This window comes from Talpa occidentalis, unplaced genomic scaffold, assembly GCF_014898055.3.
Source record: "Talpa occidentalis isolate TD23 unplaced genomic scaffold, MPIMG_talOcc4v2.1 talOcc4.6, whole genome shotgun sequence".
Taxonomy (NCBI): domain Eukaryota; kingdom Metazoa; phylum Chordata; class Mammalia; order Eulipotyphla; family Talpidae; genus Talpa; species Talpa occidentalis.
Window position 1 is genome coordinate 113635023 of NW_023604972.1, and position 576716 is coordinate 114211738.

At 37.0% G+C, this 576716-nt stretch overlaps 4 protein-coding genes, 1 long non-coding RNA gene and 2 pseudogenes across 9 annotated transcripts; 1 reads left to right on the forward strand and 6 right to left on the reverse strand.

Moving 5' to 3' along the window:
• Positions 1 to 25623: 25623 nt before the first annotated feature.
• LOC119260445 (zinc finger CCCH domain-containing protein 15-like) lies at positions 25624 to 26892 on the reverse strand (annotated as a pseudogene).
• Positions 26893 to 101644: 74752 nt separating this feature from the next.
• Positions 101645 to 112007, forward strand: MOCS2 (molybdenum cofactor synthesis 2). Of its 2 annotated transcripts, XR_008549143.1 has the most exons (6): positions 101645 to 101781; positions 104275 to 104402; positions 105303 to 105453; positions 106571 to 106694; positions 108048 to 111678; positions 111866 to 112007. XR_008549143.1 is itself a non-coding variant. In XM_037530082.2 (5 exons), the coding sequence occupies exons 1-5, from the start codon at positions 101681 to 101683 to the stop codon at positions 108114 to 108116; spliced, it is 573 nt and encodes a 190-aa protein (XP_037385979.1). In that variant the 5' UTR covers positions 101645 to 101680; the 3' UTR covers positions 108117 to 112007. The 2 variants fall into 2 exon arrangements, 1 of the variants encoding a protein (XP_037385979.1); XM_037530082.2 differs by having other exon boundaries at positions 108048 to 112007.
• Positions 112008 to 116305: 4298 nt separating this feature from the next.
• Positions 116306 to 198348, reverse strand: ITGA2 (integrin subunit alpha 2). Of its 3 annotated transcripts, XR_008549387.1 has the most exons (31): positions 198151 to 198348; positions 174422 to 174542; positions 161384 to 161493; positions 161038 to 161129; positions 157493 to 157607; positions 157196 to 157323; positions 154730 to 154878; positions 151670 to 151820; positions 151211 to 151376; positions 149248 to 149324; positions 147379 to 147517; positions 146364 to 146509; positions 144708 to 144851; positions 142498 to 142701; positions 141336 to 141472; positions 139610 to 139749; positions 139246 to 139397; positions 137406 to 137516; positions 136772 to 136854; positions 136191 to 136332; positions 135103 to 135195; positions 134482 to 134558; positions 134315 to 134398; positions 129723 to 129825; positions 128172 to 128282; positions 126803 to 126907; positions 123806 to 123919; positions 120557 to 120646; positions 117459 to 117575; positions 116850 to 117033; positions 116306 to 116412 (listed from the first exon to the last, which is right to left on the reverse strand). XR_008549387.1 is itself a non-coding variant. In XM_037530642.2 (30 exons), the coding sequence occupies exons 1-30, from the start codon at positions 198206 to 198208 to the stop codon at positions 116953 to 116955; spliced, it is 3540 nt and encodes a 1179-aa protein (XP_037386539.1). In that variant the 5' UTR covers positions 198209 to 198348; the 3' UTR covers positions 116306 to 116952. The 3 variants fall into 3 exon arrangements, 2 of the variants coding, with proteins under 2 accessions (XP_037386539.1, XP_037386540.1); XM_037530642.2 differs by having other exon boundaries at positions 116306 to 117033; XM_037530643.2 differs by lacking the exon at positions 198151 to 198348 and adding an exon at positions 175651 to 175904 and having other exon boundaries at positions 116306 to 117033.
• Positions 198349 to 218753: 20405 nt separating this feature from the next.
• On the reverse strand, positions 218754 to 365004 carry ITGA1 (integrin subunit alpha 1). 2 transcript variants are annotated; one of them, XM_037530624.2, is made up of 29 exons: positions 364467 to 365004; positions 308361 to 308481; positions 294266 to 294378; positions 290524 to 290612; positions 290301 to 290412; positions 289582 to 289709; positions 278679 to 278827; positions 274882 to 275032; positions 268286 to 268451; positions 262751 to 262824; positions 261922 to 262066; positions 254976 to 255118; positions 253453 to 253596; positions 252038 to 252295; positions 249640 to 249770; positions 246838 to 247004; positions 245338 to 245474; positions 243695 to 243805; positions 241385 to 241594; positions 239496 to 239576; positions 237606 to 237682; positions 236240 to 236329; positions 234625 to 234727; positions 233589 to 233702; positions 230829 to 230933; positions 230566 to 230670; positions 229522 to 229614; positions 227024 to 227140; positions 218754 to 220748 (listed from the first exon to the last, which is right to left on the reverse strand). In XM_037530624.2, the coding sequence occupies exons 1-29, from the start codon at positions 364525 to 364527 to the stop codon at positions 220704 to 220706; spliced, it is 3540 nt and encodes a 1179-aa protein (XP_037386521.1). In that variant the 5' UTR covers positions 364528 to 365004; the 3' UTR covers positions 218754 to 220703. The 2 variants fall into 2 exon arrangements, with proteins under 2 accessions (XP_037386521.1, XP_037386522.1); XM_037530625.2 differs by lacking the exon at positions 364467 to 365004 and adding an exon at positions 352607 to 352907.
• On the reverse strand, positions 350732 to 352611 carry PELO (pelota mRNA surveillance and ribosome rescue factor). The gene is made up of 2 exons (XM_037530626.2): positions 351701 to 352611; positions 350732 to 351395 (listed from the first exon to the last, which is right to left on the reverse strand). The coding sequence occupies exons 1-2, from the start codon at positions 352424 to 352426 to the stop codon at positions 350964 to 350966; spliced, it is 1158 nt and encodes a 385-aa protein (XP_037386523.1). The 5' UTR covers positions 352427 to 352611; the 3' UTR covers positions 350732 to 350963.
• Positions 365005 to 497859: 132855 nt separating the features above from the next.
• LOC119261296 (uncharacterized) lies at positions 497860 to 511915 on the reverse strand. Its single transcript, XR_005128975.2, has 5 exons — positions 511885 to 511915; positions 511082 to 511206; positions 503523 to 503638; positions 499744 to 499863; positions 497860 to 498251 (listed from the first exon to the last, which is right to left on the reverse strand). It is a non-coding gene; the product is annotated as an uncharacterized LOC119261296 (long non-coding RNA).
• A 52784-nt stretch (positions 511916 to 564699) lies between these two features.
• On the reverse strand, positions 564700 to 572303 carry LOC119260447 (heat shock cognate 71 kDa protein-like; annotated as a pseudogene).
• Positions 572304 to 576716: the final 4413 nt, after the last annotated feature.

Genomic DNA, 576716 nt, shown 5'->3' on the forward strand with positions numbered 1-576716 from the left:
AATCTTATAGCTGAAACTTTGTAGCATTTGACCAACATCCCATTTCTCCTACTACCCTTCACCCACTGGCAACCATTGTTGTACTTTCCTGGGAACTTACTATTTTAGAGTCCACATGTAAGTGATTTCATACAGTATCTTTCTGTGTCTTATTTAACATAGCATACTGTCTCCCAGCTTCATCCATGTTGTTGCAAATGACAGGATTTTCATCTTTTTTTTTTAATGGGTGAACAATATTACATTGTATATATATAGTCACTCTTTGCTTAATGATGTTTGGGTTAAGAATGGCTTATATGGTAATGGTCCCTTAATAGGCTATAATATATGTCCTTGGTGGTAAGGTTACACCACTACATTTGTGTGATTACATTCCATGAAGTCTGTACAATGATGAAATCACCTAATGGTATATTTCCAGAACATATATTCCTGCTGTTCAGTGATGTATGACTGCATTTTCTTTATCCATTCATCCACTGTTGGACATTAAAGTTGTTTCCATAACTTGGCTATTGTAAATAATGCTGAAATGAACATGGGAGTACATATATTGCTTTAAGATACTGATTTCACTTCCTTTGGATAATTTGGCATTAATTCCTTAAATGTTTGGTAGAATTCACAGTGAAATCATCAGGTCCCACAACTTCCTTAGTTTTCAGGATTTTGATTACTACTACAATCACCTCCTTCTTATATTGATATTATGTTCATACATTTTATTTCATGATTCAGTCTTGAAAGGTTGTATGTTTCTAGGAATTTTTGCGTTTCTCCTAAAATATTCAGTTTGTATATTTATAATTTATTGTAGTAATTTCTTATGAGCCTTTGTATTTCTGTGGTATCAGTTTTAATATTCCTTCTTTTATTTATAATTTTATTTATTTAAGTGCACACTTTTTTCTTAGTGCATTTAACAAAAATTTGTCAACTTTATCTTTTTGAAAATCAAACTCTTGTTGATTTTTTTTAGTGTCCTAGCTTCTATTTCATTTATTTCTGCTTTAGTCTCTGTTATTTTCTTCTCTCTGCGAACTTTGAAAATAGTTTAATTTTTCCTACCGTGTTAAGGTGTAAAGATAGGTTGTTTATTTGATATATTTTCCCCTCAATATATTGATAGTATTTAATGACTATAAATTTCTCTTATAGGACTGCTTTTCCTATATCCCATAAATTTTGGCATGTGGTATTTCCATTTGTTTCTGGATATCTTTTGATTTCTCTTTTTATTTCTTCTTTTACAGATTTATTGTCTAATTTTCACATATTTGTGAATAACTTTCCCAGTATCATTGACACCTAGTTTCATACCCATCTAATAGACTTTTATATACTGTGCCATCCAACATTACATTATAAGTATTGTATTTTCAAGTGCACATGGAACATTACAAGGTAGACCATGTGCTGGAAATTAAAATGAATCTCAATAAATTTAATCACATTCTGATCACAACAGAGTAATCTGGAAATCAATAATAAGATGGTACTGGAAATTTCTTAAACCTTTAGAAATCAATAAATACTTGAAAGCTTAAAATAGAATAAATCACTAGGGAACTTAGAAATGTTTTAACACAATGAAAATTAAAGCAATATACAAACTTTTGTTGGAGGCAGCTAAAGCAAATGCCAAGGAAAATTTATAGCTTAATAATAATGTTTACATTAAAAGGAAGAAAATTTTATAATCAATGATCTAAATTTCTGTTAAGAAGCTAGAAAAATAAAAACTTAAATGTAGCCTAGAAGAAAAGAAATAATAAAGATGGAATAGAAATTAATGAAATAGCATTTGGACAACAATAGAGAAAAATCAATTAAATAGAGAAAAATCAATTAAACCAAGAGACGAATGATTAGAAACATTAGTGAAATTGATAATATTGTTGCTACATTAATCAAGAAAAAGGAGATAAGACACAAAACATAAGAAATGAAAGAAAGGATAGCACTACAGATACTACAGAAATTAAAACAGTTTTAAATACACTTACATTATTGTGCAGTCATCACTACCATCCATTTACAGAACTTTTTCATCTTCCCAAATTGAATCTGTTTAAATGTGTCATTAAGTAGGCAAAAAACACAATATATAATACCAGGCTCTGGTTTTAAGGTGAAAATCATGTGTGAATGACTTACATTAATTGGATTTCAGTAATCCTGTTTGCTTATATTGTACCTCAGCTGCGCCAACTGCCTCTTACAATTAACTAGTCCATTGATTTATGCATAATCCTCCAGTAAAAGTAACTGAGAACATGCATGAAGTTTTATTAGGGGGAAACAATTATTTCTCATTGCTATTCTTTCTTTTCATATGAAAGAATCTTCTGTTAAAATAATCTTGGTCTCTGCCCTTGTAGTCCCTATTCCAGATAAGAAGTAAATGAGAATAATAACACATCACCACCCTTCTTGTGAGTGCCTGTATAAATGCTTGCACCTGTAAAAGACAATAGCATGGCTAATTCCCTTAGGGCTTTCTTTTTATATCTAAGAACAGATTTTCAAACATCAGGGTAGTTTCGCTAGCCCTATATTTATATTCATTTTGTAGTGGGTAGCTCTTGAGTACAGAGAAAGAAAAGCTATATATTTAAATGGAAGAAAATTTTCTTTCCATTTTACCTATAAAATTTTGATTTTTTTGCTGAGAAGAATGTACAGCTTGGGACAATCTTATTAAAGAATGATGTTCCTGAATAAACTTGTCAGACTATGAATTTATGAATTTATTAATTTACATTAAATTTATCAATTTAATAAATTTATAGTCTGACAAGTTTATTCAGGATCATCATGCTCAGAATGTGAGTCCTAAATTCATGTGTTACCTATTCATCTGCTTAGCTTTTCTCAAGTGGATAGGAATTTTTTTTCCATCTGAATATTTTGTGCATTCAAGAAAAGCTTGCCAAGCCTTATAAATAAGCATCTAGTTTTATTAGCCCATTACATTTTTTTCTAGTAAACTACATGCCAACAAAAATGTCCCCAGGTGCTAAAAATGAAGATTGGTATTCTTAGTCACTCCACAGAAATGATTATTAACATGCGAAGATCAGTAGGTGGCTATTGGTAAAGCAGTACACACATTTAAAATGGTGAAAACAGTGAAACCAATTTTAGTATTGTTAGTAATTGAGATGGATATTTCATGCATTGGGAACTATGTTTGTATTACATGTCAAATCCTATTACAAAATATGTCATTAGAATGGAAAGGTTCACAGCAAAAAAACATGCCCACACCCCTGGCCAATGGCCTATTTATTTCAAGCAACATTCAACACAAAACAGAGACATTTCTACTGTCTTTGGGATTCACTAATAAAATTTGGCTTTATTGTCATATACCTCCTGCCAAAGGATTCACATCTAGTGCACATTTTCCTGTGCATTGATCCTAGAACTGCATTTTTCCTGATCCCTTTGCACATTCCCTTGAATTCCCTCTCCACATTCTTGCTAGACTCTTGACATAAACCATAGATTTTGCTTCTATCAAAGCATTCAAAATGGGTGAAAAGTATTTAAGTCAAGCTAGGAATTCTCTAAGAGCTTTGCTGAGATCTAATTATTCCAGATGATAAAGCATTACCTTCCAATACATGTCAGGATTGGGTGGTATAATCTGCTGGTATCTAAGGAATGCAGTCTCACAAGCACATTGGTCTTAGAATTCAGAGGACTGAATTAGATACGTAATGGTTCTGATGCTGAATCAGAATCCAATTTTCATAACAATTATAGCATCTTTGTGAATAAAATGGAGGAAGATATAAAACAAATGTCCAATTGAACAAATTTCCAATATAAGAAGTAGTGTCTAAATAATTTCTGAGAACTTAAAACTTCTTTATGAAATCTACCGATTTTACATAGAAAGTTTATGACCTAATTTGTCAAGTGTCACAACTGGAATATGAACTAGATCTCAAAGACAAAAGTTCTTCTCGGCATTCAGAAAATATTTGAATGGCACCTGAGAGGCTGATTTAAAAGATTTGCAGAGGGCCTCATCAGTGGTGCAGCGGGTTGAGCGCAGCGCTGTGAAGCTGTCCGCAGCTTCCCCCGCACCGGTTTGATTCCCGTTAGGCCAGGGGAGATTCCCACATGGCGCAACATTCCTCTCCTGTCTCGCCCGCTGCTCCCTTAGCAGTATTTTCCTCATTCCACCTGTTCTGTTCCCTGCTCTGTCTGTGGTGGATTCTCTCACCCTCCCTGAGCCTCAGGCCTGTACCCCAGTGCTTGTATAAATAAATAAATCTTGAAAAAAAATAAAAGATTTGCTGAGCGTGGATATAGCTAGTGGAGCAGAGGAGTTGCACTTGCCAATGCTAACTACAGGAACTTCCTTGGATAGAGAATATTGTAAAATGGCATCATCCTGGAAAAATAAAAAGTATAGATTAAATCTTGATTTTGAATTATTAATCCATTGTATCCTCCTCATCAAAACATTGAACTAATGTGTCTTAAGACTTTTTGAGAAGTGTAGAAAATTCAAAGGTATCTTGCAGTTGTAAGTGGCTCTTGTTAGAGAGAAAATAGAAAAGAGAAGTCTGTTAAAAAACAGAGCTTGTGTCTATGAATCTTCTATCATATCATGTTGAAACTGTGTGGATAGTTTTTCCTCGGTAGAATAACTCTATAGTTCAATTCCTTACTGTTCCAGAAGAAAATTGGATAGGGGAACTAAGAACGGATTATTCCCAGACACCAATTTGCTTTGGCATGAAGCTATTCCTTCCACTCTTTGTGGGTTCTCAAGGATTTGCCTTTAGTTGATCATAGCATGATTTAGTTCCTTTGATAACCACTAAAGTAATGTCATAACTTCTGGTGCAACAATAACAGTCATTCATGTGTAACTGCTGATATAATAGGGACCTTGGGAAGTTACAATCCTACTTGTTAATCAAATGCTCACCATCAACCTGAAAGTCAAGGTTGAAAATCTAACACCCAAAGTCCTTTAATTTTGTCCCAGAGGTTTTTTTAATTGACCCTTGGCAGCTCTCAAAAGTCTGCAGAAAAATAACAACTTCCATCATAAGGGGTGTCTACTTCTTGCCAACAGAAATCTTATCATGGAGATTCTGCTGAACACACATCACGCTTTACAAATCTGTTCAGTTGAAATTAGAAATTTCTCCTTTCAATAGCACTTACTGTAATATCTTTGGGCAGCTGCTCTGTTTTTATTTTTCTTATTTGTGCTTTCAAAACTTCCAATTCCTGCTAAACATGAGGGTATTAGGCCATTCTGTATATATCTCCAAAAACTATCTGAGAATGACTTCCATGCAATGTTCCACAGGCCAAAGGCAGTAAATCATGCCCTACATACCACAGTTTAGTTATTCATTAGTCTAAGAATTGCTTAGGGGTGGCTGTAGCATAAACCTGATAAAAACCACTTTCCTTATACATATTTATATTAACGAAATAGCTTTTTGTAGTACTACTGCAGATTCCAAAATATAAATATCAGGCAACTAAGGCTGGTGCTCATATCTATCACTTTGCAGATCTGCACCATCCAGTATAGCCACTAGTTACATGTGGCTTGTTCAATATGAAGTAATTAAAATTAAATAAAATAAAAATTTAGTTCAGTACCTTTCAAACACTCTCTAATTCCAGATGACTAGTGAATACCACTTTAGACAGTGCAGCTATAGAACATTGTAATTATCCTAGAGAGGTCTCTATTGGAGAGTGCTATTTTGCATGTAAGATTTTAATAAGTTTTATGTTTTTATATAAGGGAAAAAAACCCTACATTATAATTTGTGTTTTTTTTAATGATCTCCAAATGCAAATGATATGGTTCTTACTGTAAAATTCTAGGCAATGATTAAGAAATCTTATCACAACCTTGTGAGTCTTCCTCAGCACTATTTATCTTATTTTACACTTCAGGAAACACCAAGAGGTCACAGGACTTGTCTCAGCATCCTCACTTGGTTAGTGAGTAGCTCAGGTAGAATGAAAGCTGACAGCCAGACTATTTAATCTGTGGAGAATTCAGGTGCCAGACACAATAGGGATAAACACCACGAATGAAAACAGTCTCAGATGGTGGCTGGAAAACTCATCAATACTCCATGCAAGTGTTCGTTTTAAAGGCTGGAATGGAATTATATTTATTTGTTTTTCTCTTCAAATTGTCCTTGGAACTGAGGGTTTTTCACTTCATTACCTATAGTAGGCTTATAGTGGCTATAGAATTCATCAAGTTATTGAAATGGAAACAGAAATGTAGGAGATAGTCATGCATTTTTAGAGTTGAATGAGGACATTGAGACACTAGGAAAAACTAGCTCAATCACTGGTAACAGAAAAATTGCTTTGATTAGAAATTGAGGCAGTGATATATTACCTTTTACACAATCACAAGAGGTCATTAAAATTTCAGGAATTCTGCAAACTGGCTGTTAAAAACAGTCATTATTAAAAATTTATTATCCAAACCTATAACTAAACAAATTACACAATAAACAAGGGTAAAAAAAATACTCAAGCATTATCATTTCCTAATACTATTGCCTATGTTCTTGAGTTATTTATGTTTAGCCTGTCTTTCTGGTAGAAATACTACACTAGCACTCTGGTGTGCTAACACAAATCATTTCCTAAACCACTTGTGATTGAAAGGGTATGTTTACTTCCTACTTCTACTCCCACTAAATGTGGTGATTTACAGAAATGAGGAAGAATTGGGATTCTGAGATCTGTTGTTTTTATGCTGTGAGTTCTTAGAAAGCAAAGACTCAAAGTGAGTCTTCGAGTAGTTGAACAATTCCAGGAGTCAGAACAGGGTTAAGGATGGTATGCCAGACTGAGAAATTAGTATGTCATAAAAATAGAGGAGAAACATTGTGTAATGTGGAAAAACAACTCTGCAACCCAGATGTCATATAGAGCTTTCCATTTCTTTTGATAAAATAGATTTAGCCTCCCAGCTGACATCATATAGACATTCAGTGTTGTATTGCAATAAATGTTTTGAATTTCTAGGGGAATGACAGTATCATGGGTGCTCTGAGTCTGTGCTCCTATTCCCTTTATTTTTTTTTATAGAGACATTTTATTTATTTATTTGTTTGTTTGTTTGTTTGTTTGTTTGTTTTGTTTATACATGCACTGGGTACAGTCAGAAGCACGGGAGGGTGAGAGAATGCACCAGAGCCAGAGCCAGAGCGGGGAGCAGAGCAGGCAGAAGGACCGAAGTACACTGCTGAGGGGAGCAGCGGGCGGCAGGAGAGGTCTGCGCGCCATGTGGGACCCTCCTCTGGTGGCCGGGGAGCAGCTGGGAATCGAACCGGCGCCTCAGAGGCTGCGGGCAGCTTCGCAATCCAGCGCTCAACCGCTACACCACGGGGGAGGCCCCTATTCCCTTTAAATTAGCTGTGTCCAGGGATTTTTTTCAACCTGTGTAGGTAATTTCATAGTCCACATTACATCATCCATATGTGTGTGGTGTGTAGCCATTTCCCAGGAATTCTACCAAAAAAAAGCCCACAGAAAACATACTCTCATTCAACCTCTGCATAGAATTATGCGTAAGCCCTAGTTATGCAAAATGTTATGCTCAGACCAGAATCAGTCTTGCCTTGGAGTTTATTAAAAATAGAATACCTCATGCCCCAACTCAAGCCTATAGAATTAGAATTGGATTTGTACTAGGTAAATTATGGCAAGAAGTGAGATATATATCCCCTTGTTGGCTTAATTGCTCTAGTTAGGACTTCCACTACTACATTGTACAGTAATGGTAAGAATGGACATCCTTGTCTCATACCAGATCTTAGTAGAACAACTTTTAGTTTTTCACCGTTGAGAATGATGTGAGCTGTGGGTTTGTCATATATAGCTTTTATTGTGTTAAGATAAGTTCTGTTTATTCCCAGTTTTTCAAGGGTCTTTATCATGAATGGATGGTCACTCTTATCAAATGCTTTCTTGGAATCTATTGAAACAATCATATGGTTTTTCTCTTTTTGTTGATGTGGCCAATTACATTGATTGATTTTTCAGATGTTGAGCCATCCTTGCATCTCTGGTATAAATCCCACTTGAATGAGTGTGTCAAGTCCATTTATACACAATGGAATACTACTCAGAGATCAAAACAGACAACTCTTTTCATTCATGGCAATATGGACGGAGTTGGAAGGGATAATGAAAAATAAAACAAGTCAAATGGAAAAGGACAAATACTGTATGGTGTCATTTGTAAGTGGAATGTAGCAAAACTAAACATAGGGTCAGATAAACTCCAATTTAAGAACTAACCCTTGAAAATTGAGGAATCCAGTGGGGCAGGGGAGGAAGCTGGGTGAGAACGAAGTGGGGAGGGAGGAAGCATACTGAATGAAGGTGGTGGACTATGGGTGCTTTGATGGTGGGTTCACTATGGGAATAACACTTGAAGGAGGGACCTCTATTCCCCAAGTATAAATGACGATGTCGACTAACATTACCTCAAAAATATTAAAAAAAAATTAGTCATAGAATTTTCCAAAAAAGAAATGATCTACATATACATACACATACAGAAGTCAAAATGGGTGGGAAGATCTGAATGACATTTAGGTTACAGAGATCTTTTTGAGCATTACACATGTTCTATGTTCTATGTTTTTCCTCTACTTTTATGATCATGCTATTTTCTCAATCTGACATAACATCCTCTGGTCTATTAAACTCCATTTTTGAGTCCTCCCAGAATGGATGAGTGATATAAATCTTGGAAAAGTTATGCCTGGAATGAGTGAACTCACTGTGAGAATCAGGTGGGCGTGAGCAGTGTGAGGGGTAGACCGTTAATGGGCTGTTGCTGGTGTCCTGCTCAAGTCCTCTTTAAATGAAGGTGTGGGGCCTCCTTGGTGGAGCAAGAGGTTAAGTCTCAGCACTATGAAGCTATCTGCAGCCACTACAGTGTGAGTTCAATCTCTGGCCCAGGACATGACCCACATGGTGCAGCAGACCTCTCCTGACTCGCCCGCTGCTCCCCTCAGCAGTGTATTTCAATCAGTTTGCCTCTTCTGTTCCCCACTCTCTGGTGAATCCTCTCACCCCCTGCACCTCTGGCCTTTACCCCAATTCTTGTAAGCATAAATAAATAAATCTTTTAAAAAAAGGAAAAAAAAGGAGTGCCTAACTCCTTCTGCTATAAATGTGGCTGATAATGATTCATAGCTGCATCCTTCTCTAGAGATTGCGCTTGCCCCAATGAGAACCCTCATCTTGGAAGATGATTTTCCTCTACACAAGGATGACACAGAGGAAAAATATCTGACTTCCTTGCCTTATGATGGGACCATTTCTATGGTGTGATTCTTCCTTCAGAGCTTCCCAAGGCAGCTGGCTGAAATTAGTCATCTGGTGAAATGAATTTTTTTTTTTTTTGCTTAGTTTCTCCTCTCCCACCCTTGAATTTTGCAATCAGAGCTATTACATTGATAAAATATAAATTGCTAAAATGGAAAGAAGATATAAAATCATTTGCCTTACCTCACACATCTCCTTCCCCTCCTGATATAATTTTCTCTGTAAATAATAGTTTTCTTGTGCAAATTATTGCCAAGAACTTACATCACATACTCTCTTTCTATGGAACCTGACCTAGGATAAGGTATAAAGGAAATTTCTAAGAATCGTGGATCGAAATAAGGGAAGATGGGATCCAAAAACATATATGTATACACATATGCATATACATACATATACATATGTATGTATATGTAGGTGTGTGAGTTCTGTATATAAGTCACAAATATTTTGTACTTTTCACTGGGTGAATAAGTGATTTCTAACTCCCAAAATGGCCTGGGAAACTTTATCTTTCAACAGTCAGAAAAGCCAAGGTTCAAATCATGAGTGGTGGGCATGCCTGTTTCAGTTACTTGTGGGCACATGTATCTTCCTTGGAACGGAATGTAGGCTCTATGCCTGCATGGGAGTGTCTGGGATGAATTCATGACTCAATCGCATGTCTTGGAAAAGAATCAGTAGGTACATAGCCTGCTGAGTAGAGCACAGGTGAAGCAATTTTGATTTACAAATGTACTTTGGGAAGATTTCATATTAAGCAATGGCCAGAACCTTCAAATTGGGTCTGTATCTAATTCTTTGGACTTGGATATAAGTTTACTTTTGGAATTAGAGATATTAGATTAATACAATAATTTTTAAATAGCTGAAATGAAAAGAATGTTAAGACATCTGCCCTGGAGACACTGATGCATGTATACTACTTTCAAAGTCATGATGATGAGAGGAGATACCCAGTGACTTGCAAAAGTCAGCATCTCTGTAGGAATAAACAAGATACATCAGAAGATCTGAATCTGAAAATGATCCAAAATAAACCACTTTATTTGCATGCTAGAAGCTTTACTGAAGCCACATGTGTGGTTATTGAAATATTTGACAAATGTCAAAATGAATCTGGCCCAACATTTTAGTACACTTGGTTTAGTTTCATTAACTATTTAATTTTGAAGTTGGCCCTGTCAGCAATCTCTCATATGCCAAGAATACCAAAAGAAAACTTAGACAATTGATTTTATCTAATAATAAATAAAAGTTGCTCAGTCTCTTCTATTAAGGCAGTGATGCTTCATCCCTGGGGGATTTACCCATCAAGCTACTTAGTGTGAGTAGAAGAGATGAAAAGAATGTCAAAGAGCCCAATAAGGAGCAAAAATAAGCTTCCACAGGAGCAGAGAAAGGGGCCAGGAGAGCAATGTTCGAATGTTTGTTCCAGATGGGTAAAAATTTGCAGTACAAATAAGGAATTGTGGGCTGCAGCCTTTACAAATTCTACTTGCTAAAGAGCTATGGAATTTCTTTCTGGTCTTTGAAATCCTGTCCCCACTAGCTTTCCCTTCAAATTCAGTGTTGTGGTGGCCTCGTTATTCCTTCCTGCTTGCCTGGATCTTACAGACTTGACCAAGAAAATAGCCACCAAAGATTATGGGGAAACTTTCCCTTTCTATTACAGGGGATAACAGCCCTTGTCTGCTGAGTCATCCAGCATGAACTGGAGGTTTGGAACCTGGACAGGATCTGATATAGGCAAATGATAAGCTGACATCAAAAGTCCAGGCATTCAGGTTTATGGAAGTGCCTAGGAGGATGGACACTACTCCTAACTTGAATGTTCTTTGAGAGTAGATCTGAACTGGAGATCTTACAATAAGATGATTTCCCATGAAATTTCTGATACTTTATGTTTCTGATCAGGTCATTACTGTCATGAGAACAGTTTTTCTTGCTATTTTACATTTGTTTGGTGCCAGTTTGGGTCTTGGCCCAGAGCCAAAAACTCAGAAAGGGGAAGATGTTGAAAGTAATTGATTGTATTGGAAGAGCCCAGCGTTTGGTGCAGATTCTGATCTAGGAACTGCTGGGTGGTGGGGAGGGGATGGTCTTTTGTAAGTTGGTTCCCTCATCCATCTAGCCAATGTAGGGATATTTACAAGTGGTAGTTCCGATGGGTGTCTGGTGAAAGGCCTCTACTTGAGTCACTCCTTTGCTGAGAAGTGACTCAAGTGAGCTATGCTGAAACGTATTAGAAGACTCTCAACTGGCGTGTGCAGGTTAGATTTGTAAGTCTTTAGTCATGTGCAAACAGACAGTCGAAAAAACACAGTCCAGTTGAAGCCTAAGATACCTTCTGGAATGTGAGGAACTACTGTGCTTGCCATGTGGAACACAGAAGAATGAAAAAACAAGGCAAGATTTTGAAGGCAGGAGGTTGCAATGCAAAGGGGAAGGGTGATGAGTCTGGGAATGGAAGGCCGTGGTGGTGAGGAGTGAGAACTACATCCTGCCTATGAGATCCTTAATTCCCTATCAAAATGTCAGACTTCAGACTCTTAGAGAATGGCATCTATTGAAACGACTTTTTATATAAGACTTTTAAATAGAAAGACCTGTAGCTGTGAAGGTAGCAAATACCCTTTGCTTGTTTCAATTAACTCCTCATTTCATCTACCAGAAATTCTGAGTAAAATGACTACACAATGAGGGCCCATTTTTATTCATCAGTGCCAATGTATTCTGTTTTCTTTGTAAAATATTGTAAAATTCTAGGGCCTGAATGTTTATTGGGAGAGTCTTTCAACATTTATTTACTAGTGTTTGCTCTCAGGTGTTATAATAAGCTTTAAGGTTAAAAATATGATTAAGAAGTAGATCATTGCCCTCTGAGTAGGGCTAGCTTCTTGAGCACACAACCTCTGCTGTGGCACAGGGCCCCACTCTTAGAGGGCCTGACACTTGGCCTAATACTCAGATGTCACAGTCTTGAAATTCTTGAAGGTTTTTCGACAAGGGGCCCTGCAGTTTCATTTTCATTGGGTCTTGCAAATTATGTGGCTGGTTCTGCCTTAGAGGGTTGTTGGAGGGAAAAAAGGCATTTAACTAAATAACTACACTGCAGTGATATCTCATACAATATGATAATTTTAAAAGGGAAAACAACAAATATAGACCAGATGTTAAGTTGTGAATCCCAAAAGAAGGACTACCTACATCTGCCAATGGAAGGTCAGATGTTTTAATTAGGGTGTGTTATTTTAGTGAGAATTTTAATCCACATTTACAATTTTTAGCTTTTCCTTTAGCCAATTCTCTATAAAGTTGTTAATTTGCATTGATTTATCTGGAAAAACCCATCATGCAAAGAACCAGAGATTATGATTTATTAGCTATCTTTACTTGTGACTTGGCACAGACTATTCTTAGTTCCTGTTAACTATCATATAGAACAAACCTTGATGAGAGGGGTCAGAAAATATGATGAAAATGAATGTGAGTGAGTGTGTGTGTGTGTGTGTGTGTGTGTGTGTGTGCGTGCGTGACTGCACACAGCATTGCTGGAGACAGGCCAACATTTGGTTCTTAATTATTTTACTTTGACACAATGGACTATGGTGGTGGACTATGGGTGAGTTGGTGGGTGCACTATGGTGGTGATACCTGATGAGGGTATCCAAATATTACCTCAATAAAAAAATAAATAAAAATTTAAAAATTTGCTTTGAGTTTGTAATAAGTACATCTTAATAATATCAAGTGACAGAATTGTTAGGGGGAACTGCTAAGGATAAGTAAAGGTAGTGATTTAGTGCTGATAAAGATCTATATTTAGAGACAAGTTTAGAATAGACAAGGATAAAGATAATAAGAATCTAAAAATAATGTTATCACCATATATACATAATATAGTAATTCCATGTTTTGTATTCTAATTATATTTCTGACATATTAATAACAGTAATCCTTTGTCTTTTCATCAAGTGGGGTTTTTCTAAGGAAAGAGTTTAAATGTCAGAGTTGGGCATTGGATTACCAAAAATTTCCAACCTTTTCTAAATTTTTTTCTTGAAGCTGTAGGCATGCAGATTGCTTTTAAAGATATTTTTATTACATTGGAAGGCTAGTTCTTATTTTTTTTTATCATAGATGTTTCCCTTTCATCCACCATTATCTCTCTTTAAAAACTGAGCTGCCCTATTCTTCATCTCCTCAAAATAAATAAATAAAGATGGCAGTCAACCCAAATGCCAAATGGAAGACTTTCCATGCCATTCAAGAAAGAATAACATTGCTTTCATTGTTTTCACGAATTTTTAAAGAGGATTGGTTTTTTACCTGAGTTGTAGTCTACACCTCTATTAATAGAATGCTTGGTAAAGGAAGAGAGATTGGATTTTGAAAGAGTATATAACTGAGAAGGAAAGACAGTGGCCCTGATAATAATTTAGTATGATAAAAATAAGCAGGAGATATAAATCTAAAGGCTAAGACAGGCAAAAAGAGATTATGGCAGGCACATGGGACTGTTCAGATTTGGTATGTGTTTATTTGAATATGCCGGCAGTATCTTTTGTAGTTTTAGAGATAAGCATGTGCATGTTTGTGGTTCGTGGTTTTCGAACCAAGATGCCCAGAGGAGGGAGCCCACAGCTGGACCCTCATCATTATCACCATCATCATCAGTCAGCAACACACGAGGGTAGAGTTGACCCAAATATCAGCTTCCTGAATGTTTCCAGTTCCCTCACAGTACTCAGGCACCCCGTCTAGCCTCAAGGCCAGCTGGGAAACCAGCATCATGGACCACATTCCTTATCTCCAAAATCTCAAAGGATTCTTGAGATTGTTATTTCTTTTCATTACTCCCAGGCTGCTCTGAATCTTGCCGTATGTGATTCCTGCTTTTTCTCTTCTCTGCACCACTTTGCCCCATTCTACACATTGCCTTGATTATTTCAAAGTGCCAGTAAACAAAAGACTGAGTATGTGTGGCCGACATGCACACTAAGGGTATTTGCTGTGGACCGAATATTTGTATCCCCTGACGCATTTATATCTGGAAACTAATTCTAAATCTAATGACACTTGGAAATGGGGCCTTCAGGAGGATTTCAGGAGGGTGAGGGTCTTCAGAATGGAGCCCTCGTGATGGGGTTAGTGACCTATAAGAAGAGAAACATGTGAGATTTTGCATCTTCTCTGTGTGCATACATCAAGGGAAAGCCATGTGAAGCTATAACCAGGAAGAGGTCCCTCTCCAAGATCCTGGCCTTGCTGGGACTCTGATGTTGGATTTTAAGTCATGAGAAGAGAATATTTGTTGTTTAAGCCAACCTGTCTAACTTAGATAAGAATGAATTGATTACAAGGTCTAACTGTGGAGACAAACAAGAAATAGAATGTTAATCATCACTGCTCTAACATTCATTTTCCTTATACCCTTATACTTTTTTTTTTTTTTTTGTATCCATAGAACCTTCTTACCCTTCTTACTTTTGGCTTCCTACTTTTTTTACTTCATCTTTTTTATCTCTGGTGCCACTCTGTCTGCAAGACTCCAGCCCCCTGTACAGGAAAAATCTCAGCTTATTCCTCCTTTTGTGTTGGGAAAGACTCAGTCCTTCCCTATTGTATATTTCTTCCACCTGAGCCTCCTTTACTGCTCACACAAAATGTCTCATTTCTGGTCACTACTTGTTGTTTGGAGCTTTTGTCCATACCAGGCAGTGCTCTGCAACACCAGCTGCTGATAATTTAACTCAATTCTGACACAACTACTTGATGATATCATCCGATCTCACAGGTTAAAGACTCAATTCCGTGAGACTAAACAGTCTTCTCCCCGCCACCCAATCCACACACATTTCAGACACTAGGTGGTCACCTGTGCCTCTGATCAACTAGCTAGAGATGGGCAGTTTCAACAACTCTCTTCTTGAGTTCAGTTAATTTGCTAGAGCAGATCACGGAACTCAAGGAAACACTTATGTTTCCCAGTTTATTAATGGATATGATAAAGGATACAGATAAACAGCCAGATGAGAGATAAAGAGGCTGATATCTGGGAAGGTTCTAACCAAGGAGCTTTTTTTTTTTAAGATTTATTTATTTATGCATACAAGAGCTGGGGTACAGGCCAGAGATGGGGAAGGTGAGAGGATTCACCAGAGACAGAGTGGGGAATAGAACAGGCAGACTGACTGAAATACACTGTTGAGGGGAAAAGCGGGAGAGCCAGGAGAGGTCTGCTGCACCATGTGGGTTGCTTCCTGGCCGGCCGGGGATCGAACTCATGCTTCAGAGGCTGCGGATTGCTTCATAATGCGGTGCTTAACTCCTTGTACCACCCAGGAGGCCCCTCTAACCAAGGAGATTTTATCCTTGTCCAGGAATTGGGGTGTGGCACCCTCTTGGCATGGATGTGTTTGCGAACCTGGAAGCTTCTATTCCCCTACCTTTGGATTTTATGGAGGCTTCTTCATGTAGGCATGATGAGTTATTAACTATTTCTAGTCCTTCTTCCATCTCCAAAGGAGTGGGAGGGAGGGACTGATAATTCCAAACTTCTAATTATGACTTGGTTCCTGGTGACCAGCTTCCATCCAGAAGCCTACCCAGAGTTGCTTCATTGGAACAAAAGATGTTACTGGTGATGTTATCACTTATGAAATACTAAGGTTTTAGGAGCTCTGTGCCAGGAACTGAGTGCAGAGACCAGTCTATATGTTTTTTATTATCTTATGCCCCCAAATTCCCATTAATTTTTATGCAGTATTGTAGGGGCAGGAAGGACTCTGAGCAGGTGTTCTGATCCCACAGACCGGGTAAAGGAGGAGTCAGAGTCCTCAGTGGCTTTTCTTTTGAAAGAGAAGCCAAGAGCAGAGAAGCAGAGAGAACACCGGAGAGCCCAAAAAGAGTAAAGACTTGCTGGAGGCTGGGAGGCCTCTGGGAGGCCCCCCAGCAAGTCTTTACTCTTTCTGGGCTCTCCGGCATTCTCTCTGCTTCTCTGCTCTTGGCTTCTCTTTCAGCTACTTTCTCTGCTTCTCTCTCGGCTTCTGCTGCTGCTGGCATCCCCGTGACGCCGCCCTTAAGAGCATAGTCTCAGCCCAGGTGAATCCCATCTACCTATGCCCACACCCTACTCCAGGTGCCCGCCATCAGGCATGCATTCAGGACTGCAGGGTTCCGTCATCTATCCTGATAGTGGGAGGGCAGAAAAGCCTGACATTTTTCCTTACCCTGCAAGTATGATTTAACTTCTTGTCCCCTTCTCTAAACTAGGTGTTGATGGAGTTTGTATTAATGTTAAAGACTTTATACTGTGCTGGCTACTATTTTGCAGCACAGAAGTTTGAAGCTCTACTGACTTAAAGGGTGTCTATATTTTAACAACAAAATACTAGCTGAAGTACTGAAATATCATATTTTTCTTTTAATATAATCAAAATCTTAGACAAAATTCCCTCAATCTTGTTTGAGCACAAAACATAGGATCCTTTGTTTTTCCTTTAGAAGCAAATGATCCTCGTAGCCTTAATGATAACAAGCTCAAACAATTCAATATAAATTGGATAAATAGAAGACTCTATTCATACCAAAAAAAGGTTTAATTAAGCAACTATAGAGTCACACTTTGTGGTTGAGATTTTCACAAAGACTGTAATTTTTCCAGCAAACTGGTAGGCAGCTGTTAGTCATTTAATTTCACATGTTACAAAGTTTCAATAACTTTGAATGAGCTAACATTGAGTTGGAGAGATTAGCCAGTGGGTCACTACTTTTAAAGTTGTGTACTCAGGTTAACAAGTTAATAACCTATACAACTTCATATACTTTGAGATGATAAGGATTCCTATGATACACTCACCTCACCTAAATCCACATAGGACTGATATATAACCCAGAATGCTAAAACTTTAAATTATAATAGGACACATCCAATCCCAAATGACTATAACTTTGGTGTATTTCACCCCTGGGAACCATTTCCTGTCTTCTGGAATCAATGTATTTGGAAGTCAAGCTATTGATCAGAAATATGTAATTAAAAATAAAAGAATGTTGGGACCTTCCTGGTAGTGCAGGCGGTTGAGCGCCGTACTGTGAAGCCATCTGTAGCCTCTGCAGAGCGGGTTTGATCCCAGCTGGCCGGCGAGAATCCCACATGGCGCAGCAGACCTCTCCTGTCTCACCCGCTGCTCCCCTTAGCAGTGTATTTCTTTTTTTTTTTTTTTGAAAGTTTTTTTTTTAAATAAATTTTATTTTTATATTCCCCATACAATTGCAATCTCCTTATTTTGACCCCAATCCCTCCCCTCCCCGCCCCCCACTCCCCATAGAGTGTCTCTGGTTCATAGTTTTTTGTTGATTTTGATTTTCACTTTCTTATAGTTATTCATTTCCCTGGTACCTTATTTAAGTATTCTAGATTCCTGCTATGAGTGAGACCATCCGGTATTTTTCTTTTTCTTTCTGGCTTATTTCGCTGAGCATGATCCCTTCCAGTGCCATCCATGTTGCTGCAAATTGCATGTGTTTATCTTTTTTGAATGCTGAGTAATATTCCATGGTGTACATGTACCACATCTTCTTGATCCAGTCATCTATTTTTGGGCATTTGGGTTGTTTCCAAAGCTTAGCTATTGTAAACAGTGCTGCTAAGCAGTGTATTTTGTCAGTCTGCCTCTTCTGCTCCCCACTCTGTCTCTAGTGAATCCTCTCACCCTCCTGTGCATCTGGCCTGTACCCCAGTTCTTGTATAAAAAAATAAATCTTAAAAGTAAATAAAAGAATGTTGTTTATCTAAATTCAGAAAACCTTGAACTATTGTTATCCTAGCATCACTTCCAAGCATACATTTTTCAGTGCAGGGCATCCTCTTTTATTTGATGCATATTTTCTTAAGGTCAGCTAATATTGCTGGTCAATATATAATCAGCTCATTAATTCATGGGACTGAGAACGAGTGCATTCCTTAAACTTCTGCATTACTTCAAATTCATAGTTTATATACCTCCTAGAGGAAACTGAAAATTATATACCTCCCAGAGGAAGCCAAAGCTGATGAAATGACTCATCTAGTGCTTTTTGCTTCCACACCACAGAGGGAGAACCACTGTCTAGTTAGCTATGAGAGGCTGTAGCACGAAGAGCTACTCTAGGGTTTAAATGAAATTAACATGAGTAAGTAGGGCCTTGATTTATGAAAGGGATAAAATTATTAATGTGTCATTGGGATACAAAGCATTGCTAAAGGTATACTTATACCTGTTCTCTCCTCCCACTCTCCTCTGAGAGGAAGATTCTTACCCTCTGCATCAGCTTCTAGGTTCCTTTTTGGGGCAGAGAAACTTGGTCATGGGCAAAGCATTTATATAAAATCATGTATATAAGAGCAAAGCGTTTATATAAAAAGCTGTCTATATTTTAACTTATAAAATATATTATATTTTAACTTATAAAATATAGACACCCATGGTAGAAGACTTTAGGTTAGCAGAGCTCCTTCAAACTTTTGTGCTATGAAATATAGCTATAGACAACTGAGGGGGAGGGGAAAACAGCAAGTTGTTTTATGGAGTCCATGTCAAGAAGAAACTCTTTTTGCTACAAAATGACAAGTGAGAATAAAGAATAAAAGATTCCAGAGCAGAAATGAGGGGCCATTGCCAAAGCCAGAAATATAAAAATTGTTGCTTTGAGTTATGAATTAATTCTCTTTGTCTTCGCATAATGCATGCAGAGAATAGGGTTTGTCTTAAGTAATTCCTGGTTATTTCACTGGACTGTGTTTCATTGAGTGAGACATCTTGGAATTTATTTGGATCATAGTTGGAGGACAGACACATTTTTTTCTGAAGACTCATTCATATGAAGCAGGCTTTGGGTTGGTTTCATAGCCATGTGGCCAGTGCAGTGGTATAGTCCTTATACTCCTGATATTCTTGATAATTTTATCTTCAACTTAGTGTTTTTCAGTGAGGTCCAACAGAACAACTGGACATGGGTGGAGAGGAAGGTTGGTTGGAGTCAGGGCGTCTGGGGGTAAGGCATGCTGGCAAACGTCTTAGGGCCAGGTGTAATGGAGCAATAAGTGACACAGCCTTTGTACTGATCCAGAAACTGAATGAGGCAAAGGTGTTTAAGAAGTAGGTGTCCTTTCCTTCTTTCTTTTGGACTCCTTTGGTGATCAGGTATAGAGAAATCCAAGGCAAAGTTAGAGCCACAAGATACCTCAGTTCCCCAATTGACACTAGGAATAAAGCTGCCTCCAACATGCTTATTGAACTTGGTTATGTGATGACCACAAAATAAACTTCTCTCATGTTAAACCTTTGAATTTGGGAGATTTCATTGTTATAACAATTGACTAGCCCAAAGAGCTTTCACCAGAATCCATAACAGGCTGATTTAAGTGCTTTAAGTACCTTTAAAATAACTGACTTTATTCTTCTAACTTTACAGATGAAGAAATTGAAGTCATAGAAGTTGAATTACTGTCTCATGTAAATGTAAATAGCTGGAATAAGAGCCAGAGACAGTTTTCAGGGCTATTGTTTTCAAGTCTGGTTCATTTTCTATTTGGCTGGTGAAAAATTATAAAGGGCAAACAGTAAATATCTGTGCTATGCTTTTGGAAGCACTATTAGGTAGAGAACTGAAATGAGCATTTCTTAAAAATCCTAATAGGAGGAAACTAGTCAATATGTAATTTTTCTTAGTATTTATTGAAGATTATTCAATTTCATTAATCAAAAATCTGTCTTTTTCTTTTAAATAAAATTTGAATATTGTCATGAAATTCTAACCTTTGGTGATGCATGTACAACTTTAAATGAAAAATTGGAGAGAGGTTGATTCACTCACTAGCAATTTTCTTTATAGCAAACTTTGTTAGAACATATTCATTATAGACTCCCAGATGGAAAACAAAATGCCAGTTATGAATGAGATAGTTTGAAACTGAATGGCATTTTTGGAGAATGTCAAGAGATTTCTATGAACTTCATCACCAAAGACCCAGTTCCATTAAACAAAAGAATCAGATCAAGAAAGAAAAAAAGCTTGAGAGAAAGAATGTGGAAGATTACTCTCTGTTTGAAAAGTGAATGGGGAAGGGTGAAAATAATCTGTGCTTCTAGGTTTTTGGTAAAGACCTTGGCCAAAGAATAATTTTTTAGAAAAAGAATGTAATACAGAAAAAAATTGGGGTGGGAAATAGTGATTTTCAGTGAATGTTGAGAGTAGTTCTCCTGTGGGAAGAAAGTTTAGGAGCTCTTCAACTTCTGTGTTAAGCATTTCTGTAATAGTAGAATTTTGGGAATTAATAACTACTTCCCTAACCTGAATTTAGATATAGAAACCTGAATCAGACCACACACCATGTCAGCTCTGCAAGTGATTGATTGTTTCATTCCAACCTAAGGAAATAGTACAGGCATGATTGTAAGGCATAACGTTATCCATGTGAGAGAATTTAGAAAGTGATGACAGAGAAGTGGAGGCTTCTATAAAAATAAGGAAAAATTTGTTGGGATTATGTTTGTGATGTAGACATATCCCCTTAACTCTAATCTCCTTTCCTGGTTGTTCAAATTTTCTCATAACTATTTTCATAGTTAACATTGGTTTTATTACATCCTTGGAATGGGGGTGGAGATAGAGACAGGAAGGAGGAGTATTAACAGACAGAGAGAAAGCATTCTTCAAGGCAGGCCATGATCTGCAGAAATATCTCAGTGGTGTCTGTAAGGCACTCCTGTTCTTAATTTTTGTTGAAACCATGCACACCCCTTTGATGTACTGTGCCTGGTAATACACACCTTCTTCCTTTCCAGCCAGCCATATGAACTTATTTACATCACAAGCCTCTGCCAGAGGCCAGGAAAGAGATCTGTATAGTAATTCCCAACACGGTCAAAAAAGGAAGTGGCTCGGTAGTTTTCATAAAAGTCAATGACACCTATCAAATGGCATTAGAAACATTTAGGAAGGACTATTCACAATTGCTTCAAACCGACATGATAGTACCTGTCTCAAATGAAATTGCACATTACTGGATGGTCTTTTAAACAGTCATACGAAGCCACGCAGTCAGCAAGAGAGTTTCAACTGCCCAGAAAAACAGATGTTAAGTAGTGATTGTGCTTTGAAATAGAAAAGAAGTCAAGGGTCTTCTTTTCCTTTTGAGTAAGTCAAGCTGTCTGAAAAGCACAGCCATTTAAATGAAAAGCATTCTTATTATATCGTGTGTGTTTTTTAAACTCATAATTCTCATTGTGTTGTCTGTGTATGCAGTCATTTATTTATATAATTAGGAGAAAAATCTAAAAGCAAAATTGTACATTGAATTGCTGCTGAATCAGCTGCATTACATTAGGGCTCTACTTGCCTGGTTATATTAGAAGTAAGTCACTAATTGTAAAAATAACTATGCTGGGCAGGCAAGCATAAGATTATTAACTGTTCAATTTACAAATGAATCAACCTTCCATCATAACTTGTACATGAATGGCTCCATGTTTTTATACCAAGTCATTTTTTTTAATCCAATAAAGAGAAAAATTTGGATTCTCAAAAGAGTATTGCCCTTTTAAATTTCATCCCTGATGCTTATGTGCTGAGTTCAAACATGCACAATAATAGCAGTACGTTTCTTACTATCCAAGAAATTATTTTTGCTCAATTGCATTCTTTTGACAAGGCATAGGGCATATACCTCCAAAAGGCAATTGACTCTGATCATATATGTTCCTGTAATATTTCAACCCAGCAGTGTGGAGCACCTTTTATTCACTCTTTCATGTAGAAATCACCACTAGACTTTTCTCAATGAGAGGAGAAAGCACACCACTGTCATTTCCTCACTTTGAAGAATGACTTTGCTCATCGTCTGAGGGCAGCTCGACCTCATGGTTAAGATGAAAACTCTCTACTAAGAATGTAAGAGTAGTTCTGCCCATTTTTTGACTGGGTTATTTACTTTGCGTATTTTGAGTCTTGTCAGCTCTTTGTAGATTTTTGTGATTGGTCCTTTATCATTAGTGTTGTGTGCAAAAATATTATCCCAATCGGTGGGGTGTCTCTTTGTTTTGGTTCTGCCTCTTTTGCTGTAATGTGGTACATACACACATTGGAATATTACTCATCAATCAAGAAAGATAAACTCATGCAATTGCAGCAAGATGGATGGAGCTAGAAGGGATCATGCTCAGTGAAATAAGCCAGAAAGAAAAAGAAAAATACTGGATGGTCTTACTCATAGCAGGAATTTAGGAAACCTAAATAAGGGACCAGGAATAAGGCTAATTATAATAAAGTAAAAATCAAAATCAACAAGCAACTAAAAACCAGAGACACACTACAGGGAGGGGGGAGAAGGAAATAGGATCAAAACAAGGGGGGTTCGGAATTGCATGGGGACTATAACCAAGATGAAAATTCATGCATTGTGCAAAAATGAAAAAATGATGTAAAATATATAAAATGAAATAAATGGGGAAAAAAAGAATGTAAGAGTAATGGTTTGTTCTAACACTTTCTTTCTAAAGGGGTTTGGCCCTTTTATGTATGTATGTGTATTTATGTAAGCATGCATGTTTTATGTGTGTGTTTGATTAGAAGAGCTATATAGGTTTACATAACATGTTGATTTTAAAGGACCTGTTAATTTTCAAATGCTAATGAATATATTCTCCATGAGTATACAAACCTCTGAAGAGTAATTTAGTCCCATACTGTTTTGGTATACAAAGCACTGTCAGCCACAGCCTTGTCTACCAAGTCTTAAACTGTTGCTCACATGTTTCAAACAATGTGAAAACACACAAAACACACACACAAAAACAGGTTAGGGCACTTCCTTAGAGACTGTATTAATAAGATTTTATAATACTTGAAAACCAAAAATTTAAATAATCAACTGAATAGAACTAATTATCCAGATGTTTAGCATTATATGTTAAAATGCCCAGATATTTTTGTAAAGAACCTTCATTGTTTGAAGCCAGGTAGCAATGGTCCCTGTCAACTATGAAAATAAGCACTGGTCCACAAGGGGACTTGACTTTGCTCAGAACTTTTAAATGATCAGTGAATGCTCAACAGAATCAGCCACACACTTAATGGGAATCAGATGGCAAGGCTTAGACACAAAAAGAAGATTCTTCATCACCTAAACATGGGATTTTATGTTTGGAAAAAGCACAATCTGTTATTGTTATTCATCGATACTAGTATTGGACTAGGTCCCATTAAATAGTGAATATATGATAACTTGTCTTAATTTATTTCTTTTTACAACTGCTTCTCTCTCTCTCTTTTTTTTACAACTACCTTCCTCCATGTGTAGCTCCCCTACATCAAGTTTCATTGGACTTTTCTGTTCTATTTTCTGGACTTAGAGAATTGAACATGATGTGTTTTCTCAAGATCCAACCTAGGACTCTTTTAAAGACATCTAACTGATTGACTAATCCATATTAATCAATCTGGTATGGAAGAACCTCAATTTTATTTGAGTTTGAAGAATTCCTGGTACTGTAAAAAGCTGAAAACTACAGAGAAACACAGTCTTTCCCTCTCATTAATAGATGGACAAATTATTTTCTTTTCTTGGGTTGCCTTAGGAAATTATGATGTTTTAACATTAGACTCTTAGAATATACGGGGACACCCTCCTGAAACAATAGCTAATTAAAAAACCTTCAATTGAGAAAACAATGATGAAGAATCTTATCTGGTATAAAAAGGGGCGTCATAAATATCCAGGACTTGTCTCCATTTGAGAAAAGATGTTTACAATGTTTTATGCCCTCCAGACATGGTGAGTTTGCCTGTTATTCTCACTGGAAATTCAGCACCTTCTATGATCAGTGCCCCCCAGACACAGGCCGGGGTGGGGGGTGGAGGGGATGTGAAACAGACCCAGGGATGCATGCAATTCTCCAGACAGCACTTGACCATGTTTCTATTGTTGCTGGATGAGTCCCATTTTAGTACTGGCCAGAACTGACCTTTGGTAGTTGATCCACTCTCAACAGCCCATGGCTTGAGGTGTTAGGACGACAGCCAAACTGAAAGAAATATAATCCTAGAACACAGTGTATTGCTATTTTTTTCTCTGTGTGTAGATAGGTTTTCAAGAAAAGCCCAGGGATGGGAAAATTGAGTGGAGAGGAAGAGACAAGGGGTAGGAGAGTCCGAGGCATTTACCATAATTCCATGCACTGAAGTTTCCATTTTAAGGAACAGCCATCACACCGGCACCATTAACAGTGGGCCTCTACTGCTAGGCTCCACAACACGGCAACAGTCCTTCCAGGTGGAGAAAAAATTACAAGAATGTTTTGTTTTGTTTCTGAGTAAGCAGCCAGTGTGTAGACAAAACAGAAACACTCACTTTTAGAAAAATCTTGCCAGTTCTTTTCACACATGTACTAAACACAGGCTTGATGGAAGAGGTCCCTGCACCTGAAGACCTTGGGATACTTGGAACTTGGAAACCTCATTTACTCGGTGTGTAACTTTTAAAACTACCAGGTTTTCTAGTTCTGCTCTTATTTGTTAACTTTAATGGTAAGTCACTATGGAGCTGGCTAACTTTCAACAACTACAATTCAGTAAAAGTTCAAATTAAAATGACATAGGCATGGGCAAGGTAGATCAGTTTGAAATTGGCTCAGATTTTAAACTTCTTTATCCTTTTTTGGGGGGTGATTTTAATGTGTAATTTTCTTTATTTCTAATTTAGGGAAAAGTTTAAAACAACTGAACACAGGACAGTGCAGCTGAACCTGTCAGATTAAAGAAGTTTCACTTAAAATGTCCATCTAATTACTTTGACATAATACTGAATCTGCATGTGCAGTTTCCTTTATGAAGTATCATACTCATATCTTTAAGCAGTCTTTTAAACATATAAATACAAAGGAAATATGATAAAGTCACTCATTCAATTTACATTAAATAAAGATATTTCAAAATTAAATTTATGGTGCCCTTGTGATAACATGCCCAGTGAAGATCAAAAGCTGGGAAAGCAGTTACACTTCCTACTTGAATAAGCAGTTAAAAACATCAATCATTTTCTGCAGTGACTAATATAGTTTCAATTTTTCATGAACTACTCTGAACTCAATATGAGAAGACAATATATAGGGAGAATATTCTTTTTGAAAGCGAGTAAGCCCTCCAGAATCAGCATGGGAAATATATATCCTATTAAAGAACTCTAAGTGGGGAAAAATTAATGCCAATTTCAACTCATGCTGAGCTGAGAATTTTCTTGTTGACTTGTTTGATGTATTCTTGTAAATCTAGTGTGTTTGGCTTTTCTTCTAGTGAATCTAAATCTTCCCCAGTAAAAAGACAGATGTTCATCAGCAGGAAGAGTGTAGGTGGCTCCATTTTCCTGTTCTACTTCATTGTCCTCTTCCAAATCATGTCTCTGACCATTTTCAGCCCTATTCCAGAAACTTCATTTATCATTCATCCTTTTCTGAAGTATATGTGCTGGATCTTCCAAGATGGACTACAGTAATACCTGTCTTATCTACATTTCTTGGGATTTACAGGCTTAAATCTGTGTCCTTTATACTGACTGAATCATCAGTGTTATCACCATCTGTTTTGGGTGTAATTGGTGTAATCTGCTTCCTCCTTTTTCTCTTCCTCCTGAACCAGTTCAGGATGAAATTCAAATACCTCACAACCATTGTTCTCTAATGTTTCCCTGCTTTGAAGTCTGCTTTCCTTCTTTACATAATTTGCTCAAGTTTATCAATCTCTTTTTTTCTTCCATGCAAGAAAAATTCTAGAGTGAGTTTGGTAACATTTGGACCTAAGCAGAATACTCTTCTTCATCTAATTAGATCATCTAATGAAAGTCAACTTCTTTCTTTTTATCTTTATTCATTACAAATTCAGGAGGAAGTGCATGATATACTTGCAAATATCACCCCCTCCGGGTTAAACCCCAAACCAGCCATATTTCTTGTTTTCAAAGGCATCAAGATAAAGCACCCACATTATTTGCTATTTTTGTTTTTGTTTTTTCTTTTCCACCTCACTATACTTCTTGTTCATTACTTCTTCCATTTTTTTCCTCATTCCAGTTATCCATAGTATGTATTTCAAATTCATCTCTTGTATCAATATAAACACTTTGCTTTTCACACTCTCTTATGAGTCAAAAGTTGGAAAACTTATGCTTATCTGCTTTAGTACATTTTTTGCTTGAAGAATGCACATACTATGGATTTGGAATCTGTACTTTTACTTATAATTTGGGCAACAATTACAGGTGTGAACATCTCATTTCTCTCTTAATGGTTCTTTTTGTCATTTTCTTTCCAGTTTCACTTTGTGCTTTCTGGTGTGGCTTTTGTTGACCTAGATGAACTTGATGAGTGACAATCTTGACAAACTTCTGTTGTTTCCTCTTTTCTTGTTCTTCAGACCAGAAGTTTTGTCTTAAATAATCTTCTTTTTCTTTGCCTTTCTGCTGCCTTTGGCCTGAGTGTACTTCTTGGGGGGTATTGTGGAGAAAAGTGGCACCGCCCAGAGTTAAGTGCAGCTGGACACCATCAGGGGATCTGGCTGCTCCTCCACATGGAAAATTCGTCCTCATCTTATTCTTTCATGGCTTCAGATTTAAGTGTTTTTAAAGTTTATAGCAAATGTTTTAAATACATATTAGGAGGGAAATGAAATTAATTCCCAGAATTCTGTGGTGATTGGACATGAATACCAAAAAAAAAAGTTCATAGTAGAACTTCAGATAATGTATTACTCTGTAATTTCTTCCCCTTTTCCCCCAGAATTACATTGCTTATTTGAAGTTTTTTTTTTTTTACTTTGTTTCCATTCATTTAGAAATATTAGATCATGGAAATGGTCAAAATGAACACAGGTGAAGGAAAAGAGTGAAATCTGAACATCCGGCTATAGTTTGTTGATTAGCCTATGACACAAATTAGGTCCAAGAGATCGCTTAGGTCAAAGTCTTGTCATTTTTATATTAAGTACTAAATGCTTGGAATCATTTACCTCAAATCAACATGATCCATAATGGTTTTTATATAATTTATAAGTGATTATATAATAATTTTTTTTTCTTTAACACTTGATACCTGGCAGCCATGGGCAATCTGAAAGAGAAGAGAAGGTATTCAACATTGCCACTGCCTTTGAATCCAGCAGCACACAGAAGAACATTAGTGACCTTTGCAAGACAAAATAGGATGCTCTTCTACATTCCCAAGGCAGTTCACACTCTCCCAAGACTCTTACTTCACAACAACCCTGTGACATATGTGGGTCAAGTATTTTTCTCATTTTATAACTCTGAAAACTGAAATTTCAAGGGAAGAGTTGACTTGCCTAAGAAATAATTGGTGTGCTAGCAATTCAATATAGATAAGGCACCATATTTTTCAGTGTGGGAACTCCAATGGTACTGGACATAGATCTCATAAGCCACAAGACAGGACATGACCACTTAGACAAAGCTACATTTGTAAAAAGTGGAGAGGTAACTAAATATTTATAAATTATCCTAAGTTCCCTCTCCTAAATCTGGAGCTTCTCAGTTTTTGCTCCCAAATTCCCATGTTTCAATTGCTAAAGAGAAGCATAAAACCAGGAACAGACAATTCAGGTACTCTGTATGTGAATATGTGTAGACATGCTTTTATGCACATACACATGTATATATTCATTAAGTTCATACATACATTTTTATGGCTTATCAGCCATCTACTTTCCACCAGTTAGTCTATGTGCCAAGAGAATGATGCTGAATAATAGAAAAAATGATGAAAGAAATATATATTGAAATTCTCAATAAGGTACAAATTTATAGTGTCTGATTGGCATGGAAGACTTTTAAATTTTAATTTAAAAAAAAATCATATACCACTGATGAAAACATAAAGTGATGTTATTGGAAGGCATTTTGGTAATATCACTCAAAGCATTCAAAATGTGCATAGCTTTAGAGCAGCCATTTAAAAGTAGAATCTCTTCCAAGGACATAACGATGTGCAGAAGATTTAACTTCTAAGACATTTAGCTTAGCATTGTTTATTAGAAAAACTATTGGAAAATCAACTATAGGACAAAGGGAATAGTAACATTAAGGATAATGACAATGAAAGTCATCACATCTTAGAATATGTCAGCACGACTCTAAGTACTTTACAAATATTAATGCATGCAATGCTTGCAGCAATCCTATGCAGCAAGAACCTTTATAACCTTTATTTTGTGTGTGAGGAAACTGTAATATAGAAAAGTGAAGTGGTTTGTCCAGAGATTTAAGTAAAAGTAAAAGCAAAATTTGATCCCAGTAGTCCAAGTTAAATCAAGAGGACAAACTAAAACAGTTAATACTTCCTTGTAGAGAAAGGAGAGGGAATTGAAACTATAGGCAGTTACCACATTCATTTTATTATGACAGACACTAAACTAGTAACCCTATATATTATATCTGAAGTTCCAGGCATAGTACTCCTAGGATAGTATCCTCTGTGACAGTCACATCATAAGAGTACATGGGAATAGTAGACAACCTCAAGCAAAGATGGTGGGAGGTCCGGGCCATATATCTGCTCAGTCCCATCAAGGTGAGAACCCTCTGAATATGGCTTACCAAGGACCACTGTTTAACAGTAATATCAGGAAGTGACACCATGGATCCTAACTACCAAGTCTCCAGTTTACATTTGCCTTTCTAAACTACAAATCCAGAATGAGCAAAGCACCGATGAAATGGAAGAGCTAGCTCCAATACAAGAGAAATGTGCAAGTCTGAAAAAAGTGTGTAAACACAGCACAAATGTAAACACATGGGGTTGCACATAGAACCCACAATGTTGGGACCAATGTTGTACAGTGAGTAAAACTTCAAGATCCATGTTATTTTGCAACTTAAATGTTGTAAAAAATGAATGCCAGGGTAACTGAGTATGCTATCAAAACAATGGGCACAGGCTAATTTGTGTAATGGATCAATAAAGTGCACAAAGGTTAACTATTATGAACAATCCTCCTCCTAACCCCCAATGCAAAAAAACCAAAACAATAAAGTGGGGAAATTTGGTGCATCCTGAAGAAATTAAAGCAGAGCTGGTTTGAGCTACGTGCTACCACTTGCACCTAACCACCCATGAGATCAAACTCCCACCACATGGAGATAGGCCAGACAGTTCAAACAAGGACATAATATTCTCCATTGGCGATACTGGGAGTGTCACTCTATGTTGCCAATAGGCAGTGCCAATCCTTCATTGATCTTGAAACCCAAAACAACCAAGCATGAACCTTCCCTGAACTTCTGTGGGTTTTTTTTTTTTTTTTTTTTTTTATATCCCCAAACTACTGCTTGGAAGATCACAGCCATGGTCACTGTGTCAATACAGAGTCTGATGATTCTGTATTGATGATTCACTGGTGAACCCACTCACTGAGCTAGACTGAGAAGTGTGGTTTTACTTGCTTTGGGGTCATTTCTATGAGTAGGCTTCTGTGGATCAGGATGTTTTACATCTTTGCCAAAATTCTCATGTATATGATACTGCAGTGAACTAAGGGAGACTTTTCAGAATATTCCTACTTATGCACTACTGCTACTTATGGTATATTTTCTAAGATACAAAATGTTCAACCAAGCTTTCAGAAAATTATTACTTTGGAGTCTTTTATACAGGTACTGAGATACCTGAATTCAACCAATGTGGAGTCTTTTTTACTGATTTCCTGAAATCTTTGCCTGTTCGACGTCTTCTAGCCATTGGAATATATGACCTAGATTGTGTCCAATGGACCTCTCAGTTTTGGCAGAAAATGGATGCTCAAAATCAACTTCAGCAAGAAAGGTGAACTTAAGGGACAAATCGAAAGCAATTGGTAATGAACTGCAGGCAAATTGAAGTGACTTTATAAAAGTTCCTTCCAAACCATATCTTAATATTTCAGGGGAGTTTTGCTCTGGTTAAGCACAAATCAGCCTTGACAATCTGGCACTGGAAGTGTTTCATCTTGCTTTCTATTCTCTTTATTTATATACCTAAGGTAGTTACCAGTGAGGTGTGACAGGCTGTAGACAAGGTACAGCTTTCACATAGAGGGACCATTGTAATCTATGTGTCATGCTTGATGAAATTAGGGTGATTGGTGCTTTGGCGATGGTAGAACTTTTCCCATAATAGAGATTGTAATCAAAAGATAGGCAAATATGAATAATGGTATTTCCTTCACAGGATGTAGAGCTTATGAGTACCTTCATTTGTTTACTTAAATGCTGTATTTAAAAGAGAAAGAAGAATGGTTGAGAAGAAATCTCACTAATTATGTAAATTGCTTTATACAATTGCATTGCAAATTGCTTTATGCAATTTGGTAAAATGAATAGTCATGATACCAAGATCATGCAAATTAAAGCATAAACTTAAAATTCTTAAACTTTTAGCAATGTAAACTTAATTAAGAATTAATTGAGAATTATGCTGTCATTTAATACTTCTGAATATTAGAGCTATAAGGACATTTTCTGTAAAAAATTGTAGATTGCAATTTAATATGGCAAATATTTCCTTTTAGATAATATATTACAATAATAATAATCTGAGTGGCCATTAATGGTTAAATTGATAAAATGTGACATATATAGGCATATCACATATATGCACACATACACAGAAATATTCAGCCATAAAAAAGAAGGAACTCCTGCCTTCTGAAACAAAATGGATGTTATGCTAAATGACTTAAGCCAGAGGAAGACAGTCCTCTATGATCTCACTTATATGTGGAATCTCAAAAAGCCAAACTCAGATACACAGAGTGGTGGTTGCCAGGGCTTGGGAGTGGGGGAAAAGGGGAGATGTTGCTTAAAAAAGTACAGACTTCCAGTTACAATATAAATAGGCTCAGAGGAATAGTGTATATCATAGTGACCATAGTGGATAACACTTGAAAGTTGCTGTGAAAATAGATCTTAAATGTTCTAAATGTTCTCACTGTAAAATATAAGGCAATTATGTAAGGTGATGTAGTTGTTACCTACCCTTTTTGTGTTAATTACTTTTCAGTATGTAAGTATATCAGATCATCACAGTGTACCCCAAAATTTACACAATATCTCAGGAAAGCTGGAAAAATAATGATGAATGTTAGGGTTTTGGCAGTCTTTAGTAAGAATGCAGTCATTTATCCCTAAGAGGCAAAACTTGATACACCACATATATGAAGTATTTTACATTAGGAAATACATATTAAAAATACAGCATGAAAAACATACCCCTAGGCCTTCCCAGGGGTGCAGTGGGTTGAGCGCAGCACTGTGAAGCTGTCTGAAGCCTCTGCAGTGCTGGTTCTATCACAGAGGGCCGGCGAGGGTCCCACATGGTGAGCAGACCATTCCTGTCTTGCCCGCTGCTCCCCACAGCAGTGTATTTCGTCAGTCTGCCTGTTCTGCGTCCCACTCTCTTTCTGGTGAATCCTCTCACCTTCCCACGCATCTGGCCTGTACCCTGGTTCTTGTATAACTAAATAAATAAATCTTTAAAAAAAAAAAAGAAAGAAAAACATACCTCTTACTTACCTTTTAAGTAAAAAATAGCACACCTTTTCCCTTCCCATTGGCCACACTATGATCTCGATGACTCTGCTTTGTGCTTCTGCTTGAATAATGTAATAGAGAAAGTCATTCTTCTGGTTGATTTAGTTAGAGTGGGACAAGAAATAGAGACACTTTTATCATTAACGTGATAATAAAAGTTCTTATTTTTATATAATACAGAAAGGAGTGAATCTCTCTATTCTTCATATAGAGTTATATTGGGGAGTTTCTACATATGTGTGTTTGTGGCTTTACTGACCAAAAAATAAAGGGATTGATATATCTAAATCCAGTTTCTGTATTTGAGGTAATTAGGTGACAAACACAAGTTTGTATTTATAAATAAATAAGGGGAAAGAAAGAGAGAAGGGAGATAGGGAGAGAGAGAAAAAGGAAGGAAGAGAGATAGAAATGAATAAAAGAAATGGAAGGGAACAGAAGAATAGGAAATATTAAAAATTCTGATAAACTCAAAATTTAAAAAAAATTCATAAACTCAAATTCCTATAGAATCAGGGATTTGATGTAAATGTATGCATGGAGCTGAATGAGAGATGCAATAGGGAATGGCAGGGACTATCACAAAATAGAGACCAAATGCCCCATCCAAAGGGCGCAGCTGCTTCTTACCTCCAGCTTATTATCTTCTTGTAGGAAAAATAGAGTTTGTACTTCTATGCCTTTCAATTTTTTTCTATAGAAGCCAAAAAAATCAGAATTTTTATATATTTTTTTAATTTACAAAATATTCTGCAATTCTAGACCCAATACCTTTGCAGGCCAGATGGTGCTCTGAAGCTGCCAGTTTGCAACTACTTTCAGAAGACTCATTCATAGTCATTTTTTTGTTTGTTTGTTTCATATTGAAAAGAAAAACAAATCAATTTTTGTGAATGTCACCATGTTTTAAGTTACAGGAATCTCAACTATTTAATGGAAACCCTATGAGAAATGAATGTCAATAAGTAATCTTAGGGCCTCCCCAGTGGCACAGTGGTTGAGCGCTGGGTTGCGAAGCTGCCTGCAGCCTCTGCAACACCAGTTCGATCCCCGGCTGCCGGGTGAGAGTACCACATGGCTCGCAGACCTTTCCTGCTGTGCCTGCTGCTCCCCTCAACAGTGTACATTGTCAGTCTGGTCAGTCTGCCTGCTCTGCTCCCTGCTCTGGCTCTGGTGAATTCTCTCACCCTCCTGCGCTTCTGACTGTCCCCAGTGCTTGTATAAATAAATAAATAAATCTTTAAAAAAATAAGTAATCTTAAAGGTTTACCTATTTTGTAAGTTTTTTGAAAAGGAAAATGTCTTCATGTTATAGTTGGATAACTAGGCTAAGCCAATTTGGAAAAAATAACTACAATGACATGAGATGGAAGTTTAATACAAAATATATATGTTGTTTAGGGAAGGGTGGCAGAGTGAGGAGATATTTAGCAACCAACGGATTGATGTCCTACAGAACATTTCTCTCAGTCTCTAGTCCTAGGTTTAGCGTTATCTCTAAAAATGCATTAACAATAATTCATGACTCTTGAACGAAATCCAAGATATCCAATGATTTGAAACAGCATATTTTGAAGTTGCAATATAATTCACACATCTAAAGATTCAGCCTTTTAAAATGCATACTTCTGTGGTTTTGTTTATATTCACAAGTGGACTCTGTGCAGATTTGAAAAAAGTGCCCCTCCTCTGGCAGCCACAGCTCTGCATCAGGGACCAGAACTGGAGAGCAGGGAACACGTCACATTCTGTTCCCACTACTCCTGTATGGTAGGACCTGAGCAGCATCACATAGCACTTTAGTTTCTACCTTCCTTACATGAATTTTTCACTAAAATTGGGGAAGATGATAGATAGGAAACAACTAGAGCACTAACTGTATAGTGTGTAACTAAAGATGGGATCATGATGGAGTAGAAACACAGAGAAGATAGAGCTAAAATGGAGAGGGAGAATGGATTTCTTTTTTCTTTTCTTTTTCCCAGAAAATAAATCATTTATTTTTTTCAGTAGTAACTGTAACTGTGTTGTTGGGTTTTTAACATATATGATGCAACTTATAATAATAGTACAAATGGAGAATACAGCAAAGTTTCTATTTTGTCAGAATCAAGTTACTGTATTTTTTAAAAAAAATTAATTTTATTTTATATAATTCTTATATTTTTCATTTTTGAACAATGTATGCATTTTCATTTTGGTTATATTCCCTGTACAATTCCCACCCCCCTTATTTTGGCCCTAATCCCTCCTCTCCTCCCTCCTCCCCTCTCCCCCCATTAGTGTATCTCTGGTTTATAGTTGCTTGTTGATTTTGATTTCTTCTTTATCATAATTAGTCTTTTTCCTGGTCCCTTATTTAGGTTTTCTAAATACCTGCTATGAGTGAGACCATCCAATATTTTTCTTTTTAAAGAATCTTTTATATTATTTCAAAACATGTAAATTCATTTGGGTTTTGCTAAGCATATCTCAAGATAATTCTTAACCATTAGTTAAGATGTAGAAGCCCCTTCCTAAAATGTATTATTTCTGAGGATCATGTACTCTCCAAGGGAGAAGGAGAGGAATTCCCAAATTACTGATATTGGGCTTTCCACCACATTTTAATAGATGGAGGTTCAAACCAGGTCTAATTAAATGTGAGAAAATCAAGAAATGTGCCAGGCATTATCCTTAGTATTTAACATGCATTCACTTAAATGATCCTCACAACATTCTATGAACAATCTTCATGCTGCAAATGAGGAAACTGAAATTTCAAAGTGTTCAGTAGCTTGTCCAAGGTCACCATTGGCAAATGGCAGAGACAGAATTCAAATGAGACAGTGCCCACAGATATCACCCATCCAACCTGAGATACTTTTGAGGGTAAAAAAGAACTCTAGTACCATAGGCTTGAACTGTCTGTCCCATGTAAACTGAAATACAACATATTTTATGTCTTATTTGTAATTATTTTTCTTTGTACAATATTTTAGAGTTTGGCAGGATATTCATTTTCATACATAGAATGCAGTGCCTTTACCACAGACTTAAGTGAACAGCCATTCCATTCTTGCTGGGTCATCCTTTTAAAAAAATACTTTTGGGCCTCTCTGGTAGCATAAGGAGTTAAGCACAGCATTGTGAAGCAATCCACAGCCTCTGCAGCATGAGTTTGATCCCTGGCCAGCCAGAGAGCAACCCACATGGTGCAATAAACCTCTCCTGTCTCACTCCGCTGCTCCCCTCAGCAGTATATTTCAGTCAACCTGCCTGTTCTGTTCCCCACTCTGTCTCTGGTGAATCCTCTCACTCCCGCACCTCTGGCCATACCCCAGCTCTCGTATGCATAAATAAATAAATCTTAAAAATAAATAAATAAAAATTAAAAAATACTTTTATATTAATCATGAGTCTCTCAATCTCAGTAATATATACCTTTGTCTATTTTATGAACTGAGTAATCCGAGATCTGGATCAGAAAGTTAAAAGTGAGATGAAGAGCGAATTTGGAAGTCAAATACAGTGTGAAGCTCCCCAATGAACTCATCACCTACTGATTTAATATATATCCTCACCTGGGTCTACAAAACCCTCAGTAATATTACCAGTCAATCTTCCTGTTTCTCTCTTCTCTCCACTCCTTTTCCCCCATCCCTACCATACTCCACTTAATCTGCTTACTATTCTCCAAAATATCCTAGTCCATTTGCCTTGGACCTAGGATCAAAATGAAAGCTGTTGGAATGGCCTTCACTCTAAAGTTCACCTGTCCCAGAATCTGCCTAGCAGAGCTCTGTTTTTCTTTAAGTTTCAGTTACGAGGTTGTCTTTTCTCTTCCTACTGCTATATTTATGTGTCTCCTATACAATTTATTATAGGCTATCATCTCTCTATATAGGGTGATCATACAATTTATCATCTAAACCAGGCTACATTTGAAAGTGAAAGGATGTGCTAAAAATAATTAACAGTTGTTAATTGATATATAACAAGCATTTAACAAGAGTATATGTATGATTGGGGATGTGTTATCACCCAATTGAAGTTTTTTTTTTTTTTTTTTTTTTTAAGTTGTGTGCTTATCTACTTGCACTAGAGAGTGAGCTCCAGAAAGGTAAGTGTATCGGTCAGGATAGGTCAGGTTTCTCTTCAGTAACAATTTCAAAATTTCAGTGGTTTATAAGTGATGTTGAATATTTTGATGTAAAATATAAATAAATAAAACAAAATTTCAGTGGCTTATTTAGAAAAAATTATTTATCACACTAAATGTCCAATGTGAGATAGCAGGAAGATCAGATCCAAACAGTTACTCCGAATTCCAACAAGTGGTGGCTCTCCCATTTGGCTCTGTACCATCTAGTACAGTCTTCTTGGTTGTCAAGGAAGGGGAAGAGAAACAAGGAAAGTAATGAGCCAGCTCTTGTATGTTTTGGCCTTCCTTCCATTTGCAGATCATTGGCAGAGCTAGTAGACATATGGTCTTGCCTAACTCCAAGAGGGCTGAGAATTGCAGCAGAGCAGATCAAATGTTTGGTGGGCACCATTATTTCAAGAAAAGGAACTTGAAGACTGTTTTTATGCATTCATATCCCCACAGTGCCAAGCATGTTGTTCTATATGTGGAAAACACTCAAAATAAAATTGTTGATTGATTTCACTGACCCATTTTCCTTTCCTTCTATAATTGTTTGCCCACTTTAGCAGGAAGCCTGACTCTGAAAATCAGGTCTCTGTCTGAAAAACTTACCTCTGTATTTCAGAAACAAATGCTTTAAAATAAAACTGAAAACAAAGACGAGGAAACGGTGGGACTTGGTTTGCACCAGGAATTGCCGCTCAACATGTGGAGGCTCTTCTCTTTGCCAAAACATCTGTTTGCTTTTGTGTAGACATGACCTCTCTGGTGTGAGCTACGTGTAAAAGTATGTTTCTCCACATTGATCTGTGACTAAAGGTTACACATGGAATTTTGTCAAATTCACTGATGGCTTTATCCCTGGGAAGTTGTATGTAAAATCCATTCAAATAACCCTCAAGTTGAATCTTTCCTAGTGTAGCCAAAGAGCTGGAGACAAAAACATATCTGTTTTGTGTACTTGGGCAGGACTTCTGTTGCATCTAACTGAGAAGTCATCTATGCCCATTCTGAAAAAGACTGGCATGAGAAATGGAAGGGAACTGGAGAAGAATTATTGTTTCAATTGTTGCTGATAGCCCTTTGAATTTCTTCCTCTTTTTTCTTCTGTGACCCACCTCCTTCATGCTTCTCCTTCTACCTCTCTAACCACTTTCCCCCTCTTTCCTTCCTTATTTCCTTTTCCTCTAAAGGCCCATATAATAGAGTCCCTAAGGGAAGTTTATCAGCTTGCATAGTTTTATGTATCACCTTTTTGCAACATATCTGATCTATATTTGCAAACAATAAATATAGTATTTCAATTTCCCACTGCTCAGTGTCTAGGAAATGTCAGCATAAATTTCAGAAAGTATAAATCTGGTTCTGGGCTTGGCATTATCTTCCAGTGTGGCCTCAGAGCAAATTATTTAACCTCTCTGAGTTTCAGTTTTCTCTTATGTAAAATGGAAAATTTGCTTGGCTTACTCCTACAGAGTTGTAGTGCAGGTAGAATGTAAAAAGGGTGAGAACATACATTGTTCAATGTACAGAACTATCAAAAATAACTACATGTTTCCAAGTAAAACAAATCTCAAGCAATAGCCCTACCACTTTTCTCAACATGAATCTCAATTTCCATCTATATGCTGGACCTTCAAGGCACCTCAAATTCATCATTTTCAGAAGCAAATTCTTTTCCCTCTTCCCCTGGTAGTTCCAGTCCCTTTGTCCTTTGCCTCCTGCATTTTCCCTACTAGTTCATGGCATCACCACTTACCCATTTTTCTTAACTGAGATCTTCAGATCCTCTCTAACCCATCTCTCCATAAAACCATCACACATGCTGCATCCAGTCAGCTCACACATCTTGTGACTTTTCCTCTAAAATACCTCTTGAATCCATTCATCATTCCATTCGGACTGCTGCTAGAGTTCTGCTCTATTTGTATTTTAACCGTTTTTCTAATTTATCAATAGTGTATTAACTCTATACCAAATATGGCTCACTATGGGGAGAATCATTGGATGTCCTTAGGTCTGTCCCCTTGGTATTGCTTCTGGACAAAACCTTTGGGATATATAATAGATCAGGCATTTTAACCTTTTCTGGTATGAACATGTGCCTCAGTGTCTGCAATGATGATAGATTATGTCAATCAATGAATATTCTCTTGAATAAAATATAGAGTCCCTGGTCCAGGGGATCTTGTGCACAGTGAACCTAATGAGGGAAGAAATAGACTGGCACATTCTGTTTAGTATCACCAATACCTGAGCTGCAGCCCAGGGCAACAATTATAGGATGCAAGCAAAGTTATAGAACTATATTGGTATCATTTATTTTCAAGTTACTAATGTCCCTAAATTACATGGGGCATTTGATTGCTAATTTCAGTCAGTGGTCTCTGCATCCTACGTCTCAAGTCACGCATCTTTGTCCCCGGAAGAGTGTGTGTTTATTGTAAGAAAATCTTGTGTTTACTTTGTGAGACCAGAAACAAATGAAGATAAAACAAAAACCATCCTCAAAACATTTTAGTGTGTTTATTCTTTCATCTGCATATCTCCTGAAAAGTCTCAGTTTTCACTTATTATATAAAAACTTGTGAATCAATTAAAAACAATGTCAGGTTCTCATACATGCAAACAAAAGACTTGCTCTTTCTTCTCCACATGTTTCAAATTAATCTACTTTATTCATCAGTGAGAACTGAAGTGGTAGACTGAGTTCCTGGCAAAGGCTAATCTAGAAATATCAAAATATTGAAAGATTAATACAGCATTAAGACTCAGAGTCAATAAGATTCATTTCTTGGGACTCTAACTCAGTATTTTCCACAATGGTGTGACTTAGTGTTTCTGTTGTCCTTCTTGGTTTGAGTGACAAACTGTATAGGCACTGGCTTTTCCAGTTTGATCTTACTCCTGTTGTTGAGCTAAGTATTCATTTCAAAGTTAAATTTTGAAATGGTTCTGTATTTTGCCAAATCACAAAACTATAAAAAACAGTTACAGCTTTAAAACTTCTTAGGTCATTTTCTCTCCAGAAAAGTCTTTCTTCTTCTTTTTTTTATTATTTTTATTTATTTATACAAGTACTTGGTACAGTCAGAAGTGTGGAAGGGTGAGAGAATTCACCAGAGCCAGAGTGGGGAGCAGAACAGGCAGAAGGACTGAAGTACACTGCTGAGGGGAGCAGCGGGCGTGGCAGGAGAGGTCTGCGCGCCATGTGGGACCGTCGAGGGTCCAGGTCCCACATGGCGCGCAGACCTCTCCTGCCACGCCTGCTGCTCCCCTCAGCAGTGTACTTCGTTGGCGACTGGGGATGGAACCAGCGCTGCAGAGGCTGCTTGCAGCTTCGCAGCCCAGCACTCAACCTCTGCAATACCAGGGGAGGCCCAAAGTCTTTCTTCTTTACAAACAAAAGAGATGTAATGAAAGTTAAAAATAGAGAAAAAGTACAAAGTTCTGAGTCTGTGCCAGTTATTGCTCCAAGCGCTTTATATGTATTAACTGACTTCATAGTCACACTCTCTCTATATAGTAGATATGATTATGATACCCATTTATCCCTGACGAAACTGAGGCAGCATCAAGAGATGTAAAAATGATGCCTCTGGCTCATGTTCAAACATGAAACTCCAAAGTGCTCTCTCTCACTCATGTTAACTAATTTATTCTTGTGTTTACTTAGGAGTTAATGTGACATAATTATTAATTCACAAATATTTTTGAACACAGACTGCATGATACTAGGTAAGGCAAAGAAAAAGGCAGAGACCCTGCCATAGGATAACTTAGAGTCTGGTGAAGAGAAACAAACCAAAGGACAACTTCATGAGCAAGACCAGAGTAAAAGAACATGTAAATGGGACCCATAAGTCAAGGGTGGAGGTCAGGATAGAAGACTAAGAGACCTGTGTCCTGGAAATCCAGTATGAGAGGACATCTGGTATAGGTAGCAGAATATGGGCCACAGGGAGAAGGGAAAAGGCTTTTGAATAGGTCTGCATGGCTGGGAAATAGAGTGTGAGAAAACAAATTAGACTTTGGGTTTCAATTCAGCTTGACTTTTTCTGCCACTTATTTGTCAGATAACTGAGGACATTTATTCTGACCCTTGTTTCCCTCATCTCTGAAAAAAGTAGTGAGGATTAAATGTGATAACACATGTGTATTTGTTTTCTGTGATTGTTGTAAAATACAACCACAAATTGTTTGTTTAAAACAACAGAATGTTTTTCTCTTATAGTTGTGAAAGCTAGCAGTCTGAAATCAGTAAACTGATATGAAATCTATGTCAGTGGGGTTGAGCTCCCTGTGGAAGATGTGGAGGAGAATCTATTCCTTATCTTTCTAGCTCTTAGGGTTGGTCTCATTCCTTGGCTTGTGGCAGCATCACTTTTATCTCTACTTCCATGACCACGTGTTCTTCTTATCTCTTTCTGTATAATCATCTGTCTCTTCATTTTAAAGAAATTTGTAATTGCATTTCAGGCCCATCTGGTTAATTCAGGATAATCTCCCCTTCTCAAGATCCTTAACTTCATTCTATCTGCAAAAACCCTTTTTCCAAATAAGGTAACATTTACTGGTTCTAAGAATTTACTGATTTTTAAGAAGCTGTTATTCAGCCTCTATAACAGTAAAGGAGAGTGGTGCAACAGAGATCCTCAATACAGGTGAATTTCTACTTTCTAAATATCGTTATGCTTTAGGTGAGCCATCTCAAAGCTTAGACTTTCTACCTGCTGGCCTTTCTATTTCCAAAAGGGTTAGACAGCTTTGGTCTTCTAGACAAGCTTGTTACTATAAAAATAGACATAAAGATAAATAGTTTTTCATTAATGTAGGAAATAAATTTTGTTTATTTTGTTAATGCAGTCTAAATCATTAAGATTATTGTGCTGAGAGCCCAACATTACATTTCAGAGTAGCCTCTTGTCCACATTTCACTTTACTAAGAATGGCAATGGGCTTTGTATATGATTTAGAGTAGTTGTATATTGATTTTTTTCTCCTAAGTGTTACTCATTTCCCTTTGTCCATCAGTATATGGGAAGAATAATCAATGCAAAGGTCAAGTAGCACTTAGGAGCAATTTAAGAGTCAAAGTACTTGACTACGAGTTTTGAGCTATTGCCCAACTTTCTAGACTCATAAACCCTTACAGTTATTTTGACAAAGAGACAAATATTTTTGAAACTCACCAATCCTAAGTCAAGAGGGCGTATCAGAAGGATTTGAGTTAAAATATTTATTGACCTGACAAAGTAAAGATTTGAATTCACTTACAAAATTACTGTTAATGGAATAGTAATTATTTAGGTATCTGCAATGAATACTAGCTAAAGGAATATATGATGTCAAGGATTTGGCCCACTCTAGCTTCTAGGAGTTGACTAACTTGAACTTCTCTTACTTTGGCCATGGGGCCTAACTTTCCACATGAGTTCTTTAATAGTCCCCTGTCTGCTCAAAATCATGTCATCTAGTACATTTGCCCACCAGTATGCATGGCTGCTGTGGTGGTTGTCTTTATTGCTCCCCCTTGTTTTAACTCAAATTATATAAAAAAATTAATCTTTGGTATCCTCATTATTAGAGACATTAAGCTTGCCTGCAAAAACTTTAGTTGGTCTTAACCTGAATATCCTCCAGAGAGCAGAAAAAAGACAAATATTTGAGCACAGCTGCTTTACTTGGGCATTTAACCAAAGAGACAAGGAGCAGGGCAATAGGAAGTTATGGCAGAACTAGGGAAAGCCAGTCTAAGAATTGAGATCAAGCCGGTTACGGCTGTGGGCAATTGGGACTCAGCTCTCCTGTGGGCTAGATGAGAATTCATGCAAAATGTACCTTTGTACCTTGGGACCAGCAGTCCCCATGGGTCAAGGATCCTTTGCACTTGCAGGCTTGCCCATGCACTAGAGTGCCTGAGAGTGTCCTTGCTACAAGGATCTCAAGTGATGTTGAAAAAGAGGCCTTGGCACAGAATATGAGAGTTCTAAAAGTGTTTCTTGGGAATGTGATCATGCAATTGTACTAGACAGATCTGTGTGATATGATAGCATGTATGCATGAACATATTGTGACTTTATTATGTATATGAAAAAAAATACAGTAGGACGATGCCTTCTTTCTCCATATGTCCTGATTGATCTTATCAATTTGTTATTGGCTTTATATGAAAATGCTGAAGGTTATGATATTGACCAAGAATCTAAAAAAGACTGTCTCTGAGGCAACGACAGTTTCAAACAGACACAAAAAAGTGAAGATGAACTTGCAGAAAAGAAAATTTAGCCTGGATGTCAGGAAAATCTTTAAGACAATGAGATGGTTACTTACCTATTTGCCATATTTATCAGATTTGCCCCTCCTTTATTAGCTTCTAGGCACAGTGATACTTCAAAAACCTAAACGCCTGAATGACTATGCCTGACATTATAGCTCACAGTCTATGGTAAACATAAAAAGCAAACTTAGGATGCAAACAGCATTGTAAATACAGCCAAGCAGAGCCAGAGGTCTCAGGAAGAAAATTGATAATGGCAATGCTGATTTAGGATGCGAGGGGAAGTCAGTTCCATCAAACTCACCTTCGCAGTAATTTCAGATTCTAAATATGAACTGGAAATTGAGCTACTTTTGTATTCAGACATCATTTTTTGCATCAGAGTTGTCTAAACATTTAATATGCAATGGCCAGTCTACTGAACCCTGGCCTTTGGCCTCTATAACAGACTTTGCTCTTAATAAGTTATGAATGATTGAAACCACATGAACAGTCATTTGTGCTGATCACATCAACAGCCTCTGTCTTATGGAAAACATATATTGGATGGTCATTATTTTTGTCTGAGTTATACTAGATGCAGGAATATTACATTTATCTATCTACAGAGTAAATCTTAAATGAGAAGATTGGGGCTATTATCTTGGATTACAATCTTGGAACAATGTGGTTTGGAAGTTTAAACTGTCCAAATCAATTTCTATCTATCTTCTCCTTACCCATCTTTACACATACTTAGAGTTCAATAGATACTTCCCAAGTAAATTAATGACAGAAAATGTGAATCTTCTTTCAGTAGCAGAAATGAGTGGCTGAGAGGGCCTTGAGTAATACACTTTACATTTTGTTTCTGTTATATCTTTAAATTAGATACAAAGAATATTGTAGAGAAAATGGTTTTAATCCTCAAACTTGATGTAGAGTCATCTAGCTCCAATTATTCTAATATGAAACAATAAAGTCTTAGGAGTGATTTCTGAAACAGTAAATTTCATTTTTGAAACAGGAATGGCATGCAATACTCAGAATTAAAGTAGAAGGTCACAAAATCAAATCACATACTTCCCTCTAACTGCGCAAAGAATCATTGCTTGAACTAATGAGGGGGTGGCTTGGTTAAACAAAAATATTTGGGTTTATTTTGGCTTGATTTAGATGCTCAGAAATACCATGTTAACAAAGGGAGTCATTTTGAAGATGTTTTGGGTATTTAAAATTGCTCACTGAATGACTTTAAATCCCTTCTGATGGGAGATTTCACTACATCTGAGAAAAGCTTGATTTTCTTAAACTCTTAAGTCCTATGTTTGGCTACATTAACCTGAGAGCATGATTGGAGTTAGAAAAGTGACTGGGTAAAAGATGTCACCTTCCTATTGAACCATATCTACAGCTCACATGTGTCTCTGGACCACATCTGTTTACCAACAAAGGTCCAACCAATGTCCTTACTCTCTCACACGCAACATCAGTGAGGGTTGCGTGTATCTTCTGACAGAAGAAGTTGGCCCTAAACTCAAGTTGTATTACTATTAGTCTTGAAGCCCATATGAAAATGACCTGCATTCTCTCTGTTTAACCCTGCACATCATCAAAATAACTTCCTCCCTAGTTGTTCCAGTTTTACTTGTGGTGGTAGAAATAACAAATACTACACTTCAATTTGGCCCTCCAATCTCAAGTAGGGTTATTTGTATTTTACTGAAATAAAGCTTTTCTCTCTAATAAAGCAAGTTGTGTTGATGGAGAAGTTAAAATTTACTGGTTAAAATTTGAAGTACTTATTTCTCCAAAAAGCTACTTCTCGCCAAAGGTCCCTCCCCCATCCTTTGCAGCCACAAATAGTATTTTTTTTCTTTAAATAGGAGATTCTGGATTTGAAAGAAATAATTTGAAAAAATTAGAAATATTGCTTCAGATAATATCGGCATGTTTTTTAGGGGAATTATATAGGAGTGTTTGAATGATGATAACTACATCAACTACCCTTATCATCAAATAAATAGCTGTTTAATATTTTTTTTGTTTATGATAGTTAAGATACAGTCTTTTTTAAAGATTGGTACAGATATTCTCTAATCTAGTAAATCTTTAAAAGTTAAAAACGATTATCAAAACATGACACCATAGCTTTACTTTAAGCATATTGCTGCAGAGCACAGTGGGTAGATAACAAAACAATTAACATTATGGTGATCCAGTTTAAGCCAAATTATTTCTTTTTGCTTATGAAGAAGAGAAGGCTGCAATTTACCACAGACTCATGGGCAGCAAATGTAAACAGGAGTCAAATGACAGAGCAACTAGGGACAGTAGTCATACATCAGTCTTTGCAAACACATTTATGTAGAAAACAAAGTAGACATAAGCATCTTTTTCAACATTTCATTTCTAAGCTAGAAATGATATGCTACATGACTGGTAAATAAGTGGAAGAGTAAACTCAGGACTTAAATTCTGTTAGATGTTAAGCAATTTAACCTTTGGAGGGGGCAGTTATATTTTGGTTTCTCAAAAAATTGTGAACTTCTTAGAGCTAGCACCCATAGTGAGTCATCATTTAGTGTGCAGATCACTAGTTAAATAATCCCAGCCCATACATGCATGTGATAGAATCTCTGATCAGGCTTTCCTACTATGACGTTAGGTGGTGGGAATATTCCTGCAAGATATGTAGAAAAAATTTATACACAGAAGTGACAGTAAACTACTTAAAAACACACCACTAAACTGGAATGAAATACAGTCTCAGATTGGGGTTCCCTTAGCTAGATCTAAACTATGCCCAGGGTCAGTTCAGCTTAAATGTAACAGAGGATATTAGGTACTGCATTGCTTCTTCCCAAGATTCATACATTGAAACCCTAATCCCCAGTGTGACTGTATTTGAAGATAAGGTGTGTAAAGAAGTAATTAAGGTTAAATGAGATCATATGGGTAGGGGCTTAATCCTACAGAACTATTGTTCTTATGATAGAAAGATACCAGGAAGATGTGTGTGCCTACAGAGAAAAGACCATGTGAGGACTTGATGAGAAATAGTCATCGGTAAGCCAGGAAGAGAGGTGTCAGGAGAAACTAAGCCTGTCAACACTTAGAACTTAGACTTCCAGCCTCCAGAACAGTGGGAAATAAATTTCTAGTGTTTAAGACACTAGCTAGTGGCATTTGTTAGAGCAGCCTTAGTAAAGGAAGACAAAGGGTAAAATAAAGTAGACAGTCAGTGATCTTAATTAATTTTGATTAAAATGTCTCAGTGCTACAAGTTAACAAACACATATGAGTCTTCTACTTAAGATGTGGGAAGGTGCGAGAAAACATTGATGTCACCCTCACAGAACAAACCTGTATAATCTGTAAACTAACTCACTGCTTCTCTTGAGTGGGTTTGCAAAGTCTCCAGGTGGACTAAATTCCACAATAGGACAAAAACAACCTATGAAAGATGGACAGAGGAACTAATCACCTTTAACAGGCTTTGAAAGAAGCAACAGAGTCCATAAAAGAGGATAAGAAGAATATAGCTGAAAACTCAACAAATTGTCAATGGCAGAGTTCAGGTTCGTCTGACAGCCTTAGAGGGTCAGCAAAGCTCAGCTCAGGAGCCAAATCCAGTGTTCTGCCTATTTCTTATATTTGTAAATCATGGGCAAAAAACTGAAGATAATATTTTGTGACACATGAAAATTTTATTAAATTCAAATTTCAGTGTCTATAAATAAAATTTTTGGAAGATGGCCACTCTCACTTCTTAAGAGAGTCTGCCTTTGCACTCCAATGGCAGAGTTGAGTAATTGTCACAGACTGTATGGTCTGCAAAGCCAAAAATATTTACTCTCTGGGCTTTACAGAAAAAGGTTTTTCACCCCCTATAGAGCCCTGTGAGCCAAAGAAAAATCAACGGCAGGCAATTGCCAGCTTTTTCCCCACAGGTTTCTACCATGTTCCCACGAGAAATGTTTGGGCAGGTAAGAGAACTGAAAGAGTCCCTTGGTGATACACAGACATAAAACAGCTTCCTCTTTTTCAGAACTTACTCTTCCATGAAGCAAAAGATGCAAGTCATTGGAACAGTACCAGGAAACCCTTCCACCCCCTAGGCTAGGGAAAGATCTAATTTCTCTGGGGAAGGATTGGAATAAAACCCACCTGGATGAGGGGGGAGGCAGGAAGCTCTCCTGCCCTCAATCTCTGGTCCCAATGAGGAAGAGGTAGAAGCAGAAGGCAACCACCGCTTTTAAAGAGTCAGAAAACACTATTTCCCTGGATCCTGTACTTGATCCAGTGCCATTGTGACCACTTGGTAAGGACCAGTGACAAAGCTTCCATGGATTCAACCAACCACAGACCAAAAATACATCCTATGTGGTTAGACTTACTATGGTTGCCTCTGTACTGAACATGCACAGACTTTTTCTTATCATTATTCCCTAAATAATATGTATAAAAAACTATTTACTTAACATTTCCATTGTATTAGGAATTATAACTATTCTGTGGATGATTTAAAATATAGAGAAGGGTATTTGTAAGTTATATGCAAATGTTACACCACTTTATCTAAGTGCAACCTCAGATTTTGCAGGAGATCATGGAACAAACGCCCCATGGACGCAAAGGGATGACTGTACAAGAAAACTTGCACAACTTCATAGGTAGTGTCTATACAATGTGTGCCAAATAAATCATACTAAATTGTGATAGAATGCTTTCAAGGAAGGGATGGCCACAGGCACATAGGTTGGAAAGAAAGAAAACAAAAGTCATATAAAATGACTTGATTGTGTAGAAAATCACAATGAATTTATGAAAAAGAGTCTAGAATAATAAATGATGTTAGCAAGTCAGGACACAATTTTGAAAAAGAACTAAGTTGAAAGAAACAACACTACTTGATTTCATGACTTAATATAAAGCCTTGGTAATCAAAACAATATGATGTTAGAAAAACAATAGACATACAGACAAATTGAATGTAATAGACTTTCTGGATTTACTAAATCTGAATCTGTATTTTAACAAGATTCCTAGGCAATTTATATGCACACTCAGTTTGGGGGCATTAGTTTACAATGAGAAGAATCTAGGGTTTTAATTTACAGTTAGTTTGTATCTTATGAAATGACTCTATATCATTCATCGTCTACAGCCTCAGTATTTTCCTTGATTTTTATCACTCTCTCCTCCAGTATCAAATAAGTCAACAAGTATTGTTTTTCATATCTCCCAAATAGGTCTCAAGCTACCCATGTCCACCCCCCCATAGCTACCCTATTCCAAGTCATTGTTTCCTCATCTTTATTTACTACGATGACCTCTTCATTTCTTTTCTTCTTGTCCTTCCCCTACAGAAAATTTATAAAATAGTCAGACTGATCTTCGTGGAGCTTGTGTTCCACTGGGAAAAGAGAGAAAATAAATGTGTATGTAAATAAATGAAAAAAAAAACATTATTTATGCAAAGAAGGCAATTAACACCTGTAGGGGCAGGACAGGCCACAGTGCAGGTTTTCTGATCCAGCAGACGGGGTCAAGGAGGAGTCAGAGTCCTCAGTGGCTTTTGCAGGTCTTTTATTTAGATTTACCAGGTACAGGGCAGGCAGGGGCGCTGGGGCAGGGGAGGCTGGCAGTCCTCCCAGCCCCCAGCAAATCCTCACTCTATCTGGGGTCTCCCGCGTTCTCTCTGCTTTTCTTCTCTCGGCTTCCATTCGTTCTTGGCTTCTGCTGTCATCCCCGTGACGCTGCCCTTGTAAACTCAGTCTCTCAGCCCTGGTGTACCCACTTGAGGTGCCCACCATCAGGCATGCATTCAGGACCACAGGGTTCCCTCATCTACCCTAATGGCGGGAGGGCAGAAAAGCCGGATACTTTTACCTTACCCTACAACACCACAACATGATAAACAGAGAGGAGATCATGAGCCTCCTGTAGATGGGGAGTGAATCAGTCTGCTTAGACTGTCATAGCAAAATACTACAGATTGCATGACTCTAATAACAGAAATTTATTTTCTCACTGATCTGAGGCTAGAAGTCTAAGATCAGGGTCCCTGAGGGCTGGGTTTTGGTGACCTCTCTCTTCTTGGTTTCTGAACAGTCATTTTCTTTTATAATTTATTTATTTTCTTACATTTTTGTTAAGCTTTGAATAGCATTTGATTTCCCTCTGATGCAGTCCCCATAGTTCTCCCGCCACCATAGCACCTGTGATCCACAACCATAGTCCCTTGTTTTGACCTCTCTCACTAACCTTCTCCTGCTGTCTGCCTCGGCTATATGATCAGCTTACAGATTTGTCTTATTTTTTTCCTGATATTTTATTCAGTTTCTTTACATTCCACATATAAGTGAAACCATCCAATGTTTTTTTTTTCTTTTGACTTATTTCACTTAGCATAATCCCTTCCAGTTTCATCCATGTTGCTGTGAACGGTATTAGTTTATCTTTTTGACTGCTGAGTATTATTCCATTGTGTATGTATATCACATTTTCCTTATCCATTCATCTGTTTTTGGGCATTTAGGTTGTTTCCACATCTTATCTATTGTAAACTGTGCTGCAGTAAACATAGGGGTGCAGGTTTCCTTTCAGATTAGTGTCTAAATAGTCATTTTCTTGCTCTTTCTTCATGTGGCCATTCTTCTATGTCCACAGGAGAGAATGTGCTATGGTATCTCTTTTTAGAAGGATGCCTTTCTTACTGGGCTATGGCCCCATTCCTGTAACTACTTAACCCGAATTACCTCCTCACAGTCCTGTCTCCCAGTAAAGTCACATTGGGGGGTAAGTCTTCAACATATGAACTCAGGGAGTGGGGGGACACAATTCAGTCCATAACAGGGAGATAGGGGAGGTCACTGTTGAAATGACATCTCGGGATCTGAGGCCTGAGGTGGAACCAACCGTGTGAAGCATGAGGAAAAAAAGTATCATGTGTAGAGAGAGCCCCATGGACATCTTCAAGTTGTGGACTTTGAGTTATTGGAAGAAAATAAATCTAGTTATTTCCAGCCTGATCAGAAGTGAGACTTTACAATCAGAGCAGTCATCTTCAGGTTTCTGTTCAAAAGTCACTTCAGGGCCTCCCCTAGTGGCATAGTGGTTGAGCGCTGGGCTGGGAGGCTGCCTGTGGCCTCTGCAGCGCCGGTTCGATCCCTGGCCTCCGGCGAGGGTCCCACATGGCACGCAGACCTCTCGTAGGTGCCCGCTGCTCCCCTCAGCAGTGTATTTCATCAGTCTGCCTGTTCTGTTCCCCGCTCTGGCTCTGGTGAATTCTCTCACCCTCCCGCGCTTCTGACTGTACCCCGTGTTTGTATAAATAAATAAATAAATAAATAAATAAATAAATCTTTAAAAAAAAAAAAACCTCACTTCAGCATTTGAAACTGGCATTTGGAGCAGATCAGAAAGAATACAAAGAGAAGATACTAATTACCGACAGGTCGGAACTGCAGCTTTATTCCCAATCCAAAGCTAACACTACTCACTGAAACCGGTTCCCTTAAAAGCAGCGTCTGCGAAGGATGACTCCTGGAGACAGCTCATTAAGTAGTCGGTGGCTATATGCCCGCTCTGTTGATGGGGATTTAAAAGCATTACCCAAGCCACCAGGAAGAAAATGCCTCAGAAAGTTCTCAAGGTCTCATTGGCTGACGCACGTGGAGAGTGTCAGTCTCAGTCTAAGTCAGGTGAAAAATGTTTGTCATTACCCTCAGCAGAGAATTTGGGGTCCGGTTGAGCCCTTCTCCCTAGCTTTCCTCTGTTTACTCAAGCAGCAGCCCAGTGGATGAGGTTTGAGAGGTGCTCCCTGGCAGGATGGGGAATATGAGAGAGACACTGAAATCCTTCCATATTTATTCAACCACACCTCATTTTCATTATCTCCGAGCAGGGAGGTGCACAGGGAGAGCTATTAAATAAAACAATAGGTATGATTTGTGTTGATTCACTCTTTCCTCTTTAGCATGATTATCACTAGAATCAGGGCACTGTAAACAAGCATCTTGTTGAAGTCAAGCCCTAGGAAGTCTTCCTTTCATGACGGTCTTTAGGGATTGAAGTTAATTAATTTTCTTAGATGCTTCATAAACGTTCTAGTGTTCATTTTCAGCAGTTATCTGACCAAGAATCATATCTTAAGAAATTATCTTAAGTATATTTACAAATTTTGTTGTTTGCTAAGAAAAACCTCCAAAAATAATACACACTATTTAGTCTATTATCAGTGGATAAGTGATATTCTTGTTTTATGGAGTCTGTCATGCCATAGGTATACAGTATCGTTCATTGCCTTCCTCAGTGAATGACCAAGGAAAATTAAAATTTAGCTTTCATTACATGACATTCCATCTCGACCGTACTAATAATAAATAATAACCGTAAATAATAAATAGAATAGGACTCTGCTACTTATTTAGTTTTCTATGGTTTAATTTATATTTGTGGTTTAGATTGAACTTAACTGGGAATAACTGGAAGGGACTTTTTAAAATTACATGTGAATATCTGATTGATGATAATATTTACAATCAAAAGGAATGATACATTGTCATCATGTGATATGTAAAAATATCTACTATATATGAAAATGAGATCTTAGAATTTGAATATGTTTTGTGAAATAATATGCTTATTTCAACTCACTTTTAAATGAAATGTAATTTTCTGGTTCTATTAAGATCATCAAGAATTATTTAAGCAATTATTTAGAGAGACAGAGACCTTAAGTATACTACTATGGATTGATCAACTTTAAATGATAATGATCTAGTTGAACACAACATTTGCTTTAAGCATTTTCATCTAAACCTGTATAGTATTTTTGGCTTTCTCCAAGGATCAATTTTGGGATCTTTTTCTGTTTTTGGTTTGTGCTAATAATCTTTTTTCTTACAAATAATTCCAAGTTTACTTTAATACAGATGGTATTTGTCTATAGCCAAAAACACTTTCCAAAATGCACCCTAGCTCAATAAACTAGTTTAAAAAATATCTTTAATAAAAATAAACAGTCAAAACAGAGATCCACAAGAATCACAGCCCTTAAGAGCATCATAACTAGCTGTTTTCACCTCACTTGTCCTGTTTTTTTTTTCTTTTTAGTCTAATCTAAAATACAAATGTATAAGAAATAGAAAATAGATTGCAGGACTATATTCATGATTTAATGGGACATGCTTACTTGAATGATTGCCACCTGTGCCTGTTAAAAACAGGCTCTTGCTCATCTCTCTAAACTGCGCCAGATAAAAATGATCACTGGCTTTAACAGAGTTTAGATTACCAAGTTTGGGATTGTTTAGGCTGAAACCCTATAGTTGATTGAATAAACAGGAAAATGAATTTTTCTGAGCTCCAAATTTGTCTTTAGATTTTTATATTGGTATAGTTATTTTTTTTAAGTGTCTTACATGCCTACTGTATTGGTTAAGCAATGAACTTTATTAGTCATATAATAGTGAACAAAATACATGTGGTCTCTGATACTATTAATTAAAGTATATAAATATCTGAGCAGTGGTTTCATTTTGGATCAACTTTTTTTCAATTAAATGGCCAATGAGTTGCCTTTATAGAAAAACTATTATTAAAATTTAAGAAAATGAAAGGCAAAATGCCATCTCAAAAATGATGTGTTAAATTAGCAGTGTTAGGTTGTTCTGAACATGTACTGCCACCCAATGGAGATGTGCCCCAATGGCACGCATCTTAGTTTGGAGACCACATATCCTTCAGAGGAAATAACACCATTGTGCAAATTATTCTGTGCAGCAGGGTGTTTTTGTTTGGTTTTGTTCAGAATGAACTAGGCTGGCTCTGGAGAGGAGGGCAGCTTTAGCTAAAAATGTTTTCTTCTCCAAACTGAGCAAAAAAGGGCATGTTCAAAAATCTGATCTAAGGTGATCATAGTGAAATAATGAAATTGTCTAGGAATATTTTGCATGATACCAAGTCATAGCAACCATCTTATGAAAATATCACCAACATACAAAATACAACCTTTCTATGTTACAAAAAGTTGTATCATGATGAATTGAGTGTGGAAAATAAATCAATGGACTAGATCACAGATCTTTTGGTCTGTAGGTCTCTAAATTTTGAGCCTTCTATTTTGTTTTGCTTTTCTGGTAGAATGAGCCTGATTGTTATACATTAAGTTTATAAACAGTCATGACTGCTAAAGAGGAGGAATGGATTAGAATGTTCCTCAGGGTCTCTTTCACCCTCTTAATTATCTTATTAAAAAAGGCAGGGAGTGTGTAACTCACCTCGAAAGTTCTTAAAATCACTTGGTTGTTGTAACAGATGTTGAATAATTTCTTTATCCATTTTGGCATCTTTATAAATCATAACATGAAAGACAATTACTGGATAGTTTCACTCATTTGTGAAATATAAATGACCAAACAAAACAAACTAGTGAAACACAATAAAAATAACTCTTAAACTGTGAAAAATATGGAGGTTATGAGAAGGGGAAAGAGAGGAACATAGGGCAGAGGGGGTAGTAGAGGTAAAAGTAATAGGGTAGTAACACTGGAAATTTGGTGGAGGGTGAGGGACATCTGTGCAAGTGCTGACATGTGAAGCCGTGCTCCCCAAAGCATAGAGATTTGTAAGCAAATGGTGAGTTAGTAAAATTTGATTAATATAAAAAATAAATAAAAATAAAAGATACTGAACAGATGTTTTCACAATTTTATTGACTGAGAACTCAGGATAACTAGCATATTGTTCCAGGACAAGTTTTTAAATCAAGAAATAAGTATCTTGATGTCAAAGGCTTGCTTTGTTTAGAAAATTCATTATTGTTGAAAAAGATAAAATCATCTTCAGCTCAATGAGCATGCTACTATAAAGACTACGTCCAAAGTGCCACTTCCACTTTTCACATAGGCAGAATTAACAGAGGGTTTGGAGCATTGGAGTGACCCCAGCATGTGACAAACAGAGTTCTTAACTTCAACTGTTAAGAAGTCCTGAACTTACTAGTACCCTCCTGGGATTGCTGAAAAATTATCCAAGGCAGCAATTGCCTTATTGAATTTATCATTGGATTGTCTTAATACTCCAGTCTCCAAAAGGAGTAATTACCTAACAATACATTATTTGGTAATTCAATTTATATGATTCAATGTAACAAAAATATTAAATTGGTTTAATGTAAATGGTTTTGGGAAACTTCTTGTATGGTTTCTTGAACGAGTAATTTAATCTATGCTTGGTGTAGGCTTAGCAGAGTTTCTTCATTTATTGACATGTCAGAGTGAGTGATAAAGATCATGGAGTCATTCAACAAACATCTGTTGTATACTTACTATGTGCTCTATATACTTATCTTGCTGTACCTGTGGATATAAACATGACTAACAAGAAAGAATCTCTGCCTAATCCAGGAGGAACACTACCATGGTGAGGACAGCATGTACCTTAACTACCATCTAAGACAGAGTTACATCAAAATATAAATCACATCCATTAGATGCAAAAATGATGGGACATTACAATTGATCAAGTAAATTAGTACATTGTTGCTATAATTTAAAACTGCTTTATTTAATTTAAAAGTAACTATTAAATTTTTAACAAAACTTGTGCCAAGGATAACAACTTTCAGCCAGAACAAAGTTTCCAAGTTTAAACTTGATTACTTATACAAAAATATTCTATTAAAAAAGTTATAAATGTTGCGTACATGCAAGATATATAGTGATACTCTATTGGCAAGCTAAGCACATGTGGATGCAATTGCTGTGCTAGGTCATATTGAGAAATGTCTCACAGGACATGGCTAACGGCTACAGGGGAATCTAGATGCCTGGGCGAGATAAAGGTTCTTCTGTCTGTCTCACTTGCAATTCCCTGGGATTGAGACTCACTGGAGAAGCGCCTGTAAATCTTGACCCCGCTTTTGACTTGCCCACATCACAAAAGGATCTGTCCTACCCCTGTTTTCATGCTCTTGGCCCAGTTCTCCAAGTGCAGAAGTCATTTCCATCTTAATTGTACAGACCCTTCTAAGTACCAGTCAGCAAATTGAGTCTTACATTAATGGTTCTCAAATGACCTCAGAATTGAAATTTTTTTTAAATCACCCAACTGCCCCCCTTAGAGTAATTTATGGACAGGAAGTCCCTGGTTTTGATCTATGTGGAGTCCCCTCTGTTCATGAGGAGGCAAGTGGATGAATAAATATCTCCATAAGCAATTCATCGGTTGAGTTTTGATTTATTGGGGTAGAGTTAACTTCAGTTTGCATAATTTTAATCTATTATCTCTAACTTTGTGATTTATCCATTTATCATCAATAGCATCAATTACCCATCCCCTATTTGTAGAACTCTCTCCCTCCCTTCTAGTTTTCTAACTCCCTTTAAGGGGGACACTTTGTTTTCTTTTGACAAAATTTATATCATCCTTCTTCCTTCCAGTGGACTGAGAAAACAAAGTGTTCTGTGAGGAGAAATATTTAATGTGAAAAAATTTCTATTATGTGACCCCATCTGGACCTTCTAATTTGGACAGTATACATAAAATGTGATTATTTTGAAGGATAAAAAAGAATGTATTTGGATTGGTTTCATTTATGATTAATCAGTATTTTATGAATGGGCAAAAATGAAAACTAGTTAATGAAGAAATAGCAGTGGCTTACATCCCATGTCATTCCTCATGTATATTCTTAGTAGCTAAGTGAAAGCTTTGAGTATGTGAAATTTCTCCAGCACCACCCTCATCCTCCACACTTTTCACACTCACAAAGAAATCACCTTGCCTTTTCTTTTGATTCGGAGACTTTTTTCTGTATCTTTAAGACTATGCAATGTTTCCTGTTTGTCTGTTCCTTCCCATGATCATTGCCCAATGACACCAGGTCCAGCCAACTTCCATCCACAAGGATCTGAGTTTGCCCACAGCTATGTCTCCCAACTGTCCCTGATTTCTGTTCTCAGCTCTGTTCTCTGTGTCCTCAGCTGCAGCTTGTCCCTGGAACTATTCCCAGTTTTAGGAACTAGCCAGGAGAAGTTGACCCACAGACAAGAGGAATAGTGGAGAGATTTCCTAGGCTCTCTCCAATTCTTTGGACTCATGGGGATGTCTTGGTAGGTAATGGCAACACACCAACTTCCAGGAATGTCCTCTTTCATTATAGCCCCTTGGCACTTCACAACACCACCATCAAGTACATGATTCTTTAAACTAAGGAAACTGAGACTTCAAATAGTTAAATTACATGCCCATGATGGCACAGCTAGCGCAAGTCAAAGCCAATATTTGAACTCAGGTGCACCTGACTGCAGGGATCATGCTTTTAGTCACTTCAGGTCACAGCATCCCAGACACCCTAAGGTGTAAATAGCACCTACGCCTTTCAGGTTTATCAGTTAAGACACATGAAATGTAATCCAAATGACTTAGGCAATCATGTTTTATTTAATATATTTAAAGTTAGAGCCTCTGAATTTAACATAGATTTCTAATTGTTAATATTTTTTTGAGCAGTCATTATGTCCTGGACACAAGTGCAATACATATATTTTCTCAAGCCTCACAAACACCATTAAAAGGCAGAAACTATTATTCTTTGCACTGAAAAACATTGAAAACAGGCATGGCATGCTTAACTAACTTGCCCCAAATCAGAGAGCTGGGAAGAAATGAACAGTTGCCTTAGGTATTTCTTATTCACTGTATTTTATTGTTCCTGATAGAATTGGACAGCTTCCACAGTAAGGGATTCCTAGGAATAGTTGTACAGATTTGTTATTTATGATCCATTAAATTTTCCTGTCAACCTGGAGAGGTAGGTACTATTTACTTTTTACAGCTGAAAAAATTGAGAGTAAGAGACTTTTAGTGATGTCTTGACAGGAAGTAGTAGACTAGGATTTAAACCTAGAGGTGATTGATTCAAAGTTGATGACTGTGGGTAATAATCTGAAAAATAAATAATATCCCCAAAATAACTAAATTTTTTGAAAAGAAAATTAAAAATTCCTTTATTCTCCTGGCAAGTCTATTCATCTTCTGTTTCACATGAGGCCTCCCCATCTCTTCTGCTCATAAGCAACACTACTTGGAAGTGTCTGAATCAGAAAAAAAAATGTTTGTTGGACTGGATTCTGTCTGTTGGTCGTAGTGAAATAGTCATAGCGTTAGCATTTTATTTTTACCTTCTATTGAGGGATTATAGTATCCCTTAGACTCTTAATTACCACTGGTTGACTATCATAGGCAGACCATTAAAATGCCTGTTATCTGCCACCTACTCCATCTTCTTGGAGTCCAAAAACCTTTCTACTGTGAGTGGCTTCCAGTTAGTAATAGATCTGCTAATGCAATTCTCCTGGCTTCTCTGGAAGTGCCACCAGCTCATTCTGTGATGCTATTAGAGCGGCTCGAGTGTTTATTGACCTCATGTGCCCCTTTGTGGTCTGGTGACAGTCTTCTTGGAGATACACTCTGATTTGTATAATATTTGCAAATATGTAAAGTTTTAATCTCCACTCTTGGAAGTGGCAGATTCTATTTGGGAATGAAAAGTACTGTGATTTTGTTTCTTGCTCTTTTTTTTTTTCCCCTCCCTTCAGGCCAGATTTTGGACAAATTTCCCCGTTTCATATTATAATTCCCAATTGTATCAGCATTCATATTTCCAAGTTGAATCTCATTTCATATTTTTTGCCATATTTCTAGCCTCTCTTTTCCATGGTGCATTTTATCGTCTATTGTTATAATTTTAAACAGTTGCCAACTTAACACATTTGTCAAGCTAGCAGGAGATACTACTTGCCCCCGACCCTCTGTTCAACCACGAATAAAGATATTAAATTAGCTTGGTTCCACTCAACACCATAGAGACCTTACTGGACACCTTCCCACTGTTTTCGGATATGGTACTCTGGCTTCTTTTCCACCTATGTGACGGGGCTTCCCTACAAATAAATCTACTTCAAGGGAGATTTTTGTGTTGCAATATATTAGCTGTGATATTAAAGATTGGTTCTATTAGGTCTACTGAATTCTTTCCTTCACACTAATTTTGGTAATTCATTCAAAGGAGGGATTAAGTGTGCCTGGCATTATGCACACTTCATTTTGTTTAGAGCTCTTTTATTCCAGATGTTCAGAATAAGCAGCTGTGGGCACTTTGGAAGAGGAAAGTAAAATATTCCTAGGCACCCCATTATATGCATCGATGCTGGAAGTGGTTCATGACCACGAACATACATGTGCATATTAATACATATTAGAGGAATCCACACATGTACGCTCATATGTGGCCTGAGAGAGCATATGGTGGTATGTGAAGCAGAAGAACAGTAGCAGAGAAAGGTTATCGAGAGCTGAGTCTCCTGCTCTAGACTCCTACATTGTACAGTCGTTGCACTCAGCTGTAGACAATTGACCTTGTAAATTCTCAGTTTCTTCACATGCAGACTATCTATGTGCATCAAAATTATTTCTAATATGGCAACTAAATATATGGTGGCATGTCTTTTTTCTTTTAATCTTCAATTTTTTATATCAGAAAAAAATCACATTCCTTTGGGCAAACTCATGTAACTCAGTCTTGTTTTTCAGCTCTATGTGAGGGGTTTCAGGATTCCTATAGCACATAAACAGAAAATTCTTTTTTTTTTTAAGTGACACACAAGTCTTTTTTTTTTTTTTAAGATTGCTTTATTTATACAAGAACTGGAGTACAGGCCAGATTATGTGGGAGGGTGAGAGGAGACAGAGTGGGGAACAGAACAGGCAGGCTGACTGAAATACACTGCTGAAGGGAGCAGCGGGGCGAGACAGGAAAGGTCTGCCACGCCGTGTGGGTTGCTCCACGGCCAGCCCGGATGGAACCAGCTCTGCAAATGCTGCAGACAGCTTCACAGCACTGTGCTCAACTGCCACCAGGGAGGCCCATAAGCAGAAAATTCTGAAAGCAAACTATAGAGTGGGAAGAAGGAGGAGTAGATGCCAATACCTTTATTTGCAAAACAGAAGAGCTGTTTTGCAGTATCACATACCCTGGGGTGGAAGATTCACCTGTAAGTTTGCTGGGAATAAAGATTTCTGGGGATAAAATGGAAACTCTTTTGTTGCCTCTACAGATCTGGGAGGATATTTGAAGTCAACTAACCAGTCCTTCATTTTAGGAGACCTAAATCCTTTAACTCCCGGTATAGGATCTTTCCTCTGCAAGCAAAGGTGGAATAGTCAAGAGTTCACAGCAGAGAAGTGTTCCTACCTTTACATTTCACTTAGAGCAGAAGCCAGGGACCTGCCTCCCACAGCTGGATAAGCAAGAGGCACAAAGAGATGCTTTAGATACCCTCAGTGTCTCTGGAGAACAGGAAAGAATGAGAACTTGTTTCCCCACACTCCTTTCCAAACCAGAGGACTTTGTGCTAGGATTTCATCAGATCTCAAATTCATAATTTAAAGGCAAGACAAATGGCCATGACCTTCCAGCCCGGTATTTCTCTCAGTTTAGAATTCAGTGAAAACCAAGGTGAGGCAAATACTGAGGGGACATATCTCCTCTAAAGCACAGGAGGGCTGTAAAGTTGTTTTTTCCCAAAAGCACTAAAACGAAAGAAAAGCCTGCACTTTATTTAATCAAATGCATGTCACTTGAAAGCCAAATTTCCCAAAGTAAATTATGTCTATTTCTATTACTAGTGAAATATCTCTATCCTTTAATTAAGTCATCTGCAACACATGAAGTAATGAGATGCCGAATGTTTTAAAAGTTACACAAATACTTTGCAATCACTGGATCCTAAAAACAGTTCCATAAACTCTCAAATACACTAACTAAAAAAGAGAAATAGTCTCTCATTTTCATAAAAATGTTTAATTGCATAGAAAGTTGACTTACCAAAGTAGAAAGTGTCTTAGGCCTGTAAAATTTTGGGTGATATTTACTTTCTCTTAAACATTCTGTGGATGGCTTAAACAGTCTAAGTGAAAATTATCTTTGAAATCTAAAAAGACTAAGTTTGTCCATTAACATAGATTTAGATTTCAGCTATCTATAGAGCATATAACTCATGATGGGCACTTTCATTTCACATCAATTTGTTCTCTTCTTCATTCTCCATTATCTCTTTCTCTTCAACTTCACTCTGATAGAACTCTTTCAGTGCAACTAACAATTTGCCTTTTTAAAAATGAATTTTTTAAAGATTTATTTATTTATGCATACAAGAGCTGGGGTATAGGCCAGAGAGGCAGGGGGTGAGAGGATTCACCAGAGACAGAGTGGGAACAGAACAGGCAGACTGACTGAAATGCACTGCTGAGGGGAGCAGTGGGCAAGACAGGAGAGGTCTGCTGCACCATGTGGGTTTCTCTCTGGCCAGTCGGGGATTGAACTTGTGCTGCAGAAGCTGCTATTGCTTCATAGTGCGGTGCTTAACACCTTGCGCCACCAGGGAGGCCCAAAAAATGAATGTTATTTTATGTGTCTTAATTGTCTGAATTTTCTATAGCCCAGGAATGGGCTGGCTGTGTACTATTTGACAATCTCTTCCCATAATTTTTAGTGACACTGAAAATTTGTCCTTCTCCATCCTCTCCTGACGATGTGAACATTCTTTCTCTGTGCTATTACTGGACTGTAGCTGTTTCTTCACTCACGGCTTTGGTAAACTCATCAGTCATCATGATTCTAACCACTTGGGATTCCATCACTTGGAAATTGAGAGCTACTGGGTGTGAGCATTGTCCTTGGTGATGGGGATTTAATCACAGATAAGGCACAGCATCCTCAAGGGAATCACAAAAAGGGGAACTCTGAGACTATGCATCTTGCTACCTTTTAAAAGGTGGAGTCAAACCAAGAAAATCAAGGAGAATGCAATGTAGTCGGAAAAGTGAGGAAAGGCCTCCTTAAAGAGCTGGTCAGTCATTTCCAAACAGCATCAGCCAAGGCACAAAGGCAGGAGACAGCACGGCGTGCACTGGGAGGCGTTGAAATCCTGCAAGATGGGGCTGCCCACAGAGGGCCTGTGCAGTGTGCTAGAGCTGTATGCTGAACTGTGCCTCCTCACGTTCTTATGTTGAAGCGCTAATACCCAAAGCAACTGTGTTTGAAGACAGGGCCTTTATAGGAGTAATTAAAATTAAGTGAGTTCATGGGGAAATGACCCTGATCCAACAGGATCCGTGTCTTCATACAAAGAGCCACCCGGGAGTTCACACTTTCTCTATACCACAAGAGGACAGGGAAAAGGCAGTTGTCTGCTGAGCAAGAAGGGGAATTCTCCCAAATGGATGTACTGGCGCCCTGACCTCAGACTTCCGGTCTCGAGAAGTGTGAGAGAATAAAATTCTGTTGTCTAAGTCACCCTGTATCTGGTGTTTTGTTATGGCATCCTGAGTGGGGGACGCTAGGGAGTCTGCACTTGATTTTGCAGACCCGGGATTTTTTCACAGGGAAGGACTGTTGCCAGGGGCATTTTGGAAATTTGAGCAAGGGGAATTTTTGACTGTCACGATGATTGCCAGGTGCTATTGCTATTCACTGAGCCAGGGGGTGGCGGGGGTGGCAAGGGTGCTAGATGTCTGCTTCCTGGAGCATTCCCATGCAGTAACCAGACATTCAGATAGGTGGAAAACATGTTTATCATTATCTGGGTTCAGAACCAGTCTCCATCCTACATAAAAATACCAAATGTTTTTTATATAATTCAGCATATGCTGAACGTTTCAGGAATGTCATTATTTTATAAATTGAGAAAAATAATTTGTATGGTCAAACATTATTTGCAATTTCAGAAAATCATATTGTCACAATAAGGTTACTCTAAGTGTGTGTTTCCAATATGCATGCCTGTATCAGTTAGGATAAATACTATGTCACGGTGTGTGCACAGGAGTGGTTACTTAGCATTTAAATGCAAGCATCTGTCTACTTTACTATGTTCTTTATTGTTTTTGTGACTAGGTATTCACTATTGAAAGATATTTTATTATGAGTTTCTTTTTGTTTCTCTTCCACAATTCTGCTAGAAAAAAATGCTAGTTCTTGATTTTATTTCTCCTAAATTTATATAGGAAGGTTATGCTTATCCATGCGTTTTATTTTAGGATAATAAAGGGACATTGCAAAATATTCTTTCCTATAAAAATGGGAGAATTTAGAACTGTTGCTGTAGAGGATGGGATCTTGTAAAGAACTTTAAGACAAAGATTTATCTAAATCTATTTAGAGCCCTTAACTTTTTCCTCTCTCCCCAAATATTTAGAGGCAGGCAGGACACAAAAGTCCCCTCCCTATCTCCTTCTTACTGCTGGGTGCTGTTATGATAAATCTTTCTAAGTTCCTGTTTTAAAAGTCACTGGATTAAAGTCTTGACCTTGACTGATATCGGTAGGAAAAGACAACCACCAATATCAATACTCCTTTAGACAACCTCATCAAAGACCTGTTCCATGTTACTGTCAGTCTTAGAGGGGTCATGGAATCTGAAGAAACTTTTGTTGCTTCTCTTTAGAATAAACTTATTTTATGATGAAACAATTTTTGGAATCGTAGTAGCCAGGAGCAGTATAGCCATCTTGAATTTGTGCCTGACAAAGCTAACAAAATGATCTGTGTGTTGTTCATCCACACTGAGTAACCTGACCAACTGCTCTGTGAATTAGATACCAATACTGTCTGAGGGTCTTGTGGAAGTCAACTTCTAGCTATAAGGAATATTTTAGCTCCTTTGCCCAAACCTAGTTCTGTGATTGTATTGTAAGAAAGTTTAGCACCAGCTCATGTAATAAATCCATACTAAAGTACCAAAAACCATACTTCTCCAGGCTGGTGGAATTTGCCTTGATGTCAGATATGAGACTGATGGGAGGATTATGATTCACTCACTACCTGACCCATCCCTATCAAGAGGAAAAGGATGCCGATGCTATTCTGGTCTCCCACTCTTGTTTTTGCCCATATCTTGCAGCTGGAGTCAATTTTGTGCACATGAGGCCTTAGCTTCCTGAAGGGGCAGTTATAATTCAAGGGAATTTCCAGGGCATTTGCTCCAGGTCATGAGAATGATTAATTCATTGGCTTGGGCTATGCCTTATTAGGAGACCAGGCCCACTACCTCAAGGCTCTCATATTTGAAGTTTATAAGAATATCTTCACACTTGCTGAATTAGTGACATAGGAGACCACATCTATTGAGAGAGGTGTGGGAAAAATCCTGATAAGCTAAGACCATTAATCATATGTACTCCAGATCAATCTTCACCTTCCTATAAATGTGCTTTATCTTCTACTTTTTCTTCAGACTTCTGCAATGATTGATTTGGTTCTTCTACAAAGTTCCATGCAATCCCTGTTCCACAGTTTCTGAATAAACATGTCACTTACAAAGAAACATAGTCTCCAATATTGGTCTCTTTGCCCTAGTTCCATCACGAGTAAAACTGTGATTGACCTATGGTCCACTTTCAAGTCAAGAAAGCCTCTGTTAGCCAACCTCTTTTAGTCTTTCCAAGTGCAGTGACAAAAATTTAAGACGGTTTCATTGGTGTCCCAATTAAAATTGTGAGAAATACAGTATTCTATGCGAGTAAATACAGTATTTATGGAGTCTGCTTCTGGAAACAGACCATGGCTTTAGCATCATCATATTCTTTTACCTGCTATCACTTTCCCTGGTGCCTAAGCTCTTGGATCAGACTTTGGGATGGCCTCCAGAGATTTTTCAACCTCTTCTAATTTTAGAAAGGTAATAAATGGAAGACACTCCTTGTCTAGTATGAGTGTATTCTGACACTATGTGTGGTGGAGACTGTAATGTCCCACAGGTTCCCCTTCAGGAATGAAGGATTTATTACCTTGTCTACAAGGTATGCTGTGGAAAATAGTCAGAATTTATTGCATTTAGGAATAGCAATACTGAGAGGGAAGTTTATAGCAAGATAGGCCCAAATCAAGAAATAAGAAATAGCTCAAATCACTCAACTTTATTCTTTAAGAATTTAGAAAATGAGGGCCTCCCTGGTGGCGCAAGCAGTTAAGACACAGCCTGCAAATCTGTCTGCAGCCCTGTCCCTGGCCAGCCAGGAAACAACTCACATAGCGCAGCAGACCTCTCCTGACTCACCCGCCGCTCCCTTCAGCAGTGTATTTTGGTAGATCTGCCTGATCTGTTCTCCACTCTGCCTCTGGTGAATCCTCTCACCCCCCCTCCCATACCTCTGGCCTGTACCCCAGCTATTGTATGCATAAATAAAATAAATATTAAAAAAAAAAGAATTTAGAAAATGAAACACAAAAGCAAGTAGAAGGAAGGAAATAATAATAATTAGAATGGAGACAAATGAAATAGAGATAAAATGTCTACAATTGTCTAGTAGAAACCGACAGTGATACCAAAGAGCTTTTTTTTAAGATAAACAATACAGACAAATATCTAATGAAGATCACTAAGGAAGAAAATGAGAAAATCCTAATCAAAAGATTCATAAATGAAAAAGAAGTTATGACCTCTTAGAAAAACAGGATCATAAAAGACTACCATGAATATTTTTATTCCAGTAAAGTCGATAATCTATAAGAACTGGGCAAAGTCTTGAAAACAAACTATCTTCCAAAATTGAATATGGAAGAAATAGAAAATTTTAATAGACCAGTTATAAGCAGGGGAATTGAAACAGTAATAAAAAGTGTTCCAACATACAAAAGCTCAGGATCAGATAGTTTCACTAATGAGTTCTACCAAAACTTCAATGATGAAATAATACCTACACATCTCAACTCTTCCAAAAAATTTAAATAGAGGGAATCCTTCTAAATATATTTTATGAGGCCAACATTACTCTGATACTAAAAGCAGACAAGGACATCACAAAAAAGTAAAACTACAGATCAACATATCTGATGAATAGAGATCTAAATATCCTCAACAAAATCCTGGCAAGCAAAATTCAACAATACATTAAAAATATCATATATCATGAAAAAGTGGTATTTATTACAGTGATGGCAAGAATGGTTCAACATTCCTAATTAATCTAATATACCACATCAACAAAAGGAAAGGTAAAAAATCATGACCATATGAATAGATACAGAGAAAGCATTTGACAAAATTCAACATATATTTATGATTTAAAACTCCTTATGAAATGGGGATAGAAGGAACACAAGTCAATATAATAAGGGCTAAATATGACAAATCCATAGTTAACATCCAAATTGAAAGTGTTTCCTCTAAGATCTTTACAAGACATGGATGCTTACTTTCACCACTACTATTCAACAAAGTATTAGAAGTTATAGCTAGAGCAATTAGGCAAAAAAATAAATAAATAAATAAATAAATAAATAAATAAATAAATAAATAAAAGGAATCCAAATTGGATAGGAAGTAAAACTATCATTATTTTCAGTTGACATGAAAGTATGCATAGAAAACCCTAAAAACTCCACTACAGAATTATTGGGGAAAAATTCAGGAAAATGGCAAGTGACAAAAATCAATATGCAAAAAATTATTTGTTGTATCTCTATATGAAGACAGTGACCTAGACGAGCAAGAAATAAAAAAAAATAATCCCACTGGCAATACATCAAAAGGAATTAAGTCCCTAGGACTCTCTTAACAAAGGAAGTGAAAGATCTGTACAATGAAAACTATGAGACATTGTAAAAAGAGATAAAAGAAGACACAAAGAATGGAAATATTTTCCTTCTTGTGGCCTGGAAAAATTAGCATTATTGTTAAGATGCCTTTTATTATCCAAAGCAATATATAGATTTGGTACAATCCTTACTGAAATTATGATGGCATTCTTCAAGGAAAAAGAACAAACATTTCTGAAATTTGTATGGAAACACAAACTATCCTGAATAGCCAGACCAATTCTAACAGTCCTCTCCCCTCATAGTATATTATAAAGCTATATTAATCAGAAAAGTATGGTATCAGAATAAAAATAGACATACAGACTGCAGAATTCAGAGCCCAGAAATAAACCCTCTCCACATGGACTGTTAATCCATAACAAAAGATCCAAAAGTATACATTGGAGAAAAAAAAGTCTCTTCAGCAAAATGTTTTGGAAAAACTGGACAGCCATGTGCAAAAGACTGAAACTAGATGACTCTCACAACATATACAAAAATTAACTAAAAACTTGATCAAAGACATGGATGTAAGACTTGCAAACTATTAACATACATAGATAAGAGCACAGCCGAAATATTCCTTAACTTAGTTTCAGTGATGTATTTAGAGACTTGCTTCCACCAGTAAGGGAAACAAAAGTGAATAAACAAATGGTACCACATCAAACTAAACAGCTTCTTCACAGCAAAAGAAACTATTATTGTTTATCATATTGTTATAGGACAGGGAGAGGGGCAGCCCAAACCCCGTAAACCTGCCTATTCTAAATGGGTTCTGCCATCCGCCGCATCAACACAAAACATAGGAGACTTTAATGAAAAGGAACTTTAATAAAACTAGGAAACAATACAGGTAAGGCAAAGAATCTAGTTTCTAAATGAAGCACCCAAAGTTACCCATCCCCTCGTGGGTAAAAGTCCATCCAAATGGGATTGGCCCAGAGCAAGGCCCCAAGGCCTGCCACAAGTCTAAAGCATCTTCCAGTGGGGACCCACAGAAAAGGGTCACAAACAACCGGACAAGCCCGGAAGGAAAAGAGCAAAATCAACGTCACGATAAAAGCTGCCATTGTCACCTCCCCACGGGTCTCACCCACATCTGTGTCACCCCGTCCACGACCAAAAGACAAGCACAGTTTCTTCACGTGTCTCTAGGCTCCATGCGCCTCCTCCAGGTCTCCTGGCTCCATCCTGCTTCTCTCCTCAGTCTCTTCTGCAGCTTCTCCTCTCCCTGCTCAGCTCCACCCTCCCTTGGGTGGGGCAGGGAACCTCCCCCTTTCCTGGGGACCACCCTGTTGCAATATCAATGAAAAAATATCCTCATGAATGGGAGAAAATATTTGTACAACATACATCTGACAAACATCCAACATCTATGAGCAACTCATGCAACTCATCAAAAAGAAAACAAATGACCCCGGGCCTCCCCGGTGGCGCAGTGGTTGAGCGCTGGGTTGCGAAGCTGCCCGTGGCCTCTGCGGCGCCGGTTCGATCCCCGGCTGCTCCCCGGCCACCGGAGGAGGGTCCCACATGGCGCGCAGACCTCTCCTGCCGCCCGCTGCTCCCCTCAGCAGTGTACTTCGGTCCTTCTGCCTGCTCTGCTCCCCGCTCTGGCTCTGGTGAATTCTCTCACCCTCCCGCGCTTCTGACTGTACCCAGTGCTTGTATAAATATAAATAAACAAATAGATAAAAATATTTAAAACAAACAAACAAACAAATGACCCAATTAAAAAATAGCCAGCGGTGCGCTGCGGAGGCGCGAGCGCCATCATGGCTGCCTGGCGGGCCCGGGCCTGGTGCCGGCTGCTGCCCCGCGGCCGCCCCCTCTGCCCCCATGCCAGCCCGGCGCCCCCGAGGGCGCCGCCCAGCCCCGCCTCAAGATTTTGCCCGCCGAGGAAGCCTCACCATGACTGGATAGGACCCCCAGATCAAGATTCCAACCTCCGGCCCTTTCACTTTGACATCCCTGAAAATGAATCGCCCTTGGAGCGAAAGCTCAGGGCACTGAGGCAGGAAACGCAGGAGTGGAACCAGCAGTTCTGGGCAAACCAGAATCTGGCTTTTAGTAAGGAAAGAGAAGAGTTTATTCACTCGGGACTGAAAGCCAAAGGCCTGGGCCTGAGAACCGAGTCAGAAAGCGACCCTGATGGAATCACCAAAAACCCCGAATAGCCAAAGCTCTCCTGAAAAAAAAAGAAGGGAATGGAGGCATCAAACTCCCAGACTTCAAACTATACTACAAAGCCATAATCATCAAAACTGCATGGTATTGGAACAAGAACAGACATACAGACCAATGGAATGGAATAGAAAATCCAGAAATAAACCCACAGATTTATGGTCAACTAATCTTTGACAAAGGAGCAAAGACTATGCATTGGAGCAAAGAAAGTTTGTTCAATAAATGGTGCTGGGAAAACTGGGTTGCTACATGCAAAAGAATGAAGCTTGACCACTACCTCATACCATACACAAAAATCAACTCAAAATGGATTAAAGAACTAGACATAAGACCTGAAACCATAAAATACATAGAAGGAAATATAGGCGAAACACTACGTGATTTGCACATCAAAGACATCTTTACAGACACATCACCCAAAGCAGTGATAGTGAAGACAAAGATAAACAGCTGGGACTACATCAAATTAAAGAGCTTCTGCACAGCAAAAGAGACAATAACAAAAACAAAGAGAAACCCCACCAACTGGGAGAACATTTTTGCACCCAACACTAATGATAAAGGACTGATCACAAAAATCTGCAAAGAGCTGATGAGACTCAGCAACAACAAAGAAAATAATCCAGTCAAAAAATGGGCAGAAGAGCTAAAAAGAAACTTCTCTGAAGAGGAAATGCAAATGGCCAACAGACATATGAAAAAATGTTCAACATCACTTGCAATCAGGGAAATGCAAATCAAAACTACCATGAGATACCATCTCACACCAGTGAGAATGGCACATATTAAAAAAACTAGCAACAACAAATGTTGGCGAGGATGTGGAGAAAAAGGAACTCTTGTGCACTGTTGGTGGGAGTGCAAACTGGTCCAACCACTATGGAGAGCTGTGTGGAGATTTCTGGACCTACTAAACATAGAGCTTCCATATGATCCAGCAATTCCACTCCTAGGTATTTACCCAAAGGACACAGAAACATCAATTCCAAAGAGCACCTGCACCCCTATGTTTATAGCAGCACTGTTTACAATAGCTAAGCTTTGGAAACAACCCAAATGCCCAAAAGTAGATGACTGGATCAAGAAGATGTGGTACATATATACCATGGAATATTACTCAGCATTCAAAAAAGATAAACACATGCAATTTGCAGCAACATGGATGGCGCTGGAAGGGATCATGCTCAGCGAAATAAGCCAAAAAGAAAAAGAAAAATACCGGATGGTCTCACTCATAGCAGGAATCTAGAAAACTTAAATAAGGGACCAGGAAAATGAATATAAGAAAGTGAAAATCAAAATCAACAAAAAACTATGAACCAGAGACACTTTTTGGGGGGTGGGGGGCGGGAGGGGAAGGATTGGGGTCAGAATGGGGCGTTTGCAATTGTATGGGGGAATATAAAAATAAAATTTAAGATTAAAAAAAAAAAAAAAAAAAAAAAAGCGACCCTGAGTGCAGAAGAAATGGCAGACTTCCACAAGCAGTTTCTCAGTAAGAGTTTTCAGAAGCACGTGTGTTATAACAGAGACTGGTGCAAGCGCAACTTTGCCATCACCTTCTTCATGGGAAAAGTGGCCCTGGAGAGGATTTGGAATAGGCTGGGCTGGAGACAGAAGAAGGGCGGTGACTAGGAGCCGCGCGGCCCCCGCTGGGTCCAGAAGGCCGCTGGCCACAGGTGCAGACCGGGTGCAGACGAGCCCGGGGCTGCTTTCTGCTGTGGTGACTTGCCCGTTTGGAACAGCTTGCCATGAGATGTGAATAAAGTGCCCCTTGGCCAACGAAAAAAAAGTAATAAAAAATAAGTAAAAAAAAAAAAATAGGCAGAAAAACTAAAAGAGACTTTGCCAAAGAAAACAGAGATAGCCAACAGGCATGTAAAAAAATGTTCATCATCACTAATCATCAGGAAAATACAAATCAAAACCACAATGAGATACCACCTCACACCTGTGAGAATGCCTGTTATGAAACAAACAAACAAACAAAAGCACTAAAGTGTTGATGAAGGTACAAAAAAAGACCCTCATTTATTGTTGGTAGGAACATAGAGTGCTTTAGCTCCTATAGAAGACAAAATGGTTAACAAAATATTAAAAATAGAGCTATCGTATATTCTAGCAATCCTACTCCTAGGTCTCTACCCAAAGAATACAATAACATTCATTCAAAGGGATATTCAAATTCCTTTGTTTATTGCAGTACTATTTACCATAGGCAAAATAAAGAAAAAATGTAAGGGTCCAACATTGAATGAATGGAAAAAAAAGATACTGTATATACACATGTCGGGGAAAGCACAATGTCTGGTACCTTCTACTGCTCTGACCAGCTGACCTGTAAGATTCTCTGTTATTAGAAAAGACACTTCATGGAGTTAATGGCAAATTGCAATGGGGAGAGTATCATAATATTGATGTCTTCAGTTATGGGATATAGCTATGCTTCAAACAGTGTAAAATTCTGTCTTTAAAAATATCTTCAAGGGAGATATCTTCAAGGGAGATGTTAGGTCCTAATAGAGACAGAACACTTGACTATGGGACATCAAAGACTATGCTACCACAACTCTTTTTTTTTTTTAAAGATTTATTTATTTATGCATACAAGAACTGGGGTGGAAGCCAGAGGTGCAGGGGGCAAGAGGATTCACCAGAGACAGAGTGGGGAACAGAACAGGCAGACTGACAGAAATACACTGCTGAGGGGAGCAGTGGGCAAATCAGGAGAGTGTGCTGCAACATGTGGGTTGCACCCTGGCTGGCCAGGGATTGAACTCATGCTGCAGAGGCTGCAGACAGCTTCGTAGGTTGCATCTTAACCCCTTGTGCCACCAGGGAGGCCCACTACCACAACTCTTTTTATGAGTATTATAAAACCTATCAAACCCTAAGGTCAAGTGGACCCAACATCAATCAATATTAACATAAAAGTGTTATTTATAAGATAGAGCACAAGTAGGTCCAGAAGAGGAAATGCAAATATGTGAACTGGTAGCCCAGACACCCACATCATATGCCATTGCTATATTGTGCTTCCCTCAGTTAACACCTATGGGAAGATCCCTTATAACCAGGAAGTGAAGGAGGAGAAAAAGCCCAAACTTAGATCATGGCTTGATCAGATTAAGAATGTGAGCATAAACCAAAATTGGATGGTGCTGCTCTTCACCTTCATTCAGGCATATTTTTGAAAGATCATGGTAAAAGGAAATGTTCATAGTGGATAGAACTTCAGGAAGCTGACCTAGTCATCTACAATATGTAGAAAGTAAATTTGCCTGAGGTTAGATCAGGCATGGTGTGCCTGGGCTTATTGGCAGTGTCAAAAGGTTTGTCTGAATTTTCAGGAATCTGAAAAGTGGACCTAAGGTAACCATCAGGTAAGAAAAATTACATGGCACTAGATGTCAGCTACTTTGTCATTGACCACCACGTGATGTCACAGTGAAATGCCATGAGAAACATGTGAATAGAGTATAGAAAGGATGAAGACCATCATGAGTTCTCAAAATTGAACTAACTACTTCAACTAAGACCCATGTTTAATCACCGAGGGGTAGTTAGATATACAGATCTGGAACCTAGGAAAGAAAGGTAAGCTGGTGATACAGATTTGTCTGTATAGGGTTAGTGTGCTATGGGATTTAATGAAGGAGAGAAAGGTGGTAAAACCTCAGGAATAGTAATAAAGGGCAGACAAAAGAATAGTTCTAAAGAGAGGTTGAGAAACAACAGAAGAAAAACATAGCAAGAGTTGAGGAGAGCTTACTAAAGGAAAAGACACAAACAGCTTAAGTAAGATGGGCATTGTTTTTGGCAACAAAAAAAACATTAAAAATTTTGACTAAAGCAATTTTAAAGTAAACCGAGCACAAGGGGCTTAAAATCTGATTGAAGAAAGAAATACAATGACAGTTGATTTTCAAAAAATTATATTAGTTTGGGAAGAACATAGATAAGGTGGTTCACAAACAGGGAAGTAGTGAATGTTTGAACTAGTGGCTATGGAAAAGCAAGAGAGATCGCCAAGCATGTACACATCACCAAGCAGTGCTGGAGTCAAGCCAAAATTGGAGTCGGCTTGCACTGGCACCAGCTGATTTGAATTATGTGCTTTTTCTTGGTAGTTCTTGGACCAGAATTACATGAATTGATTGGCCTAAGATTTGATATAAAATTATATTGTATGTGATGGGAAAAAATGGGTTCAGAATGTTTGGACTCAGCACCAAATGAGAAGAAAGGAAGGGAAACCATGAGCTGATATTCTAGGAAGAAGAGGGAGGATCCAGATGCCTGAGACCAAAGGTTCTGGAAGACAGGGAATAAAAGAGATGGAGATATTAAAGCTTCTGGGTAAAACTGATATATTGGAGTTTATGTTTTCTTAGATCATTCAGTTCCTGATGGTAATACGTATGTGGAGGCAGCTGCATTGAGTATACAGTCAAGTTTAGTCTTTGATGGGTCACCAGGCTCGGTCATCTGTGAATGAAATGCAACATATTTGAAAACTATGAGAAGTAAGGAAGTTTATGTTCATTGCAGCACTATTTACAATAACCAAGTATGAGTGGATTGGTGAGATTTGGTATATATACGCAGTGGAATATTACTCAGCTACAAAAATCAGTTGAACCCTCACTTCTTTCAATAACATGGATGGAAATGGAGGATAATACTAAGTGAAATAAGTCAGACAGAGAAAGACGAATGCCAGATGGTTTGGCTTACATGTGGAATATAGATAAACAAAAGAAAGGGTCAGACAAAACCAAACCAAAACAAACATTAGAAATCTAACTGTAGAATTGAGGCTATCCAGACTGGAGAGCAAAGTGGAAGGTAGCCCAGAGGACAATGGTAGAGGGTCACAGATGCCTTGATGGTGGGTGTGGTGTGGTAACACACATCTGAGGGCTGTGATCCTATACCTCTGAATCACTGACATCATTGTAAAGCAATATTATATCAAAAAAGAAGAAATTCAACACAAGTTGAATAAATTTTCAACATAGATGTTGGTGACACCCAGAACATTGATAGTTACAGCTCTTTGAGTATCCTAGAAGCTCAAAGACAATGGAAATATCCTTAGGTTACCTACCTCTTACTACCAGAAAGTGTCCTATTGTTCTCAAGAAATCTTGAAATTCTGGGAATAATGTGTTCAGTGGATAATGTTAAGTATGACTCAGATGAAGCTGATGGTGTTGCTCCAGTACCACTGCCATCCCCACCGTATCCAGCAATGAGGGATAACATGATCTTTTTTAACCAATCAGAAAGCAAAATTGCCATTTTCCTAAAGTCCTCAAAAGGCAATAGGAGAGCTGTATAGATGGGATGTCAAGCATATGATTGAGATGTCATCAAAATATCCCTGCTGTATGAACCTTTCATATTCCATGGTTTGTGGGAAACCAAAGCATTCCACAGGTGGCTTCTGTTTCCTAAGCCTCCCCCAACTCAGATTTCTCAACACCTTCATCCTACATCATTTTGACTTTTGCATGAAATTCAGTCCCTTCTGCAGTTTTCAGTAGTGAGACAACCACCATTAACCATTCCTTCTAAGGAATCAAAGTTATAACTTACATCACATAGCAGATGGAAAACCAAGGAAAAGCACATAGAATGTCTTTCTAAGAAAACCAAGCCATGGATTAAATAAGGGTCAACTTCATCTACTCTGAAATGTCATGTTCCTAAACTTTGAAACTTCATCTTGACCATAATGATATCCAAATTTGTCAATATTTTCTGTAGTTGTTTGTTAATGTAAACAGGAACCTCCTTGTACTTATTGGTTGAAAATATACACATACATATAACATTTTGTTAGTAAGAGGGCAGTTTGCAGGCCAGCTTCTTTTACTGTTCTGTCTAAAACCCGAGTAAACAGGAGAGATCTGGACAGAGGATGCTGTGTGTTGACAAAAAATTTTGCTACAGGTGCTCAGAACTTCTCTACATATAGAAAATGTAGTCCTTAGCCTTAGAGGAACTGGCAGGGGGTGAATATTAACTGGCCCAACTTGATCCTTCTAGTTCTGCAACAGGGAGGAACATCAGTTCTACACATCGCAGCAAGACTGTAAGGTTTGCAGAGTGGTACACTGCCTTTAAAAAATGGTCGTATCTCTTCCTATGTAGCAGAATGGATAAGCATAAAGGATGCTGTCATTAAGAGAAAACCTATTAGCCAAAGACATTAAAACTTTCCCCTCTTGCTCTAATCAGATCCTCACCCCTCCCTCCAAACTAATCAGAGGTATTTTTATGAGCTTACGTAGGTGGGATAATATTTAGCAAATTATGAAACGGTTTGTTACATTTTTTAAAAAGTCAATAATACCACATCTGAATCTTTTTAATAGTAAGTTTCTTCCTTGACTACTGCATTATAACCAGTTGTTATTTCCTTTGAATAACCCAACTTTTCTCGTTTCTGATTCCATGAAACTGGAGCCCAGTAGACTTAATTACATTTAAAGATGACCCGAGTTAAGTAGCTGAACTTGCTTTAGTTTGATGCTATAAGTTTAACTATGCCTTGATATGCATAAGCTGCCTAATCTATCACTCAGCTGGCTACATATTGTACTGTAGGAGGGTTTGTTTGTGTGTTCACGTGAAAAATAATGGAACTGGATCCAGAATAATACCCAATGGATTCTCAAATCATTAACTTTTGGATTAGGCCTTTACTTTGGCAACATGTGCACAAATAAACAAGCATGACTGAAATTAATTTATTGCATTCAAGAGACATCTGTAATTCTGCAGTTACTCGGCGAGAAAGAATTAAACAATTTCAGCTTTGAGCATTTCCCATCTTATTCCAGCTAAACAAACCTCGCCTCCCTAAATTACTCAGATCCTGTCTTCCAGCTGATAGGAAAACAAAGGGCCTCATAAATGAGGCTTTGTATTTATAAATTTTAATACATGTAAAAACATAAGGATGACATTAAAGTGTCATGAAAGGCCAACAAATTAAAGACGAATGCTTCTTGCTTCAAGTGGATCTTGGGCATGTGTGCCGAAGCACTGCAGCACATGCATGTGAGAAGACATAAATTGATAAATCTAACAGTTCTGGAGTATGAAGGCTGGGGTATATCATTTTTGAATATCTCATGGATCCTGGGGAATTAAATGCAACTGGACTTTATTTTCATTTGTTTCTTATTTTAATTTCCTTTCCTTGAAATAAAAGGGAAACTAGGACTAAAGATGCAGCCTGTGAAATTGTCATAGAGTACTCTGTCTCCTCAAAAGCACTCTCAGCAAAGCTGCAGGGCTGGCTGAGGGATGGGCCAGTCTCTTGTGACCCAGGAACCGTAACCAAAGGTGAAAGGGAATCAGTAGTAAATCAGGATAAGTGACAGTTCTGTTCCAAAATTGCCAACTTAATGTTCAAGGTATTTACTGTGCACTCAGAAAGGAGTCTTGAAATTTCTGCCAATGTCAGTAAACCTCTTAATACCAAATGACTAACAGGAAAATGCTCACAGGTATAAATATCTGTTATTGGAATGACCATAGGAAGAAGAAAAAGGGAGAGAATGGAAGAATGGATGAAGAGGGTAAGGGAACCGTTTAACTATAATGATGGAAGGAAAATATGAAGTGAAAAACCAACCTATAGAATGGGAAAAAACTATTGAAAAATTAGACCTAGGGGAAAAATTAACCTGATTTAAAAACTGGACATGACATCTGTGTGGACAGTTTTCCAAAGAAGACATACGAATGACCAGCAGATACGTGAAAAGATGCTCAATATCACTAACCATCAGAAAATGCAAAGAAAAACAGTGAGATCACCTCATACATATTAGGATGACAATTACAAAAAAAAAAATTCAAAAGATAAGTTTTGGTGAGAGTGGGGAGAAAAGGAAACCCTTGTACACTGTTGGTGGGAATGTGAATGGGCCAAACCATTCTGGAAAACAGCACAGAGGCTACTCAAAAAAATAAAAATAGAACTATCATGTGATCCAGTGTCTTTCTACTGAAGATATCTCCATACATATACACATATCCAGAGGAAATGTAATTAGTATCTCAAAGATATATCCCATATTCCAAAGCTCATTGCAGCATTATTCACAATAAACAAGATATGACAACATAAGTGGATAAAGATGTGGTATTTCTATATATCTACATCTTCTATCTGTCTGTCTGAATATTAGTTTTGCAACTGACCTGTTGTTGACTTTGGACAACTTATACCTCTCCTCCAGATTTCATTTTTAGCACCTGAAAAATGGAGAGATTAAAGGGCCATTGAAACTTTAGCATCTTGTGATCAACTCTGTGGTATAGATTAGTTCATTATCTTTGTTTTTGCTCCAGCTGAGTCAAGTTATTGGGAGTAAACGAATTTGGAGTACAGCATTCTTTTCTGCTTTTCTTAACTACAGGCCAAATTTGGGGTAAATTATATTAAGATATTTTCTGTAGCATCATAAATGCTCTTTCTATTTCAGCCACTTACAGTAGAACTAAGGGAACAAGAACATATTTTTTTCAGGCATATTGTTTCAGTAATGGGGTAAAAGATTTCAGAAACATCACTACTCTCATTGATATTCATTCTCCCTTGACTATTAAAAAATTTAGCTTCCTAGAATGGCCTGATAAGAAGAAATCCAACTTTCAATGAAATCACATATTAATCAATCCTAAAATAAATGAGAAGAAATACCCCATCACAGTGAACTTCTAGACAAAATCTGCAAATGTGGTTGTTGTTTTCCAAAAGGGTGCTGTGTTGGGAGGCCATATCACTACAAATTATACTATAAGAACTTATGAGTCTGCAAATTATTTCTGAAAGATTGTTGATGATATTCTTCTGTTTTCCAGAAGAGATTTCCTCTATTTTCCAGCAAAAGAATTACTAGGTTTGATATTCAATAACCAAGCAAGTTAAGTAAAAAACAAAAACAAAAACAAAAAAAAACAACTCACAAACTTACAAGTGCCAATAAAATACTACCATTACCCCCTTCCTTTTGAGATGAATAATCTATATGTGATTTCTTTTACTGTCCCCACCCCAGGGCTTCATTTTTCTGACTCCAGATAATCTCCCAGGTACATGCTTCCTCTAGTTAGTCCAGTTAGTTTGAATTAAAATGTCTCACAAATGGTTGACTCAATGGCTGTTTATGTCTTATAAAAACAGTTCTGCTGCAGTGTTATAATCTGCTGCCATATATACTAGGCTGCTGTCGAAAGAAAACAGCAACTATTTGGAGATGCCATTGCCTTCCCTGAACAACCAGTCTCTACGAGGTTTCTGTTCTGAAAGTTTATAACTAATTCTGGCAAATTATCCCATGAGAAGGTTAAGGGTTTTGTAGTGACTCAAAGACAAAGACCACTTTCTAAACTGTCATGGAGAGATTTGCAACCACTGGAGTCTGAAGAGCAGTTTGAATTGATGTGTCATTGATTAGCAGGCATGCCAAAACCTGAATACAGCCGGCAGTCCATTCCGATCTGGACTCAAAGAGCATAAGAGTCATTTGCATTTAGATTAGAATTCAGATACCAATGGATCATTTTAGTGTATAAAACATTGGGGCATGATAGAGCAAATAGGGAAAGATGCATAAATAGGTAGGGAGTCTCATGTGAACAGAGAACACCCACCCCAGTTTATTTTTTATATTGATTAAATTCACCATTACGGGACTCCCTGGTGGCTCAGGCAGTTGAGCCCCACACTGTGAAGCTGTCCGCAGCCTCTGCAGCAGCAGGTTCCATCCCTGCCGGCCGGCTAGAAACCCACATGGCATGGCAGACCTCTCCTGCCTTGCCCACTGCTCCCATCAGCAGTGTGCTTCGTCAGTCTGCCTGTTCTGTTCCCAGCTCTGTTCCTGGTGAATCCTCTCACCCTCCCACACATCTGGATTGTACCCCAGTTCTTGTATAAATAAATCTTTAAAAAAAAGATTTTTAAATTCACCGTTACAAGAAATAATTATTTCTAAAAGCACTTTCTCCAACCAATCTGTAGTTTCTTGTTTCTCACAGAAATAATAGGTGCTTGTGAACTTTCTATGCCTTCATTAGTGTCACATGTTGGGAGAACTTTACTTGAGTGAATTTGACAATAGGTCTGAAACAGGAACTATGCTTATCTCTACAGAAAAATGCTCAGGCTGATTGTTATCTTAAAGACCATTGTCAAATTGTTCTCGACTGTTAAGTGCTGTTTGATCTAAGGTGTGGCTTCTTCAATTTATAGTGATCCATGGTGCTACAGGAAAATCACGATAGAAGGTTATGTTGTGTGCATCTTGTATATATGCTTCATTTCACTTGGAAAAGGTTCACATGTTCAGGGAAAGACCACCATTTTTTACTATTATAGACAGATAATGATGATCTGGAACTTCAAGAGATAATAAAAAAGTGTTTAGTTTTTCAGGGATAATTGAAAAACTTCCCTCTTATTTAGTGATGATATGATTATCTTGGAGGGCATACTTTGTTTGTTTCTTCCTACCTTGTGCTGGAGTTTCTTCACTTTTTCCTTCGCCAAATTACATTCCAGCCTCCTTTCAAAACTATGTGTCAAGCACATGTCCTTGGGAGAGCTCTGTGACATGACCCACATTCAGTCACTCAGTATATTCCTGTTGGGTCTTTTACTTTTGAGACTGAATTTTTCATTCATTGATTCATGCAACGTATGTGTCAATTCTATGGTGGCGCAGTTCTAGGTACTGGGATATTCTAGTGAACAAAATAAAGCTTTCTTTCCTCATTGAGTTTGTATTTTATCAAAGAGAGTTTATATTTTATCAAAGAGAGCTAATTTTAAATAATATTGACTAGATCATGATACCCAGATATTTGGTCAAATGCTAATCTCGAAGTTGCTGTGACCATATTTTAAAATAGAGCTTAGCAGATTTTGAGCAAAGTAGATTATCTCCCATAATTTGGATGGGCCCATTCAAGAGTTGAAGGCCTTGAGAGACGGTCTTCTGAGAGAACTTAAGAGGAAGAAGACCTCTATCTCCAGATTGCCCTTCGATTTGAACTGTAGCATCAATTCTTCCCTGGGTCTCCAGTCTGCCAGTCTGCCCAGGAGAATTCCAACTTGCCAGCCCCTACAATGATAAGACCCAATTCCTTAAAATATCTTGGAATACTACTCAGCTAGACCAAAAAAAAAAAAAAAAAAAAGTCAAACTCTTGCCATTTGTAACAACATGGATGAAACGAGAAGATAATGCTAAGTGAAATAAACCAGGAAGAGAAAGACTAATACTGAATGGTATCACTTACATGTGGAATATAGAGAAACAAAGAGTAAGACCAAACCAAAATCAAACCCTAGAACTCTGTAGAATTGAGGCTAACAGAAGGGGAGCAGATGGAGGAGAGTGAAGTGTGGAGGGCTCCAGTGGACTACAGTAGAGGACTAAGGGTGCTTTGGTGGTGGGTGTGGTGTGACAGCATACATCTGAAGGGTGTGGCCCTACAAATCTTAATTGTATACATTGTTGTAAACGAATGTTACTTCAATAAAAACTCTCCTGTTGTGTGTGTGTAAACACACATATACATACACATCCTTTTTTTTTTTTTTTTTTTCTGGACAGAAAGACATACAATAAATAATAAATACAATAACTAAGTAAACTATATGGTACTTTAGAAGATGATCAGTATGAAAGAAAAAGTATCTCAAGGTAAGTAGTCCCAGGGATGTTACTGAGATGGTGAATCAGATTGTTTTGTTAAACAGAGGTGACCTCCTTGAAGAGGTGATATTTGAGAAAATTTCTAACTGGGAGGTTAAACAAGGAGCTATCTGGAGAAAGAGCATTTTAGGCAGTGTGACCGACTATATCAAAGGTCCTAAGGCAAAAATGTATATGGTATGTTCAAGAAAAAGCAATGAAGCCAATATGGTTGGATTGGTGAGTCAAAGAGTAGAAAAGTAGGAAATGTTGGCAGAGCAGCAAAAGGGAGCCACATAAATTAAACACTCATTAGTTACTGGAAGGTGAGCCATTGTCGAGTGTTGGGCAAGAGCGATGTCCACCAGAAATTTGTAAGGCATACTTTGTTTGTTTCTTCTGAAATAGGCAATAAAGATAGTTTGAGATCAAGGCTAACATTTGCAAGATTAGCTCATCCTGGAAGTTCTCAGACATTCTGATTTATGTCTTTACAAGTTATTCCTCTCTAATGTGCTGAGACTAGGCTTTAGAGGCCAGGGGTAGCAGTAAGGACAAGTGTTAGCATGTTAGGAATCTATATATCACTCAGGTATTACTGGGGCCTCCCTGGTGGCACAAGGGGTTAAGCACCTCACTATGGGGCAGCCCAAGGCCTCTGTGGCATGAGTTCGATCCCTGGCCAGCCAGGGAGCATCCCACATGGTGCAGCAGACCTCTCTTGACTAGCCTGCTGCTCCCCTCAGCAGTGTATTTCATTCAGCCTGTTCTGCTCCCCACTCTGTCTCTGGTGGGTCCTCTTGCCCCCCGCATCTCTGGCCTGTACCCAGCTCTTGTGTGCATGAATAAATATATCTTTAAAAAACATCAGGTATTAATTATTAACAACTCGCCCAATATTTTAATTGCTTAAGACAAGTACTATTATTTTCACAATTATGTAGATAGGCACATCAAGTTAGGCTCAAGTTGGTCTTGTCTGCAGTCAGCTGTGGGTCAGCTAGGTGACTACTTCAAGGAGCTGCCCAGCTACTGACTTCAACAACAGGGGTGACTGTACCACATGCCTATTCACATGATGATGGCAGAAATTTGAGAAAATGAGTGGAATTTTGTGCAAGGTTTCTTGAGTTCCAGGCTCAGAATTGGCTTCTAGCATTTGCTATTTATTGAATGAATGATGGTGTTTACCCACATAGAAGGATGAGAGAAATAAACTGTACATCTTGATAGGAGAAGCTATAAATCTCAAATTGAGATTCCATTTTGCATACAACTTACCAAGATCTACTACTTCAGATGTCCAGGTGGGCGCTGGTTGTTGCTTGGATCAGGGGGCAGCAGTGGGGGCATGTGGATTTGTCAATGCCATATCTACTTTCAGTGTTGAGACAACACTCAAACATTTTGACTGTATCAGCATAGGGTGGAGAGAAGAGTCAACGATGTCTCTGAATTGCTTGACCTGAACAACACGTGTGTATGGAACAAATTTTTTTTTTTAATTTTTAATTTTTTTAAAGACTTTTTTTATTTATGCATACAAGAACTGGGGTACAGGCCAGAGGTGCAGGGGGGTAAGAGGATTCACCAGAGACAGAGTGGGGAACAGAACAGGTGGATTGACTGAAATACACTGCTGAGGGGAGCAGCGGGCAAGTCAGAAGAAGTCTGCCATGCCATGTGGGTCACCTCCCTGACTGGAGATCGAACTCCTGCTGCAGTGGCTGAGGATTGTTTCATAGGTTGCATCTTAACCCCTTGCCCCACCAGGAAGGCCCTGTATGAAACAGATTTCTGAGAGAAACGGATTTCTGAGGGACTATATTTTGGCCATATTATTTGAAATTTCTGGTGGACATCTCAGCAGAAATCTGAAATAGGCAATAAAGATAGTTTGCGATCAAGGCTAACATTTGCGAGATTAGCTCATCCTGGAAGTTCTCAGTATATACTTCATATTTAAAACTATAGGACTGAACAGTATCACTTCAGGATTGACTAACAATATAAGGAAAGACCAAGAATTGAGCCCAAAACTAATACACTAATACTGATGTAATATACTAGAGTATATTAATATACTGAAAGAAGAAGAGTGAGCAATGGAAGTTGAAAATGAGGAGCCAGTGATATGGACAAAAATTAGACAAAAGAGTTCAGTGTCTTAGAAGTCCAAAGAAGATTGAATTAAGACATTGAAAATGACCAACAATGCCCACCCAGTGCTGCTGACAGGTTATCTGAGATCATTGACAACCAGATCATTTGAAGAACTGCAAACATGAGTTTTGAGACAGTGTTTTATTTTTAAATCAAGAAAATATTTCCATTTTGTTACAGGAATAACAGTAGTAATAGTACTAGCAGCAGCAGAAGTGATAGTAGTAATAGTACTGGTAGTGGTAGTGGTGACGTTGTAGTAACAGTAGCAGTGATAGCATAGTAGTGATAGAGTGTAATAGTAGGAGCATCAGCGGTTGTGATACTAGTTTCAGTACTGATAGTAGTGGTGGTGGTGGTAGCATAGTACTTGCAGTAGTGTAGTAGTAGGGGGTAGTGTAGTAGAGGTACTACTAGTAGTAGCAGTGTAGTAGCAACAGCAGCCTGTTCCTGGCACTGTTCCATTTGCTTTGCATGGATTATCTCATGGAATCCGTAATCCCTTTTCTTTATGCATGGGGAAACCGAAACTCAAGAGCTAACTGTTATCCCCTGAGTCACACAGCCAGTAAATGAGGGGTCCAAAATTCACACCCAGTCATTCTGATGCCAGAGGGTCTCTCCTCCTGGCTCTGCTGTATGACATTCCAGGAAGTAGAAACAATAGCCTTCTTAGTGCTGTGGTCATAACAGGTTGCATTTTAGGAGTCAGGTTCCATCATCCTGTATTAAGAAAGCCAGTCTCCTGCCCCTGTAACTGTTCTAGCATATCATATTCTTATTTGTCTCCATTTCAAGCAAAACCGTTTTGAAACAGTTTAGGAAATATACAATATAACCAGATAAAGGATAGCAATGGGATGGGGCAGAAAGTTTCTTTTTTTTTAAATTTTTTTTAAGATTTATTTATTTATTTATACAAGCACTGGGTACAGTCAGAGATGCGGGAGGGTGAGAGAATTCACCAGAGCCAGAGCGGGGAGCAGAGCAGGCAGAAGGACCGAAGTACACTGCTGAGGGGAGCAGCGGGCGGCAGGAGAGGTCTGCCACACCCTGTGGGACCCTTGCCGGTGGCCTGGGAACGAACCTGCGCTGCAGAGGCTGCGGACAGCTTCACAGCCCAGCGCCCAACCACTGCGCCACCAGGGTTGGCCCCCAGAAAGTTTGTTTCTATCAGTCTAATACTCACGTTATTGAGATAACAGAGTGGGGAACAGAACATGTGGATTACCTCAAAATTTGCTTGTCAACCTGACTAAGAAGATAATATGCAAATTTTAACAATTTCATATTTGTGTTTTTAACAGAATAGTGGTAAATGCTCTATACCATTTAAATATAACAACACTCAGACTTTATGGATTGTATATTACCAAATTGTTGTCTTTGCATGATAAGCATATTAATTATGGATAGCACAAAGAGAGAATACAATTTATTTCAATTCAGATTTGGTCTTAGAGTCTCTTGCGTCTGTTTCATGATTTTCTAAAATAGATACTAGTACATTTCCTATTCTTTGTAACAATATAAAATGTTTTAACACAGTACCCAAATATGCTTTGGACCATAAATTATTTTCATCATAATGACCACTTAAATCCATAATTGGAAGTGATACAATGAACATGATGGGGGGCGGTACCCACTTGGAGAACCCAAGTGGAGATGTCTGCAGGTAGATAGGTAAGCAAGCAACTGTAACTTTGACCCTTTATTCCTACTTAGGCGCAGTGTGGTGGACAAGGTGTGATTTTTTTTTTTAAAGATTTATTTATTTATGCAAGCACTGGGGTACAGGGCCAGAAGCACGGGAGGGTGAGATAATCCACCAGAGACAGAGCAGGGAGCAGAACAGGCAGGAGGACCGAAATACACTGCTGAGGGGAGCAGCAGGTGAGACAGGAGAGGTCTGCTGCGCCATGTGGGACTCTCCCTGGCTGGCCAGGAATTGAACCGGCACTGCAGAGGCTGCGAACAGCTTCACAGCGCTGTGCTCAGCCTAATGCACCACTGGGGAGGCCTGAGGTGTGATATTTAAGACTACTCAAGGGCAGGGAACAAAATGACACAAGCTTACACACTCGTTATCAAAATCTGCCTCACTAGAGAATGATGGTGTGTGTGTGTGTTTGTGTTTGAGTTCTTTTACATTTTAAAATGGGACATGCTTTTAATTGTTGCCTCTAGTCTCTCTGCTCTCTAATCCATCTTTTACACCACAACATCAATTGTAGTAAAACCTCACTTCCTAGTTTCTCTTTAGAAAATACTTAATGACTATCTGTTGCCTATAAAATCCATACAATCCTCCCTAGCTTGATCAGATAAGCTGGGGAAGGCAACAGTCAATTCCAAAACTTTTCTTTGTTGCAACTCCACAATGAGGGCTGAAAAGCAGCTTCTATTTCCCCTACACCTAGCAATTGACTAAATTTTATACAATGAGATGGGAAACTACTGGGTTTCCTGAGGAAGTCATTGCTTTTTAATAAAAATAACATAGACACTTGCTGCTCTTTCCTGTCTCGAGTGTATATGTAATGCCTGAAACTTCTGCATTCATCTTGTGACCATGAGGAGAAAATACAAGGATTAAAAAGTCCTAGGGATGATAGAGCAAAAGTAGAAGGATGCTGGTTTGTGAGAACTCTGTTGAGATGCCAATATAACCATGAGGCTGTGTACGCCTGCATTTCTAGCGAAGAAGTCAATAGTGTCCTTACATTTTAGTCATATCTTCTGATTCTGACAGATGGCATTGTTCCTAACCAATTCAGCTTAGCATTCAAACATCTCCACCATCAGCTTTGAAGCTGGCCTTCCTTCTACACCTACCTTTTCTTGACACTTGATCCCTGAGTTTCAGAAAAATCTTCACTAATTTTCATTTCTACCATTCTCTGGCCATTGCTGCTGTAGTGACTTAGCTCATTTATTTCTTCCCTGTGGAATTCTCTTCCTGTATTTTTTCCATCAACACAACCTCCTTCCTTTGTATTTAGTCTTGTTATATAGTCTTTGAGCTTACAAGTAACTTCCTCCATGAAAACCTTCCCAATCTTTCTGGAAGGAATGGCTTCCTTCTTTGAATTCCTATGGAATTTGACTCTGTACAACAGAGACCATACCAAACCTCATTACAGCCTTGAATAACATCTTTTCTTCTGAATTGTAGCCCTTGACTGATATTTGAAGTCCCCATTTCTTCTTAGAGAAGGGTTGAACTTTGGTGCTCTATCAATTTTTTTTTCCTCAGCGAGTAGATAAATTAATGAAGGAAATTGTTTCTAAACATTTAAAATAAAAAGTAGGTTGAGAGTGACAGAAGTAAGAAGTGATGAAATAGAGAGGACACCATAGATAGAGTTAGAAAGCAGAGCATTCTCTCACTGTAAAGTAGTCATTATAAGTTTCATCTATTACAGGACAACTTAAATGAGGTTTGGTCAATTGTAAGGAAGGAAGTCATTCTTTGATCTCAAGTCACATATTGACTGTTGAGTGACTGGGCTTTTCTGCATTGTTTTTTTATTAGATTTAAAGGGGATTGGGCACATCATTCTATATGTTCTACAAGAAAAATTGGACCTATAAAATATTCCAATTAAAAATGTATTCTTTGTGGTTTTATTCACATATTTTCTTTGTATTATAACCTAATATGCTTGCTTACAAAAACACATTTCATTGTTTTTGAGTCATTTCCCCATCTTGAGTTTATTAAACTTGAATTAAAATAAATTATTCTAAAAACAAAGCTCTGTTTTCTACACTGGAACTTGAAAAACTTTTGAAACTAAATAAAGTTAAAATTAAAACATTAAACAAATATAAGTCTTAAAAATGCTCAGGATTTGCCTGTCTCAAACACAGATATTTGTTACAGCAATACAGGAGTCATTTTTGTTCCTTAGACTTTCCACTTGAGGCTGTTTGATTAATGTGATGTTAAATGCCTAGCATTAGGTAAAGAGTTAAGTTACTCATCCTGTGTCTAACCCTTCCCTCCCACTTCAACTTCGCAAAGTTTGGCCAAGAATAAACAACTCTGTGAGAGGAAGTAAGTATACTTACTCACATGTACAGACAGATGTATCCATGGCCTTCAAGTGTGAGAGATAAAAGAAAGCTGTGGAAGAAAATATGTCAAATATTTCCTTCTCCCCTCATCAAGTTTTATAAATATGTAATACAGAAAAATGAATGCTTAGCAAATAAGGAAAGCCCACAGTTCTCTCTAAAGACCCAAGTTGCTACCAGATCTTGATGAAGCCAGCATTCTGAAGAAATATATTGAAATCATGGAGTTTTAAGTTAAGAAATCCAGAAAAGTCATAGGTCATGATTACAGATTCTGGCACAATCTCAGGAAGAGTTCTTAGACAAAATGTCCTTTCAGTTGTGAACTCACACATGGGCCCTTTACTAGCCAAGTTCAGAGTCATTGCCCCCCTGCAAGCCTGAATCTTAAGATACTCGTCTCTCTAATCTTTCAACAGTTTTCAACGAGTCAGCCTTCCTTCTTTCCAGGCAACAACCAGCCATTCTTTCAACTTCGTGTCACTACCATTACTCATCACAGTGGGCTTATTTTGAAATTAGCCCAGACATTCTAAGTGGATCTTAGACTCTGAATATCAGTGTTCTCAGATCCTTCCTTTCTCATTTACTCATTCACTTCTTCATTTCATTCAACAGATATTTATCAAGCACCTACAATGTGCCAGTCATTGTTCTGAATTCTGAGGGTCCCTCCATGGGTCAAATCGGATGGAGTTTGCATTCTAGTAGGATGAGATGATTACAAACAACAACAAACAACAACTAAAAAAGCCCACAATATATATAATATCTACACACCAGGTAGAGCAATTAGTGATATGAGAAAAATAAGCAGAGTTGTAGGTAAGGAGAAAACTGGGTGGGAGCATTGCTATTTTGCATTGCGTGAGCTGTGAAGGCTACTTGATAGTGCATATTGAGCAAGATGTGAGGGGGTGCACTGTGCAGATATCTGGGAAAAGAGCCCTTTAGTATAGGCAACAGGAAGTGCAAAGTTCCTGAGTATCAAGGTATGGCTGGCAGCCACATGCCTGGAATAGAAAAGAACAGGGACAAGGCGTGGAGGTTGAAGAAAATGACACTAGATAATACAAAGCTATGGCTAAAGCAGGGCCTTGTTGTCCATTTTAAGGGTTTTGGCGCTTCTTTCAAGTGAGATGGAAGAATATTTAGCAGGGAGGTGCTATGGTCAGATACAAGTCTTAAAAGGATTCTTTGATTGCTTTGTGGACAATAGGCTGTAGGGGCTAAGATTATAAGCATTGATGCCAGTTATGAGTCTATTACAATAATTCAAATGCTAGAGGAGTCTTGTCTGAAAAATTCATATATCCAGTACTCTATGGGTTAGGTGTTTAGCCTCACAGCCAGTTTCTGGGCATTTTCTCGGACCAGGACTTTTCATAACCTGCTCTCATCTCATTTCTCTACATAGCCATTTGTCTACGTCGTCTCCCAGGCCATTTACACCCAGGTCAGCTTCTTTGGTACTATCCCCGGGAAGATGTTCAGCTTTTTGATTCTCAAAGATTCCTCCTCTGAGCCTCAAATGATTTTTTCAGGAAGCTTGCATCTGTAGCTTTCTCCTCTCCGAAGGTGTCTCTGATACCTCTAGGTTTGAGAAATTTTCTTCCACACCTTTGTCCATTTTTCTTAATCCTCTTGGTCTTGCAATCATTTATGTTACTGAAGCAGATTCTGGCTTTAGTTGGATTTCAGCCTCCTCACCTGTTCTCAAGGGTGCCCGAGTCTTCGTAGCTTGTATGTGCCCCATAACAGATGACATCATCCTAGGGGCACCACTACCTGATTTTTCAGTAGTAATAGAATATGTCCTGCTGCCTCCCTTCAGCGTGTCTATAAAACTCCTATTTCCGGTCCGAGAGATGCCTCTGGTTCAGAGCTCACTTTAGGAGCAATAGTGATTGATGACAGAACTTGAGCCTTCATTCCCTTTCTCGGTTCCATCAGCTTCTCCCATTGCCTGTGCCAGAAGTTGCTGGCAACCCACCATATTAGCTCCCAGATGCATTTTATTTGGTGTATACCATGCTATTTAAAACCTTAGAGTAATTGCCAATACTTAAAATGATGAGATTTATACAAAACCTGAATTTTTCATTTCTCTTGAAAAATCGGAAGATTTGGCTAATTTGTATTTGCATGCTCACCTAGCAACAGTAGACTGGAGGTGAGTAGTGATTGCGTCATTTGATGTCACGTGCTCTCTGTAGCATTCCACTGCTGCCCCCGGCCCCTTGCACTGATTCCTCATCTGGTGAGTCCTCTAGATATTTGAGTGCATAACCTATAGTTACTACCCTCTATCTCCTGTATTCTTTTCAAAATTTTTCTAATGGTTCCCAATGCCCTTGAGGAATTTTGAAGGTTGAAAGTAATCTCTAAATTTATTCCTTACAATAAAAACACTACCACCTTCCAACATATAGGAAAGTATAAGAGGTATCATTTTCACATAGGAAGAGCTATAATAACAGAAATTGTTCTTATATCTTCTCAAAATAATCTAAAAAATTGTCTTTGACTAGTTGTCTAATTTCAGGTAACTGGGAAACCATTGGGCATACACCCTGACGTTCCCTTGATCTAGCCTTCCCCACCCCCCACTCCATTCTAGTAAAGTCTCCTGAACTAGGATTTGGAGCAAACCAACAGTGCCATGTAACTGTGGACCGAGACACTGGCGCTGGATTTGCCATTGCCACTTCTGACGTAATGCCAAAGTCTCTATTGCCTTTTAGTCTGCCTTTTTCAGATGTCTGTACAATGAGTGAGGAATTCTCCAATATCCCACTAGAGTTACAGAGCAGTCTCAGCTCAGTGGGGTATAAATATATAAAGGTTTTATTTCTTCCAGTCACTGCCTTCAACCATGCCTTGTTCATTCTCCATTTCTTGTTACCTAATACCATCTGGGATAGATCCCATAAATTTCCAGTCACTTTGAGACATTAAAAGTCAGTTATTTTAAAGTATCAATCTCAAATTTGATTTAAATTCCTTCCTTCCTTTGTGATTTTCTTGTGTGGTCCATGTGTGAATTTTCAGAGGGCCCTGTGGGGCCTGCCCACTCCAAAGTGCCCTGACCAGTAGATCCAGCCTTAACTGCATGTCTTTCTCCTTTTCTTTGTGCCACCAACCCAAAGCTTCTTGTTTCTAGAGTTCCCATCCCAGGGTCACTGATGGGTAGAGTAGGTGCCAATAAGTGGGCTACCGTCTGTGGTAACCATTTGACTCACGGTCAACTAACTCATCTTTGCCACCCAACAGTGGAAGAGAAGACTGCCCCTTCTCTCCCTCCTGCTGTCTCTCTGTAGGCAACTTCTCCCTCACTCAGATAAGCATGACACTGATCCTGGGCAGACATCTCACAGGGCATCCAGCCACTCCACCAAGAGTGTGTATCTGGCAGGCTGTTCTCCTGGAGCTGGTCTATCACTTGTCTTGGTGTCAGGCCTGCCCTCCTCTTCCCTGGAAAAGGGAGGTGATTCATCTCTCATCTAAACCCCACAGTTTCCCGGAGGACAAGGATTCCAGAACTGGAGGGAGGGGGACAGTCACTTGTGGGAGGGTCAGTAATGCAGACTCTTTGTAAGCCCCAAGGGAGGTGTCTAGTCCATTGTTGGCCTCTCTCTTCAGAACACAGGGACTTCAGAATTTCACATGTGTTGTTCTTTCTTCTAAGTTTTGGTGCCAAGTCTGGGAAAGCTCTGTTCAATATCCTGCTACACTCTTGTATCTGAGCTGGTTGAATCATCTAGGGCACTTCCAGTTATGAGTGACCAAGAAGTCAGCCAAAATGGCTCCACCAGCAAGAAAGTCTATTGTTTCACTTAACTAATAAAGTACAAGTGGGAAGATCTGGCGTCAGGCTGTACTGATTCCTGGCTCAAATGGTGCCCCCAGATCCCTAGCTCTGCTCTGGTTTCTCTGGGTGAAAAGTGGTAAGTGGAAGAGTCCAGAATCCTTGCAGAGGCCCACTCAGGGCTCACATATCACATACCAGTAGAGGGGAGTCTGCTTTCCTATTTGCTCAACAGAAAATCTTGAAGTGTGCCCTGGGTCATATGCCCACCCCTGACCTAGTCATGTTTAGAGATGACTGAGGCCAATCTGGAAGCCTGTTGAAGTTTGGAAATAACTTTCCTCCATATTCATCAAAGGCAGTCATAGGTTATCCAGATCCAGTCTTGTCCCATCATGACCTGAAGGCACTAGATACACTCTGAGACCTGAGTCCAAGATGTGAGCAATGGACTAAAGCTGTTGCTGAATTTCAGAGACATAAAGAATTGTGGTTATAAGTTTAGGGCCATGGAGTAAGACAGGACTGGATCTAAATCTTGGCTTCACCAGGGCAGAGGACCTCAGGCAAGAACCTAACTTCTCCCTGACTCAGTTTTCACAGTTATGAAATGAGTGTTGATAATACTTAAGTCATTGGGGTTGTTAAGAGGATAAAATAAAACGTGCCTGGTGCAATTATTATTCATGCGTAGCCCAGCCAGGCACTCGATAAATGCTATTTTTATTCTGAAGCACTTCCTCCTTTGTGGGCAAAGACCAATGCTATGGAAAAACATACTAAGTTATGAAGAATCTCCTTGCACTTCCCAGAAGGGACTAATTTGACACTGTTCTTTCAGGAGGTAAGCAGATTTTCATGCTAATTCTCCTGTTATTCTTTGCACACAAGTGGAGGAACTGGCTTGAGGTGGAGGATATGGAGTCTTGAATGTGTTATTATGTGTGTACTAGAACACTCATGGTAGGATTAAATTAGAATTTTTCTCTCATTTTTAAAAGAGCAACACAAGATATCTTCGGTGCTTTGCAAAATTTGAGTCACCTATGAATTTAACAACATGTCAACACATTGCTGAGACCCGTGCTCTTTGATTTAGTCTCACTAACCCGGGGTAGATGGGGCATTTTGTTTCATCTTTCAAAGAAACGCAATCTTGTCCAAGCTTCATATTTGAAATAAATAATAAAAGTATTGATAGTGTGAATTCATATATATAAAAGGCATTTTTCATCTTTATTTAAAATAAAGAACACTGAACTTAAACATGAACAATTTCTTTTTTTATATCAACTAGAAACCACCTTTTTGAAAGCTAAAATGTTATTTTCTTGAGAGACAGCAACGACAATAACTTTCGCAAATGTACTCTGCAAAGTATATTGACATATTTGGTGTAACTACATACACATAAAACGTAACAACACACCATTATTTCAAAACAGTTTCCATTTGTTCTGACAATAAGATGTCAATTGGCGCCCTCTTGTGGAAGTGATCATTTTAGCAATTGAAAAGGAAAATCTACGCAATAATCTTGGGGCATACCTGGGGCAGAGCCTTTTTCCACACATTTTCATCAACTTCAAATAAACCATTTAGTTTTGTCTATACACAAAGTCCTGCTAGGATTTAACATGTAACATGATGATGGGCTTTGGAAATTTACACTGTAAGACTTTTTTCCCTAAGTAAAAAGCACTATTTGATTCAACAATTCTAAAACTATAATCAGAGCCCGTTGTATACATTTATATTTCAACTCCAAGAGTTGAACCAAATAAAAACATTGAAATACAAATAAAAGCTCTTTTCCCAAGTTTTAAGCCTATGATGTCTCCACCATATTTTTCGCATCCAATATCTGCACTGTCTACAAAGTTCTCTTCGTGGCTTTCCTCCAGGGATAGATTCTGAGCCAGCTCCTGAACCAGTTCTGACCAAATGGGATGTTTTCTACCAACTTTAGCCACCATAGCCACCTCCATCTCCTTAGAGGCTGCCTATCCATCAGAATACAAGCAACAGTCCTGCTGGCCTGGGACTGAAAGTGATTTGTGGGTATTCAAGGAGTGGCTGGTCACTGCTTAGTAGGCACATAGCAAAATTCATTCAGCCTTGTTTATTCAGACTCAGTGATCTCCAAGGTCCCTCCCTTCCAACTCTAAGATTCTGAAGCTCTTCTATTTAATATGATGACTAGTCTCACTGAATGAACTTACCACTTCAATTGTTCCTCTTCAGTCCCGAGATGTCTTTGCAGATCTGAACTCAGTCCCTGCAACACTGGTCTGTACGAACCTAACAAGGAAACCCTCAGAGCCTTCAGAGGGTCATTCAAAGTGCACATTGATCAGAGCACTGTGGAATAAAAGCGATAGAAAGCCCTTTCACCATTATTTTTAAGTAAAAGTAAATAGGCAGGGGATGTATAATTTATCTCTAGCAGAAGATTGTCATGGATAAATGCAGGGGGTGCTGATTGATTTGGGGAAATGGCAATGCATAAGGTGTAGGTGTACATAATGAAGGAGGAAGTGAGGCATCCTGGGGTGCAGGGCAGTATGGTCTTCGGGGCACAAAGGGCCCAGATTCAACCCCTAGCTCTGTTACTTACTAGGTAAATGTCTGAGCTTCCTTCATCAGTAAAATAAGAAAAGATCACAGTTACCTGATGAGATGTGGTTAGAATTAAATGGGATAAAGGTTGTGAGGCACACAGCATGGTGTTGAGCATACAGAAGACTCTCAGAAAGTGCTAGCCGTTCTTGTTAAGGGGAAGAAGCAACACATTAGGTGGAGGTATGGCAGGAAAGGGCCCTTGATGTTTCAGGTCTTAATAGGCATGGAGATAAAATACCAACTAAATATTTCTTGTATATAATTGTGCTCATGGATTACCCCGACAGGCTTGCCTTGTGAATCAGGAGGGCTTTCCATCTTCCCTGATATTCTATCTGGTTATTGATTGGAGCTCACTTAAATCCCTCAGCATTTGGATTCACACAGTGTAGATGCTTCTAGATGACTCAGAACTATATATTTGCATAAGCAGAAACACTGTAATTTGCACTCTTGGCTTTTCCTTAGGTATATTTCTTCTTTTTTTTTTTTTTTAAAGATTTATTTATATTATTTATTTATTTATACAAGCACTGGGTACAGTCAGAAGCATGGGAGGGTGAGAGGATTCACCAGAGCCAGAGCGGGGAACAGAACAGGCAGACAGACAAAGTACACTGCTGAGGGGAGCAGCGGGCAGCAGGAGAGGTCTGCGCGCCATGTGGGACCCTGAATGGAGGCCAGGGAGATCGAACTGGCGCAGCAGAGGCTGTGGGCAGCTTCTCAACCCAGCACTCAACCGCTGAGCCACCAGGGGAGGCCCTCCTTAGGTATATTTCTAAAAGCTGACTGCAAAATTTTCTAGGAAACAACTGCTTCATGTCCCCCAGGGAGGGATCTCTTAGAACTTTGAGACATGAGCCCTGATCATCCATAGTTAAAAGTCAAACATTAAAAATTATCATGTCTACAAACTGGGCAATCACAGTTTATGCAAGAGGGTAAATTCCGAAGACAGTAATATTCAAAGGATGCCTAATCTAAGACAAATTCTAGTGGAGGATGGTATTTGTAATTATGAACAAAAGTGGCGCCATCATGTGACAAGAGCGAAAATAGCATGCAGAGTCCGCTCTGAAAGTAGCCAATTTCATTAACTTTTAATTAATTTTTGATAATAGGATGCATTGATTCTAATTAATTTATTTAAATTTTGATTACCATTATCTCAAATAATATACCAAATGTTTTCAAGTGCATTTAATTCAAATGTACATGAAATGCACAAAGGCCTACGGTTTAATTTCTGTGATCAGAACCTAATGTAGACAACAAGTGGTAACATGGACTTATCAAGCTATGTGGAATGTGAGGGAGTCAGGGCTTGGATAATGTTGAATAAACATTGGATCGCTTTGCTTTTCTTAGAACTCCATTAATTGGATTCAAACTGTGGAGCAAAAATAAATATATAAGGTATTAAGAGAATTAGTTAGCATTAAAATACAAAAAATACAATTTTGTGTTCAATATGGAAGTCTGTTTAGATGCAAATTTAAGTAAAAATGAAAAGTAAAATTTTGGTACGGCAAGTCCATAAAGGGAGAGAGGTGAGAGGCGGGAGAGGAGATGAGAGGGGAAGGGAACGGAGGGGAGATGAGGGATGTGGGGGACAGAGGAGAACCCATGGATGCTGCATCAGTGAATACCTGGAAGAAACAGAGCAGCTGGAGGAGGTCACTAAGGGCGGCATGGAGGGAGTTGTAAAGGACTCCTGTGCTTTTAAGCAGAAGGATACAAATGAAGAAGTTTATATATTATAGATGAGGCTTCAGAAATCTGCAACTGGAGAAAATGCTCAATGGTATATGAAAATGAGAACACAGAGCAAAATAAGAATTTTAAATTAAAATTTATACTTTGAAAAGCTGACCACACAATTCTCAGATGCTATCCACTAAACACACACAACTTTAGTTGTCAAACTCTTATGCTCTAAGAAACAAATTGCAATGTGTCTCTCTGGTTTTCTTTTCCAAATTACTATGGGAAAACCTTCTTCCTTTTTTCTTGGTTTATCCATCCAATGGAAACAGGTAAAAAAAATTACAAAATATATGAAATAACAGTCCTCTGAGTTCACCAAGAAAACTTCAAAAGCAGACAAGAGGTGGGAAGATTTATTATGTTCACAAAAACAAACATGAGCTAACAGAAGAGACTATGAAAACTAGAATACAGCTGTTTAATGCCTCTTTGCTGCTTTTCTATTTTCTGTGAGAAGGTGCACCTGAGTCCATCTCCTTCATCATGACCAGAAACTACATTGTTGTCTACTATCAAGCATCAAATTTTTTCCCTACTGCCATCTCTCCTTTTTCCTCATCCTATGGGTTTATGCCTTTTTCCTCCTTTCACCATAAATTTTCAACAGGAGAGGGAAACATCTGCACTCAACCTACCATGTTTAATCAGAAAGTCCCATCTATGCTCTGCTGGAGCTTTGCCTGAAATTGCATCCTTGCACAGTTCTTCCCATCTCTATCCATGTCCCCCTCACTTTCATAATGTTTACTTGGAGCATTTCCCTAATAAATCCACTTATATGTGAATCCTCATTCAGGTCTGTGGGACCCAAGCCTAAGATCATTTATTATAGTACATTATTTGCCTCTTAAGTTAAACTGTATTTAATAGTCCCATAGTCAATAGTCATAATTTCCATGATTGTTTTTAAGATTTTTTTTTATGCATACAAGAACTGGGGCATAGGTCAGAAGTGAGGGGTGTGAAAAGATTCACTAGAGACAGAGTGGGGAGCAGAACAAGTGGATCTACTGAAATACACTGCTGAGGGGAGCAGCAGGTGAGACAGGAGAGGTCTGCTGCGCCATGTGGGTCAGCGCCCTGGCTAGGGATCAAACTCAGACTGCAGTGGCTGGCAATAGCTTGATAGTGCTGAGACTTTAACTCCTGTGCCACCAGGAAGGCCCTCCATGATTATTTAAACTTGGTAATATATTTAAATGGATTCAGTGACTGCAACCGTTTTTTTTTTTTTTTTCAGTGTCTTTCATTGAATTTTCTGTTTGTTTAGATTTTTATTATGAGGAAGGTTTTGTAAGGTGGTGTTGTGTGTACTAAATTTCCTAAATTTTTTCACATTTGCCTGTTTTCTTTAAGTTGAATGACAATGTCTGAATTGGGAAACATTTCAGAAGCAGCTTCTTTTTTTGTAGACATTGATCCATGTCTTCTACTCCTAAGTGCTATTGTGAAGAAATCAATGGTAGCTCAATTTTCCTCCACTTTTAAGTAACTATTTTTTTTTTTTGTCTTGGATACCTAAAGAAATCTTTAGGTACCAATAAGTACATCAATGTCCATTATAACGCACCAGGATTTTATTGGAATACTTGTACTCTTTAAAAATGTAGAACAATTCGTCCTTTTATGGGAAAATTATGTTTTGTTATGACTTAAAACTCATGTTATGTTCCATTTGTTTAGATTTCTTATTCAGGGGTTACAGATTCTCCATACATTCTATGGTCTTTGTACCTAGTAATATATTTATAATGCTCTCTATAATTGTTTGGCCTCTTTTCATCTGTATTCATTATAATTGTCTCCAGAGTTTCCGCTAGATCAACAGTTCAATAAAAAGCTACTAACTACATGTGGCTATTTATGTTTTATTAAAAATTTTTCAATGCAAAAATCCAGGTTTTTGATTGCACTAACCACATTTTAAGTGTTCAGTATAGGCACTGTGGCTTCTCTCCTGGAGAGCACAATTATAGGGCATTCCATGCATTGCAGAAAGTTCTCTACTGAACACTGCTACTCTCTACCAATAATTGCTTGTTGTTTGTTTCCTATTTTTATATATTTATTACTCTGTTCTATAATAATCATATCAGCCCTTAACATTTCCTTATAACCTTTATTTCTATTTTGCACTTTTTTCTTATCCTTAAAGTCAAGTAGAAATGTGTGTCATTCTTTCATAATATAAAGCATGCTGGGGAATCTTCCTTTGAAGGGAGTTTGCTTTCTGCTATAAGATTTTTAAAATCTATTTGCATATTTTATAATAGCTTTCTTTATTAAATTTTTGCTGAAATATATTTTCCTCTTAAGTTTGTTATTTTTTTGTCTCTTTTTTTACTGAAGAGAAGGATTTGTTTAGACTTATTTATGCTGATTATAATGTGTCTGAAATCACCTTTATTCCATTCCCATCTTTTTTTTTACTTTATGAATTACATTCAAGAGTTGGCACATGTGGCCTGTGGGACAAATTAGCCCATTTCCTATTTTTGTAAATAATTTTATTGTCTTAGATTGTCAATGGCCATTTGCATGTTGCAGTAGCAGAGCTGAGTGACAGAGCTCAGGGTCTTAGGATGTCTAGGTATTACTCTCTGGTCTGTTAACGGAAATGTTTGCTGACTCCTGAGGTAAAGTGCAGGAAAAACTAACGGCAGCCTGAGCGTATGGGGAAGGGTGAGACTAGGGTTGAAAGAGATTTTTCTCAGCTGGGCCCCATCTGTCTTCCATCAGCTGAACCAGGGACTGTTTTCTCTTTGGTGATTTTATCAAAGGTTTATTTTATAAGGTCAGAGGTGTCTTTTTTCAGACCTGGGGAAAGTTTCATCTTTGGTTCATCCTTACCCTCTGGCTGGATCTGGACCTCTGGAACTTCAGCCGCTTCTAAGGTGAGCACCCTATTTTTGTCTTACCCTGTTTTCATGATCAGTCATTGCTACTCCCAGATTGCTGACAGGTGTAGAAATGGTGGTGCAGTTCCTTTCTTGAACATCTTTAAAAGGAAGAGGACTTTACCTGGACTGTCCACCCAGGGCTCTAGGTTCAATCTCATCCTGTACCTGCATCAGCATCCAGGTATTTTTTTTTTTTTTTTTTTTTTTTCATTTCTGAAGAGGTAGGTCTTCGGTTCATAAAGATTTCTGCTTCACCAGCTCATCTTTGCAAGATCTTCAGACCCTTATTTTCCTCAGTTCTGTCTCTTTATCTTCCGGAAAGCATTAAGAGCTTTCTAGAATTCACACCATGTTTCTTAAAAGAGTTTTATTTAACATTGACTAGCAACACTTATGTGCCATATTTGTCTGCTTTTTGGCCTACTTGTATCTTAGATTTTGAAGAAATGAAATTTTGAAATCTGGCTTTCTTCTGCCATCTGAAAAGGGAAGATTGTATATTGGTTTTAGAATATGGTTAGTAAAGAACATACAACATTTATGAACGTTCTGTATTTACTTTCCACTTATAAGGTAAAGAGTTTGCAATTAGAATAGCCACACTAGATACTATTTAATAGCTAAAATGATGGTAGGAATAATTTGGACAGAAATGTCAAAAAGATATAGTTTAAACTTAAGTTTTGTAAGATGTAAAATATTCAGATTTTAAAATCTTGTAAATAGTTGGACAGTTTGGACTTTAGCAATGATAGTATAAAGGAAATTTCTTATTTTTGGTCTAATTTGATTAGGGGTTGAATTATAATATGAAAAGACATTAGAATTGGGCCTCCTGGCGGCGCAGTACTGTGAAGCTGCCCGCAGCCTCTGCAGCACTGGTTCAATCCTGGCCAGCCGGCGAGAATCCCACATGACACGGCAGACTCCTCCCGTCTTGCCCACTGCTCCCTTCAGCAGTGTATTTCAGTCAGTCTGCCTGTTTTGTTCCACGCTCTGTCTCTGGTGGATCCCGCACATCTGGCCTGTACCCCAGTTCTTGTATAAATACATAAATCTTAAAAAAAAAAAAGACATTAGAATTAAAGGTTCCAAGATCTACTTGGACCATTTACTTATGTAGAGACAAAAGGAAAGAAAACAGAAATCTTGTAAAAAAAAAAAATCTAAATGTGAGCCCTGATTTTGTGAGGAATTTGTGGGAAAAAAATTCAGAAAAGGGAATATTTTTGATAATAATATTTGCTATAAGCAAAGTTATCTGTAACTTTTATTATTATTTTATTATTGTAATATTTGCTATAAGCAAAGTTATCTGTTATATGATCTTTTAATGGAGACTTTTGTCAAATCTAAGATGTTCAAATGCTTCTGTCTCAAAGTCTCATATTTTTTTTTTTTTTAAGATTTATGTATGTATAGAAGAGCTGGGGTACAGGCCAGAGGTGTCGGGTGTGAGAGGATTCACCAGAGACAGAGTGGGGAACAGAACAGGCAGATCTACTGAACTACACTGCTGAGGGGAGCGAGACAGGAGAGGTCTGCTGCACCATGTGGATAGCGCCCTGGCCGGGGATCAAACTCATGCTGCAGTGGCTGAAGAAAGCTTCATAGCATCTTAACCCCTTAGGCCACCAGGGAGGCCCTAGTCGTATCTTTTTTTCAACATGATAACTGAGTAAAGGTTGAGTCCAACTATACCTTATATCATACATTGTAGCCAAATTGAAACGCAAGTATTATTTCTAAAGATATTTTGTTCTTAAAATAATTTTACCATATTCTATTCTGATTATTAATGATCAGATCGTCATTATCAGATTATGACTGATTTAAATAATGACTTTATAATTAAATAAAGTAAAGGTCTTTGGTATAAGCTGGGAATTTTCTGGTATCAGTGTTTCTTGAATACCCACATATTACAATAGGACTATATATTTTAAGAGAAAACTGTTGCATATCTGTTGTATGATCGATTAGTAAACAATGTGAACAGAAATTTCACAGTGGGTGCAACTATAACTTCTGGGGCCATGCTTTTGTTCTCAGCCTTTTTTTTTAAGATAATACACACCACCATCCTCTGCACTGGGTGTAAGAGACAAGTCAAAGACCATTGTTATTCCCATTTTTCTGCATGGGTGTGAATATAAATCTTTATCCTTGATATATAGCAACTTTTAACAGAATATGTTGGTGTTGGTCCTTGTCATTTTTTCCTGCCAAGGGCTATTACCTGGTATTTCCCCCTACTTTCAGGATGGTGGCACACCTAGCTCTTCTACCTCATTATGCTTCTTTCCATTCCTCTGGCTTGGCTAGTGAAATCCCTATCCTCACTCTGTTTTGCTATTGCTTTCTAGCAGATTTAGCCCAATAATCCGTAGACTTCCAGAGCATACGCCTCAGTTGACCAGTTATGTTCCCTTCCCCACCCTCATGAAATATAACATGTATCCCTAATATTATATTTGGGTTACCCATTGTTTGAGTTACCCATTGTTTGATTCACACATCCAGTGAGATGGGTGTTGATGGATACAAACAGGACGTCTAAATCTAAAGCTCTGATAACTTAAATGTTCTAAGTCTTTAGCAAAATATAATCCTATACCCAATGGAGGAGTAGACAATGTGGTAAAAGAGAAAAAACCCACAGATGAGCAAAAAGAAAATGAAACTTTCCTAAGGCAGGTGCAAAGGGAATAGGAGAGTTCCATGTCTTTTGGTGCCTCAGCCTCTCACTTGAGGAGCTGGGCATACACGGCCAGCTCCTTTCCCATTTAGTGACCCCTTCAGCTCTGGATCGCCAGTGAGACCCACCGTCCAGCAAAACCTAAGTTTCAAGCTGAGCGCTGTGAAACGAGAAACGCGCGGGGAAAATGGCGGGGCGGAGCTAGTTCTGCGCATGCCCTCTGCGGGCGGAAGCGCCCACCACGTTGCGCCTGCGCAGTCGGTGCCCCCGCGGTCGGGCTTCTCCGCAGGGGATCCCGGGCGGGATGGTGCCGCTGTGCCAGGTAAGGGTGGGAGACGCCCCTGCGGGCCCACCTCCGCCTCTTCCCCTCCACAGCCGCGGGCTAGCTCGACCGGACCCCCCACATCCGTCCTGCCCCGCGGCCGCGCGGCCACCCCCGGAGTGACCCTTCCGGGTTGTGCGGGCTTCGCCGGCTCTGGGCGTCGGGGGTCGGTGTCTCGGACCGGCTGGTTCCCGGTACCCTTGACCTTTGCCCCTGCTTCCAAGGTTATTTGTTTGGACGAAGACAGGTTTTCAATTGAGAAAGAAATGCATTTATGAATTCTTGCGAATATGCGTGCTTCATCCGTGTATTTGCAAACCATTGATTATTTGCAAACCTCTAATTGCTTCGTGGAGGAGTTGTGCCGAGTGACAGGTGGGTTATCTTGCTAGATCGGGATCCTTTAGAGTGACTGCACCTGGCTTGTCCTAGGCTATACCAGTTGAGCCAGTATTTCAGACACACCTGCAGTTCTCCATGTCAGCATTTGTACTTTGTGTAACCCAATACCCCGGCGCCTGGGTTCACTCCTAGGAACACTGAAATCGAAGGTCACCTGGCAACCATGGAGAGTGTGCCTTTCACTGATTTATTTGGTCATTAATTTTATTGGCGTGTTTCATCTCTTTTTTTTTTTCTTTGTAGAAAAAAAAATTTTAGGTTATTTTATTTTTTAAACAATATTTGCTTCCCTCCACCCACTCAGGTGTAGTCCCCATAGAATTTCCTTCCCCAGTGCACCTGTGCACCATCACCTCAGTCCCCTGTGCTCCTCCCTCCCTCCCTCTGATCCTTCTCCCTCCTCCTCCCCTGCAGTATGTCTCTGATTTATAATGTCTGATTTTGCTTTGTTGTGTTTTGTAGTGTTATTATTATTATTATTTTTACTCTGATGTCTTATTTGGTTCCCCTATATTGCTGTTATAAGTGAAACCATCTGATATTTTTCTTTTTCCTTCTGGCTTATTTCACTGAGCATAATTCCTTCTAGCTCCATCCATGTTGCTGCGAATGGCATGAGTTTATCTTTTTTGATTGCTGAATAATATTCCATGTTTCATCTCTTAACTGATATTTGTTCATTGCTTCTGTGTTTATAAAAGCTGCTGTAGTTTTATGCCAATAAAACCGACTTAATGCCGTGGTTTCTAAAATGTATTAGGATTTTAGGGTGTAGCACATTTACATCTGTGAAACTAAAAAGCATGCAGAAAGTAGTTTGAATTATGCTTAAGACATAAAAATTTTTCAAAACTTAAAAGATTTGCAAAATTTGAACTTGTAACTATGTGAATCCAGAAATTTGTATGGATGGTATTTTCCCTAACTTTTAAAATTTATCTTTGATCAAGTAATACATTTGGAAAATGAAACTCAGTGTGGGTAGCCGGAAAGGATTATGAGTTGTTATTGTTAAAAGCTATTTTTTCTCTACTTTCAGGTTGAAGTGTTGTATTTTGCAAAGAGTGCTGAAATAGCTGGAATTCGTTCAGAGACCATATCTGTACCACAAGAAATAAAAGCATTGCAGCTGTGGAATGAGATAGAATCAAGACATCCTGGGTAGTTAAAATGCTTATGATTAATACTTTAATATTTTTAAAATGTGTGAATGAAGAAATGCTAAAAGTAAAAAAAACTTGTTTGATTTCTGTGCTTAGTGTCAAAAAAGGGTCATTAATTGTATGTTTTAAAAATAATCCCTGAAAACTTTTAGTATTTAAAAATATGCACTTCCTTAAGGACAGTAAAATTTTTACTGAAGAAACACGGTGAACTACAATACCCCCAAAGAGATATGTTTCTTTTTATAATTTACAAAATACTGAAAATGTAGATTCTCATTTTTTACTTAAATGAAACAGTTACAAATTCTGTTAAAAGTATGTGCTTTATACCTTTATGTCCACTCCCTTCTCTGGAGAACTCAAACTCCACCCCCTCCCCCATTTGTTTAATTCTTCAAGGCTTACAGTATAAGCCAATGAAGAGTTGTTAGTAGTTTACTAACTGCTGACTCTTTTTTCTCTATGGTATATAAATTACTTTGATTAGCAACTTTGTAAGTGATGCTTCTAAAGTAATCTGGGTTTTTCTTTTCACTTTTTTTTTTAAAGATTTATTTATTTATACAAGAACTGGGGTACAGGTCAGAAGCGTGGGAGGGTGAGAGGTTTCACCAGAGACAGAGCAGGGAACAGAACAGGCAGACTGACAAAATACACTGCTGAGGGGAGCAGCGGGCAAGACTAAAGTAATCTAGGTTTTTAATTTCAGCTGAATAGATTTGAGGTCTAATCTAACACTGATTCTTCTAATTATATTCTTCCCCCACTTCAGATTGGCTGATGTAAAAAATCAGGTGATATTTGCTGTTCGTCAAGAATATGTCGAGCTTGGAGATCAACTCCTCTGGCTTCGATCAGGAGATGAAATTGCCATTATCCCCCCAATTAGTGGAGGGTAGTAGTGCTTTTGAGCCACTTGGGTATGTGAGATGTGTTTTTCCTAACCAATCTTGTGGGAAAGGATCATACAGTTGATAACTTGTTACATGATATGCTGCTGCTATATGCTTTTCATTAAGTCTATACCTGCTCTTTATTAAAATGGTAACTTTATTAATGCAAAAACCTACCTGTCATCTTTACATCAATTCTGTTGCAGACAGTTTAATGTTAGTTTAATCTGTTCTGTCAACATATTTATTCACTTAACATGGTTGATTGAGATCTTACTATGCATTTTTTCTTTTTTTTAAAACAATGTCCAGACACAATGCTGGACCTTGGAGAATTAATATCCTTATTTAGAATGAGCCAAAAAACTCATTTGTGTTCATATAGCTAATAATGGCAGACCTAACATTTAAATTCATATTACTGAACTCTCCAAGTTTTCACAATTATGCTTAGTAATGCTGGATGGTAGCTCTCCTGGGTACAGGGGAATGTAGAAAAATTTCCTAGCCAGCAAGTAAAAGGAACACTGTGCCTAAAAAGAAAACTACTGTTTTCCAGGTATGAAGAAACTGCTTTACTAGTATAGTTGTGTGCAAGTGACTCTGACCCATGTCATCTTTCCAAACAGCATAGTCCATAGTTGAATGAGAGTATTTAAGTAGAATATACTTGAGTGCATTTTTCAAGCTAATCTGGAGAGCTTGCCAGAATGAGGTTTAGTTTATTATCAACTGAAAAATAAATAATGAAGAAATTAATAGTCCTCCCTAATTAAAAGCTCTTGTTAAGAATGAAAGCAAGCTTTCTTAATTTGATAGAATCTTTTCTTCAAAATCAAGGGTAAATATCATATTCAGTGATGAGCTTGGTTTCCTCTAAGAAAGGAATAAGCTAAGGATGCGCATTTATTTTTTTCCAATTTTCCCCCCTTACTCACCTACAGGGCATTGCCACAAAGGTGAATAATAAAAATTTTAAAGTATGTTGCCCAGCATGCCAGCACTTAGAGATTGAATGTTTTTTAGACTGTTTGGAAATTATATAAAAAATTCATTGTTAGATATGTATCTTAATTTTATTTGGAAACTGGTCATCATATCACCATCATGATTTTGGAAAAATGTTATTTTTTGGAGTATGGTATTTATTCAGAAAAGAGTGGGCTGCCATTAAAGGAGTGTGTGTATATGATGGTGAGAGATGGTTGTGAATTAGGAAGATGACTCAAAACCATTGTGTATTACTTGTGTGCATTTGCCAGAATTTGTAGCATGTCATTTAAAAATCTGTCTGTCCTTATGGAACCAAGTTGTAGGAATTAAGTATGAAGTTGATAGACTGTATTTGGGTTACCTATATTTTATTGCAAAAAAAAATTAAAGAGGTGGAAGAAGCTCAAATAGCATGTAAAGGAGATGAAACATCCGGGACTCCAGTGACATAGGGATAATTGTATTTTTCTTTTTAGTAGCTGGAAGGAGATAGGGAAAAGAATGTGAGTTTTAGTAACAGTCACTTCGAGTGAGTTTAGTAACAGTCACTTCGAGTGAGTGCTTGAGTCCTCTTTCCAACATCTTTCAGTTTGGATGAATCCCCACAGGATCTGTGATTATATTCAGACACTTCATGGCCTCTATGGTCCAACCTTCCTACTCAATCTCAGTGTGTTCCTTCTCTGCCTTATTCTCTGCTCCTCTTAGTAGTTTCTGGAGCACATTGTCCTCTTTCTTGCCATTTCCTTTGTCTCTTCCTGGGGCCCTGTACCCCTTTTTTCTTTATAGGGCTCAACTTTAAATATTTCTTGAGAGAGGCGTTCATGCTATGTCTCAGAATCCTGTTTATATCCATGAGTTATCCCTGTTTTTAGTTGGTATTTATTGTTCTGTTTCTCCCATCCAGTATGAATGCCCCAAGGACAGGAGCCAATATCTTTTGTTCCCTGGTCTATATCTAGTGCATGGTGTAGTCTCTGGTCCTTATTATGTAAAAAAAAAATTGATGAATGAAATGACAAATGTGTGGCCAAAGGACTTTGCACAGCACCTAATGAATAGATGTGCACTTCATTCCCTGATTTCCTCAACTGCTTAGCTGGGCTTTGCCCTGTTGTAAAGGGAACCCTATGGAGTTCCTATGGAGCTTCTGCTTTTGCATAAAGGAAAAGACAGTCTGGCTGTGGCACTTGATAATCTAGTAGTTAGAAGTGTCTGTGGGTGAAGGTGTTGACTGGTGAACTGTACTAATGCAAGATGAATAGTAGTTCCAGAATTCAGAATTAACTGGCATATGAGACATATTACATTTTAAATGATCATGTTAAAAGTAAAGTCCTTTTTATGTCATGCTTGATTCATTTGGGATATTTATATTGTTTTGCTAACATTTTACACTTGCTTATTTTTATCATGCAAATTGTGCCTAACACATCTAATATAGAAAAATATAAATTGAAACAGCCCTTAAGTTGGATGTATTGCTTCGAATACCAATGTTAAGTCTTGTGAATATCTTATTTCTAGGAAAGTTATGAATGAAGTTGAAGAGAAATCTAAAGATATAATAAAATTCACTGCTGAGAAACTTTCAGTAGATGAGGTCTCACAGCTGGTGATTTCTCCACTCTGTGGTGCCGTATCCCTATTTGTAGGTGAGTTGTAATTTTCACAGCTTCTACTGACTACACTAGACAATAGAAGTTAGCAAGTGTTTTCCATGGTTAGTGTTAATAGAAGATTTTTTAATACAGACGAGAAACCTCAAGATTACTCATGGTGAGAGGTAGAGATTTTTTCAGTTCTTGTTTTGTCTTAATAACCTACAAATTAGCCTTTGTTAAGGCAAAAAAATAAAAAGTTGGATAAAAGTCATTATCATCAGAGGAAATTCTGTGTTTCTCTTATGGGGGTGCGGGGTGGGGGAGTGGTGATGGTAATAATTCAGTGCTAATCCTAAGAACATAATGTTTTCCTTTCAATTTTCAAGTGTTAACTGTGTGGAAAAGGAACATATCCTGGTTTGTCATGTGTTTTCAGTAAACTTGCCTAATAGGTATCATCTTATTTCCTTATCTTTGTAATAATGCTTTTGTTTTTCTCATTAAGATTGGGTAATGTGGAGCTAAGTAAGTCCAAAGGAGAAAGACAAATACCAAATGGTTTCACTTACATGTGGACTATAGAGAAACAGAGTCAGACAAAATCAAACCAGTAATAAACACTAGAAATCTGATTGTAGTATTGAGGCTACCAGAGGGGAAAAGAGAGGTTGGAGAGCAGGGTGTGGAGGGGGCCCACTGGGCTGGTAGAGGACCTTGGGTGTCTTGATGGTGGGTGTGGCATGGTTACGTACATCTGACTAGGTGGATCTGTTACCCCTGAATCATACAGAGTATTATAAACCAATGTTACCTTAATAAAAATTTTTTTGAAGTAATTTTTAGATAATTTGGCATGCTACTTGTCGGTACAAAAATCATCTTTTTATTCTAGTAATATGATGTTTCTATTATAAGGAGTAACCTATTTTAATTGCATTTTACCCCCCTCAGGGACGACAAGAAATAACTTTGAAGGGAAAAAAGTCATTAGCCTCGAATATGAAGCATACCTACCAATGGCAGAAAATGAAGTCAGAAAAATTTGTAGTGACATGAGGCAGAAATGGCCGGTCAAACACATAGCAGTGTTCCACAGACTGGGGTATGATGTCTATTGTCAATTTGAAAGTTAAATTCAGTTGTTATTGCCTTTGTACAAATTCTGATTCTGGAATTTCTCATAGAGATCTTGTATTCCAATGAGAGGGAGGTTTGTGTATCATTCAGAGGGAGCGTGACACTGCCTGAGTATTTGTCCTCTGATAACACAAGGAGAGTGCCTGAACTAGGCACTCTCTCAGACCCTGCACCAGCAGTCCCTACCTGTGCTAAAGTTCTCCAGGCCTTTTTCAAATTGTTTTGTAGTCTGGACTCTGATAATCTCATAAGAGATTTCTTTTCTATGAAAATGCCTTTAAAGGTCATTCAATGACAACCTTTTTGTACCACTAAGAAAAGCAGAGTTCTAAGCTTTAAAAATAACCCAGGAATTGAGACTACATCATCTATCATATTCTATTATTATTTTGTTTTCACTAAGTAATTTTATTAAAAATTAGTGATTGTTTTAATATTTACTGTTAGCAGTTTTGTTAACATTTATTGCTATTTAGTATTTTAAATGCTGGGTGATATCCAGCATGTTAGCTTTGGCTCCCTGGGCGTGACCTGGCACTGCACCCTGTTTGAGTCATAGGTTTGTTATGTCGTGGAAGTTGGCCATTCTTCTTGGTGCCCATCAAACAGGTTCAATAGATGGGCACTTGTAAATTAGCTGCAACTTCAGAAGCCCTCTGAAGATTGCAGCTGGAATGAATTAAGATTTCCTAACTAAACTGGGTATATAGTTCTAAGAATGCATCACTGGAATTTTTTTTTTTAAAGATTTATATTTTATTTATGCATACAAAATAAAATATGGGGTACAGGCCAGAGTCATGGGGGGTGAGAGGATTCACCAGAGACAACAGGCAAACTAACTGAAATACACTGCCTAGGGGAGCAGTGAGCAAGACAGGAAAGGTCTGCTGTGCCATGTGGGTTGCTCCCTGGCAGACTGGGGTTGAACTAGTGCTTCAGAGGCTGCAGATTGCTTCATAGTGCTGTGCTTATTAACCCCTTGCGTCACCAGGGAGGCCCTTCACTGATTTTTTTTTCATGTGTCTGTTAGATTATTTAAATTCAAGGAGATGGTAACTCTTTTCTTCATTTTCTTAAAGCTTAGTTCCAGTGTCAGAAGCGAGTATAATCATTGCTGTGTCCTCGGCCCATAGGGCTGCATCACTCGAAGCTGTGAGCTACGCCATAGATACTTTGAAGGCCAAGGTGCCCATATGGAAAAAGGTGAGTTAAGAAAGATCTCATTTTGCTATTTGGATATGATTTTTCTCAGGAATTTTTACAAGATAGGTACTAAGGGTTCCTACAGAGTTTGTGTTCATGGGCCTTCTCTGACTTAGAGGATCTTTATAGAATCCATGAAATAGAATATTTACATAATAGCTCCTTTCCAAGATTTGTCAAACATGAGAAATGCATGCCACAAAAAATGCAGGGCCTGGGGTACGTTTGATTAAGTGCCAACTATTAGAATTCCTAGTATGGACCAGTCCAGTGGTTCATATACAAAGTTACTTCCCTTGGGGTAGAATTCTCTTCAGAATAAAGTGTCTTTCCTTTGGTAAGTCAGAATAGTACATGGGTACTGAGGCAGTGGGTGATACAGAGATTCCTCAAGGCAGAAGAATGTTCTCCTGGGACTCCCTTTTAGGACAATAATAGGGTGCCATATTGCCTCGTTAGAAAAAAAAATGTATATTTAGAATTTCAGTAGGAAATTCTAGCTTGTTTTCTGTCAGTGCATCAAACCAATCAAAAAGAGCAAGTTAGTCTCTGGTTAAAGAGAGCATTTTGAAGGGGTGGAATTTCCCAACACACTCCTTCCTCCCCCAGTGCGGTTGCCTCAGCCGTGGGATTGTTGTATACTGTCAGTCTCAAACACATGGAAGGCCTTTGGAGAAGCATATTTTAGATATTTTGAAGTAGTTGGTGTGTTTGGAACAAAAGTTGAAAACTAAAGTCCTTCCATTTTCCCCATATGACAGGAGCCTAGTCCCCGGTCATGGTCCCAAATGGAATGAATTTTAGTTATTTCTTGGTATTTGAGACATCATGATCTCCATAGATACCACTGGCTGGGGATGCTCAAATCATGCACATTAATTTGCCTGGTATTTGCCTGTAGCCTGTGCACATCTGTCTGTATACTTTAAATCATCGCTAGATTACTTATATACCTAATACAATGTAAGTGCTATCCAGTCTTGCTTAGGGAACAGTCACAAGAGAATTCTTTGCGTGTTCGGTACGCATGTGGCCATGTGGGCGCCGCTACATAGGACATGTTTTCTCTCAGTGCGTGCAGAACCCCGAGGGCTGGCTGTAAGGTGTTCTGTGGCTGCACCTTGTTAAGATTTCTTGTTTATCTTCTTTCCTTTTGTATTGGGAACCCTTAAATATAGGGAACATGTTTATTTGCTTTTCTGCTCTCAGTGCTTTATACACATGTTTATTGTGTTGTTACAAGTGGAGCAGATTTAAATAGTTAAATAGTTCATTTGCCTGATTTATTCATTTATACTTGGTTTTATTAAAATGCTCTGTTTTGAATAGCTATGGTTCTATTTATTTTTTTAGGAAATGTATGAAGAATCATCATCATCTTGGAAAAGAAACAAAGAATGCTTTTGGGCAAACAATGATTGAATCATTTATGTTTTATAATACTGATATTTTAATCTGGTAAACTTCTATTTTTGATCACATTTTATTTTTTTCTCCCTATTTAAGGTTTATTGAAGCACAATCTCTTATGTTGCACTAATAGTATAAATAGAAAAGAAAGCAAAATAAGTGGTATGTAGCATGAAGGCTTACGCAGGAGCCAGAGATGTAGGAAAGGCTTGAGGGAAGGAAATGAAGAGTAATTAAATGTAAGGAAGGATGCCTGTGGTAGACCTACTAGTCCATGACTGAGTTCTGATTGAAACTTGACTCACACTGAAGTGAAGCCCTTTCCTCACTGACTTTGTCTCCAAGAGAGCCTCCCACCCCCGCCCTGTCCCCGTAATCCAGTGATGTGATTCTATCAGGGATGCATTATGGGTATGTTGGCAAAACTGGAAGGTATAAAAATTCACTATCAGATAATCTTGATATATTTTTAGAATTTATATATTTAAAAAATTAAATAAATACACAATTAAATTTAAAAGCAGTGTTTTCCTATTTTAAAAAATTGAGTGTAATACCTAAAATATTTCATGACATTTATTGTATTTTAGAATCTATTACCATAATATTTATGATATTTTATTAGTTTATTAGTATTGTATAAATATACAGATTAGCATCAATTTATATAAAATCTGACAAACTAGTAATAAGGCTGTGTTATCATGTTGATGTTTAATATTTGATCTTTAGCCAATTAAAAAGGAGAATTATGATTATTAGAGCATTTTCAGGTAGTTTCCTTTTTCATAGTTTATGCCACATCATTACTGAAATCATTAATAATTAAATTTTCTGTAAGCTCTTTATATGAAACAGGGTACAATTTTTGTTTGGTCACCTATACACTGTCTTCATAGAGCTGAAATATAAGTTCCAAATATAATTCTTTTTAATTTTTATTTTAATTTTAGGGTTACATTTTTGCTCTTATGTGCACATATTCCAGTCTCCCTCCACCAAACTGCTGGTGTATAATTCTTAGAGTAATAAAATTTGAGGTAGTTTTAGGCAACGGACACTATAAAATTTAAATTATGTATATTAGGAACCAAGACCATACTTTTAGACACCTTATTTGTTAGTAATAACATTACATCTAGTGAAATATTTTTTTATCTAAAGAATTCATATTTTCAAAAAATAAACACCTGTTGTGTGCTGGGCACCCACCTTATCCACCAACCCTAAGTCCATAGGGGAGATTCTGCATCCTGCCTTTGCCTAAAACCTGCAGGACAACCACAATGTTAGGAATCGCCTGGTTACTTGGTGCTTATTCTTTTGCTAGATCAGAGAGAGGAGGTCAGAAGGTTCCTGGGAAGGCACCTGTATCTCCATAACAACTCTTCTAACTGAAATGGGGCTGCCTGTCTGGTCTGAGCCTTATCCTCTCTAAACTCAATGCCAACTCAGCGCCACCAAACTTTTTAGCCTGCCTCTATTTGAGAACAGGGGTTGAGAATACAGGCAATTGCATTATATCCCAAAGCTCATTACTGTGGGGTTTCTGGCCCACCATAAATATCCCTAGGATTTTGTATCCACATTAATAATGTGATGTTTATTGTCATGTATGTTAATACGAGAAATAGGTGGATTTCACGATTTTTCTTCTCAAGTATTTCTCTGGAGGATCTTTATTGCTAGCAGTTACAATTTTAAGGAACCTGAGACAGTCTTTAACTGTTTTTAGAGAAGCATGCCTTCATTAAGTAGGTTTATTCTAAATCTGTGAAAGTCTATTATGCTTATAAGTCTGCAATACAGAGGTTAAGCAGTTAGTCTGGAACATTCCTGAAAGGCTTTAGTGCATTGTATTGGACTTAAACAGGGCCCTCATTGATCCTTACTTTCTTTGGAATGGCAAAGTTAGCTGGTGGTTTGTGAAATTAAGGAGCTAGCTTCACTCTGCTATGCCTTTCTACCTATAACTTGGAAACTCAAATAATCACAAAAGCAAACTAAAACCAATTCCATTTTAAAGCAAACTGCCTGCAAAGTTTCAAGTCACTTTGGAACTGTGACTTTTTGTGATGGTGAGGTTAAGTTCATTCAAGAAGTAGGAAATTCAAATTACTCTGCTGCAACTATTTTTCAACAGGTAGCAAAATGAAATGAATTTTCTCTTCCTTGAATAAAACTAACAGCAGATGGTCAATGAATGAAATGTTTTGTGATTTTTGTGGATATTTTTGTCTTGTGGATATGATGTTTAGATCACAGCATATTTTCAGTACAAGAAATAGTAGTGAAGAAGCCAGGGGTCTCAGATCCCCAAATGAAGCTGTGGGAAAATCAGAAGTGGATTCCTGGATATTATCTTGACTGAAACACCTTTTCCTTTCCTGGCTGGCACACCTGTCATCCAAGCCGCCTCTGCATTATCTTGGACTGTTGCTGTGACTTGTTGACTGTCTCTTGCTGCCGCTTCATCTCCCACTTAGGTCATTTCATCATCCAACTCAGCTGATCACATCCTAGAACCTTAAAGTCCTCACCATGGCCAAACCTTCCACATGGGGCTCCTGCCTGTCCCTCTCACTCTCTTGCCCCAGGCTTGCTGCTTTGCTGTGGCCAACTTGTGGCCTGTTATTTTGCTTTAGAGCTCTTAACCCATCCCTTCTTCTAAGATGCTCTTCCTCCAGATATTCCCCTAGTCCGCATCTACACTTTACTGAGGAACTATTTACCTCTGAGAGCCTTCTGTGACTATCCTATTTAAAACTGGAATCCTATTCTCTTACCCTGCTTTCTTTCTCTTTATGGCACAACTGCTCCCTGATACGCTGCATCTACTTGTCTATCACTAGACTAAATTTCTGAGGCCAGGGGCTTTTATCTCATCACAATGTAACCAGTACATGCCTTCAAAAGTACAGTAGGTGTTAAGTATTATTTTCCAAATAAGCACACCTGGCCCATGTCGCCTAGTTGTAGTGTTTACAGGTGCAGAAAAGTATCTGTTAAATGAGTCCGTGAGTAGGCACAACTTCTCTCCATTCCTTCCCAGTTCCCATTCTGGAACATCTGGTGTGTTGGGGACCTCTCTCACCAGGGCCGTATTTGTGTGATGTAGAGAGGCAGCTCACCCAGCAGAGGGCAGTAGAGCCAATGCTCTAGTCAGAGCTGCTGGAGTTGGATTTTAGTCTGTTACTTTTTCACAACTCCGAGGTCAGTTCCGTCAGTAACCATTCCCTATACAGTACACTAGGTTGGGGGGAACCTCCGCTGACAATTACTCCTGATTTTGTATAAGATCAGGACTTGTATAAGATGATTTCCAATTTTCAATTGGTATCTTTAATCCTTTAAAGTACTAAGGATTAAGATTCAGGGGTTTTTTGAAAATGCTATTTGTAGTTTTTAAAAGGTCATAGAGTAAAAGGAATTACTTTTTTTAAAATGAGTAAATGTGAAAATTATTTTTTAACTTAGGATAAATTGGTAGCTTGAAAACGTGTCTTTAGCCGCATTCCCTCACCTACTCTGATAAAGCTGATATGGAAGGGGAGGTGTGATGACCGACTGTAGGGTAAGTGAATTGTTCAGGCTTTCACGCCGCTGGCCTCTGTGGCTGTCACTTGTGGCCTTGAATGTAGAAGGCACTTGGGAGCGTGGGCGTGGGGCATGCATGCCTGATGATAGACACCTGGTCTGTGGGGTGGGCATGGGTAAGTGGGCACACCGGAGGCTGAGGCTGTAAGGGCTGTATCACTCAGAGACAGAAACCGCTACGCAAAACGGCTGCAAGCAGAGAACGGCTAAGAAGATGAGCAACGGCTACTGCAGGACCACTCAACGATGCCAGAGAGAGCCCAGAGAGAAAGTAAAGATTCACTGGGATCTGGGGAGCTTGGTTGATTCCAGTATCCCGCACCCCCCCCCCCCCCCCCACCTCCCTACCTGCCCTGTGCCTAGTTGCCCCACTACACAGATGGGCCGCTGGACCTTTGCACTCAGGTGCTGTGTGTATCACGGTGGCCAGCTTGTGAGCCAGTGTGCATCTTATAAATTCAGCACACCCATGGCAGTTTTAGCCTTAAAAATATGTAAGCCTCACTAAAAAAAAAAAAAAAAACAACTGAAGGTGACTGCTTTTGCAAGTTGCAGCAGGTTACCCGGCTGTTCCCGCCACTCAAAGAACAGGTGTTATTTCAACAGGTAAGTTGTGCTTTAGAGCAGTAGTTCTCAGATTTGAATGTAATTTGAATCAACTGGGGATCATTAACTTTCTATTCAGATTCAGTAGTTCCAGGTGGCACCTGATCTCTCTACGAGGTGACAGGCTGCATGGGGAGGGGGTGTGTGTGTGTCCCACATTGTGAGGTTTGCTCCTAGCACTAGTGCTGAACTACAGGGCAATTTAGGTTTCTACAAGCAGCCTTGTGGTAGCACTGCTGGTAATGTAAGAGGTTAACTACTTCCTCACTCCTTATAGTGAGTCTTGAATGTAATCTGAAGCAAAAAGAATGCATGAGACAAAAATAGTGACATTCTAAGCTATAAAGACCCAAAGTAAATAACTTTATTTTCAGAATGATTTTTCTGATATTCATTAACATGGTATGAAAAGAGTGGTTGACAATTCAATGATACTTTTCTGTTTGACTCTCATACTTTATATAAGAAAAGCTCTTAACTGATTTATTTTGCTTAGTACAATTTGATTTTTGTTTCTCAGAAATCAAAGGAATTGTGTATTTTGTACAACATGCATTCATTCATCTTTAAATCTTTTGTTGGATAGGAAAAAAGGCAAAACCGGTTCAACAGAAAATGCAAATATACTTACACATCTTAATAAAAATGTATACATTATGTATGAAGGAAAATATCCAAGACTTTCTCTTTAAAAAATATACAGTTCTAACAGTTGTGCATTATATACATTTATATTTTGACTTTATCTGCCAAAATAAATCAGGAGCATAAGAACCCAACTTTTTATATTTACAAAAATGCTACATTTTTATCCTTTAAGTTTGAGGAAGTAGTTAGCATTTTTACTTGTTTCAAACTAAATCCTCATGTTTACCTTACCCATTGATGTTTAGTCTTATCCAATTGGGCATGGTCCTAAAAAGTTTTGCATACAGTTATTTTTTGAGTGCAAATTGAAATATTGAAGGTGGACCAGGAAATACAGTTTGAGAAATCCTGCTTTCTGTTTAGTGATGTCTTAATTTATGAGCTTTTTCATATATTAGGTTTTGACTGTACATTAGAATAAATACATTGTAAAATCATACTTTCTATAATTTTTAGTATAACCACTTGTGTGATGATTTGGTTTTAGCTTTTTTATTCTTCACAGTTGATAACTCAGTATTTTATAAAAGTAACGCTGCCAGCTAGACAAAGTTCTAATTAAGAATTCCTGGTTTTTTTGCTAAAATGAATGATGCATAATTTCAAATCTCAATATAGTTTCTTCACAAAGTTTCTTACTATGTTACTGTTTCATTGGGAGTGTGTGGCAGCCATGCATGAAGCACCTTAGTTTTTAATCACATTCTACAGATCTTGTCTATAAACCATTTATGAAATGGAAACCTTAAAAGGGCATCTTTTAAGCCCCAAACTCACTTTTAAAACAAAAGTATGGCTGAATAAGAATAACTTTTTCCAAACTATTTTTTGTCCTTTAATTTCTTGGATGGACATAGTAAGCCTTACCTCTTGTTCTTGGGCACTACAACTTTAAGCAAAATGACTTTTAACAAAACCAGGTCCTCAAATGGCATGGGTTTGTTCAAAGTAAGCTGAGATTTTTAAAATTCTCATCAACATTATAATGAAAAGACTTGAAGTTAACCACATTCTCCAAGTACCTGCCCTACTCAACTTTGCTTAATTAAAAATGCCTGAGACAATGGTCCTCAGCGCCCCTGCCTCAAACCTGTGATCTGCTAACAAGTTGCCTGTTTAGGCCACTTGCTCTTGGCTCAGTGGTTCAAAACATGTTTTTGCTACCCAGGAAGCATTTTACAATGTCTGTAGACATTTTCTGATTGTCACCACTGGGCAGAGAGCATGCTTGGCATCTGGCAGCCACCAGGGTTGCTAAAAGAATCACCCTGCCCCAGTGTCACTAGTGCCAAAGTTGAGAAAGCCCACCCTGGAGAATAAATGATGCAGAGACAAGGGGCTAATTTTTTACAGTAATCCAGGTACTTTGTTGAAATGCATCAAGGCAGAGTGCCATACCAGTCCTTGTTAAAACGCCCCAACCTGCTGTGTGTATGTGAGCTCAGTTCAGTGTTATCTAAGGAGGGGAGGCGGAGTAAACTGAAAGGAATGACATGGAATGACATGCTCTGTTTCTCTGTTTAGTTCACTAAAGAATTAGTATGTATACACACAGCAGTCACGTGGTTTATTCAATATTCTGCGTCAATGAATAACCAGTTTTTCCACCTTTTTTAAAAAACTAAAATTTATATGGGAACCCACACTCCTGACCTAAGAATTGGACTCTTGAAATTATAACTAGAGAATTACCAGGCTGTTTTTGCTATAAAACTGACATTTCTTCCTAATACCCCCCCACCCGTTTGTTTGTCAAATAGAAACTAAATCTTTAAACAGCAGATAGCTCTGGAATGCCATCACAAGGATGAGGCCAGGAGAGCAGTCAAGGTCAGAGGCATATGGGCAAACACCTGTTTTCCTGATTACTTTTCACATTCTTGGAGCACTGTCTATAAGACATCCAAATTGTAGATTTTTACAAAAGCCACATGCTGAGCTCCAACCTACTCGTCCTTTTTTGTAATAAGGACATTGACATTTATAGAGGCCAAATGGCTTAGTCCAACTCTTCAGGTGTCCAGTTTTATGAACTTTGCCTGTAACCTTTCTCTCCCAGTCCCTCCTATAGAGAACATATGGGCTCAGATAAAAGAACGTGCAAAAGTGGCAAGGTGTGATCCATTTATATCCTAATCACCCGGGTGCTTGTTAAAATAGTATCACTGGGCTTACTGCCTAGTCCCACCAAATTAGAGTCTTAGAGGGCTTAAGAAGCTACTTGGCGTGGGGGCCTCGCCAGTGGCGCAGCGGGTTGAGCGCCACACTGTGAAGCAGTCTGCGGCCCCTGCAGCACTGGGTTCGATTCCCCCGGCTGGCCGGCGGGTTCGATTCCCCCGGCTGGCCGGCGGTTCGCCGCAAGGCATTGCAGACTGCCTGCTCTGCTCCCCACTTCCTGGCCTGTACCCCCACAGTTCTTGTATAATTAACTCAACCTTTATAAAAAGCTACCTGGAGTGGCTCAAGGGGTTAAGATGCATCTTATGAGGCTCACTGCAACACGAGTTCAATCAGGGAGCTGCCCACATGGTGCAGCAGACCTCTCCTGACTCGCCTGCTGCTCTCCTTAGTAGTGTATTTCAGTTCATCTGCCTGTTCTGTTCCCCACTGTCTCTGGTAGGTCCTCTCACCACCCCCCCCCCCCGCCCCGACTCTGGCCTGTTCCCCAGTTTGTTTTTTTTAAATACAAGAACTATCTGGTAAACTAGCTCAGGTGAAATTTATCCTGGGAGTTTAGGCATGCTTGACACAGGTGTAACACATAATTTAGTGATTTCCACTGTCTCCTTGACCTTCAAACCAATCCTGAGATATTATTTTACCTTGTCATCGCTGCCTGAAATCCCAACAATTAGAAATTTAGGCTTATTTTTCTTGTCTAGCAATAAATGAAAATAGCTCCCTGAAGTTAAGGGGATTACACAGTAACTCGTGCAATTGTGCCTTTTTCCTCCCTAACCCTGCTGAGGAGCAGCTGCCCTGAGGGAGTGGAGACGGGACAAGAGGAATTGGGAGGTAAGGAAAGTGGATAGGTCCAGACTACTGGAGAGGGAAGCAGGTGTCAGTGGACTGATAGAAGTGGAGGCACCAAGAGGTAGGACAGTGGTTTGGTATAGAAGCCTCAAGGATGCCAAAGAGGATTACTGATTTTTCAAAAATTTACTAGGTCCCTACCAGCCAGCCGTGCATCCTAAAAGAGAGGAAATTTCCTCCTTCCTCCAGCACAGGTTTGGCCCCCAGCAGACAGGATTTTATCATAAATATTATATTACACATTTTAAATAAAAATAGGGTTTTGACCTCTAAACTACTCCCTCCCTGACCCCCACCCCCACACCCTCCCCCTCTTACATGGAGATTTCTTTTGCAGGAGGCAAACTCTAGGCTTCTACCAGTTATTTGTGCATGGTGTGATTAGTACCGTAGCAAGAAAGGACTCTGAGGAGGCAGCTGTTGCCTAATTCAGAAACAAAATTATGACTTGCAATACCTGTAGCACCCTGGCTGAGCAACACTAAGTTGAAGACCTGTTGGGCTTTTCCATCTTGTTAACATCAATATCCAAACTAATTTTCAATCTATACTGAGTACTTCCTCTTTTGTTTTTGATATTTAAAAGCAATTGTTTTAAATGATTGGACTCCCCCCCCCAAAAAAAAATGTTGGGAAACTTTATATATATATATTTAGGAGTTGTCATGTTTGGAAGCATTTCATGTTTCCAACACAATGAACATTATAATGTAAACTCTGGACCAGCCAGCATAAAGATCACATTTCCCCATATAAAATAAGTCTTCTACCATTTATATGCCTGTCCACCCCCACCCCCCTTCTCAATTTCCTTCTTTCCAAACTGCCCTGCAGTTTTCTTAAAATATCAGGCTAGTTTACCTATTACATTATGAAACACTGGGACTGAAAAAGAAATCCATTTGCGCATATAGCAAATCCTAGCTGTGAAACAGTTCCCACCGCAGTGACAGCTGCTGGTGCTTTAGCTATTGAGTTCTGTGGTCTCGTCAATCTCATCTGGATTTTTGCTCATTTTTTCATACTTTCTTTTGAAGAAGCCAAGCTGTAAAGATAAGGGAAGAATGTTACCATCTATGGCTTACTTGGTATGGTGCTTTGGAAGCCCCTTTGCTGCCCACTCCCCTAAAGCATCCGGGGATGATCACTCCCCAGTGGTCACTGGAGCTCTGGAAAGGGCAGTATGTAGTATCACCTGGGGTCAGTTCTTCTGCAAGGAAACTACCCAAGAACTGAATTGCATGAGATTAACATTTTCAGCTGGACAAAACATTCAAGTGTCTGGATGAAAGGAAGATTTAAAAAAAAGCATAGTGACCCAGACCACGGAGATAAAGTCCTAATTGATTGTTTTCAAGGACACGAATGAGAATGTTCACTTGCCTTTCCTTTTCTCTTATGATGGAGGAGGTAGCATATAAAACTTAAGATTGCCATTTGATGTATTTTAAAATATGAAATTTTTCTTACCTTCCATAAAATTGCAACCAAAGCTAACAGCAAAAGGAGTCCTGCAAATATACTTCCTACTATGACTCCAGTTGGTACTTCAGCTTTCTCATGGGGCTTCATGATGGTAATAGGAATCTGTAAATGTATATAAACACTTGAGTTATCCGATTTTCACATCCCAAAAAGCGGCATGATCTAATTCTTTAATTGTGTAAATAATAGTCTGAAAATGGATGTGACTTGCTCATGATTGCATTCCTCGATTAAACATTGTGTAGGATAATTTCTAGAGAAAAAACTCCTGCAAAGTACAGGCAACGAATACAAGCTGTCTAGTTTCCTCCCTTGAATTTCATCTGTATTTAGCAGTTATGCCTTCTCTGAGAATCTCAGATGCTTTAATTACTTATGCAATAGGAACTTCACTTTCTGGCATAATCTCATCATCAAGGAATAGCATTTGAAACCCAGTGTTGGGAAATAGCCAGAGATCAAACAAATTAACAACCCAAACCACTTATGATTAAACAACAATTTTGCATCAGTCTCCTAAAATACTGATTTCACTCAATGATCACCCAAGTACTTGATATGAATTGTTAAAGAGTAGAAGCATTATCTCAGGATGCAAGTTGACCTTCTCACTAACAAAACTGTCCTTGGGCTACTTACAATTCCTGGCCATCTTTGTGACTAAATAGAATGGGTGCTTAACTATCTAACAGTAAAACTATTTTTTTTTTTTTTGGGAATTGCAGAAAGAATCACAACCTTTTTCCTTCCACAAAGTACATATTTTAAGGGCCTCCCCGGTGGCGTAGCGGTTGAGCGCTGGGTTGCGAAGCTGCCCGCGGCCTCTGCGGCGCCGGTTCGATCCCTGGCTGCTCCCCGGCCACCAGAGGAGGGTCCCACATGGTGCGCAGACCTCTCCTGCCGCCCACTGCTCCCCTCAGCAGTGTACTTCGGTCCTTCTGCCTGCTCTGCTCCCCACTCTGGCTCTGGTGAATTCTCTCTCACCCTCCCGCGCTTCTGACTGTACCCAGTGCATGTATAAACAAAACAAACAAACAAATAAAATAAATAAAAAACATGCCTCTACAAAGTACATATTTTAAGAGCTATAACAAGAGGAAAACTCTAACTTATTTAACACTGAATTGCAGTGGCAGCCAAATTGCTTTTTATCATGGAATTTACAAGTTGGACTAAACTTGAATTTGGTCTTATGGCCTCACTTGTTTCTTTAAGAACTAAAGGGTTTTTTTTTTTTTTTTCAAAATATTTATTTATTTATTTATGCAAGCACTGGGTACAGTCAGAAGCGTGGGAGGGTGAGAGAAATTCAGCAGAGCCAGAGCGGGGAACAGAACAGGCAGACTGACGAAGTACACTGCTGAGGGGAGCAGCGGGCGACAGGAGAGGTCTGCGAGCCATGTGGGACCCTTGCCTGGTGGCCGGGGATTGAACCGGTGTTTCAGAGGCTGCGGGCAGCTTCGCAACCCAGTGCTCAACCGCTGGGCCACCAGGGAGGCCCTAAGAACTAAAGGTTTTAATCAGTGTAGAAATAGAATAATTAAGTAATGATAAATTCACATAGTTAATGCTCAATGATAGTCATAACCTGATTTCTCTCTATTCCAGAATTCTCTCATCTGGGTTCCATAAATATCTGAGTACAAAACTCTTGTATCAGATTTTTAAGTGGGTTTGGAATGCCAATATATTTAAGAATCACTTATCAATCTGTAGGGATATATCAATATATTATTTGGATTCCAAATATTATTCAAAAATTATCCAAATTATTTGGATTCAAAATATTTTCATAGATGTAATTAAGTAACACTTGCTTTGTTATCACTACTGCTTAGAGAAAACCAAGAAGAGAAAAATTTCTTAAAGGGTTCACTAAAATTGTTAATTTGAAATTTCAGTTAATACATTTAACACAGCTGTCTAATAAAACAAAAGACTTCAAAGGCTCAGGTATTCATTTTTCTATAATGAACTTTCATTAGATCTACAGTACTTTCTCCCTGGCCAAGTTCATAGTACTTTGAATTTGAGGCTCCCATTCCCTTTGGCTCCATTTCTGATTTTCCATATCCCAGCGTCTGAAGACAGGGTGTGGGCTTTTGCTGGCAACCCTGAACTAGAGACAGAAAAGGGTCCTCTATTGTATGGGATCCTTTCCCCCAGAACAAAGAGGAGAGCAGTGTGAGTGCCAGTATGAGGCACTGAAAGGCCCAGAGTTCACGGGGCGCTTGGCATTTGAACCAAGTCCTTGGACAGTAGCAGTGGACCAAGGCCAGCTGCCAAGTTGACCATGGGGGTAGAATCTTGAGCTGGCTTCTAGTTCCTAACAAAAGTATTGGGAGGAAAACACTAGGGCTTTGCCAGCAGATTAGCAGAGCATGGAAATCCCGCTGTATCTAAATATGGCATATTCTAACCAGAGCTTCAGTGCAAAGGAAAGTCATCCTGTGCCAATTCCTGAAACAGTGAGTCTTTGTTTTCTGTGAAAGTTCATTTTTTCACACAACTTTTTTTTTTTTTTTTACTAAGGGGAGCATTTATAGTTTTCCGGACTGTAAGACACTATGAATGGACACTCCACACAGCATCAGCGTCTAGTTATAAGGAGTACTACAGAAAAAAGGAAGAGACGTTTGCTAATCAATGCCTTACTTATTAGGCAATCTTCAGCACTTCTCCTGAAAAATGCTCTTAAATACAATATATGATTCAACTAAGCATCGCTTAGATTTTGCCATCTAAGATTGAGACTGTTGTGTGTGTGCATGAGACAGACTAGATGGCGCTGCTTTAAGGCATGAAGAAGGGACCTCAGCAAGATGTGCTGTGTTTGGCTTGGACCATCACTTCTGGTCCAGCTTTGCCAACGTGGGTAGTGTGGAGGAGGACAGGTATATCAAGCAGCTTTTCTGAGTAGCAAACACCCATGCCAAATACTCAGGATAGAAAGCATCAGATTTTTAGAGTTTCAGTAAAGTACTTCAACGAGCATGTAGGTGAGAACAACTCTTCTAAATTTTCAGAAATGGCAAGTCTATCATAGATTCTCACACCCAGAGAGAGGGAGGCGGTGCACTCACCGTGACAGTGTTTTCTTCAATCACATATATCTGAGGGTTGTAGGTGTCAATTTCTGCAGCAGCTGTCAGCTGTACTGTCTGGAAAGTGGACTGGAACATAAGCAAAAAGAATACATGTTATCCTAGCAGAAGTTAATGCATAAAACTCCACAGGCTTGTTATTTATTTCCTTGTGGAAAGTGGCAAGAGCAAACACCAACTCTGAAGACCCAGGAATCTTTGTGTGCTAAAACTTAATAAAGCCAGTGACAGGACCCCACACCAGAAGTATCTGGAGAACTTTTACAACCTGGGGATGGCTGGGTACTGCCGTAGCTGAATAAACCAAGTCTCTGGGGTGGGGTGGGGGGAGAAAGGGATGAAATCTGGGAAGGGTGCCCAGATAGCAGCTAAAAGAAAAATCTCTTGGGTGATTTTAACTTAAAAACAGGGCTAAGAAGCCAGGGTTTCAAAATGAAGCTTTTAATTGGGAGAGATCATAGTTCAGATTTTTAAAACCACAATGAAATTCTTGACATAGAAAGTCACAAACTCAATATTTTTATATACTTAACTGAATAACTCAGGTAATGAAATGGGATATCAGACTGCGAAGGGAATGCAATTTTTCTTCTGTATACACACATGTAAAATAGTACCGTTTAAAAAGTACACTTGAACTTGACTGTGCATGTCAGCAGTAGCCACCCTGAGCCTGTTTGCATGCTATATGAGGTATATTTCAGGTCTCCAATTTGTTGCTATCAACAATTACTGGATTTAGGGATGCATACAGGACAGACATGTATTTATTTAGTGCTGATGTTACTAGTAACCTGATGTGAATGACTTCACATGCATTCCTTGTTCTAGTTATAGAAAAATAATGTACTTTCCTATGGACATATTATTGATGTTTATAGTGTTTTCTTTATAATGCAAATTGGACCAAATACATACTTTGAAACAGAATAACAAAGACCAGATTTGAAAAGTGCCTGACTGCTAGGATTCAACTGTTTTTGGTAACCAGGGCACAAGAGTCAATATACAATATGAGGTAATTAGCTAAACTGTATCTGGAGTCAGAGAATGCATATTCAAAAAGTGAATGATTTATTTCCTTTCCATGGGCTCAGCCTTAGTCATTTTATTTTCTCAAGGTTGAAGATTGCATCAGCAGTTAATCCAGATCACTGGATTACTCAACACTGAGTATTGATAATGGTTTCAATTTTTTTGAAGCGTAAAAGTGAATGTTGATTTCACAGTCCGTATAGGCTGAGGATGAAAGAATTTCCTTACAACACTGATACACATGCCCTCCCAAGTCTGGGCTTCACCCAGGCTCAAAATACCCTGCCGGGCTAACAAGCAGTGGCAGGTATACCAGCATACTCAGAGCATGAAGCGCCACACCTGCCAGCATTCAACAAGCCTTTTCCTTACAAATGGCAGCCGGCAATGTCATCAATTGGAGAACTGAATGATCACTTTGTGATGAAATTACTGGAAACGTTAAGTTGACTTGCAGTAAAAGGGTGAGAGGTGGTCCATTAATGGGCTCTAATAGAGGAAATGAGATCCTTATTTTAGACAGGATCTCCTAGGTGGTCTCAGAATATCCATTTTGCTTTTGAAATAACTGAGAACAAGGTAGGGATCAACATTTGAACTTTCACGCAGGAGGAAGATGGGTTGCACTTGATAGTCATTAACTTTTATGGGTGTTTTCTCAGTTTAACCATGGTGACCCCATTGAAAAGGCAAAAATAATACACTTCTTTAGACTTTTGCTCTCAGAAATGAAACTGCTGCTGAAAACCTTTGGGGAAATACTTTAAAAGGTCTTACAGTTAAAAATGACGTAGCTTTAAACAAATTCAAGACAAACTAAATGCTTTTACAGAGCCAGAGTGATTGCATTGTGATTTGCAGCACTCAGTTTTCTTCCCAGCTGGCAAAGGTTGCTATGAAAACATTTGGTCCTCAAATCATGGAGCCAAGAGTCAACTGTTGAGTCTGAGCACCAAACTGCTGCAGCTGGGACAGGGGCACAGCTATGGCCACACATTGCAACTTAGAGAATTTAGAGGAGTCCTAGAGGCTTTCGTGAAAGCAAATGCAACTAATAAGGAAACAAAATTTAAAAAGAGAAAAGAAAACCCAACTCCTCGGCTGGATTCCTTTTTTTTTTCCTGCCCTTTTACTTTTCTTCTTTTTATTATGTCTTTATCCAAGAACATGGCTTATATTTTTGGTTCTCAGACAAGCTCAGAGGAGGGTAACTAGTTCTCTTATTTTTACACAAAATGCAGAGCAGGAATGGAGTTGTTGGAGAGACCATGCAACAGAGCAGGGAATAGAGTATGGTTCATGGCACTGGAAGTATGGCTGGTAAATGTCTTGAGGACTGATTCAGTCACACACAAAAAAATCCACTGAGAGCTGCAATCTCCCCAGGAGGTTTCAGATTGATTTCTATTTTGCTATCTCAAAGAGAACCAGCATTGGTAAAAAGACCAGCTAGCCCCCTATGCAGTAAGATTTAAGGAGCACTAAATTTTTCCTTATATTTTTATAAGGAGATAGCCTTATAAAAGGCTATCTTTATATTTTTTTCATCGTTTTTTAATGCCAGATTGAAATTCCAGCAACGAAAATCTCTGTTGAAAGCAGATGTCACTATTACAGAGTCAAACTTGCCAAATGGAAAACCGCTCTGACACTGTTTTGGCACTTTTTTTCAAAGTTTTTATAGAGCTTGAAATGCCTTAAAAAGTTGTATACATTCTGGGCTTTCATCAGAGAAGAGGTAAAACAGAAGAGCAGAGTGGTTGCCTGGCTCTGACTTAAGAAGATTGATCCTTGCATCCAATTCATCTTCTGGGTGGTTTGATATCAAACAATTAACTAAGGGTTCAAGGAATGAGACAAACATTTCGAGTTGGGCATTTGAGGAGACTATGAGAGAGTGCCAAGAACACGGGAGGGAGACAAAGCAGGTGACCCCGTATAACCAAGGGCAGCAGAGGGGATGGTGACACCACTCCAAGAGGCACACGCCACAAATTTCACCCCAGGTCATTCCGAGACACAGCCAGATAGGTTAAGTTTTGGCAAGGGACACATTTACTGCCTTCCAGAGTAAAACTGCCCTGGGTTATTAGGGCACTGGTGATAATTTTTTCAAGGGTTATGAGCTTTGTGGCAATAATACCATCTGCTTCCTTGCTATAGATAAACCTAATAAATACAGCTGATACTTACTGCTGCAAATGTCCCATTCCAAATCCGGGTAGACACATTGAGGAAGTATTCTCCCTTCACTTGAAGGTCTCTCAGCCAGCAAGTAAGATTACTACATGAAGCCGTTCTGCAGTTCTTTCAGGTTGGATTCAAAGGTAAAAGAAGAGAGGGGATTAGTATGGAGCTTTAAAAATAAATGCTAAAGCCTTACAAAGGTAGATGTAGGGTAAGTGAGTAGCCTCAGGCTATATCGCCTTCGGGCTTTGTAAGCAGAAGGCATTTGGGAGCGTGGGCGTGGGCATGCAAGCATGCCTGATGGTGGACACCTGGAGTGTGGTGTAGGCTTGTGTAAGTGGGCACACCTGAGCCTGGAGGCGTGCGGCTCTAAGGGCGGGGTTACTCAGAGAACAACTACAGCAGAAAGGCTACAAGAGGGAAGAGACCATGAGAGAATGTCAGAGAAAGCCCAGAGGAAAGAGTATGTAAAGATTCACAGGGGGCCCAAGTTGCTGTGTCCCTGCTGGCTTGTTTCCCCTGCATACTATTTAAAAAAACTTGTGGGGGTGATGCCAAGGGCTCCAAGGTTCTCTTTTAAGCTGCCTGAACCAATGGTGAACCTACCACCCTGGGGTGGGGATGGTTGCAAAACAGTAGATAAACCCAGTGCTGGGAAGGGCATAGGGAAATAGTCAATCTCATGCCTACTAGTCATTATGACCCTTCTTCAAGAGATTTTGGCACCATGCCATGCCATGCACACCCTTGGTCTCAGAACCATAAATATGTGGAGAACACACCAAGCCTGTTTATTGCACGGTTTCTGAGAGTTAAAAAAACTAAATAATTTGTGTCTATCAATAATGTACTAGTTAGGTAAATTATTGAGTATATATACACAAAAATGCAGTGTAATTTATTCATTAACCTAATAATATTCATTCCTGGGGCCTCCCTGGTGGCGCAAGGGTTAAGACGTTACCTATGAAGCTAACCGCAGTCACTGCAGCACAAGTTCAATTCCCGACCAGCCAGGGAGCCACCTACATGGTGCAGCAGACCTCTCCTGATTCGCCCGCTGCTCCCCTCAGCAGTGTACTTCGGTCAATCTGCCTGTTCTGTTCCCCACTCTGTCTCTGGTAAATCCTTTCACCACCACCCCCCCCCACACCTCTGGCCTATACCCCAGCTCTTGTTTGCATAAATAAATAAATCTTAAAAAAAAAGATTCATTCATTAGATTAACAAAATGTTGAGAATAAAACAACAAACACAGTGGTGTCAAGAGTCAGAGGGAGGGAGGGATGATGAGATGGAGCACAGAGGATTTTTAAGGTGGTGAAACTATTCTGTGTGATATTAAATCGTGGACACATGCCACACATTTGTCAAAACCCACAGAATTACAACACCAAGAGTGAAACTAATGTAGAATGATTTCACTCATATGTGGAAAATAAAGGAATGAAGCACATAAAATAAAAAAATTATAAACCCTTAGATTCTGAAGGCAGAATGGTGGTTTTCAGAGGGGAAGGGGCTGGAGTGGGAAGAAACTAGACCTTCGATGGGAGGGATGGCATGATAGGATGGGTTGGTAGGTGTGATGTTGTGCACCTCAAACAGTTTTCAAACCAATGTTACTTCAAAAAATGCTTTCATTGTTAGGCAACAAATAATATAAGCAAGTTAAGATTTTATGTCAAGGTTTTCAATATCAAAATGTTGATTGAAATATTAAGAAAAAATTAAGACAAAAAGAACCCAATCAAAAGAAAAAAGGGGGGCTGAAGAACTAAATAGGTACTTCTCCAAAGAAAACATACAGATGGCCAACAGGACATGAAAAAATGTTCCTCATCACTTATCATGAAGGAAGTGCCACCAAAACCACAATGAGAGTCTATCTCACACCATATCAAAAAGGTCAGAAACAAGTGTTTGAGATGGTCTGTAGAAAAAGGAAACTTTCACAGTCGGTGAGGATGTAGACTAGGTCAAGCAACTTATGGAAACAGGACGAAGTTTTCTCAAAGCATTAAAAATACTATATGATCTACCAATCCCTTTCTCAGGTATCTACCCAAAGAATGCAAAAACACTAATTTGAAGGGATATATGCACCCCAATGTTCATAGCAGCAGTATTTACAATAGCCAAGTCATGGAAATGACTGAAGTGCCCAACAACAGCTGAGTGGAGAAAGACAATGTAGTAAATACTCACAATAGAATTATTACTCAGTTAGAAAAATGATGAAATCTTGTGAGTTGTGACAATGGATGGAACTGATGGAATTATGCTAAGTGAAATAATTAAGAAGGAAAAAGACAAATACCAGATGATTTCACCCATATGTAGAATATAATAAAAGAAAGAAACAGACAAAGCCAAACCAAACAAATAGAAATCTAACTATAGAACTGAGGTGTCCTGAGGTAGCAGGTGGGATGGAGAGCAAAAGCAGGGGAGGATTGATGGACTGTGGTGGAGGACTATGGGTGTCCCTGTGGTGGGTGCGGTGTGGTGACGTACATTTGAAGGGTGGCATTCTACATCTCTAAATCAGTGTTGAAAGTCAATATTAACTCAATAAAAAATAAAAATACTTACTTTTTTCCCTTAAAAAATAACAAAATTGAAAAAAGTGCTCTAAAATGAGGTGGTAGGGGCCTCCCCTGGTGGTGCAGTGGTTAAGCGCTGGGCTGCGAAGCTACCCGCAGCCAGTGCTGGTTCAATCCCCGGCCACCGGCGAGGGTCCCACATGGTGCGCAGACCTCTCCTGCTGCGCCCGCTGCTCCCCTCAGCAGTGTATTTCATCAGTCTGCCTGTTCTGTTCCCTGCTCTGGCTCTGGTGAATTCTCCCACCCTCCCGCGCTTCTGACTGTACCCAGTGCTTGTATAAATAAATAAATCTGTAAAAAAAAAAAAATGAGGTGGTAGTAGAAAAGAAGTGCCTTGATTTCCAGGGAAAACAATGAATCATCCAGCGAAACTATTTCCACTTTAGCCTGTCCTCACCAATTCCTTTATGTGCCGTAAATTTTCACTCTTGAAAGATACAGAAGCAGGTGTTTGTCCTATTTTCAATGGATTTTCTTTGGCAATACAATTGATGTCACCAGCCTACAAAGAAGGACATCAAATCAGTGAAAGGCTTATAAAGTTTCCTTCAACACATTAGGAACTCCTATAGTCACAAGTCAGGGCAGGGGACCTGCTGTCAGACTTCCTTTCCTGTGCTGACCTGATCACATGTCTGGTAATCTGTAATCACTAATGTAAACTTCCTAGTATTCAAGTATGAGGCACTGGTTCTTACAGTCCATATGTGATCAGGCAAATCTGCAGTAACAATAGACTCTGAGTGATTCAAGCCAAGGCTTTTTGTGGAACGTTTTAGGATTTCGATCTGTAGTCACCTATACAGACTACAGGAATAACACTGCTGTAGACCTAGCCAAGTGCTAGACTAAGGCTATGCCAAGGTCCGGGTTTGGCTAGAGCTTTGCTTCTCAGTCCAGGCTACATATTAGAACCACCCACAGGGCTTTTTAATGACAAATACCAGTGCTAGAGTCTTAGTCCTAGAGATTCTGTGTTAATTGCCTGGGTCTGGGGGTGGGGAGAACCTGGGTATCACTCTTATTTAAAAAGTGATCCAGGGCCTCCCTGGTGGTACAGGTGGTTGAGCACTGCACTGTGAAGCTGTCGCAGCCTCTGCAGTGCCGGTTCGATCCCCACCAGTGACGGAGCAACCCACATGGTATGGCAGACCTCTCCTGTCTCACCCACTGCTCCCCTCAGCAGTGTATTTCCGTTAGTCTGCCTGTTCTATTCCCCGCTCTGTCTCTGGTGAATCCTCTCACCCTCCCACACATCTGGCCTGTACCCTGGTTCTTGTATAAATAAATAAATCTTTAAAAAATAAAAAAAAAATCTTTAAAAAAATAAAAAGTGATCTAGGTGATTAAAACCTAGGTCTTTACCAGCCAGGATTTAGAACGACCAGACTGCCAGGGTTGAGTACTATCAAAGTCCAGACTGACATCATGAAGGCCAGTTATTAATTGCAACTTTCCAATTGTGGGTTCAGTGTCTCACTTCTCAGTCAACAAGCTTCTCTAAGAACAGAGCTCTGATAAAGTCAGACCTTCACTTGGCCCAGTGGAACTTTAGGAATAACTCTGGCCGCCTATAAGTCCCTAGACACATTTTTTTTATTGTAACAACATCCTGCCTGATTATGATATTAATTGTGAGTTAACTGGCACCCAGGACACATAAGGGTTATCATACCAATTCCTATCAGTAAGATGTCAGATATGACCACTCATCGCGTTTTTCCATAGTGAGAGTGCTCATTTATAGGAAATTCACTTGCCCTTACCTGATCTGTGCGCACTTCAGTCAGGTACATTAGAGGATTCTTTTCTTTGGTGTATTGAGGGATGTGGATGGTCACGGATGCCATGCTTATTGGAACATTTCCTGTTGATACCTACATAATAGTATAAAACATTCTGGTTACTGCTACATCAGAACATATTGCAAAAGTGATCAACAATCTTTGTGTTGAGGAATGGCAACTATTAAGTGGTAAGAATGAGTTCATATGAAAGTAAATCTTATTATTTTATGGTCACACTTTGGGTCTTTGTCTTTCCTCATCATGGAAATTGCAACATCTACAATTGTAATTGGTACTAATTTGTGACATAAGAGATAGTCAAGAACACCCACCATCTGTAGCATTGGGCTACTAGTGCATGAAGATCCACTTTGCCCCTGACTAGCAGAGTGGATTGTGCAAGGTGCTTGATCTCACTATACTTAGGTTTTCAAACTTTTGAAATAAAGACAATCAGCAACTCAATAGGTAGATAGATATACTATCTGCTCTCATTGGTGGAGTCTGCTCTGACTGGCCTGTGCTCATACCCAACCAGTTGTGAAACATTAAATAACACCCAGAGGAATAATAACCCACCAACTTTATAACTGACCTGAGAATTAAATGGGTCAACATATATAAGCACTTGATATAAAGACTGATACTACAGTCTCTATTAAGGTAATTTCTTTTTACTACTAATTTACAAAATGTTTCAAATATCATACACACTTTGTAACTTTTGCATGAGATCTGGATCACATACCAACACGCTTACAAAGATTTTTTTTTTGTTTATTTTAAATCACCAAATTGCAGGGTTGCAACCATGTAACACACTAATAGAAAATATCTCTCCCCAAGTTGTATTGACTTAGGATGATGGATGAATCTTTCACTTTCCAAAATTTTTTATACTATTATATTATGAAAGTCATTCTTTCACAGATTAATTTCTCTTTAGGTAACTGATAACAGTCTTTAGATTAATGATTGATGACTAATAGCCAAAAGAAACGGAATTTAAATAATTCTAGATACTACTATGTACAAAATTGTATATAAATAATAAGCTTCTCAAATAGAAGTGGTCTCCAAGGATAAATTGGCATACTAATTCTATTTCAGGGACTATTGAGCATGGTAATATTATTATATTAATGCTCTGTTGATTAATGTTGAATATTTGCTTTCAAAATATTTTATCCGTTATCCAAAAGAAAAAGCTATGCACAAAGCCCAAATATTTCCTTATCGATGCTCTATCTTAGTGGTTTTCAAAGTATGGCATCTGGACCACAAGCATCAACACGCCATTATGGGAAATGCGTATTTTTACATCCTCTCCAGACCTGATGAATCAGAAACCCTGTGGGTGGAGTACAGTGACCTGTGTTTCAACAATTCCCCTAGGTGATTCTAATGCACAGTCAAGTTTGAGAACCACTGCTATATTTCAACTTCTTTTTACTTTCTTCTCTTCTTCCTGACCTCATTTTTTCCTTTACTTTGCCTCTTGATTTCCCACCTGAAGACAGGCTTACCAACCTTAATAGAGAAGATGAATTTTGGACCAATATCTTCAAAATTGTGCACAAGAGAAGGAACATTCCCATTCGAAGAGACTTCATAAAAATTTATGTTGGTAGATCTGTTGGATGTTTGCAAAGTCAAATATTTTAGTTTTGCTGTTGTTATTGAATCTAAATATTTATTTTATTTAAATATTCTCTAGATTACAAGTAGAACAGTTTCTACATAGGCACAAACACACTAAACAAAAACACTTGCGGTCCAGTGTGTTTCTAAGGCTCAGACAAATTCCGTTCAAAAGATATAGGGATATGTGATGTCTCTGCTGAGATTGTATGTTCTATGTTGTCACTTGTAAAGTTTCAAAAAGAAGTACAAAGGTATGACTTAGAACTGATAGTGGAACTCTGCTCGGGATTGCTGTTGTACTGCCTGGTGTGCTGCAATAGTGGATACAGTCCTTGTTAATTGGATGAACCTATTATAAGTCAAAAGATTTTCACTTGGTATGGCTGAGATGCAGTGACAAGATATTGGGCATTACGTCCTGTGGTATTCATTACTGGATACTCACAAAACAGGGCATATATTTTCTTTATTATTTCTTCTACTTGTTCTTCTCTCATTCCAAGCCGACTCAGTGCTTTTGATCTGAATTGGGGTTGGCCTGTCCGTTTCCACCACTAATGTAGAGACCACTTTTAAGATGACTGAACTAGAAATTTTGTTAGATAGACCCAGAGACACTGGGCTTATTTTACGTTTTTGTGTGGATTGCCAACTAGGGTTTGCATGTGAAGTAATCACCAGGTCAGAGGAACCCCCATGGGACCCCTCAGACTGGAATGTAACCAGACACCCTCCCCTCTCTTCACTCATTTCTGGCGGTCTAAAACTGAATTCCAACCAAGGTAGCGTCATTGGTTGAGGGAGTGGAGTAAGAACAGAGTAGAAGTTTAAAAAGCAATATTTATTCCCAGCAGACAATTTACTATAAATATAGGATATTGATTCTATTTTCTTAAAAAAAAAAAAATGGAATGGATATTTTCTGAGCAAGAGTTTTTTTTTTCTAAACTGAAAATTTTGTCTTTCTCTTTTTTATGCCTTAAAAACTTTTCCAATTTCTCAGAAGGAAAGTATGTCATGGAATACTTCAGTAGATGTGGTATTTATTATGGCTATGTATTTGAGAGGAAACAATGATTTGTCAGCTGTACGTGGAAAATGGAAAACTGACTAGGATTTGAAACAGAAAACCTGACTGTATGATGTGAATGACTTATTTCTTTTTTTTTCAATAAGATCATGTGTGAACCTCTAAATATAGTTAATTTCTAAACTGATTAATATGGTGTCCTTTTTAATTCCAAAGAGATCTGACATTCCTCTACTTGCTACTTCAGTGTTAAGTTATTAAAATGTTGATTGATATATTTTTCTACACTCAGGGAGATTCTGTTTCAGAAATAATCCACTATTATCTATTTCCACCCATTATATTTGCAAAACATGATTGAAAATTTATATAGTGTCAAAGTGGTTGCTAAGGGACACACTCAATAATTAGGTATGACTTTTATTTTTGCAAAAACTTTGCAAAGATATTTGTTTAAAAATGTTTGTTATAGCAATGCCCTTGGTGATAAAACAAAACAAAATTAAAATGCAAAAGAGCCAAATATTTCCATATTGAATTAGTTACATAAATTATGATCCAGCCAGAAACAGGACAAATTAGATCTGTATGTCCTGATAGGAAAAGTTCTCTAAAATTACATAAAAGCAAGGTTCAAAAGGGATTTATCATTCCCTTTGGGTAAATGTGCATGTGTGTTAGTGTTACATGCATATATCCTGTTGGATAAACAATCCCTGTATATGGAAAGTGTACTAAAAACAATTGAGTTTGTCATTAATGGGACCATGGGAAGAGGAGAGAGATGGCCTCACTCTTCACTGTGTAGCTTTCTGTTACACAATACATGGATTTTCTACCCATGTGCATTTAATATCTTTCTTTAAAAAAGCTTCAAGCTGAATTATCTGGGTAGTAGAATTAGGAACCACTTTAACTTTTATTCTTTGGAAAAGAATAAAATTTTCACTGCATGAAACATTTTAAAGAATATCAGGATGTCTTAGAATCCAAGTTAACATCAGAAAAACACATAGCTAAGATGTTAGTTATTAAAAATGAAGTCCCATTCAATCTTGTATTTCACATTAAAATAGCTGAAAAAAATGTGCACGAGTAGAATCATAAAAAGACTGTATTAAGAAAAAGAACTTAGACTGATAATATAATTAGGAAGAAAAAAATTCATACAATATGGTATATCAATCTCTGGTAGACTGTCTTTAGTGACACTCTTAAGCAACTGAGGGTTCTCTGAAATCTGCAGTTACTGATTAATTTTTCAGGGACAGATGACTTGGGCTGTATTTTGTCTCTGCTTTTTCTGTTTTTCAATCACTTGAAACAGAAGCTTTTTTTAAATCTTTGCTCATGTGTCTCAAGCTCTAGACATAATGACATATTTTCCTTGTTGTTTTTGTTCAGTGATATATTGAATGATCTATATATTCCATGCTGTTAGGGGCAGGAATGACATGGAGGGAGGAAGAAAAATCTGCTGTCATTACACACGAGTGGCCATCTGGTTTCTTGAGAGTACAGTGTTGCAGTGTTTTCCAGGGGTGCTAGGAACTTGCCTTGGTGTTGCTGGGTCAAGAACTCTGGTGCCCAGGTGTCGAGGAGGGCATCACCTCAATCTGCATACCTAAAGAACTGGGCTCCAGTGTGTCTGTGTCCACGAACCTGCTTAACTTGACTCTTAAGGCTACCATGATGATATCTACCTGTGACATCTGCATGTTACCCACTTCTCAAGATAACTGCTCCTCAGAATAATTCAAGGTAGCTGGTATCAACTAATACCTATTTGCCACCACTCTCAGGTTTACTTTCCTTGTGCAGGCAAAGAAAGGAAATAAAGCATTTCTCAATGGATACTGCTTTTGGAAAAATTTCTAATTTCTTCTTGGATAGAAAAAACCCCTAATGTGTTATGTTAGGAATTTTCTACCCAGTAACTCACTTTCTGTGACTATTTAATATCTGTACTGGACCTACTCTACAAAAGCATTGTGTTTGGGGATTAAATGTCCAGAAATGGGACTGTGGCTTAAAATCTTATGGGAACAGTGGCAAGCAGGCATGCAGAAGAAAATAGCACAACTCCTTTGGCCTCTAAGTGTTCTCCTTTGACATTCTGGAAAGGTTTGACACTTGTCAAAGAGTTTTCAGAGGAACTTCCCTGGGACTTGTGGCAGAAGGGTTATTTTTCTGGCTTTGAGTTAATATACCTCAGCTCTCAGTTAATAAACCTAAAGAGTAAAGAAAGAAAACAAAGAAATATGCCAAACAGAACCAAAAAAAAAAAAAAAAAAACCCTAGATAGCTGACAGCAGCACTGAGGCTACTAGAGAGGGAGGCTGGGGGTAAAAAGCAATGGGGGGACATACTTTAGTGGACTCTGGTGGATTGTGGGTGCCTTAGTGGCAGGCTTGGTATAACATCCATCTGAAGAGGTGTGACCTGAGATCCCTAAATCATATTCAGTGTCATAAACCAATATGACCTCAATAAAAAAAGAAAAACAATTAAAAAAAGGGATCAGGGCCTCCCTAGTGGTGCAGCGGTTGAGCGCTGGGTTGCAAGGCTGCCCGCAGCCTCTGCAGCACCGGTTCGATCCCCTCCACCAGCGAGGGTCCCACGTGGTGTGCAGACCTCTCCTGCTGCCCGCTGCTCCCCTCAGCAGTGTACTTCAGTCTGCCTGCTCTGCTCTCCCCCCTGGCTCTGGTGAATTCTCTCACCCTCCCGCGCTTCTGACTGTGCCCAGTGCTTGTATAAATAAATAAAATAAATCTTTTAAAAATAAATAAATAATTAAAAAAGGGATCAAGGTGCTCTATAAACTTTTTATGGATATCATTGGGGAGAGTCACAGTGAGGTCAAAGGGTGAGACTGAACTCTGTGTTTGCCCTGCCAGCTCTATGGAACCAGCGTGAATAATCTCCCTTCCTGGAATTATTTGGTGCTTGTTTCCTTCTACTATACAATATGCTGGGTTCTTTTTCTTCTGACTATCTGGAGTAAAATTGTGTGTTGGGTCGTCCCAGCTCAGACATGCATTAATTCAGACACTCGTCTGAATTAGCCATGTGATATGGGGCAAATATCTAAGATCCTTGTCTCCTCCTCTGTAAAATGAGAACAATAATAGAACCTCTGTTGTGGGTTTCTTTGTGAGGGTTCATGGATTAATCCATATAAAGTACTTAAAGGAGTGCCTGGAACCATAAGTGCTCAATAAATGATAAGTCTCATGTTTCAAGTATTTACTATAAAATAATAAACCTATAGTCACTAAGTTTCCCTAAGGACCAACCTGTCTCTGGACTTATTTTAATTGACAAAGGGGAAACATCTGAATTAAAATTTTCCAGCTCAGAATGAGCAGAGAGCTTCTTTACTTCTTGAGGCAAATTTGTTAAAAAATGGGGGACATCCATGGCCATAGCTGTCCACTGTTTTACTTACCTTGTGATGTGAATTTCGGCATCATATAGAAGAGGAATTTTGAAGTCGACCAAATTGTCTGCCTTGTTTTCTTCATGGCTTTCACTGTTGACATTAATGTCAAGAAATTACTTAAAGAGAAATTTATAAAAGTCACCCATCATCAATTCAAGACTTCAGTATTTTACCTTGTAGCTTTGAAATGGACAGACGCTTGATTCTGAAGGTTTTGAAGATTGAAGTCGAAGTTAATAGTAAAAGTTACCTATGCACAAAATTAAAAGTGATCAGTCTATGGTGTTTCATTCTCAGGGGACAACATGAAAATATGTTTCCTATGAAAGTAAAATCATTTCAGTGGGGTTCTGTATTTTGCATACCTTAAGGCTTTCAAAGTTGTAGACAATCCATTATTTGTCCCAGTGAGTTGCCCCTCACCTTTAAGATTAGAAGGGCTTACCTTTCAACTGACATATATTACAAGTCATCACATCACAGGCACACACACTTGCCTGAATTAGAAAGCTCTAGTCAGGGAAAATTGCTTTCCTGGGATTTACTAGTGATATTTGTGAATTTGTGTAATGATCAACATACTCAGGCAAACAGAACTTTCTATATTGTGTGTGCTTTTTGGAATGAACTGCATGAGGGAAAATCCCACGCAATAAGTTAAAGAAAACATTCAGATCCTCTAGAAGAAGGCAGTTATTTTGTGTTATCTATGAAATGATGATACCTAGTAAAAAAGAAACACTGGTGAATTAACACTAGTGCCAAGGAGCGGCTAGTGTTGATTTGAGTTGTACCTGTTGTTCTTTCTTTATAGCAGGGTAGCCTACATCACAGGTAACAGACCTTTGAGATGAAGCCACCTGGCATGTTACTTCAGTCCCATCAACCTGAAGGACACCAAGAAAACAATAATCAATTGGTATATAATGTGATTGTGTCCCTGCATGCTGAAGGAGGTAAGGTCGGTTGACTCGGAAGCGATTTATTTTCTCCTAAGACTTGAACATCTTGTATTGTCCAGGTAGCTAATATACTATTTTTTATTATTAAGCAGGACACCTAGCCAGCCTAAGATGAGGTCAAGTGCTAGAATTTTCTCCCAGAAGTAAATCATAGTTGCTGTATTTCAGAAGCACAAAATAACTTCAATTTGATTTTTAGACATGCTGTCTTTAAAATACATCTTTCTCTCAATGTCTTTGAAATTTGTATTTTCAAGAGAAAATGACATAGGTTGATGTTAAATAATTTAGTTTCCTCAGATTTCTTCTCTTTAAAAGGAGTTGCCTTTTGGCAGAAGAAATTTAAACACTGAAGTCAGAATGAGTTTAAAATTCTAAATTAAGTTCATATTGAGTTTAAACTAGATGTAGTAACCATTTTTGAATTCTTTTATCAAACAGCAAAGTTGGAAAAATCTCAGCTTTTCCTTTTGCTCTTTTCCCCTGCCTGGTGACAGAGGAGGGGCCGGGGGCATTCACGGTCAAGTGCGCTCCTGGTACAGTGATCAGGGCCCAGGACGAACTGACCTTGCCGGAATGTATCATCTTGGCGTCCAGCTGCAAAGCTCAGGCTGCGCTGTGGGACCTGATGTCTCAGAGCAAGTGCAGCTCGAAGCATCTGTGCAGCTGAGGCAGCCTCATCACACAGACCACTGCTGCCAAGTCTCGAGTAAAGGAAAAACTGACCCACGCTGAGACGCAGAACTGGTCTAGATACAGAGCCAGGCTGTGCTCTCAGGCAGTTTAACTGATTGGGCACCTCACAGTAGGATGGATGGGGCTGGGGGCTGAGGTGCTTCTTCAGACAATACAGAGATGTGGGGAGTTGAGGTGATTGACAAGAGTAGGAAACAGTAGTAAGCACAGGTGCTGTCACCTACCGGCATGGACCAGGAAGCAAAAAACAAGTTTTCTGAAAAATCAACAACAATTCCAGTGTTGTATGCACTCTCCTTTTTGTTTTCCAGTTTTACTGAAAATGTTAACCTTTTATTTTGGTTGCTGACAATAAAGGGATGTTCTCTGTGAAAATTGAAAAGGAGAAAAATTTAAAAAGGTCATTAAGGTAAAAAAGGGGGGTCAGTATTCAAATACTTCACCATTTGAAAATAAACTCTTTAGATGTAGTTATAATACTGAGAAAAATGTTTATTAAAATCTTCATGGTAAAATGATTTCAACAACAAGTAGGTAAATGCCGTTGGATTTTTGTCTTTGATGCTTTTAATTACTAGATTATAGGGAAGAAACAATCCAAATACAAATGGTTTTATTTTCTCATTGTTCTACTCAGGTATGGATTGTAGAAATTGAAATTTAGACCTAGTGCTCTGGATCTGAATTATCAATAGATCTGAGGGCTTTTGTAGAAAAAGTGCCCATATACATTCATTTGAATAAAATCATCTATGTAGTCTTTTTGAATTTCTGCATTTTACACTTAACTTGCAAGAAAACTTACTGAGCAGCTGGCAGCTGTTGGACATCTAGAACTAGATCAGAGATGCAAAGCCCATCCTCACCACAGTCTTTATAGAAAGGGATCTACAAAAAAGGAAAAATAATCCCAGACATTTGTCTTGAGTTAAAAAAAAAGCAAATTGTAGAAGAATACGTATTATTACATTTACACAAATTTCAAAACATGCAAAACTAAACAATGTTTACATGCTTAGCAACATCATTACCCAAAAAAATGGATAAAAACAAGATTCAAGATGATAATTTTTCCTGGCGAGCAAAATGAATGTGGATATGATGGTGGGGAGCTATACAGAGATCTTCATAGGTATTGGCAATATTGTATTGTTTAAGTGGGTGGGGAGCACAAGGTGTGAGCTCTACAACAAATTTTTATTGAACACCTACATGTGCCAGCGACTGTGCAAGTAGCTCGGAATAGAGTGATGAAAAGGGAAGAGAGAAATTCCTACTTTTATGGACTTATATGGTGGTTAATTGTACACATATGTGATTATATTTCTTCAAGAAAATTAAGAATGTAAAGGCTGTGCCCTAGCTATGTTTTAAACTACTGCAGACCTGTGAAACATTGTTAGCTAGTCTGAACTCCAGGAAGGGCAAGCCACACTTACACTGAAGACTTTGACCATCTCAGAGTAGGCTTCAAGGGCAGGGCTAGTGCCGGGGTTTTCCAGACTAATGTTCACACACAGAGGTAAAGAGTTGACAACATCAGAGGGCTCCTAAACACACAAGAAAGTCAGCGTATTAGGTTATAGCAGATTCCAAACAAGAAAAGGACAACATGTGTTACAATCTAGAATACAATCCACTCCCAATTATATAGAATATCCTTGTTCTGAATTTTCAAGACTCTTTTAAAAAAGATTTATTTATTTATGCATACAGGAACTAGGATGTAGGCCAGAGGTGTAGGGGGTAGGAGGGGGCGGTGAGAGGATTCACCAGAGACAGAGTGGGGAACAGAACAGGAAGATCTACTGAAATACACTGCTGAGGGGAGCAGCAGGCAAGACAGGAGAGGTCTGCTGTGCCAAGTTGGTTTAGCTCCCTGGCTGGGGATCGAACTCATGTTGCAGTGACTGCTGATAGCTTGATAGTGCTCTGTCTTCCAGGGAGGCCCCTGAATTTTTCTTGACTCTTGCTGCTTCTCTTCTGTCTTAATTCTGCTCTTAATCTCTCTGCTACAAAGAAAATATTGTGGGGGTTTCATAAAAATCTGAAGCAACAATTCTTAGGTAAGCTCACTATTAACCCCATTACTTGTGCACAAATAATTGTAAATATTTAAATGACATGCCCAATTTTAATGCTTAAAAGACCCACACAGGGCCTCCCTGGAGGTGCAGGTGGTTGAGCGCCACACTGTGAAGTTGTCCGCAGCCTCTGCAGCGTGGGTTTGATCCTGGCCAGCCGGTGAGAATACCACATGGCACAGCAGACCTCTCCTGTCTCTCCTGCTGCTCCCCTCAGCAGTGTATTTCATCAGTCTGCCTGTTCTGTTCCCTGCTCTGTCTCTGGTGAATCCTCTCACCCTCCCGCGCATCTGGCCTATATCCCGGTTCTTGTATAAATAAATATTTTTTTTTTTTTTTTAAAAAAGACCCACACAAAACTACCTCACTCTTGGGTTATTCCTCTGTCCTTTCAATTCCTAAGACTTTCGAGGACTCAGATGTCCTGACCAAATCTCTGGAAGGGAATATTATGACTGAGAAGGGAAGGCGCTGGGCTGGCTGTCAGACAACAGAAAAGAGGTCTCTTTCTTCAGTCAAAACCTAGCCCAGCTCTACAAACCAGAGAAAGGAGATTGATTTGCACATCTGAAACTAAGCTTCCCACCTTTCATTCCCAACGGTTAGAAGCTTCACTGCTCCTTGCACATATGAGATGGTATATACCACTCCACAGTTACTAAAGCCAATGCCCCACAGCTACAAGCACAGATTCTCCACTTTGCCCTTATTATAAAGGGTGGAGGACTTGCAGCATTCTGGTAGGCAAAGGCCGCCTCCAGTTTTTGAGGCATCCTTCACTTATATCAATATGAATGCAATAGTGGACACTACAATTGCAATTGTCCTTTTCAATTGCAAAATTGAATAAAATAAAATAAAATAAAATATCAAATAAAACTTATTGTCAATTAAAAGCTCTCCCTGCTAAACATTTAAGAAAACACTCTTTGACTTACTTAAAAATATGCTTTTTAGCTCTTTCAATTGCAATTCAAATAATCATTAATGCTACTAATTTGTACAGTAATAGAACGTGACCACATATATTAGAATAAAGAAAATACACTTCTTTTACATAGGATTAGATAAGAAAAAGCTTTAATTAGGAGGGCAGGCATTTTCTAATTCACAAACTTACTTAAAATGGGCTTTATCACCATTCATTAGTCTTTAAAAAGAAATGAGACAGAAAGGAATGATTCTGAGGCCTCACCTGTATGTAGATGATGTACTCAGAGCAACTCTGGGCTTGACTTACTATCATATTCTTCTGCAGGCCCCTTTCATTGTTTTCTTTAAATAACCCCCTGGAGGTTACTCTGGATGAATGTTGGTCTGCATCAATTGTAATGTTATATGTGATGGCTATAAAAATTATAAAGAAATGTTATTACAAATGAACTTTTTAGGAAACATATCCCTATTTTACTGTGTATTCTTGAGTGCCACTCCCAGACACCTCAAATGCATAGCTATTTAAATATCTACAAGTAAAGACCCTTATTTCTTTTGGTCTTCCAACACTAGAGCCCTATCAACAACTTTATCTCTGTACAGATTATTTCAGGTCTACTCACCCACTTGATTGTTTGGCTTAGTGGGTCTGAACTTGGCACTGAAGCAGAGTTTGAGGCTTATCTCAGCATTCTTGTTGATCAAAGTGATCTTTTCTGGTGTGAATGAAGCATCTACAGATACATCAGCGATACTTTGTGACCTGAAAGACAGAGACAGACATTCGGACATTGCTGCCGAGTGCACATATTCTAACTCTGCATAGGGAGCCCAGTTGCCTGCATTAGCCAATTGTCCTCTCCCCTCTCTAAGTACTTTAGCAGTATTTTATATTTGAAAGCACTACGATAGCAGGAGGGGACATGCCTTTTCTGTTTGTGACTATTATCAGAATCCACATTTAATACTTTCTGCTTCATGAGCATATGCACGAGCACAGGACATGTGTCTGCAGCTTCTTGGCAGGCACCAGACAATCATGGTCCCCAATGTGTCTGCCAGCAGGAAGTAGTGGTGTTCACTTTCTCACAAAGTCAGGGAAGAAAGTAGTGACAAGGGGAGGGGTGTGGCAGGGCTGAGAAGTGTGTTCAAGGGTGTTTCTGTGACCAGCAGTGTTGCTTTCAGTGTGTGCCCTATGGCCGTGATGGTGGCAACTAGCTTCATGCCAGCTAACAGCAAGAAGGCCATGCCAGGCAGGGCACTACAGACTCCTGAGCCTGGCTCAGCCTTAGATATCTGAGGAATTTGCACATATACCTGGCCTCATTCACTCTCCTATACCAATAGTGTGAAATACACAGAAGAAATATTACCATTTCACCAACAACCAGCTCATCCCCTCTCCGCACTTCTTTCTCTTTGCAAAGTTGTTTAGAAATCAGTCTTGTAATTGTTATCACACCTTGCATTTTTCTAAGATGCTATTCTTACCTGATTTTAAGTGATTTTATTCAGTAAATGCACCTGCTTATTTTTCAGTTTTAAACATTATTCTTTCAGCTTTCACTTTTCTACCTAGTCTTCATTAAAATGATGCAATAAAATTCATTGCCTTCTTTAAAGGTATGAGATATTCATTACACTGAAACAGCACATCAAAATATAATATTTTTCTGGCCTTGATGTCTTTGCACTTTTAAAGTATATTTTCAACAGAGGCACACACATAAATTTTTGTCTGAATTATATTTTCTTGGAGATTTTTGATTGAATTCTGAATTTCTTTCTGATTCTACCTTTCCACCAGACTAATGTATTTACTTTTGTTCTTGAAACACATGGCCCTTGAATCCATTATTGTCCTTTCCTGCTCTTCAACTCCTACTGAGGTCAGTGGATGGTCAGCTAAATCTAAATAATATTTTCTTGTTTATGACTAATAATTTTAAAAGATACCTTATAACCTCATAAAAAAGTTGTACTTTGTGTGTTCGGAGCATTCAGATTTTTAAGACATTCTCATGAGGCTTCTTTTCTGTGAACTAAGGTAAGTATCTTTGGAAGATAATATTAAGAAATATCCTGGATACCATTTCAAGGCCTTTGTCTTTTCTAGGCACTTTGCCTGCTCACTATATAGGGAAGAGAAACTTGATTCTAATGTTAGGCAAATGTTTTTCTTCTCCCACCAGGAAAAACATTTTTTCTTTTATGCAAACCAATGGTACATGAATGTCCCAGTGTCTTACATAATGCATTTGGCATTTCCACAATACAGCACAGCAATCTTCTCCACTTAGCAGGTCATTTTAGAGTTATTTAGTTTGTATCTGACTCTTATTGACTCACCAGAGCTGAATCACTTTTCCAAAGGCCCCAATAGACACATCAGTGATGGAATCCCCATTTAAATCTCCAAAACCATCCAAGGATCTCCCAAAGTACTGCAGCTGGCTCCTAAAGGCTCTATCAGATCCCAAGATTTTCTGAAACAGCAAGTTTGACAGGAAATTAAAATGCACAAGTGAAACAGAAAAAAACATAGCTTCTGCATTACATTTTCAGATTCTCTTTATAACCATTTTCCAGGTTGTCTTTGATATCCATAAAATTCCATTAAGTTTTCAATCAATTTTAGCCGACCTGACCTGTTTATCATTGTTGTAGCCACGTTTTCATCAAAGAAACAGCATGAATCCTTTAACATACAATCATGAAACAGCACAAGTCACAAAGATCAGTGGAGTGGGAAGGAGCTGGCAAGTTCAGGACTGGCTTCTGTCCTAACTCACTACCTTCAGCTCTTTACTCAAAAATTACCATCTCAGAGAGGTCTTAGGCCTCTTTCATATACCTTATAGCTCCCATCTCTGAAATTTTCTTCCCTATTTATTTTAGTTTTTCATTAAAGTCTGTGTCATTTATCATTTATTACTATTGGAAATATTTATCTTATTTTTCCTCTGTCTCTTTCACAAGAGACTTCTGCTTTTGCTTCTGCACAAGAATGTTCAAATACACAAGGAGCACAATTTTTTCTGTCCTATTCTTTAAAGCATTTCCAGAGTCTAAAACAGTACTTGGCACACAGAAAAGACAAACTAAATATTTGCTGTATAAGTGAATAAAACTGGGGGTCTCTCTGGTGGTGCAGGGGTTGAAGACACAGAGCTATTACGCTATTGTCAGCCACTGCAATATGAGTTCTATCCCTGGCCAACGGGCCAACCCACATGGTGCAGCAGAACTCTCCTGCTCATCGCTGCTCCCCTTAGTAGTATATCTCAGTAGGTCTGCCTATTCTGCTCCCCACTCTGTCTCTGGTGAATCCTCTCACCCCTGCACCTCTGGCCTATACCCCAGTTCTTGTTATGCATACATAAATAAATCTTTAAAAAAAATAAGTGAATAAAACTATAATATAAGAGGGGTGGATCAGATGGTCTGCAGGATGCTCTCGCCTCTACCACAATGACACATGTAAACACACTGCAACTGAACACGTGCTTACCTGGGAATATTTCAAGCGAATGGTGCCCTCGTGGCCATTGTAGATGTATACAGCTCCAGAGTTCTGATTTTCCAAAGGTGAGCCAACTATCACGTCATTGAAGCCATCCATGTTGATGTCTGAGAGAGCTGCAATTGCTGAACCAAACCGAGAATTTTCAACACCGCTGGGGCCTTCAAGAAATTGGTGCCTATCCAAAATGCCCTTGCAGAGGGGATAGAAGGGATGATGAAAGCACACCTTTCAACTTTTATAATTCTAATTCACAGCAACTGAGGCCCACACCAATTTACAATCTATTCAAAATGGATAGGATTTAAAGCCTAGATTTTGAAATTCTCTATGATGAGAACTATAAATTAGGAATTTTAGAAAATCAGGTGATATAATATCTGCTCATATAATAGGGTGAAAGGAATCAGTTTTCTTACTGTAGCTACATAAACTACATGAAAGTACACATTCTTTGTCCCCTTTTTTCAATATTAGGATCTTCACCTGTTTCTGAACCTTTTGATTTAAAATTTTCTGGTAAAAATCTACCAATATCTTGAATAAAATTAAGGTAGAGTTCTAACAAAATAAGATAATATCTTAACTTAGACCTTTATTTATAAATTAATAGTGGCATAATTATAATGGCATATAAAGTAGAAAATGAAGTTATTAATATTCCATTATAAGAAATACTCTCTAGTTTTACCCAAGGAAAAGCGTTTTCCTTGTAAAAAAACACAGTTGCTTTTTTCATATTTTCAAATCAAGAATGGATAAATTTCATGACTTTCCAGGAAAGCAAAGTTCTTCGACCATCAAGCTGGGTCAGTGCTGATTCTTTCTCCTCTATAATAACCTTAAGGAAATCCTTTTATTAATGAGCTTGATAAGGCACTGAGAGATCTTATCTTCAACAATTAATAATTAAAGTGTTGGATAAGCAAGAAACATTTAAGAAATTGGGAATTTGTTAAATTTTCAAATAAATAATGTCATCGCATATTAAATAATTATAAAGTCTTTATATGCCTTAGAATTATTTTAATTGCTTCTGTTCAAAATAAATAAGGTAGGACAAAATATTACAACTAAATATAATCTTTGCTATTTAGTATCAGCTTCTCTTTTTCTATATTTTTTTATACATAGTCATCTAATTTTCTATGTCAACCTGTGCCTTAGTTTCTTGTTTTCTTTCTAGTTTCACTGAAAAGAAATTACATTTATGTGAATAGATTTAAGGAGTTCAGTCTACAAGTTTGAAAAACTATAATTTTCCATGTTAAGTATATTGATTTTTATGTGCAAGAACTGAAAATTCCAAGAGTTGGATATATACCTAAATGTTACACTCTGTAATGGAATTTCCTGACAAACTAATGTAGAAAGCTTCCAGGATTATATGGAAGTTTCCAGTGTGCCAGGTACGATCTGTCGTTTTCACTATATAAACGTTAAGAAGATAGTTTGGCCATATTATTATCTTTTTACATTAAAGAAAAAGAATAGAATGAGATTCTTGGGAAATACACTGGTAGGGGTGTGTGTGTGTGTACGTGTGTGTGTCTAAAAATAATGTACATTTTGGGCCTCCCCAGTGGCGCAGCGGTTGAGCGTTGGGTTGCGAAGCTGCCCGCAGCCTCTGCAGCGCCGGTTCAATCCCCAGCTGCTTCCCGGCCACCGGAGGAGGGTCCCACATGGCGCGCAGACCTCTCCTGCCGCCCGCTGCTCCCCTCAGCAGTGTACTTCGGTCCTTCTGCCTGCTCTGCTCCCCGCTCTGGCTCTGGTGAATTCTCTCGCCCTCCCACACTTCTGACTGTACCCAGTGCATGTATAAACAAACGAACAAAACAAAATAAATAATAATAATAAAAAAAAAAATGCCTCTATAAAAAATAAATAAATAAATAAAAATAAAAAAAAATAAAAATAATGTACATTTCAAAGACTTTATTTGTTTGAGAGTATATATTCAAAGACCACACATGGATAATGGCAGCATACAATGCATTGAACTGAGGTGGTGCTTTTAGTGTGATTTTTAAAAAAAAATTATAATTTAATGGTGATGTCCTCAAAATGATGAAATAAATATAAGCCATGCTATATATGCAAATCATCACTCAGTAATAATAACTTTAATGTTCCTTTATAAGAATATTTTTTATTTACCAATCTTAAGCAAATTAAGTTAGTTTAACTTTTATTTTTACCTTTGTGATAGTAAACAGGTAGACTCTTCCTTCCTCTTTTTTTAGGTCATTCATGTACATTGGCGCACCTACCAAGAGCACATCTGTAATGGTGTCTTTATCCACATCAACTGAACACAGCACACTCCCAAAATAGGAGCCAATCTGGTGTAACAAAGCATATTTAACCTTAGGATTCCTGAGATTCATACACTCTTAATACTATGCTGAAATTTTATCTGCTCATTCAGCAAAGAAAAATTGAGTGTTTACAACCACCTAGGTGCTGGCACAAAAACATTGATAATAGCCTTGTCTCTTCTCTTACAGTGTAGCACCACATGATGCTGGATTTTTAAGCCTTAGTGTGCACAAAAATTGCCAGGAGAGTGTCTTTAAATACAGACTCATAAGGCCCATTCCCAGAGATTCTGATATGGCTTCTAGAGTGTGATCCAGGAAACAGCATTTTAAATAAGCAGCCCAGGTGTCTGGTGTAGTGTCCGAAGGGAAATACTTAGAAGGTCTATGGGGTGCTTTGTAGAAAAAAGAAGAGGAGAAGAAAGAAGTAAAACAAATAATTGTGCTTCCATGGTGAAATGTATTTTAAATTATGTAACTAGAGGCAAGTACAACTGCTATGTAATCAGAGTGCAGGGTAACCAGGGAGACTAAAGCAGTTTTAAGTTTTACTTCAATTGCATCTGAAAAGAGCACAAGGGGTTTTGCAGGTGGAGAGGAGTGAGAAAGCAGGACTGCTGGCATGATCTGAATTAGGGGAGAGATGCTGGGCAGACTGGCATAGGAGGGCAAGTGGGACATAAAGTGGAATAAGAAAGGCTGGGAATTTGAATGTTCATTCCAATTCAACCCATGCCCAATGTGTGCCTATGTGACTCTAATAAGGATTTGGAAATAAATAGGAAATGAGTCCTTCCATACACTGTCATTGTTTTCTCTCAAAATAAAAATACCCTCTTCAAAATATCAAAAAGGACAGAAATATATGTAAACACAGCTGGTTTGTGGTCAAGAAAGTAAAAGACTCAAGTCATTTTATTCTTGGAAAATCCATAGACAGTGGGATCAGACTTACTCCCACAGAAGAGAAATTTGTGGAGAGTAGGTTTCTCTCACTCAAAGAAGAAAAATGTTTGTGGATTGTCAAGGATCAGTGATGCCAATTTTAAATATATGCCTGGTCCCTAGGTCAAAACTGCCTGGTCAGGAAATGGGACTCTAGCACCTGGCTTCTGAATCTATCAGCTTTACTCTAGGGACTATGACCAAAGTCATCACAGGTCTGATTACCACTGCCTTACAGCAGTAGAAAATGGTAGAGAATAGAGCTGACATATTTTTAGAATCCTCAAAGCCACAGTTCACCTCAACAGGCCTGGATGCAGCAGCTCAGTCTATGGGATTAGGTTTCAGTGATAGATCCACCCCATTAAAATTACGTGACCTTAAAAAGGTGGTTATACTCTCAAAAACCTGTCAAAAAGGGATAGTTGATCTCAGCATAGTGAAGATATAAGACATATTCAAGTAAATGTAGTTTAAAGAACCAGCCTCAAAGCACACAATAAATGGTAGCTTCCTTTTCTACTAACTCCTACTCTCCACCACCTCAACTGTCCTTAAAATTAACTTCACCTGCTAAACAATGGCATTTACCTGGTCACCTCTGTGAGCCTGAATAACTGTGACATTGCCTTTCTCACTGACACTGTACAGCACTATCTGGCCAGTGTAATTTGCTCGAGGAGCACCGGCAACAAAGTGGACTCCTTTTCTGGTAGAAATTGCAGCCACAGAGTAACCTAGGAAAAAAGAAGTCACAGAGTAGGTACTATTGAATATCCTAGCAGATGGGCTTGCACAATGAGCAGAGGTGATCAGAAGTCTTATTTTGTCAGGTGTGATACACATTTCCTGCTGCTTCTGGGCCCATCACGGAGGCCACATCTTCAAAACTGAACTGCTTCTGCCCTTTGGCAATGTTGCCCTGCATAGGTAGTACATCTACCTATAAAACTGAACCTAGACCCTGGGTTGTCCCTATCAGCTGCGCATAAACCTATTACCCAACAAATATCTCTTGAATGAATGACTAAATGAATTTGAAAGGCAATGTTGTCCAGTTAAAGAAGACAGGCTTAGAGTCAGACAGTACCAGGTTCAAATTCTGGACATTTACTAAGGTGTTTAGGCAAGCTATTAACCTCACTGGTGCTCAAAGGTAAAATGGGAATAATACTTTTTCATAAAAGGGTTGTTGGATAGATATACATGTTTATGTAAGTAGAATAGCTGGTTCTATAACTGTCCCATAGTAGATGCTCAAATTCAGAGGCTGTTTATTATAGGGAAAATGGTACTAAGAACTGAAATAAAATAGGACTATAGGCTTACAGTCTTGGCTGATAGGAACTATTTCTAAATAGTCTTGAAAAAATACAATCATGTCCACTTGCAGAGCCAGAAGAGCTTAGCAAATATAATGCATCTTTTCATTAAGCAGTTATGACTTAAGCTTGACTAACAAAAAGGCAAGATATATACACATAATAAGTATAATAATTTAATCATAGTTCTAAGGACTTTGCTGAACTGATCTTGAGATTCAACCATAGGCTGGTTTAAAAGAAAGGCACTTGAGTATGCTGAATAAAATGTTATTATGCCTTACCTAAATATGAGCTGTGATTTCTATCTTGCAGAATTTGGTCAAAGGCTTGTTTAGGAAAGATCAACTGCCCATGAGGTGTCTGTTGGACAACAGTCCCACTCCAGGCATAAGCACCTACTGCACCCAACATCAGAATATTCTAAGATAATTGAAAAATGAAGACATTAAAACAAATCACCTTTAAAGCATACTGTCGAGTAGGCAAAGAACTGAAATAACTGGTCTAGATTTAAGAAAAAAAACCTAAAAAAACAACAAAGTAAAATAAACGTATTTGCTGATAAATCTCAGAATTGTTTTAATATACTTGGGTGGGAGAACCAGCCTTACCAACGCAAGGTTACCTTGGGCTTTAATTAGGATGACACATTACATAGATAAGTCTATATAATATACTATACTGCCGGAGGAATATAGGGCTATCTTCAAATTTCCTTTCAAGGATACAAAACTACAAATGCTGAATAGTTGTGAGTCCTTGGAAAGGAGTTGGAAGTGATCCTCTCATCCCCAGAGATTTGCAAGAAACGCTCAAAGTAGGGTATGAGGTGTGTTTGAAAACAGAAAGTGCCATGTCTGGGCAGAGTGGGGATCTGCCATTATCCAAACAAATCTTGGGAGGTCCTTGTGACCTATTCTGTATTCAACTTTCTCCTCTTTCTTCTAACTCCTTCTCAAATGTTCCTTTAACATTTATATCCTATCTCATCACTCTGAAAATAGCACAGCTACAAAAGACACCTGGAGCATGACACACGCTCTCTGGGAAGGTACCCAGCACTGGTCAGCACAGGGAGGACAAAGGAGAGCAGGCTATTTGGGATGGACTTAAACACAATGTGAATATTCAAGGCTATAACTCATCACAGAAGATATGGTTCAGGGTGGGATTTAATATTTTGATCTCAGATCTTAGAAAATACCAAAGATACCATTTGGGTCATTGAAAAACACAAGCCATTAAAAAAATAGGAAATGATGTGACATGATTTGATGTCATGAAATCAAATGACATGATGTGAATGATTAGTAAAATAATAATCTGGGATTCTGAACACGGGATGCAGGAAAAGGCTTCAGGAACTATATAGGAACTTCAGAAAATTATGTGCAAAATTCTGTGTGTGTGTTCATTTACATTTTTTTTTCCTGAGGGAAGGACCTATGACTTTTATGAGCATTTTCTAGTGACTGGTATCTCAGAAAAAGTCAGCACCTTTTATTCTAGAGCAACAAAAAGCTGATCCTGGTTCTTTACTGATCAAGTTCTCTGAGTTAATAATATTCCCTAAATGTTTCCCAGAGTCACCTATCTCTTCATCCCTTTTTACTACTCCACTCCTAGCCTTAGTAGAATTAGAATCAGCAGCCTTGAGATGAGTATTTCTGAGAAAGAAAAACAGACTTCTCTGAGCTAAGACTATCCATGTCATATTTTCCCCAAACTCCTTTTTCAGCTATTTTCTGTCTCTGCTCTTATAAAAGAGACACTATGGCAACTCAGTAATGACAGCAATAACAAGAGTTTGTGTTTTTAAGAAACTTTCCAGGTGGTTAATTGAATTAAAGGAAATTCCTACAGTGATAACTTTGATTGATGTAGTGCCTGTCCCCTGGAGTACTCAAGGGCTTTCTTGTGTATTATTACTAGTTTCCATATAAAATCCCTGTGAAATAGGGGAAGGGAGATATTAGTGATGTTCATTTTTTAGATGTAAATCAGTAGCACAATAATACTAAATTAATATGTCTAAGAATTAGAACTGTTAATAACTAGATAGCTATTTGCCCCATTTTATGTATAAGGCTGCAGCGCCCAGGAGTGTTAAGCCAGCACCATCAAGGCTGGAAGTTATATGACATACACACATTTTGAGGAGAGTAATCTGCACTGAATCCCACTTGTGACATTTCCATCTGGAAGTTGTCTCCCCCTTGAACAGTGCCTGGGAGAGAACAGTTTAAAAAATTGTATTGGTTATCAATTTTTAAATCAAAATTTCAAACAGATGCACTTTGCGCACGCACGCACACACGCACGCACACACACACACACACACACACACTGTTCTGATGTTCACTAAAATACAGACGAGGCAGAGTACAGGGAGGCGAAATCACTGAAGAAGTATTCTAACAGATATAACAATCTACAATACTCCCAAGTAATGCTTGAAGTTAGCATGTGTCTAAACTAAGCACTAATGTATTTATTGGTATATTTACAAAACTTCTGATATCAGAGAACACTGCACACCTGGGATCAGTATGATGAAAAGTGAGTTATGGTCTTTTCTTTTTTATCATTGCTGGCTATTACTATTAACTACAACTAACCGAATGTTTAGCTTTTAAATGTTGGTTCTAATACATACACACATACCGCAGATGCAGCTTGCAACTGATTAGCTTGGGAAGAGCCAATCAATTGATCTGTCATGGAACCTATGCTCACAGATATTTGGGTCAAACTCCAGGAACTAGGATTTAAGCTCAAATAGGAATGTTACTCATTGGGAAGTTTGTTCCAGTTCTACATATGTGCTTGCCTCTGACATGAGCCCCATAAGACTGAGTATTTATTTTCCATATAGTGTGGTCTGTTTCACTAATCTTCACAAAAAGGAAGTTAAATTCCTAGACTACCATTTTAGTATAGAGAAGCAACTAAGCTGCAAGGCACAATTACTTCTTTAAAAGAAGTGATCATTGCACAGGATGAGCAGAGGTAATTTTTAATAAAGTAGAGCTGTGTACCCCCCAACCAAGTACATAATAGCATGTAACACACAAAGTTATATCTAATTATCTTTTGGATTGCATCATCGTTGTTCATATCCATGCCACCACACACAAAATTATCCTAGGTAGCCAGATCATTTTGTATTATCTCAGGACACATTAGATTTTTATGATGATTTAAACAATTTAGAAGAATCAGAGGATGTCTAAGAAATAATAACATATTGATTAGATAGACCTTTCCAGTGGATAATTAGGAGGTAATTATTTGAGTATAGTAATAATTTTCAGAGTTCTCTTGGATGTAGCTTCTAAAGCAGTACCTGATCCATAAGAGTTCAATAAAATATGTTCCTCATTGCCGAGAGTTCTTTGAGATAACTATCAGGAACCAGGATGTGAGTTACATGGAGGTTTCACCAGTGGAGAAATGGCTCCAGTCATTTCTACAGTGAAACCTTAACCTGGTGATATTTTTAAAAGGACTAGACCTGCTAGAGACACATACATAAATTTCAATAGTTCTGGAAATAGTATATTTCTAAAAATTCTTTAATGTATTTACTAATCTTAAAAGTAGCTATGTTTGTTGCAAACAAATGCAAGAATTTCAGAAATTAAAAAAAACTGCAAAAAGGCAAAAGGATTTACAATTATAATAGATGTTACTAAATCAGCCCCTGTAAAGTTTACACAATTTGCAATCAACAAGGTATTAATTTCTTTGCTTCCCATAATCTCTCTAAAATTAAATATTATTTATCTTTGTTATATTGTTATATTTTGGGCAAAAAGTAACACTGACTTAATTTATATTTTTAAATAATTACTAAATTGAGAGCACTTTCCTATGTCCATCAGCTACTTGTGTTTTATCTTTTATGAACCACATGCTCACGTTGTCTATTTTCCTTACAAATAAACAGAAGTTCTCTTTAGACAAGGTAGATGACCTACACACTAGATAGCTGTTTGCCCCAATTTATCTACAAGGTAGATAACTTAACATTAAAAGAGTAAGTATATGGCAATAAAATCAAGAATTCTTGAAAACTTTTGAAAGAAAATTCTTGAAAGGAGTTTTTTTTACCTTCAATGCTGAAAATTTGTTCTCCTAATGTCCCAGCCTTTTCAAGTAGAGCTGCTTCATCAGACACATTGAAAAAGTACCTTTCTGTTGGAATACTGGCAATTGCTTTGATTTCTTTTATTAAATTTTTAGTGTCAAGGGCGTTTCTGTTTAAGTACCCAAGAACCTTGAAAACAGAGGAAGAGGGAGACAAGGTCATTATGTCCATATCTCATTTTCACTACTAGCACTTTCTAGTCTGTTTGAACACAACATATTCTCTGGAGGAATCAGCCAAGCAACACTTCCAATTCCCTTACTCGACAGAACTGAAAGCCAGCAAGAGGTGGAGACACAGCAAACATTTTCTTTTATATAAAGCCATGAGCATCCAGTGGGAATGTGCAGTCTTGGGAAATGATGTTAAAAAGAATAATTTATCCATCAGCTAGAAGACAAATGAAAAGAAAAGCCACTTACTGCTATGCCAAACCTCAATATGTCATCATTGTTACATCGGTCAATCACATCTCTCAACGATGAACCATCATGTGATTCCCCATCAGTTACCACCACCATTACCTTGGTGGCACCTGGTCGTCCACCAGAAGCTGCTGTATAAGCAAATTTTCTGCGGCAGAGAGAAATTAAAGTCTCACTATCAAAAGATGAAGTAAACAGGTGGATCTCTAGTTAGAAATGTAAAAATGACACTAGCTTCTTTGAGCAAAACCTGTTGTTACTTAGAATTTCTCCCCATATCAGTTTTGGTGACATATTTAAGTACATTCTACTTGTGACTTGTAGAGAAACATACAAAAATTTAATTCTTGCTTAGCATTATATATAATTTCCATGTATTCCACATTACAGCAGAATTATCTTCTGAATTATCTTCTGAAAAGAATTATCTTCTGAAAAGAAAATTAAATTCATAATAAATACTATCACTAATACTGAATACTACTACTACTAATAGTCAACAAGGCAAAGGTACTCCTGTCATAATTTTACTCATGCACATGCATTTACTTTTTCAATCCTAATTTTTTTTTTTAAAAGTAAAAGAAAGTCGTATGTTGGGAAAGGTATAAAAAAATGACACTAAGTCAATGTTCCAAAGGGAACCACTATTATCAGTTCATGTTTTCTTCTAGAAAATGTTTTATCATTTTCATGGAGATCTTTCAATATCAGCACGGAACAATACATTGTAATCATAGGCACTTGATAAAATAAGATGAATGGAAAAATAGCACTATGCACTGAAAGAGTGTTAGAATTCTATTTGATGTTGCAAAGAAACAGACGAAGAAAAGTCCGACTTTAAGAGACAAAGAAAGCTCGCCAAGCCCTCGGGGCTCCTTCCAGTTTTAAAAAAACAAAAAACAAAAAACACCGCACCCATCTTTCCTGCTGAAAAAAGGCCCCCTACAGTTTCTGGTTTCTTGTGGGTCATATTCATCTTAACTCACTATCCCCCTAAGTCTAATTTACTGTACCAGGAAGGTACTTCCTGGCAGGTGACCTATTGCTTGGCCAGTAGCCTGAATCTGGTTGATCCAAAGGAACATCTTAATAGGAACAGTAAAGATTAACAAAACCAACCATATCTTCTCATATAGGGAAACTGCTTCTGAGACAGATAAATCAGGAGAGTCATGAGTTAGTAGAAGCAGTAACTAAACTATACATCCAGAAAAGGGGCAGACAGCTACCAGCGGAAATTCAGAAATAGAAATGATAAGACATGGTGGTTGACCACTGTGTGATATGAGAAAAAACAAAAAGAATAAAGAAAACTGTTAAGTTTTTAGTCTGAATGACTAGGGGAATTAGCAGTAGAATGGATCAAAATGGCAAAGTCATTAGGAGTAGAGAAAACAAAATATACAAGAATACAAATACAATAGAAAAAATACCAGGGAATGTATTGAATTTGATATGTGAACCAACACACCAAGATAGTCCACATCAGCTAAATTTGGGGAGTCATGGCTGACAACACAGCAGTTGGGTAACCCCACAAGGCTGATGCTGATGCCCTGAACATGGAGAGAAAGGACTATCAAGAGAAGAGACTACAAAAAAGAGCGCCAGTGAGTGAAAAAAAAAAAAGGAAGCAGAGCCAGTGAAGAGCAAAGTTGGCAACGAGGGTAGAAATAGCAGTGTGGCTCATAATTATCAAATGTTCAGCAAAGCTAAAGAGGATGACGCTTGAGGTAGGTTCACTGGGTGGTTGGCTGACTAAGAGCTATGCTTACTGATGGTGGAGACCTATGATTCAAGGAAGTGAGGGAGGGTATGTAGATACTTCTGTCAATAAATTATGGCAGTGAAGGGGATACAGAAAATAAAAAATATAGGAAGTAGATTAAAGGGAAGGTGAATTTATTGTTTCTCATTAATATTTTAAGAATAAGGGTGTGTAGCACTTTCGGTCAGCATCTCTTGATAGTTAAAAGAGTGAAGATAAAGGTCAGTGGTGCTGAGAAAATAAAGAAATCAAACTAAGAATTAAGAGGCTCCTGGAAGGACATTTTCTAGCTCATTTACACACTCAGAGTGCAGTATCATAAACCGTTCCATTCAGCTCAGACTCCACTCACTGATATTTTAGACTCTTCAGTCCTTAATTTGCATGAAGTTCTCCATCACTTTGAGTTGTCTGTGGCCTTGATAAATACTAACAAATAATTGCAGACACTCCATTTCCTACTTAAACCAATGATGGTGTACAAATAGCCACCCCAAAAGTTCTTAGAACTGGTCTCAAATAGCCCTTCTCTGGCACACACAGTACTTTGGGCTAAGACAGCAATGAAATCCCTTGGGGCAGAGGAAAAGCTCATTGCCCAGGTCCTTTACCCTTCCCTAACTAGAGAAGAGATCATGCCCTAAACTTCTGCCCTAACTGGAGACACAATTACTGCTCCCCTTTTATGACCTGAAAGAATGGATTCTGGGAGGAGCTCAGCCAGTTTTAGGTTTATCTGTGATTGTTTCCTCTCTAAGAATCTCATCTTTACTCTCAGAGTAAGGATAACTCCACCTTATCTGTCATGTAAAATCCTCCAACCCCTGCCATCTCCTTGACCTCCTAAGTCCCTAAATACAGGATAAATATTCCCAGTTTACCCCATTATTCTTTAGAAAGTCTCCCTGCACATATTATTACATTTTGGCCTTTTCTTCTACAAATCTGTCTGAAGATAATAGGTTCATTCATCCAGTTTTATAAGTACCCCTGTAGAGTGGGGAAATTCTCCCCTGTGCCCTGACATCAAGGTTTTTTAATTTGATTACATTTGTTTCATATAAAAATCTTTAAAAGTCATGTATATTTCATAAAAGTCTTAGAAAGCAAAGACTTAAAAATTAGATTTTTCATTGCCTTCTCAAAGTGTTCAAATTATATAATGTTCTAACTTTTCTTATTCTATTTATGGTACCAGCTATATTTTTTGCCTCTATTTTTCTCCTTTTCATACTTACAAACACATTTTACCAAAATTTTGGTCTTTTTGCATCATAGCTTACCTTGCATATTCAATTGCTTTAAATGTATTAGTGAGGTCCCCACCATGTTGAAATGTCTTAGATGTTGCTTTTATCATTTCAGCTTTGGTTTTGAAAGTGTTCAGGTTAAACACAATTCTTGGCTCATTACCATATTGAATTAGTCCCACCTTCAGAAGAGCAAAAGTTTATTAAAGGATTGTTACTAAGTTATTAATCATTTCTAATTAGTCAGTATAATAAAAATCAAAAGTGCATTTAGATGAGCTGATAGCTTAAGGGAATCATTTCCAACTTTGTTTTGAAGAGTAGTTGTTTTTTGCCTAATGGAATATCTCTTTTGTTAGAGGCCATCAGTATACAGCAAGGGTACTAGTGGCTCTGCAAGATGATTTGCACCGTGCGTGATTTGGTATTCAAGGGTAATAGTGGTATATTTTAAGCACAGTTCTATAATATTTTAATATGAATATATATTAGAATGAAGTTCATAATGGGAATATTAACATGCCATAAGAAATGTTGTAATTTCCTATAAATAGAAACATGTAAAGAACTACATGCAGTCACAGATGGAATAAAACATATTATCAATTAAAGATAATTATATAATAAACTAGTAGAGTTGAATACAAGAAAAAACAACATGCAAATCCATGCGGTCAATTTGGTTGTATTTATCATCCTGGAGTTGCTCTAATCATAGACTTTGGCATCTCTGGATGGAAGCAGCTTTAAATGCATGACGTTCCTGGCCTCCAGAGAAAATGACATTAGAGAGCAGTACTTAAGAGTTGAGAGATAGGATAATTTCTGAGCAAGATGTTCAGGCACATTCACTAATCTTTTAGATAAAGAAAGTCACACATTTCTGTTAATACCCTTGTTCTCAGAACTGAAATCATCTTCTATACCTAGGAGTTGGTGCTTCTAGGACAAGAAGAGGCAATAAGACATGAGTGATAAACACGTCTCTGAAGTATAAGTTGATATGGCAGGAAATGGAAGAACAAGGTATGGATTTCTGGATTCAATTAACTACTTTTGTTGCAAAGACAGTTAACTAGGGACTGGGAAGATGATGAAAAATATACATTATTTGACCTTTCTTTTAGGGTAGACTGGAATACTTGAGAGAGAAAAAAGGAGATTTCTCAGTTCTTTAACTGAGGATTTCAAAATCCATTATGATAAGAAGATAGTAACTCCCATGACACAGACTGAAACTCCTGGGTGAAAAAGGGGCAGGCTGACTCAAAGATTTAAAGAAATATGGTTTGCTAGGGTTTACAGAAAGCTCAAATTTAGAACAAAAGAAGAGACTGAGTAAAACCACATCTACAAAGGAAAAAGATGTAGTAGGGTAGGAATATGAGAAAAGAAAGGCCCTCAATTCTATATGAGAGATTATTAAGTATACTAAGTCACATATGGGGACAAGAAGCAGATAAACATGAAAATTTCGCTCATAAGGGACAGTAACAGTGATGCTATCTAGAAACCAGTGCTATACCTGGTCTTATTTAATAGAAATTTCTAGTAAAATCCCACAGTGAAACATCCAACATTTCAGTGTTGTTAAAGCTCTCTTGCTATTGAAAACAATGTAAATGGGGAAAAGGTATAATGATATTTTATAATCCTGTACAGGAAAGCAAAATAAGCAAATTTTACTATAGATCATAACAAAGCATTTAGGGGAAAATCTTTCAACAATTGTTACTAGATGATGGACATTGGAACATCAGATGCAACCAAAACACGGACAGGGAACTTCATGAACTAATCCCTGTTGATATTAGTTTTATGTGATGCTGCAGCAGAATGACCCATGAAACAACAGAACAAATAAAGAAGAGACAAAGTTTAATTTCAAAAATAAATGCTAGTCAGTCTTATGGAAGCATGAAGCTACTGCTTCTAAGTTTTGGTTGCCTACCTCAAGGAGATAGAAAAGCAAATTAAACAGTCCTTAAAACAGAGAGAGTCACACAAAACTATTGAAAGGACTTGTGTGTAAAAAAGAAGGAAGGCTAGACTAGAATATGAAGAGACTATAAAATAATGGAAGAATTAGGTTCCCTAAAAATTAATTTATAAAAATCCCAGAACTCAAGGATAATTGTTTTTATCAGCTCAGGGTAAAGTTCACTATTAGTACAAGTGGATATAAAGAAAATATACATATTGAATTCTTAAATGTATTAATACATTCACAAATTAAAAGAAGAAATACAAACAACAAAAGAGGATTAAAATGCCATATTCCATGTCTAATGCAGAAGTCAGAAAAAGAAATCTATTTTCAGAGACCAGCATTGGACAAAGTCAAAGATAGCATAACATTGTGTAGTACAAGTTTCTGTGAACTTTCAAGGTTACCATCTAATGCCTTAAAATGGGCAATTGACAAATGCAAAAATTAGGACTTTACATCTAACAATATTTTCTAAGAAAGAAATCTGTGAGTTTCATTGATGTCCCTACCTGTGTTTTGGTGGGGCCTATATCGAGGCCATTTACAAATTTTTCCAAAAAATTCTTTACTGCCTCCCAGGGATAAATACTGTTTGATTCATCACACACAACCACAACATCTATGAGGGAAGAGCAGGCTGCATGGGGGGCGAAAAGAAGAAACATGTCCACAGGTAAGTCAAACTTCATACCCATGTAAAAATGAGACTTAAAGGAGTTGGAAGGTTGGTTAGCACTTGTGGGCAAATTTCCCCCCATCCTTTCTCATAAGACGTTGCTCAGACCCTCTACACATTCATAACTTACTCTGAACTGCTGGTGAGAAGCTGTCCAGGAGCTGTAAGTCTGGACTGAGGACCGAACAAATACCAGTTGTGTAGTACTGACTTCCGCACTGCTGGGCCCACAGGGGACCACATGTCTTCAAAGAAACGAAAACAGTCACAAGACACATGGAGAATGTCAACCTCCGCCTCCCTATCTGTGAAACTAAGACATCATTTCTATCCATTTACAAGGTATCGAAACCTCCCACTCCTTGAAAATTCACATTACACTGTTTTACTTTTATGAAAGTATCTATATTCGTATCTAGTGTAGTACAGAAAGAAATCTGATGAGGATTTTCATTTATATGACAAAGAAAACTGTCCAGCATTTGTTCTACAATAGTCCAGAGGTGATGCTTACCCCACACAGCAGGAATGGCACCGTCAAATTTCTTCCCAGAAGTATTTGTGCCGGCTGTGTGTGGATCATACTATTTTTGCTTTTTGTATATGTTAATATGACTTTAGCTTTTATATGTAATTTGGTATGATTGGGAAGGGGTTTCTTTAGGTCTGAAAAGACTCAATCATTTTTCCATATAAATGATTGTGATAACAGATAAATAATAGATTCTTCTATTTACACCATTTTGGCTTAAGAAATGTTTCATAGGAATGTACTACTTTCAGAAACAGAGGAAACCAGTGCTAAAATTTATCATTTCTTGAAACGAACAAATCAGAGACGACTTTGAGTAGAAGTGTCATGGAGCCAACAAGTGGGGTGGGTTTGGGGGGAGGGATGTGGCAGAATCTTGAAGGCCACTGGGGATGTCTCAGGAGTTAGCCTAGGGAGGACAGTATCAGATCAGCCACTAAGCTAGAGAAAAGGAGTGTTTTCCATAAAGAGACCACATGGGAGGAATATGAATGCAAAGCACATTCTTTGTCTCTGGTGCTTCATCTATAAAATGATGATAAGCATACTTCTATTTTTTTAGGGTTGTGAAGATGGAACTAATTATAGATATTAGACATGGAGGACTGTGCTGGCAACTGGCATATTACTAGTTGGCATCTCTATTGCTATTATCCTTAAACATAGGTCAGTTCCTGTCTTTTCCTTTTATACTATTCAGCAGAAAACATAAGCCCACAGATCCCTAAGGACCAGAGAGGAAACTTATGAGAGTCCTTGGGCCGGTATAGACACCATGGCTAAGAAGGGCCCCTGTGTTATATAGAGGGTGGCCCACTGCGGTTCACCAGCTGGTATGAAACAGGCTCCATGGTCTCCTACATTTTCAAGGAGAGTCAGAGAGGGCAAATTTTCTGTGAAAATTCATCATTATAAAAACACACTCTGTGTGCTAAACAAACACAAATGAAGTTTATGAGCTGTCAGTTTTTAACTTTGCTATAAAGTATTTCCTTGAGGACTTCAGAATCCCTGATTTCCACTCCTTAAGACCTTCCATCATCCAAGTTGGCACTTGTCACCTTGTCCACCTTATATACATGCCAATTCTTAATATTTCCATTAACCCAAACCTAAATCCCTCCCTTTCAGCAACTCTCAAATGCCAAGAACCATTGATTAAATCATGCAGGAGCCATTAGATTAAATAATATTAAAAACACAAGATGTAAAAGGAGAATAAAGGGAAAGAAAAATCTAGTCAAGTTCTTAAAACACATCTACAAAGTTGGAAATTATGTAAAGCTGTGGATCCATTATTAAAACTGAACAGAAAAGCATGGACTTGCCAAAAAAAGCAACTGTAAGAATGAAAAGGAATTTATACTTGACCCAGCTCAAAGGAACAGCAGCTGCAGTCATATATCATGCTCAATGAACAGGCCATAGTTTTTGCTTCTGTAAAGCTTGTTCATATGCCACCAGTTAGTTGGGAGAAAATCATGATTGATACACTTTGGGTTAGTTTACCAAACAACAGATACTAACTATTCCTATATCTATGATGAGGCTATTTTTTTGGTCACCTTGAAAAATAACTCATGAACTATTTAAGTTTTTTTTTTTTTTTGCTTTAAAAGCAATGGAAAACAATATTAAGAAGCTGAAATTAGAATATGCCAATTGTTAATGCCAGAAATACATTCCTGCTTTAAAGCCCAGAACTGAAGAAGTTTAAAAAAATGTGATGATTGTCAGTCTTTTCCACATAATACTTAAGAGTGTCTTAAAATTTTGACCTTTAGGGTATATAGAGCAAACTTTGACTTTTTGCTTTTTGCTTTCTTCTCTTTCTCTTTCCCTATTTCTCATTTTCCCTTCTTTCTTCCTCTCTTTGCTACATTGTTAAATTAACCTCCACAGTTCTCTTGTGATTTTATTTTATCTTAAGTGGTAGATTAAAAATTTATGAGGCACATTCTATAGTCCCTATATCTTAGTGTGGTGCTCTTCTTGAGTTTATTCAACTTTAAAAACAAAGAAGCAAACAAAAAAAGATGAAAGCAACCTTATAATAAAAACTTTAGTATATCAAAACCCATTAAGATTCATTGTAATATTCATTTATGCACTGATATAACATATACAAGTAGTGCCTGGTTTTCTTAGTGGTACCAAAGTCTATCTGAATACCAGTAACTGTTAGTAAAAACAAAATTATATTTTCAAAATTGATGACATTTTAGAATCCCGTAAGACAACAGAATAATCCACTAATAGTCTTTTAAGGTACCATGTCAATTGTATGGATATAATTAAAGTTGAATTATGCTTTATAAAATGATTTTAACAGGGTTATACAACTATAGAGTACACCTAAATCGGTGTTGGAAGTGTCAAATAAGACTAGGTTTTTTGTTTACCTTTAAATTTTTGGGTTTTGGTTTGCAATGGATTTCATTATTTAGAGTTTATTTTCCCCCAACAACTTTCTATATTATTTCTTCTGTTAATTCTAAAATCAGAAATTCTTCCCTCTCTCAGAAAATTTCCATTTTGTTCTAGATACTTATATTAGCTCTTTAGTTACTTGAACGTGTATTTGGAAATGCAAGTTATTAACCAATTAATTGTCCCCAGACCACTTGTGGGATAAGGCATTATATTACACTGATTTTTTGATGTCTTTTCACAGCATTCTAGAAGCTAAATGAGTAAACACTAACATTAAATAAGATGAGAGATCAAGCTATGCCTTAAAAAATATCACATTAGTCAAAGGTTTTAGGAAATGATTAAAAGCAGAAATACTTTTTAGCTTTGATTTAACTGTATTTATCTTAAATTTTTCTATAGGAAGGAGAAAAGAGACCTCTAATTCTGCTGTTATGAACAAATACTAAAAACACTTTCCAAAGGCAAAAAATTAGTATTTCCTTTGCTCCCTCTTTCCCAGAACATTCGGTGGGAATTGTTTTGCTGAAAGTCTTAAGAAATCTATACAAATAACAGACTGTAATTTCATGTTGGATATTCACATCACATGATTTATCCCAAAGCAAACACTAGTATTTCAATTTCAACATCTGATTTGATCAGAGAAACAGTGAGAAGACATTGACTCCATACTTGAGAGGAATGAGGGTTTGAAAGCAAACACTCACAAGAAATCCTCCGGTCCCCACGTTCCTTGTGAGTGTTAAGCCAAGGCTCATGTTGGTTTTCATCTCAGTAACGTTGGGAATGCTCGTAGAAGCTTTCAAAGAGAAAAAGATTTGAAATGTGACTCACCTTTACCATTTATTAAAAATTATTAAATCACACACACTTGTGTTTATATGTCTCATTGACTTAGCGTGATATATATAGGTGTTTGTGTTATATAATCAAGTATAGGAAAATGAGATGCTTTCATTGACCCACCTAGCAGCTCATTTAAATGTGTGAGGCTGCAGAATGTAAGATATTAGGGGTGTGATCTGGAGAGTCACACAGCTAATTGCAACTTACTTTCTAAATTCAGTTTTTCACATGTACCAGGGGATAGGTGAATGGGACATCTATACACATCTCCCATTCGGTTCTCAGGAAAGCCACTCCAAGGTGAACCAACCAGTAACCTAGAAATAGGATATTCTTCATTAGATTTAAAAGACAAGCTGTAGTTTCTTAATGATAAAATGGAACACAAAACAGTGAAAAAATCACATTCAATTTCAATTTTTAAAATGTGATCTATTGATATGTGTCTATAACTTGATGTTTTTCCTTTCCTCTTAGCTGCTCATGAACCCTGATATTTTCAATACAGCTTTCTTACCACAATGCAGGGCAAGTTTCTCTAAATAGTTCTTTCAAATAGAAATATAATGCAAGCCACAAGTGTAAGCCATATATGTAATTTTAAATTTTCCATTGCCACATTAATACAATAATAGCAAAAGATAAAATTAACTTAAATATTTTATTTAACTCAGTATATTCACTCCACTATGCAATCAATATAAAAAATACTAATGAGCTGTTTGACATTCTTTTTCCATATCAAGTCTTTGCAATTCAGTGTGTACTTTAATATTTAGAGCACATATAGATAAGGACAAGTAACACTTCAAGGGATCAGTACCCCTGTGTGGCTAGTGGTTGCCATATTGGTCTGTATAGCTCTTAAGAGTGAAACAATATTCAAATCAAAAGCAAAAACTAACATTTGTTGAGTGTTTTGCACTTTGTTTGAGTGCTTTAATATTTTCATATGTTAAATTATTTAGGGAGCAGATGAAGTATCTAAGTGACTTTAAGCTTATTGATGTGGAGATCCTTAGCAAAGATACAGAGCAAATACACACTAAACTTTACTTATGGATAGCATGTATAGTGCGAGAATATAGGATGCAAAGATCAAAAATATGTGCTCATGCCCTCTCCTTGATTAGTTTTGCTTCCTACGGTGCTTCCCCTACTAGAGACCATGTATTTCTGTGTAGAATCACAAACCTGACATTTTTACCACAAAAGAATGGACAGAAAGAGTTCAATTAACAGTAAGATCTTTAGAAACTATAGCAGGTTAGATGCTGCTTTAGAAACTCAGCAGCATCCAGTTACTGAGGAAGCATATTTGTAATTGTTTCCCTGTCAAATTTGGGAAGAATTAGATTATTTACATATGAAACTTGAATTCCTTGGTGAGTCACCTCTACAAAAACTGTATCATTATGGACTAAATAACACAGCCCCAGGCTAAGTGCTACAGTGGATACAAAAAAATTAAGAAACACTCATGTCTACTAAGCCTCTTAGAACTTTTTAAACTCCATGACAAGTAAAACAATAATAATATAAGTTAACTAAAAGGCAAGAATAAATTCCTCTCTGGAACAAACATTAAAATGATCAATGGAAGAAAAAATGGAGATCAAATGTTGAAGATGGTAGTCAGCATTCTTAGCAGAGATGACAACATGAACAATAGTGGAACGATTGTTTTGAGGGACAGTTGTTGGTTCAGAAATAAACTCCCCTTATTCCTCCTACACAATTATTTGCAAACATGTTTTGTGGAACATTATTGTCAGTTAACTTAGATCAAGATTAGAGTTGAAAAATTTCATCTAATTATGAGTGGATAATTCACCAATGAAAATATTGCCCATAGACAGAATTGCAACAATATTAAGCATATAGGTTAAAGTTTTAAGCATGGTGAAGTGTGGTGGTGGGTGTTTTAAACATAAACAAGGATGTTTAAAAAATAAAAAAAGATAAAGTCTAAATGTTGGATATTGGTAAGTACCAATATTCCCATTAATGGCAAGAAGAATTCAGTAGCAGGATTTGGTATACATATCTGATGTCCTTCAAAGTCAGGACAATTCAAAGAAAATTAGGACTCTTATACAGACTATGTACTGTAAAAACTTTCGGCTGCTAGATTTTTCTGTTTGCACAAGCCACTGGTCTGGATTCCATAGTGAGACTATATCGCATTACCTTAGAATTTTGTGTGTAGGACATAGCTTAATACATAAGAAAGACATGAATTAGCTCTTGCTTGCTTTTCCAAACCTGTGTCTTTCCATATATCTTTCTCTATATTTCAGTCCTATTGAAATCAGTTCTTCCACCAAATCAGCTTCTCTAGCTTTTAGATCTTTACACATGATGTTGTCTGCCTAGCAAACGTCTACTCATTAGGGTGTCCTATTAGACACTATTTCCTCTAAGAAGTCCCCTAGTCCTTCCTGGGTTCTCCCTGGTGATGCAAGGGGTTGAGCACAGCACTGTGAAGCTACCCGCAGCCTCTGCAGCATGAGTTCTATCTCCAGCTGGCCAGGGAGCTGCTCATATGGCGCAGCAGACCTTTCCTGTCTCACCTGCTCCTCCCCTCATCAGTGTTTTCCAATCTGCCTGTTCTGTTCCCTACTCTGTCTCTGGTGAATCCTCTCACCTCCCCTCTGCCCTGCACCTCTGGCCTGAACCCCAGTTCTTGTATGCATAAATAAATAAATCTTTAAAAAAAAAAAAAAGAAGTCCCCTAGTCCTTCCTACTCTGGGCAGGCTGGCTTTCCTGAGTACTTTCACAGCCTCTGAGCATTTCTTCTCCTACTTGTTATCACATTACCTGACAACTGCCTGCCTGCTGATTAAATCCCCACTAGAGGAGAAATGTGAACATCCATGAGGTCTAGGAATTGTACCTATAAATATGAGAAACTACTTGAATCAACAAATGAAGAAACAAGTGAGCAAGCAAATAGTATTCTATACCATTATTGAAAATAACTCACTTAGTTGAGGAAGAGTTAAGTAAAATATTTTAAATTCTGTTCTTATTGAGGAGCATTTCTTTTTGTCCAAGTTAAAGTTAAAAGAGATGGTAAAAAAACCACGTTGAAAGGAAAGCATTATATTGTTACTGTTATATCATCTATTTCATATTCAGTCCCTGCATATCTACATATCACACTTCTTTTAAACAAAGCTGACTATGAGGTCTCTATAGGAAACAAAATAGAACCTTCTAGAGAGAAACAATACTACAAAGTGTAGCTTTACCCCTTGGTACGCTGGCAATTCCTATTAATGACGACACATCTTAAAATAGCTGGCATTGTGTACGAAGTTTTCCAAACAACCTAATTTAATGTTATGAAACAAGTCTGAGGTTATTTTAATCCATTTCACAGATGTAACCACTGAAACACAAATTGGCGGGCAATTTACATATTTTCACACACCTAGCAAGAGTCAAGGATAAATGAATGATTCTAAAGCCCAAGTTCTTCATCCGTAGTTGGTTCTCCTTCTTCTTAGCTGAAAAGGCCTGACATAGGGTGCATATTGGGGAAACTATCTGAACATTGGGTGGAGTTCCAGAATCATCAAGGATTAGAAACAGAAACTGAATATCAGTCACACCTATTGTGACAGGGATGTGGCTGTCTGGTGCAAAAAATGCTAGAGATGAAGGGATACCAGTCAAGGCGTGCTATAATACCACATCCTCAATGTGGGGCTAGTCTGTCCTTTTACAACTCAAGTAAGACCATGGTGTATACAGGTTGGACCAAATGCAGTACTTAGGATCATTTTTTGCTGTTCACATTTCTCATCCATCCTCAACACAGTCTAAGAGATACACTGAAGAACAACAGTTAAGTGATTCTCATCATAAGTAATAGCAGTTTCCCTGTTTTCTCAGGGAGGAGACTCAAAATGAAACTTAGTGTTTCCTATGAACTAAGCATTTCCTGGACTTCTCCCTCTCAGCTACTTCCAGGTCATTAAAGAATTCAGGATCTGATAATCTCAGAGTATAGGGTGGGATTTGGCATCACCACACTCACTGTGAAAGCTGTGGCCCTCCAACATTCATCAGACAGGATGAAGAGAAAGGTGGGCATGGTATACTTAACAAGAAAGATATGAAAGTTTTTTTTAAGATTTGTTTTTATTTATTTATGCATAGAAGAAGTGGGGTGTAGGCTAGAGGTGGGGGAGTGAGAGTATTCACCACAGACAAAGTGCGGAACAGAACAGGCGTATCTACTGAAATACACTGCTACGAGGAGCGGTAGGCAAGACAGAAGAGGTCTGCCGCTCCATGTGGGTTAGCTCCCTGGCTGGGATCGAACTCATGCTGCAGTGGCTGGCGATAGCTTGATAGCGCTGAGACTCTAACCCCTGCACCACAGGGAGGCCCAGATTGAAAGTATTTAACATTCTCTCAGGTAACACATCTAAATCTCAGGTAGCAGTCAGTCATATTAAATTATAAACCACAAGACTGGAAAACAGTGGAAAATCAGACCTCTTTGGTGACTGTCCTCATTACATTTGACTCATTCTTTAAATAACATGTACCATATTAGTAATAGCCTACAGGCCACCATTTTCTACCTTCTTTATTGATAATGTTTCCAGTAGACTCCACTCCTCACTTGTACCTAAAAGTTTCAGTGAAATTCTGGATCCTAATAACTCATCCTCATAAACAAAAGGCTATAACATCACCAGTGGCCACTGCAGGGGAAACGTAACATTCGTAAATTAATCAGACAGGAAGATGAGGGAGGCTGGTATATTTATCTATAAACATTTACGTAATCCACTGTAGCAGGAAGGAACATGCCAGGAGAGAATGTTACAAAGGTGGAGAATAGCTTAGGCAGTGGGTAAGCCCTGCTGAAACATGGCAAAGCCTCTTTGAAGTAATGGATTTAATTTAATCACAATCAGACAAAGGAGCTGCATGAACAGTCGTGTGTGCTGATTCTCAAAACAAAACAAAATTCCAAGATATAAACTTCTCTTTTCCTACAGTGAAACTGGGAACTCTTCCAAGGCTACTTAAAATAACACTTTACTATTCAATTATCTTGTGGGAAAATAGTGATTATGTAGAGCCCCAAAACATAGCCAATTTGCCCACCTCCAGTGGAATTCAAAATACTTTGTTTTGTTAGTAAACAGTATTTACGGTGGTGTAGGTAGTTTTAAACCCACAATTCAGAAACTGTTATAAATAGCTTCCTTTCGAGCCTGAGTCTCTAAATTCTCCAAGTGTTCCTTAAATACCAGGAAATTTTCTAGAGATTATTGTCAGAGGTGCACTTAAAAATAGTCAGGAAAAACAAGTTTTATTTGATTAAATAAATTTTACTGAGATCTATGGAGCTGCCATCTCACAGAACTCTGGAGTTATCCCCATATGAATGGTGAGCCTCAAACTTGTGCAGGAAACATCCCATGAGGCTGAACATGGTGGCCAGACCTATTATGTGTCTGACCTATGATGCGTCTGACTCAATTCGCACACTGGCATACACTAGTGAATAAATTAATAATGAAAAATTTCTCATCTCGTAGTTTTTAGATTCTAATGGGAGAAGATAGATTAAAAAAAATTTAATAAGTTAAACATATACTTGTGGCTGGTACCCTGGGGGAAATATGTATGAGGAGGAGAAAATGTGGTGGACTGGTCTATCTTTATTAGAGTGGTCAGGGAAGGCCTCATTAAGAAGATGACTTTAAGCAAAGGAGGTAAAGAAGTAAAACAAGACTCAGGTGGAGGAATAGTTGTAGCATGGGAACAAGATGCTCTGTGAGTGAACCGGAGTGCATGTTGGGGGATGTGGTAAGAGATGAGGTTAGATTGGTAAAGGGGCCAGATCACATAGATATTTTATGAAATTGTAAGAACTCAGCTTTCCCTCTGAGTGAAATGAGAAAGCCAATGGAGGGATTTGAGCACAGTGAGATGACACGATCTGACATATTTTAGACAGATTTTGAAGGCTGCTCTGTAGAGACTGATTGGACTGGTGCAAAGATGAAGCAGGTGAAGCACTTAGGAGATAGCCACTATCCTCCAGCAAGAGGTCACGGGGAGATCCCACAAGGCTAGCAGAAGGGAAAGTGGTGAGAAGTGGTGTATTTTCTGGAGAAATTAGATGTTTAATACAAGAGGGGAGAGGAAGAACAGGAGGAGGAGGGCATAATCAAGGATAACTACAAGGCTTTTGGCTGAGAAACTAAAAGGAACTGAGTTGCCATCATCAGATCAGGGAATGCTACCAGTAGAGCAAGACTTTGAGATAAGAGAGTTCAGCATGAAGTATTCTAAGTTTGAAATGTCTATCAGACAACCAAGGAGATATTTTCCTTGAGGTTAGAAGGCTCCTATATATTAATACCCACATTAACATGAGAAATTTCAAAACCCACAGTATATAAATATATAAATATTGCTCTTTGCACTGTTTAGTTCCAGACCATTGGCTACAGGAGGAACCAATGAGTTCTTTATGATGCTCCCTGCTTGCAATGTAAAAGGAGTTTAAGATGGAAAAAATTCAACCATGAAAAATTTGTATTTCTGGGAAGGAGCAAGACAGGTAAAGAGAGTTCATTTTTAGTTCTTGGTTGGGAAATCTCACTACTATAAATTTAATAGTTAAACTTTTTTGGCATATGTTGAAAGGCAATTTTAGTATCTAAGCCTCATTATGCTGCCTCAGCCCACTTTGGCTGCCAGATCGCTTCCTCCAATAGTGGGATTGCTAAACCCTCAAGGTCTTTCAATTCCCTGATGTGGAATCCACTAAACTCTTTATTGCTAAAACATCTTAAGCCTGTTGTTCTGTCTCATAAAAACCCTGGAAATTAGCTTTTGCACTGGAAGCAAAGAATCAATAAAAACTGATTGTTATGTTGACTCATCCAACACGCAGTGTTCCTCAAGTTAAAACAAAAGCTAAAGTAGTTCTTTTAAAACCTGTGACCATGTAAGTTCCATATTCTTGGGCCTTGGTAGAAAAGGAATGATTTTGAGACCACCACGTTGTTATCAATCAAAGCCCATCACATAGTAGTTTTCAGCAAGGTGCTTTGGCAGATGGTTGTTTTATCAATGAGAAAAATTGGAAAAGCAACATTTGTAAATTGCTTTATAGTTTATAAAGTACTTTTTATTTGTATGACTCCTTTGATCCTCATAAAAGCCCAGTGAAAGCAAGTGTTAAAACTATTCTTGTTTTCATTTAAAGGGCCCTTCTAAGTGTCCAACTGGCAACAGAGCCTAGAGCTGCATCTATGTACTTTCATTCCAAATTCCCTTTCTTTCTATCATATTAAGTTTCTTAGAATTTTTCCTTAGGATTGTATACGGTACTAAACAGCTTTCACCTGTGCCACGTATTATTCCCCAGATCCCTGTTCACGAGTTAGACGGAAGGAAAATTTTCAAACATTTGGCTACTAGGAAAGTGCGTGTGTGTGTGTGTTTTGTGTAAGCCCCACATGGCTTTGTAAATGAACTTTATTCCAGAAATAGATATTGAGTTGTTAACACAGAGGAAAGCTTAAAGTGGTCAAACTAACTGATGAAACATGGAGGTATCAGACCACTGATGGTCTCCAGACATTCTGAAGCAGTAGATCTATCCCACATGCAAGTCACAGAAGACGATGTGCATGTAAGTCTACACAAATTTGTGTCCAGAGTGGCAGAAGGGAGAAGCAAGTCAGAGCAAAGGTTATTTAATATTTAGATATTTATATATGTTATATAACACTAGCCATAAAGATTATTTTAAATTAGTGGGGAAAATTTAATAACCATGATGTGATAAATGTAAGTGAACCAATAGTTGGGTGGTCCATGGGATTCTAAAAGGTACTTAGTTCCCTAATTATGCTGACACACTGCATGCCAAGGGAAAGGCATTGTTGACAGGCAACAAACCACTTTACATTTCTGTATTAATAGCATTGAGTAATGGAGTAACTAGAGAGTAATTATTTACAAAAATATTAATAAGTTTTTCAGAACTAAAATAATACTGCAAGACTATATCAGACCTCTAATGTCTTTACAGACTCAAAAATTGGCCTTAGCAAGTTAGAGAAAATGAAAACAAACCCTATGAATAAATGAAGTAAGCATGTTAAGTGACACTGCCAGGACAACCTAATGGCAAGAGACAACCTTTGGAAAGAGACATAAAAAGTGACTTTGGCTACTATTTAAGAACTATGATCAAAGACATGATTACTTTGGAAAAGGGAGGAGAATAGCATTCTTGGCTAAGAAGAAGAAATGGACTGAAGCTAATCCAATGTGCATAGAAGCTAATCCAGGACAGATGAGAAATAGTTGAGGAGCAAGTGGTAGAGTGAAGTAGGGAAAAATTAGTTATTAAAAATACTGACTTGCTCTGTCTGAATTTTTTATGTATTGTTAATGAAAGTAATTCAAATATGCATAGTAGTTTAATCTTTAAAGTGCTTTACTTTTTTTCCCTTACAAGGTGCGCGAAACATTCCTGTTTGGTTGAGGAGGCACCCACATTATGCTCCAGAGAGGCTGTGTGACTTTACTAAGTTACAGTTAGTGGGGGGAGAGGGGCGGGGGAGGAGGGGAGTAAGCCAAAGTTCAAGTTCTATGCTCAGCTCTTAACTCATGACAAATACCCATCTACCAGCGAGTGAAAAGACAGATAGTAATTATTGTCCCTGCCCATGCAACACTGTTCTATAACAGAACTTATAATTCAAAATACTGAATGAAGTGCATCTTTCTTTATGCTTATATGAAAATTATATTATTATTTATAAATTATATTATTATGAAAATTATATTATTATTTATGTCAATTTTATATTATTTATGTCGATTTTATACTGCCACTGCCCTTGAATACTTAGCAAATTACATCCATTTGGAACATCCTATCTCTATTTTGCATTAATCTACCCGATGCCTATTTTTTTTAACCGGAGGAATAATTGACATATAGCATTATATTAGTTTCAGATGTATGACATGATGGTTTGATATCTGTATATGCTGCAAAATGATCACCACAATAAATCTACATCCATCACCATACATACATATTTTCTTCCATGTGATGAGAACTTTTAAGATTGATTCTCATAGCAAATTTCAAAAAATACATATACAGCATTATTAACTATAGCCATCAGTTTGTTTTAAAACTGGAAATTTGTACCTTTAACCTACCCTTCTCTCTCTGACAATTACCAATCTGTTCTCCATATCTATGAGTTTGATTTATTTATTTATTTTTTCACTGTGGTTGGTTTGTTTTTAGATTCCACAGGTAAGTGAGATAATACAGTATCTGTCATTATCTGACTTATTTCACTAAGCATTATGATGTTGCTGTTCATTGATGTTGCAAATGATGAAATTTTTCTTTTTTGTGTCTGAATAATATTCCATTAGGTACATATACTGCAACTCCCTTTTCCATTCATTTACTGATGGTCACTTCAGCTTCCAAGTCATGGCTGATGTAAACAATGCTGAATGAACAAGGGGATGCAGGTATCTTTTCAAATTAGTGTTTTCATCTCCTTTACCTAGACTTATTAGCTTTGTGATCTAAGTCAAACCACTTAACCTTTTAAAGTCTCACTTGCCTCACTTATAAAAGCAGCAATAGTTTTATAAAACTCATAGAGAAATTAGAGTATTAATGTATTTGGCAAAGAAAAAGTACTCAATAAATAGCCATTGTTGTCATTACAAAAGTTATATTGGATATAGTCTTTGATGAGTTCTATAGAATTGAAGACCTGTTTGTTACTTTTAATTTAAATTCTCTTACAGACATATCTTTATAACACACAAAGCTTTATTATAATTTTTCTTAATTAAAAGGTAACACTATAATATATACTCATATCAAGATGGAATTCTTTTGGTCATAATACATGTTCATTAGATTGTTCCTCTTTTGTTAATAAATGAGCATGTGCTAATTCTCACTAGAACAAGAAAATACATTTCTACAACTGGAAATACCCTAATTCCCAGACAGCGCTTGTCACACAGTGACTGTAGTGTCTATGTTTCTGAGTCATGTAATGAGCTCAGATTGTTCTTGAGACCTTGGGTCTTCAAAGTAGACAAATAGAAGCAATGCATATCACTACAAGTCTCCAGGAAATGATTTTAAAGTATCTCAATGCTGTGTTTGTGATAAGGATTGCATCACCTTCATGAATATCCTGTGTGTAAGATGAAGGCTCCCAAGTGGGGAAACCCATTGTCTACAATGAAAGGAGAAAAAAACCCCAACTTGACCTATAGACAGAGGGCACTCTGGCACTCTGCTTGGGAGGTAATCTTGCTTTACAAATTATTCAATTTACTGGTGACTGTTAAAAAGGCTCAGGAATTCTCAAAGTCATATTGCTACTATTTCCAGAGTAAAAGTCCACAGTAACCAAAGTATAAGTAAAACTAGTAAGGAGCTGAGATGACTTGGTTTAAATTTGATTAATACCACTGTAAACTACTCCTGCAAATTCTGAGAAACATGGTCTATGTGGAACAGCTAAAGTTGTACCTATAGGGTGATTTAAAAACACAGACTAAAGTCTTAAGCAAGTCATCAGAAGGAAGAAAAAGGACTGAGAGACAGAATAGGGATCAGGTTCAACAAGACAGATGATAAAGAAAGCTGGAGTAAGGAGAGAAACAAACCAATCAAAAAGGCAGGCTTCCCAGAAGCAGTGAGGGAGTAAAGCAAATAAAGGAGAGTCTGCACATAGAGTCTAAGGGGAGAAAGAATCAGCTTATTAAAGGGATTCATGGTAATACCACTTTCTGTGCCCAGAGTTAACTTGATTAGTATCAGAAGGAAAGTTAATGTTTAAACAGTCCTTCCCACATCTGCTACTTCCATCCTGTCTGTGTGATTGTCATAAATTAGGCCTGGAGGAGAGCACAGTGCCAATTGTCAAAACAAATAGGCAAATCTGAATTCCAAGTTTCATATTATTTTCCTTGAGCCTCAGAGTTTGTGAAGGCTGCTTGTTCTAATTGTGGCCAGTGCCAGCACTGGAGCGGGAAAACCCTCTCCACTGTACCTTGGCAGGGCCAGTTTGTGAGAGAGGTCAGGAGGGAGCCTTGTCCTCCTGGCAGCACAGGCCTTGGGCAGAGAAGGGAAGCTCTCTAACATGAAGTGAATGTAGCCCCGCGTCACTAAACGAACACAAGCAGTATTACTACAAGGGTGGGCAGGCACTTAGTTACACCTCTGGCTTTACAAATAGCTGTCTACTCTGCATATACATCTTCCTACCTGACTCTCCTCCACACGCCTTAAACTCTATGTACTTTCTGCATCTCACATAGGGTCCAGATTGTGGTAAAACAGAAGACCATGTCCATGACTTGGCCTCTTCTGCTTCTTTGATTACAGAACCAGCTCAGTGAAGGATCTGCATCTGAGGGACAAAGTATGTCAGGCCAGCTTTGGTTCTCTTTTTTCCTGCCACAAACTTACAAGTGGATTCAGGTCTCAAGTTCAGACATGTACCTCTTTTCCCTCCTTTCTCGTCCTCTTTTGTGAGGGTGGTGGGATAGGGTCATATCAGCAGGTGGTTACAGGGAGGCCTTACTGGGCTCATACTTGGCCTTACAGAAAGCTCTACACTAGAGTTAAATGGACCAGCCCTGCCCTAAGAGAATGCCACTTTGTATCCCACCAGCCAGTCCTGTGTTTTCTATATCTTTCAGGAGTGTCATAAGAAGGTCAAGGCAGAACTGAGCAATGTCTGGTGTCCTTGGTCTTAACATGACTTTATCAATACAGGAATCTCACCTTAAGCTGCTAATACACTCGTATTCTTAAAATTGCTGTTAACGTCGGTTGTTTACATACATACACACAAATATTTATAACTTCGGGGGTGTATTTTCACACATCCACATGTGCACGTGCTTTACTCGCCCTCCACCAAAATGCCCATGCCAATGTCCTATCCTCTTTTTCCCCAATCCCCTCCCTCCTGCCCTCTATGCCCTCAGGTGACCAATATATTTTTTGCTGAGTCTTCATGTTCTTTAGATAAACACCTAACATTGCCATTGGTAGGTCATATGGGATTTCTTTTTTTTTTGCTGTTGTTTTCTTCATACAGTTTTCAACAGAGGCTGCACCAAACTGCAATCCCACCAAAAGTGGATGAAAATTCTTTGTTATCCACATCCTCAACAACATTCATAGTTTCTATTCAGTTTTCTATAGGTCACCTTTATAGGGGTGACGTGATAACTCATTGTGATTCTGACGTGCCTTTCCCTCATAATAAGTGATGTTGAACATTTTTACATGAGCCCGTCGGACATCTGAATGTCTTTGGAAAGTGTCTCTTCAGTTATTTTGTCCATTTTTTTTAATTGGGTTGTTGAGTTATATAACTCCTAATACATTTTTTTTTTATCAGTGGGCAAAAACTGACAGAAGAGGAGCTGCAGCTCTTCTGTCTACAGATAACTTTCTCAATCATTTGATTTCCCTTGAGTTTACTTTCATTGTTATTACGGGAAACTTAAACCTGCAATGGTTTAAGGTAAGGCAAAAACCACCATGAATATGGTTGTATGAACATGTAGTCAGGGCTTATAATGCATCATCAAAAGATTCAGGGCATTTTTGGGCATAAATAACAATGTTAGTGCACTAGAGAAAGGAATCTTTGTAATTTTGCATGGATGCTTGTGAGGACACATCGGTACCTGGAGTAGGGAAGACTGGTTGCGAATAAAGGAAATAAAACCTTACAGAAGGAGAAAAAAAAAAAACAAAAAACCTTACAGAAGGAGAAAGCTGAGGAAACAATGAACAATTCTACCATCTAGAAATGGTCCAGAGATAGCATTAACTGAGCAAACATTTACAAAACTCAATGGAATAATAAATGAAGAAAAACCTATCTACCTATTCACCCATCCATCAAATGATCAAAACTGGTGTTATGATTTTGTTATGGAGTAATTAGGAAAAAATTTATATCCAGGTTTTAAAAAAAGCATATCATTATACATCCCCAATTAACTATCTATCTGAGCATTAATAACTCTCACCAGATCATCTTTCAATTAAGGATATTGGAAGGTTACTCTATAGTATAGTCATGCATCCATGTGAACCAGCAATTTGAGTCCAGTATGAAATGTATGTAGCATTTTTATTGAAATCATAAAGAAGAGAATATTCTTACCAGTTGCCTTTGGGATGTATAAGCTGCTGCACTGCATAGCCAAACTGTCCACTTGAAGGACCAGAAAATATTTTTGCTTCTGGGAGACCAACATTGTATGCCATACAACAATATAAAATTCCTATCAAGAAAAAATGAAAACATAGTCCATATTTACAATGTGTGAATACAACTTTGTAATATAATTTTTAAAATTCACTTAAAAATGCTTAATTGATATAATAATTATCTTTATTAATTATTAATATCTTCATTAATTATTGCCAAAAAATAATAGTTATGGCATTTTAAACACTTATCTGGGATCCTGGCCCCTCAATAAGTACTTTGTATTCATGACTGATTATGTCATTCATCCTCATAGTAGCCCTATGAGATAATTGCTAACAATATCTTTGCTTTGCAGAGATTTCTGAACCAAGAGGTAAGTGTGTCTCACAGGTAGAAAGTGGTAAGGGTAAAGCCTGATTCAAGAACTTAAACCTTAACCCATATATTACCTCTAGGAATTTTTAAGTAACTTTAGTTTTATTTGCCCTTCAAACACAAGAAGACTGTAAGCCATCCGAGGATAGGATCTGAAGACGACCTTCTATTTTTTTCTGAACTACTGATAATCTTGACATGGAGTCTATATGAAATGTCTATCAAGCATTGCTGGGCCTCCCAGGTGGCACAGCATGTTGAACGTAGCATTGTAAAGCTGTCCACAGCCTCTGTGGCGCTGGTTCGATTCCTGGCTGAAGGGGGAGATTCCCACATGGCGCAGCAGACCTCTCCTGTCTCATCAGCTCCTCCTCTCAGCAGTGTATTTCGGTCCTTCTGCCTGTTCTGCTCACTATTCTGTCTCTGGTGGATTCTCTCACCCTCTGCTCCTCTGGCCTGTACCCCATTGCTTGTATAAATAAATAAAAAATCTTAAAAAAAAGAATTAAAATATGCAAAATTAAAAAAAGAAAGAAAGCATTGCTGACTACATTAAAAGAGGTGGAGGTGGGGAGAAATCACAGCTCCTTAGAAATTGAATCATTTTCTTTCAGAAAGGATCATTTTTAAGATGAAAATGTAGGGAAAGGTTTCCTGTCTCTTTTATTCCAGTGAGAACTGTCAAATAGATTTTGCTTTTTGCTTTTTTTTTCTTTCTGAATGCTTGAGAAACGATAATCATTTTCAAAAACAACAAAGACCAAGAAAGATAAAACCTTGATAGACTTACAAAAAAAACACACCTTGTATTTCTCTCTACACTGAGAGCATTAATGCTGGCAGTACATTCTGGAGAAAGAAGGTTGTATGGATATTAATGCCTTCGATGAAGATGGGAATACACTTCATGTAGCCTGAGATCAGCGTTTATCTTTGCAGACACTGAAGGCAGAGTAGACTCTTTAAAAGTGACATCAAAGTTCCATTAATATGTGTTTGCACAAAAGAATATCCAACTTTCTGAGCAGCACTGAAAGTGCACAGTATTTCATAAGTATTGTTTCAGGCACTGAAAGGATGAAAGAAAAGGTTTTGCTCTTCCATTGTGCCTGTGTGTTCTGGAAGCCGATTCTATAGCATGCTCCAAAGGAATAATGAAATCAGTGATGAAACTTTGGGGACTTAGAATAGTTAACTTGCTTTTCTTTGTGCCCAAATCATTCTACCACAGATTTGTTCACTCAAGAGAGCTCAGTTCATTGTTTCTTAAAAACATTTGCTGCCAGGAAGAAAATGACAAATAATAATTTTGAAATACTCTGTGGTAAAACCTACACAGCTCTACATTTGCACATTTTCTCTAAAACACTGATTTTTTTTTTCATATGCACTGCTGCTCCTTTTTATTTTGAGGAAATACAATTCAAACGAAAATAATATAGCAAACTAAGCAGAGAACCAGAATTGACATTCTGAATACTTGGGCTTCCAATCAGTAGTTTAACTTCTTCCCATTATGCAGCACTCAATAAATGCTATTTAAATATGCTACCAATTATCTAACATACCCGCAAAATCTTGGGGAGATGATGTCAAGATGCTTCCACTTTTAAAATATTTAATACTGGAAAAACCATATATGACTATATATGTAATCACCTCACTTATTTCCCATCTCAGCAGATAATGTAATGACATGGAATCATGATAGAGTTAATTTTATCATCTAGCAGTTAATATATACTACATATGTATATACACATATAACTACAGTCACCAACTTAGAAATAAGGAAACGAGAGGCTCACTTTATCATCTAAAAGTTAAATATTATATATGCATATATTTATAGTTTTATGTATATGCTATATATGTACATAAATGTACATATAGACACACAAACACATATATTATTTAAAATATAAATAAGATCATTTAATTGCTTTGCTTAAGATAACCCAATGTCTTGCCGTTACACTGAGAATCAAATCCAATTTCCTTACCAGGTTTTAAGATCCTTCCTGATCTGGCCCTTGTGTATCTGGTGACTTCACTTTCCACCACCCTCCTTGCTCAGTGTTCCAGGCACACCAGCTTTCCTTCTGTCTTTGAACACACCCAGCTTATTCTGTTTCTGGCCTTTGCAGCTGCTTGACCGACTGCTTACATCATTCTTCCCAACTCAGCCTTTATGTCTTGGCACTACTTAGATCTTTGCTCAGTTAGGTCTCTGAGAAGTCCTTGCAGAGATACTCCCACCCTCTCTATCTGGCACCACACACCATCACAACACTGCCATCACCACTGAAATTATCTCATGTATCTGCATTGTTCTTTTTATTTTGTCTGTCTCTGCCTCCTAAAATCTAAGCTCCTTAAATGCTCAGACTTTCTTCTATTAACTCAAATTTTCTCAGCACTTCAGATAAAGTTTGTTGAATGAAATGAATTTTTAATTTATATATGTTCTTCAATGATGATTTGGAATACAGAGAAAATTAGTAAAAGAAAGATAACTCATTCTACTACACACGCAGTTAATCTGCATACATTTCCTTCCAATATTTCCTCATCTACTATTTATATAACCAAATTTGTATACTACTGCTTCTTAATGCTTATATCTGTCTGCCTATTTATGAATCATCTTGACTCACTTTGTCCCCACAATAACCTTGTGAAACAGCAAACCTTAGTGCTATTACCCACATACAAAAAAGGAAATTGGCCAGACGTTAAGTGCCCTTCTTGCTCAGTGTCACACAGTTAGTGACTGAGTTCTGAGTCTTTCATGTTTGTGACACACACAAAATATATTCACCTATCCCAACATTTCCAAAAGTTGTGAGCTCATACAGCATTATCTCTGAGTTCAAGTATTTTATCTAAATATCATCAGCTCAAAAGTCCAAAATCTCGTAATCTAGATCAAATATGCATGAAACTCCAGGTATGAGCTGTATTGGTATAAGACCTCCCTCCATATATGGGAACTGTGAATCTAAACATCAGGCTTGGTATAAAAGGCATGCGACAGACATTTCAATTCCCAAAGGGAAAAACTAGACTGAATAAAGGGTTCGAAATTCCCCAGTAAGTGTGACAGCTAGTAGAATACATTCCTCTAAGTTTCAATAACCCTCTGTTGCTCAAGGCTCTGCCCTCTGGGCCCACAGTTGCTCCAATGGCCTCTGCTTCTCTGTTCCCTTCAGTGCCAGATGGCAGTGTTTCTGCTGAGACAACAATGCTAAGTACTTTGTAGGTTTCCCTATGTATGTCATGGAGAACCACACCATTAGACAAGAAAGTTGGCCACAGATCTTTCCTGGATAACTGCATATCTATTCCTGGCCTCTGCTGAGATGGTTAAGAAGATCCATGAATCATATGCCTGATCTGTTCATAAAAATGTTTTCCATTCACACCCTCTGTTTTCTCTTTGAGCATACTTTCCTAACAATGAATCTCCTAAGACTAGCATATATTTTTTTTTTTTTGTAATCTGCATAGGCTGAGAATTTTTCAAATAATCAAAATAATGATTAAAGCAACTTATTGAATTAAAACCAATTTATTTCTCTCCTTTTACATTCTACTACATTCAGCAAGGAAAACACAGGTTTCACTGTTGACATTTTGCTCATATTATCTTCATAGCTAAATATCTACATTTATTGTTAAGAATTCTTCTTTCCATACAACTGTTGGACAAAATTAGGCCAAATTTTCTGCCACAGTATAACAAGGGTCACCTTTTCTCCAGCTTCCAACAACATGTCCCTCATTTCCTTCTGAGTTCTCCTCAGAAGTGTCTTTGATAGTCATGCTTCTACCACAGTCTCCACAAGACAAGCTATGACGTCCCACTATCCACATAAGATAATATTCACAGATTTGGGGGTTGAAGACATAGAAATATCTCCTAGAGGGACACCATTCAACTCATACAATTGGTAGTCCAAGGATGTTAGGACCTGACTGTGTTTACCTGGGCCATTTCTTGTGTTTGTAGACAGAAACCTGAGGGTTGAGGTCATTTCTCGCCTAGGCCAGAAAGTAGACTGTCTGCCTTTTTGCTCAAGGACTGCAGGCTTACCAAAATGTTGTTTTATCTTATGATGCAGTTATGAGTGTGTATCATCCATTTAGACACTTTCATGTAACAGTTACATAAATATGTTCATGGAAAAGTTATGTACATATGTTACATGAATATGGAAAAGTTACATAAATATGTTCATGCTATTTGCTGTGCTCTAATAAAGCCCTTTGTCTTGGATTCAGGGTTGTCATGTCATCTGTCAGCATCCATGACACAGTAACAGGCTAATGTACTAGCTTGCATGTAGGGTAAATCAAATAGCAGAACTTGTGGGCTGAGTAACAATGAAAATGGATGCCTCCTGGGAGCTCACAGATATCTTGGGGAATATTTTATCTTCTTATGGGGTTGAATAAGAATTTTTTTCCCAAAGATTTATTTACTCATGCATACAAGAACTGGGGTACAGGCCAGATGCACAGGAGGGTGAGAGAATTCACCAGAGACAGAGCAGGGAACAGAACAGGCAGACTGACTGAAACACACTGCTGAGGGGAGCAGCGGGCGAGACAGGAGAGGTCTGCCGCGCCATGTGGGAATCTCCCTGGCCAGCCGGGAATCGAACCCACACTACAGAGGCTGCGGACAGCATCACAGTGCAGTGCTCAACTGCCTGAGCCACCAGGGGAGGCCCTGAATAAGAATTTGAATGAATATTTGAATGAATATTATCTCAATTTTAAGAAGCAGCGACTCCAGCTGACATCTGGGTAATAATTGCCTGCTCTATGATTTGTGGCTACTCCTCCCTCTCCACCCCACAAGTATCACTTGCAAGTATCACTTATTTCACAATTATTCTGAGTTTGTATCAAACGTGCATCACTTCCATGACCAGAAACAAATTTAGCCTAATGGAGTTATGGAGAATGGTATTCTCTTTAACACCACCCTCAAGCTCATATATTGAAGCCCTAACTTTCTATGTGACTGTATTTGCAGATATGGTCTTTAAGGAGGCAATGAAAGTCAAGAGGTCATAAAGTTGGGACCCTACAGGTATTATACCCTATAGGGACAGGACAGGACCCTCCAGGACAGGACAGGTATTATACCACAGGAAAAATAGACACCTGAACTCTCTGTCTCTTTGAATGGACACATAGGAAAGGTCATGCGAAGAAAGAGGAAGACAGTCATATACAAGCCAGGAAAAGAGGCTTCATCAGAAATTAACCCTAAGGGCATGTTTATCTTGGACTTCCAGTTCCTGGAACTTGAGAAAATAAGTGTCTGCTGTTAAAAAAAAGAAAAAAAAAAAAACCATCCAGTTTGTGATATTTTGTTATGGCAGGCCAATCAGATTAGACCAGAAAATTTCCATTTACTATTTTGACTTTCAAAGGTAATTCTGTCAGGGGCCTCCCTGGTGGCACAGGGATTAAAAAGTCTCATTGCTATCAAGCTATCATCAGCTACTGAAGCACGAGTTTGATCCCCAGCCAGGGAGCTAATAGACATGGTGCAGTAGACCTCTCCTGTCTTGCCCACTGCTCCCCTCAGCAGTGTATTTCAGGAGATCTGCCTGTTCTGCTCCCCACTCTGTCTCTGGTGGATCCTCTCACTCCCCTGCACCTCTGGCCTACACCCCAGTTCTTGTATGCATAAATAAATAAAAATAAATCTTTGTTAAAAAACAAAGATAATTCTGTCAATACACAGATGAACATATATAAATACAATGATAGAAAAATACTAATTTCAGTTGTATCATTTAAGGTTCCTATCTTGTGTAAAAAAATCCAAGTGTTTTTTCATGGCAAAGTAACTACATCAAGTTTTGGAGTCCTGTGGCATGGGGGATAGGTGATTTTAGGTATTTTCACACTTCAAAAATTCAATCTTACAGGCAATGAAAGCCATTGTGATTTTTCTTAAGTATATTTATCATGACATAGAATTCCTAACAACAACTCAGTGTTTTTTTTTTTTTTTTCATATGGATACTGGAGGGTGACCTGCCATCTGGTAGACTCACTGTCTCCCAGGGGCTGAGGGGGAGACAGTGAAATGCAGGAAAAGTGTTGGCCACTTGCTGGGAAAACTACTAAGCATACCATTGCATCAATCCACTTCATTTTTAAACACTTTCTCCCTAAACTCCTTCTGTGTGAAAGGAGAAAATTCTCTCACTGCATTTTTTGTGCAACAGGCAGTCAGTGCCTGCGGACCACCTTGCTCAGCAATATGATATGCCTCACACACCTTAGGGCAGCATATGGAAACAGTAGGTGTAACTGGTGTTAGCGCTGCCTCTATTCTATCTCAGTTCACAGTTATCTATCTACCAACTTTTGGTTGAGGTTTTCCTCAACCATCCTAGCCTGCCCACAACACATCTGCATCTCTTATGTCAGTCAACTATCCTCCTGTGCAAATGTTACCTTGCTATTATCACTTCTACCACCTTCTGACCTCACCTCCTCCCCTATTGCTTTCGCTCACTGAACGGGACTGGCTTTTTCTGAAACACACATAATGCTCAGATCTTTTGCATGTGTTTCCTTTCCTTAGAATACTCTTTTCCCAAAAAGCATCATCTTCATTCTTCCTTCTAGTTTCTGCATCCAACACCAACCTGCCAGAAATGCATGACCTCCCTATTTATGGTGATCAGGGGGCCAGTGATCCACCTGTCTCTAATTATCCATGCACTTGAATGAGGGCAGGACCTGTGACCTCAAACCAACAGAATTGAAGATTCAAAAATTAGAATTAAACCCCATAGGATGTCACCTCTGCAGTTGCAAGAGTCACAGGTAACTTCAATCTTGTGGGCAGAGGTTCTCTCTTAGTGGCTTTGATGAAGAAGAGGCCCAAAGGTCAAAATTCTGAGGGCAGCCTCCAGCTGAGAGCCAGGCAAAAACTGAGGTCCTCAGTCCAACAGCCTTGGAGAAGACTAAGTCTGCCAACAACAGAAGTGGATCCTTCCTCAACTGAGTTCTCAGATGAGACCTCAGCCCTGGATGACTTCTTGATTGCAGCCTTGTGAGAGATGTTAAAGCAGAGGACACTGTGAAGTCACATCCAAACTCCTGACTCACAGACACTATATTAAACTAAACTACTACCACCAGATTAACTACACCAACACTTTCCCTTTTCCACACCTGCATGGTAATCTCTGTCACCCATTCTCTGCTGTATTTTTCTTAATGGAGCATTACCTCATAGGTCATACATTTATCTTTTTTATTTGTCTGCCTTCCTCATTAAATCTGGAGGAGGTCTGTTTTGCTGGGATTAAAGTTTCTAAAATTTGGGAAAGAGTGGCTGTTTAAGGAAAAATTACAAAATTGTGAAACAAATTTAGGTACAAAATGAAATTTTTTTCTAGAATGAAAAAAGCAAGCCTAGTAAGTTACATATTTTAAAGCTGAAAACTCTCAAGAAAAAATATCTGACATTTTACTGACTGCCTGACAGCTTCTGCAATATCTCCTTCCCAGTTTCTGCCTCCACATAATTTGATCACCTCTTCCCTTGAAAACAATTCTATGAAACTGTATTCTCTAAGGATTATTCAACTTTTCTTTTGTCATGGAAAAATTAATTTTGAAAGTGATTATTATTAAATTGAGAGAAATTCCTTCCATTATCATAACTCCTTATTTGTAATGTTGTATAAATGTTATCCAGGTGCAATATATACTATTTTAAGGCACCTCAAATTTTGTTTTACAGGAATTAATTCAGAAACTTTGAACTGATGATATTTATTACCTGGTTTGTTATTGCTGTCCTTGTGGAAATGTGTTATGTTAGGGCACAAAAGACACATTGATCTTCACTTTTGCACATCTAATCTAATTATCAGTGAACACGTGGAAGGACAGTGAGGATCCCTTGAAGCTTCACTTGGGTAAATCTGCCTTTATCCCTGACAGTAGGGGCTTTGTCTATTTTATTCACTGCTCTTCCCCAGGACTCAGAATAGTGTCCAGCACATGTGGATCGATAATGATCAAAGTTACAGATAGGATACAGATTGTTTTACCTTTATACTAACAATGAGTTAGGCACATAATGGGAAATCAATGAAGATCAGTCAGTTAATATACAAATCCTCAGAGTTCTGGACTGGTTCACAGGAAGATCCTTGATTCAGTCTACTAAGAAGATAGATGGATGGATTGAAAGATAGATTTGTATATACATACATATATATGGTACATATATTTACACAGATATTCACAAATACACACATTTTATTTGCTATTTTAGATAGCATTTAACTTTGCTTGTTATCTAGGAGAGTCCTAAACAGAAGATTAATTATATTTTAGGATGATAAACTGGCAGAAATATGCCAATGTAGAAGTACAAGCATTTTTTTAACTGAAAAAAACACATGCTAGGCAAGACCAACAGTATAACATAGAATCTAAGAGTCTGACTGCTGAGATGTGAAGAGCTCTGTTAACTTGGCAAATTCCTCATCCAATATAGCCACTGCTTTCTCATTTATGAAATAGCTATAATACACCTCATTATAATAAGTCAATGTATATAAAATGTTAAACCCAGTGCCTATGACAACACTTAGTAAAGAAAACTTTGTTATTATTTTTTACAGTTAATATTATGTGACACTGAGGATAGCATACATTTTGAGAAATTTAAAAAGCACACCAATTTGTAATCTGACTTTCACCTCTAACATATCCTGAGCAAATTTACTTATAAGCTATTGAAAACTGATGTGTAATGGGGAGGGGAAATGATAAGCTGCTGCATTTTGCTGAGGGATGAAAGCCAAGAAAAAGTTCATGGATCTTATAGGAAGTCAAACCAGCAGGAAGCGGAATTACTCAGACTGGACTTTGAAAATAAACAAAAATGATTCAGACTCTAAAGTCTGAAAAAAATTACGCAGAAGTGTAGCAAATAATTATGCAGAATATATATGACAACCGAAAATGTCATAGGTCACATTTGACTGAACACATACATAACCAGAGGAAATAATTTTCAGTAGCATTGTCTTTATGCTGAAAAGATGATAATGCAGAAATAATGTCAAAAGCCCTCCTCTCAAATAAAGAAAAACTAAAAGCAACTAAATTTAGATAATATAGACCTTTTAGAAATGGCCACCATTGCACACATATTTAAGCTCCATACTAACTGACTTATAATGACTATAATGCTTTAAAAAAAATCACAAAATGCAAAACCAAAAGCTCAAAATGACTTATAACTGCCTTCGGAATACAGCTGCATAATATTTCCTTTGCTTTTTTTGAGAAAGAAAATTGCAATTTTTTAAATAAAAGTCTTTGTTTTAGGTGTTGAATTTTATGTTTTATAAGGATCTTGGTGCCACCATTCTCCTCCATGGATTATAATAGAAATGAAGAGCTCCTGGAGCAGCTGCCTTGAATCCCCAACTTCCCTGGTGTCTGGCCCTCTACTACTATGTGACAGGTACTGCCTATGGCCCCTTAAAAAGTTTCCTTAAATAGGGCCTCCCCGGTGGCGCAGCAGTTGAGCGCCACAGCCTCTCCAGCGCCCGTTCGATCCCCGGCTGCTCCCCGGCCACCAGAGGAGGGTCCCACATGGCGTGACAGAACTCTCTTGCCATGCCCGCTGCCCGCTGCTCCCCTCAGCAGTGTACTTCCTCAGTCTGCCTGCTCTGCTCCCCGCTCTGGCTCTGGTGAATTCTCTCACCCTCACGTGCTTCTGACTGTACCCAGTGCTTGTACAAATAAATAAATAAATAAATCTTAAAAAAAAAAAAAGTTTCCTTAAATAAATGATGATAAAAATGGATGAATACAAAGAATATGAAATTTAAAATAGCATTATTTATATGCCTTTAAAGGTTACAAATACTTTCCCATTCATAAGCCCATTTGAATCACCCACTCACCCAACAAGGTGGGATAGAGTTTGCCTGTGACTTATCCAAAGTCACCCAGAAAAATGGCATTTGGCATTGAATGTACTCTTCAAAGCTGGCATTCTTTCCATGATGCCATGAACATTAAATTGCTTAATACATGTTTGTTCAGGGGGGTAGTTCTCAACTTGAAACAATCTTCTCCTCAGGGAGTCTTTGGTAATGTTTTCACACATTTTTGGTTGTCACACTGGTGTGGTAGGGCGGCTATTGCATCTAGTGGGTGGAGGCCAGGGGTGGTGCTCAGCATCCTAAGTGCACAGGGCACTCTCATCCCTTCCCTGAAAGAGTTTTCGGACCCCAAATTTCAATAATGCCAGTGGTGAGCAACTTGGTCTAAAAGATTATGTTAGAAATGACACAATCATTTCTAAATGATTGAAACTAAGCAAAAATGATTCAAACTCTAAAGTATAGCTAACAAGATGGAAAATGGTCTAAAAGATGGAAAGACTTATAACATCATTAATTTGAATAAGTTGCTAGGGTGTTTTAAAACACGTCTGGGGATACCTCGACCCTCTCATTAAGAGGCAGAATAAGCATCCTTCCATGACTAGAGGGGGTGCTTTGTGATTGCTTAGATGAACAAAAACAGTAGGCATAATTTCTGAGTCTAGTTTAGAAAAGGCCATGGAGTTTCCGCCAATTGCTTGTTTTTGTTTTTTAGGAACACTTGCCTTTGGTTCCAGAGTTGCCCTGAAAGAAGTCAGGTTACCCACAGAGAGCCCTGCTGCAGAGACCACTTATCAGTTATAAGAAGAGAGACCTGCCTATCCACTGACATAACCACAAGAGAGCTCATGCCAGAACTGCCCAGCCAAGCTGTTCTCAAAGTCTTACCCAAGAAACCATGAGAAACAAATAATTACCTTTGTCTTTTTAAGTAACAATATTTTTAAGATTTATTTTATTTATACAAGAACTGGGGTACAGGCCAGATGCACGGGAGGGTGAGAGGATACACCAGAGACAGAGCAGGGAGCAGAACAGTCAGACTGACGAAATACAATGCTGAGGGGAGCAGCAGGTGATACAGGAGAGGTCTGCTCGCCATGTGGGTTGCTCCGAGGCCAGCGGGGATCAAACAGGCACTGCAGAGGCTGTGGACAGCTTCACAGTGCTGCACTCAACCACCTGCACCACCAGGGATGCCCTAAGCTACAAATTTTTAGAGTGATTAATTACATGACAATATTAGTCAATCAGAAGGAAAACAAGAGATATGAACAGACAATTCACCAACGAGGAATTCCAGAAGGCCAATAATATATGAAATTTCATAGAATTTTGATAATGAATTTTCATTATCCTTTCCAATAAGCAAGATGCAAATTCAAACCACAATGAGACACTATCTCACATCAGTGAGAATGGCATAAATTAAAAAGATCCCCAGTAATGAAGTTTTGGAGAGGATGCAGAGTAACAGGAACCACACTATTGGTGGTGATGTAAACTGATGTAGCCATAATGGAAAGTGATCTGAATTTATCTTAAAAAACTAAAAATGTAAATAAATACTGTACTAGCTGGCATTATCACTCTTGGGCATCTATCCAAAGAACATAAGACTATCAGTGAAAAAAACCTATATTCTTGACAATGTTTACTGTAGCACTATTTACACTAGCTGGGATGTGGAAGCAGCCTAAGTGTCCATCAGGAAACACCTAGATCAAGAAGATGTGGTTTATCCACACTATGGAATACTATTTGGCCATAAAGAAAGATGAAATGTAGCCATCTATGGAAAAATGGAGGGAGCGGAGAGGAATTATATGTAATAAAGCCAGTGAGAATGACAAGGGTAAGTACTGGACATTTATATAATAGACAACTCAATGAAGTAAAACACTTGCAAAAATTACTGGACATTAATAAACACTTTGAGGGTTCTGAGGTTAAGATGGAGTGGGGATATAAGGGATCGTGGTGGGAAAAAATTGAAAAATAATATTAATAAATAACCAGAACAATCTTCAGATTTATTTACAAGGATTCAAGTGCTCTGACAAAGAGAAAGTCTTCTCTTTCCCCCTAAAGGTTTCTGATCCAAGAAATATGGAAAACTTAGCTAGAGGATTACCACTCTTCAAGTGGAAATAGATTATAATCAGCCTGTGGGATAGAGGTGACAAAGAGAAGTTTGTCAAAAAGATTTTCAAATGAAGTTCTGAAGGCATCTTGGAATGATGGGTGAGTTGGAGTTTTGAACTTTCATAATTTCAAATACTGGATATTACCCAAATGAGGCATTTATTAGATGGTCTCATGAGGTTTCTTCCAGACCTGAATTCCAGAATATCCCAATGCACATATATTTTTCAAAAGATAGAGGTTTTTAAATTGTAACTTTAAAATGCATCCTGATCCATATGAATAAAGAGAAATAAAATGAATAAGTAGAACCATTGCATATCTATCAAACTACTATAAAAAGTTTTTTTTAAAGCCATAAAAAAGTAGGGTAAGTATAATATTGGCCAAAACTGGTAAGTTCACACACACTACTTGATAATTATGCTATTCGATATGGAACAACAGCTAAAAAATACACATAATCTTTGACCCAGTAATGCCTCTTCTGGAAATTGTCCAGAAGGAAAACAGAAAAGAAAAAAAGAAAACTTTCTCATACAATGATATTTATAGCCATATTATTTATGGTATAGAGGAAAACCGGCAGGAAACAACCTAACTCTCCAACAATGGAACAATGGCTAACCATGACATGGCAGGATGCACTGATGTAGAGTTATAAATATGATACTCATATAGAAAAAAATATATATGATAGCAAATTTAAAAAAGTAAACCATTCATTTTCATATAAATGGTGAGTATATTTATTAAAACATTATTCAACCTATAAATATCAGTATCAAAAGAAATCTAGTTTTCCTATTAAGATTAATATATTAGTGTCATTTTTCTACAATGATATTCAGATATTCTGCTTTATATAGAAAAACTTCTATAAACTGAAATTATTTATCAAGTTTAGAAATACAATGGAGTTATTTACATATTATCTGAATTCTATTTTTATTTTAATTTTTAAACTGTTTTTGCCAAGCATTTTTTGAACCCTTACTATATGTTAGGACCTGGGAATACAATGATAAATAGAGTGGAAGGTAATCTTAAAGATTGTATTCAGGGAGAGAGAAAGTCAAGCTAAAGATAAACTGTTTGATAGAACAGAAAAGGGAATAGTAAAAGGTTTGGGGGGAAATAAAAGAATGTCTGCCCTGCCCTAACACTTTTATTTATCTTGTTACTTGTCATTAGAGCCATCCAGTTAGACAGTTCAAGCCAAAGGAGAAACACTGAAGCAAACAGTCAAAGAAGTGAAAAATAATTTATCAACTAACAGTATAAATTAGCAAGTTGACATAAATCTGCAAATAGAGGGATTTTTGCAGGTACTAATTGGAAAGAATAAGTTTTTGGCTTGGCAGTCACTCCAAGAGTGTGCCTTTAATCCATGTTGCAGTAGTTGTCAGACACACTGATGTTCATTGTTCATTCAACAAAATTCAACTTGGCACAAGTGAAGAAGACAGGCCCTGGCTTCTCAGCATTTGCAATCTAGAGGAGTTATAGCCAAGTGAAAAGATGATTAAAATAGAACATTGCCAACTGCTATCAAAGGGTCCACATGAGGAGGACACCTATACTGGATTAGGGGTTGGGTAGGCTTTTTGGGGGAACATGAGCCTCAGTTAAATTGAGGTTTAAATGATGTACAGAATAGGAGTTGAGGGCTTAATTGTATTTCAGAAAGAGAAGACAAAGGCATCAGTTTATGGGATTGTACTCTAAAAAAGGGATAAGGTCTTATCTCAGTTGAACGATAACAAAAAGTAATAAACATTAAAATCTCATTATTTGGGGCCAAAATAATATACTACTAAGTAAAGCAATCACAAAAGGATTTCTTAATTGCTGTGTGATGTGTTCTGTATATTTATCCCCCCAACCTCCACCACCAACCAGACTTCACATGTCAAAATTCTAACTCCCAAAGACAATGGTATTAGGAAGTGGGCCTTGGGAGATGCTTAGGCTTTGCCCTTATGAGTGGGACCAGCCCCTTTAAAAGAGGTTCCAGAGAGACCCTCCAGTCCCTTCTACCCTATGAAGATACAGTCAGAAGGTGCTCACCAGGAAATTATCATACTGGTACCTTCACCCTGCACTTCCCAGCCTCCAGAACTGTTGAGAAATAAGGCACCCAGTCAGTGGCATTTTGTTATAACAGTCTAACAGTCTGAACAGACCAAGACACTGTGACATTTGCACAAACTATTTAACTATTTTTCCATTTGTACTGACTTTTTATTTGAACTTTTTATTACACTTTTATCTTAAAAGGATACATAACAGTATCCCAATTTCCAAAGCTAAGCTTTTCTTCCTCTGACTGGAATAGTGGTAATAAGTACAAAGAAAACTAAGTCAATTATTCTGAAATATCTATTTTATACATTAGCACTCAGAAGATAGTTGAGAAAAGATTATAAAATCCAGAAGCTTCTGTGTCCATAGTCTAACAAGTGTCCAGGAAGTTATAGGGTTTAAAGGACCTGGAGGTAACTGGCAAACAATTTGGAATAGAGTTATCTGACTGAACTGAGCAGAAGGCAGCTTGTGTTCTGTCTGCATTTCTACATGGTATCCATGGAAATGAGATCTGTCTTGCACAAAGACAAACAAAGGCCACCTTCAAATGAATCAGCAAGAATGACAACTGCCAATGTTCAAGGCATCCATGGGCGCATTTGCTTCGCTTGTGCTTTTCAAAACACAATGAAATAATCTCTCACATGGACAATACAGTGCCCATCATGCTTTTATTTCCACTGCTCTGTTTAAACATTAACCTCATTTTTATACAGAGAGCTTTTCAATGCTCAGGAGTTCTGAATGGCTCCTGTAGTAAGAACTGTCTCTAGTCACTTGAAACTATTAAAAGGAAGAATTGCAGTTACCCTCAGGACACAGAATAATGCAGGAATCATTACTCACAAAAATTGTAGTTTCCACAAGCTATTTGGGTAACAGGACAGACAATCTCTCAAAGGAAGAAAAATGAACTTTAAATTTATTGACCATACTAATGATCTATGGAACTGAAAATATTAGCAAAATACACATTTTGAGTAAAACACTGGTTAGTTAATGTGACTAAGGGGTGTAAGTATCCATAGGCATAGACTATTGAAACACGACTCTAAGCACTGTGAGACTGTTATAATTTTAGCAAAATTAAGAAAAAATATTTTTTCTAGCTCATAGGATTAACTGAATATGGTTTCAAAAGTTTTGAAAATCTCACTGAGTTTCACAGAATTAGACTTGACTACTTTACTGACCGAAACTTTATATGCCACCACTAATTCTGGAACTATGATTTCTGGAAAGATTATTTTGAGGATTTTTCTCATATTGGATGGAAATAGAATTAGAAGCAGAACTGGAGAAACATAAATCTATAGCTCTCAAAGCACTTCTTTGCTTTTTTAGGAAATCTGACTAAAGCACTGCTACTTCTTCTACAAGCAGGATTGGAATATTGTTGCATGTTACACACCCTAAAACCAGCACTAAGTTCATTAATTATAGCTACTCTAGCATGTATATAATGTATATAATAATGTCTCCCTCCTCAATTCCAGTAGCCACATGGGAGGGTGGGGAGCCTCTTCCTTTAGCTCTGCTGTACCCCCTCCCCTAATTTGCAAATCTTGGGCAACTTCACCTTTTGTTCATCTTTTAATATTCCCTCCATTTCATGTTCCAGAATGTACTTTGCCTCCATGCATATGATTATCTATGGCCACTAATTTGTTATTGAGGGACACCCAGTTTTCCCCCCTCTCCGTTCTCTCTGATTATATCTTTTCCACAGGCATCAGTGTTCTTCTTCTTCCTCAGTTCTTCTTGTGCTATGCCACATACAGATACTCCAATATAATTTTCAAAAACTACAATGTACCTTGAGTACCATATATAATAGAAATAGAAAAAAAATCTCATTATAACATATTTTTATGCAAGTCTTTCCAAGGGTTGTTTATTTTTTTAATTTTTAAAATAAATTTTATTTTTATATTCCCCATACAATTGCAGCCCCCTTATTTTGACCCCAATCCCTCCCCTCCCCCACCCCCCACAGAGTGTCTCTGGTTCATAGTTTTTTGTTGATTTTGATTTTCACTTTCTTATAGTTATTCATTTTCCTGGTCCCTTATTTAAGTTTTCTAGATTCCTGCTATGAGTGAGACCATCCGGTATTTTTCTTTTTCTTTCTGGCTTATTTCGCTGAGCATGATCCCTTCCAGCGCCATCCATGTTTCTTTAAATCCAGTGTTCCCATCTCATTGTTCCCATCTCTGTCCCTATAGATACTCTCTCCTCTCTTCTCCTGCCAGATTTCCGGTCACTGTCTACATTTCCTCTCCTTTTATTTACTCCTCAGCCCACTTGACAATGGCTTCTGCTTTTTTCACTCCAGGAAACCGCCGTTTCAGACTGTTCGGTTTCTGTGAAGTTCGGCTTACTGACCAAGTCTTCTTTCTCAAAATAGCTTTTCAGTGGCTTACCCTGCAGTCTTCTCTCTGCTACGCCAGCTGCTCCTTCTCTCTTCCTTTATGTCTCCTCTCCTCACCTGAACCTTTAAGATAGTTTGCTTGACTCATCAATCAATGTCTTCAATTTCTCTCCAGATGTCTACATTTCTATCCCCATCTAGCTCTCTCCTTTTCCTAAAACCACTTCTATAATTGTTCATTAATTAGACATGTACACCTGGATGTCCAAACTCAACCCGCTGAATTAAACTGATCATCTTCTAACTTGCCTTCTTTTGGCATTGCCTGCCTCAATAAATGGCACCCCATTAATTGAGTTGTCCACATTAGAAACTGAGGCCTCAATCCTATCTTCTCCCTCTCTTCCTGCCACCATAGCAAATCAATCACCAAATCCTGTCCATTCTTCCTTAATATCATTCAAGTCTGTCTCCTACTGTCTTTTCCTACTGCTAAATATAAGTTCTCACAACTTGCATTCTAAACGGAGGCGATCACCAGAACCAGCTCTTTCCTAAATGGTCTAGTGTTTTCAGTCTGGCCTCCATTCAACCCACTATCCTGTGTGCTATTAGAGTCATCTAAGGAGAAACTGTTTGATCACGGCACTACTCTGCTTAAGGTCCTTTAAAATCTTCCCATTGTCTCTCAGAATAAAATCCAAACTCCTCACCAAGGTTTACAAGGCCCTCCATGGTCTGGTGCTTGCTAAGCTCTTAGCTTTCACTCTGTAAATACCCTGAGCAGTGTGTCCTGCACATAGGAACTTTCTGCTTTCCTTTTCAAGCATCTGAAACACGCAATACCCCAGGAGACATGGGTCCTGGTCCTGGTTATGTTATTCTCCATACTATATCACTACATTATCACTTACAGATATTTAAAAAGAGGACCTCTGGACTCTAAACTTTGAGGCCCTTCAAGTAAATATGTATTATAATGATTCTTTACTGCCCCATGAAGACTTGTCCTGAAGTAGACACTTCAATGTGTCCAATGATATCCTCCATACTCTGAGCTTAACACATAGTTCTGTACCACAGATCTGGCAATTAGTTATGTGACCATATGACATCTATTATGTTATAGACTTTTGTTACATCATCTCCATGTTTCAGCACAGATAACACACTATAACAAAAATAAATCTTTAATTATACAAAAATATTTGGTGCCAATAGGTATGATGACTCTAAACCCTTAATCTAGTAGATACCATGGTTGTGAGATGACTATGGCTGTTCTAACCTTCACATCTAGACCTGATGATGTTTCTTAATTACTGCCTCTCAGCAATGGAAACCCTTCCCCCAGTAGTCCCTGAGCAGGCCTCCATTCACATCTCTTTGGCCAAAATTGTATCCCATGACTATAACTAAATCAGACACTGGTGAGGTGTATGGGGCCACTAGGACTAGTTCAGTCTAATCATCCCACAACCTACCTTGATCCACTAGATGTGCAGAGGTGGGAGGTAACTCAGTAATTGGATTTCTGTCAGAACATAGGGTAGCAGGGACAGAAATTGGTTAGGCAGTCTCTAAGGACTGAGACAATGTCCTTCCCTATTGCTTGAGTTTGCTTCCAAATAAACATCAACTTATTAGGACCATATGCTTCATATGATTTATATTCATATCCTTCAAGTTTCCTCTGACTCCACAGCTTTATGTGAAACAGGTACTACATAAAAAATAAGATCAGGGCCTCCCCTGATGGTGCAGTGGTTGAGCGCTGGGCTGCGAAGCTGCCTGCAGCCTCTGCAATGCAGGTTCAATCCCCGGCCACAGGTGAGGGTCCAAGATGGTGCGCAGACCTCTCCTGCCATGCCCGCTGCTCCCCTCAGCAGCGTATTTTGTCAATCTACCTGCTTTCTTCCTGCTCTGTCTCTGGTGAATTCTCTCACCCTCCTGCGTTTCCGACTGTACCAGTGCTTGTATAAATAAATAAATATTAAAAAAAAATAAGATCAATTACTAGATTTCTGGGACTGACCACAGCCAGATTGTTGCACAGTATTCGCTGTCTCAAGGTCAACAAAGCACCTACAGGTCATTTGAAGGGCCACAGTAGGGTTTGCTTTCACACACAGATCTTTTGTCTTGGGGTTTGTGGTATCAGGATTCTGCTCTTTAAGGAGCTATTTTTCTGTGTGTTCTTCCAGGTAAATCTTTAGTCACCATAACAAATGAAAAAAAAAAAAAAAAAAAAACCCCTCAGCAGCTGGTTAGTGATTACCTTGCAAGTTTCCTTCTCTTCTATGCTGTGCTAAAGCTTTCAATAATATCTCAAGCTAAGCAGGACTAATCATCCAGACCAAGACTTGTGACTTCCTTTAGAAGATGTCAGAATGGTACTTTTGGTCCAAAATATTATTTCCATTTCTTCTTGAAATTTTTGATACCCTGACAGAACGTGTGTCTTTATTTTGCTGAATGTCTAAAATTCCAACATTAGAACTTCATTTCTTTACATCAGTAGGCTAATCCTTTTTAAGATGCCCAAGGCTATTAGCACATTAAGAAGACAGGCGCTCTCATCACACACAGAAGAGGGAATGCATTTGAACTGACGTAGTCATGACTCGGTGTTGAAATCTGCCTGTCGTGGTGGCCATCTCACAAGGTGGTACAGGCAACACTGGAATTTTAATTTGTTAGAAAAAAGGAGGCATAGTACCTGGCTGTACTTCAGAAGCATATGAGTAATTGTTTTTAAATAAGGAATCCTGAGCCCCAGTCCATGAATTTAAATCAAACAGTGGCTCATGAAGCAGTATTTAAGAGAGCAAAGCTTAGTCAAGGTGGGGCAGGTATGGCGGGAGAGCCTGGGGGAAGGAAGCCAGATTATCAAAGAGTGGCCTAAGGCTGTTTGGGGCTGAGTATGGGTGGAGAGAGGCAGTTCAGAGCAGGTCCCAGAGATGAGAAGTTGCCTCAAACTTACCTTCTAGTTATAAAAGAAAAACTTCCCTACTTTATACCTTTTCTTGGCATTGTCTCTTCTAGCATTGGAAAATGTTCAGTCACAAAGGGATGAGCAAAAAAAAAAAAAGGGGGGGCCTCCCCGGTGGCGCAGCGGTTGAGCGCTGGGTTGCGAAGCTGCCTGCGGCCTCTGCGGCGCCGGTTCGATCCCCGGCTGCTCCCCGGCCACTGGAGGAGGGTCCCACATGGCGCGCAGACCTCTCCTGCCGCCCGCTGCTCCCCTCAGCAGTGTACTTCGGTCCTTCTGCCTGCTCTGCTCCCCGCTCTGGCTCTGGTGAATTCTCTCACCCTCCCGCGCTTCTGACTGTACCCAGTGCATGTATAAACAAAACAAACAAGCAAACCAGCAAACAAATAAATAAAGCATGCCTCTATCAAAAAAAAAAAAAAAAAAGGGGGGGGAGGGGTCTAGGCACCAAGGCAGTTAAGGCAAATAGAATGTTCTGGGAAGATTCTAATACAAAATAAAATATGACCAAGTGCAATCCTAACTCAGAGAGTGTATGCAGCTATCTGTGCACGATGAGGGTGTGTGCACAGTGTTGTGTAGAAGTGCATTTGGCAGAGGAAAGACTGAACACACAGGCTGAGACCAGATGGCAAAAGGCTTTTTATGACACTCAAGAAATTTGGATTATACCCTATTTGGGGAGCCACCAAATATTTCCAACAAGGGAGTGATTGGAGACAGATCATTGTTTAGAAAGATAATGTTGGTGACAATAATGAAAATTAACTGAAGGAATAGGAGATCAAAAGAAGGCACAAAAAAATGAGGGCCTGACGTGGCTGGTAGCAGAATGTGTATGAACAGGGATGGAGAACAAACAAAACTTGTGGATTGTCTTAAGTTGAAAATGAGTGTAGTGACCCCCCATGTCAGTGTTTGCATGATAATGCTGCCCTTAAACAGCAGTGAACAATAGTTGGGAATGTTTCAAAGGACAGGTATGGACCTCACAGAGGACAGGCAGAGTTCCTTGTGCTTCCACCCCACCCAGAGGGATCTATTTGGTGGCAGAAGGAAATATTGATCTGGAGTCTAATTGGAGAGACTGACTTGAGTGGGTAACTGGCTGAGAGAGAGATGGTAGAATGAAGAGGAGGATCCAGGATGGGACTCTTCAAACACCAGCAAGAGCCAGGTCAAACCAATGAGGCAGGGTTAACAGAGACAAAGAAAGAACAGCCAGGGCAGTAGAAGAACAAAAGAACAGAAGTCAGAGGGGGAGTGTGTTTCACGTGAAAGAGCTACAAAATTAAATATTAAAAGGAAGAACTTCTTACTAAGAAAGTTATTAGAATATTTACAGCTTGAGGGGAAATTAGGGAGAGGATTTGAGGGTATTCATGAAGGCAGAAGAAATCTTGAGGCAGGGTACTCAATTGTGGAAGGTGAAACACAGGGTGAGCATTACACCTGGTCTGGCCAATACTAGAGAATGTAGTGATGTGTGTTTTGAAATTACATTTCCCTTTCCTCTATGGACTTACTATTTCATTTATGGATGATCTAGATCTCTATGGGCTCTTTTCTATCCTCAGTCTGATTACTATTTCAATGATTGCAAGCATTTAAACCAAAGAATGATGCATGAAAAGTGATGACTTTGAAACTAAACTATGAGCAGTACTTTTTCTTAAAAACCCATGAGGTTATCGGAGGTGAATTTGAATCTGAGTGTTAACATGAGATTTGAGGAATTATGCTTCTACAGTTAAAGTTTCAGAGCTATCAAGCTATAGCCAGCCAGCCATTGCAGCATGAGTTAGATCCCTGGCCAGGGAACTCACCCACATGGTGCAGCAGACCTCCCTCACTCACCCGCTGCTCCCCTCAGCAGTGTATTTCAGTAGATCTGCCTGTTCTGTTCCCCACTCTGTCTCTGGTGAATCCTCTCACCTTCCCGTGCATCAGGCCTGTACCCCGGTTCTTGTATAAAAATAAATAAATCTTTAAAAATAATTTTTTTTTAAAAAAAGATAAGGTAATGCTATATATATATATATATAAAAAAGTCAGCTAGCACTGACCTAGCTTATTTATGTTCACTTTGGATGTTCATGGTATCAAAAATGATTTTGTTTCCCCAAAAACTTGTTTGAGGTAACAAATATGCGCTTTATTATGATTACCCTAAATTAAGAGGAAGCCTGTTCCTTGACTATGCAAATAACTGGAGCAGGAAGAGGAGGTACGAATTCAAAATACTTTTACAGATGTCATTTTAAGCCACCTCCTCTTGCTTACATTGAGAAGTCCTTATTAAATAACTCCAGGTAAATTCTCTGCTGGATGATACACCCTGCAGCTACACATTCCACTACAGGGTTTTCTCACAGCTCTTTCAAAAACAAGCCTCAACACTTCAAAGATAAGAAAATGATGTTATGTTTCCATAGCTTCTGTTAATAATGGGTAATTAAAGAGATGAAAAAAAACAACAACAAAAAACCTTGGTTTTAAACATGCATTAGCTCTTGGGAAGGTTGTGGTTCCAGGGACCAATTTTTCAATGTGAATCCAACTTTATGTGAAACCCCTAGATTAGGGTTGATGCCCCTCAAAAGCAATCTTGTGATGCCAGGACAGAACAACCTGGAAGCACCAGACACTGTTCCAAAGAAAACCTAATGATAATTCATTCTTGGCTGAGAGCTGGAGAAAGTGGTGGTGTTAGTTCTGTCACCTGGATAAAATCCTACAGGGTTATTCTGGACCAGGTTTCTTCCATAATAATGAAGAGGGAGAGGGGCAGAATGCCAGGCTCCAAGGACAGCTTGAGAGTTACTTCTCTTCCTTATGATAACACTTGAAAAACCAAGTGATCCTTCAAAACTACAAAATGCAAATGTAAACTCTCCCTCCAAGAGCAATAAATTTCTGAACCCTAAGCACACACTAGGCCCTGGATAAGATCAGAGAAAGTCCTCCTAATGGCCGGTGGTCACCCAGCAGCTCTGCACCCTCAGCCCCAATTTCCCATTTAGAGTAAAAGAAATCAGGCAGCGGGTGGGCCGCGCTCTTACCGCCTGTTTTTGGAGATGCTGCTCTGGTGAATTCTCTTGTGGAAGCTAAGAGCAAGAAAGTGGAAAGAACTTTTCCTGGCCTAAGTTTACGTTTGTTCTGCAGATGAAGTTACAACAATACGAGGAAGGCATAAAGGCAAAGGGAATTTCCACTCTGCTAAGAACTGAAGAGGCTCTTAGTTTCTCCAAGTTCGCTGTGGGAAGAAACACCAATGAGGCGTCCTCAGGATGGGGGTATTATTCACACACTTGGGATGAAAAACACATTTTGGGCACCAGGCTTCTGCAAAGCTACTAGGCTTTCGCTGCGGGGGTGCAGGCTGCGGTCCAAACGCGATTCCGGGGAACCACAGAGAGCCCGGTGCGGGTCAGGAGAGGCACCTGTGCGCGCCAGCACAGCCCCTCACCTCTACTCGCTCCGTGTGTGTGTGTGAGTGTGTGAGTGTGTGTGCTTGGGCGCCCAAAACCAGAGCGCGCATTAAGGTGATTTGGAGGGGGCTCATTAGAATGAGACCTGCCTTCGGGGGACACCAGCTCCGGGAGTGGGAAATGGAAAGTCTCCATCCGCCTCGGAATCCGGTTCGGAAGCTGATCCGCGCGGAGTTAGGATGGAGACGCGCGCTGCGGGGGCTGCGCAGCGCAGCACCCCTCCCCGTGGGTGCCCCGCACCGCCGAGCCGACCCGCTTACCTTGGCTGAGCGCTACCACCAGCCGCAGCGGCACGCCCCTTGTCCGGCCAGCTAACATCCTGGTCGGTCTCTGGGGACGGTATCTTCTGGGTTTGCAGAGGGGCCCAAGAAACGGGAGATTGTTCAGAAATCGTGGAGAGGGCGTCTATCCCCCGCCCGGGTGAGAGCGGAGAAAAGTTGCAGAGCAGGCCCGGGGGCGCCAAGGCCCGCCCCTCCCGCCCAGGCAAACACCGGTTCTGCCCCGGCCCCGCCCTGCACCTTAACTCCACACACTCCTTACGACCCGCAGGGGTGCCACACGCCCTGCGGAAGGAGGCGAGCGCCTGGCAATCTTTACTGCCCTGGACAGGACTGGCCAGGAACTCCGAAGGGGCGAGAACCGGCCAGCCCGGTGCCCTTCCACTGGAGACCCCCGAGAACCCAGACCCATCTGCATTCCTTGCCCGCTAGCACCCCGGTCCTAGAAGGTCCTAAGCCCCACTCTTTAGGGAGCTGCACAGAGCATTGCTTTCTCTGTTTTCTCAAGTGGGTGGAGAAACAGACAAAAATAACCACAGAATGACCAGGTTAGAAACTAACTCAACAGGAAAGATCTGCTCACAGTCACAATTATCCAAAGTGATATTTAAGTAAACCTGCTGCAAGCCCTGTGTGTGTGTGACAGAAATCCTCGTTCTCTTACCTATAAGATAATAAGGACCTGATTTGATCTCCAAGTTTAAGTGATTTAGTTCACAGCAGAGTGGAAGCCCATATATAAACTCATGATTCTTCCTCTTTTGTTCATGTTACACCATGACCATTTTCTTCCATTATTCAGCTTCAAATCTAGAAAAAGAACATTCTAAAAACATATCGAAAGTGTTTTTTTTTTTTTTTACTCTTAAACCCAAGAAATAGGACATTTGATTTTCTGTAAATCGGATTTTTCCTCCAAAAGCTCATTGGCAAATTTCCAGCACGTTGCTGAAGCCAGAATTCTTCCAGTGTCTAGTTTTGTGAAGAAATCAAATATTCTTGTACTTTAGACTCATTATTATTAATCTAATCATTATTATGGTTATTGCTATTCCAAATTTTATAGAGCAGTTACTGTGAGGCAGAACTGGATGCTGAGATACTGTTAATAAGATGAAAAATGGTTCAAAGAGGAAGGACTTAAACAGTTGGTAGAAATCAAATCCTCCCCTTTACCATAGCTAGGGCTGGAGTCTAAATACTAAGTCAGTATTCATCAGACGCTGCAGTTTATAACCATGACTATAAACGCAACGTCCTGTGAAATAAAAGTTTATTGCCCCCAGTTCTTTCCTGTTTCTTATCTGTCAATTACTAACTCAATTTACTAATCCTGACAACACCTGCAGGCACTTTATTCCTGACCAGTCTATAGCACTCACCTGCTTACTAAGACTCCCCCTATTACCTGAGAGCTCTTAGGTGGCAGCTCACTCACCCTGACACCCCACCTTCACTCTTCAGAGACTTCCTGAAGGAAGCCAGCCAGCCAGGTTTCAGGGAGATGAATATCTTTGTTTCCTTCTGACTCACTGAAATGTGAGTAAGTGTTTGGAACAGACCCTTGTTTGGGAGGCAGGATAGTTCCCTTCATGTGAGGCAGGAATCTGTGCTTTGTCTTTGGGTACTGCAAAGGAAAATATACTCTTCTTTGCTTTGTGTTCAGAACAAGATAAATGAACATTATGCTGGCATGAAAAACAGAATAAATTAGGAACAATATTTTTCCAGAGCAGGCAAAACTTCCAAATTTCAAGAAACAAAGAGTCAATTCCTCCTACTCCACACTAACTTTTAAGAGCGTGAAGGATTCCTAAGAGGAAAGTTTGGGAACCCTTGCTTTAATCTTCCTAGGAATTATTCTGTCTAAAAAGTAATTGCATTGGTGTAGGGTAAGGAAAAATGTCAGGCTTTTCTGCCCTCCCACCATCAGGATAGATGATGGATCCTTGTGGTCCTGAATGCATGCCTGATGGCGGGCACCTGGAGTAGGGTGTGGGCATAGGTAGATGGGATTCACCTGGGCTAAGACTGGGCTTTTAAGGGCGGCATCACGGGGATGTCAGCAGAAGCAGAAGAAGTTGAAAGAGAAGCCAAGAAAGAAGCAAAAGAAGCAGAAGCCAAGAAAAGGCCGGAGAGCCCAGATAGTGAGGATTTGCTGGGGGCTGGGAGGACTGCCAGCCTCCCAGCCCCCCAGCGCCCCTGCCTGCCATATGCCTGGTGAACCCCAATAAAAGACCTGCAAAAAACCACTGAGGACTCTGACTCCTCCTTTACCCGGTCTGCTGGATCCTAGAAAACCTGCACTGTGTCCAGTCCTGCCCTTACAATTGGACACCACATTCTGAGCAGGAAATAAGAAAGATTAACATGGGGCTTCACAAACTTTTTGGTTTCAGGAATGCTTTATACTCTTAAAATTATTGGGGATCCCTAGGATAGATATAAAAAATGTAAGATATCTATACATCTATACTTACAGCTAGATCTATAGCAACATCTTTATGTCACCTTCATCTACATCTATAAGATCTACAGAGAAATCATATATGGATGGAATGTAATGTATCCATGATGGAATATTATTCAATTCAGTCATGAAAAAGAAATCATGCCATATGTAAACACATGGATGAATGTGGACAATATTTTCCAAGTGAAATAAGCCAGAGATGAAAACTGTGTAATCTCACTTATATGTAGAGTATAAAAAATTAAACTTGTAAGAACAGTGGCTACCAGGGGCTAGGTTGAGCGGGCAGGGAATTGGAAGGGTATTGGTCAAAGGGTACAAACTTTTAGTTATAAAATGAGTAATCTGGGCTTCAAATGTTTAACATGGTGACTACAGTGAATAATACTGTATTATATAGTTAACATTTGCTAAAAGAATAGAGCTTAAGTCTTCTCACAACACACACAGAAGGGTAACTGTGTGATGTGGTAGACGTGTTAATTACCTTAGTTGTGGGTATCATTTTATAGTGCATATGTATATCACAATGTGATGTTGTGTGCCATAAACATATGCAATTTTTTAAAAGATTTATTTACTTATGTATACAGAACTGGGGTACAGGCCAGAAGTGCGCAAGGGGGTGAGAAGATTCACCAGAGACAGAGTGGGGAAGAGAAGAGGCAGAGTGACTGAAATACACTGTTGACGGGAGCAGTAGCAAGTCAGGAGAGGTCTGCTGCGCCATGTGGGTTGCTCCCTGGCTCAGGATCAAACTGGAGCTGTAGTGACTGTGGATAACTTCATAGGTTGCGTCTTGACCCCTTGCACCACCAGGGAGGCCCAACATATGCAATTTTTAATTGTAAATTTTATACCAATAAATTGGGGGAAAATATTGGGGATATAATTTTATGTAGATTATTTCTATGTGTTTATCATATGAGAAATTAAAAGCAGATAAGCTTTCCAACATTCATGTATTAATTCACTAAAATATAAGAACAAAGCTAGTACATGTTAATATAAGTATAATATATATGTTAATATAATATAATATATATTTTATTAAGAGAACTCTATTTCCTCAAAATAACAGAACTCATGAGGAGAATGGCATTGTTTTAAATTTTTGCTACTCTTTTAAATACCTTGTTTAAAAACAAAATACTTGATTCTCATATCTGCTTCTGCATTTAATCTATTGTGATATGTAGTTTTGATTAAATCATGAATTAATCTGACATCACACAGATATATAGGTCAAAAAATAGGACATAATTGTGGCTCTTTCTCTGATATTACACACAAATTCAACAAGTAGTATTTTCTTAAAAATTAGTTGCAATGTGAAATCTGAAACCATATCAATGAACTTTTCATACCCTAATGTATTAAATTTTATTTTCTATTGAGAGTTCAAAGAGGTCTTTAATCCATGTAGGATTTTGTCCCATGATACACTGGTCACTAAGTTATGGTTAGTTTGTTCAATAAGTTTTGGTTGACACCATAACTGCCTTTGCAGACCACCTCACTTTCCTCTCTCTTGCATGCTGCTTTCAGGTCAAATTCACTTATTGTCTATTCTTTGCTAATTCCTTAGCTAATTTTTTGCCTAGAATGGCATTCTCCCTTTTCTCTGTTACATAAAATTCTGCTTCAAGGCTATAATTGATTTTAAATTACTTGCCCAATCTTTCTTAGCTCCTTGATTCAGAATTTACTATTCTTCCTTGTCTCCTGATTCAGTTAGGAAAAAGGTATGTATTATACATGTATGTATATATTGTATATGTATTATAATGTGACTTGAATTTAGTCATAGGTCTATACTTTCTCACTGAAATGTTGGATCTCTGAAATCATGTTTATATCATGAGTCTAGTCCTATAGAGCTATACCTGACATAGTCCTAAAAATAGTAAATTAAAATCAATTTCTTAACAGTTCCATATTCTCCCTAGACCTAAAAAAGGTAGTGATTGTGAAATTCTGTGCCAGTCCTGGAAAATTTGAAATGAAGTAACCAGTGACATACAAAATAAGACAGAGTGTAGCTCAGAATACTTTGAGCTTGACTCATTCACCTGTCTCTAGGCACTGGCTGAAGTGAATAATGCCCAAGAGTAAAAGAGACGCTTCCAACTTTAAAAAAAAACCAAATAAACAAAAATAAAACAAATTCTGTTTCCCAGCTTCCTGGACTCATCAATATACATACATATTTTATTAAAACTTCCATTCTAGCATTACTTGTTTGACAGTCCTGATTTGTTTTCATGTGTGTGGCAGTCAGGCAAAGCAGCCTGGCAGCTCTGCCCACACTTGTTCTGAGTCTGCAAAAACACCGCTCTACAAATTATCAAGTCACATAACCCTGCTCTGGGTAAGACAGTTAACCTAAGTGAGATTGTTCAGATTCTCTTTCCCAGGGATTTGTATTCAGGGTGTAGGGATTCTAGAGACTCTTTGTTAAAACTATATGCACTAGGAATTTGTGTCCGCTTGGTGCAGTCATTTTCTTTAATAAGTCTAGAAAAAACCAATCTGCAGTTATTCATACTAAACAGAGATACAGACGGCAGACCAAGAAACTGAGGCACAGTGCATGAGAGATTGTTTCCGTTCTCTTTTCCATTTTCCATTTCTAGCCATTTACAAGATCTGATTTTCCTTCCTACCTTTAATTCCATGGAATTCCTCAGTATCCTTTTATTTATTTTTTTAATTAAATGTATTTTAATTTTATTTTATATATTTTTTACATCATTCTTCATTTTTGTACAATGTGTGCTTTCTCATCTCAGCTATAGTACCCGTGAAAGTCCCACCACCCATTTACCCATGAACCATCACCATAGTCCCTTTTGCTCTTCCCACCCGTTTTGATCCTACTTCCTTCTCTTCCCCGCAGAATGTCTCTGGCTTATAGTTGCCTGTTGATTTTGATTTTTACTTTATTATAACTACTTTTTTTTCCCTGATCCCTTATTTGGACCCTCTACATTCCTCCTATAAGTGAAACCATCTGGTATTTTTCTTTTTCTTTTTGGCTTATTTCACTGAGCATGATCCCTTCCAGCTCTATCCATGTTGCTGCAAATGGCATGAGTTTATCTTTTTTGATTGCTGTGTAATATTCCATTTTAATGTATTTAAATATAATTCAAGGTTATAGGTTCACAGATGCATGCTACTGCCCCATACCCAATACCAAAGTTCACATAACACATTGGGTCTTCTCCCTTCCCCCTTGCTCCTCTCTTCCCCACACCCTCTCTACTAGCCCAATTTTATAGTCATAATTCTAGGGTTTTGTTTTGGTTTAGGCTTGTCTGTCCTTTGTTCTATTTCTTTATATTCCACATATGACTGAAATCATCCAGTATTTGTTTTTCTCTTAATCTGTTGTAGGTTCCTATTCCTTGCACTAGCTTACCTTTAAGACATATATATTTCTCCTATGGAAAATCCTTGAGGACAGTGAACATGTCTCATAATCCTTTACTCACAGTCCTTAAAATAGGGCCTGACATATAGTTGATGGTCAGAGGTATGTGTTTCACTAATTACTAACTTCTTAACTTAACAAGCTGAAACTAAGAAAACAGGTTTATCTTTTAGAACATGGAGATCCTCAAAAAAGGGGATACATTGTACATACATCCTTTGTTTGTTTTTTAAAAAAGTATCATCAAGCCAGCTGTATGGTTACCTGCTATGCTGTCCTCTCTGGAAAAGTTGGAACAGTCATTTTCTTTAATGAGTCTAGAAATAAAACAATCTGCAGTTATTCACAGTAAACAGAGATACAGAAATAACAGATCAAGAAACGGAGGCACAATGCATGAGAGATTGTTTAGATTGTTTATATCAGAATCAATTATTTTTTAAGCAGGGGCATTAAATCAATCTTACTTAAACTACACTAGGCCAAAGAATACTTAATTGGCAGGATAGGAGGAAACTTCAGAGAAGACCAAAAACTTAAAGTAGAGCCTGGCCTCAGGGCCTTGAAGTGGACACTGAACAAGAAACAATCCACTAGACATAGTTTCTGAGGATGTGTGAGTTCTCAGCTTTGCCCCCAACTTCTGCCTTCACTAAGGACTAACTCTTTCATCAGCACTTCTGTTGCCCCATAACTTCTACATATTTCTTAATTTTCCCTGGTTGCTCTCTAGCCCTTATCTTATGAGACCGAATTTTAACTGAGTGAAAGATCTTCTTCAGTGTGACACTTTCCTAAGACCACTCACATTGGTAACTTTTCTTAAATTCCTCTGCCAAGAATATTCAATATTTGATTTTTTTTTTTTTTGGATGATGTTAATTTCTTTTTTTTTTTTTAAAGATTTATTTATTTATTTATACAAACGCTGGGTACAGTCAGAAGTGCGGGAGGGTGAGAGAATTCACCAGAGGCAGAGCGGGGAGCAGAGCAGGCAGAAGGACCAACGTACACTGCTGAGGGGAGCAGCGGGCGTGGGACCCTCCTCCGGTGGCCGGGGAGCAGCCGGGGATCGAACCGGCGCTGCAGAGGCTGCGGGCAGCTTCGCAATCCAGCGCTCAACCGCTGAACCACTGGGGAGGCCCTCAATATTTGATTCTTTAGGCAGATAATATTCTTTTCAGAAGCCAAGGACTGTCCTCGCACAATGCATCCTGGGAGTAAGACTAACTTATTTTTTTGATGCAATTTTGATTGTATCATTTAGATTGGAGCCTGTCCTTTCAGATAGAAACACATTTCAAATGTTTAACATTAAAAAAAAGTCAAGCCAAGCCAATTTTACCATTAGGATTTGTTTGACTGGTGGAGCAGTAATAAGCTTTGTTTATACATCAAAAGAATGAAATCAGTGAAGATGGGAGAACCTCAAAAGACTTTGAACTTAAAGTTTAGCCAGGAAGCTCAGACTTCATCATGACCTAAGTTTTTTCTGCTGCTATGTCCCTTATTATTCTTTATGAGAAAGTTGAAGCACAACTCCTGGCTCACAAACTGTGCCCATTTTAAGGCTTTCTAATATTTGTCTCTAAGTTTTCTGCATAATTTTCTTCCAGACTGTGCATCTCTCTCACAAATTCTTATAATTTCTAAGTGATTCTTCATTTGGATTGAGATTCTTGAAGTAACTTCCCTTTTGTCATTTATTCATTGACTTAATATGTATTCATTTAGCACTCACCAGGTACAAAGTTTTGAAGTTAACGCTGTGATGAGAATGATACATTAACCGGCTGCCTTTAATGAATTTGAAATTTCATTACCAAATTCTGCTTTGGTCTTACTTTGGCTGAAAATAGATGCAGTCTATGAGTAGGGAATATGAAAGCTCAGTCTGGTTTATTCAGTAGCATGGCAGTAAATTAGGCTAATTTCCCTTAGAATCACATGAACGTTTGTAAAAGTGAAGTTATATGGAAGGTGGCTTATACCAACAACCTCTAGATCTGAATGCAAGTGAAGACATTTCAAGGCTTAAATTTGCAGGAACCTAACATTTCAAAAGTCCCTTAGACCATATATTTTCATAAACTATGCTATATTGATACAGTTCACTCACAGTGGCCCATGACTTACACACAGAGGCAATGACTTTCATGCATTTGTATATCAAACCTTGTCCCCTTTGCCAGTATCTGAGTACAGATGAGAACCCATTCATGCAAGAGCCCAATGTCTTTGTCTCACTGTCTCATTTGTGTTTGTAGGGCCCTCAAACTAGAACTATCTTTTGAGTGCCTGCGTTGTGAATTCCACGCATGTGCTGGCAAGTCTCTTCTGGCTTCTTTTGGTCTCTTCCTCTGAGTTCTCCTTCACCACTAAATGTGTACATCCCTTTCCATTTTCACAGTTTTGATGACTTCAGACTTAATGGCGCCAGTTCTGCTGGTGAGTCTGCTTTGAAATGAGGAGGCTGCTATTTCCTCTCAATCTGACATTCTCTCTGAGGAGTTCCTTAGGAGAGTTGTGTGTGTCCCAACCTGTTAACCTATTCAAGGAGATTCACCTATGGTCATTCCTTTCTCCCCCTTCCTCAGGGTGCAGGTAGCTGAGTCACAGTCTTCAACCATTTATCATATTATATCCAGAAGTGCTACTTCCTTCTGACCCTTGGCTCTGTTTCTGAGTCTGACTCAGAATTTTTTTGCTCCATATTTCCATGCAATTTGACTTCTGTTTTTTTTTTTTCCATTCCCCACCTTCTCCTCCAACTACCTAATTCCATATGGCATATAAGATTAAACCTTAGTTTTAGCTGTAGCATAAACATTGTAGTATAAGATTTCAATGAGTATTATATTTGTTTTCCTTTAAGAGCTGCAGTGAAGTATAATTAACTTATTTAAGTTGTACAATTTTGTAAGTTGGCATTTAACATTTATGTTTTCAATAAGTTTGAGCAGTACAAGGCTTGTAAACATGTTCGATACTATGCTTGATTCTCTCTCAAGGACCATATTATCTGATAGGAAATACAAGCTTAAAAATTCAAGCATAATACGAATACTGTCCCCTCCTATCAGTCACATGCACAAGTATCAAAGGCAAGGGAAAATCACAAAACATCCATATAATGGAATACTACTCATCAATAAAAATGAATGAATTGCAAATGTATTATGGTAAATGAGAAAAGGCAGATAAAAAAGGTTATATACTTTGTGAAGCCATTGATATGACATTCTGGAAAGGGCAAAACTAAAGTTGGGGGTTAGTGACTAATAGGTGCTTGAGGAAACTCTTAGAGTGATAGCAATATTTTTTAGAACCAATATATTTTAGAACCATTTTCAAAAAGAACTTTAGTATATGTAAATAATATTTCAATAATCATGACAAAAATTTTAGATCCAAACTAAAAATATATACATTTATAGAAAGGGATATAAGTGAGATAAAATCTGGGCTACAGAATGCCATCTGGTGAAGGAGAGCAGTGATGGAAGTGGACCTTAGGATGCAATTTAAGGAAATAAAATGTCAATATTCATGCCTCAATATCTAGGAAAGGAGGGAGACTGATTCCTCATATTTAATTACATTTTTAAAAAGTATTTTCAATTCAAGCCCATTTGGCTGTCTTTACTAGAATTGATTAAAGAGAATGGATGTTTCCTTTTATAGTCAATGGGAATAATACTTAAACATAAAGCAAATGCATGAGTGGAGACCTAGGTGGCCCCAGGGATGTCTGAACTGTCTCTCATTCTCTATTATTTTTATCATTCAAGGGTGCCTCCTTGATAATGCCATTAAGTGCAACTCAGTCAACATTTCTCTTTTCTTTAATTTACTTTTTTAAAGATATATTTATTTGTGCATACAAGAACTGGGGTACAGGCCAGAGGTGCAGGGGGTGAGAGGGTTCACCAGAGACAGAGTGGGGAACGGGAGAGATAGGAGAGGGCTGCTGGACCACATGGGTTAGCTGCCTGGCTGGGGATAGAACTTGTGCTGCAGTGGCTGTGGACAGCTTCATAGTGCCAAGACTTAACCCCTTGTGCCATCAGGGAGGCCCTCAGCCAACATTCCTTAGGAAATCTGGTGCTCATTCTTATTTTTGAGTGCAAGCAATTTCTGAACTTTTCTGTCATAAGGAGAGATCCTCTCTTCATGCTGAATAGGTCTTATCACATTCAATCCAGCACATGTTTATTAAGGACCTGTTGTGGCCAAATTCTGCATAGAAAGCAGTGGGAAGATAAAACAGAAATACAGTACCTCCTGCTCTCAGTAAGCTGGCAGTGAACCTGTGGCTTCTGGCATATTCACACAATAGGACCCCTGCTTGGACCTTGCCAGGTCTGGAAGTTTCACAGGAAATTTCATGGGAGTCAATTTGCAATCAGGACTGCAGTTCTTCATAGACAAAGTTACTGTAATGGAGGAGATAGATAGAGCAATGATTCAGCATCTTTTAAAGGGGACAACTTTGATTAGAGAAAAGTGTCTAGACTGGCTTTTGATGGGTTAAAACAGGAAGCATTTGGTTTTTCTTTTGGACTGGAAGCATCAAGGTAACTGAGAATAATGACACACGAGAGAGAGAGAGATTTTCATGCTCATTTGAGATGGTGCAGCACCTTTGCATTGAGGAATTTAACAGCAGGAGATGACAGAGCAAGAACTTGACAATCAAGACGTTGTGTTCATAAGCATGAAGCAGTCCTTTAGAAGTTTCCACAAAGAATTGGAGGAGGATATTCTTAAGAGCCAGGAATAGATTGTCATTTTAAGGTATTTTATTTGTCTAGGGTAAACAAGCCCATGGGTGGCAGATTTGTGTGTCTTGGAATATCTGGTATTTCTGTATTTCATATTTGTACATGAATTATTTTTTATCCTAAAATAATTTTTATTCTGGAACATGCATATAAAATATTTATATTTTTATCTCAATGAAAGATGAATTATTTTAATGTTTAGAATTAACAATGTTTGAGTATTTCAACTATGATTTTTAGTTGGGAAAACTTTAAAGGTAACTTTCAATGATGGAATTCTTCACAATCTTAATTTCCCATTCCAAATACCATTTTTTTTTGCCATTTTTAGGTTGTGTTTTAGTTACTTTTTATCATTTTGGACATAAGGAGCTTGCTAATGTTCAAGTGGCTTTCTTTCAAAACTTTTTACCCATAAGCATAGTGATACAGAGATCCAAGATCTTAAACAAGTTGCACTCATTTTTTTTACCTATAGGATCATACATATACTTTTAACCTGTGATGTATCAAGAACCCACTTGTATTTTCACCATGAGAAAAGATGAGCAGATTCACAAAGCCTCATAGTTGTGTTATACTGGATGTTTGCACTGTCACGTCTTGATTTTATCATTTATCATTGTAATAAGCCTAAGATTGCTATCATGTTTATTAATTGGGCTCTGTTATTTTTTGGTTAAGTTAAAACTCTGGCCTAAGAGTCCTAACAGTTGATAGATGGGAAATACATTGAGAAACATTAACTGGAAAGGCAATTTTAGATGTTAAAATAATATGAAGACAGAAAAACTGAAATATTATTGTTCACAGATGTATGTCTATAGCTCATTACTCTAGGATAATGACTAATGGGATAATGAAAATTTAGAAAAATGCACAAACACTTCAGTTGCTGCAGAGTTAATATTAGAATTTGAAATATAAAGATGAGCTTTCAAACAATTCATGTTTCTCAGAAGCAGAGCAGCATCAGCACTGGAGTAGCAAGAACCTCACTTCTGTAAGGGTCTAAACACCGGCTGGGTCATATATGCTTTGGAATGTTGTAAAGAAGTTTCCAGTGATGGGTGATGTTTAAATTGCCTCCAAACAAATAAGGCTATGATTAGTAATCACACTATATGTTCATAGCTTTCCTTCTAAAGGGACATCATAGATAGGTAAATAAAAACTTTCCACAGTTTATAAACTATCAGTTCTTGCATTCATTCAAAAATAAGGGCTGATGGGGTGTGTACCATGTCCCAGACACATGCATACATGTGTGCTCAGCTGTATCTCTGTATTTTGATATTTCTTCTCAATCCTTCCCCTCAAGTCTCTACCTTAAGGGTACATGGCTTGGATCAGATTGATCTTGAATTTTATTTCAGCATCATCACTTATTAGCTTTTTTACCTTGAACCGACCTCTTTATTTCCTTGTGTCAGTCACATCATCTGTAAAAGAGAAATAATATTAATTGCCAACACTTAATGTTATGGAATTAAAAATCATAATATTGGAAAATCATGTAGCCCAATGCCTGGCACAGGGGATGTAGGCAATAAATCTTAGACTCCTCCCTGCTGTTATTTCTCTTTTTGGAGGAAGAAATAGGAGACTTTACCTAGTCTTATCAATGTCATTCAAAAATACTAACTTCCACTGCATTATTACTTCATGTCTCAGTTGTAAACCTTTTGCAGAATACAAATTACTTTCAGTACAAATGTACAGTTTTCATACATGAAGATTGGTTCATCCTAGAAGGTGGAAAGTTAGAAAAACTAATATGCTGTCAACAACATACTAATTGGAGTCTACAGAATTATCTTCCTGTTAACAATGAGGTATGCAGAGTGGGCAGGAATGAAAGAAGAGTTTGAAAAATGTGTGAAAAGGACTGACAGATGGTATTTGGATGCAAATAGATTAGAAAAGTCTAAGGGTAAAGGAAGGAAGAAAATAGAAAACTAGACAGCATGTGAAACTAAAGAGTCCTGTGCATTTCATTAAGGACAGTTAGAGTCCCCACGATGGCGGCTAACATTCAATTTCACTAATTACGATCTGATAATCAATTCTGGATGCTATTCTTTATTTACCAAGTTGAGGCATTTCCACTCTTGCCTTGGGAAATGCAATTGGGGATTATGTATCTAAGTGAGTTTATGTCACAAAAACTTGACTGAAAGAGACTAAAAAATATTTAAAATAGCAGAATGAAGTGCAAACGAAAACCCAAACCTGCAGATGTTTCAAAGCTGCTTTTATTAATTCAAGCCTGTACTTGCCAGTTAAGTATTAAGTAGAACCTTGGCACATGATCAAACTTCATTCATCTGTGAAGTGGCTGGCAGTCTGGGTGCTTATGGGACAATGGTGCTTGTCCTTTTACCCCTGCCATCCCGGGGGAACTGGGCCACTGTAACTGGAATCTGTGCAAGTCAGAGACTCTACACACTGATGTAAGACTCAAATCTGAGTGGGATGACTCCACGGAATCTGCTATAATCCACACAGAAGTTTCATTTCATGTATGCCGAGTCCTTGAATATCTGCAGGACATCAAAGTCAACTCAAGTACAAAGCCCAGATTTCTATATACATAGAGGAATTTCAAGGGCCTCTGTCTCCCTTACTAGATTAGAATCTTGTCACACATCTTAGTTCATTTTTTTTGATATTAATATAGTCACTTCCAGTTTTCGTATGATTACTATTTGCATGGCCTATAATTTTCTCCATTGTCTTCATTTCAGCCTTTCTGGATCTTTGAATCTAAGTCTGTCTCTTTTGGAGGGCATATAAATAAAACTTTATTATTTAGCCAGACTGACAAAATTTGCCTTTAGATTTGAGGATTTAGATCATTTACCTTTAATGTAATTATGGATATGATCAAGGTTATATTGCCATATTGGTATTTGTTTTCTATATATTATCCCATTTTTTTCCTCTGTTCCCTTTCACTGGCTTATTTTCCTAATGCTTATAATGTAACGATGCTATGTTTTCTTTCTGGCAAAAATTCTTTAATAATGAGTCCACTTTTGCTATTCTTAGTGAGAGTATCTTTCCCCTCCACTCCTTGCCCTCTGCCTAACTCCACCCCTACCCGAAGAAGTAATTACTTGAGATGTGGACTATAGAACAGTCTAGCATGGAATGTGTATATGTGTATATATAATGGTTGTTGATTTAGAGAGAATGGGGGTGAGAGAGGGATAATTTTTTCCCTTATTGTTAGCTCCAGAGAAAGGGAACATATTTGATGGCTCTCACCTTCTATGATGCTGAAGAAAAATTAAAAAAAGTATTGTTTTCTTAATATTCTCTGTGAGTTCAAGAATGTTAAAGCAGAAATAGAAGAATGCATGCTCAGAAAAAAGATACTTTAATGTTTATTTCTGACGCTGGTAAAATGGCAGTTTTTAAATCATTTATATTTTCCAAGTTTTCTATGATGTGTATATATTCCCTTTCATTCTAAAATAATTTTTTCCTTATTTAAAGATTTATGCTCATTTAACTAACAACAATTTTAATAACATAACTATTCTAATGAAGAAAATAAAAATTACCTCTAGTCTTCTTAATGATCCCTTCTGTTAGGGGAACAACCTTCATGATACCAGCCTGTGATTATCACATAAATTTTACAATCACAAAACAAAACAAAACATAACAAAAGATGAGATAGTGCAATGACGTAAGGAAAAATACTAAAATTAAAAATAAAAATCATAAAAAGAAAGCAAGTTCTGTGCCTGGTCCTAGACTTACAAATAATAAATCTTGATGTTTATCACTTATTTTCTAGTAATTACAGCCAGTACATCCACATTTTGGGACAAGATTAAAGTGGGAGCAGAACTATCTATCTCACAGTAAGAAAGAAAAGGCAGAAAGTTGGGAAGATATACTGCTACAGATTAGCTATAGGGTTTATGTATAACCTCTCTAGGGCTAAGTCTGCTTTTTCTGAAAAAACAAAAAAAAAAAAAAAAAAAAACAAAAAAAAAAAACCTCTCCAACTTACCTTACAGAATAGTTTGTGGATTTAACCTTTACAGGAGAAACATATGCTGTTGCTACTGAAATGTCTTCTGTATTTTCTTCTAGCCTTTATATATATATTTAATTTTATTTTTTAGTTGATGAACCATTGGTTTGCAATACTTATACATTTAAAAAATACAGTTTTATACCTCAAGATATGTATTTATCACACTACTCCCACCATCAAAGGTCTAGTTACCTTCCACCACGCTCCAGTAGAGCCCTCTACCTGTTCCTCCCACCACATCTGATAACTACAGTTTTCTTTTCAGAGTAAAGTGTAAGGTTTGTTTTTATTTTGTGTTGTTTCTTTATATTCCACATATGAGTAAACCTAGTCCTTAAATATTAAAATAATTTTATTTCTTTAAACTAAAGATCAAATAAAAAATAACTTTTTTACTTCTTATTTTTGTTTGTTTCACACTATATGATCCAATCTATTATCATACAGGATATAATTTATTATTAACTCTCATTAGGTGAAGATATGTAGTAAAATGGATTCTGTGGTTTCTGTCTCAAGTTTGCAAAAGATTAATCACATTACTTTATTGTGCACAGGAAACACCAGAGACAGATGCATTTGCTTTGTGTTTTTCCTTTTAAAGCATCACAGTGACTACTTATTGAGAAGCTAAAACAGGAGCTTTGGAAGAAGTATTAATTTTGGATGAAATTCATGTACTTAAAATCACAAACATCACTTTCTTCTTTGGGTCATTCTCTTATTTCACATATAAGACTTTGACAAAGGAGCAAAGAATATACACCAGAGCAAAGAAAGTTTGTTCAATAAATGGTGCTGGGAAAACTGGATTGCTACATGCAAAAGAATGAAGCTTGACTACTACCTCACACCATGCACAACAACCAACTCAAAATGGATTAAAGAACTAGACATAAGACCTGAAACCATAAAATATATAGAAGGAAATACAGGCGAAACACTACATGACATGCATCTCAAAGACATCTTTACAGACACATCACCCAAAGCAGTGATAGTGAAGGCAAAGATAAACAGCTGGGACTACATCAAATTAAAGAGCTTCTGCACAGCAAAAGAGACAATAACAAAAACAAAGAGAAACCCCACCGACTGGGAGAACATTTTTGCACACAACACTAATGATAAAGGACTGATCACAAAAATCTACAAAGAGCTGATGACACTCAACAAAAATAAAGAAAATAATCCAGTCGAAAAATGGGCAGAAGAGCTAAAAACAACCTTCTCCAAAGAGGAAATGCAAATGGCCAGCAGGCATATGAAAAAATGTTCAACATCACTTGTAGTCAGCGAAATGCAAATCAAAACTACAATAAGATACCATCTTACACCAGTGAGAATGGCACATATTAAAAAAACTAACAACAAATATTGGCAAGGTTGTGGAGAAAAAGGAACTCTCCTGCACTGCTGGTGGGAGTGCAAACTGGTCCAACCACTATGGAGAGCTGTGTGGAGATTTCTGGACCTACTAAACATAGAGCTTCCATATGATCCAGCAATTCCACTCCTAAGTATTTACCCAAAGGACACAGAAACATTAATTCCAAAGGGCACCTGCACCCCTATGTTTATAGCCGCACTATTTACAATAGCTACGTTATGAAAACAACCCAAATGCCCAAAAATAGATGACTGGATCAAGAAGATATGGTACATATATGGAATGGAATATTACTCAGCAATCAAAAAGATAAACACATGCAGTTTGCAGCAATATGGATGGAGCTAGAAGGGATCATGCTCAGTGAAATAAGTCAGAAAGAAAAAGAAAAATACCAATGGTCTCACTCATAGCAGGAATCTAGAAAACCTAAATAAGGGACCAGGAAAAAGACTAACTAATACAAAGTAAAAATCAAAATCAACAAGCAACTATAAATCAGAGACACACTACGGGGCAGGGTGGGGAGAGGAAGGATTAGGGTCAAAATAAGGGGGGGCATGCAATTGTATGGGGAATATAACCAAAATGAAAATGCATGCATTGTGCAAAAATGAAAAATGATGTAAGAATTATATAAAACAAAATATTAAAAAATAAGATGGCATGCCCACCTACCTTGACATAAAATTTTCAATACACTTGCTGATGCACAAGATAAGAGAGAATTTTACAATAATAACAAACTGCTGACCTCAAATTAGTGTACAGAAGACACACATGTAAGACATCCAAACACTCTTTTACTTGCTCAGCAATTTGTAGTTTTATCAGTTTAATGACTGCTACCTGTTAACCGATTTCTCTTAAAAATGGGTTTAAGAAGTCACCCAATGAATAACCAGAGTCACAAGTGTTGTTCTTTGTTTTTGAATATAATCAAAATACTTTCTCGTAATGTGTTTGTCTAATAATAGTCTCACAGAAATGCACATACTCTTAAGTCATTGACCTTAATGAGTTTATTCTGAGGTAAATAAAAATGAAACCATACAAATGAAGCCATGTACTTCATGTTAGACCATGCAGAAAGGTTTATTGGTGTGAGAATGCTACATGTTTCAGTACAATCCTTATACACAATATTTTTCTTTTTAATAAAATGGATACAATTCTTTACACTGTCCATGAACAATTTTACAACCTCACAGTAGTAATACATAGTAGACCATTCTCCCTACAGGCCAATGTTTCCTAGCAAAAAACGCAGAGCAGGGCTGCTGCATCCTGAGGAAGTGCAGGAGGTGTCTCCGAAATCAAACACTAGCATCAGAATGTCCTGTGTGAAAAGGTTCTCCTATGCAGGAGGTCTGAGTTGTTGTTGCTTCAAATGATTGTTTTCACTTGAGCCCAAAGTGTGTTAAACTCCAGGAAATTAGTCCTGGTTTATAGACAGGTAAGAATATACTTTTGCTCTTATTTAATCAACAATTTACTTGTGCAAGTACATGTGTTAGTATTGTGGTGGGCATGACGCAGTTTAAGGGAGCTTACAGTATTGGAAGGAGTAAGGATGTATACATAAAAGATAAATAACTCCATCTGCTTCTCCCTTCCCCATTTTTTTCTGTCTCTCAAGATGCAAAAGCTGAAGGGGCATGACAGGAAGATTGCCCCCAGGCTCTGGATGTGATGCCACAGTCTGTCAGCAGTCACAGTGAATTCTGTGTGGTGGCTTCCTTCTGTCTGGCTACTCTGTGGAGGAAAGCAACACTGGTGGGGTTTCCTTTTCCCCACGTGAACTCTCTCCACCTCTGAGAGTGGGAATTGGTAATGTCACCAGGGGGTGGCTCAAGAGGATATCTGACTTCCATTCTGTATAATTTGGAAGATTTCTTTACAAAATTTTGTACCAACCTATAAAGATAGAGTGAATGAAATAAAAGATTGAACATTTAAACTTAGTCTTTTACAGAAGAGCTCCTAAAATTCCAGACTTACAGTTTTTTCATAAATAAGTTACTTGAAACAGTCAGGTCCAACAAAATCACATTGCTAGTCTTTAGTTCATTGCTGTGACTTCCATGCTGTGTCAGCTCACCAATGAGAACGTGCCAAGAGTTAGAATGGTCTTTTCAGGAAAGCCTCAAATCCAAACAAAACATCTCCCCTGTGCAGTTGTGAAGAGGAGAAACCAATTGAAGGCAGAAAGCAGAGAAATCCTGCAAATGGGCCCTGTGTTTTGTGGCCCAGCCCTCAGGCATTAAAATTCTGTAACTTGGTAGGAGGAAAGTGAAAGAAGTCTTATGTAAAGTTCTAAACCCACTAGCTACAGGGGAATGATTCTGATATATTTTAAAAGATGAAAAAAACTAATTTCAAAGTTAGGAGTCTAACATTGTGGTAACTCAATATTCCTTGGTATGGTAAAATTTCAACAAGAAGTGCTTATATGTGAATCTAAGACATATGTGTGGGGGTGGTCATGGTCGGGGGGAGGGAGGCTGATGCTGGAACATAGTGGATTCAGAGGTTTAGGTCAGCGGCTTTATAGGGTAGAAGGATCCATTCTTATCAGTGCAGAGCTGAAGTTCTAGGTGCTAGATGTCACAGGTGACGGTAAGTCTGGAGCTTCCAAGCCTGCACATGTTCCTTCGTGATTCTTCCAGGTTGATGGTTAAAGATGGCTACTTGGAATTTCTTACTTGGTTATCAGATTACAACTTGAAGTTTTAACTCTAATTTTCTACACACTAGAGTTGCACAAACATGGCTCCACTGGGGAGGCGGCTGCCTTTAGACCTCTGAAATATACTTCAATTCTCCTTTCACTGCAGAGTTAACATCCAGGGATAGTTTCAGATGTTCTGTGTCAAAGGGATTTTGGGTCAGCAGTCTGTTTGCAAGGGCTTAGAAGACTCACCTCAAAGCTGTGCGTGCATGAAAAAGTCTGCTGGATACAGTTAAATCATATATTTTAGCCAAAATGTAGACAGACCAGTTTGAGGATTTCAGTCCTTCTTCTCAATCTTTATTATTTCCTTGGGTGAGTATGGGGGGTGAGGGTTGCTGATGGAGACCCACTGAAGGGCTGAACCCTGCCAACCCCTCCCCCACTGGCACAGCTGCTGAGTTTCCTACAAAAGTTGGTTAATCTCTTAAAGAAGGTCTATTGCTGCAGTAAATTGCATTTTGTCCCCACTGCATTATACCATGCCAACTCTTCAGAACACCACTGGAGAACTGAGGACTGACATCCTGTACAAATTATCCATTCATTGAAGCTTACCAGTTAACAGCAAACAGCACACATTTTGAAGAGATTTTTCTCCAGTAGTCTACTTGAAAATCTCCCTTAGGGGAGAACACCAGTGGAGAGATTTGAAAAGTGTTCAAATTTACAGAGCAAATTAACAGAATGCATAATATCTGTGTTTTTAAACTGATTTTCCAGAAACCTCTATATTTGAACAATGATATGATTGTACCAGGCACATGAACCATGGTCCTGGGTCTTCCCTAGATTTTTCAGTGTTGTGCAAAGCAAGATAGTCAATTTATATGGAGTAGACTGTATGCTTGACAAAGACATTATTCTATAGGAAAGTACATTCCATGAAATCTGTGGGGAGGGGGTGGTGGCTTGTCATTCTTACCTGGAGAGAACATAAGCAGGTATCTAACATAAACAACCTCTGCTAAAACCCAGCTTGACTCAATCACTATGTAACACCATTTCCTTTAATTGCAAATTTTTCTTTTCCAATTGAGTCTAGACACTGGTTTTATAAAAGGAAAAGATGGGCCTCCCTGGTGGCACAGGTGGTTGAGCGCAGCGCTGTGAAGCTGTCCACAGCCTCTGCAGTGTGGGTTCAGTCCCAGCCGGCCGAGGAGATACCCACATGGCGCGGCAGACCTCTCCTGTCTCGCCCACTGCTCCCCTCAGCAGTATATTTCGGTGACTCCACCTGTTCTGTTCCCCGCTCTGTCTCTGGTGAATCCTCTCACCCTCCCATGCATGGATATGGCTAAATTATGTAGACGTGAATATTGTCAGAGGATACAAATTAGAGATTTTTTTCTTGTGGAGAGCCAGTATTTACCATTATGCCATTGTAGGCTTGGTCAGGAAAAGGAATTCATACATAGTTCAATTTACAGTGGAAACAATAATTAAGTTTTTTCAAAAAAACAAAGTTTTAAAAAAGAAAGCTTTTTGCAACTTATCCAATAAACTCATAGTCTTAAATATCATTCACACTTCTTAAGTGTTTTAAAATAAAATGATGTGTAGTATATTACTTAATTATTACCCATTTTAGAATATTTGTACAAAATTATTTTGGAACTTCTTTTGACTTTTTAAAAATCAAAACCTGATTTTTATATAGTTGCAATATGTAAGCTAAACTTAAAGATTAATGAAAAATTTTATATGAAAAGTGGATAAATGAAAATTTTTATTGTTGGTGTAGCTTTTGTGTGTTCATTTTTGTAAATTCTGCTACTTGTGTCCATGTGTGTCTATAAATAAACATATGCACACATGCACAGACACACACGTAAGCCTCAACAAATTATAATAATCAGGAAATGGTATATCTGGTTCATATTCTATTTCAAAACCAGAAATGACATGTTAAAAATCATGACAGGCTTATTGATAATATTGATAAATTGATAGGAACTTGCAGAAGACATAAGCTATGAAAAGAGAAAGTGATAGAAAGAAATTGGAGAGAGACAGAATGAAGGAATTTCCACTGGACATTTCTGAAGAATGACAAGCCAGCAGAAGGATATCAAATCTCTGGAAATAATTAGCAGTTTTTTCAGTTACTGATGACCTCAGTCCTCCCCAGGCTCGTGGCTTTGACCATTAGGATACTAGATGTTGACATGGAGAGGTATGAGGTAGGCTGACTCTGAGTCCTCAGATAATTTCTTGCAAATTAGTTAAAAAAATCAAACCCATGGCATTTCATTTCTCTGTTGATTTGCTGTTTTTTGAGAAAAAGATTTTCTGGATGATTACAAGTTCTGGTCTTGTGATGGTACATCAGGTGGAGAAACAAAGTTGCAGAATAATCAGCAAACTTTACAGCAGTAGTTCACACATGCAGCTACTATACATTCGTTCATTTATATTTTCCTTATAAATGGAACAATCTAGGTGCTTATGCTACAGCAGAGTCCAAGGCACCATGACAATCACTTCAAGAACAGAGAAGCACGTAACGAAGGTGTGATATCTTTTGGTTGGCAGCGAGGACCTAAACTTGAAATTCTTTAAAACATATTTGGAATTCTATTTAAATATTGATATGCCACAGTCAAAAAGTAGTCACTTCTGGATAGAATGCACTACTGAAATAGAATACTGTTATCATAAAAAGAAAAATGTGTTTGGAAAATTAAATACCTTAAAAAAATTTAAAACAGACACACTCTCACAGCTTGCAGGTTTGAATGAACCATGTACCAAGGAGCTGAGCAACTTCCTACTTTGTATTCTATCCTAGGACCCCTTATATTCAAAAGATTCCCAGCAAAGATGGCTTCAGCATTTCATGGTCTAACTATGCTGCCACGCTCCAATCAATCAATCAGGAACCATTTTTGCACATTGCACTCACAACATATATATTTTTTTGTGTGACAAATCACTGCCATGTTTTTCAAAATAAAAGAATGTTGAGTTTTAGAATGACATATCAAAATTAAATGTGTTCTGTAAACAAGTTTTTCTTGATTTTCCATTCTAGATTGAATCTCAGCTCAATTGCACTATCTTCCAAACACTTTGGGAAAAAAAATTTCCAAGTACAAAACCCAATACAAAGATGCTGAATGTATTCTCTTTGATTTAATTCTATTTTCAGTCCATAGTGTATATTGACTCTAAAAGGGAATTTTTCTTATTTGAGTTTGGGAGAAGTGATCTTTTTCAGGTAATTTCTCTCTTGGCACTTACAAATGTTGACTGCCATGCTGAATGGGATATCCATCAGGAAATCAAGGGAAAAAGCATAATTTATATTGCTTTGAAAGTAAATGTTTCAATAATCATAAAAATCTTTTTCTATTTCTTAAATATTTTGAGTGGTGATTTAATATATAAACATATAGGTTATTCTCCGTCTTCAAGACATTGCAATTTTGCTTACTCAACAAAAATGAGTATTTAAAAATATTTTTCATCATTTTATAAAATATATACTTATGGTATTGTTTTTGGATCTTGCTTGATCTGTCATTTTCTGAGTGATTAATCCCTGATGGATTATATAAAGTTATGTGACTGTCTTTAATTATATTTATAAATTTCTTGTCACATATTTGAGGCAAACCTGAGCATAGATGTTTGAATAATTATTTTTTTTCTCTTGAAAAACAGTTCATTTTTCCATTTTCTTCTTTAATGGTCTTTTGAAGAATCCAATCTGTTAAGAAAATAGCAAACATAATATAATTATTTTAATTTAGATAATAAACACTAATCTTGGATAAAATTTAATTGAATAATCTGTTAGCAATTCTGGGCAAACAAATAATATAATCAATAGGTATTTCTTTCATTTACTTATTAATATTGACTGTCAAGAAATAACATTTATCAAATTGTTATTTTATTTTTAACTTTTTCATTGGTTAAATATGTCATGTATACCAGCAAATACCAGCACATGTCATGAATTAACTTAAAAGGACTTGGGAAAATATTGGGGGAGACTTACAAACTGTAGTTCAGCATTCTCTCCACTTTGCTATCATCTTTTTTTTTTTTTAAATTCAGGAATGTAGAGAGAATTTCCATCAAATAACCGTGGTCACAAGCTGAGCTCATTAGTGTGATAGGAGATATGGGTAGGTCCACTGTGGGTAGGACTGGGAGATTTCTGATTTGTCTGAATTAACTTTAAACATGTCAGCACCTCTACCTATATAGGTTTAACAGGAAGGACCTTTTGAAAACACCTTGTATCATTTGGAAATGAAAATGAAGTTGAGAAAAAGATGAAACTATTCACATAGAGGTGACTGTGGGTCAGTTTTCATTATGTCTTGTGATTTGAGGCTTCATAAAAATTATAAGTGGTTTCATTTATTTCCTACTATACAGAATTAATAATAAAAATAAGAGGTTAGGGAGCCCTTTGTAATAATCTCATCTAAAGTGCATATTTTTGAGCCTCCCCTGGTGGCACAGGCGATTGAGCGCAGCGCTGTGAGGCTGTCCGGGGCCTCTGCAGTGCCGGTTCGATCCCGGCCGGCCCACAAGGGTCCAACATGGCGCGGCAGACCTCTCCTGTTGTACCTGCTGCTCCCCTCAGCAGTGTATTTCATCAGTCTGCCTGTTCTGTTCCCCACTCTGTCTCTGGTGAATCCTCTCACCCTCCTGCGCATCTGGCCTGTACCCCGGTTCTTAAATAAATAAATAAATAAATAAATCTTTTAAAAAATTAAAAAAATAAAATGCATATTTTTAAAAAAGGAAATTAAGAGAACTGGTTTTTGTAATATGTATTTTTTTAATTTGGTAGTAGATTGTAATAGTTCAAGCAAAGACAATGAGTCAAGTTCTTGAAAGTGTGATACATTCATATCATTTAAATAATGAAGAAGAATAAATTATGCAAGGAAATTATATATTTTTTAAAATAATCTTGAATACTTGAGAGGTTAAAGGGGTAAATGTTCAAAAATATGCACTTTTAAAATAGAGAAATTTGATTCCTGCTATGAGAGAGACCATCTGGTATTTATCTTTTTCTTTCTGGCTTATTTCGCTGAGCATAATCCCTTCCAGCACCATCCATGTTGCTGCAAATTGCATGTGTTTATCTTTTTGAATGCTGAGCAATATTCCATGCTGTATATGTACCACATCTTCTTGATCCAGTCATCTATTTTTGGACATTTGGGTTGTTTCCAAAGTTTAGCTATTGTAAACAGTGCTGCTATAAACATAGGGGTGCAGATGCTCTTTGGAATTGATGTTCTGTCCTTTGGGTAAATACCTAGGAGTGGAACAGCTGGATCATATGGAAGCTCTATGTTTAGTAGGTCAAGAAATCTCCACACAGCTCTCCATAGTGGTTGGACCAGTTTGCACTCCCACCAACAGTGCAGGAGAGTTCCTTTTTCTCCACACCCTCGCCAACATTTGTTGTTGCTAGTTTTTTTAATACGTGCCATTCTCACTGGTGTAAGATGGCATGCTCAGCGAAATAAGCCAGAAAGAAAAAGAAAAATACCAGATGGTCTCACCCATAGCAGGAATCTAGAAAACTTAAATAAGGGACCAGGAAAATGAATAACTATAAGAAAGTGAAAATCAAAATCAACAAAAAACTATGAACCAGAGACACTGTATGGGGGGTGGGAGGCGGGGAGGGGAGGGATTGGGGTCAAAATAAGGGGGTTGCAATTGTATGGGGAATATAAAAATAAAATTTATTTAAAAAAATAGAGAAATTAATCGCCTCTTCCATTAAAAGCTCCTTACCCTCCTTGGTTAATCTATTCTATATAACCATCTTTTCTCCTTGGAAATCAAATTGCAGTTTCTTGGAGCTAAGAACAGGTAATTGCTCATCTCCAAAGGGTACTTAGCATATCCTAGTTGCTCATTAAACTGAAGATTAATAAGATAAGGTGCTTACTCTAAAAAAGGTCTGAGTCTAGTGGGAGAAAAGCACCAAACAACAAACAGGTCATAAAAAGTGGTATATCTGCACAAAAGAACACCACTCAGCCACAAAAAGAGATGAAATCCCACTGCCCGCGACCACGTGGAGGGAATCACACCAAGCAAAACAAGTCAGAAGGAGGAAGACAAACACCAGATGATTCCACTCACATGGAACACAGAGAAACAAAGCAAAAGAACAGACAAAATCAAACCAAAATCAAACCCCAGAAATCTGACTGTAGAACTAAGGTGACCAGATTGGGGCGGGGGGATGGGGAGCAAAGTGTAGCAGGGCCTAAAGGACCATGGTGGAGGCCATTAGAGAACTTTATGGAGGTCTTTTTGTCTTCCACCATGCCAGAATCTAGTTGGTGGCAGATGGGGAAAAGGTAGAACTGCCTGTTCTGCAAACAACAGAAAATTGAACATTAAAAAAACCAGTACATTTGTCTTCTTTAGAATTCCAATTCCTCTACACGTCTCAAGGTCTTTTCCTGTGTGCCAACTATAAAAGTTCTGGATTCACAAACCCTTAGGGCTCTTAACTTGTGCCTGCATGCCCTGAGTCAAAAATAAATCAGACAAGGTTTTCAGAAATGCAGGTGGTGAATTATAAGACATTTCTTTCCTGCTCCACCGCTCATGACCGTCTCTTTTTTCTCAAGTTTTTTTTTTTTTTATTCTTTTCAACCTTTGCTTTTACAAATTAAATGTACTATTTAAAAACTTAACTACTGTTATTCAAACTTTTCCACCCAATCATTTTTATTGACATTGGGTTTTTAGAGGAAGCTGGGTGATTAGACCAGAGATAATATAGTTTGTAGCTTCAATCTGGGCTGGATTAATACTACCAAAATTTGAAACAAGTTTATTTTTAGAGCCCTCAGATTTTCCTCACAGCATTTGCTTCTACTCTTTTTCTTTCCATATTTGCTTAGTGATGCTCTTTATGTTCCCTTAATTCAAAACCAAAGGATCTTGGCAAAGGACAGCAAAGGACTTCATTAAACATTCCCTGGTGGAAAATGCACTTAATGACTATAATATGGAATAAATGTTGAATGAATAAATTCATGCTAAAGTATAAAAACACTGAAAAATGGAAATGTTATTCCTCATCCATACCACTCTCGCCCTTCAAGATATACATGTTGGATGAGACACAAATTTTTAGAATATTTAATTCTAAATTTTAATTTTAGAATTAATTAAACAAATCAAGCATGGGACTTCAGTCATCAGTATGAGGTCACATTGGGAGAGAGGAAAGTTTTGCTCTCTGTGTTCCTCTGTGCATGGGTCTCATTCTGCTCTATTGGTTATTTTGGTCTGCCTGGGTTTCTCCCTCAATGGGTGATATCATATTTCAGGATATATTTCTCAGTCTATTTAAACTGTGCCTCTTACATGATGTCTCCCCTCAAAACCAAGGGTAATAAGGATCTACTATGATTTGGTCATGCTTTATCTTCTGTTATGTAAACTATAAGATAAAGATACAAAGACAGTGTCCTTTGAAATGGAATCACGCTCCACTAAGCATCTTGTGGCCTGTTCCCTGCACGGAGTTTCAGACTGGGAGTTTCAATGGACTTCCGGAGTTATGGGATTTAGAAGGAGGGCGCTGGGAAGAGCCCTGAGATTTCTATTATAGATCTAATCAGTATAAAGTGATGCCTGTGGCTGAGAGTGGCCTGCCAGATTCAGAGAGGTTCCAAATGGCTTTAAAGCAGGAGGAGGGGCAATTAATCTTTTTTGATGGAATGGAATTGCTGAAAGTCTGAATCCAACCAGAGACTTTCATTCCAAAACCAAATACTTTCATTCATGTAAAAGTTCATGACCCTCTTGAACAAAGAACAATTCCTGGAACTCCAGAGTAAAGAGCCCTGCCCCATAGCTTGCAGCATAGGGATATATTGGGAAAGGGACGGATTTGCAAAAGGGTCATTGCTTGAAGCCAGCCCCTTACTAGCTGGTAATCTTGGCAGAGCTATTTAAATTCTCTTTGACTTGGTGTCCTTAAGTATAAAATGTATTTAAACTACTTGAAAAGGCTGTAGTGACAAGAGTGAATAAAAGCCAGGAGAACACTGAGTGAAGGGGTTAACAGTGTTGGTCCTGAAGCAAAATGCGCCAGATTCAGGTCGTTAACCTCAACCTGACAATCCATGGGGTCTTGGGAAACCTATTTAACTTTTTATTCCTGGGTTTCCACATGTATAAAAATAGGTTCATCATACTGTCTACTTCATAGGTTTGATGCTATTATTCACGTGGAAAAGCTGAGAACAGTTCTTGGCACATAGTGAACAGTCAGTAAGGGCTAGTTCCCTTCCCTTACGCCATGGAACCCCAATTCTGATTGCCAGTCCTTCCACTGAGGAGACAAACTAACTATATCTATGAATCAGGACAGTCCAAAAATGGGGAAAAAAAATAAATAAATGAAACATTCTTTGGGGTCTAAAAAGAACATTTAAGAGGGCATCAGAATATATCAACAAAAAGTTTACTGGATAGAAGAATATGTTAATTTTTACATCTGTCCTTTTGTAGACGGATGACTGAAAAACAGGCGGATGAAACTTGTTTGTTTAAACAGAAGTATGAGGCCAGGGAGAATGTAACAAATACTAGCCTTGGCTTTTCCCTTCCCTTGCCAGTAGTTTCTTAACACTCTATGGGGAAGTTCAGTACTCAGAATAGAAGACTTTCCTGAGAGAAAGCAAAGCTGCACATTCTTCTACTGCACATGTACATAGTGAGTGAATGAACTCCCTTCCTTACACTATGCACAACCTAGAAACCATGAAACCAGGCCTTGAGTACCACAGTGTGGTAAAGCTCAGTATTACAGACAGGGCACTGATCCCCTGTAAGGCAAGAGGAGCAGCTGGAAGTTTAGGGGAGTGGAGAATCCTGTCCTGGGAATATTGCTGAAGGAAAGCTCTGGATTCTATTTACTGATCTAATTGCTACTGACCTACAGCTTTAACATGGCTTCTTCACCTCTGAGAGTAACCCCTCAATAGAGGAAGTTAGTGATAGGAGATTCAAAACAAATAGGAACACTTGATAATTCAGTGGAGGAGAAACTAAATATTTTGATTGAAAAACAATTCTGTGGTTTGGGTATTATTAAAATGAATTATTTAGTCACATTCTAGTTTTTAAAACATAATAAAACAACAGGTGAAATATAGGGTGATCTTTTGCTAGAATAAATGTCAGCTTAATGTTTAGTTGGAATAACATTAAATTAAACTTTTCTATAGGATTTTGTTCTTTATTAAATTTACTTTAAAATCCTTCATCTTAATGTGGGTTAATTTGAAAATCATACAATTAAGAATTTGAAAAATCTTTCATGCTTTAAGCAAAACATCTATGTAAACAAATATCTTATACATCAACTAAATATAAATCTCTCTCCTGGGCACACATCTACTATATACCATGTGGTATAGTTGTTTATATATTAAAAAAGCATTTGATTTTTAAGATACACAGAGATAAATGATTAGGACAAGTCTCATCCTCGGCATGATTCTAGTGCTTACATATTACATATTAAATCTCTCACCTGGACACATATCTATTATATAACATGTGGTATAGTTGTTTATATATTAAAGAAGAATTTGATTTTTAAGATACACAGAGATAAATGATCAGGATAAGTCTCATCCTCAGCATGATTCTAGTACTTACACATTCTTCAAGTGGCAAATCCATTCTTTTCTTTTTCTATAAAAGAGTTTTCATTGTTCTCTGCTCATATCAATAATGTATACTTAATTAAAAATCTCTAAGAGAGAGCCTCCATGATTTTTGATTGTCTATTTTTTTCTTTTACAAAAATGGATTAAATTGTACACAATATTTGAGAACTGTCACAATTTCAATATTTTCCTTGTTTTATGATACTGTATTCCACAGCATAGATAAATCATAATTTATTTCAACAATTTGATTTTGATCACTGAAATAGAAAGTCACAGAAACTTTGGTGCTTACCTTCCACAGTGCTAATATGAGTAGCATTAACAGCAACAAGCCAGCAAAAGCACTCAACAAGATGACCCATAATGGCACCCTGCCTGGTAGCCCATCTTTGGATATTTGAATAGCAAGCTGAAAATTATTAAACAAGATTTTAAACATTGATAAAACATCTGTTAGGACTCCCAATATATTCAGTTCTTTCAGGCCCTAATTTTATCAGTGTACTTTTTATCTCATCACTACATAAAGAGAAATCACTGAGTTTTGTATCTTAAGATATCCTCTATATATCCTAATCTTTAACCATTTCCAATTTATTATTATCAAAAATATTTATAATCTTATAATATTTATAATATTCTTATAAAATACAATTCCAATATATTTAAATATAAAATATATTTAAAATATAAAATATAATTTATAATATTCTTACAAAATATTTATAATATAATCATCAGAAATTTATATATAAAGAGCATATTGCTGATGAATAAGAATACTGAAGCATAGGAGTAAATTTAACTCAGGGAGAACCAAAAGTATTATATGTTTTACAGATTTATTAATTGATGTTAGTGCATTATCACAATAGCATGAGTTTAGGCTGAAACAGCCAGAGGCTATTGACATGAAAACCCGGGTATATCTTCTTACTCTAATTGTAATGTACTTTTTGTTATTTAAAAATTGAGGAGGCGTTTTCATGCAGTAAAATGTACAAATCCCAAGTGCACAGATAAAAGAATTTTTGTATATATTCACCCCCAATATGCTCTTTATTATATCATCCTGTCTCCTCTAGTTGACTTGCCACGGGTCAGTAACTATCAAGCAGTTTGGGGCTGTAATAAATTTTTAAAAAATAGATATTTATCATGGTTCTACATATTTATGAACTGCATAAGTTTCAGTTGTGCCACATTAAGATTGACATCTGTATACAGCTTTTAGTGCCCCAGCTACTCAAGTTCTCTCACTATGGCACCCAGACCTCCCTTGTATAATCTGTGTCCCACCCTGTAGGTTTCTGAGAAAAAAACAAATTCAGGGTAAAAGTCAAAGACATTTGCCTTTCACAGGGAACATCTCAAATGCTTAAGCTGGAGTAAATAGTAAAATAGGAGGTTATGGGAGTAGATGTTTGCATATAGAGGATACTGATCCAACACTTCAAATCACTCCAGGCAGGTCTCTGCTGATGCACTGGGAATATAGCACTAGCAGGAGTATAGGTATATACCAAAAATAACTGTCAAGACAGATTTTCAACACATCTGAAACAAATTTCTGAACTTGCAGGTACAGAAACTGAAGTCTGATAGGATCAGTGACTTTTCTGAGATTATATCATTATAAAATGATCACTTTTAGCAATTTTAAATTTAGATACACACTGTTTATTTTGGGATTAAAATATAAAATAAATAGTAACATGGGGAATTTTAAACTAATGATGAAAATATAAAATAAGTAGTATCATGGGGAATTTTAAAATAAAGCTACTTATAAAATTTTAATGCAACACACATTGGAATCAAATGCACTATTTTCAAATATAATACATATTCATATCTCTATGGTGCCCACTGGTGCAAATTTGTTATTTCTATATATGGAACAACTTTGCATTTATTGGGCTGTGCTCAGTATAAGGTAAGTAAATACTGTATGTATATATTTTGCACATACTATGTGTATTATAGGCATATATTTTTAAAGGTAAATACTAAAAAAAAGGTGAACATAATTAGAGGCTAATAACATTGGAATAATTTCAAATAAGCACTGTTTTGAAATAAGAAATTCTAACATGATACCTAAATGTTAGGTAGTTTCCAAATAGAAGTTTATGACTCATAAACTTATAGTCACCTGGGTTATTTAAACTCTCCCAAGGAAGAGGTATAGTCATGCTGAAGTACTTACATCTATGATGTGTTTTGTGTCCTGATTTTACAAAATGCCAAGAAAAAAACACTGTATTTTTACTGGAGTCAAGCATGGACTTGTAATAGGAAATAATACTTCAATTTTGTTTCTAACCTCCCAATGACTAAATGAAGAAACATATGTTTATGTATCTACATTTACATATGTACATATATGCATTCCTGTACAGTGCACACTTTCTGTAAAGAAATTGTTTTTCTAGTCTGCTCTTTACATGTCAACTGCTTTTTTTATAATGTCACTTTTTAAGGGGGGGAATTGCAAATGCATCATTGTTATCAAGGTGAAAGTAAAAACATCTATTTACTGTGAAAACAGAAGCAATAAAGTCAAACATGGCATGTTAATTGTAAATACTGTGATTTTTCCCAGTTTCTTACAAGGATGAACAAGACTGAGATCACACTTGGAGCTAATCAAGTATAATTTGAAGCAAAAAGTGTTTGTCACTTATTGAGAGCAACACGGCTTCTGGGATGATCAGCAATTATGAAACATCATGTCACAAAATTCTGGGTGGAATACCTAATGTTTTCAAAACTTAGAGTTGCACTTACCTCTCTTTTTTGATTGCCAGTACTTAAAATGAGTGATGTATTTTCACTCTGAAGTTCTGCTCTTATGGTAAGATTTAAACTGGAAAAATGTGCCTGAAAATCAAACAGGATTTAATTTCAATATATTATGCTACTCACAATGAAAGCCAGTTATGTTTGAATAGTACAAATTTAAAATGAAGATTTTTCTGAGCCATTAAAATGTTGTTTTTGTTAACATCCACGTGGAACAGGAGGTATCAAATAATGGGTGTGTTCCCACTCCCCTCTGCACTCAAATTCTTACTTCAATCCTTGTAATAGAATGGAAAATTTTTCTAGGCAACTTCTACTCCTAATTACCCTTAGCAAAATCAAACCTCAAATCTTGTCCAGCTTTCATCTAGTTTGATATGAAATAACTACCTTCTGGTAATGAGGTTTATATAGGGTCTAGCTCAGGATAAAACATGAAGTTTCCAATAGCAGGCAATTGGTGACTTGCAAAAATAGCAATTTCATGAACAAATTGAAACTAGAAATTTTATATAAATACCGAAGTACTTCCAAATAGTATAAAATATAGTAGAAGCAACTTGTTGTCAGATGGATTTGACATTATTGGGAGTTAAAAGATATCCTCCAAAATTATTATAAAGTCTGCTCTAACACAGTGAGTCTATAATATGTTAGCTCTGTCCTTTGTTCACAGCACAAAGGATTGCCATCCTATAATTCTTTGGTCCTTAACCGAGTTCCAAAATATTAAGATAAGTGTAAATTTTGGTACTGTATAGGGTTACTTTCTTGAGGTAAAAAGAAAAAGGATATAAGAGACTGAAAAATGGCATATATGTAGAAGAAGACCTTGGAGATAATTTACTAACAGACACAGAAGTTGGTCAACTAACAGACACAGAAGTAGAGCTGGGGGTGGTTCCACAAATGTTAAGACGTCTGGATTTGTGTTCTTTCTGCAGAAGCCTCTGCTTTGTGTATATTAAGCAATGAACAAGTATTTGTCAGTACAATTTAATAATTGTAAAGATGAATATAATCACTTACTTTTACAAAAGTTGGTTTCCATAAGATAAATGAAACATTCACTTGGCTCATGTCAGAAGGAAGCAGATTACACGTGATGGTAGCAATTTTGCATGTACTGCAGTCCTGTTTAAATGTCCAGAGTTATACATTAGTATTCTTAACACTTGATAAGAAAAACTATATTGAAATAGTTAAGATAGATATTTTTAGGTCAATATCGAATTAATTCACTTGGAAAGCACGAGGTAAAATTAGCATTTGCCTTGGTTATCTGAACTTACCCGAATTGTGCCTCTCTTGAGATATTTAGATTTGGTTAAATTTGTGATCTTCCCAGATTTGATACCAAGAGGATCCTGAAGGCTATGGGGTCTGCAGTTTGCATTCTAGAAAGTGAAAATATTTCTTTCATCAAACGTTGCCAGATATCAGAGGGGAAAATACCTTGATGCAGTCACATGAAGAATCTGGGAATGGGGCCCTCCCTGGTGGCGCAGGTGGTTGAGCGCAGCACTGTGAAGCTGTCCGCAGCCTCTGCAGCGCGGGTTCCATCCTGGCCGGCCAGCGAGAGACCCACATGGTGCCCGCTGCTCCCCTCAGTTGTGTGCTTAGGTCAGTCTACCTGTTCTGTTCCCCGCTCTGTCTCTGGTGAATCCTCTCACCCTCCCGCACATCTGGCCTGTACCCCAGTTCTTGTATAAATAAATAAAATCTTCAAAAAAAAAAAAAGAATCTGGGAATGACAGTCACTCTTCTATGTGACCATGCATATCTTTTAGTGTGCAATATGGAGAAAGCTATTAAACACCACTCAGATACACCCACTCCAAATAGCCATTACTGTTACCATGCCAATTGTAATAAATAGATGTAAGGTTCTTATGGAAAAGAAAGGATGTTAAACTTATTGTTATATAAATAATACATTCATTAATTTATTGTTTTCATCAACTATTAGTTTGTAAATTGTCATAATACCAAATTGTCATAATACCAAAAGAAAAACAATTAAAACTCTTACTGAGGAAAAAGAAGAGTTAGCATTTGTTATTAATGTAACACATATGAATGGGTTATGAAACAATAAATAAGAGGGGATCTTTCATCTGCATTTATGCATTCATCCATTAATATTTTTGGGGTCTCTTCACACCAAGGGTAAGATATTTGGTCTGTATCAATGAAGATATAATTAAACAGTCTTATATATGTTAAAATGCCATGCTGGTAGCTAGTTCATGGATTGTTTTTCTAACCTTAATCTAATAACTTTTTCTCTCCCAGGATTCTCTATATCCTTGATATAGGTCTTGAGAATAATGGTTGATAAGGAACTGTAGGGAAAGCACAGATTCTCACAGGCCTGCATTTTTAGGGGGAAATTTTAGAAAGAATTGCTAGAGGTTTATTTTTTCCTTGCTTTTACAAAAATTATTAAATGTCACAAGTCAACGATCACTGTTGATATTTCTTGATTTCTGAGAATACCTTAATGAAAATATCTGAAGACAGATTGTCAAATTCTGAAATCATGCATACATTAGTTCAATATTTATTGCAATTTTCAACGTTTTAGGGACTGAACCATAATAACTGAGTATCATATAGGCTCGTTCGATGCTATCAGTGTGCTATTGTTTGCAATAAGTGAGTAAATATGGTACAGCAGGTTCTCAATAACATTTAGTTCAATGTTATTTCATTATAACACTGATGAGAAAAAATACCCCAGCTGACAGCAATGTTATTTGAGGGTCTGCTTTCGTTGTTATCATTTCATTTAAAATCTCAACAATATTAGGTTAGATGTACTGTTTGAGGTGCAACTGTGTGCACCTAGGAGTAATTAAGAAATCTTTTTGCAGAGTCGTTTATTCATCTCAAGAAGTTAATGTTGTACATCAATTCCAAAGAGCACCTGCACCCCTATGTTTATAGCAGCACTGTTTACAATAGCTAAGCTTTGGAAACAACCCAAATGCCCAAAAGTAGATGACTGGATCAAGAAGATGTGGTCCATATATACCATGGAATATTACTCAGCATTCAAAAAAGATAAACACATGCAATTTGCAGCAACATGGATGGCGCTGGAAGGGATCATGCTCAGCGAAATAAGCCAAAAAGAAAAAGAAAAATACCGGATGGTCTCACTCATAGCAGGAATCTAGAAAACTTAAATAAGGGACCAGGAAAATGAATATAAGAAAGTGAAAATCAAAATCAACAAAAAACTATGAACGAGAGACACTTTTTGGGGGGTGGGGGGCGGGAGGGGAAGGATTGGGGTCAGAATGCAGCGTTTGCAATTGTATGGGGGAATACAAAAATAAAATTTAAGATTAAAAAAAACAAACAAACAAAAAAAAGAAGTTAATGTTGTAGTAAACATTTCAGGAAGAAATCAGCAATGATCTGAAATTCACACTAGTAGATTGAATAGGGATGCCCAAATGCTATGCCCATGACCTAACACTTGGAACCTGTGACTGTGACCTTAATTGGAAGTAGGGCCATTATAGATGAAATTAAATTAAGGATCTCCAGATGAGATCACTTTGGATTTAGAGTGGGTTTAAAAAATCCACTGATGAGTGTGCTTGTAAGAAATAGAAAAGGAGACACAGGGCAGAAGGTCATGTGAAGACAGGCAGAGATACAACTACAGGCTAAGGATTGACAGCTGCCACCAGAAGCGAGAACTTCAGGAATGGATTCTTCCCCTAAGCCTCCAGGGAGCACCAACACTCTCAGAACATGGATTATTTGGACTTCTGACCTCCAGAACTGTAAGAGAATCAATTTCTGTTGTTTTCTGCCACCCACTCTGTGATAGTTTGTTACCACAGCAATTGTAGTCAACTAATGCATTTATTAAATAACCAGTGGGACTTGATATTTTATTTTTTGTAATTTTGTAAATGTCTTTTCATGTTATTTTGGTAAAGCTCTTCATCAAAACAAGTGGCATGTATAAAAATATTTTTAAAAACTGAAAAAGGTGATACTAATGATATGATTCCAAGTCACACATGACTTACATCAGAAGATGACCATCCAGTTGGGTACAGCACATGATACTGATCAGAAGTCATGTTGGGGAATGAAATTGAGAGCCTAAGTTCTGGCATCGGAAAATGTCCACTTTTTGCAATCTGTAGGGGAAAAAATAGACTTTTTTTTTCCTCTTTCTGTTTTATGTAGGACTTTGACTTTAATTAATGAGTTAAATTGTGAACCAAGAATTTCAACAAAAGGTACAAATGAAATCCATGAAAAGAACATTGTAGTATATATACATTTCTTTTCTTTTACAAGAAAACTATCTTTGTCATCAAACTCAAAGTGATAAATGCCAGCCTCATCTATAATAATATTTCATGATTTCGTATTTTTGAATACACATTTAAATCCATCATTTGAAATGGATCTTCTTTTACTTTAGTAATATTGAGTCTATGTCTATAAGTAGAAATTACCTAACATAAAAGTCTGACTCAACCTCAAGGTGTCCACATCATGGTAATGAAAAATTCATTTTGAAAGACTCAAAAAGAAAAATAAATCTTGTAATAGAAAACACAACTTAAGACAGTGGTAATAGGAATAAAAGTTATAGTATAATACATAAGACAGATAGCAATGAGCAGAATCAGATATATATTTATTTGTCAAGTAAAAGAAAATATTACCAAGACAATTTGAAATAGTCATAATTACTTTTTTATCAACTGCTTTTCTCAATAATACTGAGAATGCAAACAAAGTACATAGGTTTTTTAGGTAGTATCTATTTAGTTCCACAGTTTATCTAGGAAACAGTTTTCATGAATTGTGTCTTATTGGAAGAAATTATAGAGTTGGGGCTTTAAAAGTGCTTCAAAGCATAATTACCAGTTTAAATAAAGTTTAAATAAAATTATTTAAAAATAATGAAACTATAAAGAAATGTATGCTGGAATATAGAGAATAACAGAAGAACCAAAATGTTGTATTCATGTTCATCTATCTATTAATACTTTTAAAAATTATAAACTTACAAATACTTATAATACTAATTTAAAAGTGATTTCTTACCAAGTAGAAGATGTTAATTTCATCTCCAATGTCCTCAGTAGAATTAATCATTTCAGGGACTGTCTCATTGGCACCAATAGAAATATGGTATTCACTTGCAGAGCTTAAAGAATTAATAGGCAGGGGAATAAACATGACAAAGTTTAATTTTTATTTGACTTCATTCTTTTTATTTCTTTATACTAGGTAATCCTATGAAAGTTTCAAATCAAAGACAAATTCTTTTACCATGAAAACTGAAATTAAATCTTTGAGAAGCGTGAGAAGGTATATATAATTTAGTCACTGATACTTATGTGGCCTTAAAATGCAAAAATGAGTATGATTTTTAAATAAAAACCCAATTTTTACCAACTAAAAAATTCCCAAGAATTCACAAATGTTATTTACATTCAATGGATAATCAGGCTAAAACTTGGCATTTCTAGAAATAATGACTTTTAAATAGATTTATAAAAATTATCACCTTTTCTCTATTTAAAATCCTGTACTTTTGCTAAACTTAAAATTTTCATTTTCTCTTCAGATGAACTTCATAGAATGAAATAAAACATAAACATATTTTAAGCAGCATTTCAGTTAGGGGAGCATAGATTTCAAAAATGCCTAAATGTTTGTCAAAATATGATTTTAAGCAAAGAGAGAATTCTTGGAAAAAGTTAGTGTACCAAGAAAACTAGATGTAGCAGACTAGAAAAGTCAATATATTTAAAGGCTAAGAAATATTTGCAAAAATCTACCTGTATATCCTATAATTCTCTTATTTTTATGATCTATTATCAACAAAAAATGCTATAGACGATAAATTAAGAAAACGAGGGCCTCCCCTGGTGGCACAGCAGTTGAGCGCTGGGTTATGAGGCTACCCACAGCCTCTGCAGTGCCAGTTCAATCCCCAGCCACTGGTGAGGGTCCCACAAAAAAAAAAAAAAAAGAAAGAAAATGATAAGATTTTAGAATAAACTTGCTGCTGATGCTTATATATATTTTTTGCATACATTGTGTGTATTTATTTAGCAAAAAATTAGAGAGCTATTCAAGCCAGGGAATTTATAGTGGGAAAGTTTGTGAACATGAGTGGTGTGTAGACAGATGACAGCTTCTTAGGAAAACAGATAGTTTAATACTAAGGGAAGAAATTAATAGTACTAATTAACATTATTAGGAAATTAATACTATTAATGAGAAATAATCTGATTTTATGTCCTGAATGGGCAGCTGGTCATAGCACTCACCATGACAGTGACACCGAAGAAATGTGCTGGTGACCTCTAACACATGACCTTTTGGGAGGTTGGGAAGGATGTCTGGGTTTCCACTTGCCCTTAGTTGCTGAGACTGGATGGCTAATGCAATCCAGTACCATTTGCAGCTCACATTTTGGATTATTTAGTGTGCTGGTCCTCAAACTCAGAGTGCATGAGGGTTACCTGCAGGGCTTGTTTAACATAGATGTCTGGGCCCCACCTGAGTTTCTGATTCAGTACATATGAGGGGCCTGAGTATTTGCCGCTCATTAGCTCCCAGTTGGTTCTGATGCTCTTGAACAGTGACACACTTTGAGAATCATGGGTTAGTAGAAAAGCATCAACATAATAACACTATTTCCTGCTACCTGTAAAATTGCAGTCCAACTTCATATTTTACTGGGATAGTAATGTTTACTTCATTATCAGCAAGGGTCTCTGGAGGTTCTTCACTGTCACTAGAATTGAAATAACAGTATATTCAGACAAATCATCAGGTCATTTTTTAGAGACATTTCTGAGCATTTGAAACAGAAGTTTATCTTGGCAACTAAATAAAAAAAAGGACAAAACAGTAGAATTCTTAATATTTTATTAAGGTTGGGGAGGGAGGTCAGAGATGGCTGTTGTTAAAAGTTTCCAGGTTGATTTGGAAGTGTAGCACAGATTAAAACCACACCAATGCAGTCCATACACCTCTCTGCCTATGAATTGCTATCCATCCTTTAAGGTTCATCTCAATTATAATCTCCCTGATATAATTGTGAACACCAGAACACTCTTCTGGTGTTCACATTGTCAAAGAGATGTAATTTCACCCTCCATTAAGTCTCTTACACATGGTTTATATATTTCTGTAATGACTTTTCCTTATTCAACCTGTGATAGCATAATTTATATACTAGTCTCAGCCTCCTACTGTAATATTCACCCATGAGGAGGGTCATGTCATTATTAAGTTTTACATTCCTATAGTGACTGATTCAATATCTTGTCCATAGGTGCCAAATAAATATGTTAAGTTGAAGTGAATTGATCATATAGAATTAACCCACTCACTAACTCATTTTCTTGTTTATTCATTCACTTTACATTTATTTAATAATTATCAGGTGTCAGTCACTATGGTAATTATAGTATCACTGGGGAATAAAGCGACTAAAAATAGAACTTTATCTCAGGGAGCTTATGATTTGTAAATACAGACACTTAAAAGAATGGTAAGCCACTACTTCAATTTCCTTATTAGTCTTTAGCAATCTTTAGTCTACTTCTATGCTCTCTTCCAGAAGCTTTGAGAGATTTGGAACATTTATTAAATGACAAGTGGGTATTATAAAATTTTAAGTTGATCTCATGATTCAGTTGACATTGATCTGCTGATCAGTAAATAAACCAATAAAAGCTTTTAAATTATAGAGGCTATAAAATTTTAAATGTATTTAAATGCAGTTTGGCAGATAAAAGTGATGTGCAATTACAGCATGTTTTACAGTTCACAGAACCAGTGGAGTAGTCCAGTTAGATGTATGATTTCTATTAAATGATCATTTATTTTGTTAATTGTGCTTAAGGATGTTTTGGGGAGGTAAAGTGGTTCATTTTCTTCTAATTCTACTGATTCCAAACAAACTGTGAGATATTTCCAGTGAGTCTATAAAGCAAAATACTCTAAATACATGAAAGAAAATTATATACTCTCAGACATATGCTTATCCATACATATAAACCAACCTTGTTGTACTTAAATGAATCATCACATTTTCCATGAGATAAGATGTGTTAAATTGAAATAATATTTTGAAAGTTACCTATGGAAAAAAGTATATATTTTTAGTTTAGTAACAGATAAAATGTTTACTTTGATTAAAACATTCATTTATATAAATATTATCTAGACTCAAATTATGTGTTTAAGAAATATAAAACTTCTCATCACATCTTAGAACCAGAATAAATGATTTACATGTACTTTTAAATGTGGGTATGTGGTATCCCTCGCACATTAAGATTGATTGTAAGTACTTTATTCAAATTATATTAATAAAATCACATATCAATCATAAATCAGTACTATATCCCATGATGGTACAGTCTATAATTTTTATATCAAGATCTACAAGATCATAATCATAAACAATGGAATCACTAAACAGTCAAAATTAAAGCCTCTTTAACATGGAAAATTTAAATATTGGCAACTAGCCACACGAGTAAGGCACTATTTACAGAAGGGATGACTGAAATTTCTTGGTCATGAGATTTGCATGGTTATACCATATACTTTGAGCTTTCTTTAAGAGTGTTGTGACACATTAATAGGGGTATGAATAGTCTTAACAGATAATGTGGGACAACTGGATATCACCAAGAAAGAATGAAGCTGGATTCTTTGTTTATACTATACACCAAAATGTATCATAGATCTAAAAGTAAGAGTTAAAACCATAAAACTCTTGAAAGAAATGATAGGAGTAAATCTTTGTGACCTTGGATTAGAGAAAGCCTTTGTAGGTATGACAACAAAAGCATGAATAACAAAAGAATCAATACACAAACTGCACTTCAACAACATAAAAAACTTTGCTGTGGGAAACCAAGAAGAAATTGAGAAGACAATTTACAGAATGGGAGAAAATAATTGCAAGTCATGTATCCGATAACGGACTTGACTGTAGAAAAGTTAAATGGCTCTTATAATTCAATAATAAAAAAGATATCCCAGTTTAAAAATAGGTAAAATATGAATAGGCATTTCTCCAAAGATATAATTTAGCAATTCCATCCCTAGGTTTATACTCAAGAGAACTGAAACATGCCCACACTAAAACTTAAACACAAATATCCACAGTAGTAGCCAAAAAGTGGAAATAACCCAAATGCCTATCAACTGATGAGTGGATAAGTAAAATATATCTACACAATTGAATGTTATTTGAAATTAAAATTAAAAGGGTGGGTAGAGGGCATGGGTAAATCTTGAAAACAGTATTCTAAATGAAGCCAGTCAAAAGACCACATGGTAGTATAATTCCATTTATATGAAATTTCCAAAATAGGCAATATAAAGAAATAAAGTGGATGCGTAGTTGCCCCTAGGATTGGGAAAGGAACAGTTGAGGAAAGAAGATAAGTAACTGGTGAATGTTATGGGATTATTTTTTTGATTGTGAAAATGTCCTAAGATTATGGTAATGCTCATATAATTCACAAGTTGGTAAATATATGAAACTCATTAGATTGTGCATTTTTATGAATTTTATGGCATGTGAATTATATCTCAAAGAGGATATTATTTTTTAAAAGGTAGAAAGAAATAATTTTCTATACAAGTCCTAAACTAGTCTATTTGAAAGTTTCTTTTTCCAGCAAAGCTTACTAGATAGAAAACTCTAATACCGGAATTCCCCAGTTCTGTTCTGTTAGATAAGACTTTTAATTTTGTCTTGGTGTTTGCATTTGACTCATGCAATAAATGGTTTTTGATTCCAAGGTCTCAAAATTTTAAAATCAACCTTATTCATCTATATTAAGCTAAACTACCACTTGAAGGATTTCTATTTGATTTTGAGCATATCACTTTTCATACTCAACTACCACATCTATTTTGTATAACATGCTTACCACTTCTCCTTGTCTCAGGAAAGGATATCCAACTTTACATGTAATATTATGATTGGATTCACAGCTGTCTTTTTGAATATCCTAGGAAGAGAAAGTAAACAGAATTAAAACAGAAAACGTGCAGGTCAAATACTTGACCTTGGTCTTCTAGAATTTTCCCAGCTGTGCATTGAACTCTGCCTTACTAAGATTTGTCTCTCAAATCAGTTGGTAGAGTCACAACATTTGGGGATTACCCACAGTCCATTGAAATCTGTAAATGTCATTTAGTTGAAGGCGACTGAGGACAAAGCACATCATACTCTCCTGTCGTAGACCTTGCACCAACAAATGGGAATATGAACAGCACCTGCCTCGCAAGATGATCTGGTGGCTGGGAAAAAGAATCACACGTTCTGGACTGCCCGGTGGATACCCACAGTCGGTGGCAGTCATTGAGGAGTTTAGCATGGTCAGAGTCCGTGCTCTGACCAGGACACAGAGATTTGAAGCCTGACCTCTTCACTGTCATTTCTATCGTTGCTGGACTCCTCACCATTCTGGGTCTGATTCTCTCCCTAGAAGAGTTAGTTGGACTCCATTTTATCAAATAAAAAATACCACTGCAAGTGAGACTCACTGCTATTTTATATACCAATAAGTTGAAATAAATATTGGGAGTAGTATTCTCTATTTATAAGTAAGTGAAAAAATAATGTTGCTAGTTAAGATATCAATTGTAAAATGCAGCTACAGAAATGTTAAAATGTGAAAGGGTTGATCTTAGAATCTCTGTAGTCAACTTAGAAAATAATAAATGAAATAAAAGATAAATAAAGCAGAGCCCTTAGATGAGCCTGGCACATAAAATGACTCAAGAAAAAGTGCCATCATTATCGTTGCTGTTATTTATAACAGTAGAGAAGGTGCATTATTGATTTCATAGTTCTGCCTCTCTCCCCAGGCTGTGAAATCAGCTGAAAAGGATACAGGCAAGGATTTAGAGTTGGACTTCACAGGGCTATGACATAGACCTCTTTCCAGAGAAAATTCAGTGGTAATATTTTCCCAACATCTCTCTGTACATCTGGATCTGTAATTAACATTCTTAACTGAATCTGAAATATGCCATGCTGATATAGGACATTTTTTTCAAGTCTTTTGTAGTCATCATATCCCTAAGTGAAAGCCTAATATTTGGAGCGAAATGCCAGTGAAAATATGAATTTACAGAAGCTTGACAATAATTTTAATATTATTATATATAACAAGTGTATTAATTTTTAATATAAATGATATTTTATTAATTCATATAAATGTATACAGAATTTTAACACTAGGGTTCATTTAGAGATCAGAATAAAAAGCAAAGTCCAAATTTGAAGTACTAATACTCTTTGATAGAACATCCCCTTCAGCTATTTGTTATTACAAAAAAAAAAAAAAAAAAAACCTGAAAACTTCTGTCTTGACAATGAGACATAGTCATTTAACACAGTTCTCTTGGGAGTGTATTTTCCACAGAAAAAAAGAAATGGTATCTTGATTTTTCTGCACGTATTTGCTTTCTTTCTGCCAATGCACTAGTCCCTCTCTACACTGCTGTTAAACTCATTTGATGCTGATTGTTATGTTTATCTTTTCCTTAATGCAATCTCAATTTCAGTGACTTAAGGACTCAAAAATATGTCATTTATATATATATGTATATATACACATATGTATATATAAAGAACTATATCAAAAGAAAAGCTTTAAAGAAGAGCTTGGTCCTTTTACCCTTAGTAGGTACTAATTTTGTGCAAAACACTATTTTCTAAAGTCAATATAATAAAAACAATTTGCTCAGTAGTATAAAAAGTAGGTTCAACAAATTATGATAATTAGTACATGAAAAACTAAAAGTATACCTCAATTCCTGAAAAAATTAGATTTGGAGAGTAATTCACTATGGTTCTGGTGTTATAGGCACTGTCCTTTCTGTTTTTGACGGTGAGGCTAAGGTTGAACTTTTCATTGTGGGATCTGACTATGAGTAAGCCCTTTTCCGTGGTGGACACATCCAGAGAGAGGTCCGAAATACACTTGTCCTTGTTTCCACAGTCTTTGGCAAAGGGAATCTGAAATGGGCACAGAAAAGCATTTTTCAAAATTTAGCTAGGCATTATTAAAAATTACCTATTGATTTGAAGAAAAGAAGTGATATAGCCAAAATAAGTTAATCAACTCAGAGAGAACAACTTTCATTGCTGAAGTCAAAAGGAATTTTGTATTTGTTCCTATAATTTATAGAGGAAAAAAATAAAATGTTATTTTTGGATATAAATTCTTCCAGTCCTTTAAAGAATGCACAGTTTTCACAGATGTTTTTCACTGGTTTTAGTCTTCTAAAGTAGAAGAGTTTCAAAAAAAATCCACTCAATTACTCTACCTAAATCTATGGAAGACCACTTTAACATTTAACTCCAATTGTGAGATTTTTCTATTAAAAATAATCAAATAGGGCCTCCCCTGGTGGCGCAGGCGGTTGAGCACAGCGCTGTGAAGCTGTCAGCAGCCTCTGCAGCTGCGGGTTCGATCCTGGCCAGCTGGTGAGATACACACATGGCGCGGCAGACCTCTCCTGTCTCCCCCGCTCCTCCCCTCATCAGTGTTTTTCAGTCAGTCTGCCTGTTCTGTTCCCCGCTCTGTCTCTGGTGAGTCCTCTCACCCTCCCATGCATCTGGACTGTCCCCCAGTTCTTGTATGCATGAATAAATAAATCTTTAAAAAAATAATCAAATATTAAGGATATAATAGAGCTCTCTGTCAAGAAGGTAGAACATGGTTAAGTCACATAACTGGGCTTCCTTGAAGCCTCTTGTTCATCAAGACCCTCCCTTCTATCTGATCCACCACCAAAAATTGCCCATTTTACTCTCTTTTACATATCTCCCAAATCTCTTCTCACTTCTCCATTTCTATCCCCCCCTGCCCCCCAGTCCAGCTTTCCATATTTTCTCTGAATTAAGGTAACAGCTTCCTAACTGGTCTTCTGTACCATGTGTGTGTCCCTCCAATCATCCTCCACATTGCAACTGAAGTAAAACTTAAAAATGATTCATCTGGTCCTATCATAGGACCCATTGAAAGCCTTCAGTACCGTTAAACTGTTCTTCAAAACAGTTTTAAATCTGTGCAGTTACACACAGTCTTAGAAAGATCCTGCTCCTGCCAGCACTGCCCACCTCATCCCACGTCACCTTCTCACCTTGATACACACTTCAGTCACTCGATGTGTTTAGTTTAATCCCATTTATACCTCAGAACTTTGATACATATCCCTCTGCCTGAAACACTGCTCCCTCCACTTCTCTAAATATAATGGAGAATTATCTATGCTTTGGTCTCAACTACATGTCACTAATTTAGGTAAGTGCTCTCTGTCTCCTCAGCCTGGAGAGAAGTCCCCAAACAGTGGTGACGTCTTCCAGAGCATGTACCCTAATGACTAAACCCGTTCCCTAAATATGTTTGATGAGATCGGGTGCATTCAGGGTGCTATGGCCGTAGACTCAGTAAATGTATTTGGAAGGAAGAAAGGTGGGGTGGAAGTGAGGTGCATGGGGAAAACTAACTCCTCATTCCAGGTGTTCCCTCCATTGGTGCCACATTTGTGCCCCCATGCTCACTCACACTTTCTCAGCATTGAGAGTGTAGACTGGTGAATTTGGAAGCAGGAACTGACAGAAAACATGTCAGTTCCTTTCTGTCTCTTCTGCTCTTGGGGCAGTGATGTGCTACTGGAAGCATCTATGCTGCCCTACATCGCCCTTCTATAAGTTTTGGTAGCTGCGCCACCCCCACGCCCCCCCAGGAAGAGGTCTGGGATTGCAGAGTGCTGCTGCTGCTTTTTGTGGTTCTCTGGGGTCTGAGTCTGGTTCATGTGAGGACGTCTGTTATACCTACATTCCTGCCATCCAGGGCTAACTAGTCATAGAAGGGAATTCCAATGGCCGACCTATGTCTTTCTCTTATTTGTTCCTGAATATCAGGCGAGACAAGAGTAGATATCCTTTAGAAGTTCCTTTAAACTCCAATAATATGAAATGAGTTGGGAAAAACTTTAATTTTTAAGAAATATAATTGATTTAGGGCCATGTGTGCATGTTTATGTGTTTCAGGTTTCTTCCCAATGTATTCACAAATAGCTATTCTGAATTTTAAAAAGTCCAACTTACATATTCATGTACTGAATTTGGTAGAGCATCATCAAGAACAGGTCCATTTTCTGGATCAGTAAGATTAAAGTCCAAAGTTATTCTCACAGAATCTCGGAAGTCATGCTTGTCCTAGAGATTGAAACAAAATATATCAGTGGTATTATATTTACTGGATTATCTGACCTTGTTATGACTTTCTTTTTCTGTCTCCTGGAGGCAAGTGCACTAGAACATTCTCAGACACCTGTATCTTATCTAGGACCTCATGGGCTTTGGTTTCACTGGAGAGGGATTACCCATCCGCCTTGACAGGGAAGCAGCTGGAATGCAATGCCTTTGGATGATGACCATTTGACACTCCTCCAGTTCCTCAATGGACCAGCTGGAGTGGTGAGTGCCTTGCCATGTCCAGACAGACCACTTTGAGCTACATCCGTTATAACAATATCTTTCTCTTGAGATCTCAAGATAAATAAAAATCTCTATACAACACTTCTAGGAAACCTTCCCAATTTCAGAAGAGCAAACTTTCTTTAAATTTAGTTTCATTTTACTAATTCAATATAGGCCTAGAGCTGTAAGATTTACATAATGTGAAATGATATGTAAATGACATGATATGATCAATACTATTACCAATAGCAACCATCATTTATGGTATGTACAGAATTATGAGCTTTATGCACACTGTTGGGAATTATTTCAACAATATTCCAAGATGAATAACTATTATTTATTTTACAGATGAAGATTGAGCTTGAGACTAAAATCACTTAGAATGTAGGGAATTTGGGGTACAAATTCCATCCCGATTGACTCAAAATATAGAATATATCAATTTAGAAACAAGTCAGAAGTGGGACAAAATTGTCCACCTTTCTTTAAAATTCCACGATCATGTTCAAGTCTCTAAGTCTCAATCTCAGTTACTGACATCAGTGTTAACTCATTATATCCTGTCTGCTTTTTTAAAAATGAGTGTCATATATATTTTAAGGAAACATCTATGAAATTCCTGCCCTTTGTTGGATACTTGCTTTACATATACACTGACCCAACAAAGTATATTAAAAAGTTTCAAAGTGGTTTACTAGTCATCTCTAGAGATTAATAATTTGCTTTCTAAGGCCTTCACATACACTTAAGTAGAAAGAAACTCAGGCAGCACAAAGCCTAGAGATGATAGAAAATAACCAGATTCCATCCCCCTCAATTTAAAGTCAAAGAGTACAATCTATAGTTCAGTGAACAGAAGAGACCTCATAAAACATATTGCCTGTGGCATTTAACAACTTAGCATCCATATTTGCCAGACAAGGCCCACAGAACTTAGATAATAATCTCAAGTTGAAAGAATAAATGAATGGATGAAAGAAATGAATAAATGTATGAAGAGCCAATAATGCAGTATCTTTTACTCTTTGCTAAGATATGGATGTTTGGTAACACACACAGGAAGATGAAAGATAGTTTTATAAAATGTATTCGGAATTAGAACATCAGACCTGTGATTTTCTGATACAACTGAACACACAAAATCAAGTCTACTTCATGTTGTGCCTTTTGAAATAAAACAATAAGACCTGAATTGACTTGCAATAAGATATCTACACTTTATTCTTGATTTGGTGTAAGGCAGCTGTAATATATGATTTACTTGCCAACATGTAGAAGGAATGCTTAGTGCATGCTGATTTCTTAACTATGATGTTTCTTTGAATCTTTCTCTCTTGAGTTCCAGAGAAAAAACTTCGTGATATCTGTCTTAGTGAATCCAGTGTGATACGGTACTGCAAATCTAAAAAAAAATGGACAAAAATGTTTATTTGTTTCCCCCCTCTCTGATCCAGCTAATAAATTAATATTAAGGAAAAAATCTCTTGGTTAATCTGTCAGCAAAATGCTTCTGACATTTGGTATATCTACACTCAACAGTGCAATGGTGTTCCCAGTCATGAAATAACCTGAAGCAACTCTACAGAATGACTTTGTGAGTTCACTGTGCTTTGAATGTTTAATTACACTTATTTTATAATGTACACATATGTAGTCACAGAGCTGCGTCCCCACATTTTACCTAATTTCCTGATCATGCCTATACTTATGGGGTTGTCACTTAAAATATGTTTTTAGTTTAGAAATGTTGGAGCCCTATATAGAATATGATTATGTCATATTTTCCATTGAAAAATATATATTCATGATATTTTTGCCTATTTTATAAAAAAATGTCATTTTAGAAATTGTTGAAAGCACATAAAAATAAGCTTAACAGATATGTTTCATAAAATAAGCATGCTACATAAAGAAAACAAGTTAAACCTTTTACTTTCTATGAAGGCAACAATCCTCATATGATCACTTGGTTACTTTATAAAAATTAAATAAGATTGAAATAATGCTGGATATGAAAATGTAAATTGTTATTTTACATTCCTATACCTCATTTATCTTCTAGTCAGAGGCCTATTTTGGAGCATAAATATTCACATGTAGAGCAAACTAAGACAAATAGATTTTAAGGATTGTTTTTTTCTCATTCCACGTACATTTGGTTTGCAAAGCAAACGACTCTTTTGTAGCTAATGGCCTTCATCGCTTTCACTCCAACATATTTCAACACCATTATAAAAGACCATAGAAAGTATAGTGTGTGGAGAGAAGTGGTGTGTGGTATGCCTGAGAACACACAGAACGTGTCTGACTCAAACACCAGGGTCACCTTCCGATTGGAGCAAAGGCATCTCAGGAAGATGGGGGTGGCCAGGAATCGGCGTCCTTCGCAGTAGGTCTTACCAGATGGAGGGCAGAGCAGGAAGAGAAGTTTTGAAAACCCACAGCAAGGAAAATAGGGCTCATTTGGAGCTCACTTTCCAGGCTCTACCTCTGAACTGCCATCTGCGTGTGTGTGCGTGTGTGTGTGTCTCTTCCCCCTTCCCTCCAAGCACCAATTTATTCATAAAAAGTGGGAGCCACAGAAGGGAAAGATGGAATGCTGAGGCCATCACATAAACACATCATTTCTCTCCAAAATTTACCTTCAACATATTTGCAGGGGCAAATGTGATGTGCAGACCCCAATTTCTTACTGGATTTCATCATGCTGGAGCAAATATGCTGTCGTCCTGCCCCAAAGTATTAGCTATATATGTTACACTTACCAGCTTCATAAATCATGTCTTCTTTGGACTTTAATTTCACATCAAAACACACTGTAGCATTTATGCAAACTGTTTCCTTTCCCTCCATCCTGCAGTTTTTCTTTTGAATATTCACTTTATTGGGTTCAAAATTCATGGTCACTTTAACTACAGCTACATCTCGGGACCTACAAACACATTGACAATGGTGATTACTCACACACTTTCACATTTCATGAATGTCATGATTCTGGGAGTGCAATTGAGTGCCTGCAAGAGATGTCTTCAAGTACAGTTCCGGCTGTTAGGACTCAGTTTCTCTGGAGAATTGTTGAGACAAAAGAGAATGTATCCCATGATGGAAACAGTGAGGACTCGCGTTTCCTTACTTTGTTTCAGTTAAAGCCCCAGTTTCCAAGAACCTACAGATGACTTAGAGTACTTACTAAATGGGGCTTGTGGATGAAGGGCTCTTTTCCTTCCATGTGGCAGCAGCCGTTAGGAAAGCCAAAATGGGCGCTTACAAGTACATCCAGGGGTCATGGAGAAAAAACAGTCTGATGTGATGCACTTGCTTCTCAGGGTGTCCTTCTGGCACCCTCCACAGGGCACCCACCCTACTGGGCAGGATAAAGCCCACAGACTGGGATACAAGGCCAAGCAAGGTTATGTCACATACAGGATTCATGTGCACTGTGGTAGCTACAAATGTCCAATTCCAAAGGGTGCAGCCTATGGCAAGCCTGTCCCTCATGGTGTCAATCAGCTGAAGTTTGCTAGAAGCCTTCAGTCTGTTGCTGGATGCCATGGTGGGCTCCGAGAGTCCTGAATTCTTACTGGGTTGGTGAAGATTCCACACACAATTTTTTTTGAGTTTATCCTCATCCATACATTTCACAAAGCTATCAGAAGAAATCCTGATACCCTGTGCATCACTAACGTGGTCTGTAAGCACAGGAAGGTGCAGGGGCTGACACCCGCAGGCTGCAAGAGCCGATACTGGAAAGGGTCATGGGTTCCCCCACACTCTTGGTGGTTATCACCATGCAGCTTGGAGAAGGCACAATGCTCTTCAGCTCCAGCTTAATTGCTAATAAGCAATGTCTGAAACTCTTACCTATCTAATAAACAATTTAGCACCATCCTGTCTGTTGAAAAGTTTCTTTGTCTATTAAAACTTGTTGTCTGCAGATTATTCCATGAATGTTTTGCCAAATTATCAAGGTGAAAATGCAATAATGTTCAAAGACTAAAAGAAAGGAATAAATGAGGACTTAACTCTATGTTAATAAACTTTTGCTTGTTTTTCTCTCGTTACTCTATCTTGCATAACAGGGACTCAGCCAAGAAGAACTCAGAAGGGCAGAGGAAAAATTATTCTCCATCTCTAACAGTTTATAAGCCAAAGATCTGTTTTGCTCATGATGGAAAGAAATGCAACCAAGTGCCCAGGCGCCACTTCAGAACCAAAGCCCTAATTGGGGAATCTTCCACTTTCCTCCCAATCTGGAAAGAGTCCATAGGTCCCTGGAAAATGTTTCTGCACTCTGATCTTTGTTTTTCTGATAGGTTCAATCCTGCCCCTATGTCAAGGGAGGAGAAGAAAAATAACATGTACAGCACTGTGGTAGGCACACACATTATTTAGTGTTTCAATGAAAACTAAATGTACCTTTGTTCCTAACCCTGTGACTCCTGGTTTGGAGCTTGGTTTCAGGTGGGTCCTCCCCAAAGCCACAGTCACCTGCACCCAGCAGTCCCCCTTGGTAGGCATCCCCTTTCAGTTACTTCTTCCTTTACTGTACACAGTTAATTTTTTTGACACCAAGGCTATTTTCTGGCATATAATTTTTATTTGATCATTGGTTCTTAAGCATTACCTTAAATTATGACAAAGTTGTCTATTTTAGGTCTCTGTCTTTATCTCACAATTTTCTGTACTAAGCTTCTAGATATATTTTGGGGGGAAAAACATGGAGATATGTTTCCACCTGACATGTGGACTTTCCATTAGGATACCTGGCATAAATATATTTTTTATTTATTAAATCTTTCATGTGTCTTAATGAAATTTGTAATGTTTTCACAATTATTGCACAAATTTCTCATGAAAATTATTTTTAATATTTTAGTCAATTTTCCCCCCAAAGAGAACCCCTTTTGGAATTGTAATGTTTTTCACTAAAGCCAGAGCTATCAATGATATTAATGAATACTTTGCTAATTATAATAAATTGATAAGCAATTAATACTTGTTAATAACAATTATTATCAGTATTTATTTATAAATAGATGGTATACAAGTACATATATTTGCTCATTAACCAGCATTTTATAATTAACTGAAATTAATTTGGGATTCAGGCATTTTAAAGACTGAAAAAAGATTTTACTGAACATGCTATTATGCTTGACCAACAATATAAACACAGACAATAATACACATTGTAATAGGTAAACAAAAAGAGTCAATTATTCCTAAAAGCTTGTAAGTAACTCAGAGTTTGGTATGCTTTCTTGTTTATATACATTCTCTATGAGATCTTCTTCTCCCCTATACCTATCCCACAACAGAGTATCTACCTTAGAGCCAAGCAGATAATAGATACCCCAGGGAAAAAATATCGACACAACTTGTTTAATAGGATCCCTTTATCTTTAAGAATTATTGACTTTTCAAAGGTGCCAAAATGCATATTTTTATCTGCATAATGGAGCATAAACAGAAGTAGATATTTGATATAATATGAGCTCTGATCAATCTCTGAGCTCTGGAGCTATTTTAGTATTATTGGGAACTTTGGATGTTATTAAAATACATACCAGAAGAGGGCAGCACCACCAAGGCCCCCTATAGTCACATCAGTCAGGCCATCCCCATTTAAATCCATCTCCCCGTGGATAGACTGGCCAAAAAATTTCAATGTCTCACCGTCTCCACCTGATGGAATACGCTGTGAAAATTCCAAGAAAAAACTTTCATATCAGAAGAGTCTTTTCAAAAACAGTTTCAAATATATCTGAAAATTTGGATTGGTTATCAAAAAAATTTAAATTAGAGATCTGGAAACTTGCTCAACAGGCCCATCAGAAGTGCTCAGATATTCCCAAAGGATATGCCTTTTCTAGTACAGACACAATTGCTTTCTGGGTACAGACACAATTGATACCAGAGAGAGGAGGGAAAATTATATAACGTCATCCTGTCTATTCCTCAAGGAAAGCATTATGAGTAATGGCTCTGCTTTCTAGTTCCCGTTCAATCACGTTACACAGAGATATTTAAGGTACTGGAAACCTTGAAAACCTATCAACATGCAAGAGGAGGAGTAGAAAACTGTCCCAGGTTCAGTGTGGGTCTGGGTAAAAATAATACATTCCATCCAATACATTTTCCTGACTTAGGTTTAATTCAAGCTGATAGTATTTTAATAGAGCCAATAGCAAGGAAACAAAACTGACTCTTCTTAAATTTGGGGTTTTTCTCATCCTTTTGTTTTCCACTTAAGATATAATAAAATAAGAAGCCAAATTATGCTATCCAAGTGCAAACATTTTTCATGCTCCCACTGGATCTGGATGAGTTGATTCAATTTGATTCTGGATGATCCCTCACACAAGTAGCTTCTCTGTTTGCCATAGAAATGAATGATCATATCCTCACTTATCTTTGGGAAAGCATTTTGCAGACAATCAGCAAACTCAACTCTAATATTCTTTTTTGTTTTTGTTTACAGTGGCATTTTAATTTACTACCAATTTCCAAAATAAATTGCTGTGACAATATATTCCACTTATTAATGATTTAAATATGCTTCTTTTACTGCAAATGCCATTCCACTAAATCTGCAGGATCAACACCGAAGGAATAAAGTGGTAGAACTCAAGAGAGAAACTCCTTGCATTTCCTTACTTCATCATGTCCTAATGGTTAATATTGCATTGCTAGTTTGGTAAATATCATGTTTTTTTTTTACAAAAACAAATTAAGTATTAAGTGGATAGGAATTTTGTTACTAAAATATGGCTTTTATTTTGTTTCACTATTAATGTTATGATTTTATGAAAAAATAATCACAAAATCCCACTACATGAATAGATTGTGCAAATTCTGTCGACAACAGAACTACAGAGAACTGTTATACGTAAAAATGATTAATGTTATGCCTTCTGTTTTGTGTAATAAAGTTAGAAAGTGTTGAATTCTATTTTATTTATAAGTAATCGTTCAGTGCCTAACTATGATTGCTTAAAATCAGACAATTACAGTGAAAGAGTTCCTTTAAACTCTCCTTCTTTATAGTACATTAGACAATTCTATAGATTAATATTATTCTCTGATAGGAAAAATAGATTTGAGCTGTTAACTGACAATAAATTTAAAACAGGAACAACAAAAATCCCCTGAAGTTAAGCTTAATTATTCAGACATTTTTCTTAGAGGGATTACTTGTAAAAAATTTATAAACCTTCAGAAAACAAAATTCATTAGAGGAAAATATACTAATTTAATTTATAAATGTAAACTTAATGTAATTTTATTATTTTGAATATAAAAGAACAATCTCTTTTTTGAGAAATCATATAATTATTGTTCCATGTTTGAGAATGCGGTACCCACTATTTAGGATTAGACTCAACTGCAAGTATTAAATAGCATCATTAAGAAGTTCTTTTGTTTATTTTTGTTTTTTACCATGTCAAATGATGTGATTTCAAAAGATGTGGAGATGTGGCACACAACAACAGAAAAAAAAAATAGATGAAAGGGTAAAACACAAAATAATTCTCTCATTTAAAAACTGAGGAGAGGGTCTCCCCAGTGGTGCAGCGGGTTGAGCGCAGTGCTGTGAAGCTGTTCGCAGCCTCTGAAGCGCCAGTTCAATTCCCAGCCGGCCTCAGAGATTCCCACATGGTGCAGCAGACCTCTCCTGCCTCGCCTGTTGCTCCCCTCAGCAGTGTATTTCAGTCAGTCTGCCTGTTCTGCTACCCGCTCTGTCTCTGGTGAATCCTCTCATCCTCCCACGTCACTGGCCTGTACCCCAGTTCTTGTATAAATAAAAATAAATCTTAAAAAAAAAACCACTGATGACAGAATTAAATCTAGTTCCCCAATAAAGTCAGAAGAAAGAAGTTAAATAACCCATGAAGCAAGACGGGTGACCCTTACACCAAGGCCACTTATCACTGAAGGGTGAGAATGAGAGATCTAACTTCTTACTTGTGCATAGTCTTTCCTTATAGTTTTGCCACTTCCATGATAAATGTATGCGGCTCCCCCGTGATCATCTTCCAGGGGAGCACCTATCACAATGTCATTAAATCCATCAAGATTGAGGTCTTTCACAGCAGCGATAGCTGTTCCGAAACGGGCCCCGCAAGGCTCATTTTTGTTTTCCTTTGTGCATGAATTGTGCTTCAGAGATGAACAGCAAGTCTGCTTAATGGGTTCCAGGCTCATTTGATATTCAAACCTTGTCTGGAAAAAAGATAAACAGGATACTTACGGATTTCTATCATTACTACAGCAGAGTGGAATTTTTAAGTACATACTAAATCAGGGCTATTAAAAACCATTTGTACATCAATGGTAAAATTTGTAAAATTTCTTAAAAAGTGTGCCTATTTGAGAGCAAAGTTAGAGAATTTAAAGAAGAGATTGTGGAGGTATGGAAAGAAGACATTAAGGATCTTAATGGATTCGCTTTTTAATGTGAGTATATAACAGCATCTTTGTAAAGGGTAAAAAAAATGGAATTTTAAAATCAATTTGTGTCACTATCCTTTCTCTGAAATTTATATGTGCTCCCATTCTGAGCAAAGAGAAAACTTACTCTGTTCAAAAAGCAAACTTTTCCCAAAGATGTTTAGTGTGAATATTTTTTTAAAAAATCCAGTACTGGCATTGATGGACAGGAATCACCTTCTTGGAAGATAAAGGAAAATAGCACAGGACCAAAAAAAGTTGATAGGAAGAAGTGAAAAAAAAAAAGGATAGGAAGAAAGATATAACTTGTGATTAAAATAATCAATATGGGAGACTTTAAGGATTTAAAAAGCTGAATAGATGAATATTCACTTTGCTGTAAACAGCAAAAAATTCTTCTAGTGAATAAATCAATTATCTTGCCTAACAAATAATGACTCACATCAGGAGGGGAAAACAAAATCTCACTCCAGCCCAGTGAAGTATTGCAAAGACTGCAGCAGTTTGGTGAAAATGTCCAGTGCCTTTACTTTCGCAATCACTACTTCCCTACAATCTCTCCATTCTCAACCCACCCACCACCAACACAGCTTAATCTGCTAATATTACTCACCTTCAGGCCAGAGACCATGAATAATTGGTTCCCTATGCATTCATTCAATAGTTTAGTAAGATTTACATTTACCTATGTCCTGTATATTTTATTATAATATAGTTCACATTTCCAAGCAGAAAATATGTAAGGATTTGAACAGTTTTAGAATTCTATATGTTGATTTAGAAACTGAGGGGTTAATAAAATAGATGAGCCCTGAAAATGCTTTACTGGTTCCAAAATATGTGAAAAATCAGAACTACAATATTTATTTGAAATTGAACAAGAAGAGGAAAGTTTCCTGGATCTCTAGCCAGCTCACAGTTGCCATTACCTGATTGAGAGTGTACACATACACTTTTCCCTGTTCTTCTTTCTCTGTACCCATGTACATGGGAGCTCCAACTAGAAGAATGTCGGTATTTGAATCTTTATCAACATCAAGGGTGGTTAAAACACTGCCAAAGTAGGAACCGATCTAAAGTACAAATAAATAAATAAATAAATAAACCCTGTCGAATGAACATCAGAAATTTTCAAGGAAGTGAAAACCTGTATTTCTTTTTCTTGCACTAATTTAGAATATAAAATAGAAGACATTCTGGAATGACTTCAGTGCATGTTTAAATGAAAATATGAAATAAAATACAGTATGAAGAACTGAATTATCTTGAAATAGCAGTACCAACAAAATGGCTAGTATTTGTCCAAGCAGCAGTTGGAGACAGAAAAATATGAAACATTTACGTGGATGTAGGGCATCCCCTTGTGGTAATATATATTCTCTTTTCAACATAGGGATGTGTTTTAGGAAAATGAGGGAGAGTTATACTTAATTATTTAAATGCAATTACATTCCAAAATAATGATCTATGTTCATGTCTGAGGTCCTGATATTTCTCTTACTGAAACTTCCTATGTTAATTTCCATTTCAGTTTTGCTCCTCTCATTCTGCTACTACATTATAGACCACCCTTTCTTTTCATCTTTGTTCCTTATTTTCCCCTTCTATCCCCTAAATTTTGGCGTCACCTAAGCTCAGAACAACATTTTTTTCCATTCTCTTACTCTAAATGACTAATTCTCCCTCAAATATTTCCATTACTGCAAACTGCAAATTTCACTCTGTCCTCCTAGACATTGCTAGACATTTAGACAACTGCTAGACATTGACTTTTAAATGTTCTTTCCTCACAGGCTTATGAATGGTTTAAACATTTTTTTAAGTTGAAATAATTATAAACATGAGCAAAAATTTTTTAAGACCTGGCAACCTTGGCCTTCATTTCTACAGTGCCCTCTATTGCTAAGCTAAACCTTTAGCTGGCACACAAGCAGCCCAGCTCATGGTTCCCACAGATGAGCCCCATGATTTTATTTAAAAAGAAACAAAACTGCATTTATAATTCATAATCAGAAATTGGCTCTTTTACCACTTTCTACCTATCTACATCCTGTCTTTCCTTCTAGAATAGCCCATTTTTCTCTTAGTAAGCATTTCTGTATAATCCTAGCTTAAAGCAACCTCTCCATTTTCTGAGTTTATTATCTAAGCCATGCCTCTTAATCTTTTAGCTCCTTTATTATATCTGTCCTTGCACATTTGTATCTACATCCATCCTCTGTACATCTCCACTCCCATCCAAATGGGGAGCAGAGATGCAGACATCCTGGGGGCAGAGATGCAGACATCTTACATCCCCTCCAAGGACCCAGTTCATGTCCCTGTTCTCAGTCGATGCTGATTTTGGGGATATTGTTTCCTTTTTTTTTTTTTCAAGTTTAGGTCAACAGACAGATAATTGAAATTTACATAAAGAATGCATGAATTAATCTAAAACAATCTTCAAGCTTACCTGTTCTCCACTAAGTGTTTGAAGGACTTTGATATCACTGTCTTCCATCCTGTAGATGACCACCTGGCCGGTATGATTGTAGCGCGGCTGCCCAGCAATGTAGAGCACATCTCCAGAAACAGTAGCGGAGTTCACCGTGTAACCTAACAAGAGAGAGATGGCGCCTGTATTATCTCTGACCCCTTAAAGTTTGCACGGAATACATTAAGATTAATTTTAAATGGCTGGGAGAATTATTTTTACATGAACTCCTTTTTTGGTAATAAAATAATAAAGCAGGTAAATTAATTTGGGCAGAAGGTCTTGGTGTACTTTCTGATTATCTACCACAATTGCTCTGTCCTGGAAAGTATTTGTCCTGTACAGTGTTTGTTTCCCGCGCTTGTTTTCTTCCCTGTTTAAAGGCAAAGGTGAAATAACAATGACAGAGGAAAAAATTCACAAAAAATCCCCAAACACACGCAATTTCTATTTATTTATTTTATTGTTATTTTAACGGAGGTAACATTGATTTACAACACTATATAGGATTTTGGAGTATAGATTCACATTTTTTCAGATGTATGTTACCCTCATCACACCCACCACAAAAGCACACATAATACTCAGGTACCCTTGTACCCTTGCTTTCAATTCCCCACCCTATCCCTCTGGAAACTTCAGTTCTAAAGATGGATTTCTAGGGTTTGTTTTGGTTTAGTTTTGTCTCTTTCTTTGTATTGTTCCTTTATACTCAGCGTGAAATCATCTGGTATTTATTTGTCTTTCTCCATCAACTGGTTTCAGCATATACCCCTCCGGTTCCATCTATGTTGTTACAAAAGGCAAGATTTCATTTTTTTTTTTTTTAAACAGCTGAGTGGTATTCCATTATACAGATGTACCACATTTTCTTTATCCACTCCTGTCGTTGAGTACTTAGGTTGTTCCCATACCTTGGCTATTGTAAATAGTGCAGCAATGAACACAGGACTGCACATATTTTTAAAGTTAGTGTTTTGTATTCTTCAAGAGTGGAATTGCTGAATCATAAGGTAGATCTATTTTTAATGAGAAGCCTCACCATACTATTTTCCATCAGAATAGGACCATTCTACATTCCCACCAACGGTGTATGAGGATTCTCTGCACACCCTCACCAAAACTTGTTGCTTCTGTTTTTGTTTGTTTGATTGTTTTTTTTTTCTTTTTTTGGATATGAACCATTCTCATGAGTGTGAGATGGACTCTCATTGTAGTTTTAACTTGCATTTCACTAGGGGTAATGAGCATTTTGTTCCCTGTGCCAGTTGGTCATCCGTATATCTTTAAAGAAGTCTCTATTAGCTATTCAGCCATTTTTTGATTGGGTTATTTTATTTTCTTTTATTGAATTGTGTCAGTTCTTTGTAGATTTTGGATATCAGCCCCTTGTCAAAGAAATGATATGCAAATATTTTCTCCCATTCAGAAGAGTGATATTTTGGTTTAATGATACTTCCTTTTGCTGTGCCTAAGCTTTTAAATCTGACGTAGTTTCATTTGTTTATTTTTGCTTTTGTTTCCCTTGCCACTGGAGTAGAGTTCCCAAAGTCATTTCTGAGGTCAATGTCATGAAGTGTTTTCTGTTTTCTTCTATCTAGTTCATGGTTTCAGATTTACATCCATTTTGAGTTAATGTTTGGTATGGAGTGAGATAGTGGTCTAGCTTCATTCTTTTGCTTGTGGTGGACCTATTTTCCCAACATCATTTGCTGAAGATTCTTCCCTTTCTTTGTACTATACCCTTAGTAACTGTCATAAATTAACTATATAAGTATGGGTTTATTTCTGGGTTATCCACTCTAGTCTATTGGGTCTGTATGTCTATTTTTATTCTGATACAAATAGTTTTGATTACTACAGCTTTGTAATATAGTTTGCAGTCTGGGAGTATGACAACTCTGTTCCTTTTTCGTGTGTCAGTATTTTTTCAGTGATTCAGTCTTTTGTGATGCATATGAATTTCAGTAATATTCGCTCTATTTATTTTAGAATAATACTGTTAAAACTTTGATAGGGATTTAAAATACCAATTTGAAAGACCAATTTTATCACATTGTAAGAAATCATCTGGATGCATGTATCTGTGCCATAGAAATTAATAATATTATATAGATATAATCATAGCAAATGTGTTACAGCCTAGACTTTAAATTGCGATTTTAAATGGTTGAGGATTATTTCCCTAAGTTAAGGTATAAACTCACTGTGTTATGCTGTAGGACTATTCTTAAAGGAATGGTTGGATTTAGGTGATTTTGAATTTTGGTGTTATATATAAGCATGCAAAGATATCATTCTGAATTTAATTTTTTTTGGCATAGGATCAAAATTTGGATCAAAAAATTTTTTTATAAAGGTATGTGATAAATTGTTTCCAGAACATTTGTACTAATTTATTCTTTGAACAGTCGTATGAAAAACTAGTTTCATCTAACTCTTTGACATATTGGGTATCATTTCTATTATTTAAATTTTTGGAGACAGGAATGCAAATTTGCCCAAGGAATGGTGTTCTTTTACCACTTGTAAGACTAAACATGCTTTAGTACAAAAATATCTATTTCCTTTTTAAACTTTCAAAAAAAAAAGTACAATTACCTTACAATAAAATACGTGGTAAGTTAATTATTAATATATTTTTTTTCATTGTGAAATGCTATTCTGTGTCATTTCAGAAAATAATTTGCCTTCTGCTTCGCTGATGGACAGTTCTGGTTATTAGATATTTCTTCCTTCTATAGAGTTGAAAACTGTATGTGGTAACTTTTATCCATTGATTTAACTCTGTTCTCTACAGAGACAAGGCATAAATCTAATTTGTCATTCAAGAATTAATAATAATGTGCCTCAAAGACAGAATTAGAAAATTCAAAAGGCATGAAGCCCATTAAAAAGTGGAATGATTAAACATAAAAAATTATTCAAGCTCACTTTTAATCAAGCAAATGCAAATTAAATTCACAGTAAGTTTCTATTGTTAGATTGGGGAAAAAAAAACACAATGTACAAAATAGAAGAGAAAGGAAAACTAAGCAGAACCCTAAGCCTGGATTTCTAAATAATAAATCCTGTCAGATCTCCTGATTCACTTCTTGAGAACAGTATTAGGCTCTGCTGAGGTAATGTGAAAGATTTATGATAGGTCTTGATTTCATGTATCAGCTTCACATCTTTATTATTCCTTTAGAATCTGTCTGGCATGATTAGAATTCAGAAAATTGAGAATGAAATAAGTGTAGAGCTGAACCTCACTGTATTCTCACTACCAAAGTCACTTTTTAAATGCCTATTGGAATGAGATAGGGTTAAAGAAAGATGGTGGTGTGACCATATCTTGAGAGAGGTTCCAAAGCATCAGTCACTCCTTCTCTCTGATCATAATTGATTAATATGGATATTTTTAATAGGAAATCTACCTTTTATTTTGATTCCTCCTTAAGATCTATAACAACTTTCAATCCACATATATTGCAGGCTAACGAAGTTGAGTACTTCTTAATTTGTATCCCACAGAAGGAAATATTTTGAAAGCCTCTTTTTATTTTTATTTTTTTTAGTTTCTTTTCTTTTTATTAATGAAATACCATTGTTTTATATCTTTGTTAATATTTTACAATATAAGATTTCTCTCCTCAGATGTGGTCACCATAGCTCTCCCACCACTAACGCACCCACAGTGCTCCACCATCACCCATTATGCTCCCCTCCCAGACTCACCCTCTCCTTCCACCTCGCCCTCCCACTCATTCCTTGGCTGCCTCAGGTCTATGGTCAGCTTTCAAGCAGTGGTTTTAAAATTGAATATATAATTGATATATATATGTAATATATATATAATTGATATAACTGAATATATAATTGATACCATCCAGTATGTTTTCCTTTTTCTTTTTTCTTTTCTTTCATTATGTATATTTTCCATCTTTTTTTAATTTATTAGCATATTTTATTTTATTTTTTAATTTCTTTTAAATAAATTTTATTTTGAAAGCCTCTTTTTAGATTTAGAATAATTGGGGGGCAAAAAAACAAACCATTTTCCTCCCCTCTCCATTTCTGGGTGCTGTTCTACTATGAAAGAAATTTTACATATATGACACTTTGTTTTGATAAAATGTATTATGGACTAATCTGTGACTATGTGAATGAAATGGCTCCTGAAACAGGAAAAACATTATCTTAGTGCTTTATAGACAATATACTCCCAAATTTCCTTTCTGGGCTGAGAGGAGTCATACGTTTTAAACACAATGGTCAAGAAGGAAAGTTCTCTTATTTTTTATTTTATTTATTTATTTATTTATTTTTTGTTTGCAGTGAAATCTTTAAATCTTGAATAATCTAAGTTGGCTTTAAGCTACCAATAACTCATGGTTTGGGGGAAGAATAACTTTAGGATTCTTTAAGACTACTTGTCTTTAAGGAATTTAGTCACATAACGGTAGCTTAGAACACCAAAAACACAAGTGTTATTATATCTAACTGAAATGTATGAACTTGCTGGGAGTAGTAACATTGTCAGACACATCTTTGTGGACTTCATGCACTATCTTTAATTTTGTGAAAACTCAGTAATAATCAGTAGCAGAATTAATGTCAGCTACTATTAGTGTAATATACAATATACTGATAATAGTTTCCTATTGCTGTTGTAACCAAGTACCTCAAGCACAGTGGTTTAATACATCACAGATTTATAGTCTTAAAATTAATTATTCGATATTCAACATGAGTCTACCTGGAATAAAATCAACATGTTGGCAGGGCTGTGTTCCTTTTCTGGATGTTATGGAGCAAAATCGATTTTCTTGTTCTTTGTGGCTTCCAAAAAGGACCACATTTCTTGGTGTGTGGTCCTCCTCCATTTTTAAAGCCATCAGCCTAGCCTCTCTCCCTTTGACCCTAATCACTGGTTCAGTGATTTTAAGGACCCATGTAATTAGATTAGAATAATCTCCTCATCTCAAAATCCTTAACTTAACCACATCTGCAAAATTCCTTTTGCCACATAAGACCTAATTCTGGGGATTAAGGCATGGATTTCTTTGGCAGTCATTATTATTCTACCTATCATAATACTAATAAGAGGAATGCTTCTTATATAACATTACATAATAATAAAATAGACAACACCTATGGAGTATGGTGGTCAAGCAAATATTAAGTGCCATATAGTTATTTATTTAATTTCTATTCATAGTAACCCATATATATATATATGTGTGTGTGTGTGTGTGTGTGTGTGTATTACACAGTTTATATATTACAGTAAATTGATGTTATAAATAAAAGATATATATTATATGTAATATTTATTATTTGTACTTTAGAAATATGCAAATTGAGGTTTTGAGGCATAGTAACTACCTAAAGCCATACCCATAAGGGACCAGGAAAAAGAATAACTATAAACAACTATGAACCAGAGATACTCTATGGGGGGCTGGAGGGCAGAGAGGGGAGAGATTGGGGTCAAAATAAGGGGGTCGCAATTGTATGGGGAATATAAAAATAAAATGTATAATAAAAAAATAAACAAATCTTTAAATAAATTTAAAAAAATAAATAAAGGGCATGTTTAGACATTTAAAAAAAATAGAAAAGAAAAAAATCTTTATGACCTCAAAGTGTCTTTGAATGTATAATCAAATGCCATAATCATTTCAAGTCTTTAGTGTCATAGATTAATGGTTTTATACTTTTAATTTTTATGGGTGCATAATATTCCATTAACTGGAGATACTATTTATGTAACTACCTTAATATTTTGGACATTTAGAATATGCCAGTTCACCTAACACCATAAATAACAATACAATGATTTGGTATTCTTAAATTATTGCATTTTTCCTTAGGTGAGCTTAGGTTCTCAGAAAGAAAATTTCTGGGACAATGTGAATTGAACTTTTTTTTTTTTTTTAGAGGCATGTTTTTATTTATTTGTTTGTTTGTTTGTTTTGTTTTGTTTATACATGCACTGGGTACAGTCAGAAGCGAGGGAGGGTGAGAGAATTCACCAGAGCCAGAGCGGGGAGCAGAGCAGGCAGAAGGACCGAAGTACACTGCTGAGGGGAGCAGCGGGCGGCAGGAGAGGTCTGCGTGCCTTGTGGGACCCTCCTCTGGTGGCCGGGGAGCAGCCAGGAATCGAACCGGGGCCTCAGAGGCTGCAGGCAGCTTTGCAACCCAGCGCTCAACCGCTGCGCCACTGGGGAGGCCCGAATTGAACATTTTTATGGCTTTACACCTTTGGAAATAGCTTCCCTAAAGAGTTTTATTGATTTATATGCCACCATCATATATGAGGGTAAATGTTCTATGAGTTTTCTAAGAAGGATGGAAAGAAACCTCAGCATTAAACTGGTTCATGAACCTAAGGTATTTCCCATAAAATAGCCTCAAAATTTTAGAATATGTAGAATATTCAGAAGCTATCTAATCTAACCTCTGTTATCTTTTCAGGGTTTCTACGGCCTAGCATTGGTTGGTTCATTATCTATCACAGCTCATCCAAAAAAGTAAACTTCCTCAATGCAGGGACAGATATGCCTTACCAATATGGCCATCATCAATTTCTAATGTTATGTTTGGCCCATTGTAAGTACTCATTATTTATAAGTGTTTTCTTGAGCAACCCACAGTCAGTCATTTTAGAATGATGAAATGAAGACTAAGATAAAAATAAAGAGACTAAATTCTAGTTTGGGATCTGCCATAGATAGCTCTGATATTATTTTTCTATTCCTCAATTTCTTAATTTGGAAAATTAGATGTTTGACTATATGCATTCTAAAAGAGAGATCTAAAAGAGAGATTCTAAAAGAGATCTAAAAGATCTCTTTTCCTTTTTTCCCCCCTTCTTAAAACTTAGAAAAAGAACAAAAATAAAAAAACAATAACTTCTATTAATTCCATCAAAATTTACCTAAATAAGAGGCAAGAGGTTCATTCTTTTTGGTAGATTCAACATCAAAGGTTGTATTTTGGGGGATTATCATTTGATTAGCCTTCTGCATGATGACTGTTCCATTCCAATCATAGGCTCCAACTGCTCCAAGCATGACCCAGTCCTGATATTCAAATAGAGAAAACAATGATATTTAACAAAAAAGTAAAAGTAAATACATTGCATTAACAATGTCATAGGTACTCCTTAAGCTTTGCATATATTAATTCACATCATCCTCACAATAACCCTATGAGCTAGATGTCATTATTACCATCCCCACTAAGTAACTAACCTTAAGTTATATTCTATAATTGCACATTGCAATATTAATACTCTTTTGCAGGGATCAAAACTGCCTTTTCATCAATTAACTGCAAATACCATATTTTCCAATCTTGACTTTCTGCTTTATTAAGGAGCCCAGAATCCTAGGTCTTGAATATGGAAAGTTAGCAAGACTTTTAAAAACCTTAACACTAAGAAAAAGATGTTTCTCAAATCTTTAGACATATTTTAAATCAAATACTTCTTTTAGCCAGATGTACATTTATAGAAAGCAGCTCTCAAACTGCCTGATTCATAGTTATTTGTACAATGTTGTGAGCTCTGTGAGATACCATGCTTTCCTAAAAAGAAGCTTGTGAAATGCCTTTTTCCCATATGGATTAAAATGTCACTGTGGTCTGAATAATTTCTCAAGTCATGAACTGCTAATTGCACTGGTGATGCTGATACATTCGTGTTAGCTTTGGGAGGGAAACTTCAAAGAAAAAGGATTTCATTTTCTACCAAGCAGTCAATGTACCTGTGAATAATGAGCACTGAAGCCGGTCTGAGACATTTCCATTTCAAATGAAGCTGCTGACTGGTCAACTGTAGCTGTAAAATAGGAAAAGAAATACCTTTCAGCGCATTGCTGATTTGCAGAAGACAGAGAACTAGGATAGTCTATGGTCTTTACAACCAGAACTAACATCTTCAGGGCATTTTCAACCACAAATTTTTCAACTCAAAATTCCTAGGTAGGGCTGGGTAGAGGATAGACAAGGGTAGCTGAAGAAGGGCTGTGTGTTTGTGTGTTACACTCTTGCCCATGAACTTCCATTCGTGGGTTACTCTTCCATTCATGCTGCTATCCTTCTACTCCAGTTTGTGGATCCCATGGTGCTTTGAAGCCTCTGATGTGGAGCTGAAAGTACTGCAGAGGGACACCTCTGCCTCACTTCCATGCCCGCAGCATCCTGCTGAGGCTTTAAGCTAAACTTACCTGAAATGTTACATGGTGAAAAAAATTCATCCACATATTTAAGGAGGGTTTTCTCCATTTTGCCAGCCCCACCCATATCTCTGGCTGTAGCCCCTTTTAGCATTCCATTGTTTGATAAAGGATGTAGGAATTCTGGGTTTGTATTTGCTCTAATTTCTGGTTGTGGGTACCACTCACAGATCAGAAGGGGACTTTTTGGCAGACCCTCATTTAATCACATATTTTTCCATCACATATATAAAATATCTAAAAAGGATCCTGTACATATTTTGAAACTCTACTAAAATGCAGAGATAATCCAGAGGATTCTATGGAAATGTGCTAATCTCAAAATATTCACTAACCCCAAACCACAGGCTCCTGAGGGGATTGAGGGAATGTTATTTATTTGCTTTTAGCAGGAGTTACTGATTTATTTGGCAGAGCAGTTACATTAAAAATAGCACATAATTTTAAGTAAGTCAGTGTGCCTATTCATTGAGGCATGAGAATAATCAAATTTGTGAAGCCAAACTTATTTACTAGTTACCTAATGACATAAATTTGTTAACAAATATATCAGCAATGGCCTTTTTTATGGGACTAGATTGAATGGACACTCAATCAAAAATTCAAGGCTATCATTTCAATTTCATACATGGATTGCCCTCTAATTTAAATAAGATACACTTCAACTTTAATGTGAACATTCAAGTCCACATTGTTTTAAGGTGCTGTCTCATTTGCCTTTGCAAGATCTATGATAAAAAAGCAGCAGCAAAGACCTGCATATTGCCAGGACCTTCCCTTGCAGCTGTTCTGCTCATAGTTGAGAACAGAAAGAGGAGGGCTTTGTGACATTCCACCTGCTGAACAGATGTCATGCTACTAGCATGTTGTATGTCCCTGAACCCTTCCCTCCTTGGGCAGTCTATGGGTGCTGACATAACCAATCCAGTCACTGTATGCCCTCTGGCTAGGGATTTCTGCATTTCTCCCATCCAGGAAAGAAAGACTTTAGAACATTTCTGATTTTACTGGGGAAAGCCAATGGCACTCTTTCTTCCCTACGAGGTTTCGTCTGTGGCAACCAGGGGTTTCATAATTGATGTTATTTACTATTTATAGATAAATATTTAGATGAAACGGAGATTTCCTAAGAAACAAGGAAATGAATCTCTTTTTTGATCTCATTATGAAAAAAAAAAAATCAGAAATAGACTAGTCCAAACACTGCTTTTGATTAGGCCTGAAAATGAAGCAACAAGGATGTGGGAGACTTTTTATAACCTGCCAAATCCTCTATAAAATACTTCTGTGTTTAAATATAGATTTCTTGGCTTACGTGAGCGTAAGAGATATGCATGTGTCTTTAACTCATGGTATGGTTAGTTAGGTTAGAAACAATCTGAAAATGTCATTTAAGGCAAATTGATCCTCCGCCAGCCAACAGCTGATGTTGGCCTCATTTCTCTGTCTTCCAATAATATACTTAAGATGAGATTTAGAAATGAGACTGTTCAGAAATGAGATTTAGAAATGTAACTATCTCATATAGCTAAGTAATTTTTTCTTTTAAATGATCTTCACAGATAGTTTCTATCGTGTCTTGGCCCACGTTATTGAAAGTTAAATGTGCACAATGACCCGGAAAACCTATTTCCTCAAAGTCAGCTATGTTATGATCTGGCCTATTAGTGAATGAAACTGGATAGCTGTTGTGAGACCAGAACCACTTACAAGTGACTTGTACATAGAACACACGAAAGCCAAGTTCTTCAGAAGCAGCTGCCACTTCAGACTGATAAATAATTCAAGTACTCTGTTTTTAAAGGAACTGGGGAAAAGAAACCAGAACAAAAAGCAACCAGAGAAATTCATTAGGGCTGGGTCCATCATGTCTAAATCCAACTTTCTACTTACAGGTTGTCATTAGTTAGGAAGTAAATAAGGTGAGTCAGAAACAGCATTTTCTTTTTTATTGAAAGAGTAGAATGGAAGAGATGAGAAACTATCAGGGTACATTTCCTATAATAAGGGTTATTTTATAAAGTTTTGTTCTAGTTTTATGTTTACAAATATGTGCACTGGGTCACAAAGCAAAATATATTTGTTATTGTGGATAGCTGTCGAAATAGTTTGGCAGCTGTTACTCTAAATCATTTGTTTTCCTTTCTATACTTTTAAATATCCTCTGTTATAAAGTGGCAGGATACAAAATCAACACGCAAAAGTCAGTAGCCTTCCTATACACAAACAATAAATCTGAAGAAGAAGAAATCAAAAAAACCATCCCTTTTATTATCGAAACAAAAAAAATCAAATATTTGGGAATAAATCTAACAAAAGAGGTAAAGGACCTATACAAAGAAAACTATAAAACACTGTTAAAAGAAATAGAAGAAGACACAAAGAAATGGAAAGACATCCCCTGCTCATGGATTGGAAGAATAAACATTATTAAAATGGCCATCCTACCAAAAGCAATATACAGATTCAATGCTATTCCAATCAAAATCTCAATGGCATTCTTCAAAGAAATAGAACAATTATTGATGAAATTCATATGGAATCACCAAAAACCCCGAATAGCCAAAGCTCTACTGAAAAAAAAAGAAGGAAATGGAGGCATCACACTCCCAGACTTCAAACTATACTACAAAGCCATAATCATCAAAACTGCATGGTATTGGAACAAGAACAGACATACAGACCAATGGAATCGAATAGAAAATCCAGAAATAAACCCACAGATTTATGGTCAACTAATCTTTGACAAAGGAGCAAAGACTATGCATTGGAGCAAAGAAAGTTTGTTCAATAAATGGTGCTGGGAAAACTGGGTCGCTACATGCAAAAGAATGAAGCTTGACCACTACCTCACACCATACACAAAAATCAACTCAAAATGGATTAAAGAACTAGACATAAGACCTGAAACCATAAAATACATAGAAGGAAATATAGGCGAAACACTACGGGATTTGCACATCAAAGACATCTTTACAGACACATCACCCAAAGCAGTGATAGTGAAGAGAAAGATAAACAGCTGGGACTACATCAAATTAAAGAGCTTCTGCACAGCAAAAGAGACAATAACAAAAACAAAGAGAAACCCCACCAACTGGGAGAACATTTTTGCACCCAACACTAATGATAAAGGACTGATCACAAAAATCTGCAAAGAGCTGATGAGACTCAGCAACAACAAAGAAAATAATCCAGTCAAAAAATGGGCAGAAGAGCTAAAAAGAAACTTCTCTGAAGAGGAAATGCAAATGGCCAACAGACATATGAAAAAATGTTCAACATCACTTGTAATCAGGGAAATGCAAATCAAAACTACCATGAGATACCATCTCACACCAGTGAGAATGGCACATATTAAAAAAACTAGCAACAACAAATGTTGGCGAGGATGTGGAGAAAAAGGAACTCTTGTGCACTGTTGGTGGGAGTGCAAACTGGTCCAACCATTATGGAGAGCTGTGTGGAGATTTCTGGACCTACTAAACATAGAGCTTCCATATGATCCAGCAATTCCACTCCTAGGTATTTACCCAAAGGACACAGAAACATCAATTCCAAAGAGCACCTGCACCCCTATGTTTATAGCAGCACTGTTTACAATAGCTAAGCTTTGGAAACAACCCAAATGCCCAAAAATAGATGACTGGATCAAGAAGATGTGGTACATATATACCATGGAATATTACTCAGCATTCAAAAAAGATAAACACATGCAATTTGCAGCAACATGGATGGCACTGGAAGGGATCATGCTCAGCGAAATAAGCCAAAAAGAAAAAGAAAAATACCGGATGGTCTCACTCATAGCAGGAATCTAGAAAACTTAAATAAGGGACCAGGAAAATGAATATAAGAAAGTGAAAATCAAAATCAACAAAAAACTATGAACCAGAGACACTTTTTGGGGGGTGGGGGGCGGGAGGGGAAGGATTGGGGTCAGAATGGGGCGTTTGCAATTGTATGGGGGAATATAAAAATAAAATTTAATATTTAAAAAAAAAAATAAAAAGCAGTCAGGTAAAAAAAAAAATAAATAAATAAATATCCTCTGTTACCCATTTTTCTGAATTTTCCTGGCCACATGATACTCAGTCTAAATAGTTCACACTTTTTTAGTTCTCTCCTATTTTATCTTTGTTTCCTATTATTAAGGATGACTGAGCTGGAGAATATGAAGATTTTTTAAATTTCTATGTTTAAGAAGCAAAAACAACAGTCTTTCTGTGTGTTTTCACAAGGACAGAGTCAAGTGGATGTAGACAGAGCATCTGGGCAGAATCCTCTAGTGTTTTCTGCTCTTAAGATTTTGAGCAGTGTGTATTCTGAGAATAAGAATACCAAAGAACATGAAGAAAGAGGCTTTGCCAGTTTGCCTGGTATAGCAATTCTGGAGACTTTTTGTCACAAAAGATCTAGTTCCAAAGTAATTTGTCACTTGCCATCTTCTACCTAAGACAGAGTCAGACACACCATGACTCATTATCCCCAGTAGACAGTTGCCATTGCAAAATTAAAGAAAAAATTCTACAAAAAGAAACATGACAAATATAATGAACTTATGTTTTCCTGCCATGGGACTTGAGGCAGAATTCCATGAAGACCTTTAAAGTGGGCAGAGAACAAAATATGGAAAAATAAAAGAACAAAGAAGTTTTTGCCTAAGAACAATCTCACAATAGTACCCAATGAAACAAACAAATTAAAAAAAACAAAACAAAACAAACAAACTTGAACTGGTGTCTCCATTTTCTAAACCTGTGTCACAGGAAAGGAACAGAACTCATAGGCACGTTTTGTTATTGTACGTGTACACTGACATGGTCTTCGTCTGACTCTTCCTTGGCACAGTCACATCCTTACAAAGCGAACTTCCTGCAGACACAGTGCTATGTGAAAAAGCCCTCTCTCAAAAAGATATTTTTATAAAAGGACATTGTTCCATGCTGGCTCATGTACACAGTGAAAATGCATTAGCCATGTAGTAGGAATAAACACCAAAAACCCATGACATTGAGTTCAAATTGTAGAGAGAACATGTGGGATTATGTAAAATAATCATACCTTCCAGGGCAAATATTCTTTCTCCCAGAGCTTCAACAATATTGACTAGGGCCAATTCATCAGACACATTGAAGAAATGTTTTTCAGTGGGCTCACTTGCAATTGATTTTATTTCCTCCACAAATTTTTCAGTGCTTAAATTTCCTCGGTTATAGCTGCCAAGAATCTAAGACACAACAAAAACAGCAAGAATCTATTTTAAATTCTATGTGTTAAATAAGGATCTCAAGAATTTTGTCAATAAACAAGAGTGCATAATAACTTAGCATAATGCAATTTTTATGTTCTTTTACATACTGGAAGAGTAATTTTTAGAAAATGTAGATTCCATAACATTAACTGTTACACACTGTAATTGGTGTAGGGGAATATAAAGGACACTCTTTATGTGTGTGAAAGTTTCTTCTCTTGCATTCCTGTGTCCTTGTTTATTAACAGCTGTATCTTTAAAATCTGACAGTTCAAAAATAATGTTAAAGTTTCTGATGGTCTTTTATATTATTCTAGCCAATGACATCACTATTTGTTGGCAAGAGCAACTGGCAAGTGAATTGCTTGATCCTGAATAGGCAGTTCCTAAAAATCTTACTAAGGGGCAGTCCAAACTTATATTTTTAAAACAGATACCGGACTAAGGAGTAATCTAACTTGGCAATCTAGACATTTGTGTTTGAAGCCAAATGCTCAAGACAGAGCCATTCTTTTTTAATAGAGAAGAGAGACAGGAATTAATGTTATGGTTAACTGTATTATTTAGATCTCCTAGCAAGCTTTCTCAAACAGTTTATTTTTTTAAAGAAAGATTTATTGAGATATAAATTATATATAGTGAAACTCACCCTTTTCAGACATACAATTGTATGAGTTTTGATCAAATATACAGTTATGTTACTACCATGTCCAAATTAAGAATACTCTCATCACCCCCAAAAGTTCCCTCTTTCCTCTGTGTAGTAATCTCATCCTTCCCCCACCTTCTCACAACCACTGATATATTTTTGATCTGATAGTTTTGCTTTTCCAGAATGTCATATTAGAGGGATCACATAACATATGATTTTTTGTGTCTGACTCTTTTCCCTTGGCATAACACTTTTGAAACTCATCTGTGTTGCCACACATACTAGAAGTTCAGTCTTTCTTACTGCTGAGTAGGCCACAGCCCACTGCCATATATCTGTTGAGGATATTGAGGTTGTTTTCACTTTCAAGTGATTATGAGTAAATCTGTTATAAATATTTGAGCATGGTTCCTCAGATAAAATGCCCTAAATTTACCTGTAAGGAACTTGGGCTCTCTTTGAGGAAGCAAGCTATTAAAACTAGAACTGGCTATAAGTATTCAGCATACTACTCGGAAAGCTTTTTGACTTTTGAGCTACTCTCCAATACTATGTCCAGACTTCAGATGGAAAAGGCTATACCAGGGGCTTCCAATTGCACCAAACACAAAAGCCCCATTCCTGTCAATTTGGATAAAAAGCAAATGCCAAAGATCACATTTTGTTCACATTTGAGGAGACCACTGGTGCTTTTTCTTACTTTAGTTACTTGATGGAGAAAGTGAATTAATGGAAAGGATAGAAGAGAAATGTCCAGATAGGAAAGGAAACCCCAAGGGCTACCTGCTTTAATTATATTGAAAAACTCATCTCTCTTATTTAAAAACAATATTAAGATAATCTTCTTTCACTTGATCTCTTATCACATCAGAGTAAGTGTGGCAAAGGCAGCTCCAAGTCGCCAAGCTCCAGTCTCCACTATGTCTCTGGTGTTGATTTTAGGACCATGGGGAATATGCTCAGCACCTCACTCTCCACCTGGGATTTTTCTCTGGGCACACCACTGGACTCTGTTTTTGTCAAGGGTTTTGCTAATCAAGGACTTCTTTTATTTTATTTATTTTTTTTCCTGAGCATTTTATTTATTTAATTTAATTTAATTTTTAATTAATATTTTATTTTATATAATTCTTACATCGTTTTTCATTTTTGCACAATATATGCATTATAATTTTGGTTATATTCCCCATACAATTGCATACCCCCCTTTATTTTGACCCTAGCCCTTCCTCTCCCCTTCCCTCCCCCTACCATAGTGTGTCTCTGGTTTATAGTTTATTGTTGATTTTGATTTTTACTTTGTATTAATTTGTCTTTTTCCTGGTCCCTTATTTAGATTTTCTAAATTCCTGCTATGAGTGAGACTATCTGGTATTTTTATTTTTCTTTCTGACTTATTTCGCTGAGCATGACCCCTTCTAGCTCCATCCATGTTGCTGCAAACTGCATGTGTTTATCTTTTTTGATTGCTGAGTAGTATTCCATTGCATATATGTACCATATCTTCTTGATCCAGTCATCTATTTTTGGACATTTGGGTTGTTTCCAAAGCTTAGCTATTGTAAATAGTGCTGCTATAAACATAGGGATGCAGGTGCCCTTTGGAATTAATGTTTTTGTGTCCTTTGGGTAGATTCCTTGGAGTGGAATTGCTGGATCATATGGAAGCTTCATCTTTAGCATAAAGAGGAATCTCCACACAGCTCTCCATAGTGGTTGGACCAGTTTGCACTCCCACCAGCAGTGCGGGAGAGTTCCTTTTTCTCCACAACCTCACCAACATTTGTTGTTGCCAGTTTTTTTTTTTTAATTTGTGTCAAGGACTTTTTTTAAATGCATACAAACTTCATCATATGAAGTCCTGGAGTATTGATTTACCTGACTCATCCTGTAGATCATATGCCATCCTGGTCTGAAACATTGCCATCTTTCCTCCTTGGTTCCTATTTAACATATACTGATTTGCTAACATATTGACATGTAATTTCCATTTCATTTATAAATTGATGCCATTGAAAATACACATGAAAATTATAAGGATATTTGGAATCTGCCTCATAGAAGTTCCTAGTTGTGACATAAATATTATCAGAGCTTTAGTGCTCTGGGATTGGACAGAGACAAATAGATAGTTCAGTGGGGACAATACCCAAGTGCCTAATGCCAAGTTTCATTAGGAATAAAAAGAAAATGTATAACTGCAAATATTTATAAGAAAATATAAAAGAAATTATTTGCATGTGATGTGCATATAGTTTTGAAATATTTTACATCACAGAATATAAGTGAAAAAAGCAAGAAACGTATGTTGATCCTGCACCCAAGGGTCTGCTAGCTTGCAAAAACATTTTTTTTTCTAGGAATGAAAAAATACAAAATAGCACCTAAAATTACTTTTGTTTCACTTAATACAAACATGTCAAGCAGAGGTATTTGGTATTCTGTTAATATTTACCTGTAACAGACATTCAGAATTGAAGCTCCCTTGAGGCAGAGAAGTCAAATGTAAAGTGTACAATTCATTTACCTGAGATATAGTGCCTTTTGTGCTTAAATAACTGAAATTCTAAAATACTTTCTTACTTCTCTTCTTGTTATTTGAATACTGTATGTTAGACACAATTTTTAGCCATTATAATCTCAATCATTATCATTTAAGATTAGAATCTGAATATAAAACAGGGCTTTGTAAGAAAGTCTATTATTCTTAATTGACAGAAATAGAAATGATGTAATGAGAACTACAATCAACTCAGGACCCTTATCAAATCTGAGAATTTAATAGGACGTGTTTGCAGTTTTATACCAGGGGGCTTATATTTTTAATTATTAATCATTGTGGGGTGTTGTTTCTTCTCAAAATGTATCTCTGTGAAGTCAGGATCAAATGGTGGGGGGTAAAAAGAAAATGAAATGGAAGGCACAGTCCAGATAATAACTGGCCAGACCCCAGGGTATATTTAAAGATGTGAAACATGAAATGGACCTAAAAAAATGTTCAAGAACTTTGTGTGTGAATGCACAGAGAGGACGTAAAAAAAATTATCTTAGTTTGGTAAAAAATAAAAAATACAGGGTTCACTGGGGAAAAAATAGGAATTGGGAAAATAGCAAGTAACTGTTAAAAGTTAGTCTTTTCTATACATTTTTATTTATACCACTTCAAAGAGCAAACTGACAATAACTCATTGATTAAAATGGGCAAGAATCTCATGTTCTATGATTCTCCAGGAAGATTAATGCAATTATAGACCTCTTTTCACTAGATGGGAGGCAAGTATAAAATATCAACTAAGGACCTAACAAAGGGAAATACAATGACTTAAGGGCAAGAAATGCTGAATATGTAGGTAGATATAATGTGAAAGTGATACAAGATACACTCAGATTAAGAAGTCCATTACTGAGAGGTATGACCTTTTCACTGAAGTTTTTCAAATATTGTTACTGCTTCTGATGGTTAATTTAGTTCATGGCCTGAATTTATGGTACCTGTAGTGGCAGAACACATCATCTGGAGGAAGCTGAACACTTAACAAATGATAGTAACTCTGATTCCCAGTGACTTTGAATTCTGACTTATTAAAAATTTATATTAAGAAGATTCCCTCCCCTTAGACTAAAGGCACATCCTGTAGAGGTGAGGTTGAAGATTAGAAAGGAAGGTTGGACACAATCATTAAGGTTCAGGAATTGAGAACAAATTTCATCGTCTGTAGGGGAATACCTGAAGATAGTCCATCCATCTCAAGAGAGAGTCCATATATCTCTAAAACCTTATGATTTTATTATTTCCACATTACAAAATGCTTGAGTTAAAGATCCTTAAGGGAAATAATGTTAACTGCCTGTTCTGTTATTGAACGAGATGTTTTCAGTCTTTATCTTACTGATTCTGTATGTGTGTATGTGTGAGAGAAAGAGAGAGAAAGAGAATGAGAGAGAGAGACAGAGAATTACCCTATTTTACAGATGAAGACACTGAAACTCAGAGTACTGAATGACTTATGCAGTCACAGAGCCAGAATTTGAACAAAGCTATTATTGGTCTAAAATATCATCTCTGTCCTTCTCCCATCTCTTTCTACTCTTCACTTCTAGAAAACGTCCCTGGTCCTTCACCATATACGGTTGCAACACATAATGGTATGAGCTCAATGCCTCTGTGCTGGTGCCCCCTTTTGCTCTGGTACGAAGGGAGGATGAGATGGAGAAGATTGTGGTGACGTGAGAGCATGGGAGAAAGGGTGGACACGGATGCGGGTGGGTCTGTGGCAACACCCAGTGACTATGACAGCAGGAAAGAGAAAATAGGGTCTGGGTCATAATCTTCAATGAAGAAGACCCCAGGACAGAGGGTCAAAGGGGAGTCCAGGGTGAAGTCTGGAGCCTTAGTCATGTGACTTTTAGCCATGTTTCTGTCGATCCTTAGTTTCCTCATCATAAAATAAGGAAAGTGAAATTTGCCCTACTTTCTTTGTGGTGTCATGAGGGATATAATAGGATATGTTGGACAAAGGTCCAAGAAAAACCGATGTGGGTTATAAGTGGCAGTTTAAATTATTTTCCTTGTTTGAATGGTGGAGTCTGTATGTCTCTGTTTTGAGTGTTCCTCTCCATGGGGCAGTACCATGAAAGTTGAATTAACCAAATTTACTGAGAAGTTGATTTTGAAAATAATCACTAGTAGAGCTGGAATGTTTTCAGACAGTCATTTATACTTTGCATTTTTATAGATAAATTTTACTAATAATGGACTGCTTTGTATTTATATAGGTCTGCTTAGAAAGGGCCTTAATACTTTCTATGTAGTATTTTCTACATCATTAATTGCAGGCTGGGATTTTCCTTGAAACCAAAGGAAATGGCTTTTCTGGCCCTCCCTCTCCCCACAGCTCCCGCCTATTGTCCAGCTTAAGTGCAATTACAGAAAAAGCATATTTTTATAGCTGCAGGCTGCTTCACTTTGGTTGCAGTTTAGGGACAGGAGGTGTGGAGGAAATGACTGCGCACACGGTGTATTGTGCAAACAAAGTGTATCCTGATTCCTCCCTTTCCATTAGTGATACTAAGAAGTAATACCTGAGGTAGCTGCAACTATGGAAGCCCATAAGAAAGTCTTGCCACAATGGCTTTATTTTCTCCTACCTAGACTGCCCAGGGTAGACAGACATTAAATGACTTTTGCTTCTTTTCTACAAATCAAAGAATTGTAGGTATGGAAAATAAGTTTGAGTTTCATACTTTGAGCTTTGTCCTGATTTTCTACCCTCACAAATTGCAGAAAAAATTACTAGTTAGCAGGCCATCTAGCTGTTATCTTGTGTTTCCTTCCTCCCTCCCTCCCTTCCTTCCCTTCACCCTCTCTTCTTCCCTACCTTTCCTTTTTGACTCTTTGTCCCTCCACTTTTTCTCTCTTCCTATCCTCTTATTCTCTTTTCCTTCTCCTTTCTTTTCCTATTTTTGTCACTTTCTTTATCTGTACTGCTCTTCCTTCTTATATTTTTTCTCCCTTTTTCCTTTCTTCATCTTTAATATTTTCTTCTTTCCTTTCTTTCCATGATTGCTGAGTCTCTGTTTGACCTCTGGTGCTGTGCTGGGCACTGAGGCTACAAAAGGGGCAAGAGTTTCCCTCCATATAGAGATGCGTCTCCATTTCCCCTGTCTGTGCAACTTTCATAAAGAGGCAATTGAAGCACACACGGTTTTTCTTTCACACTGGAATTCGAAAGCCCTCTCTAGCCTTGTACTTACAGCTATGGAGAAGCGCTGAATATTTTCATCCTCACAGTCTTTGATGACCTTGCTCAGTTGGTGATTGTCATGGGACTCTCCATCTGTCACAATTACCATGACTTTTTTAACCCCTCTTCGGGCTCCCCGGGCTTCTGTGAAAGCTTCCTTCCTAATAAAGTCACAGACAAAAGAGAAGCAAGTAAAATACCACCCCAAGTTCAGGTAGAAACTATAAATAAAACAAAAAACCCTGACAACTCTCAGTAAACCAAGGCTTCCCCTCCAAGATCATCATTGACACCCATTGTTCAAGCTGGGAGGTAGGATGATCATTCATTGAAATAATTTTAGATTTATTCCAGATGATGGAGAGGTCACCATTTTGCTATTCACCACATTTTCCCATATATAAAAGGCAGCAGCACTGAATTCTTTGGAAACTTCAAAAGAAGGGTGTGACCAAAGAGCAGACTTCAGATTTAGAGAAGGTCAGATCTTAAATACTCTTCCAGCCACTCCTTTCTCTAGAAACACTCCTTTTCTGGTGTGATGGGCTCCCTTTCTCCCGCTTTTGGCAGAAACTTTGATTTAGCCCTCATTTTCCCCACACCTACAATGACATTCATCCAAGAGCTTGGATGTTCTCTGAGCTGGGGAGGGAAGAAGGGAGAAAGCAAAACACTCAGTTGGTTTGAGAGTGCTCTGGGTATGGGGACAATCAGACAGAAATACAAGACGATGGTGAGTGATATGGATATCATATGCGATTCAGTCCTTTTTACAGTTCTAATTCTTCAGAGGATCACTAAAATTTCCTTATTCTCTCAAAGATCAAGGCCATACCTGAATGAATATCTGCTGAAGGAAATGATTGAAAGAATTTTCTATAAAATCTGGTGTCTCTGAAACCAGAACTGGCTTTGTAAAAACATAAAAGCACTCATTAGCAGAACTAAATATACCCTTTCTGTCTCAAGATTATTCCTTAGCAAAATTCCTTTGACCCCCAAATACCAACATTCAGTATCCTTTCTTTGAATTAAGCACTAACTTTCCTTCATGCTTTTAAACATTAAAATAGCCCAAAAGACTAGCAACAACAAATGTTGGCGAGGATGTCGTGAAAAAGGAACTCCCCTACATTGCTGGTGGGAGTGTAAACTGGTCCAATCACTATGGAAAGATGTCTGGAGATTCCTCAGTCTACTGAAAATGCAGCTACCATACGACCCAGCAATTCCACTCCTAGGGATCTACCCAAAGGACACAAAAACATTAATTCAAAAGAACACCTGTAGCCCCATGTTTATTGCAGCACTATTTACAATAGGTTAAAACCTGGAAACAGCCCAAATGCCCAAAAATAGATGACTGGATCAAGAAGATGTGGCATATATACACAGTGGAATATTATTCAGCAATCAAAAAAGATAAACTCATGCCATTCACAGCAACATGGATGGAACTAGAAGGAATTATGCTCTATGAATAAGTCAGAAGGAAAAAGAAAATATCAGATGGTTTCACTTATAGCAGGAATATAGGGGAACCAAATAAGACATCAGCGTAAAAAAATAATAACAGTGCAAAACACAACAAAGCAAAATGAGACAATTATAAATCAGAGACATCCTGCAAGGGAGGAGGAGGGAGAGGGAAAGAGGGAGGGAGGGAGGAGCACAGGGGACTGATGTGATGGTGCACGGGTGCATTGGTGAAGGAAACTCTGTGGGGACTACACCTGAGGGGGTGGGGGTAAGCAAATATATTGTTTAAAAATGAACAATGATGTAAAAAATAAAAAAATTAAAATAAATAAATAAATAAAATATCCCAAAAGAATCCCTTTCTTTGAGACAGGAGAATTCAGGCCTTATGATTAAATCTTGTGAGCCCCTTGACAAGAAAGAAAATTTGAAATAGGGATAAAGGGGGGCCTCCCCGGTGGCGCAGTGGTTGAGCGCTGGGTTGCGAAGCTGCCCACAGCCTCTGCAGCACCGGCTCGATCCCCAGCTGCTCCCTGGCCACCGGAGGAGGGTCCCACATGGTGTGCAGACCTCTCCTGCCGCCCGCTGCTCCCCTCAGCAGTGTACTTCAGTCCTTCTGCCTGCTCTGCTCCCCGCTGTGGCTCTGGTGAATTCTCTCACCCTCCCGCGCTTCTAACTGTACCCAGTGCTTGTATAAATAAATTAATAAATCTTAAAAAAAAAAAAGAAATAGGGATAAAGGAACACAAAATGTATTTTGAACAGAGAGACACTGAAAGTGGAATAAAGGATTCTAAACATTAAAAATATTGTTTGCAACTGGCCCTCTCTCAAAGGAATGAAGAACAATTAAAAATATGCTTAAACATGAAAAACTAATGCACAAGAATACTTAGCAATATCATGTTAATGAGCTTTATTTGTTTTAAACTCAATAAACTCTATGTTCTACAGCCAGACCCTTTGTGAAACATGTAGGCAAAACCCATATAGGGCCATGGTATTCAGACTGGTATTTATGCACAAGCAAAAGCAGCCAGAATGTTCTTCAGTTAGTTTTTAAAGATGAATATTCATACTTAAGTGGTTGCCTTTGGAAAAAGCACAGCTCCCTTCAGGCTCAGAGCTTTCAAATAACACTGATTTGCTTTGAATGTGTGGTTACATTTAGTCAATTATTTAAGCGGGTGCATTCAGTACACCCAAACATGTGCACTCTTTGTGCATTCAAATTGGCGATCCTACCGGCAGGTAAATGTAAAGTTACCCCATCTGTTTGTGGTTATTCTCTCTTAGGCCCCATATAACTAGAACCACATGCTTTCCTTACACTTAAGAGTCTAAAGCTTCACATGCAATTTTAAACTTTTGAACATCCAACCCATTCTTTGACATATCCATATTCATTATGTCAACTCCCTTAAAGCAGTGATTTTAACGGGCAGGGTGAGGGAGAGTGCAGGTGATTTGCCCCTCAGAATCAGGTGAGAGTCCATAAGTTGAAGGCACATAACAGAAGGATCCTTCACATTAGTCACACTGATTTGATTTGTTATAATTTTAGTATTTAGTTTTTGTTCAGAAACTTACTAGCTTTAGTGGTGACTAAGGGGAGAAACAGCAAGACAAAAGGTCTGAGTGAGATAAAAAAAAAATGTCCTGCTTGTAAGAAAAGGACAGTTCTGCAGGCTCTTAGAGAGTTAAGTCTGGCAAGAGTGGGTTACAAGCTGTCCGTGAAGGTACTGCAGGAGAGAAGAGAGAAGGGACACCCATGGAGGGAATTTAGAGAAAGACAGGGAGAAGAAAGACAAAGCATTACAAATAATAAAATCCTTCCCACTTCTTTTAATATTCACCGAAATTGATTTTAAAGAAGACACTATCTAGTTTGGCCTCTTATAAACTCTTATTTAAGAGCTTCAATAACCCAAAATCAGGTTCTGTAAAATTGCCGACATAGTAAGATATAAATAAATGTTGAGTAGATGTGGACTAATATTAATTCATTTTATTTTTAGATTGAGATTCTTTGAATCTGAAAAAAAAAAAAAGAATAAAGAGAGAAGATATTCACTGACAGTATGTCTTAGTACCAAAAACACTGCTTGGTAGACCACAGTGATGTTTTGACTGATTCTCTATCAATTATACCCTTAGAATTAGAGAAAAACCTGATCCTGTAACCACTAGCTAATCAGCTGAATCTACTTTTAAGCAAAATGGCTTAAATATTGCCAGGTGGATGTTCTATCAAAGCTGCAAAGCGCTCACTGTGAACAGTTCTTTGTGCACAGTCTATTCACTTTGGCTTCTAGTTTATCCATGTACCTTGCTGTGTCTATTCCGAGGGCTGTCATAGTCTGGCGACCACCTCTTTGGACTATTTTACTTGCTGCAACAAGTACTTCTTCAGTCGATGAGAACTTATTGAGGTTGAATTCATGGGTTACATTTTCTCCATACTGTACAATTCCAACCTGAAACACCAAGCCATTATGAGTTATCCATCAAGTAAGATTCTATGTTTCAACGTTCTTCAGTTTAAACATACAACTTAGATGTAATGCATTTGTTTTTCAGAGGCATTTAAAAAATCTGTCAATATGCAAACCCTTCCACTTTGACAGCAGTAGTCATTCTGTGTATACATATTCATAGCCCAAAGAACAATATGAAAACACTGTTACAAAATTCCTAAATGATTCATTAATCTCTTCAGTAGTTTTATCAAATGTTTCTGTAGTAGACTTTGGGGGGTAGAATCTGAAACACTCTGTAGTCTCTGACTTCATGAAGCTTCAAAACCAGAGGGAGAGAAAGATCAAATACATAGTCATCCAGATGCAAGTTCAATTGCAAATTGTGAAAAGGGCAGGGACAGAAAAGTATAAATTGCAAGTATCAGGAGCCTGCTTTAAAACAGGAGCTCACTGGGCCTCCCTGTTGGCGCAAGGGGTTAAGCACCACACTATGAAGCAATCCACAGCCTCTGCAGCATGAGTTCGATCCCCAGCCAGCCAGGGAGCAACCCACTGGCACAGCTCACCTCTTCTGTCTGGCCTGCTGCTCCCCTCAGCAGTGTATTTCAGTCAGTCTGCCTGTTCTGTTCCCCACTCTGTCTCTGGTGAGTTCTCTCACCCCCTGCATCTCTGGCCTGTATCCCAGCTCTTGTATGCATAAATAAATAAACCTTTTAAAAAAATAAAAAAATAAATAAAACAGGGGCTCACATAAGGCCTCTGAGAAGTGCTAGTGAAGGCTAGGGGTACAGGACAGATGCAGGGAGGGTGGAGCCCTGTTCTGGATGGTGACTGAGATAGAGGATGGTGTGCACCTACAGGGAATTGTGTGTGTGGAGAAGGTGAGATGGGACAGAAGCAGGCATTCCCAAGCATGGAGCGAAAGTCAGAGGGCCTAGACCAGGCTGTGTGGGGAGGGAAGAGCAAGATGAGGCTGGAGGAATAAGCAGGGCAAGCACCTGACAAGGACACATACACCTTCGTGCTTTATCTATTTCATTTCTCTCAGATTTGCCCTTCCCCATCAGCCCTTCTTTACTTAGTCTGTCTTCCCTCTCTACCACAATTCCCTCCTCTCATTCCCTCTATTCCACAGAAGTTACCTACAGAGTCCGCACGCAGCAGAATGACACAGAAGAGTAAGTATGCTCCAGGGTTGGTTCCCCTTGCTCCATATTCCATGTCCCTCCAGATGCCCTTTTTTCTTAACCATTTTTTCCCACCACTTCCTTTACTACAAGTTGATGTGAACCAGGAATATACACCATGAATTGTGACTGAAGATAACTTTTTGTTTGATCCTTTTGCCCCAAAATTAGGGACTCAATTCATTATCCAAAGGAATATCTTTTTAATGTGAGAGTTACAGATATTTCATTTCTTAGGTAGAGGAAGCAGACAGGGATGCCTTCTTTCCAGGCAATTACCTATTTTGTCCTTTGCTAAAGTTAGCTCCAGGGTTTGCTTTACAGACTTTCCAGTGACACAAAGGATCGGCATCTACCTTCTAGCTGTCCATGCTGATGCCTCCCCTGACAAATATTTAGCCTCAATTAGACATATGGTTTTTAGATACATTTCCTCAGCTAGCTCTTTTTGGAAACCAGAAACATACATACTTTGTTGTGACAGGAACTTTGTTGCCTCTTTGCTGGGGAAAGTCTATGAGGGACACAGCAGTTGTGGAGCAGGTTTGCAAGGCAAGACTTTGCTACGTAACGGAAGTTCTTGTGCCATTTATTGAAATGGCATAGGCTAGTAAAAGCTGATCATGCAACAAAGGTATGAGGAATAAGTCCAGAGGGTGGGATAGGAACAGGGGACAAAGTTCTACAAGGGACAGGAAAGGGGACATCATGAGCATATGTCAAGAGTCATTTGAGTCAGCAAAGTATTTGATGTTATCATAGGCCGTTATCCCGAGACCACCATGGAGACAGTCATGTAATCAGGTCAACGGTGGCCTGGGGGTCCCGGGCCTGCCTCATGATATGAGCTATACTCCTTGGGTGGTCAAGGGATGATCTGATGTGATGTGTAGATAGCAAATAGGTCACCATTGCCCATGAGTGGCCCGCTAGTAGCCAGCTCATAGGAACCCACACTCTGGCATTTGAAGAAACAAATGAGAACCCTCCATTTAAAATATTATTGTATGGGGAATATAAAAATAAAATTTATTAATTAAAAAAAATAATCTTTATCACCATCCTTGGGCTATCTTCTAGAATGCATTAGACATCTTGGATTAATTATGCTGCCATGCCAAAACAAGAATACTATCTTATATTTTCAATGCTTTTTAAAACTCACTTTCTTAATTTATTCAAATTATTGTACCAGGAATTACTATTGCATTTTCTAAATGAAATAACTGAGTTTAAAAAGCTTACTACCTAAAGTAAAGAGGAAGATGGAGGTCTGGTCTAACAAACCTACCCCATAGCTCAGAGTTCTTTCCAAACTTCTCACCCCATCTCTCAACAAAAATGCACCTCCTGGGCCTCCCCTGGTGGCACAGGGGGTTGAGCGCAGTGCTGTGAAGCTGTCCACAGCCTCTGCAGCACTGGTTTGATCTCGGCTCACCAGTGAGGGTCCCACATGGTGCAGCAGACCTCTCCTGTCTCACCCGCTGCTACCTGAGGCAGTGTATTTCATCAGTCTGCCTGTTCTGTTCCCTGCTCTGTTTCTGGCGAAACCTCTCACCCTCCCACGCATCTGGCCTGTATCCCAGTTCTTGTATAAATATATAAATAAATCTTTAAAAAAAAACAAAAATGCACCTCTTAAAACCCCTGCATTCCTTACTCACCTCACCCCACTAGTTTACGGTAAAAACTGCTGTTATTTCATGGCTACTCAATCAATTCATCTAGCCAGCTAGCCAACTAAGATACACTAGGGATCATAATAAAACAAACTAAAAATAAATGATCATATTTTTTTTAAAAAAAGAACATAATCATCTGTCCCTAGAGTGGCTTAGGCAGGCATAAGGTAAAAAAATAACTGTCAGACAGAGGAAGATAAATACCACTTATATGTGGAAGATAAAGAAATAAAACTAAACAAAAACAAACTCTTAGACTATAAGAACAAAATGGTGTTTACTAGAAAGGAAGGGGGGATGGTGATGAGGAAACTGAGTGAAAGGGGATCAGTTATATGGTAGAGGACGGATATGAAACTTTTGGTAACAATTATAATGTAGCTTATAGAGATACTGAATTAAAATGCTATACACCTGGAACCTATAGAATATTAAAAATTACTTTAATATATTATTTTATAAGCTAAAAATAAAAATAAAAACCTGTTTTTGGAAATCATATTATTAGTGAACATGTTGGTATTGTTCTAAGATTATCATGTGATTAGTATTGGACAAATGAGAATTATGAAAAAAGAAGAAAAATACATGCAAGTGTAAGATAAGAGACATCATAAGCTGAATTGACATGTAATCTGCTCAAACAATTTCCAGGTTAGTCCTCTTCTTCCATGAATCTATCATTCAATTAATATCTTTCACCTTCTGTCCCAAGACAATGTGATATTATAATTACATAGAATGACCAGAAGTTTCTTTGGGAACAAGATAGTATACAACCAACTAACTACACTAAATGTAGCAAAACAAATGAGGACAGAGTCATGACTCCAATTCAGTATATTTCCTTGACATACAATTGATTGTTATGGACAGTTAGGTCTTTATTGCCATCGTTTCTGTGTATTTAAATGTTCAGTACAAATAAAAGGGAAATTATTTTGTTGCTTAGATAATCATTTGCCTAATTCTGAGTAACAGGGTGAATAAAGGCTGCTATGGAAGTTAATTGCTAATCCATTCAGGACACCTTACAGTTAGTTTTGTTTCTATTTCCCTTTGTTTTTATTTGATTAAGCATGAGAACTTTGAAAATTGTCATTCCTTTCATTATTCTTGGAAAATGAACTACTTGACTAAATCTACTACACATCCTAGTCTCTCATTTTTTTGACTTCCTCAGCTTCAGTAATCTTATCCTCCCATTCACCTTTGCCATCCATTCCCAAGGTCTTACCCTTGACTTTGTCATCTGAAAAAATGTCAGCACTTCAATCTCAGTTTCAAACATTCTTCTCTCTGACCATTAACTTTGGCTCATTTACCTTGCATATCTAATTCATCAATTTCTTGACCACATCAAGACTCCCCATTGTTTTCGACCTAGCCCAGATTCCATAGTCAGTCACCATAATCATTTACTTGCCAACATTTAACTATGTTAACCATTTTTTTCCCTCCATTAACTCACTTGGCTAAATTCCAACTCTGTTAAATCCAAATGTCTTCTTTTGTGTGTGTTTCTGTGGCACTGAATACTGCTAGAGAATAAGCACACAGCTTGTAGGCTGGTTTCAGGTCCAAGTTATGGTCCTGAATCTCAGATGTGGTTGCACAGAGCACAGCCCAGTGGGTCACTATTTTTTACTAATGAGTGTACTTTGTAACTGTTTTTTGAGTTCCATCAATTGCTAACTGTTAACTCCTCGGGAAAGAGAGAATCCCACTTATGCATGGGGAGGTATTCACAGGAGAAAAGACAGAAGCCATGCCAACTAAACAAGGCTGCTCTGTGCCATAATGTTTTACATTTACCAGGCGCTTTACATGTCATATGTGGAACTACTAGATTATCAGGACAAACAAATTACCTTCACACCAAAAAGAGCAGAAAATATGACAACTTGGTAGGTCGGATCAGTGCTTTATATCTTATCTCTCTATATACTTTATATGTTTTAATTTTTTGTATATTTTAAGATATAAGAGAACTTACCACTGCCTCTTCCCTTGCCCTTTCTATTACTTTGGTGCTCACAACCCCACCTGAGGTTCTCTTCAGATGATTGCCCTTCGAGTGTTAAAGCTTCTTTGCACCCAAAGTTCAGAGTCAGAACTGCCTGGGAGTTTTCTCTGACCCTTACCTTTCCCTCCTTCCCCCTCCAGCTGCCAACCCCCCACCCCACCCCGCCTCGCTCAATTTGCCATCCCCCCAACCCCATTCCCCAAACCCCCCTACACTCAGCAAAGGTTGAGTACAGGCAATGAAAGACCAGCGCTTCATTCAATGTGGACCCCCTCCCAGAGAAGGCTGAGCCCAGATGTCACCTGAAATAACATTCTGTGGCTTCTCTTCCCTGCTCCCCCAAATCCCTTCCTATTTTCTTTTGGAAGACCTACCTATTTTCTTTTAGTAATTCACTGTCATTTGATTTCTCCTTTTAGGGTTTGCTTCTAGGAATATGGGCTTAAGACAGCTATTACCTACATTTCTGCATTTTTACTGTAGCTGAGCCCAGACATTATTGCCTTGGCAATGGCTGTTCTCTCCACTGCTGATCTCCCCCATTATATTTCTGCTCTCCTCAAATTCTTCAACATATCAATGGCAGATTAACTATCTAGAATTTCTGCTTTCATCAGATTCTGTCCTTGTTCAAAAACCTCTGATAACTTTCCAGAACCTGTATACCAATGACATTCAAATATACTTTAAAAGAGAATTTTTATTCTAATTAAAATAGAAAACAGATAAAACTTCAAGCTATTCCTCGAAAGACTAGGCCTATAGGATAAAATTCAGTTTCTCCTTCAAACTTCAATCACCTACGGGTCTGATACTACCTTCTCTATTCACCCCCATCTTCAGGACTCCCCAGGATGTACTGCACCCCTACAAAATGCCATTCTTTATTCTTCCAACTAAACTACATTCTATATCCATTTGGTGAAATTCTATACATTTCACTTTGCAAAACTTTCCACACCTCCTGCCTAGCACAGGCCTTACTGATCTCCTCCTCCCAACGCTGAAGCATACTTGTCTGTCCCACTCCTGTGAGAACTGCATTCTTCTCCACTGCTCTGTCTGCATGCTTTATCTCCCCAGCTACATTACAAGTTCAAGAGGGGCAAGCATGGGTAAAGGGCATGGAGTATGTCAGAGCCCTTGGTATTCTCTTCTCCCTCACCAGTGTTTTGCTTTGCTCACAGTTGACCCGCATACATTCTTAGTAGATGACGGTAACATTTCACATAAGTAAGAATAAAACTGAGATAGCAAGAAAATAATGATAAGCAGCAGAAGAGATACAAAGTAGTGGGAGAAATGAGAAGAGTGCGCAATGGCAACTCAAATCTTAAGGAAATGACATTCCGTGTAGGTCACTGGCTATTACTCGGTGCTTATTTCCCTTGGAAGCAGACAAAGTAAGGCCTGTTGTATCGTCCCCAGAAAAGGGTGTCATTTATTAATTGTCATCACAGGAAAGTGATACAAGTGCAAAGCAAACATACGTAATGGTTTGCTGAGTACTGGTGTGATCCAGTTTAACAGCAATGGTTTTAGTCCCAGCTTAGGTTTTTTTTTTTCCCCTAAAAGATTTATTTATTTATTTATACAAGCATTGGGTACAGTCAGAAGTGCAGGAAGGTGAGAGAATTCTCCAGAGCCAGAATGGGGAGCAGAAAAGGCAGAAAGACCAAAGTACACTGCCGAGGGGAGCAGCAGACGTGGCAAGAGAGGTCTGCGCACCATGTGGGACCCTCACCGGTGGCCGGGGATCAAACCGGTACTGCAGAGGCTGCGGGCAGCTTCGCAGCCCAGTATTCAACCACTGCGCCACCAGGGGAGGCCCCCCAGCTTAGTTTTCAATTGAAGGCAGGTGAAACAGATTCATACTAACATAATGTGTGTCTATGCACATTTAACAGACTCATATGAGAATTAAATAATAAGATAAAAAGGGAGCCAAGTGATGAATATACATGGTGAGGAGGCAGGTGGGGAGAGAATTAAAGACTTTTGTGAAAGCCTCGAGGAGAAATAGTGATCTGTGGTCTTGTGATGCCTCCTTCCCAAATTTTCTACTCTTCTCCATCAATAGGAGATTCTTATCCAGGCAAATGTCATGATCTAACCTCTACTCTAGACTGATAATTTGGGTAAGTGATGGGTAGAGGTGGGGAGAATGAAGTCCAGGAACAAGAAGAACATTCACCTCATTCACAGCACCACATTGAGAGGCTATAGATTGATTGACAGGATACAGCTGCAGGGCTCAGACAGGCCTCTTTTCAGACCTCAAAAAGATGAATCAGTCCTCATATTTAAAGCTTCTAGGAAAAGGGCCATAAATGTGCAGTAAAAAGAAAGATAAATAATATTCCTAAAATTTAATTAATTTCTCTCTTTCATTTTGCCTGGCTTAATGTTATGCTATGCTCTTGATGGGAACAATCAAGACATTGTTCCATTAGTATATTTCACTTTTATATCAAGTCTCAAAATTTACTGGTTTTATTTAGGATAATGCACTTGTATTTGGCATATTTATATCATTCTCATTTATTATTAAAAGCAATGTGATGTTTAGGTATTGAGGATCAATAAGACCTCCATAATGTTTATGCCATCGTATCTTTTATGGCAAGCTCAGAGTGTTTCAGGTTTGTTTTTATAGGTGTTTTTTAAAAGGCAAGTTTATTGCCTTTACTCCACATTGGATAAAAAAATTGGATTACAGAAGTTCCTTGACTATGTTTGCAAAAGTCTTAATGGGGCAACACAGAAACATGGAAGAAATTTTGAATAGTTGTTTAAAGTTGATACTATTGTCATTTGCATGGTATTTCCTTCATATACTAACTGTCATATGGAGGTGATAATTACTTCTTATCTCTGAGACTGCCTTTCAACATTTATAATTACTAAATGGGCAAATCCATGACTGCAGAGAATAGATCATTTGACTTCACCTAATATGCCAAATATATGACTTTCATAATATGGGAAACAAGAACTCATGGTATAATCAGAATTCAAATTTTTTTTTGGCTTACCATCAATTTAAAAAATTATTTAAGGTGACATTCTCCACTCTTCTTGTTTGAAAGGTAAATGTCTTATGATTTTTGTGATGCTTAGTATATAATGGCTGTTTAAAAAGTTCTATATATTAATCTAGATTGTACCACATGAAAATGCTTTATTTGTAGGTCAAAACAATGGTCACATGGAAAAAATTTCATATGGTTTAACCTAAATTAAATTAAAGTTCATTTCCCTCTTATTCACCCCAAGAACTGGTCCCCAGTCCACTAAATAGACATATTGTTCCCTCCCAGAAAGACATACAAATCCATGAAGCCCGCCCTTGCAGGCTAGAATTCCTCTGGTGGCAAAGCAGAATAGCTCCTCTATTAGATTTCTCACTACAGAACTGTAAAATTAGTTATAGTTCTAAACAGCTAGAAACATCAAAATTGAACAGGATGGTTGGCACATACAAGCAATCGATTGTTATTTCTTTCTTTGCAGAACTGAGTCACTGGCACAGATCCCGCCTGAAGCAGTGATTATAATTCCAAAATAGCCTTGTAGATTTTCTTTCTGAAGTTGTAGAGTAACTTCACACAAGTTGCAGCTGCACTGATTGCCACAAATAGCTACACATGAATTAACATTTTTATAGTAAAACAGATAAATGAATGTTACAGTAAAATCAAATATCCAGATGACTAGAAAATATTAGAAACTTAAAATATTTCAAGAATAATAAGGTAAAATGGGGTGGACAAAACAGGTGGGAGGGAAGAAAGCAGATGGGGGTGAAAAGAGGTAAGCAAGGGGGACCATGTGATCAAGCCTGTGATTTCAGGGGTGACAGTGCAGGAAATGGAGTACCTAGACGCCTGGCCTGGCTCCAGTCAAGAACTGGCCAAGGAAGTCTCTGGACATCATAAAGAGCTGGAAAGCACTGGAGATCTACTACTAAGGGGTGTGAGATGGGACCCCACTGTGAAACTTCTCCAGAAAAAGTGCGGCCAGAAAGGAAAGGGTGCTGTCCTGGAGTTGGAGAGCTGTGCCTTCTGATCGGCTAACAAACAAGTGACCTTGAACAAGTCACGTAGCCTCTTGTCTCCCCTTTATGAACTGAGATTTGGGGCTAAGTGACCTCTAAGAGTATTTCCAGTTTTAATTTTATGGCTCCATAAAATCTTATTGACCAAAGTGCAAGGAGAGGAGAAGAGAGGAAAAGGGAAAGGGAGAATCCTTAGAAGGGGAAAACGAACACGATCCACGTGGAACATGTACAATGAGGAGGAGCAACTCATTTCTGAGTGCCCTTTCAGTGGGTGCAGAATGCCCTGTAGCAAGAAGAGACTTAATAGTCTCCCAAATCTCTAGAAATTCACTTAGGAAGATCAACTGTCGAGAGGATTGCACCCATGGAAACTTACATTTTGTGATGTGTAAAAGTCCATTTTCTTTCAATAATTTTACACTGATTTTAAGACGTTCTCTATTGTCCAGTAAGATTTACCCCTCATACAGGTTGCTGAAGACACCTGTGTAGTCTTGGGACAGAACCATGACATTTCACCTTGATGTTTGAGTCTAGTTTGCCCTTTTTTTGGGGGGGGCATGAATGTGTTTTATATGTAAACATTTACATATAGAGATGTGTGTGTGTGTTTTTGTCACAATTTAAAAGTAGAGGTGACAAACACTGATGTGGTCAGCCTACATTTTTAGTGCCTCAGAAATTTTTCCAAAAGAACAACACTCAGAAGGAAAAGGAGCAACATCGGTGTGCAGTGCGGGCCCAGGTGTCCCAGCTCACTCACACTCGGCATCCACACCGACCAGAGCCTTTCTGACTCTCATGTTAGTGTTAATTCCTGCCCTGAGGGCACTGACCTCATTTTGACATTTAATTTGCCTGTTATACATTGAGACTTTTCTATGTTTTAAACCACATGGCCATAGAAATTTAACAAAATTAGATTAATTAAACCCAAATTCAGTGTCTAAGTGGATGGGTCATGTGACATGGTCCACTTCATCTGGCTGCAAAAAAGGGGGATGTATTTAGAAACAGATACTGATGCACAGAAGAAAGAAGCCCATCTGGTCAACTTAATACAGCTAAAGCAAGAAATGTTGCTTTTTGCTAAAGGAAAGAAATGATTAAATATAGGAAAAAACAGACTTTAAGCAATATCCTGTGATCAATTCCTAATTAATACATAAAAAGGAGATTATGATGTGATGGGTTCTTTGGGGTGTCAAATTGTTTTTTACAATTCTGAAACACTTCTCTGATATTACCAAAGTTGGTTGTACTCATTTTATAGTTAACAATTAAATAATGAGGGGCCTCCCTGGTGGCACAAGGGGTTAAGCGTTAAGCACTATGAAGCTATCTGCAGCCACTACAGCACAAGTTCGATCCCTGGCCAGGGAGCTAACCCACATGGTGTAGCAGACCTCCCTTGTTTTGCCCACTGCTCCCCTCAGCAGTGTATTGCAGTGGATCTTCTTGTTCAGCTCCCCACTCTGTCTCTGGTGAATCCTCTCATGCCCCCACGCCTCTGGCTGCACCCCAGCTCTTGTATGCATAAATAAATAAACCTTTTTTAAAATGAATTAAATAATGATTTTACAGAGATTCATAGGGTTTATTTTTTTCAAAAGCACTGAAAACAGTAACTTCCATAATATTTTCTGTATAGAAAATATTTTACCAGGTTTAAGAACAGGGATGTGGAACACAGAATTCATCCTGACTTTTAAATTTAATTTATTTTTAGAATATTTTATTAAACATTCATGCATTTTTATCTTTAGGATAATGGAAATCAAAATAGAGTCACCTACCTGTGTCTGTTTAGGACCAATATCCATTCTCTTTATAAGGTCATTTAAAAACTCAGTCACACTCTCCCAGGGGTAAATACTGTTGGAACCGTCCAGCACTATGACTATGTCCAGTTGAGTGGGACATTCTGCAATAAAAGGAGTCAATTATGTGAAGTAGGAGTCTACAGTTTTTGAGGTATATTATGGCCGGAAGAAGCTTATCTTTAAAAACTCAACTGATACTCTACAAGATGAACACACTGCTTTTATAATTCAAAAAAACAGTTGGAAAAAGTAAAGGTGATAAATTCTCATTGCATTCAGCAACAACTGTTTTGGTGTTCATACGAACTAAACCATCTTTATTTTCAATTAACATTGCATGAGTTATGCTTGGAATTTTTTTCAATATGAATTTTACATAACAGTTTTCATCCAGTGTGCCTTTCAAAAGAGGTTACTTTCCTCAAAGAGAGTCACCCTTTAAATAAAAACAATGTGACAGCTTTAGCTATGATGTTTAAACACGTCTCTGTAAAGGTTATTTACACTAATATCTATTCCGAAAATAGCAATGAGGTTTGGTTATATATTGGCATAGCAAGCATTTACCTAAATTGGTAATGCTGGTAGCTGAGAAAGTATTTCAAGCTTTTTGGTATGCTCTAGTGTATACATATGTCTCATTCACTGCTTATACTTTTCAAACACGCAAGAACATTGCATAAAATCTGTACCTTGTACAGGGGCAATGGAGTTCACCACTTGAAATGTAGGGCTGACATCAGAACAGATTCCAGTTGTATAATGCAAATGCCCACATCTATAGGCATATAAGGGCCCACATGCCTTTTAAAAAAATGAAAGACATAAGATTAAAAATTATAATAACAGATCTTGTAAAATCTAAAAATGATAGCATTTCCAATTCATTAACTGCTGTTACTCATCCTCTCTTACCAGAAACCCTCCTTTTGGGTTAGTGACTAAAGTTGATCCAAATGTCATGTTCTCCTTTACTTCCGTGACATTGGGAATTGATGTGTTCACTAAAAATAGAACAAAATTTTATGAAGGTGGAAAACACAGTGAACTTAAGTGTCTTCCCAATAAAACATTGTATTTGCTTTGCTCATATCATAGCACATTCTTCTTTTGGTTCAACTAAATAGTCTTCAAAGTATTAGTAAGGATTATAATGAACAAGCTAAGACCGAAAACTACTTGGCTTATATCCCAGAAACTATGCCTGGATCCCTGTTTCAAATAGTTTTACTGAACTATGAAAGAATTCAGAACCCATGGGGCAATGAGAATGTGGGATAGCCCATCACACATTTCTGCTAATTAAAAAAAATGAAATGTTTAGTCTCATAACATTGTAGATACAATGTAAGGTTACAAAGCTATCTTAGATATTTTATCTATGTGTTATAAATGACCAATGTTGAAACATGATTTAAACAAGAAGTAAAGAAAATCCAAATGTAAGTTTCTGACCATTAATTTCAATATCATAAGGACATCGTGAGGGTTACAAAGAAAACTGGAACAAGATTAGAGCAGCGGTCAGGAAGTTTGGCTAAAAGAAACATGATAGAGGGACTACATTTGACATTCCAAATAGAAATGTTGGTTCCTAAAACACACCAACCTGGTGAAATTGGCAAGGAGTTCCACTGTTCACATTTCAAAAAAGAAGGAAAGGTAGAAAAATTGGACAGGAAAAAAAAAAGCTTCTAAACTCTGCTTAGTAGAGAGCTGAGACATTTTAAAGTGGCAAATCTCAAATTCAGGAAGGATTCATCTCACTGTTCTTGCCTGGAAGTTTCTCCTACCTTAAGGTCTTATGTAGCATTAGATACAAAATGGATGCAAAGATTTCTGAATGGTCACACTGACTTTCTAGTCAGAGCAGTAGTCTTTGTCCCAGAGTTTAGTCTGGTTAGCTTTGAAAACGCCTAGAACTGAGCTGTCTATCTACACATATTTGTAGATTTGTTTGCAGATTATAGTTTGAATAATCTGGATTAGAGATTTTAATACTAGGATTGACCCATTATAAACATTTCTGGGACATTAAGGACTACAGCATAAACTTCCCTACTGCTCCTGATGTAATTAGAATCTCCATGCTAACATTAAAAGTCCACCCAGGCCTCCCCAGTGGTTGAGCGCAGCGCTGTGAAGCTGTCCGCAGCCTCTGCAGCGCCGGTTCGATTCCAGGCTGGCCAGGGAGTTACCCACATGGTGCGGCAGAGCTCTCCGGTCTCACCCATAGCAGTGTTTTTGGTCTGTCTGCCTGTTCTCTTCCCCTCTCTGTCTCTGGTGAATTCGCTCACCCTCCCGCACTTCTGGCCTGTACCCCAGTTCTTGTATAAATAGATAAATCTTAAAAAAAAAGTCTATTCCACTAATGGAAGAATAGTTTCTATCTAGAACAAATCTTTTATAAATAACAACAACAAAGTCTAGGAAAAGGAAAAAAAAAATAATAATGTATGAAACAACTGAAGGCACAGGAAAGCAAGCAGAAATTGGAGGCGAGTCTATATTCTAAGAGGAAATTAGCACTGGATTAGTTTCCTGTTTTTGTGTTCACTAAGGGATGGCCATAGCAAGTAGCTAAATCTCAAATAGAACACAGAATTTTACTGTCTTAAAGAAACAAAGGCCAGAAATTTGGGCAATGACAGAAGTTGCCAAGTGAGGGGAAATACTAGAAAGCAGAGTCACAAAAGGAGAGTTCCAAATAAGCATATATATTCTTTCCAAATATCTGGATGACCTAACTTATACATGTTCAGGGTAAACTTTAAATAACCTGCTAAAACCAGAATTGAACAGCAATTACCTGCTTCCCACTGCAGGAAAATCAGGTTGGAAAATGGGTTTAGCCACATAGACTGTTTGCTAAGGTAAAATGTTAAGACTAATCAAGGCACATAACAGATCTAGAAACTTCACACTTAAAATTCAGAAGTATTGTATAATACAGGATACAATCCAAAATTACTAAACATAACCAGAACAGGAAAATATCACACAACCTTTGGAGAAAGGTAATATATGGAAAGTGATGTGAGCTACTGCAAATATTGGAATTGTCAGGAAAGGATATTAAATCAGTTATTATGGGCCTCCCTGGTGGCACAGGGGTTAAGCACCACACCATGAAGCAATCCGCAGCCTCTGCAGCACGAGTTTGATCCCTGGCCGGCCAGAGAGAAACCTACATGGCGAGGCAGACCTCTCCTGTCTCTCCCGCTGCTCCCCTCAGCAGTGTATTTCAGTCAGTCTGCTTGTTTGTTCCCCACTCTGTCTCTGGTGAATCCTCTCACCCCCTGCATCTCTGGCCTGTACCCCAGCTCTTGTATGCAAAATAAATAAATCTTTAAAAAAATAAAAAATAAATCAGTTATTATAATTATGACCATGAATTTAAAGAGAAAAAAGCAGATCAGAAATTGGAAAAAGAAAACCTAAAAAACAGTAGCTGAAATAAACCTGTAGAGTTATTGAGCATTTCTATGATATTTAATATTGTATAGAACACTGTGAGGATTCTAATTCCTAGACAGTTGTAGTAGGAATTTTCTAGTCATATCCTAACTGTTGTGATTTTTTTCGATCTAATGTATATATTTTGATATAAAGTTGCCTTGTGCTACTTTAAAAAATAATCCATTACAATTCCTCTTGTGCTATTTTCTTTGAAAAAGCAACTTTTTTTTTTTTGCAGGAATGTGACAGGCAGGTGCATTTGGAAAAATTCCTTTTATTTATTTATTCATTTATTTATTCATTCATTCATTTATTTATTTATTTATTTATTTATTTACACAGGCACTGGGCACAGTCAGAAGAAGCGCGGGAGGGTGAGAGAATTCACCAGAGCCAGAGCGGGGAGCAGAGCAGGCAGAAGGATTGAAGTACACTGCTGAGGGGAGCAGCGGGCAGCAGGAGAGGTCTGCGCGCCATGTGGGACCCTCCTCTGGTGGCCGGGGAGCAGCAGGGGATCGAACTGGCACTGCAGAGGCTGCGGGCAGCTTCGCAACCCAGCACTCAATCGCGGCGCCACCAGGGAGGCCCTGGAAAAATTCTTTTTTTAATTAATTTTTAAATTTTTTACATCATTGTTCATTTTAAAACAATATTTGCTTCCTCCTCACCCCCTCAGGTGTAGTCCCTATAGAGTTTCCTTCCCCAATGCACCCATGCACCATCACCTCAGTCCCCAGTGCTCCTCCCTCCTTCCCTCTGATCCCTCTCCCTCCTCCTCCCCTGCAGGATGTCTCTGATTTACAATTCTTTTATTTGACCACTGCTTTACAAACGATTCTGAATAACGGAGGCAGTTACACATTATAAAAATAGAAAATCTATAACATCCATGGCTACATTATGAAGATTTTTTTTACATTTAAAAAAGACAGGTTCATAAGGAAAAGGAGAAAGGAAAAGAGAGACACCTGTCTATAGACACAGGTGGACAGGAGAGCTGCCTTACTTTATGTTGTATTCCTACAGCAAAGGCAGAGGGAATCAAAATGTGAGTATGTGAATTTGAATTATTAGAAATAAGAACTGAAGGATATTTATAAACTGATTCTCATACTTTCTTGAATTGCTTGAAATGTGTTTTTAATGAGTATAATAGGCATAATTAGAGGTCAGACTTTGACATTTTGACTGTACATACCTGGTAGATCCAACTTCACGCAAGGTAAAGATTCACCTCTCCCAACTGGACACTTATAGACATCTCCAGTTCTGTTTTTGGGTTGACCAACTAAAGGAGAACCAATAAGCACCCTGGAAATTAAATGATTCCATTAATATTTTTGAGTAATGGAAAACATTTTATTTTAGCTATTTTGTTGCAAGTTCCAAGACAATTAACAGTAATTCTCATAGTCATCGTCTGATAGTAATTTCATATTTTCTAAAATAAGCAGTGTCTTCTCTAAGTTGCAGATTATTTTAATACAAAGGCCAAAAATATGTAGAGGAGAATCTTAGAATATTTTATTATATTGTATTATCTATTACTTTATCATATTTTTTTGTTTGGGGGTGAAAATGATAATTATTGATTATTGTGTTAGTTTACAAAACATTCATGAAAGTATAACTGAGGTTTTCCTATGAGGAACTGATATTTTATTAGAAGTTCTTAACTTCAATTTCAGAGAAGTTAGGGAATATAAAACATTTGATCATAATAAGATTTAATATTAGTACAAGCTAATTTGTAAGCACTTTGGAAATAAGGATAGAAATGAGACCCAGGTTAAAATCACTTATTGTCTTTCAAGATCCAATTATAAAGTCACCCTAATAATTGGTGTTTAACAGAGTTATGATTTATTTCAATCATCACAAACCAACTAAAAAGGCCTCTTTTTTATGATCTCTTCAGGAATAGGATAGATGAATGTGGGTAAGGGTTAAAATACTTGGATCTAGAGCTGCTGATTCATTGTTGGTTGAACTACTATATCCAAAGACACTGAGTGCTAGCAAGCAAAGGACTTTAGTTATACTCCATAAAGACGCTGCACTTGGAATTATATTATCCTATATCTTTACTAATGACTTTAGTGAAGCTACAGAAAGCATAGAGGTACTCAACATGAATCAATATACAAATTTAGGGTGTTCAGAACATTCTGGAACAAGAAATTTAAACTACTTAAATTTTAATAGGAACCTATGTAAACCATAGTGGTACACTCCTAACATCAGCCTCAGAGGTGTATTTGGAGATTCAACACCAACCACAAGGAAAAGAAAAATAAAAATAAATAATTGGGACTATATAAACTAAAAAACTTTGATATAGCAAAAGACCTACCCTCCCCAAAAAAGCAACCTATGAACTGGGAGAAGATGTTTGCACATCACATGTCCAACAAGGAGTTAATTTCCAAAATATATAAAGAAATCATACAACTCAACAATTGAAAAAACAAACAGCCCTATCAAAAAATGGAGAAAAGACATATACAGAAATCTCTTCAAAGAATACATAGAGATGGTCCACAGGTACATGAAGAACTGTTCAACATCTCTTATAACGTGGTATTAAAAAAAATGAGATATCACCTCATCTCTGTGAGTATGGAAGTGATCTAAATGTCCATTGACAGATGAATAGATTAAGAAGGTGTGCTACAGATACGCAGTGGAATACTACTTGCTATTGAAACAGATGAAATAGTGTCTTTTGGGACAAGGTGAAAGAATCTTGAGGTAATTATACTCAACTAAATAAGTCAGAAAATAAATGACAATTCTTGGATGGCTTCACTCATTCATGGACTATAAATAAGCAAAGAAAACAAACTGGCAAAACATAACAAAAATAATTCTTAGATTCTATGAAAAATATGTTTCCAAGAGGGGAGAAAGGAGTGGGACAGGGTGGGGTGGGGGGCAATGTGATAGTGTGTTCTGCTGCTAGAGCTTTGGTGGAGGGCTTGTGAAGCATGTGCACATAGTAAGCTGTGAAGTTATATTTCCAAAATTATATAGTTTTATAAACAAAGGGCAAATCAGCAAAATTTGATTAAAGAAAACTATATAAGAAGCTATGTAAACAATTTCACTTATCTGTGTCCTATTATCTACATCAGTAAGGACGTGGGAATACTGACTTAAGAGGAATTTGTGTGAAAAATGTTACAGGGGGTTTTGTTGACAGCAAGTAAACATGAGCCAACAGGGTACTTTGGTGCCAAAAATGCTAATGTGGCCCTGGGCAGCATTGCTCGAAATAGATGCCCTGGTCAAGAAAGTGATAGCCCCTCTACTCTGCGCTGTCAGGCCATGTCTGGAATCTCCAAATTAAGAGGGACGGAGGCACAATGGAATGCATTTAGGAGATTGTGATTCAGAAGGTTAAGAACTGATAATTTTGTCAGACCAGAGATACTTGAGGGAAAGTTGGAATATTTAGCACAGACAAAAAAAATGTCTGAAGGGGAACTGAGAGGTCATTTAGGGGTACAGGCAGATCGGGTAAACATTAAAAATTTAAATATAGAGTCTATAATATTGAAAATGGATGGGGTTTATTATGTGTAGGTCCTTTGGATAAAGTCAATATTAATAGAATTTTATAAGAACTGTAAATATTGAGCTGTTAAACAGATTCCTAAACCATAGTTATGATCTAATGCCTTTGCAAAGTCATTTCTGGCATACATAAATTATGATAAAAATGTACAAACTCCTTCATGTATAATTCTTACTGCTGGGAATCTATCTTAATAAATTACCTAAGTTAAGGGAAAGAAGCTTAATGCATAAAGATAAAACTCATAGGGTTATATATAATAATAAAAGATTAAAAGAAATGTGATTTACAGTAAGAACTAATTATTACAGGGTCAATCTATAGACTATTGTGCAGTCATAAGAAGCAATAAGTTAATAAGATTGCATGGTAGGATAAAAAATTATGTATGACTGAATTTAAAATAAAAACCTTTCTAATTTAGTGAAAATGTATGACAAATTTAAAGTGAAAGACACCAAAGTATATTACTCACTATAATAGCATGATAATAATAACTAGTATTTATTGAATTTGTACTGTGTGCCAGACACTGTTCTAAGAGCTTCCCATGGACTAAATAATTTAATCCTCTCTATGAAATACAGTATGCTCTTTGATGCCAGACTTCATGAGTTCAAATTATGGTTTTACCATTGACTTAGCTGTTGGGTTTTTTAGGACAAGTCAATTACCCTGCATTTGTTTTTTTTATCTGTAAAATGTAAATGAAAAGAGGATCATCAAAATGACTGAGTGAGTTAATGTATATAAAATGTGTAAAACAACATTTGGTTTATAGAATGTGCTAAGTGTTATTTTATTTTATTATATATATATTTTTTCAAATGATGATCAACTACATCTAGATAAAAGACAGCACACCAAAAACATGACAAATTATATTAAAAAGGTTGTGTTTAGATATTTTTCCAATATTTTTGAAACATTTTGTAATGTGATTGATTAAATTAGTTTAATAATTAAAATGGTTTAGAGAAAAGCAGAGAGCTTATTATTATGGAAAGTATTCAAATTGAGGCTTGATAGATTAATGTTTACTAAGAATATTCTACATACTTGGCATTTTTGCTAGACCTTGGGGATATAAAAATAATAAAACAGAAATTTTTTTAGATTGCTTAAACCTTAGTGGGGAAACAAAACTGTAAACATATTATTATACTGAATAGGTCTGAACTTGGTACACTTTAGCAAAGTCTCAGAAGTAAGAAAGAGCGCTGCTTCTTTGATAGGTTCAAGAAGCTCTCTCTGCGTAGATGGAATAGAAGTTAAGCCTGGCATGGTAAACAGTGTCTAGATAATAAATGTTTTTACTGTCCATTCAAAGAACTTTGGATTTATCTTACAGTGGATGGGGAGGGGGGGTTGGCAACTACTGAAGCTTTTAAAGAGGGGTGTGATATGATCAACTCTAATTTAGAAAGCTTATTTACTTGCAATGTCATCAGTAAATTGGAAAAAAAGGGCAAGTTAGAGTCAGGAGGGAAAGGTAAGAGTCTCTAAAGTAATCCAGATTCAAAAAGAAGATCTGTATGAAGGAAGTGAAGAGAAGGGAGCAATCAGTTCTAGAAATATTTAGGATATAAACTGTCTTAGTTTGGATTTCCCCCAAAGCAGATAAAGACCTTGGTACAGGTAATTTTGGGGACAGCAATTACATATATGCACAAATGTGGACACACACCAATGATAGAGAGCAGAAGAAAGACCTATAAAGATCACGAGCATCTGAGCTCTTTCTTGCTGGGGAACATCTCAGAAACTACATGGTACATTATGGGCAGCTATGAGCAAGGTTGAGACCCTAAGCTTTGATCAAGCACCTCAAGAGAATAGAGTAAAATGAGAACTCTGTAAAGGTGGCCACCAAGGAGGAAATACCACAAGATTTCAATGAGTGAAAGAAAAAAGCTGGTAGGAGTGATGAGAGAGGTAGAGGGAGAATCAGAAAACAGCGGTGCCATATAAGCCAGAGAAGGAAGGGCATGGAGAATGTGAGCTGAGAGTGGGCACTGTGAATGCAAAGCAGACTTCACTTTAAGTAACTTGGTTAAAGATGAGGGAGGTGGGCCATAGACGGGCTTCTTTTTTTCAGACAAACCATTAAGGGTTTGTGAAAAGCTCAACTTTATTATGGAAGAAACAAAGATCTGGTTAAATGAGTGTGAGAGGAACCAGTAACAAGAGAAAAATTGAAACCACCGGAGAGAGAGTGGAGTTCCTGAACACTTTGATGGCTTCAGGACAGGCTTGTCTTAGGCCACAGGCTCCTAGGCAGGACTCTGGATAGCCCAGCACCTAGAGGTCTACACGTGTGGTAGGTGGTAGGAGTTGTGTGCACCTCTGTGATTTGACCTTGTCCCCCCTTGTCTTTCACTGGGGCAGAATCTATTTTTCTTTCTCCTGTTGAAACTGGAATTTACTTAATAAATAGAAGCAGAAGAGACACTGAATTCCAAGGCTAGGCCTTAAAAGGCTTCACAGATTCTGCTTTACCTTTTTTGGAAATCTGAGACCACCAGTGCTATGAAGAAGCTCAGTTTAGCCTAATGGAGGAGAAGAGGCACACGGAGGAGAAGCAGTATTTTGTGAGACAGCACACACTGCCAGGCATGTGAGTTAAACCATCTTGGACTCTCCAGCCAGAACTGCGACACCAGAGGACTGCAGCTACAGAAAGAAGGAGCACTCACGCAGCGCCCCTGGCAGCAGGGGAGCACCATGCAAGCCTCGGAATCATGAGAAAGTAACATTACTGTTGTTTTAAATCAGTAAGTTTTGGGGTGATTTATTTTGCAGCAATAACTAACTGAAACAGGAAGCTCCATTAGTTGGTCCTTCCTCCCTTCCCTGCCCTTATTCTCCCCTCCCCTCCCTCCATCTCCATTTTCCACTCTTTGCTTTCCTCTCTCCTTCCTTTCTTTCCTCCCTCCCTCCATACTTCTTCCCTTCTTTGGAAAATAGTACTTGTCATCATCTAGAGAGATTTAGGAGAAGAAGTAATAGGGTGGTGGACTTGTGGGGAGTAATAAATATTTTAATGGATGAGGCATACACAGACTGGTCAGGCAGCCCTCTGGCCAAAATGAGGCAGGTTACAGGCCTCAAGGGATGTTTTGGAAGGTGTTTCCACATTACACAGAAGATAGGCCCCCCAAAGACCCTTCCAATTTAAGATTCCATCATGTAAACAGAAAAAAATTACAAATGTGCAAACAAGAACTGATTAGTTGGAAAAAGTGTACCATTAACTGGGGGAAATCTAGGGTAATCATGGAAACAAGAGACTGAGGGCTGGTAGGAGGAGGTGATAAGGAAGGATGGGTGACTGGAACACAGGGTAAAGTTTTTGTATGAACTGGAACAGGGTGGTTGAGATTGGCAAGCAGGGGACTTTGAAGGAAAGGGTTGGAGTTTATCATCAGTCTCTAGGGCAACAGAAAGCCGCAAGAGTATGGTGATTATTGGAAAGAACTAAAACCATGACTTATTGTGCATTCTGGATAAACAGAAGGAGATGTGAGAACTCAAAAAGTGGTCCAGTCGAGCAGGCCTAGGTTGAGACTAAGGGTTTGAGTCTTGGAACCAATTATAAACAACAGGTTAGCAGGATATGGGACATAAGACAATTGTGCATTTTCCTAGGAGCTATTTATTCTGAGTCAAACTCGCAGCTCTGGAAAGTACATACATCTTATTAATTCATCCTAAATTATCCTCATCATTCCCAAGTTATATAAAATAACAAGATCCAGAAAGTACAGGCATGGGGTTTCTGAAATTTCAGGAATCCCCAGCATTTTCAATCCCAATTATCTTGCTCTATTTTTTTTCTCATAGTATTTATTATTTCCTTATAAATTTATAACCTTCCTGTTTATTGTTTGTTTTTGGTTCCCACTCCCCAATAGAATATAAGCTCCACCATAGCAGAAGTTTTAATATGCTGTGTTTACTCATATATCCTTGGTATCTATAACAATTTTAACTACAACATGGGCATTCAATGAATATTTATTTAATGAATGAATGAATGATTTTGTGAAATAATCTAAAAGTCTGGATAAGGCAAACCTGGAAATTTTAGATTCATGTGACCAGCGAAGAGGTCCCAACAGTGAAGTCATTAGAGACTGGATATTTACTTAAGCAAAATGCCAGTCGAGGTGCTAGAGAATCTCGATGTTAGAGAGAGAGAGAACAAGCTGAAAGTCAGAAAGCTGGCATCCCAATCCTGGCCCTGTCACATCCTTGACATAGTAAACCTTTGACAATTCATTCTTGCAGTTTCAGTTTTCTGTCTTAAAAATGAGGGTGATAACAATGTTCCCGCCCAATCCCCCAGAGCCCATGTGAAGACCTGGGGCACGTTGTTTCATGAACTATAGATATTGTTATATCAACGTTTAATGGGTTTGCTTTTATTTTCCAGTTTAATGAGTTTGCTCATTATATTTTATTTCCATTTGATTTTTGCTTTTAATGTCGTGTTTTGCCACAATTTGTCTGAAAATTAAGAGACTAAAGAAAGTTCTGGGTCTCATTACTGGTCTCTAGAGAAACAACTAATGAATTAAAAAATCACTAAAGTAAGAGAAACATCTCCATAAAAAGCTCCAGTTACAACAAAGTCTGAGAAATATTTGCTATTCATAATAGTCATTATCACCATTATTATATTTATTTTAAAGGTTAGCTGATCTGTGACTTCTCTGCTGCATATTTATTTTTCCTCTGTAAAAAATTTTTTTAGGGATCATTGTCTCAAATTTACATTATTCATGAATACACATTCCACCTAACTCTTTCTTGATATCAAAGTTAAAGTCAGAGGGTCAGTCACCCCCTGCCCACCAATTTTTTTTGTTTAAGTATATTTGGAGTAAATGATCATTTTCAGGAATGAAGATAAACAGTGGCCCCAATAGCTGCTTGGCTCTCTCTTGGTCATGAAAGGTAGAGGATGTGAGCCACAGAAATGACAAGTTTGGCAACAAGGAAATTTCAGCTTCAAAAGACATTATAAACAATGCACAATAAATGTTCTATTTAAATCTGTAACAGAAAATTTGACGGAACTTTTAAAAAGTCATTTTACCCCAAGCTTGAATAGGCTTTATTTAAATCATGATACATTGGAAACAGGGCATCAATCACATGAACCCACTAGAAAAAAAAGTAGGGCATAAAGTAGGGGTTTTTTAGGGAAAGGGCATGAAACACACACACACACACACACACACACCCCGTTGCCAATTGACTCAGGAAGTATCCCCATCTTGAAAATCTACTTTGAGATGACAAAGTCTACTGATGTCACTGAAGCCCCCAAGCACAGCTGCTTGAACAGCAATTAAAAGGGTGGAGGCACACACAAAAGGGTGAAGCAAAAGGACAAGAGTGGAAAACCCTGAACCAACATCTCACATTTTCCCATTTGGCCAAGTCCTTGCCATACTGGCAATTATCACAATCTGGAAGGCTTGTGTAATGCTGAGCACATTTAAGTTTCATCTCTTCAAAGCAAAATTATTAAACCAATTATGTTTATTGTGAACTTTTCTGAACCACACTGCAATTTGTACTTGGCTGTGCCAGCTCATGCTAACCATAACAAACAGTAATGATCTTGATCAGAAGTGTCATGTGTTACTGAGGAAACGTGGTTTCTGAGCCAATGATAGAAAGCAAATTTCATTTCACAATAATGTCTGAAAGGTAAAGGGGGCATGAGATTGCCTTTTTGTTAGCTTTCAATTCTTTGAAAAGACTGCACTTGCAATGGACTGAGCACTCCTTTAGGAATGTTCTTTGGCTCAGATGTAAGATGGGTCAGAAAGACTTTAAAAAGTAACTTAGAAAGATGCACTTCCAAAAGCAAGTGCAGTAAATATGCTTTTAAGAAGGTGACCACCTCAGGAGAAAATAAAACAACAAAATCCATCTTCCCCAAAATATGTCAATTATTCTATAGTTTATTTCTTTTCTTTATGGTTAGGAACAAGAATTTAATAATGCCTGTGGTTTGAAAGCATCTTATTTTTTTTAATATTTTATTTTATATAATTCTTATAGTTTATTTCTTAAAGCACGTCTGCATTGCTTCTGATTTTATAAGCACTTACAGATTATTATCCAAACATGTTTCTAAAATTCATTTTGAATTAGCTGTGCCTGGATCTCTTTAGAACAATACGCCACTGCCATACCACCCTTAACTGTTTAAAATTTTGATTTTTACAATTTCCTTACTTATAATTTCAGTAGGCCTCATCATTTTTGTTGCCTTGAGCTTTCTTATCTTTTCCACAAAATCATTGTAAATGAATTAAACATCCACATGTTTTTAAATGCTCACAAATGCACACACGCACATATTAATATGTAAAGTCTGATACTGACCACAAAGATAGTTACTGTTAATGGTTACTTTTTAATATAGTTCTAATAAAGAAAAAAGTACTATACTGGGACTGAAGAGACTTGAGTTCTGTTTTCAACTCTGGCCCTCAGTAGTTACATTTCCCTAGGGGTATTATTTTTATTGAAAAAAAAAAAACTACTTTATTCAAGTATGAATAACATAAAAAGCTGTCCATATTTAATGTATAAAACTTGGTGAGTTTGGAGATAATTATATACACCATCACTACAATGGATACCATCAGCATACCTATCACTTCTAAAAGTTTTTCTGTCCTCTTTAGCTGGTATTAGTATTATGTTATGATAATAAAATAATTTCTGCCCTTCTAGCATTTTTTAAAATACACAATACAGTGTTAACTAAAGATCTCTAGAACTTATTTATCTTATATGACTGCAATTGAGGACCCTCTGACAAATACCTCCTTAGATTTCTCATGTAAGTGGTACTGTGTACTGTTTGTCTTGTGTCTGTTTTATTTTACTTAGCATAATATCTTCTAGTTTCATCCTTGTTATCTCAAATAGGAAGATTTCCTTTGTTCTTAAGGCTGGATAATACTCCATTATATGCATATAACACATTTTCATTACCTATTTGTCTTTCAATGGACATTTAGATTACTTTCATATTTTGGCTATTGTCATAATGCTGTAATGAACACCAGAGTGCAGACATATCTTCAAGATTCTGATTTCAGTTTCTTTGGTTACTTATCTAGAAGTGGGATTGCTAGGTCACATGGTAGTTCTACTTTTCAATTTTGGGGAATTTCTATCTTATTTTTGTAGTGACTACATCAATTTGCATTCACACTGACAGTTTACAAATGTTCTCTCTTCTCTACAAACTTGCCAACATTTGTTATCATTTTCATTTTTTTAATAATCATAGGAGAATCACTTTTAACTTTATTTGAGATGCATCTGTTTTTTTCACCTATAATAATAGGAAACTAAAGTAGATTCTGTTGTGCTATTATCAAGTAATCACTGAAAATATAGTATATTTCAGGCCCCATTCCTGATGTCAAGTGGACAACAAAAAACTGTGAACCACTTCTTACTCTACTAAGATTTACTCAAATACTTAAGTAATGCTGATATCTGACTGCCTTAAAATAAGAAAGATGGGGCTGGATGAGAAAGGAAACTGCTAGGTTTTCCTTATATAAGAGATCAGAAACCAGACTTTCATAAAATATTTTAATATTTGACTATTCTTTAAAAACACAGTTCATTTTCGGGACTCCCCAGTGGCACAGTGGTTGAGCGCTGGGTTATGAAGCTGCCCACAACCTCTGCAGTGCCGGTTCCATCCCCGACTGCCAAACAAGGGTCCCACATGGCGCGCAGACCTCTCCCGCTGCCCGTTGCTCCCCTCAGCAGTGTACTTCGTCAGTCTGCCTGCTCTGCTCTCCCCTCTGGCTCTGGTGAATTCTCTTACCCTCCTGTGCTTCTGACTATACCCAGTGCTTGTATAAATAAAAAATAAAAAAATAATAAAAACACAGTTCATTTTCATTTTAATGATAATTTCTCTCTGCATAAGATTTTTTTAGTTTGATGTAATCTCATTTATTTATTTTTGCTTTTATTTTCCTTGCTGTTGGAATCAATTCCCCAAAGACGTCACTGAAGCCAGTATCATGGAAAGTTTTGTTTATGTTTTCTTCCATGTATTTAAGGCTTCAAGTTTTACATCCAAGTTTTTAATCCAATTTGGAGAAAAATTTTGTGAATGGTATGGGATAGTGGTCTAATTTCATTCTTTTACATGTGACTCTCCAGTTTTTCCCAGAACTATTAAAAGATTTTTTCCTTTCTTCACTGTATACTCTTGGTTCACTTGTTATAAATTAATTGCTCATATAATTATGGATTTACTTGTGAACTCTTAATTCTATTATATTGATCTGTTTCTACTTTTATGACAATACCATACTGTTTTGATTACCACATCTTTGTCATATAGTTTTAAGTAAGAGTGTGATACCACTGGTCTTCATTTTTGGTAGGATTATTCTGACTAGTCAAGCTCTTTTTGTGATTCTACATAAATTTCAGTAATGTTTGCTCTATTTATTTAAAGAATGCCATTGAAACTTTGATAAGGACTACATTTAATCTGTATATTATTTGGATAAAATTGTCATCTTAATAATGTTAATTCCTCCAATCCATGCAAAAGGAATGATTTCATTTCTGTGAATCTTCTACTTCTTTTAATAATGTAGTCCAATTTTCATTGTACAGGTCCTTACCTACTTTATTCTGTATTTAATTCTTTTAGACACAATTGCAAATGGGATTTTTTTATTTCTTTATCTTCCAGTGAATTGCTTGCATATAAAAAATTCAACCAGTTTTTGTATATTGATTTTGTAGCCTGCCATCTTCCCGTATTGATATACTCTAATAGTTTTTTAAGTGATGTACTGAGGATTTTCTGTGTATATTATCATATTGTCTCTAAATAGTGATCACTTTATTTCTTTTCCCACAATTTGTATTCCTTTTATATCTTTCTATTGCCTAATTGCCCTAAACTAAGACCTCTTAAACATTAAAATGAAAAGACAACCAACTGAATGGAAGGATATATGTGAACATCATACAAGTGACAACTGCTAATATCAAAGATCTGCAAAGGACTCAGACAACTCAACAAAAAGAAAAAGGCTTAATAAAACCAATTGCCAGAAAAGCTAAATAGACACTTCTAAACAGAAGACATACAGATGGCCAATAAACACATTTTAAAAAATTCTTCATCCTTGTCATCATGAAAATGCAAATGAAAACCACAATGAGATAACATTTCATACCTGTGAGGCTGGCCCATATCAAAAAGAACAGAAACAGTAAGTATTAACAAAGGTGTAGAGAAATAGGAAGCCTTGTACACTAATGATAAGAGTACAGACTTGTCCAGCCCTTAGGGAAAATAGTATGAAAGTTTCTCAAATAGACCTACCATAGGTCTATTTCACTCTTAGATATCTATCTGAAGAACACAAAAATATTAATTTGAAGGGATATATACACTCTTATGTTTATTGCAGCACTATTAACAATAGACAAGTTATGGAAAGAACCTAAGTGCCCAAAGACAGATGAGTGGAGAAAGATGTGGTATATACACACAATGAAATACTACCCCATATATATATATATATATATATATACACACACACACTACCCTTATATATATATAAGTTGTTCTAAGCTACCCTATATATACTAGTTTATATATATATATATATATATAAAAGATGTATTCATTCCATTTGCAACAACATGGATGAATTGGAGGGGATTATGTTAAGTAAAATTAGTCAAAAGGACAAAGACAAATACCAGATGATTTCACCCAAATGTGGAATATAAAGAAACAAAGCAAAGGAACAGACAAAACTAAGCCAAACAGACCCTATAAATCTGATGCAGAACTGAGGCTACCAGAGGGGATTGGGTGGAGTATACATAAGGGAGAAGGCTCAATGGTAGAGAGTTATGGTTACTTTGGTGGTAGATATGCTATAGTAACATACATCTGAGAGATATGAACATATACCCCTAAAGAATATAGTTTATAAGCCAATGGTACCACAATAAAAAATAATACAATTTTAAAAAGCCAGTTTATTTTAAATAGGTAGTTTAAGTCTTCACGGCTTGTTATTTAGTATATTGTTTTTTTAACTGTATGTACTATTAGTAATTAGTGAAATTTTTTTATATGTTTTAGTCATAAATGCTAATCCTTTAAGAAAAACAGAGTTTTTTAAGTACACAGAGAAATTTGGCCAGTTAGTCAATTCAGCATTGTGTCCCACCTTTAGAGCTACATGAATTGCAGGTATAATGCCTAAAACAATGAGACTGGTGTCTAAAGGGATGACTTTACCTGTCTAACCTTAAAAAAGAGGAGGGAGTAGGACTATAGGATGTAAATACAAAGGATTTAAAAACTTATGGGCTATGACTGGATCTCTTACCTGAGATACTTATGAGGAGATTAGATATATGAAACACCCCCTAGCTTACAACTAGGATGTAATATATGTACATACAAAATGTGGGAAATAAAATTCTCATTTTAATAGTATTTATGGGATTATTACAAAATTAAGTCTAAAAGATAAGGCAGAATATTAAAAAAAATCTTTCATTTGCCAAATATACCAAAGTAATAAATCACTGTTTTCCAAGTAGGGATAAATCCCTTTTTGTTTATTATTATAGTTAGTAGAAAAATGGGTTTGTTTAATTTAAGTTATTAAACTGAAACAAAGTTTAACTAACTTTGTTCTTTTTTTGGTATAAGGCTCAGTTTTTTAAAATATACTAAAATTACATTAAGTATAAAACAAAAACACTGTGGGCCTCCCCAGTGGCGCAGCGGTAGAGCGCTGGGTTGCGAAGCTGCCCCCGGCCTCTGCGGCGCTGGTTCAATCCCCGGCTGCTCCCCGGCCACCAGAGGAGGGTCTCACATGGCGCGCAGACCTCTCCTGCCACCCGCTGCTCCCCTCAGCAGTGTACTTTGGTCCTTCTGCCTGCTCTGCTCCCCGCTCTGGCTCTGGTGAATTCTCTCACCCTCCCGCGCTTCTGACTGTACCCAGTGCATGTATAAACAAAACAAACAAACAAGCAAACAAATAAATAAATTAAAAAAAAAACATGCCTCTATTAAAAAAAAAAAAACAACCAAAAACACTGTAATATTAATTTGGGATATTTTTTAATAAGTTAAATATGCTTTAAAAGTCATGTCTAAAGTGCACTTAGTCATTATAAAGATACTAAAATGTATGAAAGAAATTTAGTAAGGATTATTATGACTCATAGACCAAACTCAGTAAAGACCAAAATATAAGCCCATATTATAGAAGTTATATTAAAATTTATAAGACAGCATTTATTCTGCTTTCCAATCCCTCCTGCTGAATTTAAGCCACTCTAAAATGAGAACAATTAAAGAGTTCTTGCCAGAATAGCATAATTACAAAACAAGAATATTTTGGATAAAGACCTTCTTTGAGGTCAACCCAGACTCCAACAGAAATCACTAATGACTTGGTCTAATATTGCCAAGGAATTTTTCTTTTTTTCATTTTTCAGTTTCCATTATCAAATGATTAGCTGGCATTTTCTGCCATAAGTGATTCACTCTGTGGATGTCTCATTCATAAAACCAACTACAGCTGAATAACACTTTCCATTATCATGTAAAACAAACCAAAAAACATCAAATCATAACAATGACAAAAATCCCAGGGCTTACCATTTCCCTTCTTCATTTTCATATTGTTGAACAGTATATCCAAACATGTCCTCCACTGGGCCACTGAAAGTCATTGAATTTTTCACATCAACATTGAATGATATGCAGAAGCCTAGAACAACTAAGAGGGAAGATAAGGTCCAGTTACACAGAGTTCACTAAGATGCCAAGCAGGGTTTGAATTATGGCATGCATTCTTGAAGTTCTCATTGATAACTGTGCTCTTATCAAAAAGAGCAATGCCACTCACAGAATGAGAACTAAAGGAAGGTCTATGACACTAACTGTATTGCTGACTGGAAATCAACATAATGACTGAAAAATACAAGTACTGACATTCAAACAAATCCCATAGTGATTTAGTTCTAGTACCATTCCCAAAGCTAAAGATTTCAGAATGAGTGGGAAAAAGGGCTTACATATGACTATAGCAGTTGTAGACAGCGTGCAAGTAGTGAGTCCTACAGCAAACCATGGCCTCTATGAAATGTAAACGACTTAATTTTTCCTTTTCTGATTACAGAGGATGCAAGTATCACCATTTAAAGCCTCCAGAGAGGAAGCTTTTCTTTGTTGCTTCCAAAGGGAAGGCAAGCTGATTATTTCCACTCAGAGATGGACTCCTATGCAGAACTGGGATTGGCTTTTCTTTTCTTTTTTTATCAAACAGTGAGTGGAACTTCATACATACTAGTCTCCGTAAAGTGTTGTCAGTGATAACCTTGCAGGTTACTGGTGAGATTAAATCAGATGATATATCTACGCAGTTTATTCAATGTTTGACACTTTTTACCTATTAAATGAGGGTTTATTCTCTTTAATTTCTGTCGCTCAAGTAAATGAAACTCTTTTTATAAGAAACTCACTCCTAGAAAGTCTCATAATAGTTTCAAATTCTGCCTTTGGTACTGGATTTTCAAGTGTACTTGTGAAGTTCCAAAGTACTCCCCTCCTATATGTAATTAAAAATTAAGAATTCTTCCCAGTGAGTGTAAGAGCACTTAAAAATCACAGTGTCATCAGGTATATTCAGAGGTGATTAAATTCACTCTCCTTTGTAAAGCCATAACCTAACCAAAAGTATTCTGAAAATTTCTTTTCTTACTGTAAGCTCTTTCATAAATATAGTTTAAGTCCAAATGCTATGCTAAATTCATCCTGTGCTCTAATTCATATCTTCAAATCTTAATGACAATATTAAGTACTTATCTGATGCATAGGATTATATGTAACTTAAAAAATTTAATCTTCAAAAATACTTATGCATATTTATTTATGGAAAAAAAGATACTTCTGTATACCTATTTAGAAAGTCTTTCCTGATTTACCACCTGGGAATAATTTTTTGCTACTAAACTCTCCTCTTTTATTTAAAAAAATTTTCTCAGAAATAATCATTAAATATTATCTATCTTGTAGTTATTGGTGAAGTTTCCCTCTCCCTCAGTGACTGGAAAATTCCTAAGAGCAGGAACTCTCTAAATTATTTTTCTTGTCCCTTCTCAAATCTAGCACAGCTCCTTCACACATGGACAGCAACATATTTGTAGAATGAAAGACAACCCATGGAAGGAGGAGGCATAACAGCTATAGTCAGAGGCAAACTGGGATCTATTTCATCTTAGTTAAGATTTATGGAGATAGCAGTTTTTGACTTAGATTTTTAAGGGGTGGGAGAGAAGGCAAGTTGGCAGCGAGTCAAAAATATCATAATGACTGGGAGAGTCTGTCAGTGATGAGACACAAGATGAGACAAATGTGCCTGGTGGAAGATGCCGACAAAGAAGGGAAGGGTAGCCCAGGTCCATTTATGTACATTTCCCATTCATTTTTCAAGGGAGAGGGAAAACAGCTGGCTTCCATCTTCTCCATAATAATCTTTCATATAGTTGAAGATAGTTTTAAATACTCTTCATTTCACTCTCCTAAGCTATACTTACATCTTTCCTCTTTTTTTTTTACACTTTCAATAGATTATTTTTAACATATGAAATACAAAAAAAACCCCAACCAGTTCTTTTGCAGCAGAATTTCTCATTTTTGGTGCTATATACCTTTTGGATAAGAAAATCCATGGTTATGAGGGACTATCTATACTAAAACATATACCCTATACACCTGACAGTAATACCTCCCGAGTTGTAAAGAACAAAAATATTTCCAGACACTGCTAAATTTCCCAGGGACCAAAATCATCTCCTGTTGAAATCCATTATACAACAGATAAGGACCAGAACAATATCACTGGTGACTTTGCTGAAGAAGGTGACAGACAGTAAACCAATAGTGGCTTGCAAATTAGTGGCATCTACCTTACCCAGGAGCAGGTGAGAAATCCATAATCCCAGGCCCCACAGAGATTTCTTGAATTGGTATCTTTATCCCAACAAGATCCCCAGGAAGGAAGTCTGATTCCTGTTAAGATTTCAGAAGCACATGGAATATGGTAGCCCTCTATCATAATGTGATACAGGTTACAGAATTTGTCTAAATTAAAAGCATTCACCAACTTTTAGGCAAAAAGGGAGATGGATTCACTTTCATGAATGTCACCCCTCTCAAAGGATTTTTCCAGTACTTCTTCATCTTTAGTGTCTGCTCTCCCAAAGGCCATTCATGGTACCCATCAACGTAAGAACAAGAGCTTTGGTTTCCTTTTTGGGCCTGTTTGTTTATTCTACATGTTGTGTGGAATGTCCGGGGGTGTGTGCTGTACTTATTTTTTTTTTCATTTCCTGTCCTCAGAATTCTACAAGGCAATTTGCCCAAAGTGATTGTAAATCAATCTCTTTCATGTTTCCCAAGGCACCAAAGAGACTGAAGCACAAGAGATGACATAAAAAAATAGTTTACATCTTGTTCTTTTGATTTAAAGGAGTGTATAAACAGTAAAAGCAGCTTCTCATAACTTTTAGTTCAATGTTCATTTTGTTATAGTAAGTTGTCTCAGAACGTTAAGTGCCAGAAGTAAAGCAATTAAACTTATTTTCAATAGAAGCAAAATAACAACAACAAAAAATGTTTCAACATACAAAGGTGCTTTATGGGGCAGTACAGGGTTAAAATGAATTAAAACATAAAACATAAACAACAGTCAAGAGTCCAAATGTAAATTCTGATTTCACATGTACTAGAAAAGATTTTTTCCCCCTTCCTAATAGTAACAACTATGTTGCATTACAGTGTGTTACTCAATTTAATTTGCCAACTACCATACCATTCAATAAGGTATTCTCAGATGAGGATTGCAGAGAAATTTGCCCCAGGATTTCCAAATCATTGACATTGTTCAATTTTTATATATAGTCCTAAAACTGTGAAAAGCTAGTAGAAGGTGACATGGGAATAAGTTTAGAGGAGAGATTATGTTAGTTGATGTATTTCCACCTCCCCAAAAACAGATTGAGGGAGAAACTCTTCGGTGGTGTTGCTGGGCTAGGAGGGTGTTGCAATGAAAGGAAAGTTGGAGAAAGGAGAGAATCATGGCCACTGAGTGCCAGACAAAGCCCCAGAAGGGATTTCAGGTAAATCATATTTTTTGGTAGAAAAGAAATGAACATGTTTGCTCCTCTTCAAAAATGGTTTTATGTGTTATGTATCTAAGGGCTGAGACTGAAAAGGAAGATGAGATTGTCAATATTGAAGGTTGTTTCTTGTAAAAAAGATTTTTTTTTTTTGTGGGACCCTCACCAGCGGCCGGGGAACAAACCAGCGCTGCAGAGGCCACGGGCAGCCTCACAGCCCAGCGCTCAACCGCTGCGCCACCAGGGGAGGCCCTAAAAAAGATCTTTTTGTGAATAACTCCAGGATAGAATTTTGATGTGTGAGATAACTGAACGAAGGAGAGGGAGACGTAACCTACAGTGGTACAGTGTTTTCTGCTCACAAACATTTTCCCACTTGCAAATATTTTCAGGTAAATAATGGTGATGACGTCATCAATAAACCCTGGCAGTTAGGCAGGATGGAGTTCCATCTTCCTTTTTAATGTGTCAGGAAATTGGAGCATGGAGGGGCTAAGTGATTTGTCCAAGATCAGTCTGTCTTAGTAGCAGAAATGGACTTCAGCTCTGGTTTTTTAAGGTCAAATCATAGACTTCCTGTGATTATAGTGTTTTTGTGTTGGTCAGATTAATAAAAAATAAGCCACCCAGCTCAGCACAACCCTCAAATGCTCTGGAATATTTGAGGGTAGGACCAGCAGGAAAAAATGACTGAAGGGGCAAAGTCTGGGCACCTCCAGAGGACATAGACTCCTCTAAGTCTTAGGAAAAGTCATCGCTGCCTCTTCTCTGCTTCTTAATGAAAAAAGTCTGTCTTTCACTGGGTGGCTCAGAAATTTTAAACTAGGCATATCCAGATTGGAGTATTTAAAAGTTAAGGGAATTCTGAGTATCTTAAATTCCAAGGCCAAGGCAAGAGGGTATCAAATAAATGGTGATCAGGGATCATATTAAAATGTTATTGCTCTTACAACAACTTCCTACACACATTTATTCAATCTAGAAATAATAGGAAAAATCATGCCATTAACACTATGAAAGAGTGGAATGATTACACAATATTAGGATAAGAAATAATAATTGCGTGATTGCAGTTAATTAGTTTTTAGGGTAAATTTCCCAGCAGTATAGAAAGATGGTGATTTTTAGACATACATAATTAGGGACTTAAACCTGGCTCTTTCACTTAATTATTTAGTTAGTTATTCATATGTATTAAACTATTCCACAAACATTAATCAAGTCTTTATTTGGGGTTGGACATCTGCTAGGCTCTGGAAATATAGTTATAAAAAGACAATGCTCCTGCCTTCAGAGATCTTACCGGCCAGCTAAGAAAAAAGTACAGCAACTGGGCCTCAGTTTATCATATTGAAAATGAGTTAACAACAGCCTTCCCGGTATTAACTGCTTTGAGGAATACAAATTACACATGTCGGAGTAAAGAATGCTTAATGAGTGAAACTGCTTTCATAGGTGGACTCCAGAGCCAGGGTACCATCTGGTTGTTGAGTTTTCTTTGGAAAGAGGATATCCCCCCATTCTGATGACCATTTATATCTTAAAAAGTGATACAGATGTGAGGGATCAGTGGGGTAGTACAGTGGACTCATTGACTCATTTCCAAAGAGAATTTCCTGTTTCTAAACCTGCCTGCAATGACATATGTAAAGAAAATCTGGAATAAGTGTCTTCCAAGTGGAAGAGTGAGCTGAGGAGGAGTGTTAAGTCATCCCCCGCCTTCCAATTTGATCCTTAGGACACTCACGTCAGTTCTCACAGATGCGCTCTGTATTTATGATACCACCCAGGTTCTGAATCAATAGCAAGTTAAGGTTTCTCTGACTCCAGTGAAAACCACCCCCCATAACCTAGTTCACTTCAAATATCACAAGTCTATTCTGAGGGCAAGATGAGCTAACAGCAACTCTTCCAATACATTCAGTCATGATAATTAAGTTACTGATTTGAACTACCCGAAAATCAGAAAGTACACCTAGGCAGTGCAACCCCTATGCTGCAGGGGTGTAGAGACGCTATATTCCCTAAACCTGAGTACAATCTGGGTACCACTTACCTTTGCTGTGGAAAGAGCTCATCCACCCCTACTCAAATGGATATGAATAGCTAAAGTCACTTTTGCTCATGATAATTAATGATGTGATCCATCAGGTACTTTATATGACTCTAAACTTACTGCTTTTTCTCAAATTTAGATGATATATAGTCAACTTTGAAGCACTCCAGAGAATTGAAAGAAAAACATCTTAATGACAAGAGGTGGGAAAAATTGAAAACCCTTTTCCTTACCTTGCAATATATAGTAAACCATCTTTATAATATCAGTGCTGTGGATCTGATATTTTATTTTTATTTTTTTAATATTTTATTTTATATAATTCTTACATGATTTTTCATTTTTGCACAATGTATGCATTTTCATTTTGGTTATATTCCCTATACAATTGCAGCCCCCTAGAGCCTCCCCTGGTGGCTCAGCGGTTGAGCGCTGGGCTGCGAGGCTGCCCGCAGCCTCTGCAGCGTCAGTTTGTTCCCCGGCCGCTGGCAAGGGTCCCACAAAATAAAAAACAACAAAAAAACCCAATTGCATCCCCCCTTATTTTGACCCTAATCCTTCCTCTCCACCCCGCCTCCCCCATAGTATGTCTCTGGTTTATAGTTGCTTGTTGATTTTGATTTTTACTTTGTATTAATTAGTCTTTTTCCTGGTCCCTTATTTAGGTTTTCTAGATTCCTGCTATGAGTGAGACCATCCGGTATTTTCCTTTTTCTTTCTGACTTACTTCGCTGGGCATGATCCCGTCTAGCTCTATCCGTATGTTTAACTGGTTAAATTATTCTTAATAGGCTGAACAGATCTCAATTTTGGCATACATGTTTGCTTTAAAAGATAAAATTTGACCAATAGTATGTGAGTCTGTCAAAAAAAAGTTATAGTACTACATCATTCTAGTTCATTTGAAATCCAGAGATGGTTATTTTTACAATACTGTAGTCTTGGGGTGGAGCTAAAGGACTCTAATGGTGAACACACAGGTGATAAAAATAGAACAAAAATAAAACAAACAATATTAGATGGAAATTACATCAAAATCTCAAACACAGGAAGTCAATATTTTGTGGGGAAAAAAAATACTGCATCAAATTCAGCATCTCCTTCAAACAACTGAAACTTCCCTGTGGTTATATAAGAAAAAATCTGGCTCAATCAATTTCACCATTTAAAGTTCTTTCATCAGAAATGATGTAATATGTCAGCAAGATATCTACCTCCATCAGCAAGTGCAGAAAAGCCAATCCAAATAAACACCTCGGTATTCAAGCATTTTCCAAGTTCCATCCCAGCAAGCTGCTTTTTAACTTCAGCTTGCCTTAGTGAGCCAATTGTTTTAGCTTTGAATAGAAATATCCTATGGACCCCCGTTATGACAAATGGTGTTTGAACTTCAAAGTGAATGTGTATATATGTGTGTATTTGTGTATGACTGATGGGGAAAAGGCACAGAGTTCTAATTCTTGGCACATAGTAGGTGTTTAATACAAGTTTGCTAGATGAGCAGGATGTAATAAACAGAGAAATGAAGATTTCGAGAATAAAGGTCATTCTGGCTGTAAGAACTTATCCCCTTTCATAAGTGCTGCCCAGAATGCTAAACTCCAATTAAGTGTTTCCCAAACATCCTTTGTTAAAAATCCCCTTTTAAATTTTCTACATAAGTTTGTTCTTCCACAGTGTTTGTTTTCCTTTGTAGTATCTACAGACATCTGCTCTTTTCCCATATCCTCCCACCACAAATAACTGCCATCCCTGCCAGTTTCTCTCAGCCTGCCCTTCTCCTGAAATTCTTAAATAGTGTCAGAACTCATTGCCTCCACCCTATCGGCATCATCTTCTGGCTCTGTGTATTACAGGACAAAAAAGCTGCAGAACCTCAGGGGTCCCTGGATCTCACTGTGGGAAACACTGACTCGTGTGTTTTTGGAAGCAACATGAGCACAGAGCTCTGTTCTGCAGCTGCCCTGGCAATCCTGAGAGTTGAACTCATTATTTTCTGTGACTACAAGGCATGGACGCTGCATATGGAAAGGCATATTCCACTTCAAAGCAGGCAGGCTTGCATCCTATTCAAGTGCTGACCCAGAAATATAAGATACAACATATTTGGAAGTTTAATAATGTGAAGGAAAGTTGTACTTTTGTTAGTGAAAACTTCTCTATGCTTTTATTAATTGACATATTTCTTCTTAGTGAGAAGGGAAGACATTGCCAGCCTTACGGTTCATTTTGATAGTGTGCCCAGTAGGTATTGTTGAGGACCAGGAAATCAAAGAGATAGCACACACTCTAAAGTAATTTTCAGTTTGCCTGGTAGTTAATCATTTTGAATTCCAGGCACTGAATTGATTGATTTTCCTGTACTACTGAATTGGCTCATTTTTCTGGATCTCTTGGGTGCTGGCTTTTGAAGGCCATATACCTGTCTTAGAGTGTGAGACACAGTTACCTGAAGTACTTCCATTGCTTCACTGGGAACAGTGTGCTAATCCTACTTTCTTGCTTGTTTGGAAGTTGAATTGCTCCAGTGAAAATCAGGAAATGAACATCACTCATATCAGTGTACACACTATTTTGCTTTTCTGACCCCTGAAATAACCTGTTGTACTTGCCACCAAAGATAATCTTAGGGTTAGCAAGGTGGTATATATATATATATATATATATATATATACACACACACACACATATATATATATATATATCACTGAGAACACATATATAAATTAATTAAATACATTGAAGAGAATCTGTTAATAAAGGCACAGCTTTTTATTTGGGTTCTTTCTTCTAATATACCAATGAACAGATTACATAATGGTAGCAGGATAAGTTTTAACTTTGAGATTGAATCAAGGACATACCAAAATGTGAAAAAAGGATTATCAATTGACCTAATGTATAAATAGTACACTCTCTTTTTCTTAATTGTACAAATTAGAGTTTGTAGCTAACACTGCTAAAGTAAAAACTCAGGTGTAACAGAAAATAAAATAGAAATTAATGGAAAAGAATAATCATAGAAATTTCAAGTACACACATTACTTGAAAGCATTATTTAGATTGCTGAAATTTGAGGAGTAAACTTTAAAGCTTATTTAAAAATGTGCTATAAATAATCTATAACCTATAACCATAATATGCTATAACCTATAAGACATAAGATATCCCTCATATAGTGAAACTTTAAAATACAAATCAGTTAAATTATTTAGACTAGAAAGTAATACCAGCATTTACCAGTCATAATACTCTTTCAAAGAGCAAGCTAGCTTAGACTTTTAAAAATGTCTTAATGCATATTTTCAAGATCAAAACTAACACATAAAATAAAGTCTCATATATTTTTATTTTGCTGTGGAACTCAAAGGGATATAACATTTAGTTTGCCTGGATCTTTCCCTTTTTAATTTGCCATATTACTCTGAAGCAGGAGGCAAATTATGCAGATTTAATATATTTCCTTTCTGAAGGAATATGATTCTCTAAATATTTTTTTTATTTAATGTACCAGTGGTCAGTCATTAACATTATTATGTTAAGGCTTCATGAAACTCATTAACAAAATGAAATAATGTGTCAATTCCGATAGTACATCCTCCAAATCAAAATGTATAAGAAAACAATTGCTCATCCTAGAGTTACCCCATAGCTTCAATTGGCAATTTCAAACTCCGGATATACAAGATGCCATTATTGATTCTCTCATACTGTTGGATAGGCTAATTTTTTTTTCTTGATGGCTGAGTACTGTCTCTAATAATACATTACCACTTAAACTAAAATGATTCTGTTTAATTTTTCTCCCTCCCTAGCTGCTTGTTATTTATATTCTTCATTATATTACTCACTACCAAACATTCTCTTCACACAAAGCTTTTCGGTACTTCTCCTCAATTTAAAACTATCAAGAGGAAATAAGGTAAGCTATTATATCAAGATGAAAATAACTTGTTATTCACCTGAAAACTATTGGAAAATAAATTAGAAACAATTTGAAAGGACACTGGGGTTTGTTTATAAGGGCAAATCTCAGTAGCTTGGAATGTTGAAATATTTCAGATGGCAAGGGTTAGTGGAATACTGTTTTTCTTTTCAGGGAAAAGAGATAATTTTTTGATGTCTTTTTTTCTGCTTTGAGATAGCTCTAAACTTGTGTTCTCAGCTATAATTGTTCTTAGACCATGATGATCTCTAGCACTTAGAACATTAGTTGAACAGTAACATCCTTGGATCCAAACTCTATTCCTATCTGGTAGCATCATCTTTTACATTCTTTCCATTAGTCCACTAGGGTATCTTGAAATTCAAGTAAATACAGATGTTATATCAATAACTCCAAGAACTGGCTGCTAATATTTTCCTTAAATGGAAGCATTCTAGTATTCAGAATCACAACTCCAGTGACTAAGTATTTGTTAACTATAAGGATCTTAAAAATTCAGGTAGAGATTACCTGAAAAGGAAGTGCATAGGATAGAAAAGGAGATAAAATGTGACTTTAATTTGTTGCCTTTTTAGAGGAAAATTCTTATTTCTGATGTTTCCTTTCATGTGGTGGGAGCTTCACTTGCTGTCACTCTTAATCTGTTTGTATGTCTGCCCTCCTTTCACACTTAAATGATGAATGAGTTTGTAAGGAGCTCTATGAGTTTTTTATAGGAATGAACCTATCCATTGAATAAAATAGCTTTGTTCTATTCTTCCCATATCAGCCTCTCATCTGGGGCTGGAGGGAAAGTCATTTTCACCCAAAGATCAATAATAGGAACTTCATTTATCAGTTGGGTTTGATTCTGATTGTCATTTCCCAATTGGTTCTGATGCAAGTGAAGAAGAGATTTGCTCATTATTGGGCTTTCTCAAAAATCCTAATAGTGTTTCATTTCTTATAAAATTTAACAAGTATGGGTAAATGTTTACATTTCACAAAACTGAGTATTGGTCATAGTTGTGTGTATTATGTTATTCCTTTAATGTTCTCACTTGTTTGATGTATTTCATGGTTTTAAAAAGTTTATACATTTCTCTGTTATAATTATCATATGTTTAAAGATGCACTGACATGATATGACTTCTCTAATTCCTTTGAATTTCACTAATTATTTTTGCTATTTTCATAACTCAAAGAAATTAGAACAAATGCAATGACATTCTTGTTTCTTAGAGCTACAAAGATGCACAACATAAAAGAATTTGAATGGATGACCTTAACCATCTCTACCCATTTTCAATTTCCTACAATCTCATGGCTCTCAGTAACATTGAGAATTGGGATACGGGACTAACAGAAGATAGAAGGCAGCACAATTAGGAAAAAATATCTAGGAGTTCTAGAATTATAAGCAAGGCTAAGCAGAATATAGCAAGATGATGATAGATAAATGAGAATGAATGCTTGATGATTTTCCTCAAGTATTATAACTGTAGAAAGAATTTTGACCTCATCATTTCTCACCATTCTTGTTACTCTCTGCTCTTATTATTTGGATCTTTAAAGGAGCAGAAACCAGCATAACTCAATCAATAGTGACAACAAAACTAAACCATTAATGGATTCCAATATCTCATTTCTTCAAATGCATTTCTTGTGTTAAGACCCACACACACTTGTCTATAAATTCATCAATTTACCTTCCTATCTATTGCCAGATGTATATTTTTAAAACACGTATCTGGTTATAACGCTATCTTATTCTCTCTAGAATCCAGTACATGCTGTCCAACTCCCTAAATAGCATTTTATACCAATTAAAATGAGCCCTCATGTCACCTTTCCAATTTCATTACCACTTCTGGCTAAGAATGTCAAACTATGCCCCCTTTTAATATTTGCAGTTTCCTAATATATATTGAATTACTTCTTAGCCTGATGAACATTTATCCAGCTTTCAATGTTCATCTGAAGACTCCTCTCCCCACTTGCCCCCACTGATAATCATTCTTCCTCAGTGTTCCATGGAAACTTTACATATTTAACCCAGAGGACATATTATGCTATACTACAGATAAGCACTGTACATACTCTATTTCCTCGAAGAATTATAAACTACTTAAAGGTTAGGAGCTCATATTCTTATCCTCAATGCCCAGCACTATTTCTGGATATGGCAAAGATGACTTGTTGACCCTAATTCCATTTCTTTTGTAATAAGATCTTTACTCAGGGCAGCAGTGCACATGGTTAAAAGACAACTTGTAGTTTTGGGGAGATCTGTAGCTATACACTGGCCAATGAAAATAAATGGAAGAATTGTATGAGACATCCAGGAAGCTCATCAAGCAGAATTGACTCACCTGAAAGGTTTGCCCTTTTTTGCCATTCCATTTTATCATTCATTTGCTCATCACCTTTCTGAATTATGAATTTCTACACAATCAGTAGAGCTCTCTTACAGACCAAATTGTGCCCTCTCCAATTCATACATTGAAGCCCTCTCCAATTGTGCCCTCTCCAATTCATACAATTCATACATTGCAACTGTGGTTAGAGATGGGGCTTCTAGGGAGGCAATTAAGATTAAATTGAGGCCCTAGTACTACAGAACCAGTCCAGAAAGAGAGGCATCACCAGAAATCAACCCTGTTATCTTGATCTTGGACTTCTAGCCTCCAGAGCTATGAGAAAATAAATTTCTGATGTTTAAATCCATAAATCATTGGGATTCTGTCACAGCAGCCCAAGGAAACTAATATAAATTCCAATTGCGATGCTGGACTATTGGGTAATCTTGGGTGGAAATAGTGTATTGAAGTAGAAAAAAAATAATAGCATGGAAGTGTGATGACTGAACTAGTTTCAAATGGAATTCCCTTCGTTAAGTTACTGTTTTACAGTACTTAAGTTACTTACAGCTGCAGTTTTGTCAGTTGCAGAGAAACATAAGCTTAACAGATTCATTGTTATATAATTAGTGTTAAAACAAGCTTATTGAGTGAATGAGTAATTTGCTTTAATAAAAAGTTTTCTTACTGAGGCTATTTATCATCTCATGTAATTCTGTGATTCAATACTTCCTTACCTGGTCATTCTTTTTCTTTTTCTGTCTTTTTTGTTTTCAATGGTAAAATTCAGCCAAATTAAGTTAATATACCTCCATTTTAAACAGCCGATTCATTTAAATTATACTTTAATTTAAATATACATTTATAAGTGGCAGGATACAAAATCAACACGCAAAAGTCAGTAGCCTTCCTATACACAAACAATAAATCTGAAGAAGAAGAAATCAAAAAAACCACCCCTTTTATTATCGAAACAAAAAAAATCAAATATTTGGGAATAAATCTAACAAAAGAGGTAAAGGACCTATACAAAGAAAACTATAAAACACTGTTAAAAGAAATAGAAGAAGACACAAAGAAATGGAAAGACATCCCCTGCTCATGGATTGGAAGAATAAACATTATTAAAATGGCCATCCTACCAAAAGCAATATACAGATTCAATGCTATTCCAATCAAAATCTCAATGGCATTCTTCAAAGAAATAGAACAATTATTGATGAAATTCATATGGAATCACCAAAAACCCCGAATAGCCAAAGCTCTACTGAAAAAAAAAGAAGGAAATGGAGGCATCACACTCCCAGACTTCAAACTATACTACAAAGCCATAATCATCAAAACTGCATGGTATTGGAACAAGAACAGACATACAGACCAATGGAATCGAATAGAAAATCCAGAAATAAACCCACAGATTTATGGTCAACTAATCTTTGACAAAGGAGCAAAGACTATGCATTGGAGCAAAGAAAGTTTGTTCAATAAATGGTGCTGGGAAAACTGGGTCGCTACATGCAAAAGAATGAAGCTTGACCACTACCTCACACCATACACAAAAATCAACTCAAAATGGATTAAAGAACTAGACATAAGACCTGAAACCATAAAATACATAGAAGGAAATATAGGCGAAACACTACGGGATTTGCACATCAAAGACATCTTTACAGACACATCACCCAAAGCAGTGATAGTGAAGAGAAAGATAAACAGCTGGGACTACATCAAATTAAAGAGCTTCTGCACAGCAAAAGAGACAATAACAAAAACAAAGAGAAACCCCACCAACTGGGAGAACATTTTTGCACCCAACACTAATGATAAAGGACTGATCACAAAAATCTGCAAAGAGCTGATGAGACTCAGCAACAACAAAGAAAATAATCCAGTCAAAAAATGGGCAGAAGAGCTAAAAAGAAACTTCTCTGAAGAGGAAATGAAAATGGCCAACAGACATATGAAAAAATGTTCAACATCACTTGTAATCAGGGAAATGCAAATCAAAACTACCATGAGATACCATCTCACACCAGTGAGAATGGCACATATTAAAAAAACTAGCAACAACAAATGTTGGCGAGGATGTGGAGAAAAAGGAACTCTTGTGCACTGTTGGTGGGAGTGCAAACTGGTCCAACCACTATGGAGAGCTGTGTGGAGATTTCTGGACCTACTAAACATAGAGCTTCCATACGATCCAGCAATTCCACTCCTAGGTATTTACCCAAAGGACACAGAAACATCAATTCCAAAGAGCACCTGCACCCCTATGTTTATAGCAGCACTGTTTACAATAGCTAAGCTTTGGAAACAACCCAAATGCCCAAAAATAGATGACTGGATCAAGAAGATGTGGTACATATATACCATGGAATATTACTCAGCATTCAAAAAAGATAAACACATGCAATTTGCAGCAACATGGATGGCACTGGAAGGGATCATGCTCAGCGAAATAAGCCAAAAAGGAAAAGAAAAATACCGGATGGTCTCACTCATAGCAGGAATCTAGAAAACTTAAATAAGGGACCAGGAAAATGAATATAAGAAAGTGAAAATCAAAATCAACAAAAAAACTATGAACCAGAGACACTTTTTGGGGGGTGGGGGGCGGGAGGGGAAGGATTGGGGTCAGAATGGGGCGTTTGCAATTGTATGGGGGAATATAAAAATAAAATTTAATATTTAAAAAAAAAAATAAAAATAAAATTACTTGCTCTAAAAAAAAAAAAAATAAAATAAATATACATTTATAGAACTTCAATTTACTTTAAAAACTTGTTGCAAGTAGACTTGTGCAACAAAATAACCTTGCACTAAACTACAACTTTATGATCACATAAAAAAAAAAAAACTTCAATACCTAAATAATAGCCCTAGAAAAGAAGTATTAGTGGACATTAAATAAGCTTTCAGAAAACTCTTAACTCTGGCCAAGATCAGGGTAGTAAAATCAGATAGAATAATTTAAGAGAAAGGCAATGTGTTTGGTATATACATATTCACTAGGAAACATCTTTCCAGAAAATATATTGCCATAATGTTTTATGGGGCTCACATGCACTATATTATGTTATGAGGAGTTTTTAAAGTCCTGTAGAAAGAGTACATCATATAAAAATGCACAGGTAATTAATGGCATTAGACCGTATGTACTCTTTTAGGTGCAATAGTTAGGATCCTGAGGGTTCTTTATAGTAGCTTATCGTTGTTAAAGGCCATTTTACAATTGTTTCAAAGATAGTCTTTTCCATCTATTTATACAACACAAAGGTAACAATGCACTCCAATTTGAAAGCTGTTGACAGCTAAAAGTAAACTAAAAATTTAAGGGAAAAAAAAAGCAAAAATATGGGCCTCCGCTGGTGGTGCAGTGGTTGAGCGCTGGGCTGAGAAGCTGCAAGCAGACTCTGCAGTGCCGGTTTGATCCCCAGCTGCCGTGTGAGGGTCCCACATGGCACGCAGACCTCTCCTGCCATGCCCACTGCTCCCCTCAGCAGTGTACTTCGGTCCTTCTGCCTGTTCTGTTCCCCACTCTGGCTTTGGTGAATTCTCTCGCCTTCCTATGCTTCTGACTGTACCCAGTGCTTGTATAAACAAATAAATAAATCTTAAAAAAAAAAAAAACTTAAAAAAAAGCAAAAATAAATTCTTTTGAGTAACGGCATTTGAGTAATGGCATATGTATATAATATACATGGATTTAGATATTTCTGATAAAATAAAAAGGATGTCAACATCTCCAATATTTGTCACATCCATTTTCAGTGATAGTTTTAATTTTCTACTTTAACATAGGTTATATCCAAATGTGTTTCTATATTGTAATTCCTGCAAAAGAAGTTCATTGGATTGATCCAAGATCAAACCATTGAGTTTAGGAGGATCTTCATTGAATTATGAATTCCTAATACTGAACTATCTTAGCGGAAAAAAAATCTGTGACTCCTCTCTTACTGTTTAATATGCCCCTCCCCACCACCATCTCATCAAAGGTTGGCAAGTACTTTCTTTTGGCACCTTTTTTTTAAACACCAACCAAAGATTTCAGAATGAGTATCAGCTCTACGATGAGTCATTGGAGTCCCACCCTACTGGGCACAGCTGGTTAATTCTAGGGGGCAATCAGCAGAATAAACTCTAGATCTCAGCTCAGGCTGGCAGCTCGCATAGACAGATTCCTGTCTTGGTGGAGACTCAGCAACTGATTTGAGCTTGATTACTGCCAGGAAGCAAGTTTATAGTTCGAGTAAGTGACATTGAGATGAGGCACAGAGGAAGTTCTAACATGCAAAGGGGAACCGAAAGATTGTCTAACCAAATTAGTGGTCTCTTGCCAGCTTTATTGCTCCACTGTGGCTGGGGGAAGGAGATGGGAAGAATGAGGCAGAAAAACAGAAGGCCACAATGACTTGACTCAATGTTTACTTTTTACTATTTTTTTCCAAAAGCTATTAAAAAGTTTAAAAACACAGAATTTGGGAGGGAAGGACTGGGGCTGCTCTATATGCAGAAATATACAGTACCTCCGACTACATTGGGAACATGATATATATATATATATATATATATATATATATATATATATATATATATCTCCATGGTGGTAATAAAGGTCCACCATGGGACAGGTAATATGAAAGAACTGAGCGTTTAAAAGGTGAAAAAATCTTCAGCTCTCCTCTCAAGATTTTTAGTCACTTGTGAGACATTTAGGCATTATCAAATAATTTGCATGGAGTTTTAAAATAAAAAAAAAATTCAAGGGCTTTATGTTTTTACTATAATCATAATCATTATAATTTTATGCTAATTTTATAAATCTTAACAGTCTTGGGTGTTTTTTTCTTTCCTATTTAAGTATTAAAAAGGTCTGTGCGATCTAAAAGAAATCTGCCAACGGCTATCTTGGGACTTAACTTGGGCAATCCTCAATGTATTATGTAAACGTGTGGCTCGTTTTTTTTTTTTTTTTTTTTTTTTTAGACTATTAAGCAAGTGATTAAATATGTAAAAAACTTCCTGAGAGGACTCAACATTCCATGTACTTACAGAACTTTATGTCCATGCTAGAAGCATGGCCAGAAGGTAAAAATAAAGCAGGATGAAAGCATGGCACAGAACTCACACTGACATTCATTGCCAGGTCAGATTTAAAGTTGAAATCTTCCATTAGGCAACATAAAAATAATTCATTTAAATAGAAGTGAAAGGGCAGGATGGTGATGATGTCACCACAGAATAATTGCAGCTTTGTGTCAGGCTGGTCTTGTTAAGAGTTCAGAGCTGAAAGAGGCACCGATTTGCCCATCCACAAACTGACACCCCGCCTGGTGTCTGGAGGGGAAATCTACTAGGGTGAGTGATCCTGCTGCACGTCAGTTATTTCACAGCCAACATCTGAAGCATATTTTTCCTTCATGTCTTGAGTGCAACTACTATTCCATATTATGATGAAAGATGAGTAAAATAAATTGTGTCAACATTTTATAAATACTTGGCCTTTTACTACTTTAGAGGTATAAAAAGAGCTTTGTGAAAATGGACTTCTTTAGTTTTTAACCTTTTACCAACGAATAATGACTTTTCTGGATGTACATAAGTGCTTTTTAGGTTCTTTTAAAACAAACAAACGAGCAAACAAAAAACTAGTTAAGCAAAGAAAGAAAAAAATGGTTTTGCTATTTTTAAAGATATATTTCTTGGTAAAATAATGAGGACTTACTTAAAACTTCACACAATCCTGCACAACTAAGCTTCCCAAATTTATCTGTGAAGACATGTTTTATAGTGGAGGCAATTTGAGAATGTGGTGATTCATCTATTTTTTAACAGATAGCATTATCCAAGAAGAAAAAACAAAAGAATCCAGAATAGCAGCAGAGTCAGAAAAGTGGGCTTCTAATCTTTCAGTCTTCTGAATAAGACTATTGTTTGAATGGTTAAATTTGTATGTTCTCATACTAAAACAGTTTTTCACAGAACTACCATACTCTATCAGTAACTTTACATTCAGGAACTCAAATAACTTAATATATTGGATCAAGTACCACTCTTGAGAAGAAAGGATTTCTTTATTTACATATTTATTTAACTGAAGCATGAAAAGACTCCAACCAAGTTTGTCATAAGCTACATGTTATGCTAAAATAAAAAGGTGCTGGAACTAACTAAGCATTAACTATGACATTCTTTTTGTGACTTGAATCCTCAGCCAAGTGGAAACCAGATGAAAGTTGGGGATTACAATATTCAAAAGGCCCAAATCTCAGCATTATCGATGATTTAAGGACCAAAACCTAAAACCAATAGTGCATCATGGGCAAAAGTATCAACAAAAAAAAATATATGCCTTCTGGACATTTTAATAGATACCTGTATTTGGCAAAACAACAATAACAAAAAACCTCCTTAGTATCTCAATACACACAGGTATTTTCTCTTCATGTGAGTGTGATTGCTCTCATTAGCTTCTTAAGAACTGAGAAAAAAAAAATCAATGTCCTTTGTAAACCTTATTTGAAAGTTCTCTTCAGGATGGATAATTAGTGAAGAATTTTTTCAAAAGCTGATCAAAACTTTCTTCTTTTTGGTGGTAGGATTATGCATGTATTTTATCTCTTAACTTACAGATCTTTTGACACAGAAGTTAAGATTACTATATTTTTGTAAAACTGTTTACCATTTCTTTTCTTAAAACTTAAAGAAAAACTAGAGCATGGCATATATTTAGTAGAGTAGGATAAACCGTGTCCCCTCAAAAATAAGTCCCACCCCCTGGCATCTATGAATGGAACCATATTTGGAAATAGGACTATAGCAAATGTAATTAAGGTAACGATCTCCAGACAAGATGATCCTGTATTTAGAGTAGGCTCTAAATCCACAGACTGGTATCCTTATAAGAGAAAGAAGAGGGAGACTTGAGACATGGACAGGACACACAGAGAAAAAGGACATATGAAGACAAAGGCCAGAGTGTGGAGAGAGATGTTTACAAGCTGTGGAATACTAAGGAGCCCAGGAACCACCAGACTGTAAAAGACAAGGAAGGATTCTCCTCTTGAGCGTTCAGAAGCAATGGAATGCTTGCAATATTTTGATTGTGGACTCGTGGCCTCCAGGACTGTGAGAGACAGTACCTTTGTTGTTTTGGGAGTTTTCCTGTTTTTTTTAGAGATTTATTTATGCATACAAGAACTGGGGTACAGGCCAGAGGTGTGGGGGGTGAGAGGGTGAGAGGATTCACTAGAGACAGAGTGGGGAACAGAACAGGCAGACTGACTGACGTACACTGCTGAGGGGAGCAGCGGGTGAGTCAGGAGAGGTCTGCTGCGCCATGTGGGTTGCTCCCTGGCTGGCTGGGTATGGAACTTGTGCTGCAGTGGCTGCGGATAGCTTCACAGATTGTGTCTTAACTCCTTGTGACACCAGGGAGGCCCCACCTTTGTTGTTTTAAGCCAGTGGGCTTGTGGTAATTTCTTATGGCAGTCAGAGGAAACAAATACATTTAGAAAAGGGCACTCATCCTCATTTTTGACAAATATAGATAAGTACAAAAATGAACACACCCATGTTAATTACTACCTAAGTCTGAAAAAGAACATTTCCAGCATAGCTGAAGCCCCCTTGGGTTTATATCCTATTAAGATAAAAGTAACTCAACAACAAAAAGGCAGATAGAAAGCCACAATGAGATATCACTTCCCACCCAGTCAGATGGTAAAATAATAATAACAACAACAATAACATCACAGCAAATAAGTTTTGGCAAGGATTTGGAATAACTGAAACTCTTGTACATCACTGATGGGAATATAAAATGGTGCAAATGCTATCAAAAAGTTTGGCAGTCCCTGAAAATGCTAAACAAAGAGCTACTATATGATCCAACAATTCTATCTCCAGGTTTAATATCCCAAAGAATTTAAAGCAGAATTTCACACCAAAACTTGTATGATTGTTCATAGCAGTACTATTCATGGTAGCCAAAAAGTGGAAACAGTTTAAAAATCTATCAACTGATGAAGGGATAAAGAAAATATGATGTACTCAGACAACAGAATATTACCAGCTATAAAAAGGAATGAAGAAGTGATTCATACTACTACATGAATGAATCTTGGAAACATTATACTAAATAAAAGAAGCCAGTTACAAAAAGCCACCACTTGTATCATTTCATTTATATGAAAAATAGTGAATTGGCATATTCATAGAAACAAAAAAGCGGAGTTTTGGTTTCCAAGGCCTGAGGGAAAGGAGGCATGAGAGTGATTGCTTCATGGATATAAGGTTTCTCTTTGGGATGGTGAGAAAATTCTGGAACTAGATTGTGTTGCACAGCATTGTAAGTGAATTTATTGCCACTGAATTGTAACTTTAAAATGGTAAATTTTACTTTGTGTATATTTTGTCACAGTAAAAAAACTAGAAAGTGGCTTAATTAGTTTCTGTAATCATGCAACAATATGCTTCTTTTTATTTATTTTTTATTTTTTTAGAGATTTATTTATTTATGCATACAAGAAACGGGGTACAGGCCAGAGTTGAGAGGATTCACCAGAGACAGAGTAGGGAACAGAATAGGCACTTATGGAAGCAGCGGGCTAGTCAGGAGAGGTCTGCTGTGCCATGTGGGTAGCTCCCTGACCGGGAATCGAATTAGTGTGGCAGTGGCTACAGATAGCCTCCTAGATTGTTTCTTAACCCCTTGCACAACCAGGGAGTCCCCAATATGCTTCTTTTTAAAATAAACTTTTTACTTTGAGGTACTTGTAGATTATGCGCAATTTTAATAAATAATACATAAGACTTCCAGGTAGTCTTTAACCAATTTCTTCCTAAATAACCTCCTGTCCTTATTTTTGCTATTTAAAACAAAAAAAAAATTAAAAATCTTCACTTTGGTGGCAAATATAGAATTTTATAGTTGAGCATCTACAAATTGGGCTTCTTGCCACGAGAACTGGGTAAAAGCACAATATGTTTTACTCAGTTACTTATCAGCCCATTAAAAAAGAACAACCTTCCCAGCTGATTCTCTCTTTAATGAGAAACAACAGAAAACAGAAATTAGGATATTAAAATTTGGATGAGTCATGTACATATTCAAATATATTTTCCCTATTTAATTTCTTTGATAAGTGATTTTTTTAATAGTTATTTATTTTTATACAAGAACTGGGGTACAGGCCAGATTCACAGGAGGGTGAAGGATACACCAGAGACAGAGTGGGGAACAGAACAGGCAGACTGACGAAATACACTGCTGAGGGGAGCAGGGGGCATGACAGGAGAGGTCTGCTTCGCCATGTGGGATTCTCGCAGGCCGGCTGGGATCGAACCCGCGCTGCAGAGGCTGCAGACTGCTTCACAGTGCGGCGCTCAACCGCCTCTGCCACCAGAGAGGCCCTGATAAGTGTTTTTATTTAACCCACAGAATAAAGCACAGTTAAAGCTGACGGTTATTAGGTCACAGGCCATGAAGCATGAAAATATAAAACAAATATTATACTCTTAAGATAGGGCACATTTTCTTCAAGCTATAATTCTTCAAACATCTGACATGTCATCTGTCTAGGGAGTGTTAATGATATTTTGTATACTTGTGAAATAAACTGGCAAGTGCCTATGATATGTTTAATTTTTTTTAAGACTGCTATTAGACATACAAAAACCAATTCTATTTTCTAAGCATGAGGGAGAATGCAAAAAGAAGTGGTAAACGCACTAGTCACCTTTTCCCCTTCATTTTCCCTTGTTTTCTCCTAGCTTTTAATTATTTATTTTCCTTTGCTTGTATATCACTACTGTCTGCACTGCTTTCTCAGTCTCCATTGGGATATTTAAATGCTCAGTCACAGGCTAAACACTGACTAAGTAAATAAACATTTAACTGGTGTGGGTTCTGCTGATGCAGGGTCACAAGATCAAAACTACAATTGGAAGAGATCTCAAGAGTTTGGTGTCCTCCATTTTCCTAAGGCTGAAAAAGACTAGGGTGTCAGAGAGAATGTGATAGCTTTCAATGTCACTCAATATAAATGGGTACATTTAAACATGTGTGATTTACATATCTATAATCAAGTAATGAAATTTATAGTAATATGAATATGATACTTTGTAAATGATTAAAAATTATTTTCATCAATTTTTTAAAGATTTATTTAGTTTTATAAAAGAACCGGGGTACAGGCCAAATGCGCGGGAGGGTGACAGGATTCACCAGAGACAGAGCAGGGAACAGAACAGGCAGACTGAAGAAATACACTGCTGAGGAGAGCAGTGGGCGAGACAGGAGAGGTCTGCTTGCCATGTGGGATTCTCCCCGGCTGGCCGGGATCAAACCCGTGCTGCAGAGGCTTCAGACAGCTTCACAGTGCAGCGCTCAACTGCCTGCGCCACCAGGGAGGACCTGTTTTCATCAATGTTTTATTCATCAAAATAATTTGAATTGGCAGCAAACATGTATCTTCATTAATGTCTCTTTATCTTAAACAGCTCTGTAATTTCTACAACGTTATATTTTTTTAAAGATTTGTTTATTTTTATACAAGAGGATTCACCAGCAGGGAGCAGAACAGGCAGACTGACTGAAATACACTGCTGAGGGGAGCAGCGGGCATGACAGGAGAGGTCTGCCATGCCATATGGGAATCTCTCTGGCCGGCCGGGAATTGAACCGGCACTGCAAAGGCTGCAGACAGCTTCACAGCACTGTGCTCAACCCACTGTGCCACCTGGGAGGCCCTACAACATTATTTTTAAAAATTCATGATCATTTAAAATGCTTAAATATATCATAGAAATCAAGTGCTGCCATTTTGATCATTCATTCTGTATCTGGCTGTGAGATTTGTCTAAGAGTCAGAAGGACCTCAGGAAAGTCAGCACCACTGAGAGTCTGGACTCATGATACAGTTCTTTGGACCTGATTCCCTGGAACCCTCTTGGAGCACACACTGAACGAACTCAAGTGCGCCCTTGAAGAATCTCAGAAGGCCTATTTAGAACATCTCATTAGAAAATCTAAATGATGGCAACACTGAGGCCTAAACAATTAAAATATCTTGCTTACAATTTCATGGCAAGTTTGTTGATGGAACCTAGAGAAATCCATTTCCTTGCTCTTATCTGAGTTCCCTGTCCACTATCCCATGCTAAGAAGCTCATGAAACAAAGATGAGCCATATTCACTGCACATCCCTAAGAAGCAATTACAGCCCATACAAGGCAGCTAGATTAGAGGCATCAAGACTTCTTCAAGTCTTGCAGCTGTGTTTCCTCAGAGTATGACAAAGTCAGAGGTAAACTAGAAAAGCAAGTGGTGAGTGAGCAGAGTCAAGTGACAGACTTCCAGTTGGCAAGAGACTTAGGCCCCTTGGCCTAGAGCCATCCAAGTGTCCTTCAGCCCTGTGCACAGCAGGCAGGGTACTCTGCTGCCAGTTCTTCTAGGAAACTTGCAACTTCTCTGGGATTGGATAAATTGCCTAGTCCTGCCCAACTCAAGCTGACAAGAGTCCCTACATTCAGCTGGAGGAGAGTTGTGTTTCATTTTATCTCTGTATCTGTAGGGCCTTGCATAAGACAGATGCCCAAAATATGTTTATTTGATTAGAATAACTAATTACAGACATGACTTTGTCAACAATCTACCTTAGGCAAAATATTTTTTCCTCTGAGCCTGGATTTCCAAGTTTAGCATGCAGAAATGCTAACAATAATTCTTGTGGTATTGTTGTGGTTTTGAAATGGGATTCTGCATATGAACACCATTTGGGAACTCTAAAGCACTTTAAAACAGAAAAAAATAAAATATCAGAAAACTACCTCCATGTGGTAACTTGTCAAATAGCAGTGCCAATTTTGCTACTGACATCCTTTCATTCCACAAAATGTATGAAATTTCGGTTCTTACAATACAGGCATATCTACTATAATGTGCTCTAGTCATTCCTAAAAGCAACTTCATGTTTTCTACAAAGTCACATGTAAAACAATAGCGTTTACAGTAAAAATAGATTTGGGGCTACCTATTCAAAACCTACACAACTTTTTTTTTCTTGTCAAAGCACAAACAGAGCCAATAACAACCCAAATAAAAATACCAGCATGATTTTAAAGGCATATTAAATTCCTAGTAAATAAACACTACACTAAATATAGGACTTCAATGGAGGAAAGTAAAAAATATTGAAGCTGAAGAGTTATATATAAATAAAAAAATGAAAAAAAAAGAGTTACAGGGAAAATGAACTACTAAGTTTGAGACTAACATGTAATAACCCCTTCAAAAAATCACACATATGCAAAACTAAATCAGGAGGAAGAAGGTAAGGAAAATGGGCATTGCATATATATTGTCCAAGCTTGCTGTGTCCTGCTTTTAGTGTGCGTGGTATTCAGGTGCTGGTAGTTGGCAACATAAATATTGAGATGCTAGGAAAGACTGCATTACAGTGACACATATAGTGACACCATTGCCCTATTCATGAGTTATGAATGAGCTGACATTTTGGAGCCTTTAACTGTGAACCATATTTATACTATTACTACTATTGCAAAAAGCTTGATTCTTAGATACTTTCAAAAAAAATATAATAGAGTGAGAATTTATATAATTTATATAATTTATATAATTAGAATTAGAATCTCTAAATGGTGAGGCGATGTACTGTAACATGCAAAGCACAATGTTAATGCTAGATGCTTTGCTAAGGCAGTGAGGATTTACTTGGTTTCTTACATTATTATACCTAAAAAGGAATGCACTAGCCTTCTCTAATTCTCAACATTCTCTAATGGCCAAGGTATTTCACCACTTTCAACCTTGTCCTGGAGAAAGGAGAAAAGAATCCCACAAAAGCATTCTTCAATGGTATTTTTAAAGATGAATGTGGAAAATGGCTATAAAAGACTGAGGTCTAAGTCTAACCAATTTAACACCTACAGGAAATTCTCAGATGCTTTCAGGTAAGCCATCCTTGAATGTTATTCCCAGGAAATTCACAAAATATTCTCGTGCAGCAGAAGGAAATCCTGTACTGGACATTCATGTAATGGGTTTGATTCCAATTCTGAAAGTTTCTCACCACAGAAAAACAGTAAAGCTTATTGTGCAAACATGTGTAGCTCTGTGTTAGCCCCTTGAAAAGAACTGGTGAGATGGAAGCTGATTATGTGATTTACATACCAGTGTCTCGATTGAATATAGAGAACCACACTATTTTTTTAAAAAAAAGCTTAAAAAGCCATGATGCCAAAAGAATAGCTGGATATACTGAGGTTATGTTTATATAACTGCTGAGTTAATAACTTGTGAGTTTATATTCATACACATTTTTTGCTTAGATAAGTTCTATTAATTATCCCTGATTTGTAAATACACTCAATATCATGCTCTAGGTCAGGGATCAGTAAATTGTGTCCTATGGATTCAAAGCCATCCACCATTTGTTTTTGTATATAAAGTTTTGTTGAAACACAACTGCAGGGTAAATGGTTTTTCAGGCTTTTCTGCCCTCCCAGCATCAGGATTGCCCTGCCCAGTGGGGGGAGGGGGGGCTGCAGTTGTTACATTGTTGTAAACTATCTTATCTACTTCTGTGGGCCATGGCAGAGTATTGAGATAGTCACCAAAAGAACCAGAAGAAGCAAGAGGAGAGAGGCAGGATAGAGAAGAGGTTTGAAAAAAGCCAGAGGAGCCCAGAGTGAAGACTTGCCAGGGGCTTGGAGGCCAACGCTCTGTAAAAGCCTGAGAAAGCCACTGAGGGCTACAGGAGTCTCCTTTACCAGATCTGCGGAATCAGAAAACCTGCTCAGTGACCATCCTGCCCCTACAACAACATTGCCTATTTTCTATAATCACTTTTGTACTACTGTGGCAGAGTTAAGCAGTCACTACAGAAACTGTGACTTGAAAATCAAAAACAATCTACTCTCTGCCCCCCTAATAAAGAATGCCTACCACTGCTATAAATAAAGATGAAACATTTTAAAATGTTCATTATGATTTGCATATGCAAAGATACATACTTAAAAATATTTTTAGATCTTCATAAGTCTATTCCATTTGAATCTTCTTTACTTTAATCAAGGCAAGATATAGGGTAACATTCTGGCAGAAGAAATAGTTATTCTGACTTTGCATGGTATTAGTCTTTGGTGTATTAAAGTATCACTGTAGATTTCTATTATCCTAGAATGATATGTTTTCGCAACCATATTTGTTTCTTTGGGAGGAAGATAATCTCTCTTTGGTCAGAATATAAAAGCTTTAAAATAACATTCATTTTATATTTACTTAAAGAAGGAGCGCTAACAAAGCTTGTGCCAGATCCTCCTCAGGTCACAGATTTAAAACATTTAAAACATTGAGCACCTACTTTGTGAGAATACTTATAGAAAGCTTTCATAATATAATCTTCACATTTCCAGATGGTATCATCCCCACTTTATAGATGAGGCTCACTATGCCTTAGAGATACCCATGTTACAAATTCACTTAGTTACAGAATCCAGATTCAGACCTAGTAGTCTCTGAAAACCAAACCCAGGGCACTTTCTATTTCATTCCTTGCACTTCAGCAATTCTGGTATATTAAACTCCAACTTCTATAAAAATAAGAAAGCCAAATAAGGGAGAACAAGTTTCAAAAAGATTAGCATCTTATCAGGTTTAAACCAGATTGAATGTTTAATGGAAAAAATTCCTCAGATATTATTTCTTAGCGGACAGCATTTGAATCTTTAGAATTTGTTGGGTTTGAGAGGGCTTAAACTATTCTAAATTGATTCCAAGCTGACAGAAGTTTATCTTCCATTTTTTCTTATATTTAGGGTGCCAATTCTATGAAGGCAAATGAATCCAGCTGCTAGGTGACACTACTTTGAAAACAATTTGAAGAAAACCCCCACGTGTTATAGCCAGTCATAATATAGTCAGAATTTTACTACTATTATTTTCCCCTTGATTCAGAAGAAAAGTGAAAGGGTGGGGGGAGGGAGGGATAAATACACCACTTTCTGGAAATGCAGAATGCTGAAGAGAGCTCTCTTCCAGGGGGGTTAAACTTCCCACACTACACTCTCAGAGGACATGTGCAAGGCAGTAGGCTCTGAGACCTGCTCCTCTCCTCTGAACATAGTCATATGGGCCTTCCTTGGTACCCCGGATCCTGGTCTTTAAGAGGGGGATGGCTGGGCACCTGATGTTGGGCCTACCAACATTCTTTCAGCCTATACTCGAGTTCCTTATTTGACTATCTACTCACTCAACAGTCTGTTCAATAACCCAGTTTCCCTACCCCTCCTACTGGGGGGAAGGATTTTCTGAACAAACTCCACAAATAGGTTTTATGGACCCCACCCCCACCCCAGACCAAAGAGATCCAAGACACCAACGACTACAAATCCCATAATGTCTTCAACACTGAAGTGAGGATTGCTGGGAACTGGGGCTGGAGTTAGCAATCAGATTTGGTATGTAACCAGACATGTGGGCCTTGGGGGTCCTTGGTTTTTCACTGGCTTTCAGTGTGCTATTGGGGTTCCAATTTATCTCTTTCTTTCTCCTGAGTTATTCATTTCTTCATTTCCCCTTTTTTTGTAAATAAACACTTTATTTCCCTTTCTTGTGTGAACCTGTAGTTGAGTCTCACTATAAGTCCCTTGTAAGCATGCAGGTGAGGATCCATAGTCAGGCCACCCATTTCACATTGGGGTTGCCCTATACCCTCCTAACCTGCTGTGGGATATGGGGGGAGGAGGGACAAATAACAAGAAAATTTTATGCCATGGGTCAGAAACAATAGAAATAAACCTTTAGCCCATGGTTTAAGCTTTTAACTATGAATAGCTGACATAATCAACTGTCAGTTAGATAGCAGCTTTCATCTTTCCCATAAAGAAACTGTCTTTATCTGGAAAAAAAAAAATACAGGGATTCTGGTTTTATTTCCACTGGCAGATTGATTTCCTTTCAGAATTAAAAGTATGTCCAGTGTTCATGGATGTGTACCGAGTCCCAAGGAGATAAATTTTCGGCATCAGGTAGAAAAAGGTAAAAAATCTTGAGCATTTACTCTGAGTCTGTCATGATAAAAAGTGTTAATCATCTCACTTAATTTTCAAAAAACCGGATTAGTTTCCACTGAGTTTCTAGGTGAGGAAATTGAAGTGAGTCACTGAAGTAGAATTAGACACTGAACCCAGCATCCAGTACTCAACAGGAAATGTGGATCTATTTGCTAAGACCTCCTCTTCCATGCTGGGAGTCTGACAGCTGGACTAAACAATGTTTAGGCTAAGGACAAGTTGGGAGCTGGAAGGTGCTCAACATCTTCCTCTTTCCTGGCCCCCATTTCCTTCCAGAAGCAAATATCAGCTGGAGAAAAGCAGAGATAAGAGATGCAAGTGACCTGAGGTGACCTCAATAAGGGTGCACAGTAAAGGCCAAGTGTTCCTTAAGTCTCCCGCACTTCCTTTGAGCTTCACAACTCATGCTGAATTTCTGGCTGCGAATTTGCCCTGGCCAAAAATTCATAGATTTCCTGACTTTTAGTATTTAAATGAGTTACTACTTAAAAATCTACCAATAGGATTGGATTATAGATCTTGCTGGTGAATCAGATATCCATTTCAATATCAGGAGCCCACGAATAAATGGAAGTCAAGAGTTAAGGTAATTATTAAGAAGAAAAATCAGGCAAAAGGAAAAAAAATAATTTTGACACTTATTCATCTAGTTTAAAAGGCCAGGGTATTTTTTCTTTAGCAGTTATGAAGCCTGAAAGAGATACAGTCTAAAATTTTCCTAACTAGTAAATGTCTCTGCTCTGATAAGGAACGTAAGAGTTAAAAAATATCTATTAGACTAGATGAACAAGTGATGAGACATCAGGCTCTGGAGTCAGACTAACCTGGGTTCCAGTCTTAGCACCATCATTGTTTTTTCCAGCAAGTAACCAAGCTGGAATTTACACAATGCCTGTCTGGCTGCCAGGCCTGTGCCCCTACCACCAAGATGGTGACTATCTGGTTTAGGGACGCTGGAGATTGGTTTTCTTACATCTACTCTTCTGAAATGGTTAGTAGTTTTTTTTTGTTTTTTGTTTTTTTTTTTTTTTGGCTCTCCAGAACCCACACATGCTTCCTCAACTGGGGAAGGGGATGGGATTCCAAGGATAGGAGTGTATAACAGTTCTTCATCCTGCCTCTCCACTCACAGAATATGAGCATGTAATCTCCAGATGGCCACTCGGTTGTTCCTGTCCATTAGTGATTATTCTTGGAAACCTGGTAGAGTTTTAAGTCCAGTGGATCAGTGATGCTGTCTGGGAGTGGTGATTCCATTAGGTTGCCTTGTCATACATAGATGATTTTTGTAGCAGGAATTATCTCTTCCTATGTGAGACTCCTTGTCTTCCTCAGAAATGTTCCTTTATTGCTTACAGTAGGTTTGATTTCTGTTGTTAGCAGCCAACTAAGAATCAGTAACAGAATTGCAGTTTTGTTGATGACTTATGTCTGTCTGAAACACCCACATAAAGAAGCATTTAAGTAATGTAAATAATCATTAAAGATACCCTGAAGGTGGTTAAATGGAGGGAAAGACAACACCTATTGTTCTCCCTAAGAGTTAACATTAATCTTACTTGATTGGAAATTTAATGATGGATTATGGCTGATAAAATCCAACCTCAGCATTGTGAAATGGCAGGAGCTTCTCTGGTTCCAGCACACATCATCAGGACCTCCTATGTGAGTGGTTAAGATTCTCTGTGTGCTCATAATGTTTTCCTAGAAGGGGCTGAACCAGCATGAACTACACAACTGAAATGTGCTCTTCTGTGTTTCTCTTCCTTAATGACTTGTACCAGTTACAAAAGTGAGGTTTTCATCTTCATCCTTTGTGTAATAAAGTGGGATATGCATATGTATCCTAGTAAAAAGAAATGAAAATATTATGAAGACAGAGAATGACCTGGCTACTCCACCTCTTGCCGAGGGTAACTCCAGATGAAGTGGGTCTACTTTTTCTGGCTTTAACACCATCTTTGACAGATGGTAGGAATTTATGATAGGAAGAGTCATGAGGCATTTCTTTTGAGTCATACGCCAGTGTCTGATCTGGTGCCAGGTGGTACATATGGTAAAAAGATGCAATACGAAGGAGGAATAAAATTAAGTTAAATAGAGCTCTTACTCATTTGCAGGTATTTTTCTTAAATCATAGCATTTGTTTCTTGCAACTCTATAAGGAAAGTTTTATCATTTTCCCATCTTACAGATTGCACTCATAAATCTAAATTTAATCATGAGTGTAACATAACTTGTCAAGGATCACAGTGCTGGTAGAGGTGGCAGAGCTAAGATTTTCTAGTTCATGGGCCTCCCTGGTGGCACAGCAGTTGAGCGCTGGGTTGCAAAGCTGCCCCGCAGCCTCTGCAGCACCGGTTCAATCCCCGGCTGCTCCTGGCCACCGGAGGAGGGTCCCACATGGCGCACAGACCTCTCCTGCTGCCCGCTGCTCCCCTCAGCAGTGTACTTCGGTCCTTCTGCCTGCTCTGCTCCCCGCTCTGGCTCTGTTGAATTCTCTTGCCCTCCTGCGCTTCTGACTATACCCAGTGCTTGTATAAATAAATCTAATAAAAAAAAAGATTTTCTAGTGACAGCAGATACATTTAGAAGGTGACCAAGACTTAAATACCATCTTCCAAGGTGATTCCAGCCAATGATAATGTGTTTCTGTTGTCAACAATTTTAGCTCTAACTCTGCACTACGTATGATGTTGCAGCTTTGTTCTATCTAGCATAATTCTTGCATTCCAAGATTTATAAGCTCCATCCTTCAAGGAGTAGGAACCGTTCCTACATGTTATACCCACTCTCACTGTATCCAGCAACATCTTTCACATTCATATATGACGCATGCAAATGGCATGCATCACAAATTGATCAGCATTATTTCTGATTGTGAATTTATTATAGCAAGTCCAAGATACATAAAAGTGTAGACAAATCCCACATTATAACATTAACACTAAAGAAATATATTCCCCTTGTCAACATTTTTAAGTTGCCCTTTCAGCAATGGAGATCAATTATTCTCCAACTTCACAACTTTTCTTATGCTCTCTTTATTCTTTGCCAGACTGCTGAGTAGTATTGTGGCCACAGAACACAATAAGGCCAAATGATCTACTTGGTGCTGAAGCATCATGGTTTGATCTGCCTGCAGATAAGAAGCACCTGGAGACTTTTTGTGTATGCACATGTCTGGGATCTTGTCCTGAATACTCTGAATTGTCTGAGGTGTGACCCACACATCAGTGTGATTTTAAAAGTCCTTCTTGATTCTAATGTGCTGCCTGGTTTGAAAACTACCAGCCAAACTTAAAGTACATTCCAGGAAAAATAAAGACCTGTGTTTTCTCACAACCAAGTTCTTTGGGGCAGCAAGCAAAGTTGATAGGAGAGCAAAATAACAAGGAGGAAAGTGAAAGGACAATGAGACTTGGCATGTCTATTGGAATGTGGTAAACTTAAAAAATATTTGGAAACCTCAAAATTTTTATGCACCCCTTGACAAAGTGCTTTGAACAACTGTTTCTCCCCTCATGCTCAAGTTTAAAGACCATCACCCCCAACCTTTGAAAATATGGGAATATTTGGCAAAGCATTCTAAATAAATGTCCCTCATCTCTGGAATTTGCTCCTTCTAGCAGACTGCTCTCTTTAGCTGTCAGCCAAACCCAATTTTGGCAGTTTTTGAAATATGGTACAAAATAGATTCTTTTAAAACCTGAGAGTCACTGAAGATTTATTTTATTGGAAAGATACAACTTTTAAAAATAACAAGCAATTCCTGCTACTGCACCAAGTAGAGGCAGGGTTCTGCAACAGTGACTATGGAATCAAAAGGTCAATGTCTTCCCTCATTCTACTGAGACAGAAGCTCAAAAGGATGAGGTGGTTTCAAGTCACACAATTACGGCAGGACCTAGGCTTATACTGTTGTTCTGATTCCCAGACCAGATCTCATGTTTGCCCACCCATAGCCATAGAGTCCTCTGAAAGTGGCATAGATTATTTTCTTCCGTGATTTTTCCTTGGTTATTCATAAATTCAATGTTCTTCCAAATGCTTATAAAACATCATTGATAACTGTAGCAAATATAATGTAAATTAAATTATAAATTTGTGTGTGGTATCCTTTTCATTGTCTCAATATGAAATCTGTTTGTATTACATTTTTAAGACTGATAAACTTTTTAATTCATTTAGATGGACATGTGTGAACCCATGCATCGAATGCAAATCTAAGAGCTTTCAATATACAACAAACTATTATTTTAAAAAAAGCTGTGTCTGGGCCTCCCTGGTGGCGCAAGGGGTTAAGCATCGCGCTATGAAGCAATCCACAGCCTCTGTAGCACGAGTTTGATCCCGGCCGGCCAGGGAGAAACCCACATGGCACAGCAAACCTCTTCTGTCTCACCCCCTGCTCCCCTCAGCAGTGTATTTCAGTCAGTCTGCCTGTTCTGCAACCCGCTCTGTCTCTGGTGAATCCTCTCACCACCACCACCCTCTCAGCCCCAGCCCCACCCCCGCCGCCCTGCATCTCTGGCCTGTACCTCAGCTCTTGTATGCATAAATAAATAAATCTTTAAAATTAAAAAATAAAATAAAATTTTAAAAAGCTGTGTCTTTCTCCATATTTCATGCCTATTCACTCCATTTTCCACTATATTTTACTGTGACCTAAGTAAATTATAGGAGCCAGAGATGAAAATGAAAAGCCAGGAAGAATTTTAACACTTACTAAGCTCTATCAAGTTCTATGCAAACAGTAAGTAGTTCCATAGTGAGAAATTTATAGTGGTGATAAGACTCATTTTCTTAAAAAATGTATGACTACATTTAATAAGATAATTCATTTGTCTCTGTTCTTCCCACTTCCCCACATTCCACATGTTTCTCCATTTCCTTTCACCCAGGCTGAGAATGCCAGAGACACGCAGGGTCAGAGGACTGTTTCCAGAGTTCATTTTCCTCATAAAATATATTGATTGTGTTCTTTTCTCCCTTTGCAGAAAATGTTCTTCTTTCCGCCATAATGTTACATCCATATTTCACACAGTACTGAGAGATTGTTATTGTTTATTAAGGGTGCTTTTCCTTTACACTAAGGAGAAAATGACGAATAACGAGAAAGAAAAACATACTAGATCTTCCTAATAGCGGGGCTCGGTGCCTTCCCCAGGTCCAAGCTAACTCCCTGTCACCTCCTTCTTGATTGCAGGCCCAGCAGTTCTACTTGCTCTAAGGTGGCCCCACCACCCCCTTGATTCTGGACATCCTCATTTCCAAGAATGTGGGACATAACGTTCCATACTCCCTCTTCACTACCTCCTTTCTAGCTGTCCTGAAAAACACAAGCTCTCTTCTGGTTTAATTGTTTTGCTATTAGTCATAAGAGAGAAACAGGAGATAACAAAAACATGAAAATACGAAGAATTCCAAAATATTTCAAAGCCCTTTCAGTCACGGTCTCTGGTTCCACTGTACGGAACCACTCTATGCCTTTTTCACTTCTTTTTAAGGAAGGAAGCGATGTAACCTCCTTTCTCCATGTTGTCTCTTTTTTGGTTTGTTGACTCTACTTCAAATACTAACACCTGGAAAGCTTGGGGATTCCAGAGGCCACTGCATAGAAGAAAACACATTACCAAGGATATCAGAGAGGCTTTAAAAGAGGAACAAATGCTCTAAGTTCCTTTTGCCTTATCTTTCCAGACATAATGGATGATCAATGTGAGTTTCTGGAATTTATCAGTTTAAGTCCAGACACCACCTTCTCATTGAAGCCAAGCTGAGTTAGGAGAGCCCTCTAAGCTTCCTATCTATACTAGACTGGGTATCCCTAGGAGGAAGGAACTGTATTCTCTATTCATCTTGTATTACTGGGGCTTTGCAGAGTGCCTACTAAATAGAAGGTATTTAATAAATGTCAGAAGAATGAAATGGTCCTCAGAAGAAAGGCAAGGGGCAGTTTTTGCTGAGCAGAAGATAGTTTTCCAAGGAATGGACAATTGGACTTCAAAGCTGAGTTTGTGTCTCAGTGAAGTTGTTGAGAGAGAAACTCTCTCTTCCCCAAGATAAAGAGTTATTTGATCAATTTTAGGGTATTTTAAAATGCCACACCATTCCCTACCATTTCCCAACATGCATTGGTGACAGGAGAATGGGTAAGAAATTGGAATGGGATGGATCACACAGCAATGTATACCCTACAAAAAGCTGTTGACTTTGGGCCTCCCTCATGTTGTTGGCAGCACACTGTGAAGCTGTCTGCAGCCTCTGCTGCACAGGTTACATCCCGGCCGGGCAGGCGAGAAACCCACATGGCACAGCAGACCTCTCCTGTCTCACCCACTGTTCCCCTCAGCAGTGTATTACGTCAGTCTGCCTGTTCTGTTCCCTGCTCTTTCTCTGGTGAATCTTCTCACCCTTCTTGCACATCTGGCCTGTACCCTGGTTCTCATATAGATAAATAAATCTTTAAAAAAAAAAACAAAACAAAACCTGTTGACTTTGAGCAAGTTACCAAGCCCCTCTGGGACTCAGTTTGCATTTGAATTGTAAAGTGAAAAGGTCAAATGGTAAATAAGGTTCCTTACAGCAGAAACCTCCTAGGATTCTAAATGACTCTGAAACATGTATTGCAATGTATTTTCCATTTTTCTCCTTTCTACCTCATCAAAAACAACAACAAAAAAGAAAACCAAGTGACTTCTACCACTTCCAACAATAGACTTGAAGAAAAAAAAAAGCTGTAACTATGGTCACTGGATCAAATGAGCTGTAACACTAGATTAAAATGTTTTATATCCACACAGCAATTTTTCACAACAGTGTCAGACAAAAAGTTCTAGCTGTGTTTACACTAGGACTTGATGAAAAATTCCAGACATAAAACTTCTGGAACTTAGACTTGAACTCAGAAGACCTCCCACCTCTGAATAAATTTTATAGCTAAAGTCTACTAGGATTTTTTTCCTTAATAAGAAATCATTTTTCAACAATTATTGTAGTTTTCTTACTGACATTATTATTATATAGTAAAACTAAGGCTATTTGTCATTACCATTCTAGACGTGACAGCTAGCTAAAGATTTAAGAACCACTATCTTTTAACAATTTTTCATGAAAATCATTTTGAACATGTTACATTTTGTTTACTCCTTTACCAAAATTCACTGAATGTAATTCAATCTGCTTTTCCATATGAACACCAGTTCTACTACAACATAGTAATGTACTCAAACCCCAGTGAAAAACTCTGCGCCCTCGTCTCTTCTCTTTTGATGGTGTTTCCAGATCCACCTCTGCTGTCAGTTGTTACTTCTCACTGCTGTCACCTCCCTGTCAACTTCGCAACTTGTGGTCATTTCTCATTGATATCTAATTTGCTGAATAAAGGCAGGGAAAGTTCTCTTAATTCAATTTTATATATCCAAACATTCCTGCTACTTAAGGTACTTAGTAAATATTTGTTGAAATAATGTGTGAATTGATGCAGTAAGTTAAAAAAAAACAACAACAAACCAAATTTTCTAAAACTAGGTGTGAATAACAGATGGTGAATAAAGGCTTGAGGGCCTTTCTTGAATACATATATAAGCTTGCAACAATTTCTGTACACTTTCTAATTCTCATGTATATTCCAGATAGAACAGAGTACCTAAGGATTTCATTACTGACTTTCCTGACAGATGAAAAATAATAGTGGGAAGTTAAAAAAAAAAAAACAACTTATGAAATGTTTACCAATTATATAAAACTTAGTGTTATCTAAAAATTTTTCTTCTTTTAGGCACATGTTTGACTTACTATAAACAAAGGACTAAGGAATGTAATTGGCATCCTTATATTTTTTTAGGGACTTGCCTGATGAAACACTTCATCACATCCATAAACTACGTGATTTTGGATATATTATTTACCCTCTTTTAATTTCACTTTTTTTGGTCTGAAAATAGTAACTACAAACCTTTTTCACAAGAGTCTTGAATTACATAACTTATTTTAAAGCACTTACCACAGGCCTACGTAGTCCTTAATAAGTATATAGTTACTTTAATTGTAGCATGATGCCCTTCCTAGGGTTTGAGACAATGGTGTCCACTCTGTGGATGGCCAGGCAACCTGGCTGCAAAGACATTTGCTGCTATATTTGCTGCCTAACAGGTACTGCCCTGCTTCAGTATTGGGTATTTTGGAATGAATGTGATATCCCTAATCAAAATAAACTCAAAGTCCTTTAAGTCTCCTACATTATAGAAAATAGGCTTTTCCATTACACTAGCATTGTGAAGAATGGGATTTTAATGTGGATAATATTAAGGGATGAAAGAAAGGAAATTTAAAAGACTGATAATTCCAGTCAATTAATCATGAATGTCATGATCTTTAGAAACTGGCTTCTGGTAATGTAAGATCTTCCATTATAGAATTAAAATATTCATTGTCAAAAGCAAAAAAACTAGCCATGAACTTATTTGCAATTAGAAAGTAATGCACAGAAAAGTGAATTTTCCTTGAGGGAATACATTCATATCTCCTCAATTTAAATGAAGAAATTTCCAAGTTTCCTAGGTTCTTCCCATGTTATTTATCACAACAGAATATACTAACAAGTTTCTTAAAATAAGTTAATTTTTAAATGGTCTATTTTACAAATTAGTACACTTAGAATTATATATAGAACATTCTGAAATATGTATAAGAATAGAAATGGTGATACTATATCAAATGCTCCCTAAAAAGGAGGAATTCTCTAAAAAAAAAAATGAGATTTTACAATCTCCACTTCACTTTACCATATATCTTTTGCCAATGTCTTTCTTAGGCTTTCTAATCTATCTCCTCACTGAATTTGGTCAATTTATTTTTTATTTTTAGTGACATTTACCTTCTACTTTATGACTATGTTAAATATCGTCTTAAATTGTTTTCCTTGCTGAATTCTAAGGTTATTATAGACACACACAAAATTATACTTGCATCTCAACTCCTTTAGAAATCACTTTTATTTTTCAGTGACACTTTTGCACTAAACTTCCAAATTGACAGTTCATGAATGCCACACATAATGTATTAAGACACTCTTGAATGGCAGTTTTCAAAAACACTAAATCTCTTAGAATATATAAAATGAAAGTTCATGTATTCAAGTTCACATATGCTTATATCAAAATGAAGAAAATGATTTTATTTAGGAATTTAAAATTATCTGAAATCTGATTCTTTTTTAAGTTGCTCTGCAAGTCTTTCCTTAAGGGAACTTTTTTTTTTTTTTTTAAAGATTTATTTGTTATTTATTTATACAAGCACTGGGAACAGTGAGAAGTGCGGGAGGGTGAGAGAATTCACCAGAGCCAGAGCGGAGAGCAGAACAGGCAGACTGACAAAGTACACTGCTGAGGAGAGCAGCGGGTGCGGCAGGAGAGGTCTGCTGCGCCATGTGGGACCCTTACCAGCAGCCGGGGATTGAACCGGCACTGAAGAGGCTGTGGGCAGCTTCGCAGCCCAATGCTCAACCACTGCGCCACCAGGGAGGCCCTAAGGCAACTCTTATGGGAACTTCCCTTTGGGAACTCATTTACTGAAAAATGTGTAATAACAAAATGACCACCTGATCAAAATTCATTTTTAACACAATTATAAATAGAACATTGAGAAATTTATGCCACATTTCTGACATCCAGGGAGTAAAAGAGAAAGAGGTGAGGGAAATCATAGACACCACATTAGGACAGGGAGCATGAGGATTAGTAACCTAATAGTAGTAATCCTTTGGCCTGATTCAGATAGGGTTAGTAATCCCTGTGCTGTGCTGTGGGAATCCCTGAATAAATATCTTAAATTCAATCATCATTCCCTAATATATACATTCCTATGTTTATGTGTGTGTATATATATATATGTGTGTATATGTATGTATTCAGTATACACTTTTTTTAAACTGGAATTTTCATATACTAAAATACTAAATCTATACAAGCACATGTACATTGAACAACTTAAAAAAATACATACACAAAAGCCAATTTGGCTATTTCCCCAAAACTTAGGCACTTTTTATCTTAAGAAATTCTGAAAAACTCAACTTCTATGAAATCAACATTTTTGTTCTTCTAAATGTACATTTCTAGTGTACTTGAGAGGTCTATAGAGAAAAATAATTATGTGACTTTATTTATCATTAAACTAAATAAACATCACTGCTTCGAATGGTTCCAGATAATAGAGCCAAGTAGCATTTAAAGAGATTAAATAGTGCTTTTGCCCAATGCTTCTGTGCCAGGCCCTTTTTTTCCCCAGCTTTGTTAATCTTTGCTAGGTCATTTTATTCTTCTCCATGATTTTTTAGGTCTCCAAACATGTCACAACTCTTGTCTCTTTATCCCCAGCCAACTGCTTTTTTCCGAACTTCAGACCTGTGCACACAATAGCCCAAAGTATCTTCTCATGTAGGTTAACTCACTGTCATTCATTAGTCAAAAGCTTTTGAAAATCTATTCTATGCCAGGAACTGTTCTGAGCATTGGGATGTAGAAACAAAGCTAACAGATAGTAATTTCTTCCTCCATGAAACCTACATTCTAGACAGATAATAAGCAAAATGAATAAAATCAGCATTATAGAGAAAAATAAAACAAGAAAGGACTTGGAAAGGAATCTTAGAAAACTACATCTTTTTAAAGGCTGGTTTGGGAAGATCTCACTAAAAAGGTGACATATGAGCAAAGGCCTAAAGAGAGTAAGGGAGTATAGAGAAATCTGGTGGAAAAGCATTCCAAATATCCTATAAATACTCAAAACTGAGCTTATTATTTTTTTCTTCAAAGTTCAACTTCTCCTCCTCAAATTCCTTTATAAATTATGCCATCATTCTTAACAACAATCTGTAGCCTCCTCCAATCCATCCTTAATGTTGCAAACAGTATTTATGAAATGCAAAGTTTATTATGACATCTTCCTGCTTAATTTTTTAGTAGCTACTTATTACGGTAAAACTCACTCTTTATCGTAGAGTCTAATATGACTAGCACACTAGTTTTGTCCTCCCTGCTGTTCTGTATAACCTCTCCAAGTTTCTCCTTACCATTTTAAGTGAATTTAGTGGCCATATAGAAAGTTCTTCACCAAGTGGCCCCTTCTAACTCTGTCTTTCTACAAGTTACTTTTGTAACAGTGACTTCAATTACAACAGAGGAGATGCAAATCACAACCACAATGAGATTTCACCTCACTCCTAAGAGAATGGCCTGTATCAAAAAGAATGGAAACAACAAATATTGATGAAGATGTAGAGAAAAAGGAACTCTCATCCACTGTTGAAGCAAATGCAATCTAGTTTAGCCTCTATGGAAAATGGTATGGAGATACCTTAAAAAAACAAAAATGGAAATTCCGTATGACCTGCAATACCTCTGTTATGTATTTACCCAAAGACTATAAAAACACTAACAGGAAAGACTTTTGTATTTCTATGTTTCCAGCAGCATTTTCTACAATTGCCAAGTCATGGAACCAACCTAAATGCCAAACAACAGACAGCTGGATCAAAGAAATTGTGGATTATATGCTCAGTAGAATACTATTCAGTTATTAAGGAGGATGAAATAGTGCCTTTTGGGAAAAAAAATGGGTGGACCTTGAGGTGATTATGCTAAGTGAAATAAATAAGGTGAAAGATAGATATTGCATATTTCACTATCTCTGGGATAGAAATAACCAAAAAAACCCCACATACTGGCAAAGGACAGCAAAAACAATTTTCTTAGACTGTGAAAAATATACTGGTTACCAGAAGGAAGGGGTTCAGGGAAGGAAAAGGATAGGACATTGGCATTGGAGGTTTAGTGGAGAGTAAGCAAAGCATATGCTCCTATGGAGGAATAAAAATATAATATATATGTTTACATATATAGACTGTAAACAACTTACAAATTAATAAAAAAAGATTTAAAAGTCTTGCTTAATGTTCATCTTTCTAAAACCCAGCTCAGTATTTGGTTCAAAAATGGACATTAAAAAATTAATAGCTAAAATTAAAGTATTGCTTTTAATAATATGGGTGCCCCAATTCAACATTATACAGAACACAAAGTCTTATTTACTTGGAAAGCCATCTGATCTAAAAGTAGAGCACTCCTTTCTATTGAGCTGTATCCACTAACAGCTTGCTACTACTACTCTGCTTTGTGAGTAATTTTACATATACTCAGTGTCATCTGCAAGTATATATATATATATATATATATATAAGCAATAAAGAATTTCAGTTCTAGAATATGAGTTGTAGAAATTGAGTCACCTCTGTAACAGATATGAAATTGAAGAACTGATCATAGAGGTTAAAGAGGAAAGTAAAATTAGTGACAGAAAGTTGAGATAAAAGCTTTACAAAGCTACTCTAATGGCATTTGAGAGGGAAAAGGCCACACTGTAAATAAGAAGGCAATAAAAAGGAGATCTAGAACCAATAATATACATATAAAGTTAGCAAAATATTTACATATAAATAGGCACCGGGAATAACAAAATGTAATTTGATTTGTATCCTATCTAAAACAAAATAATTTGCAAATGTCTCATAATTGGGCCTACTGGGGGTAGCAAACCTTTGTTTACTAGCACCTTCAGGTAAACAGAAATTTACAGAACATTACTTTAAGAAGTATATTAATTATTGATAGTGTTACCACACCGCCATTGCTTATTTACAGCAGTTGGATTTAGACTGTTACATATATATGATTCTAAAGACCTATGGTTTTGTTTTTTAAATTGTAAAAAAAAAATACTCAAATGGACTAATCTTACATGCTTCTATCACTATTTATCACATTCTATCACTTATGTATCTAGAATGATTTATAGTCTTAATTGTAGAGAATGCATGTTTATAAAAATAGGCAATCTTAAAAGATGTCCTAAATACTTGACAGGCAAAAGAACAGGCTTTCATTTAAAGTTTTATTAGTAAATTGAATATTGGCTAGCTAATTTTCTTAAAAGAGCTTAAAACGCAAATTTTTTCTCTATGATTGGTGACTCCTGACAGAGATTTACTAGCACAGATTGTATAAGATACTGCCTATGTTTACCTGATTTTATTGTGCAATCAAATGGAGAGGTCATTAAATTCCAGTTTGCGTCTCTGTGTAGATTTAGGGTAGAACTATGGATGCTAGTTTTTAACAAGCTCTCGGGAGATGCTGGTTCATGAAGTAGGCTCGCATAGCAAGGCTTGAGTCACTGGTTATCAGCCTGGATGCTTATTAGATCATTTGGGGAGGAGCAGGAAAAAAAAAAAACAAATCGCATTTCTAGGGATGATTATATAGTCTGGGTCCAATATGGGTATTGAGTTTTAAAAGTTCCTCGGGTCAGGCTAAAAGGCAGCTAAATTTGTGCCTGACATATTGGTTAAATTTATCAGTTGATTTTATTTCTCCTGATTTCTATTACTGTAGTTAATAAAGACAGGAATAATACAAACATGTTAATAATCAGTATTACACAGGCTATGAGTATTAGATGCTCCAAATCTCCAAATTTTTGCTAAGAATATGACTATCAATCAGATGCTAATGTTAAGAATCTTAGTGGTATCATTTTGAAACTTTTATATACCAAATTTATAACGTACTTTTAACGATATTTTAAAGTTAAATATTCATGGAATCATGACAATCTGAACTATTTTTAGATTAGGAGGCAGATAGATGAAAATACAGGATTTTAAAGTATACAGAAACATCTTTTCTTAATTACTGATAAAAAATTTCAGATTAAAAAATTCATAAAATATCCCATCATGGCACTTTTATCAGAAGAAAGGCTCACACAGAAAGAACAATCAAAAGTATACTAGTATCCCTATTTGAAGTAGGCACAGTGATCCTAGAGTTATAAACTGTATCATTATTTATACAGCCTTTCTTAATTATTTTGCTAAGTGGGGGTTTGTAAAAGACCAAGACGCAATTCCATTCCAAGTCTCCTCCCTAAGAGTTGGAAATGCACATTGAATACTTAAAAAAATCACCAAGAGTATACTTTTAGCAACATTGGTTTAACAATTCTCTTAAGAAAAACATTTTACTCTTCAAGAAAAGTTCTACTTATCATTTGGCTATCACTTAAAATACTAAATAAAATTTCTAAAAGATGGAATGTAGAAGCAGGGAGAAAAGGAGCACTAAACAGTGCAAAAACACCATGCAGAATGAAAATACACAATGTAAACTGAGTATAATCTATTAAAGTGTTCCTAAGGAAAGCTTTCATAGCATGAAGTACAGGATTTCATGACCTATTCCTAAGAATATATAGGCACTTGTATTAAATACACAAAACTTTTGCTGCTGAGTACTATAACTCCTAATTCCTTATAAAAACATTTCAATTAAAAGACATTGTAATACATGGAAATTGTTTCCCTTTAGTTTATTGTTTAGTTTGAATACATATCCTGCCAACTGAATACAAGCCCTGCCCACCACAAAATACCTAGTGTGACCAAGTAAATGAGACATCCCTGTAAGAATCACAAAGCGCCACTCTGACAGCTTTCTGTCATCAGGAAGCTGAGAAAATTTATTGAAACAATGAAGGAGTGAGACACAAGGCTGATTCAACTTCAAGTTCCAATCATTAATCTTCTTCAGAACTGGAATCATCCTCTTGGTCAGAGAGTTCAGGGACAGGGAAGCGCAGAATGGCAGCTACTCCAGTCAATTGGCTGAGCTGTTCCCCAGATACGTGAAGACTAGAGAATATCCTAACAGTGCCTGCGTTCTCTTTCACACTGTCCACCAGCCGCACATAACGGCTCCGTGTGGCTACATCCTGGTGCCTGAAGAGCTCATCACTGATTAGCAATGTGTCAATTGCCAAGGCTTCGTTGGCTTTCTCCACTTGCTTGAGTCCATAAAAAGCTCGGTCAGGTTCATGTTGTAACATTTTATAAAAGTCATCCAAGGCTTTCACTTCTCCAGCAGCTTTAGTGTCTGAAAGGCGACTAGCTACAGTAGGGTCACAAAGGGCCTCTTTCAGGGAGTACTTGTGTCCAGAGGAGGCATGTACCTGGAATCACAATTACAAAAGTTAAGACAAAAAAATCTCTTAGAGCAACAATTAATCAGTCCACAAATGGCCCCAAGCCATAAGCACTAATGAGGCTTTCTATGTTTACAGATTTCAGCAAAATTATTATTAAAAACTTGTCATATATTTTACAGTTCTTTTTTTTTTTTTTTGATCTCACAGTACCAATCAAGTACAATGACTCTCTCTCTCTCTCCTTTTATTTTCCCCAGTTTTAAAACTTTAGGAGCAGTTTACACCAATCCCTCTCCCCATTTTTAATTATCCCTAGGTAAGACTTTTACCTGTAGAAATTTGGACCGGTTTTCCAGGAGCACTTTGTTGTCGGTTTTCACTGCTTGTTGAAACATGTAGTCACAGAACTGCTCTCTCACAAATCCTGGGCTGGCCACCAAGATGCACTTTACAACATCGAAGTGTATGTGGCGCTGGATGGCCTGGACCACTTGTTCATAGAATCGCTCCAAGGCCCGGTCATGCTGGGAACAGTTGCCTTTCCGTTTCCTAGGGATGTTCACTTCCACCTTGGCCCGAGTGAGGGTCATGCTGGGCGTGACTAAGCAGATATGGGCGAGGCCTTCCTGCATGACCACAGCAGCCACATCAGCACTCCAGGCTGGGTCACAGGCCTGCTCAATGCGCTCCAGAACCACACTGTCCCACTGTTTCTTGGCCAAGGTGAACTGGCGGTTGGGTTCCAGCTCAATGGTGTGGTAAGCCCCCATCTTGACATACTCATTCTCCTGGATGTTAGTCCCTTTGACCCGAAGCTGGCAGGCTTGAGAGTCGAAGTCAATGGCCTCCACGCAAAGAGTGAGGGTAGTGCGGACACGGTTGCTTCCCACGCTGCCGGTGGAGGACTCGGTCTGCACCTTACGGATGGTGGAAGCGCGCAAGCTGTCGCCCACCTGCACTAGATTGTAGGTGTGCCACATGTCCTCAGGTTCCTCGGGGACCAGGGTCACCTGGCCGGCATTGTCTTTCTCAATGTCTTTCCTCACGAGCTTCATGACCTTGGCAAGGCTCTGAGCCAAGCTGGAAGAACCCAAGAAGTCCCCAACCGGGAAGGGGCAGGGAGGGGATGGGGAGTCTAGGCCCGGAAGGGGGCGGGGTCCGGCTCCAATAGGCACTTGTCGGGTAGGAAGGGAACACTCTTAACTCCGACGCAAGAGGCCCCGGGGAACACTTACTTTAGCCCTTTTCTTCTCAGCCTCGGGGAGCGGCGGGCCGAGCCACGGCGAGAAACGCGGCGGCGAACACTTTCCTCCCTGCGGTTCAGCAGCCAGCAGGGACCCAGCTGCTGACGCAACGAAGGCGCAGGCGCAGCCGCGTCCCTCCTCTCGGCGCACGTTTTACGTCCCCAAAAGGGAGGCGGGCGCGCAGGCGCACTAAGCGAGGAGGCGCTCCCGGCGAGTGAGGGCAGTGTCCGGAGACTTTGGCGGCGTGTCTTTTACTCTGATGCTGAGCTTGGGCTTCCTGAATTGACTTTTCTGTCCCTATTAATGAGGAATCTGGGGAGTATGCGGTTGCAAATATATATATATATATATATATATATATTCAGCCGCATACAGCTGCTACTTTACACTTTGCACTTTCTTCTCCGATCCAATTGCAAACTTAACTAAAAGTAAAAGGAACACTCAAAAGTGCAGATTTAGGCCCTAGCATCAAATGATGATCGCCTTTGCTCCTGCCTTATCCTCACTCAGACATTCCATGTTTAATGGAGTTGGGGTGTCCAGAAGTTTCCTGAAAATAACTGCTCATGGACGTTCTGGGCTCTGAGCAAGCTGCCGAGCTGTTTTCTGCACTTAGTTACCGTGTCTGCAGGATCTAATTAACCCACAAGTTAAGGCACTGATCCCAGAGGGAGAAGAAACTATCTGTGGAATTTACCCCCGGGTGGACCTCTCAGTGGCTGGACCTGATGTCCTGGGAATCCCAGAACCCAAAGCTGGCAGTCTCAGCTTTCCGCAGCTCAGTAGCCTGTGAAATGTTAAGGATGGGGGTTGGGTCGCAATAGCTTAGGGCGGGAGCTTCACTTCCAAAGCTGAGCTGAGAGCTGAGCTATGGAAAGTGGAGAAAACCCGATCTACTGCATCTAGCCATACAGATGTGATCTGAAAAGAAAAAAAAAAAAAATTCCTTAGGTCACTTAGGATTATTTTCCTGCGGGGGTAGTGAAGGGGAGTTTGGAGTTTGAGAAGTGAGGATTGCCTCTTAAAAAGATCAATGAATTGAAAAAGCCCACCAAAGTTTCTTCGGGAATTAAAATGAGGTGGAGGCCAGAGGAGTGCTATATACATATCTTCCCATTCTCTTCTTTACTTTACTGTGTATGCCAGGAAAGGGAAGCTTACCACCCTGGACTTGTGAGACAGGGTTAAAACAGAGGTATCTGACTTTGGCACAAGTCTTTTGATAGTCAAGTGACAGTTGCTTTCCTCAGAGATTGTAAGAGAACAGAAAAGTCCTATTTACAGCTTTTGTGCACATTAGAACAGTTAATCATGGTTCTGTCGTCTTTCCTTTCCCTCTCCTTAACTGCTTTCCCTTTTCCTTCCTCACCTTCCCACCATATTGAGTGCCCTCACAAAGTTCCTAGCTCATTTCCAAAGGTGGGGGGGAGGGAGGGGGAGAGAGAGAATGAGCACACTTTTAGTTGTTCCTTGAATATCTTTCCACACAATTTCTACTCCAAAGTATGCCAAGGATTAAAAAATCATAAGGCAGGCACATAGGATCTTAATCCATGTTAAGGTTTTATTGCCGAGGTATCATTTTTTATAAACTGTAAAATTCTTTAATTTTCTTTACTACAGTATTACTGCATTATAGCATACAAGTTTCAGCTGTGCATCACTGCAAATTAACATGTGTACATACTACATTATTTTCATCAGTAAAAGAAGAGCAGCTATCATTTCTTGAATATTTACCAGGTACTTTCTTATGCTCTTTCTAATCCTTACCTCAAAGGTAAATATTTGTTAACCTTATTTTATATGTTAAGAAAGAGAATTACAGCGAAGAAATGTATTCATGATCACACAACCAATATTCAAATTCAGCCCTCCTTAACACCACGCTCTTTTCTCTTTCCACTACCACAATACTTTATTATGGATGCTTGAAATCATCTCTACAATCATAAATTACTTTCTTTTATCCACTACCACCTCCCCTTAACTGTCACCTTTACCAGTTACAGTCCAACAGCTTAGGAACCAACCTAAAGAATTTGCTAAGCCCCAGTCCTTTCTTTGCACATTTATTATTTAAAAAATATTTAATATTCCTCTTTCCAACATAGTTATTAATTTGCCCAGTCTAGGTCAATCTGCTTGAGAAAGATCTACTATTTTAGAAAAATACATATATTTCTACATTTAAAACCTGTGGTAAGATGTGTGTGTGTGTGTGTGTGTGTGTGTGTGTATTTCACTATGAGAGCAAACTGCTTTGGGCTATCTTTTTAAATGCAGATGTACTTGAGTGATTGAACATACTGCAAAATTTTCATAGAATCACTATTTGATCTGAAACATCTGTAGCAGAACTTTTTAAAAATAACTTGCACTTAATTGCTGAATGATCACATTTTCTCTCAGATTTTCTGTTGTAACCTGTGGTATTTCTAGGGCAATTGTTATCTTTTATTTCAAATTGGTGTTCCCTTCTCTATTAATTAAAATCCAAATTCCTAATTTAAGACCTTCATGATCTGGCTTTACAAGCTTTATTTCCCTCTTGTCCCATTTGGCATCCTACTTTCCACTAGACTAGTCTTCGTTCCCCATACATCCTGGGATCTTTCTGCTTTGCTGTGTCCCTATTTAAATTTCATTTCTTCTCACTCCTACTTGTATAAATTCTATTTATCCATAAGGACCAATTTAAATATTATCTCAAACTTAAAACCATGCATTATATTCATTGGAACACCTATCTTTTCTTACTTACTGAATTCTGAATGGATCCATTCACTATTTCTTGAAAAGTCCCTTGCATATGAATGGTAAGCTAAGTAGATTAGATGTAAAGTATGGCAGTTATAATGATAATATCACAGACAACTCTTAAGGCACTGGTATTATTATCAACCATAGCTCCTTTAATCTAATAATGATATTTAAAAAGTAATTCCACTTATTTTAAAACTAGTATGTTTATAGCAGTTATATGGTATACAGCAATAAATGTTATTTTCAGTCTTTTCTCAAATTAGCAAAATCATTGCTAGCTTGATTGAGCAAAATCATGATTTAGCTTTGTTGTTTTAAAATCCAATTTTCACTTATTTACTGGCTTTTGGAAAATAGAAACCTCTATATCAGTAACTTTTTATCTGTTTGTCCTATAACATTTTATTTTTATTACTCTCTCCAGGAAAAAAAAAATGTTTGTGTTGCTAATCTCCAAAAGTTTTCAATTTGAATTTTTTCATACGTTTCCAATGTCTCAAAAAGAAAACTGGGGTAGAAGTCAAGTGGCCTGGATTACAATTCTTACTCTGTCACTCATTTTCACTGCAACTTGTGGCAGAACTCAGTCTCATGGAAACCCAGTATCTTTTACTTGAAAACAGAGGGATTTGGATTCAGGAATTAAAATGGTTTTAATAGTACTGTAATAATAATTAAAAATTTTAAATGATATCCATAATTTCACCTAGTACATTATTTTTTAATATTGTATACTGCCTTTTGAATTCAATACTTCCTTAATCCCATTTTAAAGGTAAAAGACTGATTCTAAACTGAATGCTGGCAGGTTGAGACTCAGTAGACCTGAGTTATGGTCTTTTATAGTTGGATTTTAGCAACTTCAGATAAGTCTAACCTCTATAAACCTAAATTTTTCAGCCTATGTTGTAAGTAAGATTATCTGTCCTCTCTTTCTCATTGGAAAATCTTTATGAGTTCCTAATGAGATTATAACACTTTGTAAACTATAGAGCTTATATACCTCTAAGGTATTATGAAAACCTCTAAGAAAACCTGATTTCAAAAGAGAAATCTGATTAGAAAAGACAAGGGGCAAGGATTCATATTAATGTGATCATAATTCAGTTTTAGAAAAAATACCTAATTTAGTATACTTCACCAACAGTAAATCTTTTGGGGGCATTTATTTATGCTAGCATCTCTTTCCAAGATATATTTAAGTCTTTCCTACTGCACAGAGTAGTTCAAGCACTTTATTGCTAATTGATTTACAATCCTTCCTATAATAATAATATGTTTAAAATTTCTTTTATGACGAAGACCTAGGTTATAGGCTTCTGAAGAGGGAACTCTTGTGTGAAAACCTTGTACTTAACATAGCAGCCATTAAATAGTAGCAGCGGTATATATATATTTTTGTTTCCATGTTGTACTTTTTTGCAAGACTTAGTTTTCTGAAACAAAAAACTATTCTTTTGTCTGCTCACAGCATCTTAGAAGCACCTTCCATCAGTGCTTCTTTGCTTATCTATTTTTTCCAGGCCATGCTCTTTTTAAGAGCACAGACTACCTTTTGTCTTTGTGTTTTTGGAATGGAATATACAGCAATTATAACATGAACTTAGTTACTATGTGAAAGAATGAGTAGCCAATTCTCCTTTAATTCACAGTTTTTAACTAATCTATCACTGACTTCTTGACATTGGGAAATTCCATTCTCTTTTATAATGTTACTAAAGGTTTCAAAGCAGGATCACCTTTAAATTTTTATATAACTTTTATGTAAGTTTTCAGTTTTTGAGATATTCATGCTAACAAAGTGATTATTCTAAACATGTCTTCTTTTTATTAACATTGAAAAAAGGATCTTAAATGTTCCAAAATAAAGCATAACTTTTTTTAAAAGATTTGTTTATGCATACAAGAGCTGGGGTACAGGCCAGAGATGCAGGGGGGGTGGGTGAGAGGATTCACCAGAGACAGAGTGGGAACAGAACAGGCAGACTGACTGAAGTATACTGCTGAGGGGAGCAGCAGACGGGCGAGACAGGAGAGGTCTGCTGCGCCATATGGGTTGCTCTCTGGCCAGTCAGGGATTGAACTCCTGCTGCAGAGGCTTCAGATTGCTTCATAATGCAGTGCTTAACCCCTTGCGCCACCAGGGAGGCCCCTTAAGTTTTATTATATATGGTTTGGAAAAAAATCTTTACAGAATAAACAGTCAGATCTTTGATTATGAATATCTAGTGATAAATGCAATCATTTATTTAGAGAGAATGTGCTAACTTCAGATTGTACAAAGATACCCTGTGACCTCCCACAAAAAGTTAAGTGGACAACTGGGAGGATTATTCAGTTTGAATTCAGGCAAAAGGGTAAAAGGGAAAACGGAAATCTCTAAAGGACCTTGTACTCACTATCTAAATTTCCTGTGATTAAAAATACTTCTTGCAATTGTTATAAAACAATACAAAACCTGCTACCAAATAAACAAAAGCTCATCAACAGAAGTGTGGTTGTGGGTGTTTGTATGTATCCCTATACAGTACAGAATCATTTTACCAAAAATATTACAATAATGTGTATAATTGTAAGGACTATTAAATACTCATGTATTTTCAAACTTCAGTGTTTGGCAAGCTAATGTATAGTTACATAACAATTTTGAAAGTCCATTGCTATTTGTGATTTTTATTAAGAATATATGATTTATAATAAAATATGTGGACCATTCATCTTAATCATTTACCACTCTAATATGATCTAGGTGTCCTATTCATATTTGAGAATTTGCATCTATTGCAACAAATTTCAGATAATCATTTAAAGAGACAAATGTCTTCACTCCTTTGAATAAAATGATTTTCTATTCAGATTTCTTACTTGTTTGTAGAGATTTACTGTTTGTATAAAATAATATTAATGTTTTTGCACATAAAGTGAATTCTCAACACGAACCAGTACATCTATTTTAATCTCTTAAGAGCTAATTGGGTTTTTAAACTTTTTAAATTATAGAAGATATTAGATAAAAATTAGTTCTCTTCACAAATATATCCTTAGCATTTCCTACCAGCATGAAAGGAGAAAGTTAGGGTTTGCCAAAACTAGAGGCGCTGATCCTATGCATCTGGAACATCCTTTAATTTACTTTGTTGTCACCTTTCTCCTAAAGCTTCCTTTTAAAGGTAGAGTATTCAGAATAAGCTCTGCTCTGGGGATCTGGTGAGGCTGCTGGTGCCAGACAAGCAATTATTCCCTGAATCAGATATAAACCTGGCTCTAGAAGAAAACTAAAGAACAACATCATTCATATCTTTGTATCCAGAAGAGTGTTTTTGAAATCTTTCCATGCAGATATTCAAAATACAAAGAAACACAACAAAAGATTGTCATGTACATATACTATACGTTATTGATTAAATTTTTAGATGCACATTTTCCCATATTTCAACAATTCTGAAACTAGGAGACTTCTAACAATCTAGTAATTATAATTGGATTGGCAGACCTTTTCTTTCTCAGTGCATGAAAAAATGATGCATCATTCAATTGATGCTGTCTTCCATTGAATTTGATATAAATATGGGCAAATGGGGGCCTCCCGGGTGGCACAAGGGGTAAAGACACAACCTATGACACTGTCTGCAGCCTCTGCAGCACGAGTTCGATCCCCAGCCGGCCAGGGAGCAACCCACATGGCGCAGCAGACCTCTCCTGCTTTGCCCGCTGCTCCCCTCAGCAGTGTACTTTGGTCAATCTGCCTGTTCTGTTCCCCACTCTGTGTCTGGTGAGTCCTCTCACCTCCCTCACCACTGGCCTATACCCCAATTCTAATATGCATAAATAAATAAATCTTTAAATAAATAAATATGGGCAAATGTAAATAGTCCAGCTGGGAATACAATTCAGTAACACAATCTGATCCCTTAAGATGTTATGAATTTGTGTATAGTCTATTCTTTTTGACTCAACATGGGTTCTAAATCAAATTTTCAAGTGTCATTATTCTTAAATGCTAAGTATAATAAATAGACAAAATTCCTGCCTTCACAGAATATATTGCAAGATGGGAAAACAGACAATTAAATATTTAATTATAATATCAGGTGGTGTATTGTAGAAGCAAAGGTGTTGGGGTATACACAAATGGAAAGAAGGGAGTTCAATCCACTCTTGTGGGTTTATTGGAAATGACATTCATCTATGGACTATAGGATCAGTAGCAATGTAAGTAGCTGTTTATGTAAAGGTCCAGAAATTTCAGAAGAGTGAACACAACAAAGGAACTGAAAGAAGCTCAATAATCTTGAGGAGAGGAATGTATTCAGTTCATCTACATTTCTTGACACTTTACTTTCTTTGAGACAGCATACACTTATTCAGTCACAGACCATTCCGAATAAGCCATCTATTCTGACTTTAACATTGTGGCCACAATACCAAATATCTTTCACTTCAATTTCTTAGCATCATTCAAATACACTATTTTGTGTTTCAAACACAGAAGGCCCGTGTAGGTAAAGAATAGCATTTTGATCACTAATTTTGTGAACATATTTTAAACATTAGCTACTTTATAACATCTATCAAGGGGTATATGATACTCATCAAATTCTAAATCTCATGGGCAATTTGCTAGGTTGGGGGTGAAGGAGCATACAGAATAGCACCCCTCTAAGGAAGTAATATCGACAGTTACATCTGAGGTCCAAAAGTCCATGAATCAAAATAGCCTCATGGCAGCAGGGAAGAAAAATAGGCAAACTATTTAGCATATAGGTTTTTTTCTCTATTCTTATTGCCTATTTACTAAACAAACAGAAAAAATCTATGAATTTATTGTTGCATGTACAGACATCAAAGTAACTAAAGAGTATCACCATCTTCAGTAAGTCCTGACAATCCACTGTGTACTACTAGCGGTCACTTCCATACTACGGATAAATGACTGACTTCCCACATTCAATCAGTCATCTCAATGGACTTCATTTTACATAGGAAACTTTGTCTGTGAAAAAAGTACCAAAAGAAGACCCTTGATCTTAGACAAATCAAAACATTTCTAGAGAGAGGAGACATATAATTCAATGGGGTGTAGTTCAATATTTATATATATATATTTTTGAGTTATTTATTTATTTATACAAGAACCAGGGCACAGGCCAGATTTGTGGGGAGGGTGAGAGGATTCACCAGAGACAGAGTGGGGAACCGAACAGGCCGATGGACAAAGACACTGCTGAGGGGAGCAGTGGGAGAGACATGAGAGGTCTGCTGCGCCACGTGTGACCCTCGCTGGCCGGCCAGGATCGAACCTGCACTGCAGAGTCTGCGCACAGCTTCACAGTGCTGTAGTCAACCGCCTGCGCCACCAAGGGAGGCCCAATATTTATATTCTTAATAACCAACAATAGTAGTCTTATTTGAGTTATAATTAATATACGGTAAGACATCTTCTAATTTCACTATATACCTAAAAGAAATGAAATAACAGACCCACTTGCATCATTAATTATATCTTCATCAAAGTCTTCTGGACACTTATGCTTGAATTTCACATTTACAGGATTGAGTGAGATGAAAGTGGACGTATTACAAGCCTAAATGGCATATTATTTCAAAGCATGAAGTTTGAGGCCAGAGTTCTGAGCTGAGTTGGGTGACTATGGACAAATTAATTTAACCTCTTAGCATTTTGGCTTCTTCATCTCAAAAACATCAATAATCATTCCAAAATTTTCCCTTGTTTGAGAATTAAGGAAGTAATACATGCCCAGTTCTTGGCTTGGGTTCTCACACACAATACATTCTCAAAATATGTCTTGTTGTCAGCATGAAGTTATGCTAGTTTTCTCCATTGTTGTTTGTCTTGACCTTTGTTCCCTGGGAGATTGAATTCTGCTATTTAAATACGGCCAATGGGAGGGCTGAGCAAGACATTAAAGGGTGGGAGGAAAAAGAGAGATGTTTATTTCCCCTACTCTCACCCAGCTAGACATACGTCAATTTTGGAACTAGCTGCAATGCTCTTCTATGACCAGAGCTCCTTCCCATGGCCTCCCTCCTAGAGTCCAAGTTCACAGTCAAGCTGATACTGATACCTCTTTAGACCTAGGTGTGGGAATGACATTTCTTCCCACTGCTAGTTATCGTTGGTAGGCACTCCACTATTTTTGGTCACTCCTTTAAATGCCTCTGCACTAAGCCCCTTTATTTAATTTTCTTCAGTTAAACTCTTTATATGCCATTTTTTCTGATGAGATTCTAACATACATAAATAAAAAGGACTTCATTGGGACATAACTAAGGATATCTTTCTAGATGAATTATTTTTAAAAACAAATACAATATAGTTTTAAATCTAATGGGAAGTTTACTGGGATGTCGGTAGTTTGTTATTATGATGTCAAGTCAGTTTTGAAGGCTGGAGAGTGTTTGTTTAGATAGCAGGGGGGTGGTGGAAAGGAAGGGTGGAGTGCTTTTCTGGATACATGAAACAAGATCATATCCATGGTAGCAAAGTGAGCATGAGGATTATGGGAAAGGTAAGGAAATGTAACTGGCTATCACGGGCAGTTTATATTTTGGGGCTTTGGAAGGCAGAATAATACATCTATGTCCTAACCCCTGGAATTTGCGATTATGTTATCTTTTATGGTAAAGGCACTTGGCAGATGTGATTAAATTGAAGATCTGGAGATGCAGAAAACATCGTGGATTATCCAGGTGGTAGATCCAATGTAATTAGAAGGGTTCTTAGAAAGAAACAGTAGATAAAGAGATGTGATGATGAAGCAGGGTCATAAGAAAAGATTTGAAGATGTTACTCTGCTGACTATAGGTATGCATGAGGGAGCCACAAACCAAGAAATGCAGGTGTCCTCTGGCAGCTGGAAAAGATTAGGAAAGGGCTTGACCCCAGGGCTTCCAGAAAAAAAATGAAGCTCTGCTAATACCTTAGTCCAGTGGGGTTTTTGACCAACAGATCTGTAAAATTGGAAATTTGTCTTATTTTAGACCAATACATCTGTGGCAATTTGTTACAACAGTAATAGTAAACTCTTATACAGGAGGTAAGAAAAAGGGTAACAATGCAAACTCTGCATGGTCAGTGAAGAATTTTGTAGTTTATCAGAAAGATAACAAAGAGCCATCAAAGACTTTTGACTGAATAATAAGATATAGTGAAAATTGTGTACTGGAGGATGGATGAGCGGTTGGGTTCAGAATGGACACATAAAATGAGCTCTACAGTGGTGAGCATGGGTGGATGTGGTAATGTGACTGCATATTAGGTGTGGACACTATGAATTAACGAGGAATTTCCAAGGAAACCAATATGATGACTGACACTGTTGCATTATAAAATGGCAAAAATATAGACTATCTGAGGAACCTGTTGATTCTGAGACAATAGCATTTAAAATTTTAAATTTCAATATAATTGAACAGCATAAATAGATATCTACCTATACACAAAAGGGAACTAAATATTATAATTTAGAAATATCTATAAATTATTTTTGAGTCCCTTCCTGTATTCAGCAAGGTACATTTCTACCGCAACAGTTGTAGAAAACCTACAGTATGCCTTGTGACTGTAAAAAATACACATATATGAAATTATAACTTGTCAACCTCTTTCTTAAAGTTTCATTCTTGTCCTTTCAAAGGATATGAAAACTTTTTTTGAACATTTCAGTATGAGCATCTGTTGATTTGGTAGAATGAAAAAGTTACAACATAAGTATTTAGCAAACTATCCAGATTTTTCACTGCAACAGCAACCAAAAAAATGCAAACAACCTCCAAAAAACTGGAATTGGACAGTTCAAATATGTGTAAAGTGTAGTAATGTTAATCCTTTCCCCCTAACAGTAACAGTAGCTTGTGAAGTTAAATCATTCATTGGCTGTAAAGCTGTTCAGAACTCACTACTGTTTGGATTATTGGACATTTCCTGAGTAGTGGAAAATGTTTAGAAGAAAAGCCAGAAGCTCATTATTAATTATTTTTATGCCATCTTACAATGAAAAACACTTTTGCTTGCCCATAATTCATTTCTAAATGATCTTCATAATAGTTAACAACGCTTGATCATCCAACCCAGCCTAAACTGGCTGGATCCTCTCTATTTTTAATGCTAAAATGCTAAATTAATATGTACTAACAAGTATAACAGCAGTAGAAACACTGAACAAATGAATATTGATGATATACCGAAGTCTGCCATTAATTAAACTATTAACCAGGTAATTTGCTTTCACACAAAGATTCACTCATTTGCCTTCTTTCTTCCTCCATTACAACTTTTCCCCCCTTAATCGGTAACTGATGAAAAAAGATCTGATCTTGGGTTAATAATTTGGAAAACCTTGAGAAAATGCTATGATTCAGCCTTTTTCTAAAGTGGATATAACTTTGTATCTCCAATCTAATCTAGTATTTTCATGTCCTTTCTTTAAAAGTACCTAACTAAGCAAAATTAACACCACCACATTTTGTATTCTAAAAGATATTTAGTGTGAATGCTGGCTCTTACTTCCTCAATTTCAAAAATATTCCTCCTCCTGGGTGCTTATATAGAAATATTATCTCGGTAAGAGGAAAATTTGGGCTTAGTCCCTCTTCCCTAACTCTGGAACACAAAGATCGTCAGTACTTGACAGCAAGAAAATGCCTACTCTAGAGCAACCTGAGGGTAGGAACTCTGCCTATGAATCAGGCGCCCTCGCATTACCTCCCTCCAAAAAAGGGACCGTGGGAGGAGGCATCCACCAGGTCCTAAAATACAATGCATTTTGTCAAAACAACTTTAATTGGAAAAGTCGATTCAACCTTATAAAGTTTTCAGCAATACTCTCTTCTGCCATTGCAATGGGGAAGGGTTTTGAAAACAGGAAAACGAATGCCTGGCAAAACTTAAGCGCAAAGCCTCCTTCCGTTACCCCAACCTGCCCCGACTACCTGGAGCGCCAGAAAGCGGATCTGCGCCCCCCAACTCCTCTCTGGGTCTCAGTTCTGTGTACCTCCCTCCCCACTTTAAAGCCCGAGGACCGCGCGCAGAAGATGCTCAGAGAAAAGCGGGGTGGCTCACCGGTGAAGAACCAGCAGCAGGCGACAGCGACCCCTGGGCAGGGGCGGCGCGGCGGGGCCATGGTCGGGGAGGGCGCAGCGCCCGAGGACGCGCCGGATCCGAGGGCTGGAGCTGGCTGGGCGCGGGAGCCGCGCGCTCTTGGTCACTGAGCCGGGGGACTCAGTGTCCGGCCCTTGTCAGCCGCGGCGCCCAGAAGCCGCAGAGTGATTTCCTGTGCTTTAGACAAATGCCTTTAAGTTCGCTCCACGCTTTTCATATCCCAGAAGGATTGCCACATCGCCGCCCCTTCGAGCTCCGGGTCTCTGCAATTCCACTGGCAGCTTCCCAGGGTCTGTTCGAGACATGGACAAATAAAGCCAGCCTCGCGGGTCCGTGTTTAGGCTAAAGTCCATGAGCTACAAAACAAACCTTAAAGGGACATCTGCCTTTCATTGAGAGGGTGTCCCCCTCTCGGTGCCAAATCCCTAAGGTGATAGGAAGGCGGGCGTAGGCTGGACGCTCGGAGGGTGTCGCCAGCCCGGAGCTCCGCCTTTGCACGCCTTACTTCTCTCCGGTCGGGCCCGGAGCGCACTTAGCAAGTGCTGGGGTTCCTAGGCCCTTCAGGGGGAGGCTGCTTTCTGGGGATCCGATGGCGCAGCAAGGATCAGACCTTCTGCGTAAGTGAGCAGATTTGACTGCCCCTTTCACTCGAACTTCGCTGTGGCATCATCTCCCACTACGTGGTGGGGCATCCACCCTGTCCAGCTCTGTTTAGGGTTTTGCTGCTTTTCCCTTATGGAGGGTATGCTTCATTTGCTGCATTTATTGAGATTTTCCTGCAGATAAGCTTCTTTTTTTTTTTTTTTTTTTTTGAGAGAGAGGATTAGGGTAAGCCAAAGAAAAAGAGAAACAAGTTTGGAAGAAAAAAAGAAAAAAAAAAAGCGGGGTGCAAGAGGGAAAGGAAGAGAGGAAAACCATCTCCTTAAAATGGAATGTGTGTGGGCTATTTTGTTTAAGCTGAATTAGGATGTTTGTACATGGGAACTGACCTTAATAAAGAAAGCAGAACACTGTTTCATTTCTTCTTGCCACAGATTTTTATAAGTAAGAGTGTATTAAATTGTATTCATGTTACTCTGTCCTCTACCACTCCTCCCCCCCACCCCACTGTAGGGATCAAAGAATTGGGAAGTTAAGTTGACTGATGCTGGGGTTGGTATCCTTCCCTGGAGATGAGGCCAGAAGAAGTGCTCAGGGCTTTGCAATGCTTCCCTTGTCTGGTGAGTTGTACAGCCTCCCTGAGTCAAGAGCCACAGCCACATGTAAACTTCACTGACTACTGCTATTTTTAAAGCAGCTGTGTCTTGGTAGAAGAAGCCAATGAGTGGATTTGTGTACACAGGTGGTGGAAAGAATACATTTCATTCAATTCAGGTCAATAAAATTCAGTGAAATGCAATAACTAATTGAGTATCTCAGTGGAGCAGGACTAGGGCTAGGCAGAACAAGAGTGCCACCCAAAGGAGGACACATAGACTGGTACATAACACAGGTGGCAGAGTACAGGTAACCCAATGGAAGGGCAAGGAAAAGCACACAAACTTGCTTGAATTAGATTGCCAAAGAGAACTTTGCTTAGAGATTATTTAGGCTTCTTTGCCTGCGTTTAAGTGCTCTGATAGCCTAGTTTGGCTTTCCTATCTCTCTCCCAGCTTCATTAACTTGCTATCAACAAACTGCCTCCTACTGTTCCCCTTTTGGGAAAGCTTTGCCTGGGATGCTTTCCCTGTGTCCATCTCATCTCCCTGTCCATAGTGTCAATTGTCCCTGTCCATAGTACTTTGCATGATAATCAGTAAGGACATTTAAAAATCACAATAAATACCCAAAAATATTTCTCCAAAAATGTTCAGTTTTCAGGAACAGATGAGTGTATATGTGTGTGTACATGTGTGTACACGTATGTATATATACATACATGTGCATATATGTAGAATTTGAGAAATTTTTAATAGATTGAACTAGAAAAATGAAAGAGAATTACAAAATTACATTAAATTGAAATATAATAGGGTTAAGATATGATATGTTCAGGCTATCATTATTGGGAATTTTACCTTCTTTTTGGATTAACAAATATTTTTAATTCTAACTTTTAAAATATCTCTGCTAAAACTTACAAACAAGTAATGGTAACTACCACTACCACTGTTGTGGTTGTTAATTTTCATATGTTTTGTGAATCTATTGGCAACATCTATTGATCTTAATGTAAAATCAATGCAAATGTAGAGATTGAGATAAAAGCTCTTGCTGATGTTTGATATTTAGAACAAGTGCTTATTTTCTGAACTTCAATAAATCTAAACACAAATCAATGCCACTTCAGCTATTTTGTTAACCAGTCTTATCCTGATGGATAAGAAGCCTTGCTACTGAGTGAACTGAAGCCAAAAGAAAATTAAAAACTAGGCTAACTAACTAGAAATTAGTTGAGGTCACTTGATGGCAAATGTTAAGCTCTAGACTTTTCAGCATATGCTTTTCTATTATAGATGAGAGCTAATCTAATCAAATCTCTTTTAGGGTTTGGAATTATGAGTGAAAATTAAAAGTACAATATAGGCAAGCATTGATTTATAGTGATTCACATCTAGCATTCATATAATTTTAGAATGCAATGCTACTTTAATAAAAAGTTGAAAGTATATGTCTTCTCTCCTCCCCATGAAAAATAACAAGTATACCAATTGGCTAGAGAGTGGACTGATTAAGAATTTGGAAAGTAGAGTTTATGAAGTAAGGTAAAAGTGATTGGGATCACTGACAAATAATCTCAGAATTAAAACCATATATTCTGTACCAAAACCATATGGTCTGTATTCTCACTGGAGGTGCTCTGCTATATGCTATAAATGACTGGAATAAGCAAGACTTTGGAGTTACCCTGCTTGCACTGCAATCCTGGAACCTCCATGCGATAGCTGTGTGATTCAGGAAAAGTGACTTAATTTCTCTAAGCCTCAGTTTTCTCAGTTGTAAAATGGGGATGATAATATTGTTTCTCTCTGAAGATTGTTTGAAGATTAAGTGACACAAACAAAAGCACTTGGCACAATGCCCCTGTTAAAATAAGTGCTTAGTAGAAATGAATCATTCTTTTTTCCCAGTAGGAGGAGAATTAATGTCAGATATACAATGGAAATACGGGGCAGGCCCCGTGTGGGGCAAGCCCTATAGGAAGTGATAAATATATATATATTTTCCCCCTTTCATTTTCCTTCCTACTCTTCTTCCCCCTTCTTGTGAGGCTGACTTTTTTCCCAGATGAGGATTGGCCCTTCAGAAAATAGGAGGAGAATGAAGCTGAGCATATGGGAAATGATCTAATTTGATTAAAGTCACAAATAGAACTTGAATGTTTGGCTGAAAACATCTCCAACAACTCCCACTATTGTTTCTGGAGTCCTCGCTTTTAGAATATTTACTTTGGATTAGGGATGTATTTTGATTATATCCCTATAAAGTGGGTACACATTAATATATCAGAACACCTTATGATATTAGCAAGGATTTACTTTTCAAATTAGCTAGCTGTCAAAGGGTTTAAACAAACCAAAAAAAAAAAAAAACAAGAGAAGAAATTTTCACCAAGGGCTTGGAAATAGCAGAGGATCTATGATCTGCTTCGGGTATATGCCAGGGTTCTTTGGTAGTAAGATCATGGATTTTTAAAGCCACAGAATAAATAAGCAACAGCATGTGGATAGGGGAATGGTATAAATTTTACTCCATAGTAAATATTTTTTAAATTTTTGTATGTTAAAATAACAGATTTTTATAAGAAAAATGCAAAATGATGCTTTAACAATGTTATATATGCAATTTCAAATAAATTTTAAGATGGCATCAAAGTGAGCTTTTACCCTTCCTCCCTCACTGTGAAATATTTGGAATGAGAGATGGTGTCCACAGCTCTGCAGCTGCTTTTGTTTTTACCAAGATTTCACAAAAATTTAAATTTAGAGATTTTGCTATTCTGTAGTCAGGAGGATACACTCTAAGACAGTGATGTTAACTCAAAGGTCTAACCCATATGGGAAGCCTTGTCTAGTTCAATAATTTTTAAGTTCTGCTATGTACTTGACTCCAGGGCTAAGTTTTGCAAAGGCAAAAATGGGTAGGACAGTTGTTTTTCTACTGAAATCTGCTGCCCATTAATTTCCTTCATTTGTAATTAGTAACAGAAAACAAACAGTATCATTCTCAGTTCTAACACTGACATGTTTGAGTTTAACTCAGTTAAACAGTCTACTGAACTTACCATATTAATTGTTACAACTTGAGACTCTCCTATTGCTTCTTTCATGACCAAAATAAAGTCCCAGTGATCTGGAGCTTGAACTTCACTACCAACCAACTATTTTTTTCTTTGTTGTTGCATAATGTTCTTGTGTGAATGTTTTTTCACTTAAAATATAAAATAGGTGTTCCTCCACCCTATTTCCTGAACAAGTATGTGCCAGAAACCTGATCCAAAGACATTTGGACAACTGGTGCTTATGTAAAAAAAAAAAAAAAAATGACTTTAGAGTCCTGGTGAGGCACAATTCTTAAAACTGTAGGAAAGTTCTCTAAAATTTATTGGAAGACTTCAAAATGAATGACACACTAAGGCTGCAGTAGGGGAGGGAGATACAGGGTGGTGCCCTGGCAGGAATTTTCAGTTCGTGGTACTCTCTGACTCAGAATAACCATCTCTGATGGGCAGGAACATTTGAGCTGCATTACTGGATCCCATAATTTGAAATAGGAGTTAATTATATTTTAAGCTGTTTAAGCTGAGGTAAACTCTCAGATTATTTGGGCAGCCTGATTTGGTTATTTTAACTAATTTGTGAAAAAAATAAATCAAGTAAATGGGCCCTAAAATGCCAAGATTGCAACAAATAAATGGTTAGTTATTAATCAAACCAAAAAGATTGGTATCCTTGCAGTAAGACTCCATTACTAAATATATGCATGGGAAAACACCCTGTTTAACAGAAAGTAATTATATCAAGGAAAGGGGAGTCTATTATTTGCCTCTGAAATAATAACACTTAAGTAGCTTTTTTTTTTTTGCAATTATGTGGCTGTTTTTCATTTTCTCTGCTAGACCATAATCTATACCAAGACAGTCAATGACTCATTTTCAGTACCTGGGGCTTCTGCACCAATGTCATTCATTCATTCAAACATCAATGGAGTTGCTTCTCTGCAGCAGGACATCTATGTTCTGGGGATTCTCTGCCTTTACAAGCATAATGCTTGGCCATATCCTCAAGAAAATTCACAAGCTACCTAGATACATGCAGTAAACGATCTTTCTAATTACAACGATGAGCCCCTTGCAATAGAGGACAATGTCAATGGGAGGTAAAAGTCATTTAGAGATAGAATTTAACCTTGCAGAGAGTAGACAAGGAGTTCATGGACAGAGAAAAATGGTATTTGGGCACTTTAAGTAGACACAATGTGAAATGGGGGAATAGATTAAAATAGAAGTGAAGCAAGGAAAATGAAGTTGAGTCCATATTTGAAAGGATCTTAAAAGGTTGCCAAGAAATTTGGAATTTTTATAAGCATAGAGTATTTTCACAGTCTGAATGACACATTCAGACATATTTTTTTGCTCAGTTTCTCTTTTTTCATCTTATTTGTTTGCTGAAGTGACTTGATGTGATCTCATTTTTTTTTTTAAAGATTTATTTATTTATTTATACAAGCACTGGGTGCAGTCCAAAGCGCGGGAGGGTGAGAGGATTCACCAGAGCCAGAACAGGGAACAGAACAGACAGTCTGACGAAATACACTGCTGAGAGGAGCAGAGAGCTAGACGGAGAGGTCTGCTGCACCATGTGGGACCCTCACCACAGGCCAGGGATCCAACGGGTCCTGCAGAGGCTGCAGGGAGCTTCGCAGCCCAGCGCTCAACTGCTGCGCCACTGGGGAGGCCCTGATGTGATCTCATTTTTATAGAAGAAATGAAACAGATTAAAGCCAGGAAACATACTATGAAATTTTATCTCCTTAATTTTTATGCAAGCCTTCTTTAAGGAAATTTATATTTTTAACATCAATAAGTACAATTATATGCATTACCAGAATAAAGATGGAAGAGTTGACATTTGTCTCTGACAAAAAATCATAAACAATCTGAAAAAATAATCTTTGGTGATTCTTTAGAAACTTGAAGAAAATGAAAATAAAGTCCCTTACCATGATGTCTAAAGGAATTTTGGACATTTTAGTTGTACATCATATAATAGGTATTTGTATATTAGTAAAGATATATTGTGGTACAGGCAATTGTCTGCTTTTTGGATCTAAGGCTAATTGCTGGGATGAAGGGAATCATGAACGCATCATCATACAAGTCTTCTATGTGACAAGACTACTTTTAAAGGTCCTTTACTGAAAGGAGATCATTTAGTATGGACATAATAGGTACAGGTGTACAATATTAGAACAAAGAAAAGGGAGAAGTATTTCCAGCACTATAGAGTAAGGGCCTCCAAGACCTACTCCTCTGTGGTAGCCATAAGAAAGTTGGTAAAAATAGTCAAAATCAATTTCTTTAGAATTCTGGAATTAAACTAAGAGTTTGAAACGAGAAAAAAGCCAATAAAAATAGCTGATTCTTGAAAAACAGCAAATTCTAGGGCACTTTAATTTTCACTTTTCACAAGCTCCCCCACCTCCCCTCAGCAGCTCTGTGGTAGCTTAGAAGTAAAAGGCCTCACAACTGGAGTAACTATGAAAACCAGCAGTGGAGCTGTTACTGTAGGTGGCAGAGCAAGTTTGGATCCCTCCCAAAGCAGGGTCCCAAGAGCTTTACCCCTGTTTGACCTGAATGGCAGCTCCAGGTAAAGCCTCATTTTCAACACTTATCTTTTTTTGGCCTGACTTGGTCTCTGTGAAAGGAGACCTATCTCAAGGACATCAGTTAAAAAAAATAAGTGGTCATTGTTTAAAACTAGAGAAGCCAGAGGCACCAATCCAGTTAGGGGTAGCAAGAAGCTGATAAAAACACAATAGGAAAAACTGGGGCCTTAGCTATCTGTAGGAAATTTGCAGATTCTACCTATTTCTCAGACTCTGGAGATACATGTGTATGTGCAGGGCTACATATATGTTCTGGAAAAAAACCTATAAAGAGCCTAATTTTGCTTTGTGATTGACCTTAAAACATGCAATTAGGAAATGAAGGCTAAGGCAGAGTTGTGAATTACTAGATCATTGAAGATGTGTCCTAACTTGCACAGAGAAATTGCTTCAGCAAAAACTTAAAGAATTGATGTTTCAAGGTATTAAACAGAAATATCTGTTTAACCATTAAGTGACCATTAAGCTAATCAGATATTTCAGATATCATAAAAAACAAAGAATAAGGACCTTACAGAATTAGTCCTGGAAAGTCACTTAATAAACACAATAGCAGCAGCAGCAACAACAGTGAGCAAGAACAAAAAACCCTAATGATACCGGAATTGTCAGGTCTAGTCTCTCAGCCAGGAACCGATCCCAGGCTACAGGGCAACGCCGAGCCCCAGCCACTAGACTCCCCAAGGGTTGGTGTCTCACGAAGCCGCAGCAGGAACTTCACAGACGCTCAGGCAAGCAAGCGAGAAGAGGCAGGTTCGTTTATAGAAAGAAAAAGTTTATTGAGGAGAAAAAGAGCAGAAATAAAGTGGGACTCCCAGGCCAGGGAACCAGGCCTGGGAGAGGCAAGGAAGCCAAAGTGGAGTCGTGTCTCAGGGAATATACACTTTCTTTCCCTGATTATTCTAAAGCTCCACCAGTCTCTTTGTGATTGGTCAGTTCTCGGCTGTCTCACTTAATTTGCTACTGAGTGGGGGATCTTCACATTCCTTATCTAACAAGTTTGTCTTTCCCCATTTGATACATTTTTATCTTTATGGCCTAGTCTTCCGGGAGAGCATCTCCACACTTTATCACCTGAAGAAAACCAGGACCATCCTGGATATTGTCCGTGGTGCTGGAATGTTTGTTTTTCCCATTTTGTTAACAATGGTTCTGGGATGTTTGTTTTTCCCAGTGGAATTGGTTACATTCCCTTGGTTGTCCTTATCTCTGAAGCCTCCCTAAATTCTTCAGAGGTCCCCTCCTGCACTGTCCCTAAAACTGCCTAATTTCTAGCTTGCCCTGTGTCTCACTAAGAAATGAAAAATCTGATTTCTAGAATTGAGATATTATTATAATATTTTAAATGTCTCATTTCCACAAAAAAACACTTTTTTGGTGTTGGTGAAAATTTTGTGCAATAAAGTATGTACACACATAAAAAGCAGTAATAGAAACTGTCACTTAGAAATCTTGATGTTGGCCATAATAGAAAAAAAACTTTAAATGAGTTATAATAAAAGTCTTTAATGAAATGAAGAAGCTATCTCTAAAGAATTCAATAAAATATGAGAATGATGTCCCACCAAATACAGAATACCAGTAAAGAATAGATATTATTAAAAAATAGAAATAATGAAATTGAAAAGTACCATAGCTAAAATAAAAAATTGATTAGAGGGGCTCAACAGCAGATTTGTACTGAAGAAATTATATGATCTGAAGCTGAAGAAATTATCTAGTCTGAGGAATAGAAAAAAAAAAAACAAAAAAGAATAAAAAAGTAAACAGAGAACTATGAGACATCACCTATACCAAAATGTGTATGATGGAAGTTCCAGAAGAAGGAAAAAGAGAGGCCAGAAAGGATATTTGAATAAATAATGCTTGAATGCTTACAAATTTGATGTGAAATAGTAATATTCATATCCAAGATGCTTACTGACACAAACTATTTAAAATCCAAAAAGATCCGTACCTTGACTCATTGTAGTCATACTGTTGAAGTCAAAGAAAAAAGAGAGAATAACAAAGTTTAAGAGAAAATTGCCTAACACGTACAAGGAATTCTCTGTAAGATTGTTGATTTCTCTTCAGAAATCATTAAGGTCAGACTAGAGTAGAATGACATATTCAAATTTCTGAAAGAAAAGGATAATCCGATCCAGCAAAACTGTCCTTCAAAAACTAAAGGAACAAATAGATATTCCCACACACAGAAATGTTGAGATATGTTGTTGCTAGCAGACCTGTCCATAAGAAATAGTGAAAGAACCCATTCTGAATGAAAAGACATTAGACAGTAACTCAAATTCTTTTTTTTAATAATTTTTAAAATTTATTTATTTATTTATACAAGAACCAGGGTACAGGTCAGATGCGCGGGAGGGTGAGAGGATTCACCAGAGACAGAGCAGGAAACAGAACAGGCCGACTGATGAAATACACTGCTGAGTGGAGCAGCAGGCGAGACATGAGAGGTTTGCTGAGCCACGTGGGACCCTCGCCCACTGGCCGGGATCAAGCCTGCGCTGCAGAGACTGCAGACAGCTTCACAGTGCGGCGCTCAACCACCAGCGCCACCAGGGGAGGCCGGTAACTCAAATTCTTGTGAAGAATTAAAGACCACCAATAAAGAAAACTGTATTTGTAACTGTGAAAGACTACAAATATATTTTATTGCTTCTCTTTTGTCATATTTAAAAGCTACTTTTAGAGTGATAATTATAAAGCTGTGATAAATTTCTGATTAATAAGATACAATATGTGTAAAAATAGTATCACACACAGAAAGGAAGGAATAGGGCTATAATGGAGCAGTGTTTTGTATACTATTAAAATGATTCCCAACTAAATTTTTATTTAATACATATAGGGTATGATCTAGGTATTGGAATTAAAAATTCTGCTCAGATGATTCTAATGTGTGGCCAGACTTGAGAAATGTTGCTCTAGAAATTGTTTTTCCAAAACCCTTTTTGAAATACTGAATTGCTGAGTCCCAGGATAAGCAAAATACTGAAATCAGTCATGAGCATGAGGATGACTCTCTGTCCTAGCGCCTCACGGCCCAGAAACTTGGTGGCACTGGCACCAACATGTATATCTACACAGTTTTGGAATATCTGTATTTATAGTAAGCAAATATGTTCTATTTATTTTCCTAACCTAATCTTATAGGAAAAAAATAGAAAAACACATCTGATTAAGAGAGAGAAGAATGATACTGTCTTGGGAGAGTTTAAAATATGAAGATTACTTCTTATTATATTTGAAAATCACAAAGTATTTTTATGTTTCAAAAAGATCATTCCCTACTAGACTTCGTGAATTAAGATGTTAATTGTAATTCCTAGGATAACTATGAAGAAAATAACTAAAAAAATGGGAATAAAATAACAAAGGAAATAATTATGATATACTGTAAAATATCTATTTAACAGACAAAAAGGCAGTAATGTAGAAATGAAAGAAATTTCCTTATACAATGCACAAAAATTAACTCAAAATGATGACTCAGAAGCCTACATGTAAGAATTAAAATGTGAAAATGTTTATTAGAAAGATGGTAATAAATCTTCATGGCCTTGAGTTACACCCTGGTTTCTTAGATTACAACACCAATAACACAATTAAAAAAAAAAACAGAAAAAAATGATTTTATTAATATTTAAAGTTTTTATACTTCAACTGACATCATAAATAATGTAACTTTTTTTAAGATTTGTTTATTTATACATACAGGAACTGGGGTATAGGCCAGAGGTGTGGGGAGTGAGAGGATTCACCAGAGACAGAGTGGGGAGCAGAACAGGTAGACTGACTGAAATACACTGCTGAGGGGAGCAACGGACTAGTCAGGAGAGGTCTACTGCACCATGTGGGTAGCTCCCTGGCTGGGGATCAAATTCATGCTGCAGAGGCTGCAGTAGCTTCATAGGTTGCGTCTTAACCCCTTGTGTCACCGGAGAGGCCCAAGAATGTAACTTACATGTCAGGAAATATTTATAAAATAAATAATTGTTTTCTTGGGCCCAGAATATGTAAAGAACTTTTACAATTCAGTGATTTTTGTGAAGAAATCTGATAAATAACTCAATTTAAAAATTGACAGTCTGTGAATATACATTTATATAAAGACAAGAAAAACCCAACCAATAAAAAATATGAAAAGACACTAAATATCTTTAGTTATTAGGAAATCATATCAAAACCACAGCGAGCTACTACTTCACACCTACGGGTATGGTTATGACAGGAACAAGTGTTAACTAGGATGTGGGGAAGTTAACACTCTTATAGCTTGTAAAATAGTGCAGCCTGTTTAGAAAATAGTTAAGCACTTTCTCAGAAAGTTTAAGATAAATTTACCTTATGACTCAGAAATGCCACTGATTGGGTATATAACATATACAAAATATACCAAAAGAGTGGGTTTTATTAGGCAATACTTTACTTTTTCTTTCTATATGTCTTCCTTTTGTTGAAATTGGACTTTTAAAACAATATAAATGGCAATTCAGGAAGTAATTTTCATATATATCTTTATTACACAAAAGAGGATTGAAAACATATGTCTGCACACGTGGGTAAAAACTATACACAATGTCCATAGTATCCTTATTCAGAATAACCAATAACCGGGCCCTGGAAGTAATCCAAGTGTCCATCAGTTGGTGAATGAGTACATAAAATGGGGGTTTGTTCACACATTTGATTATTATTCAACTATCAAAATGAATAAAATATTAAAATATGCTTCATCATGGGTGAACCTTGAGAACACACTAAGTGAAAGAAGTCAGACACAAAACACTATGTATTATGTGATTCAATGTATGTAGTGTCAAGAATGGGTACATCTGTGAAGAAAGAAAGTAGATTAATGATTGTTAGGATGAGAAGAAGTGAATCAGAAACGACTAGCAATATATAAGGAGACATTTTTCTTAGCATGATGAAAATATCTTAAAATTATATAGTGGTGATAGCTGCACAATTGTGAACATAGTAGGAACTACTGGAATGTTATACTTTAATTATTTTTTTTAAAGATTTATTTATTTATACAAGCACTGGGTACAGTCAGAAGTGCTGGAGGGTGAGAGAATTCACCAGAGCCAGAGCAGGGAGCAGAACAGGCAGAAGGACCGAAGTACACTGCTGAGGGGAGCAGCGGGCGGCAAAAGAGGTCTGTGCACCATGTGGGCCGCCCGGCAGCCAGGGATCGAACTGGCACTGCAGAGGCTTCAGGCAGCTTTGCAACCCAGCACTCAACCGCTGCGCCACCGGGGAGGTCCTGGAATGTTATACTTTAAAAGGGTTATGTTTTAGTTATCTCAATAAAGATTTTATTTAAAAACATAATATCCTGCTAACAAACCATGATAGGGTAGGTACCCAAGAGTCCTAGTCTACAAGAATAGTAGTAGAATTAATGAAGAATTGTGTCTTCTTTAACTTTTGGTGAAACTAATCAGGCTGTGTCTTCACTGGCGTATCAGGAATAGTCAGTGATTCACAATCGCTCTTTTATACTATTTGGTAATGTGTAGATATTTTACAGCAGAATTGCTTGATTGTAAATTGTACCACAAAATATTCTGCCACAATTTGGCTGTTATGCATACAGATGCAAAACAAGTGAAGAATAATGTGCTTTTTCAGTTCTCAAACTGATGCATGTAAAAATCCTGGAGAGCAGCATGAAGTACTATACTGACAAGCGTTACAAAACAGGAAAAACAAATCACAGCTTCTTCAAAGTAAATTCTGTTTGTTTGTTTAAATGACAGAGATTGATTGAGGCACTAATTCAACAATATCTACTAATTAGAACAGAGTGTTGGATAAAATAAAATTTACCCAGAATCTCTCTGTTGCCGACAGAACTTTAAGGCACCAACATGGAGTAAATGAGAAAACAAAAAGGACAGAACATATTCGGTGGGAAAGAAGTCCAGATATCAACATGAGGCCATGGACAAAGAGGTCATTACAGAAAAAGTCTGTCCATTTGCTCTCTGCCTGGCCATTGCATCGGTGATCATAGCTGTCCTACTAAATTAGATGTCTTAAAGTTAAAAACAGGAAGAAATACTGGAGCTAAAACTCCAACAAGTAAGCAACTTCTGTCTGTAATTAACTCCAGTTGCTTATTTTAAGACTTATTTCTATCTTATTTATAAAACAATTAACTGAAATCCAAAGTTGACAACATGAAAGAGATCTGAAGGGACCATGTATTCTGGGGGAGTCTTAAGATTTTCTGACAATGGCTTAAAAAAAAAAGACTGCTTTAGTTAAAAACTAATGAAGTCAGTGAATAAAGTGAGTCTAATTGTGTCCTAATGTTTAAAACACATGTGTGACTATGAGCGTGCGTGCTCACTCACACACTTTCACATCACCCACAATAGGACGCCTGTCTGCGCAGGACTCAGGAAGAATTTAGCTTTCTTTATTACATTTACATTATAGTTTCATAGGCTTCTAAATGAGATTATCGTTCGCCATTGTTTGCAAAGATTTAGTCTCTTAAAATGTAAGAGAAATTTTGATGATACTTCACAAGAAAAAACTCTCACAGAGAAGAAAAGCTTCGTAAATAGTATTTGTATGACTCTATAGTTATTGAGAATTTTCCCATTTATTATTATATTTGAATTTTATTATTTATCCATTAAAAAGGATTTTTAGGCATTTATAATTTAATTTAATATAAAAATTATCTATAATTTTTTAAATTTTATTTAAATTTAGAGCTACAATAAATATAATCGCCAAGACTGAAATTTAGCTCTGGAGATTTTGGTTGTGTGTGTGTGTGTTTTCATTTTATTGTGTACCCACAATCTGGGAACATTTTTAAGATAATTTTTTAGAGAATTTATGTTAAGCTGGTATTTTAATTTTTGTCTATCATAAACACAAATATGGGAATAAATCTCTAGGACACATCTGTTTCCTGTTCATTGTGCATATCATGCTGTAAGCTTTGAAATGAAAAGTGACATTGGAAAACCTCAAGAAATGACAATAGCAGCAATGATGATGTTTTTTGGATCATGTTGGTAAGTGGGAACTGATTTTTTATCTCAAAGGCTTTTGTAAAATAAAGCAAACCTTGAAAACTAGTCAGTAAATAAACCTGGAAGTGATATGGCTTCTAATAGCAATAGAATTTTAACAAATAATTCAGTGATTTTTAAAAAAATGCTAACTTTCTTCATACTGATTTCTGTTAACTTTATGATGTTGTTACAAGTTGATTCTTTGTGTGCAACACATATTATTTTATCTTTCAGATAATATGGGTAGTTGCAGCACTAGAGCACATTTTCTACCTAAATGGTGCACAGCTTTTAAATAATCTTAGATTTGGGGCAGGTTACTATCTTTTGACTTGGACATAAATTTACTAAAATCCCTCTATGATTTTAATTTGCTAATTTTAGAAATCTTAATTTAGATCTTAAAAATCTAAATGAAGGATTTGAGAATGAGAATTCCTTTGATGGAAAAACATTTCTAATTACCTAATTTGAAGTGGAGTCAAAGTAACATTTAAACACACATTAAGACTTCAATAATTAAAGAAAAATATGTGCAAGGCAAAGAGTTAGTTTCTTCTCATTGCCTTCAAGGGAAGTTTTCTGCCCTTTTTTTTTTTAAGATTTATTTATTTATTTATACAAGCACTGGATACAGTCAGAAGCACGGGAGGCTGAGAGAATTCACCAGAGCCAGATCCGGGAATAGAACAGGCAGACCGACGAAGTACACTGCTGAGGGGAGCAGCGGGCGGCAGGAGAGGTCTACGGGGCACGTGGGACCCTTGCCCAGTGGTCAGTGATTGAACCGGCTCTGCAGAGGCTGCGGGCAGCTTTACAACCCAGCACTCAACCGCTGCGCCACCAGGGAGGCCCGTTTTCTGCATTTTTTGAAAGCGAAGATCCCTCGCTAGGAGTGAGGCCTCTCTGGTCACAAGCATAAATGCCTGTATGCATGCATGCATTCATCTTTCATGTCGGCTATGACCCAGAAGATAACAGAACTAACAATCAACTGGGAGGTTCAAATAAAATTCACTAAAAGTCATGTTTTATGGAGACATGCATTCATGAACCAGCAAGGTATTTAGGGTTGAGGGCTATTCTCACTTGTAGGTTTCAAGGTGAAAAAGAAAAAGAAAGCATTAACAGTGAGAGTTGGAGCAGGGAAGGGAGTTGGTGTTCAGTAGAAGCTGTCCAAAGAGAAAGAGGCAGTCTGTGTTGTGGGAGGTAGGTGGGTCTAGAGTCTAAGATGACAGGCAACCAGAGAGGGCACTTAGTTCTGCTTTCCAGTATCCTATGAAGGGCTCTCACTGGCCTGGAAGCACAGGTGATGACACCCTTAGGGGCAGTCTTCCCAAGGTACACCAAGAAGAGTGGGGGAGGGCAAAAATAAACTTGGGCCCTCGGGGCACAAGTGGGGAATAACCAATCCCCATCTCCAATACTTCATTTCCTTGATCTGATTGCCTAACTTGCTAGGTGTATCGATTGTGCAAAGCTTTACCTTAAACATTCCTTCCCTGCACTGGGACCATGCATTCTCTGTAGGGCCCACCACTCAAACTGCCCTTGCTCTCAACCCCTAGGACTTCATATTATTGGTGGCAGTGCTGCTTGGGAGCAATGATTGTTTTTTAAGCTATGTCCCAGAATTAATTTTCAAGGATGAATAATGTCAGGGCTGTAACTAGGAGGGGAGTTCCTGGGGGTTCTTATACACAGCTTGGTATTGTTTCATTTTGGTAGGTGACAGCCCTTAGAACTCACTTCAGTTCAACCGGACTTTCATGATCATGTTGATCTATGTCTCCAGGCAGGGCCACCTCATAGGTCCCCAGGGAGTCTGGATGTGTGCAAAATACTGGCATGCATATTCCAGTTAGATGAAAATTCACCAGTCTTGAAGAGCCCTTGTTCAAAACTCTCAAACAGTATGTTTCTTTAAAGTGAAAATCCTTCAATATTCAAAATTCAGTATTCAATTCCGGTTAACACTGTAGATTTAGTTCATATATACTCTTTAATAAGGTGGAAAAATACATCTGCAACAAGTTTTCCTATGTTGTATTTGTGTGCTGTTCTGGTTCTCATTTTAGGAAAGGAAATTTCTTGCCAAAAGACCCTGCCTGGAATCATCCTTAAAAATCCATCTGTTTGGTATCATGTAGACATGGAAGAATATGAAGATAATTAAACAATATTAAACGTTATTAATGAATCTTATTTTCCCATGTTTTGAATGTTGTTTAAATTCACCTCTTTAAGAGGGTCAGGAACAAAATTATGACCAACACACGGGAATTAATTGCTACATTCTACTGAATGACACCATTGATTCAATGAGACTCTAGAACAATTAATACTTTCAAAATATAGAGGAAATTATGACCAACATTTATGAATACTATTGCTACAGTTCACCATTCTGTAGTTTTTCCCATGTGTCAAATATAGAGTGATAAAACTGAAGTTAAAATGCAATAAAAGAATGCTTAAAAAGAAAACTGGAAATTTGCAAATTTAAGCAAATAAGAATATTAAATTATTTTTTGTTTGTTTTTTTAAGATTTATTTTTATTTTTTATTTATACAAGAGCCGGGGTATAGGCCAGATGCGCAGGAGGGTGAAAGGATTCACCAGAGACAGAGTGGGGAACAGAACAGGCAGACTGATGAAATACGCTGCTAAGGGGAGCAGTGGGCGAGACAGGAGGGATCTGCTCGCCATGTGGGTTGCTCTGAGGCTGGCAGGGATCAAACCAGCACTGTGGAAAGCTTTACAACGCTGCACTCAACCGCCTGCGCCACCAGGGAGGCCCTAAATTGTTTTGTTATAGAGTGAGCTGCCCTTGATGTTCTGCTAATTGATGGTTTAGTACCAAAAATTATCTTCTTGGTCAAGATGTATATAGGAAATTATCACAAAGTCTCTTTTGTCTTTAAATTCATTTTTAAATGGTTCATTTATCAATATATACTGTAAGTTGTCTATTAAGTGTTAGGATAGGGTTAGGGATAGAAATGGGCATGGAGAATGATTAAGCAGAATGGAGGCAGGTAAAGGGGAGGTCTGGTTTGTTAGGAGACAAAAGCAACAGAAGAGAGATCAGTGCTACCAGAGGCTCCACAGCTACTGTGAGAGCATGACGTATGGAACAGTGAGTGCATTTTCTAAGTAGCTGAACAAGAGGGGTTATGAAATGTTCTCATGCAGGGATAGGAATCTGGGGCTTTTGTTTCATTTGTGAAAAAATCTGGGTGGGGAGCAAACAGAATACAAGTCAGTGCTTTATCTATTTGGGTGAGGCTGATAATAAGTTGAACTACAGAGAGGCACACAGGACAAGTCAAATTGTCAGGGCAGAAGGATTCTTGTGACAGAATATGGAGCAGCTGGAGGGCAACAGTTTCTGTCTTTAAATTTAGTTTGCAAGTGCGATTTAAAACTAATGAGTATATATCTTCTTTGTATCTGCTTATCAGGAAGATCTGCCTCTTCTGCTAACAAAGGATTTTATTCATGAAACTATAAGAACTGTTCAGAATATAAACAGCTAAGACTGTATGGATAGTTGTGTTTTAATTTCTCCATTCAGTGGTTTAATAAATACTTGTGGAATATTTACCACATGCAAAGCATTATAAGCCACTATAAAATATTTATCACTTAGTATCAACTTTCTTCCTAGTCCAGAACCTTTATTTGAATAAATATTTCATGCTGGTGTGTGTTACATATTTTGTAATATGAAAAGGAAAGAATTATCAATGTGTTTTATAAAGATAACTTTCCTAGAAAAAAGTCACGACCTGCTGAAAAATTTTGGACAGCTACATAGTAATACAAAAAGTCAGCCTTGTAAACAAGGATTTCTGGAAGTTTGATATACAAGGGCCTCCACCCATTTTCCTGTGACACAGGATGTAATGGCTTTTGTTGAAATGCAGTGTGACACTGAATAACTGGTGGTCACTGGATAAGATGCTTAGTATTTGGATCACTCTCTGGAGCTACATTTAGAGGAAATCAAATATCTTAAATAGATAGAATGTATCAGTGTCAAGTAAAAAACCAATGAAATGTTTTGTTATGAAACTATCCAGATGTAGAGATTAATACTTCATAGGTGCCCCCCAAACTTTATTATTTAAAATCTGCACTCATAGTTTAAGTGTATATTTAATCATTTTTTTATGAATCAGAATTAAGAACCATAACAATGCCTCGCTTAATGATTGCCTCCCAAATTATTCCTGCTAGAAGGAGCTGTCATTTAACAGTGGACATTCTTTAGGGTGGTGATGACTTAGTGGGAGTGCAATAATACATTTTAAGTGTATAACTTAAGTCACATTATATTGCTATTTATAGAATTTTATTTTTGGAATAAAGGATTTAATTGCTCTTAAGTTATTTCTGTGTACATGTGTATATTTATTAAATTGTGATCATTCTATGCATAATATATTCTTATCTATTTTTTCATTATGTAATTTCACATCTTTTATTTTTATTTATTAATCTGTATTTCAATATGAACATGTTTTCATGCCATTGAGTATGCATCGCCACCATCATTTTTGAATTATTTTTTCCCTGCATAGATTTACCATATTCTCTTCCATTGATCACTTGAGTCATTTCCAATTTGTGTTGTTATAAACAATGTCTAAAGGACCAAATCAGGAGTAAACAGAGTGCAATAAAAACACACATGATGGATACATAAACCGGTCAGGAGGTCCATGTAAAGTTTTCAGAAGTTTCAACCTCTAAACTGCACCTAAAAACAGAGACCTGAGAAGCCCATCTGTAATAATAAATATGCATGAGACTCCAGCTGAACATGCTTTCTCTTTATTCTTTAATTGTAATTTAGTGGAATGTTCTTTAAATGGTTTCTTGTTCTAACTTACCATCAGAATTCAGAAAGTAATCAATTGACTAATTTCTCTTTTGCTGCTATATTAGTAATAATGTAGTTATTTGTATAGGTACAATAAAACTTTTCTAACTTTTTTCAAGATATAACTGAACAAACTGATTTGCAAGAAATTGTTTGGATTTTCTGAAGTGCCATATTTGAGAATAGTCTCATTTAATCAGGCATAGCAATTTAATAATTAATAATAAGTTTTGTACTTCATATGTGAAATCAATGCCTGCAAATCCTTACCAGGAAACTGGTCAGATTATCTGTTCTGTGGCTTACAAGGTTAAGTCTTACAAGTGATAAATAAGATCACCTAATGACCGCCAGGAAACATGCATATTTGGAGGATCTTTAAAATAGAAAATTCAACTTTGCCTAATTGATGTTCACTAGAATCTTAATCAGCTTTAAAGTTCATCTTCAATGTCATCTTCCCCACAGATCCTCAAGAAGTGACCATGGGTTATAGAAATAATTAGCACTGACCTGTGTACCTTGAACTGGGCTCAGTAGTTAGGAGAACACAAGAATAGTATATATCAGAAGATAAAGAAGTAAAGAAACTCACAAGATGAGAATTAAACATTATGATTTAAGCTAGAGACAGGAAAAAACTAATGATTAAGATCTTCCTAAATAATCACCAATCTAGTAGAGCTGCATGCCTCAGCATCCAAAGTAATCTATGAAGCTGTAAGTGAACTTTTCTTAACAAGATGACACACTAGTTATGGAATTCTAGTGATGAATATATAAATCTAAAAACTAATGGAATACTCAGTTCTATGATCAAACCGGGCAAACACCTAGTAAAACTACCAAAATTTTCTGAAAGTCACTGTTAATGAAGTTAACCTAGATTCAGAAGTGAATGAACCTTCCCTAAAATGCTTTACTTTCTTTAATCATCAACACTGCGTTCTCAAAATTACTTGATCAAAATTTATCAGTTAGTAACACTGAGTCAATTATAGAAAACTTACAAATTTAAGAAATTAATTAAACCACTTTTGGATTACTTTGGCATGTTTTTGCCCATTTATTTTATTAGGCCATATTTTACCAATGATGTCAATGAAAGTTTCATGTAGGCCACACTTGAGGATTTTTGATCACATGACTTACTATAGGAAAAAAAAAAAAGCCAAGGGCCATTCACCCAGGTAGGAATCACTTGTCACTTGGCATAAGAGAGCTCCCTAAGATATTTTTAAAAAGTAAATAAGGTTCTTTTTATTACTACGACGTAATTTAAGCTAATATGCATATCACACACACATACATTCTGAAAAGGAAAAATCACATGGCACAGAGGCAGCTTTAAAGAACACTAAGTCCTATACAGACCTCATGGTCTCATTTGAGACCATTTGCTTCTGTCTCTTCTTTTCTCATTATTATCTGGCCAATCTCATAAAATTAAAAATTGAAATTTTACAAATATAAAAAATGAAAATTTCCAAAATCAAAAATTCCAAAGGGACTATGTCTGGTAGCTTTGTGAGATTCAAGCTACTTCATGACTCAGAGTTCAATCCAAGTTACAGTGCTCTTGAGTTAAGGACCCAGAAATGCCACAGAGAATGACTGTTTTTCTGTAGAGAACAGCTTAATGATAATGCATTGAACTTGTAGTTTATGGGTGTTTGTGTTATGAAGTGGATTGGTGGTGAGCTAAGAAGTTTCAGAGACATAGACATGACACATATGGGCTAGCAGTCTGGTAAGATTTTTCAGAAGAGAAAAGCAAACAGTAATCAATGGTTTTCTGTTACTATTTATGAAGTGAATTAGCAATCGTGACTATCAGACAGAAACCACATATTCAAGTAAGGTTATGGACTGGAGCATGCACAAAATCCATCTTAAGTTGTCATCAACAGATGCACATCGTACACATATTGAAACATATAGTGATGTTCTTCATTTTCATAAAACAAATGCAATTCTTCCAATTTATTACCATTTTAGGTTTTTTTCCCCTCAATTTTGATGGTGACTTGGGGATAAATATTTTACTATTATGTAATAAAAATGCAGGCCAAAATAGATGATAAATGGAAATAGATGATAAATGGAAACTGACATTTGTTGGTAAAAGGGTAGAAAGATTTAGGGTGAACAGGAAACAAAAGGAGCCTTGTATAAAGGAAATAGCTGTTACTTGTTATTCAAGAATATAAGCTTTGTGTACAATATCTCTTAGTATTTTAAAAGAAGTCAGAAATTTAAAATACTTTAAAATTGAAAGATCATCTAATTTTTATATACTGGTTTCCCTCAACTTCTTCCAAATTCTTTAGTCGACAGTTTTCAAAGAAAACCTATTTGGGGGTTGGAAACTGTCCCCGGGTCTCTAGTTTATGATCATGTCTAGGAAAAGATAAGGTCAAACTTTTCTTTTTTCTTTATATTTTCAAGTTTTGTAACGTGCTGTTTTTGAAAAGATATTACTCATAACAGACTTGCTTGGGGAAAAGAAAGGAAGTTGAGTGCAAAGAAATGTCCAGCCTACATAATAGACAGATTTTTGAGTACATGACCACTGCATAATAAAGTAAGTGATAGAACTTTTAAAAAACTGGATTGAATCCTTGAGATTTGAAATAAGGAGAAAAGAGGTAAGCAGAAAACATTTGTCAAGTTATATATTTTTGTCACCATGTGACTTTGGTCAAGTCATTTCTTTTGGGTAAAGTTATTGAATCTGTTCAAGGAACTAGACATAATTGGAAATTCAAAATTTTTCAATACTAGGGAATCTACAGTTAGAATTCTTTTTTCTACTACTATAGTTTTTAGTGGAATAACTTATAAATGTGATCTTAAATTTGTCAAAGAGAAATTGTATTAGTAGAAAATATGATTATATGGGCCTCTGCGGTGGCGCAGTGGGTTGAGGGCCGCGCTATGAAGCTGTCCTCAGCCTCTGTAGCGTGAGTGATTCCTGGCTGGTCAGGGAGAAACCCACTTAGCACAGCAGACCTCTCCTGCCTCGCCCACTGCTCCCCTCAGCAGTGTCTTCGGTCTGTCTGCCTGTTCTGTTCTCCACTCTGTCTCTGGTGAATCCTTTCACCCTCCCTCGCCTCTGACTGTACCCCAGTTCTTGTATAAATAAAAAAATAAAAAAATAAAAATAAAAAATAGAAAATATGATTTATAGAAGCCTAATGTAATCACAACCATTTCTTTGTACCCATGATACTTTTTTCTTATGTTTGCTTCTTATTTATTGCTTTTTGACATCTGTTAGTCCTTATTAGTTGATAAATGTACTGCCAATATTTTGAGAAAAAATTTAATTGAGAAAATTTTTTTCTAAACTTTCTGTTTCCTCAAATAGCAAAAAAATACTACATTATTTAATTTTATGGTGGGAAATTTTTGGTTTAGCCATTGTGGGAACATATTTTAAGACCCTGGAGTGGGTTCCTAAAGCCCTGTCCAGCTGTAACACCCCATGCATCTATGCTTTTCAAGTGTGACCCAACAAGATCCATGTACTCTTAATTGGGAGCATTTCTCTTTAAAATTAAATATAGTTGTGGGCTACTTTCTGTTAATTGAAGTTGAAAAACAGACATTTGAGGACAAGTGAAACAATTTGAATGCATGTAAATGTTGTCTCAACAAATTCCATTTCAGGAGTTTATCAAACTCTATCCCGAAAGTTTTATTAATTTATTTTTTTCATTAATTTCAGTAACTACCTCCTATTAGGAAATTCTCTATGTGCTTTTGGAAGAATTTTAATCTTCCCTGAGATCTGATTGTAATATGTTGCAGTATCCTGGATTTGTCCTCCAATATGTCTGACTATAGACTATTGAAAATATTTGGTGTTCTTTATCACCACAACCCCTTTTAATAAATTTGTTCATTGAAGAATAATGATGGTATGATTTTAAAACTTAAATCTCCTACTTATTTTAATTCTTCATTGTGTTATATGACTTCCAATTAAATGCTAAAAGAAAACCGGCCTAATATACTCTCTGATCTATAGTAAGCTCTCAGCAGATTTCAGGTTACTGTTAGTTCTGTATCTACCTTTGTATTATACTTAAAAATAAATTGGAGTTTGACGATTTCCATTCCAGTTCTGTACACTATATTAGTTTTTTTCCCCTTAACTGCAAATTCCATTTCACTACAATTGCAAATTCTGAGGAGTACATTTCATGGCAGTTTTTACAGTTCATTTGAGATAAAGCTATTGGCATTTGACCTCATGTCACCATTTGTAGCATACTTCAGCTCCTTAAAAATATATTGCCATGTCAAACCTTCTATTTTATTAAATATTCCTGTAACTTCTTGAAGCCAAAATAACTAAATAGCACCTATTGATGTAGCAATCAATTTTTTCATATTCAGTATAATCTTGGACATGAGCACTAATCAACATCATGGGATAATGCAAAATAACAACAATGAGTTTGAAACTGAAGCACCCTGTTTTTCTCTTCTTAAAAACCCTCAGTCTTGTACATCATGTCATACCTTCTGTGCTCAAGTAGGAATCGCCTTCCTATCACTCCCACCAATCTGGAACCTGAGGCTTGGGAGCATTCAGCCCAATCAGAATTGGGAACTTGGATCAAGTTCAGTCCCAAATATCCTTCTTTTAATGTTGTCTCCATTGCACAGTACTGCTCTTTGACCTGGGGATTGTAGGGGCCTTATGGCTTTAAACTCCATGCTTTAGAAATAATGTTCGGTCTCCCTTCCGTGCTTGCAACCAGCTGGGTCCAGTACCGTCATCAGGGATGGGTTCTCCAAGCCTGGATAGGAGCCTGCTTATAATTTTCTCTAACGTAGCATGATATGCAACCCTCTATCCAACTATAGGCAAGGATAGAATGTCATCCTGGCATCACAGAGAGTCGACTTCAGTAAGGGAAATATAGGGTGAGTTGATGTGAGAGTCTGGAATGGGAGAACCACAGAAAGATCCTTTTGGCCTGACTCCAATGAAAAAAATGGATTTTCAGAAGTATGGAAGGGAACAGTATTTCTGTCTTACTATGGTGGTAGATGTTGGTCCAGTTCTGACCTAGTGTTCCAACGACTGAACTGTGTGTGCCCTGATTAAGGATTTGAAAAGAAAATCCAAGAGTCCGTCCAAAGAGCTGTCAACTTTGGCCCAGGAAGACTTGGAGGGCATTTCCCACTTCCTGAAAAAAAAAAAGTATACAAAACTCCACTCTAGGACTTACAGTATTAGCCATTGCCAAGAATACAGCCCTGCAGGGCCAGCTTCATTCACTTGTGAAGAAAAACTTTCATCCCTTAAATTTGCTATCTTTGACAGAAGCATGTGTCATTTTGTGGCTAATCATATTTTTTGGGGATGATCTCAATACTTTTTGAGAAATCACATATCAACCTAGAGAAACCTTGGAGAAGATCAGTGATAATGTGTCATCTATTCTGACTCATGATTGAATTTCTATTTTTTCTTTTAATAATTAAACTTCCAATTTGTGGGAGCATATTTAAATGTAAAACTATCTAAAGGGTTTACTACTATACATTATTTCTATCCTTTCTCATGACAAGAGCTCTAGCAGGCTTTAATTACTCATTGAATATTCCTCCACCACTTTCACCTCATCATTGCTTAGAATTACAATTTCATGGGGTTTTTTTTTTAAGTTAAGAAGTTATTTTTAGTCAATAGCTAACTTATTTGACTAATATATTTTTAAAAGATTTATTTTTATTTATTTATGCATATAAGAATTGGGGTACAGGCCAGACATGCGGGAGGTGAGAGGATTCACCAGAGACAGAGTGGGGAGCAGAACAGGCAGAGCTACTGAAATACACTGCTGAGGGGAGCAGTGGGCGAGACAGGAGAGGTCTGCTGCACCATGTGGGTCACCTCCCTGGCCAGGGATGGAACTCATGCTGCAGCGGTTGGCGATAGCTTGATAGCGCTGAGACTTTAACCCCTGGGCCACCCAGGAGGCCCTTGACTAACATATTTTAATCAAGTTTTTCACTTTTCTTCCAATTTCACTTGTCATTACAGCTAAAATACATTTTGAACAAGAGCTATTATGTGTATCTAAGTGTGAATATATGTGTTTGTGAGTACATGAGTGTATATGTGAGCGTGACTGTGGTGAGTGGATTGAATGCGAGGGTGGGTAGACTTTGTAGTTGCCGTTGTACTAACTCGAATCTCCAGTGTAGGACTAAATGTTATAATCACATTTAAAGTTACTGTCCCTCACAAGGATGGTTTAACATCCGAAAATCAATCAACGTTATCCAACACATCAACAAAAAGAAATATAAAAACCATATGATAATATCAATAGATGCTGAGAAAGCTTTCGACAAAGTGCAACACCCATTCATGATAAAAGCCCTTGAAATTCTTGGGATACAAGGAACATACCTCAACATCATAAAGGCCATCTATGACAAGCCAACAGCCAGTATCATTCTCAATGGTGAAAAGCTGAAAGCAATTCCATTAAGATCTGGAACAAGACAAGGATGTCCACTCTCACCACTGCTTTTCAATATAATACTGGAAGTCCTAGCCAGAGCAATAAGACAAGAGAAAGACATCCAAGGAATCCAAATAGGAAAAGAAGAAGTCAAACTATCACTATTTGCAGATGATATGATAATATACATAGAGGACCCCAAAAACTCCACAGAAAAACTAATTCAACTCATCAATCAGTTCAGTAAAGTGGCAGGATACAAAATCAACACGCAAAAGTCAGTAGCCTTCCTATACACAAACAATAAATCTGAAGAAGAAGAAATCAAAAAAACCATCCCTTTTTTTATTGAAACAAAAAAAATCAAATATTTGGGAATAAATCTAACAAAAGAGGTAAAGGACCCATACAAAGAAAACTATAAAACACTGTTAAAAGAAATAGAAGAAGACACAAAGAAATGGAAAGACATCCCCTGCTCATGGATTGGAAGAATGAACATTATTAAAATGGCCATCCTTCCAAAAGCAATATACAGATTCAATGCTATTCCAATCAAAATTTCAATGTCATTCTTCAAAGAAATAGAACAATTATTGATGAAATTCATATGGAATCACAAAAAACCCCGAATAGCCAAAGCTCTCCTAAAAAAAAAAAGAAGCAATATACAGATTCAATGCTATTCCAATCAAAATTTCAATGTCATTCTTCAAAGAAATAGAAAAATTATTGATGAAATTCATATGGAATCACAAAAAACCCCGAATAGCCAAAGCTCTCCTGAAAAAAAAAGAAGGGAATGGAGGCATCACACTCCCAGACTTCAAACTATACTACAAAGCCATAATCATCAAAACTGCATGGTATTGGAACAAGAACAGACATACAGACCAATGGAATCGAATAGAAAATCCAGAAATAAACCCACAAATTTATGGTCAACTAATCTTTGACAAAGGAGCAAAGACTATGCATTGGAGCAAAGAAAGTTTGTTCAATAAATGGTGCTGGGAAAACTGGGTCGCTACATGCAAAAGAATGAAGCTTGACCACCACCTCACACCATACACAAAAAATCAACTCAAAATGGATAAAAGAACTAGATATAAGACCTGAAACCATAAAATATATAGAAGGAAACATAGGCGAAACACTACGTGATTTGCATATCAAAGACATCTTTACAGACACATCACCCAAAGCAGTGATAGTAAAGGCAAAGATAAACAGCTGGGACTACATCAAATTAAAGAGCTTCTGCACAGCAAAAGAGACAATAACAAAAACAAAGAGAAACCCCACCAACTGAGAGAACATTTTTGCACCCAACACTAATGATAAAGGACTGATCACAAAAATCTGCAAAGAGCTGATGAGACTCAGCAACAACAAAGAAAATAATCCAGTCAAAAAATGGGCAGAAGAGCTAAAAAGAAACTTCTCTGAAGAGGAAATGCGAATGGCCAACAGACATATGAAAAAATGTTCAACATCACTTGTAATCAGGGAAATGCAAATCAAAACTACCATGAGATACCATCTTACACCGGTGAGAATGGCATATATTAAAAAAACTAGCAACAACGAATGTTGGCGAGGATGTGGAGAAAAAGGAACTCTTCTGCACTGTTGGTGGGAGTGCAAACTGGTCCAACCACTGTGGAGAGCTGTGTGGAGATTTCTGGACCTACTAAACATAGAGCTTCCATACGATCCAGCAATTCCACTCCTAGGTATTTACCCAAAGGACACAGAAACATCAATTTCAAAGAACACCTGCACCCCTATGTTTATAGCAGCACTGTTTACAATAGCTAAGCTTTGGAAACAACCCAAATGCCCAAAAATAGATGACTGGATCAAGAAGATGTGGTACATATATACCATGGAATATTACTCAGCATTCAAAAAAGATAAACACATGCAATTTGCAGCAACATGGATGGCGCTGGAAGGGATCATGCTCAGCGAAATAAGCCAAAAAGAAAAAGAAAAATACCGGATGGTCTCACTCATAGCAGGAATCTAGAAAACTTAAATAAGGGACCAGGAAAATGAATAACTATAAGAAAGTGAAAATCAAAATCAACAAAAAACTATGAACCAGAGACACTTTTTGGAGGGCGGGGGCGGGAGGGGAGGGATTGGGGTCAGAATGGGGGGGCTGCAATTGTATGGGGAATATAAAAATAAAATTTATTATTTAAAAAAAAATAAAAAAAAAATAAAGTTACTGTCCCTATAAGCTATTTGGGAATACATGCATATCTAACATTTTATACTTTATTTCTATGTATTGAGAAGAGTGTTATTTGAAGCATAAATTCTCTGCTTCATGGTGACCTAGAAGCCTCCTTTTTTTCAAGTTTCTTGAATAAGTTGTCCATTTTAAGTGTCTCCATTTTCCCTCACAATTAAGCTCTCTAATTGCAATCAAGTGTCTGCTCCCACACTATCAATGAAATAGCTCTTGCCAAGTCATGGAAGACATCTATTTTTTCTCTACATTATCTAATTGTTTCAGAAAATCCCCTTTTATGATTGTTCTTATAATAAGCCTCTCTATGTAATACAAGTAAACTTGTGTTCTTGGCAACTTACAACTTCCTAATGAAGTCAGCGCTGTAAACATCTGGTCTGTTTTATTTATTTATTTATTTATTTTTAAAGATTTATTTATTTATGCATACAAGAGCTGGGGTGCAGGCCAGAGGTGCAGGGGGTGAGAGGAGTCACCAGAGACAGAGTGGGGAGCAGAACAGGCAGATCCACTTAAGTACACTGCTGAGGGGAGCAGCAGGTGAGACAGGAGACGTCTGCTGGCCATGAGGGCTAGCTCCCTGGCTGGCTGGGAATCGAACTCATGCCACAGTAGGTGCATGATGCTGTAGCACCAGGAAGGGCACTGAGCAGATTTTCTATGATTCAAACAGACCGGATAAAGGAGGCGTCCTGGAGCCATCGGTGGCTTTCTCAGGCTTTTATTGAGCATTTACATGTAGTACAGCAAACAGGTACACGGCAGGCAGGGGTCCCCAGGGCCAGGAGGCTGATAGGCCTCCAAGCCCCCAGCAAGTCTTCACTCTGGACTTCTCTCTCTTCTGGTTTTCTTTCTCCTCTTTCTTTCTCCCCTTTTCTCTCCTGCCTCTCTCCTGCTTCTGCTTCTCTTGGTGACTATCTCAATACTCTTTCCATGGCCCACAGAAGTAAACAAGACAGCTTATAACAATGTAACAACTGCAGGTGCCCCATCAGGCAGGGCAATCCTAATGGTGGGAGGGCAGAAAAGCTTGAAAGCCATTTACACCACAACACCCAATTCCCTGTGCCACCAGGGAGGCCCTGGTCTGTTTTATAAGGAAATCCCCCCAACGTTTCTCACTTGTCTAAAATCCTTTCATGACTCCTTATTTTATACCTATGAGAGAAAAGCTTGCTCAGCTTGTGACTCAAAATCTGTGTGCTTGTTCTCTTGCCCTCTACCACGCTTACTCTAAAACCCATTTAAGTTTTTGCACTTCAGCACCCACATGTACATATCATGTCTTCATTCTTTGCCATACTGCTCTCCTTTGCCACAATGTCCTCCTGCTTTTGACTAGTTTTCCTGTCAAACTCTTAATCTACTTTCAGTAGTCAAATCAGGTATGCTAATGTATTCCTTTTTCCTACAGGTATTGAACAATTGATGGCTAAGAGATATTGAAAGGTGGTTTTTTATACATATTATGCTGATTGTTGAAAATTTAATAGTAAAAAAAAATAGAAAATTTAATAGTGGGCCTGAACAGATGCTCATGCCCAAAGGGAACATACATATTAGTGGGGGAGATAGGCATTTTAGTCAAAGGTCCACTGCTGAAGTGAAAGTTGCATTGGGGCCACCACCAATAGAGTCACAGTGCTCCGTGAGCTTGTAATTAGGAAATTTGGCCAAGTTGAGATTTCCTTGGCATTTCTACAGAACTAAACACTCCCTTCTCCACACTGTGTACGATTATGTTGTGAAATTATCAATATGAATTTAAATTTATTTTGGGGGAGGGCCTTCCTGGTGGTTCAAGAGGTTAAGATGCAGCCCTATGAAGCTATCCACAGCCAATGCAGCACGAGTTAAATCCCCAGCCAGGGAGGTGACCCACATGGCACAGCAGACCTCCCCTGACTCACCTGCTGCTCCCCTCAGCAGAGTATTTCAGTCAATCTGCCTGTTCTGTTCCCCACTCTGTTGATGAATCATCTTAGGCCCTGTACTTTTGGTCTGTCCCCCAGTTATTATATGCATAAATAAATAAATCTTTTAAAAAATTTTTTTTATATGTCTGTCTCCACCACTAAGCTGTGAGATACTTTGCCATTTTGAATCTCTTTCTAAAGCAGAGCTGATAGCTAGTAGGGACATATTAAGTTTGATAAATGATGAACTATTTTCTAAATGAGCTAAAGTATAGTCATGGATTATAAAGAAATTTATAGAGGAATCATTTTTAGTCCTATTATTTACTTTCTCTAGAACAAGAAGTTCAGTGTCTAGTTTCTTTGTGGAAAACTACCGTTTTTCAGTAATTATAAACTTTTTAGCATTCTTTCTTATAGGTCACAGACTAATCTAGCAGTTTCTCACCAGCTTTGAGACTGGAAAATGAGGGAACAATATTCACTACTTCAATTATGAATTATTTCAAAGGTCAGAGTACAAGAGCACAAACTACACTAGTGCCTTTCAGAGAATGGAAAGTGATGAACATTGATTTGATGAAATAAATATTGTAATGAGGAGAGCAAAAATAGCCAAACAATTATATCAAACATTTCTGGAATAAACAAGAGAATGATATGGCAATGTCAAATAGCTTCTATAATTGTTTTGTCCTTGTATTTTAAAAAATATTGTAACATAAAATTGAACAGAGAACAGACTTTACATAAACATTAGTTCATTTTCCACATGAAATTAAGTACATTGAGCACTATCCAGTAAAATCAAGATTAATATCTTACATTCCAACTCCACTATCTTCTTTTCTTAAAACTAGGTCAACGATAGAAGTTGTGGTTTTGATTTTGACTCACACCCTTCCTAGTGATCCATTGAGTGCTTCTCTTGCTGGCTTTTTCACTGACTGCACAGCCTAGAGCTGGCAACAGTAACAGCAATAGACAAACTAACAATGAACAATCTACATTTATGTATATCACACAAAGTCCTGGTCCCAAGATGTCCTACCACTTCTCCATAAGACAAGGGATGATCAGGAGATCTGACTCATTCCTTTCTAGATTTTCTTTTATTTTTCAGATCTCTTTAAAATTACAATGTAAAAAAAACCACAATTGATGCTACTATGTAGATGTAGGACTGGTTGCTGAAACTTGGAACAACAATGACCATTATTTACATAATTATAACATTGTTAACAGGCCTGTTTAACCAAAATGTGTGATAGAACTATAATGGGAGGCTGAAAAGAAGAGAAATTTGGGACGGGTATGATAAGGGAGGGCTAAAAAGGTGAAATTTTCAATTGCTACATCAGAAAGTCAGTAAACCATATATAGAATTGTTATATCAGGAAATATCATTTAAGAATATTATTTATAAACATATAGAAAATAGTAAAAGAAAAAAGCTATTAAACTGAGTCTCTGGAGGATGGATAAGAAAAAGAACCACAGCTTTTCAATAGGAAAATTCTTGAAAATTTCAACAAGAAAATTGTCTTAAACTGTGCATTTATTACAAAAAAAAAACCCATAAAATAAAAAAACAAAGAAGTGCCTTTGGGTTGCTGGGATACTAGGGATATCAGCATGGAAAAAACCTTGATTCCATACTTTTGCATACCCAGTATGTCAGGATCTCCTTGTACCAAAGAGATACTTAATTATGTCTGAACAGGGATATCATTAAAGCCACCAAGTAGTTTTGCAGCAAAAAGAAGATAACCAAAACATGAGGCCACAAAAGGTTACACTTAGATTCTTGTAAACCACAACCAGGTACCAGACGTTTTTTTACAAGGTCAGTTTCTTTCTTGCTCACTGATATATTTCCACTACCTAAGCAGCATGCCTAGTTAACATGGAGGGGGGGGGTGTCTTACAAATAGTTGCTGAAAAAAATGTATAGACATTAAAAAAATGGTAGTTAGTAAACTATTTCTGAATTGAGAATTTAGGGAGGAAGAAAGGAAGTTCTAAGGAAGTCTCAACTTGCAAAAGCTAAATATAACTAGGAATGTTGCCAAATTTTCTCCCATTTAAGGATCAAAACCAGGGTGAAGTCAGGGTCAAAACACTAATAAATGGAAATGAGAACAAAACAAGTTCAAGGTGGTGTATCTGCGAATTTAATTTTCTTGGTAAGCAATTTGTGGATGAAGGAGGTAGAACTTACGAACCGAGAAGGCAATGCCTAGCCCATATGTTATTCTGGTTGATATTTTAAAATATAGAAAAACAGTAAATCCTCTTCATTCAAAAATAAAATTCTTCTCTTAAAAAATCATGCGTTTTTTTTTCTTGTGGACTCAAAACTAACATAGGCATAACGCCCCAAGCCACCCAGAAGGTAACCTCATTAGTTCTCATCTCAAGCATCTAGCATAATATTCTATTTTCTTTATTCATCTTCTTTCTGTCCATCTCTCCATCTTTTCCAACCTCTTTTCCATTTTATCAGTGACCCTTAGATTGAGTGAAAGATGTAAAGATGATATTATCTGATTGTTACAGGGCAGGGAGAGTGGCTCCCCAGGCCCCGCAAACCTGCCTGCTCTAAATAGGTTCTGCCATCCGCCACATCAACCAAAAAACATATGAGACTCTAATGAAAAGGAAATTTAATACAATTAGTAAACAATACAGAAAAGACAAAAAATATGGTTTCTAAATTAAGCACCCAAAGTTACCCATCCCCTCATGGGTAAAAGTCCACCCAAGCAGGATTGGCCCAGAGCAAGGCCCAAAGCCTGCCACAAGTCTAAAGCATCTTCCAGTGGGGACCCACAGACAAGAATCAGAAACAACCAGACAAGTCTGGAAGGAAAAGAGCAAAATCAAAATCAGGATAAAAGCTGTCATTTGTTATCTCCCCACCCACATCTGTGGGTCTCTCACCCACATCTGTGTCACCCAGTCCATGACCAAAATGCAAGCGCAGTTTCTTCACGTGTCTCTCGGCTCCATGTGCCTCCTCCAGGTCTCCTTCTGACTCTCCATCCTGCTTCCTTCCTTTTCAGTCTCTTCTGCAGCTTCTTCTCTCTCTACTTAGCTCCACCCTTCTTTGGGTGGGGCAGGAAACCTGGAACCTTCCCCCTTCATAGGGATCACTCTGTTACATGATCAATGGGTGAATATTCTTACCTATATGAGTTACTGTAACACAAAATTAGAGTGAATCATCTCGATCATAGTGACTTCCTTTACCTCACTACATATTTGGCAAATAGTTTCTGAATTAATAAAGCAGCACATATTGCAGCAAGAAGAGAAAGAATTGTCAAAGTTCAGAGTGCTGAAGGGCTAATCTCAGTTCATTTTCATTACTGGCCTGATCTACATATCAGTGTATTTGAATGATCAAATAGGAGGCCTACTTTAGTTTAGGTGTTATAAAACCTGAGAAATGGAGTCTAAATGTAAATGTGTAAATGTATGGGGAAGGAATGGCAACCTGCTCCCCACTCTGTCTCTGTTGAATCCTCTCACCCCGCCCCGCACATCTCTGGCCTGCACCCCAGCTCTTGTATGCATAAAAAAATAAATCTTTAAAAAAAAAGAAATGGTAACCTTCTTTCTACACTTAAAATTTCTAAGTTGCTGCACTTCTAGTCTTACCGATTACTGGTGTGTATATCACATATTAAGAGTTCTGTTAAATAAATTAGCTATTATTAAGGAAAGTTACCTTGTGATGGATTAATTCTAATTAATGAATTCAATGTTAGTGGGGAAAAAATATCAAGTCTACCAGGACTCATGCTTAGAGTATTTTGAAACATATGGTTTCGGAAAGATAAGGACATTATCTTTCTCGTTCCTAGCATAGTGCTCGGCAATAGTATTCCCAAGACCCACTAAAGTGTTTTACCACTGGGATTGCCTGATGCACCCCCAGACAAGAGGCAATCTCCAATATTTGCCCTCTAGACCACTGTGATTCCACCTTCTGGGAGAGGAGGATTTTATCATCAAGGTGTTCTCCTGCCTCATAAATACATCATGTCTGTGGAAAAAAACATGTGCTTCATGTTAGGATGTAATAGTGGACAAGGAAGACAGAGAATCTTATACATTCAGGTTATCACGTATCCCAAATGTCTATCAGAGAGTGGACATGCAACAAAGATTTGATTGTTGGCAAGAAGTATTTGCCATCATAAAATGTATGGTTGTTAAAAGAAACTATATAACAAGCAATTGCAATAAACTCTTATAAGCACAGAGAAAGTGGGGCTTTCTGGGTAGGAACTTAACATAGACTTGGGGAATCAGGGAAGAATACTTGGGCACGGTGATGTCCTTGCAAGCCAGAGTAGCTGTGTGGTTAATGGAGAGAATATAGCAGAGAATGATCCAGCAAGAATGCAAAGCATAGAACCAAGGCTTGGAAAAGATACAGAATTTGCCAAGAAATTGAATATGACCGGACAGTAGAGTGGCTAAAAGTAATGAAGAGGAGACAATGAGAGGGAGCCATAAAATCTTAGAGCCATAGGCAACTCTTGAAGTGTTGTAGGCTAGGGTTTTAAGCACCATGGTGGCTTTATGTTTTCACAGGGATTTGGATTCTTCAACACCGATGGAAAGACTGAGTGACAAATATCATCTCTTTCCTTGGCCATATTCCAGGGTATAGTGCCAAACTGAAATTTATAACTCCTACCCAATCCAAAATAACTCCTTGGATCTCATATTTCCTATTCTTAATTGCTTTCCAGATTCCATAAAAAATTGACACCTGGTATTTATTAAGGGTAGGATCCATTTCTCAATGCTCCTGGAAGTCAAGTCTTGGCAAAGAAGTGCTATGAATGCAGGATATCTTTCCTTCTTTTTGAGTCTGATTCTGTTTTTTAAGTGTCCTATAGTTTTCATAGTATATATCCTTCACATCCTTTATTATATTTATCCTGTCATATTTTAATTGTTTTTGATGTGGTTGTAAATGTGATCTTTTTTAAATTTCCTTTTCTTCTCACTTGTTATTTCCATATAAGATTTTTGTGTAATGATGTTGTAGTGCCACTTTACTGTATTTGTCATATTTCTAATAGGTTTTTTGTAAACTCTTTAGGGTTTTATGTTATATTTATCGTATTATCCCCAAATGATTATTAAACTTCTTTTCCAATCTGTAGTACTTTTATTTATTGTTGCTGTCTAACTCCTCTGGGTAAGAACTCCAATTCTAAATTAAATAGAAGTGGTGAAAATAGACATCTGCTATCAAAGGAAAAGTTCTCAGTTTTTATCATACTATCATTTTTTAATATAAATTTTTTTTAAAGATTTTTATTTATTTATACAAGAACCAGGGTACAGGCCAGATGCGCGGGAGGGTGAGAGGATTCACCAGAGACAGAGTGGGGAACATAACAGGCAGATTGACTGAAATACATGGCTGAGGGGAGCAGTGGGCGAGACAGGAGAGGTCTGCTGCGCCATCGGGTAGTTCCCTGGCTGGCAGAGATCAAACCCGCATTGCAGAGGCTGCAGGCAGCTCCACAGCACAGCACTCAACCTGCTGCGCCACGAGGGAGGCCCCATAATATCATTGTTATGAGAGGTTTGTTTAGATGGAAATAGCATTTTTACCTCATTTACATATCATGGTGGTGTGTAAAATAATGGGTGTTGGCATCAGTGTTTTTGGTTTGAATGATAGACTAGATATTAAATAGAAGTGGTGAAAACAGTACAAAACAGTAATAAGCAGGATATGTGCAGTGGAATGTATTTGTAATTCAAAAAGTTGGAAAGTACCTGATTATTTTTTCTGGGTAATAATTTAAACTAACATTTAATAGCTTAAAAAATGCTCTATAACAGACTCCAAGTTTGAGTATTCCTATCAAATTGTCTGGAAAAAAAAATGATTTAAAAAACCCATGTTAGTTAAATGCTTAATTTTACTCTCTACTAACGAAATATTTGTTTTAACTGAAGAACAAATCAAAACAATTCAACGGTATGTGAATGAGAAAATTCTCAATTTTCATGTGTAGCCCCAAGTTTTTGAAGTTGAGCTCCAACTTCTCAGAGTTAAATATCATCATTTCTCCCAGGTTTACTTTCATTTTTCCTGGGAGATTCATTTCTTTGCAAATTTGTTACTAGTAGCTTCAATAGTCAGACATGTACTGGGGAAATATTGAGAATGTAAAGGGAAGAGAAAAATCAAAGTTTAAAACAGAAGCTTAAAAGAAGGGGATGGGTGTTTGGAGCTGGGAAGAGAGGGTATGATAAGGTCTGTGGGTGGGAGTCACTATGGCACAGAATTTCAAAGCAGGAAGTGAGAGTTAGTCTGAGTCACGAGTAAGGATGCTAAAACTTTTCAAGACTAGACGCATGAAATGGAATAGCCAGTGAAATGAGGATAAATAAAATTGATGATCAAAACTAGGATATTGTAGCTGAGTAAAAGGAGCAAGAAAACAGGTAAAAACCAGAGTTCAAGATTCAAGACCAAGTCACAGTTAGAAAAATTTCTAGGAAAGCAACAGATACATGCCTAAGAGATAAGAGAGCTTTAAAACCAAGACACAGTATTGTTCACAGGAAATCTCTTCCCTTGTTGAAGCAAGAAAGAGAGGATGTAATTTACAGAGCAAAAGCATCCCAAAGCCTTAAAGGTTAATATCAATACCATCCTCAACAAATCACCATCCTAATAGATCCCAAGAGTAGGGAGGGTATGGTTAGGGCAGAAGGTCCCTGTGAGATGCTCAGATTAAGTCAGTCATTTTATTTTTATTGTTTATTTATTTATGCATATAAGAACTGGGGTACAGGCCAGAGGTGTGGGGGGTAAGAGTATTCACCAGAGACAGAGTGGGAAGCAGAACAGGGAGATTGACTGAAAACACTGCTGAGGGGAGCAGCAGGCAAGACAGGAGAAGTCTGCTGCACCATGTGGTTTAGCTCCCTGGCTGGGGATCGAACTCATATTGCAGTGGCTGCAGATAGCTTCATAGCTTGCATCTTAACCCCTTGAGCCATCAGGGAGGCCATAAGTCAGTTATTTTAAAGGTATATATTGATTTGTAATTATATTTCCCAAGGAAAAATTTGTCATGTTGGTTTATTTTGAGATAGATATTGATAGATAGAATCTGACAACAGGAGGAAAAATATGTTTATTAGGACTACCTAAAAATATTCAGGCCAAATGCTTGCGGCAATTACTCTGGATCAGAAATAAGGATGAGAAGAATTATTTTGGAAGTGTAAAGAATTATCATATAAATATAAGCCTGAGTCCCCCACAAAACAAATTAATGCAGTACATGGCTCCAACAACTTAAAATAGAGTAATCTATCTTTTATCAAGACTATATGCTTGGATAGGTCATATGGCCATATAAAATGACTTTTTTAGTCTAGTATGCTTTACATTTTATTTTCTAGAAAAGATCTGTTATTAAGGTGACGTTCAGGTCTCCCTGGTGGCGCAGGAGGTTGAGCGCAGTGCTGTGGAGCTGTCCACAGCCTCTGCAGTGCCAGTTGGATCCCCGCAGGCCTCGGAGCAACCCACATGGTGAGCAGACCTCTCCTTTCTTGCCCGCTGCTCCCCGCAGCAGTGTATTTCGTCAGTCTGCCTGTTCTGTTTCCCTCTCTGTTTCTAGTGAATCCTCTCACCCTCCCACGCATCTGGCCCATACCCCAGTTCTTGAATAAATAAATAATTTTTTTTTTTTTTAAAAAAAAGGTGACATTCTATTCTAAGCCCCTTTCATATGACTAAAGCAAGATAGTTTCTGGTGGTGGGGTGAGGGTGATACGCAGTCAATAATGTATTGAGATCTCACAAACATAAATTCATTTCAGTACTTAAGCCTTGTGTCATAGATCAGTATGGTAACTGAGAAAGACGAGTGTTCAGAAATGAGATGTAGAACTCTCCATGGTTTCATTTGTGATTCTAATTATTTGGGAATAACTTTTTAAAGTCCTATTTTAAAAACTTTAATTCAAATCAAGGTAATAAATGTAGGACATTATGGTTTGAACAAGAAATATATTTCCCCTCTAAGATGTATACTTAAATGTATACTTTCATAGGTTGAGTTTTTATGGAATCTTAAGAAATAATCTGAAAATGATTTTCAAAGTACTATATTCCTTTGGATCTATGAAGGCAAAAGACTGATGAATTTTGTAAAAATTCTGATTTACCAGAGTGAAGGCCAACTAGGTTGTACAGGTTATTGAAAAATGTCTAGAATTGTATCTTCAACCATATATGGCAGCAACTATATTTGTGCTCACCACTTTTTTTTTAGTATGCTAGCTAAGATATCATGCTTTCCACCAAGACAACCTACACAGAATAGCATATGAGCAGAGGGATTCCTATAGCAATTTCTAAAGCAGTGCTTCTCAAGCTGAGGTCCAGAGGTCACATGCTCTGATACCATACTAGGTAAGATTTAAAAATACGGTTTCTTGGGCTTTAATCTCAAATAATGAAATAGCATCCCAGGTGAAAGGTCATGTGAATCAGAATTATTAACTAGCTCCTCCATCAATTCTAGTGCTCTCTAAACCAGACAGAACCTAGTAGTGACTCTTTTGCCAAATACAAAGTTCCTGTATTGCTTACTTTGACTATCATGATCTGGGGGGAAGGAACAGATTTTTCTGTGAATCTTTTTAGCAATCTGATTCTGGAACAATTACAGGCAACCAGTGAAGACCTTTCATTTATTGGGATGAGATGCTCCCTCTGAGGGAAATTTATAGCTTCAGGTTGATTATTATGCCATTTCTTTATTTTGAGACTTTACAGTTATCCTCTTTATAGCTTTTCCCATATGACCGTGAGAAAAAGGCTTAATGATGCTTTATGTATTTAGTTTCTTTTTCCATGTTTTCGTTTCCCTTTTGTTTCATACTTCTTCATAATTTCACTATTTATTGAGGATAAACATTTTTTTTAATTTGTTGCCTATGATTGTTTTTTATGTTTCAGTATTTTTTTTTCTTTTTTCCCATTTTCTTTTGTTGATACTTTTGAGACTTTTTTTTTCCTTTAATGCAAACTTTACACGTTCTGGTTGGTAATCTTAACTTACAATGTAGTATCTTCTAAACATCTTCCTCCAGGGTAATTGTGTCTTTTCTTCTTTATGACTGGTTTTCTGGCTTCTGATTGAGGCAGGACCCTGGCCTTGGTTTCTGCTTTGTTTCACATTGGAAGATAAGATAATGAGGAGGGACAGCACTGTCCCAGATAGACCCATGCTCTGACTTCCGATTCTGCAAATATTGAATTTTCTTAAAAATACTTTTGCTTTCACACATGACCTCACAGAAGCAGAACTCTGTGGTTCTTGTATTCTCTCCAATGAAGAAAAAAAATCCTATTTCCTAGTTTTCTCTTCCTTCTGCTTTTTATTTTTAAAATGATTTTGAATGTTGATATGCTTAAAAAGAAAATACTTAATTTTATCATATTTTCCCAGAATTTTTAATGATTTAAGGAGATCTGTGAGAGGTGAGACTAGGGGCTAGAAGAAATTCTGGGCCACTGCTCTTAAAACAGTAGGCAATACATACACCAATAAAGTAGTTAATAATTTTACAATTTGAACCCTAGTCACTACTTTGAAAGGCATTTTGTTGGTGTAAATGTAGAATTAAATTCTGGACATAATAATTGCATTTACCTGTATCAGGTATAGACAATACCTTATCAGTAATAAAGGAGATAATACAGAGAATACTTAAAATTAACAAATAATTCACAAACTTCATTGTAGTCAATGGTTTCTCCCTATCATTTTTCTTCTAAGAATGTTTTATAAGTAAATCTGATTTCCATCAATTTCCCCCTTTGGTCATGTCAGTCCACGTAAATGTTACCCTAGTGGGTACTGAAGTCTACATAGTGATATTATTTTTTGAAAGAACAATCTTAGAGTTATGTGTATGATGACTTATCACTTTCTAGAAAATAGATTCAGATCTGCTTCCACATGACAAAATGATAGTGAAACAATTGTAGAGAATTAAAGGAAGATTGCTAGTAGGGTCAATCTCAGTTAAGATGGTCCAATCTCTCTGCTTCTACTTTCCTTTCTATTCAGTACCTTTTGATAATAGTGATAATTCTATTATTTACTAGTTCAATTGAGGAATAGCTATATTTAATGTTAATATTTTGCTTACAATGTTTATTGCCTTTGTTTTAATACCCTCCCTTACATCACATGCACACACACACACACCACTGAGGAATTTGAATTGCTTTAGGATTCAAGTATTTGTTGCTTTCATTCAATTCTATCATTTTTTGGGCACCTCCAACTAGCAATGGACAGGCCAAATATTTGAAAACTGCAGCCAGTAAAGTAAGATGAAAAAAAATAATTTCTTTCCCCACTTTGAACTTCTTAATGAATATAGAAGATAGTTGGAATGGTTTGGGGGAATGCATGATACACTTATCATATTCATGTCACATCTGTTCCTCTTTTATGTGGCAGGCATTGCCTCACACTGGACTTTTCTTAGCTTTCACTTTTTTTTTGCAGGAAGTTTCTTATGTTTATTCTTTTCATCTTAATTCTACCTGACTTGAGCTCAACCTATCTTACTGGAAACAGTCCTTTAGAGAAGAAAAAAAGCCTCCTTGTTGGAGGCTGATGAAGTTCTCATCGAAACACTCTAATTAAATGTTATGGTTAAGAAGAGGCAGAAGTGTTAACATACAATATGACTTCCATTTGGATATATTTCTATAAACCCAAATAAATTGATATTGCCATTGGTAAGTAATAGATAAGACTTAATTAGGCAACATATTCAATAGCATATGTCAGAAATAGTGCCACAATTAAACTGCAAGGTAGGTCACCAAATTTTATTCTGTTCAATCTTTTATTTTTAAATTTTAATACCAAAGAAGGCATAACTACTTGTAAAAATTCATAATAGATAATGCTTGAATGGTGGATATGAGATGCTATCAGATACTAGAATTCTGAATAAATGTTAGCACAATGCTTTATGATTTAATATAGAAATTACACAGTGAATTCTAATTTTAACAAATGCAAAGTCTAAACTTGCCTTGCATTTAAAGTTTTACTTCTGGTTTTAATAATCAGTCCAGAAGTTTAATTTATTTCTATGAAATCCATTCTTAACCTGCTTAGTTTTTCCTCATTAAGAAGCTATTTGAAATTATATAAGCACTGATAAATTCAAATCATGTATTTCAAAAAAACTACAACTGAATTGACTCTCAAACGGAAATGGACTGTTGGCATTCATAAGCAGTACAGAAGCAGGAAATACTACCTATTTAGCTGCTTGCCTGGGTTTTATCATGTGGTAATGCAAGGTAAAGCTGTCAAGATAAAAAAGATTAGAACAAAAATATTTGGTACTTAGTATTAAGTGCATATACACACATTGGCTATTGAGTAATATGTTAACTTATTAGGTTAAAATATATTATTATTTTCATTTGTATTGATAAGAGGCTATGGCATATTAGTAATATTATTTGATTCAATTTAAAATCTTTCAGTAACAAAAAGGACCTTGAAAATAATTCAGTCCAAGACTTCTTAACCTGAGGTTAATATGGATCATCTTTAAAGAGACCAGAAGCCCTCATCAATCCATTCTTTTTGTATAATTTATTAATTTATTTTTACATCATTGTTTATTTTTAAACAATATTTGCTCCCCCCTCGGGTGTAGTTCCCATAGAATTTGCTTCACCAAAGCACCCGTGCACCATCACCTCAGTCCCCTGTGCTCCTCCCTCCCTCCCTCTGATCCCTCTCCCTCCTCCCCAGCAGGATGTCTCTGGTTTATAATTGTCTGTTTTTGCTTTGTTGTGCTTTGTACTGTTATTATTTTTTTACACTGATGTCTTATTTGGTTTCCCTATATTCCTGCTATAAGTGAAACCACCTGATATTTTTCTTTTTCCTTCTGACTTATTTCACTGAGCACAATTCCTTCCAGCTCCATCCATGTTGCTGCAAATTGCATGAGTTTATCTTTTTTGATTGCTGAGTAATATTCCATTATGTATATACACCACATCTTCTTGATCCAGTCATCTATTTTGGGGGGATTTGGGTTGTTTCCAGGTTATACCTATTATCTTTAATTGATAATTTTGGGGAGCCTATGATGTTCCAAGTATTGTTATAGGAAATGGAGATATATATGTGCCCTTTGCCTTCATGGATATTACATTTCCATGAGAAAACCATCAAGTAATATATAATGCGATGCCTCCACTGAATTGAATGCAGTGGTTTATGTTTCTTATGGTTCTCGTATGCATTTTTCTGGAAGTTAACTTCATTGGATTCATGGAAGTGGTTTATGAACAACAAGAAATGAAGAAGCAGCAATCTCTTATACCCTGCTCACTAGATGGTTGGAGAAACCATAGCACAGACACTGATAGATTGTTCATCACTGTAGAGTTCATGAATGACTGACTTAGGATCAGTACCCCGGCATCCTTGTGTCACTATAAGTCACTATTACACATTGTAGGAAGATAATGTTTTCCATTCCTATTTTTTTTTAATTCCTTCTAATAGTACCTGCATATCACTTCAACTCAAAAAAATTAGTATCAAGAATTGAGAATCTGGGGCCTCCCCTGGTGGCAGGTGGTTGAGCGCAGTGCTGTGAAGCTGTCCGCAGCCTCTGCAGCACCGGTTCAATCCCAGCCGGCCTGCGAGAATCCCACATAGCGAAGCAGACCTCTCCTGTCTCGCCCACTGCTCCCCTCAGCAGTGTCTTCGGTCTGTCTGCCTGTTCTTTTTCCTGCTCTGTCTCTGGTGAATCCTCTCACCCTCCCATGCATCTGGCCTGTACCCGAGTTCTTGTATAATTAAATAAATAAATCTTAAAAAAAAGAGAGAGAGAATTGAGAATCTGGTCAAAAACACCTCAATCCTAATTTCTGTATTATACTTTTTAACTTTAGAAAATTACTTAAACCCACAGAACTCCAGTTGCTACAACTATAGAACAATGAAAGTCAATCATAACTGATAGGTTTTTGTGAGGATTAAATACGATCATTTACACACATGAATGCTCCCTTACCTCCATTACTTGAAATAATGTTTTTCTGAAAAGCATGTCAAATATTATGATTATTCTGTTTACTTTAGACTTTATAAAACTTATTCTATGGTGCCAGTTCCCTGGACTCAAAAGAAAAAAAAACAATCACTCCATCTGCTTTTCACCAAACCAAACTATGATTCTAATGACAGTTATTGGGCTTTTATTAAAATGTGGGACTTGCAAGAGGCAGTCGTGACTATGTACTCCACACTACAGAGCATGTACTCTGGAGCTGCCTGCCCAGGTTCAAGCGCTGGCTCCACTGCTTGTTATGTATGTCACCTACCTCCAGTTACACAGATTTTCGGTGCCTCAGTTTCTTCACGCATAAATTGGCAATAGCAAAGTAGTTACCTCACAGAAGATTAAATGACTTCTATTATAATTCTGTGGAGATTTATTATACTTGTTTTAACTAATCAGGCAAAGTCAATTTAAGAGATGCATCTAAAGTCATACTGCTGGGCCTCCCTGGTGGTGCAAGGGGTTAAGACACAACCTATGAAGCTGTCTGCAACCACTGCAGCATGAGTTCGATCCCCTGCCAGGAGCTACCCACGTGGCGCAGCAGATCCTTCCTGACACCCATCGCTCTCCTCAGCAGTGTACTTCGGTCAATCTGCCTGTTCTGGTCCCCTCTGTCTCTGGTGAATCCTCTCACCCCCCACACCTCTGGCCTATATCCCACTTCTTGTATGCATAAATAAATAAATCTTTAAAAAAAAAGTCACACTTCTATGTGTAGAGGAGTCAGTGCTTCTTTAATGTTTCCTTAGTGTCATTAAAAATATACAGGTAGATGGAGGACAAGCTGGTGTGCCCTCTCTCCCCATTCTGGGCTTCTACAAGTTTGTGTCCTATTTGGGAGGAGTAAGAGAAATTACCCAGAATGCCTCCTGCTCCCTTGGCATTCAGTCAGTCCTGGGATGATTTGACAAATAACCTGAGGGCTTAATTTATGTCTTGTGATCTCCTTTGTTATCTTTTTGAGATTTTCTCAAACACCAGGATTGCACCAGCTTATAAATCTCTTGAGATCATTTTATATGTCTTCCTTCCTACTAGTAGTGTTTAATATAAAGCTGGGCGCATAAACTGCTCTCAAGGATTTAGATGCCTATTTCAGATAAGTTTCTCACACTTTTGTCCTTGTGTTATTTGCATTTTGTATAATAAACATATGATAGTTTTTAACTTAAAATTAAGCTATTTTTCTGGTTAAAAAACAAACAAACATGTGGACTGACTTGTTGGTGACTTGCCATATCTGTCCCTTTGAAATCCATCCTTTTTCATTGGCAAGCTGGGGTGTGTGTCTGTCCCTGCCCAAAGGGATCCTGATTGATCTCCTCTGGTGGCAGCAGGACTCAGCCCCCTCCTTCCTGTGGTGGGATAAAGAGGTAGTTTAGAAGAGCATTTAGCTAGGAAGGCCCTGGAGGAGAGATTTTTTTCCCACAGTCCTTTCCTCAGTCTCTGACTCAGAGTGACGCTGGCTCTGTTCTCTGGAATCCTTCCTACTCTCCACACCTAGCGGAGCAGAGAGGTTTTCCAAAGAACAGGCCACGTAAAGTCTGTGACCCAAATTATACTGACGTCGAAGAGAGACCAGTGAAAGGGAGATCAGACCTTCTCAAGCATTCTGTGGACAAACCAGTTTTTAAAGAAAGCTTATTTTTGTAAGACCAAAGGTAGACATTTCGGGGAGGGGTCACATTCTTAAGTGATATTTACCTTGCTACTCTGCAGCCTCAGAATCTATCTCTAACTGAAGGTCATTTTGTTTACTCTAAGGCTAATTTTTGTGTGAAAGTGGTATAAAAGTGTGCATATGTGTGTGTGTCTGAGTAAGAAATACATTTCCTTTTTTTTAAAAAAAAACTTAGTTTTTTTTTTTAATTATTGTTCATTTTTAAACAATGTTTGCTTCCTCCACCCCGTAAGGTGTAGTCCCCATAGACTTTCCTTCACCAATGCACCTGAAGGAGGACAAGAATAGAAAAACTGGAAAGGAGGCCTCACAAGACTGAAACCTGACTCACACAAGGAGGTGGGGGTTGAGGGGAATAACATGACCATTAACCCATCTGTGGAGGTCTAACATGACCATTAACCCAGCTGTGGAGGTTGTGACCTCAGGCACCAGGGCCTTATCACAAGGCATGAAACCAAGCAGTATCAGATGCTACAGGGAGTGGAGCACAGACCTGAGGGTAAAGATATGGAGATTGGGCCCACCCTGGAATCTCTGGTCCCTTCCTGGTTTTGCCTAGTTATCCCAAATCAGCAGCAAACAAGCCACTCCACGGAGGAGTGACCCCTCCCAAAGAGAAGAGGACTATATCAGTGCAGTCTCTGCACAGGCTCAGGGCAGCAATACTTCTGCCCACCTGTGACTATGCAGGCTTTGGTCTGGAGTGGGGTTGGAGTCCACAAAGCCTGTATGGAATTAGCTTTAGGACATCCTTTTCCCCCTAACACTCCCAGACTTGTCTAGTTGTTTCTGATCCTTCTGTGGGTCTCCACTAAAAGGTGCTTTAGACTTGTGGCAGGCTTTTGGGCCTTGCTCTGGGCTAATCCTGTTTGGGTAGCCTTTTACCCACGAGGGGATGGGTAACTTTGGGTGCTTGATTTAAAAACTATATTCTTTGCTAATTGTTTACTAATTATATTAAATTGTTTACTAATTGTATTAAAGTTCCTTTTCATTAGAGTCTCATATGTTTTTTTGTTGATGCGGAGGATGGCAGAACCTATTTCGAGCAGGCAGGTTTGTGGGGTTTGGGGTGCCCCTCTCCCTGTCCTGTAACAATATCACATTAGCATCATTTTGTATATCTGTCTAATAATTAGCTTTTTAAAAAATACTCAATACATTTGCACTCTCCTCTGAACAAATCTGAAATATCAAAATCTGAATTGATATGTCAAATGAAACAAGTATGATGGGCTTTGTGATTAGCAAGAACCAAATCTAGATAAAAGTGGACTGTAATATCAGGAAAAGATAAACTAGAAAGGAAAGGATATTGTTACTTTATCACTTTATTATTACTTCATCACTTTAAGGAGACATGAAGAAGGCCTGGGAAGAAGTAGTAGGCACATCCCCAAAGAAAAGCCACTATGTAAGGAGTCAATTTATAAATTCCTGAATTTGGTGTTAAACTGTATATAAAAAATACAATTCATTATAGAAAAACCACAGGATCATCCACTTGAGTGCCAGAATGTCAAGTAACCATGATGTTCTATCAATGGTGATCATCTCCATATTAGTTGGACATCTAAGGAGAAAAGAATTGCCAAGCCTTTGTGACAGGCAATGGGTAACGCAGAGATCGTCATTCAGGTTTCTGCATCCTAGTGCATAATTTACCCAGCTTGCAGTCAGTTGCTTTCCTATGAGTCAAATAATTTTAGTGTGGTCAGTGACTTCTGGGTGGTGATTCAAGCCCCTTGTTTTTTTGTAAAATCTTTAAAAGTAAATAAGCCAGCTCAGTAATAGAAACAGCATTGTTACAACCAACATACCTATCAACAATTATTTAACCATCTCAAGCTTCAGTTCAGAGAGGCCAGTTCTTTAAATGAATGAATCATCCAGGTCCTCATTTAATGCAATTACTCAAGTCCTAGAGAATATTCTTACACGGAATTTCTTCTAGCAGTCTAATTTTAAACAGCTGGAACTCATTTGTTAAGCTGTAGTCTATTCCACTTTTTGAAAATAATGATATGTGTGTTTTTTTTTTTTCCACACAGAAGCAAAACTTTCTGGAAAGTTTGAACACATCACCCTACTTGAACTTACAGAGTAGCAGCTGCTTGTACACTCTGCTGGGCAGCTTGGTTCTGTTGTCCCCCACCTGTGTCTAGCTATTAGAGTTGGAAGCACTGTTTTGAGGCTGAGTAATTGGCTGCTTTCCAGGATCCCATTGTTTATGTCCTTACTTTTATTTAATGCTCTGTTTCTGTAATTACTGATGTTGTTGAATATGATCAAGAACCCAGATGTTCCACTCTTGCAGATCCATATCTTCTGAGGATTCAAGAATCCACAAACTAGTTGGAACAGATAGAGGAAGAAGGAAAGAATATTCATTACCTTGAATTCAAATTACAAATGATGAAAGAACTTTGCAAAATACAGGTGAAAATATTGCAGCAACTTTTTGACAGTTTCATTGTGATTTGTTTTATAAACCACTTCACACTGTGTGAGGATGGGTGCTTATTTATCAGAGATGAGAAATAGGACATGGCTGTGCTGACACCCCACTTGGCTCTTATGGAATTGCATCTTACAAATGATTTACATCTGACAGGAAATATTGCTGGAAGATGTAGATACCTGAGGTTAAAATAGCAAGCAGTGGGTAGTTTAGGATTGTCATCATATCATGCTTTAACTTGCCCCCATTCCTTTATAGTAGGCTCCAAAGTAAAAACAGGACAAGTATATACCAATAATGACCACTGAATTTAGATTTTCTCCTGCTCTAGTCTCTGGAAAGTGTCCCTCATCTGGCCCCTTATACTGTGTCTGAGCTAAAATTGCCCAGGTGCAACTGCACCTTTCTGTAGAGAGAGGGAATGATGGAGTACAATGTAGTCATGGTTGGATACAAGGCAGCTGTCACACTATTTAATTTCACAGGTAAAAATAAAAATAAGCCATTTTCAGCTATGCTCTGAGGTTTGTTTACATTAAGATCCTGACTTTCAGGACTTAGGTTTATCTGGATAGTACTGGTGTACTGGGTCATCCATTTATCAGTTCAACAAATCCATACTGAATGCTGTGCACTGCCAGGCACTCAGGACTGTGAGTAACTTCACAGATAAAACTGATGATGTGGATCTTATATAGAAGCTATGCTTTTAAACTTAATCTTTTTTTTTTTTTAAGATAGACTTTCTCAACCAGTTCCATAAGAGAATTGAGTCATGCACAGAATGGCTTTGAGTTACTGTTTTCTTAATTCTCCAAGGATGGTACATAGTTGGTACCATGCCAGAGACAGAGACCCTAAGTTAATTCATCACATGCATTGGATGACATTAGGGTTTAATTGACCCTGGTTGATGAGGCTTTCTCAAAAGGAATAAGATCCTATCTTCTCAGAGCCCCAACTATAACCTTAGTACGAAGAGATGAAATGACTAACAATTAGGAGATTCACAACACCCTCCATTTCCTTATACCACTGGCTTCGAGGAGAGAAAGGGCATAAAAAAGTGGATACATTCTCAAGAAAAATTACCCTTAGTGTTAAGACAAGTAGATATTTTATGGGAGAACATGCTGTTCAGAGGTGAGAAGTAATCAGCTAGCAAAATAGATTGAATTTACCTGGGAAGGAAGAATGTAAAGCAGCTGAAAGTTATTGGGGACTAAAGAAAGGCGAGGACCAGACCTTTAATAAGAACTGCTATGACTATACATGCACTCAAATTTCTTTGTTTCTGAGAGATGCAAATAAAGGTTGGAATTTCCATTTTGCTTATTCAGAGATAACACCTCTCTTGATCTAGATGATGTGGATTTTGGATTTGACAAGGTTTTACTTATGTGAGCTGAGGTATACCTGCTCATTGGTGGTGAGGTACTGTGGCCTCACTCTTGGGTACGGGCTTTCATTCTTACAGGTTACCCACATCTTGTATTTCAAACCCTCCATCCTGTATCTCTTTATCTCCCCTTTCTGTTCCCTCGGTGTATTAATCAAAGTTCTCCAGAACTAGTAACATATATAATATACTACAATGTAATGTAATATAATGCATTGAAAATTAAAATTTAATACATTTTATGTTAAATGTGTCCCAGTTCAGACACAGAATCAGTTTATGCGCACGCACACACACACACACACACACACATTTGCATATAGATTTAGTGTAAGGAATAGGTTCTTGCAATCTTGGAGGCTGAGAGGTCCAGATAGACTCAGAAAACCAATGGTATAGCTTCAGTCTAAATCCAAAGACCTGAGAAGAAGTCAATGGTGTAGGTTTTAGTTCAAGTTTGAATTGGAGGGTAGGAGAACCCTTTTGTCTCAGCTTAGACAGTAAGGCAGGGAGTAAATTCTGCCTTACTCCTTTTTTTGTTCTCTTTTAAAGTAGATTGGATGAGGCCCATGCACACTCAGGAGGGCAAGCTGCATTAGTCTACTGATTTAAACATTTATCTCATACAGAAATGCCTTCAAAGACATAGCAAGACTCATGTTTCACCAAAGATGTCAAATAAAATCAACCATCACTCTCAGTCAATTCTTTAACTGCTTCAACACTTGTGCTTTTTCCTTCAATCTCTCCACTCCATTTACTTCTAAAAAAACACCACACATAAAGACAGACACTTTATGTGCTCACACTTCTGTTCTGAAGAAGCATTAAGTTGAAAACTTTGTACTGTCCTGCAGCATTCCTGTTCAGGTATTCCCGTTATGCAGACTGATGATGAGCTCCACTGATTTACATTAATATTCCAAAGTATTTCAGGCTGCATATTTATATGGTAATACAGACTTCACTTTCACTCAACCCCTTTTTCTCTCACTCCTGCTTATTTCCAAGCTCACTCCTTCTAGTTTAATTGTATAATTTATAGGTAACTTAACATATTATCTAATAATTCAAACCGGTGTAAGAATAAAAGAAATAAAGTTAACCCACTTGTTGAATAGCATTTACTAAACTGATAAATTGTAAATACCATGGGATTGATTGTTAATCACTCCTCCCGGGTAGAAAAGGCACACACCCTTTACTGAGAACAATGTGCTGTCTATTCTCATAGTTCTAAGTTCTGTGTGCCACACACACAAGTGAAACAAAGCAGATTATTTTTAAATACACTTTTGATATGAATTTCTTTGATCTTTTGAAGCACAGATTTTACTTTGAAGTATGCAATGTCTAAGCCATCAGTTGCAAAGCACAAAGAAAGCTATTACATGGCATGTATGAGAAGACATTATTTCCTACCCTATTCCAGTTGCCCTGTCACCATGTCCTTAACCAATTAGCAATTCTTAAGATCCTTTTTTATAAGATATTTGAATATACAGATCTAAAAGGAAGCAATATATGTTTTAAGACATATATTTATTACATATATATTTATTCACATATATAAATATAAACACACACATATTTTCTTTTATTTGGTGACACTATCATGCAATTAATTTAGCAATGGAGGGTGCTCATGTTAGGGAGAAATGATGTCCTGAGCTAATCACATACAGGCTTTGTGGACTCCACTCCCAGTCCAGACTAAAGCCATCAAGACATTGGGAAAGACAAATCCCATCACCACCAAAGGGAAGGCGGCTGGGACCTGAGGGTGGAGTTAAGCAGCTAGGTTGTACATTTCCTCATTTCCCCTTCCCTTGTAAATAAACCTTTTATTAACCTTTCACGTGTACCTGCAGTAGAACACTGATCAGTCCTTTTAAGTGCACGGGTGAGGACCCACAGTCAGGTACCCCATTTTGTATCGGGGTTGCTCTACAACACTTGGACTGATATTTGGAGGACCTTGATTATAGTTCAGACTTTGTAATCTACTAGCTATGTGACCCTTGAGTAATTTTCTTAACAACTCCAGGGCTCAAATGTACTCTTTATAAAATAAGGGGGTCATTACAATTGTGTTAGTTAAACTTTTGATTATGGGTACATTTATGAGTATTATTAAAACTATAGATACTTTTCCAGAAAAATTTATGAATGTATATTTACACTAAATTTTATATTCCTTAGAATAGATCTAAATTTTCTGAATTACATTTATGAACTTCTAAGGGTAAAGAACCTTGGACAGAACATATTTAAACTTTATATTTCTACATGGTAGGATTCTCCAATAATTTTAGGATCATGAATAATTGTTAAGGTCTTATGAAAACTCAGACATTCCATTTTATTTCCATCAGAGGTATCTCAGGTTTGTCTCTTTCTGACACCCAAACCTGTGGCTTGGACTTCTTAACAGCAATCTTATAGTTGCAACATAGTGGTCATCCTTTAACAAGAATATAACATGTACGACCAGTACATCTCTGGGTCATCTAAAGAAAACAGCATTGACCTAGCTTTACAAAGAAATCAACCTGGCTTGATAGGATCTCACACAAAACAGATCTGAGCATTTTCCTTCACCACAGTCTTGCTCTCGAATTTCTTGACCACAGTCTTGCACATTCAACATTATGACATAGTCATAGTCTTTAAAACTGTAAAGATCACATAACCTTTAAAGAATTTGAAATTTCAAATTCCAGATGATCAATTTCCAGGGCTCAGCACAAGTCAAGTCACATTTATGGTATGGGGGCAAGACATGGGGATAGTAATTCAAAGGGTGACTACTGGAGTGGAAACCTTTAAAGGAGGTAAGCAGCTTAAAGGTGGAAACTTTGCCATGAGAGAAATGGTCATAAGAACCGGTATGTTTCAAGAGGAGGAGAAATCTAAGTTGTCTTCAAATAACCTATGAGCATGGCTTGGAAAGTGGAAACTTTCTGAGAAACTCCAGGGGTCAGAACTAAGCCATGGCTGAATTGAATTCAGTATGAGGAAGGGCTTTCTAATAGCACAGGCTGCGTGTTCACATGCCTGTACGTGATGCACACCTTTGTGAAAGGATGGAGGGCAACTGCAAGAGATGAAGCAGGCTGCATGACCACCTTCCCAGGGAGATTTTGGAAGGGATCCAGCTTGAGGATGGGAGTGAGAAGACAAGTTGGAAAGGAAGAGACTTCACAATGACCTAAAAGAAGTTTCTTTTGCCTGTGACATTCTTAACTCTGGATTTGTAGCCAGAGGGGAAAGAAGGTAGCTTGGGAGAAAGGTATTACTGAAAAGAGATGATAGTCTTTTCTGAAGGTGTAAAGAACTCAGGAAAGAACCCTTCACACGATTGTGAGGGTTATTCTGTCAAGTGAGGTAAAAAATGAGGAATAGGAGATTCACTCACTGTGTGAACTGTAAGATTACCTGGTAAAATATTTGCCCTACAGAATGAAAGAAGCAACTGTAAATATAGCCTGTCCACATGGTGAGGTAGCAGTAAAGGGAAATAAGTAGGAACAGAGGCACAATGTATATTTCATTTAACTAACACAACAGCTCTTCAGGGGGCACCTATAGGATCCTCATTCTATTTTTACAGAGAGAAAACAGATTTAGACAGAGGAAATAAACAAGAAGTAGTAGAGTTGGAACTTGAACTCTACAGTCTGAGGTCATAGGCCATGCCATTATAATTACACCACTGCTCAAGTAAATTTTTTCATGAGAGGCCCATAACATTATTTTACTTTTCCTTAAGTTCATGTACCATATGCCATGTGTCCAAAATGATTATGAGTATAAGATTATTTATCAGAGTTCTTGAATAAATATTGGAGCACTCTTATAGACCACACACGAGGCTAGGTACAATGATGCAGCAATGAACAAACAGACACAGACACCCATGTCCTATTTACATTTTAGTGGGAACACTTGATAAACGAAGAAGGCATTGTATAGTCTGTTAGAAAGCAATAAATACAAGGGAAAATGAAATAGACCAGGAATGGGGACTGGAAATCCTGGGGAGCAATTTTATTAGGATGAAGGAGAAATTGCACTGAAAAGTGATATTTGAGAGGTGGTAGCCCTCATTTGATGCAAGAAAATTTGAATTTTCTTTTAGTTTTGTGGAGATGCTTAGAGAATTGCAGAGAAACCTCTAAGAGCAATATGATCATAACTTTAACCCATAATACATGCTAAGAGGCCTAAATGTAATGGAGTAAGTAGAAAAAAGTAAGTGCAGTGTTGGGTCCTGGGATTGTTTGTCAGTTCTTAAGGGCAAGATTTTGCTGCATTCTTCCCGCTGAACTATTTGTGGGAAGAGCAGGCCATCTGCTTCAGCCTGATGTGGCAGGAGGAAGTGAAACTTTCAGACCAGTAAGTCAGTGACTTCCAGGGAAACACCAGGGCTATCTTGAACAAATAGCATGCATTCCTGTGCATTCTGTAGTGAAAGCTGCCAAAAAGGAAGATGCGGCAGGATATTTTGTGTTTACTATTAACTCCCTCAATTAGTCATTTTTCCTGCTGGATCAAGCATTGTATTGTGGAACCTCTAAATCTTTGACAAATCCAATGTTTATTTATTCTCATTCCCTGCATAAATGCTTTAGGCCAGAAAATTTATTTCTGGTCCTTGGCATATTTTCAGTCCTGGGCTGCTAAAGAAAATACATAGTAATCATGGGGTTGTCAGAATTATTGCCTAGTCTAACATACTCTGAATTCTGTGAGGGCTGGAATTATTGCTTATTCATATTTGTATTTAACCTAGAAGCTATAACCATACCTATAACTTGAATTTTGTAGGTATGCAAAAAATACCTGTTATAGGTTGAATAAAAGCAATTCTGATACATGGCTATTTTAGGATCATGGAGACATAAAAAAGACATCAAGCCTCTTATCCCAAACAGGTATAGATTTAACAATTAGAACTTATACTTAAAATGGGCAAGTAAATTTAAAGATTTATTTATTTATTTTATACAAGCACTTGGTACAGTCAGAAGCCTGGGAGGGTGAGAGAATTCACCAGAGCCAGAGCGGGGAACAGAATAGGCAGACTGACGAAATACACTGCTGAGGGGAGCAGCGGACGCGGCAGGAGAGGTCTGCGTGCCATGTGGGACCCTGCAGTTGGGAATTGAACCATCACTGCAGAGGCTGCGGGCAGCTTCGCAGCCCAGTGCTCAATTGCTGCGCCACCAGGGGAGGCCCGGCAAGTAAATTCAATGTGTTAAATTTTCTCTCATTTAATTTGGGAGTGGAATAAATATAAATAACCAAATAGCAAGAGATAAAATTCACTTCTTGGTACTTTTGATTCTTATCATTCATTTTCAGAAAAAAAAAGTTTTTACGGACTGTGCAAGAAGATTGTAAAAAATGATATTTAGGGAGGAAATTAACACTAGAAAACCCAAACCACAAAATGCACCAAAGGTTTTTTTTTTTAATTTTTTAAAGCTTTATTTATTTATGCATGCAAGAACTGGGGTGCAGGCCAGAGGTGCGGGGGTGGTGGTGAGAGGGTTCACCAGAGACAGAGTGGGGAACAGAACAGGCAGATCAACTGAAATACATGACTGAGTGGAACAGTGGGCGAGACAAGAGAGGTCTGCTGCACCATGTGGGTAGTTCCCTGGCTGGGGGATCAAACTCGTGCTACAGAGGCTTCACAGTGCTGTACTTAACTTCTTGTGCCACCAGGGAGGCCCACCAAAGGTTTTTAAATGAGAGATTTTGTTCAGCCTTCTTAGTAAGACATCCTCTTGATATTTTGCAGTTTTTCTTTTCTCAGTGAGCAAAAGCTGATAAATATTGGGAAGAAGGCTTACTTACATTTTGCTTTTTAAAAGAAGAATATGAGAATGGAAAGTAAATTGAAGAGGGAATGTCATCTGCTCTGATTCCTCTGAAACTTCCTGTAATTACAGCCCCCCCCCCCCCTTTCCCCAAGCATTGACGAGGCCTGACACTCCAGACAGGAATGTCACCACATAGGAATGACGCTGAAATACTCAGCTAACAACTCTCTGGGTGTCTAACCTTTTAAGTGGAATCTGGCAGTAGCGCATCTATATCTGTGTGGAAAATGTGCATGTTTTAAGAAAAAGTAACTTTTCTTAAAACCTATTTCCTTTTGCCTGTCAAAGACTGAATATCTTCACCATTACTGTTAATAAAATTAGTTTGTGACATTTCCTCCCTTATATGAATAGCCACTCTTATTCATTCTTGACCAGTCCTAAATGTTTTTCGCATGTCTGATATATTGCCAGTTTTAAGGTTAAGGTAGGCATGTAGACCAAAACAACTCTTCATTACAAAATAATGTTTCTAAAGAAAAAAAATCTATAGGCAAACAAACAAACAAAAGGAAGTCCATGTGGCTACAAACCATCCTACACTGCTTTCACTATTGTTTTAAATGGGACAATTTATCAGGCAGGAAAAGGTAAGTCACACTGTGTATTTTAGGCATTAATGAATTCAAGATAGAAAATATGTGTTTTGGAAAGGCAGGAAGAGAGGTTACTTCTAGATCTCGGGTTTGCGCATTTAGGAATTCAGGAAACTCAAGAGATTGCAGGAAACGGCTGACCATGTTCACAGCTTCCTTTAGCATTAAAAAGGGATGATTCTAAAGGAAAGAAGCAGAGACTTGTATAGCCATGTCTCCTGAAGTCTTCTATGCCAACCTCCAAGGGACCTTTAACCCCGTTTTTGCTTCCTTTTTTTTCTTCTCCCAAACTTCACATGAGGGCCTCTGATGTCTAATAACTGGGCCTGCCTGGAGGCACAGGGGGTTAAGATGCAGCCTATGAAGCTGTCCATAGCCTCTGCAGCACAAGTTTGATCCCAGGCTGGCCAGGGAGCTACCCACATGGCACAGCACACCTCTCCTGACTTGCCCGCTGCTCCCCTCAGTATTGTACTTCAGTCGATCTCTCTGTTCTGTTTCCTGTTCTGTCTCTGGTGAATCCTCTCACTCACCCCCACCTCTGGCTTGTACCCCAGTTCTTGTATACATAAATAAATAAATCTTTAAAAATAAATAAACCAATAACTGATGACAGGAATTCTGGGAAATATAGTTTGCAGGACTTCTAATTCAGTAGAGAACATAGAAAGGAGAAAATTGTACTGTTACTACCAGATAATTTGCCATCAGTGAAAAAAAGAGTTTTCTGAAAGTTAGGGAATAACGATAGTCTAAGACAAAATTCTAGACTGCCAAATTAATGGTTTGCTCCTATAGCCCCCCAATAATTATTATAAGCTCCATGGTTTCAACAGGAACCAAATCATGTTAAGGAAAACTTACTTTTATCTGATAGAGCATTGGGGTGCACCTTCTGTGTTCTTCTGAGCCTGGACAAAAGAACAAATTAACATCAGAGAAAGTAGTAGAAAAAAAGTCAAAACCAAAGTTAAATAACATATATAGCTAATATTTATAACTATAAATTCTAAAGTAAAATGGGGTAAAGGGGTACAGTACTAAGGTACCTGGAACATCAAGGAAAGAGGAAGTGTTTTCACATGACAAGGAGCAGATGGCTTCATCTTTATTTTTCAGTAGAAAGATGAATTTATCAGATGGAGAGGAAATGTTCACTGATAAATCTACATCCAGATGGTCACCCTCACCCCCCAGTTACATTATTCTAGGTCATCAGAGGGAGAAGTGATCACGTTCTCGGCTAGGGTGGGGCAAAGACATATGGCAAGAACAAGGTTTGTTTTTAGCCTCAGGGTCTTCTTGCTCCCAACTCAAAATAATCCACATTCTTTAAGTAATTATAACAATTCCCCACCCCAGGTCCATAGGGCCTAAGTTGACCTTAGTTCCACATACCAAGGAGACATATATTGGAAGAAAGTCTACTCTGGACATCTTGGAAAGAGCCTATCCTTTGGGGATTCCAATTCCATAGCATTATCAGTGACAAATATGAGGATGGTTTTGTCATTGTGTCTATTGACTTGGAGGAAGGATTTTAAAAATATGACATGCTGTTCTTATTCACAAGAACTGCTTGATATTGTAGTGAGGGGCTTAAAAATTGGTTAACAACTTCCCTTTTAAAAAATTCATCAGTGGATCAATAGCAACCTGACTAGGGTAAGTTCTGAGGTGATGTGCCACAAGTCTCAGAATTCAGCTTCATCTTGGGTAAAATTACCTTAAAAATAACCCTGGGAACTTTCTAAAGTTATGTGGACAGAAATGGCATTCCATAACCAGGTATTGGAATTGGAATGCCATATAGCACACTATGCACAACTTAATATTATGTTCAAATATAAATAATAAATACTTTTATTATTATTATTACTTTTTCTCCCTGCTTAATAAAGGGCTCCTGTTATAGCAGATGTTTTTCTTGACCCAGTGCATACCTGCCTCATTTTTCCTGGTTCTATGCAGCTAAACTCTGCTTCTGGGGTTAGGCATGAAGACAGTAAAATAACAGTGAAATATGATGCATTTTTACTTACATGAGTTAGTTTGCTCTTTTTCCACTTCTCATTTAAGCCCAAAACTTAAGGTATTACAGAGGGATCTATTCGAACTCACATTCAATCTCCTACCATACAACTTCACTAGAATATCTTACAATGATTTCAAAGTATGTCTAAAATTATACTCACGATTTTTGCCATTTGCTCACTTGCCTACGCCAGAAAGTGGCATCATCCTTGAATTCTGCCCTGACTCACTATATCTGAGTCAGTTATCAATTCCTGTCCATTTACCTCCAAACTTCCTGTTTGTATCTGTTCCACCTTTTCCCCACCTTAGTCTAGGATACAGTCTTTGGCCAACTACTTTAATGTAACGCCCTTCTATTTGGGTTAATAAAGTTTCTTTGCTAGTATCCATGTGTGTTTTCCCCCTTTTTCTTTTTCAGTTTGACTTTGCCCTAGAGCACATCAGATTGTGTCTTTCTCTTTAACACCTGTCACTAGTTCCAGCTGTCTTCAGGATAAAGTCCAAACATCAAATATGTGATAGAAATCTCATTATGATCTGCTCTGCTTACCTGGCAGGCTTACCCTGTTTGTGCTTCAAACATACTGGAATGCTTACTTTTTTTTGAAACTCCCACCTTCTCTGATTTTCTCCTTTTGCCTGGTCAATTTGCATGGAATCTCCAGGATTTTCCTTATATGTCACAATTTCCTCTGAGCAATTTCCCCAAATTTTCCATGTCAGATTCATTTCTTGTGTCACCAGAGCATCCTGTGACATTTATCACATTATATCAGCACTATTAATAAGCTCTTGCCTGACCCCTTATTTCCTTTTCCTGTGGTTTCCTGCTAGAAGCTGCCTTGAATTTTTGGCAAACTTTTGGGCTTCAGCAGCCCACTTTGGCTGATCCTAGCTGGGCATTTGCACAAAACAGGACGGGTAATTTTGGGTGATTTATTGGGAAAAATATCCTCTCTTCTCCCCTCTCTCTCTGCACACTATTCTTTTTTTCCCCAAAGATTCATTCATTTTTGCATAAAAGAACTGGGGTACAGGCCAGAGGTGTGGGGGGTAAGAGGACCCACCAGAGACAGAGTGGGGAACAGAACAGGTAGACTGACCAAAATACACTGTTGAGGGGAGCCCCAGGAGAGTCAGGAGAGGTCTACTGCACCATGTGGGTAGCTCCCTGGCAAGCTGGGGATCGAACTCATGCTGCTAAGGCTGCAGATAGCCCCACAGTGCTGTGCCCAATCCCCTGAGCCACCAGGGAGGCCCTCTCTGCACACTATTCTAATGAAGATCTATCACACTAAGAGTATGCTTCCTTTGTCTTTGTGCAGTGAATGACAAGACCCTGTTTTAGAAGGAGCAAGTTTGGGAGTCGCTGGATATTCCTCATTGGCATGCTAACAATTCTACATATTCAAATAATTTAAATTAAATGAAAGCATATGTTTTCTATAGCTCTAAGAATTTACTCAGCTTTCTCATCACAATAATGCCATTTTATATATTTTCAATCTTTATATATTTCTATTGAGCTGACTCATGATTTTACTAATAAATTTTAGAGTTACTTTGAATAATTATATTATTATTGGTGGAACTAAATCTTAAATTGTACTTTGTATATGCAAGTTTTATTACTAACATCCCATATATTTTAAGCATATAATATGTGCACATTATGTAATTTTAGAACATATTTATTCTCCTTTTTCAAAATTAGATATGTACAATTCCAGGGAGACATAAATTAAAACTATTTCTCATTAATAATGAACAAGTCATTTCTAGAAATGTAAGAATCTATTTTTTTAGAAGAGATTTGACAAATATTCTATGTTGAGATTTGTCTAAAACTTCCAATTTATTTTCTTCTAAGACGCACAGTGGTGTTTCACTAAAATGTTATTCTTGATGAATGGAATTTGCCCTTAGTTATCACCTAGACAACCCAAACCTAGCAGGTCAACGGAACTACATTTCAAGTGATAACAAAGTAAGCTGTTAAACTTCATGAACACTGGTTTAATAATATCATTCTTCTAAGATTCCTGTTGACACAATCCTTGGCAGAGGCTTGGTGGTATAATAGAAAATTTTAAACTTAGAATCAAAAGTTTTTCTTCAAAGACATTGAAAGTATGTGTCGAGAAATCAAAATAATAATATCCTTTGACTAAATATTTTTCTCTTGAATTCCTATTATTAAATAAAAATTAGTAATATTAAAGCTACATAAACTTCTTGTACAAAAATAAGAATTTGGGCGTTCTTTATGTAACAAATATCTATAAAAAAAAATCCATACGATAAAATATTATACTGGCCTAAAAATAGTGGCCTGAAATTAATTTCCAGTGTTTGTGCTGCTTTAGCATCCTGGCAGCAGAGGGGCCAATGCTTCACTTCAAGTTCTCACCTTTCTGATCCATTGTATATGGCATCGTGAGCAAAGAACACTATTAAAGAGACCAAGTGCAGTCCCTGCCTACCCCTGAGTGATGGGTTTTAGTTCTCTGCCAGTCCACAGAAGTATTCAAACAAGCCAATCATGACTGTCTTGGTGGTGGTTGTAGTGTGGTAACACACATCTGAAAAGGTGTGACCTTATATCCCTATGTCATATGCAGTGTTGTAAACTAACGTTACCTCAATAAAAAAAGAGATACCGGGCCTCCCTGGTGGTGCAGCGGTAGAGCGCTGGGTTGCGAAGGTGCCTGCGGCCTCTGCGGCGCAGGTTCGATTCCCGGCTGCTCCCTGGCCACCGGAGGAGGGCCCCGCATGGTGTGCAGACCTCTCCTGCCGCCCGCTGCTCCCCTCAGCAGTGTACTTCGTCGGTCTGCCTGTTCTGCTCCCTGCTCTGGCTCTGGTGAATTCTCTTGCCCTCTGGCGCTTCTGACTGTACCCAGTGCATGTATAAACAAAAGCAAAACAAACAAACAAATAAATAAATAAAAAGAGATACCATTTAAAATAAAGAAATAAGCAGAATTGATTGATTCAATTTTAAAACAAACAAGTCAACCGCCTCCTCCTGCAGCAACCAGGGGTAACTCATGCTCTCAATTCCACGGAACTGCCACCCACAGCCTCTGTTGTTTCTTCTGATCCCAGGTAACAACCCTCATGTGGTCCCATGTGGTGCAGTGTGAAGAATTCACTGCTGCCAGTATCATCTGTCAGAGCTCGGTACTGTGTGTTCAGTCATCCCCATAACTGGGGGTGGGAATCCTTCACCAATATGGAGTGGATAGGAAGTGACTGAGATGGAGACAACAAATGTACACAGAGAGAGGGCCTCCCTGGTGGCGCAGGCAGTTGAGCACATTGCTGTGAAGCTGTCCGCAGCCTCTGCAGCGCAGGTTCAATCCCGGAGGGCCTCAGAGCAACCCACATGGCGAGCAGACCTCTCCTGTCTCACTCACTGCTCCCCTCAGCAGTGTATTTTGTCAGTCTGCCTGTTCTGTTCCCCGCTCTGTCTCCGGTGAATCCTCTCACCCTCCTGCACATCTAGTCTGTACCCCGGTTCTTGTATAAAAATAAAATAAATCTTAAAAAAAAAAGAATGTGCACAGAGAATTTGTAGTTACATGGAAAGAAAGGACAAGTTATATAAGTAGAAGGGAATGCAAAGCCAAAAATGTACACAACATATAAACTAAACTTCTTTTAAAAATATTTTTTAAAGCACTAGAAGGAAACAACGAATATATTAATAGTAGTTTCCTTTCCGTGGTGGGATTCTGCATTTTTCCTTTTGTCCTACTTGCTTTACTTATCAATTATCTCAAATTTAATATGAAAGAACATCTAAAAATGAAACCTATTTTTCCTTAGCTATAAAAAACTTGGAGAGATTTAAGCTCTATTTCCTCAGTTTATCCTCCAGTACAAGGAATAATTACAGAGACATTATTAGACTCAATTCAGAGAATTGAGGCTATTTTATCAATTCCAAATAGGCTAGCTAATGTGAGGAATTTTGGCTGTTAATTATTACAGTAATAAAGTTCTGACCATTAACACAGCAATGGCTAGCTAACTGAGACTATTTCCTGCCTCTAGGCTCTGCTAGCTCTCCAAAAAAAAAAAAAAAAAAAAAAGGCATATTTAAGTAAGCATTTCTCTCCTTTCTCTACCTCCTCAATAAGTTATTCTCTGGATGCCCAGGCCCCCAGAGCTCTCAGATAAACCACAAAGAAGCTTACTCCCGGATGTGGCTAGTCCCTTCTGCCTCGCTCTTTGCATCCCTGGAGAAAATGTACTGTGTTTCATTCAAGTCTCTTAATTTTCTCCTTTCTTCTTTTCATGTTAACAATCAAAACACCATCAAAGCCATCTTGTAATGGGTTAAAATGTGTCAGTGTCTTACTTATTCAAGTAAGCTATGTATGTTTTTACAGTGTCTTCTTATAACCTTAATCTAAAGAAGTGACTCAAATGGAAGAAATTTACTTTTTAAAAAAGATTTATTTATTTATGATACAAGAACTGGGGTACAGGCCAGAGATGCGGGGGAGGGGGGGCGGTGAGAGGATTCACCAAAGACAGAGTGGGAAGCAGAACAGGCAGACCGACTGAAATACACTGCTGAGGGGAGCATGGGTGAAACAGGAGAGGTCTGCTGCACCATGTGGGTAGCTCCCTGGCTGGCCAGGGATCAAACCCTTTTTGCAGAGGCTGTGGATAGCTCCACAGTGCTGTGCTTAATATCTTGTGCCACCAGGGAGGCCCAGGAATTAATTTATTTTAGTCCCAAATCATCACCCTATTATGTATTATGTCCCTCCTTATCTAATGGCAAGGACCTAAGGCACTAAAAGCTGATTAATGGGGCAAATAATTAAAAGTAGGAGAAGCTTCCTACTCTGCCTTTCCCCAATATACTACAAGTTCCCTCAAGGTGAAAGTCAGGATGAAGTACGGGATGTGTAATGATCGACCCTTTCAATGTCCTGAAAGTGACTGTGAAGTAAGGCATTAAAGCAACCAAGTTTCTAATCATTAATGTTAGGTTATGTTTTCCAGGTAAATGTAAGAAAATATTCTGAGAAGGAAAACTTAAAAACATTTCTATGTGAATTTGGTTACATATAAAATGTGCCCTTCGAAATAAATGTATTCATATTCTCATTTTCATTTTTACTTGCTATTCCTTCATCTTGATGGATGTCAGAAAGCTACATTTTTCAAAGAAGTTGCAATTGCTTCAGAACCTGAGCATACACTGTGATTACATACAACATGGGCGACAGCTGAAGCGCTGAATGGCCCTGTTGAATGCGACGGGCAACACTATTTCTCCCTTTGTGCCTGGAATTCAGGTGCTTGCATTCTGCCATAATTATTACTTGACATTTGGAATGGTCTGGGTTTTTTTTTTAAACTACTGATCATCAAAAGACTACATCAGTGATAATTTCAAACATCTTAGGAGGCCTGTTTCCATCTAAACTGTTTGATCTTATGTAATTATAGGTTAATACTCTATTTGGAAAGGCCTCAGCAACTATCATTCACAGATGGACGTGATGCATTATACAGGACATCTTAGTTCTGGAAAAGCAAGGTTAATAATGATAGGTGGCGGACCTGAATAGAGTTTGAGTGATAATAAGGTGCTAAGTGAAATTAAGTGAGTGAAGGGGGAGAAAAAAAAAAAAACCACAAAAATTTATGGGTCATGTTCTGAAGTAATCTAATATTGTTTCCTTCACTTAAGAAAATAAAAATAAATTAAAGAAATAAGATATCAAAACTGACTTTTTGATTTCTCTCACAAATGGGTGTTTTTTTTTTTTGTACAGTTTACAAATGAGTTCCTTTCTGTCTGTCTTTATAGCTGTGGGTTAGGAATAAAGTCTCTCACACATGAATACCAGCAATTATAACTTTTATAGGCAAATAGCTGTTTTTAAGACTACTTTGGCTGATTTCTTTTGTCAAATACTAGGAAAGGCATCTACAAATCCATAGAAGCCATTTTGGAAGGCATGCAAATATTTCATTCTTTGACTTAAAAAGATTTTGTAAGATAAGGATTACTCTTCAAGTCTGATTTTCGGGGATCTGACACTAAACTCATCCTTGCACAAAATGTTCTAGAATTCGTAATGTTAGTGGCTCAAAGATTTACCCACAGATGCCTTGGGAAGAATTGTAATTGGTGAGAATAGAATTTTCAATTTACTATTGATGTTTAGGAGGAAGGAAAGAATAAGTGGAAAGGTAGAGAACCTAGAGGTAAAAGAGGCTTACTATGTCATATACTTTGCAAAGATATCAATATCTTTTGCATAAATTTAGAAATAAACGTTAACACGCAGCTACACATGCAAACAATTGTGGCATTAATTCAGCAGATACTTCTTCATAGCTAAGACTGTATCTATTGGATCACTAAAATCTCTAATTATAGACTCAATAGCGTTCAGCTCTACATGGAAGATATACTAGAGCACAAACACTTATTACTATTTCCCAGTCTCAGGAACTTGGACTAATGTTAAAATTTTACCACAAACAAAACCAGTCACCTTAGACTCATGCATTAAACAAATCAACCAATATTTTGAATAATTCTTTCTTTGTTGTTTTCTTAGATCTGCAATTGCTTGATTAATTGGGGATGTATAGGTGTGTCTAGCTCAGTATTTCTTAAGGAAACTACTAATAACATCCCTTGCTACAGTACCATTTATAAATATTCATAAAAAACACCAGTACAATCATATATTTTTGAGATAGATAAACCCTAGAGACATTCAGTTTCTGTGTACATGAATTTACTAGCTTCGATTAAATTATTTAACTTTGTATGTATTTATGTGACAAAGCAATCGACTAAAATCTAGAGGAAAAATTCTCAGTAAAGGCACATGTAAAATCTGAATACTAATGGCAAAACCCAAAGTTTACACAAACCATAGCTCTAGCTCATGTTCATTATGGAAATTGCATTTTTCTCACACCTCTGCACTTCCGTTCTCCTTAAGACTAAACATGGAAGTGCTCAAATACCAAAGACATGACTCCTTTATTTTATTTATGGCTTAACCAGGGCAGGAAGTATCAGAAAGCTCATGAGGATTCCCTCCCTTGTGTTATTTTCAGCAATATGTTTCATATTTTTTGAGGTCTGCATAGTTCAAAGAACTTTCTTAAAAGCATATGAACCTGAATTCCTTTCTAAAAACAAGTTCTAAACACCCCAATTCTCTAAATTTTGTAAGAAAGAAGGGGAATATATCACAGAAAGCTGTTTCCTGACCTGTAAATTAGATTCAATAAAAAAAAAAATGTTTCCCATATGTTTAAAAAGTTTGTTAAAAAACAAAATACCTGAATAAACTTAAAGATCAGTTGGCTTTAGTAAACAATTAGCGTCTCATCCTAACATAACATCTAGAAAGCCAACTGCAAGGAGTTGTATAAAATGGGAGGTGGGACAAGATTATTAGTAAAAAAAAAAAAAAGATTATTTCAGACAAAGCCACTTTCCTTTAGGAGATATCCTGGGGCTTCATCAAGCAGATTACCTCACCAGTGCTGTAAGCACCAGCTGATTGTTTTAAAATCCTACCTTTAAGAAAAGCTGAAATAACAATTAGGATAGGTTATTAAGTTTTGGTGGGTCCTGGCATTAAAGGACTCCATTTTGAACTGATTGTTTCTATTTTAACAGGTTTAATATGAATATTGCTTAAAATAATATTGCAATGTGACATTATCAAGTTTATTTAATGAATAACCTCAAAGATCCAAGGTGGATAGAGAACATACAACTCAATATAGTTATCTCTATTCCTATAATTTAAGATAGCTTTGATTTCATTAAAAAAAATTCTTTGGGAAAATTAAAACTATTGATTTTATCCAGATTTTGTGCAGAACACATGAGATCAAGTCAACGAAGCACATACCCTAGGACTTGGAACACAGTGAATGGTTTGTCATTGAACTCCATCAGAGAAGTGCTTGAAAACTTTTGGCATCACTGCTACTGGCAACTAAAATAGGAGAGGTAAAGAATATTTTAAAAAATTCTTTGATGAATTTAGTCAGAAGTGAAAAGGCAGGAACACAGGGCACACACAGTAACAGAGGCACTTGTGAGGCTGGACTGCCATTTTTTTCTCTTCCTGAGTCTGCAGACTCATCCCCGTGGCTTTCATTACTATAAAGCATCATGAACAACAGACTACCAAGAAATAGCACCCAAAGATCTTGTGATGATTTAAAGGGGCAGATTGTGTGCTGATTACTGAAGTGACAGTAAACAAATGCTAGCTGGACAATTGCTTTATGAGCAAAAAGATATACAGAGATCTGTACAAAGTTACCATTGCCAGCCTTTCCATGTGTCTCTCACCCATATGTCTCTTCCAAGTGTGTAGACAAGTCCTCCAATGCCCTGGATGCAAGTAGGGCCACAGAAACAAAAGAGATCCCTTTTATTAATTAGCCCACCTGCCTTCTGTGTAATAGAGCTTCATCTGGCCACTCACCTCTGCCCATAGCCCAAGGCAAATGCATGTAAGTGCGGGTGGGGAATATGGTATTCTTTCACTGCATTCAGTGGTCCCCCCTCCCCTTGAAAGAGATGCCTCTGTAACAGAATCTATGTGAAAAAAAGAAGTATAGGGGCCTCCCCGGTGGCGCAGCAGGTTGAGCGCCGTGCTGTGAAGCTGTCTGCAGCCTCTGCAGTGCAGGTTCGATCCCGGCCAGCCTGTGAAAATCCTACATGGTGTGGCAGACCTCTCCTTTCACGGCCGCTGCTCCCCTCAGCAGTGTATTTCTGTTGTCTGCCTGTTCTGCTCCCTGCTGTCTCTGGCAAATCCTCTCACCCTCCCATGCCTCTGGCCTGTACCCCAATTCTTCTATTAAAAAAATAAATAATTTAAAAAAGAAGTATATACATTAAAATAGTACTGAGACTACTCCCAATGGATCTTAGAAATATTTACATGATGATATTTCAATAACAATCACCACGGAAATATGTTTCCCGTTCATTTCAATGTCATGTTGTTTCAATTTTATATGAAGAAATAGGTACATTTGGTGAAAAGCCTGAGTTATGGAATATTTAAATTAAATGAAGCTTTATTACTTTCAAATAATGGGCCTTATATGGTTTATGTATTTCAGTAATTTTGATCCCTGACATAAATTCATGCACATAAACACACACACACACACAAAAGAATAAGGGAGATATAACATTGAAGTTAAAAGTTATAAAGTCACACTCTTTCCAGGGATAAAACTTCAAGGCCTTAGGACAGATCCTATTGATTCAGAATTTAACGTTAGAGGAAACTGCAATTTAATACGCTAGATTATCCATAAATAACAGTAAAACATTACATCAGAAGGTCTGGGATTGTGGTTTTCTGGGTTTTATATTTGAGTATAATGCTAATTCTGGGGTATCATACTAGAGGGAAACAGTTTCGCACAACTTGTATTCTTCACTGCTGAAATATAAAACTTGATCTTTTAAATGATGACATTACATTGTCAAGAAAATATATATTTTTTCAAATGTGCTATCTGAAGAAGACCTGTGAAAACACAGCAAGTAATTCCATCTGATAGTTGTAGTGTTAGGGATTCATTGCTCATAATGTTAATTTTATGTCTCTGGAAAATTCACATGTAATAAACATTTTATTGCCACATTAAGTTTGAAGATTTCCCTTCTATTTTACACATATTTTGAATATACATGAAATATGGATTCCAACATAGTTGGGTAATACATAAAATATTTATATTCTATAAATATTAAAGGTCTATGTTATGGCAGTCTTTCCAAGCTTTTAATAAATGAGAATCATGCATACTATGGTCTGAATTGTGACTCTCCTGAATTCATATGTTGTCCTAATGCCCCATGTGACTGTGTTTGGTTATAGGTCATTTAAGGAAGTACGTAAGGGTATTTGAGGTCATAATAATAGGACCTTTACCTGATATAATCAATATTTCCTTTTAAGAGATACATTTCTCTCTCTCTCTCTCTCTCTCTCTCTCTCTCTCTCTCTCTTTCTCTTACCCTGCCAGGAAGAGACCCTTCAACTTAAACTGACTGCAGTTATACTAATCTGGGATTTCCAGTCTCCAGAACTGTGAGAATATAAATTTATGTTGTTTAAACTACCCAGTCTATGACATTTTATTATGGCAGCCTGAACTAAGGAAATTCATATTGACTGGAAATATCATAGATTCTGAATTCAACAGGGTCCAGATCAATTAGATTATTCTTTTAATTATTATGAATGATACACTAAAGTTTTCTTAGTCTTTTATAAACACAATTTGACATGTTAATGTCCTCCTGAGCCTTGGTGATGACTTGCTTTCAAGAAAGACAGTTTATAGAAATGTATTTGCTTGCTGACTTATCACTCACTGGTTAAGTTATAGTTCTAAGCAGTGAACATTATAGACTATGATTAAAAATATTTCTTTATCAGACCATGAGAACTTGCTTAAATTTAGACACAACTAATGGCCCCATAGCAAGTGTTTATATAATCCTTGCTGTCATAGTACAGTCACAGTTTCCTATATATTTGAAACCACAGAGATCTTAGCTATTTACTATTCCTTAACTCATTTGTTAATAAGGACAAAAATAAAATGCAAGAATGCAGAAAACACAGGACCTATGCATCCCCAGTGACAGGACTCGCACCTTTTTCTTGGAATGCACACTTCAGTATTTTGAGCAGAACCTGGAAATGTTCCCCCACTGAGAAGGAGAGAAAGGGATCAGAGGGAGGGAGTGAAGAGCACAGGTGACTGAGGTGATGGTGCACGGGTGCATTGGTGAAGGAAACTCTGTGGGGACTACACCTGAGGGGGTGGGGGGAAGTATATATTGTTTAAAAATGAACAATGATGTAAAAAAATAAAAAGTTAATATAATAAAAAAAAAGTTCCCCCACTGCCATTTTTGTAGTCAAAGTCCAATTTAAACAAAAGTCCTCTGTGGAGAAGACATCAGGACACACCGCAGAGTCCTCGAGGTCAGAAATGGAGACTTTACTTCTTGTCATGTTGTATTGGAGGGTCTGTTTAAGGCCTTAGTGGTCTCACTTATAAATGAACACACTGAACTAGATCCAAAATTTTCAAATGAGTCTTCACGGTGGACTGAGCTTAGAGACTCTGCTGTCTTTTACCCATTATTCAAACCAGAAACTCATCTTTTACTTAAGATTTCATTAGGAGAAAGGACTTCTGTTTTGGTTATTTAGGTTTTCAGTGACTGAGCTTGAAAAGCTCAAATGTCTTTTTATTATCTGTAAGCAATTCTATGATTCTATATTCAGATCACAGTTTAAGCGAGTGCATGCTGACTTTCTCATTCATACCAGTTTTGACTGGAATATCGTTGTCTAACTTCAACAAGTTACTGCATGTATTTACACTTTCTCGTGTGTGTCCAGTTCTGCCTGATAACACAATAGTTCAGACCTAAATAAATAAATAAATAAATAAATAAAAGAAAATTGAACTATACTCTGATTTTCTAATGGGAATTTCCCCCCTGAACACCTTGTGGTTTCTTGTTCAGAGAACTTTCATTGTACCTTTCTCTTTCCTACAATCTTGGTGCCACATAAATATAAGAATATAATTTAGTGTTAGTTGTATGTTAGGAGCAGTGCATGTTATAAAACTGAAGAGAACACATCATCTCAGAAAAATTAATTAAGCCCTAGATTTTAGAGATTATATTTTATCAATATTATCTGGACTTTTCCAAAAGTACCTTAATTTGCACACTAATGAGCATTAAATAACATTGATAGACAAAGAAACTTTCTGAAAGGTGCTCTATCAGCAGGCAGTAGTCGTTATCTTGAAGTCGTCTGAAAAGCACAAAGCAAAATTCAGGTGATTCTTTATTTTTTAAACTTAATTTAATTTAATTATATATATAACATCTATATATATTTTATATACATAACATTTATATATAAAATTAATTTGTATATATAATTTAATTTCATATATATATAACAAAACACATCATTTTTCCTTTTTGTGCAATGTAAGCTTTCTCCTCTCAGGTGTAGTCCCCGTAAAATTCCCACCACCAATGAATCTTTATTTTTAAGTGGTGCCATGACCAAGACAGAGATTGGTAAAAAGTAATCATCTATAAGGTAAAAAGTTTATAGACTTTATGACGAAGGAAATTGAAGATGTTTTCTCAGCCTATAATGAAAGACTAATTTAGCAGAAACAGCAGTAGGCAAGAGGCACAGGTATAAGTGGTCGGAGGAAGGTTACAAATGACATTAAAAGGTTGAGAAAGTAGGGAAAGAAGGTTATATTAGAAATGAGAAGATTGATGAGCCAAATAGCATTAGATGGGCTGATGAGACAGCTTTCTTTAATAGCCAGTGTGAACTCACTGCTACCTGTCACTCAGGGCACCTCACCAACCCATGTGTGGGTTTGTGGTGAAGAGAATAAAGCATTAGGATTAGGTCAATTTCCCATATAAGACTCTGCATTGAAATGAGGCCATGTGTTAAGGAAATTTTCAGCTATCATTAGCTAGAATTGTGGAAAAATGAGAAATGAGAAGAATCTAACACCCAATGGGGGCCAGGGTTGTAGTTTTTGGAGCTCTACATTGGATCATTTCTTTCAGTCTATTCTACAATAGGTAAAAGTGAAAGCAAAACCCTAGATTAGGAAATATGAAGTGCTTATAGATTTTAAAAAGGAAACCGATAGAGGCTAGGTACAAAGGATGATGTTAAACAGCACTGAGAAAAGAGTTTAAGGAAGAGGAGATAATAAAGGAACTTGCAAATCTTCTAGAACATTTTGATTCATCAAGCACTCATAAATTTGAGTCTCTAATACATTCTGTCTTGTTATCTTTATTGAGTTTGTTTTATTGCGGCTTTCTTTCCCCACAGTTATTACATTTATCTCAGTAAATGAAGGCTGAGAAGTGTTTCTCATGAAATATTCATGGGGCTTATACCTTTAATCTTAAAAGTAAAAGCTGAAGTAAAGTGCTAGAAAAAGAGTTTTAGTGTCCATTTTATGTATTTTAAAGCATGGTGAGAAGCTAAATTGGGATTCAGCACAGGGAGGAGAAAGCTAAAAGGAAGGAACTATATGGAAAAATCTCAAGAGTAAAGACCACTTTAAAAAAAAGTGGAAGTCTGAGGATATGGGAAAAAATGAGAGAGACAAAAGAATCTAAAGAATTGAAAACTGTGAGGATGAAGCCAAGATGTGACTTCAGCAGTTCAGTGTGGGAAATTGCTGCTAAAGGAAATGGAGTTTCAAAGACTTGTCTGGATGGGTGAAGAGCCCCTCGACTTCAGCACACAGCATGGCGGTTGTAAGTGCCACAAAACTTCAAGAAGGGTTAGCAGGAATACTATTAGCAAGATAGCCACTGGTACAAAAGATGCCATTTGTGAAGGACCTGATCTTTAGCAGGCACTTGACATATGCTACTTAGTTTAGTTCTCATCAACAGGCATCACTGCCTTTATTTAGCAAAAAAGGAAACCAAAACTAAAAGAATTAAGTGACTCACTCATATTCTGCTCATAATATGGAGCTGAATAACTGAGTGAAGAGATGACATATATTTACCTTTAGAATCCAGGTCTTTTCACATCCCAGTCTCCCATCTAACTGTCCATAAAATCTCCTGCAGTACAAAATGGAAAGCAGGTAGCAGTGACCCCTGAGGCCTGCTGTCAATTTTGAATTAGAAGCAAGTAACTGCTCTAGATAAAGACATTCTAAATGAATTAAATAAAATACAATAAGGAAACATTATCTCCATATCAAAGGGAAAAAGAAAATGCAAGGGAAAAAGAGATCCTTTGGCTGAGGACATTCAGACTCTGACACAATGGATGCCTCAAGGCAAGTTCTCAGCATTCCCAACCTTTGCTTCAAGGTGGGATGACTGGAGAGCTTTAAACAATCTTAATGTCTAGAGATTCTGAATTTACTGGTCTGTAGCCATTGGAATTTTTCCCATTGGAATTCCCAAGGAGGTTATGCTATATAGCAAAGTTCAAGATCCATTGCTCTACAAGTTGAGTTTAATAACAAGGCACATTCATTCCAGGCTTCAAACAAACATTCATATTTGCAATCTCCCTCCCCTTTAGTCTAGTGTCTTCTACATAATAGATGCTTAATTGGTGTTTATAGAAGTAAACAGATGAGCAGCAGAATAATGCTGTATGTGCAGTGCTGGTCCTCTATATTCGGGTACCCTATAATACCTTTGTATTTTTTAGTATTTACAGAAAAGGTTTTTTTTTAAGGATTTATTTATTTATGCATACAAGAGCTGGGGCACAGGCCAGAGGTGTGGGGGGCTGAGAGGATTCACCAGAGACAGAGTGGGGAACAGAACAGGCAGAACTACTGAAATACATTGCTGAGGAGAGCAGCGGGCGAGACAGGAGCGGTCTGCTATGCCATATGGGTCATTCCCTGGCCAGGGATCGAACTTGTATTGTGCTTCAGTAGATGTGGATAGCTTCATAGTGCTGATGCTTAATCCCTTGCCCCACCAGGGAGGCCCCAGAAAAAGTTTTTTTTTTTAATATTTTTAAAGATTTGTTTTTGTATGCATATAAGAACTGGGGTGTAAGCCTGAGGTGTAGGTGGTAAGAGGATTCACCAGAGGATTTGGGGGTGAGAGGATTCACCAGAGACAGAGTGGGGAGCAGAACAGGCAGATGTATTGAAATACACTGCTGAGGGGAGCAGCGGGCAAGTCAGGAGAGGTCTGCTGCTCCATATGGGTTTCTCCCTGGCTGGCTGGGATTGAATTAGTGCTGCAGTGGCTGGGAACAGCGTGTTCGTGCTGTCTTTAAACCCTGTGCCACCATGGAGGCCCTGCAGAAAAGTTTTATAGTTCTTTCTATTACAAACAAGTCTCAGAAGAGCTGTGCATCAGGAAATTTCTGATTCATAGACTATTCTCCTCCATTGTTAGTTTTCTTTCATGTAGCACTCCTACGCTAAAAACTGAGATTCCCCCCAGGTCGTTATCCCCTTCCCTTGAGAAAGCACCACACCTCAATCAATCTTGATTCCTACAGTGAAGCTGACCTCTGGTGGCCAGGTAGGCAGCATACCATGATGGTTTGGAAAATGGTCCTAGAGTCAAAACTTTCTGAATTTCAACCCACACCTGGCTGTTTACTGCCTTTGGGTAAGTTACTTAGCCTCTCTGTACCTCAGTTTCCCTATCTATACCATAACAAGAGGGTGTACTAATACATACCTCACAAGGTTGCAATAAAGCTCAAAGGAGTTTGTGTATGTGATATACTTAGTGCATGGTACATGAAAAGTTTTACACAATTCTGTACTACTATTATGGGGAAAAATGAGCACATGGTGCTGGCTTTAAGTTTCTATTAATACTTTAGGAGAGGGAGAGTTTTAGCAAATGTTAATCTAATAGGTTGAATTGACGGGAATATACTAAAGAGGATACCCAGTGAGGTTTTCAGGTGTTAGAGTAGGTGTGCAGAGGTGCTGGTTTGGTTCTACTCTTTGCTCTTTACCTGTCTATTATAGGTTGAGTCCACATCAGTGGAGATAGCATATGGTCAAGACCCATATAAATAAAATGCACAGTCAGTTATAATGATGCCAGTAGTAATAGGAAGGGCTAGACATTCCAATCTTTTAGTGCCTCATTTTCTTTTGTGCACTTTTGCTCCCAAATAGAAAAAGGCAACAAGGGCAGCAAATGCAGCTTGTGGAGGGAAGTTGGTTGATTGTGCAATGATTTTTAACGAATCCTACATATCATCCACCCCCACTTCATTAAGCAAGAAGATGAAAATTGGGGTGGCATTTTTAAAAGAGGAAGGAAGAGAACTGACATATGTTCAAGGCATGTAAGGGAGTAAAATTGGTCATTTAGGAAGGCATCCACGCTGGATATCACAGAAGCTTATTTGACAAGATGTAGAAACAACAAAAGTCATTTGCTGAAAATGGAATCATTTATATTAAGTACTTATAAGTGAAATTAAACTTTAGAGATGCTTAGTGAACCTTAATTCAAACAGCAACTTATCTCTTCTTGGGGTCCCCTGGTAGAAACAGAATGAAACCCCTATAAAGTTAATGTCCTGCTTAAGCTGGGCTCTCTAGGAGATAATAGATCAAAAGATAGAATCTGTGGGTTGAGGATGGTTTATTTCAGGTTTCCAGCTGTGATTTTTCTGGATTTCAAAATGACTGCTGTGGTATTTATTTTTTCTCTTGGGAAAGAAGGGAAAAAGCCCACTGCTGCATTCCCACTGTCTAGGATATTAGCTGTTACATTTCCTATTGGCTGACCTCATGAAAGAGGACATTGCATTTGATCAGCTTAGCTTTTCTTTCCCCTTTCTCACTATAGATGTTACTGTACAACACACACTGAATATTGGATTCGTTTTTGAGAAGTATTGTAACATGACCTGCACAAAGAGACGAGGAACTTTACACCATTTCCTTCCAAGTTCCAATTGGCAAGATAAAATCCCCAGCATTACAAATTACAGGACAATTTGTGACTTTCTGGAAAATACCTCATCCGGTTGGCTTAAAAAAAGTTAATCTGCTGTTTTACTAAAAAAAAAAAAAAGAGATAATTTAACTTTCCATATTTCATGCTGTTGTTCTACTGGCTGGCTTACAAGACCCAGACAAATCTAATAAAATTAGACATTGCAGTTTGTATTCATGAGTGATAAACTCATGTTCTATGCTTAGAACGGGATTAAGAGTTTATGGAAGAGGGGCCTCCCTGGTGGTGCAAGGGGTTAAGCACCACGCTATGAAGCAATCTGCAGTCTCTGCAGCATGAGTTTGATCCCCAGCCGGCCAGGGAGCAACCCACATGGCGCAGCAGACCTCTTCTGCCCGCTGCTCCCCTCAGCAGTGTATTTTGTCAGTCTGCCTGCTCTGTTCCCCACTCTGTCTCTGGTGAATCTTCTCACCGCCCCCCCCGGATTTCTGGCCTGTACCCCAGCTCTTGTATGCATAAATAAATAAATCTTTAAAAAAAAAGAGTTTTTGGAAGAAAACCAAAGGTTTTGCTTTGTTCAAAGAACCAACAGAAAAATTCTCTCTATTTCTAACTGATTTAGAATCATTATTTTCCTCCATTTGTTTTTGTAGACCACATGCATGTTTCAGCTGCATTCTTCTGGATTTTTTTTTTTAAACTCTGACAAAAAGGACACAGAATGTTAATACTTCCAGTTATCACTGTTTCTCAGGCTCCATACGCTACAGAGGCTCAATGTAGTTTGAAATATTATTGACTAAGGCTAATATGGAATAAATATGTCTTAGAAAGGAGAAATAGTGCTCTTTTATCCCCCAATCCCCAACCCCACCCCCCACAAAGCTTAGACTCCTGGCTTAGTAAGTAACTTAGAAATATTTATTTAGCACCTACTGTTCACAAGCATAACCTATATGTAACTGAAGTGGAAACTTGGAAAATTCCCAGCAAGTGGATAGCATTTAACTTAGTGACCCCAGCCATGCAGCTGACCTCAATATTTAATCAAGGCTCCCTGGAAATAACAGAGTAAAGAAATCCGAAGCCGTGGGAGAGCTACAACTACAAACTGAAAGAGCTTATTCATCCACACTGAGGTAAAACATTTAGAAAAATCCTCCAGACCAGAACTAAGACAAGATGTCACAGACATCTTACTCAGGAATAATTCTGATGTTCTGGACTTTATATGACTGTCTGTGATCACATTTAGTTTCAGAAAAAGTAGCACCACTTATGTGTAGTTTAGAATGTTTTAGCAGAAGTTTGAAGGACTGCAGACAGAATACCAAAGAATCCTTCTTTTGCATTTTTTTATTCCACCCATAAGCAGAGATGGCCTCCTATATTCAGGCCTGCTAAGACTAGTTCTGGCTCTGCAGAAGCTTAAGACCTCAGCATCTTTTGTCTGAATATCTGAAATTTTAAAATTATTTTTCTTGTCTAGCCACTGCCCAGGTAGCTCCAGCTGAGCAGGATGATAAGGACATTTAAACATGATTTCTCTAAGGAAGTTTATAGTAAATGACCCAGCAACTCATAACCCAAAGGAACCTGCTCTCACATCTTCCAGGAACAATCTAAAAAGATTCATAAACCTAAAGACTCAGCTTTAAGTAGGAAAATCATTTTGGGAATTCCCTAGAAATGGAGCAGAAATGTATGTGTCCACCAAAATCGAGACATTCGGTGATTGCCTTACATCTCAAAAACAGTCAAAGTCCCTCCTGAAGGAAAGTGTAGTACTTGTTCATCTTGTGGAGTCCTTTCTAGGTGCACATGATGTCTCCACAGCAAGATTGTGGAACTGTTTGTGGGTGCGGTCCCTTCCCCAGGAAAAAGAGTTCCGTGTTCACTGAAATTAACTATTAGGCTTCAAGAGTTTGGCAAACGTAATTCTCCTAAAGTCAGGTTGAAAACTTAAATCTTATCAACAGGAATTTCATAGGGTGTGCTCCCTTCCCCTGAAATTTTTGAAATTAGCAAGGGCATTCTTGGTTTTCACAGTGATAAGAAGTACGGTCATTAAAGACAGATGCAAATTCTTTGTTGCTTTCCATTGAAAGCTGAGGTCTGAATCCTTTTCCTTGAATCTGGGTGGCCTTTGTAACTGTTTGACAGAAAAGGGGTTTTAACCACCTCTGAGTCCAGTTTTGTAAGACTAGAGGTTCTCCCTTTTATTCTTCGGGGAACCTTGCTTGTAGAACCCTGATGCATCCAGCAAGCAGTGTGACCACCCTTCATGAGAGATGATGTGGGAAGACTCTGTGAGTATAGGGTGAGGTGAGCTCACTTGGCCTCAGCCTCTAGCTCTTCAAGCTTAGGCAGCAGGCCTGTGTGTGAAAATGACACTAAGATTTGGGATAGTTTGTTACACAGTGAAAGAAAACTTGCACAGAAATTGGTACTTAAAGTCTGATGATGCTGTAACAAAATTAGTATAGTGTTGGCTTCAGGCAGAGGCAGTGAGTAGAAGCTGGACAGACTTCAAGGAAGTTCTTAATGAAAGATAGGAGGGTCTTTAGACAACTACTGATGAGGGCTTAACAGACAGGACAAAAATATTATTGGATGCTGGAGAAAGATGGTCTTCATTATGTAGTGGCAGGAAGGTTACTGAATCTGTTGCTAGCAGACATGTGGAAAATAGAAAATGTATGAATAAACTGGGGTTTCAGATGAAGTTTTTAGGTGGAATCCCCAACATGCCAACTGACTTAATTTAACTGCATATGACAAAATAGGAAAAACAAAAAGGGGAACTGAATAGAAATTGCTTAAGGCAATGATCAAATCCAGGATGTGGGTGGCTGTAACATCCTTCGTTAAGGCCTCAGAAAAACTTAAGGCAGAATCTCATATACCATCTACATATTTTAAAAGCATACATCTTAGACTTTCTCAACTATAACATAAATTGATTAATAATTAGATATGTATTATCCTATGGTGACATCTTAGGAAAAGGTATAAAAAGACCTAACTTAGAAAGAAATGTGTGTGAGTTTTCTTTCAAGGAGATAATTGTGATCTGATATGTAAGAAGGTCATAATGTTTTAAAAGTAATAGTATCAGCATGGACTGAAGGAATAGAGTAATGGAAAATGGAAAGTAGGTGGCAGTGGCTCATAGAACTGTATCTATGCATTTTAGGAGTACAGTTTCATAACTCTTCAAAGGTATGACACTACACTTACTTTTGCTTTTTTTTTTTTTAGTGGACAGGTTTTACTCTTCCTCTTATCTACTTGTTGAGAAATTACTCATTTCACTTACATTTTCATAGTTTAATCTTAAATTTTAACTTGAACATTTAACTGAAAAATGTTTCATGTTACTCAGTATCTCTGCCCCCCACTCCTTGCAAAATAGCCATACAATAAAAGTATCTTAGACCAATTTATCTCCCATTGATCTTGTGTTCTGTCTGGTATCTTCACTCTAACTTGTTTTAATATTGATTCTCTTGTTTCTTCTTAACATTTATTTATAATCAATTCTTGTTCATATTGCATATCACCCTTAAAATTGTCTCTATTTCTTGCATTCTTCCTTTTGATTTCAATCTCTTTCTTGTTTTTCTTTTAGTATTTCTTTAACAATGGCCTATCAAATCATCAACTATTTATGCATTTGAAAATATATAGCTTATTACATAAAGTATGTTCTCTAATTTTCTATTTTCATTTTATAAATGAGGAACCTGAGTTTCTAATTGAATAAGTATACTTCTCAGACTTAAAATCTACCAACAGTGACTGGCAGAGGCAATGAAACAATACAATTTGAGAAGAAAATAACTGCTTCTTTAAAATTTGACCTTTAGCTGACATCCACTGATGCAATATATATTGACAAGTTAGCTTATTACCCTTGATAAGGAATATTTATTTGGCTAAGTTTAAAGATATTTTTGATATTCTAAAGGTGTATTTAGGTGGGTCTGTATATGAACTTGATATTCTGTTGGTGACTTGATATGCTCTTTTCAGTTAAGATACAATTTCTTCCACAACTCTGAACACTGAGAGACTTTCTTTTGACATATTTCCTCCATCAGTAACTTTTCCCAGTAACTGGGCTACTGATCCTTCCCATTGTATCCATGTCTTTACATATATCCTTGCCAATTTGTATTGACTTTTGTGGGGTTTTTTTTGGATCAGTCTTTTGATTCATTCATTTATATTTTTCTTGTGTCTATTGTGTGTTCAACTCATTAATATTTTTCTTTCAAATTCATAATTGTGTGTAGGAAATGATTCACTTCAGGTGTGAGTGCTCAAACCCTCCACATTCTCAGGAAAGGTCTGCTTTCAGAACTGGCCCTTGGACAGCTCCTTAAAGTTGCGTTTTGTGTTCTTGGAACAATCCTTCTGATAAGAGCATTTTGTAGGCCCAAGGTCTTGGGCACAGTTATAAATATGGTCAATTGATTTATGCTGACAAATGTAATTTAACATGAACCTTTGTTTTTGCTTTGTGGACTGGAGTCAAAGTAGCTAAGTCCCACAGTTACTTTGTTCCTATACGATTGACCCCCACAAAAATCGCTGAACACAGACACTCAGGTGAGCTTCTTGAGTGACAATTCTTCACATACATAGTTGTTGGTATAATTAAGTGTTGTGTGTGATTCTATTAGGAGAACACATCTGTGAGCCTGAGACTGGTTTCATCTGACTTTATTTAAGTGCCTTTTCCATTGGAGACTTGACTTTATACTCAACTACTATCAGAAATAGTAGTTGTGGCTATTGCTGAGTACCTGGCATCTTTCTTTCTTTTTAAAAGATTTTATTTATTTATGCATACAAGAGCTGGTGTACAGGCCAGAGGTGCAGGGGTGAGGGGTGCGAGGACTCACCAGAGACAGAGTGAGGAACAGAACAGGCAGATTGACTGAAATACACTGCTGAGGGGAGCAACAGGCAAGATAGGAGAGGTCTGTTGCACCATGTGGGTCACTTCCCTGGCGGGGGATCGAACTGGTGCTGCAGTGGCTGTGGATTGCTTCAAAATGCTGTGCTTAACCCATTGTGCCACCAGGGAGGACCCACTTGGCATCTTTCAAGTGAATCACTGAGCCAGAGGGTGGTCTTGGAGACTCTTGAAACACAAATATGTTTCTCTTTCCTACACATTCCACATTAGCAATTGTATAGTCTTTTTCCACGTTCATTTATTATTATGGATGACCTTATAGTTTCTATTCCTTTTATTTCTCATAACATTTTAGATGTATTTAAAGTTTCTTTCTAATTATTTAAAATAACTTTTTGTCCTTTGGGTGTAAAATTTCCCTCTTGTTGAACCTACTGATTTAACATCATGGTTGCCTAAAATGCTGTCATTTTGCCGTCAGCTACAACTCAGCTCCAACTGATTTCAGGGATAATGGTGTCCAGCACTGTGGAGGCACTTCTAAAGAGTTTATTTAAGTTTACCTACATTAGATCCCTATGAATTTCTCTCATTCTGGGCTAGTTTTTATAATACATTTTATGCTTGATGTGAAATAGATTTTAAATCTACATAAAGAATATGTTAGAATTCTGATACTTATCAAAATCTTTTTCCTTCTTAAGTACTCTGGGTTTCAGCCTATATTCTGACTACTTTTCCATGCTAATGGGTGGTAAGCTTTATTCTTTATTTCATAGGTTTAGTGCAAGTTAGGAAAGGATATGTAAGATTTTTTCACTTCCTTCCATGCTTAACCATAATATACTGAGATGATTCTGTTATAAGCCATTTTATCCTAGTTTATTGGTGTTGAACCATAAGAACGCTTACTTGCATTGGGAGTCTGACATATTTTTAAATAGATTTTTATGTCTCATTATGAATTTTCCTCTATTATCTGAGTGGTACCTTGTCTTAGCATCTACTTCCCCTCGCTTTTTTTTTTATCTGTTGAAACCTTAATATCATGCACACATAGGCTTAACTCCTTTGTGTGAATCAGGAAAGTCAAGTTACTAAGAAGATATACCTATATTATTTTTTTTGATGGATACAATTGTTGAATATCATTTTTTAATCTTAATTCCTTATAAAACCAGGGATATATCTTTTTTGTAAGAATTATTTATAGTTCAAATAAGAATATATAAAAGCACTGTTTATTAACTTCCAAAAAGTTTGTATACCTAGTCCCTCAAGAATAAGTATATTTGGAGATCAGAAGTATAGAAATAAGTGATAGAGCATTATAAAAAAGAAAATAGTGCAATAATTTATAAAATACTTATAAATTATTTACATCAATTACTATGGAGGATGGTCACTGGGCAGGAAGCCAACAGATTTTCCAGGAAAGGATATCAAAAGTTCTTATACAGCAAATAAACAAGATTTAAGAGGAAATCAGAATGTCTTAATATTGCAAAAACTTTAAGGCATGGCATGATTTCAGAGTTTTAATTTAAATGACTAACAGTATAAGCAAAATTTCAGAGGTAAATCTGCAATTTCATGAAGAAGAAAAACAGATCAAAATCCTATGACTTAGATTCAAATTTAGATTGGAGAAGGGTATATTTAGAGGTGTTTTTTTTTTTTTAATAAATATACCTTCTTTCCAGTTCTTGTGGCCTTCTTGTGGTATCAGTTGTCTTATTACCTCTTAAGCATGTAAAAACAAAAGAAACATTAAAAAGACTTGCCAGTAATTTTAAGATATTGACCTGATGTGTTATTTTCTCTATCTGATAGAGTAGATATCACTTCCGAGATGTCAGTTAGGCAAGTGTGTGTGTGTGTGTGTGTGTGTGCATGTGTATGTTTGTGTGTGTGTAAGAATAAGTTTTAAAAGACAAACTTTCACCTAGCATGGTTACAAAATACGATTATGTTTAATTATTTTAATCTTTCCAGTGGTTTTGCTCACTAGGGTGTTTAATAATGAACTGATAGGAACTATTAGAGATAAGGAAGTTGTTAATTTTAGAAAGCAAATTTGTATGTGTATGACTGTGTGTGTTTCTTTTGTAGTACTAAATATTTCCTTAGGCATTTTCCCACGCTAAATGACATCTGAATTTTGTCCCTTTCTGTCCTGTCTTTTTCATTTTAGCAGATTTTTCAACATCTAGCCTCATTTTTATTCTACCTTTTACTTGATTCCTTCTTGTGACCCTCACTAACTCCTTATTTAATCTACATAACTCCAGGCCATTCTTATCTTGTTCCTCTTGTTTGTATCTCCCTCAATTTATGCTGCTGTAGATAATCTACCCTGACATTGACTTTCATGTTCCTCACATGTCCAGATCCTATAAGAGATTCCCTGGTTCCCTTCCAGTTAATTCCCACTTCACCTGTATTCTGGCAGTAACTTCTTGAAATAAAATGGAATTAAAAGTAATAAAGACATCTAAATGGATTAATGAATCACACATGTGATAAAATTGCTTAGAAATAAATATACAGGGCCCCCCTGGTGGCGCAGTCGTTGAGCGCTAGGTTGCAAAGCTGCCAGCAGCCTCTGCAGCGCCGGTTCGATCCCCCGCTGCTACCTGGCCACCATAGGAGGGTCCCACATGGCGCACAGACCTCTCCTGCCACCTGCTGCTCCCCTCAGCAGTGTACTTCGGTCCTTCTGCCTGCTCTGCTCCCCTCTCTGGCTCTGGTGAATTCTCACATCCTTCAGCGCTTCTGACTGTACCCAGTGCTTGTATAAATTAAATAAATCTCTGAAAAAAAAAAGAAAGAAATACACATACAAATCTGCATTCTTTTAAATGATTTTTCAGCAGTCATTTACATGTTGGAATTTTTTTTCTAAAGATTTATTTATTTATACAAGAACTGGGGTACAGGCCAGAGGCACGGGAAGGTGAGAGAATTCACCAAAGACAGAGTAGGGAGCAGAACAGGCAGATGGACCGAAGACACTGCTGAGGGGAGCAGCGGGCGAGACAGCAGAGGTCTGCCGCGCCATATGGGTATCTCCCTGGATGGCTGGGAATCAAACCTGTACTGCAGAGGCTAAGGACAGCCTCACAGCGCTGTGCTCAACCCGCTGCGCCACCAGGGAGGCCCAAATCTGCATATTTTTATGTGTGTACATTATTAGTGTCTTTATAAGTTTAGTTTATTATATCAATTGTACTTTCCTGGGGATATTTATACTACAATTTAATAAGATATAACCATTGGTAGAGAATGGTTAAAGCAACCACAAAATCTCTGTGTAGTATTTCATAGAACAATTATTTTTAAATTGTCTACAATTGTTTTAAAATAAAGTTTAAAAGACATTTAAATGGAAACATAATGAGTATTTGTGTATCGTGTCCTTTATAGAATTAGCAAGTCTTGGATAAGACCACAAATAATCATTTATTTATTTTTTAAAAGATTTATTTATTTTTATGCAAGAATCGGGGTATAGGCCAGAGATGCGGGGGTTGAGAGGATACACCAGAGACAGAGTGGGAAACAGAACAGGCAGACGGACTGAAGTACACTGCTAAGTGGGGGAGCAGCAAGCAAGACAGGAGAGGTCTGTCCCGCCATGTGGGTTTCTCCCTGGCTGGCCAGGAATCGAACTTGTGCTGCAGTGGCTGTGGATTGCTTCATAGGTTGCATTTCAACCCCTGCACCACCATGGAGACCCCAAATAATCATATAGCACCTTCACTTGCCCCCCAGTTCTCAGTAGACTACATTCAATGTCATACACATTAAAATCTTTCAACTAAATTCATCTATAAGTAAATTATATTTTAGTCATTCAGTTATTCAGCAAACAAGTCAAAAAATATTTATCAAACACCCATTTTGAATCATGCACTTTGTAGGCACTGAAATGGCAAGCAGTGGATTTTTTTCCAACTTTCATAAAAATTTATTTTGCTGAATGAAAAGCATTTGTGGCATACTAAAATTGGATAAGTTTATGATTTCAGTTTGCTTGTATTTGCAGGGTGCTTCATTGAGTATCTTTTTACTTTATACTATTGTGCCTCTAAGAGAACTCCAGTTGCTTCAAACAGAATCACTGATATCTCAAGATTAAAGTAAACATCAAAACCCACAAATATTTCAGAAGGTAAAGGAACACAGAAAATTACTTAAAATTTTTTAGGGGCCTCCCTGGTAGCACAAGTGGTTGAAATGCAGCACTATGAAGGTATCCACAGCCACTGCAGCATGAGTTCAATTCCTGGCCAGGCCAGGTTGTTAACCCACATGGCGCAGCAGACCTCTCCTGTCTCACCCGCTGCTCCCCTTGCCAGTGTATTTTAGTCAATCTGCCTGCTCTGTTCCCCGCTCTGTTGCTGGTGAATCCTCTCACCTGCCACACCTCTGGTCTGCACCCCAGTTCTTGTATGCATAAATAAATAAATCTTTAAAAATTTTTTTTAAATAAGGTAGCACTGATTTACAATACTGTATATGATTCAGAAATGTGGGATCTCGTCTCCTCAGGTGTACGTCACCACACCACACTAACCACCAAGGCACCCATAGTCTTCCACAATAGACCATTGGGTTCCCTCTGCCCTTTGCTCTCCACCCTCCCTTACCACACTGGCAGACTCGATTTGCTGTCAGGTTTTTAGGGTTTATTTTTGGTTTGATTTTCTGTGACTTTTTGTTTTGTTTCTCTGTATTCCACATGTGAGCCAAAACATCCAGTATTTGTCTTTCTCCTTCTGGCTTATTTTGCATAGCAAGTTACCTTGTGATGGATCCACAATATTGACAATCCAATAAAAATGGCTGAACAAAATGACTTACCTCATCAAATGGACTGGAATTCTTGAAAAGTGGCTTGGGTAAACCACAACTGACAGGAAATGAGACTTCACTAAATTCTTAACAGATTAGAGACTACTTCTAGCCTCAAATACACTTATTTCAGCTCTGGGTGTATACATAACTGTATTTTAAATTTAAATTGGATCATGGGAGAGAGGTATAAGTCAGGGATGTGTATGAGGGAAGAAAAAGGAAGAAAAAAGTCAAAATAGTTACTAATTGAACAAATTTACTTATATTTCAAAAGTACTACCATATAGCACTAACTTAATTAAACTTGACTTCATCTAACTCACCTAAAACTAACTAAACTGAACTTTAAAGATTGTAGTATGGCTTCACTGGTGACAGTGGCTATCACTGGTCTTTGGATTTCAGATTTTCACAATTTGTCACAGAAGATGAGCTGGAATTTTTCTTGTATTTTTTTTTTTCAGCCACTCTTTCATAGGATATTTTTCCTGTGATAAGAAAAACTGATCTGTAGAAAGACAGTGATGATATTCGTAACTTTACAGACATTGGATCATTGAAAACAGGATTTTTGCATACTAGAATAAACAAAAAATTGATATTTGATGGAATCTCTAAGTGGTTCATGCATTAGAATTTTCCTCTTTGGTTAAAGTTAAGGACTGTAGATATGAGATTTGAGATGGCTTCTCAAGTTTCATGTTCCTCCATGTCACCATTTCTGTCACAGAAAATGGTAGGCTAGTTCTCTATGTTTTCTATGCCTCATGGTGAGAGAATCTGAATTGACAAGCTCTAACTTGTACATCCACTGCTCTTTGACTTTCTTAAAAGTAAGGGGATAACCTTACTCTGCCATTTTATTCCAATTTACAGACCACATGGATCCACTTCTTTTGTTTTCTATACTGGATTACATGTTCAGTTAAAGTTTAATCTACACAACCAATTGCATTGACATCCTTTTCCATTAGTCTTTTCTTTTAATGATTTATTTATTTATGCATACAAGAGCTGGGGTACAGGCCAGAGGTGTGGGGTGGGGGTGAGAGGATTCACCAGAGACAGAGTGGGGAGCATAACAGGCAGATGGACTGAAATACACTTGCTGAGGGGCGTAGCAGGAGAGTCAGGAGAGGTCTGCTGCACCATATGGGTCACCTCCCTGGCTGGGGATCAAACTCATGCTGCAGTAGCTGTGGATTGCTTCATAATGCTGATGCTTAACCCCTTGCACCACCAGGGAGGCCCTCCCTTTGTCTTTTCATAGAACTTTCTCTAAATCAACGACATAATTTAAATCCTTTAATTTGCTGGAGAAAAACACATAATGCGATCAATGGCATCAGAAATTCATGGTTTTCATTCTCAGTGCTTTCCTCAACAGCAAACTCATATTGCTGGCTATTATTTCAAAATTTTGGAATTTTCTTCCACTCTTCTTAATGTTATTTGACCAATACTGTGGCTTTCGGATTACTTTTTTGATGTATGGCTATAGGATATCCCCACATTTTACCAGAAAGTGTCTTGGAAGCTTCTTCGTAAAGAAAATGTTAGAAAATAGTTTTTGTTTTTGTTTTTTTTTAAAAAAAAAAACAACTGTAAACCGTGATTATCCTATTCTATCACCAAACTACTGACTGCATTTACAACTGAGCTTTGAAGGACCAGCTGCTGAAAGTGATAAATCAGCAGCTAAAATGATGAATGAGAGACTTATTGGAGCTCAAAGTGAAATATAGATGCTTTTCAACAATGCTAGAGTGATAACTGGTCTTGGAAAAAACTGGCATCTGCTGGTTAAATGCATACATATGTATTCATCCATATATTCATTTTATGTATTCATTGTATGTATTCATACATTTCATTCACTTATACGAAACAGTAGCACATATAATTCAATTTGAAATCCTCTTATAATTACAATATTCTGTTTTTTTTTATGAGCATTACTAACAATAAATCAGAACCAACATTTATTGAGGGTCAATTATGTGCCAAGCCTGGTGCTAGACTGGGAACATTAACTATGTAATGTAATGTGTATGATCTCCAAGCACCACTTACAGTAAACTATTATGTGCTTTCTCTATTATTGCACTATCATTAGCTATTACAGGCATTCTGGACTTTTCAAACCCATTTATAATGTTTGCAGTATGGTTTATTCTACCTTGAATGGAATATTTTTGAGCTTGTTCCTTTCTAAGGAACTAAGTGCTACTTACCCACCTGTCATTCATGGTTCTTTCCACTCTGATTTTGATTTATTCAATTTGCCAATGTTCCCTAGTTACTAGTTCATGTAATGGTCTGTTCATTTGTACATAAACATTTATGCAAGATGGAAAAGTTGAAGTAATTTAAATGTGGCCCATTATTTTTTTTCCAATGTGATTTGTGTGTCACTGCACGACTTCAACGAAAGGTTATTCATTGGTTTACTCAGCTTTATTTTTTAATAGTTTCCAGGCATGTTTAATATCTACGATTAACTGAAATTTTCAGGTTAACATCTGCATTTAATCACAAATTATTACCCATTTCCTATGCTGGTCAGTGTAACATTCCAATCAGCCTTCCTTCTTTCTCCACCCATGTAGTAAAAGATTCAAAGTCAGTCATACTTTCTCTTTCACAGTCATAGAGCTGCACTTAAATAATCTTCACGAAAGTTATATTTCTTTTGAAGTGGTCACAGGAAGCATATGTTTAGTGTATATAAACAGAGAGCTGAGGTCCTGATTTGGAAGACTTGACTGATTTACAGAACTCTTGTATCTGCATAGAATTGTTTTGCCTCAGAGATATGAAAGGCTGTCTTAAGTTCCAATAGCGACATAACTCCTGCAAAATGGTACTGAGATTCCAAGAGCAGGACTTCGTTCAGAATCATGTTGCCCTGTTTTGGTGATATAACCTGACAAATTTCTGAGTGGTCTCTGTTTACTTAAATATTCCTTGTCTCACTTGACAAACTTTCAAATTTTTCAAAGTTATTTGATCATAGACATAACACCTTCAGGATCATCCATGTTTCAGGAAAAGGGGAAAAGGCAGAAAAGGTGAAAAAGGCCTCATTACTGTTTCTTTTTTTTTATATACAAAACAGAATAAATCAAACTGCTTTTTCCACTTGTCTCTGAGTTATCCTGAAACCTGTCATCAATGGTTTAATTTCAGGAAGAAAAATAGTATTAAAACAGAACAACTAAACCCATGGTAATGTCTGGCCACTATATTTTTGGAAAAATTTGACCTAGTCTAGGAATTTGAATCTCTTCAAAAGTTAAGCATTTTTGGTGAGAAACCTGGAAAAGGCCTAGCACATAAGTGATGTTGCTTGGATTGCAATTGATCAAGAAGAACTAGAGAAAGAATAGAGATCTCCTTTTTTTAACCCCAAATACTGAGGATACTAGTCTATGAATAAAAATGATGAATGGAATCTTCAAAATTCACACATTCCATCTAATCAAATACACTTTTAATGATGAGCATAATTACCTTTGATGTAGAAGGTCTTTAAACACGATATGTGTAAAAGATTCATCATATTGACTGAAATTAATGTCCCTATGTGGATAAAATCTTTATTGTTTTTCTCAGCTCACTCACAAACAATAGGAATCGTTTTATACCTACTTTATGTAAGATCTTAATTGCTTTGAAGTAAAGAGGAAAACATGCTCAGTTGTTTTATCATTGATGTCAAGTACATTAGATAATGACTGGTAGACACTCAAAGATCATACAAAAATGATTAGCATATGGGTTCCATTGTAAAGATTTTTAAGTCACAGCCTTTGTAGGTTTCCAATTTATATAATAGTGTTTTCTGATGCATTTCCTTATACCAGTTTAATGTTCATCACCTTCAATTCTACATGTAAACAAAACAAAACACAAAAGGGCCTAGGTTAAATTCTCCATATCACTACTATATGTTTTTTCAATCCCAGCTTCATATTTTGCGACGTAGGTCCTTACCTGTCTTTCAAGTTTCAAGTTGCTGGAAGGAATGTCAACATTCACCACAGTAGGGACCAGAGGAGCATCAGGAGGGAGCAAATGGAGATGAATTTTGTAATGAGGATATCTGGAAGTCTAGGAGCACAGACAGGGTCTGGAGTGGGCTTCTGGGGTATCTAACCTGTGTTTGGTGAAAGAAAGAATAGGAAATAACCTGGTGGTTACATGGATGTGAGACACAATTCTTTCAGGGTAGAATCTAAACATTTCTAGTCCATGTGTCCCCAAAACAGGAGACCATTCCAAGGAAGAAAAAGTCAAGGATGTGACCATTTTGTCAATTAAAATCCATTGAACCAAGTTCATATGCAATGTTGGATTGGGTAAGATTTCTGTGTTCATACAAAAGTTGCTTTTTATTCATGTAGTCTTCCCTAATGAATTCAGTACAGTCTCAGAACCTTTTATACACAGGACTTCAGGCAGCAGTTACCAACAAAGTGAGAGCTGGGCTTTAGAACAACAACAACAAAACACTTTGTACTATTAATATTGTAATTTTTGAGAGGCAATCAGAAATTCCTCTTTCTTCTCTGTTGACTTTTTCTTATCCTTCCCCAATAAAAATTCCCCTAGCCAGTCTCCAAACTGATGTGTTATTATCTTTGACAAACGACCATTCCATCACTAATTACAAAGTATATATCTATGCTGGCACATGCTTTCCAGCTTTCTTCCTACCTGCTCCTCTGCGTAGTGTATTTTCGACATAATCTCCTCACACACATGACTTCTCCTAGACATGCTTTAAAAGAGCTCCTTCCCAAGATGCTAATTGCAGAATCTGCCCTCTTATCTTTCTGTCTTTTTAAGGTCTGGCATAAGCCTGCTGCATTCACATATGAATGCAGGTGTGAGAAACAGGTGTGTTTTCCCAGCAGTATATCTTCCATCTTTCTGCACTCTACTCCCTGTGCCGCTCCTGTTCCAGCTTTATTGAAGACTAATAGTCATCTGGGAATTGTGGTAAAAATACATGTATGTATATATGTATGTATGTATGTATGCATGCATGCATTTATCATTTAATCACATTGAAAATAATTTTAGGGTCTAAGTGCTAGACACTGCCCATAGAAAGATTAAGTAACTTGTGAAAAGACACACAGATAGTAAGAGGAAAAGGAAGGAAACCGTGATCTAATGGTAAAGTGAATGCCCTTAAGTGTCTTGGAAGACCACTTTCTATTTGACTTTTCTTTCAGTCCTTATATTCTACAATCCAGCACTGTCTAAAAGAAGTGTCAGTCAATTTGAGTTTTATCTCTGTTTGCACTGTTACAGAAGCCACGTGCCACATGCTATTTGAAATGTGACTAATGCAACTGAACTGGAGAGCTACAATTAAAATTTTATTTAATTTAAACTTAAAAAAAGCACATGTAGTTGGTATTGTCCCTGTTGCATAGTGTAACTTTAAAACCCCAATGACCTTAGCTCTTGTCAATAGCTTCTTCATATTTACACTTTGCTTTTCCTCATAACCTCATGATTTTATTCAGCTTTTTTTTTTGAAGGGGGGGTTCTTTTTTTCCTCTAATTTCCTACATGTAAGTTGTTTCCAAGTTTCTTTCTTAACCCTTTTCTTTTCCTACATTTTATCTCTTGGCATTAATACTCATTCTTGAGTCTTTAGATATCTTCTGTAAAAGAATGATCAAAATTTTTATGTTCAGTCACAATCTATGTTTGATGTTTTTAGGTCCCTTTCCAGTTGCATGCTGAATATCCTCACTTGGATGCATCAGTGTCTGCAAGTATGTAACAAAAACAAAAGTAACTCTCATTTCCAAAGTTGTTCTTCAGGACTTCCTTGTTTCTACTAAAGGAACCACCATTCTTTCAATACTTCAGATTTAGTGCTTTTCTTTTCTTTTAAAGATTTATTTTTATTTATTTATATAAGCACTGGGTACAGTCAGAAGCGCGGGAGGGTGAGAGAATTCACCAGAGCCAGAGTGGGGAGCAGAGCAGGCAGACTGACAAAGTACCCTGCTGAGGGGAGCAGTGGGTGGCAGGAGAGGTCTGGGCGCCATGTGGGACCCTCCTCTGGTGGCCGGGGAGCAGTTGGGGATCGAACCGGCACTTCAGAGGCTGCAGGCAGCTTCGCAACCCAGCGTTCAACTGCTGCGCCACTGGGGAGGCCCCAGATTTAGTGCTTTTCATTCTTCTTATGTGAGTTATCTCTATCATTTGGACTTTTATAAAATCATTTTCTGTTTCATTGATCCTTTCTTGCAAATGTCCCAATTTTGTTCCTACCTCTTTGCTTCCCTTGCTATAATCCATTTCTGAGATTCAAATATCAAGCTTTTCAAAATGGTTTGTCTAGAATATTATCATAATTCTCTAAGTGGCCACTCTGATTCCAGCCTTTATTGATTCAATTTATCCTACATATTGCTATCAAATTAATCATTTTGAAGCCTTGTTCTGAACATTCATTTTGAAGTCTTGCTCTGAACATTAATCATTTTGAAACCTTGCAAAACTTTGAAGGCCCCTGATACATTCCAGTTAAAGTCCAAGCACTTCAGACTAGATTTTGACTTCATTACTCTCTCAATTCCCCTGTTTCCTCTTTCTCGATATTTTTCTAGTTCTTTTAATTAGAAAAGTAAATCTCTTCTTTCTTTACTTTCTCTCTTGCTTTATTTTTATTTACTTACACATCTTGTTACTTCTTTCTCCTAAAGTACAGAATATTGTTTGATTTTGTATTTGTATCTCCCATTATACCTAAAGTAAGAACATACAATGCATAGAAATGATATAATTTTAATTCAGTTCTTAACATTTTTCACATTTACATTTTTGGTCCTTCTTTCCTATCAGCATTTTTCAAGTCTTTGTAGATACAAGAGAAAAAAAGATACAGTTCTCTGTTAAAAGGACTTTAGTCTAGCAGGGCAGAGATTATGAAAGTAATCTAAAAATTAAGTGTTATACACACAGTATTAGGATTGTGTTTCAGGTATATTATGACATAAAATAAAGAGCAGTCAAATATGAGTAGGTGACTTAAGCAAAATTTAGCAGTGCAAGAAATCTTGAGATCTAGCTCTTAAAGTACTTGGGGAAAGAGTTTATCCTGAAGTTTGAAGACAGTGGGGTACTTACAGAGCATGGAGAATCTGAGCAGAGGACTTAGAATTGTGAGATGATGTGACACAGTTGGAAAACTATTTGTATTTCTGAGTGTCTAGAAGATGATGTGATTAATAGATGGAGAACTTAGGGGAGTGGAAAGAAAAGAGATCAGACATGAAGGCATGACTTCAAACACACAAGGAACATATATGTTACCTTAAGTTCCAGCTTTCTCCTGGAGGGAGCCAGTAAGAGTAATTCCTTTAGATTTGTTTCTTAGAAGTTTTCTTTGATAATATAATGAAAGCATTCAATATTAGAAGTAGTAAAGTAATTCAAAAGTTACTGCAATATCCTAGTCTAGAGAGAGAAAGACAAATCAAGGCAGTGGCAGAGAGGATGAGGAGAAAGAATCTAAAAAATAATTGATGAATGGATGATAATACAAGTAATGAAGACAATTCCTTCACTATTAAGTATTCCTTTGATAGTGAAGGGTGAAAACTAATACATTCCTTAAGGTTTGGAATTGCTGAAAATGTGGGTCTTCTGATCATTTCGGCTGAGGTGTCCATGAGGTTGATGAACACAGTGATATGGGTGTCAGGAGAGCAGGCTGAGATGGGGATAATGTTTTAGGTTTATCAAGTTTTAGTGAAAAATACAAATACTTGCTTTGGAACAGGATGCAAAGAATAACAGTTTGAAAGTATTTTCAATCATTTGTCATTTTTTTCTACGTTGTGAAGATTTATGCTTAAAAGAAAATACTTACCTCTCTCCTGATGTAGAAAAGGGAAGAAGAGTTATGAAACATTTCTTAGAAAAGAAGAGTAAACATAGAAAAGGGAAGGAGAGCTATGAAAGAAAACGGTTGTTATAATACTTATTAGAGTAACTATGATAATTATTATTCTTTTTAAATTATGAGTTGAAAGATGAAGATAATTTATGACAGTATACAGCTGAGCAATAATATACTAAAAATGTGATGATAATTTCGGAACATTTTTAATGAAAACGGAATAAGATCCTTCGGTGCCTTACTCCAAACTGTGCTTATGTAAAAGAGGACAGAAAAAGATTCTTCTTGTTTTATTTATAGGAAATCAAATCTTTCCAGAGGCAGAAATGAAAATTAAGGTGGGCAGTCTTTCTAGAATTCATTTACTAAATTACTATTTTAATATAGGTATTAATATAGGTATTGAGATTTACTCATCTTCACAAATCATGTTCCAAAGTCCTTGGACTAAGAAACTATTTTGTATCATTTCTCACCAGATTGTGTATCTTTTACACCCTCAACTATGTATTAACTATTCATTCTTAGAGGCATATTTAAAGCTTGTACCTTCTCTTTCATTAGAATTAACCAAGGCTAAGTTGCTTGTATTTCTACAAATTTTACTTCATTCTTTAATTTCAGTGTATAGCAATGATATATCTTAGGAATTATTTGACATTTCCTGCTAATAAATGTTTCCTGCTCCCCCAGATCTGTTTATTTTTTTTAAAGATTTATTTATTTATGCATACAAGAGCTGGGGTGTAGGCCCAGAGGTGCGGGGCTTGGGGGAGGTGAGATGATTCACCAGAGACAGTAGGGGGAGCAGAATAAGCGGATCTACTGAAATACACTGCCGAAGGGAGCAGCGGGTGAGACAGAAGAGGTCTACTGCGCCATGTGTGTAGCTCCCTGGTCGGCTGGAGACTGAACTCATGCTACAAAGGCTGCTGATAAGCTTCGTAGTGCTGACGCTTAACCCCTGTGCCACCAGGGAGGCCCCAGATCTGTTTATTTTTTTTCCTTTTCTTCTTTTATGCTGAATCTGGTGTGACATTTAATAATTTGTTGAGAGGTAACATGCCCAATGATGCATGAATTATAGTGTCAATTTGAATTCTAGAGAAAAGGACACAGATTATTTTTTGAGAAGAGCCATTGGCCCTGCTACTCTTCCCCTTGACTATTTATTCCCAGAGGTTGTAACTTGTCCTCAGGGCCACAGAGGAAGACCCATCTGTTTTCTCAGGCTCTGCTCTTGGGGAGAGATATGAAGGAAGTTCTGTGAAATCTCCAGGGACTGGCTAGGATCCTTGAGACATGTTTATAGTTTAGATCTGTGAAGACTCATCCATAATTGTTAAGATGAGACATTTTGTTTTATTTAAATTTTCTTAGAGAACATTTTATTACTGCAGTAGTTAATAAAAAGGAATACAATATTCTCTTCCTTTTTTATGTTCATTCTATAATATAAGCTATGAATTTTATAGATACACATTGAAGATAATAAGGGGTGGGAATTATTTAGAAACACAGATTTACATATATACATATGCATCATTTTAATACATAATGACTTGAAAGTGGGTTTTAATATTAACAACCATCATTATAATAATAAGTACTCAGTTTTTGTGCAGTTTATAAACTTTCATGTAAAATTCCTTTATCGTTCACTATTAAAATAACATGCATTAAGTTATTTAAATTATTTTTTAAAATAGTTAAATCTATTTTATTTAATTTTATATTATCCTGTGCCACATTATAATCATATTTCTCACATGTATCTTGATTTGCTCTTATCAGTTTTGGAATCCATTACCTTACCAGATGGAGCTCAAATTAAGTTATTCTGCTATCTTGTGGTTGCAACTTAAAATAGCAAAAGCTGTATTCATGAGTTCGACTTCAAGCTTAGCTATTGAGATAGGGGAGAAAATCAGATCCCTGAGAGAGGTCTAAGCACTCTGACAGAGCACTTGATCTTAATCAAAATTTCAATACTTATCAAATCACTTTCCCCCAGTGCCCAGACAGATTCTGGAAAGGAGTCACTCACATTGCAAAGCCACTAGAGATGGATCCAGGGTGAGGTAGCTGCTTATTGGTAATGATTTTCATTTTCCTTTGTGGTTGTAAAGAATTAAAGAGTCTACTAATTTAACCAAGAAATTTAGATGCTGAGGACTTAAACCAAATGATTTTCTAATGAGGAAAGGAACTCACTGTAGCTACGATAAATTTCCTTTTCCTTTTCATACACAAGCCAGGGTTAAAGTCAGACTCTTCAAGTGCAGGCCTCTAAGGATGGAAGAACTTCCACATTCCCTTTATTTCCCCCTGCAGCTTGCTGTATTTTGTATGCAGCAGTGATACCAAGTAGGAAGAGAGAGGTAGGAATAGAAAAGTACAATTTTCAGTGTTTCCAAAGGTCTGCAGTTTTGCTGATTTCCTTATAATCCCCATTCTCAAGCAATGTGAGGCCATCCCTGGGGCAGCTTCCCAGTTTGGCCTGGGAAAATGCATGGGGCTTATCTCCATATCATCTCCATATCACTGCCAAATTCCTGCAGAGCGCAGGCCTTGAAAAACCACTCTTGGCTATTTAATATCAATACTATAGATCCTCTAGGCACCACACTTCCCTCTTCTGAAGGAAAGATGGACTTCTGTTTATATTTTTAATTTTCTGCCACAAGCCAATATCTGAAAACTATCTACAAGAAGTTTCATTTTGTAGCAACTCTGAAGGGTGTTCTAATAATTAAGGAAATTTTAATTATAGTGTTAACTATAGGTGGATTTTAGAGCCATTTCTCTCTGAGTTGAATTGAATCTCTTCAATTTCTTAAAAAAGTCATGAATGATCTGTGTTGTTTATAACTGAGTCTTAATTATTAAACATTTGTTTCACTAAATACCACTGCAGTGTAATGTGAATAGACATACATTAGTTCAGTCCTACCCCCAACTTTTATTTTTAAAAATTTATTTATTCAAACAAGAATTGGGGTGCAAGCCAGAGTTGCGGGGGATGCGTGGTGGGTGAGAGGATTCACCAGAGATGGAGTGTGGAGAGGAACAGGCAGATCTACTGCAATACACTGCTGAGGGGAGCAGCAGGCGAGGCAGGAGAGGTCTGCTGCACCATGTTAGTTGCTCCCTGGCGGGTTGGGGATCGAACTTGGGCTGCAGTGGCTGGCGATATCTTGATAGCTCTGTCTTTAACCCCTGCCTTTTACCTACCCCAGGGAGGTAAAAGGGAGGCCCATACCTACCCCCTGACTTTTAAAATAAATCTCATCTTCTATAAAATCCTCTATTTCCTCTGGCAGATGCTGAAAATCTTGATGGTGTCCAAGAGGCTTCTGTCTCTTAATGAGTAGCAGGTGCACGGTCAGAATGCCTTATTGTTTAGCACTTCCTTACCCAGGATATTGTTCCATGTTTGTAAGACATTTATGCATTTCTCATCAATGACCTCTTTATTTTATATGGTGTATCTCTGTGACTGAAACAAATGCTACACTTCATACTAAACCTTGACATTTGTTACCTTAGAGACTACTTCACCTACTGAGAATGGTGGGGAGGGGGGCAGCTGGAGCAGTTCTACTAATGTTTCCCAGATTGGGGTATTGTTTGAGGTCATGGGGTAAGGTAGTGGGTGGAAGGGAGGCTTCCTATGAGGTGGCTTTTTTCCTCTTTGGTTACAGCTTTAGTGTTTGATCTTCACTGTGTGATTGGAAACCCCCCAGAAGGATTGGAGAAAGATTGACCTTTCCAGAAGGATTGGAGCTGGTCCATTCTGGATTGCTGTGTTTAATATTCTGCTATGAGATGAATGAGGAAAATGCCCTTTTGGATGCATAGCTTTTCATCTTAAGGATAAATGCATTAAATATTTTAGAATTAATTTAATTGGAGGAAGGTGAATTATATGACTGGGAATAGAGAGATTTGGGGTTTTGCTACTTACCTTCCTGGCAGTCTTCTCCCACTATGCTCAGAGCTTCTTTGACTTGTTGAATTGCACTTTTTAGTTTGATTCAGATTTTCTCAGGCCTCTGCTTTTCTGTCAAGATTGATGTGACTGTCTATAATTCCCACGGATATAATTTCTTGGTTTAATTTTTAGAAGTGTCTTGGTGCAGGGTTTGAATGATGCCCATCTTATTGTTCGGATAAAAAGTGAAAGCCTGGTAGCACCCTCTTCTGTAGACTTCGAGCTGTCTGCAATTTCATTTGTTTTCCATTTCATAGAACACATGTCTATGGAAAGCCACGTAGATCTAAGTAGATAGGTGTTGGGTATTGAGTTTTTACTTCAAAAACCACCTTGAAGCTGTGAAAAATTTTAAAAAGATATTGAGCTACAGGACAGAAGAATAAAGAGTTGCTGAAAGATTTTAACATATATCAAGCCTGGATTTATCATCAAACTTTAATAATTTTTTTTATTGAGTAAATTTTAGTTTACACTTCTGTTTGTATTTTGGGAGTCTAGGGTCCCCTCACCCTCTTCAAGTGTAATTGCTATAGTGATATCCTTTTGTAGAATTAGTGCGGAGTCCTTGGGTTCACTCTGGGGAAGATTTCACCAGAGCTCCTGTTTCAGCGACACGAGGAGGGTTCCCCAGGCGAGTTTCTCTATGAGACACAGACATTAGTTATATTTAAAGAGCAGGTTTATTAGGGAAAGGGAAAAGGGACAGGTTTTGCTAAGAGAGGCCTGCATGGTTGCAGGCGGGAGGCCTTGACAGGTCACAGGCAGGCAGGAAGCTGCTGCCCTGCAGAGGGAGAGAGTTGGTGAAAAGAGGCACCTGCATAGTCACAGGTGGGCAGTGGGAGTGCAGAGACTGCATTGATATAGTCCTTTTCTCTTTGGGAGGAGTCACTCCTCCGTGGAGTGGCTGCTTGTTGCTGATGTTGGGTAACAGGCAAAACTAGAAAGGGACCAGAGATTCCAGGGTGGGCCCAATCTCCACGTCTTTACCCTCAGGTCTGTGCTCCACTTTCTATAGCATCTGATCCTGCTTGGATCTCATGCCTTGTGATAAGGCACTGGTGCCTGAGGGTCACAACTTCTACAGCTGGGTTAAAGGTCCTGTTATTCCCCTCCACCCTCACCTCCTTGTGTGAGTCGGGTTTTAGTCTTGTGAGGCTTCCTTTCCAGTTTTTCTATTCTTGTCCTCCATTAATAGTGCACCCACCACTAAGCACCCATGGACCACTACCTTAGTCCATGGCTCTGTTATCAAACTTCATAAGAAATTGTTTAATATATATATGCATATGCAATTATGATTTAAATGTGTGTGACTTTATACACTTTTAAGAGATTTAAAAAAAATTAAAGTCATTTTAAACTTTAAGAATCCTATGTGCATGCTGTCTGGTTTTCAAGAATCCTTGAGAATAAAGTTCAGGGTTTACTCTCTTTGTACCTCAGGGATTGGTCCACTAAACAGCCTATAGTGGAGGCAAGCCAAGTTTTTATAGCCAAGATGGCTTTGTGTGAAGGAAGTGGAAATTCACCTGTAGTTTTGATATCAAGAACACTTCAAGAGAGCTTTCAAATAGGTAACAGTTGATTGAACTTGTGTCTTGGGTATTTTTTTCTGACCATTTTAGCTCAACTTTCTAATTGTTGCAGACATATCTACCTTATATTTAAAAAGGAGGATGTCTGTGGTAACTATTTGATGTGTAGGTGGTCATAATCCTCCTTAAGTCTTCCTTCCCTAAAAGCAGGAAGACATCATTTGCCAAATGTAAACAAGAGTGAGTAGTAAAGGGAGGGGTCGCTTTTGTAAGGAGGAGCCCATAATTTTAAATGTAAATTTAGCAATACACAGCTAGGGTGAACATAATTTGATAAATATTTTTTTATATTTTGAAGAAATCTTTATCAATTTAGTTTAAATTTCAATGTTTTGTCTATATTCTGATTTCTTTTTGGACAAGAATGTACAGGACATTTTAAATCTAGAAGCATCCTGCATTTTCCCTAATCTGGACAATCTCCTTTGAAAAAAAGTTTCAGAAATCACAGTGTACACTAATGTTCGACCTTCATTAACCTAAATAATCCAGTCCAGGATTTATATATAACCAAAAGGGACAAGAGACTGGTTTGAACTATTAGAAATGGAATAGAAATGTTTCAATAGAAGGTGAAAATGAAACATTACCCCAATTTCAGGGTTTTTGTTTTTTTTTCCCTTGAATCACATGAAAGAAATTGATATGTTAAAATATAATTTAACATGAGAGGAGAAACTTGTTCAATGACTTCCAGTGCCCATAGGGAGCAATACAATAGCAAAGGTAATTCTGTGCCAAGAGGCAGGTGTCATAGTCAGTGAAGCAAAAGTAGGATTTGTTCTTCATATTCCTCATAATACATGAAAGTATTGACTTTGCCAATGATTAATTTCACTTTAAGTTCCAAAAAAGAAAATAATGGACCCCAATTAGGACTGATAGAATAGCTTTTGAAATAGATACAGTAAGGGTCAGGATTTTCCTGGAGGGGAAGACTTAAAGAATAATGGAACTGTTTTGTCATTGGAAGCTAGGGCAAACCTAGAAGACTTTGAGCCGTGGAGTCTACAGTGACGTCTCAGCTTCTCCTTTTATGAGTATCTTTCCAGATCGGCACACCTATATTAATTAAAATGATCTGTCCTCACATTTAGAGAAGACAAGCTAACCAGGACAGAGACAACCAGGCCATGTTCTGTGAAACATTAATCCTAGAGCATGAAGGTTTATGAATGAATGAAAATATGAGGATCAAAGAAATATTTCTTAATAAAATGGAGGTAAAGGGTTTTATAGCAGGCATCGAGACCCACATCTGACAGTAGTGTCTCCCTTTCTTTTTAATGCACTTCCTTTTTTATAATGCAACAAATCAGTTTCATTATATTCCCAAGAACTAGGTTAGTAGAAAGCTGAGTGACAGATTCCGGAATATAGGCTCTTCAAAGGCAAAACACGTTTGTGCCTGCCAATTAGAGAGAATATTGGATATTTCCCATAGCTTTGTATTTATGTTGAGAGGCTCAAATCATAGCTATTTACTCCTAAAGGAGCCACCAAAAGCAGATATTTTGAATTGGAACATCAACCCTAGGAAAAATTAGATGCCAGACAAGGGGTATTTTTAGAAAACTCATGCTTTTACCATTGTTCTCTCTCTGCAGCTGGGTAACCTGGCAACTATCTACTCCTTTAACTCCTTTTCAGCAAAGGGTCAACTCATCCTTACCCATGTGTTAACTACAGAGGAGTTTTCTCTGCACAAGGATATTTGCCTTTTATTAAGGAGCTCCTGGAGGTCAAAAGTTCTAGTGTTAAGATTAAAGGAATGAATCTCAACCAGCATTGCTGGCAATTCAGGGCCTTCAAAGTGAAAAGATAATACTTAAAAGTTACTTCAGTGTTCCTTAAATCAGATTACATGTGTGGCCACATACTCCATGTAGATCATTCTTGTTTTGTGTGTGTTATGAAGTCTCTCACCCCTTTGCTGCCAGCCTGCCCCAAGCACTGTCAAGATTCAAGTTTTGGTGTCTAGTGTTATTATCTCTACTGGAAAAAGGAAGGTTCTTTTCTCAGAAGGTACATCTTTTCTACCTTTCATTCTTCTTCCAAAGTGTATGCTGAACTGGGAGTTTAGGGGCATTCTGTACCTCCCCTGAGGCTGAGAAAGGAGGTATAGGTTTTATTGACGAATATACCCTGCATTAACCCAATGGTTCTCCTCAAATTGTTTTTAAAACTTTTCTGCAGACATCCCATTATTTAAAAGAATTGAATCTGGATGGGACTTTCAGATTTGAGCCCATCTGCTTAAGTTTTTGTTTTATTATTTGATTTCTACTCTTAGTGGAAAGAGTTTAGACATAATTCAGGAGAAAGAAAACCTTGTGGAATTTGGCAGTAGCAAGAAGCAGTGGTGCGCTAATTTGGTCATTGTACATATCCTAGCTTGGCATCTCAATTTTAACACTAGCTCAAGAGCTAAATCATGCATACCGGTGTTGAGGACATGGCCTCAGGGAATCCTCCAGGTTGTGGACTATTATGCCTGGTGTGTGCTGTTACTGAGATGCTCCTCTCTCCAGTTAGCAGCTATCTGATACTGCGCACACGATCTTCTGCTTATTGGCCAAGAGTGACAGAATTCACACAATTTCTAAGACAAACTTTCAACTTGCAGTGCTAATGACTAGATATAACTTATTCAGAAATCATAAAATGGCATTTTTTCACCTGCAATATGGAAAACTGTATAATGCATGAATAGTTGGAGATTGAGCTATGCATTGGAAATATGTAAGAATGAAACTTCACGTTAAAAACTGAGCATGTTTTAAAAAAACAAAAGCAAGTCAATCACTTATTTTAGCTTGGTATACAATACTGCATACATCTGAAAAATGGAAAATATTTTGCTGAGTTAGAAACTCTGTCCTGATGATTAGTGTTTTAAATATAAAAACGTTAAATGTATTTAGTTAAAAAAATAATTCTGGAACTTTCATTAAGGTACAGTTTTTGAACATTTAATTTACTTAAGAGCCAAATCTTATCACTTGAGATTTAATGTGTAACAATCTCTGGCTAATCTTATCTTTTCTAAGCTTAAGCAAGCTTTTAAAAACGGAAATCTTTATTCAAACTTGGCTTTTGTCATGATCTAAATCAGAGACCTCCAAACCAGTAACCAGTAACTAGAGTTTCTGAAATGGATAACTCCTCACAGTAATGCCATTTTCCATTCCAGAAAAATGTTACTTTTAAAAAGAAATGTGAATGTGTGTCCTCTCCTGTGTGTCTATCTCTCTGTCTTTTTGGGTTTCTCATTAGTTCTGCTAGAACTGAACTCCTGATATGGTGTTAATAATATATTGTTAGTCATGGAATTTTATGTCATTTTTCTCTTTTGAATTTCTGTCAGTGGTCTGAAGATCAATTGTACCTATTCTTTTTTTCTGTATGTTTTTCAGAGTCTTTGAACAATTAACAGCAGTAGTTTTACCTAATCCAACATTAGTTCATTAGAAATAAAATCACTTTTACCCCAGTAAGAGATCAATTTTAACTCTATATTCTACTGCCAACAAAGAAATTAACACTCTTTATTTTGATAACAAAAGAGTTTGAATGTCATAATACCTATAGTTTTAATTTTGAGGTGAATTTTCCATTCAGGTATTGCTGAGAATAATATGAGGAAATGGATTGTCTTAGCACAAGACTGGGGACCAAGAGGTTGAACTCTGTTAGAATAAATGACTAGTCAAAGCCTATGAGTATTTTCAATAAGTAGAACTTCAGGTGTTCTTTTTTTTTTTCTTTTTTTTATTTTTATTTTTATTTTTTTAAATTTTATTTTTATATTCCCCCATACAATTGCAAACGCCCCATTCTGACCCCAATCCTTCCCCTCCTGCCCCCCACCCCCCAAAAAGTGTCTCTGGTTCATAGTTTTTTGTTGATTTTGATTTTCACTTTCTTATATTCATTTTCCTGGTCCCTTATTTAAGTTTTCTAGATTCCTGCTATGAGTGAGACCATCCGGTATTTTTCTTTTTCTTTTTGGCTTATTTCGCTGAGCATGATCCCTTCCAGCGCCATCCATGTTGCTGCAAATTGCAAGTGTTTATCTTTTTTGAATGCTGAGTAATATTCCATGGTATATATGTACCACATCTTCTTGATCCAGTCATCTATTTTTGGGCATTTGGGTTGTTTCCAAAGCTTAGCTATTGTAAACAGTACTGCTATAAACATAGGGGTGCAGGTGCTCTTTGGAATTGATGTTTCTGTGTCCTTTGGGTAAATACCTAGGAGTGGAATTGCTGGATCCTATGGAAGCTCTATGTTTAGTAGGTCCAGAAATCTCCACACAGCTCTCCATAGTGGTTGGACCAGTTTGCACTCCCACCAACAGTGCAGAAGAGTTCCTTTTTCTCCACACCCTCGCCAACATTTGTTGTTGCTAGTTTTTTTAATATGTGCCATTCTCACTGGTGTGAGATGGTATCTCATGGTAGTTTTGATTTGCATTTCTCAGGTGTTCTTAAATGCGAAATAAAAAAGAAGAATTGTAGGAGCACAAAGCTACTTTCACGTTATGAAGTTATATTAGTTACAGCAAAAGGAAAGTGGAAAATTGAATTTTATGTTGTTGTATTAAGATTATTTACATAGAGTACCTGATATGCCCAGCACTTAGGAAGAAAATCAATAAATAGCAGTGATGTTTGTGATGATTTCATGGATTATATTTTCTACAGTAACCAGTCCTTAGTTAAATCATGTTATTTCAATAGCAACCACAAGATGGGAGTATTTACCTTTATAGCCAAGTGTTTTCTTTAATTATTTCTTCCTCTTCTAATTACACTGCTTAAGATATTGAGTGTTTTGTTTTAGCTACTTCCTTATAGAACAAATAAAGAATTTTTTTCACCTGAATTGAAAGCAGTTTTACCATATACGAGTTTAACATACAACTGTCTTAATGCTGCTAAAGGTTATATGTCTTCCGAAAAATGCTTACACAGTTATGATACCTTTCTATGCTTCCTTAGGTAATGAATCCCCCTTCAGCTATTAGATTTATCTATAAGGATAAAAGTGAGAGATAAATTAGTTAAAAATTGCACTTGGGCTAATGAAATCCTAGGCATAATTTTGAATAACATGTGATAAAAATTTGAGACTTGGGTTGTTATTTTTAAGGAATAATTTTATTATCTGAAGGCTAACTGTGTAGAAAATGTAATCTTACTTTAAAGAGTTGAGAAAGGAACTCTTCTTAAAAGATTGAAATCATTTTAAACATACAAATGATCTTCCAATGGGAGAAAATGTTCTTTCCTATGACCGTACATTTTGGACACACTGTGTTCAAAATGGATGAGCGCAACACTAAGAAGAACTGGAACTTACACATGCATTGCTGCATTATTCAATAGACTACTTGTCAGAGTTATTTTTGAAACTCTGATGAAGGTGTATTGATGCAATCACCTCTATATCATACAATGCAGCAACAAATAAGCTTTTATTTGAAGAAATTTTATACCTTAAAATGCTTGAGAATCACTAATCTTTCTGGATCTTCCTTCATCCTAATTTTATTGAAAAAGGAAAAAGAGTCAAAGAGGTTAAGTGATAGACTCAGGTCCATGTAAGCAGTAGAACTCAACCATAACCTGGATCCTGGTCTCCAGGTTGGGCCTCCTATTCCTTGCCTTGCATTCTTCCCAAGGGAATTAGTCTGTACCTCTCTGTATTTCAAGCCTGGATTCCCCACTTCTTTAAGGGCTTAACCAGCTTTTCAAAGTATATCATTTTTTTCTTCTCATGGCACTTGTATTATGGAAAATAGAGATATATTCATTCTTCTGTACTAAGTAAGGATTGCTTCAAGCAAATTCTGCTAGCTAATTGTTGTTATGCGAATAATTTCAGATAAACTGTTTCAAAATCCAATTTTCAATTTTCAGCAAACGTCACCAGGTATTTAATAACTTGAGACCCTCAAATACTATTCAGTAGATCAAATACGATGCAGTTCATTTTGCAGACCAGAGCCTGCATGCAGCGGAAAGTTAAATTGCTTAAAATGAGACGTCTATTGGTATTGTTATTATGCCCGTGCTCTATGACTTAGCATTCTTGGGTCTTGATTGCATATTTGTTAGTTTGTTGGAGCAGGACTGTGTTTGAGGAATTCCTTGCTCTGTCAATAGGGGTTTCTTTCATCATATGTGTTGATGAAATGACCATCTATTCAGCAACAGGTCTTGATTAGGCTATTTAATTGGCATAGGAAAACCTACTCAGCTGATTGTTAAAGAATATGGATTTACCCTCAATCAGCAGCACACAATACCTACATATAAGTTCTAGCCAAAGAATACCAATTTTGAACTCTTTGTTGTTTAATTCCTATCAAAATCTTGGTTTTGAGAAATTATAATCAAGGAGGATTGACTGAAAATGAAGCACACCATCAAATGCTGTAGATAGTATAAATATTTTGCATCAAGCCATCAGAATGTTTCCTATTTTTACCTCATAGCTGCAGCTTCTTCTGAAAGTGTGTTCAATCAAGTATTTGGGCTTATGCCATTAACTTGCAGGGAAGAAGCAGCTATGCAAAGGGAACCTACTTTAATTTCTGACGGGGAATTGATGAGGAAGGGCATCCATTATATCTCAGATATCCTTTCCATGAAATAATTTGGGAGATGTATTTTTCAGGTCTTAGTAAAAAGAAAGTCATCTGATCTGTTTTCTTTTTTTAAAAAAAACTTATGTATACTATGGATCCTTTCACTGATTTTATTTCAATCTCTGTTTATTTCTAGGAAGCACTGTTTAATTTGTAGCCTACTTCTAGCAGATATAAAGTTATTCTTTAAACATGTGCTAACCAAATCTTTTTCTTCCTGCTGTACATTTTATCTTATTGTCTATATTTTGGGAAATTGTCATGGAATCATTTTCAAGATTAATAAGGGATATGCACATGAAGTATATTTAAGAAAGACTCTACCTTGCTACTCAAGCTTATATCAATGATACATTATGTCAAAAAGCCATTTTAGTAATTTGAAAGAAAAAGAAAGTATCAGAAAATCTTCAAGTTAATAATCATGCTTGGGAAAGAAAATCAAGAACAGAAGAATTTTAGGTGAATATTTAGATGGTTATTTTTTAAAAGTGTCTATAAAAAGAAGCACTTGTGCATTTATCTGGGTTTTTGTGTTGTCTCATGTCCCAGTAATCGCCAGGACATATTCATTCCTTTAATTCTCCATTTGTTTCTTTTTTCCCCCTATTTCTAATTCTACCTCCACCAGCACTAGAACTGTGACTAGAGAGAGAGAATTGAGTCTGTTCCTTTGTGGTAGATCATAATAGATGGTTAGGTCATCTGAAGATGTGCAAGACAAAAGGAAAAATGGTTATATTGACACCTTGAAATAATGAAAGGGTAAAGAAATGTAATTATTCAATAATTACATTTTAAATAAATGAATGAGTTGAAAATACCTTTGGTAGTCAATGTTACATATTTTTTAGTGCAGGATTTCTTGTATTAATATATCCTGAGGATGTGGTATCATGAGCAAGGACCTTCAGGTCCTTGGGTTGGATTGCCAGTTTCTAAGATAGGAGAGAAACTGAGACATGTAACAGGAGTTGCTGAAAGTCAATTCCTGAGGTTACCTGAGCCAAAGAGGTGGTTGGTATCATGCCAACTTGTCTTTCAATACATACAGAAAAAGTAAGGCAGCTTTCTGACTTTTGTTAGATTTTCTGATCTTATTAAATATGTTTTCTTCTAATGCACTGCCAACGAGCTGCAGATTTCTAAATATTTTGAGGTCTATGATTTTTCTTATTTTGAATGGCTGAGCACTGACAAAAATGTATTGTGGGAGGTGTAAGTGTCGACATAATAGACTTTAACAGCTCTCTCAAAGTAGCATTAAAATCTGCCTACTACACAATATATTTGTATTCCTAAAGTGGGTCTGAATTTTTTCCCCTTATATTTCAAACTACTGATAATGTCTACATTATTTATTACAATCTGCTTTTAGAGGGTTTAGTGCTAAATTAATGTATGTTTAAAATGATTTCTGAATACCATATCTTTTTTCCTAATTTTCATAACTTTTAATAAGTTTTCCTTCAAAATTGATTAACTTCAGTGATAATGAAAAAGTTGGTGTTATGCATTTCCCATTGTCATATGCTTTTGTTAGTGAGTGGCTATGTTTTGATTAGTTTTCTTTTAAACAGAAAAAGAAAATGAATTATAAAATTAATCATATTCTTTGGGTAAATACCTAGGCGAGCCATTGCTAGGTCATATATTTGTATTTTTAAGCCTTTAGCAGCATTATTCACAATAGCCAAGAATGGGATCAACTTGAATGCCCATCTACAGATATCTGGATAAATGAATTATGGAGTATACACTCAGTGGAATACTACTTAACTATTAAGAAAGATGAAATTGTGTGTTCTGGGACAAGGATGAATCTTGTGACTGTGCAAAATGAAATAAGTCAGAAAGTGAAAGACAATTAATTACCAGATGGTTTCATTCATTTATGGAATAAAATAACCATGGATACAAACTGGCAAAATGTCAAAAGTAATTCTTAGACTTTGTGAAAAACACAGTGGTGATCAGAGGTGATGGAGGGGCAGGGAATGGGGGGCAGGGTACCATGATAATTCCATTCTCTTTTTTGCTTCACTCTGGGACTCTAGTTTTGGTGCAGCGGGTCTAGCAATAATTTATACAATCTATTCATTTGGAAGAAAAGTTATAAGTTTAGAAATGAAAACAATATATATGCTCAGTTGTTTACAGTTACTACCTCTGGAGGAAACACAACTGAGAGAATGATTGGAGGATCTGAACTTTACCTGTGGATACTTGCATATTTGAATTTTCTCCCAAAGTTTATCTCCTGGTTAGGTTATAGAGAAAAAAATGGTACTTGTTAGAAAATGATTATGTAGGTCTTATCTTAGTATAAAGTAAATAAATTACATTAATAATTCTCATATATAATAGAAAAATACTAAGTTAAAGAAGCTTTGCTAAATGAGTTTGTAAGCCTGGCCTCCAAGAATTTGATAATATCCAATGTTGTAGTCAATTCAAGGAGTGTTACTGATCACTTAACCAAATTCCACTTACCAACTCCTTAAATCTTTTTTCTATGGTGAGTCTATGTCCATGACCTGAAAGAGAGCATGTTTTAGCCAGAAAGATCGGTGGAGTATGTGTAACAAGACGTACAACTATTCAGGTGGCATTTGTCTATCCTTTTCTGAGTAGATATTATACATCAGACATTAAGGATTCAGAGCTGCATAAGAAGAGCCTGACATCAGGGAACTTGTTGCTCAGTGAGAAAGGCAGACCAATGAAGGTAATATCAGCACAGAATCCAAAGGCAAGCCTCTAGAGTCTGACATGCATTAGTGCTGTTGTGGTTAGGAATGGACTAACTTCCTTGTCTGTAACACAGGACAATCACGGTATCTACTTCTTCAGGTTATAGTATGGATCAAATGAGATAATTGTATAAAGCTTAACATCACTGTGATTATTTAAATAATTCTGTTGTATTGTGATAAGAGCTATGGTAGAGATCAGCATAAACAGCATCATGTCAGCTGTGATGATGTAGTCCAGCAGGCATTCTCAAGAACTCTCTGTGTATTCTGTGTCTTTGGTTCATAATATGAGGCCATGACTCCTGACGTGAGATGTTGGTAACGTCTTTAATGGTTTGGAAAGTTTCAGTTAGCAGGGTCTCTGCCTCTCAGGACAAGTTTAGCTGTCTGTGTCTAGTGTTCAAAATTGTTCCTTCATTATAGGTCCCAGTCTCCTGTGTTCACAGAAGAACTTTGATTCATAAGCTACTAAAAGATCCCAGTCTGCGTTTCTGATATCAACCTGGCAGGAGGCGGGTGTGTGGGAGACATAACTCCCTTTTTACTCTGTGCCTTCATGAGAAGGGCAGGATATCTGTGAGCAGGAGATCAGATCTGGCTTTAATGTGTCCTAATGTCCAGACCAGCTCACTGCACAAAGCTTGCCTTACCTTCTGACTTGCTCTATGTTCAGTGTTGCTTGTCTCAGAATTGGCTATGGGCAACTTCTCTCTTTTGCTGGACAAAGTGAAGTGCCCAGAATTGGTTAACATAGTATAACTCGAGACTGTTACAAAGGAGGCAAAACGTGGCTAAGCAGGTTCCATTTTCCTGTCACACACATACATGGGGAAAATGTAGCCAGGTATCTCAAAGGGGATTGGAACTTAGACTAACAATGGTCCTTTGGACTCCTGCAAGTCTGTTTGGTGGTGGTGAAACTGTTTTTCTGAGAAGTTAATTGTTATGACACTTGCATTTAAATAAAAATATTTTCTTTTAATGATGCTATGAGGCACTAAATGATTTAAAGCTGGATCTTACGTTAAACCACTTGTTCTATTCAACTAACTTATAGCTTCTAAATGGCTCATGAGTATCCTTTTAAATCCCTATTATGATAAATGAGACCAAATGGCATGTTTTGCTGTACCATCTAAATTGGTCACATTTTTCTATATATATAGTCTGACTCCTCTAATATTATAAAATAGGTTAGGAGATAAGTTACATAAAACAGGACTCATGCTCAGAATTCAGCCTTTGTGGTGGATAGAGTGTCACTATGTTAAAGTAAGAGGAAACTGAGGAAACAAAGAGGTAGATTTGTGACAAACTATTCTGCCTTCACTAAAATGACTCCTTTTCCTTCTCTTTGCTTTAAAAAATATTTAATCAAATTTTATTGATTTGCCATTTGTTTACATAACTATATAATTTTGTGAGTACAGTTTCACACCTTAGCATGTGCCCATATGTCACTCACTCAGCACCAAAGCTTCATCATAGTAGCCTCTTTATTGTCTCCTCCTACTTCCTCCTGCCCTCTGGGAACCATGTTTTGATTTTTATGTTCATCATTGACTGTGTGTGTCCCTAATATCCCAGGACCCAGATAGTTCAGGGCCTGGCTTAAGACCATGTTACTTAACTGAATGATCTTATGCCTTGACTTAAAAATAGCATCCTTAGTTCCTAGGGAGTATCTCCAGGATGTCACCAGAACTGACAAAATGACTACACATACCAAAAAGAGAGAGCAAGTGGGGAAACAAAGGCTGCAAATCTGTAGGTGACTCATCTATGAGAGCATGAGAGCAAGGCACTGAAACCCTGTGAGCCTCATTTTCCTTATCCACAGAATAGGTCAAACCTGCTGTACCAGTTTTTTTTTTTTGGCTTTCATATACTATATCAATGGCAGGCTTAGTTGATTAGATCAAAGTATTTTACTTAAGAGAGGTCCATACAGGAAGAGGAAAATAATTAATATCCCCTGTAGTAGGCAGAATACTCTTCCCCTTCAAAGATGTTTCAACACTAATCCCTGGAAATATGAATATGTTTTAGATCTTCAAATAGTGAGATTATCCTGGATTATCCAGGTGGATTCAATTTCATCATGAGTCCTTAAGAAACAGAATTTTTCCTTATTAGACGCAGAAGAGGAAGGCATAAAGAAAGAGCAGCAGGGGAGGAGACTGGACATGTAGGAGAAACTGCCATTGTTGATGTTGCAGAAGAGGCAATGCAGGCAGCTGTGATAGCAATGACCAGTCCTGTTAGACCTCCAGCAAGGAACTGGGGACTTCAGTCCTCCAACCACAAGGAACTGAATGTGTCCAATGACCAAGAGTTTGTAAATGAATATTTCCCTGGAGCCTCCAAAATGGTGAGCCCAGCAATATCCTGAATTAGTATTTGTAAGTCTGGGAGCAGAAGGCCTGCAGAGCCATGTTGTGCAAGGCTTAATGGATGTTGTTTTAAGCCACTGTGTTTGTGGTAATTTGTTATAGCAGCAATAGGAAACAAATCCTCTTTAATTGCTAGGAGAAAAAAAATGAATAAATAACGTGATTCCAGCATCTGTCCTTACCCTCCCATTTTCTCAATGCTAAAGACTATAGCAGGGTACATGTGTTAGAAAAGTGAGAGAGTCCCCAAGGAAAATAGAGGGCCACTGGAACAAGTTCTCCACATATGTTATTCTACTTACCTTGGTGCCAATGCATCATCTTTTGGTGAAGGTAATTTGTCAGTGCCCTTTGCTTAGGAAAGGAGAAGCCTGCAATTTTCTGGGCTTTGGTTGGTTTCAAGGAGGCATAGGTGAAATCAAGTAGTCACTCTCGGCCACTGCAGGGTTGAAGGGATAGCTGCAGGGTTGGAAGCCAAGATGGGGCCCACTGGCACAGAGAATTCTTAAGAGCCCTGGTCAAGTGCAGCAGAAATTCTGATGTATCATAGCTCTGTGTGTGTGTGTGTGTGTGTATTTAAAATGGTAAAGACATTGTTAGGACCACAGACTATATGCCTAGACAAGTTGTCTGATAAAGGAGACAGTTCTAAATGTACTATTGAAATGATTTGCATAGCTTGTTCAACTGATGGAGACAATATTAGTTTTATAACCTAATAGCAGCATAGGTCAAAAAGCTGAGAGTTTTAAAACCACTGAAATGGTCTCTGACTTCATCAATATTCCTTTAACCTTTGCTAGGAAAGTTATATGATTCATCATAATCTAGAAGATTTCCATTAGAATCAGCCTTCACCTTGAGATTTTAGACTCCTGGGACATATCTGACTTTTTCTCCCATTAATGCTAAATAAACTTTGCTGATAAGAGAGACATAAAGATAATCTGTATTTGCTATTGCAATTGAAATTTCATTTTGGTCTGTACATTCCTCACTCAAATATTAATTGTTTATAATAGCCTTTCATTGGTCAAGCTATCATTGTGCTAATGTTAATTACTCCATGTGTCTCCAAATGCAAAATATATATTTAGTATAGGCCTTATTTAAAACACAAAAACAAAGAAACAGAAAACAAATATCAAACTCTAGTTAATGGTAGATGTGTAGAAATGCTTAGGAGTGATTTTTGAAACTTATAAAAGCATCAAAAAGTAAGATGACTTGATGGATAGCTAGAGAGATGATCGATATATGCAAGATAGAGCAAATCCAGCAAAATTTAAATTGCAGAATCTAGGGAATAGACATATGGAAGTATAATGTACAATTCTAACTTTTCCCTGTTTAAAAATCATCAAAAATATAATAAAATGTGAAGGGAAGAAATCACCTGAGGCACAATACTAAAATATTTAACAAAAATGGAGCAGTGTGGGTGCTGACAAATACTGTCAGTTTAACCTGGCAGGGACAGGCCTGTTATCTGCATTTGAATCAACCCTATCACTTGCTTTGAAAGGTAAGGACTCTGGAGAATAGCAAGGATGTAATTATAAGATGCTGGCCCTGAATTCTGAGAGCTGACACTTTCATGAAAATAGAAGTATGAAGGTTTATATTATAGCATGGTCAAAGATATATACAGCGTGAGTTGTTAATCAGGGTTCCATAGGAGAAACAGAAACAATGAGATAAAATTTCTTTGATGCTAACTTGAAAATTCTTGAAAAATTGATTATATTGCATCCAATTATTTCTACAAGTTACCTCTAACCCCTCTCTTTATTTTGGGCTTCATTCTAAACTGTGATTGTGGAATTATTTTTACATTTCTTCTGCCTTGCAAGGAAAAATTCTCAAAAGCAAATGAGAAATCTGAAAAACTATGAAAAGCCTGCAAGTAGAGAAATTAAGCTAAGGAACAGTTGAAAATTGATTTGATTTTCATCTATGAAATTATTTCTTTATTATTTTAGCTTGATATATCCATTGCAGACAGATCAATCTTTCCTGATCTTTCAGTCTACAAAAGCCTAGATGACTCTTCCACAGTCAGCTCAAAGGACAGGATCTTGTCTTTAATGATACAAAAGAAGCTATTTAAACAAATTAAGACAAAGGTAAATATATGCTGCAAGGTGTATTTCCAAAGTGTGTTAAAGGCATTTCTACTTGTGATAGTTTTGAGAAAAAGAAAAGGAGAAGCTCAGGTTGGAGAAGAAGCTATATGAGGAAGGGATGGCTAAATTCTTACTGTTACCCAGCCTGACATTATCACTCCCAGAATGCTGTCAAGGTTTTCATGGATAGAATTTTGTTGACACAAATGCTAGAGGCATGCAGTGCCTGGCTTCTAGGAAGTGCTCCCTAGCAGGCTAAGTGTTTGCTGACTGAAAGTTCTCAATTAAGGCTCATTTTCTGTCTAGAAGTTTAGGTTCTAATGGATCCATTCTTTTGGAGAAAATGCTTGACAGAAAACACAAACATGCTCGCATTTAGGGGAGTCTAGGGATACATTATAGCACATACGGCAAATTTCAATTTTAGAATTTTCCAGGGGGCAGATTTGTGTCGTGAATGCCTGAAACAGGGCTAGTGTGGGTAATCTGCTTTGTAAGTTCAGACTATTGATAACTTAGTTTCATTTATTCATATACCTGCATAGCAGTTAGATTCATTTGAAATCTAAGAAAGGTATAGTTGTATCACATGCACAGACATAGCAACTAATTTTTAGCTACGGCCTCAGGAGACAAGAAGGAGTGTTGGGGACTGTGGCAAACTAGAAATCCCATGGCCCATGTAACATGGGAAGCTGTATTCAGCTTCAGTTGTTTAATGCCTGATGAAAATGCACACTCACTACTGGTCAGCTTCTGATTTTTTAAGAGAAGCTGAAATTTGACTTAAAATTATAGATTTAAGAAATCTGACAGACTATAATATTTGTGACCTGTGTCTTCACTTTAACAAATACCAGGTTCTACTTTCTCTTTGTGACAGAACATGCATTACTGCACCAGTTGGCAACTTATAAGGAGGTGTAATGAATAACTGGTACTACAGAGAGTCAGCAAGCCTCTCCTGCAATTCTTATTCTTTTTGTGATACTAAATCCTGTCTAATGATTATAACTGCAGTTTTAAGGTTCAAATGAGTCTACTGTCTTTGCTGGTTTATATTAATGGGTGAAACTAAATTCTTAATGGCCTGAATTTACAAAGTAGTTTAGTGAGTTATGACAGAATATCAGATCTCCCTGTTTAGGATCAGTGCACTATCCAGAAGATCATGGTAGCTTCTTAAGTTCAGCTGAATTTCAAGATTTGTTCAAAATACTATTTCTCACAAATATCAAAGACCATATTCTCAATTAATTTTTTAACCTTCTTAAAATATCTGCAAATATCTGCAGCATATGTTTGAAGTGAAATAAAGCTAATGGTATTTTGGGGAAAATGTGACATTGTCCTCTGCAGTGCTCAACACCAAGTTGAGATAAAAATGGTGAGAAAGGACTTAAAAATTACTAGTGAGAATTACTGGACTGAAGGCAAATGAACTACAGGCAATCACTAGAAAAAGGCATATTCTCCAAGAAAACATTTGAGGATCAAACACTTTGTTGAATTTCAGTCAAGTTACAGCTCAGTGAGGAAGAAAAATCAGGGCAAGATATTGCTTTCTGGGTGGCTGAATACACAAGACATCATGATTTTTCCTGATAATACAAGCTAGATAGCATTTACATAGATGAAATGAGATGTGTTTTATTTAAAAAAAAATGGAAAATACTAGAGAAGAAATGTGTCCTCTATGTTGAACCACAGGATAGGATGGTGATAGAGATGAGAAGTACAAATGATAGAAGCTCAGTGTCCAGGCTTCTGTCATGATGTAGACAAGATGCTATAGAACGTAGTAAGTGCCAATTTAGTGGCAGGCAGGAATTGACACCTGTGGCTGGAAAGGCAAAATGGCCATTGTTCCAGATGGCCAGTGTGGCAGAAATTCACAAGCAGGGCTCTATCTAGAAGGAAGGAACACAACATGTGTGGACTTGTCTGGGATTTGAAATGAATCTGAACTTGTATGCGGAGAAATCAGAGCACTCAGTTCAGAGGCCAACATTGGGGAATAATATAAAATGAACTGAATTTATTATTCCAAAAAGGATCAGTGTTGACTTCCATGACCCATACCTGAAAATTACTGTATTGGGCTGAATTGCATCTCCCCCCAAAAGAGATGTCCACTTCCTAAATCCTGGGTTTTGTGATTATGACTTTATTTGGAAGTAAGTTCTTCACAGACATAATTAAGGATTTAGTGTAAGATCATCGTGGATTTGGGGTAGGCTCTAAATCCAATGAGTGGCATCCTTATAACAGAAGTAGAGGAAATTTGATACACAGAGAGAAGATATGAAGACGGAGATAAGGAGTGAAGTGCGTAGCTTCCTGCCAACTAGCACCAAGAGTTGCTGGCAGCAACTGGAACCTAGAAAGAAACAGATTCTCCCTCAGTGTCTCCAGAGGGAACCAATCATGCCAACACTTAATTTGGATTCCTAGTCTCTAGAAGTGTGAAAGAATATTATTTCTGTTGCTTTAAGCCACCCAGCTTGTAGTACTTTGTTACAGCAGCCTGGGGAAACTATTTACTCATGCCTGATTTCTGACAATGTTCCCTAGATATTTTCATCCCCTGTGAAAGTATTTTTTTAAAAAGGAGTATTTTTTCTTTGATTTTTCTTTCCTACTTTATTTTTAGTAAAATCATTTGTTAAGCTCTGGGAATGAATTACTATGTCTCATGATTATACTAAAAAAGTTAATGTCTAGCTGATTTTCACTTGGTCATAAACTATGAGGCATAAAAAATAAAACTTCATTCTAGAGTTAATTCTAGTTTTTTTTTCAAAAATTTGTTTTTCATTAATTTATTCACTCATTTTAATCCATTTCAATTAATCAAATATTTACCAAATGCAAACTCTGTGCCAGACATTATTCATCTAGTTATTTGTAAATACATGATGGTTAAGAAATAAAAGGTGTCTGCCCTCTTTACATATGTATTTTGGTGATACAGATGGGAAGTAAAAAATTAGCCAAATAAATAATTGCAGGCTATAGTAAGTGTTGGTGACATCTCAGTTTATTTTCCTGAGGTCCTGTGTTAGTATATTTTAATTCTTAATTATAATGGCCACTACATGCTGTATAGAATGAAGGGAGAGTACAAATTGAATATATAGCTTTTTTTTTCAAAGATTTATTATTTATTCATACAAGCACTGGGTATAGTCAGAAGCGCGGGAGGGTGAGAGAATTCACCAGAGCCAGAGCGGGGAACAGAACAGGCAGACCGACGAAATACATTGTTGAGGGGAGCAGTGGGTGGCAGGAGAGGTCTGCACGCCATGTGGGACCCTCGCCCCTAGCCAGGGATTGAACCAGTGCTGCAGAGGCTGCGAGTAGCTTCACAGCCCAGCGCTCAACCGCTGCGCCACCAGGGGAGGACCCTGAATATATAGCTTTTTAAGCCTAGTTATTCGCAGGATCACTGTTAGATTCCACCTCTATCTTCGCCTGTCATATATATTTCATATATATTTGTGCTTTGAATTCAAATTAAGTGGAGAATCAAAGCTATTGAATTCACAGCACAGCATTGTTGTCATTTGATCCCTAATTGAAAGTAAATAACCTCAGCAGCAGCCCTAAAGCTTAGGTGTCACTAAACTTGTCTTTCCTTAATTTGATGTAGTCCTAGCTGTTTATCTTTGCCTTTGCTATCACTGCTTTGGGTGATGTGTCTTTAAAGATGTTACTGTAGTGAATGTCATGTAGTGTTTTGCCTATATTTCCTTCTATAAATTTTATGGTTTTGGGTCTTATGTCTAGTTCTTTAATCCATTTGAGTTGGTTTTTGTGCATGGTATGAGGTAGTAGTCAAGCTTCATTCTTTTGCATGTAGTGACCTAGTTTTCCCAGCAACATTTATTGAACAAACTTTCTTTGCTCCATTGCATATTCTTTTCTCCTTAGTCAAAGATTAGTTGACCGTAAATCTGTGGGTTTATTTCTATATTTTCTATTTGGTTCCATTGGTCTGTTTGTTCTTATTCCAATACCATGCAGTTTTTTTTTTTATACCATGCAGTTTTGATTATTATTGCTTTATAGTATAGTTTGAAATCTGGGAGTGTGAACACAATCCCTGTTGTGTTCCAAATTAAGTGTTGGCACTTCTTTTTTTTTCAGGAGAGTTTTGGCTAATTGGGGTTTTTGGTGGCTCCATATGAATTTCATCAATATTTGTTCTATTTCTTTGAAGAGTGTCATTGAAATTTTTATTGGAATAGCATTGAATCTGTAAATAGCTTTTAGTAGGATGGCCATTTGATAATGTTAGTTCTTCCAATCCATGAGCAGGGGATGTCTTTCCATTTCTTTGTGTCTTCTTCTATTTCTTTTAACATGTTTTATAGTTTTCTTTGTATAGGTCCTTTACCTCTTAGGTTTATTCCCAAGTATTTGATTTTTTTGTTTCAATAATAAAAGGGATGATTTTCTTGATTTCTTCTTCTTCTGACTGATTGTTTGTGTATAGGAAAGCTACTGATTTTTGTGTGTTTATTTTGTATCCTGCTACTTTACTAAACTGATTAGTTTAATTAGTTTTTCTGTGGAGTTTTTGGGGTTCTCTATGTATATTATCATATCATGTGTGAATAGTGATAGTTTAACTTCTTCCTTCCCTATTTGGATTCCTTGTATGTCTTTCTCTTGTTTTATTGCTCTGGCTAGGACTTCCAGTATTATATTGAAAAGCAGTGGTGAGAGTGGACATCCTTGTCTTGTTCCAGATCTTAATGGAAATGCTTCCAACTTTTCACCATTGAGAATGATATTGATATTGGCTCTGGGCTTGTCATATATGGCCTTTATGATGCTGAAGTATGTTCCTTGTATCCCGAGAATTTCAAGGGCTTTTATCACAAATGGGTGTTGTACTTTGTCAAAAGCTTTCTCAGCATCTATTGATATTATCACATGGTTTTTATATTTCTTTTTGTTGATGTGTTGGATAACATTGATTGATTTTGGGATGTTGAACCATCCTTGTGTCCAGGAATTAATCCTACTTGGTCATGGTGAATTATTTTATGGATACATAATACAGTCAGAGAAATGCAAATCAAAACTACAATGAGATACCATCTTACACCAGTGAGAATGGCACATATTAAAAAAACTAGCTACAACAAATGTTGGCGAGGATATGGAGAAAAAGGAACTTTTCTGCACTGCTGGTAGGAGTGCACACTGGTCCAACCACCATGGAAAGCTGTGTGGCGATGCCTCAACCTACTAAAGATGGAGCTTCCATGTGATCCAGCAATTCCACTCCTAGGTATTTAACCAAAGGATACAGAAACATTAATTCAAAAGGGAACCTGCACCCTTATGTTTATAGCAGCACTATTTACAATAGGTAAGTTATGGAAACAACCCAAATGCCCCCAAGTAGATGACTGGATCAAGAGGATGTGCTACATATACACAGTGGAATATTACTCAGCAATCAAAAAGATAAACTCATGCAATTTGTAGCAACATGGATGGAGCTGGAAGGGATCATGCTCAGCAAAATAAGCCAGAAAGAAAAAGAAAAATACCAGATAGTCTCACTCATAGCAGGAATTTAGAAAACCTAAATAAGGGACCAGGAAAAAGACTAATTATAATAAAGTAAAAATCAACAAGCAACAAGCAACTATAAACCAGAGACACCCTACGGTGGGGTGGAGGTGGGGAGAAGGGAGTAGGATCAAAACAAGGGTGGTGGGGATTGTGTGGGGACTATAACCGAGATGAAAATGCATACATTGGGGGAGCGGAGCAACATGGCGGCGAGGAGACGCTGCGAGTAAGATCTCCCATTAAAAAAAGTTAATAGGGAGGAAAAGCAGCAGGTCCCAGAGAGAACTGGGACAGGGAAGATAAACGGGTGACTCCAGCAAACTACCCGAAGAAGAAAGTGGCCATAAAAGAGGACTAGAAGGGAGGGAAGCGCAGAACCCTGCTCCCCTCCCCCGCCCACAGAGTTGGCACTCTCCGACCGACCGGCAGAGAGGAGGGAAACAACAAACTAAAACGACCAACAAGAACAAACGACGCAGCAAGCGGGACTGTGAGTGTGCAGCCACCACACCCCGTGAACGGGAGCTGAGGCGAACCCTGCAGGATTCGCCGCGGCTGTAAGCGAACGGCTCTGGGCGCCATTAAAGAAGAACAAAGACCCCGGGAGACGCACACACAGCCCGGGCTGCCGGTAAGCTTGCGCGGGAAAGCGGCGCGCTTGGCGCGCTTGAAAAGAAAACACAGACCAGGATCGCAGCGGCCCAGGTCCCCGCGCCTGCGACCTAGGCTTGCGGGGAGACGCGCGGAGGTCCTCACTGAGGTGAAGGTCCCTCCCTGAGTAAGCAGGAACCAGGCGCCCAGGCACAGGAGCAGTGCAAAAGGCGCCATTCCCGCGCCACTGAACTGGGCTACAGCCCGCGTCCTGGACCTGAGGGCTTTGAACTGAGACCCGGGGCACAAAATTAGGGGCGTGGGTTCCCCACGACGGTGGGGCACAAGGCAGACAAAGCACCCCAAAGCTGTTGAGGTTTACCCTACCATTCCCTCTCTGTTCCCTGTCCCACAGGGTGGGGGGGGGCGAAAAACAGCCCCCCAAGGACAATAGGAGAGATCTCTGGCGCCACCTAGCGACCAGGAAAAAAAAGTCACTAACACCCCATAGAACAGGAAATTTCTTAAGACTGCTTGAAAAGGGCAGAAGGCTGCTGGAGGACCCAGTGGCCAGCCGGGAAGTTAGCCCACCCCACGCCAGGCCCCTTCCGACCAGCAGTCTGAGCCCACAGAGGGAGCAGGCACCCACGTCCGGGGCAGACCGGGGGCGCAGAAGAGTGGCCTGAAACCGGAGGCGCAGGGACTGCATCCCGCTTCGCCATTTGAGAACAGGGACATTTCTTCAGTAAAAACTGCCTAAAACCAGCAGAAAGCTCCCCCAGAAGACAGAGATGGCTCCTGGAAGAGCCAGAGGGGAGCGGAGAAGTTCACCCAAGATGGCAGTCAGTCCGAGCAACACAGTGTCCCAACGCATACGACAAATTAGAAAACAGACAGTAGGGAGTAGAAGAACCACACGCAACCTAACAACTCCTCAGGAAAGAAGCACACCACAAAAAGAAAACCACTCCCCAGATTGCAACGACAGCAACTTGGAAGAACTTCTGAGCCTTCCAGAAAGAGAATTTAAAATTGCCATGATTAAAAAAGTGATAGATCAGAAGAAGGAAATAGAGTCCCTGAAGAGGGAAATAAAAGAAATGCAGGAGATCAAAGAATTAATGGAGGAACTAAAGAACTCTGGGAAAAGCAATGAAAGCAGAATAGATGAAATGGAAGAACGAATAAGTACTCTTGAAGACACAGAAATAAAAAGAACCAAAACAGAAAAGGAAAGAGAAGTACGAAGGAAAAAGAATGAAGAAAGACTTCGGGAACTATCTGACTCCATGAGGAAAGGAAATATAAGAGTTATAGGAATTCCAGAAGGAGAGGAGAGAGATGTAGGAACAGAGAAAATATTCCAGGAGATAATTGAAGAGAACTTTCCAAATGCGAAGAAGGAGCTGAAAATTGATATACAAGAAGCAAGAAGAACACCAAACTTCCACGACGAAAGGAAAAACACAGCAAGACACATAATAGTAAAGCTCCCAAGAATCCAGGACAAGGAAAAAATAATGAAGCTGACAAGAGGGAAGACACAGATAACATTCAAAGGAAAACCAATCAGGCTGACATCAGACTTCTCTGAAGAAACACTACGGGCAAGGAGAGAGTGGAGGGACATAGTCAACAGACTTCAAGAAAACAGATGCCAACCAAGAATACTCTATCCCGCAAAGCTCTCTTTCCTCCATGAAGAAAGAATATGGACCTTCCCAGACAAAGAGAAACTCCGGAATTTCATTACGACTAAACCCCCACTCCAAAAAATACTACAAGGAATCCTAAAGCCAGAACCTCAGAGGGACGAATAACAACGAAAGAAGACCAGAAAAAAAAAAGTTATTAAAAGAATAAATAAATAAAATCAAAGGAAAGACAAACATAATGGCAAATACAGATGCTAACATATCAATATTAACTCTAAATGTAAATGGACTAAACTCTTCAATAAAAAGACACAGAGTTGCAGCCTGGATTAAGAAACAAAACCCAACCTTTTGCTGTCTCCAGGAAACACATTTAGCTACAAAAGATAAAAACAGGCTCAAAGTCAAAGGATGGAAAACAATCCTACAAGCAAATGGGCCAAAAAAGAAAGCAGGAACAGCTATACTTATATCAGATAAAACAGACTTCAAACTCAAAAAAATAAAAAGAGACCCCAATGGTCACTACATTATGATTAAGGGGACAATACTTCAAGAAGAAATAACACTCATTAACATATACTCACCAAACTAAAGAGCACCAAAATATATCAGACAACTGTTGTCCTCTCTGAAAACAGACATCAGAGAAAACACATATGTAGTGGGAGACTTCAACACACCACTATCAACAATGGATAGATCAACAAGACAAAAAATAAGTAAAGAAACTAAAGCTCTAAATAAGGACCTAGAGCATTTGGGCTTAACAGACATCTATAGAACACTAAACCCAAAAAAAACAGAGTACACATTTTTCTCAAGCGCACACGGATCATTCTCCAGGATCGATCACATACTGGGGCACAAGACAAACATCAACAGATACACCAAGATTGAAATCATACCAACCATCTTTTCTGACCACGAAGGCATCAAACTAGAAATAAATCATAAAAAGAAGGCAAGGAACTATCCTACCTCATGGAGATTAAAAACCACACTACTGGAAGACCACTGGACTAACGAGGAGATCAAAGAAGAAATTAAAAAATTCTTTGAATTGAATGACAAGGAGGACACCAATATCCTAAATGTATGGGATGCAGCAAAAGCAGTAATAAGAGGAAAATATATAGCAATAGAAGCTCACATCAAAAAACAAGAAAGAACTCAAAGAAACAACCTAATCTCGAAGCTCAAAGATCTAGAAAAAGAACAACAAAAAAACCCCAAAACCAGTAGAAGAAAAGAAATAATAAAAACCAAAGCAGAAATAAATGAAATTGAAACTAAAAAAACAATCCAAAAGATCAATGAAACCAAGAGCTGGTTCTTTGAAAACATCAATAAAATAGACAAACCCCTAGCCAGGCTCACAAAGGAAAAAAGGGAGAAAGCACAAATACACAGGATCATAAATGAAAGAGGAGAAATCACAACGGACACAGCAGAAATCAAAAGAATAATCAGTAACTACTATGAACAGTTATATGGAAACAAGTTCAACAATCTAGAGGAGATGGACAAATTCCTACAACTCTACAATCACCCAAAGCTAGATAAAGAAGAAATAGAACACCTAAACAGACCAATTACAAGCAGCGAAATTGAAATGGTAATCAAAAACCTCCCCAAAAACAAAAGCCCAGGACCTGATGGATTTACAAATGAATTCTACCAAACATTCAGAGACGAATTAGTGCCTATCCTTCACAAACTCTTCCAAAAAATTGAGAAGGAAGGGACAATACCAAACACGTTCTATGAAGCCAATATTATACTAATACCAAAACCGAATAAGGACAACACAAAAAAGGAAAACTATAGGCCAATCTCCCTAATGAACACTGATGCAAAAATCCTCAATAAAATTTTAGCTATCAGAATCCAACAATGTATCCATAAGATAATTCACCACGACCAAGTTGGATTCATTCCAGGGACACAAGGATGGTTTAACATCCGAAAATCAATCAACGTTATCCAACACATCAACAAAAAGAAATATAAAAACCATATGATAATATCAATAGATGCTGAGAAAGCTTTCAACAAAGTGCAACACCCATTCATGATAAAAGCCCTTGAAATTCTTGGGATACAAGGAACATACCTCAACATCATAAAGGCCATCTATGACAAGCCAACAGCCAGTATCATTCTCAATGGTGAAAAGCTGAAAGCAATTCCATTAAGATCTGGAACAAGACAAGGATGTCCACTCTCACCACTGCTTTTCAATATAATACTGGAAGTCCTAGCCAGAACAATAATACAAGAGAAAGACATCCAAGGAATCCAAATAGGAAAAGAAGAAGTCAAACTATCACTATTAGCAGATGATATGATAATATACATAGAGAACCCCAAAATCTCCACAGAAAAACTAATTCAACTCATCAATCAATTCAGTAAAGTGGCAGGATACAAAATCAACACGCAAAAGTCAGTAGCCTTCCTATACACAAACAATAAATCTGAAGAAGAAGAAATCAAAAAAACCATCCCTTTTATTATTGAAACAAAAAAAATCAAATATTTGGGAATAAATCTAACAAAAGAGGTAAAGGACCTATACAAAGAAAACTATAAAACACTGTTAAAAGAAATAGAAGAAGACACAAAGAAATGGAAAGATATCCCCTGCTCATGGATTGGAAGAATAAACATTATTAAAATGGCCATCCTACCAAAAGCAATATACAGATTCAATGCTATTCCAATCAAAATCTCAATGGCATTCTTCAAAGAGATAGAACAATTATTGATGAAATTCATATGGAATCACCAAAAACCCCGAATAGCCAAAGCTCTACTGAAAAAAAAAAGAAGGAAATGGAGGCATCACACTCCCAGACTTCAAACTATACTACAAAGCCATAATCATCAAAACTGCATGGTATTGGAACAAGAACAGACATACAGACCAATGGAATCGAATAGAAAATCCAGAAATAAACCCACAGATTTATGGTCAACTAATCTTTGACAAAGGAGCAAAGACTATGCATTTGAGCAAAGAAAGTTTGTTCAATAAATGGTGCTGGGAAAACTGGGTCGCTACATGCAAAAGAATGAAGCTTGACCACTACCTCACACCATACACAAAAATCAACTCAAAATGGATTAAAGAACTAGACATAAGACCTGAAACCATAAAATACATAGAAGGAAATATAGGCGAAACACTACGGGATTTGCACATCAAAGACATCTTTACAGACACATCACCCAAAGCAGTGATAGTGAAGGCAAAGATAAACAGCTGGGACTACATCAAATTAAAGAGCTTCTGCACAGCAAAAGAGACAATAACAAAAACAAAGAGAAACCCCACCAACTGGGAGAACATTTTTGCACCCAACACTAATGATAAAGGACTGATCACAAAAATCTGCAAAGAGCTAATGAGACTCAGCAACATCAAAGAAAATAATCCAGTCAAAAAATGGGCAGAAGAGCTAAAAAGAAACTTCTCTGAAGAGGAAATGCAAATGGCCAACAGACATATGAAAAAATGTTCAACATCACTTGTAATCAGGGAAATGCAAATCAAAACTACCATGAGATACCATCTCACACCAGTGAGAATGGCACATATTAAAAAAACTAGCAACAACAAATGTTGGCGAGGGTGTGGAGAAAAAGGAACTCTTCTGCACTGTTGGTGGGAGTGCAAACTGGTCCAACCACTATGGAGAGCTGTGTGGAGATTTCTGGACCTACTAAACATAGAGCTTCCATAGGATCCAGCAATTCCACTCCTAGGTATTTACCCAAAGGACACAGAAACATCAATTCCAAAGAGCACCTGCACCCCTATGTTTATAGCAGCACTGTTTACAATAGCTAAGCTTTGGAAACAACCCAAATGCCCAAAAATAGATGACTGGATCAAGAAGATGTGGTACATATATACCATGGAATATTACTCAGCATTCAAGAAAGATAAACACATGCAATTTGCAGCAACATGGATGGCGCTGGAAGGGATCATGCTCAGCGAAATAAGCCAAAAAGAAAAAGAAAAATACCGGATGGTCTCACTCATAGCAGGAATCTAGAAAACTTAAATAAGGGACCAGGAAAATGAATATAAGAAAGTGAAAATCAAAATCAACAAAAAACCAGAGACACTTTTTGTGGGGTGGGGGGCGGGAGGGGAAGGATAGGGGTCAGAATGGGGCGTTTGCAATTGTATGGGGGAATATAAAAATAAAATTTATTATTTAAAAAAAAAAGAAAATGCATACATTGTGCAAAAATGAAAAATGATGTAAAAATATATAAAATAATTAAAAAAATGTGTTCTGGAAAAAAAATATTGTCTTTCCTCTAATGCAAATCACTAAGGAATGCTGAAAAATTGATTCAATACTGTATGGACTATACAGAAGTATTATTGGAGTGGAGATTTATTTCATATTGAAAAGCCAAAATATCATAAAGCTCGAGTGAAAATAATTTTATACATTGTAGTTCACTATTTTCTTGTTTGTTTTTCTTCTGATTTTCCATGTGCGGAATGTTCACAACATGGACTAGCTTCAATTTCACTTGAAGTTATAGCATGATGGAAATCAAATATCATTAGATGCCAAATATGCAGATTTTACAAAGGGAATACAGGAAGACTGTGTTCCCTAACATTTTGATTCTTTTTTTTTTTAAAGAGTCATGTATTATTTATTTATTTGTTTGTTTGTTTATACATGCACTGGGTACAGTCAGAAGCGCGGGAGGGTGAGAGAATTCACCAGAGCCAGAGCGGGGAGCAGAGCAGGCAGAAGGACCGAAGTACACTGCTGAGGGGAGCAGCGGGCGGCAGGAGAGGTCTGCGCGCCATGTGGGACCCTCCTCCTGTGGCCGGGGAGCAGCCGGGGATCGAACCGGCGCCGCAGAGGCTGCGGGCAGCTTCGCAACCCAGCACTCAACCGCTGCGCCACCAGGGAGGCCCAACATTTTGATTCTTAGCAGGATTTAAAAAGATGGTAGGACAGTAGATTTTGTGAAAAGGGAAGTAGGTAAGTAGATTTTTTGGTGAGAGCTATCTTGGTACAGTGAGATTTCGGCACCATCTTTAGGAAAGGGGTGGGATGGAATTACATTAACTCTCACCTCAGTGTGAATGATTTTCAGAGGCTTCTTTAAAGATATGGGAAGACACAGAGGCTGCTTCTGCTTGGGAATTATGAAAGCAAGAGAAAGGTCAACACATTGTTGGGAGCTCCAGGACAGTCAGGGGTATAGTATTGAAAACAATTCAAGAGTATGTTGAGTCATAAGATAGACGTGAGGAAACATTCATCTTGGTCAAAGGAAATATAAGGGAGTTGTAATACAGAACCTCCAAGGAGCCTTTAAAGCACCCCATTAAATGAACTCAGCTACAAACCTCTTCAGAACTGCAAAGGAAGAAAATATCAAATCTGTAACGCCTGTCCTATCCTTACCTTTCTAATTTTATTTTTTATATTTAAAGAGAAGGTTTATTAGAAAAGGGACAAAAGTGTAAAAGACACTTGCATAGACATAAGCGGGCAGGAAAAACTGCCCCAAAAGGCACAGATTTGCTGAAAGAGGCCTGCATGGTTTCAGGCGGGCGGCCTTGAGGAGAGCTGCCTCTGCCAAGGGAGGTCGGTGAGGAGAAGCCCTGCCACGGTGCAGGTCATGGGCAGGCAGGAAGGCTGCTGCCCTGTACAGGGAAAGAGTTGGTGAAAAGAAGCACCGGCATAGTCACAGGTGCTATGGAAGACAGCTGCCACCTTTCCAAATTATTTTTACCTTTCATCCTAGAGGGAGTGAGAGCGCTAGCAGGGAGATGAAAGAAGACAACCAGAAATCCCTTTCATACTTGAAATTTCAAGCTTCAGAAGAGGATTTTTAGTTTTGCTGAGATATGAAAAAATCCTAATTCTGACTAGAGGCTTTTTGCTGCTAAATTGACTGTAGGACTGTCAATTACTTTAGAATAAAGTACATTCATAAACCTTCAGAAGTTTTCTTAAGGGACAGAGGAAGCAAGTATCCACTGAGGAAAATTTTAAGAGAGTTGAAGAAAGACAGAAATATTTTGATTAGAGTTCTACCTCATACTTATTTAGCATACTGGTTACACTACATTATTAAACTATTTTCTCAGATAGAGTTTTGATTTGAATCTTTAGAATTTTCCTTAAAGTTTTAGTGACATTCAACTAAAGAAAAATTCTTTGAGAATTAATAAGATCACAACAAAAAATGGTGTAATTCCATTTTAAACCTAACTTTCAGTGTAGCGTTTTAGTATTCTAACAATATAAATTCCCAAAGGAGTCATAAAACATATGCTAATATTACAGTATTCATATTCAAGGTCTTTCTGTTCTATGTTACTTGTGAGGCCAGAAGAAGCAGTTGTCAAAGAGGAATTGCAGATTAATGAGGTGGTCCCTATTCTTTTGCATGCTGAGGGAGGCAAAATATAAATCATATCAGCTTAGGAGGTAGTTCTGTCATTTAGGGTATCCAAATTATTTTCACTTGCTTGCAGGCTTGTAAATCTTTAACTTTTGTTAATGTGAATATTGGTTCCTAAATATAACTCAGAAGGTGTCATTTCCTTTTTTAAAAATGAGTTATTCCTGTAAAAATATTTTCCTCTTCACTTTAATACAGGGAATTCTTGGCAAGATTCAGATCATGAAAATAGAGATAGCTATTCATGTTAAAGTATGTTAGCATGTGGTCTACTTGATAAGTGTGAATCTGTGATGCCTGCTGCCCTGGCCACCCAGCAGCACTGGCAATTCCCACATGGCCTATTTCTCTAGCATGGTGATCAGCATTTTAAAGGAAATAAGAATTTCCTACTCTATAGGTAGTAGAAAACGTTCTTTCTAGAATAAACACTTTTTTTTTTTCTTTTTGATTATAGAAGTATGAGTCGGATGTAAGAGTCTATCATAAGGTGGATGAACCATGTGGAACGACAAGTATGCAATTCTCTTTTTTAAAATGAAAGAGCTATTTATAGTAACAACTTTAATTCATCATTTAATTCAAACTATAGGAGATTTTGCAATGTAACTGCTTATCTGCAGAAAAATATCAATTCCAAGTCAAGTAAAGAAACTTTTCAATTTAGGTCCAGTTAATACATTTATGTTATGTCATATTTATTGGATGAATGTAATTTAAGGCAATAATTCAAACAGAATTAGTTGAAAAAGAAACTATTGTAATACTTAGCTGGGAAATCTGTTTAATAAGAGTAATTGAAAAGACTAATTTAGCCTGATTTCATGAGAAAATTATTCTTGTTTTTAAGAATAATTAAAGTGAAAAGAAGCCCTCAAGATTTTGCACAGTTAGAAGAGAAACACGGATAAGTATGAGACAGTATTATTTGTTTTTATTGTAGTTGAATGGAAAATTTGGTGCATGCTTCTGGAGTAATTTTGTATATGTAGTTGTTTCAAAATCAGTACATTTTGTAAAGGAGCATTCATTATCGCACTATAAAGTAATGTGGCAAACTCTTAAAAATAAAACACACAAAATTGCTTAAAATTCTTGTCAGGCTTTAAGTAGGTTATGCTATCTGCATGAAGATTTCATTCTTGGTGTCTTATAATGACTCATTAATATTTTTCTTCATTATATTTATGTCTATCTTACTTTGTGGATTGTATCTTTAGATAGTTTAGTGAAAATATTTTCTCCGTGCAGTTTTTTCATGATGGAAATTTGTTATTAATCTTATTTGTTGGAAGATTTTAGTGAAAATGTTATATCCAGTTTTGGTAACAATAGCTTAGTGAAAATAACATGATTGTATTTTTCTTGTGATAACGAATGCATGAAAATGTTAAGACTGTAGATTAATTTTTATTAAACCTTGAAGCTAAATGGGATCTACACACTGCAAATCATTTCTCCCTTATGCATATGTTAGCTCAATATCTACTTGCTTTATTTTTCTTTTCCTTCTCAGTAACTGATGCTCTTGTCCAGGTATCCAAATTTAAAAGTGTGCTATCTTTATCTAATGCACTTTCTCATTTTCATTCCAGGTAAGTTGTGCTTAGCCTTATCTTTGACTGCATCTGCTGTTGCTGTTTATCTTTATTTCTTTTACTGCATTTGGTACCAAGTTTTTATGTATAGTAGGTTTTCAGTATGTAGTTTAAATCAGAGGAATGTAAATATTAGCTTAATTTCATATATTTGTTGGTTGAGCTGGGACTATTATTCAGATCTTCACTGTTGGTTTGATTTGCAAATATGTTTACATGTTGCCTACCTATAATATTTTTTCTTTCATCTCTTCAAGAAAATGATTTAATGGCACTTCTTTTGAGTCAGGAACTGTCTTAAGTGCTGAGAATACAGTGGTAAGTAAAAAAAAAATATTGTCATCGCTTTGGGGAAGCTGGTAACCTGGTAGGGAATATACATATTATAAGTTGTAATAGTAAGAAAAGATAATTTTTAAGCACTTATTATGTTCCAGGCATTATAAAGTGCTATACTACTCTGTTCAATAACATATGGACTAATCTTCATGTATTATTTCATTTAACTCTGTAACTTCTTAGTTTCATTCATTTATTTAACAAGTTTTGATAATTAATTTTTTCTAGGCACTATTTTCTACAGTGTTATGGATCAAATTAGCAGGAAATTGTCTAGGAGATAATAGGGAAATGTGGTCATTTTTAAATGTAAAAATTGGGGAAAGTATCTTTGAGGAGGTTATATACCAACATAAGTGAAAGAGTGAACCTAGAGTAGATTTGGTGGTAGAACATTTCAGAAAGATGAACAGGAAATATTATCATTTTGAGGTGAAAATGAAGTTGACTTTCTAAAATAACTGGGAGAATGGATGTAAAACTCCAGCAGGTTCACTGGGGGGAGGGACAGGGTTTGATTTATGGTATGAAGCCAATGTGAAGGATAAGTTGGAGATACTGGCAAAGACCAGAAAAATATAAAACCTTGTAGAAGACAACTAAAAGTTCAGATTTCATTGTAATCATGACAGAAAACCCTTAAACAATTTTGAGCTGGAAAATATTCTATCATTTATTTTTCAAGAGTCTGGGGCTACTCTGAGACAACTCCCCTTTCCCATATATCACATATGCTTTACTTTGTTCAGATTTACATTTCTTCCACTCATTATTTTTTATTTTCTTCTCCTCACTTACTTTAAAATAAGAAGAAGAAATATGTTTTGTTTTGAAAGATCTCCAGACATGAAACAAAACAATTACCCACCACTCTGATGCCAAAGACAGATTTTATTTTTTGTCTCTAAAGACATTGTGTCAAGGATCCTTGATTTTAAATAGCATTAGTGTCGGTGTTCATGAAAATCAGTTGAAAACTCATTCTTTGATTGTCTAGGGAGACCAAGCTTTTCTCCTTTAAGTCACTATGAATTTTCAGATATCCTCCTGTCAGGTGACAGGAATACTAAGCCAGAAATGGAATTTCAAAGCTAAACATTTGTCCAGATGTGGTCAGAGAAGGAGCTACTTTGAGAATTGAAGAGAAAGTAGAAAATCTAAAACAATGACAAAGAGTGAAAAGGAAATGAATCGGAGGTCATAGTTAGAGGGCAGCAAGAAGGTAGAAAAGGGCAGAGTAAGAGAGGAGAGCAAAATGGGGCAGGAAGCAAGCTAAATGCTGACAGCAGGAATTGTGAAGGAAATACATAGCTTTAAGAGGATTTTTTTTCCTGAAAAGATGAAAATCAAAGACAGAGATCTTTTAATAGTTGATAATGGAAACATTAAGGTCATGAACAGAAAGAAATATTTACTGATGAAAGATTTTATTATAAACTGCAAGGAACTGAGTGACCATAAGTAAGTGTATAAGGAAATCATAATAAAACTAGTTAGAATATTTGCAAAAGTAAAATTGAGATTGCAAGGAGGATTTTATTCATAAATGGAGACAGTGTCCACTAATTACACTTCAATTTTGATGCTTCATCTGTTTTGAGTAATATATTTCACCCTGTGTTTTTCGAAGGTGAATTCTAAATCCACTTTTGCGATGTAAAATATCCTTATTTGTTTAATGTGTTCTTATCTCTTTGAATCATATAAGCTCTGATTCAATTAGGTAGATGGTGACTCCTGGGTTGCCTTCAGATTTATGGACACATATTTTTCATTTTTAAAACAAATCAGATAAGGAAAGGTCTGCTCAATGAAATACAGTAATTTATCATTTTCAGGAGAGGGAAATTTGTTTGCTATTTTATTACTGCTGTGAATCTAAATTATCTTACAGGTGTTTCAGAGATCCGTCTAGATCTGATAAGTTCTTTCTATTTGGAATAAATTGATTCTATCATCCCAGAGAGGATAACTGTGCCATATGCCCTGATGGTTCACAGTTCTCAGTAAATCCCAAGAATACGAATGTGAAGTATAATGGGCTGCTGAATTTAGAGGAAGTAGAAGTGTCCTCAGAAGCAGGTAGTTTTCTAATCAGCAGTTGGTTTTGAGTTATTATTTTAGACTTTCAGGCTAATCATAAAAGGGGCTATTAGTAAGTAATGGATTAAAGAAGGTGGTTCATATTAATAATATTTCTTTGATATGTAAGAAGAAAAATAGCCATTGGTTATCAAATCTTTATATAGCACACAAAATGCTCTTAAAAGGGTCTGAAGGTCATAAACTTTCTTTTGATTGAATGTGAAAGACTTGCGACTGCTTTTCTCTTAATTGGAAGCACACTCTTAGATCTGAAAATGAAAACTGAAAGTTGAAGAGATGTGGCTGATGAAGAAACTGAGGTTCTGGGAGGATAAATGACTTGTCTGGTCTTAACACCTCCTTGGAATGCAAATCCTTATCTTCTGAAGTGTGTTTTCTGATATCTCTGATTGAAACCCAGTGTCATTATTCTATCTTTTCTATGCAGTATGAAAATTCTCAGTGTTAAATGAAAAGAATAATAACAAGTTCCAGGGAAGAATTGTGTAAGGAAATTAGAGAGGTCTTTTGATTAGCTGATGCTATTAGTATTTTTAAAGAATGAAAGAGTATAGTAGACACACAGTAATATATTTAAAATATCCTCAATCCTGCTTTATCCCTTTGCCTTATAAATAGGAAAATCTCTTTCTATCTCAAATATTTGAAATGAATAGCCATTAAAAGGAACAATTGACAGGTAGCTGTTGGTCAGTGCTCTGAACATTAAATGATCTTTGTGTTCATTTCTCAGGATTCTAAATGGTCATGCATAGTAATTGACTCTTTCAAATCAATCCTGTTCCCTGTTTATCTGAACATTTATTTCTAGGTGTTAGCATTACAGTTGTCAGCTTGTCTTTCCTGGATGTAACCATGTTATTGAAGGCCCCCTTCAAGAAGCTAAGCTAAGTCATCATGGCCCATCTGGGGAGGGTAAGTATGAGGACAGAGTAACACTACAAAGTTACTTAAAGAAACCAGAACAGTAGAAGCTTGAGGGATTTTACCCAGAGCCTAGCATGTGCTCTGTGTTTAGGCCCATAGCTCATTATTGGACAGACACCCCCTGACTGTGAGCAATTTCTATTCCTTGAGGCCTGCTGATACTGGCTATGGTCCTGTCATTGATTTGAACATAATCTGCGTGTTGCATCTTTATTGGATTGCCATGATTCATTTAAAAGGAAATGTTTTTGATCCTTGCTGACTGGCTTTCACGGTGGGGTGGGGTGGGTAGGGGGCTGGTGAGCAGCCTAGAAAAGAAAAGACTTTCAATGATGCTCTTGGGTTTATGGCTGGAAGGGAGAACAGCTAAAACACATTAGTCCTTTTGCTATTCAGAGATCTGACTGCTTTAGCTAGGGGGCCCAGATTCATGATCCATTTTCTGTTTCCTGTCCAGCATCTATTTGATGCAATATGCTCCATGTCTCTTTTCATTAACTGAGACCTATATGATGTCAATTGAGAAAAACAGTAGCTGATGTTATGAAATACTTGCAGTCGCATGACAAAGATCTGTTATAAAGGCCTTTTACTTTGTTCCATTGTATATTTTACTATTGTGTTTTATGCCTGCAGCTTGGCTGTATTGAAAGAAAATATTTCAGCTGGGCCCTGCTGGGTTTTTTTAACTTGCCTTTGAAATGCTAGATAACAGTGAGCTCCAGCTATGGCAAACTCCTGACATTAACAAATGTGGGACAAGTAACCCCACTGAGGCACATAACAGCCATGCAAACACTCTACTTAGAACCAAACCTACAAATTGAAGGCATAATCTGCTCAAAGGGTAAGTGAGGTTTGGATTAACTTTAGTGTCACAGATAAAGCACTGCTGATGACTGTAAATTACATCCTGCAACAAAGTGGGAGGTGCCATCATATCAGAGGACCTCCAGCAGATTTGGTTCGAAAATGGGAGAGGTGACACCATGTGCTTAAGAAAAGAGAAAGAATATGAAGTTTTACTGTTAACTCAAGGCAAAATTCATAGGGAGTTCAAAGAATCTAAAAACTAGTGTTCATCTTTTTATTTTATTTTATTTATTTTTATTTATGGAACCCTTGCCTGCGGCTGGGGAACGAACCGGTGCTGCAGAGGCTGCGGGCAGCCTCGCAGCCCAGCGCTCAACCGCTGCACCACCAGGGGAGGCCCTAGTGTTCATCTTTTTAATGCACCTTAAGACTACATAATACATTAGCAGATTATTACTTTTGCAGTTTACATGAAGTTTAGTGCTCTACTGTCATATTAATGGGAGAGATGACATGGAGACCTCATATTAACTGTTACACAATGCCAACAATGGGAACAATGCTAGCAAAACAAAATGAGAACTCGAAAATAGTTTGAAGCAAGTTATAGAGCTGAAAAAGATCCCAGAAAGATATACTGATTGATAGGATTCTGATTTGGTTTGTTCATAGTAATTGCATTTAGTTACTAATTTAATTAATAAGTACTATAAATGGATTGTGAATGCATTATCATATACACCTATAGCATGCATAAATTAAATAACACTAAAAGAATTCACGTATTAAATTTATATTCTAAATACAGAATGTTCTAAGACAACATGATAAGTAATTGTTTATCAATGAACTAACAACTGGAATCACTACTTAATAACATGAATGCATTTTAATACCATGACCTTATTAGTGTATCTCCTTAATTTTGGGAGGGGTGTAGAAATTCTTTCTAAATACCTCAATTATTTTTAAGGAAAAAACGGATTTTCCTTAACATTGGTAAGAACAAGACTTTTTTGACAAACAGTAGCGAGTGGAGACTAGCAACTCAGCTTTCATGGCTGCTCAACAGCTGCTTCCGTATTGCACAGTTCATTCAACATCCCTTTAGGGGAGGGTCACTTAATCCCCTGTTAGTATCAAACTGTAGACCACTATGTTTAATGTGGCTCTATTCTTAGTTGAAAATTATACAAAAAATTTTAAATATCATATGAAGGGTTAAATTTATTGGCATCTGTTTTAAACATTATGTCTTTAGCTGGCAGTCATTCCAAACTCTACATTATTTGTAAAACTAGTCCATGAATGAAGATTTTAAAATGGTTAGTTGTCTCGTTTCTATGGAAACCAGCAGTAATTGACACTGATTGCTGAACTCAGGAAAAGTAGAATCAGAAGGTACCATTATGAAGAAGGCACCTCTATAAACTATAAAGGCAAATTAGCTGCCAGAAATAACTATTTTATGTTAGGTTTATTATCCACGTAAACCAACTTTCTGTATATAAAGCCCAGTTTACGTGCAAAGAGGTATTAAAAGGCTACTTTCCCTTTCCCCAGAAAATGTATCTACTAAGATGTGAGTACGTGTTCCTAGTTGTAGAGGTAAAAAAAAAATGCCAAGCTGATAGTTTTTAAAAATTGAAAATACCAATAATAGTCTACTCTTTCACTGGTAAACAAGGAACACAGTACCTGCATGCTATCTTCTGTGATACCTTTGAAGCTGACTTGAAGGTTGATGTTCAAGGGATCTTCTCATGAGTTCACTGACAGCAATTGGCTCAAATATAGAAAACCTTTCTTATCCCCCTTGTTTGTGAGCATGACAAGGAAAACCAAAGCAAAACAAAATTGAAATCACCAGAAAATCAGCATCCAACCAACACCTCAAATATAAATGATCTTCATAATTTATAGTATCTTAATAGGGAAGAAATTAAAGGTAGGGACTGAGTATTTCTTAAAAATCACATTTCTAAACCTTGGTTGTAGAAACATCATTATTATTTAAATGATTTTCTTAACATTTTATAACATTGCATGTGGCACACATAATTTCTGGACACTAAAATTTATATAGGTACTTATACTTTAAGACTTCTCAAAATTCTGTAATAGAAATTATACTTAGACAACTAACAAACCCCACAGCTCTTAAGCAGGCTTCATTCATCGTATTCTCTTAGTGTATAGATGGCCTCTTTGTTGTCAATGAACTCCTACATCATATATGAAGTTTCTTGTGTATGCATATTTGTCTAGAATGTGGGTGTGCAAGTTTTAGTAAATTTTCAGGACTTTAATTAATTTTAAAAGTCTAATTCAAGAAACACTGGGAATCCTTAAGGTCTTTCCAGGGAGTCCAAAGTTCAAAACTATTTATGTAATAACACTAAAACATTACTTGTTTTTCACAAAATTGGTGGTGGGTAAAGCTAATCATTCAGCATAAAATCAACCCACTTACATGAAGCTATATAATCATCAATGTATTTTTCAATGCCATGAACTCACTTTTTTTAAAAAAGATTTCAACTTACATATGATAAAGCACAAACATTAACTTTACTGAATCTTGACTATTAAGTATGTGTATTTTTAATACTCTGCAGGATAAAATGGAAAGGATGCATACAACATTATACTATAATCATATAGTTTACTATAAAGTGTAGAGAAATATGGTTGTTTGAGGGAAAAGCATTTGTGCAGTTATTTGAGAAGGAAGTAAAACTAGGTGCTTTTCTTTTCTTTTCTTTTTAACTCCAAGGCATCATTTTTACTTTAAATAACAGATGACAGATTTGGGTACATGAGACACACTCCCTGGAAATGAATGAAATGATCTTGTCAAAAGAAAACAACTGGTAGTATATGTCGTCAATAATAAAATTTGAGAAGAATGCTCAACATTAGGGAATTGCAAATTAAAACAATGAATGGTAAAGATACAAAACACTGACAGCACCAAACGTTGACAAGGATGGGGAGCAACAGAAATTCTTCATTGTGTGGGAAAGCAAAATTTGGTAAGTCTTTTGAGGCCATTTGGGAGCCTTGAACTGCAGTATAGTTGGTATTGATTCTCTGGACTCCATATATTTAATTTCTTGGTTCTTCATTTTCTTCAATGACCTGGATTATAGAAATTTAGCTAATAGTATGAGTGTGCCTCGTTTAGTTACACTTATTAACACTTTATGTACTTCCTTCCCAAATTGCCTAGAATAAGCCTGCTCAACTGGATGACTATTCTGTTAATTTGTTTTATTAATTCTTCTTCAAATTATGAAAATCCCAAAGTTAGCGCTTTTGGAAAAGTTAGTCTTATCTTTATTTCTCCAGGAGGACCTTGAATCTTCTACTTAACATATAGGGACACGATACATATTATGAAGATAAATAAGCATTAATGTAAATTCAGTTGACTAGTTTATATTATAGAGCAAAATATATAAGGAGACAAATTCTCTCATAGATATGAAATCAACACAAAATCTAAATAAATTACTAAAATGTCAGTCAACAGTCACTGTTAATATGTATGCCTAAATTAAAAGAAGTATTATTAGGACAAAATACATTATACATTCTACAAAATCATAACAAAAATGTGCAGTTTTACTAGCTTCATAAAATTTAATCATATTTAAGAGGAAATTAAGTCTAATGTGAAAGTATCTGTTTTAGATTTTTAATAATTTTATGAACTTTATCAAAGTTTATGAACCATGCAGAAGGCCCAGGTGAAGAAAGTGTAAGTTCTCTTTCCTTTCATAATGATCCTAAGTTTTATGTCATATTTTTTTCCATGATTATTATACCATGTGAGATGTGTTTGTTAGTCAGATTCTTAATGAAATCAACTTTCAGTTCCAAAGGCACTGAAGTTTATCCACTAGTCAATCACACAACTTCATGTGGTCATTTAAGTTTACTATAAAGTGTCTCTTACTTCTTGTCCTTTCTGATTTCATTTTAGCTTGAAGGAAAAGGCACTCCATCATATTTTTTCCTTTTTCTTTTCTTATGAACTTTCTGATGAACATATTTTGAAATAAATTATTGGTTAGTGTTCAAGGAGGCCTAAGGAATATAGGTAATAGAATGGAACTTAAATTTCTCCTACACCAACAACCATATTTTGCTGATAAGGAAACCTATGACTGTAATATAGCCAGTACCACAGAAATAATAGATAAGAATAGAAGATTCAGAATGCAGGTTGAACTCTCCTTGCCATTTTTATAAAGACAGTGATTATTAGATTAGTAGAGGAAAATATTCAGCATTTATTGAAAAACATTGTTGGTAAAGGGAAACTTTAGCTTTAATTAAGAAAAGTCATGGACATAAATCAAATTTATCAAACTGTAGTGGAGCCACAACCCATGGTTTGTCTTTAAATGCAGGCAGATAAGTCATATTGGGCACTACAAATGATGAATCAAATTGCTTGGCAGTTGTGAAAAGCATTTTAAGTAAGACTCCAAGCAGGAATAATACTTCACACTAAAAAGCTTTAAACCCAATAGGCAAACTACTTAGCACCACAGCACATTATAAGGTGGATCCTTCAGACCAAAAGCAGCCTTTAGGAGCAGACACGGAGAGAGCACATTATTACCTGACACAGCGCTGCATGAGAAGACTCGCCATCTAACACATTAGAAGGTAGCAAAAGCGTCCTTAGAAGGCAAGTCTTAGCGTTCAGTAACTGTTCTTGAGTCAAGTGCATAAGCAAAAACTGAAATTTAAAAATAAGATTTCTGAAGTAAGTGGTGGGTATTTTTATGCACTAATAGTAGTATTGAGAGACACAGAAGAGGATTTCAGAGCATTTGTACTGAGATTTCAGAGCAACTGTACTGGCATCATCGCCTGATCATGCTGGTTAAGGGTTTCATCCCCAATTTCTTAATGTGGAGGAACCAGAAACATACTAAGAGTCTACTGTGTATTTTTCTCATTTACTGTATATGCTCTCAAAGTATATAATTCTCATTGTAAAGGTAGGTGTAGACATTATCAAATGGTGCTCTGTTGCTTATTATAACTCTTCTAGTGTCTGAGGATGATGTAGGTAATTGATTGGAGCAGTGGTTTTGGCTGAATGTTTGAATCAGAATTTTGGTACAAGGACTGATTCACCTGGTTCTGTCCATTCTGAATCATTGGCCCAAGTTTTCTTTCCATACCTTCCCCCAGAGAATGTGACTTGTCGGATGTTACCTCTGTGAAGCTCTGCTGTAGTGTTAATTATCTAAGAGTTCATTGTTTTGATATTTTTATGCTTCAGCAGAATATCAAATATCACTAGCATGATTCTTTTCAGTTTGCAAAGAAAACCCACAATGGGATTTTAGCAAATGCTATTTGCAACAGTCCAAGAAGAACTTCCTTTTACATAACAAAGCACTATTTCCAAGATTTGATTTTGTCATTGCTTTTCGTTTTCTGTAAAGACTGCTTGATACCAAAGGTCAAGGTATCAGCAAAACATAGACAGATTTTTGCTGAATGACATAAACCTGTCAGAATGCTGAGCTTTGATGTTCCATTAAGTGATCGATGTAGATTACTGACTTTTGGCTAAATGCTACTCAACCAGATAAGGTCAATACCTGTTAGTTCATTGGTGGAATAATTAATCAATCAATACAGGATGCTTGAAGTCAGGGAGAATTATTGCCAGACTTGTATCTCCGGCTTTGGTCACAGAAATTATTTAAAAACATCCTTGCAGCATTAACCCCCTCTGTGCAGGGTTTATTGTAGCATTATGTATCCAGGGAAAGGAAAGAAAAAAAATTCCAGTGAGCAGCACTTCTTGTAACCTTGAGCTCCCCAGAAGGAAAAGCCTCTAACAAGCTGAGTGCATCATCATTAGTTCTTCCTTTCACATCATCGCACTCTGCTTGTAAAATAATTACATGCAATTTTTCTATTTTACAGTTGGACCACATGACTCCCTGTTCTCTTGCACAGTGACTCACCCTTCCCCCACACTGCCTGGTTGGAGGTTGAAAATGTTCACCTTTAAACATCCCAGCCAGAGGCTTTTATGGTGGCTGTTACAATATTTCCTAAGAGCTAAAAATAATCCATCTGATTCACAGAAAAATTATCTCTTCACACTATTTTCTATTTCTAATTCCACTAAAAATTTCCTTCTTAGAAATGCACTAGGCAACAATTTCTTATATTTTTCAGAGTTGTATACTTTGCAATTTCTTTGAACTTATGAATTTGGGACAATTCATAATAGGTCTTACTAGTGGATAATTAATTGCTGATTCTAAGTACTTGCTGGTTCTTATTCTGTGAAATTGAAACATTATTTTCCCTGCATCATTTCACAAGCTGTATTTTTGTAGAATTAATGACAATGCTTTTATTTATTTCAACAAATAATTATAACATTTATTAAGACTCAGGTATTGTATGACCTTTGCACTCAAGGAATTTAGACATTTACCCAAACCAACACTCTGGTATTTCACTTCCATATCATTTCTACATCTCTTATTCCATTTAATCCTTTCACACTCCCATTGGGCAGATAATAGAAGGATTAGTGTTGCAGTGTGTCAGAAGAAACTAAGTCACATAGGCCTTATTTCTTTCAAAACCTACTTATTTAGAAAATAACTTGAAAACAGAAAACGGAATTCCTAGATCTTCAGGAATCTAGCATGAAAATTATGACAATTTTCTTTCTGGTAGTATAAACAATATGCCCAATATGATGTAGTATGAGAGTCTCTAAGAGCTGTTAGGTCCCTTTGTGTGAAGTCATCCTTTCTTCATATAAAAAGACAAGTGAAGAAAAAAGAAAATGAAATTTAGGTTAAATGTTTTCATATACCCTAAACAACCATACTCAGCTGATTCTTGCCTCCAAAAGCTTTGAACATGTTCCTACACTCTAAAGCATTTCCATACATTTTAGGCCATCAATATCAACAGCAATCACAAGTACAACCCAGTGAGCTGACTGTCAGAAGTGAGGTAGAGAGGGAATTGAGTGCCTGGAGCCATCAGTTGGCCAGTGAGAGAAATAACCTTAAAAACATGCCCCATGATTGGAGCAAGGCTCTGGCATGGACATGGGTGGGCTAAGAAGCCAGGGTTCATGTTCTCAAGAGAGTTGATATGGGATTATATAGGAATGGGATCTACCCTGTTTAGCAGAACTCCTCAGAAAGATAGGGGAATTCCTATCTTCATGCCTACCCATGTGCTTTCAAATAAGCTAATGTGTGACTACTGCATGAATGGTGAACTCTGAGGTGTGGTGTTTGATTATAATGCATATTCTGAACACCCATAATTTAGTTTGGATTTCACTGGAAGCGGATCTTGACTTAATATTCCTGTGATTCCTAGATGGATCTATGGTCCTCCCTCTTGAATCAGGGTGTTTTCTGTGTTAACACAATACCATGGATGTAGCACTCTCTAGTTTCTGGGTCCAGACCTTAAGAAAAAGGTAACTTCCCCTAACTAACTCTCAGAGCAAGCCCTCTGAGAGCCCTACAATGTCAGAGAAGTTGAATATCCTGAGACCACCATATTGGAAATGCCAAAAGTCAGGATTTTGGTTAACAGTCTCAGCTGAATTCAGTTTTGCAATCATCCCTGCCAAGTCATGGAATAGAACCATCTTGGACCTTATTGACCAGTCAGTCCATCAACTGACTCTAGTACTGACTGCCCCAGTCAACACAGAATAGAAGAATGCCCCAGTGGGGACCTGCTTGAATTCTTGATTGGCAAAATAAGATAGTTGTCATTTTAAGCTACTGTATTTCAGGGTAATTTGTTACTAGGGATGGGTAACTCAAATAGGTGGTGATCAAAGGAAGACCTCATAGGGGAGTGGGGAAAGACAAGGAAGGATGACAGCATATATAACACATAATGAACCATTTCTGTGGTTAACTGACTCTCAATATCCAGGAATCTCTGGAGGCCAAGTGGAACGCAGGTCAGGGTTGAAAGTTGCAGTTTTGGGCTTAGGCTTGGTGTTCTAGACTGTTCTGCTTGTGCTCCTAATATGTTCCTGAGCTGAGATTTAAGCCTTCAGTAAGAGCCCAGTGTGTTCACAGTAAGAAACTGAGGGTGTGCATATAAAGGTGAGTACCAAGAGAAAGGTTGGTACTGATAATCTGCTACAATATGTAGGGTTTTTGAAAGTTGTAGAGTTTCAGGAAAATAGTTTCAGGAAAGGTGTGCAGAGACTGCTTCCTCTGTCTGACTTTTCTGAAAAGTTAGGTTACTGCAGATATGCGAATTCTACCTTTAGGGACTTAATGGGACTTAATGACTCAAGGTCCAACTCAAAAATCATTGATCACTAGATGCCTCCTTTGATCTATGCTAAGCAAAATAAGTCTTATTTACCTCTATTCATGAGTGTCCTTTCCAGGCCCCTCAAAATCCAGGCCTATAGTACTGCATGTCTTTTCATGCTTTAGAGTTGGTCTTGCCATCCCTGGGCCCCCTTCACTCCATCCAATCTGCAGTAGGAAACAGATTAGACTAATGAACTTTCTTGTGGATCTTTTTTATTTATCAGACAGCACCAATCTAAGGTTTGAGAGGTAATGCAGAAGATGTTTGAGACTTGTTTATTATTGAAATAAATGTTTCTGTAGCTTTATGCCTTTTCAAACACACTTCATATGAAAAAGAAGGCAGTAAATTCCTTATATATTCTAATTTAAATATGTTTCCAATAAATATCCACTACATTGAGTAGACCATATTTATTTCATATTTAGATGTTAGTGAATTAGGCATATAATTGATAACAACAATAAAAACAAATGATCGCTAAGGTTCTTGGTGGCCTGCCAATTCTTATGAGATCTTTAATGAAATAATTATGACTGAGACACTGCAGGACAGTTTAGGGTCAAAGAAAATGTGCTTGATCACCAAGCCCTGATGATGCCATCCTCAGTTTCATCTCCAGCCTCCTTGTCCACGTATCTCAGCTCACACACCTCTCAATGTTGTGCCATTGCTCTTTCTGCCTCCTTGCCTGGGTCTCCCTCTTTCAATTCAGACGCAGATTTTTGTTTCTCAAAAATGTTTTCAGGTCTTACATCCAAATATTTAATCCATATTGAGTTAATTTTTGTGTATTGTGTGAGACAGTGGCCTAGTTTCATTCTTTTGCATGTGGCTCTTAGTTTTCCCAATACCATTTGCTAAACAGATTTTTCTTTCTTCAGTGTATACTCTTGGTTCCTTTGTTGTAGATTAACTGTCCATATATATATATATGTGGGCTTATTTCTGGGCTCTCAATTCTCCATTTTTCTTCATGTTGGTTTTTATTACAGTACCATGCTGTTTTCATTACCCATTTGTAGTACAGTTTGAAGTCTATGAGTGTGATATCACTGTTCTTTTTTGTCAGGATTGCTTTGACTATTGAGAGTCTTTTGTGGTTCTATATGAATTTCTGTAATGATTGTTCTGTTTCTTTGAAGAATGCTGTTGAAGTCTTGATAGGGGTTGCACTGGATCTGTGTATTGCTTTGGAGAAAATGGCTATTTTAACAATGTTAATTCTTTTAATCCATGAGCAGGGATTATCTTTTCTTTGTGTCTTTGATGTTTTTATTAGGAATTCTTTGTTTAAACGTATGTGTAAATGTTTTGGCTTATTTTAAAAATTGATTTGTTTGTTTTCTTATTATAGAATTGAATTCTTTCCACATTCTCAATACAAATTATTCATCAGATATGTGATTTAAATGTTTTCTCCTGATTTGTGAGTTGTCTTTTCTTTTTTTCATGGTATCTTTTGAGGCACTAAAACATTTAATCACAGTGTTTAAAGAAAAGATTTTTATAAGTCAGTCTTTCCTACTAATATCAGTGCAGACAGAAGCTTGCTGAGCATAATCACTGATGTGTTCACTTACTCAACCTACTGGTATAGCTCTCATTAAGAATCACTGAGAAAGGCAAGCTTAAAAGCTAACCCTTGAAAACTGATTATTGATGGAAACATCCAAAAGGGGGAGGAGAAGAGGGAGCAACAAGAAAGAGGGAAGCACTGTGGCGGCGTGGACTATGGGTGACTTGGTGGTGGGTATACTATGGTGGTGATACCTGACAGAATCCTACTGTTAACACAATTAAAAGAATTTTTTTAAAAAAAGGAATTATTGAGAACCTACTAGGAAAAGCACTTTTCAAACTTCTTTGAATAATGTGATCTCTTTCATCATTACAGGAATCCTATGAAATAGGCACTATTAAAACTGAAGTTCAACAAAGTAAGTTTCCCTGAGGTCATTTGGAGGAAATGGCAGGTCTGGGATTCTGATCCTGGAGGCCAGGCCCTTGATCCCCACACTACTCTGTCCTCATTAGTGTATTTCCCTGGGGATCATTAGAATTAGGGCATGCAAATATGTACTTCCCCACTTATTTACTAATGACTTTTAAAAATATCAAATAGTGATCAGACTCAAGAAAAATATACAAATTCAATCTTGTGGGAATCAGAACCAGAGTTTGAGTTACCATTAAATTCAATGTGATGAACAACCACAGGAAGCTGTTTGGTCACTAAAATTTCAGTTTTCCAATAATTTTTCCTGTGATGGAAATAACAATGTAAAATGGTGGGAGAAAATCTTCTTTTTGGAATGCAGCAACTGTGGATAGATTTGCCTGGCAAAATGACTCAAGTTCCTGATGAAGTAACATATTCCATAGTATGATTGTTAGAAACAATTAACAGTTGTCATTAAAAATGTATTATGTCTTATAAATATCAGTTGTAAAATATGATTAATACTATCTTATTCTCAGTGTAAGGATTATATGAGATAATTTACGTAAAAAGTTTTGCCTACTGTCTGGAAACTAGTGAAGGGCTGAAATAGCTTTTGCACTTTTTAAGAGCCACATCTCATTTCCTTTTAGTCCTGCTTTCAAATCTTGATTTGAGAAACACAGCTGTGCATGCATTTATTGAAATAAATTTACTTTTAGTAACACCCAGTTTACCTTACAAATCAAGTATCTAATTTAAATAGGTGAGTATCCTTAGAAAAGTTTATCATTTAAAAATGTTGAAGCACAAAGATGTTAATTTATTCTATAGAATTGTCACTATGTGTGACATTGTATAAGAAATTCTAATATTTAACTATCATTTTAAAAATAAGGACATGGGAAAATATGTGGGAATGAAGACAATGTTGGCTAAAGATGTACAAAAGAAAGGCTGGTATGCTTTACTTTTTAACTTTTAGAACTATGAAAGCAAAGTATACAACTGATTTATTTTCAATGTCATGAAGGATTTTTTTTCAAAACATAGTAAATGATCAATACAAATGCAGGTGTATATTTTTGTATATATATTTAAATTTTGTTTTCAGCTTTATTGAGGTATGATTCATAAATGAAACGCATATGTATTCAGGTTACACAACATGATTTTTAAGGTGCAAAATGTGTTGATTTAACATACATATATATGGTTTAACATATATATAGTGAAATTATTGCCACAATCAAGTTAATTAACATATCTATCAGTTCACGCAGTGGTCATCTTTTTGTGTGTGTGATGAGAACACTTAAGATCTACTCACTTAGCAAATATAAATACACAATACATTATTATTAACTAGACTTACCATGCTATACATTACAACCTAGAATTTATTATTCTTGTAACAGGAAGATATAGCTTCTTATATGATATTTTCAACTTGCTTTTTCTTTGTTTTTTGTAAATATTTCTGTCATTGTAAGCCAAACACATTTTACATATTATCAACAAGGATTGTAATATTACTGCTTTATACTGATTTATTGGGGATATTGAAACTTTCCCATTATTAAATGTATAATAATTTGTATTTTAAATAACCAAATCCATGAAAGCAGTTGCAAACATTTAGATCTATTTATTGTATTTAGTCAATTTGTAAAAACTTTCTAATATTTTACTGAAAATTTAAAATGACTTTTAGAATAAAAATATCATTAAAGAGTATATAAACCTTTCATAATGTCAAGTAATTTATTATTTTCTTATTCAGAGCATCATAATTTATTAATTTTCTTATTTTCTTAATTAATTAATTAATTAATTTGTTTTTAAAGATTTTTTTTTTAAATTTATTTATACAAGCACTGGATACAGTCAGAAGCGCGGGAGGGTGAGAGAATTCACCAGAGTCAGAGCGGGGAACAGAACAGGCAGATGGACAGAAATACATTGATGAGGGGAGCAGCGGGCGTGGGAGGAGAGGTCTGTCGTGCCATGTGGGACCCTAGCCGGCGGCTGGGGATAAAAGCAGCACTGCGAGGCTGCAGGCAGCTTCACAGCCCAACGCTCAACCGCTGCGCCATCAGGGGAGGCCCTTATTAATTTTCTTAAGCAGGGTTAAGATATCTAAGAAATGCAACCACATTCTATTAAATTAAATTAAATTAAATTTTTATTGAAGTAAAATGTTATAACATCATATAAGCTCATTATTGAGAATCAACATGTGTATATACTGTGTTAAAATCACAGCTAAAAGTCCAAATCTATTTTATTTAAAACAAAAGAAAAAAGTAAGGCCATCACTGTGAGAGGTGAGGAAAAGACCATTTTCTAAATACTGAAAATGATGTCAAAACTCTAGTAATGCTAAGAAGGCCCTGTTGTTGGCCACTCTGGGAATCAGTGCTAGAAATTTATGAATGTAGTGGTCACTACAATGCAAGTACTATTACACTGGAAAATCGACTATCTTTTTGCTGTCCAAGGCTGTCATAAGTACTTAAACCTTTGAGCAGAATGACAGTTTCAAACCCCTTAAGGAAACTAGAATTGGTAGTAAAATAGCTGATGGCCCAGGATCATCTCCCCCATGGCCTTTGACTCTCATCTTCCTATTATGCTAACCTCTGGAGAATTACTGAGAGAAAGGAAGAACATACTACATACCATAAGGAAGAGGCATTTGGAAACCCTGTTAGAAAGTTAAAGGCTTATATTTCACACTGCCATTGACACCAAAGAGACAAATTTGGAACTTTCCAGATATAAGACCTGCAATGAAATTTAATATCCCAATTTCACCCTTCATTCTGCATTCTGTTCTTATGATGAAATTATTTCATCCTTTATAAGAGATGTTTCGGAAAATTAAAAATCTGGAACATTTGTTCTGACAAGGGACTGATGTCCAGGATCTTAAAAAAAACTCAGCAAAAAGAAAACAACCTAATCAAAAAAATGGGCAGAAGAGCTAAATGGTCATTTCTCTAAAGAAGTCATACAGATAGAGAACTGGCACATGAAAAAATGTTCATCGTCACTTATCATCTAGGAAATGCAACTCAAAACAGCGAGAAGTCACTTCACACCCCCAAGAACAGCACATATCAAAACAGGAATCCTTGTACACTGTTGGAAATGTAGACCTGTCCAACCCCTATGGTAAACAATGCAGCAGTTTCTCAATGTTTTAAAAATAGATCCACCATATGATCCAGCAGTTTCACTTCTAGTTATTTACCCAAATAATACAAAAATATTTTGAAGGATATATGCACTCCTATGTTAATTGTAGTCTTATTTTAACAGTCAAGTTAGTGGAAAGAAACTAAGTGCCCAAGGATAAATGAGTGGATTAAGAAGATGTGGTATATATACACAATGGAATACTACTATGATATTAAAAAAAAGGGCTCTTGTTACTTGTGACAACATGGATCAAATAGGAGGGAATTATGCTAAGATAAATAATTCAGAAGGCAGACAAATACCAGATGACTTTACTTGTATGTGGAAAATAAAGAAACAAAACAAAGGAATAGATAATACTAAACCAAAACAGATTCCAGTAATCTGGCTATAGAATTGAAACAACAACAGGGAAGGGAGGTGAGCAACTAAGTGGGGGAGGGTACCCAATGACTCTGGTGGAGGATTATGGGTAACTGGAAGTAGTTGTCTATTATTCATTTCTAAACTGGACATCCTTATGTCATCTGGAAAGCCCTGATGTAAATTGTCCAACTGTGTTTAAGGGTCTTTTGCATATTGTTACTGACTGGACTGAGATCTGTTTTTAGCTACTTCTGACAAGTTGGTGTATTTTGTATGACTGTTAATATTGAATTTTTTTTTTTTTTTTTTTGTGGGACCCTCGCTGGTGGCTGGGGATTGAACTGGCGCTGCAGAGGCTGCGGGCAGCCTCGCAACCCAGCGCTCAACCACTGCGCCACCAGGGGAGGCCCAATACTGAATTTTGAATTGGGTAAAATACAATTGGAGATGTCCATACTCTACAGTCAATAGTGATGATGGTTATAAAGAAAATCAGTAAGGCTCTGGGAGACTTGAAAAACAGTATAAGTCATATAGGCCAAACTGATATTATTAGAACATTCCATTCAACAGCAGCATAATCCACATTCTTTTCAAACTTTCTCAGATAGAACACATGCTAGAGATAAAACAGATCTCAAATTAAAGAGATCATTAAAAGTATGTCTCTGAAAATAACAAAATTAAATTAAAGAAACAAAGGAAAGAGGAAATATACAGTATTTGATAATTTAAAAGCACACTTTTAAAAAATTATGGACCAAAAAACCTCAGAATAAAAATTTAAAAATATTTTGAATGAAGTGCAAATAAAAGCACATCATGTTGAAGTTTATGAGATGCAGGTAAGGCAGTGTTAAGTGGATATTTATAGCACTGAAAGTTTATATGAGAGGAAAAAAAAGGTCCCAAGTTAATAATTTAAGGCTGTATTATGAAAATGGCAAAAAGGAGCAGATTACTTTCAATGAAGGAAAAAGGAAGTAATATAAAAAAAAAGAATAGAAATCTCTAAATACAAAAGCGATAGAAAAATATCTGAAAATCAACAGCATGAGAATTATACACCATGCTCATGAAATATTCATCTCAAGAAAGCAAAGTTGATTTAAGCTCCAAAAATCAATTAATGTACTATACCATATTAATGGATTACAGAACCAAAACCACATGATAGCCTCAATAGACTCAGGAAAAAAAAATTCAATAAACTTCAAAACCTAATCATGAAATTGTTTTATTCTAGTCCCTAATGAGAACTTTGTCAAGCAGATAAAAAGCAGCAAACATCCTTTTTAATTGTGAAGAACTGAGTGTTTTCTCCCAAGATTGGGATCATGACAAAGATGTGCACTTTCATATTAGATTTTATAATTATTGCAATTAGGAAAGAAAAATGGAATTGTTTTCATAATCTCATTTTTATATTGTTCATTGCTAGTGCATAGTTACACAACTGATTTTTGTATATTAGCTCTGATAGATTTTTGTGACTACCTTTAGAATTTTTTTCTATATTCAATGTCAAAAATGTTTAACAAAATAATTTAAGATCTACAACAGAATTTATTTAAAAACTTCATGATGCAGACAGTCTCTATTTAGAGAAGTGCAAAACATTTTTATGCTTAAGCCATGCCCCCTAATTTTGTGCTTTGATTTCCAAGAGTACCATTAGCAATGGATTACTCTTTTCATTAGTTTTTTTTACAGTGCCAGATGACATTTGACTTTTAATAGTCTGACTTTTTAATAGTGTCTACTAAGATTTTGATTTTGATGGTCAAAACAGTCTGAATTTCTTGTCTTAATTTATTTCCCAAGGCTCCCAGTGGTTTATGCTGTGGACTTACTTTGAGGCTTTGTGAGTCCTCTAATGGCTGCACCCATTGTAGACTCCCAATATAACTATCTTGGAACCTTCTCTGGACATTCGATCCTTTCTGAGAAGCTTAACAGACCCTGGCAACTTTCCAGGACTCAGAACCTTTCCAAGAAATTGAACAAATCTTGGAAACGTCTGGGTCCCAAAATAAAGTTTGATATTACTGATAACTGCACGCAAGAGCAGAGCTCAAACCCAAGAGTGACTCACCCACTGAAAGCCCCAGGTAAGGAGGAGACAAACGGTGAACTCCAGGGTTTCCAAAACACTTCGTCTGTGTCTCTTAGTTCCATAAGCTGTAGCAGCCTTCAGATCTCATTCCTTATTGCCAAAAACTGTCAAAAAGTGATTAAAGACGATAATTTAGTTGATACGAACAAGCTAAGACATCATGAAGCAGTCTCCAGTGGAGAGCGGCAAAATGGGGCTAAAGGCAGAAAGTTTTTTTTTTTTTGTTTTTTTTTAAAGATTTATTTATTTATGCAAGCACTGGGGTACAAGCCAGAGGCGCTGGAGGGTGAGGCCCAAGGCAGAAAGTTTTGATACGATAAAGAATAAAGTGGGGCCTCCCTGGTGGTGCAAGGGGTTAAGACGCAGCACTATGAAGCTATCCGCAGCCACTGCAGCACGAGTTCAATTCCCGGCCAGGGAGAAACCCACATGGCAAGACCGACCTCTCCTGACTCGCCCCGCTGCTCCACTCAGCAGCGTACTTCAGTCAGTCTGCCTGTTCTGTTCCCCACTCTGTCTCTGGTGAATCCTCTCACCCCCTGCATCTCTGACCTGTACCCCAGTTCTTGTATGCATAAATAAATAAATCTTTAAAAAAAAAAAGTGCAAGGAAAAAATAAAGAGAAGCAGGCTGGTAACAATATAGTCAGCCCTGCTTGGGCCGAGAGGGTCCGAAGTTGGCTTGGTGAAAGGGCTGACTGATACATTAAGTTTCTTGTTAGGTGAAGCATTTACAGGGAAAAATATGTTTGGTGTGGTACCCTGGGCATGAGCGGCCTCACCTTGAACCTACACCACAGCGCTGTAAATGGGTGCAACCTACATTTCTGTCCGGCCTGGTCTCGCCAATAACGGAGTGCCGCCCCACATTTCTGTCCGGTCAGATTTTTGTGCCCTCAACTTGAGCCGCCCGACGTGCAAGAACCATCAGGCACCTGTGCACTCCAGGCTTAAAGAAAGTTAAGGCGAGTTATCAGGACTCAAATGAGATAAACAGGAAGGCATTGCTGTTCCTGGGAGATAAAAGGATAGATGGCCAATGAGAAACAACGTGAAAATTCACCTTCCTTTTTCGACGCCGCACCGCAGGGGGCCGGGGCCTCTGTGGTGAGAAGGCTCGCACTTCCGGCTTTGCGCCGGCGGGGGGGGGGGGGGTTTCCCTAGGATGCTATGAGTCAGGTATCTACCAGAATTTCCTATTTTTTCTCCTTTTTTAGCCTTTCCCCAAATTTTCCTATGTATATGTCACTGGACAAGGGTACAGGTTGGGCCCCTCTGTCTAATCCCAACCTCCCCCATAAAACGAGGGCCATTAAGGTAGCAACATACCAACGTTTGCTGCTCCACCTGTCAGGGGTCAGAAGAACCCATCAAGGTGGCCATGCTCCCAGGCCAGGAAAGGCTTCGAGACCCCCTAATCAAAATTGAAAGGAGGACTCCATGGACCCTGGTGGGACAGGCAAGGAGTCAGTGTTTATTGATTAATGAAAGCCAAGAAGACAGTGCTTTGGGGAGACCTCTCTGAGCATGAGAGAGACTCTAGGAGGTATTAGGAATAGGAGTCTGTTTAGGTTAGGACTGGAGCTTGAAAACAAAGCTGAGAAAACAGTGGCTGAGAAAGCAGGGAAAGTGGATTTGGCTGAAGTCCGTTTGTTGTCACTAGTTGTGAGCACCAATCAGTTCCAATTCTTGTGCTTGTGTAGTTCCATACCCTCTCCAAGGTGAACATTTCTTAGAGGCTGTTCCAGTTTAAACTGATCTGTGTCTCTTGTCTTCTGGGTCTGTAACTCCCATTTTACCCTTAGCAGCCAACTTGATGTGTGTGTGTGTGTGTGTGTGTGTGTGTGTGTATTTTTTTAAACGAAAAATCCTTATTTTTAGTCCATCCATTTCTCCTATCCCTAGCCCCACCTATGGCAATCAAATATCAGTTTTCTGTGCCTGTAACCTTGGTTTGTTTTAGATTCTCCATATAAGAGAGGTCATGTCTTATTTGTCTTATTGTGTTTGACTTATTCTACTTCTCATAATGCCCTCAAAGTCTATCTATGTTGTCGAAAAGATTGGCAAGATTTTTTTCTTTTTTTTTATGGCTTAATCATATCCCCGTGTGAGTGTGTGTGTGTGTGTGTATTATAATTTCTCCATATAGTCATCCATTGTTGGACACTTGGGTTGTTTCCATGTATTGGCTTTTGTAAATTATGTTGCAATGAACATGGGAGTGCATATGTGTTTTGATTTAGTGTTTTTTTCTCTTTAGATAGAAACCTAGATGTGGGATTGCTGAATAATATGGTAGTTCTTTTTTTAAAATTTTGTCAAGGAACCTCCATACTCTTTACCATAGTGGCTATGACAATTTATATCCCTTTTGATGGTATATGAGGGTTCCCATTTTTCCACATCCTCTCCAGTACTGTTATATCTTGTCTTCTTAATAATAATAGCCTTTGTAACAGGTGCGGTTTGGTTTTGACAGGTCTTCTTGTGGTTTTGATTTGTATTCTCCTGATTATTAATAAGGTTGAGCAGCTTTTCATCTACCTGTTGGCTTTCAGATTCTCTTCCCATTTTTTTTTTTTTTTTTTTTGTTGGGACCCTCGCCGGTGGCCGGGGAACGAACTGGTGCTGCAGAGGCTGTGGGCAGCCTTGCAGCCCAGCTATTGTATGTAGCTATTCTATTAGCTTCTTATCAGATATGCATTTTGCAAATATTTTCTCCCATTCTATATATTGCCTTTTTGTTTTGTTTATAATTTCATTTGTTCTATAGGAGTTTTTTAGTTTGATGTAGTCCAACTTGTTTATTTTTACTTTTCTTGCTTTTGTCTTTAATGTAGGATTAAAAAATATCATCACCAAGATCTGTGTCTAGGAACTTACTTCCTATATTTTCTGTAGGAGTTTTATGGCTTCAGGTTTTACATTCAAGAGTTTAATCCATTTTGAATTAGTTTTTGTGTATGGCATAAGATAGTGGTCCAGCTTCATTCTTTTGCATGTGGTTGTTAAGTTTTATCAATACCATTTAATAAAGGAATGTCCTTTACCTATTTTGTATTCTTGGCTCTTTTGACATAAATTTATTGAGCATACATGTATGCGTTTATTCCTGTACTCTCTGTTCTGTTTCATTGATTTATGTGTCTGTTTTTATGCTAATACTATATTACTTTGATTATTACAACTTTCTAATATAGTTTGAAGTTAGGGAGCATGAAACCTTAGCTTTGCTCTTCTTTCTCCAGATTTCCTTGTCTTTTGTGGTTCCATAGAAATTTTACGATTATTTGTTCAATTTCTGTGAAAATTTCTATTAGAAATTTGATAGAAGTTACATTAAATCTTTAGATCACTTTGGGTAGTACAGATATTTTAGCAATATTAACTCTTCCAGCCCACATGGCTTTTCATATATCTGTGCCTTTTAAAATTTCTTTCATTACTGTTTGTACTTTTTAATATACAGATCTTTCAACTCCTTAGTTAAATTTATTCCTAGGTATTTTATTTTTTTAAAAAATAAAATGATTAAAACATTTCTTCCTTATATTACGTGCATTATACATTAATATGTTCTAATATTGGTGTATAGAAATATAGCATTTTTGGGCCTCCCTGGTGGTGCAGCGGGTTGAGCGTAGTGCTGTGAAACTGTCCATGGCCTCTGCAGCACAGGTTCGATTCCCAGCCAGCCAGGGAGATACCTACATGGCACGGCAGACCTTTCCTGTTTCACCCTCTGCTCCCCTCAGCAGTGTATTTTGTCAGTTTGCCTGTTCTGTTCCCCTCTGTCTCTGGTGAATCCTCTCACCCTCCTGTGCCTCTGGCCTGTACTCCAGCGCTTGTATAAATAAATAAATCTTTTAAAAAAAGAAAATGTTACAAAAAAAAGAAATATAACATTTTTTGTATTGATTTTGCATCCTACATTTTTACTAAATTTCTTAATTTTAAGTTTTTTTATGGAATCTTTAAGGGTTTTCTGCATATAACGTATCATCTGCAAATAATGACAGTATTGCTTTTTCCTTTTTTAACTTAGTTGACGTTTATTTATTTATTTATTTAATTTGTTTGGCTAGGACTTTTAATACTATGTTGATTCAAAGTGCCAACCTTGCATTATTCCTAATCTTAGAGGGAAATGTTCAGCTTTTCACCATTGAACATGATGTCATCTGTGAACTTTTATTTATTTATTTTTTTAAAATTATTTATTTATCCAAGAGCTGGGTTACAGTCAGAGGCGTGGGAGAGTGAAAGAATTCACCAGAGACAGAGTGGGGAGCAGAACAGGCAGATGGACCAAAGACACTGCTGAGGGAAGCAGCGGGCAAGGCCAGAGAGGTCTGCTGAGCCATGTGGGTTTCTCTCTGTCCAGCCAGGAATCGAACCGGTGCTGCAGAGGCTGCAGACAGCTTCACAGCACTGTGCTCAACCTGCTGCGCCACTGGCGAGGCCTGGACTGTAATATTTAACCTTTATTATGTTGATGAATGTCCCCTCTCAATCTTCTTTGTTGAGCATTTTTCATAAGTGAATGTTGAATTTTGTCAAATTACTTTTTTGCATCTACTAAGCTAATCATATGATTTTTATCCTTCATTTTGTTAAAGTGTGTATCATATTTACTGGAATTGTTACAGGGCAACCCTGCTCTAAAACAGGTTGCCTGACTGTCAGTCCTCACCCATGCGCTTAAAGGGGACTTACGCTGAAGGCACACACAAAAGGTTAACTAAAGGTTTATTTACAAGGAAAGGGGAATGAGGAAATGTACAACTCAGGGAGAAAAGAGGGAGATAAATTCTTAAATGTGTCTTACCCGTTTGCCAACCTGGAATCCCAAATGACCTGCTGAGACCAAACCTGCTTGGCCAAGAGCGTGAGCCAAGTACCCGAGACCCTGCTAACTTGGCTGGTTTTATTTACAAACAGAGAAAATTGCTACTTAACTCCGCCTTAGGTCCTCACCACTTCCCTTTCGGGATCATGGGATTTGTAGTTCCCAGTGTCTTGATGGAGTGGGGGTAGCATCCACAAAGCCTGTGTGGAGTTCGCTCAGGGCATCCTTTCCCCTTAACAGAATGAGTATGTTAAATCAACCTTGTAATCTTGGATTAATCCCACTTGATCATTGCATATGATACTTGTACAGTATTGTTGAATTTGATTACAAGTATGTTACTGAGAATTTTTACATCTATGCTTAATCAGGGCTGTAATTTTCTTTCTTGCGGCATTGTTGTTTGGCTTTAGTATCAGTGTAATGCTGATCTTGTAGAGTGATTTTGAAAGATTTTCTTTGTCTTCTATTTTTTGGAAGTTTTTGAGAATTGATTGACATTAATTCTTTGTGTGTTTGATAGAATTCACTAGTGAATCTGTTATGGTGAAATATATTAAATATATTAATAGACATTTCACCAAGGAAGATATACAGGTGGAAAACAAGCACTAAAAAAAGTATTCAACACCTGTAGTCACTAGGGAAATGAAACTTAAAACCATATAGTTTGTCACTACATACCAAAAGTAAAAATATGGCGACTCACAAATGCTAGTGAGAAAGGAGAGAAAATGGATCATTCTTATTTCTGGTGGGAATGGAAAATGGTACAGTCACTCTGGAAAATTGCTTATTTTCTTATAAAATTAAATATGCAACTTCCATGTGAAAAGCAATGATACTTATGCGCATTTATTCCAGATAAATGCAAACTTTGTTCATACAAGAACCTGTACTTTATTCATAGCCCAAAACAAATAGTCAAAATATCCTGGAATTGGGGAATGATTTAGCAAACTATGATACATCCAACCATGCCATAAAGGAAGCAATTTATAGGAACTTGCAACAATTTAGATGACTCCACAGTGAATTACATTGAGTGAAGAAAGTTAATCCCAAACTATGTGAATTACATTTTAAAAACATTCTTGAAATGACATGAAATGGAGAACAGATTAACGGTTTTTGGTATAAGGAGAGGGCTCGTTGGGATAGAGAAGAGGAAATCAATGTGGATATGAAATGCAACAGGATGGAATTTTGTGATGGAATTGATCTATGTATGCATTAAATCAATATTAATTTTTGTTGTTGTTATAGTGGAGTATAGCTTTGCAGATGTTACCATTGGTGAAAATAGGTAAAGGTTACATGGGTTCTCAATATGAACTTACAATTATATCAAAATTAAAAGTTTAGTGAAAATTACAGTACTGGGAAATCCAGAATAGCTAGTACATTATTTTGAAGTAGAGACTTGAAACATTGGGAAAGACACATTAGTGAAAGAGGAGCGGTTCAGAGTTTTCAAAACTGAAATAAAAAATTAGTCTTTTGACTACAGAAATGTAATTATTGGCACTTTACAAACCGAAAACTTCCAAACTTGAAAGATAAAGTCACATTTCAAAGACAGGCAATATCTTAAACATATCAGAGAGCAAAAGCATATGGATGCCCAGGCCTCCCCGGTGGCTCAGTGGTTGAGAGCAGGGTTGCAAAGCTGCCCGCAGCCTCTGCAGCGCCAGTTCAATCCCCGGCCTCAGTATTACTGTTCTAGAATTCTGCTTCTTTCTTTCTGGAAAATCAAACTTTGAAGGGGAGTGGGTAGGAGAAAACAAAGAAGGAGAAAGGGATAATCTCATAGCTGCATGGCATTGAAAAATCTAAGATTTTGTTGCTCTTTAAATTGATTTATATAACCAATGTTCATTTTTCATTCTTACCTTCAACTCCTTAGGAACTGTTGCTAATACCTCAGTCCTTGAAAGTTCTAAAGCCCAAATAGGATGCTTTTGAGCTCTCCTATTGCTTCTTTAGATATCAGATATTTTAAATCTGCCAGAATTCATTTATAGACTTTTCTGGCTTCTAAAAGTTCTTCTGTTCTCTTGTTTTATTCTCTTGAGAATTTATAAATATAAAAAATTCTATCACTATCTTTTTAGTGGCATTTCACAAAAATTAGATTTAATTTCTGAGAGATTTTCCAATCATATCTAAGTTATAGTTTACCTTTAGAAATTATGACAATCACTTTTTTTTTTTAGTATCTAGGAACTCTTCCTTTTTTTAAAAAAAATTCATTTTTATTTATGCATAAGAACTGGGGTGTAGGCCAGATGTCCGAGGTGGGGGGATGGATGGGGGGGCAGTTGGAGGATTCACCAGAAACAGAGTGGGGAGCAGAACAGGCAGATCTACTGAAATACACTGCTGAGGGGAGCAGGAGGAGAGGTAGGCTACACCATGTAGGTTAGCTCCCTGGCCGGGGATTGGTGATCAAACTCATGTTGCAATGTCTGGTGGTAGCTTAGCTGCTTCCATTCCAGTTGCAACCTGTTGTTCTTTTTGGACATACTATTCTTTCACATGTCTTTGATGAAGAGGGCACAAACAGGCCCCTTGTAAAACCTGCATAACCAGGCACCAGGGAACCTGAGATAAGCAGAATCAGAGATAAAATTAACAACAGTAAACAACTCCAGCAGACCTGCCCCTGGCATGAACAACTCCAGTAGATCCCCTTCAGCAGAAAAGACCCCCCTCACGTACACCAAAAATGCCAGCAGTCACCTAACCCTATCTCCCCATTTGGGGGTAGGGTGGCTCTTGGCCTGCAGAGAGTCATTACCTCACAGACATTCAGTAAAGCCCGCTTCAGCTTCAGTCTGATACTCTTGGCCTCCTCTCTTTTCTGACATTTGAGATATCAGTTGAAAATGTTTTCTAAGCAATAAATAATCTTGCTTTAAATCTGTTTCTTCTGATAGCTATGGTCTTATTTTTTCATTTCTTTCATTTATTGATTTTTCCCCCAGATGTAATTTATAAATTTATAGTCCTTTTTCCTTTCATTACTTTTCTGTCCTTTCACTACTCTTTTTGTCCTTTCACTAATTTTTTCTTCTTTTTAATTTTCAATTAAAAAATTAGCGAGGGCTCGTTAATTAGTATAAGTCCAGTTGGGAAGTCTGCCTAAAATACCATTGTCCCAAAGAGGAAGTAGGGGGTTAGCACTGATAATACAGAAGATAAAGAGGACATCATTCTGGGTTAGGGTGCCTAAAAAATTCTCAATCTTAATTGGGTATGCATTACATCAACAATCACCTTTAAAAACATGCAGTCTTCCCACCAAAACCCTACCGTCTATCATGAATTCCTTTAAATCAGTTTGATGGTCCAAGGTGGGGAACCCAAATTCTCACAGTAAAGGAGCTAAATTTTTGGCAGCTTCGTTTGTGAACTGTTGGAAAGTTGGGTTGCATTCTTCTCTCATTTGTGCCATTCATAGGTTTCCTTTTTGATATATTCTGATTTTTACCTGGCACTAGGCCCAGGAACTGGTTAGAGATAACCTTTTCCCACCTCATCCTAACCTGTCTCGTGGTCCCATGTGCTTGTCTCTGTACTTCTTCCCTCCATGCATGTAATCTAACAAAGAATAAGAACTGATAAAATTACTTTGCACCAAGTTAGAATTGGGTTATTAATTAATTTTTAAAATTATATTTATTGAGGTAAATGTTGACTTACAAAACTGCATATGCTTTAGGTATATAGGTTCACACCTCCACAACTGTGTGTTATCACACCATGCTCATCACCAGAGCACCAATAATCTGCTATAGTCCATTGAGCTCCATTCCCTCTTAGCTTCAACACCCAAACCCCAGAACTGAAGTTGCCTCAGTTTTGCTGTCAGATTTCAAGGGATTATTTTGGTTTGTTTTTCTCTCTTCTATTACTTCGTTTTATACAGCCACATATGAGAGAAATAATTTGTCTTTTTACTTCTGATATTTTGCTTAGTATATTCTTCTTCAGTTCCATCAATGTTGTAGCAAATGGTAAAATTTCTTTTTTGTATATAGCCCAGTGGTATTCCATTGTGTTTATATACCACATCTTCTTTACCAAATTATGTGTCATTGGGCACTTAGGTAGTTTCCATACCTTGGCTATTGTAAACAGTACTGCAATAAAATAAAAGTGCATATATCCTTTTGAATTAGTGTTTTTGCATTCTTCCAGTAAATATCTAGGAGAGGACTTCCTGGATGATATGGTAGATTTATTTTTAATGTTTGGGAAACCCCCATTCTGTTTTCAGCAGAGGCTGGACCAGCTGACATTCCCACCAACAGGACATGAAGGTTCTTTTTGTGCTTATGAGGGACTTTGAAAGATGAAATTGTTGCAAGTTTGACTTGCTGATGGCAATAGGAATTGATTATAGGTAGGAACAAATATCTGGAGAAAACAAAACAAAAACAAAACAGTAGCTGTAACATTGAGGAATACTGAAATGCTGACCATTGACAGAATTTTCAGCTCTGCTAAAAGTAGCAAAATCAGCAGTTTTTTTTTTTAAATGAAGGGAACTTCTACATATTTATAGCTTGTCTACTGTATTTTAGTTTTTGTTTTTAGTTTACAAGCTATGAAGTAGTGGGGACCATTTTTGCTCTAAAGATCTGTAATCAATTCATCAAAATACCTGCTTATCTAAATGATTCCTAAAATCACAAGACTTTTACTTTCACCAGTGGATCTTTTTCAGTGTTCAAATAATCACAATATCATTGTATCATTCTTAAATTATTCACCATTATTATTTTTTCATTGTTATGTTTGTATTTTAAAGTAGCCCAATTCTTTGTCAGCACTTTAGCTTGAAATTTAAGATTGGGATCTTCCAGTATAACATGAACGATTATGTACAAAGTGGTTAAAGTACAAAGATCATACAAGTGGGCCATTTTATATAGTTTGTCACCAGGATTACCACCCCTGGAATTGCTAACTTCTCCTAACAGTTATATTATTGACACCTTATGCCAGTAATGGAAGGGTTTCAATCCTAATCCTAAAATTCCATCCATAACCTCCCATCAGTGAAATATTCCATTTTCCCAATCTAGCAAGCCATCATCAAAAAAAAAAAAAAAAAAGAAAAACCAAAAGATCAAAATTATAATAAAATTAAATTTAAAACAAAGCATCACACACACATGCCATATTAGAAACAGGTTATAAAAACAAATAGGGATTTTTCTTATTCTCATTATTTGCCAATTTTTATTTGTTTAACAATTATATAATATGTGCTAAATCACCAAGTTTGATCTAAAGGATATTACAAGACTATATGGTTATTCATTGATTGTAGTAAAATTAAATAGAAGTCAACAACTACAAACAAATAGTAAGAGTGTGGCAAATTTTCTATAATTTATTATGTCCCCTCGACAGGATTTTTCTATAATTTTTAATGCAGTATGAAATTTACTAGTATGGCAGTAGAATTACCAGGGCCTCACTAGAAAGCAACATATATGCATAGCTAAAGACATCTATTTAATAAAGTAATTTTGGAATTTTCATTAGATTCTGGCTTCTGTGGGAGCAAATGTGTACAGTGAGGTCGCTCTGTCTAGACAAAGTCTATTTAATTTTCTTACCCCAATTCAAACAAATTACTTATCTATAGATCTAGGCTTAATTTACAATATCCAATATGGCTGGTTGCACCTGGGTGTTTTGACGCCCACGAAAACACATAATTTAGCTTTTTTTATACCTGATCACCCTGATGGCCTTCTAGGCCAAAGGTTATCCAGACATTGTACTTTTAATAATATCTTTGTCAAAACAGTTGATACTTTTTGTTTGCCATTTGTATTGAAATATCCTGCCACTTTTGAATAATAATGGTAACGGAATAGAAATTAATGTAATTTTAAAAGAAGATAGTGATTTGAATGGTGATACATATTTATAATTATTAATATTAATTCAGTTAACAAGTGTCTTGCTGTATATTCTAAATATCATGAAAAAATGACAAAGTAGGGTTACAAAGTTACCTAAAAAGAAACAAAGATTGCTAATGACAACCTTCCATATTATATGAATATTTTAATGATTTTTTAAAAATAGAATTGTATACTGAAATATACTAATCCCTGCTTGTATTTTACACTGTTTATCCTAGCTTTTGATGTGCTTTAGTGTAGCCAATAGTTTTGAAATTTTCATGAAGGTTACTGCAGGAAGCTGCTGTCAGTTATTTATCCTCCTGAGTGGAAGAATTTACTTTCATGAATATGATTTTCCAGGGTTTTGTTTTTTACATGCTCAAAGCTAGGTTTTTCTCAAGCAGATAATAGTTCATTATTATTATTATAATTTTGGCTATATGATTTTCTTGTCCCAGATCCACCTAATTGTTTTGTTTGCTGTAGTTCTGAGTTCTGTTTATTGTTGATGTGTTCTAATATCTTGAAATATTAGGTCTTTGCTAACTAGAATTATTATGTGCAGTCATTAATTTATTGTATCTTCAATATGTAGCTCTCCAAATGGGCTTATGCTGCTGAGGAACTTAACCAGGTTTCAATATTCTGTAACTCACATACCCAGTGTATTTGATGTTTGTTTATCTTGCCCAAAACATAGGCACATATCTCATTTTGTTGATATTTTTTTGTTTGTTTGGGACTAGATTTGATCTGAAGGTATTACTACATGATTAATACTTGGGTTTAAATATTTTTGTTGATGTTAGTTTTTTTGGTGAAGGAAGAAGAGGTTGAATTGTAGAGCAATAAGACCTAGGATTTATCTGAATTTATCTGCTTTTAAAAATCCACAGGCTCACCAAACATTACCTTTGGATTATAATAGTATTATTGACAAGTTTCAGTGTAATTGCCCAAATATGTATAAAGTTAGAAAATAAAACCCAATGCCTCTTTTTAATTGTGGTAGATAAAAATCTTTCCTAATGTTTTCTACAACTGAACTATCACCATTTCATTTTTCATTGAAAATTCACCCTTATATGATTCAGTTTTTAGATGTAGAAATTACATGAAACCTTAAGTATTGATTATAAAATTGCTGTTTTAGTTTGTAGAGTTATCTAATCTGGATTTTTTTATTAAAACGAATTATACTTTTATTCAGTATGCTGTTAAGTCATCCTTTGTTAAAAAACATTTTTGTACCCATATTTTTGAAATAATTTTGCATTTTCTTTAGAACCTTATAACCGGGCATTCGATAATTGGGTCATAGTTCTGTTTTCTACACAATGGCAATGGTAGGAAGCAGACAATAGTAAAATGCATAGAATCGAAAGTGGTATTATTCACTTATTTTTTCCAACAGAGGGCAGCAAGACTCTATTTTATATAAATCCCCTGACCTGTGCTGATGTCTTCTGGTCAGTGGCTGTTTTTGAGTAACCCATTCCTCTTTAAAATCAGGTATTTCTTCCCTTTACTAAAAATATGAAATGACAATAAATACCAGAGAATAAAAACAAGTTTATTGTGAAAAATATTTAGAAGAAAATAAAAAGAAAACATAGCCTTACCTTCAGCAGGTAATATTAGACGTCAAAATGAGAAGTCTTAAATGCTGTGGTTTTCTTTGTTTCCTTCTTACCATATTTAATTAAAACAGGAATAAAATTGTTCTGTCCTTCATTTAGTCTATGTTTCTATCATTATAATAAGTAATCATTGAAAAAAATTTCATGTAGTTGTACAAAGCATCAACATGCTTCTATTGTAAAATGATTATGAATTTTAAAAAGGGGGAATATAATTTTTAACACAGTTTTATCAGTAAAAATGAAGAAAACCTTTTGGCTGAAAAATCAGGTTTAATTTTAGGCAAACTTGCTATAGGGGAATTCAATGACTGGTCAAATGGTAATAATTTGAAGTATGCTTCTGTTTATTTACCTTCATATTATTGAATTCCTCCTTGAAGAGAAAAAAATCAGTCCTGAAGTTCACTAAAAATGGAAGCAGCTGTTTCCCCCACCTCTCAGTACCCCCCTATTTTTCTTTCCTTACATACCATTTTTGGACTTGATGTTTCTATTCTTTAGCCATTTGAAAATTGTCCTTTCATTTGTTTATAGACTAGTTAATCTCAAAAATAGCAAGCGTGTAATTAGATAGCTTTCAAATCTTGGCATTGAAACTAATAAGAAGTAGGAAAACTGGAAAATATCTGAAAATATAAGTTATCCTTGAATTTTTGAGTAACAACATTAATTTTACAGTCAAGGATTAGTACTTTCAGGAGCGATGGGGGAACAAAGGGGAAAGGGAGAGTATTCTGTTGAAATGTATGCTCTTCATACAGTGGTAGCCTGTGTAAATGTCCATGGTAATGTTAGTAATGTGACATATTTCTTACATGTTGGTTTTTCTATTATTGACTTAATTTGATATGTTTACAATTTTTTTTTTTTAGATTTATTTTTATTTATTCATACAAGCACTGGGTACAGTCAGAAGCACGGGAGGGTGAGAGAATTCACCAGAGCCAGAGAGGGGAGCAGAGCAGGCAGAAGGACCGAAGTACACTGCTGAGGGGAGCAGCGAGCGGCAGGAGAGGTCTGCACACCATGTGGGACCCTCCTCCGGTGGCCGGGGAGCAGCCGGGGATCGAACTGCCGCTGCAGAGGCTGCGGGCAGCTTCGCAACTCAGCGCTCAACCGCTGCGCCACCAAGGAGGCCCCTGTTTACAAATTTTTGCCACCATCATCTTCCCTTCTTTATTAAATGAATCTTTAGCTAAAACTAAGTAGTTAAGCTTGATAATAAAAAAGGCACTGGGCCTCCCCGGTGGCACAGCGGTTGAGCTCTGGGTTGCGGGGCTGCCCACAGCCTCTGCAGTGCCTGTTCTATCCCCGGCTGCTCCGCGGCTACCAGAGGAGGGTCCCGCATGGCGCGCAGACCTCTCCTGCCGCCCGCTGCTCCCCTCAGCAGTGTGCTTCGGTCCTGCCTGCTCTGCTCCCTGCTCTGGCTCTGGTGAATTCTCTCACCCTCCTGTGCCTCTGACTGTACCCAGTGCTTGTATAAATAAATAAATAAATAAATAAATCTTTCAAAAAAAAAATTAAAAAAAAAAAAAAGGCACTCCGTGGATTAGATTCTTCATGTACTAAGTCATATGTGATAGCACTGTATCTGGACACAGTAAACTGTCTTTGTTGTGATTATAATAAACATCATCATTATTACTGTTGCTACTATCATTCCTTTATGTTTTTGTATTGTTTTTTTATTGAGGTAATATTGACTTACTAGACTCTATGTGATTGAGGGGTATAGATTCACACCTCTCCAGAGCTATGCTACCAGACTATGCTCACCACCAAAGCCCCCATAATCCTCCACTGAAGACCATTGAATCCTTTAAAATTATCTTTTTCCCCTTATCCCAACAAAGAAATCCACTTTCTTAAGTCATCCTGCAGAACACTTCTCATTTCAGTGGGAGAGAATAGGATAGGATTACTACTGGAAGCTAGCAGCTCTTTTTCTATAGCCTAAAGCATAGACAGCTTTAGACAACATTACTGAGCATATATTATGTGACAGACACTTTACTAAGTACATTGTGGATTTTATAACTTCATTCAAAGAGAAGGAACTGTGGTTCAATAGTGGAGTGAATCCTTGTTATGACAGAAAAGCAACGATCACCAAAACTTTTAGGTCAGAAGGAATCAATTTAGCCCAAAATGGGAGAGTTGAATGTTCAGTCCAGTCTCATCTTTCCCGAGCTTTGCTGTCTGTGTGGTTCTCTCATTCTACTTCAGGGGCTCAACACCTTTTCATTTTATTTCTCACTATAGTCAATATATATTCTTAGGAAAGGATCATTTCTCTTCATTATAAGCTACAATGTTACTTTTCCCTTACTTTGCACTAAAGGGAATTTGTGATGTCAGTTATTAGATGGGAGACATATTGGGTGGGCTTGGGATTGTGGTGGCAGTGACAGAATGCCATTTTAGGATCTTGAAATCACAACACATGTACAGTTATTTCTCAAGTAACAGTTAGATGCAGTCTTGTATAACCAGGATAGCAGGTTAGTGTACAGTATATGCTTAATAAATTGTTGAATTGGTAAGTTTACCTGCTAGATATTTTATATATATACACACATTGACTAATGTCATTCAAGCAATGATCCCCTGATATAATTACTGTTTTTTTTTTGAAAGATTTATTTTTGTTTATTTATGCATACGAGAACTGGGGTTTAGGCCAGTGGTGCCCAGTGGGGGTGGTGAGAGGAGTCACCAGAGACAGAGCGGTGAGCAGAATTTGCAGATCTACTGAAATGCACTGCTGAGGGGAGCAGCTGGAGAGACTGCAGAGGTCTGCTGTACCATGTGGGTTAGCTCCCTGGCTGGGGATTGAACTCATGCTGCAGTGGCTGGAGATAACTTGATAACTCTGAGACTTTAACCTGTATGCCACCAGGACAGCCCAACAATTACTGTTCTTATCCCATTTCTATTTTAGAATTGGGAAAACAGAAGTAGAGCAGAATTAGTTAACATACTCAAGGATGATAGAGGAGCATTAGGAATCTTGAAACTTTGACTTTGGACTTAAAAGGTCCTATCCAATTTTCTTCTTTATTTTTCTTTTTTCAAAATTTCATCCACCTTTGGTCTCTTCAGTAAATTACGTCTTCTGCCTTACTTTCCCTATGAAAATTTCATTTGACTCTGTGATCACAACCACTCATTAGGGTATGTATTTCTGAATTTCTTTATTGACTTGCTACTGTATTTTCAAATGTCTACCAATCTTTCATATAAGTCTCTGAAACCTCCTTAACCCAATCTCCAAACTGAATTTATCTTCCTTGTCATACTATTTTCTTCTCTCATGTTAATAATTACTTGAAAAGATTTTCATCCACCAACATGTGAAATATCAAAATGTAGAATGTCTGTGGTTTTTCATTATTCCTAATATCTCTCAAGGTCCTTTTAAAAATGTCAGATTTATTGAGGTATGTTTGACTTTCAAATATCTATGTCCACTTCTTTTCTTTCTACTACCAAAACTTTATTGAAATTTTTGTTTTGTCACTTAGACACTTTTTATTGTTGAACTGACCCTTCTTTTTCCTCCATTATTCTTTCCCCAAAGTTCTGCATCATTGTTACCCTTCTAAAAAAATCTATGATCTAATGGGTTTACCTGCTTTAAAAGATGTCAGCATAATTCCATTGTTTACAGGATAAACTTCCTCCTTCTTGGCATTTAAGACCTTTCCCAGAAGTGATGTTTCACTCTCAGCATAACCTTCTCTCTCTTTTTCTCCCAGGTGTCCTAGGCTTTAGCCTCAATGTTTCTTCTCTCACTTATCTCAGAACACTGCTCTATCACATGTCCAGGCTCTTGCTTATGCTACTTCTTTCCTTTGGATTGTCCTTCTCTTTTTGGAAAATTGATTTATCTTTTAGTCCTGTTGAAATTTTGTGGCTTCCTTCCCTAACAACTTCAGGGATATTGAGTGCAATTTCATGACATTGGAACTCATGAAAAAGAAAAAAAAGAGGAAGAAACCAATCCTGATGACACTTGATCTTGGACTTCTAGCCTTTGGTATTATGAGAAAATAAATTTTTATTGCTTAAGCCACCCAGTTGTATTTTTGATGACAGTTCTAGCAAATAAATACTACTTAATGAATATGACTAGGAGATGGGCTGGAGAGGCAGCCTTTTTTGCTCATGTTCTTTAAGGTCAAGCTGGTATTCTTTGACTAGCTTTAATTTCCTTGAGAGACAACAAGATTGTGAGCGCAGGAGAAACAGACTTCATTCAAGTCCTTCATTCACTTTTATAGCACATATTTACACACACACTGTATAACAATATTAATGTAATACTTTCCCTAAACTCCCTGTGAGATTAGAGATCTGATGAGATCTTTCTAGATCCATTTAGCTGGTGAGGAAATGGAAGTATGAGTAAAAGATGCAGTTTTTTATATGGTTTTTCTTCTTTGATCTGACACACAATTAATATTAGTTACCTAAAAAGATTTTATAATTCTTTTACTAGATGAACATTTTATTGTGTATATCCTATAACTCCATTATTGAGTATCTGTGCACACAATTTATATATATATATATTACATATTGATTTTCATCTGTTTTTATTTATTCAAAAAGTATTCATATGGCTTCCCCCTTATATGTTGAAGTTCCTTTTTTCCTGAGACATTTTGAGTTTTGGGTGCTAATAGGTATTTCATTTTCTGCATGTATTTTACTATATAGTGCATACTGTTCATACCATTAAAAATGCAGAAACTCTATAAAAAGTGAGAATAGATTTTAAATCTAGGCTTATGAGGAGACTACACCATCTAACACTTACAGCACAAGTGTTCCTAGAGAAAAACTAGGTTTCTAAATGGGAAAGAAAAGTGAGTTTATCTCTCTAAGTCTCACTGTGTCTTGTAAGATTTTATTTTCTTAGGACACTTATTTCCTTTTATTTTTCATTTGAAATTATCTCTGATTAATATTTAAATAAATGTAAACTCCAGCTTTTGCTGAGAATGATTGTAAAATTTAATACTCCTCAAATAGGGAATTTTTTTTGCAGAGGCATTTTGTCAGCAGATTTTTTGCTATTAAAAGATAAGTGTCTAATGGGATTAGGTTGGATAATCAAATAACAAACTGAGATCTGGGTATATGTTTTGATGCCTGTGGAGTCCTTCCTTGATGAATATAAATGAAAAGTGTCTTGTGGTTAGGGTCAGAAGTCACTATGAAATGATGCATAGCATTTCTGCTAAGTCAGCACCTTGGTATGAAATTGAGACACAGATCCAGGGGTGGTCTGATAAGAGAAGACAAAACCTCATAGGATTTCATACTAGAGGAATGGAATGTGTCATGTGATATTTTGAGCCATAGTAGACTTAGAAATATTGAAGTAAACCAACTGATCAAATGATTAAAATCAGTTTATAGGTGCTTAACAGTCTGCATCTTGGACCAACTCTTAAATTAATATCTTGCTTTGCTCTTTACTTTCCTCCTAGGAAGAAGTGCTACTATAGCCATTCTAACTTTTCTATGAGAGAGAGAGGAGAAGGAAGGAGGAGGAAACATGGCCTCTTCTAGCATAGAGAAGCCATCACCCCTATGGTCTATCACATACCTTGGTTGGTTTAGTGAGTGATGCTTATAATCAAAAGTCATATGAATATATGATATATGGATATATATAAGAATCACGTAAGCAGCTTTTCCAGCAATCTAAATATGAGTTTGTGAAAAAAAAAAATAGTGTATTTCAGGTGAAAGAGATGACACAAATTCTGAATAAACCCACATACTATGTAATTTTACATAATTGTCATCTTTTGTTCCTATGTTTATTTGACTTATTTAGTCATTTATTTAGGAAACCTGTGAACTCTTTCAACAAGAATTTGAGTTTGCTGCTGTGTACAAGGAACTTGCTTGTTAGTGTGTGTGTGTGTGTGTGTGCGTGCGCACGCGTGGGCTTGCATTTATTGGGGAGAATAAAATGAATTTTCATGACTTTCATGGATTTACAATATGGAGAGTGAGATACAATATTTGATCAAAAAATTAAATTACGATATTGTGCAAGCAAGATGTGTGAAACATCCAGTTCAAATAAGATTTAACTCTTAACTTGGATTTGTCTGGAGTCTGCATTTTCTCTTCAAATTTTTTTTAACAATATGATGAGTTAAATACCTTATATTTCAAAATTTCTATTGTATTGGTATCTTTGGTATTTGGGAATAGTCCTGAACCTAGTCAATCTGTTAAATGGAAAGAGGCATAGTTACAACACCTGGATTCTAGATCATTTGCCTGTGTCACTAACTGATTTTGAGACACTATGCAAGTCATAATATCCCTGTGCCTATTTTTAATTTACTTCTTTAATTTTATAAATACATGACTTAGTTATCTATCAAAATTATACAGTAGATTAAAAGAGATGACAGTAAATAATGTGTTTTCAAAGGTAAAAGTTCTAAATATTTATTTTTAAAAAGCAAATTACTTGTATTTACTTAAAAAAATTATATCATATGCAAGTATCTTTTCTGTAACATATATACATATGTATTTTCTCAGGTAATAGTGAGTAGAACCAGATATGAGGTATTTTTACTTACATGAATAATGAGACAATAATTTACTAAATAGCTCCTCTTTTTTTGTTTAACTTGAGAACATAATTCAAGAATCATGATTGGAATGCATTGAATAGGTAGAATTTGAGCAGACTAGAAGTGCTCTGTATCTGTGTGCCTTCTTACTAATACTATTGATAAAAAAAAAATTGAGCTTTTTATCCTAATATTTTCTTCTCATATTAAAATGCAAGGATAATTTCTGGCTATTTGAGTAACTTGATAGAGTTAAAATACTAAAAAAATTAAGTATTTTGCTGCTTAGCCTCAAAATTTGTAAGACAACTGCCAATAGCCAAACTATATTTATGCATTTTTATTTATTCAAACTTTTCTCTGAAGTTTTCTAGCTGAGCTGCCTCTGGAGTAGCTAAGGTAGATGATCTCTCTCTCTTTTTTTAACATAGAAGAAAAATGTTTTCAGTGTGATGTAGTTTACTATTTCCTTGGCAGTGTATGGGAATTTTGAATTACCCTGTTGGAGTGTTTATGTTGTGAGCAATGATTAAATGTTGAGACCACTTTTCATTTCACTTCTGTACTATAAAGTTGTGAGGAACATTTCATTAGGAATAGCAGTTCTCTTAGAATAGGAAAGTTATACAAACTTTTATTAACAGTGGATTCTCATACCAGAGTTTCCAGATCTAATGTGTTTTACTCTTAAAATAGAAATTATTCAGAATGTAAAGAAGTATTCCTTAGTATTTTTTAAAATACCTCATCAGAAGAACACATTTATGTAATTTTTCTCTCAAAAATATTGATTTTTTCCACTAGTATAAGACTCACATTATCTAGTCAACTGATATGGGTCACTGGGAAAATCAGTATATTTGAACATTTGGCTACTATTGACCTGAGAAGAAATTTTAAAATAGTTTTTAAATGGTTATTGTCTTGTATCCTATTACAGATTCCAAATGTTCATTTCTTTTTATACATGTCCTTCAGTATCATTATAGAAAAGGACTTTACTGATGATAATTTGTTCCCTTATCTGATTAAAAAAATCAATTGTGATGCACTGTTTCATACAAGCATGTGTATGTATACACAGATAAGTTATAGTGTATGCTGTGCATGAGATGGAAGCAATATGTAAGTTATTATTTCTAAGTAATTTGCTAATGTGTAAATTTTATATTAAAAGAATTAACCATTCCCAGCTCCTAGCCAGACTTAAAGATGATTTAACTATATGCAGGCATTTTTTTTTTAATTTTTGTGGTAATATGAAAGGATAAATTATTAATGTTCTTCATTAAATTTGTTTCCATAAGAATAAAGTCATTTAAAGTGGGATAACATAGTAGACACTGATTTACTGAAGAGATGTACAAAAACACCCATGCCTTTGCCCCATCCCAGAACAGTGGAATCAAAATCTCTGGGAATGGGGTCCAGTGTGAGTAGACTTCACAATACTATTCCACCCTGAAGACCATTCTACTAGGCACTCTTCTTGAATTTTCACTTTAATCTTAATCATATTTCTTCTTTAATCAGATATGTTTCTTCTCTGCTTTGGATTACACTGTTTTTGTTTTTTTTTTTCCTTGTCTAAATAATCGCAGAAAGACCCAGCATCTTCTTGAAGCTAGTTTTCTTTCAAATTTTAACTCACTGCATCTCTTTAAAGTAAATAGATAAATCTTTGATTTTGGTATGAATTTATTTTGCTTACAGCTCTTACACATATAAGAAAGCACTAAGACAAAAAGTTAAGCATCAATTAGGTCCTCATAAAAAATATTTACTACCTGATTGGTTCCTCCATTTAATGTTACTCTGATTTAATAGACGTGCCTTTTGGATTTTTTAGGGTCATCAAATCCCAGTTTGTTCAGAACTGAGGGGTTTCTTGGAACATGGACTCTCAGTTCTAAAACCTGGAAAGTCCTTACCGAACTGTGCCACTTGGTTAGCCTACCTCCATTTCCTTAACATAAATGTACTGACTCAGTTCCTGGTGAAAAGAAATATCTAATTAACAAGATTCCTACTAATCCATGTTAACTTTCAGAAATGCTATAAATGAAATAAGTAGTCTTTATAGCTAAAAAAGATCATTTAAAGATTTAATACTTAGGAAAAATAGAATGAGTTTGGTGGATAAATGTATACTTTTTTTGTTTATTGATACTGAAATATCAAAGTATAAAAATATCAAAATAACAAAAAAAAATCTCATTAGATTAAAAATATTAGATATTAGTGGGTAAAAATTATTAGATGAAATCATGCTACCTTATATGTCACCTGAGACTTAATAACACTATTCAGAATTTAACAACAATCTTCACGATTATAAACCTTGATCAGTTAAATTACATAAATTCAACAAATATTGAGTACCATTGTGGATATAGAGACCATCCATATGTATTAGAACTCTTTCATTCCCTCAAAATGTTCTCAGTTGGTTGATAAAGAATATCTGCATTAGCTCAGGGACTCTTGGTAGGGTTAGTGAGCTGTGTTCTTGGTAGTTGTAAATTAAAGTTTATTGGTAGGTTGCTCTTCATGTCTCCTATCCTCCCAGCCCTCAAACAACTACAATTGTTTACCTGTTTTGTACTTAATTTTTAAATTATCTAGACAGGCTGCTTTGGTAACCATCTGAAATAATTTTGCTGAGAAGGACTTTGCTGTTCCTATAACAAGGAAACATTGCCAGGTGACCTGTTGTTATCCTTTAATGTTATTTGTTACTCTGTTATTTGATCTTTTTCAGAGCTTGACAGATGCTGTTGCAGATAGAAGTTTTTTGGCAATATATCCAGCAAAGACATGGAGAAAAGGAACAAACTTTCTATTTTGAATTGTAAACTGTACACAATTTTCAGAGGAGAGGAGTTTCATAGATGACTCTTCCTTACAGGTAGGAGAAATTCAGTATGTTATTGAACGTTCCTAAACCTGTTCCTCATTCGTAAAGTTGCAATGGTCATTCTACTCCTTTTGGGAAGATCACATGCAACAATTCATGGGAAAGTTAACTGAATAAATATGGTAATAGTTAACTGAATAAATATGTGTGTTTGTGTTGTAGCTTTAATTCCCCAGTGCCTTCCTTTAGTGTTTCCTAAAGATTACCAAGTCTTTTGTGTTCCTAACACATATAAAATAATTGGAAATACAGAATTTTCTGTATCTCCACATTTACAAATGGGAGAGAGAAAACTATGCTAGTACTATAGTATAACATAGAACTACATGAAAAGGAAATTTCAGGGAATTGTATAAGTCACACAACATTTAAATCTAGGAAACTGAGACAATGAGTGGTGTTTGACTGTTTGTAACGAGGAAGTACTTCTCCAGTTCTTCAAATTATATCAACAAAGTAATTTATCAAAATGCCTTTTTCCAAACTGCTTTTCTCATTATATATTTAAATACTTGGAATTTAAGTTTCATTTTAAAGTACTGTTATAATTAAACTTGGCAGCAGCAGCATAGCTATAAATGCAATAAAAGGTGACTTAGTACATTTTGTAAAAATGGAAAGAGACAGGTATGTCAGAGCAAAAGAAAGACCTTGGTTACCAAGAAGAGGCATGAAGGGAACTGTATGCTAGCATCTAAGAAGCAGCGTTGGGATGCCGAAGGGGTTAATGGCAGCCAGTGGTGCGGTGCTGGTGTTCTGTGTCGAAGATGCTGCTGCTGCTTGCTGGAGCCAGAAGCACGGCAATTATATTTCTCTTCTGCCTTATCCATAGAACTTAGTACTAGGAGCCTCATTCCTTGGATTAGCAGATAGGAATTTGAATTAACAATGCCTCGGTTGTTGTATTTTTATGACGCCCTACATAAAAACCAATACAAACATTACCTTTTAGTTTTCAGCTATCAAATTTTAGCAGGGTGTTATTTTCAGTAGCAAAGGGCCGCTGACATTGCTTTGGAATTGCCTCCTTTTGTTGCATCAGCCTCAGGTCACTGGAGAAGAATAGAGGCTTTGAGGTTGACAAAGATGAAGAGGTGATTTGTGGGCCAGTGCATCAAAAACTGGAACAGGTGTATGTGAGAGAAGTACTCCATCCTGTACTCTGCACGGCCACTTCTTTCCTTCAAGGAGCCTAGAATGCTCATCAAGCATGAAAAGCTTTCAGTCTGTTTCTGACATAGAAAAAAATAACTGTCCTAAAACAAGTGTTTCACCTAAATGCCCAGTTTCTCCATCTAGAGTGAAGTGGATGGGTAATTGGATTTAAATGAACATAAGGATTGGAAAGGGTGAAAAATAATTTCTTTGTGCTATTTAAAACTACCAAGCAGCAGTTTGTTCGATTTTTGTTTGTTTTGTTTTAAGGAATGGAAATGTGGTTCATTTGCTCCTTAGAATAGATCCTGATCAGAATTTTATCTACTATAATCTGAATAAAAGTGAGTTTTGGAAAATCCTTAGCTTATTAAAACTCAGGGCTAGATACCAGTTTTGATTATTAAATGAATATTTGCAGGCTCAAGCAAAACAAAAACTAGGCAGATTATCTCAGAATAGAAATAATTCCTTTTACTTTTATGAATTAATATTGATAAGTACTCCCCCATAGGAATATAATTTCTATTAAAGTGTTCTGATTTTCTCCAGGGCCCATTTCACCTTTGTATAATACAAAAGCTGAGTAATTATTTAAATCATTCATCAATAGAGAATTTTCTAAATCAGTGTTTTCATTAGAGTATTACACAGCAGTGTGGTTTTTGCTTATTTTTCTATTTTCAAAGTCTCTTATCAAATTAATGATGACATTTTTCTTCATACAATTTTATTCTTAATTTGACTGATTGGTTGCCAGATGCTTTCAACAAAACCAAATATCTGTATCTTTTCCCGGTCTACTGGAGAACACATTGTGAAATGTTCTCCTTCTGAGCTGCTTAGGTTAAAAAAAATCTCAAATTGGCATTTGGTCATGTTTCTTTCCTCTTGCCTGAATTCAGCATGATAATGCCATATGCTGAGCATCTGTATAATAGGAATAGGTGTGATTTCTGGATTCTCAGTTTCCTGGTTGACAAGGAACAATTAATTGTATTAAAATCCCCTTCAAGGCTCCATGAAGCATCTATAAATAGCAATTTACTCAGTATCAAAGAAAATCAAGAGCAAGTCAGAAGTGGGGTTATGAGGGACTAGGGAAAAGACCATCAAAGTATTATTTGGAAAAACTAAAGGACACCCAGAAAACTATCACACCACACTAACTCTACCTCTTAAAGCTTATCTACAAGTCAAAGTTTATGTTTCCACAAGCTAAGTATTGGTGTTTCAAACAGGAAAACTGTGAATCTTTTTCTTTGAACAAAAGCTATAGCTCATCAAAGCAATGAGTTTTATGCCACCAATTCCCCCCCCCCTTTAAGTTTTAGGTACAAAATAAAGTCGTTCTTTAGTTATATGCTCAGAATTAGGCAGCTTTTCAGAATGACTTTTTTTCCCAGGGGGTCATCTCATTTTGGGGATAAATACAGACTTCACTTAGGTGTAATTTCATTCCTTCTTTTCTAAAGCTGCAGGTTAAATTCAATGTGACAGCATGAGTGATATGCTTGCTAAATTTGTACTACCATATGCAAATTTAGGGAGGAATGATTTATCAGGGAGTAATACTTTTAAATTTTTTAAATAAAGAAGACTAATAAACATAAAGTAGAGCTCTATATGAAGTAGATGACAAATTGGAATCATTTGTGAAAACCATAGTGCTGCAGAAAATATTTGCATGCAGAACTACCTTCCTGATCCTAGATTATTATTGTGAAGAATAGGGGTGCAGATAGCAGAGACCTAATTTGCTTTCAGTCTAATTTCTATATAATGATTGAAGAGAAGACATCCTACCCCAATGGGGTGAGATCAGTGCCCTACTCTGCCTCCCTGACTTAGATTGAATCTTTATCATAGACCAAAGTCATAAAGACTTTCCCTTGAAACCAATGAGCTAGCTCTATGTTTGATATAAGTAAGTCATCCCTATATTTGATAAAGATTTACCAAGCTGGTGCTTGTTTATTGCCCTGAGCCCCATTTTTTCCATTTCGTTAAATCTTAGGTCCATTGTTTTATAATAATTTTTCATGGTACTTGAGTATGAGCACAATTGTTTAAGAATACTAAATCATTCAACAAAATTATTTTGCCTAAAGCTGATGATCATAATTGTATATTGTATAGTACTTTGAAATTTGTAAAGAACTTTCACAATTATCAGTTAACATTAGACAGTAAAAAATAATCCTATACATTTATATATACACGTGAATCACCATGTATACAGTAATCAATAATAATAAGATATTCACATATATATTTGTGAATCATTTATACAGAATGCATCAGTTCTGCCATCCAGATCATTATGTTAACTAATTTTTATCATGGGTAGAGATTTAAGTGATTTTCTTATTGTTATGATGCTTAGTCATGATTTTGTTCTGTTAATATTTTTATATGCTCCTCTGTTTTCTTCATATACCAGTGTATATACTTTGGTTTTAAATTCTACGTGTCAACCTATTACAATATATTTCTGTTATTAAATATTCCATACATACTCTTTTTTGCTGATTTTTCTCTTGAAGCAGTTGTCAGAGGATTATGGAGAGCTCTGATTCCTCCAGCTAGCTCTCTGTGACTTGAGTTTTCCGACAGGCAAAATAATGTTGATTCATTTTCCTGTTTTTCTTTTCCTTTATGAATTAATGAAAATTCAAACTGTTGATTTTTTTAATATGAACATTCCATTATGTTTTTGTACCTACATTAAAAAGGCACAAAATGAGCATTTATAAATGTTTATGAGCAGGTTTGAAACAGTTATAATTTTCATAATGAAAAGTTTTTGGGTTCCAGGTTGTTTCGTTATTTTATGCTTGCTCAGAATGAATATTTTACATAGTGCAGAATGCCCTTGTACTATGTGCTTTGTGATTTTTATTAAATCAGTTATTTTACTGAATCTTAATAGTAAAACTGTTTCTTTTTAAGAGCTGATCTTAAATAGAATGTGTCTTACTTAGCATTTTCTATTTCTCTGATAAAATTAATCACTTGCAGTATAATTGCTTTTTTATGCATGCATATCTTCCACCAAAACTGTGAGCATCTTGAGGGCAGATACTATTGTATTTATTTATGATTCCATAGAATTCTTTATCAGTAATAACTATGTTCTAGGAAAAGCAAGAAATCCAAAGAATCACAAGTAAGTAAGCTTAATTTGACAAAAAAATTGAATAGATTTTTCTTGTTGAAATCAGTTTACCAATATTGTTTGAATAACTTATTTAAAATTATTTGAATAACTGTTTTTTCCTGCTCATATGTGTGAGTTTTTCTTCTTCTTTCTCTAATCATAAGATAGTTGACCTTAGCACAGGTAAATAAACTAATCGAATGCTATGAGGTGGATTAAAAATGCCTGTTCCTGATCTTCTGAAAAGTTGAATATCCCACAGGAGTTCACATTCCCTCTCATTTCAATTTCATACATTTTACTGACTTAACTGAAACATTTCTTACCTCTTGGGATTCTGTCCTCATAATTTCTTGTTATAACAGAGGACTTGTGACCATGATTATTATAATGTATATAACATAATATATATTTCATATATATTATATATTATAGCAATATACATGAATATAATGTATGAAATATAAAATATATGGAAAAAAGAAAGACAATATATTTAGTTATCTTTTGGAGTCAAGTGTAATGATGTTGATTTACATTGAATTTTAAAGTATATAATCAAATCAGTATATATTTTTTGTAAAAGTTCAATGATTCTGAATCAGCTATATTTTGACCCCAGTGTGATTTGGGATCTCTGTGTTAATGGCAAATAGATTCTTCAGTTAGAATGTAATCTCTCAAGGAAAATTTGTAAATTCTCTTGTGTGCAGTTACTTAACATGGAACAGGATTATACCTGATAAAACTTTGTCTAGTAAACAGTATTTCACAGTGAAGTGTGAATGCTGAAGAAGAAAAGACAACTAAATTTATCATGTTTAACACCTACTAATCTACATGTGTATAGTCAGACTTAGACACATGGGCCTATCAAGACAGTTAAACTTTAAAAAAATGGACCTCAGATATATTTACTAACATCCATCTGTCTAATTGAGATATTTTTATTGTAAAGAAATCAGAACATAAATTTTAGTATCTTTGAATAACCTGAGAGCATGAAATACTCTCATCTTTTAGAGTGGCACCTATCTACTGAGATTACATTTATTTATTTTGGTTTGTATGTACTTTTTGCTTTTTTCACATATGAGCTTTTGGATTAAAAATACAGTGGTGAATTTTCAAATTTTCATTTTCTTGTCAAAATGGCACCAGGCAGAAAAAGTACTTTTATTTTTGAAAAAAATATTAAAAAACCTTGTGAAAGCTATGTAAAAACAGTAGATCTTATTTCATAAATCAAACCCATTTCAGCTTCTCTGGCTTAGCTGACCTGAGATTAACATTTGCGATAGAGGAAAAATCTGCCATTGTGCCTTCATTTTATTAAACTAGAGTTGACAATGTAGAATCCATCCTACAATTAGAAAAGACTGCCTTTAGTTTTAGTGGTACAATATTGGATTTCAATGTCATTATTGTTCCAGCTTTTATATACTAGTTAAGTCAAGCAAAATTGCTACTGGAAATTAGGTTGGGTTTTTTTTTTTTTTTTGACAATGAGCATGCACTAGGTTGAAACAAAGCCCATTTCTTTTAGTCCTTGCTGCAATATGGAATCAGGCAAGCAAGGAGATGTCCTGTATTCCTTATAACGCTGTCTTTAAAATGTAAACTTTTAGTATTGCATTTACTATAACCCACTGGACTCATTTACTTAGTGACTCAGACTGTATTTTTGGAAGAAAAATTTCAGTTCATTGACATAAGTGGCAGAGTGAGATCATTATTCTTGACCTGGTTTAGCAACTATGACTTTAGTGAGCTTATTGGTCCAGGTCACTACTTACTAATATTTTTAGTAAAGTTCAACACAATCTAAAGACAAACACAGTGGATGTGAATATCCTACCTAGTCAAAGGTTGTGATGACAGGCTTGCCTGACTGTGGCTAGATGAGAGAATTATGTTGGAAATAACTTTTATAGTGTGTTGTATCCAAAAGTAACATAAGGTTTTCTGTAAACCAGAATTGGATAATGCATTTAAAAAACAGAGAGTACTCTGGAGGGACCCTTGTATCTTATCAGGATGAGTAAATTGTGGATGTCAGAGTCATCTGAATTTTTATCCTCATTTTAGTTATATTTAAACAATCTGCTTAATAGGAAAATTTAAGAGGATGTTTATATTCAATGGAATACTACTCATCTATTTAAAAAGAAGAAATAGTATCTTTTGGGACAAAATGAATGGCTCTTAAGATCATTATTCCAAGTCAAGTCAGAAAGTAAAAGACAATGAGTAGATAGTTTTACTTATTTGTGGAATATAAATAACTAAAGAAAAAAAATTGGCAAAGTACAGCAAAAATATTAGACTCTGAAAAATATACTAGTTACCAGAGGGAATAAAGGGAGTGAAGAGGGCATAGAGGAAGGAAAAGGATAGGGCTTTGGCACAGGAGTTTTGGTGGAAGGAGACTTCGTACCTCCAAAATTATACAGTTATGTAAAAGATATTTTTTTAAAAATTATTAAAATGAGAAAAGGAGGTGTTTTATGTTTTAAACTATACTTGAAATGCATCCTTTAATCTCTCAAGCTGTTCTTTATATATTTTCTTTAAAAAGAGCTTGTCATAAGGAAATCGAAAGAAGTTTGAAAGTTCCCAAAATATAACTGGTATTTCCATTTTCTAAAATAGTGGACCTACAATGATTTTGAGGATGGTATTTATAAGTCTTCTCTTGTCAGTTTCAACTTCCTTAAGTGACATTTACTTGCTTTTCCAACTTCATTTTATAGTCTGTTCACTTGCCCTAGTCATTGTGTTGGTATAAACATTGATTTAATTCTGATTATATTTTCACTTTGAACTTGTCATACTGTGTTGAATTTGAATTTTGAACTTTACTGCCAAATATGAGCATTTATGCCAATTGTCAGATTGAAAAAAAAGGAATTGAATGAACAGAAACTGTCTATGCACATGGTAACTGTTGCTAGGGAATATGTGCCCTAGCAAACATTTTTAGTGGTGGCTGAATTTGAATCAAGATATTTTTCACAGATAAATGGTGACATTAGAATAAATGTACAGTTTTTTTTTTTATAAATACAGAATGAAGCCACATGGATTGTCTTTGAATAAGAAGTTGGCAAAGCATTTACATCAAGTTTGCAATTAAAAAGATTGCTTATATTATGCTTCCATTTTTGTACACTACTAAAAGTCTGCACTCAGTAACTTTTCTCATTATAACTAGGTGACTCATACCCATTATTTAAACAGCTAATTAGTTTAAATATGTAATAAAAAAGTAAGTATTTAGTGTGCTAGAGAGGAAAGAGAATTTAGAAAAATTTAGTTTCAATTTTTGTCTCTGACACTTATTTTCCCTATAATTTGGAGCCAATTTACTCTGAATCTCCTGGAGATAATAATATTTGTGCAGGGCCTCCCCTGGTGGCACAGGCGGTTGAGCGCAGCACTGTGAAGCTGTTGGCAGCCTCTGCAGCACTGGTTTGATCCCCACCAGCCTGCAAGGGTCCCACATCACGTGACAGACCTCTCCTGTTGCGCCCGCTGCTCTCCTTAACAGTGTTTTTTGGTTGTCTTCCTGTTCTGTTCCCCGCTCTGTCACTGGTGAGTCCTCTCACCCTCCCGCACATCTGGCCTGTGCTCCGGTTCTTATATAAATAAATAAATAAATCTTAAAAAAAATTAATATCTATGCAGTAATTAAAAATGTTAACTCCAATTCAGTGTGTCCCAAATAGAACTGATTATCTGTGATGGGTATTTGCCACAATAAGAGGTAAGTGCCTAAGCAAGAAAGCAACAATTTTAGGATACAAAGAGATCTAGAGACCCATCAAAAGATTTATTCTACTTGACACTTAACTACTATTCCAAACATTATTATGACATTCAACTGTTAACTTATTGGTTTTATCTTTCTTGTCATGCATTCTAAATGGATACTGATTCCTTTAGAAGTTCCTGCTGACTGGATTACTCATTTTGAGAATAGGTTTTGCTCACAATCAGTTCATTCTGGCGCTCCTGCAGAGGACTTTGTGCCAGTTGGCTACTCTTTTAATGCTAGAAGTGACTGCCCTTCAGACTTGTTTATTAGCTAGCCTTTCTCTGTTTTTCTGAAATTATATTAATAAATCAACTGACAATTTTTTAAAAGAACTATTTTACAGGGAAATTTGCAGGTAATTTACATTGGTAGCATTTCATTTCAAGGAAAGAACATAGATTTGCATTAATTGAGAAGAGTTTATAATCATTATTGGATATTTATATCTTTTAAATTGCCCAAGAGTTGAAAATGTTATTAAAATGTGATGAGGACTAAGGAGACTTACAGACTGTAACAACTTTCTCTAAGTTATTATCTTTACCCTAATCAAGAAGTATTTTTTTCTGGCCAGAGTTTTGGGTGTAACCATCATTTGTAGTTTCTCAAACTAAAAACTTCAGTGATATTTTTAACTTTTTCTCTAGACCCTATAATTACAACAGATTGCTTGCTACCTTTTGTTACTTTAGATTCCTATGCTATCTTTTATTAATTGTATGAAAGACAAAAATCATTATCACCAGGCCAAATTTAGTAAAGAATGACAGTGGAAATTATTCTCAGAAACTGGTATAAGTGGCATTGGGCAATAATCTTACAGATGTTCAGAGATTTTAGAAATCATGTAACAATGACTTGAACTCCCTGTTTAAAAGAAATTCAAGATATGAATCTGTAATCTCTATAAAAATGGGAGCAAAAGCTTATGTGCTAATGCTTTGAGGAAAATAAAAGAAAGTTAGGTAAAAATGGAAGGAAAATAGACATGAGTGTTTGCCAAGCAGGTCAGGATTTGACTAGTAGAAAGACTTACTGCTGGATTGCGAGCATGTCTTTACAAAGTCTGTTGGAACCCCTAAACTCTAAACTGTCCTTCTTTTGTATCTTATTTCTCATTGGTCAATGTTAATTGTCCTGCACATACATCTTGTGTAATCCAGTCCTCCCTGGAACTTCTGTCATACAACAGCTACTCTGATCTCCAACTCCCTAGAATTTATACCCCTGCAGCTGCAATGAAAGTTACAATTTAAAGTCCAGATAAGGTTGAACTTGCTTAGCAATGGGAATTGCCACAGTTCCCACTGTGTTGACTGAGATGGCGGCTTTGATGGAGTGTGGACCTTGCTCCTAGGAAACTTGAAACAGCTGATGGGATTGGGACATGATGCAATACAGACAAAGACCAGGGCTTCTTAAGGCAAAGGAAAGTCTTGAAATGTTTGACACAATTCAAGAACATATTTTTGACATATTTGCAATGCAGTCATTTGAATTTTACAAATGCCAACAATCAGTGTCACCATTGCTTTTTATTTTTTATTTTTTTTTTTTTAAATAGAGGCATGTTTTTATTTATTTATTTGTTTGTTTGCTTGTTTTTTCTTTATACATGCACTGGGTACAAGCACGGGAGGGTGAGAGAATTCACCAGAGCCAGAGCTGGGAGCAGAGCAGGCAGAATGACGAAGTACACTGCTGAGGGGAGCAGCGGGCGGCAGGAGAGGTCTGCGCGCCATGTGGGACCCTCCTCCGGTGGCCGGGGAGCAGCCGGGGATCGAACTGGTGCCGCAGAGGCCGCGGGCAGCTTCGCAACCCAGCGCTCAACTGCTGCGCCACCGGGGAGGCCCACCATTGCTTTTTAAATATGAGAAGCAGGACAAGAAACAATTAAGGATGTTGATTTCTAAGTATAATAAATGAAATAAAGGTGAATGTTAGCAGAAGACAACAGAAAACAAGTAGTTTAAGCTTTTAGCACAGAAATGCTTTTTGAATGCTAGTTACCAGTTGTCATGGAAGAATATATTTAAACAGAAGATAAAAATGAACATATTTCATTACAGTTGTGTGTGTGTGTGTGTATGTGTGTGGGACCCTCGCTGGCGGCCGGCGGCCGGGGAACAAACCGGTGCTGCAGAGGCTGCGGGCAGCTTCGCAGCCCAGTGCTCAACCGCTGCGCCACCAGTGAAGGCCCCAAGATGTCATTTTTAAAAGGGGAATATAAATCAGAAAAATAAAGTATCTTACTAACATTTTGTGAAAGGTTTCATAAGGAAGGTAGATACTCTGACAGTTCAATAATACTTCAGTCATTCAATGGAATCCTCTATTTTGATCAACCCAATGAAAATCAGAACTTCTTATTTTATGTTTCTAATGGTGTGATATACCACTTGATAGCAGAAATCTAGGCTTATAATAATCTCCTGGATGTTTCAGACTAACATTTTAAAAGATAATTAAACAATGTCTGTGGAAATTAGTGACGGGTTATAGAACAAAAACAAAAATGAATCCTTTTTATAGTGAGTATAAAATTATTTTTTATGGAAATGACTATTGTGTTGAATCATTGCAAAAATGTTCATAAATACTAATTGATCTGTCACTCCATATATACGTATACATACACCCATATGCAACACTTCTTCATTTACATGTATATATACAAAGACAATGTGAATTAATATAGAATAGCTGCTTAGCTTTTAAAGCACTGTATAAATAGAAAACTAAAAACCATTAAAACTAGATCAATTGCACACAATAAATAAAATAATATACATTTATTTGAAAGTCACTATGTGTAAAATAATGAAGTAAACTTCAAATGCAGAATTGAAAGCCACAAACTATTATGCATTTTTATCAAAGTACTTAAGGGAATTTTAAAAATACCAACTGACTTGTAAAAATTGGAAAAAAGGATTCTAATATCTGAAATAAATATGTGAATAATACCACTAAATTTAACAACATTGTTGGAATGAGTATCACATTTTTTAGGTGAAGAGAAAGTTATCTTAGCATTCTTAAGACACATTTATATGTATATTATTTATATGTTGCAAAAGCAGTAATATTAGGAATATATTTTTCTGTTAATAATGATGTACTCAGTACATTATTAACATCAGTACAATTTTTCCATATAGTTATGTGGTACAGGTCTTCCCTGGTCAACTGCACTTGTTAGGAGTGTCATTGGAGATGAAAATATTCCTTCCTAAATCAGAAATAGAGGGACATGCAGGTTTTGTTGAATTTTTATATATTCATGTTCATGAATGGAAAAAAGAAGTGATGAAGTTAAAATGAGGGGAGCTGCTCTTGGGCAGTGTCTGAGGCAGAACCTGTCTCCCCAATTGATCTTTATAATTAAATAATTTTTTAGATTTCTGTAAATTTCTCACCTCATTTATATATACTGAAATATCACTCGTGTATTTTACTTATTCAAATTGTATTTATTGAGTGCCTGATATACATAAAGCACCCTTGAACGTGCTGCAAAGTATAAAAAGATGACTAGGACACATGGTTCTGATTGCTAGAAATTTAACTTGTTGTGGGGGAGGAAAGTACATGTTCTTGAAAATGGCTTAGGGACAGTCATTTAGGTATTAATATCCATTAATTTCATAGTTGCTTTTCTCAAAATTTTTCAAAACTCTGCTTTCGTGTTATTATTTTGACCTAACTTTCCATACAGATGATCAGTTCCTCCCCATTAAGAGTCTAACCAGATGTGTCAGTTGTGCTGCTGTCCCACACCCCTTTCCAAGCAATGCAGTTCTATTCAGAGTCCACTATTTAAAACAGAACCTTTAATATACCTCTGCATACAAATGTACACATTGCTTGCTGCCAAAAATATTTTCTTCATCATCAAAGAAAAGAGGAATTATATTCAGTTTCTTTACTAGTACAAAATGCAGGATTTTTTCTCATTATTTGTACCATTTGGTGAGTTACTATTTTAGTTTTATTATTGCAGTTGAGAGTCTTACTTATTCTTGAAACACAAGTTATAGAATATTTGAAGGTCATGTATAGGGTTTTAAGAAAAATCAGGGCAAATCACAGATTAATCTGTGATTAACGAACTGATCTTAAGTACCTAGTTTCTTTTCCTTTAGTCTGTATTATGTCAATTCCTTCAGGAAATACTTATTAAACTCTGAATATCTGCAGCTTATTTGTTAATAATAGAAGCCTTTATTACTTTATTGGGGAACCCAGATACTGATTGGGCCTAGATAATTAGCCTTATGCTAGATTTACAGAATTTGACTTGATTTGCCTGGTATATTATCTGACTCCTCTTCACTAATAGTTCAAGCTGATCAGGTAGTAACAGTAAGAGGTATTTTGATGCTATATACATAAAAAATTACTATAAACATTTGAGGAACATCAATTTTTATTTTAAACAAATTAGTTCTATTTTAAATAAAATATTTTAAATAGTTGATGTTAATGTAATACTATTTTAAATGAATTAATGCCAAAATAGTGGTAATAATTACTAATTTTGACAAGTTATTCAATTCCAAATAGCATGAGATATTTATTGAAAGTGTCTTTTTTAAGAAACTTCTCAAAGAGGAAATGCAAATGGCCAACAGGTATATGAAAAATTCTCAAAATCACTTGTAATCAGGGAAATGCAAATCAAAACTACAATGAGATACCAACTTACACCAGTGAGAATGGCACATAATAAAAAAACTAGCAACAACAAATGCTGGCGAGGATGTGGAGAAAAAGGAGCTATCCTGCACTGCTGGTAGGAGTGCAAACTGGTCCAACCACTATGGAAAGCTGTGTGGAGAATCCTCAACCTACTAAAGATGGAGCTTCCATATGATCAGCAATTCCACTCCTAGGTATTTACCCAAAGGACACAGAAACATTAATTCAAAAGGGCATCTGCACCCCTATGTTTATAGCAGCACTATTTACAATAGGTAAGCTATGGAAATAACCCAAATGCCCCCAAGTATATGACTGGATCAAGAAAATGTGCTGCATATACACAGTGGAATATTACTCACCAATCAAAAAGGATAACTCATGCAATTTGCAGCAACATGGATGGAGCTGGAAGGGATCATGCTCAGTGAAAGAAGCCAGAAAGAAAAATACCGGATGGTCTCACTCATAGCAGAAATTTAGAAAACCTAAATAAGGGACCAGGAAAAAGGCTATTTATAATAAAGTAAAAATCAAAATCAATAAGCAACTATAAGCCAAAGACACACTATTGGGGAGGGGTGGAGGGAGTAGGATCAAAACAAGGGTGGTGGGGTCTTCCTGGTGGCACAGGCCACTGAGCGCAGTGCTGTGAAGTTGTCCGCAGCCTCTGCAGTGCCGGTTCAATCCCTGCCGGCCTCGGAGCAACCCACATGGTGAGCAGACCTCTCCTGTCCCGCTCGCTGCTCCCCTCAGAAGTGTATTTTGCCCATCTGCCTGTTCTGTTCCCTGCTCTGTCTCCAGTGAATCTTCTCACTCTCCTGTGCATCCGGCCTGTACCCTGGTTCTTGTATAAATAAAAAATAAATCTTAAAAAAAAAACCAAGTGTGGTGAAAATTGTATGGGGACTATAACCAAGATGAAAATGCATACATTGTGCAAAAATGAAAAGTGATGTAAAAAACATATAAAATAAAATAAAAATGCTCAAAAAAGAGTCTTTTTTATCCTCACAATACTGTTCGAATATTACTTTAATTTTTATTTTACAGATAAGAAATTAAGGTTACATAAGTTGTCCAATGAACAAAAGGTATGACAAAACCAATGTTCAGAAGCAAAATATCTGTACAGAACATGAATTTGAACTCTTGTAACAACAACAACAACAAAAAACCCATACAGAATTGTCGTGAGGAAAGTGTAATAAATTCACAAATACATTTCACCTAGGTTCTTCAATTACTAAAATTTTACCTCACTTATATATACACTTATCATAGCATTATCTTGTCTACTATATATACATATATAAAGTCACTAATTTTTACTTTGGAATTGATAAGTAGTGTGCAGGGCATATTGATCACAACAATCAAACTTTAATGAATCCATTAGTAATTCATCCCTGAATCAATTATTACTATCATGGTTGTTTAATAATGATTAAAAAAACAACACCACTGTATGTATTTCCTATGCGTACTGGGTGGCTTAAACAAGTGAAATGTGTTTTCTCACAATTTTAGAGGCAGATTTTTTTTTCTTTTGAGTTCTCTCTCTTTAGTTTGAAGATAGCCATTTTTCTGTGTCCTCACATGATCATCCCTTTGCCTGCATTGTCTACATTCCTCTTATAAGACCACTAGTCCTACTGCTTAGGGCCCACTAAAAAGTCTCCCGATTTAAATTTAATTACCCCTTTAGTGGCCCCTATGTCAAAATACAGTCTCATTTCAGAGTACTAGGGATTACTTATTTAACATAAGAGTTTCAGGCATTTATTTTATCTTTATTAGATAGCAGTCTACTATATGAAGAACTTCTCTCCCCCATTTATGTATGTGCATATTTATTATGCAGGTCCTTGATAGCATTTCCTTTGTTCAACATTGACTGAATTGTTTTTTCCTCATTAATATTATAAACAATGACTTTGAATGAAACAACATTATTTGAAGATCTGCTTCCTGTTGTTGTACAGCCAAAATCTATTGATGACATTGAGGACTTATTGTATCTGTATGTACTATCAGTATAGACAGGTGGACTCTCAAAATCAGCAATTATAATCTATTATTTATCATTATTCATTTTTGTAGTCAAATTATTCAAGATTCAGCCTGTGAAAAACATTAAAAGCTGACTCCAATGTCATTTTTATATAATTTCTTAATTTGTTCAGTTCTTTCTTAATTTCTGGAACAAAAATATATTCTAGAGTTATCTCATTTTGTTTCCTAGAATCAGCTACTTCTAACCTCTAACCTTAGAATGTGCCCCTTCTCCAAGGACTCCTGATCCCTTTTAGTGGGATGATGACATTTAGAAAATCTGATCTGTGGTAGAACATATATTTTTAAATAGCATATGATCAAAAAATATAAAGTAATATATATCTTACTTTATATCTTTATCTGTTTTTAATTTATGTGTACTTTATATTTACTTTATATTATGTTTTTAATACCATATAAAGTAATATATAATATACTGATTAGATAAATAATTGTTGTAAGAACAAATATGTTGAAATTTAGGATTCAAGTGGAAAAATGATGTCTAGCATGTTAATTAAAGAAAACATAACAAATATGTATAGAATAACTTGAGGTTCTTGAGGAATATAATTTTTAAATGCAAACCTTAAGATGTAAAGAGTAATTAAAAATATGAACCCTATACATTTGGAAAATAGAACTGAATAGTACACTTTTCCTAATTGCTCCCCTTTTCAGGCCTCTGAGTCTTCATATAGATTTCTAATTTTCTTTCTTGGTAAATCAAGTTATAAAAGACCTTTAGAATAATGCTCAACAATCAGGACTAAAATGAGAGAATAAATTCAAATATCACTAGACGAATAGGGATTATTGCTGACATAAGTTGTTAATAATGAAAATACTGACCAGCAAAAAAACTCACTGATGTAGGATCTGTCTGAAAGCATATTGATTCTTGAGTACATTAATCCCTTATAGAGAGGAATTAATGTCAGGGAGTGAGTCATGGGCCAAACTATAAGATACTTTCAAGTGTTTTTTTCAGAGCTACAGTGTGCTCATCTGTGGCAATCCTTGGTTGTTAAACAATTCAGATGCTTTTTATAACCTGATCCTAGGATGCATAAGGGAGAAGAAAATACTTTTTAAGAAACTTTATTCCTTTTCAGTATTTCAAGCCAGCAAAGTATCAATTAGTATCTGGGAGCAAGTAATTTATAATTTCAGAAAAGGATGTCTTAAAGGGAAACACTTATGCTATTGTACTCAGCACTGTCCATTTATATTGTTGGCATTGAATTTGTACAACCATCATCATATTAGGTAACTATTATTATTTCTATTTTGTAAGTATAGACAAGTTTTTCTAGAAGTGTTAAATAATTTTATGGATGTCATGTATCTTTTGAGATACATGGATTTATACTCAGAGACCCTTGATTCAAATGACTGAATTTTATTATTTTACACCACTATCCTTTATAACATATGGTTATTTATCAAGAGTATAAAATGATCAAAACAAACTTACTATGCTAGAATGGCCAGTTTGATTGGTCATTACCTTGATGTGGGATTAAATTACTATCTATGAAAATAGTACCAGGGACTTCTGTTTCTAGAATGATGAAATACATGTACTTTTACCTATTCCTCTCACAAAGAACACAGAAATAAGAAGACTCTGAAAGATGGAAAAATGTATGTAGATTGTCTAACAATCTTGAAACCTGTGCAATGGCACAGGGGTGAGTTCTGTGTCTTTTCTATTCTCATTATTCCCTCAAAAGTCCAGAGTGTAGATTGGATGATTCAAGAAACTGGCATCCAGAAATGCCAACAAGAATAGGCAGAGAGAAACCCAAGAACCTGTTTTCCCTTGTGGAAGGGGCAGAGACACAGAAAAATTTTAGTTAATAACTACTCTGCTGTAGTAAGTGCCATAAAAATATTACAGTTCCACTACCACCTCTACCAGCAAAGGCCATGTGGAGTACCTAGACTTACACCTTTGTCAGTCTGTAATGAAATGCCCCAAGCCATCTAGGAGGTGTTGTCAAGAGAAGTCCAAGTGAGGAACTGAACTTGCACCCAGGTCAAGAATGACTGGAGTTCCATACTCCATGGTGTCTGTGGAGACTGTGTGTAGCCTGAACTATACCTCAGCAAGTGTAAAGAAGCATCCCTCACACTTCCTGTTGGAGTGCTCTCTGAAGACACTTAGGGGAGAGGAAGGACTTTCTCACTGAAATCTAGCAGTAGTGAGACCAACCTCCCTTGCTATCAGTAGAGGCCATTTAAGGAGCGGTAAGGAGACACTATTGCTTTCTCCATCCTCCACAGGGTAGAATGAATGGGGGACTAATGGAGTACCTGGACTTCCATTCCACCAGGTAGTACCAATGCAGGGTACTACCTCTCCAGCAAACACATTTTCAAAGAAGTCCTGCTATAATAAAAGATTTAAATGAGATCCAGAGTTTCATATAATATAATATCCTGGTTTCAGTGAACAATAACTTGTCATACCAACAATCAGGAAAATCTCAACTTGAGAGAAAGCAATCAATCATGCCAAAATTGAAATGACACAGATATTATAATCATCTGACAAGAATTTTAAGGCAGAAAATGGGAAACTGTATCAATGAGCAAGTACAAACATATTAAAAACATGAAAAATAAAAAAAAAACTCAGCAAGAAAAAGAAAGATAAAGGAAGAAACAGTTTGCAAAATGCAATAGCAAAATAAAAAAAAATGGCTAGGTTTAGCATAAGAATATAGATGACAGAGAAGAATCACTAAACTTGAAGATAGAACCCTAGAATGTGCTCTGTATGGAAAACAGAAAAAATAGACTGAAAAAAAATTGAACAGTGCCTCAGGGAAGTGTGGGACTCTAAGCAAATATCTACTATTCATGTAACTGGGATAGGATATGAGAAGTAGGGAGGGAGAATGAAAAGTACTAAAAAATAATAACTGAAACCCCCCAATTGCAAATGATGTACACCTACACATTTAAGAAAGTAGTTGAACACAAATAAAATTAACTCAAATAAATCTCTGCTAAGGCATAGTATAACCAAACTTCTGCAGACAAAAAACAAATTCTTAAAAACAATGAGAGATAAATGACACTTTAACTACAAGGCAACAGCAATTTGAATGACAATGGATTTCTCATCAGACAACTGGAAGGTCAGAAGAAAAACCCACAACATTTTTCAAATACTGAAATAAAAGACTATCAAACCAGAAATCTGTGTCCAGTGAAAATACCAATTAAATGATGAGAAAATTAAAATATTCTTAGATGAAGGAAAAATAATAGAATTTGTTACCAGGAGAACACCTCTAAAATAATTTCTAAAGGAAGGAATCTTCAAATATTAGGATGAAAGAACAAGATAAAGAGCAAATACCTGGGTAAATACAATAGAGTTCAGTTTTCTGGATTATGTTTGTGGACTAAGAAGTAAGGACTGGTGGTGGCAGGATTTCTTTTAGTAAAATATCCACATCTGGTGTATATGAAAAGATTGAACAGAAAGAATAGGTAAAAGTGTGCTAATATATGAACAAAAAGAGAGAATCTTCTTAAATTTTTTTTCCACAAGAAAAGCATTTTATAGTGAAAGAAATGTTTTTAATTTTGCTTGTTGACTTTAGTTTCTAGAAAGAGAATTCAAGCCAACAAAACACAGTTAGCATTTAGAGTCCATAGTATTGGGTAGAATATAGAGGAATAAATAGTGATATTTACAGTGTGAAAAATGATTTTAAAAAAGTTTGGGGTATCTAAGAATGTATTATGCTTACATTTTCCAATTCATTGCATTTGAAATTGCACTTTAAAGTAACTTCGGTATAGAAAAATTCCATTCTAACTTTCTGGTAAGTATAATCTCATGTTACTAACTCCCCAACATTAACATGTAGACTAAAAGAAAATTTTATCTATACAAAAATCAGTTATGTAACAATATGCACTATTCTCAAGACATTTAAAAAATTAATAGTATCTGTCACTGTGGACAAATGGAGAAAGCAGCAAGTCCCTGTTATAAATAACCAATTAGATTTTCAAAGACATTCTTGAACATTTGGAAGTAGAGGTTTTAAGAATAAATATTAAAAAATGCCTTAGATTTCATCATTTTAGGAATAAAAATCAAAAATACACAAAATAATTGCAGTTCCTTTTTATGCTTTTTAAAAAAGTATGTATCACTAAGCTACAGAAAAAGTACAATTTAATAATATAGATTCACATCCAATCTATATGTAATTCAAGTAATGGCTATTACTTCTTTAAATAGAAATAAGAGAAATAAGTACCTTTTAACATAATGTGTTGCTTGCTGGTCTTTATCCACATTAAAAAATATATAAATACAAGTTGCAAATGAAATAAGTACCTTTTAGCATAATATGTTGTGGGAGTATTTCATTTCCCATTGCTCTGGGATTTCTCTTCCTTGTTTCTGTTGTGAGATTTTTTTTTTTTCATCTTGTACAAATTTTATCTTATTAATACTTTATTTGCCTTTTATAATATATTTCTTTATTAATGCTCTGGTTACCCCAGTTTAGATTTATACTTTAATGCTTGCATATTTTTATTTCTTCCTGTTTTTTCTTTTCTATACTTTTAATATTAGTTCTTCATTCTTACAGAAATATGAAATAATGAAGTGTACTACACTGACGGCTAGTAGGCCATCTCAGAAAAAGAAACTATTCATAACCGTGCTTAGCGCTAAAGGAAGCATAGTACTGATATGTAGTGTAACTTTTTTGTGTCTCAAGTTCACTAACTTGTTACAGTTTGGGTGGCAATCACACACTAACTTGTAAGAGTTATTGTGTTGTTCTTCTGAAGCTTGGCAGTCTAGTTTGGCTGAATTTAAGACCTCACTAAATGGATCACCATTTTTGCCCTTCTAGAAGTAAATGGACTTTTGGAAAGCTATTTGCAGTTTGTGAACTGTTTTATAAGAATTACTACTTCTCACAATAGAATAATTTTTGCAACTTTCTTAAATTCAACCATTGTGGTGCATCTGGTTAAGAAAGTAATATCCAGCTTTTTTAAAAAAATAATGAAGATAAAAAAATAATGAAGATAAGTTCATATGTCGTAATCTTATGATAACTGCTTTTAAGTTTCTGTAGGTGTCCCCTTTCTATTTCCCTCTTTCCCTCATTCCTTCCAACCCTCTCCTCTTCCTCTTCCTCTCTCTCTCACTTTCTTGCAATTTATTCATTGGAGAGACAGGATTGTTTGTCAAATGGAGTTTTCTAGAGTCAGAAACATCCTGACTCGATCCAACTATATTGCTTAACATATTTGTCTGTTGTCCCATAACTTTGATATCATTTGCTAAATAGTGCTTCATTTGATTGATTTCAGATATGATTTTTTTTAAAAGGCAAAAAAACCTGAACCAAAAAAAGTTTCATATGTGGTGCTGTGAATTTTATCAGGAGGCCCACAATATTTGCATATTTCTCATTTGGTAATGTTAGCAGTCATTGGGCATCATTAAATACACCCCCCTTTAATTAGGGGCTGCAAAATGGAAGTAGTTTAATTCTATAATTCCTTCCCCATTTATAGGTAGAATATTTCTGTAAAGAGAAATTTCTTATTATTTTGCTACTGATGGGCATAGCTTTTATGAAAAAAGAAGGGTTCACACTAGAATCGATCACATTTATTAAAAATGAAAGTTTAACTAATAGAAATACCAGTAGATACTTTTTAAAATCAAGAAGAAAATATTTAATATGACTTTCCTTTTCTCAAAATAACATTTCTCAAATTAACATTCTCATCAATATCCCAAAAAAAGACTGCACAAGATAAAAACAAATGGAATTTAGAATCTCCTAAATGAGAAAATTCATTTTTATTCTCATTACATGATTCTGGATGATTCTTTTCTGTGAGTATGAATGTTTTTAGCCTGGAGAAAGGCAGTACAATGGTGCCTAACACCAAATGGTTATCAAACTTCATATAGGGACAGCAAAGAAATTAAATTTCTTCCATTACTAAGACTGTCCACATTTTCATTAAAAAAATTTAGTGGAAAGTAATTTATTTACCTAAAAAATAGTTATTAATATCCTAATTTTTTTTTCCTTTAGTTAATAGTGTTGTTTGTGCCTCAGAAAAATGGTAGTACTTCATTATCTGGGATAAGCCATATGTTTTATATCTTTGATGCTAAATGAATATTCGATCATTTATTAAATAAGTAATTTTGTGAGGAAAACCAAAGGGCAGTGGTGACAAAATTTCAGGGGCTTACAGGTCAATCTTAGGACTTTTGTTTATGTGTTTTAGAGAAATAATGATTAAATATTAAGAAATTAAAAAGATACCTGCTGAAGGAGTCTTAAACATTGTTCAAAGATTTTTCATGTTTCTATCACAGATACTTTATGCAATTTTAAAAAAATTATATTTTCTATTCTATGATTCATGACTACTCAAACTGCAAAATAAACCTGTTTGTATTCAGAGCCTCAGTATTTTGAAAATAGCATATAGTTGTTTGTTTCTTTGATTTATAGAGATTCAAGTTAATGAATATGTCAAATTGTGGCACAGTATACAAAGTCTAATAAAGATATTTTATTTAAGCTTTATAATGACATGTTTTATTAGCTACTATAATGTCATAAAATGTATAGAATTCCAAAATATGCACTTCTATTTGAATTTAAAAACTATTCATATTCGTGTGTGTCTTTGTGTGTATTACAAATACATAAACTTCATTGTAAATACCATGTTTCATACCCAACCTTCCCTTTAGTGGCAGGGTAAAAGAACTTTTAGCTCAGTCTCTGAGGATTTCTTTCTATTACAAATAGGAAAGTAGGATGTTAAAAAAAAAAAGCCTAAAATTTAATAATAAAAAGCTACCCAAGACTCTGTTCTGCTTGATGGCTCCAGAGAGCAGAAAGAGATTATGTTAAAGCATAAATGGAGCTTTAACATTTTTAAATCCAGAAGGTCTAATCTAATCTAATCCTTTTCAATCCAATTTTTTTTAAAATGCATCCTAGACATCAGATTAAAGCATGTGCTTTGCTTTCTAGGCCATTTTAAACAGACTCAGCATCTGTGCTTCTAACTGTCCATGTAGAAGCTTGTAAAAAAATGTCATTTAGAAGACACAAAAATGTAATAAACCATGTGGGTATGAGTGTGTATGTGTGTGTGTGTGTGTGTGTGTGTGTGTGTGTGTATGCACATATGTGTGTATATATATATCTCCTTTTGTTAAGAATGATTAAATAATGATTATTATATATTTTTAAATAAAAATGGGGATTCACATTGGATGTCTGTTTGTAAAGATAATATTCTGGAGTGTAATTCCATAGCTTCTGCTTCACTGCTGTGCCCTGTTTGGTGGCTGCTTCAATTCATCTCATGTCTGCTTTCCACTTGAGCTTTAGAGGCCTACACATAGTTTATCAAAGCTGACTCCATTTTCAGCTATTTCCAGTTTGCTTGAATTATCCTGTATATGAAAGCTACTGCTGGGTTAATTACCTTTAATTCATTTTCTTGAAACTCCCCAGCCAACACAGGCCGGAGACTTCAGAGGCTTTCTCACCAGGCCTTCTACTGCAGCCTGGCCTTTAAAACAACAGATCCCTCTCCTTGCTTCTTTCCATGTTCATTGAAAAACAAAAAAAAAAAAACACTAAATCTTTGCCATGTGGCAATTCTTTGATTTGTTCTAAAATCCTTTATCCTCAATTTGGAATTATGATACATTCATTTGAAAAAATAAACTTTTAGGACTTTGTACTCTCTTTCATCCTCATGTTGTCATGTATTTCTAAGTATGGCTCAATTCTTTTTTAGTTATTTAACACCAAAATAATTTGCTTAGTTGAAGATTATATTTTGTAATTGCTACCTTCTCCTATAGCACTTTGTGAAATGGCTACATTTATTTTTTATTTTTCCCATTTTATTTTTAAAATTTTATTCATTTTTCTTGAAGTAACATTGATTTATAGACCTTTACATGATTCAGATTTATAGGGTAACACCCTTCAGGTGTATGTCATCACACTACACCCACCACCAAAGCACTTTTAAGTGATGCATTTAATAAAACTAAAATTCTGAAAGAGATAAGGGTGTTTCTCTTGGGAAAGATTTGAAGCGTATTCTGAAAATGACTGAACAGTCTGTCAACTTTCACTGGCTTCTGCATAAATACAAATCTATTTCAAATCATGAGTTTAAACCTGAGAAACATCTGTAATTTGGGGCCTAAATAGTGTTTTCTTCATTCTGTTAGTACTGACTTCAGTGCTCTGATACATGTTGATTTTCTCTAAAATTTTGCCAGTCAAAGAGCAACAGATAACAGCTATGGTTTCCCCCAGGGTTATGACAGCAAAGCAGACTTTCACGTCCCATGTCAGACTACTCTACAAAGAAACATTTTAACAGGATCTTCAGGTGAATTATTTACACATTAAGGTTTAAGAAGCAGTATTCTAAAATACTGTCATCATTGAAGATTCTAAAATACTGTCATCTCATTAAAGATAGTCTAGAGGACACCCTCAGTGACTGTGTGTTGAGTTAATTTTTACTATCCAAACTTTACTATCCAAGCTTCTGTGTTTAAAACAATAAAGCATTTGCTAACATGTATGTAGCATATGTTTAATATAGAAGGGAATATAACTTATAGGAACCAATAGCAATATTTTCAATATGATACATGTCAGTAATATGTATATAAAGTATAATAAATAAAAGTAGTAAATAATGCAGTAATGAACTATACAGAGTTTCAGCTGATACCTTACACATCTACAGACCATACTTCTCAGTCTTTACTTTAGAATAGCATAGAAAAAGAGTAACCAAAGCGTCAAAACTGTTAGGTTAATAAAGAATCTTCAGCTATGATTCTTGATTCTTCATTGTCCCTGAGTATAACCTCAAACCTGATTTGTTTTCTGCCCAACCTGAGATGTAGATTCAATAATTTGTCATTTTTTTAAGATTTATTTTTATTTATACAGAGTTGGGGTACAGGTCGGAGGTGTGGGAGGGTGAGAGGATTCACCAGAGACAAAGCGGGGAGCAGAACAGGCAGATCTACTGAAATTAACTGCTGAGGAGAGCAGTGGCCGAGACAGGAGAGGTCTGCTGCGCCATGTGGGTATCTCCCTAGCCAGCTGGGAATTGAACCCGCGCTTCAGAGGCTAAGGACAGCTTCACAGTGCTGCGCTTAACCCACTTCACCATCGGGGAGGCCCCATAATTTGTCATTTTTATATTAAATAATCACTTCATTTGCTTTTTAAAAACAATTTGTTCTTCATATCCTTTCAGCACTTCACATTACTTCATCATAAGCAAATTAACTCCACATCCACCTCCATCAAAATAAGTAGCAAGCTCTCAATTTCCAAATCAGAGCTCTTGTGCTACCCTCCATATCTCTTCTTTATTGTACATTGTGTCTCTCTGAATGAATAACCATTTCTCAGCTCCATTCTACCAGCAATTCAAACATCTGAAAGTCAGTTTTAGATTCTGTAACTCTATTTTTTCCATCCTCTAATGAATTACTACCATGCTCTGCCATCCCTTGACTGTTTTGTGGTGACAGTGATGAAACAAAAGAACACCTCTGATCTTTTTTTTTTTAATAATAAATTTTATTTTTATATTCCCCATACAATTGCAACCCCCCCATTCTGATCCCAATCCCTCCCGTCCCGCCCCCCACCCCCCCAAAAGTGTCTCTGTTTCATAGTTTTTTGTTGATTCTGATTTTCACTTTCTTATAGTTATTCATTTTCCTGGTCCCTTATTTAAGTTTTCTAGATTCCTGCTATGAGTGAGACCATCCGGTATTTTTCTTTTTCTTTTTGGCTTATTTCACTGAGCATGATCCCTTCCAGCGCCATCCATGTTGCTGCAAATTGCATGTGTTTATCTTTTTTGAATGCTGAGTAATATGCCATGGTGTATATGTACCACGTCTTCTTGATCCAGTCATCTATTTTTGGGCATTTGGGCTGTTTCCAAAGCTTAGCTATTGTAAACAGTGCTGCTATAAACATAGGGGTGCAGGTGCTCTTTGGAATTGATGTTTCTGTGTCCTTTGGGTAAATACCTAGGAGAGGAATTGCTGGATCCTATGGAAGCTCTATGTTTAGTAGGTCCAGAAATCTCCACACAGCTCTCCATAGTGGTTGGACCAGTTTGCACTCCCACCAACAGTGCAGAAGAGTTCCTTTTTCTCCACACCCTCGCCAACATTTGTTGTTGCTAGTTTTTTTAGTATGTGCCATTCTCACTGGTGTAAGATGGTATCTCATGGTAGTTTTGATTTGCATTTCCCTGATTACAAGTGATGTTGAACATTTTTTCATATGCCTGTTGGCCATTTGCATTTCCTCTTCAGAGAAGTTTCTTTTTAGCTCTTCTGCCCATTTTTTGACTGGATTATTTTCTTTGCTGTTGTTGAGTCTCATCAGCTCTTTGCATATTTTTGTGATCAGTCCTTTATCATTAGTGTTGGGTGCAAAAATGTTCTCTCAGTTGGTGGGGTTTCTCTTTGTTTTTGTTATTGTCTCTTTTGCTGTGCAGAAGCTCTTTAATTTGATGTAGTCCCAGCTGTTTATCTTTGCCTTCACTATCACTGCTTTGGGTGATGTGTCTGTAAAGATGTCTTTGATGTGCAAATCACGTAGTGTTTCGCCTATGTTTCCTTCTATATATTTTATGGTTTCAGGTCTTATGTCTAGTTCTTTAATCCATTTTGAGTTGATTTTTGTGTATGGTGTGAGGTAGTGGTCAAGCTTCATTCTTTTGCATGTAGCGACCCAGTTTTCCCAGCACCATTTATTGAACAAACTTTCTTTGCTCCAATGCATAGTCTTTGCTCCTTTGTCAAAGATTAGTTGACCATAAATCTGTGGGTTTATTTCTGGATTTTCTATTCGATTCCATTGGTCTGTATGTCTGTTCTTGTTCCAATACCATGCAGTTTTGATGATTATGGCTTTGTAGTATAGTTTGAAGTCTGGGAGTGTGATGCCTCCATTCCCTTCTTTTTTTTTCAGGAGAGCTTTGGCTATTCGGGGTTTTTTGTGATTCCATATGAATTTCATCAATAATTGTTCTATTTCTTTGAAGAATGACAGTGAAATTTTGATTGGAATAGCATTGAATCTGTATATTGCTTTTGGTAGGATGGCCATTTTAATAATGTTTATTCTTCCAATCCATGAGCAGGGGATATCTTTCCATTTTTTTGTGTCTTCTTCTATTTCTTTTAACAGTGTTTTATAGTTTTCTTTGTATAGGTCCTTTACCTCTTTTGTTAGATTTATTCCCAAATATTTGATTTTTTTTGTTTCAATAATACAAGGGATGGTTTTTTTGATTTCTTCTTCTTCAGATTTATTGTTTGCGTATAGGAAGGCTACTGACTTTTGCATGTTGATTTTGTATCCTGCCACTTTACTGAACTGATTGATTAGTTGAATTAGTTTTTCTGTGGAGTTTTTGGGGTTCTCTATGTATGTTATCATATCATCTGCAAATAGTGATAGTTTGACTTCTTCTTTTCCTATTTGGATTCCTTGGATGTCTTTCTCTTGTCTTATTGCTCTGGCTAGGACTTCCAGTGTTATATTGAAAAGCAGTGGTGAGAGTGGACATCCTTGTCTTGTTCCAGATCTTAATGGAATTGCTTTCAGCTTTTCACCATTGAGAATGATACTGGCTGTTGGCTTGTCATAGATGGCCTTTATGATGTTGAGGTATGTTCCGTGTATCCCAAGAATTTCAAGGGCTTTTATCATGAATGGGTGTTGCACTTTGTCGAAAGCTTCTCAGCATCTATTGATATTATCATATGGTTTTTATATTTCTTTTTGTTGATGTGTTGGATAACATTGATTGATTTTCGGATGTTAAGCCATCCTTGTGTCCCTGGAATGAATCCTACTTGGTCGTGGTGAATTATCTTATGGATACATTGTTGGATTCTGATAGCTAAAATTTTATTGAGGATTTTGCATCAGTGTTCATTAGGGAGATTGGCCTGTAGTTTTCCTTTTTTGTGTTGTCCTTGTTTGGTTTTGGTATTAGTGTAATGTTGGCTTCATAGTGTATTGTCCCTTCCTTCTCAATGTTTTGGAAGAGTTTGTGAAGGACAGGCACTAATTCATCTCTGAATGTTTGGTAGAATTCATTTGTAAATCCATCAGGTCCTGGGCTTTTGTTTTTGGGGAGGTTTTTGATTACCATTTCAATTTCGCTGCTTGTAATTGGTCTGTTTAGGAGAACACCTCTGATCTTACTACTCTGTCACTTAATGTCCTCACTGGCTCTATAACTTGTAGGCTAAAATTCAATTTCCTGACAACAACCTTTAGGATTCCCTTTGAAATATGTTGGTCCTCTATCCTCATTCAATTTCCCTATTCCATTTTATATTCAAGAGTTCACTCTTTGTAAATTACTGATATTCCCCAAATATTCCATGCTTTTCCACTTTTCTGTGATTTAGTTATATTGACCTCTTTATAGGGTTAAAAATATCAGAAGCACCCGAAAGGACAGTCAGCTGGACCTGGGTTCCTTTCCCAGCACTACAACTGACTAGTTGTGTTGCTCAGGCTAGTTACTAATTTCCTATATACATGCGAATAATACATGTGCTCATAGAGCTATGTAAAGCTATACATAAAAAGATATATATATATATATATAATTTCTTGGTATAAAAACATTCAATATATATTGATTGTGTTGTTATTATTGTCTAAAATTCAGCTCTGAAATGCTGTCATTTAAGAAGGTTTCTTCCCTCTCAATCTAAATTAGAATTCCCATAGCTTCTGGAGACAACTTTTCATAATATTTACTGCAGTGTATTTTCATAGTCTGTGTTCTTTTGTTTCCCTTCAACTAAACTATTTGAAATACTGTACCTTTCATTTGTCAAAGTAAAAGCTCAATATAGTACTATCCTAAATAAGAATCAGTAAATATTGGTTATTCTATATTGTCATTTTTGTGTAAAATGTGTATCAGAGTCACAGAATATCATAAAATCTCAAACATGTGTCATATGGTGATTTAGCGGAGAACTAACTGAATTATAAAACATACAATGTAACTCAACTTCAGGATACAAAAGAGATGTTATACATGTTTTCACCTCTGAATATATTTTAATTAAATTTTATACTGTTATTACCGTGATATATTGTGAATATATATGTATGTATTAATAGTGATACTAATATTATTTGATTTAATTTTTAATTTTAATTATCTCTACCTTAACAAACAAATTGACATTAATTTAAAAATATTTCCATTGGTATGAAAAAGTACATTAGTGGTAAAAGTTGCTTATCTATCATATGTTATTGTGTAAAATTATTTCTGGTTATAGGCTGGATTTGTCTTATAATGATGCTAAATAAATAGCTTAAATAATTTAAGTCCATGGTCTATAAAGAAAATATCACTGAAAGAGTATATACAGACTATTTAAGTAGTTTGAGAATGTATGGCAATTCTAATGTACAATGTTATGTATCTGGTAGAAGTAATGAAGAACTTAGTCTGTCTTACTTTATTTTGAATAACCTGTTTATTGCCAGTATAGAAAAATACCAAATCAACTACATGTGTGAAATCACTTTAAAAATTTTTGTCAGAATTGTTCATTTTTTTCCCATAATATTTTCACGTCTTCAAAATGTGCAAGAATACTAGGAACCTTTGATTCTGTTTACAAAGTATATCTAACTATCAATATATTCTATGCATGTATGTATGTATCCATCCATCCATCCATCCAATGTATGTATCCATCCATCCATCCATCCATCCCCTATCAATAATCATCTGAGGAAACTTAAAAGGAGATACATGGGAAGCAAATTTTTCCCTTTACCAATAGGATCTAATGGGGAAATTGTGTAAGTGTCAGGGGTGGGGCGGAGGGTGCATAAAAAATGATTTTAGGCAACAGAGAAAGCTGTATTTCCTGGCTCACAATTATAATCCAAAATAATCAAGCAGAAAAAAAAGGACCTTTTTTCTTTTGAAAGACCTGTTGGTTGGATAATATGAATATCTTGAATGGTAAACTTTATTCCAACAAATACACTTGTATGAAAATGTTGATAAGAAGACATTGAGAAATTTTGTGGATTTTGTGAAAATGCCAGTCAACTATGACTAAGTATAACATCTACTGATTAATTTTGATATGTTTCTCTAAGGTACAGTTGCTCACAAAAAGAAAATCAGAGTAATGTGAGAAATATAAATAATTTGATACTTGGAGACCATCTTTGCATACTTCTATTCATAGTACCTACCATACCCACTGGCAGCTTGACAACACTCCAAACTGCCATCTACTAATTAACTCAGTCGAATTTTCCCTCTGACACCATTTGCCACCTGTACTGCTTGCTGCCAGGCAGATGACAAAAAATGTAAACTTAAACCCCTAAAGGAGATTTTAAAATGTTGCCAGAGAGAGGAAAACAATATTATGCTGTCCAACTAGAGAATATTCCTAGGTGAGAACAGCCTAAGATTCCCACAGGACTGCATTGGGGAAATCCAAGAGTAAATGCTGAAATTGCTCTGGTTCCGTTCAGTCCATATTTTCACTGCTTTTACTATCTGAATAAAATTGGAATTATCTAACGAGGAAAATCAAGAGATTTTCCCCAGCTATAGTTCAAATATGATGCCTGACAGAAAACCAAAACGAAAACCAAACACCATACAAGTTCCCCCTGATTCTTGAATGATGTTTACTTGAACTGCAAGATAAGAAACAAGTAATTGATAAACATTTAGGACAAAAGAAAAATTGTCTGCACTGTGCCTGAACTTTCATTTTGAACTCCCTAGATCTCTAGGTAAATTTATATTCTTTCTTTCCCCACAAGCAGACTTCATCAAATAACAGATTTCAAAGTACAAACAATTCAAAGTGACTCATATAAGTTAAAGATGTTTACTTTTCACAATACAGACACAAAGAAGAAAGATTTGGCCGAGTTTGAAAAATCACCTTTGGTTTGCTAAACTGAAGGGCTTAGACTGAGAAGAGAGGATTTGAGAAATCAAAGAGGAGATAGAGATTACTACTGCATCATTTGGCCAGGCGCTTAATTTCCCCTTCCCCAACACCCATCTAATGAATAAGACAACCACCACACCTGCTAAAGTTTGGCAGTAAAGAAGGGCTGCCTCTGAAATCAAGTTTAGAATTGCAGGCTTGCTGCCCTCAATGCCTGAAATGGTGCTCTGGGGGTAGGAAAGTTTGGGAAAGAAATGTGTGTGGAGTTGATATCACTCTGGAAAGGGATACTGAAGATATTTGGTGGGGACCAGATCTTCCTCCAGGTATATGTGCATTATACCCGTGAGAAGGGAACAGCAAAAGTAAAATGTAAGCAAAATTTGAAAGTTGAAGGTGAGAAGAAAGAGAAAATTTTTATCTAGGAAATAAAGTTGAAAACAAAAAGTGTCTGAAATGGGGTTTATAAAGAGAAATAATGGCTTACATGAATTGGGTACTTGCTATATGCTGAAGGTGAGCTAAGAACTTCAGATTTATCAACTCATTTAACCTTTCTAACACTCACTAAGGTAAATGTTACTGTTATCCCTTTCTTAGACATGAGGAAATTGAGACTCAGCGAAGCTACTTATCTGGATTAATATCACATGACATTTGCTATGGCAGAGTTAGGACTTGAATTCAAGGGTAATAATACCAACTATTTACCCCTATGCTCTTCTCTTACTCCAAAGCATGATCCCATTCTTTTCTTACCAGACATTTTTCCTGTTTTTACTTGGTTTACTGTACTTATAAAATGGTAAGTATTCTGCTTGGTTATTCTGTAGAGCTATGGAGAAATTAATCATCAAAGAGAATATGCTGCTAATGTACAAAGCAGATAGTTGGCTCAGAAAAGACTTGAACAGGCAAGTCCATGGGTTAAGATTCAAGGACCTGAAATATTGACTTCTACACATACTTATGCACAATATTACTTACTTTTCTAAGTCTCTCCTTTCCTATTTTTAAATGCAACTGATGGTGTTATTAATAGGATCTTTGTGTGGTTAACTATATTCATGCATGTGAAGGACTTAGTGCAGTGTTTATGAATTATTAGCTATAATGGCTCAGTAAATGAAATTGGTTAAATGAACTCCAGATATGTTAGTTATCAGAGCTCTGCAAAATGGCAATGGATTTGAGAAAATTAAACAAGGAACATGCTCTTAACTATGAAAACTTGAAAATTTAATGAGAAGATAAGGGTTGGGGCATACTCTTTAGAATACAAAGCATCAGGCAGCCTAATTAGGATTTATCTCAAGTTGTTCATGTAAGACAAGAGTTTCCGGGGACATTATGATTTTTGTTGTACCTTGCTTGTGCATCAATACCTCTTGAAGCCTTCCTAGAAGTATGAGGGAAGATGTCAATGGTGAGGTCATATCAGGGCCAAGTTCCTTGAAATAGAGACTGAGGCAGGGTATTATTGAATGATTTTTGGAGGAAGAGATTTTTGGAAGAAAGTAAAGGAAGTATAATATGAAAGAAGAGAGAACGTAACAGGGATGTAACATCAGGTAAATTCTAGTCTCTAGCTAGGATAAAAATCACACAGCAGTGCTGGCCTGCCTTTGAGATTCAGTTCAATCCAATGGCTATAGTCCTTGGCTACTATCAGCCAGGAAGATTTAAGCCCCCAGACATCCTTTGATAAGATGGTTTCTGTCCACCAAGGACAATACTTAGAGGAAGATAAGGAGAAGGATGGATCTGGGACTTGCTTAGTGTCTTTAAGGGCTTACTTTAGCTGATTCAGGGAACCATCAAACAAGTCAGCATTAGATTTTTTAAGTCAGGCACAAGTAATAGTGGTATAGAAGTTGATTCCTTCATACAGTGAATTCACCTCAACACTAGTTTGGGTGATAGAACAGAGACTATGCTTAGCACATTCACAAGCAGTACAGACACAATGGATAGCCTTCTTGTTTTCACTAATGCCTTTCTTACGCTTGATCTTAAACTAGAATAAAATGATTGACCATTTGATTGTTAAAGTCTTCTCTTAGCTCAGCGGTTGTCTCAAGCTGTAGATTTGACCCTGAAGTTTCTATCCTCAGTAGTAAGGACTGACACATCACAAATGTGTTTCAGTCTTTTTAGGCAAAGGCAGTTGGCTCTTTGAAACCAACAATAGTTCCAGCGTCATTGGTAGCCTGACACTGAGAGTCATTTAAGTTAGTAGATACTCTCAACAGCATTGGTGACAGTTTTCTCAAGGCAGATTTCTGAAATTTCCTTCTTCTGTCAAAAGCATAGATGACACCTCCAATGGATAGAAACATTTTGTCTCTCCCTCATATTCTACCTGGACCTTGGGTCTGTCTGCATTATTCTTAAATGCTTCATATCATATTGGGCAACAGCACCATCAAATCAATGTTCCATCAGGTTATTTGACATCAAAAACTATATTGGTGAGTTTCATTATCACTTGATTCTTTGCAGTATTAGCAATCAGTCATTCACTGTCAACAAAGGTAATGTTGCTTGGAGTGGCTTGGTTTCCCTCATCATTTACTGTTGTTTCCACCTTTCCATGCTGGAAGATGCCCACACAAGAGTAGGTTGTCTAAAATCAATGCCAATTGCAAATCCCTTAGATGTGTTACCTGAGTGTAGGCCCTATGTGGCTTGCAAAGAAAATTACAGTCTGTGGTGTTGCTGCCTCATTTAGTGAGAACTGCAGTGTCCTTAACTTTTGCATGGCGTTTTCCTTCACCAAATTTTTACCTTTTGTTCTAATTTAGATAACATAAAAATGTCTAACAGGATATTGCAAAATAACCATAGTCTTTTCTTTAACTCTTACAAATTTTGTACAACATAAGAACTATGGGCCTCACCTGGTGTCACAGGCAGTTGAGCGCTGCTCTGTGAAGCTGTCCGCAGCCTCAGCAGCACCGGTTCAATCCCCACCAGCTGGCGAAAATCCCACATGCGAGGCAGACCTCTCCTGTCTCGCCCGCTGCTCCCCTCAGCAGTGTATTTCAGTCAGTCTGCCTGTTCTGTTCCCTGCTCTGTCTCTGGTGAATCCTCTCACCCTCCCGTGCATCTGTCCTGTACCCCAGTTCTTGTATAAATAAATAAATCTTAAAAAAAAAAGAACTAGGTCATTTTTATTATTATAATCACTTATTATAAAGTGTCTCTCTGATTCCAGAACTGCTACCTCTACCCTACCTCTGTATCTACCTCAAGTGATTTTGGAGTACTGGAATGCATTTACTTATATAACATACAATATTTGTTTATAATTTATATTGTTCCCAATAAAGTGGATTAACAATAGAATGGGCTAAATTACATTTCACTAGGAAAAATGATCAAAGAAAAAAGTGAAAATCATGATGAAACTAGGAGTGATATGATTGTGTAAGAAGCAGCCTTTAAGTCCAATAGCATAAATAAGTTGTACTTTTTTGCTTTTATACTAAGTATGGATGTGTTTTGAATAGAGGATTATCTGAGAAAAAAGATTAAACCCGTTTTTATCTTACTTAGTCATTATGTCTTCTAACAGCTCAGTAACAGAGAATCCCTCATGACTCAGTTGAGCAAAAACATGATTTGTTAAATTACAGCCCCCCAAGCCATCCTGGGAGGACAATGTTATAGGCAAGTGAGATTAGTGAAGATGGAATGCAAGATTTAATGACTGCTTTTTACTGCCTGAATTCCACACACTTTGTGGTCCATCTCAACTCCACTTTTAGACTCTGCTTGGCTACCATCCTTAGAACTGCTATGACTGTTTGCAGAAGGTCCAAAACTTGTCTGTCTTCTCAAAACCTCTCCTTTCCCTATGTTTGTCTTTGATAATGTGTGGTAAATGTGGCATAACAAAAGTACACACTGCCTGTAAAATCCACTTCCTTCTTGCCCTGTAAATTTATGCTCAAGAGGATTTAGACTTACCACCTTCTTGCTGGAGACACATAAATAATTGGCAATGACTTCTTTTTTTGTTAGTAGTCATTAACTTCAAAATCTCATGCTTCCAGAATCCAAAATTTATATCTTGTATAGGCCAATCCTTAACTACATTACAGGAAGTGAAGGACACTATAAATTAATCATAACCCCCGCACCTGGGGAAAAGTGTAGTTGAAACACTTGAGCCATAAAACCAGATGGTACACCATGTTTATATAAGCTGTTTGCCTGGAAACTGAACCAGATTTGTAAACACTAAATCAATATTTGAGGGTTAGGTGCCAGCTGTTTTGAAGGATGCCATTAAGTGACTGGAGCTCATCCCCTGGTCTTACATGAGGGGCATCTTTAAGCCTGGACACTGTACCTACATTCCTCTGTTTCACAGCAGCCATGTGAACATTTCAGTCATTTCCATAAGACTCAACAAACCTAACACAGATTGTCACCACATTGCCACGATTTTTTCTCAAGAGTTTTATTCATTTAGTGCTGGCAATAACTAACTAATGGACTGACTGTTTATTTGCTTGGCATCCCTTTCTAAATGCTCATTGACCAGTGATTCTCTTTGACTTGCATGTGGTTTTGGTTTAATTTGCCATTACTGTTGCCAGGGACTCCAGTGGTTTACACTTTCCATGCACCAATAAACTTTTTATAATTGTAGAGATCTGCTGTGTTCCTTCCTCCATGCCACATGGCAGAGGGACCTTAAAAGTAAATTAATAATAAGAGCAGTTAAATGAGTTATCAAATTATTTCTTTGGAGACAGCTGAAATCAGTAAATTTAATTCCAACTAGCCAGAAAACAGTTGTTGTGATTCTTAGCTTGTGAAGTCAGACATTTCCAGGAAGCCAAACATTTCTGAAAAAGTTAATGTGGTTTTCAAGTTTTTATGTTTACTTCCGTTAAAGTTGAATGCAGTTCCACCGAGATCTCCTGTATAGATTTCCTATCTTATTAAATGGGAATTTTATGTATAAAGTAGGAAGTCAGCATTTATTGGAGAGTTTTGTTTGAAGTAAGGGGACAGAGACTTTATCTATTGAATACCATATTCAATAAATATGAAGTTTGAAGTCATAATTAGTCATTACTACAATTTAAAATTAATAGTTTTATCCATTAGTTGCTTAACTTCTGAGAGCCCATTTCTTCATTGAAAATGGGGCAAAAACTCCTAAGGACTTTATGATGATTAATTACAATATATGCAAGAATAATGTAAATTATGATATATCATCCTATAAATTATCATTACTGGAATTAATATCATAATTTAAATGCTTTAAGTATCTGTTTTTTTTAAAAAATACTGTTTCCAGCACAACAATACATTCTAGAAATATATGTTAGCTTTATATTTGGAAGCTGACAATATTAAAATGTCAACACCTTCTAATATAATTTACGGAGGAATGGAGATAAATGTATTACACTTTGTTTCTTCAGATTTAGTAGTTATAATCAAAATATGTTTTTGGGGATATGGTATAAGGAGAAGACTGGGTGATGATTGATTTTATAAATGTGCATTTATATAGATGATTGAATTATTAAGAATATTACAGATAAAGTTGAAAAACTAGGGGTTTTTATCATAATATAGAATAATATTCCTTAAAACATAAAATATTTAAAATAGTATAGAATTGATATTTTAATTAGCAGATACATTAGAACAGAACAATCTTGAACTGAGGTATAATGTTAATTAGATTGGAAATAATTAATAAAAGGTGCTGAATCAGCTGCTAAAATAAAATTATACCAAAAGGTTCCCATTTCATGGCATATGAATTCTGGATGTAACTGCTAGGAAACAAAGCTTCACAGAATAGGAGAGTCAGACAAGTGACAAGGGAAGCTATAGGGACACAGATTATAAACTCAGCCAAACACAGTGGTGTCAGGTCCTGGCTACACAAAGACATGATTGAGACAATAGTCCTGTGTATGGGCACAAACTCAAGGGCTATATTTGTGACTATATAGCAGGTTATTTTAGTTTCTATTTTGTGGACAGTGTAAAGCAGTCCAATAAAGCATTTAAAACGTTGATTTTTTTGCACTTATGCTATTAATTGCTAGTGATAGTAATAGTCTAATCATAATGCTGAATAACTGTTTTTAAAATATGCTGTGTAAAGTTAGTTTACTCTGAAGCTATACTGGTAAACTATTCCAACAGAGTGAAGTTAGAATTCTTTCAGGGTAGTGCCAGGTTACATTTGAAATATTTTAAACTTGCCTGGGCGGAGAAGCCATTGTTTTCAGAAATCTTGGTGTTGTTGAACTTAAAGTTACTGTGTTGTGACTTTAAGTTCACCATTAAAAAGGTCACCCAATCAGTCATGAAGTTTATTTGGCTGTTAATGATTGTTGGCATATCCTATGCAATATATCTAAATTGAATTATGGTACCAGATGGGAATGAAGCTTATGTATCATTCATTATCATGTATAATCAATAAAAGTTTTAATAATATCTTTTTTAAAAAGAGACATTTGCATAGGCATAAACCAGCAGAGAGTTGTGTTTTGCTAGAGCAAGGAATGTTCTTATATACTGTTCTTTGGTGGGATGCATTCCTTTATGGAATTTTATCATTTTGTGGAATTTATCGCTTTGGGGTCTGATTGCATTGGTTTTCTTTAGTGACTGGTAATCCTTTCTGCCCCCACCTCCAATTCCCAGATTTGGGAAACTTTGATAGCCAGTTTAACAACTCATTAATTATTTCTACCCTCCCAACCCTCACCCCACGATCACCCATCTCTGATTTCTGGCCTTGCTGTACTTCCATCTTAAACTTTCTGTTCTAAGCTTCTATCAGCTACCTTGCAAATATTATACTGAATCTGAAAATATCATTCAACACCATTATGGGAAAATTAAAGTTAATTGTTGTGATCTTGACCTCCAAATCAGCCTCAATAGGAAGGTAACACTTTTACTCTAAACATTTGTCAAATGTTTTGTTCCATACAGTCAGTCATTTTCTAAAGTGAATGTTACTTGATAAGAAAACTGAAGTAAAAGGTTTTAGCTTGTATGTTACTATTCATATTTAACAGTTTAGCAACTTTCAGCAAGCCCTTTGAGTGGTATGTATGTTGGAATGTAGCAAGCACCTACTTTGTAAACCCTTTTTATGGTCTCCATTGAGAAAGTATGCTTAATAGGAAAGTATGTTTGCACTAAAAAGGTTGTTCTAGCACCCGCAATTTTGAAAAGAACCAAAGAAATAATTAAGCTGCCAGTTGTTACAGAACATTCTTGTGAAATAAATTGCCCTTGACCCCTATTTATTTTGGTCAAGTCACATCTTTCACAATTTTTTTATCTATGACTGGTACAGCAAGTTAATTTTTAATTTTATGTCAAAGTATAGTCAGGGCAGAAAAATGAGATACTGGATTTTTTAAAAAAAGGCAATGACTGATGTACTTAATAAGTATTTAATTTTAAAATATAGATTGATGACTTTAAAGCAATATGACTGCTATGCTTTTTGAACTTAGTTAACTCTCAATGGGTGGACAATGATAACCATTAATAGATTTGTATTAGCTACAACTTAAAATGCATTTGAAGTTCTTGGGAGGTCTTAAAAAGACCTGTTTACAATGGTAACTCTGGACTGCAACTAGATAATAGGTAAGTGACAGGGATGAATGAAGGGTATTTGGAAAGGAATTGGCTGGGAATCGAACGCATGCTGCAGTGGCTGCGGTTAGCGTCTTAACCCTTGTGCCACCAGGGAGGCCCCTGAATGAACTTTTATAACCTTGCAGCTGAAGTCATATTAAAGCAGTCATATGGGCCTCCCCGGTGGCGCAGCGGTTGAGCGCTGGGTTGCGAAGCTGCCTGTAGCCTCCATGGCGCCGGTTCGATCCCCGGCTGCTCCCCGGCCACCTGAGGAGGGACCCACATGGCTCGCAGACCTCTCCTGCTGCCCGCTGCTCCCCTCAGCAGTGTACTTCGGTCCTTCTGCCTGCTCTGCTCCCCGCTCTGGCTCTGGTGAATTCTCTCACCCTTCTGTGCTTCTGACTGTACCCAGTGTTTGTATGAATAAATAAATAAATAAATCTTAAAAAAAAATGATGTTTTTTAAAAAAAAATAAAGCAGTCATAAGCTCATCTGATTTACAGAGAGGGGATAATGTCTTCACTTCTCTCTGAGAAGCATCAAAGAGTTACAGCCACCCTTCTTTTTATTTTTTTAAATTATTTTTTTAATATTTACTTATTTAGGCATACAAGAGCTGGGATATAGGCCAGATGTGCAGGGGGTGGGGTGAGGAGTCGCCACGGATAGAGTGGGGAGCAGAATAGGCAGATCGACTGAAATACATGGCTGAGAGGAGCAGCAGGTGAGACAGGAGAGGTCTGCTGGGCTTTGTGAGTAGCTCCCTGGCTGGGCATTGAACTTGTGCTGCAGTAGCTGCTGACAGCTTCATAGTGCTCAAACTTAACCCCTTGAGCCACCAGGGAGGCCCTTTCTTTTTATTTTTTAAGGGTATTTGAAACAACTTCACAGCTGCCTGTGCCTATAACTTACTAAAAGAATACATTCAACAAAATCTGAACCAGTATCCCTGCACTAAATGGAGACCTTTAAGTCATTTATTTCTGTTAAGTGAAAGCTCTCATTCAAGTAAAAGGCTAATAAATAGAGCTATTGATCTGAGATTCATAGTACACTTTAATTTTATTCCTTTTAAGTATTCTGGAACATTAACAGTGAAATAGAGTAGCATTTAAACAGGGTGGCATTAGTAGGGAAACATTGCCCTGAATAATGTTATCGATATCCTGACCTCTCTGATGTTGCTTTAAGTGGACCTCATTTCTCATGATCTGTGTAGGGAGGTTCCACTTCCTTCACAAGAAACTCCATGCATGAAAAAGTAGCCTTTTTAATTGAGTTACAGCTCCTTTCACTTTATCTTAACTAGTATTCAAGAGGTGATCTTTAAGTTCATGAATTACATTTCATAACTGAAAAAGGAAACCCAAGCCAGCAATATGTGGACTGGATCAAAGAGAGGATTACTAGAGAACTTCCTGCTCTTTATGTCAACTGGGAATGACATACCTGGCATATTTCAGAGACTAGCCATATGTGTTGTGTCACTAAATAGAGACATAACAGCAAAACTCCCAACATCATTTAGACACTGTAGATTTCTCAGTTCAGTGATTTTGATTTTGATGTTGATGGAGAGAGACTTACCTTGAAAGTGCAATGATCTACATGACTTGATGAGCATCTTGTTGCAGGCAATATTATTTCACATGAAAGTAGCAACACCCAGGTTTTTTTTTTTTTAAATAATTTCACATAGGAACTTTCAAAAGATTCAATATGGGTCTTGTTAATGAAGTACAACTGCTTATGGGTACAATGTCTGATGGAGGGCCAGGGTGTATATAAATATATCCACAAGGGAAGGTTTGTTTTCTGCAACATTTCAAACAACTCTACTAGGTACTAGGATGACATGTCTGTCACTTCAAACATATTAGTATTGAAATTGTAGCACTTCACAATTGAAGTGTATTACACACTCGAGATACAGTAAACTACTGTATTTGAATTGAATCATACAATCATAGATATTAGAGCCAGAAAAGACCTATTAGGTTATCATGTCCATCCACTGCCATTTGGCATTGTTATTTACAACACTGTTGTAAATGCCGTTTGGCATTGTTATTTACAACACTGTTGCATCTAGCTTCAGACAATAGGACTTCTACCACTGTGCCAAGAACGTTTTCTATTATGGTTTGAAGGACTTGCTCATTGAAATTTTTTTTCTTACATTCAATTGAAATTTATTTTTTGCTCAATTTCACTCCTATGTTGTTATAAACCAATCTCTATCCCTTAACCTCACTTGTATTTTATCTCTTCTTATAATGGCCCTATTTTAAAGACTGATCCACTTAGAGGCCATATTTTAAACTTCAAAGTTGTGATTTCCTTTCTACCCAAATTATTTGATGCTATAAAAAGGCTTTTTCCAAAAGTGGGCCCTGAGACAAGGATATGTATGTAAATAGCTTATTTGAAGATGACCTGAAGACATACTGAGAGATGGCTGAAGAAGAGAGTCAAGGAGTCAAACCAGTATAATTGTGGGTAACTGGATACAAATCTACTTCAGATGTTGATAATTCAGATACACTATGCCACAGAATTATTCCTGAGAGACAGGGAAGCTGGACTTCTTGCATACCAACTCTTTCAGCCATTGGTTTCAGACTGTTCACAAAAGGTATTAATTTCCTGACACTTCTGCTGTGCCCTGTATGTGACAGGATGAGCGGTGGCCCAAAAAGAATGCCCTCAGACCACTGGTGACCTGAATTTTTATGTATTATAATAACATGGTATGGACTGTCTGAAAGATAATGAGTCTACTAAATGTGGTGATGTCCTGCCATCAATAAAACCGTAGGTATACTTTTACTTGTTTGTAAAAGTTTATAATATATTTTCAAGTAATCATTTCCTTTGTATCAGAGGTATATTATTAAATAATACTTGGAGCAATTAAAAAAACTTCCTGTTTTCTACTGGAAGACAAAATTTGATTTAGAAGGGCATATGGTATTTTCAGCTATGTTAGATCTTAAGTATAGCAACAATCTAGCAGCATTTTATTTATTTATTTATTGCCATTGTATTACATCTTTGTTAATATTTTAACTATGTAAGGTTTCTCCCTTCAGGTGTGGCCATTACAACCTTTCCACCATCATAGCACCCATAGTCCTCCATCACAGTCCATGTACTCCTCTTTCCCCTACTCCCATTCTTATCTCTCCCTCTTTCCCTCCCCCATTTTCTTTTTTTTTAAGATTGATTTATTTATGCATACAAGAACGGGGGTACAGGCCAGAGGTGCGGGGGGTGAGTAGATTTGCCAGAGACAGAGTGGGGAACAGAACAGGCAGACTGACTGAAACACACTGCTGAGGGGAGCAGCAGGTGAGTCAGGAGAGGTCTGCTGTGCTATGTGGGTTGCTCCCTGGCCAGGGATCGAACTTGTGCTGCAGAGGTTGTGGTTAGCTTCATAGGCTGCGTCTTAACCCCTTGCGCCACCAGGGAAGACTTTCCCTATCCCATTTTTAAGGGTTTGTTTTAAAGTTCGTCTTTGAACACTTGTTTGGTTTCTTTATATTCCACATATAAGTGACACCATCCGGTGTTTATCTTTCCCCTCTGGTTTATTTTGCTTAATGTAATCCCTTTTAGATTCATTCATGTTGTCTCACATGGTATGAGTTTGTCTTTTTTGATTGTTGAGTAGTATTCCATTGTGTATATATGCCACATCTTCTTGATCCACTCATCTCTTTAGGGCCATTTAGGTTATTTCCATATCTTGACTTTTGTAAGTAGTGCTAGAGTAAACACAGGAGTGCAGGTTTCCTTTGGAATTAGTATTTTTGTGTTCTTTGGGTAGACACCTAGGAGTGGAACCTTCATACTGCTTTCCATAAGGGCTGGAAGAATTTATATTCCCACCAGAAGTATAGGATGATTCTTTTTCATCTACATCCTTCCCAACACTTGTTGTTTCCGGTCTTTTCCATATGTGTCATTGTCACAAGTGTGAGATGATATCTCATTGTGGTCTTGATTTGCATTTTGCTAATGGTAAGTGATGGTGAACATTTTTTCATGTGCCTGTTGGCCATCTGTATGTCTTTGTAGAAGTGCCTATTTAGCTCAACTGCCTATTTTTTTAATTGTATTGTTCTCTTCTTTTTGTTGAGCTGTATGAGCTCCTTGTGTGATAGTTGCTATCAGTCCCTTGTCAGATGTATGGTGTAGCAGAATTATCTTTTAAAAATTTCACTCAAAGAATAGAAAAAAACATTTTTAAATAGCAAAATTTAACTTAAGTAGAAAATTTTATTAATAATTTAATATATATGTAATGACATGTGATTGTTATTGCTACTCCTAAAAGTATATGTAATACTAAAATAATCTGTGCACTTCCTTTTTATTCGTAAAGTCAATCACTTGTTAAAAGACCATATTCTGCCTTAGTAAATTAGTTTCAAGTCTTACATTGCGTATGATGAAATATGTTAAAATATTATATGCAATTAAATGCTTCTCAGAACATTAAATCTAATTTATCAACACATTTCATTCTTTTTTAATTCTACTATCTAGAGACAGTTCAAAATGTACAGCTTCGTTCTTTGCTGCTATAGTCATGAAATATAACACAATTGAATTATATTTATGTAATTATTTATCTATCTGCAGTACAATATTTTCCAAAAATCTGTTTAGTGAAACTATGGGTTCCAGGCATTGTACTAAACAAAGAGGTGGGAACCTTTTTAGGTTAAGGGCCATTTAGTAAGTATTTTTGACTTTGTAGACCAATAGGCAAAGTAGAGAATATTATATAGGTACTAGTAAAAGGGAAAAAAATTCTGTAGTTATTTCACTGACCAAATAAAACAATAATTTAGTATAATTTTTTAAAACACAGACCCACTAATGAGATCAATGGAGTTCTATTTCTTTAGTATATGATATATTTTTACCTAATTCAGATTTAAAATTAATGTTTTCTGCTATTAAAATCAATTGCAAATGTTTATATGCCAATGCTGAAAAGTACACTAACTTAAAGATTACATGTTTGACTGAATATAACTTTAGTTTTCTGCAGTCTCATATTTACCTTGTAGAATTAGTTCATCTGTTATTATGCCATATTTGTTCAGAGCATTGTATTTCATTTTGTCTTGGGTTAATCTTCACCTTTAATATCTTTTACCTTAATTTTTAAAATTATATTACCAAAATAGTATTTTTTAAATAAAATAATATTTTAATTTTATTTTTATATTAATTTTTTTAAAGATTTATTTATACAAGCACTGGGTACAGTCAGAAGCGCGGGAGGGCGAGAGAACTCACCAGAGACAGAGCGGGGAGCAGAACAGGCAGAAGGACCGAAGTACACTGCTGAGGGGAGCAGTGGGCAGCAGGAGAGGTCTGCGCGCCATGTGGGACCCTCCTCCCGCGGCCAGGGAGCAGCCGGGAATGGAACCAGCTCTGCAGAGGCTTCCGGCAGCCTCGCAACCCAGCGCTCAACTGCTGCGCCACCGGGAGGCCTGTTTATATTAATGTTTTTATATTAATTGAAGGTCTGATTAAGCCTACAATATATAGTGAATCATAACTTAATTTTTCCTGTCTTCTCTAGCATTCTGGTTTTGACTAGGATTGTTCCTTACTGATACAAAGTGACTGCCATATTTAAAGACATCACTATTTCAAATGGACCCAGAAAAGTCAGAAAAATGCAATTTTTCATATCTTGTTCTTCCTTTGAATCAGAAACACCTTTCCTGAAAATCACAGATTTACTTTTTAAATTTAAAAATACACCGTTAATTTCATACAATAGGAAAATTTAGTGGCTCTTTTCCAGATGAACACTACATAGACATGTTTTGTTCATTTCTTTTTTTAGTGAATTTATTTTTACTTTATAAGGGCAGCAGTAGCCTATTGGAAGTGACAAGCAAGAAGAAGGGGGAAGGGAAAAGAATCAGAAAGATAAATAAAGTGATAACTAGCAGAGAAACCCAACAAATAATATTGTCTTGGTCGAAATTTTCTCTCTTGGCCTCTAAAC

Excerpts from the sequence above, each read along its gene's own strand:
- MOCS2 (XM_037530082.2), top strand. The coding sequence starts at position 101,681 with ATGTCGAGCTTGGAGATCAACTCCTCTGGCTTCGATCAGGAGATGAAA. Across the intron at positions 101,782-104,274 it reads AGTGCTTTTGAGCCACTTGG|GAAAGTTATGAATGAAGTTG; the intron begins GTATGTGAGATG and ends TCTTATTTCTAG. Across the intron at positions 105,454-106,570 it reads GCAGTGTTCCACAGACTGGG|CTTAGTTCCAGTGTCAGAAG; the intron begins GTATGATGTCTA and ends ATTTTCTTAAAG.
- ITGA2 (XM_037530642.2), bottom strand. The coding sequence starts at position 198,208 with ATGTTAGCTGGCCGGACAAGGGGCGTGCCGCTGCGGCTGGTGGTAGCG. Across the intron at positions 151,821-154,729 it reads AAAGCAATTGAATATGCAAG|AAAATTTGCTTATACAGCAG; the intron begins GTAAGCTATGAT and ends TCTCTGCCGCAG. Across the intron at positions 144,852-146,363 it reads AGGCTCACAGAGGTGACCAG|ATTGGCTCCTATTTTGGGAG; the intron begins GTAAATGCCATT and ends TTGTTACACCAG.
- PELO (XM_037530626.2), bottom strand. The coding sequence starts at position 352,426 with ATGAAGCTCGTGAGGAAAGACATTGAGAAAGACAATGCCGGCCAGGTG. Across the intron at positions 351,396-351,700 it reads ACCGGTCCAAATTTCTACAG|GTACATGCCTCCTCTGGACA; the intron begins GTAAAAGTCTTA and ends TTGTGATTCCAG.
- ITGA1 (XM_037530624.2), bottom strand. The coding sequence starts at position 364,527 with ATGGCCCCGCCGCGCCGCCCCTGCCCAGGGGTCGCTGTCGCCTGCTGC. Across the intron at positions 241,595-243,694 it reads CAAATTCAGTACATGAATAT|ATTCCCTTTGCCAAAGACTG; the intron begins GTAAGTTGGACT and ends TGCCCATTTCAG. Across the intron at positions 227,141-229,521 it reads CTGGCAATCAAAAAAGAGAG|CTTGCTATTCAAATATCCAA; the intron begins GTAAGTGCAACT and ends AATAATTTTCAG.